Source organism: Crassostrea angulata, chromosome 2 (genome assembly GCF_025612915.1).
Source record: "Crassostrea angulata isolate pt1a10 chromosome 2, ASM2561291v2, whole genome shotgun sequence".
Lineage (NCBI taxonomy): Eukaryota > Metazoa > Mollusca > Bivalvia > Ostreida > Ostreidae > Magallana > Magallana angulata.
Window position 1 is genome coordinate 28,143,582 of NC_069112.1, and position 576,716 is coordinate 28,720,297.

At 32.8% G+C, this 576,716-nt stretch overlaps 16 protein-coding genes, 7 long non-coding RNA genes and 8 pseudogenes across 23 annotated transcripts; 11 read left to right on the top strand and 20 right to left on the bottom strand.

Annotated features, from left to right (window-relative positions):
* Nucleotides 1-16,422: 16,422 nt before the first annotated feature.
* LOC128171702 (multiple epidermal growth factor-like domains protein 10) lies at nt 16,423-26,430 on the bottom strand (the record flags this gene model as incomplete). The annotated part of the gene is made up of 8 exons (XM_052837472.1): nt 16,423-16,639; nt 17,150-17,267; nt 17,359-17,466; nt 17,569-17,694; nt 17,978-18,118; nt 19,280-19,417; nt 25,423-25,680; nt 26,199-26,430. Coding segments are annotated over 8 exons (1,278 nt in total), but the record flags the coding sequence as incomplete, so codon positions are not given.
* Nucleotides 26,431-38,961: 12,531 nt separating this feature from the next.
* LOC128171695 (uncharacterized) lies at nt 38,962-43,839 on the bottom strand. Its single transcript, XM_052837465.1, has 3 exons — nt 43,747-43,839; nt 40,533-40,595; nt 38,962-40,392 (listed from the first exon to the last, which is right to left on the bottom strand). The coding sequence occupies exons 2-3, from the start codon at nt 40,564-40,566 to the stop codon at nt 39,173-39,175; spliced, it is 1,254 nt and encodes a 417-aa protein (XP_052693425.1). The 5' UTR covers nt 40,567-40,595; nt 43,747-43,839; the 3' UTR covers nt 38,962-39,172.
* Nucleotides 43,840-48,496: 4,657 nt separating this feature from the next.
* Nucleotides 48,497-50,644, bottom strand: LOC128174128 (uncharacterized; annotated as a pseudogene).
* Nucleotides 50,645-54,000: 3,356 nt separating this feature from the next.
* LOC128171691 (multiple epidermal growth factor-like domains protein 10) lies at nt 54,001-61,052 on the top strand. The gene is made up of 9 exons (XM_052837463.1): nt 54,001-54,127; nt 54,461-54,679; nt 56,183-56,425; nt 58,350-58,487; nt 59,079-59,219; nt 59,379-59,504; nt 59,636-59,743; nt 59,828-59,945; nt 60,058-61,052. The coding sequence occupies exons 1-9, from the start codon at nt 54,070-54,072 to the stop codon at nt 60,290-60,292; spliced, it is 1,386 nt and encodes a 461-aa protein (XP_052693423.1). The 5' UTR covers nt 54,001-54,069; the 3' UTR covers nt 60,293-61,052.
* A 6,483-nt stretch (nt 61,053-67,535) lies between these two features.
* On the bottom strand, nt 67,536-71,532 carry LOC128171701 (uncharacterized; annotated as a pseudogene).
* A 14,683-nt stretch (nt 71,533-86,215) lies between these two features.
* Nucleotides 86,216-92,355, bottom strand: LOC128171698 (uncharacterized). Its single transcript, XM_052837469.1, has 6 exons — nt 92,041-92,355; nt 89,907-90,006; nt 89,293-89,472; nt 88,436-88,503; nt 87,061-87,163; nt 86,216-86,469 (listed from the first exon to the last, which is right to left on the bottom strand). Exons 1-6 carry the CDS (start codon nt 92,353-92,355, stop codon nt 86,216-86,218), a joined length of 1,020 nt encoding a protein of 339 aa, XP_052693429.1.
* A 7,784-nt stretch (nt 92,356-100,139) lies between these two features.
* Nucleotides 100,140-109,659, bottom strand: LOC128171693 (cell death abnormality protein 1-like; annotated as a pseudogene).
* A 3,238-nt stretch (nt 109,660-112,897) lies between these two features.
* LOC128171704 (multiple epidermal growth factor-like domains protein 10) lies at nt 112,898-118,092 on the bottom strand. Its single transcript, XM_052837475.1, has 8 exons — nt 117,892-118,092; nt 117,497-117,739; nt 116,055-116,186; nt 114,666-114,806; nt 113,853-113,993; nt 113,540-113,674; nt 113,269-113,380; nt 112,898-113,144 (listed from the first exon to the last, which is right to left on the bottom strand). Exons 1-8 carry the CDS (start codon nt 118,010-118,012, stop codon nt 112,898-112,900), a joined length of 1,272 nt encoding a protein of 423 aa, XP_052693435.1. The 5' UTR covers nt 118,013-118,092.
* A 19,992-nt stretch (nt 118,093-138,084) lies between these two features.
* Nucleotides 138,085-139,124, top strand: LOC128174129 (uncharacterized; annotated as a pseudogene).
* Nucleotides 139,125-142,122: 2,998 nt separating this feature from the next.
* Nucleotides 142,123-149,859, bottom strand: LOC128171705 (multiple epidermal growth factor-like domains protein 10). Its single transcript, XM_052837476.1, has 9 exons — nt 149,802-149,859; nt 147,583-147,804; nt 144,653-144,910; nt 144,202-144,336; nt 143,639-143,779; nt 143,211-143,351; nt 142,896-143,030; nt 142,622-142,733; nt 142,123-142,488 (listed from the first exon to the last, which is right to left on the bottom strand). The coding sequence occupies exons 1-9, from the start codon at nt 149,857-149,859 to the stop codon at nt 142,248-142,250; spliced, it is 1,443 nt and encodes a 480-aa protein (XP_052693436.1). The 3' UTR covers nt 142,123-142,247.
* Nucleotides 149,860-151,478: 1,619 nt separating this feature from the next.
* Nucleotides 151,479-446,833, top strand: LOC128171686 (multiple epidermal growth factor-like domains protein 10). The gene is made up of 15 exons (XM_052837459.1): nt 151,479-151,539; nt 152,909-153,127; nt 154,683-154,925; nt 155,837-155,974; nt 156,571-156,723; nt 156,909-157,049; nt 157,509-157,634; nt 157,734-157,826; nt 200,351-200,368; nt 255,506-255,748; nt 256,992-257,129; nt 262,207-262,332; nt 262,432-262,539; nt 262,658-262,781; nt 446,308-446,833. The coding sequence occupies exons 1-15, from the start codon at nt 151,479-151,481 to the stop codon at nt 446,468-446,470; spliced, it is 2,094 nt and encodes a 697-aa protein (XP_052693419.1). The 3' UTR covers nt 446,471-446,833.
* Nucleotides 179,092-185,072, bottom strand: LOC128171690 (multiple epidermal growth factor-like domains protein 6). The gene is made up of 8 exons (XM_052837462.1): nt 184,753-185,072; nt 183,889-184,131; nt 183,423-183,560; nt 182,705-182,845; nt 181,162-181,386; nt 180,295-180,537; nt 179,829-179,966; nt 179,092-179,258 (listed from the first exon to the last, which is right to left on the bottom strand). Exons 1-8 carry the CDS (start codon nt 184,919-184,921, stop codon nt 179,101-179,103), a joined length of 1,455 nt encoding a protein of 484 aa, XP_052693422.1. The 5' UTR covers nt 184,922-185,072; the 3' UTR covers nt 179,092-179,100.
* LOC128171710 (uncharacterized) lies at nt 215,504-218,621 on the bottom strand. Its single transcript, XR_008242133.1, has 4 exons — nt 218,599-218,621; nt 218,242-218,338; nt 217,888-217,959; nt 215,504-215,593 (listed from the first exon to the last, which is right to left on the bottom strand). It is a non-coding gene; the product is annotated as an uncharacterized LOC128171710 (long non-coding RNA).
* On the bottom strand, nt 283,079-288,813 carry LOC128171706 (fucolectin-6-like). Its single transcript, XM_052837477.1, has 4 exons — nt 288,489-288,813; nt 287,944-287,998; nt 284,583-284,816; nt 283,079-283,470 (listed from the first exon to the last, which is right to left on the bottom strand). Exons 1-4 carry the CDS (start codon nt 288,786-288,788, stop codon nt 283,256-283,258), a joined length of 804 nt encoding a protein of 267 aa, XP_052693437.1. The 5' UTR covers nt 288,789-288,813; the 3' UTR covers nt 283,079-283,255.
* On the bottom strand, nt 300,082-306,228 carry LOC128171699 (aggrecan core protein-like). Its single transcript, XM_052837470.1, has 6 exons — nt 305,914-306,228; nt 302,981-303,080; nt 302,461-302,640; nt 301,507-301,574; nt 300,918-301,020; nt 300,082-300,344 (listed from the first exon to the last, which is right to left on the bottom strand). The coding sequence occupies exons 1-6, from the start codon at nt 306,226-306,228 to the stop codon at nt 300,082-300,084; spliced, it is 1,029 nt and encodes a 342-aa protein (XP_052693430.1).
* LOC128171697 (teneurin-4-like) lies at nt 317,677-445,164 on the top strand. Its single transcript, XM_052837468.1, is given in 10 exon segments — nt 317,677-317,734; nt 319,917-320,135; nt 441,136-441,311; nt 441,313-441,379; nt 442,880-443,027; nt 443,578-443,711; nt 443,911-444,051; nt 444,511-444,636; nt 444,721-444,828; nt 444,955-445,164. Coding segments are annotated over 10 exon segments (1,299 nt in total). The 3' UTR covers nt 445,077-445,164.
* On the top strand, nt 360,876-363,862 carry LOC128171707 (uncharacterized). Its single transcript, XR_008242130.1, has 2 exons — nt 360,876-361,328; nt 363,595-363,862. It is a non-coding gene; the product is annotated as an uncharacterized LOC128171707 (long non-coding RNA).
* Nucleotides 368,331-372,583, top strand: LOC128171712 (uncharacterized). The gene is made up of 2 exons (XR_008242134.1): nt 368,331-368,405; nt 372,291-372,583. It is a non-coding gene; the product is annotated as an uncharacterized LOC128171712 (long non-coding RNA).
* LOC128171709 (uncharacterized) lies at nt 374,450-380,000 on the top strand. Its single transcript, XR_008242132.1, has 2 exons — nt 374,450-375,207; nt 379,708-380,000. It is a non-coding gene; the product is annotated as an uncharacterized LOC128171709 (long non-coding RNA).
* Nucleotides 383,314-387,589, top strand: LOC128171713 (uncharacterized). Its single transcript, XR_008242135.1, has 2 exons — nt 383,314-383,424; nt 387,298-387,589. It is a non-coding gene; the product is annotated as an uncharacterized LOC128171713 (long non-coding RNA).
* On the bottom strand, nt 390,855-394,604 carry LOC128171685 (uncharacterized). Its single transcript, XM_052837458.1, has 2 exons — nt 391,287-394,604; nt 390,855-390,940 (listed from the first exon to the last, which is right to left on the bottom strand). The coding sequence occupies exon 1, from the start codon at nt 394,549-394,551 to the stop codon at nt 391,669-391,671; it is 2,883 nt and encodes a 960-aa protein (XP_052693418.1). The 5' UTR covers nt 394,552-394,604; the 3' UTR covers nt 390,855-390,940; nt 391,287-391,668.
* On the top strand, nt 420,850-423,921 carry LOC128171708 (uncharacterized). Its single transcript, XR_008242131.1, has 2 exons — nt 420,850-421,372; nt 423,623-423,921. It is a non-coding gene; the product is annotated as an uncharacterized LOC128171708 (long non-coding RNA).
* Nucleotides 446,834-453,160: 6,327 nt separating the features above from the next.
* LOC128174130 (uncharacterized) lies at nt 453,161-462,642 on the bottom strand (annotated as a pseudogene).
* Nucleotides 462,643-468,160: 5,518 nt separating this feature from the next.
* Nucleotides 468,161-471,426, bottom strand: LOC128171700 (protein jagged-1b-like). Its single transcript, XM_052837471.1, has 5 exons — nt 471,246-471,426; nt 470,520-470,744; nt 469,656-469,898; nt 469,190-469,327; nt 468,161-468,618 (listed from the first exon to the last, which is right to left on the bottom strand). The coding sequence occupies exons 1-5, from the start codon at nt 471,301-471,303 to the stop codon at nt 468,461-468,463; spliced, it is 822 nt and encodes a 273-aa protein (XP_052693431.1). The 5' UTR covers nt 471,304-471,426; the 3' UTR covers nt 468,161-468,460.
* A 15,560-nt stretch (nt 471,427-486,986) lies between these two features.
* LOC128174131 (uncharacterized) lies at nt 486,987-489,041 on the bottom strand. The gene has a single exon (XM_052839761.1). The coding sequence runs from the start codon at nt 489,039-489,041 to the stop codon at nt 486,987-486,989; it is 2,055 nt and encodes a 684-aa protein (XP_052695721.1).
* Nucleotides 489,042-489,054: 13 nt separating this feature from the next.
* On the bottom strand, nt 489,055-491,172 carry LOC128174132 (uncharacterized; annotated as a pseudogene).
* Nucleotides 491,173-501,707: 10,535 nt separating this feature from the next.
* On the bottom strand, nt 501,708-504,818 carry LOC128171714 (uncharacterized). The gene is made up of 4 exons (XR_008242136.1): nt 504,797-504,818; nt 504,440-504,536; nt 504,086-504,157; nt 501,708-501,792 (listed from the first exon to the last, which is right to left on the bottom strand). It is a non-coding gene; the product is annotated as an uncharacterized LOC128171714 (long non-coding RNA).
* A 16,563-nt stretch (nt 504,819-521,381) lies between these two features.
* On the bottom strand, nt 521,382-532,956 carry LOC128171694 (cell death abnormality protein 1-like). The gene is made up of 9 exons (XM_052837464.1): nt 532,899-532,956; nt 529,318-529,539; nt 524,038-524,280; nt 523,328-523,465; nt 522,752-522,892; nt 522,304-522,444; nt 521,983-522,117; nt 521,717-521,816; nt 521,382-521,628 (listed from the first exon to the last, which is right to left on the bottom strand). The coding sequence occupies exons 1-9, from the start codon at nt 532,954-532,956 to the stop codon at nt 521,382-521,384; spliced, it is 1,425 nt and encodes a 474-aa protein (XP_052693424.1).
* A 1,234-nt stretch (nt 532,957-534,190) lies between these two features.
* On the top strand, nt 534,191-536,688 carry LOC128174133 (uncharacterized; annotated as a pseudogene).
* Nucleotides 536,689-562,384: 25,696 nt separating this feature from the next.
* LOC128174134 (uncharacterized) lies at nt 562,385-565,598 on the top strand (annotated as a pseudogene).
* Nucleotides 565,599-570,229: 4,631 nt separating this feature from the next.
* On the bottom strand, nt 570,230-573,184 carry LOC128173251 (uncharacterized). Its single transcript, XM_052838966.1, has 3 exons — nt 571,834-573,184; nt 571,530-571,739; nt 570,230-571,372 (listed from the first exon to the last, which is right to left on the bottom strand). The coding sequence occupies exons 1-3, from the start codon at nt 573,166-573,168 to the stop codon at nt 570,851-570,853; spliced, it is 2,067 nt and encodes a 688-aa protein (XP_052694926.1). The 5' UTR covers nt 573,169-573,184; the 3' UTR covers nt 570,230-570,850.
* Between the last annotated feature and the right edge of the window lie 3,532 nt (nt 573,185-576,716).

The window sequence follows — 576,716 nt, forward strand, 5'->3', positions numbered from 1 at the left end:
GGTGTGTCTTAGTAACCTTTATCTGATTAACACCAATGGTGATGCTAAAAAAATACCTGTCAGAGCACCTTGTCTGTTCGTTTTTAAATTCATATTATTTTAAAAATGACCATGTGAATGACCTCGTTTTTACCAGGGCACATGCCAAGTGCAATGTTTCGTTATTTTTCTTAAAATTTTCATGAGAAGTATTGCTCAATCATTTCGAGGTTGGCTTATGAAGAAAAGAAAGCAATTATCAGAGTTTGTTAAAATATTTTATGATAAACTTTCTTCAAAAGATAAGCACAGTGGCTGTTTAAATCGATTTATGAAATGAGTACTGAACCAGATCAGAATGTAAAATATATATCCATGGGTCCCAATTCTGATAACTAATCTAGGTTGGTAGTTTAAATGACGTGAGCTAAATAAAATTTTCTACAGTACTGTGACATTGATGTTGAAAAGCATATTTTAGCACGTTAAACTATAGCACGGTCAGCCACTACTTGCACACCATGAAGTGTGTATTGATGACGTAAAACAGCTATATATTACTTCATAAGCGATTTTTTAATTTAGTGATTATGACGTTATATTCGATTGAAAACACAATGTTCGTAATAATAACTCCTAAAAGATGCGCGATATGTCTTCTCAAAGGGCATTGTGTCAGTCGTTCTTGAGCAAAAACTTGAAGTATAGGAAGAAAAGAAAGTAGAAGAAAAAACAAAAATGCATGTTTACTCATCGTAACTGCTTTTCTGGATCTTGCAATTTTAGATCTAGGAAATGTCAATTTTGTCAATAAAATTGACTTTGGTAAAGAATAATGAAAATAAATTTATGTTTAAAATTGGCCTGTTTATACATGTAAGGACAGCAGTATCAACATCGGGGAACATTATAAATAAAGAAACAAAGAATTAATACAATGTGAGTATCAGTGATATGCAGTGAAAAATACATATAGACCAGATACAGGAACGTGATGCAGTGTGGGAATTAAGAGGTTTGGATCCCATAATATCAAGCGACTCCATTGCTCCCTTGAGTGCACCGCTATAAAGTAGAGGAAAACCAATCAACAGTTCACCTGATGTTATACACTTTCTGGATTCATTGTCCATTAAACAGTTGTAAACTTTCTGTACACCATGAAAGCATCAGCCTAACAAAACCACGATATCCATCTCGGGAACGTCGCAAGTCATAGCGACTGATCAAACAGTGTAACATGCGTAAATGCACCTGTGATTTAAAGTTATAAATCTTTTATTTGATTTACGGAGCTTAACTGTATCGGTTTAAAATTTTATTGGAAGGGGGACAAAAATGTAATTTTTATTTCCGGAACTTTTGATTCCAGTAATAATTCCTTATGTCAATTACATAGTAACAATTTGTTCCTGTACGATTTGGCGAGCAGCCATACTGTTTTAAGTTTTAAATAAAATTGATAACATACAGTGTATTTGTTATGAAACGTTGTGTTATTGAACATACGAACAAACACTTCATGTTTTTATTTTTTGCGTTCGAACACTTAAACGTTAAAAAATTAATATAATGATTATTAATTTATCAAATTCAAAACAAGTTATCAACTAAAACAATCTTAGTCCTTGATTGGTTTGATCGAGCTCTAGTCGAGTACTTGTTGGCATGCCTCATCGGAGCTCTTCAATTTATCAATACGTTGACTTATGATTGCATTCTGTGATAGATTAATATAATTTAATTTCTAATAATTTTAACCTGAATTTTATTTGAGTTTAAATTCGTTAATATTTAATTTCTTGAAGATAATCTGCTTGCCGCACCAAGAACAATTTCAGAATCAGTTCCAAGTTTTCTCGTAAGTTGATTTACTCTTATTGCGAGTTACTATGTTCCAAAACTATAATATTTGTTTTTATCATATTTTATCATTTTCACCTTTGGTTCATAAGACATTTGTATCATAAAATGAATTAATCTTAGAAAATAGGCTAATTTGAGTGGTTTTGCGTAAAGTATTCACACCTGCTAAATCTCACAAAATGACCTTTATTATCGAACATTTTTCTTTTAAGCATGAGACATGCAACGTTTGAATTAAAGGATTTTTAATGAACATATCCGTGGACTATAACATATCGTATTGTGATTAATTGAAATTTTTCGCAAATGCAGTTTGCAGTTCTAAAATACACATTTGGAAGAATCTGCATCGTACATTTTAAATGCCCAAAAAACCGAAATACCGAAAAACTGACATCAAATTGATATATTTGAATTTGTATCTCTAATTTCGTCCTTCATAAAGAAAGCAAACATTATCGTTATTCCGATCCGTATACGCTAATTGTAAAGAATACTTTTCTTTTGTGTTCGCAATACTATGCCTGGAATCCTAATTAACGTCTCTAAAGAGAACACTTATCGGGGTTTCAAATCATTTATTACTGATCTAATACAAAGTTCAATGTCTTATGTTAAGTGTCTACTCATCTATCAATAAAATAGCCGTGTTTTTAAGAAAAGTGTTAAAAGTGTGTCTAAGAGATTTTTTTCTCATTTTGATATAACATTGAATTATTTTTTCACAATATTGTTTTCTTGCTAATTTAAAAAAAGAACAATGGGAAAAGTCATAACACACCGCCAATCCATTCAAATTTAAGATACCTGGTACTGACCGAATACTCTGTGAGATCATATATTTCACAATCGTTATCGGGCTTGGTTTTGTCAATTCTGACAATGTGTCGTAACTGAAAGCGTAAAGCCGGTTTTATATAAGGAACGCGAATCTATTAATTGCATCGCGTGTTTTTGAACAGGATATGTATTTTGGTGTCACTTCATGGAACGATCCGTAGGCAACGTGGTTATTTATAGATGTTATCGAATTGACATCCTTTGGTTCAATTCCTATATTATAAGACTATCAGTTCTTCTACAAAGCAAAGAACGGAGCGTGGCTGCAAACATTCCAAGTATGTCTCTTCAGTTTTTGCTAAACAGACTCATAAACTTAAGGGCATTATTTGTTGTAATGTTGTGCTGTAATGATTTGTGCAGGGTGGTAATGATATGCTCGAAAAAACCAAAACATTTACGACAAAGATTATTGGGATGGAGAGTAGAGGAAAAAAATAAATCTTGGGTTTTGAATAAATCAAGAAAAACGACAATATTATCTTGGATCATCCAAACTTCATCCACTATCTTAGATATATGATTATGTATACAGAAAGAGCACACCAAAAACAGGATATACTTCCCATAATAAAGCAAACCTTATTAAAGGGACTTGGACACGATTTGAGATCAATTTTTTTTTTATTTTTTATGTATAAAATGTTTAACTGGTGCATTTTAAATGATTGATCAAAATATTGAATGTTAAAGTCAAGTTACAAGCGAGATACAGAGGTAAGAATTGGTTGTTATGTGAACAAAGCTCGAGTCTTATAGTTGTTAACACAAAAAATGTAGAGAATTACCATTTCGTAGACAAAATGACATGTAAAAAACAATTTAAACAAATTCAATATCTTCATAAATACTATTATCAACAAAAAAAAGATGCATTTGATTGAAGCTTGAGAATATTCGAGCTTTGTTTACAAAACAAAGAATTATGAACTTTGTGTAAAGTTCCATATCGCACCGCTGCTCTTCTTTGAAATTGAGGGTGTAAGTACTAAGTTAAAACAAGCCAATATCATAAATCTCCTTCATGCGAAAAGTTGTTATTCTGTTACAATTTGAAATCTGTAGTGTGTTTCTCATGTAAGAGTATCCCTTCACAGATTAATTAATAGTAGTATTTGCAGAGGCTTTCTGGTAACCTTGATAAATATGTAGGAGCACCGAAACACATTTATTATAAATAAATTACAGAAAAATATATTGCTCTCATTTAATTGAGAAAAAAACAAAGGGACATGTAATACGATAATCAACTAAAGTGGATGCCTTACATTTACACGAGGGGTTGAAATCTGCAGCATTCTACAAATCAATTTCTAGAAGAAATCATGGGTCACTAATTAGTTCTGGAGGTTTTCATTGACAAACGTGTTATTTAGTTTCTTAACAGACATTGCAGCTATATGTGAAACTATAAGCAACAGGGGAACTAGAAATGTGAAATAACGCACTAGAAAGAACCAATAAGCTAAGAAAAGCGGGAGCATTCGGACTTAAATTTCTTAAAAATGAATTCTTTTGATCTAATTTATTTTGACCTCACTTAACAATAACGCAGCTTCTTTAAATTAATTTTCCCAAAAGATGAAAGTTATAATAAATCTAAATGTTAAAAAAACATCAATGAAATTAAGTTGACATATTCCAAAAAAAGATATGAAATTGAAAATGCCTTCCTTTAAAAAAGAAAAAAATGTTTACGAAATGAGACCATACCTAATTGTATATGTGGTCACATGGCCTATGATTGGCTATTTACCTTACCCTGGCAAATTCTCTTACCCAGGGGCAGATATTTTAACATTTTTTTGTTTAACAATACAATCATTACATGGGGATTCGGACAAACACTATTTTGATAATAAACATTTTTTTGGCAATGACATGGGTCATTAAACTGGTAAGTCACTTTTAACTGAGCTCTGGCGAATTTGCAAAAGTTTAACACTATTTCAACGTCGTTCCTCTCCATTCAGTGGTAATAATCCACACCCTGTATTTACATTTCACATCTTAAAACAAAAAAATAAATAAAATCAAATTAGATAGATAAACTTACCTGGATATGGAAGTTAAACATACAGTTTATTCGTGATGTTAGAATATTTAAATGTCTGGCGTGCAATAATCCACATATCTAAAGGCAAGTTTACCCGAACCTGTGCAGAACTTTTCGGTCGTATGATAGAAGTGTCACCTGATTGGTTAGACTGCTATATAATTTTTGTCAAACCATGGAATGTTGTACTAGATTATATGGAGATGTGTGTTTGTCTTAAGCCTAGCAGTAATATGTACAACAAATAAGAGTACTGTAAAATATTTTGATAAGTTTTCGCGATATTTAGTCATCCTTAGCATTTTCCAAAGCTTTATTTTACAAGGAGCATACATGTAAAACATTCTTTTCTTGGATATCACAGTACGATTTTTAAAAATGTCAATACACAAGAGTGACTGTCCTTCAAACATTAGATTGTAGCAGTTTAAAACGTCAATACTTCAGACAGACTGTCCTTCATGCAACAAAGTGTAATGATGTAATAGGACACTTGTTTACCTTCGTTCATGCCAACAGCATTCAGCAAACTGTAAGCTAAACGGCGTGTGTAAGAATGAAAATATTTTCAGAATTTAAAGTTAAAGCAATTAAGCTGTCTTTAAAAAGTCTGTTAAATGTGATTGCCAGTCTTGTTTTCAATTACGAGCATTAATATGAATATTTAGAATGTCGATCGATGGATCAGATAAAAAATGCCTGATTGCATATATCTTAGATTTATTTTTTTATTTTCTTTTCATTGTTAATTGTTTTATCAAATATGTTGTTATAAAGGAATGTGTTTACTGAGTTATCAGAGCTTTTCTCACACATTAAGTTACGTTAAGTTACGTGAATTAAATTGAACATATGCATTTGGCCAGATATGTAGGAAGAATTAAAAACAGGACCGTACACACATTTGTATATTTTAGATTGTCCATCTTTAATACATATATAATATAGTACACTTGCTGCCAAACAAATAAACACTCAAACCAATTATAGTATAAGTGAAGCAGAAAAAAAATACTTATTTCAAATGTTTGAAATATTGTTTGTTAAAGAGCTTAGAAGAAGAAATGCAACTGAAATCTATTCACATAGTTTCGATATATTGTGACTTATAATTTTTAGTTTTATTTTTTCATTTGGCGATAGGATACGTTGTACTATAATGTTAAAATTATATCCCATTCGCCATGCAATACATAATTTTCAGCAATGCAATTATTTCTATTGATACGCTATAATTTTAGTGTATGTAAATTATTTTTGTTTTTCGTCTTAAAAAAGGAGAGAGGTGCAAAAAAAAAAAAACAACAACAAAGAAAGCAACTATTGAAAAGGAGGTTTCTGATTGAATATATAGATAACACAAGCACATATTGTTTAGAACAGGAACCCCCCACCCTCCCCCAACTGATCCAATATCGACCACATAATTTGTTTTGATTGAAAACTGTTCATGTCACAGAGTTTTATGAGTTAAAGTAGGTTTACTTAAAAGAGACGCATATTCATTTAAACACCATTTTGACATACTACAGGACCAGCATTCATATGACTATGACTATGATTTCTATTTTGAGGAGGATTAAGTGGGCCAAAGGTCAAAATCGATGGTGAGTATGTCGTGTCCAACAACACATTTATATATATTTATCATTTCATTTTCATAAACTAAATTTAAAATCTACATATTGATAGCTTATCTTTTAAAAAATGTATGAACATTTTTTTACACTTATATTCTTCACGATTGATACCTTCTAGCCGCTTCTCTTATCCTTTCTCTCTCTCTCTCTCTCTCAGAGTCTCTCTCTCTCTCTCTATCTCTCTCCTCTCTCTCTCCTTTCTCTTTCTCTCTCTCTCTTTTCTTCTTCTTCTTCTTCTTTTTCTTTTCATGTATTTTCTTATAATTGAATGTCATATTCAATTAAGCTATAGTTCAATAGTAAAATAATTCACCAAGGACAAGAGCCGAATTTCGTCTGAAATGACTAAATATTGAAAATGCTGTTTAAGGTAAGACTTTGCAATCTTAACATTTTCAAGTTTACATTTCAACAAAAAATCAATATTTTTGCTTTATTTGAACTTATACCTTGCTAAACAACAATTTTATTATGTATTTGGAAACACTTTCTTTGTAGTTTTTTTTTTTGAAAATTATGTGTCAAATCTATGTTTAATATTGTATACCAAAGTAAATTTCAATGAGATAGAGTATACCTGTTTTAAGAGTTGAAGAAGAAAAGAGGCCAGTGCAAGAAATTTAAATCAAAAAACTAAAAAAGAAGCCAGTTGACCATGAAATTGCAAAAATCGAGCTATGTAAAATTGTGTTATATATTCTATTCTTTTAAATTTCGTTATTTTCTATACAAAAGATATTTCTTAATGTTATCAATACAAATGAAATGTTTCTGTAGGTCTGTCTGTCTGCCAGTCTCTCTCTCTCTCTCTCTCTCTCTCTCTCTCTCTCTCTCTCTCTCTCTCTACTTCTGTGTGTGTTGGGTTTTTTCTAACTTTTCTCTTGCGTTAAGGTTTATGTTAATGTATTACCAACAAAATTAAAGAAAACAATGAACATCACAGGTTTTTGTATCTTCAGATTTCTTGGTCGATTTTTTTTAAATCCCGGGATCACTTACAGGTATTACGAAACGTGTAGTCTAGGTGCATGTGTCCTTGTCTCACAATCTTATCTTGAAAAGGTGTTTTTTTTTTTTTTACCAAGGTCTTATTTAAAGATTTTATTAAACATGTTTTATTTTGGTCGTAATTCAATATATCCTAATGCGTAATTGAAGAAAAATAGAAGGTTAACTGAGCAAAGGTTGTTTCATGTGGTCAAATACAAACAAAGTTTAACGAATTACTTACAGACTCTCGATGTTACAACAAAACGACAATTAAAATCAACACGATCTTAAAACATAAATCCACTATCCATTTTGATTTCGTCTCTTGCAATTTGTGTCATCATCTAGACATTGAAATCAATCAATGCAAGGTATGAATATGTTTTATAAAGTATAGAAAATAAAAATAAACATTTTGATGCATTTTAAATACAGACAAATCGAAAAGTGTCACAAAATATATTAAGGAAAAAGCCACCATGAAACTTTTTTTCATTATTTGAATTACTTATAAAAGTTTTTTTTAAAAGTTTAATACAAATACAGCTTCTAGGAGATTCCATTAATAAAAGTCATCTCATGTGCAACCACTCTGAATTGTGTTTCTATAAAGGACAGCCGATGAGTTTCATCATTAGTCAAGCAAGGAAAAGAAACACAACTCATTGTTTAATGTATCCAAAGAGCAGGGATATAGTCTTTGGCTGTAGGGACAAAAACAATTCTTAAACAATACCGATCGTTGAAAAATCAATAAATTGATAAATTGAATAAATTGGATACGTTTCTTATGAAATTGATTTTAGAATAAATGAATTATGACTAGATCTAATTATTTTAAGAATATGTTTATGAATTTAATCAAATAAATGTACATGCATTGTATTGCTTACTTTAGATTGTTCCAAATGATTGATACAGCTACAGTGCATTGCCTTATAAATTTTAACAAATTAATTGTAAACGTTATAAACTGATTTGTAAAGAAATATATCTTTTAGTTCTAGAAAGTTCAAATTCGAGTACACTCAGGTGACCGTTTTCTATCTGTTTTCGTCAGTCGTCGTGCGTAGTGCGTTAACATTTTTACATGTTTTTCTTCGTCTTAAAAACTACGGGGCTAATTAAGGTCTTCCGTTTCCAACGGAAGACCTTATTGTTTTCGTTCGGTTTCTTTTTCCCTATTATTATTATTATTATTTTTCTTTTTTTTTCTTACAAATTTTGTGCACGCGATTTCTCAGAAACGGCTCGACCGATTTTCATGAAACTTTCAGATATGATAGATAGTGATCTAAACCTTATAGGTTTTTTATGATATTGATGACGTCACTTCCGTTTTTGAAATTTTGACGTTTTAGCGATTTTTAGAGGGGTGGCTTGTTCCTCTAACTCCTCCTAAACTATAAAAGATATTGAGTTCAAACTTTCATGGAATGGTAGACAACAGATTGTAGATTTGCAATTTTATTTTCATTTTGAACTGGATTGAAAGGCGCCGGAGCTCGCCTGGACCCGAAAATTTAGTTTAAAAAAATGTCGTATTTTTTTCTTGTTTTCTTTGTTTATCTCTTTTCTGAAAAATATTTTGTTAAGACATGTAATGTAAGAAAGGTGAATATTTACAGGACCTTTCATTTGATATCAAGAAAAAGGGGCTGGCCCCTCAAATTAGGGGACCAAAGGGCTTTAAAGTCTTTTATCTGTAGCCCTTTACTGAGAATTTTTTTGTGAAATGTTATAGAAGCAAATATGTTTATCTTACAGTAATGTATCCAAGTAATGTAATGATTTTATCATATATTACGTAATTAAGGGTTTTGAAGGGCCAAAAGTCTAAAATTTTGATCACCCATATCTCAGAAAGAAAAAATATTTTGTAATGCAATACAGAAGAGAAGTTGTTTCAAATGATGTTCCTAACAAAATGCAACCTTCAAAATTTCGTTAAACGGCCCCTAAAAGGAGTTAAGGGACCAGCCCCTAAAACCTTCTTTCTCATATATCTCCAAAACGGTAACGATATTTTAAACACTTGTTGAACAAAATTTGTGTAGAATTAAATAACCTTTTATTTGATACCAAGAAAAAGGGGCTGGCCCCTTAAATTAGGGATCCAAAGGCCTCTAAAGTCTTTAATCTGTAGCCCTTTATTGAGAGATATTTTGTGAAATGATGTAGAAGCAAATGTGTATATTTTATAGTTATGTATTCAAGCAACGAAATGATGTTATCATGTGTTACGTAATTAAGGGGTTTTAGGGGCCAAAAGTCTAAAATTTTGATCACACATATCTCAGAAAGGAAAATATTTTGTAATGCAGTACAGACGAAAAGTTGTTCAAAATGATGTTCTCAACAAAATGCAACCGTCAAAATTTAGTTAAACGGCCCCTTTTAGGAGTTAAGGGACCGGCCCCTAAAACCTTCTTTCTCATATATCTCCAAAACGGTAACGATATTTTAAACACTTGTTGAACAAAATTTGTATAGAATTAAATGACCTTTTATTTGATACCAAGAAAAAGTGGCTGGCCCCTTAAATTAGGGGACCAAAGGCCTCTAAAGTCTTTAATCTGTAGCCCTTTACTGAGGGATATTTTGTGAACGGTTATAGAAGCAAATATGTTTATCTTACAGTTATGTATCCAAGCAATGTAATGATTTTATCATGTGTTACATAATAAGGGTTTTTTAGGGGCCAAAATTATAGAATTTTGATCACCAATATCTCAGAAAGGAAAAATATTTTTAAATGCAGTAAAGAAAAGATACTCAGAAAGATGTACTTAATAAGATGCAATTTTCAACATTTCGTTAAATGGCCCCTATAAGGAGTTAAGGGATCAGCCCCTCAAACGTTCTTTCCCATATATCTCATGAACGGTAACGAATTTCTAAACAGTTGTTGAACAAAATGAGTTGAGATTCAATTGACCTTTTATTTGATATCAAAAAAGGGGCTGGCCCCTAAAATTAGGAAACTAAAGGGCTCTAAAATGTTTCATCTGTAGCTCTTTACTGAGGGAAATTTAATGAAAGGCTATTGAAGCAAATATGTTTATCTTACAGTTCTGTATCCAAGTAATGTAATGATATTTTCATGTGTTATGGAATAAGGATTTTTTAGGGGTCAAGGGTCCATAAACTATGACCAGCTATATCTCAAAAAGGAAAATGTTTTGAAATGCAGTGTAGAAGAAAAGATACTCAAAATGATGTACTTTACAAAATGCAACCTTCAAAATTTGGTTCAGCGGCTCCAATAAGGAGGTAAGGGACTCGCCCCTAAAACTTTTTTTTCTCAGATATCTCAAGAACGGTGACGAATTTCTGAACACTTGTTGAACAAAGCTCTTATCCCTGAAACAAAATAGTATCCGGCCCTTAGAATGTAGACCCCGTTTTTCTATTCTAAATCATGTTTAGCAATATCAAGATCTAACATATATCTCAAATTCTAAAATCAGACGGAAGACCTCCTCGTTGCTCGCAACGAGATCGTGTCTAGTTGTTACTATTTTTGGTGTGAGGCATCTCTACGGTGAAAGGAATTTAAATTGTGAAATTTGTGGTTCTACCATCCCCGGGGCATCACAGGTGGGGACAAATATAAAAAAAGGCCAAATTTTCGAAAATCTTCTTCTCTACTCCCAGATATGTGAGGCAAAACTGGTTGCATGATTATGATGTCCATGAAGCCTTCTACCAAAGTTGTGAAATGCATGGCCCCTGTGTCAGGGGTTCAGACTATAGAGTTGAGTCAATATAGCCATATAGTAAAAATGTATTAAATCTTAGAAAATCGTCTTCTCTACTCCCATATATATTTGTTAAAAACTACAGGCATGATTAAGATGCCCATGAAGCCCTCTACCAAAATTGTGAAATTCATGACCCCTGTGTCAGGGGTTCAGGCTCTAGGGGGGGCCAATATGTCCATATGGTAAAAATGTATTAAATCTTAGAAAATCTTCTTCTCTACTCCAATATATATTTGTTAAAAATACATGCATGATTATGATTTCCATGAAGCCCTCTACCGAAATTGTGAAATCCATGGCCCCTGGGTCAGGGGTTCAGGCTCTAGGATGGGGCCAATATGGCCATGTAGTAACATGTATTAAATCTTAGAAAATCTTCTTCTCTACTCCCATGTATATTTGTTAAAAACCAAATGCATTATTATGATGTCCATGGAGCCCTCTGCCAAAATTGTGAAATTCATGACCCCTGTGTCAGGGGTTCAGGCTCTAAGATGGGGCCAATATGGCCATGTAGTAAACATGTATTAACTCTTTAAAAATATTCTTCTCTACTCCCGTATGTATTTGTTAAAAACTAAATGCATGATTATGATGTCAATGAAGCCCTCTACTAAAATTGTGAAATTCATGGCCCCTGGGTCAGGGGTTCAGGCTCTAGGATGGGGCTTATATGGCCATTTAGTAAAAATGTATTAAATCTTAAAAAATCTTCTTTACTCCCAAACATGTGGGCAAAAAACTGAATACATGGTTTTGATGTCCACTAACTCCTCTACCTAAATTGTGAAATTCATGGGTCAGGGGTTCATGTGTTAATGCATATTGTGTTTTATAATCTTCTTCTCTATTCTCACACATCTGTAGGAAAAACTGACATCATAATTATGTTTACCAGGAAGTCCTCTACTAAAATTTTGAATTTCATGTCCCCTGGAGTACGGGTTTTGACTCTAGGGCAGGCCAAAATGGATGTATAGGTGTTAATGCATATAATGTTTAAAAAATTTCTTCTTTACTACCACACACCTGAAAGGAAAACTAAATTCATGATTTTGTAGACCAGAACTTTAAGTTTTTCGCCAAAATATAGGTTACATTTTTTTAAGATTTCAGGCAGGGAGGTGGTCGTCATTACAAATTTATAATTTTTCTACTTTAAAATGAAACCCAATGGAATGAATATATGAGACTCTTCGACACGTTTGTGTATGGGTTATATGCTACTCATGTGACCGTTAAGGCCTATTGGCCTCTTGTTTTAATCTGTTGCAGTTATTCACGGGATTTATGGTGTTTTGGAGTAAGATTAAAAGAGAAAGAGGTACAGGGGCCGCATCGGTGACCTGACTAATAATATCTTTTATCAAGCCAACTTAAGTTAAATTTGGTGTGATACATGTAACAATTAGCATTGGTCGGATCAGCGATGTGGCCCCTGTACATACTGCTATTATAATATTGTGTTTAATAATGATTCATTACATACACAACTCTGCAAGTTGGAAAATAACTAATTATGAATCTTCAAATGCCATGTTTTTGCATATTTACAGGACAGGTCCACCATACCAAAGTTACGATTATCACTTCCTGGTTTAAAAATTTCGAAATTTGATGGTTGTTCATAGAACAATTAAGGAAGAATGGACTTAATATACGTTATTTATTACCTAGCAGGATTGCCATCAGCATATGCATTCGGTATGTAGACTTCTTATTTTTTTAAATTTGAATTGAGTAACGTACTGCTTTTTTATTTTACAATAACATTCCGTTAACGTTCCACAATAGGTGTTACGAATACAAAAAATATCAATTACATAACTTCTAAAATATAGATATATATCCACTCGTTGTTATTAGAATTAAAGTTTCGTTATGAAATAATCGTTGTATCTCAAAATTTATACCACTCTGCTATCCCAAGATATCCTCGATTCACATTTTGCTTAATTACTCGATATTTATATAAAAAAAAGCCTCAGGGTTGAAAACGTTTACGATGTTCAAAGTATGAAAATTTTTCAAGATTGCTCAGTTGAAATGTCCTCGTTAGCTATAAGGTTTCAATACAAGGCTAAAAAATATGATGTCTACGGGGATTTTGTATCGCAGTAAGCCCGGATAATAACGTTGAACAATTGTGCGCTGTATTCCATGTGACTTCCGAATGGAGAAAAGATATGTAAACATTCTCTATTATAAATCTCCGTAATAAATCTATTTTCGATCGTGTGATCTTTTTAAAGTGAAAAATGAAGTTTCAAAGAAGATATCTTGAATATGTTTCCTTTCATCGATTTCATTTGCATTTCTTTGACTTATATGCATATTTTTATTGAAAATCGACCAAATGTGTTGCATGAATATCTCGGGACAGACCATAAATATGGCCATTCAGAAATCCACATTTAAAAAATTTTAGTGCATTTAATCTTTCATAGATTAATACAATAAATGTTATTCATACATCACGCCTTTTTTTCAGATGACCTATCCTACAAAAAATAAGCCACCCAATCACATTCATACAGAGACACGATATATGAAGCAAGTAACGCAGTTGATGGAAACATATTAACGTGTATGAGGACACTAGAGATAGGATCCAACTCCCCTTACAAGACTGTTTCGTGGAAAGTGGATCTTGGTGGAGTGTACAGTATATATAGCATTAACGTGCTGTTTAAGAACTACGACGATTGGGACGGTTTGGGTATATTTTTTTATAATGAGTAAGGTTCGCGCGATACTGACCTGACAAAAATGTAATATGAATACGAAGTCAGTTGCTAGGTACTTAGACGTTAAATAGATATTGTAAACAAAGTGTTGCATTAGCAAGTTAATAGAGAGAATATGGAACTGTTTTTCCTCAATACGAGGCATTAGGATTTTTTATTTTCTTTTCGCTTATAATCATTCAAAATTTAAAACAAAAACATATTAAAATGATATTGCGAATGATCTGCGGGTTCTCGAGGTCACTTTTGTAGCTAACAATAAAAGATCTAATGATTTCGCTGATTCACATATCATATTTGTAAAATGTTTTTGTAAAAAATGTGTTAATTTTCATAAAATTAATTTTGAGAAGTAAGTTTGGGTTCATTTCAATAACAGAACATTTGTTGCATATAAAATATTTCTATCTAAATTACATCTACAGGTATTTCAAATACTTCCTTTAGGAAAAAAATATGCATTTGTATAAAGACCATGATGTTTTATAACCTTGGAATTTAACTCAAATATATTTTGTAGTTAACAGACAACGAGGACGTTTTGCTGGATTCTCTTTGTATGTATCAAACACTGGTGATATACAGGGTTCCTCTCTGTGTTACAAGGACGGGCCACAGTTACAAACCCTGAATTTTACAACCACGTGTACAGAACACGGACGGTACGTTATCTTTTACAACGAACGACTAAATAAAGAGAGTTACCCAGAAGGATACGAAGTATACAATGTTTTCAACGAACTGTGTGAAGTTATTGTACAAGGTAAAGACTTACTTTAAAAAAACATAAATGTTTTAATGTTTTAAGCAGTTGTAAAGGGAGAGGAACAGGAAAGTAGTCAAAACGTAGATACGATTTAAACAAGAGGCCCATGGGTAAAATCGCTCACCTGAACAACAGTTCCTTGTTTCATTATATATTTTTTTTTAATTGCTTTACCATTATATTTCTATGTTAACTTTTAAACACCTCCTAGGGCCCAGTATTAGCCCAGCAGTCACAATTTTAACAATTTTAAATTTACATTATATTAGGATGCTTGCATTGTAATTTGACAAATTATAGCATTGTAGTTCTTGAGAAGAAAGTTTTTAAAACATTTAACCTATATATGTTTATGTTAAACTTTGAACCCCTCTTAAGGCCTCAGTAATAGTCAAGCCGTCACAAATTTAACAATTTATAATCTACATTATTTAAGGATGCTTGCACAGTAATCTCAAAAAGATAGCAGAAGATTTTTAAATATTTTCCCTAAATTTTTTATGTTTTAAGCCCCACTAAGGGCCTCAGTATTGGTCCGGGGGTCAGGATTTTAACAATTAAGAATCTACATTATTTGAGAATGCTTGCATAGTAATCCTTCAAATTGTAGCATTGTAGTTCTTGAAAAAAAGATTTATAAATATTATCCCTATATATTTCTATGTTAAACTTTCAACCCCTTTTGGGGCTCCAGTATTGATTCCGGGGGGGGGGGGGGGGTCACAATTTAGAATCTACATTATCTAAGGATGCTTGTATAGTAATTATTACAATTTGGAGCATTGTATTTCTTGAGAAGAAGTTTTTTTAAACATTTTCCCAACGTATTTTTGTTAAACTTTGAGCCCCTCTGGGGCCCCAGATTTGGTCCGATGATCGAGGTTATTATTATTCAGAATAATCACTATATAAACAAGCTTTTGAGTTAATATTGGTATTTCTGGTGCAGTGGCTCTTAAGAAGAATTTTACAAGACATCACTATTTTGTTATTTTTTGCCGTTTAAAATTGAATTTGTCCTATAGTTCAACAATTTCGAATCCCCGTCATACACACGTATAAGGACTCTTTATAATACCAAGTTCGGTTTAATTTGGCCCTTTGTTTCTAGAGAAGAAGTAAAAAATTTGAAAAAGTTTACAGACAGACAACAGACAGACAGACGGGAAACAGGTGATCAGAAAAGCCCACTTGAACTTTCGGATTAGGAGAGCTAAAAAAAAATATTATTTTATAATTGTCAGTTATTTGAAGTATTCTAAAGATCATAACACATTTAAAAATTATAACCACTTCTATAGGATATTTAGGAGTATAAAATGATTTTTATAACACACATTCTGTAACTTTAATAATCTGACATATTTCTGTAGACAGTCAGTAACAAATCTTATAAGTTATGTTGTGCTTCACTTTTTATACCATACATTTTAGAAGTTATAATTTTAAAATAATAATGTTCACAGTAAAAATAATTTTAAAAAATAGCAAAGCCATCTTATAGGCTGTATTCTTAGCACTAACTTTTATTTCATAAAAACTATTATTACATTTTCAGGTTGAAAAAATGAATAAGGAAGGTGTATGAGATATGTTTATTTGGATTTGAACACAGTCTTGGAAGATGGTATTTGTTCACCGGATAAAATGTTTCATCCACCTTTATTATGTCGTTTATAATATGGAAAGTAATACACAAGTTTTAAACACTTATTTTCAGAAGAAAAAAAAAACACAAATCAAAAAAGGATGTTTCTTTTAACCTTAGTGCTATATTGAAATTTGCACTCTTCATGATGCATTGCCTTAAAACAGAAACGTTATACTTTCACTGCTATTGTAGGGTTTGATAGGTGTTGTCATTCTTTGATACACGTAGTTCTTGATAGTGAGATGGATTATCAGTGGTAGCAGTTTGTACTGTGTTTGATCCAGACCGCCAAGCAAAATCAACATTATCTGTAGTGGACTTACGTTCAAACAATGCTTTCCTTTGAAAAAAAAAATAATTTTAAGGACAACACAATATAAATGTAGCTATTTATACCTTTTAAACTTTAATATAACATGTTAACAGGAATTTTTTGTCTTCAATGTTGACATGACAAACACAGTTAATATCAATTATGCAAATTACATAATATGAAGACTTTAAAGCAAAAAGAGCTGCCATTTCAACATTGATTTTTTTTACGAAAATAGTATTTCCTATTTAAATGACATAAATGTCGTGGCTTTTGAATTTCTGTATTTTTGTGGGAAAAGTCGTTAAAAAGCCTTACTTGGAGTAAAATTGAATTATTGTCGTCCTTTACAAGAATTAGATTTTATATGCTTCTATTTGTTAGTTAGAAGAAATATTTCCTCCGTCAAAAATTAATGATTTTTTTTTCAAATTTTACTAAACGTAAAAATTTAAGTCACATGTAGACTTATTATACTTTTAGCAAAACAAAATTCTAAAAAAAAATGCAGTTAATATTGCTTAAATCATATCATACCGGCGACTAATCAATGTGGCAAAAATGAATATAATGTAGATGACCAGAGATAAAGAGAAAGCAACAATCCAAAATGTAGTGGATGGTGCATCTGTCGTCTCAAAATTCCTCAGATTATCTGTAAAGAAAAAAATGTAGCATTGTATTTTGCACATCAAATTTAAAATAAAAAAACCTACCAGTTGTACCGGGTGTTTCACATGTTTTACCATGTTTAAAATCACACCAACAGTTTCCGGTGAATCTATCACAAGTCCGGTTAATGCATTGTCCACTGCACGGATACTGACAGTTTTCTCCATAGGACTGGATACACTCTAAAATGTATATTGTATTAGTTATAGTTGCGTGTTATGAAGTTGTTTTATCTTTATCTAATATGCAGTTGCAAACGTTGGAATATTATATTACTAAATTACCGTCTGAACAGTTATGACCCATCCAACCTGCCTTACAGAAACACAACCCATCTGTGGGTCGGCATGTTTTACAGTTAGGAGAACAAGGCAGAGAACAGTTTGTACCGTAATACCCTCGTTGGCAAGCTAAAGATTTTAAATAAAGTATGAACGATTTTCACGAACCGTTCGATAATAATAAGTTCACGATTATTAGATATGTTTCAAACAATAAATCACGATCCATTTTACAAATTTAATTGATTGTCTAAATTGTTTTTACTCTAACACCTTGCTAATTGTCCATTTACAGAAACAGATAAATTAATATATATCAAACAGTTCTTTTGCTAGCTCAAATATATATATTAAAAAACATTTTTGAGATTGTGATATATTATTTTCACGCAAATCTAACAATTTAAAATACCTTCTTCACAAAACATTCCAGCCCATCCTGCTGCGCATCCTTCATCGCACATGCCAGTCACGTGATTACAGGGAATATTCTCTATGCAATGTCCTTTACATTGCCGACTGCAGTTGAAACCGAACGAACCTTCTGTACATTCTGTAGAATTTTGGATTTTAAATTACTAGCATTATTTTCCAGTGTAATATTGCGTTTTCAAATAAAAATTATTTTGCTTACTTTGGAGTGTACGAAAGCTCTGGAAGGTTTTTGGTGAGATATAGATACAGACTTAAATGTAACACATTGTATTACCAAATAACTTTACAGAAAACTAATTATTAATTTTATTGTCTAAAAAAGCAAAAAATAAAAAAAAAATTGAATTTCGTCATAACTAAGAATTAAAGGTATGATTATTTACTTTGTAATAGAAATTGTTCGAAAAATTGATGTCAAGATTTAATATTGACAAAAGAAAAAAACAACAATTCCTCATTTTTTTTCTTTTTAAAGAATACCACTGGATGAAAAAATGATATCTTAAAGTAGATCCAGTGTTCTGTGATGTCGCACTTTTTTGTAAAACCTAAAAAAATTCTTTAAAATTTGTGCAAGATAGTTTTTTTTTTTTATTTTTATGTGAATATAATCACATGGAAGTAACTAGAAGTACTGTTAAGTTCAAGATATTTTCGCAGCTTAATTCTATCCTAAATTTCCATTTTTTTATATATTTTATTGGTGCTTAAGGGAAATAACTCTTTTTCTGACTTTTCGTTCAGTTGTATGTCTAAATGCCATAGTTTTTCTAATCCCAACGATTAATTTCAAAATATTTTTGTAGTTTTCTGATAAAATTGACAATAAAATTAAACAAGATAAACAAATTCCTGCCTCCAAAAATTTTACTTTAAACCAAAAAATACGGTTTTCTGATGTTAACATAATTTTAAAATATGCTTTAGTTTATGTTTATCTGGCATCTCAAAAAGTGTGATGACATGTATATTTTTTCTAACAATTGATGAAATTTAAGTCTATTAAGTTGAAATCAGTTCGGTTTTTTAACTTTCATCTGAGAATTTTACGAGTATGGAGTTACCTTAAATAACATTAACAACATAAGATTCTTATCGATACCAATCTTCTTCATGAAGGAATGGTAAAGTTTGGGGTATTTTTTTCACAACAAACGACTAAGATTTTTTTTAATAATATTTCAAATAATCAACTCATGGTTACTCTCTTACTTAAGAAATATAGATCATGATGAAAATTATTACATGTGCATCATTTAGATTTAGAAAGGATACATACTCATGTCGCAGGATATCCCAGTCCATCCAGGCTTACACCCAAAACATGTTCCATTTTCTACGTGACATGTACTGTCCTTACAGTTGATTGGACAAAGATTGTCACATTCACTTCCATACACACCAGGCATTTTACAGCCTTTATTGAAATATAAGAAGCAATAATTTATGTGAAAAATTCAGGTTATCTGATATTTTATTTATATTATAACAGGTAGGGCTATCTGTCAAGCTGCATAAAATGAAAAAAAAATTAATAAAAAAAACAAAAAAACAGCAAGTCCGCAGATTAAAAATTCTAACATTCTGTTCATTCGAAAAAAAAATACATTCTAATTAAAAAAATTATACAATAAATCACGTCTCTTGAAGGCTAGGTTAAGTCTACCTTGCAAGGGAATAGATAACAAAAACATGTAATTTATTCGAGCTGAAATCACATTATATAAAAATAAAAGTCATAGTTACACACAAGATTTTACGAACTCGAATCTGCATCAGCTGAGGATGCTTCTAAACAGGTAACAGGATCTTTGGTCAAACATATTTTAAGAAGATAATTTTAAAAAGGTTGTTCTTCTTTTATTCCATTATTCATTTATTTCACTAGTTGACAGACACATAAAGAGAAAATCCTGCAAAACGTCCGCGCTGTCTGCTCTCTACAAAATATATTTAAATCATACTTTTAATCGCGCGGTATTCAATTTGTCTGCACCGCTTGGTGTGTCATAGGACCTACGACATCCAACAATTAGAATTCAATGCTTATATTTTTATTTTCATACTGATGTCTACTTGTATGAAATATTGTGTATCGCCGCTATAAAGCCATTTTACGCTCTTGGTCAGGGACATGAATTATACATGGAACAGCTATATTTACATGTTATTTAGTTAGCTTCCGCGACAAAAAAAGACATACACAGGGCGAAAACCATCTTTAAGCAAGTCCTTAAAGGTGGCTTTAAGGTGACTTAAAGGAGCTTAAAGGCTATACAACCTTTAAGCCGCCTTTAAGTCACCTTTAAGCAAGTGCTTATAGGTCCTTAATGTCCAAACTTCTTTAAGCTACCTTTAAGCCACCTTTAAGCATGTTTAAGTGGCATTTACGCTCTCTTTACACTGCCTTTACACTGTCTTTAAGTGGCCTTTAAGTCAATATTGATCAAGCTGAACAATAAAAACATATATTAAATGCAAAAGCTCTTTTATAGAGATGGGAGGGGGTCATCCGAGTGATAATATAATATCCAAGGAAGGGGGGGGGGGTTGTTTCAGGCGGTTTTAATCGTCGCTCCATTAAACACAGATCGCTATCATCAGCACCGCTCTGATGGACACAGATTGCCGTTATAAAATTCTTTATAATTTTTTGGGGGTTTCAAAATTATTGTAGGTATGAGCACAGTCTCTGTATCTTAATATGTGCATAAAACTAATTAAAGTATGTTTGTTTCCTATTATAAATTAATCGGTGAAAAAAATCTCTCTCTCTCTCTCTCTCTCTCTCTCTCTCTCTTTCTCTCTCTCAGTTCATCCGGATATTAAACAAAATAAAGATAATGAACCAAAAATGCATGATTTAATTTGTTAATCGGTTTAAGGTTTGTATTTTTTTTTAATTTTCATTATTTCTAACTCTAGATCTGCTAGATACATGTTAAAGATGAAAAGACCCTCAACTGCCTTTGTTATATCGGGCAGGATATTACTGCTTTCTTTGTCAAGACCTAGTTTTGTTCGTTTGTGTATATCTAATTAGAGTCTATTGTTTGTCCAACTTAAGAAAACCCCTGGAACTAACACAGATTATACAAGATATACACAGCAGTTGTGTCGTGTGCCCAGGTGCACGTTTGTGTATATCTAATTAAAGTCTATTGTTTGTCCAAATTAAGAAAACCCCTGGAACTAACACAGAATATACAAGATATACACAACAGGTGTGTCGTGTGCCCAGGTGCACGTCAGGGTTTCTAAAGGCGTTGAATCTTAGTATGTACGAGTATACGATAAGTCTAGTGAATAAAAGTTAATTTACATTTGTAATTCATTTTCAAAGTATTATTTCCTAGCTCTGGGTTTCAAAGATGTTACGTCTACAAATTAACGATACATGTATGTAAGAGTAAAATCTTGAGGCTAATTAATTAATGTACCGGTGATCATAAATAGGGGTTGATTATTTAAATATATGTATAAGGGTAAATATGTCAAATATACCCGGCCTGGCACATCATACAATTGTATGTACAAGTCATTTGCAATTGCCACATGCAGTAAATACGTCACCGGTAATTGGTAATTTTGTTTGTTATAGAATTGATAGTTTAAAAATCATGTACATGTACATACAATTACTTGTAAATATTTAAACGTATTGGAACGGCGCCGCGATCATGAAAACCGGGAAATTGCGGGAAATTGAACAAATGCCCTAATAGTATCAATGCATTTAATAAAAAAAATGATTTCATTTTCTTTCTTACATTTTTATAGCTATAAATTAGATGAACGTATATCTACTCGGTTTAAATTTATTAACTAAGAAAGCCTACTATAGTGAACCTAACGGTTTCCATTTAGGTATAATATATTTTTGTTCACTGAAGACCAAGTTCCGTATTTCATTCTAAATACATGCATGCATGTAATTTATAAATTAGATATAATTGATTGTTACAAACTGAATGGTTTGTCAAAATCTTTTCAAGTAAACACATTCAATACAGTGATTCAATATCCACTGATATATAGGATATAAAAACGCTTATATATATGTAAGTTGCAGTGGCGCAGAGGATGTGTGGTGATGCTAGTAAACTAAGGGTACCGGGTTCAATTCTCGCCATGGCCGGTTTTTTTGTGTTTTTTTTTATTTGTCTTTCTAGAACAAAAACCGTTTTAATACCTTTTCTTTCATAAAGTTAATACATTTTGTTGGAAATTAAGCACAATATTGAATTAAATTTTTTTTAATGGCTTAAAGGTGGCTTAAAGGTAGCTTAAAGGTGGCTTAAAGGTGGCTTAAAGAAGTTTGGACATTAAGGACCTATAAGTTGTCCTTTAAGGTGGCTTAAAGATAGTCTTGAAGCTGCTTTTAAGCCATCTTTACGCTTTCTTTAAACCACCTTTAAGCAATACTTATAGCTTAAAGGTAGCTTAAAGGTGGCTTAAAGATCGTCTTTAAGCTACCTTTAAACACCTTTAAGCTATCTTTAAGGAGGACTTAAAGATGGTCATTCATCCTGTGATAGTGCGAGAAACTCTCCGGAGAAAAATCTGTTTTATTAAGGAAGATATATATAAATGATAGTTTTTTCAAAAGTACATATAAAATTAAATATGTAAAATTGTTACATTTAATCATACCAAAAATTTATTCAAAACACGTGAAGACGTTTATTTTTGTGCTCATGGCGCATGAATTTGGAAATTGTATTCATAGAAAATCTAACGTCGCATTTTTCCAATCTAAACATAAGAGGGGATATACACTGAGTGAAAATATCATCATAAATATGATAAATGGTAAAATGCATATGATTTTCCTTTAATACTCATTTGATTTAACTTAAGTTTGAGCACTTAAACCTTTTTTCAAAAGCGACACAGTGCTCTCAATCTACACCACAAAGAAATTTGTAGATGATATCTCCACTAAGCATTGAATGATCATTTGAAAGAAAATCTCATTTTACCCGAACCGTTGTAGTTCTTAAATAGTATGTTAATGCTGTAAATGCTGTACACTCCACCAAGATCTACTTTCCACCAAACAGTCCTGGCAGAAGAGTTGAGTCCTACTACTCGGGTCCTCATACACGTTGATATGTCTCTATCGACTGCGTTATCTGCATCATATGACGGGCCTGGGAATGTATGAAGCTGGGAAGCAATTTGTTTGTAGGATAAATCATCTACAGTAGAAATATATCACAATGAATTTTTCGTGAGTAGATAAGTTAAATATTTTGAGAAGTAAACATAAATGTACCAAGGGTGAAACGTTTTGACTGTTGTAGAAAAATTAGTTTTTAGAAGATTTGCTTTTATGAACAAAAGCGGTGTCGTAATACATGAATAATTTATTTTTGATTGTAACGCCTCATTTGAATGGTCAAACAAATTCATAATTATCGCATTAAACGTCACAATACGAATCGTGTACAAAACGTAATAATCTGTTTGACGTTACGTTGAAATTTTGTACAAATTAACATCTTTGAACTTAATAATACACTTTTTGCAAGAAAAGTGACGATTAAAGGTTATGTTTATTGCAGTTTTTTGTTGTTTAAAAAAAGTTTTTAAATGGTAAAACAAAACAAGTTTTTTTCTTCTGTAAATTAATTTTTCTGAAATTTTGAAGGTTTATTTCGATTTTTATCTATATATAAATGTTTTATTTTTTAAAAAAGTATTATTGGGGTATGAACTATTTTATTTTCTTGGATTTGATTTCACTTAAACACACTATAATCCATTATTTTTTTTTTTTGAATTGAAATAATTAATTGCAGAGGTGTTTTGTCTTAACCTAAATTGATCAAAGCAGTTTTACAAATTGTATTTAATAACAACAAGTTTAGATACAATGAAAAATGACAATAACAAACCGTCAACTATCTCAAAAATCCATAAAACGAAATAAAAATTCAAAGCAAAGCAACGCGAACCTCAAAAAGATATAGGTAAGATTAGGGGTCCAAGATCAGATAGGGTTGTGAAACGTAAAAATAAAAACAATAAGATAATGCTAAAACCTAATTTAGAATGGATAATTTTACATTTATAGTGTATTTAAGATATTCTTATTTTTATTACGTGAAAAACAAGGACGCGTTGAGTGTATTTGACTAATGCAATCTAGTGACAGTTATATTAAGACTTTTTAGTGATTTGTCATTCATCTAGTACAGGATCAATGAAGTAAGGATAACATCATGTGGACAATATTTGTTTTAACTTTTACTGCATGTTCCTGCTTGTTCCTGCTTGTTGATTTAAAAAAAACTACTTAATATTTAAAAAGTTATCAAGTGACCTGTTTTTACTAATCCAATTGATAGATGTATCCGTTTTGTGAATTGTTTTATCTGTTAATGTAAATGTGGATTTGCTTCTTTATTTTATCGATTATTGCAATAAGTTAACAAATCGTACATTCAACATCAGCAAGATATGCTTATAATAACTAAGGTTAGATTACTGTTTTGATATCCGCAAGAAATACTCCTGAACATTTTTTATTAATAGAATACCTTAAAAAGAAGACTTATGAGTTAAGCAAATAATATATCGCACATGAATTAGAAAACAAAAATAGAAATAAAAGATTTTGACAAGATATAAAATACAAATTAAGAATAATACTTGTTTTGCACAGTATTCCAATCCATCCAGGTTTACATTTAAAACAGGTTCCTTTTACGATATGACACATGTTGTCTTTACAGTTGGTGGGACAAGGTTGGTCACAACTAATCCCATAGACTCCAAATCTACACCCTTCAAAAAACTATGTTTGATTTAAACACGAAATTTGGCTTAAAAGATTCCGTTAAGCATCAAAATTCAAATTCTTTGTGAATACACCTTAACCTGTTTGCATGAGTACAAATATAAACATCCTGCGTTTTGAATATTTATTATTGTTAGATTAAACAAAACGCTCAAAATTACATAAACAACTAAATATGTATTTAGGTAAAATAGTTATAATAATATCAAATCTAGTCGTTAATAAACAAGAGTATTCTTGACAAAGTTTTTGGCTCTGCTTTTAGTAAATAAAAAACAAACTAAATGACATGTTAATTTATGTTACGAGTGGAGAACTGCAAATCCATATATTAATAAAATCTGTTGTTCACGTTTCTATACAGAGCGACAAACTTAGATAAGCAGTCATAGACTGTAGTTTACATCTGTTAAATGAGATTTGACAGCTTAGCTTTTATAAATTAATGCAGTTTTTATCTTATAGCATATCTTATAGTTTACAGTAGACAATTCTCAATGGTGAAACTATGTTTTGTTGATGAGAACTATTTTGTTTATTATGTTTTTATGACAAGCTGAAATGTATATGCCATACGTTTTATTTTACACTGCGTTTGACAATGTAATATTGCTTACCATATACGATGACCTCACACAGTTCAGTGAACACGTTATCAACTTCATATTCTTTAGGGTAGGTAGCTCCATTTATTCGTTCGTTGTAAAAGAAAACGAAACGTCCATGCTCTGTGCACGTGGTTGTAAAGTTAAGGGGAGGTAACTGAGGTCCGTCCTTATAGCACAGTGTGGAGTTCATTATGTCACTAATGGTTGATACACCAGTGTTATATACATACAAAGAGAATCCGGCAAAACGTCCACGCTGTCTTTTTTCTAGAACAAGATTTAATGAAGTCGAAATGTGTCAATATCGAGGTAATTATAATACAGAATAAAAAAAAATATTGTAATCAAAGTATCCTGTGGATGTATCTAAAGAATTTGTGATTATACATTTAACATGTTGCTGCAGAAAAATTGAACTTTTAGAGTAAAAGGAGGTAGAAGATGAAGAATTTGATAGTGTGGTCAATCATAAACATGCACGTATGACTTGTCGTGGCCTAAAAGGAGGGTGTTGTATATTAAGACAATTATAGTGTTGTCGCCGAATTATAATTTGGTAATTGTAACTGGTAAATAAATGAATTGACTTTGATATTATAATTATACTAAAATTAAAATCGGTGCGAAAAAAATGTCTTTTAGGAAAATAGAAAATTTTGTATTTTTTGGCAAGAAATTTTATTTATACTTCGATGTATTTATTTTTCATAATGTTAAGAATATACATGTTTCTTAATCGTCTTTTAACAAGACAAAGTTTAAAAACCTCAGCTTTATTTATATACCGTAGTATCCCGCATAGTTTTTAAATATAATGTCAACGCTGTATATGCTGTACAGTCCACCAAGATCCACTTTCCACCAAACAGTCTTGTCTGGATTGGCATAGCCGATTCCAATTGGATTTGCCCTCATACACGTGGTTGTTTCTCCATCAACTGCATTATTAGCTTCATAATATAGCCTTCCCTCTGTACTTGATTGAGATGCGACTTTCTTGTAAGATAATTCATCTATAGCGAAATAATAAGTTTATATCATTCAATGCTTTAAATTTTTGTATCAAATAGACGTATATAGCATTACTTTAGTCTATCCACTATTCACATATTGAAAACAAATACTGAAAGAGAAATTCAGTATGTAACTCTCACAGCTGTACTACAAAATTGGGTACATACAGTCATTTCATGCATATCTTTTACAATTTAATGCTATGTAATGGTATGCGATTTTAATGATATGCTATGAGATTTGTATGGTATGCTATGAGATTTGAATGCTATGCTATGAGAAATTGAAATGTAGGGCTTAATGATATGGTATGCTATGCTATGCTATGGTATGCTATGAGATTTGAACAAAAACGCCTCCATACACAGAAGAGTTCCACACATTTCGAAGTGAAATAATAAGAAGCCCAAGTTAACAACAAATCTATTATGTAAACATTTATTTTTTCAAATAAAAACATTTAAAACCGAGTTAAAACAATGTTATATGCTATGCTATGGTATGATATGACGAATGCGATTCTATGAGATTGTATGCTATGGTATGAAATTCCAATGCTATGGTATGAGATTCCAATGCTATGCTATGAGATTTCAATGCTATGCTATGCTATGGTGTATGTTGTAAAAGATATGCTTGAACTGACTGTACCATACGTAAGAGCTTAAGTTAATCCACTGAAAATGAGAATATAGAAGTCACAGTCGTTGTTTTTCATTGTTTTTAATAGAATTTGCATATATGTCGGAAAGACAATATACAAGGAAAATGAATGAAAAACTAGGCGAAGATAATTGTATGAATGTAGCGGAAATATTTAGTAAGAAAAATGAAACATATGTCAATTTGATGATACGAGAACAAACCATGAATCATTGAACTAATTTATATCAAGGACTTAGGAATGAGGAAATTGTAGTCCCTTACTATGCGCGAAATAGTATTTAGATATATCTTTCTTTTTTCATTTTATAAACATATTGGATTCTTAATTAAGATAAATGCCCTAGTGGGCATTGCTGTTTATATAGATACGTTGTCGACATGCATCGTTATTTGGTTATCTATTCTTTAGATATTGTTGTTACTACATTTCTTTGTTGCTGCAATCAAAAGGTTTACCATTAGCAGTTCAATATCAATGAATTTGTTATTAGCCTAATACCACGCAAAATATCTGTTTATAAACGGATTTACTTAATTAACGGACAAACTAATGGGTTTTTTTTTAAACATAGACTGATTAAAACGGAAGACTATGTTAAAGACAAAGTATTTAAAACAATATTACACAGCAAATTTAAACAATTCATATTGTGTGTTATACTTCCACTCTGTATTGCAGTTCTAAAAAAGTAACCTTTGGAACAGCGTTGTATGCATAATCTATGTATTTAGTTTTACATAATATGTATAACAAATTTCACTATTTAGGAAATAGCTTCAGTTTTAGAATTAGTGTTATATAAAATATATACCCTCAAGAGTAAAGTACGCACTGAATTTCCACAGATTCATTTAAATCAAATGACTAAATTATATCGTTTAGTGGCAGTCTACAGAATAGTCACTAACAGATAATTTAACGGGAACTTAATGACAAAGTTATGCAATTTCATCACCTTTACAGACCCTTCAAGCTACATTAAGTTAATTGAATAGCACAGATTTGAACTTGTGAAAGTCAGTGTTTATAAAATGTTTGATACTCGTTTTCGTCCTTTAATACATTACTTGATAGTGAGATGAGTCATCAATAGTAACTGTCTGATCTGTATTTGATCAACATGGCCATAAAAAAGGAACACCATTTGTTGTGAAATTCCGTTTAAAGCATGCTTTAGACAAAAAAAAATTGATAAAAAATGTTACCCGATCATATATAATTTAGGTTTTTATTGAACATTAACAGGGAAGTAAACGCGTCATTTGTTATTGGATTGGCAAATAACGACCGCGATACTATTTCCCTATAACTCAAGTTATTTGAAATAATTTTGTTATATTTGTATTCATAGACGCGGTGATACATACATTATATGCTAAATATCTTTAAATTGCCAAAGTGATAGAAGTGCAGTCCCCGTCTGTTGGCCGTATTTATTTTTCTTCACCAATTCAAATACAGCGTAGCGTATATATCATCTTTACGGGAAGTTATCATTGACAATGGGTGCCCAATGGTGTTTAAACTGGGCGACCAAACGGAAACAATATCATTTGTTTACGACTAGGGTAAAGAAAACCTTTATATTAAGATGTTGATTGGTTCATAACTGCATATTGATTGATATAACTACATGTAGTTTTAACATGATCAGAAAAATTTAGGATGTATGAATTGATTACAATGAAAACTAGCATTAATTAGAAATACCCAATATGCATTTAATGTGTTAGAAAAGTTAAAATTCGTATTGCATTATGATGTCTTTTTTTAACCGTATAGGTTAAAACGGTTGAGAAAACTACCCTAAACGGTTTACTATTTAATGTTAATATTTCGTTAACCATTTTATTTTTTTTCATTTTCATTGCCAATGCAAGACACTTTTTTAAGACAAGTCCCTCGCCACAATTGTGTAAATGGGCACAAACCAAAACATACGTTTTAAATTCACGCCAATTGTGAAATTAAAACTTTTCGGAAGGAAACACACACTATGGGATCAAAATAACTAAAATTCGCGAGGCATGTGGTATTTTTACGAATCTAAGTATTTAAAGTGTGTGGAAATGATATACGTCAGAATTGGAATATTCTTAATTTATCGTTTTTGCTGACTTCATACATATATTATCTTGTGCCTGATTTATCCTATTTAAAGGGGCATGCTCACGATTTTGGTCAAAGTCTATTTTCAGTTTCTGTTATTTATAATGCTTTTGGAAGGCATTTTTAATGATTCTCCAAACTTTTAGAGTCAGTCGTAAAGTTATAAGCAAGATACAGTGCCCACAAGTCATTGTCGTGTAAACAAGGCACGCGCCCTGTTTTTGTTTACTTATGTTCAATATACCACTACAAATCTTTTTCAACTTGATAAATCTATCTTCTTATTCATTCTAAGCATTAATAAACAATTCCTTAAGTTTAAAACATCCATTTTAGGTCTAAAACTAGAATATTCACTTCAACATGCAAGATGTAAACAGAAGCTTTGTTTACATATCAAAGAATTGTAAGCTCTGTTACCTGCTTATGACTCAACAAATGACCCTCAAATTTTAGATGCTTATTACGAATGCCTTGCTGAAGCATTGTTAACAATACAATTGGAAAAATAATTTTTGGCCAAAATCGTGACCATGCCTCTCTAAAATGAATTCTTGACAGATTTATGGACATGAATGATAAGGTTAGCTATAACTTTGTCCTTTGTTTAAAACTATTAGAAAAATTAGAAAAAGACAATAATAATTAAAAACAGTTATTTTGTTTTATTCGTGCTGTAAAAAATCATGTTTCTATGTGAATTGTCTATACACATTATTATTTAATTTTTTCGCTGATGTAGAGCTTGATACGCGTTTTCGTTCTTTAAATTGCCGAGTTCTTGATAGTCAGCTGGATCATCAAGAGTAGCAGTCTGATCTATATTCAATCCGGGAAAGTTAATTTGATCTGTTGTAGATTTTTATTTTAAAGATATTTTCCTATGAAAAAAATATATGTTAGTACTAAAATGACCAAACATATATTTACCTTTTAAACTTTGGTATCAATATACAAAATATATTGGTTTGTTGTGAAAATGACCAACCAAAGACATTGTTATATATTAATTAATTATACATTTTAAAATTATATAAATAACAGTTAAAAAAGACCAAAACCATACCATACCGTCGACTAATCAAGGTAACTGAAATAAAAATAATATGGATGGCCATTGATATAGAGAAGAAAACAATCCAAAATGTACAAGATGGTCCATTCAGCGTCTCAACATTCCGCAGACTTTCTGTAAAAAATAAATGTTGCAATATATTTTTTTTTTGAATTCCTATAAGTTAAAAAAACCAAATAGTTACACCTTCATGTATATATATTTCCTCTCACTATTCACCATGTTTGTCATCACACAAACAGTTTCCGTTGAATCTGTCACATGTCTGGTTGATGCAATATAAACTGCACGAATATTGATAGTTTTCTCCATAGGACTGAGCACATTCTAAAATATAATATTGTATTAACTATCACTGAGTGTTATATAGAGCTAATGATACTTGTAATGGCATCATTATGAATTATCTAGTACATGATTTGTCTCTTATATCCAAGCATTAATCGTTACCACTGATTATTACCTATTGAAGAATTATGACCCACCCAACCAGCCTTACAGGAACATAGACCATAGACCATTTGTAATTAGGATCAAATTTTACACAATTCATTTGAAAACATACCTTTCTCACATAATGTTCCTGTCCATTCAGCTGCGCATCCTCTTTCACACTGGCCAGTCACCTGATTACAGGTAGAGTTTTCTCTACAATGCCCAACACACTTTTGACTACAGTTTACACCATACCAGCTTTCCATACATTGTAAAGAAAAATAAAAGTCTTAATCGTTGAGATGACTTTAGAAAAAATGGAAATGATGATAAGTACTATTCAGTAAAGTACAGACAATTATGATGGCTCAATTTTTGTGGAATTCGTGGATACTTCTCAACCACGAATTAGCATTCTTCTTGAATTAATAAATTAGGGTTTTAAGTCATATTTCCTTTTGTATTCAAAAGAAAATACACGAAATTACGTCCACATGAACCTAAAAAAATTTCAGAAATCCAAGAAAAATGCCCCCCCCCCCCCCCCCACAGTACTCGGAAGAAAGCTCTGCCATTCATTCAACTGAATGATAACTGAATGGTCTGGAAAGGTGACTGAATGGCAGAGTTATGCCATTCAGTCACGTTTCAGTTACCTTTTAGTCACCTTCCAATTGACCAAATGGCACAGTTTCAACTTGTGGTAACACGAAAGGAGTACATATCGATAAATGTAAGTTAATAGGCATTTACAAGATTATTAGGACTTATTTCTTTGAAAACTTAAAGGATCTTTCACATATGAAAAAGCATAGCTCATTAGATTTTGTCTAAGTTTAACAATTTACCCTATAGCACATTGCATCATTCTAAATAAAATGGGATATGTCAAGCTGTAGATAATTGTTAAATTAGAAATATTTAAATACCTGTGTCGCAAAATGTCCCAGACTATCCAATTTTACACTTTAAACAAGACCCATTTTCTAACATACATATTTTGTCTTTACAGTTGACTGGGCATGGCTTGTCACATTCAATGCCAAATACACCAGACCTTCTACATCCTTTGTTTAAATTAAAAAAAAACATGAAAAAATGTTGATACATTTTTATTATTTTTTAAGGCTGCTTGGTCCGATTATTTTGTTATTATAGTATCAAATAATTTTCTATACAAACCATTTATCTTAGAAAGATATGGACATTCTCCTATTTACATCAGCAGAATCGGTCTTCTTTCAAAGTTAGAAATTTTCAAAGTAAATAAAAATAATTTCTCTTTAGGAAAAAAAAAACCAAACCAAAATGCATTATCGCATGTTTAGAGAAGGGAACTGTTTGGTATGGTCCTCCGAATGAATAGGGTTATTCAACCCGCATGCTATGCATCGATTGTAAAAAAAAGCAAACTTTAGAAATATTAGCGAACAAAACACACATAGGTTTATTTGTAATTTGTCTGAACATTACGACATTTATTTAGAGCGATGCCAAAGTCGTAAAACAATCATACCCGTCTTGACGTCAGGGGTGAATTTTAACAAAAGGCGAAATAACGCGGTACCCTATTCATGTCGTTTGTTTTGTTAACAAATTTTGTACACATTTTTTTTTCATTGAAATGTGGCTTAATTGACTAGGAAAACTACAGCAATGTCTATTATTTTACATATACTTAGCATAACCATCGTTTAAAAACGTGCCGAAAATTTGATATAAAATCGGACCAAACAGCTTTAAGATTGCTGTGCTTTTATCATTGGGTTAAACTTTATAATTAGTATTATTAAACTAGTGATAATTCTGTGTACTTCACGATTTTAAATTGTGTTTGTCCTGTGTGTATTCTTTCCCATTAGTTTTAATGACACAATCGGGGAGAATACATTCCTGGTTACACCAGATAAAACTTGTTTAATCATAATGTTTACTTAAAAATGAAAATAAACAATGTCGTTTAAGCTATGAATTATTGATAGAATCAACTAGTCGAAACATAGATTATGATAAAGTTTAAACAGTTGCACACCATGGTGCAATTCCTGATTTCTTACAACAAGTATGCAAAAGGTATTTAGTGTATCAATGTCATGTTTGAAAGTATATAAGGAACAAGAGGCCAATGGGCCACACCAGTTTGTTGTATCATTTTATATCAGTTTTTTTAGTTTTCAAATATCTATGTTTTAGAATGAACCTCCTATCGTGTGGTCCCAGTATTTGTCTTAAGTCTTAATACAAACAATTTAGATCTACCCTTTCTCAAAATGCTTCCATAATAATTGTAGCATTGTAGTTCTTGAGAAGAAAGTTTTTGAACATTTTCCCTATACACTTCTTTGCTAGAATTCGGGGCCGTAGTATTACAACAGGAGTCACATTTATACCAATTAAGAATCTACATTTTTTGAGGATAATTGCATTGTAATTTCACGAATTTTAGCATTGTAGTTTGTGACAAAACAATTTTTCAAACATTTTCTCTGTATATTTCTATGTTGAATATCTACGATATTAATCCATGGGTCTCGATTTTCACAAATTAGAATCTAAATTAATTGAGGATGCTTGCATTTTTATCTCACAAGTTTTAGCATACTAGTTCTTGAGAAGATTTTGAAACATTTTCCAGATATTTTATTATTTCATTTTATGTCAAACTTTGAACCCCTCTTAGTGTCGATCAGCGTGGTTGTCGGGGGGGGGGGGGGGTCGCATAAAAAAAAAGAACCAACTCTTCCTTTTTAAAAAAAAAATGCGGTCCCACTCTTTAGAATGTAAAATATTAAAAAGGTTTTTAAAGGGAATTTCTTTATTTCAATAAAGATAAAAAATTGGGTGGGGATGCAAACCGTCAATGAATTTTATAATTATGAGCATAAGCATAGCACGTGCAAAAAATTAAAATGGAGAAATTTGATAATATATGATAAACTGTATTAAGTTTGAAACTAAAAGCATTTTACAACATCACAGAGGGTGAATTGTTATTTTTACTAGGTGTTATCGATTACATGCAGACAATGTGTGTATATGGTGACAATATTGTAATTTTGCACCACCAGCTCTTCGTACTTTTCGCCCTGCGCCCTGTACTTTCCATTCTTTGTTAAAACGTGAATTTGTTGGTAAAAATACATGCAATCAGATGTTAAGATTTATGGTTTTTTGGTACTGTATAGATCACTCAAAATTTATATCTGATGTAAAAATAATATACACCTTTTGTCTACAAAGTATTTAAACCTATTCAGATTTATGGCAGAAACAAGAGTAGTGGTTTTATTTTTTTTTTTTTTTTTTTGATTTTTTTTTATTCGTATGAAATAAAACAGAATCTAAAATTTAATGTTTTACGAGTAAATGAATTTGAATACCAATTAAATACAATATATAATCCTTATTTCAATTAATAATAATTTGTACGCTACAGTTTATAAGCAATATTTTTTTGATATACGATTTTATGATATTAGTCTAGGGTAGATTACAGAGGTTAAAGGGCGATAACTTCGTTAATCTTACGTTGTATCAGAAGTATATTTACAGTGCATGTACATAGCCTTTAATTATTTTTATCTTGCTTGCTCTCTTGAGAGCGTGAAATGGTTAACCATATTTACAGGGAACTCCTGGTCCGATAAAAACAGGGAATCACTTCTCCGAGTAACTGACGCCACAAAAATTGGTTGAATGTATGTGCAACTGGTCTGAATTGTCTATTCACACACGCCTTGCCGGTAAAACTCACTTGACGCCGGCGAGCTGTGCTTGCTAATACCCCCTTCTACATGTAACCACATATTTACACAATGGGTGAAAACGTGAATGCACACAGAGTAATTCAAAATATGCAATATTCCAACTAAATTGATATTTTTTTCTGTGTTAAATAATTCGTCAGTATCATTTGACTTGGGATAAAATAACAGGTATTCCTAGATAAAAGCACGAACAATTAATCTTAGGTTTATGAAATGAATCTATGCAAACATAAACTGTTAGAGTTCTCTTGTTTTAATTAAAAGAGTATGAAAAAAAATATTAAATTTGTTTCTTTATTGTTTTTATTGCTATACTCTAGACAACATACTCATTTAAATCCTATATAATATAAAATTACTTTCAAAAACATTATCCTTTATCTTAGAAATCTTAATGTGCGTTTTAGTAAAGGTATACACACATGTTTTAGTTGTACATACAACACTTTTCAAAATTGCGCATTATAAACGGAAGGTTGAAACGTCTGAGGGAGGGGGGTGGTGGGCTCCGATATATGGGAACTTTATGTGGACTTGGGGGGGGGGAGGCAATATGTCGATTTGGAAGCATATATAAGTCATTACAAGGCTGCCTTGTTACGTTAACACGTGCATGGCATTGTTGATTTTCAGATGATCGGGTGTATTTGTTCTGTCCTTCACGTGTTCGTTGTGTCTCTGTTTGATATGATGTCTCCATTAAATGTTGAATTTATGTGTTTGTTTCTAACTCTTTTTCAAACGGGAATTGGTACAAAAGCAGGCGCGAACCTCAGCATGTTTATATGTCCTTCCTTATTCCTCAGACGATTCATTAGCGATTGAATCTCACTCTCTGTTTAAAAATGTCATCTTTTCTTGAGATTTTCTTTTCACGGGCCTTGGATTTTTTTTGCATGTGCATCTTCAAGCTTTTCTTCCAGCGTCAGAACTTTGTTTTCTGGTCATGTTTTCTTTTCCACGAAGTTGAAAGTTTCAAATATTCAAAGATTGTTTTGCAGCTTATATTTCCTTTAATGCTAAAATCTTCCTTGTAACCGTGGATCCTTTTTGCTTGTCCGGAACTGTCGGTTTTGAGACTTTCTTAAAAGAAAGAAATTCTGTGTCAGGAACATTAAAGAATAAGAATTATATGGTGGTTTCGAGTCGAGCAATGAACATGGACCAGCGTTTTTGGTCGCACTCTTCCTTATGAGTTGATTTCTGTTTGAAAACTATTATGTTCACTGTTCCGATACAAGAATTCCTGCACTGCATCGAAAAAGGCCGATTTTTTGGCATTTGAAACAGCACTTACTCGTAGCTTTACACTATGTTAAGTGTCCTTTGTAGAATAAACCTCCGCAACGATAGCATGTTATGTCCGTTATGGTACGTGATATTAGGGATTAACTGATTGCCCAGTGGTAGAACTCAGGTACTTGGAATTAGGCATTGCACAGAAAATGCAATATCCCCGGGTTAATTATCCTTTCGATTCTTCTTCAATTGGCACAGCATAGGTTTAGTGCAATATTAAAAGGAACAAAAAAGTAAAGTTGAAGTGTAGAATTTCGTTAAATGGTCTAAATAGAAAAAGTAGAAGTGAATACTCTCTCATTTCTTACAATAAACAATCTCACTGTTTAAAATAATTTTGTTACTCTGAAGTGTCCCAAGTTAAAAGACTGAATTATTCTTTTGGTGACAGAAAGTCCAGTACATCGAAAGCACGTCCGGGAAATTACATGGCGTTACTCAACACTTAATTTTTTACACAACGCGCACCTTTCAGACAAGCATTTAATCAACACAATTAAGGAATTATAACACTCTGGTGAATTTTTGATGGGAGGAATGACACTTATCTTAAGGATAAGAAAATGCTCTTTAGGTTTCTCCTCGGTCATCGAGGAATTTGAAGTAAAAAAATATATATAAACACAGCTGGAATTGGAGATTTGACACTAATTAAAAATATATGTTGTTTTTTTTTAATTAATTACCATGACCTACTATTTTAAGTAACTAAATTAAATGTCATGTGACTGGAAATCTTGTTGATAAAGAAAGGTATCTAATATATATTTATTTAAGATTCTAAAATGTATCACAACGACTGATAAATGCAGCAAATCCTGTTACAGTAATTTGTTTATATTGACAAGAAATAACACAAACATTTCATCTTAATCTGTATCTTAATGACTGATAATTAACACGACGGACCGTGTGTCTTCAAATAAACATCAATGGTAATTCTTAAGAATTACCTGTCAGAGCATCTTGTTTGTAAATTTAAAATTTATATAAATTTAAAAATGACCATGCCCCTTTAAGCAAAATATAAACCATGTTTTTTTAGGGGCACATGCTAAGTGCAATATGTCGTTATTTTCTCCAAATTTTCATGAGAAGCACTGCGCAATCTCTAAGACAAAGGTTATGTTTATTATTTCGAGGTTGGTTTAATGAAGAAGGAAAAACTATCAGAGTTTGCTAAATATTTTTATGATAAGCTTTCTTCAAAACATAAGATCAGTGGCTGTTTTATCGATTTAAGAGATGAATACTGAATCAGATCAGATTGTAAAATATGTATTCATTGGTTCTAACTCTGATAACTTTGGAATGTTTAGATGACTTGAGCTAAATAACATCTTCTACAGTATTGTGACATCATCTAAAGAAATTTATGCATGTTATATAATGTTGAAAAGCATATTTTAGCATGTTAAATTATAGACAGGTCAGCCACTACTTGAACACCATGAAGTGTGTATTGATGAAGTAGAACACATATGTATTATTATTTTTTGTTTAGTGATTATGACGTTATATTCAATAAAAAACGCAATGTTCGTTACAATCATTACTTAGAGATGCGCGATCTGTCTTCGCAAAGGGCATTGTGTCCGCCGTTTATAAGTCAAAACTTAAAATATAGGAAGAAAACAAAGTTAAAGAAAAAACAAAAAAGCATGTTTACTCATCGTAACTGCATTTCTGGATCTTGCAATTTTCGATCTATGAAATGTTTATTTTATTAATACAATTGACTTTTTTTAAAAAATAATGAAAATAAATTTATGTTTAAAATTGGCCTGTTTATACATGTAAGGACAGCAGTATCAACACCAGAGAACATCATAGATAAGAGAAACATAGCATTATACAATGTAAGTGTCTGTGATATGCAGTAAAAATACATAAAGACCAGATACAGGAATGTGATGCAATGTGCGAATTAAGAGGTTTGGATCCCATAATATCAAGCGACTGCATTTCATAAGAAACGGGAGAACTCCGGAACTTTTGATTCCAATAATTCTTTATGTCTGTAATATAGTATTCAATGTATAATGAAGGGATATTGAACAATTTTGAATCGTTTAAAACCAGTTAAATGTGTACTGCTAAAAAACAATGAAAGCGAAATGAACCAAATTCACATGACTGACAACATATAAGAAGCCGGCCATTTTGAACCTTAAATTTTTTTAAACAGTTATCTCCCCTTCTTGAAAAAAAGAGAATTTTAATTTCGTCAGAATATCTGCGGTAAATGATTCATTTTATTTCATATTTTGATAAAGAGAAAGTTTACGCATGTAATAACCAAGAGAGTTTTACAAATTTTAAGTTTCTTTTTACAATATCGCATTAAAACATACGTTGCCCATATACTTCAATACAAAAATTCAAGGTGTAATTAGTTGGACCATAATTTATATTTTGAAAATTCCTTTGGTGGAGTATTTTCATTTGATAACACCTTCAAAATTATACCATGATTAGGAATACCGGACCATTCATTTCTTAGGTACAAAATGTGGTCGTTATACATCGAATACCTTCAATAAACTTGATAACGTATTTGCTATTACACGTTGTGTTACTGAACATACGAACAAACACTAGATGGTTTTTTTTGCGTTCGAACACTAAAACTTTAACCTTATTTTGTAATTTTCACCTTTATTTCATAAGACATTTGTATTATAAATTGAATTATTCTTAGAAAATAAGCTAATTCAAGTCGCTTTGTATGCATATGTAAACTATTCACAACTGCTTAATCTGACAAAATGATATCTATTATCGAACATTTTTCTTTTTAGCATGAGACATACAACGTTTGAATTAAAATAGTTTAAACGAACATGTCCATGGACTATAACGTATCGTAATGTAATTAATTTAAAAATTTTACGCAAAGGCAGTTGGGATTTCGAAACTAAAGCTTGCAGTTCTACAATACACATGTGGAAGAAACTGCACCGTACATGTTAAATGCTCAAATGATTTACTGAAAAACTTACATCAAATTGATATATTTGAATTTGCTATATCTCTAATGCCGTCCTCCATAAGGAAAGCACACATTATCGTTATTCCGATCCTCATACGCTGATTGCAAAGAATACTTTTCTTTTGTGTTCGCAATATTATGCCTGGAATCTTAATAAACGTCGCTTAAAAAAACACAAATAATACCGGGGTTTCAAATCATTTTTGAGGTATTTAATACAATGTTCAATGTCTAGTGCGTGTACTCAGTCTACTATTAGAAAAAGCCGTATTTTAAAGTATTCTTTTAAAATTTTGTGCAAGTGATTTTTTTTTCTCGTTCTGATAAAACAATTCAATTTTTTTTTTACACAATATTGTTTTCTTGCTTATTTTTTAAAAACACTTATCGGTTATAAAAAGTCATAACGCAATCCAATTTATTTTTCCATCCTGCACAGATCCAGCTAATATAAAACACCAAACAGGTATTTCACGTGATGGTGCAAGTAATACTTCAGCATAATCACGAGCATATCTTTTGGCAAATTCAGATTTAAGATACCTGGTACTGACCGATTCCTCTGTGAGATCATATATTTCACAATCGTCATCGAGTTTGGTTTTGTCAATTCTGACAATGTGTCGTAACTGAAAGCGTAAAGCCGGATTGATATAAGACGCGAATCTATTAATTGCATCGCGTGTTTTTGAGCAAGATATGTATCTTGATTTCAAGCCATTGGACGATCCGTTGGCAACGTGGTTATTTATAGATGTGTTCGAATAGACGTTCTTTGGTTCAATTCCCATATTATAAGACTCGCCTGGTCTAAGTAACCTATATAAAAATCTCTCTTCATCTATTGCATTATCTTCTTGCCCTGGTGCCTCACTTGTAGTGCTTTGATTTTCTGATTCCGTGGTGGAAACTAAATTTTTACATTCATTTTCCATTAAATTTGCATCTGATACATCCCTTTGTTGAATTTGAACATTTGAATCCTTTAATACCCCAACAGGTGAAATGGGCCCTTTATTAGAGATACCCGTTTCTTGCAGATTAATTTGGTTCTGATGTTCAACGCAGTTATCAAGGCTGGCTTCTTCCTCTTGAACATCATCGATGGTATCAAACTTAATGTCACCACCTTTTCCTGTATCTGATTTAATTTCTAGATTGACTTCCTCTGCTTTGGTCTCTCTGCCTTTAGATTGATCATCATTCTTAGATTCAGATACGCATGTTGGGGATAAAATGACATCAGAATCGCGTACTTCATCGTCATTTAGATCATCTCTAGAATCTAAAGATCGTGCACTAGCAGTCGTTTCAATGGCGCTGTCTTCTTTTTCGTTTTCGATAACAGGCAAGATAAAGGCATCAGACTTTGCATGCATGTTAATGAGAACCGCATTTTCTTTCTCCTCCTTCTTGCTTTCAGATACAGTTATACATCGGTATGATTCATCTTGTTCAGTTTCATCGGATTCTGTGTCATTTATATTGTCTAATAAAGGTTTTTGGGCCTTAGATACAGCTGTTGTATTATTGTTTCTCAAAGTTTCGTCATGTTTTTTAAAGGTGTCGTCCAGCCGAGGTCTCTTCTCTTGCTTTGATTCGTCAGATTCTTCATCTAATCCTTTTTATAAAAACAAATATTAAAACTGTAAATTACTAATCGAACATAACATTTCTAGTATTATTTTTTTAAAATTAATTTATTTATTCATTTTAAATCTAATTTCATTTTTTCGAACGAGAACTCAATGATATACTTACTTTTGCGTTTGTTGGAGTTGGTCTCAGATTCCATTTCCTCTTTGAGTTTGATTTTGCAACCAACTTAAAAAAAAACATGATACTTTTAATATATTTTTTATTGAAAATACTTAGCATTTTAAATATTACCATTTTCACATCGGCCATACAAACAATGCTAGATTTTTTTTCACATCTCTCTCTCTCTCTCTCTCTCTTCAAAGATGAATAAAAAATAGTTTTGTAAATGTTTACGTCTTAACTCGTTACTTTGATAATAAGTGGTATATTTCACATGATACGTGTTAGTTTGGCTATTACAGGTATTTGAACATTTCAATCTGAGCATAACATAAAAAACGAATTGCTAAGTACAGATAACATTTTCTATTATAATATTTTCATGTTAAATACTGAAATCGGATTGGTTCAGACGCAGTTGATAATCCACTCTATTAACCTCAGAGTTAGCAACACACTTGGCAACGGGTAACACAACAAATTATTACATGCACGTAAATTATGTGCGTACGCTTAGTACGCCATAGAATTCACGTCTTTTCTATATAAAAGCAGTAAAATTTTCTCTTATATTAAGGCATTCAGTATTATAAAATAAATAGTGTCTATTTGGGAGGATAACAGTTGAAATTGACACCCCGAAAACACCATTGTCAACCGACGCGAAGCGTCGGTTGACAATGGTGTTATCGGGGTGTCAATTTCAACTGTTACCCACTCAAACATGCACTTTTTATATAATGGTACCCTTGTAATCATAACTGTTTTTTGTAATACTAAATATTTTAAACAGAAAACATTAGATTTCTGAACGCTGTTAAGAAACCCAAGTACTTCCTGCCATGCAGTCGTTTTCTTTTCTTTCTTTTTTTGAACAGAGGTAGAGGGACAAAGGTACGTAGGTAAACAAAACCAGATGCTAGTAATCTACCAATATTTGTCAGGGATGGAATATTTGCTTTTTTGCGGTTTATAAAGATTCTTCAAAATTTAAAAAGCAAACTATTAAGTACCTGTTTTGCGTGAATAAACCAAAAAGGTGGTCTGTGTTAAAATACGCATGGTCGATCGATAAAGTTATCCCTCTTTATCGATTGATATTACAGTTTTTAATTTGTTTGGTGACCAGATATCATAGAATTTGTAGACTCGACTAGATACTAGTACGCATCTAAGTTTTGTAGAGCAGAAATGGAATTATATGCCCCCCTTTCCAAAAATTACTACATAAATAAATAAAAACATATCAAATAAAGTACACTTTCTCCTAAAAGATGGTGCAAGTCACATTTAAAAAAGCAAATAAAGCATTATAATTAGAGTTAATCAAATGCAAATATTTTTTTTATTGCAATCACAAACATCTAAATGTAAACAGAAAGTTAATGCCCTCTCATTGTTTACATAAGTAAATAAAATATTGTGTGATAATATAAGTACATATATGTATCATGTATTATTACCTAATCAAAGGGATTTTGTTGTTTTATTACAAACTAAAAATTTGCGTCTATTTTGAACTGCCGGTCAATAGACTGCAATCTATTCTACCGCCGGTAAATAGACTGTGATCTATTGGACCGCCAGTCAATAGACTGTGATCTATTGGACCGCCGGTCAATAGACTGTGATCTATTGGACCGGCAACGTATATCAGAACGCTTGTATGTTATAATGTTACATCCTTTCTCAGGGATGTATATTCCTTTACATAGACGCTGTTTTTAGTACTTGGTTAAACCAAATTCAATGTTATCAAAATAAAGTATCCAATAATCAACAGTTTTGAAGCCTCTTATAAGGTTAAAGACTATTTAAAATCTAATGGGTTGAAAACTCCTCCTTTCTTTGTATAAACTAATAATGCATGCAATCCGTTGGCCTCGGACAATAGATCATACTGAGCTGTTCCCTGCACCTCGGGAAAAATGTTCTGGTCTATTGACTGCTCAAGCATTAAATAATTGTATACTGTTAGCCTCTATATAAACTTGTAACCAGTGGATAATGCATTATCATGATACAAATTTGGTCAGTTTTTTGTAACCTGAATGCCGTCATTTTATTGAACATTTAAACAAATAAGAGCCGAATATAAATTTTTTCTGTTTTTTTTTCTTTCCATACATATATCTATTGGGATTTAAAAAAAAAAGAATTGATTTTCTACGCTAGATTTCAGAAAATACCAGATCGATCGGTATTATGAATTCTTTATTAAGTTTTCAGAAAGTGGTAGGCGTCTTAAATAAACCTGGGAAAACGGCAGTGTTCCAAGTTTAAATATGAACATGAAAACCCGTATCTATTTATATTTTGCTTTTTTAAATCCTATAATCAGCATTGATGGTACAAACCGATCAAACACAAAGAAACCATTGAACTGTGCAGCACCTACTTCGGTTACCCGCAGTGTCAATAGCATATGAACACTGATATTTAAAACCTTCTTTAAAGTTTCATCGTCGCTCGATCTGTTCAATTCAGGGGAAATTGCCACGAATAAAGCTAGGTTATTTTATAAAACATGCCCTTTTACATTTTTTGAAATTTGAATTAAATGCAAATTTGACAAAATAAAGGAAGCGTTCAAACCTTTGTTTTCTGGATCAAATATTTCGCATTTACTACAAAAAGGGATGCAAAGACATTAAAAACGATCTTATTATGTGTAAAGTTACCAAGCAGATATAACAAGGTGATTTCAGTGAAGATTTAATAACTTTACAACGCCTGTTAACAAACCATAGAGTGAGCTTCTTTTGAAAGAATACAGAACCTGTTTTTTGATTTTTAACACGACAACTGACATTACAATTGATAACACATTTAAAAAACCGTTCTAAAGTATGGAAAAAAATAAATTCTAGTTCCAATTTTGACCATAGTTTTTTAAGCCTCGAAGTCTGATTTAAAATTATTTTTTAAAGGAAAGGTTTTACATTTATTTAACATTTTCAGAACTAAGTTATTTATCAATATCTGTTTCAATGAAATTGGATGCAAAGTCCTATAAATTCGTCATGTCGGATTTTTCATTGTTAATAAATTAACTTGTTTTAGCTTAATAGTGGCATACTCTTGGTTAAACCTTTTCTATTTTTTTTTACATGCCTCGATAGGTTGTACAATAAAGTTTAAAATATTATAATTTGAGATTATCAGTGATACAATTTATGATCAACTTTGATAGTTTATATTGATACAAATATACCTGGAGGTTAAACAGTGGTCCTATCTTCTTGCTCCCTATTCCCTGAAATGAATAATTTCTTACATGTCAATTAATCAATGAGAGTGTTCCAACTATGTACTTGGAATTTAAAATGAAACTGTTTAATTGTGTTTTCAACGTGCTGCATAACACGTTTTCGAAAACTAAGGTGTACGTTTAAATATAAATATGATTCAACTCTTAATATTCTTATAAATGCATTGGTAATTTTAATAACGGATACATTATGACCTCGAAACATTTGTAAATAAAAATTTAAAAAAAAGATATAAGGACCGTGAAAATCACAGGCAGAATATATGGGATAAATTGTAGTAGATACGATTCAATTGTTTCTTTATCAATTATCGATATTCTTAATAGAATTACATATTAAGTAATATCTAATGATTTTTTTAATAAATGGACTCAATTATTGGTTCAATTAATTGGTTCAAACACAGGTTTTCCTAAACAAAACTTTAGGACGTTTCTAGACAAAAATGTTCAATTAAATGATACTCATCCATTAAAAATCTACCTATTATGAGCTTTGAACTCTACACGGCTAGTGAACATGTTCAAATCATTACATCGGTCGTCCCTATACAAAAAATTCCCAGAGTTGTATTACGTTTTATCCAGCTACATGTAAAACTGTTTCAAACAAAACAATAATTTCTCCTCTTTTGTAAAAGGAGAAAAGGTGTCTTTAAAATGGCCACACATATATACTTAATATAATAATCAGAGTAATCTCTGGGTTTTTACATTAATGATTTTTTTTTCAATTCTGAGACACATTTTCAAAAACTGATCAATGAGCTTCCGACTGTGAATGTATTGATCGTTGTTCTTAGTTTTATTTATACCCGTATGACAGCCAAAATCGATATTTGATCGATAACAAGAAGGGGGGATTGAGTCGGTTTTGACTTATAATGATAACTAGACTTTGACCCGACACTTTTTGATCGACACACCATATTATTTACATAACAAAGCTTCAAGCATACAATAATGCGACTAGTTTCACTACACTTTCCTTAGTTTGAATATTCTAACCGTGTCTCGGGAAAGGCCCTAACCACAGTTATAATGTCTTCCATATACCCGTAATGTAGCAGAAAATTGCAGAATCACTCTGGAACGATTTTGGAGAAAATTAATGAAGTTGCCTTGAAAATAACAGTCAAATTAATGATAATAAACCTTTTCGAGACTGTAAATACCTTTCATCTAAACAATTTAATCCATATAATGGAAGAATTCAACATTTTTTTACCAATGTACACGTATTTGCTTTCCTACAGAGACAATACACGGAACGCATTTTATCGTTAAACTGGGTCTGCAGGACATTATTCATTTTTGCGATAAAACATATTCTATCATCACTCTCCTAACAAATATAATGTGATTTTTTTGCATGTAATCAGATATTTTTTGTCCTCACGAAGACAAAAGTAAGTACTTAGTTGAAATGTATATTAATTGTTATTTAATACTTTCTCTCATAAGAAATCATTATATAATATATATGAGCAGAATATATAGCAAATTTCCAATGAAAATTTACCCGTATTTGTATTATCAGTTCTGAGTTTATTCATGCTAATATGATATTGTGGAAACATAAACTAAAGTCCGTTAGCGTGAATGTATTGCACAAGCGTAAGATTGTAAAATCCAAAAAAATCCAGTTGATTTCCGGGATATTTTTTTTAAGGAATTTTCGTTGATTATTAATTAGCTATGCTTAACTGAGAAAAAATAAAAACATATTGGTAATCTTCAAGTACCAATGACGTTAGAATATATAAAACATAAGACATTTTTCTTCCGATTTATCGGTATTAACGACCAAGAATTCGAGTCTATTATTTCAATATAGTAGTATAGATATTCTATGATGTGTCTTAATATTCTATCATTTAGTAAATATATTCATTGTCACGTATAATTTGATGGCACTAGAAGAAACAAAGCAAAATTTTACTCAATGCTAGTTTCTTTACGTTTCGACGACATAAATTGTGTATCAAGGTAACGCAATTTATATTTAATATGAGAAGTTAATATGATTGCATACAAATTTGATTCATCTAATCAGTCTCTGTTGCAGATCAAATCGTCCAAAAATTGAAATTCGCTTGCATAAATGTCAAAAACATCTTGGTAAAAAATAGTTGCCACTAGACATCACTGTTGGGCGCTGAAATATTTTACAACGTCACAAAGTTTGAAATATGTGTAATAAAATCATATTAGTGACGACTTTTCTTACCTTATAGAAGGTCAGGTATCATCCGATCGAAAAAATTAAGCAAGAAAATGTTATTTGCAACTGAATACTGAATAATAGGTTTGTATTTTTTGCTAAACACGAACTCCGTTATTAAGAAAATAACAAAACAAATACTAGATATCTTCATAATTAAAATTTATCAGTGTTACAAACAACGTTGTTTCTGATGGTGCTTGCAATTGAATAAACGTATTTGATTATAATTGCTTCAGGTCGATGTTGTAAAGGCCTAGATGTTAAACTGTTGTGTGTACTAAAAAAAATCTTAATCGCCCCTATGCAATATATAATGTCGATCCAAAGTAGTTTTAAAACAAATTTTGTAACAAATAAACACATTTAGATAAATATAAGGGGAAATTGTGTTTAAAGAAAGTAAACATCTTTTTAAATGATCGGCTCGTCGAAAATTAAAAGGATCGATACTGCTTTTTGTGCATTGGAGCTAAACAACTGGTACATGTACCGTCCATTTCCATTTTGAGTATATTTTCTTATAATAGTGTGTCATCCGACATTCTTTGTTTACGCCAGATACGATTTTAGTTAATGTATGTAGTTGTCATTTTGCAAATAACTGATTTGAAAAAAATGTAATTATAAAATGTTCAGGTTAATTTGTGCATTTTTAAGTACGATTTGGGAGTATAATAACCAACATTTATTGAACGATAAACATAGTTACTGTGGTCAATATTACGTCATCTTTAGTAGCCATGTATCATATGTAATGTTTTGAATTTGTGTTTGAAAGTACAAGGGTTGATCCAAAAACAATGACACATTATGCACTGCGTTTAACACTGGCGCTGTATTGTATAAAATGATACATCAAAATTTTCCTTATCAAAATTCTAATTTATAATAAAATTTTGAATAGATTTTGTTGAACACTTAGCAAGATATTGGTGTTAATAGCACGACATATACGTGATAACGCCGCGTCATGAATTTACATTTTTATAGGGTTTGCATTTATGTATATAACATAATTATTGAAAATTTTTAAAAGACCCAAACAACACAATATTTAGAAACAGATATATCATAGACTTATTTTAACTGTTTAGAAAAATTAGGGAATGTTACTACCCATTTCGGATATCTACGTAATGACTATTGTCTCTAGATCAAGGAATAAAAAGGCTGGACATGCTAATAGTGATACGAGGCATTTCTTGCTTCGATGGATAGAAATCACCATAAAATGTACTGAAATTGATATATTTACCTAAAATTGAGAGCAACTGAACAGGATACCCTTAACATGGCTCCAATATTTAATAAAAACATGTCTTGTTTATAAATAAATTAAATAGACAGAAGATATATGCTCTGGAGGAAAGATAAAACTAGGTTCTTACTTCATGAGCTACCATAATAGGGTCATTGTAAACACAACAAGTCTTATATTTATTTTAGAAAGTAGAAATGTATACCATTTATTACATTTGTCCAATATAAACATAAAAAATTCAATAAAAAGATGAATCTTTTATATGTTGGAATTCAAACTACAAAAAAAAGCATGATACTGTTTTAAGCTTTTCCTTTCTGTCTCTTATACTTAATCATGCTATTCATGGCATTGTGTAATTATATACAAAACTTTTTTACAAATTAAAAATTTCATTGACTATATAGTTGAACATAAAATGTAGTTCTTTCGTCAAACTTTGCTTTATCTAAAAATGAAGATAAAGTGTGGGATATTGTTTTTTAGTTTCTAATTAAGAAATTTAAGTTATTTCCCTTGGAATAAGACATTTAATCCATATAGTATTACACAAGTTCTTGTGTGCTACACAAAACAGTGAAACAAATCATCACACATTTGGCACAACTCTAAGATACATTAAAAACTGAAGTTTGTACAATAGAGAACATATTTACAAATGGCAAAACTTGTCCTAAGATATCCATTGATGACACATCATTTATAATACATGTATACGTTATATCACTCACTTCATGAACTATCCCCTTACACATTAGTATTTAAATTCACATTACAAAAAAAAACCATTAAGTTCATATATAAGACTTTTGTTGAAAAAATGTTAACGATACATTTTAGATTATAGAAAAAAAGTTGAAATTTTCAAGAAGTTTAGACTGGTTTATAAATAGTAAGTATTTATAATGTAAGTAATATAATGTAAGTAAACGATTAGAGTTCTTCAGTTCTTTAATTTCTTGAAGCTTTTATATTGACATCAATTAAAAGAATCCCAATAGCATTCGGTCTTGGATATAAGTATATTTTTTCACATATTGTTTTCGTTTAGATATTACAAAAAGCAATTTGTCTGCCATTTCATTGCTTTTACAAAAGATACATCATTTTTCATGAATTAAAATGTCTATCCATTTTCTATTTTCACTTTCTCTCTATAAGGTTTAAGGAATAATGTATACAACAACAATTTTAAAGAATGTCTCCTATCTTCTCTCCTCAAGGTGAGGTAAAATTGGCTCATCTGCAACAAATGTATTTACAAATTTATAATTTAATTTATGTGATAAAACCGACATGATAATACTTGGTGACATATCTATAAAAACGATAAACAATTTTAAATATTATTTACAGTTTTTAATTTTAAGGGTATGTGGACTCCATTATATTGGATATCTGTTCGCTTCATGTTTATATGGGTTTAGCAGAGTAAAACGTGTTTAGCATGTTGTCAACACTCAACATAATACAATATATTAGGATGATTACATGTACAGAGTGTAAAATATACTGGAGTTCATGTCAGTTGTAATGCACAGATCACTTTCAGCTACAGATATTAAAAAAGTGACAACAACGTATACTCTATTAAAAGCAGGCTAGATTTGTACAAAAACATTTCAAACCTGTCAATTTAGAAGTTACCGGCTTGAGTTGAGCTAGATAAGGCATCCCTATAAGGAGGCTGTGTGTTCATCTACAACATGGTATTGTCAATGGTTGGTAAATTTAAATCATACAAATTATGTAACAATAGAGCTGGATCTACATATAAAAGGATTTAACTAATAACATTAATATTTTCTATAATATTTCTCCAGTGTCTATTATTTTAATTCAGTTGACGTGAACAAAAACATTACTTATTACAAAGAAATGCTATTCATAAACCAATTGTAATTACTAAGACTTACCTGTTAGATCACTCTGTCTGGTGATGGATCTAAAGACACTCAGCTTGTTGTTCCATGATCTAACCCAAAGACAATCAGTGTTGACATCATAACTCAGTCTGAGTGGTTCACCCATCTTTTTCCAATCTGTCAGTAGATGTGACAGAAACTGACCGTCCTTGTCTATCATCTGAAGTGTGTTGTTGCTTAAACCATCACACACCAGAATGTGTGACAGTGTGTCAGTACAGATTCCACATGGCCATAGACCTGAATTTGATGGATGCCCTATGTAGGAGAAACGATGTCTTCCTCCACACTCTGTCACCACTACAGTTCTATTATTGTCAGACACCACAACATCTAAATTGCTGTTGCTGATATATAGACAGGATCACTATACAGTCCCCTTTCTGTGTTGTCGCATTGTATGGTTTGTATCACTTGTCCGCTTTGGTTGTACCGGGTTATCTTGCCTGTTCATGGTTTCTCTCTATACATTCCGACCAAAAGATTCCCAGTGAACGGGGACAAGTACACACATTGTGGTTTCCATCTAGAGTTTGTTCTTTTTATCAATTTGGTGGTTGTTTTCATAGTCGTTGATTGTTTAACATCGTTTATTGATGTTGAAACCCTTATCTATATAAATCAGTTCGCTCCCACTGTTTACTGTGTGTAATCCATGTGATAAATCACTACATAAATCCTCCACACAATAAAGAGGAAAACCTTTTATGTTTGTCAATATGAGGTTGTGTCCATCACTGAACCAGATCTTGTCTTATGTCACACAGGAAATATGATAAAAACCATCGACAGTTGTTAGTGTAAGAGAGTAAAGTAAATCAAGAGAAGACATCAGTTTTAGCAAACGATCGTTTTCTATGCGTCGGTTTCCATCCTCTGTAATTTGGATTTCTCTCAGTGAATCCATCTCTTTCTCTTTGTTGTTTGTCTCAGTCATGGAGAGCTGGCTTTTGTGCTAATGTATTTTGGGCGGGCGGGCTGCCTTTATGGATAATAGAGTATACACAAGGACTTTACAAAGTTTACAATACTGTTTATACACATGTCTCGGATTTTTCAGAACATGAATAAAGGTAGAAGTGATGTGTATTCTAAATGTTCGCACGTGTATTACAGCAAGAATGAGTCCTCCCAAGAATGGATTTTAGGAAAAGGTCCATACATCACAATATCATGTTAATATAAGTTGAAGAGGAGAATGGAAAGAAAGATTGCCAGGCTCTACTCTTTCGAGAAAAAGGGCACGCAAATCTCTTTATACGTAGAATGGATTCAATAGTCATTAAAATATTTTGGAACATACCCAAATTTACCAAAAATCAAGACTGAGAAAACAACCATTGAATGTATCATTATCAGGTAAAAATGTGAAATTTATTTAGCTAAATATATTTATCAATAACTTACCTGGATATGGAATGTAAACATACAATTGTTCGTGATGTAAGAGTATTTAAATGTCCAGCCTGCAATACCACATACCTAAAGGCAAGTGTAACAGAACCTGTGCAGAACATTTTGGTCTGATAATAGAGGTGTCACCTGATTGGTAATATTGTTGTATAATTTGTGTCAAGCCAAGGGATGTTGAACTAGATTTTGAAGAGATTTGTGATTGTCATAAGATGAATGTTTAGCAGTAATATGTACAACAAATAAGAGTAATGTAAAATATTTTGTTTTTTAAATTTTCGCTAAATTTAGTGGTTATAAGCATTTACAGTCTATGATCAAAAATATAAACCCATGACCACCACTCTTAACACGTCACACTATATGGACCAAAATAGTAGATTGTGAACATTTTATTTATGTACTGAGGTATACAATCTTACGATAATCGTTTACAAACAGCTTGATATAACTGGTGCTTGTGTGCAGTTAACCCAACATTAAGAGCAAATATACACATATACTGAAAAAAAACCCAAAGTAATACAAAATAAAATATTTAGTTTTGTATATTTACCCTTTATTTAGTAGTAATTAGTAAATCCTTAAGATCAAGAATATAAAACCCTAGCGACGACTAGTAACATGCCACAACAAATGTCGTAGATTGTGTACATTGAATTTATGTATTAAGGATTACAATACCATGGAATCATTAGATTTCGTGGGTACCCAATTTTCGTGGAAATCGTGGGTATCTCTCATCCACGAATTTACATTCTCTACGAATTCATGAGTCAAAGTAAAAAAAAAAATCATTTTACCTTTTGAAGTTAAAAAAAAATACACAGGATGAACCATTGTCATTCAGTTAACTGAAATGTGACTGAAAGGTATACATGTAGCTGTGCCATTCAGTCAACTTTCCAGACCGTTAAGTTAACAGTCGGTTGACTGAATGGCGGATGTACATCCTGTGATACACGAAATTACCTCCCCACAAACTTAAGCAATCCACGAATTTTAAGAATTCCACAATATTAGAATTTCTTATGCTTGGTCTAACTGGTAATTTATTTATTTTGTTTGTTTGTTTTTTTATGGTTTTTTTAACATTACATGTAAGATCAAGGTTAATTTTTGTAAATGCTAAAAAATGTTATGTAAGAATTAAATACCAAAAAAAAACGAACCGTTTTCCCTCAGAAATATTAATTCTTGAGTTATTATTTAAGTTTATAGTTTATACTATTATTACGAAAATTGACAGAATTTTTATTATTCAAGGAACATACATTTAAAACATTCTTGTTTTAGAATATCACCGTAGAATTTTTCTTTAAATTTTAAATTTTAACACACAAGAGTGACTGTCCTACATACTCAGATTGTTATGGTGTATAATGTCTATACTTCAGAAAATCTGCCCTACGGAGTGTAATGGTGTAATACGACACCTGTTTACCTTTGCTCGTGTCAATGGCATTCATCAAACTGTAAGCTGAGCGGCGTGTGTGAAGGAAACTGTTTCAAAATTTTAAGTCAAACAATTAAGCTGCCTTTAAAAAAATTGTTAAATGTAGTTGAAAGTCTTGGTATCAAATACGACTATTGCTATGAAGATTTAAAATGTCGATTGATGGATAAAGACAAAATAACCTGCTCGCATATATCATACAGCAGAGATGTGCAAACAAAACAAACAAACAAACAAACACTTGTTGGAGATATCTGATTTAATATATAGATGACACAAGGACTCGTCTTATGACAGCCCCCGCCCCTTCCAACTCGTCAAATATAGCCCACAGAGTATATATATATATATATATATATATATATATATATATATATATATATATATATATATATATATATATATATATATATATATATATATATATATATATATATATATATATAGATAAGGTCACAGAGTCTTGCTTTTACAACTTAAAGTAGATTTACGTAAAAGAAACGCATATTCATTTTAAATCATTATGACATACTTTATGACTTTATATACAAAATGATTTTTATCTAGAGTAGACTTAAGTTAGCCAAAGGTCAAAATCGATGGTGTTTTAGTATGGAGCAGTTATACATTGCATGTAATCAGTTTATGCATATGACATTTAAAATATTTTTTATTTAGAGAAGACTTCAGTTAACCAAAGGATTATTTGCAAGTAGAAAGAACAGCATACTATGCATCATGTGTCCTTATGTCACGGTCATGTGTTGAGAGGTTGGGCTTTTCCAAGGTCATATTTTATAGTTTTACTTAAAAAAACATTATTGTCATCGTAATCTTATGCAACCGAATGTAATGAAAGGTAAGTTGATCAATGTATGTTTCCTTCAGTTATGTACAAAGTTTAACGTATCTATACTTATGAAGACCTTTTTCAAATAGGCTACAAAATGCCTGCATTAGGGTAACTGCATATATTTTTGTATTTATACACTTGTAAGATGATGTTCGTAAGCTATAACTGACTTTTACCTTATAAGTAATTATTGTTAAATTATTTAAAATATCCTACTTTCATTTTCGATGAACCAGCCTGAAATACCAAAAATAAAAGCAGTGCGGTAGATACACTTTTGCGGACCCAAGTCAGTGTGGATTAGCATCAAAATGCTGACTAGTCAGTTAATTTACATTACAAACTCCTCTGTTCAAATTGATTGAAAATGAAATGGTCCGGGTATCATACATATCATGCCTTTTCATGAAACTTTTTTGTTTACTTTCTGTATAATTATGATTTAAAAATATTAACAATTAACATTTAAAAAAAAAGCAGTGAGATTGGCTTAGAGCTTTCCAGTCCTTTAAATACTTTGATTTATATATCCCTACATGTATAGCAACCTCTGAACTTATCCTGGGGGGCTTATAATTGTCATTGGGACATAGTTTAAACGATTGATAATCAACAATATGTCAGAATGTTTGCTAATAAATCAAATCGTAAGCTATGAAGCTTTTAAAACGCATTTTAAAAAATTACGCAATATGCAATATGTTTAAAATTCTTTTTTGGACATTGTCAACGCTCTTTCATGGAAATATTTTTTATTAAGCATGTAAGATAGTCAATATCAACCCACTTAGAACAAAAAATGTGTTTGGTTTGGATTTGATACTTTAAACTTTTGTATATTAAAACTGAATATTTTAATGGTTTCTTCTTTAATATGTTTTAAACAGAAAGTTAAAAAAGAAATAACCTGACATTTTTCAGGGTTTTTTGTTGCTATTCAAATATTGCGTTTAACGATGATCTATTACATACAAATCTCGGTGATTTAAAAAGGAGTGAAAAAATTGAAGTCTTCAATTACACTGTTTTGGATTGTTTACAGGAAAGGTGAACCACACAACAATTCAGAACGTGTATCACTTCCTGGTTAAAAAAGGAATTTGGAGGTAGTTAATAGATTATTAAAGAAGAATGGACTTGATATACGTTATTCATTATCTAGCTGGATTGTCATTAGCATATGCATTTGGTATGTACACGTGTTAAGTTCTCTCTTTTAATTCAAATAACGCACAGTTTTTACATTTCATAATAACAGTCCGCTAATGTTGCACAATGGATGTTACACAAACAAACAATAACATAACTTTTAATGATACATATATTTACTACTTGGTGTAATAAAAAAAAAGTATAATTATGAAATATTCCTTTGATCTCCAAACGTTGTTTATATATACATGCCAGTCTGCTAAAAATAACCGTTCAGAACGCAACTTTACCATAGTTGAGTAAATCTGATCTTTATTTAAAATGAATACAATGGATTGTTATGAATATGTCACGCTTTATAAATTTTCAGATGACCTATCTCACAGCAAATTCGCTTCCCAATCTCATTCATACATAGGCACGATATATGAAGCAGGTAACGCAGTTGATAGAAAAACATTAACGTGTATGAGGACACAGGATATAGGAACCACCTCATTGAAGAGGACTGTTTGGTGGAAAGTGGATCTTGGTGGAGTGTATAGTATATACAGCATTAACATACTGTTTAAAGACTACGATGGTTACGGTATGTAACAACAGTTTGCACGGTTGGTGTATTCTTCTTTTAATATTGAGTATTGTTCGCTCGATACTGGCTTTACAAAAATGTTAAATGAATATGAAGTCATGTTGCTTTGTGTTAGGAAGTATATTAAATTATATAAAAAAAAAATGGAAATCAAGTTGAGCGCAAGCAAGGAAATAGGAGACTATTAAACTTTTTCTCCCTTAATACGAGAAACAAGTATTCCTTTTAAAGGAATGATCGGTAATAATGATATATTGATAGCTAGAAGCAATCAACATGATCAGTTTGATGTAAAATAATTTAAAAAGTATTGTATTTTTACAAAATATAGAATATTGCAAATCTGTACACCATAATTTCATCATTATAAACCGTCAACAAAGTTGATTTTGAAATAAATTTGGGGAAAGCCGTTTGTAAACTCCTTGTCCAGTTTTATATTTTAAACGTAATTATTAAATGTTAATGTATCTTCTTCTTCTTCAGAATACTGAGTAGGGCTCTCCAAAGAGCATTAAGACATATACAAAGAAAGAGTTGTATTAAAATATTTTAATGCGACTGAAAAAATTGAATGCCATCATAACTTGATATTGAGGTCGCCTTTTAACGTACATGTAACCTTGTTTATAAATGAAGCCGTCTTCCTAGCTACTATTATGCAACATCAATAGATCGAGGTTAGTTCATGGAGCATATTCTTATGATTGAGGCCAGTTCATCGAGGTCAACTGCATTATTGAATGAATCTTTCGATCAAAATTCTTACGCTTAAGACAAAATGTGCATTCTTGATTTAACAGGTCGAACTTTATTTTATGTATGTTTGCATCTCTTAAGGTAAATGAATTGAAATAAAACTGAGTAAAATGTTAAATATCATACTAAACCAAACTTCAAGTTTTTATAAGAACTACTTATGCAAGCGGAATGTGTGCGCACGTGGAAGCATTTGCTGGATGCCTCATATGGACACAACAGTGATTGGCCGAAGCCGATCACAAAAAAGAATTTAATTGTATTCTGTTCGTTTGTAAACATTCTACATTTGAAACAATAAACACATTAAATTTGTATTGCGATTAATCTGCGAGTTCTCCGGGTCACTTTTATATCTTACAAGTAAAAATGTAATGATTTCGCTGACTTGCATTTCATATTTGTTAAATATATCTGTAAAAATATATTCAGAATGTTCATAAGATGATTTTTGAGAAGTAAGAGTCAGTATCGCAATATTTCATAATAAAATCAGTATAATAATTCTGTATGTATTAATTCTGTATGTATTAAATCTGTTTTTTACTCACTTCATTTTCGTCTAATTTTAAATAAATTACATAGGTTCATTTAGATAACATATCATTTGTTGATATAGAATATTTTCACCTAAATTACCTTTGCATGTACTTTCAAAACGTAATAAAGGTAAAGAATATCCATTTGTATATAGACCGTGATGAATATTAATAAGAAATTTAACTGGAATATGTTTTGAAGAGAACAGACAACGTGGACGTTTTGCTGGATTCTCTTTGTATGTATCAACCACTGGTGATATTCGGGGGTCCACTTTGTGCTACAAGAATGGACCACAGTTACCGCCCCTGAATTTTACAACAACGTGTACAGAACATGGACGTTACGTCATCTTTTATAACGAACGACTGGATGGAATAAGCTATCCAGAAGGATATGAAAAAACCAGTGTTTATACTGAACTGTGTGAAGTTATTGTACAAGGTAAAGATGACATGTACCTGAAGAAATACATGAATAAACATTGTTTTAACTTGTTCATGTAAATTAAGATTACCAGGCAAGTAGTAAAAAATCATATGATTTTTAAAAAAAAGTTCTTTTTTTCAATTTTATAATTTTCAGTTATATGAAGTCATCTGATGATTTTAAGGCATTATAATTTAATGTTGACATCTTCCAAGTATGATTTCCTCTACTTCTTACGGAAACTTTTAGTCAACTCATAGCTCTATAGAAACAGCCAGACTGAAATATACACGCCTTGTTTATCGATTGGTCCAAATATACATCGGGTGAAACTGACAGGAAACTGACAGGACCGAAATCGACATGCAGTGTTTATCGACTGGTCGTAAGCTACAGTGACCTAAGATAAATCACGGAGTGCACAAAGTAATCATATTGATGCCAGACTCAAAATCTCACATGAGACCATTTAGCTGTTTCTTTTGTAAATTAACAGTGATTTAGTGAATTCTACTTAATTTCAATAATCAGTTTATTAATTAGTTAAAAGAAAGATGTAATTATAAAACAACAAAATGCTTTCTTTGATGATTTATGCGGGTTATGACGGTAGCGATTATTGCAGAAAAAAATAAATAACCCGCGCTTTTTTCTGCAATGTCGCAACCTTCATATCCTAAATGAAACACCCAAAAAAAAACATTTTATTATTCAAGAAAAAGAAAGAAATGTACCTCCATGCACTCAAATCCTCACTTTAAAAACATTCAACAATTTATTTGGTCTTCCCCATTTAAACGACTGTTGTTAATCCGGCGTGATTTTGTGTGACATTTTTTTACCTTTCCCTAAGACCCATCCATTATTTTCATCTTTATTCAAAAACAACAAAAGGCTACAAAACAGAATGATTTTCCGCTGTAATATTTTCTAGCGATAATTCCTTTATCCCCATGACAGAAATATGTCAGAACTATGGAATCTGTTTAAACGGTGTGGTTTTTTTTTATTCGTACTTGAAATTGAATACTATTAAAATTAATGTAGAATTCATAAACTTTATCGTAAAATGAGGAGGTCCCAGAAAGTAGTTACAGCATATTATCCTTGACTTTTTTGTACAAGTATTAACCGTTAGCCGAGACATTTCTAATGATCAACCAAAATTTCAGTGTCAATCGTAGAATTAAAAGTATGATACAGAGCTCACAATTCTGCTAGGGTTGAGTCATATTTTGTTTTCTTTTGTCAGTTTATTACATTCAACTTAAGATTTTAACTTGATATTTCCTATTCACTATTAAAATGTAAACAAACAAACAAAAATGAACTCATCTCTATTCAAAGACAGAATTGTGAGCAGAACTATTTATTTTGCTTATAATTCGAAGCTTGGCAATCAAATATGGTTAATAAATAGAAAACTGTGAACAATCAAAACGGAAGAAACATGCACTAAAACATATGTATATCAACATATTTCCGTCAGCGATATTTAAAATTATTTAAAATGAATAGCCTCGAGTAAATACTGAGATTCTGAACTTAACACATTGCAATAATCAACCATTACGCAAAGATCATATCGAATTACCAAAAGAATGAATTGTATTTCAGAATGTTGTTTTTGCTTATTTAGCGCAGGTAAAATATCATATGTCTGATTTACAGAAGTCTCTGTTTGATTTCATACTTAAAAATTAAAAATACAGGCCATAGTGCCTCAGGTTACAAAGCATTATGAAAATGAAACGAATTTTAATGATAATCAGACCAAGCTAACACCAATGTCAAAAGTGAAAACTGTCAACGCAATGAAATATTTCACCTCAATTTACTTCAGAAAATCGACATCAATGTATCACCGGAGCTTTAACTTTCATCTCAGGTGAGCTAAAAATGTTTTAATATTTTTAATGTTTTTTGTATTTAAACAAAGGATGTAAAAGTTCTGGTGTATTTGGCATTGACTGTGACAGATCATGCCCAGCCAACTGTAAAGACAACATGTGTAACGCAGAGAATAGATCTTGTGTAGGGTGTAAAACTGGATGGACAGGGACTTCTTGCGATACAGGTACATGTATTTAAATGTTAATAATTTATTGATTATTTAAAGCTTGACATAATCCAATATTGTATGCTACAATTTTCTATTGAATTAGTTGTCATACTTTGACTAGATATAATATAATAGATAAGCTAGATGTGCATTTCTCACCTGCTCTGATTTTCGAAGAGCAATGAAATAAATTAGTATCACAAATATCTCTAGGAATTTTGTCATTTTAACCTTATTGCGTAATATATTATTTTCTTCAAATCATAAGTATTCGATAGATCTTAAAAGTGTATTTTATCAACCGTCGTCAATTCTTCAGTTGAACTAAGCTTTTTAAATTGTATGTGAAAGATCCTTTGTTAACTTATAAATGACTTCAGTACAAATAATCTTTTATTTGTCTTTTTGCTAACATCAAACGATACTTTCTCATTTTTAGTAATTATCTGTTCATGGACTTTATTCATTCAAATAATCAAATAACAATATCTACCCCTACCATGGATTATATTGCATTTTTGTGTAAATCCCTTACTGAAGGGTACTCAGAATCATATGCATTTTTGTAACGCGATCTTTACGATTTAGACATTTATTTTTCTTTAGAATGTATGGAAGGTTGGTATGGTGTAAACTGTAGTCAGAAGTGCTTAGAACAGTGTAGAGACAACTCTACCTGCAATCACGTGACTGGCCTCTGTGATAAAAGATGTGATGCTGGATGGACAGGAACATTATGTGAGAAAGGTGCGATTTCAATTAAACTATGCAAGACTGCCCCGAATTTTAAATAATGATTTTTTTTTTTCAAAAAAGATTCAAGTAAATGTAATCTTATCATTTTTTTCTAATATTTAGTTAAATCAATTCTTTTATCTACTATGATAATTATATTGATGTTTACAGCTTGTCAATCGGGGTATTATGGTGAAAACTGTTCCATGCCGTGTTCTCCAAACTGTAAAACATGTCGAAACACAGATGGTCTATGTTCCTGTAAGGCTGGTTGGATGGGTCATAATTGTTCAATAGGTAGTAATCATTGGAAATAATACTTAAAATCTGTGCTTTGATATATGAAACAAAACCTCTAGTATATTCGTTACGATGCCATAACAAGTACCATTAGCACTCAGCTGTAATTATTATATATTACCTTTAAGAATGTACTCAGTCCTATGGAGAAAACTGCCAGTATTCGTGCAGTTTACACTGTATCAACCAGACATGTGACAGATTTAACGGAAATTGTTTGTGTGCTGGCAAACTTGGTAAGTAGTGACATTTATTAAGATTTTGTTTTAATCGATATAACGTATTTTTTTCTGATGTTGTTGCTTTTTAAAACTATGCAGATAGAATGCAGGATGTTCAGACGAATGAAGTAGCATCTAGCACCTTTTGGATTGTTGCCTTTTGTATATCGCTGGTCATCAACATTATATTCATTTCTGCTTCGTTAATTCGTCGACGGTATGGAACAATTACATTTTCTGCAATTTCCAAAGACGCACACTTATAGTAGTTAATATTTTAATTTTAAATGTTGATTTTGTCATTAAGATACCTGTTTTTATTTTCATAGGAAAACATTCAGGGAACAGAAATACACAACAGATTTGGTTATTTTATCCGGATTAACACCGAATACAGAGCAGACTGTCGCCATTGAACCAAATCACTATCAAGAACTCGGTGTATCACTAAACGAAAACACCTATCCAAATCTGAGTACAGAGCAGACTGTAGCTATTGAACCAAATCACTATCTAGAACTCGGTGTATCACTAAACGAAAACACCTATCTGAGTCACCTGTGACTGTCACAGTTTAAAATATGTTTGTAATTTTTAGTGGACCTACGGGTCACAGAATGTGTTAAAATTGTGGACCTGTGCCATTTAGTTACCGTTTAGTTATTTTTAAGTGACTTTTATGTTACTAAATGACATAATTTATATGTTATTGTTTCTATTCAGTCTGTGCAAAGAAATTGTATATTCTAACCTTAAGGGTATTTACTATGAGTAATCAATAGTAAAGCAATGATGTATCGGCAATGTTTTCAGAATAGCTTACCAATCAACTCTGCATCAAAAAGATACGCTATAAAATGAGATGTCCACCAGGATATCATATGGGATAATATTAATATTAAAATCGCATCTGTAATATTGTCATTTTTATACCACAAATATTTTTATCTTTCGCGTAACTAGATTAAAAAATGCTATTTACTATTTAACATGAACTAGCTATCACGTATTGTATGTGTTTTACATTATAGTTTACGTCAATGTTAATCTAACTAATAAGTAAGATTTTATAATAATGTACTTATCCAATTTTAAGGTACTTTAACTCAGGACTTAGGTCTCCAACACAGTTGGTCAATAATCATTTATTACGATTAAGAATTGTATAAGTCTTTGTTTTGTGCAATATTACAATAAAGACTACCAAAAAACTAAAGAAGGGTATAGTCCACTAATGCATATTGCCTAGACAGTAATGTTAACTTTAGGGTTCTTAACTTTAGCCCTAGTTTCCGTTCAGTAACGAGAGACCTCTTAAAGGGGCATGGTCACGATTTTGGTCAAATTCAATTTTGATATTTTTATTATTTACAATGCTTAAAGAATGTATTTCTTATGATCAAGTGAAGTTTGAGAGTCAGTTGTAAAGTTATTAACAAGATACAAGACTCACAACTCTTTGTCATGTAAACAAGGCTCGTGCCCTGTTTTTGTTAACATAGGTTCAATATATACGTAATGTTTCCTTTTCAAGCAGATTTGTCTATCTCCCTATTCATTTTAAGCATATATAAACAGTTTCTAACGTTAAACATATTTCATTTTAGGTCTAAAACTGAAATTTTAAATTTAACATTCAAAATGAAAACAAAAGGTTTGTTTACAAAGCAAAGAATTGTAAGCTCTGTAACTCGCTTAAAACTCAACTAATGATTCTCAAAATTTGGTTGCCTATGAAAAATGTCTTCATGAAACATTGCAAACATTGACATCGGAAAACTAATTTTTGACCAAAATCGTGACCATACCCCTTTAAATAAGAGCTCATCAAATTGTTATCTATCCAGTTAGAATTTTGTGGTGTGAAATCAGATTCGTTTTCTGGCAAACTGCGTCTGTATTGAACAACTCTGGAAGTGAAAGTAAAAGTAGGGAATTTCACAATTTTGGAAAGGGTGTTCATCAGACAATTTTCAATTCTTTACTTCAAATGATAATTCAATTTTGACACTTGCTTTTTAAAAATTGCAAATCCTCTTTTCTGACATGTGTCAAGCATTCTGACTTAAAATGTCCCAATAAATGCATAAACCCCTGCAAATATAGGAACTATATTTCTTAAAGGCATTACTTTGTCCTACCGATACTGAAAATAGTTAGAGGGATATACACAATATGAAACAGCCATTGTGGTTATCTACAAGTTTACGCTTATATGTTCACATTAGACACTACACAGAACAGTGATTCAAGATTTGGAAAAGTTCAATACATAGTTATGGATTTTGCAGCTTTAATACATATGCATAAATTCTGGAAAAAAACAGTCCAGTCAACATTTACCGAAACACCATCTAGCTCATTGGCACCCGATGTTCATCAAATTGCATATATTGAGGATTTTGTTATTTCAAGGATTGAAATACATTTAAAACATAAACATTAAATATTTTACCAAATTTATTTCATATTCTTATGAAAAGTTCAAGTATGTCTGATTTTATAAATTATCTTAGTCACAAAAATCATGCTTATTTCTTAGGTAAATGGTATTGTTTTCAATTACCGCGAAAAAGGAAAAAAAAGAAATGTATAGGTATCTTTTCCTATTAATCAATGTATTACATAAGGTTACATGAAATGTTCTTCCAAATCTCTCTCTTTACTCCTTAGTAAAATTTATACCGTAGTGAAGGAGAAACTTCAAGAGAACTGTATATCAATATACTCAAGAAGTTGTATGAATCAGTTGTGGATACTAAAAAAACTCTAAAGAATAATTAGAAACGTTGAGGTCACAAAATTGTAATAAAATCAATAGCATCAAAACGTACGATTTTTTCAACGCTTTATACAACCATTCCCCATGACAAATTAAAGTCTAGGCTTTTTAATACCATCGACAGTTGTTTCTTCAATAAAAATGGAAGTCGTAAAAATGCTAACCTTGTCATTGGAAATCTAAAAAAAAACTATTTTGTTAAAAACCATTCTGATTGCACACACATTACTCTGAAGTTGACATTGAAAATATTCTTGAGTCGACTCGATATATCCCAGTGAACTTGATATAAAAGATACCACTGAGTCTGAGTCATCTGTTTCATATTTGGATATTTTACTGAAAATGGACATTGATGATAACCTAACACAAGAACTTTATGATAAACGCGATGATTTCAATTTTTTTTATAGTTCCTTACTTATGTAGCAATAAACCTTCATCACCTGCATATGGTGTTTTTGTCTCTCAGTTAATTCGATACACAAGAGCATCCTCTTCGTATTAACAGTTTCTAATGCGAGGCAAGCTACTGACAAACAAGTTGATAAAACAGGAGTATTAACAGTCTCGTGTAAAGTAATATTCTCGTAAGTTCTATGGTTGATAAAACGACTTTGTCAGCAAATACAATCATCCACTGGGTCGCATGCTAACTGACGTTTTTCACACTAATTGTTAGACCATAATTAATCACCTTATTGTCTACGGACTTTTCCGTTTTCCCCCGATTACGACAAAGAGTACACGGCGGGTGTGACCGGTCAGCAGAGGATACTCACTCCTCCATGGCACCTGATCCTACCTATATCTTTCTAGAAGTCCGTGTTGCTCTGCTTTGAATTTGTATTTCGTTTTATGGATTTTTGAGATGGTTGACAGTTTGTTATTGTCATTTTTTTTTCATATACAGTACCGATCCGACCCAACCTAACACCAGAGTAAACCTCAACTAAAACCCGGGTTTACTTTTGGGTTTAATCTGGGTTTGCTTTTGGTTTACTTGGAAATTGCTTTTTAGGTCAACTGGACGGACTGAAGCGTGAGGCAGATCTGTATTTCATCTTACCATCCTAACGCCTGTAATTCCCGTCCCTTGTATATTCCGAATACACAGCGTCTGCTTTCTGGGGTATACTTTTGACCGGGTTTACTCTCTGTGTCTACTCTGTGTTTACTTTGGGTTTACAATGGGTCCACTTTTGTAAACCCGGAGTAAACATAGCGTAAACCCAGAAAGTAAACCAAGGGTTTAGTTTGAGTTTACTTTCTGTTAGGTTGGGTCTGATCGGCACTGTAGATATTGCTTTTTATTATATGACTCTATAATGTGAAGCCTTCAGTTCATTTTTTGTTCCATTTTGATGCTAGTTTGCGATTACTTCACCTACGACGCGATAATGACGTCATAGTGAATTGTTTTTAAGTAAGTGTAATATTTGCTGAACTTTTATTTGAGCCTAATTTCGGAAGAAATGTATCATGACTTAACCCATTAAAGATATGTCCTTGGGAAAAAAAGACTAAAGGAGTTTTTTTACTCTTGAATATTGTTAGCATGATAACAAATTTAACAAAATTTATAGATAGAAACATCCTCTTAAATTATTCTACAATTAACCCAAGGTCAAAGTCGAACCAAAAAACAAAAAAATACCCAGTAAGTCTATGAAATATATATTGATTTGCGCTTCTGATTGGTCGAAAAATTTCGGTGATACCTGCGTCAGTAAAATTTAGCCAGACTTAACCTTTTAAAATAAACAAAACACATTATTTAATTCAAGCAATAGAAAACTAGGCGTCTTTTCACTATTTCGTCTGCGTTTTTCATTCAGACATCAACTCTCTATGTGTGTTTAATCCAGTTCAATAGCTCTGCATCAGCTGATGGCCCATCCATTTTGAATATTGTTGCTGTTGTTGTTTGTATTCATCTGCGCCGATCATATACATTACATGTATTTGCATTTTTGATCAATGACACTTTACATTTTATGATTTAAAAATGTTTTATTAAATGATAAAAAATGAATTAATTAATTTTTCTATTGGTCGACGTATCAAAGCAAAAATTGACCGGAAAACTGTTTCATTATTGCGCTACGAAGCGTCGAGTTTGATCTGATGATCCGCGCCAGGCAACGAGACGGTATCGGGCTCTTTGGATCAAGTTTCTGTTACAATGATAAATTTAATTTATACCCTTGCTTATTGAAAAGTTTTAGATACAAAACTTTCTTTTTAAATCAACTGTATGACCTTTAATTATAACAATGCTATTATGAAATGAACTCTTTTTAAACCCGCTAAAATACAGACGTTATTTAAACACTGTGGCAAATAATGATGCCAGTGCCAAGGTTGCATTTTTGCACCCGCTTAAGATGCTATTTCGGAAAAATCCATATATACCAAATAACAGACCATTGTCTAGAGAGTATATAACCACTTTTGTTTTTAGTGTAATTCACCTGACAGGTGAGATATTTACCTTTAAAAATTAATATCCTATAGGAAAATAATAATTCTCATAGGAGAATTAATTCTCCTCCTATATTGACAATCCTATAGGATTTTTTAAAAAGTCCTATAGGAATTATATTACCTATAGGATAATGTCATTTCCTGTAGGAATTTGATTCAGACATGTAGTTTTCCTATCGGATTTTATCAAATCCTATCAAAAGTAAAACTCCTACAGGAAGTTCTTGTATTCCGATAGTAAATTTTAAATTACATATAGGAGTATTGTTGTTCCTATGGGAAAAATTATTTTCCTATAGGAATTTATTTTTGAAAGGATAATATCTCACAGAAGAGATACAACAATAACATAGGTGGTTTGTAACTCTTCAAGGAATGGTCTATCATATGGCATATTTGAATTTTTCGATGTATGCAGCTTAGACGGTGCAAAAACGCCAACTTGGCACTGGAATTATTATCCGGCACAGTGTTTTTAATGTGTACTGTGTCATTGTGATACGGAATCGGAAAACCCCAGTGTGGTGATTCGGAAAATCGGATCACACTCTGGGAGTATGACAGCATCAAAAAGGTAAGATTGATGGGTATATCATAAAAGTCAGTAACTGACTTTCCCCGATTTATTTATAAACGCTATCAATATAAATACAATACATGTATGTCTTAATATGCTTATAAATCAGTTATTTTCTTAATAATGTGTCTTTTCATTCTGTAATAATGCAATAAAAACGTTTTCAATACCCATAAAATCAGCCCGGATACATGTATATTGAGTACCTTGGTTTTAATAAAAAAAAGCATTTAATAGTTTTCTTGCAAAATTTTCTTACAACTTAACACATGTTCTGAGGCCGAAGCCTGATACTTGGTTTGTTTCCATTGTTTATGCTTTTTTTATTTATCAATTAAAGGGTCCTCGACACCCCGTGACTTTTACTTTTTATGACAGTATGTCACAACATGGCGATTTTAGCGCATTTATACCACCAAACTTTGTTGTATATCTATATGGCACAGTAGGTGTTGCTTCGGTCTACCAATCCACAGGTCCCGAGTTCGAATATTGCAGGTATTTTTATTTCATGAATAGCGCTAAAATTTAAAAAAGCGATTTTTCCCCCAAATAGTGAATTTTTGGGGGTCATTTTCTAGTCAAACACATTTTATAAATCCCTATCTTTAAGTAATTTTGAAAACTGGGCCTATAGGCAGATTTGTTTCCAGGTGTGTGGAGGACCCTTAAGTTTAGTAGCATCATTGATATGTCATGAAAGACAACCCAAATAATTTTTGTGAAGGATATATTTAAAAGAATTACAGAGATTATTAATTGTTGAAAGTATCTTAACCATACCAACGTAAACGCTACTTTTACATTTTTAGAGTAATTAATCTTATACATGTGTTACATCAAAGTTTTAAATCTGAATATTAATTCAGCACAAGTTATTTTTTTCTATTTTTATCATTTCATAGTAACAATTTCTATTTCAAAATCATTTAAATTTTACTTATTTCTTTTTTTTCCCTCTCACTATTAAAAATGATACTTTATTTCTAAACAAAGCATACTTATTGGTAACGTTTTACTTTTTAATTGAATGACCATGGCATCTAAAGAATTTGACACTTTTATGGAAATAACTTGGTTTCGATAGATTGTCGGACAATAAGTTAATTTGTTAAAAAAAACTGACAGATTCCTCGACCGAATCTATAAAGATAATTTTTTTGTGCTATCAAAATGACACTTTTACAGTACGTCAAAAAAAAGTATTTACTCGTTTCGGTTTTTCTTGATCTTTTCTTTGTTTACGTACGTATATCGAAATTCATCTAATTGACTTTATCGTCTTTTTCGGCCTTTGGTAATCAGTGTCAGCTCGTAGAAGAAATTATGTGAAATTAGCCCACTAGCAGCTAGCATTTAAATCAAGTTTCCTGATTGGTCAATGAGAACAATTCCAAATTAAGCCGGATGGTGGGCGAATTTACCTAACTCACTTTCTATCCAACGTTTAAAGAATAAAGAACTTGTTTTAATTTTACGGAATTGTTTCTTTTTTCCATTAGGTAAGCTTGAATGCAATTTTATTTATTTTCAGCATTTTGGTTTTATTACATTTTTGTTGCTTATTTTGATAAAGTTTAGTTTGTTGTGCTTAAAACACTAAAGAATATTGATTAACTATATATTTCTTTTTATCATGCAGAACTATGAGTTTGTCATTTATTATCCAGAATTTTAATTTACATTTTCTATAAAGGATATTTCACGTTTTAAGAAATGCAAGGTAGTAAGCGTACTGGACACGCAGTAAAAAATGCCTTCTACACTAAATTGTTGTACATGTGTATGTTAATTTGATATTGCTTGCCTTGGTTATACTTTTGAAAATTATTTAACAATTAGCCAAAATATCTCTATGCTAATTGATTTAAAAAACAAGATCCGGAGAACTTTAATTAAAAAAAACGTTGTAGAACGAAATACGTGTATAGAAGAAATGTCATCATATTCGAATTGTTTTTTCAGTCAAGTTGTAATAACTCTTTTTTTTTCAATTACTCTTTCAATCATTTTTTTCATTCGTCGATATCGCAGATGTGGAAGATACCGCTTGGATTCAGAATAATCTTCTTTTAGTTCTCGTAGTGTATCCTGAGCTCTTAAGAACTTGCAGTCGTAACATCGTATGTGATGTTTAAGGTCGTCGTTTTCAGTTTCTATTTCTTCTTTGTGCATCTTTTCAACATCTGACGAAAAATAAGACGGATAAAAGTTGTTACCTCCACAAATGTTTGGAAAGAATGGCACGTGTACTAGAAAAACGGTGAAAAATTGTGATCTTAAAGTGTAAAAAATTCTTTAAAAGACAATTACGATTATGAAGACTCCATAATTTACACTAAATATTAGCATATAAAATTTATTTTTAACTGTCAATTTTTCGTTACCTTTCCTTGGCGACCTCCTTTGTTTATCTGCAATTGCTTTTTGCAATTTACAGTAACCAAGTATCCCAGAGTGGCCGTATTTCTCTGCAGCTGCTGCAAGTTTAGGGTTTTGGTATACCATTGTAGTATATTGTTCATAGACATCTGCAATGAAACACTGTTTATTGGACCTACGAATAATTTTTCAAAACCATAATGGTTTCCTTTTTGTTCCCTGACATTAAAAGAAATTAAAGCATTGACGGTCTTCTCAGTATATAATGATACTGGAAATGAGCAATGATAAGTTGATTGCAGGCCCCAGCCGAGGCGGACATTAAGCTTCAATATAATTCCCTATGGGTAATATATCTCATTCCTTATTTAAAGCCAACAATATAACAATTCAAGAGATATTGCAATGTTTGTGCTTACATCTATACATGTACATGTAAGTATACATCTTTGCAATTTGCATCACTATGATCTCTTAATTGTCGTTTAACTTCACTTCTATTTCAAACACTGAGTAGTGCGTGGCCAACGCGCTAGGTTTCATTTGTCCTCGAAAGCAAGATTTGTGTCTTGTCTAGATGGCCGAGTAGTTAACGCGCTGGCCGCTTATATTACTGCTATAGAATGGGTTCCCTCATCTCACTATATAATAATCATAATATTGATCAATACTATATGGGTTGCTGAATTCGATGAAGGTGAAGGTTCAATAAGGTGCATTGGCCGATTTGGCCATTAATTTGTTGCTCTGGGATCGTATGCATAACAATTCTAAGATTTATCTTAAGTTTATGCTTAACTTTCTTAAGACTATTCTTAACTAAGCAAGATGCTTAAATTCCATTGCATAAAACTTCTTAGCAACATACTTAGTAATTCTTAGCTAAGCATATCGCAATCTACATAAGTATATCGTTGCTATGTCAACTACGTCACTTCCACTTTCACTTTTATGTAAAAAAAAAGATTAATTATGGTTTAAGAAAGAGAATATGTTTTATTAAATACATTCATGATATGTGTGTTTAACAATTAAGGCTCTCACATTTTAGGATATTTTATTTTCATAAATCTACATTAAAATTATCAATAATTACATTTGATTTATTTTTTTATTTGAATACTTACAGTCGAATATTTATCATAGTTTCTTTTGATTTACATCTGTACATAAAAAAGATTTTAAAATCTGCGAGACATAGCTTGTCGCAATTTTACGCGGATCTAATATAGTACAGTACCGCTCTCACCGGTATGTATACATGTATATACAGTACCAGCAGGTATTAGCGTTTAGTCTAATGCGAACCTATAGACAAAAATAGAGAGAGAGAGAGAATGAGGAATAGAGAGAGAGGGGGGAATAGAAAGCGAGGATTAGAGAGTCAAAGCTATTACTATGTACATGAATGATTTTTATAAAGAATGAAGAATTTTGGAATGAGAGAAACCTCTTTATTGAAAGAGATAACATCTCCCATTAAAAAATCATATCATATTCGGAAAGTTTTCTTATGTAAACCCATCATAAATTCCCTTGAAGATGAAAAGAAGAAATGATCGGAATATTACTGTCTTATTTACTATTCCTATTTTACACTGTCAGTTCAATATGCTCTTCAATCGGATCAAGCAGCCTGGTGTAAGGCGATAGAATTGAAATGATAATTTACAAATAGTCTTATTGTCAAGCTAATCTTTTTTTCGGGGGGGGGGGGGGTGATGTAAAAAAAAAATATCAAATAGATACAAATTATTAGAGAATGATTTTTTATTTAGTAGCTTTCAAATAGGTAGAATACGATTTTAATAATTAAGATTAATGACAAACTATTTTGTGATCGATTTAGTATCTTATACCCTATGAAATGGAAATTCTGATACGATATAGATGAAATAATGATGCATTTAAAAATAGGTTTTTGGATTGAATATATAGAAAAGACTTTCATGCAAGAACTGATGATATAATAACACAATGATAATGTGGCATCATTTTATGACGTTAAAAATTACATTAAAAAACATTACCTTATAAATTATTTCCAGATATAAAGACCTTATAAAACATTTCTAAACTGTCTACACAGTAAACGGGTACGTACGGAGCATTTAGCAGCGTTAATGTTCTACATGTAATTTATTTAATATTTGTTGCACAACCTTCTTGCTATCATACACTTAAGCAACATGCTTAAATACTTAAGACAGGTAAGACCCATCTTTAGATTTAAGAATATGCTAAGCATATGCTTTAGAGTTGAGATGTTTTATGCAACATACTAAGCAATATGCTAAGTCAAATTTGAATCTGCTAAGTACAATTTATGTACTTAAGAATATGTTTAAGCACTTAAGAATGTTTATGCATACTACTCCTGTGCTTTATATATAAAATAAGTTTTAATGTAAACTATACGGTGTATGCATTTGAATGAACTAATCTTCTATATGATTTGAAATAGCTATCATCACGTTCGTACGAAGGCCCAGAAGGTTCATTCGAGATTCGAGATTCAAAATACAAAATTTGATAAACAAGATTCAAGATTCAAAATTCGAGATTCAATATCTAAATTAACCAATCAAATCAGGGATCTAAAAACCTGTATATTAGCGACATTAAACCATAAGTACATGCTTACTGTATTACAGGACGTTCTCTCCCGTACGGAACTAATACTGAGCCAACCTTGATATTATTTTCTTGATGTTGGACCAAGCCTCATGAAACCCCCAACCGGCGAAAACGCGTTTAAGTATTCAGACTTTTATTTAAACATTGCATGGAATAAACTTTTGCGTGAGTTTATAAGTATCTGCAAAGAAGGTATGATTACAACTAACTGTACTTTACAATTCAGAATTATACACAATGAACAATGAAATAACACAATGAATGAAAAATCGGTTGAATTTCGCAAAGCTCACAGTGTTATCACTAATTTAATTTTTCATACTGAGTGGTGTTAATTCATAAAAGTTAATTTAAACATAACATAACCATTAAATAGGGGCTATTAAGACAATTATTAGTATATGTACGAATTATCTTTTTAGTACAGATTTATGTCGCTAAGATATGTGTTTCAGATCCATGATTTAATCGATTAATTTAGATTTTGAATCTCAAATTTCGTATCTTAAATCTCATGCTTTGAATTTTGTATTTTAAATCTCGAATCTCGATTGAGCCTTCTGGGTTTTCGTATGTTCACATCATCATTTCATAATTATAAAAAACACTATTAACTTTTAATATATTATTGGAAAGATTTAAAATTTCAAATTAAAAAACCAAAAACTCACTTACCTTTTCTGTCTCCCATGTTTTTTATGGAATGTTCATGTACAGGTACTCTACATTTCGAAATGACAACGTCATTAGTTGAATCTTTTATCATACGTTTTAGCTTTCCGTAGCAAGGCAGCGGCCAGTTTCGTGTTTCATTATAACGTCTCTCTAGGTTTTGTATAACGCTTTGAACATTTTCTTCATACTCGGAACGGATAGTGTCGAGTTCCTTTCCAAGTCTGTTGTATTTGTATTTCAGATTATCTTTTGTTGCGGGCATTCGGGGATTACGTACTGAAATGATATTCGATTAAAAAAAACCCACATTCATTATAGAATTATAAGCTATTCAAACCAATAACTCTTTCTTTTAATTATTTAATGTTTGTATCATGTAACTACCTTGCAAATGCAACATATTTTAATTGAAATGAATAATACACATTACAGTGCAATACCAAGTTATGCATTCATCAGGATTCTGCCTCTAACATTCTTTAAAACATAAGTCAGAGTCATCCGAGATTGAATCGGGAAAAAACGTTCAAAATGAAAAAGCACAAAGAAGCATTCAATTGTTTAGGAAATTAGAGTTAATATTTCAAAAATATTAAAATACTTAGATTAAAACGTGCAATGAAGAAAATACTGAAGTCGTATTATAAGCAAAATATTAGTTTTATAGTTAACTAAAACACTTGTCACACCGGAGCTGCGTCCTTACTGCGATCCCGCCGCGTCTCTAAATAATGTAAAACGCCAAGGTAAACGCAGTATAGTCTCCTAAAACGCCGTAACACTGCAACGGCATCTTCGTCCGTCGCGATGGGATCGCCTTGAATATTCTAGAACGCCATGCGACGGCGCGCACTTTGAACATGCACAAAGTATGCGCCGTGGCTCTGCGTTCTCATAAACACGCCGTAGAAGCGTAGTGAGGTCGCCGTGACAGCGCCGTAAAATCTCCAACAGCGCCACGACAGCTCCGTCGGCGCGCTCAAGGAACGCAGCTTATCGCAATGTAGACCCAGTCAATTGCGCTTGCACGGAGACCCTCACGATGCAATAATTTTCAAACTGGATGAAGATGACTATGTAAAAAGTAGCATTTGCTAATATTCCAAGACCTATTAATGGACGTAGATGGAATTTATGCAATTTGGTTCTGATGTTTTCACATCTTTTCTGTGTCTTCGAAAAGCTTATAACATATCTTTATTGTAGACCTGACTACTAAGAGTTTTGTCCTAGTCCTTCACAAATTGTTTAGAAGAAGTTATGTTTCAATTACAACGTAGCTTTTAATAACATCAAAACAATTATTTGAATCATTTATCTACTAGTTGTACATTCTTTTTTTCCATACTATTGTACAAATTAATATTAACCTACTAAGAAGTAAAGAACGTCTTGTTCACGCAGTCGGCGCGCAGAGCACGCCGTGGACCAAAGGTAAAAACACCTAGCACGTCATGAGCGCTCGGCTGAGACTCAGCGAGGGCGCAGTTAATTGCGAGGTAGAAATCGGGCCTTAAGGTCCTGTCACACCAAGCTGCGTCCCCACGGCGTGTCCACGGCGTTGTATAATCCATGGAATTTTCGTAGGATAGCAAGGAAGATTTAGAAAATAAGTACAATTGTATTTGGAAATTTTATAAGTGGCGATGTCACAGCGGCCTGACGGCGACCAAGGCGTTCCTACGGAGCTCCCACTGCGTGTAACTGCGTTTCCACAGAGTTCTACTTGGCGATTGAATGCGCTCTCGCTGAGTATCTGCCGAGCGCTCATGACGTGCTAGGAGTTTTTACTGGGCGTGCAAAAGACGTTTTCTACTTCTTGGTAGGTTAATGTTAATTTGTACAATTGTATGGGAAACAAACAAGAATTTACAACTAGGATAAAAAATTGTTTTGTTTTGATGAATAGGTACATTTGAATTGAAACGTATCTACTTCTAAATTATTTGTGAAGGACAAGGACAGACCTCTTAGTAGTCAGGTCTACAAAAAAAATCCGTCATTCGTTGTTAGAAAACAAAGAAAAGATGTGAAAACAAAAGAACCAAATGACATGAATTCCATCTACGTCTTTTGATAGGTCCTGGAATATTACTAAATGCTAATTTTTACATAGTCATTCACATCCAGTTTGATAATAACTACATCGCATGCTATTGTACAACAGTCTTTGTTTGATTTTTCGTGGTCTAGGTGACAACGCACTAGAAACCCCGTTGGAGCACGGTACAAACGTTAATAAATGCAGAAGAAACGTCATAAGATCGCGATGAACGCAGCAACAGCTCTTTGTGGTCGCTTTGTCAACGCAGACAAATTAAAAAAAAATGGATTCGCAGTGAGAGCGCGAAAGAGACTCAAGCGCAATTGACTTATCACTGGGTTTACACTCCGATAAGCTGCGTTCCTTGAGTGCGCCAAAAGTGCTTTCTTGGCACTGTTGGAGACATGACGGCGCTGTCACAGCGACCTCACTCCGTTTAAACGGCGTATTTATCAGAACGCAGAGGCACGGCGCGTACTTTAAGCATGTTCACGTTGCGTGCCATCGCATTGCATTCTAAAATGTTCTAAGCACGGCGAACGAAATTGCCGTTACGTTGTTACGGCGCTGTAAGAGACTTTACTGCAATTACCTTGGCGTTTTACATTGTTTAAGGACGCAGCGGGATCGTCGTGAGGACGTAGCTCCGATGTGACAGGGGTTTAATTAACAACGTTGTGCCATAAACTATGATATTATACATATGGTAAAATATATAAGTAAAGTAACTTTTTCTATTTTTTTGATATATGCTGAAATAGGCGCAAATATGCTGTAAAACTTTCACAATTAGTAAATGATCATCAACATATAACCATTGATTTTTCATTAATAGTCTATGTAAGTTGAGGAATTTACAAACAACGTGTCATTTTTTTCGACCTATAACTTTTTGAAATTTGTGTAGTTCCTGTGAAATTTCGAGCGGAATATAAGTGTTCGGATAAAATTCCAAAAATACTTAAATATTAGTTGTGTCTCATATTAATATACCATTCTTTTTTTGTTTCATCTTACGCTTATTTAAACTAACACTATGATAAGCGGAACAGCATTATCGTTTTTATTTAACAAATTCATATCCGTGGCTAAAAAGATAAATTTAGGTTGCTTTTTAAAATCATAGCTATATTTGATACTTTTTGTGTGCAGTTATTTAAAAAAAAATGAATGGGTGTCTTTTTGTGTGTCCAAACTTAATACATTGAACCGTGTTTAAGGAACATTCTGCAAAAAATAGTGTAGTACATTAGATTGTTTCATTTTTAATAACTTTTTACTAGGTTATGCACGCATTTAAAGCTGATTAAAATCTCTCTCTCTCTCTCTCTCTCTATTTCTCTCTCTCTCTCTCTTTGATGAGACAGGACGTTGATTCCATGAACGTGACTTTTGTTGATTATATGATATTTATCATATATAGTAAAATGTATTCAATATTGTTGTAGTCAAGCTGTTTTAATCGTTTATTTCCATACAATCTATAGATAAGATAAATAAAACATTCTCATTTCAATTTGTGCCCCCCAAAAAACTACTTTTTCATTTTCTTTAGAACACTGACATATTTCCGGTCAGTTTTATCATGTAAAAATTCCTTAGCAAAATACATGAGACCGGGGAATTTGAATATTTTTAACTTTAGAAATGTAGATGTAAAAACTCATAAGTGATTTATATAATTACAGATATATTCTTATTATTATTATATTAATGTTAATAGATAAATCCAAAGAATAATATTTCAAAACAGAAACTGTCACAAAAATTTCATAATTTCAGAAATAGGGAAAGGGGTTATCCATCTTTATATGTATCCGTGATGGAAGTAACCTTGACATTTTTATGTTATGCCGCACAAACTTGGGTTGATATGTGTTAAGAAAAAATCATTGAGTATTTTTATGTGCCTTAACATTTAAAATCTTCCAAAATTTGAAGTGTTATATTTCTAAGTAAATGATGCTATTGCTATAAAAAAAAAGCCAATGCTGTAATTGATTTTCAGATAATAAGAATTCTGTTCTTAAAATTATTAAAATAAATATAATGAATAAAACTTGCAAATAATTCCATTATGTAATTTATTTAAGAATATTGAAATTGTCAAAAAAATTATATTGCAACAAAAGGGGTAATTTATATCATATCAAAATATCGCCGGTGCAAGGCAAGAAATTAATAAATGTTGTAATGGACATTTTAAAGAGTCTATTTAAAAAACAGGGAAAAAAAATCATTGACAAATAATTTTACAATAAAAACGTCCTGATCCCCCTTCAATCAAGTAACATGATTATATCATATTAAAATCTCTCTCTCTCTCTCTCTCTCTCTCTCTCTCTCTCTCTCTCTCTCTCTCTCATAAAATATTTTGATTTATAGTGCAGACATTTAAAAAATGTCATAAATATACCAGATAAAAGAGTGTTTAGATTTTGTCGGCCGATCACTGTTTTGTCTGTATGAGGCATCCGGCAAATGCTTCCACGTGCGCACACATTCCGCTTGCATAAGTAGTTCTAATAAAAACTTGATGTTTGGTTTAGGATTTATATAACATTTTACTAAGTTTTATTTCAATTCATTTACCTTAAGAGATGTACACATACATAAAATACAGTCCGACCTGTTAATTCAAGAATGCACATTTTGTCTCACGCGTAAGAATTTCGATCGAAAGATTCATTCAGTAACACAGTTGACCTCGATGAACTGACCTTAATCATAAGAAGATGCTCCATGAACTGACCTCGATCTATTGATGTTGCATAATAGTAGCTTGGAAGAGTGTTTGGTTTATAAACAAGGTTACGTTATTATGCGACCTCAATAGCAATTTATGATGGTATTCAATGTTTTTCAGTCGCATTAATTAAACACAACTCTTTCTTTGTATACGTGTTAATGCTATTTGAAGAGCCTTACCTAGTATTCTGAAGAAGAAGATACATTAACATTTAATAATTACGTAAAACAATATAAAGCTAGACAAGGAGTTTACGAACGGCTTTCCAAAAATATATTTCAAAATTAAATTTGTTGACGGTTTATAATGATGAAATTATGGTGTACAGATTCAAAATATTCTTTATTTTGTAAAAATACAGTACTTTTTAAATTATTTTACATCACACTGATCATGTTGATTGCTTCTAGCTATCAATATATCATTATTGTCGATCATTCCTTCAAAAGAAATGCATAAGGTCCTGAAGGATCTAGGAAGTTGACATTATAAAATAAAAGAGTGATTAGAGTTCATTTAGAGGGTTTGCAAGGAATTCCGATAAGTTGATTTATTTAAAAACAGTGACATCTATTTAATAAGTAGAGTCATTTAAGACACTTTGCTGTAAATAAATGTTGAACAAACCATCTGTAATATGTAGATCTCTTATCAGTCAACAATTTTAACTAGATTATATGGTTGATGAGAAGCCAAACAAAACCACTAGTTTCCGAAAAAAAAAAGAGATTTCATTTGACGACAGTAACATTGCTGCCGCAGTAAATATAACGTCATTTAACAATAATTTAAAACACGTTTATGTATAAATCAACCAATTGGTAAGAAAACATGAAGTTATTATCTTTTCAAATGTCGATGAAAAATGCTATCTTTCTTATTGTTATTTTTTTTTTTAAAAATCAAACCAAAGGACCTACCTCTCTCAGAAACATATCTAGAAGCGATGTCCATATTTTCCAAGAAGCATTCGAATTTGAGGTGGTCCGATCATTTGTACATGATTTATTGAGATAACACGATAATTGCTAATTCGCTTAAAATATTTAGATAGTTCCGGGAAAATTCTTCAAGGCACTTTGTAACTACAAGATCTTTGAATGTTTGAAAGAAAATATCAAACAGAAAATATACACCTGATATTATTAAATGACAGTTATAGCCTAATAGGCGTGGTCTTAATAACATGCGAAAGCGAAACACCAATTCTGTCGCCACGTCAGTCGAACTCCATATATGTAATAGTTTTACGATCTTCTCCTGAAAGTGCGGGTTTTACCAAGAGTGGGTTTTTTCAAGAGACTCGGTTTTATCTAAAATTAAAATACGTTGATTTCATTGTAATATCATCCTTCCTAATGCGTAATGGAAGGTCAACTGATCAAGGTGTGTTTCTTTCATTTAAATACTGTGGTAAACGTAGAACTTACAAAGCTTGATGTTACAACTCAGAGCAAATTAAAAAGCATCACGATTTCCTTAGAGATAATAAAAAGGTAAATCGACTTCATAATATGCATATTTACTATAAAGTATAGATGATAATAAAGTGATGACACATTTTGCTGGTTTTCAAATCAAGAGAAATCAAAATGCGTCTCAAATATATCAGAATGAAGAAAAACTAACAAATATCATGTCCCGTAATTTTGATTTCTTATTAAATCTAAAAAATGATACTTACCAATTGCTATACAGCTTTACAAGAAGGTTCCATTTTTTCAAAGTGTCATGCAGAAAAAAAATGTTTGAATTTCAGTTACGAACAATGTGATATTGATAATGTGGAATCATTAGATTTCGTGGTGGCTCAATTTTCGTGGAATTCGTGGGTTCCTCTCATCCATGAATAAACATCCTCGCCGAATCAATAAATCAGGGCTATAAAGTCATATTTCCTTTTGTAGATATACGAGAATACACGAAATAACCTCCCCACAAACCTTTAAAATTCAAGCAATCCACGAAAATTGGCCCCAACTAATTTTAATGATTCCACAGTATATGAAAAGTATGGAACTTATTAAAAACCACAAAATGCAGCAATCTGTTCTTTCAAACTATACTATGTAAGCATGTCAAAATATAAATATACATTTTATGGAATATCTTTCAAGTTTTTTTCATCAAACCGGATAAACTGTAAATAACTAGATACTAGAATGAAGTAACCAGAGTAAGTAAGGGATTTTTGCTATTCTTATCTTGATTTATATATCATTTTTTAAAATCATCAAGTTGTCACTTTAACTTTGAAATATAACCCAACATAAAGTTCCTATCTAAAAGAACTTCAGCTTATTTTGATTTAAGCACCTTTATAAATTAAACCTCAATGAGAGACAGCTGTACATGTACTATGATTATACAAAAGTTTTCGCAATATAAATAATTAAGAGTATAATGATCGCAATGTGAATGCCTTAAAAATAGAATCTAATTTTAGCCCTTTTCTGTAGGTTTACGTATTTTTTCAGTCTATGTTTATCAATGCATCTCTCTCTCTCTCTCTCTCTCTCTCTCTCTCTCTCTCTCTCTCTCTCTCTCTCTCTCTCTCTCTTACACACACACACACAACTCGAGCTGCTTTTCAATGCTTTTTTATCTCATTTCCAATTGCCGCATTGCATCATTAACTACTAACAGACGCTTTGTTGACAATATATGTGTGATGTTAAAGAGAGAACGGCGCCTTATCAATAAAATACACTCAGTTTTTATAATCGTCATGGGTTTTGTCTATATAAATATCTAAGCGTTTTTATGATACATGTTGCATATGTTCTAACTTATGCAGGGTACATTGTAATACTGCAGTATCAGATAAAGAGGTCAAAGGGGCATGCGATACATATGAAAATCACTTCAATAACATTTTAAAACCTTTATCCCTCCCCCTTTTTTATTATTATTCCTTCATGTAACTCTGTATAAAAACGAAGAAAAGTTTGCCTTATCGTCAAATCCGATCTTCAATAAAGTTTCCTTTTACATTTTACATTATTATCTGCTTTTAATTATTGCTAGTTACGATGCTTCTTATTCATACTTTAGTAATCATTTTTTTTAAAACTAAATTATAATTACGATAAATCACGTCTCATTCTGGAAAAAAATATTGTTAAAACTATATTTTAGATAAATGAAACTAATACTTTTTATTGATTAAATTATATTTAGAGGTTTGTCATACATCTTTACTGCGTGCACTCGCTTTTTCAGTTTAAAATGTGTTCCTTCGGTTGATCAGTCTTTAGTTATTGTATTCTTATATTTATCTTCTTTTTTTTTTGCTTAGATAAATGGATTATATTCAAATGCAAGTTCCATACTTTCCTGGCATATTGGTCTTATATAGTTTTGCTTATAGCAAGTATAAGTGGGGAGGGGGGGGGGGGGTGTTAAAGAATAGTACAGACACATCATTATGGAACAAATAAATATGAATAAAGAAAAAAAGGAAAATTTTAAAGGGAGAAAATCACAAAAGAATGAATAAGGATGTTTGTTTAAGAGGGACATGGCCATAATTTAGGCCAATATCTTTTTCCAATTCGAATGTTTTCAATGCTTCAATAGGTTATTTTTAATAGGCAACCGATACTTGAGGTATCATTTGTTGAGTTATAAGCGAGTTATAGAGATTACAATTCTTTGCTATGTTAGCAAAGCTTATATTTGAATTGTGAATGTTGAAGTGAAAACTCCAGTTTATGACTACAATAAATGTTTTAAACTTTTGGAACTGTTTATTTATACTTAAAATGAATCACAGGATGAACCTCTGCTATTCAGTCAACTGAAAGGTGACTGAGAGGTAACAGACATGTGGCTGAATGGCATAGCTATGCCATTCAGTCACCTTTCCAGACCATTCAGTTAACATTCAGTTGACTGAATAGCAGCGCGTCATCTTGTGAATAAGAAAATAGACAAATCAGCTTGACAATTTTTTTTTGCTGGTATGTTTAACCTATATTTAAGCTTTGTATGCACTTAATGCAACGGGGTGTGTTTTAGCGTATAAGAACATTGATCCGAATCAACATTTACTTTTACTCTATGTAAAATTTTCATAAGAAATCAGGATTTAATTTGATCTACAGCTGCTGTGTTTTCTGGTGGTTTCCTGAAGACGAAAATAAAATTGAGACCCGTTAAATTAAGAAAAAGCTGGGTACATGTTACAATGTTTCATATACTCTTAAACATTGTCTTTCAGTTTTTTTCAATTTATTCGTTAGACTATAATCATCTATCTTATTATAAGTAAATCGGTGTTACCAAATATGATTTTTAGTGTGGTATTAGACTGGAATTGAACCACCTTATACCAGACTGCTAAAGATAATCTTTACAAGAAAAAACGGAACAGCAATATCTCAAGAAAAAAACATCAACACAATTGTTGTAGCCACGGTAATAAGATATAGTTAATTTGGGCTGTGAATCTTGCGTTCTCTTTTAGCATATACGTGGAATATGTTTATCGCTGTGTAACTTTCGTCAACATATATCTACAATGAATCCATACCAAACAATTAATTGATATTAATTTTGCATATAACTTACATTTATAAAATTTACAAAAATGGTCAGATAGAATATACTTACTAAAATATAAGCTTCAAACAAGTTGCTGGTCTTGAAAAAATGACTGCAATATGAGGACCACTTCAGTGTGTTTTTAAAGGAAATGTAAAAGCTGTAAGGTTATCCGAGATTTCACCGACTGTTATTCCCTGCTTTTATATTATTGCATATGCAGGGGAGAATTATAATTGCAAGAGTGTTATGATAAATAAATGAATCAGGTCGGGATATTGCTTTGCTTTTAACCTCTAAAATTGCACATAATGCTGTTAAAAGTACATACATAACTTACTAGTGATGTCAATTAAGACTTATCATTATCATACTAATTGTTTTGTTTAATAATACATCTGTACTCACAAATCTCAACGAACACAGTTCCTTAAATAAATGTATTTTAATAGACAAATGTGCATATAGTCAATACAAAACAAAAAGACTAAGTGAATAATTACAAAACACAACATATTACATGTACGAGATAAAGAAACAATAATAAATAACTTCATTTTTTTGGAATTCTGTACATGTAAATTAACGTCTTATATACAATGTTGCAAATATTTAATATATAACGAACGAACAAATACGTGCATAAGTAGAACTTGTCACAGCTGTACAAAAGTAAACAATACGAAATAACATTAAGTCACTTTAAAATGAATAAAATTACAATAAAACACGCTTATAACGAAGTGCCAGGGACGGATAATTTAACTTCGTTATGAGTTTTTTTCGTTATATCCGTCAAGTTAATAACATCGAATAAAGTCACGGGGAAAGAAAATTCCTTCGCTGTTAGCGTCAATTGATTATAAGCGTGTTCGCTATAACCATGTTACACTCTATTGCGTTTTACTCTAAGTTTCAAGCTAAGACACCTGTCATGATGATGATTATACGGCAACTCCAAACACGTCAACCTCACAAAGAGTAAGATACTCGGATGTTTTGGAGATCTTTACGAATCTCCCCTGTGGTAATGTCGGACAGTCGATGATAACCACATGAGACAGGGTACCGGAACCTACAAAGCAGCCAAAGAGAGTGTTGATCATTGATTCTATCAGCCCTACAGTGGCAATAACATCCGCAGGCGATGTGGCACAGCTAAAGCAAGTAATATAACAAATAGTAATATAAAGAATAAAGAAAAAATTAATCAAATTGTTACGTGTATTGTTCGATAGCTGAAAAACATTCGACTCAAATAGTGAAACGAACATTAGTATATTCCGCGGATTGAAGTCAAAAATGAAATGTGATGATAACGAACAGTAATCAAAGTCAAAAGGAAAAAAATAACAGGAGCAGAGAAAACACGGACCTCTACAAAACGTAGAGGTAGGATCAAGTGCCGTGGAGAAATGAACATCCTCTGCTGACCGCTCATACCCTCCGTGTTCTCTGTGTCGTAATCGAGAAAACAGGAAAATCTGAAGACAATTAGGTGATTAATAATGACCTTTCATTAAGTATGTAAAAACGTCAGTCATCATGTGACCCACAAAGCAGCCACAGAGAGTGTATTTGCTGACAAGGTCGTTGTATTGACCATAGAACTTACGAAATGATGACTTCAGTCGAGACTGTTGATCAACTTGTTTGTCAGTAGCACAGTGGTTGTTCGAGACAAACAAATTTATTAAGCTGTAGCTAACAGACGATCGTTTCTACAAGAGACTGGACTCTGATCCAACCGAAGAGTTTTCAGCTCCTATCACTGACACCTTGGACAAAATGTATGAAAATGATGTTGTTAAAAAGTTGTTGTTTACCAACTGTAGACTGGATCAATTTTATTTGCTTCCAAACATCCCCAAGAAAGGTATGCATGGACGCCCTATAGATACTGCCATTGGTCATCACACGGAAAAAATATCTGAATTTACACCTCCGTTTATAAGTAGAAGATGTGCTATCCTACCTCAAAGACACTACAAATTACATGAATAAAACACATTCCGCAGGCCTTCCAAACCATACTTTTCTTGGTACAAGGGACGTCACGTCCCTGTAAACAAAAATCCTTAACGATGAAGGTATCGAGGCCTGTAGGGAGGTATGGAACAGTAGAATGATTTGGCATCCATCAACCTTGAACATGATCTCCAGCGGAACAATTTCATGTCTTATTTCGAACATTACATACAAATAAGTGGAACAGGTAGGGACACCGAAATGTCTCCCTCTTACACCAACATATTTATAAGACAAATGGAAAGCAACTTGCTCCTTAGCTTTCAGCTGGTTTTGGTTCATAAATCATATTGAGATTAAATGGGTCGAAAAGCAAGACTGTCTTAATGGTTTCATTACCTTTTCAAACTCTTTCCACTAATCGAATACATTCACAATGGATATATCTAGTTCCAAAAATGTATTTGTGGACACTACATCAACAATGAAAGATAAAATTCAGTCTCAAAACGAAACGGACTGATTCTCATTGCTATCTCAAGCCATCTACATGTAACTGCCACCCTCCCCATACTTCTAGAGGGATTTGTAAAAGAAACAAATAACCCAAATCAGACGCATTTGAATAGGATATTAAATCCAATCTATGGTCATCGAGGCTAGAAAGCCCACCAGATTAATAAACAATTCATGAAATTGTTAAAAAGGCAGGAAACCCCTATTGCAATACAAAGAGAAAACGGACAAAATCAATGTTCCACTGGTTATAACCTATCACCGGCCCTTAAGGACCTTAGCGGCATCCTTAGAAATAATCTGCCCACTCTTCACACTAACGGAAGAATGGCTGACCTTCTCAAGGATCCACAAATAGCTGCGTTTAAACACCCAAGGACATGGTAATGAGAGGTTAGACAACCCGTTGTCAAAAAAGTGGTTTTAAAACATGTTCTGATGCCAAATCGCTTCTGTACAAACAGCAGTATCCGTCGATAAAATCGGCCTATTCTTTACACTAACGAAAGAATGACTGACCTTTTCAAGGATCCAACTTTAAGAGAGTGGGATTCAACAACTTGTTGCCAAGTAGTGGTTTTAAAACATTATCAGATGCCAACTTCCCTCAGTGCAAGCAGATCACCAACACGGACAGTTTGAAAACCTCATCACGGGTCGAATTATTATTCTTTTAATTCTTAATCATGCTTTGAGAAGATTTAGTCAAAAAGACCAATAAACAATAGCTTGGAAGTGTTTTTTCTTGTTAGGTTATTGTTTTTAACTGAGTTTTATTTATTTTCCTCTATTACAATTATCTGTGTTTAATGTGTATATTTGTGTATGCTATATGCACGTTCAAGATATATGCCCTTCTGTCTTCCTCAATTCCAAAGTGTGTGATATTAAATTTTCATTTCAAAGATTGACCATATGCAGTTTTTAAATAGAAATTTCGTACTCTGTTTAATTTTTCTCTTTGTTTATTACAAAATTACTTTGCAGCATGTATATCTAATAATACTAAGACTTTTCAATTTGCTCTATTTATATAAATAAAGCTAATTGCGCCTGAATCAATATGGCAATAATTAAGCATGGAACTAGAATGTCGATTATCCTTTTAATTTAGCCAAAAATATCACCAAAATAGAAATCACTTACTTCACTAGTCCGGATAATAGATGCTTGATCCACCTCTAAATTTATCGCGGGGAAATATAGTTCGAGATAAACTGTAACTGTTACATCATACTCAAATAAATAAAATACTTTTGCTCTTGACACTTCTACATTGCATAATTATTGGGGTAATGAAATGAAGTCATCAAAAGTTCAAATAGGTACACTTTTTACGTAAGCATATGTGTTGTTTTTCTTAAGTTTTTTAAAAGCATTTATTTTAATGATAAATAAATAAATGTATGTCATTTGCAGGTAAGAATAGTCCTTAAAAAGGTTGCCTTTCTTTCAACGTGTTACTATTCAACACAAAGAATTATTGGGAGTTAAGAACTTTTACACGTGGTCCAGTAAAATATTTCAGTTAACAATGGGAAGATTTCAACTCATTTCCTTCATTTGTACACGTTATCTTTAGGAGCTCGCTGCGTTTGCTATTATATTGGTTATGTAAGTTTGCAATTTTTATTTCATCTTTCAGTAATTAATATAAACGAAATAAGTGAAGACATTAATATTTGTTGGCATGTGCCTTAGTGTTTTCATAGGTAGTTGAACTAGCAAATTTACAATGCAAATATAAGGAGAAATCTACACTGAATGTTAAAGAGGCATGGTTACGATTTTTGTCAAAAATTATTTTTCCGATTTTTATGTTTACAATGCTTCAATAAGGCATTTGTAACATGCAACATAAATCTGAGTGTCACTCGTTGAGTTATAAGGGAGTTACAGATCTTAAAATTCTTATTTATGTAGACAAATCTTTTGTTAACATTTTGTCTGTTAAAGGGAAAATTCCAGTGTAAGACCTAAGATGAATGTGTTTAACATTAGGAGCTGTTTCTTTTTGCTTAAAATGAATAAGATGATAAATGAGTTTGAAAAAGATGTTTTACTGGTATATTGAACCTATGTAAACAAAAACAGGACACGGGCCTTGTTAACATGAGAAAAAAATTGTGAGCTCAGTATCTTGCTTATAACTTAACGATTGACTCTCAAATTTCATTTGATCATCTGATAGGCATTTTTAAACAATTAAAAATAAAAAAAAAATAAAAAAGAATTAGACCAAAATCGTGACCAAGCCCCTTTAATATTTATAAATTTCTAACAATTTAAGAAAATGTACCAGAGAGAGAGAAAGAGAGAGAAAGAGAGAGATCATGATTCCCGGTTTTATATATTTTTTATCCAACAAGTTGTGTGTCTTCTAATCCCTAGCCATGGGATATCATGAGATATTCTTTTAATCAATGAAAAATCAATTTAGCTCCCTGTTGCATTGTTTTTAGTGTGCAATGTTCGACGCAGAAAAGAATTCTTATGACCACGAACATTCAATTTTAAATCAACAAGGAGATATAAGATTTAAGAAATAAAAGACAACAAATTATTTTATTGCTTGTTTAATTCCGTGTGATGAGCCACTATGAAACACATAATATATTTTTAAAATAAGTCCTTTACACACATCAATTACACATAGATATTCTCCCGAAATATCTACAGCTGGTTATATTTCTAGAAGAGCGAAGTTATAATTACCGTAATGCATCAACCAAAATACAATCCTTTTAAAACGTTACAATAATTTTTATCTATATCTAATATATTAGCAATTGTTAACTTACATGAATATTTTGTCCTTATTTAAAACTTAAATTTAATTCAAAGGTTCGTTTGTGATATATGCAGGAACAACAATGACAAAGATAACAAAAATGTTAAAATATGCAACGCTCAAATGATCCTAGAATAGAATCCACTATGTATTTATTTTTTGGTTCATATTTTAATTTTGCATACCACGTTACATAACGCAAAGCTACATCTAACGCATTGAAAATTGTGGTTGAAATTCAAATTCCATTCGATTAGTACTATCAGAAGCAAATGCAATTAGCCGCTAGGAGTGGATAAAATTTGTTATATCTCGGCCAATGGTTCGTGATGCCTTATTTGTTCAAAATTAGAATTTTCTCGCAGATGAATGACGCTGGGCTTGAACAAAAGTAATCCGTCCACGAGCCATCAACAAGAAGTCGAATACAGTTTTTTAATTTGTCAGCTTTATGCGGTTTGTGTGGGGTCCATCTCTGAAATTCCACTTTTTCGTTATTATTGGTCCATACAAAGTTGCCTTCCTTGGCTTTATCCGTACCACCTGTCCAGACTGCTCGAAATTTGAAAATATTCCCCTTGCAACTCTCTGAAAATAAATGAAAACTCATGCAGTTTAAGATTAACTGAAATAATGTTTTTTTTACAATAGATCTGTCATGACATACTATTGACAATTAAACACATAATTAAACACGAAATAACGGGTTTTTTTTCAAACTTTATCATTTCTTGCTTTAAAACACATATCAAATGTATGAACTATTACAGATTAAATCCATTCATCAACGCACGAGATAGGCAACACCGGAAGTAATGCCTGCTTCTCTAGATAAACGGATTGTTTGTCCTGGTAAAGTTTGCATGTTGACACGTTATGACTTATTTGTAAACGTTGGCAGAACGGTTTTGAAAAAAAAATATATTGTTTCAACTTAAAATAAAGCAAGATAAAATAATATTTGTATTCTTATACATTTTCGTAAACAAAAAAAAAAAATTTGATGAACGAAAAGATTCCATATCCTCAAAAAATAACATACCAAAATCTTCAAATTAATATAAAAAGAACAAGTCTTGATTCATGTAATTGAAAAAACTTGATTTAAAGGGATAAAACAGCATATGTAAATTGATCTTCATTTCTTTGAACCATTGCGTGTTATGTAGCGTTCCTCACCCATAGAACCAATGTCTCTTTCGACAAAAGATTTTAAGAGCCATTCATTTTCATTTTCTGTATTTATAGCCACCAAATACGCATCATAAGATTCGCAGTGTTCCTATGAAGACAAAAATAAGCTTTAGAATGTGTTTCATGTAAGTAGTAAATGCCACAGTAAAAAGGTCATTAAGTTCTTTACATAATGATAAATGATGTGTAATTATTGTGACAGAAGTAAAAGAAGGAATGAACCTTATTTGAATTTTAATACACAGAGTGAAGTAAACGAATAATTAGGTACAATATATTTGAATCCGTTTATTTTAGCTGCAATAATGTAGCCCTCTCCCGATTTTTTTTTTTTTTTTGGGGGGGGGGGGGGGGCTACAACTCCATAGGATCTCCGTAATGGTGCAAGTTCGGGAGTGATTCACTCCCGGAACGATTTCGTCTCAAATCGTTTACAGATGACAATAACATTTGCATTTCTCACCTGAACTCAAACGTTGTAGATGTCTATGGCATAAATAGCATATATCGGTTATTTTTCGTGTATGTCAACAACGAAAGTTGAATTTGTCCGCCATGTTTACTGACCTTGACCGGCTTTATTTTGGGACAGCCAATGAGAATTCAGGAGCGGATCTTGAACTGAATATAGGAATTCCCCTATTTTAAACATAATTAACGCGGTAAAATATGAATTTTCCATTATATACCATTTCCTTAAATGATGTTTTAGTGATATAACGAGGTAAGATTGATTATTTACACTGATATTCACGTTATCAAGCCCATCAAATCTCCAAGCTTACATCCCATAAAATCACGCGAGAACTGTCATGGCTGCTGAAAAAGACGACTGGTAAACACGATGATGTGTTTTATCTGGTTTTGATTTACAAACAGTTAATTTGTTCAACCTGTATTAAAAAATCATTTTATCTAAAGGAAGTCAAATGTAAAATCGATCTTTTCAGACCGAAGTCATCCGCATTAAAAAATTAATTGTGCACCATTACGGAGATCCTGTGGAATTGAAGCCCTCTCCAGTAAACATCAGATATAAAAAATCGGAGAGGGCTACATTATTGCAGCTAGTTTATTTGTATATCCATTAACCAGTGTTTCATTCTGCTTATTTATCTTTCCACATTCACTCATACCTATTAAACCAAACGAGGAATATTTAGATTAGTGCAGGATGTATTTGTTTAATATGTTGCATAAACAACTCATAAGGAAAAAACAAAATAAAATTTAAAAAATGAAAATAACATCTTTTGGTGGAAAAAATCGTTGAAAAAATTTGAATGCACAAAAAAGTTAAATACATTTATTTCAAAAATAGCGATTTTAAATAACAAATCACCAAAAAAAATAACCATACCTTTGCTTGGGTCCAATTTGCCAAAAAATTGAAGTGGAAATATATATGATCCAAATATTGTATCCATTCTTAAAAAAAATAACAAATAAAACTCTCTACATGACATGTAATAACGAACAGAGATCAAAATCAGAAGTCCAGAACAAGAGCAGAGCAAACATTGACCTCTGATGAAATTAGAGGAAGGATCAGATGCTACTGAGGAGTGAGCATCGTATGCTGACCGGACACACTTGTCGTGTGATCTTTGTCGTAATCGGGAAAAAGGAAAAATCCATAGAAAACAAGATGTAATTATAATCGGGGCAAATAAAAAGTCTCCCAAAGGAACAGGGCCATTATTACGGGTCAAACTCTACAGACAAAAAGAGTTAATACTTAAATGGTTATATTTGTGAAAGTTTATGAGGTTACCGTGGGGTCAATAACTGTAATCAGGTGAACTGACATGACCAAGCGAAAGAGATTATATATGGTTCAGGGATATGGATTTCAGTCGTTTTCAAAATATTTAGGAACTTCCTGTTCGAGGGGGGTCAGAATTGCCCCCGGGACCCAAGACCTACATCTCGTTTACTGCCCTTTAACACAAGGATCAAGAATATATATGGTTTAAGGGTTGGGATTTTAACCGTCAAGTAAGTTTTTAGTCTGATTTTAAAATTCATGATATATGTTGGCCTTGATTTTGCTATATACATGTAACAGCTAAGCATGCTTTGAAATAGAAGAAAAGGGTCTTTATTACAAGGGCCATAGACTACTGAGTTTTTGTCTTCAAGTTTTGGTTGAAACTATTTTGACAATTTAATCATGATACAAAATGATTCGATTTTTCGAATAAAATGTAACTTTACCTCTCTGTTCACAATGGATATCGTATTTCCATTCCCCGTTTGACTGACAGATTAGCCGTCCTGAACCAAATTGGTAGTGTCCGTCAAAACACGAGGCGTGTAACCTCCTGTGTATACCAATGGCGTCTTCACGTTTTGTTGTACTCAGATCTATATCTGTTCGAGCAGGTATTCCACAATCTTATCAACAAATACATATTTAAATAGTGTTTACATCAGTGTTTATATTGAAATTATTCAAAATTGAAGAAACATTTTTAAGTGGTAAATATATATAGAGAGAGAGAGAGAGAGAGAGAGAGAGAGAGAGAGAGAGAGAGAGAGAGGAAGAGAGAGAGAAGAGAGAGAGAGAATTTAATAATTTAATATATATAATAGAATGAACAAAAAGTGCGTTTGAAATACTATAATAAATGAACACTCTTTACTCTTTAGCTGTTGTAAAAATATTCAACTATTTTATAGAAGAACAAAGCATGAATGATTAAATACGCTTCCTCTAGATAAATTCAACATTAATCCAATAATCTATCTTTGTTATTTGAATATCTGACAATATTCTTATCTTCCATAAAAATATTCTGTCACTGAGACGAACAGATTTATTGGTTTACCTGACAAAACACATTCATTAGTTGGGTCCATGGAATACTTCTTATGTTTACATGTCTGGTTGATTTGACAGTTTGAGTTTGCACACGCTCCAGCCAGGTCCTATCAAAGTAAAACATAAACGTACATACAAAGCTAACTGTTAAAAAAATTCGAGGCATAGTTAGTTTTTTTTTTTTTTTTACATAAGTGTTCCAATGTGTGTGTACATGTATTTGTCGAAATATTTGTATGATTGTTTTCGTTAAACAATACCTTAATTATCAAAAGATTTTTTTATTAAATGTTTGATTTTTTAATGACTGGTTTTGTATGTTACAGCGAATCATTGCTTATCAAGTTATCCGCTGTCACGACCATTTAAAAGACTTGAATTATTACATGTATAAAGACTTATTTCGTTTATATTTATTAAATAGCGAAAGATGAAAAAACCTGTGAAGTTATTTTCAAAATATATTATGCACATGGCGGGTGTGACCGGTCAGCAGAGAACGCTCACTCCTCCTAGGCACCTTATCCTATATTCTATCTATTTGGAGGTCCGTATTGCGCTGCTTTGAATTTGTATTTCGTTTAATGGATTTTAGATATGGTTCACGGTTTGTTATTGTCATTTTTTCCATTATGGGTCTTTTTTAAAGATATAATTTTGGGGAAATTATTTCAATTAACTCTTACATAGACATTCTTAGACCAAGGCCAATTTGTGCATACTTTAGGGCAATGCCCTCTATAAAGAAACAAAATGACTTCTGGTTTAAGTTTTTCGACGGTGTTGATAGTTCAATTGCATTAACCGCTGGCAAGACTTAGTTCTTGAAAATAATCGATGAATTCGTAATGTATGTTGAGCATTGATTTTCAAGGAAATTTATTTAGAAATACATTGAAAATAATCAGATTTTAAACGAAACGAACAATTTAGATTTTTTTTTTTAGTCGTCGTATGTTTCCCTACGCCAGAGTTCAATGGTGTCTATTCACCCGACGCTCGGCTGTCTCCGTCAATCTCTGACAACCAATGAGTAGAGGTTTTGTGAATGTCGAGATTAACGGCGACAGCCGAGCGTGTGGATGAACGAGATCCGAGTTCAATATTGTTTGGATCCATACAATTTTCCAGATATATTTCAATTACTTATACCTAGTTTGAGGGAATGAATTCTATCTTTAAATATTATTCAACATGATTCATATTGGGTACTCGAAATTCTTGTCAGAAAAGTCCGAGAATTCATAAAATAAAAATGTGTGTAATTCAAATACAGATTATTAACTACTTGCCGTGCAAAATATAATATCATTGATTATAAAACAAAAAAAAACCTGATAGAATCAACTCCCGTCAGTTCTTCAGTACTTTGATTTATTTTGTTGTTTACAGTAAATAAATATTAAGATCCCATTATGAGTTTTTCTTAAGCTTAAATTAAAGATACACTACTAAGTTTATTTTAACCATTTAAGATAAAAAGAAATGCAGAACTTTGTCGATTTAACCCATTTTTAAAAACAATCCAAACTGTCTCAAATGTCACCTTTTTTTTTAATTTACAACAAATTTAATAATTTTGTTTTCTTTAAAAAATTGTCAATTGTTTTCTTTAATTCGAAAATAATTGAGCCTTGCAGACACCATCCTATCCGGGTTGTTAATTCATTCTACAGTGCACTCGCCCCTTACCGTTGGGACCCGAATACGATCAAAGTGATTGAAAGTTTTTGTATGTACATGTAAAGGGTATACTTGACGTCCGCTTAGAGACGTCAGTTATCTCTGGGTACTCCGACGTCCTCGCACATGAATGATCACTTCGCGCTAACATATTTGCTGACGAGATATAGTAAATATATGTTATTTGGCAATTATTGTAGAATAAATTAATTTCAGATTTTTTTTTTGGTGTGAATTCCGTTAATGATATGCAACTGAAAATAACTCTGTAATATAGAGAAAATAAATGATTATCGAGCAGTTTTGAGATATGACGTATGCATCATTAAAAAGTCTTGTGTATATTTAAAACATATCAAACAAAATAATTTAAGTACTGAATTTAAATAAAAGTGGTGTTATCATTAATTGATAAATTTGAAAGGTTATGAAACTTCACAAAAAAGACAAAATGTTACCTTAGGCCAGTGCTCCTTTTCACTGTAAACCCATCCAGCGCTGTTTTCGTAATTAGTGTTCGCTGTCGTTTTATTTTCGTAATTAGTTTCACAGAAAATAGCTCCTTTAAAGTAGTTGACAGATTTACACCGCGGTGTTACCAGACATTCTATCACACAGTCCAGGAAACTTAACTGTGCGAAGGATTGGATTAGTTTCCTGTCTAGTCTGTACCCACGCTGGATTTTAGAAAAACCCGGCTGTAGACTGCCATCACACCGTACAAATAAACCTACTACAAGGCATAGGCATCTTAAAAAATGGAACAGCAGCATTGCTTTGCAACTAGAGAATATAGAATATAAAAAAAAAAATGAAAAAACCAATGAAAATTCTAGTTCAACTGTACAATTGTTTAAAAATTGTGTTTAATATAACATTTTTGATAAATCAATACGTATTTTATGGTATTACGCATATTTATTAAGCAATGAGAGAACTGGGAAATAGTGACATTGCCGTTCCTATTAATTTTGCAGTAGTTGAACTAGGACATTTACATCAATTCATAACCACTGATCGATAATCCTGTAGCTATTTTAATTTAAACCTTTTCTTTAAAAAATACCTATAATTAAGTTAATTAATAAGCGATATATATTTTTTAAAGAAAACGGTTATGAAGCTACTGGTTTAGTGATTGGTTGCTGCTTGAACGTTTTGATGTTTTATTTCGCCGATGTCAACCATTTTATATAACCCTGACTTTTGTTTGACTATTATAATATGTTTACATTTAAAGATAAATTTATAACCTACATATATTCTAGCAAGAAATCGATACACGATATTTTCAAAAGAGAAATAAAATGTGATTCAAAAGCGTTCACTTGAAATAAAGCTTTATCAATTTGCTTTCAAAAATTTTGGTGTCTATATGCTTCATTTGGCGCTACGGTGTGTTTTATATGACCTTTCTGCACTGAAAGTGCAGATGCTTTTCTCTCCATATTTTATTATCGGAATGAACCATGGCACTAAATACAAATGTATACTATTTAGAATAAATAAAATTAAAATTATCATAGAGAAAAATGATACAATTTTTTTTTACCTAAAAATATGTAAATTTTCCATTTCTATTTTATTTAAGATAGTTTAATTGGCATTATAAAATTTGAATTTATGGGTAGAAACAAAATATGATGCATAATTTCTAGAATAGAGGTGACCTAAAATGGCTACCCAAAAACAGAGGAATGAACCTCTTTAAGTTCCTGAACGATTCTGCGTTCATCATTCAATACATTCAATGTATTTGTATTATTTGACAGATATATTTCACATCAGCTTCAATTGTGTATTGAAAACAAGAATCGATGCATTGTGTATGTTGTCAGTTTTAATTAATTCATTTTAAAATAAAAACAGGCATTTTAATCTTAACTATAACTATATATTTTTTGCAGACGGCATGGATGACATTAACTAATGGTATAGCCATTTTAATAATAACATTTGTAAAACAAAGTAATTCGGTGTGGCTTTTTAAACATTCAACTGAAAGTCTTGTCAAGTTTTTTTTCGAAGGTATTATAATGTTCAACAGATAGATTATTTATAAAGATATTACATTAGCAAGAATTGGCTGGAATTGGATGTTTGACAGATGTAATTAACAATTAAGGTCAATTGCTGATGTAAGATGTATTTACGAACAATAAAATGCTTCATTTGATGATTCATGCGGGCTACTAAAAACGCCATGATTGCAGAGTTCATCAGCAATATTAAGTAACTATAAGAAGTATTAGTTTTTTTTTTCCAATGAAAAATATCAACATCCTTGTTTAATCAAGATAGATCTCACTAACAGATGAAACGCAATTCCAACGTTATATGTCCCATTTGTAGTACAAACATGGGACTTCATTGAGCCTTATCAATTATTAAAACCAAATTGATACAGCTATATTTCACAAAAACTCATCTGAATAACTTTTTAATTCTCTTTTGAAAACATCGTGTATCGATTTCTTGCTAGACTATGTGCAGCCTAATAAAAAGCATTATACTTGCATGTAACCTTAAAATGTCACGTGAATGTCCCATAAGTAATAGTTTTACTTGCTGTCATTTGTAAATACTTAATTATATCAGGGGAGGGACAATTTAACAGACGTTTGAATTTATAATTATTTTTCTTCTGCAAAATTTAATTTAAATGAGAAAACTCTGACACAACAACTGACAATGGACGAGGAGATAGACGTCTTCTCCGTGGTCAGACTCCTAAAACTCTCACTAATTATAAAAAATTGATAAGAGCGGGATAACGCAGCGTGTCTATGCTTGTTTAAATACTGTGGTTTCATTAATATTCAAGGGTATCAATTTTCGTGGATTAAGTGAAAATCACAGTTTCAAGGATATGTTAATTCGTGGCCAATGACCCTTTCAATACAAAATGTTAATAGAAATTGCATTTCAATGAACATTTAATTTCATGGATCAACTAAACAACGAAATCCACGAAAATTGGTATTCAACGAATATTGATGAAACCACAGTAGCTGTTTTGCGGTGTCCGAATAAAGTGTACAGTAACTGTCAGGAAGTTTGAATAGATGTTTAATCGGAGTTATGTCCACCGTCTCAATATTGTGCAATACCTAAAATGACTAAACCTTTTACTGGATTTATTTGAAAAAAAAATTAACGACCAATACATCAGTATATCATTTTTCAGAGTCATAGACACCATTTTGTTCCTGTTTTCAGATATCCTTTAATTTATTATGTCTATTTCAAAGTTTCATTTGCAATTCTTTTTTTTTAAATTTGGTTCGTGAAGTTGTATAAAGAATGTTGATTATAAGTCGAGAAAGACAAGTTATAGGGACCTGTCCCGCATCTCCCGTATTGAGTCGTTAAGATTGATTTGAAGATGTAATTATTTACTTTATTATGATAACAATTTTGTTTCGTTTGAGATTTATGTAAAAAAAATGTTTAATGCATACAATCCATATTTGAACTACATGTTTTAATTACTGTGGAATCATTAAAATTCGTGGGGGCCATTTTTCGTGGATTGCTTAAATTTTACAGGTTCGTGGGGACGTAATTTTGTGTATTTTCGTATTCAAACAAAAGGAATATGACTTTATAGCCCTAATTTATTAATTTGTGGGGGATGTTTATTCAGGATGAGAGGTACCCACGAATTCCACGAAAATTGAGCCACCACGAAATCTAATGATTCCACAGTAATAACTGCTCCATTTTTTGTGCAAAATTTTTGTATTATGTTCATAACCCATTTAGAAGGCAGATATCGTCTCTTTTTGATAAGTTCTTACTCCATATTTGCATTCCACAATCTTTTAAAAAACTTAACTTTTTATGTACTCCAGTGTAATTAATTTTACAAATTCACTGACGCTAAAGTTTTTTGCTTTTCCTTCTTAACTTCCTTTATCCAACAAAGTCACACAAATGCCAAGATATGAATGAAATTGTCATTAATTTGAAATAACAACGGGAATTTACAAAAAGGTTTACGGTAAATGGGAGATTACTTTAGCAAAATACATCATTTTAAAGCCATTATACATTGATCTTCCGAGTTTATTAAATTACATTAATATTGAAATAAAACATTCCAGGATCAAAATGATAACAATCTCCAAAAAAGGTGGAAGACGAAAGCTGCCAAAGTACAAACAAAACATTTGTACCCACTACCACACAAAGTGAGCTTGAAAAATGTTAATCAGATATTATACACCATAGCAAAAATAAAATAAAGTAAAAATATCCCCGATTTTTTAATTTAAAAAAAAAAACCCAGACCCATTATAATGTATGATTGATATAAAGGCAAAATGGTGTGGGCAAATATCTTACACATAATGTAAATAATGAGAAGAAAAAAGACAAGAAACAGCAATTGATTATTAAAATACCTACCCTGTTGCTGTATATGTTGATCAATCAAAATTAAGGCATGACACATTAAGATGACCACCAAGACTAGAAAGTCTGTACAGTTGGATTTTGTTACCTACAGTCATGTATGCATCTATGTGAAAAAGGGACTGAAATAAGTAGCAATGAATCAGATACCTTCTGATTTCTTCTGTTACAGTAGAAAGATAGATCCAACCCCTCAACTAAGCCTTCAAGAAAACCCATGAACCTTAAAGACCATTCGCATGTGAAAATTATCTAATCTAATGTACTTTTAAATTTCGTCTAAATTCCATCCACTATCTTTAAAATAGAATTTTGAGAGTACCCCATTGCTGATGTACGAGTCGCTGCACCAAAACGAAAACTATGTCCTTTGTTTAACTTTGGATCAAGACCAATTAAAGATAGTGTGGAACTCAGCTGTTCTGTGACAAAATAAAATGAAACTGGGTGTCCATCTATTTATTGAAACAATGGACCTAAAGTATGTAAACATTTCAATGTGTACAGATGAAGAGCATGAACTGGACATTTTGTTTAATCCTTAGAATAATTCAAACAAATAACGATATGAATTGTTGTCTTATTGTGCTTTAAGGTAATGGTCACTGAATTCAAGTTACCTTGTTTAAATTGAAAAGCAATAGCAGACCCCTGAACTTGATTAAATTTACTACTACTTCTCTTAGACGGCGAAAAGTATTTAGAGCAAACAGGAAGATATATTTATGTAATAACCTTTGCAAAACATTTATAATATGGTCTAATGTATACATAGGTTTACCAAAACAATGTATGTGGTTTGTAGACAAGTTTCCTTTCTATGAGCTAACTGGTGACAACCCCGCAATTTGTTTTTTAAAAGAAAGACTCTGTTGGATTTGCTATACTTAGTACCTTATGAATATATCACATGGCACATGTATAGGATGAGAAACGAAGTTGGCAAACAAAAGCGCTATGAAATTGCGCTTTATCAAATCTAGGTGCAAACCAGTTTTCACCGAAAACAGCCACAAAACCTACCGGGCGTGAAGCATCAATAAATAGTGTAAGGTAATCATCAGAGGATACCGGTAACCAACGACTGGACAGCAATATAAATTTACCATTGTAATGTTGATTGAAGGATTGCCATGTATGAAGATCAGCTCCTGCTTCACAAATCAATCTTATATTATGGTGAAAATTCTTCACACCACAAAGCAAATCAGGTACCCGTCTCAGAAATGCCGGCCCAGGACCAACAACAGAACATGCAAATCTTAGCAGGCCAATAAGAGACTGCAAATCTCATTAAGTTACTTTCATTCTACACATAATGACTTCCAACATGGACTTAATCTTTAACAAGTTATCCCAAGGTAGACGATATTCCATAGTATCAAAATCTACTCCAATAACATAAATAACAAGGGTGGTTGTGGGCATTTAAATTTTTATTTCATTATTTATTGGGACTCCAATGTGTTCACAATGTGAAAGGAAAATTGTAAAATTAACATGACATTGTTCTGAATTAGATAGACCAAAAAATAAGAAAACGTATAAAATATTTTTCTGCACTGTAGATTTGTATTTAGATTGCATAACTTATTGTAAAACTGAGCTAAGTTGTTCAAAAATTTGACACGAGCTGCTGGCACCCATTGTTAAACATTAATCAAAATAATAATTTCCATTCAATTAAAAACCTAAAAGACGATAATACAAAGGGCTGATAGGATTAATTCTGAAAGCATCAACAATATCTGTTATTGTCAGAAAACAACCACTACCAAACTAAAACAACAATCTGACAATATCATCATTGGAATCATACTGAACCTGTGAATTTTCTTTGGGCACCCTTGAGTCATCTGAAGCATTTGTTCGGATATGATGAGTCATGAATAATCGAAACTTCCTTGGTTCAGATTTCGGAACAATACCTAATGGGGATGGAACAAAAAGTACAAATGGTGGTTCTAAAAAGGGGCCAGCCATTCGATTTATCAACAGACTTTTCTTTTCTTATTTTGAATCATCTAAGAGTGGTCATTAGCGGATTTGTGATTATTTGATATGAAAGTGCAAGGCGGGACCAAACAACCAAAGCGAAATCCCTTGGAAAAAACCATCTAGAAGAAATTCCGAAAACTAGTTCTTCCACTGGCTTCTACCATGGTGAATTGGAATTTTCTTTAAAATGACGAAAGGACTCGCCATAATTCCGCCATGCGGATTCGCCATGCAGTTTATCATTTCTCTTAAAAATTATAAATATTTCGACAAATGAGGAGCTTCTAAGGGAAACTTGTCTAAAAAGAAACAAGTAAAGATCAAAAAGGCATCCGTCCACTGATGCAAAGACAGAGGTGTTTTAGCCTTTGCATTGTGCTGAACATTTATAGATCCTGATGTAAACTTGACTGTTGTAGTTCTGCGCAGTATTCCTAAATGATGCTATGCAGCCAGGTACAGGATGAGTCATATTGCATGTTTAAACCATGTATTCATGTATACTTCTATAAATGACCTTTTTAATATTGTACGTAAGCTATGCATCATACTCAGGTGGTAGCTTCAGGTCAACTAAATGGTAACTGAATGGTCTGGAAAGGTGACTGAATGGCATAGTTATGCCTTCAGTCACCTTTCAGTTACCATTAAGTCATATTTCAATTGGCTGAATGGCAGATATAGATTCTCTCTGTGTCAGTAGGAACAATGTTTATAGGATTGAGGAAAACATCTTTTTAATTTGTGTCTATTTACAAACTGTTAGCTAGGAATAATACTGAGACACTTGTCTTAAAACGCGTCTTAACATTGGCTATAAAAAAAGGAAATGGAAAAAGACACGTTAGCATTGAAAAGTAAACTGTTTGGGCATAGTATTTTCAACCGTTTTCAACAATGTTAATTTTTCTGTCAAATTAAGGCTTGATTTGTGTCTTTTGATCAAATAATAAGTGCATATTTTGTATTAGGAATATAAATCCTAGTTGTCATTTCAAACAATGCACACATCACACGAATCCCGTAAAAACTAGTAATATCATTCACTATGCAGTTATGGACTAATCAAACTCTAAATATAAATGTTATCTTGACCCAAGTCATTAAAATAGAATCGTTTCCGTTTGGTCGCCAAGTTTTAACACCAATGGTTACTTCCCGTATAAATTACATAAATACTACGCTGTATTTGAATTGGTAAAGCAATATTAAATATCGGTCAACGGATGGGGACTGCACTTTTTTAACACTGGTGATTTAGAGATATTTTGTATATGATATAATTATTAATGCGGCAATGAATACAAATTTTACAAAATGATATCAAATAAGTTGAATTGTAGGGAAATAGTATAGCGGTCGGTATTTGAGAAACCAATAACAAATGACGCGTTAACTTCCCTATTTACTTTAAATAAACATCTAAAGTATTTACCTGTGGTAGCATTATTTTTGTCAATAATCCAGTTCAGAAACTGTAGAAATGATACAATATTATATAATGTATAAATGATAAATCTTAGTATATCATAGGGATCATTATCCGTTTTATGTAATAAAGAATAATACCCATAATCAATTAAAACTCTATTTAATCCTTCTGTTCAACATAAAACAGACGTAATACTGCAAATGATTTGTAGTAAAATAAATGTTCAACCAAATGACCATTCATTTTTTGTGCCATAAGTATCAGCTGTTATAATACAACTGTTTTATAAAAAAAAAAAATCTTGCAATTGCGCTTCATTGAAACAAATTCTTAAATAATGAAGGTCTTTTACTAAGTAACTGTTTTGAATTGAATTTTCAAATTAACACAAACGTATACTACGTGGAACACTTACTAACATCCCGATTTTTTTTTCTCAAAATATCAAATGTGTAATAGTGTTGTATATATATATATATATATATATATATATATATATATATATATATATATATATATATATATATATATATATATATATATATACCACTTTTTTATTTCCTATCCACTCGCCAAGGCTAGGAAAAAAACCAGAACTCGTAGAATAGAACTATCACAAATCAAGAGATATTTTTTTATGTGTAAATGACTATATTGTATGATATTTAATGCGATACAAAACGTTACTTCAACTGTAAAAACAGAAAAGCACATTGTGACTTGATTAGTGTCATATTAATATAATTTCATTACATGAGTGTTGTTTATATTAACACCATATGACATGTTATAAAAAATATACTGTCACCATTAGCAAAAATCTCTCGTTAGGTACAGTGTATCCATACACCTCACATGAATGCATGTACAGCGGTGAAAAGAAAAATAGCATTCCGTATAATAATGTTTTAAGGTGGTTTGGGATATGTCGATATCAATGTGAATTAAAGTACACTATAGATAAGTAACTTTCATATGTTGAACATTTTCAAACTTCACACTATTTAACTAAACAATACATTTTTATTATTTATTTTTTTAAAGGTAGAGAAATCTCTAAACCACTGCACTGCGCTGTTATGTCACAAATGCGGGTAAGGGCTAGTTATAACATTACACTTGATTTTATTTGTTCTATTAATGACAAAAATATGTTTCTATAGCAATAAAATTTGCCTCTGAATATCAAGATATGCAGTCTACTTTATCAGATACGTTTATCAATGTATTTACATGAATTGAATTTGCATGCGGCAGATTTATCTAATAAATAGATCACAAAACTTTACCTCATAGTACGTTTTAGGACGTCATAATGTTGTGTTTTGATACTCATTTTCGTCAACATGCGGTAGTTTGAGTTGTTGGTAGTTGGTATGTGGTTTTAGTTCTTGATAAATTGAATTAGGATTTAGTTCTTGATAGTTGGAGTTGGTAATAGGGTTTGGTTCTTTGTAGTCGGTAGTTTTGTCAGATGTAGTTGTAGTTAATGAATCTGATTGGAACAAAGATTTCCAGCACAAGCGTATATCACCGTTGAAAAGTCTTTTATAAAGTATCCTGAAAAAAGTAGGTATCTTTATGTAAATGTATATTCTACTCATTTTTTTCATATTTCATAATATCATGATCACTGATATAATTTTAAAATACATCCTATGCATTACATGTTTTTGGCTTAAAATTATTAAGAAATATTACCTCAAGAAAATTAAGCCACCCGTAATGAGAAGCAATACAATACAGAAGACTATGGAAAACGCAACTACCCAGGATGTAACCAGTTCCCGATATTTATTATGGACCTTTAAAGTTCTAAGAAATGATTTAAAGTAAAGCAAAATTTTGATGACAAAATTGTACAGACATATAGACATAGAAAATAAAAAATAAAATATATGAATATCGTTTTTAGCATAAAAAAGGGAATAACCTTGTTTACACTTTTCTCCATAAAAACCAGCTTGACACCAGGATAAGCATTTTCCTGTAAATCTATCACATGTCTGGTTGATACAATGCTGACTACAGGGATGTTTGCAGTTTTCTCCATAAGATTTGACACATTCTGAAATACCAGAGATTTGGCATTTTAAACGTTTATCAACAATGTATTTTTTTGTTTATGTAAAAAAAATAGGCATATAATTATCATTTTGTGTTATAATATGTACAATTATAACATAAATTTACTTTACTAATCCTGCATACTTGAAGTTAGCAGTTAAAAGCTTTGAAAATTTTTGGAGCACACCTAAGCGGCAGTCATTGTCGGTATATCCCGGATTACACCCCCTATCACAGTAACCAGTCTCTTTGTTACATGAGGACTCATTCTGGCAGTGACCACTACAGTTTTTGACACAGGCATAACCATAGGTACCGTCAACACACTCTAAACAGGTACGCATAAATAATAAACCGGCGAAGAATATGTTTCAGAAAGCAATTTTTCTTAAAAATATTATATAATATTAATGTTTTCTAATAAAGTCCTACTGAATAAAGTATGAAAGAAATGTTCAATCATATTAAGATTAATTTTACTTAAGATAAAATATAGATATGATAAGTAGTTATTAATTAATCTCTTTTTCTTTTTTGGAACAGTAGGGAAAATTATGTCAGACATCCTTTATTAACTAAGTTTGCATAATGATCTAATTACATTATCCAAATTATAAAACACAACTTTATTTTCTTTTCACTAGTTTTGTTTTCAGTCATATCTTTACTTACTTACAACCTCTTTATTAGTTGATTGTTTATAAACATACCCCTATCACATTTTAATCATGTCCATCCTGCATCACAGCCTTTGTCACACTGACCAGTCACGTGGTTACACGTTGTTTTATCTCTGCAATGTCCTATACACAGTTGACTACAGTTAACACCGTACCACCGTTCTCTACATCCTTTACATAGATGAACAATATTTAAGTACCATATTTTGGGAGCAATTGATTTATATGACTTTAAAACAATATCAAGCTTTAATGACTTGGTATTGATGACATCAACAGAGCGACATTCACATGATTAAAATACCTTCTGTGTGCATTTTCTTCAATATATCATTATATCTTTATTTTATTTTTTCGTTACAAATTTGGACATGTAAACACTTTGAAACGTGAGCAAAGTCAAGAAATCTGAAATGTCCAAAGTGACTTCCAAAATTCTAAAATAGCGACACTTACAAAATACTTCTGTCAAAACGATTAACTTTTACACATTTAATACATTATATGCGTTACCAAAACACATAAATAATAAACAAATACCAAAGAAATTAATCCTAACAAAGTTTCATAAAAATCAGCTGATTGGTGACGGAGATGACAGTTTGATGGGACAGTACGAGCACACAAATAACACTTAAAGCTGAACACCACTCGTTAAAAGACACTGTTCGTCATATTTCTCTTTCACCACCGTAATCCATGCAATCCCTATGTAAACTGCAGGCCTCTTAACAGTTCAAAGTATTTTGCTGTAGAGGTCTCACCTATGGGGACGTACACCTTGCCTCGCCATGTTACTTGGTCTCGATGAAATTTGTACGATCTGTTTTCAAGCCAGGGGAACACCATCATCAAATAAACAGGTTTAGTTATAATTTACAAAAGGAATGTCCACATAAAATAAAAAAAAATTATTGCATAAAATCTAAAGACCACCAAATGAATATTAGATGTCCGCCACAAGTTTCAGATGTGCTATCAGGTGTTACGAAATCGAAGATTTTATATACCAGGTAGCTGTGTAACGGTTCCTATATACCAGCGGTGTAACATGTACCACCATCTCTCTGGTCTCAGACGACACCACCTATTCTTTAGCGTGCGCAAAGACGTCACACACAAAACAGCTGACATAAACACCGAAACAGCTGGTTATCATAACAATTTGTAGATATTTAAACTACGATTGCATTTGTATATTAATAATTTAAGGATACTTTTGATACACTAGTAATATTTTGTAAGTGTGTGTTGCCCTTAACCTAATATGCGACCCTAAGCCGCATCATTAAGAAACACGTGCTTAATCAAAAGATCAATTTAGAGCTGAAATATTCTTAAATTTTATTATGTTGTTTAAAATCTTTACTCGTATTGCAAAATGTTCCCATCCATCCTGGCATACAGACAAAACATGTTCCATGTTGTATATGGCATATGTTGTCTTGACAGTTGATAGGGCATGATTTGTTACAACTACGACCATATACATGCTGATCACAACCTTAAAATTATACAAATAATGAAATAATTATGATTTTCAATAACACTTTAACAATTTCCTTAAGGTTTGCAGCTTTTTAAATAAAGTTTATTTAGTATTTAGTGAACGAATCTTGAATATAAAAAAAACATGAGATCAAGTTTGAAAGCAGTTTTTTGATAATGTATTTGTCAATTTGCCTGACGTAAAATTATAGTGTAGATGTTTATTTTAAATTGTAAACCTTAATCCTCGTTCAGCTATTGGTTTAACAGAATTCTCGAGAAAACATATTGACACTTACATTCCACATATTCGCAAAAATGCTCTTAATCAAGAATAAGTACAGTGGACATTTCATTAAAAAAAAATTTTCGCAGACTATTTTGGAAAAAGAAGTTACCGGTATCATGCAAATTGAGAGAAAACTATATAGAAAACATAAAACGTTAAAAATAGAAAAACATATACATGACCTTTAACGACAACCTCACAAAGTTCAGTAATGACATTCGTAACTTCATAATTATCGGGGTAGGTTACTCCATCAAGTCGTTCATTGTAAAAGATGATGTAGCGTCCACGTTCTGTACACGTGGTTGTAAAATTAAGGGGAGGTAACTGATGTCCGTCCTTGTAGCACAGAGTAGAACCCTTGATATTGTTAGTGTTTGATACATATAAAGAAAACCCTGCAAAACGTCCTCGCTGTCTGTTCACTACAAAATAGAGTTTTGAATTTGTATCTAAAAATGACCAACATTATTGAAACCTTTCAGCGACTTCATCTTCTAAAATTACCGTCAATACGAACGTAAGTTAACACAAGAAATAGCTTTCCAAACGGATTGCTTGGCTTAATTGAATATTTCGGTTAAAAGCCTGTATCAAATTAGCTATCGTAAAGGAAATCATTTTTTTTCGACACTGTTTATGAAATCATTAACGAAATAATTTAGGATTGTAAAGATATGAAATAAAAAAAAATTGTATTTGTTACATTTACGTAAATCATTTAAGCAATGTATTAAGGTCTTGTCATGCATAGTCGCTGATTTTCTTTATGTTTAAGACTTGGATACACATATGTGTAAAACGCAACAAGACACAATACATTTTTGCTGTTACCACTGCCATATATTCAGGACTTAAGATGAGAAAATAGCAAAACTTACTTACTTGAATTGAATGAGAAGGTTTTGCCTTTTAAACATATTAAGACGTGAAATAAATAAATGCCGAAACCAATGTTTTTTTTAAAATGTTACTACGGAAACCGTTATTAGTATTACATCCAGAAACTATGAAATATGCATTATATTTACAAAACATCAGAGCCATTGCTATGGTAACATGGCCAAGAAATAGGAAAAAATGAAAGAAAAAAATCCATAATATTTGTTACCCTCAATACCTTCATTGGTGCCATTACTCAAAATGTTTTTATCCCCTCGCCCAACTTGTATAACAGCACTGCTGTGGGTATGTTTGTGTTCGGTATGGAAGCAAGTATAAAAGAAAACCCTGCACGGATATTTTTTAAACTTCGCACACTTATTTAACATGGTAAAAGGACAAACCCTGATAGTTTTCAAGTCAATTAGATGAGTACTTTTAATATATCGTTCAAATAACACAATTTTAAACAGAAAGTTTATGTACGACTTGACAATACCTACTTCCGCTTCACTTCTGTGAAACCAAAGTAAAAGTTAGCGGTTCAAATCAACAACTTGATATTTTTTGGATTTAGATCTACTACATTTGAAGAAAAAGTAGTTTTTGTGGTAATGGAGGGTTAGTAGAATATGGTCTCCTCATTCACTTTTACATAACTATATCTTCCTATAAAAATGCAGGGGATGCTCCGCCTAGCGGTGCCCTTCTTAAATAAGCATTAAAGTTCCATTTTTGTCCCCCGCCGCAACGCGGTGCGGGGACATAGAAATGCCGGGCGTCCGTCCGTGGGTCCGTCCGTCACACTTTTTTGTAAGCGCTCTCATGCCTACAAATTTTGACGAATTTTCATTAAATATATACCAAATGTTTATACCACTATTAACTTGGTCAAGTTCGAAAATCAGCATTGGTCGATACTTTTTGTTGGAGTTATGGGACTTTGATCACAATAATGACTCCGTTTTATCCAAAAATTGACCTTGTAAGCGCTCTCATGCCTACATATTTTGACGGATTTTCATTTATACCAAATGTTTATATTACTAATACTTTGGTCACGTTCGAAAATCAGCATTGGTCCATACTTTTTGTTGGAGTTATGGGACTTTGACCACAATAATGACTCCGTTTTATCCAAAAGTTGACCTTGTAAGCGCTCTCATGCCTACAAATGTTGACGGATTTTCATTAAATTTATACCAAATGTTTATACCACTAATACCTTGGTCAAGTTCCTAAATCAGCCTTGGTCGATAGACTCGATACTAGTATACTGCTTGACCGGCGGGGGACCAAGGAATTCTATTCTTGTTACATTTTTTTATGCTATGTTACCATAACAAAGGGTAAAGTTTGATTCTTATATAGATTTGATATTAAAATGCTAATTTGAAACTAAAGGTCTTTTGTCATTTCAAACTATGAAGAAATAATACGAGTAGTTTTTTAAGCTCCATGTCCCGATTTACCTTTCATCTAAAAGATGAGATATTCAGTGCTTTAAAAGACATATCGCATGTTTTTCAATTTTTGGCATTTTTTAAATAAAATCATTCAATACTCATTAAAAAGGAAGTTTATTATCGTTTTCATAAAATTATCCGGCTAATTCGTGAGTTTGAAAGCGATGAAATTCAAATGTCGCGATATGCAACTTTTTTCTCTCGATCTACCATGATGTGTGACGTCATATGCAACCTCGAGCGAGAAGGCACTGTTAGCCATCTTTGTAATTGGATTAGATTTAAACGAATATTAAACTAATTATCACCTATTTAATTGTCGATTACGGGACATGGTTGTGTTTTGTGCCTCCTGCCGGTGTTCTAGTTGTCAAAAATGGGGATTTTGACTGTTGTTTTTTTTTAAGTTTCCCTTACGAAAGTATGCGGAAATCTTGCGACAAAGTTTTATTGATTTACATTTATACGTAAATGGATAAAAAAATACGAAGACTGGATCTAACAGAATAAACAAAAATTAAGGAAAAGGTTTTTGCCTGCTTTTATGATATATATCTATAAAGTGTAATATGAAGTAAACAACCTTAAAAAGTTGTGACCAGTTACGGCCGAAGAAACAAACTTCTTGTGCACTACAGTTTTACAATAATGAACATTCTGAGTCATTAGGAACACCAAAAAGCGAGACTGATGTAGATTTTAATAAAAAAAACACCTTTAACAGATTTATTTGAGCTACATTCCTTACTAAGTTGTGTTTACAATGTTTACACGTCTATCAACTTGATCGTCATTGCCGACTTCATCCTCGCTTTTTCGGCAATACCATCGTTTGTTATCCGTACTAGTGGCTCAAACATGTACGACTGAATACTAAGATTCTTTTAATTTAGTCAGCATGTAAAAAAAACAACTTACATGGTGAATGAATGTCAAATTTAACGAAGATACATGTAATGCTAATCCCACAATTTGTTTACAATCAGCTGTTCGAAGAAGGTCGCATGTGACGTCACTGTATTTCGTGACCCGCTATCTAATTAACGAGTTTTTAAACGATCGGGGCTATAATTTAAATTGATATTATGGCTAAATACCGCTTTTATACCGTTAACAAACTGTTAGGAGTAATTATTAGATACACAAGGAAGCCAAAAAATGTAAAATGTCGTATACTTTAGAAACATGCGATATGTCCTTTAAGCTCAGAAGTATTGTAGGAAGAGCCAGAGAATTCATATAGAATACAAATACAGCTAAGACACCTCTGGCCATGCGAAAATACATATCGCTGATCTAAAAAAAAATAATCATCAAAAACATTTACTTACATCAGCGTTTCGGTACTTTGATTAAATAGTGAAATTCACTTCACATTTGTGTGCTTTTATGATATATATCTATAAAGTGTAATATGAAGTAAACAACCTTAAAAAGTTGTGACCAGTTACGGCCGAAGAAACAAACTTCTTGTGCACTACAGTTTTACAATAATGAACATTCTGAGTCATTAGGAACACCAAAAAGCGAGACTGATGTAGATTTTAATATAATAAACACCTTTAACCGATTTATTTGAGCTAATATCCTTACTTAGTTTTGTTTACAATGTTTACACGTTGATCAATTTGATCGTAATTGCCGACATCATCGTCGCTTCTTCGGCTTTATTATCGTTTTTTATCCGTACTGGTGTCTCAAACATGTACGACTGAATAATAAGATTCTTTTTATTTTGTCAGCATGTAAAAAAAACGTACATGGTGAATAAATGTCAAAGATTTAAAGAAGATTATACTAATCCTACAATTTGTTTACAATCAGCTGTTCTGGAAGGTCGCATGTGACGTCACTTTACCCCGTGACACGCTATCTAATTAACGAGTTTTTAAACGATAGGGGCGACAATTTCAATTGATATTATGCTAATTACCGCTTTTCTATCGTTAATAAAATGTAGGAAGTAATTATTAGACACACAAGGAAGCCAAAAAATAGAAAATGTCCCATACTCAGAAACGTGCGATATGTCCTTTAAACTAGCTCGTCATTGGATCTATGGGGTCATTTTTTTCATTTGTTTTGTAACAAAAATATATATTATACTTTTGATTGAATGATTGTGGAAGTAATCTATCTTACACAAAAAGTTGCACACTAATCGAAATTGTTAAATGTACATTTATTGAGAAACACAAATTATACCATTTTCAAGATAAATGCAATTGCCAATTTTATCTTGAAATCGAGGCATGCCCTGCTTTGGCAAATTAGTTCCTCCAGTAAATATTCAAGCTTAATGAACCTACATTTATTTAATCCAAACAGACGATTGAGTGTTATTAATGATTATCCAAAACAAATTATTGCTAACATTCTACCATTATATAGACAATAGTAACAACTTGTTGCAATGGCACAAGGTTCCAACGTTGAAACAGAGCTATACTTTCTTTATATTGGGGAATACACATATGCACGGTGAATTTTTTTATTTAAAAACTCTTTTGGAAAAACTTTTTTGTTAATTAATGTACACTTTAAAAAAAAATGTTGGTATCTTATATACATTTTTCATTATTTGCAATTTTGAATGTTGACCCATTAAACATGCTTCGAATTATCTTTTTGGTTAACAAAATTATACTGCTAGTTCTCTTTGCCTCTAAAGCTTTATTCTCTGATTATTAAACAAACTGGTAAGGTTAGTATTGTGAGTAAAATCATTCTTTTATTCGTTTTGACGGCGAATCATTACAAAAATACATACTGTAACCGGTGTAATTTTTAAACAGGATATCAACGCTGTAAATGCTGTACACTCTACCAAGGTCAACTTTCCACCAAACAGATTTTGCAAGAGAGTTGTGCCCTATGTCTTTTGCCTTCATACACGACCCTGCATTTCTATCAATTGCATTTCTAGCATAGAAAAAAAAAACAGCCTGCAGAAGTTGTGTGTGATTGCGTTGCGTTTTTCTTGTAGGACAAGTCATCTGTAAGTAAATCATAACTCTAGAGAAACCTAGAAACGCAACAATGAATGGTATGATAATTTTGAAAAATTAAATGCATCAAACACACGTGTAGGGGTAAAGAAATATTAAAATTTGACGTACATGCAATACCAATTACTGGGAAAATGATGCATACGCAGGACAGTTAATGCAACATTTTGCTTTCAGAGGACAAAAACGTGCCATTCAGTTACTTTTTAGACGGTTTGGTTTCACTCAGTTATATGAATGACAAAGTGGCATTTATCTCCGTAATAAAAACATTGTGATTATAAATCACATACCGTATGAAAATGTTAAGGATAATCCTGCAACACAGAAAAGTACGTTTTTAAAATCCATTGGTATCAATAAACAGCAAAATTTTCTGAATGTAAAGTAGCAGGAAGATTTTTTTTAGATAAAGAAAACATGTCCTGTTAATAAGTGTTCAGCTAAATTATACACTATGGTAGCACATTGTATCCAGGTCTGACCTTCTTGTGACAAGATGGCATATTATGATGATTTACGTGTTCTGTAAAGTTGTTTGTATAAATCAATTTGTCTAAATATCATGATATCTCATTAGTTGAAATAGTCGGGCATGCGAAAACCAATTTAGATATGCATTAGACATTAATTTACATTTTTGAATTAATGCTCTTTTTTATAAATACATGTTTTTTTCAAAACTGCCTTTTTGTCAGTTTGACTTGTATAAAACTTATGCAATAGACAGAAATTTACATTAATGAGTTAGTTTTTTTGAAATCCATGGTTTTTTTGGTCAAAACTGCTTATTTTGTCAGTTTTACTTGTATTTTTCTTTTATAATAGAGTCGTTCTGATTTGAAAATTATTTGAAGGTATAGCTAGCCACCTTAAAATTATTATTTTTTATTATTTAAATAGAAACCTTTTTTTATAAACAAGTTATAAACAAATAATATATGTTTTGAATGAATTATGTAAAAAAAAAAAACAACTCTAATATTTTATTAGCCTTACTCTAATTTAGTCATTTTAAACAACGCAATCATAAAAAAGGGAAAAAAAAAACTAGTCTCTATTTAGAACACTGTAAACAAAAGTAGTATGGGCTGCATATTTTAGAATTTTATGATGCTGTAAAAATCTGTCAGTATGCTAAGTCTGTATGTAACTTAAAAAATTAAAAACAAACCGGTGACAAAAAACAATGCGGTTTTTTGTGTTAAAAATATTATGTCTACATCTATCGAGTTAGATTCCCTCTATTTTTACGGAAACTTATAGTTAATTCATAGTTGATTAGTTATATATTATATATAGACGATATACCTACATGACTGATATCTACAAGTCCCGTTTATCGATTGGAAATTTTCCTGGACTAAATACAGATAAGACAACTACGACTGATGATACATCTTTATTATCAAAAACTCGGTGATATAAAAGACGATAACGCGTATCAAACTCTAAAACAGCAGTAAAAAATTAAAACAGAAATAATTCTCTGTGAAGACAATCCACACTGTACCGTGTATATTTACAATCAATTAAAAATAATAAAATTGTATTTTTAGTTTGTGGTTTTTTTCTAACCAATGTTTGAAAATTTGAAAAAAAAATAAATACATCTAATAAATCAATTTCTTTAAGATAAATCCGACACAATCAATGTCTGACTATTTCAATCTGAAAACAAAAACGTAAAATTAAGAATGTTCCAATTCCAACGTATATCATCTCTGTTTAAAGATTATTTGATGGCTAAACTAACTTTTGTGAGTTACGCCACAAATTTGAAATAATTAGATATGTATAAATGCTTTGTCTCGCAAATCTTTTTTGATCGAGCTTTGTGTATTCCGATACGTTTTATTGACACATTTAAAGATCTTAAACAATAAGTAAGAAAACCCATCGAAAAAAATTACATAACGTGAAATCGTCATTGAATTTTAGCTATGGGTGAATGATAGAGTCAACTAAGTTGGGATTCAACCAAAAAAGTACAACAAACTTGAATCCAAATTCGCAAAGAGCACAAAACAGTATTTAATCAATGCATTACATAAAATTAGATAATGGAACAAAGACAAAATATCAAATGGATGAATTGACACAAACAGAAAGAGGAATTTATATATGAAGAAAATTGTACTCTTCTCGCAAGATTGCAGTCCAACTTATCAAAGAGTGAAATATGTTCAGTGAAATGAGCTATGTGGGCTTTCGTACGATATAGAAATGTCAGTTATAGCATATAAAATAAATTTTCGATTCTCATAATGCCGTAATTGATATCATTTTGTTCCTCATACTAATGTCGCGAGAATACATAATGAGGCATCTTGACACGAGTAGGAGCAGGGGCTTAGGAGTGTGGAAAACATCTGTTTTGATGTGTAGGCATTTACAAACTAGTGGCTAGGGTTAACCCTAAGACACTTCCTTTAAATCGTGTCTTAAATTGGCAATAAAAAAGGAAGTGATTAAAGAAAGTTGAGCTTTGAGTAGTAATATGTTTGGGGGTAATATTCTCAATCTTTTTTAACCTATATGGTTCAGTAAGACCCAATAATGCAATATCAATTTTAATTTTCATATCACATAAGGGCTTGAATTGTGTCTGTAACCAAATGTTTAATACATATTTTGTATTAAGAATAAATGCCAGTTGTCATTTCAAAAAATGCATACATCACAAATTTCTGTGATCTCTAAAAAAAAAAAAAAAAAAACCTTGTTATTTTAGTCACTATGCGGTAATGGACTAACCAAGCTCTATTAAGATATAAATGTGTTCCTGACCCAAGTAGCCTATTTTAAATGTCATTGGTACCCATTAAATAATGATTACTTTCCGTCTATATGATATATATACTAGGCTGTGTTTGAATTGGTATAGCAAACTAGAATTTGGCCAACATATGGGGACTTCACCTATATAACTTTGGCGACTATTTTGTATGATACATGTACTACCGCGTCAATGAATACAAATGAATACAAATTATACAAAATGATATCAAATAAATTGAATTGTAAGGAAATAGTATCGCAGTCGGTATTTGAGAATTCAATAACAAATGACTTCCCTATTTAGTTAAAATAAACACTTAAATTATTTACCTGTGGTAACATTATTGTTGTCAGTGATGTAGTAAAAAAACTGTATAAATGATATTTCATATCAATGTTGATTATTTTACATTATAAATAGAATACTCCTATCGGTTAAAAATTGTCAAATTTCATAATATTTAACCCCCCAAAATATATTGTGGAATTTTTTGAAAAGGTAACAATTCAAAAAATCTCCGGAGGGATTCGAATTCATGACTTGCAAACTCATGAAGAAATCACTGCGCTGCTCTGTTATGTGACAAAACTATACATATAGAATTACACTTGATTTTCCCATGAGGTGTCCCTTGCCACCTTAAAAGGAAAAGAACATGAACGGCATAAAACATGTTTCTATAGCAATACAATTAGAGTGTGAGTTGTAAGCTAAGCAGTCAACTTTATCGGATACGTATATCAATGCGTCTTCATGCATTTAAGTGTGTGTGGCAGATTTAGCCAGTCATAAATTTTAACCAGAATGTCAAAGTGTTGTGTTTTGATACTCATTTTCGTCAACATTTGGTAGTTTGAGTGCTTGGTAGTTGGTGTTTGGGTTTAGTTCTTGATAAACTGTATTAGGGTTTAATTCTTGGTAGTTGGTATTGGTATTAGGGCTTGGTTCTTTATAGTCAGCTTTGTCAGTTGTAGTTGATGTTTTTGTGTTGGATTGGAACAAAGATTTCCAGCACAAGCGTATATCACCGTGAAACAGTCTTTTATAAAATATCCTAAAAAAGTAGGTATATTCAACTAATATGAAATAGACCTATTTGATTTCAATAGTATCATCACATTTATTACATTCTAAATTCGAATGAATTACATTTATTTGACGTATTGCGAAATAATTACCAAAAGAAAAGAATGCCGCCCGTAATGAGAAGCACTACAATGAAAAGGACTATGGAAAATGCAGCTATCCAGGCTGTAACATTCTCTGCATATTGATTTCTCTGTTGACTTTCTACAACGACGTTCGGTTGCAAACATTACAACTCAGTTATTGACAATATAATTTTTAGCAAATAATTCAAAGTAAAGCAAATCTTTGACCATAAAATCATGAATACAAATATAAATATGAATTCATGTATATTGAATTTTAAAACGATTAACATTTCACCTTTAGTACACTTTTCTCCATAAAAACCCTCGTGACACCAGGAGGAACATTTTCCAGTAAATCTATCACATGTCTGGTTGATACAATGCTGACTGCAGGGATGTTTGCAGTTTTCACCATAAGATTTGACACATTCTGAAATACTAAGTGATCTTGCTTTAAAAAGTATGTTCAACAAGAGTAAAAAATTAATACAAATCTTTCACACGTAAAATTACCATCTTTTATTATTATATTCACAAATATAGCATAATGTTACTTTATTTATCTTTCACTTGAAGTAAATAGTCAAAGTTAAAGAAATGGAACATACCTCTGCTACAGTCGCTCTTGGTATATCCCGGATCACACCCCTTGTCACAGTGACCAGTCTGTTTGTTACACAGAGAACCATTCAGACAGTGACCACTACAGTTGTTGACACAATCATAACCATAGGTACCGTCAGCACATTCTGAGACAAACAAGGAGTTAAACGATAAACAATAGATTTAGATTAAGAAAAGCAATTATTCTTACAAAGATTACAATAAAATATTTCTGTTTTTTGATATAGTTCTACTAAATAACGTTTAAATAACTACTTTCAATTCTATCAAGTATAATCTTAATTAAGTTAAAATATAGATCTAATCAGCTGTGATTAAGGCCAATGTGAATATCCATATTCTAAGGAAAACCAATGTGTTTCTCTTTTTACGGATATTGATTCACATTATATAAATAGTGCCTGTTTGAAGCGGAGGTTGACAATGGTTTTCGAGGGGTGTCAATTTCAACTGTTACCCTCCCAAACAGGCACTATTTATTTTGTTATACTGAATGTCTTAATCTTTAAGACAATTTTACTGCTTTTATATAGGAATAACGTGAATTCTACAGCGAACCGTACGCGCATAATTTTCGCGCATGTAACATTTTTTTAATGTTACCCGTTGCTAAGTGCGTTGCTTACGCTGAGGGTAATAGAACGGATTGTGAACTGCGTCTTAACCAATCAGATTTCAGTATTTAACATGAAAGTATTACAAAACATTATATTTTACTTTACAGAAAAACGAAGAATAAAAAATAAACTATTTCTTTATAATGACCAAGGGAAAAGATTATTAATTTACAAACATACCTTTATCACAATTAAATGCTGTCCATCCAGGTGCACAGCCTCTGACACACAGACCAGTCACGTGATTACAAGTCACACCGCCTCTACAGTGTCCTTTACACTGTTGACTACAGTTGACACCGTACCAGCTTTCTATGCATGCTATTCATAAGTAAAAGATATTTAAAAAGCATATATTCGGAATTTAAATGTATGTTTTTTTAAAACAATATCCGACGTGGATGACCCAGTATTGATGACAACAGAAAAGAGAAGTTGATATTCTTTTATAACCTTTTCTGCATTTTCCTAATTTGACCATTAAAAGTTTGGTAGTTTTTCATATGATTATGGTAAGACTTTGCAATATCTTGTACTATGAATAAATTAAGACAGTACAGATGATAAACATTAATTTTTGGTTCGTTTACGCTTTATAAGGGCGCAAAATGAATTAATTAATAGAATCAATTATTTTTACCCCTGCGAATGTTATGGTCATTTAAATTTTAGACCACGGGGTTTTATTTGACCCTTTCAGTTTCGCGGTAAAAATCGTGCATCGTGTTTATAGTCTATTTCATAGAATCTAGGTACTAGTAGTCTAATACAAAATCTAGAGGTCTATTGATTTTAAACTTTATCTTCATTAATTAGTGGGTAAAATGTGTTCTAGAAATAAATGTGACAATACAAAGAAATAGTTTATGTCTGCTGTTGCAACATTTAACATTAACTGTAGAGATTCCCTTGAAGATTAGTTTTCGATCCGCGCCTGACCTAGTGATATCATCAATGGTAAAACAGACTATACTATTTTATGCAAAATGTTCCTTGAAAATGGCTCGATATACTAAGTTTTTATGCAAAACAGACACCCATTATTTTTTTCAAAACTAATATTGCACACCACAAGTATCAAACATGGGTATGGTTTTATTATGCAACCCAATGTTTATATTTTCAACAATCTACACGTGGTTGAACACGAACTATAACTCTGTTCTGAATATTATCGTTGGATATAAATAACCGCTAGATGGTGAGCTAAGACAAACATCTTAAAAGATTTTCAAATTTTAACATAAATCAAAGTATGGTATGATGTGAAAAACGACCAGTACTTACGTATTTTAAGAATATTATCCGAACTCTTATACTTTTGCTCAAAATTTCACAGGAACTAAACAATTCTCGATGAAGTTTCGTGAACTTTCATTCGAGCACCTTTGGATTTATTGCATACTTAGCAACGATAAAGAAAACATTCCAAACACATTTGCAGGGGTGATTTTTGTAAGTTTATGTCACCCTTAATCTTATTGGTAATACTTAGGCGCACCATGAAAGAAAGAATGCTTACATCATTTTGGAGCAAAGTTTTTTTGTCTTTTGTCTAAGAATCCTTACTCTTATTGCAAAATGTCCCACTCCATCCAGTCATGCAGGCAAAACAAGCTCCATACTGTATGTGGCACATGTTTTTACAATTGATCGGACATGATTTGTTACAACTACTGCCATATACATGTGGATCACAACCTTGACATGAATAAAAATGAAATAGATAATACTTAACTTTTTACTTGCAACATCGGCTGTCTTTGATGTAAAGTTTTTTTTGTTTATTTTTTTACTTTTGTATTTTATGAAATATCAGTAACTTACAAACCGGTTCTTTTCATTATTTAAAATAAAAAAACCCAAAACCTTATATTTGATCCAGTTTGACAGCATATGTTATAACGTGTATGACTTTGTTTTTTTACTTCGACAAATACATACTTATAAATGTAATACCATGAAACGATAACTTTGATTTCTTTTAAATCGTAAAATGAGATATATAAATGATATCATGGCATTGACCTATAGGATGGTATTATTTCTATAATAGCATAATAGTCTAGAATCGAACTGAATTTCAATTATACAGGTACATTTCGGTAAACTTTTTTCAGGTTACATGTATTAAACAGGTGAGGTTTAAAAGTTGGTAAAAAAAAAAGCAAGGAACTAAAAAGTATTATTGATATTATCGATTGATTTTAAAACACATAGTGTTTCTACCAAGGGCGAGTCAACATGCAGCAATGTATTAAGGCTAGACATTTTAATTTGCATAAACAAGATTATTAATAGCTAGGATGGAAAAGACAGAACCTTATCCATCTAATTCTGTTTATATGATTAAAACAGATACAGTTTTTTTAACCATATGTTGTTTTTTCAGCTGTTGCTTAATTCATATTTTTACAAATGTTATGTTGTGGAGACTTGCTTTGCAGGTCAATAAATGATTAAAATAATAACTGGTTTAATCATAATGAACACAATAGATTGACAAAAATCAAAGAGGCTTGTGTGTTCGAAGACTTTTTGGTAAACTTTTCTCAAAACAATATCGGAAGGAGGAAGCTCAGAATTATAAGTAATGTAGAAAATACAAAGATTTCTTTAATGAACTGAATATCAGTTGTCCGCTTGTATCATTGTATGCATTTTATGATATGCATAGAACAAAGAACAACATGCATTTTATAGGAAAACCCGCGTTGTTTTGTGAAATAACAAGGAACGAATTTTTTTTGCGTTTAATAAATGTAGGTAAAGTGTATTGATGTTAAAACGTATTTTCGAAACTGTATAAATATTAAGTTTTCGAGTTAAATACATCAAAAAATATTCCTCAAGTTTGTTATAAATCAATTAATTCAAGATTTACACGAAGCTGCCGCTGCAGGTCTACACAGTAATGTTAAGCATAATATGTGTTCTTTATCAGCTGTCTTATACAAACCAAATAACTCAATCACAATAAAACATTCAAAAAAGTAAACAAAATGTTATACCTGTGACGATAACTTCACACAGTTCAGTGTAAACACTGACAACTTCATATTCCTTAGGGTAAGCAACACCGTCTAATCTTTCGTTGTAAAAGATAACGTAACGTCCATATTTAGGACAAGTTGTTGTGAAGTTCAGAGGTGGTAACTGTAGTCCGTCCTTGTAACACAGAGAGGAACCCTGTATATCACCAGTGGTAGATACATACAGAGAGAATCCAGCAAAACGTCCACGTTGTCTGTTCTCTATAAAAACATATTTTTAAAGAAAAAAAGCTAATGAAACCCTAGTAAGGCTAAAGATAGATATGTATCAGCAATTACAAAATAAATATGCAATAACCCTTTTAGTCTTGGTGTCTGAAAAGTAGCACTTTCTTTTAAACAAAAGTATATACCGTAACCGTTGTAATTCTTGAATAGTATGCTAATACTGTAAATGCTGTACTCTCTACCAAGATCCACTTTCCACCAAACAGTCCTTTGTATGGCGTTCTGTCCTATTTCCATTGTTCTCATACACGATGATGTATTTCTATCAACAGCAGAACTAGCATAGTATTTGCTCCAGCCTGTATATGTGTGTGATTGTATAGCGCTCTTATTGCACGATAAATCATCTGAAAGCAAATAATAAATCTAAGTACATATATTATTATATGCTCGAAAAATATGATATAGTGCTGACTTTCACCTTCATTCAAAATTAGTCAAAAAGGCTTTGATGTATACAAACGTCAGATGTACAGTAATATGTTTTTTCACTAATTGTTTGATTTTAAAGATTTGTTTTGCTTTGTTAAATATGTTGGTTAATTAAACGTGGATGTATATTTATGTTTTAATAAAACATTGTCGTAAGGATACAACACGTATAATTAATACACTCTTAATTTGTAAACAAAATATCAGTAAGCGTAGTAAACTTATGGATATACTAGGTAGTAGCCCGTGCAAGCGCGGAAATCAACACTTTACACATTATTTTATTAAACTGCTTAATATGTTGAACCATGTTTTTGCTCATTTTGTATATACTTTGTTTGATTTTTCCTTATCTTAATCTTTAGAATTAAAATTACAAAAAAAACTGCATTGTTGGATATTTAGAGGAGCGGGCAGGGATGAACAATCTTAAATGAAATGGATAATATATACGTATGCGTGGCCTTAACCCAGTGTGTTGCAGCTGACTGAAAAAAAAAGTAAACCTTTTTTTTGTATTTATTTCAAACCAGCGAATTGTATTTTGAAAAAATCAATTTAGAGGGGGAGGGAGGCATTTAACCTTCTCGCATTTCATTGTATGCATGCAACATTATCCATATAGACGTAAAATACAGTAATTTGTTCATTGATCAATAATGTTTACAAATTAATGTCTAAGGTTTACAACCAATCAGTCGTGGTATAAAAAAGTATGACATTAAAATACGCTAGGTTATGCATTATTATCCATTTGGATGCCTATTTTAAACCAAAGTTGTCAGATACAACATAGCTGCCCGATGATTAGCTCGCCCTACACTTTCCGCCATGATGTCAATCAGTCAACCCATTTCTGGGCACCTCGTTCTAGAAAGGTCTTTCCGTTATTAATTGTTCCGTCTTATATATCAACTTTTTGTATTAATCGAAGTCAGATCCAAGGTATCTGCCCGCGATGCATGATGAACTCGTCCTACACTTTTCGTTAATTAGTCAATCCGCCTTTTTGGTTACCCCGTTCTGGAAAGTTCTATCCCATTCTCTCACCAAAGTCCTTCGAACCAAAGTGCTTCGTAAGCGAATATGTATCAAAACTAAAATCGCCCACTAAAAAAACGCATAGACTCATTTTTTTATTCAACATTTTGTCAAATCTGAACTTTTATGTATTCTCTAAATAGCTTCACTCCTTATGTATTAATGTAACAATATTTCATTGCAAGTATATATTTTGTTCGAAACTATTCATGACTTGGATCCGCCTTAGCGTGCCCTCCACCTTACGCCCATTTTTGCTATTTGGGCTTGTTAATCGAAATTAAAAGTAGTGTTTTGATTAATTTCACAATTAATATAATAATTTTCATTCAATTTTAATTTTTAAAATTTCAGCTTAACTGTTTTATCTAATCCTTATATTATCAAGTCTTGGTTGTTTGAAATAAATATTAAAACTAAATACGAATTCAACTAAACTGAATAAACCCCCAAGAAATATTAATGCTAACAAATACGAATAGTTATCGACATTTATCATGGTTCCCGCATGTTTCATCTACCGGTACATGCGATGAATGCTACGAACTCATTGTTTGATAGTTTTATACTGATTTTTTTAGCTATTTTAGCTTGTGAAACGAAATATCCAGAATTGTCTCCCAAATACAAAAGTGGTATCATAGGAATAGCTACTAAAATCGATTTGGCGATTGTAACTTTATTGTAACAGATCAGTTTTCTGACATATATGCTTGTCTGCTAATACAAAACCACTGACAAACATACTTTATACATATTATGCAACAAAGATGTACGAAGTATGTATGAATGTATGAAGTAGTACAGAATACCCAAACAGACTGTACATGTAGAAATAAACCCAGGACTATGCGATTTCAAACTTGAGATTGTTTTTAAATCAAACATATACACCCAAACGAAGGATAGATATAAAGTCAACTAGACACTATCTCGTTGCGAGCAACGAGTGGGTCTTCCGTCCGATTTTTGAATAGATTAGATTAAACTTATCACTTCAAAGATAAAATCGTAGATCTAAGCGAAAAATAGCCAAAAAAAAAAAAAATTGCGGCAATGGGGGCTTGAATCCGGGTCACCTGGGCCATGTCAACGACTCTATCGACTGAGTTACTCAGACTCTCGCTTCAGAACTTTGACGCTAAATTTCTCGAGAATGCCTGAATTACCTGAAAGCACCTTAAATTGTTGCGAGCAACAAGTGGGTCTTTCGTTTGATTTTGAATTGATAGGGTTCAATTAAACTGTTGACATTTGGTACCATTTACTATCATATTAACTAATTTTTCAACCTACACTGCGAAATGCAGATTTCCGGAAAACGTCATTTTTAAACTTCAATATCTCTGCAATGCGTTGTCCGATTTTAAAACGGTTTTTAGTTTTGTATTCAGTACAAAAATGTCAACAAAACGCATATGCTTTAAAAATCGAAATGTTAGAATCACTTCCTGTGACGACCGGAAGTGATGGACAACCTGCTCATATTAAAATTTGGTAAGTTTAAAACATATTCTGATGGAAAAATATTGTAGATTATTTGATTTAAAAAAATTTTATAACACAATTTTCCAAAAATGCTGTTTGAGCGGACCGGAAGTGACTGACGATCGTAGTTTTACCTGATCGGCCCTAGAAATTCAACGAACTATCACTCCTGAAACTTTCATTTTTGCGAAAAAGGTAGGACAAGATCACTTTTTACATAAAGAAATACGAATATAACGGCCGACCGGAAGTTACGTCATCAACAAAAATGTACTTGATAAAAGACCTTGATATTTTGTATTGTTCGTGAAATTTTCATAAAAATCCATTGTAGCATATTTGAGATATTTGAGTTTTAAGAAAAATGTTAAGAAAAAAAAGAATAATAATAGTGAAAAATAGAGAAAAAGAAACCTAACAAAAACAATAGGGAATCGGAAGACCCTAAATATGGTGATTAGCATGCCATTTTCAAATCATTTTAGAGAGAAAAAACTCTTGTTATGAAGGAGAGGGAAATATTTGCTAATTTGATCTGATCAGTACCTTTATAAGAAATCTAAATAATTTTTTCCAACAAGCTTGATAATGAAATCCGGTACCGTTGGTGTTGAGATTTTGTTCTTTGTTATACAAGTTTAAGTTAAACGAAGTATAAGAAATTACATTATTATTATATTGATTCATGCGAAGTCAACTTAATGTAAGTTTCGTTTTTAAAGTAATGTCACATACCGTATGAAAATGCTAAAGACAATCCTGCAAGAAAGGGGAATAAGTTTTTAAACACCATTGTCAGCCTTACACGGTATACTATCTGACAATTGTGTACCAGGAACATTTTTAGTATTTATCTAATACGTGTGTTGTATATTATACGTGTGATAAACCGTGCTCTATCAAACGGGTGACGCTTTATCAAATACTTCCGGTCGGAACTATTTTTTACACAACTCGCTTCAACGCTTCAGTGACCTACTTTTGAAGATAACTTTATATACTACAAACATTGATATAAAATGAATTTTGTCAAAGATTTAAATTACAAATATGAAAAAAAGACATAAATCTGCAAATCACGTTAACTATCAAGGAGTTCATCCCGACGACGCGACGAAAACAGGGCGCTCTGATTGTGTTTATATACAAGAAATTACCGAAAACATGTTTCATAAGACTTATTTTCCACCAGTAAGCAACCTTATTCACTATTTTCAATTTCAAATCATTAGGTTAGTGTTTGTTTTATAAAACATCAACAGCTGTTCCCCGTTCGAGTCAATTAAAACTAACGAACATTCGCAATTTTGTGTAATCAACAAACTTGATTATTCAAATATTCTGATCAGTATTTCCATCAAATCCAGTGAATAAGCTCTAAGAAAAAATTATTTAGAGCTAAAAATTATATCAAAGTTTATTTCAGTGAAACTTTACATTGAACAGTTAGATTTATCTCAGATATGACGTACTAAATTGTATTGCGCAATATGTCTTTATTAACCGCATAACACAACGCCGCATCATCGTTGTTAATCTTTGAAAAAATCAATTCGGGTCACATAAAGGACTGTCTCAAAAGATTCATTATATAAATGAAATTGTATGAGATAAATAGAAGATATTTAATGATGTGGTTTTGTATTTGCTTTATCCAACTCGTTGAAACGGTTATGTTCGCTCGACAAGCCTCGCGAATATATACACCATTTCAACTCGTTGGATAAAGCAAATATAAAATCACACAATACAGATATCATATATATATATATATATAGAGAGAGAGAGAGAGAGAGAGAGAGAGACAGAGAGAGAATTCTATAATCTAATATATATAATAGAATGAACAAAAAGTGCATATGAAATACTATATTAAATGAACACTCTTTATTCTGAAGCTGGTATAAAAATGTTCAACCATTTTATAGAAGAACAAAACATGAATAATAAGATATGCTACCGCTAGTTGAATTAAACATTAATTCAATAATCTATCTTTGGTATTTGAATATCTGATAATATCCTTAACTTTTATAAAATACTCTGTCACTTATAAAGATTTTCAATTTTTTCATTTGCATACTAGAAACGAACGGATTTATTGGTTTACCTGACAAAACACATTCATTAGTTGGGTCCATGGAATACTTCTTATGTTTACATGTCTGGTTGATTTACAGTTTGAGTTTGCAAAAGCTCCAGCCAGATCCTATCAAAGTAAAACGTAAATGAACGTCCAAAGCTAACTGAAAATGTTAGCTGTTAAAAAAATTTCAAGGCATACTTTTTTTTTTTTTACATAAGTGTTCCAAAATGTGTATAAGTGTATTTGTTGAAATGTTTGTATGATCATTGCTTTCATTAAACAATACCTAATTCATCAACATATGTTTTATTAAATGATTTTTTAATGACTGGTTTTGTATGTTACAGCGAATCATAGCTGTTCGAGTTATCCGCTGTCACGACCATTAAAACAACTTGAATTATTACACGTATGAAGATTTTTTTTTATTATTAAACCGCGAAAGATGAACAATCTGTGAATTTATTTTCAAAATATATTATGCACATGGCGGGTGTGACTGGTCAACAGAGGATGCTTACTCCTCCCAGGCACCTTATCCTACCTCTATCTATTTGGGGGTCCGTATTGCTCTGCTTTTAATTTGTATTTTGTATTATGGATTTTAGATATGCTTCCCAATTTGTTATTGTCATTTTTTCATTATGGGTCTTTTAAAAAGATTTTAAAGATATAATTTTTGGGAAATGATTTTAATAACTCTCCGAAGCAGTTACCTTGGCAAACAGGAAGAGAAACAGTGTTAGACCTAAACGCAAAATATCACCGCTGGCAAGACTTAGTTCTTGGAAATAATCGATAAACTCGTAATGTATGCTGAGCATTGATTTTCAAGAAAATTTATTTATAAATACATTGAAAATAGTCAGATTTCAAATGATATACGACAATTATCATACAATTTAGATATTTTGTCTTTAGTCGTCGTATGTTTTCCTACGCCAGAGTTCAAAAGTGACTATTCACCCGACGCTCGGCTGTCTCCGTCAATCGCTGACAACCAATAATTGTTTGGATCCATACAATTTTCTAAATATGTTTCAATTACTTATAAATAGTTTGAAGGAATGAATTCTATCTTTAAATATTATTCAACGTGATTCATATTGGGTTTTTTTTTTCGGAATTCTTGTCGGATAAGTCCGAGAATTCATATTACATGCACATGTATAAGAATATGCCTAATTCAAATACAGATTATTAACTACTTGGCGTGCAAAATAAAATATCATTGATTATAAAACAAACTAGAGGTACTGTGAGCAAGCTCACAATTGATACCCCCCGCTAAGAAAAAAATCTTAACGCGTGTATTTTTGCTATTATAGAAAATATTGGATGAATCTAATTCACTGACCACTTTCTATAAATAACAACTGCTCTATTTTTTAAAACTGTTAATGCTAATAGGAGTAAACAAACCAATTTCTATCCTTTAATTCCATTCTATTTAAAGTTAACTGTTAATGCATGAGGACATTTGCATCCTTCCATTAACAATCATGACTCCACTCAAACTCGAATCAAACGAAATCCACATGTCAAGCAGCCTTTTAATATTTAAACATTTTGAATTATTGGTATACTGAGCCCTATTTTTCCCGAAATTTTTTTCCACACATTTTTTTTCCAAATAAAAATTTCATCGAGGCAGGCCATTTTCAGAGAGACGGGGATGAAAATCTAAAAATAATTTTATGTGGCCTGAGAAGAGGAAGCTTTGTGTCAAATTTTAGCTTATAATATTTCCATTAATACAAGAAATGTCACAGACAAAATTTAGCATTTTCAAAACAATGACCTTGAACTTCCTCAATTGACCTTGGGTCAAGGTCATGACACACCCTTACGTCATAAGCAATATTTGTGTGAAGTAAGAACATTCAATGCTTCTCCATAAGGAAGATATGGACCGGACACAAACTTTGCATTTTTTCTGCCAGTGACCTTGACCTTACACGAATGACCTTGAGTCAAAGTCATGCAAACCCTTAGGTCATAAGCAATCGTTGTGTAAAGTAAGAACTTCCAATATTTCTCCATAAGAAAGATATGGACCGGACACGAATTTTGCATTTTTTCTGCCAGTGACCTTGACCTTGTACAAATGACCTTGGGTCAAGGTCATAACACCCTTAGGTCATAAGCAATCTTTGTGTGAAGTAAGAACTTCCAATGTCAATGTTTCTCTATAAGAAAGATATGGACCGGACACGAATTTTGCATTTTTTCTGCCAGTGACCTTGACCTTGCCTGAATGAACTTAGGTCATAGTCATGACACACCCTTAGGTCATAAGCGATCTTTGTGTGAAGTAAGACCCTCCAATGTTTCTCCATAAGAAAGATAAGGACCAGTCACGAATTAAGCATTTTTTCTGCCAGTGACCTTGACCTTGCCCGAATGACCTTGGGTCAAAGTCATGACACACCCTTAGGTCATAAGCAATTTTTGTGTGAAGTAAGAACTTCCAATGTTTCTCCATAAGAAAGATATGGACGGGACACGATTGCACAGACAGACGGACGGACGGACAAGGTGATTCCTATATACCCCCCCAAACTTTGTTTGCGGGGGGTATAATAAAAACCGATAGAAACAACTCCCGTCAGTTCTTCCGTACTTTGATTTATTTTGTTGTTTACAGTATATTAATATTAAGATCCCAATATGACTTTCTCTACTGAGAAGAGCAAGCTTTGTGTCAAATATTTAAAAGATCCCAATAGGACTTTCTCTTTAGCTTTAATTAAAGATACACCATTAAGTTTATTTTAACCATTTAAGATAAAAAAAAATGCAGAACTCTATTGATTTAACCCATTTTTAAAAACAATCCAAACTCTCTTAAATGTCACTTTTTTTATTTTACAACATTTAATCATCTTGTTTTTTTCTCAAAAATTGTCATTTTTTTTCTTTAATTCGAAAACAGTTCAGCCTGGCAGACAGCATCCTATCCGGGTTGTTAATTCATTCTACAGTGCACTTGCCCCTTACCGTTGGAACCCGAATACGATCAACGTGATTGAAAGTTCTTGTATGTGCATGTAAATGGTATATTGGACGTCCGCTTAGAGACGTAAGTTATCTCTTGGTACTCCGACATCCTCGCACATCAGTGATCAATTCGCGCTAACATACTTGCCGACGAGATATAGTAAATACATGTTGTTTGGCAATTATTGTAGAATAAATTAATTTCAAATTTCTTTTGTGTGAATTCCGTTACGGAAATGCAACTGAGAATAATAGTGTAATATAGAGAAAATAAATAATTATCGAGCAGTTTTGAGATATGACGTATGCATCATTAAAAAGTCTTGTGTATATTTAAAAATTTGAGTACTGAACTTAAATAAAAGTGGTGTTATCATTAATTGATAAATTTGAAATGTGATGAAACTTCTCAAAAAAGACAAAATGTTACCTTAGGCCAGTGCTCCTTTTCACTGTAAACCCATCCAGCGCTGTCTTCGTACTTAGTGTTCGCTGTCGTTTTATTTTCGTAATTAGTTTCACAGAAATTAGCTCCTTTGAAGTAGTTGACAGATTTACACCGTGGTGCTACCAGACATTCTACCACACAGTCCAGGAAACTTAACTGTGCGAAGGATTGAATTAGTTTCCTGTCTAGTCTGTGCCCACGCTGAAATTTAGAAAAACCCGGCTGTAGAATGCCATCACACCGTACAAAGAAACTTACTACAAGGCATAGACATCTAAACAAATGGAACAACAGCATTGCTTTGCAACTAGAGGATATAAAATATGAAAACAAATTAAACAAACCGTTGAAAATTCTAGTTCAATTGTACAACTGTTTAAAGATTGTGTTTTATATAACATTTTTAATAAATCATTACGTATTTTAAGGTATTACGCATATCTATTAAGCAATGAGAGAACTGGGAAATAGCGACATTGCCGTTCCTATTAATTTTGCAGTAGTTGAACTAGGACATATACATAAATTCATAACCACTGATCGATAATCATGTAGCTATTTTAATTTAAACCTTTTTTTTTTAAATACATATTATTAAGTTAATTAATAAACAATATATATGTTTCTTTAAGAAATTTGTTATGAAGCTTAGCTTACTGATTTAGTGATTGGTTGCTGCTTGAAAGTTTTGATGTTTTATTTGACTGATGTCAACCATTTTGTATTACCCTGACTTTTGTTTGACTATTATAATATGTTTACATTTAAATATAAATTTATAACCTACATATATTCTAGCAAAAAATCGATACACGATATTTTCAAAAGAGAAATAAAATGTGATTCAAAAGCGTTCATTTGAAATAAAGCTTTATCAATTTGGTTTTAATAATTGATGAATATGATAAATATATCATTCCCGTCCCACGGCTTAGTTAGAATTGAAAATACACACTGTAGAGCTATAAACCATTGTACAAAAACACGGCACAATAGCCATGAAAGCTAAAGGACGTTGGATCCTGTGATCAAAAGTCATAAAGTTTATTTTCTAAAGTATTTTTTTTCAAATCTACACACATAGTTTAACCAAAATTCAAAACAAAATTTTGGTGTCTATATGCTTCATTTGGCGCTACGGTGTGTTTAATATGACCTTTCTGCACTGAAAGTGCAGATGCTTTTCTCTCTATATTTTATTATCGGAATGAACCATGGCACTAGATACAAATGTATACTTTTTAGAATAAATAAAATTAAAATTATCATAGAGAAAAATGATACAACTTTTTCACCTAAAAATATGTAATTTTTCCATTTCTATTTTATTTAAGATAGTTTAATTGGCATTATAAAATTTGAATTTATGGGTAGAATCAGTATATGATTTCTAGTATAGAGGTGACCTAAAATGGCTACCCAAAAACAGAGGAATGAACCTCTTTAAGTTCCCAAACGATTCTGCGTTCATCATTCAATACATTCAATGTATTTGTATTATTTGACAGATATATTTCACATCAGCTTCAATTGTGTATTGAAAACAAGATTCGATGCATTGTGTATGTTGTCAGTTTAAATTAATTCATTTTAAAATAAAAACAGGCATATCAATCGGCAATTTTAATCTTAACTACAACTATATATTTTTTGCAGACGGCATGGATGACATTAACTAATGGTATAGCCATTTTAATAATAACATTTGTAAAACAAAGTAATTCGGTGTGGCTTTTTAAACATTCAACTGAAAGTCTTGTCAAGTTTTTTTTTCGAAGGTATTGTAATGTTCAACAGATAGATTATTTATATAGATATTACATTAGCAAGAATTGGCTGGAATTGGATTTTTGACGGATGTAATTAACAATTAAGGTCAATTGCTGATGTAAGATGTATTTACGAACAATAAAATGCTTCGTTTGATGATTCATGCAGGCTACTTAAATAGCCATAATTGCAGAGTTCATCAGCAATATTAAGTAAATCTAAGAAATATTAGTTTTTTTTCCAATGAATAATATCAACATCCTTGTTTAATCAAGATAGATCTCATTAACAGAAAAAACGCAATTCCATTATTATATGTCCCATTTATAGTACAAACAAGGGACTTCATTGAGCCTTATCAATTATTAAAGCCAAATTGATAAAGCAATATTTCACAAAAATTCATTTGAATAACTTTTTAATTCTCTTTTGAAAACATTGTGTATCGATTTTTTGCTAGACTATGTGCAGGCTAATAAATAGCATTATACTTGCATTTTATCTTAAAATGTCACATGAATGTCCCATAAGTAATAGATTTACTTGTTGTCATTTGTAAATATTTAATTATATCAGTTGATGGACAATTTAACAGATGTTTGAATTTATGATTATTTTTCTTCTGCAAAATTCAATTCAAATGAGAAAACTCTGACACAACAACTGACAATGGACGAGGAGATAGACGTGTTATCCGTGGTCAGACTCCTAAAACTCTGACTAATTATAAAAAAATGATAACAACGGAATAACGCAACGTGGCTATGCTTGTTTGAATAGCTGTTTTGCGGTGTCAGAATAAAGTGTACAGTAACTGTCAGGAATTTTGAGTAGATGTTTAATTGGAGTTATGTCCATCCTCTCAATATTATGCAATCACCTAAAATGACTAAACCTTTTACTGGATTCATTTGGAAAAAAATAACGACCAATACATCAGTATATCATTTTTCAGAGTCATAGACACCCTTTGGTTCCTGTTTTCAGATATCCTTTAAATTATCATGTCTATTTAAAAGTTTCATTTGCAATTTGTGAAGTTGTATAAAGAATGCTTAATATAAGTCGAGAAAGACAAGTTATAGGGACATGTCCTGCATCTCCCGTATTAAGTCGTTAAGATTAATTTGAAGATGTAATTATTTACGTAATTATGATAACAATTTTGTTTCGTTTTAGATTTATGTAAAATAAATGTTTAATGCATACAATTCATATTTGAACTACATGTTTTAATTAATAACTGCTCAATATTTTTTTTGTCTAAAGTTTTTGTATTATTTTCATAGCCAAGGCAGATATCGTCTCTTTTTGATAAGTTCTTAATATTCATTGTTTGTATTCCACAATCCTTTAAAAACTGAACTTTTTTATGTTTTCCGAAGTGATTAATTTTACAAAAATACTGACGCTAAAATTTTGTGCCCTATTGCCTTTCCTACATATCTTCCTTTACCAAAAAAAGTCACACAAACAACAAGATATAGATAAAACTGTCACTTATAAAAAAAAACTAGATGCTGTCATTAGACAGTAATACCGGCACCATGTGTTTGCCCCTAAATAACACTGTTTTGTACCAGTTTAATTAAAAATGAAGGCTATATGCAAGCTCCGGTAATACAATTAAACTTTATAATTTTCATAACTGAAGGATGAGATCCCTTCCCATATGATAATACACATCGTGACATGAGCAGCACTTTATGTGCAATTTGGGGTAGAACTGTTTGCAGTGAATTTTCAGTTAATCAATAATCTTAACATTTTATGTCATAGAAAGTATAATGGTCTACATAATTATTACAAACAAAATTAAAAATTAAATTATGCCCCTCCCCGTGGCGGTTGCCGGTTTTAGATTTGCTTCTGTGTGCCTACATAAACATCATCGTGTGCTCATATTTAGAGAAGGGGTGGGAGTGAGGGGTCCAGACCCCCCCCCCCCTCCCCATGAAAATTCATTTATATCAATTGTAAAATTACCAAAAATACACCTTGGACCCCAATGCTCTTACAGACATGTAAACGCTCAAACCCATTGCGCTTCAATGTTAGGTAACATTATTAGGGGGGGGGGTAAATATTTCATCAATATTTAATATACTTTATTGTTTATATCAATAGAAAGTATACATGTACATCACAATATGCAGGTGTCCTGCACCACCTTAAAGCTGATATTTACCTAATAAAATAGTGCAAGTGGATTTGAAGAATAGGTCATAAAAATACATGCATGTTACAAATGAATGATCTTTGTTTGAAGTTAGGTACACAACACAGGTCTGCATGTCTCATTAGCGGGTACTAGTTTTACCCAGCTCTTCCATTAGATGGATTCACGTGTATATATACATGGGTGTTGCTAAAACGCGGAACGGAAAACGGAACGGAAGGGAAAACGGAAAATCTTATCTAATGTTATTTACCTCATAGATTTGTTAATCATGCTAAAACAATATACTTTATGTACCTTTTTATTTTTTTTTTTTTTTGAAAGATTAGCAATATTAGATTATTTATTCAAGAATATTTATTTCCTCAAAATTAACAGTACATGCATTGACCACTATATTCTGTCCCAAAATATCCTCGATTCACTTTTTGCTGTATATTTAATATATATACCTCAGGGTTCAAGCAATTCTCTTTTAGAAGCATTAAACATTCTCATTATTCTTTCTTTAAAACGTCCTCTCTAGCGAATCAGCTGGTATAAATACACGGCTAAAAATAAAGAAGTCTACGGGGTTTTGCATTTCAGCAGACCCGGATGATAATGTTGAAAAATTGTGCAAGGTCTTCTGAGTGACTTCCAAATGGAGAAAAGATGTCAACATTTTCCATTATAAATCGTCCAAATGTGCTGCATGAATATTTTGGGATCGACAGACTATAGTCCCAATATATAATCGGAAAATCAAATCAGGCGACGTCTAGAGCTCTCTATTCGGATCATATGTATATAGCTGCTGGAATAAACAACTGCTTAGTAATGCAAACGTAAACAAAATTGCATTGCTAAAAATACTAGTTTCACAAATTACTAGTTTCACAAATTACCGGGTATTTTAATGTTTACTGTATTTTAATTTTTAATGTTGTCTGTCCTACGGTTTTTTTTTTCTTCCATCTCAATGATACTGTATCGTCTGTATGATAAAAGATTGTCTAGAACACCGAAAATTCAATTTTCATGTAAGTATATACATGTACATCATATTTAAAATATCAAAGTACTCAAAACACGCATAAAACGCTTTCATTAACTGCGTACGTTACGCTGATATGCCAGCAATACCATATAAGAAAAATAAGTAAAAAAGTTATAGCTAATTTGCTCGTTTAATCATGTTAATGTTTCACAATTCGTATACATTTGATTTTTCCGTTTCCGTACTCAACTAAAGCCGAATGAATACAATGCTATAATTGATAGACATTCATATGAATATTAATAACAACATGTTGATAATCATTCATTAGATATAAATAAAAGCTACAAAGTAAATCGTTTCTGGCCAGTCTATACCCTTTTTAAGCGATAAACGTGATGATATTTTCCATTCCGTTCCGCTTTCCGTTCTGTTATCCGTTCTGCATTTTAGCAACACCCATACATACACGTCTGTGTTTTCCGTATGCAGAAAAGGATTAGTTAAGATCAGCTTAAGGAATTCATTATTGTGTTTTAATTGGATTATCATTATGATGTTGACCAATTTAGGTAAACATAATACATGTAGTAGCAGTAGCACAATATAATGAGATGCCAGCATACATATATAAGTTCTACTTTCACTTTCTAAACGTGATCTCCCTTTGACAGCATACTGTATCATCATCTTTTAATATTTAACTAAGCTTATCATCGTTACCTATCCTATTGCATTTGTAAAGTTTCTGTCATTTTATTTGCAAAAGTTATTTTTTTCATTTGTCAGACTGCATGCACTATTAAGTTGACCCCATATTGACCCTGTATAAACAATTTCTTATTAAATTTGTGTATTACATGTAAGTAGGTGTAGACACTTATCATTTTTATATGAGTTAAAATAAGAAGGAAGGAGTATTTCTTTCTTAATGTATTATAATGCATCAAATACAATGTAGGTCATGACCTTTTGGGACTGTTAATTCTGACCCCACGAAACAGGAAAATACAAAATATCTTCTAATGTCATTATGATGCATCAAATGGTGTAAAGTACATCAATGACCCCCAGGTGTTGTCTTTAACCCCCCCCCCCCCCCCCGCCTTTATGAAATAGGAAATGATATGATACACTGTATATTTTGTTAACTTCTGAGATCTGAGATCCTCATCCCTAAACCATATAATTTATTTTTGCTCTTTGTGTCATTGCGGGTAAAAGTGTATGTAGATTATGCCCCCTTGGATACACCCTGAAATTTTAGAACTAGAAATAATAATTTATTTTATCTTATTCATATGTTATACAGTAGTGTTTGATCCATGTGGGTAAATCCTAGCCTAATTATAATGCTGTCACTGCTTTGTTTAGGAGACTTGACAATTGCCCAAAATAGGCGAATACACATGGAAGTGATGCATATAACATTTTGTTTATAAATCTTAAAAATTGAATTGAGCAATTTCCAAAATGTATAAACATTTATAATTTGAATCATTTATTGTTATTAATTTTAACTTGTCAATGAATACTACTTATTGATCCCAAGGTAGAAATATGACCTCTGATCATATCTCAATAGATCATTTGTCAATAATGCAAAGTGTAATATTTTTTTTTTAAGAATAACATTTTTTACCAGTGTTTTTAAAAGTGTTTAGACACCCATATTATATTTTGATTTTAATAGATCATTCGACAAGGGGGGGGGGGGGGGGGAGAACAGTTTATATTTGAGTTTGTTTGGGAGTGGGGGTTCCAAGTCATATATTCGACAAGTTTTTAATGTAATTTAAAATAAGACTAAGCCATACCACAGTCATGAACATGAATAGTATAGAACAAAACACAAACTAATACATGTACATGTATATATACATAGGAAGTTTTACAAAACAGATGATTGATCTGTATCTGGGATCTTAAATTGAATCATATATCATGTACATATTATATTATTGTTTCTTTGTTCAAGGCATTTAAGATGGTATGTAGGTCATGATCCCAAGTGCTCTTCCTGAAATTATTAAATATCATAAAAACCATTGAGATCCCCACCTTTATCTAAAGATATTATTCCTCCTTAGGTCATGCAGGCGCATCAGATCATTATGGCATGTTAGTCATGACCCTAAGGGGTCATCCTGACCCCCTTAGAATCAGAAATTGTCAATTATCTTTAAATTATTGATGTTTGATGATCCTATCTCTATTTAATCTTTATTATTAAGTCTCCAGAATGAAATTTGGAGACTTATTGTTTTTGTACGGTTTTAATACATGCATTATTATTCTTCATCTTCTTTTTCTTCTTTCCTGCTCTGAACTTGTTTCTCAGAGATGGCTGAACAGAATTGTATAAAACTCTAGGATATGATAGGCCTGCATATCTAGTTGTGCACCCTGGTTTGATTTTTCTCATTTTGGGTTAGACAACCACTTTTCGGGGGAGGGGGTGTCAAAAGGGTGCGGGGTCTAACATTGAACCTTGTAGGAAGAATCGTAGACTCTATTGTAAATGGTAACTTGAAAACGGACAAAGATAATAATATAGGGTTTTCATAATCATATATTGGCTGTTACTGGCAATATATAGGTTTTTTTTAGATCTGACCCCTGGGGTCATCCCCACCCCCAGGAATTTGAAATTACCATATATCTCAGAAACTGTTATAATCATGACCCCTAAACCATATATATTCATGTTTTTGATGTCAAGGGGCATCAAATGTTATGTAGGTCATGGGCCCTGTGGGTGGTCCTGACCCCCTGAAACAGCAAGTCCCTTAATATCTTCAAAACAGTTGAGATCCCCACCCTTAATCAATATATATTCTTGTTCCTTGTGTCAAAAGGCATCAAACAGTATGTAGGTCATGGGCCCCGGGGGTGGTCATGACCCCCCGTGAACAGGAAGTGCACGAATATCTCGAAAACGGTTGAGATCCCCACCCCTTAACCATATATATTCTTGATCCTTAAAGGGCATAAAAGGTATGTACCGGTAGGAAATGGGCCTCAGGGTTAAATTTAATTTTTCAAAACCGTAATGCACATCTATGGAACAGTTCCTATCATATCCCAAGATATGATGTGTCTATTCATTAAATCATAAAAGGAGTTCTATGATCTATGTTTTTTTGAAGTGATAAACGTCAATTTTCTGCTACTTTTTGACTCGCTGGATGAAATTTAAATTTTGAAAACCTTACTGCACATCTATAGAACAGTCACTATCATATCCCAAGATATGATTGTCTATCCATTAAATCATAAGAGGAGCTTTTGGATCAATGTTGGTTTTTTTAGTGATAAACGTCAATTTTCTGCTACTATTTGACTCCCTGGATGAAATTTAAATTTTTAAAACCTTATTGCACATCTATAGGACAGCCCCAATTATATCTCAAGAGATGACGTAGCTACTCCAAAAGTTGTAAGAGGAGTTCTGGGAACCATATTTTTTTGCCAAAAAACGTCATTTTTTGTTGCCCACTGATCCCCTTTATAAAAAAAAATTCTGGAACCTGATCACGCCTCAATATGACACCACCAATCATAATCTAGAAGATCATTTGGCTACTGCCCAAAAAAATGACGTTTTTGAAACCAGTTTTTTTGTAAAAAAAAAAAAAAAAAGTCATTTTTTAGCCATTAAATGACCCCCAGGACAAAATTGAAAATTCCTAAACCTTATTGCGCATCTATAGGATACCCTAAAACATATTCCAAAAGATGATTTGTCTACTGTTGAAAATGTAGGAGGAGTTCGAGGAAGAAGGGTTTTTGTAAAAAAACGTCATTTTTTACCAATTATTCGACCCCCAGGACTAACAGAGAAATTTTGAGCCTTTTTACGAAACAACATGATACCACAAATCAAACTCCAAGAGTTCAGTTTGCTGGTTTATAAGATGTAAGAGCAGTTTGAGAAAGTAAAACGTGACAGACGGACGGACGGACGGACGGACGGAACAGGGTAACAACAATATACCCGAACTTTCTTTAGAAAGTGCCGGTATAAAAATGACGACGGGAAATTATAAAAGATTAACAGTGAAGAGGAGATTACTTTTACACAACACATCATTATAAAACCATTATACATTGATTTTCTCAGTGTATTAAATTATATTAATATTGAAATAAAACAATCCAGGGTCAAATGTTAAAAATGTACCAAAATGTGACATACAAAAGCTGCCACAGTACAAACAGAACTTTTGTACTCACTGCCACCCAAATAAAACTTTTAAAATGTTAAACAGAAATTTCACACAATTCAATATTTCTCCAATTTAAACTCGTATATGTTAATAAGGTTTGAACAGTTTTCACCTTTTTCATAAACCGCAACTAGGTGTCCAAAGCGAAAACTGTTCAAACCCAATTCATACTCGTATAAATAAGTAGCTTTCGAATTTATTCCACAATTGAGAATAATAAATAGAAATAGAAAAGAAGACTGAATTTTAGAAAGTTTTGATATGTTGATTTTTCATTATCTTTAATGGAGTGTGTATATTCTGGATGTATTTCTGGACATTTTAGGTTAGAATGCAGACAGCAAAGATGTATCATCAGTCCTAGTAGTCTTATCTTATATTATATCGACTGTTTGATACGGACTGATGGTTTGTAACATGGTAAACACAAACTTTTGTGGCATCACAGAGACATATATTGACAAAATCAATATCTGACTTTTGAAATAAAGACCAAAACGTAAAATTAAGAATATTCCAATTCCAACGTATTTTATCTCTGTTTAAAGATTTTTTTATGGTTAAACTAACTTTTGTGAGTTACACCACACATTTTAAATGATTAGATATGTAAAAATACTTTATGTCTCGCAAATCTATTTTTATCGCCCTTTGGTTACTCCGATACGTTTTAATGACACATTAAGAGCACTTAAACTATAAGTTAAAAACCCATAGAATACATAAATGGAAATCTTCATTGAATTTTAGCTATTGATGAATATTAGAGTCAACTAACATGTGATTTAACCAAAAATGTACAACGACTTGAATCCAAATTCGCAAAGAGCACAATATAGTAATTAATCAAAATATTACATAAAATTAGATAATCGATAAAGAAAGAAAAAAAAAATTCAATAGATGAATTGATACAAACAGAGAGATGAATTTATATATGAAGATTACTGTACCCCTCTCGCAAGATTGCAGTTTAACTTATCAAAGAGTGAAATATGTTCCGTGATATGAGCCTTTTAGGCTTTCGTACGAGATTGAAATGTCAGATAAAAAGCATATGATAAATTATCGATTCTCATAATGCCGTAATTGAGTTCATTTCGTTCGTTATAATAATGCAGCGAGAATACATTATGATGCATCTTGACACGAGTAGAAACAGGGGCTTAGGAGTGTGGAAAATATCTGTTTTGATAGGTAGGCATTTAAAAACTGGTGGCTAGGGTTAACCCTAAGACACTTCCCTTAAATCGCGTCTTCAATTGGCAATAAAAATGAAAGTGTTTAAAGAAAGTTGAGAATTGAGTAGTATCATATTTGGGGGTAATATTCTCAATCGTTTTTAACCTATATGGTTCAATAAGACTCATTAATGCAATATCAATTTTAATATTTCTATCATATTAGGGCTTCAGTTGTGTCTGTAATCAAATGTTTGATACGCGTTCTGTATTAAGAATTAATGCCAGTTGTCATTTAAAACAATGCATACATCACAAATTTCTGTTATCTCTTAAAAACTTGTAATTTTAGTCACTATGCGGTTATGGACTAACCAATCTCAATTAAAATATAAATGTATTCGTGACCGAAGTCCATGAAATAATGAATACTTCCAGTCTAAATGATATATAGGCTGTGTTTGAATTGCGCAGCACAGTTAAGGCTGTCAATAAATTCCGTTCAGACAAAAAGTACGGGAAGTGTGCATTATGATATCACACTATATTACAAACCTCAAAAGTACTTATTAATATATTTATTAGCAAAATTAATTTATGCTAATCTTTTAATTGAAAACAAAAAATGCTATTACCTACAATTTTGATGTCCGTTATATCGTACACACTGAATAATAAGCGAGATGTCGTTCTTGCTGTACTAAAAAATACGACGTCATATGGGTTATCATGCGGTTTTTTAACGAAGAAAAATAACTGCCATAGATTAACGGAAAATTATTAATATATATTTTGTTTAACATTATCATTAGTAGAATGCTACCTATATAGTCTTATTTTTATTCTGGTATAAGTATGCATTGTATAAAGAGGCAATATCAGTTTTGTATAAAATATCATATATCTTAAAGCTGAGTACCTAAATAAATCGTTTAATTGCAAGGACACTTAACTTATCCTGACAAACTTTAACATGTGTATTTGAAATATGCTATGTAACTTAAAAACTTCTACGATCCTTGTAAAATCTTACAAATTAATTATTTGTTTTAATGAAATTAACCCTGTGACCTTCAAAATTATTCAACATATGCATTATAAATTACGGTTTCTACTAAAAAATAATCTTATCTTACAAAGTTCGCAACGTTTTTCAAAATCCACGATATAACATCAAGTTATTTTATAATTCAGTTGTGAATTTCAACATGATTAATATGCCCTTGCAATATTGAATTTTTTTAATAACCTCAAAACCACAAATCCATCTGCTTGTACTATCCGACTGCCGTATCACGTGATCACTGTTAACGTAAAATATAGTACTCTTATATATATTTTTTAGAAATTTTTTGCATTTGAGTGACTGTCATTGATTTTTAAAAGGTCATGCCCGTTTAATTAAAGTAAACCTGTTTTCATCACAAAAATTTGCCGATATTTTTATTGGCCGCCTTAACAGCAGTGCGTGGTAAATAAATTTCTTTTAGGTTAAATGTAAAAATATAAGTGTTGTCTGTTGGGTTCGAGCCTGAGATGTTTTGGTTGTTGAGCCATCGTATGTTCCACACGGCCACTCACGCTGGATAATTCTGGGTATTTAAACGTTTCAGTCGTGTGTGTTATATTATAAGTACTATATCATGTATCGTAGCGATTTATGGGTACTTGGGCTCTAGGGTATTTAAATCCAGGAATCGGTCAGAGTAATCATTCGACATTAGTTAGCCACACGACTGACAAGTTCTGATGTCTGACGCAGAGGAAATTCGTTTTTTACCACGTGCTAGTGAAGGCCAAGTGAGCTCACCTGCCCGAGAGTCTCGAGGAGGACCATCCAGACCTGGGAATGCGGATTTGTCTAATGCTGAAGCGTACCAGCTGTTTGCTTATAAACTTGACACAGCCCTTGCAGAAAATAAGAAAACTATCTTACGAGAACTGGAGTCAAGGACATCCACCTCTACTGTAAAAGATAAGAACGTTGATTTTAAATTATCTCATCATAGAGAAAGATTTAATTTCCTGTCGGAATTAAAAGAAAATTTCGAAAATATAGAAAAACTTGTTCAACGTGGTGACCTTGATGATACTCATAAAATTATTGTTGAATCAATTAGCAAAATTAAAGAACAACAGAAAGTTATCAGGATAGCTGACAAGTATGGTTGGGACGTCGCTAGAGAGTACAAGGATGACCCTATCACGGACAATTCTGAAGACAGCCAACGCTTGCGGCAGGCAGAGCAGAGGGCCAAACGTAAGAGGTTTGATTCTAACATTAACAGCAATCCTTTTCGTGGCTATCGCAGTAAATTTCAATCCTCAAGAATATCGCCCTACCAGAGAAACCTCAATGCCAACGACGCAATCAACACTCCGTTCAGAGTCCAACCGGATCAATGCCTTTACTGCAATGCCTTCGGTCACTGGAGCGTCAACTGCCCTCTTAAGAAAGAGCTCAAGGCATCACAAAACCAACAGCAACACAAACGACCCAGAGTACAGCCGCAGATAGACAGTAATCTGTCTTTGTCACATTCACACTGGAATGAACTAAATAAACACATGGATGGACCAATCGCTTTGTTGGCTAGACAGATTCCTAGTTTAATAGATGCATCAAAATCGGACTCCACCCTGCGTAAATATAAAACTTATTTTTCCAAATTTCAAAACTGGTGTAAAATGTATGATCTTGACTCGCTGCCGGCAACGGCATCTACGGTTTCACTTTATATTTCCTTTTTGGTTCAAGCTAATTCATCTTCTTCTGTTCTGACTGCTACTATTTATGCTATTCAGTGGTATCATGACAAAAATTTATATCCTAATCCATGTTATGAAAAATTGGTGAAACTTACTGCGGAAGGTGGAAGACGCATTTTGGCTAAACCGTTTGTTAATAAGAAGGAACCTATCACTATTGACATTATTGAAAAAATCTTCAAATCAAAAAATGACATGGATAACTTGTGTCATTTACGCACCAGATTAATATGTGTTTTAGGATATGCAGGCTTTTTTAGAGCAAGTGAATTGTGCAGCATTAAAAGTTCGGACATTAAGTTCCATGATGAGTATGTTGAAATCAAGATCAGGAGCTCAAAGACCGATATATACAGGAGAGGTAATTCTGTTCATATAGCGAAATCCAATTCGCCTTTTTGTCCTTATCAGTGTTTGAAAGACTATCTTCGTCTGGCTGACATTCGAACTCATGCGGATGAATTTATTTTTAGATCTGTTAGGTTTTTCAGAAACAGCAGATCTTATAAATTGTCTCTTGCTGATAAACCTTTATCTTATACATCTATGAGAGAGATTTTTTTAAGAGCGTTATCAGAAGTCGGTGAAGAACCTAGAAAATTCGGACTTCATTCCCTAAGGTCAGGAGGGGCAACGGCAGCTGCTAATGCGGACATTCCAGACAGGTTGTTTAAAGCTCATGGAAGATGGAGAAGTGAGACTGCGAAGGATGGTTACGTTAAAGACAATATTAATAATATTTTGTCAGTTTCAAAAAATCTTGGTTTGTAATGTATTAATTTCATGTAGTATTAAATTATTCAACTTTACAGTCATCACCCGACGTTCGTTTTTCGAAATGGCTAACTACGTCTATCCTATATTATGTGTTTGTTTTATTTTATTAGAATAGGAAATAATTTATGTTCGGCTGAGCGAAGCGAAAGAGAACATAAATAAATTTCTTTTAGGTTAAATGTAAAAATATAAGTGTTGTCTGTTGGGTTCGAGCCTGAGATGTTTTGGTTGTTGAGCCATCGTATGTTCCACACGGCCACTCACGCTGGATAATTCTGGGTATTTAAACGTTTCAGTCGTGTGTGTTATATTATAAGTACTATATCATGTATCGTAGCGATTTATGGGTACTTGGGCTCTAGGGTATTTAAATCCAGGAATCGGTCAGAGTAATCATTCGACATTAGTTAGCCACACGACTGACAAGTTGCTAAGTTTATCATTTTATTATTATAAATTGAGTTTTATTTTCAGATAAATAAGCATTGGGAATAAATTTCAATCTTCAACAGTTGCCATGGTTTTTGCGGCATCCAAGATCCAATCGAAGGTTATTCTATGGAAGTAGACCTGTCCTCCTGATGACTTATGTGCAATTTGTAGTTTAATAAATGGCTAACTACGTCTATCCTATATTATGTGTTTGTTTTATTTTATTAGAATAGGAAATAATTTATGTTCGGCTGAGCGAAGCGAAAGAGAACATAAAGCAAACTAAAATTCGGCCAACAAATCGGGACTGCACCTATATAACTCCGGCGACTATTTTGTATATGATTCATGTATTACCGCGTCAACGAATACAAATATTACAAAATGATTTCAATGAGATGAATTGTAGGGAAATAGTACCGCGCTCGGTATTTGAGAATCAAATAGCAAATGACGCGTTTACTTCCCTATTTAGTTTAAATTACCACCTACATTATTTACCTGCGGTAACATTATTTTTGTCAATAACCTAGTTCAAAGCCCTTGTAAATGATATTTGATAATTTCATGTAAAACATAAAGTTCGTTATCCTTCAATACAGTAGTCAATAATCGAAGAGCTGTATTACATCAAATCAATTAAAACCATATATAACTTTTGTATTTAACATAATAATACTGCAAATGGATTAAAGTAAAAATAAATCAACCAAGCGATCCCAACTTATTTGTGTGAAAAGTATTAGATAATAATTAAACATTTTTTAGGTGAAAATTATAACAATGCTTGCAATTAAGTTTCATTTAAACGGGAATACTCAAATAATGAAGGTATTTTAGTAAATAATTGATTTGAATTGATTCTTCAATTTATTACAAACGTGTTCTACTAAATGTTCATGCACCACATTAATAACCTCTCCACTTCTTTTTCCAAATATCTAATGTGTATATTGTTGTATGATATATATATAATCTGGTTATTTCTTTCCTATCCACTATACAAGGCTATGAAATAGAAAACTCTGCTCACGTAGGTTAAGAACCATTTTTAATCAATCATATGTTTTAATCCCGTTTAATGTGCAAAATACTATCCTGTATGACACTCATTTGAATGCATGTATAGCAGTGATAAAAAAACAACAACAATTCATATGATAATTTTTAGGATGGTATGGGACATTTATCGATATCAATGCGGATTAATGTACAATATAAATAAAATACTTTCGTCGGTTAAAAATTTCAATACCTTTCCAAAAATTATGTTTTAATTTTTGGGGAAAGAAAAAAAAAATTAAATCTCCGGTGGGATTCGACCTCATGACTTGCAGACTCGTAGAGAAATCTCTAAACCACTGCACACCGCTGTTGTGTGACAGATACGGGTAAGAGACTCTTCATAGCACTACACTTGATTTTATTGTTTATTTCGATAAATAGTACGTCACAACATGAATCTGTTCCATGCCTTAAAAACAAATAGCTATGAATGACATAAACGTTTTTCTAAAGCAATAAAGTTAGCCTCTGAATATCAAATAAGCAGTCGACTTTATCAGATACGTTTTCATGTACCAATGTGTTTACATGCCTTTAATTTTTGTGCGACAGATTTATCCAATCACAAAATTACAAAACTTAATCACAAGGTACATTTTATGATGTCAAAGTGTTGTGTTTTGATAGTCATTTTCGTCAACCTGCTGTAGTTTGAGTGCTTGGTAGTTGGTATTTGGGTTTAGTTCTTGATTAACTGTATTAGGGTTTAATTCTTGGTAGTTGGTATTGGTATTAGGGCACGGTTCTTTATAGTCAGCTTTGTCAGTTGATGTTTTTGTGTTGGATTGGAACAAAGATTTCCAGCACAAGCGGATATCACCGTGAAACAGTCTTCTATTAAGTATCCTATAAAGTAAGTTTTAAGGAATATTTAACCTATAGGATATACACTTTGATTTCAATAATATCATTGTCATTTAGTACATTCTTTATAAAATCGTATGCATTACATTTATTTGACGTATTGAGAAATAATTACCAAAAGGAAAAAAATCCGCCCGTTATGAGAAGCACTACAATGAAAAGGACTATGGAAAATGCAGCTATCCAGGGTGTAATATGCTCTGCATATTGATTTCTCTCTTGACTTTCTACAACGACATTCGCTTACAAACAATAGAACTCAATTATTGACAATATAATTTCTAGCAAATAATTTAAGGTAAAGCAAAACTTTGACAACAAAATCATAAATACATATATAAATACAAATTCATGTATATACAGTTTCAAAACGACATAAATAAAATTACCTTGAGTACACTTTTCTCCATAAAAACCCTCGTGACACCAGGATAAACATTTTCCAGTAAATCTATCACATGTCTGGTTTATACAATGCTGACTGCAGGGGTGTTTGCAGTTTTCACCATAGGATTTTACACATTCTGAAATAAACAGAGATTTTGATTAAGGAAGTATGTTCAACAACAGTAAAAATAAAATCTGTCACACATATAATTACCATCTTTGATTATTATATGCAGTTATAGCATAATGTTATTTATCAATCAACTTTCACTTGAAATAAATAGTCAAAAATGTAAATTTTTAAAAAAGGAACATACCTTTGCTACAGTCGCTATCGGTATATCCCGGGTCACATCCCATGTCACAGTGACCAGTCTGTTTGTTGCAGAGAGAACCATTCAGACAGCGACCACTACAGTTGTTCAGACAGTCGTAACCAAAAGTACCGTCATCACACGCTTAAACCGTACAAAAAAGTGTATGGAATATGTAAAAGATAAATCAGAATTCGACTGACTTCAAAAATCTGTTATATTGTTTTCAATAATTTAAAAGTAAAACGTACTTGTTAGTACTGATTGTATAAAGTTCTTATTGTCATAAAGAACACCAGGTTTCAAAAAAGATCATTTTGAATTTTGTAGTTTAAAAAAATAATTATTAACTAAACGTCCTAAACAATGAAATATGCATTTCTAAAAGAAACATGTAACCTAAGGAGACGCAAATTGATTTACAATCGTACTTTTTTCACAGTTTAATCCTGTCCACCCAGAACCACACCCTCTGTCACACAGACCAGTCACGTGATTACAGGTGGTACCGTCTCTACAGTGTCCTTTACACCGTTGACTACAGTTAACACCGTACAACCCTTCACTACATTCTTATCCAGAAAAACATATATATGAATATCACCGTATCAAGCATATGTAAGAAGAGATGTTTTATTTTTACTTTGAAATATTGACCGGCTTGAAATGCTGATAACAGAACGACTTCAATATTTGTATCCTTTGTCAGCTTACCTAATCGTTTCCTCGTCATATGTTTTATGATCGTCTGGCAATACTTTAACATGGAAACATTATTGATAATTTTGTATTGTAATTTTTTAACCAATACAGAGCGAGAAAATAAACAACATGCTGTTAACATAGCCCACACCGCATTTGAACGTTTCGATTATTCGTCTTATCGTAGGTACATGTAATAAACCATTGATACTAGATGCTACGCCGTGTCGCATCATCCAATCAAGGCAGCGATATTAATCAAATTATTTTTCTATGTGATAATAGCCCGTACTTGTATCGCAAAATATCCCCAACCATCCAGAGTTGCAGAGAAAACATGATCCATGTTGTACGTGACATTTCCTGTATTTACAGTTGTTTGGACATGAGTTGTTACAGCTTCTGCCATATACAAATGTTTCACAACCTTTAAGCAAAAAAAAAAAAAAAAGAAATATATATGGATTAGGGAAAAATTGACATTAACACGCTTTAAAGGGAAAACTTAACCGCGGTTTGTTAACAGAATCTGATTGGGAAAAACACCCTCATTTTGATCCAATTCGATAGCATTTGAGTTTTGTTTATCCCTAAAAAATCCAAATTGATAATCGTAAAATTTCATAAAAGAAGCATATTTTTATATATAAAAACGGTATAGTTCATTTCAGTAATGGAAGCAATTAAAATATTTTGGCGATAAAAGACATGTATTTGACATTTAAGAATATGAAAATCTACACCTTCAACGACGACTTCACAAAGTTCAGTAACGACATTTACAAGTTCATATCCTGCAGGGTAGATATTTCCAACTAGTCGTTCGTTGTAGAATATAACGTAACGACCATATTCAGAACACGTGATTGTTATATTCAATGGCGGTAATTGAGTACCGTCCTTGTAACACAGAGTTGAACCCCTGATATCACTATCTGTTGATACATCAATGTCAGATACATACAGAGAAAATCCAGCAAATCGGCCACGTTGTCTTGTCTCTAAAAATAGTTCAAAACCGAAACAATCGTTATAATTTTTTTTTATCTAAACACGGCTAGATCTACCTGTATGTCAGTTGATACTGTCTTTTGTTAAGATTCGATAAATAATCAAACTCTTTGGGGTTCCATGTGAATTACTTATGAATACATTGGAAAGACTATGCAAAATTGATATAATCATTACTCATCGTGTTGTATGCTCTACAAAAAATTCGTAATGCAAATTAGAAAGATACAGTGCTGCTATCCTGAAAGTTGACAAGGATAGGATAGGATAGGATGCAGGATGCACGATACATGATAGAAATATAAAAGTTAAGTTCTATCCTATCCTATCCTATCCTATCATGCATCCTGTAGCCAATCAGATTCGAGTATAAATTTCAGAGTTATTTTGCGAAACGAAAATTGGCTAAACAATGTATTTTCAATGTCAATTTAATACGTTTTACAAGTTAAACCATTTAAGAATAATTATTATATCAAGAACGCGGTGCATAACAATAATGCGCGCTAAAATGTCGGCGCTACATCTTTGTTAATTGGTACGCAAGTACGGAGTTACTGCGAGAATTTGATGCAACATTTGACAACGTCAGAAATAGATTTCTGTATTTACTTCATTTAAAGTCTGCAAATTAATAAAAGCTTGAATTTATAAACGATCAATTTGGCATTTTAAAAGATAAACATGTATACAAGAAACAGACATTGCTTCACGTTTCATATAATTTCTTCGATGCCCAATACATGTAACAGGGACGCATATTTCTGTCCGATATTAACCTGAACATATCGAATTAATAAATGTTAGCTAGCTATAAGTGTTTAAGAATTTATACCTTAAAAATAACTCCGAGTGGTTCAACTATAAACGATTTAAACTTCCTAAAGACATTATTTATTTCCAGATCGTGTTTACATTTATCGCCGAACGAATCGCTCGAATAACGAGAATTACGCTCAGTTATATGTGATAAGAAAATAATTTGATAAAAATATGTGACTAAACAGTTCCTCAATAAGTGCATCGAAGTTATTTATCTGTTTTTTATGCATAAATATAATAAAATCAAAAATCGAATCGCTTACCTGTTTGTTTACGTTATTGTGTCCATCCCGCGTACGATTTAATTTTACCGTAGCACAGGTAAGTAAATTATCCCGCTCAATGAATATTCGGTTTTAAAATTTGATTATTCATTTTGAGTACTACATTAATTGATAAAATCATTGTATTCTTAAATTTCGTTTCATTTAACTTGCATTCCTATATATTGAAAGTATGGGATAGGATAGGATAGGATAGAGCTTATTTGCAGGATAGGATGCAGGATACAGGATATAGGATAGGATAGGATAGTTTTGTCAACTTTCACGATAGCAACACTGATATATATCATATATAAGTAATAAAACGTAACCAAAAAACATTTCCCGTTTCAATCCTCCGAAAATAAAAATGTTTTGTTTAATACAAAACAACGAATTGAGGTAAGTTAGATGCAATTGTTACAAAATAGCATTTCATATTATTACATAAAAAACCATTACAAATTCATTAAGTTACCACATCAAACTCTTACATAATTAAAATATGTTAATATATAGACATGCATGTAAGTTATACAGTGTATAGAGCGGACAAGAAAGAGATACTGTTAGCTCCTACCAGTCTTGTAACGAATGTTGCAATCACCTAAACGACACCTGAAAAACTACTTATATTGCACGCAGTCACTTATGCAAGACGAAACTACTTAGAAGAGATCGGGAATTTCTGTAATCACGTAAAGTAATAAAGTAACGATTTTGACGGCGTGTGATTACGTATTTTATTTATTTTGTTGAATCCATGTTTAATTTTATTTTCCACCAAAGACTTTCAAATAAGTCTATTGATTTTTTTACAAAACATGAATGGATTAAAATAAAAATGAAGGCCCCTATAAGAACCTTGCATTGGACAATAGGCAAACGACTTCAATTCATTTTGAATAAATATAAAGATTTTATTTGAATAATGTTTTAGAACAAGTTTTCTACACTCTTAATGTTTTTTATTTTGAGAGTATTAATCTTGGTTTAAAATGATCGATGGTGAATGAGGTATTTCACCGTACAAAAGGATAGTTGTAATTTCCTTATTGAGAGGCTTAAACATTTGTTTTAAGAGTTCTGTAAAAAAAAAAATAACATCACTTTTAAAAAATGTCGCTTGCTCGAAACATGTGATGTGCTTTATGTTTCCTATGTTGTTTTAACAATTCTTTAATATGCCAAATGCATTTTTGATATTGATTCATCGAAACTAAAAATTTAACTGTTAAGGCGCATGGTCACAATTTGTGCTACAAAATAGTTTTCTATTTTTAATTGTTCAAAATCCCTTTTTTTTAATTTTTAAATGATCATCCAAAATATTAACAAGGCTGGCCTGGGCAATATTTACATATCAAATACTTTTAAACTCTGTTTCACTCTTTTAACTGCAGACCTTAAATCTGAATTTTTGTTGATTATCATAGATACTCTAGTAAAGCATTATCAACTTAAAAAATAGAAAATAAGATTTGAAAGATATCAGCTTAAATATTGGCCTTGCTCCTTTAACCAAAATCTTTAAAGTTGGGGTAGCAATTGATATCTTGGGAATAAAAATTACATACCATAACCCTCGTAATTCTTAAAAAGAATGGCAACACTGTAAATGCTGAGCACTTTTCCAAGATCCACCTTCCACCATACTGTCTTATCTGGGGAGCTGTGACCTATTTCCTTTGTTCTCATACACGACGATGTTATTCTATCAACAGCAACACGAGCAGCGTACTTATCCGAATCTATATATGTGCGTGATTGTGTGGCGTCTTTATTGTAAGATAAATCATCTGTAAGCAAAAATTAAATCTAGATGAGTCTATATACATGTATCCTTTTTAGTATAAATATGTATACCAATGACATATCATGGTGCTAAATTTCTTTTCATTCTATAGTAGTAGTGCACACAGGCTCTAAGAAATATGAAATACAGATATACAGTTTCATTTAATTTGTCCACATGTATGTTAAATTTTATGAGTGTTGGTTGGTTGTTAAATATATTTTGTTACATTGAAAGTAACACAGGTGTATATGTCAACCATTATAAAACTATGCTTTTAGATTTAAGACTCAAGATGTATAAACTGTTGATCATTAAAAAAAAGTCAGATCACTTGTAATCACCAAGTGGTTTAGAAAAGTTTTTATTACTGACTGTTACCAAACAACATGACAATATTATTGTGCTAATCTCAATGTTAATAAGCCTATTATTTATTAACAAGTGGGAACACTGACATTGTTAGAAGTCTAAGGAAAAGGTAAAACTCAAAATATCGAAGGTAAGGTTGATAATGAATGATATCCAGTTATGTTTTACATGCATAACCATCCTAACAATGGATTGACATAAGACCAAAAAGGAAACCAAATATTTTAATTATGCATATATTTTCAAGAAGCTTTGGACATTGTAACTGCCATTCAGTACCTTCGGTACTTTGATTTTGTTCCTATATTTAAAGGAAGTGAACATGAAAAAATTATCAAGGGCTAAAATTTGTCTATTTGATGTGTATAATGATATCTGAAAACCGTTTAGACAGAGCTTTCCTGAGTAAAAAGATATACCACTTAAAATAACTAATTCTTGCAATCCATGAGCGCTGCCATATTGTTAAAATCATTACCTCCCTGCTGGGTTATCTCTAAGCATCTAAGAGAGGGCAGCACTGATGCTGCCGTCAGTGAGACACATTGCATTTATACACACGTTTAGTAACAGAGATAAAATGCCATCATCAAAATGTGAATGGAAACTTGAAAGGATTATGTAAAGAGTTGTCATTTTAAACAGTGTTTATGGAGGAAGATTTTGGATCTCAGAATGATGCATTCCCACCAGCAGTTAATGTGACATGTAACTAGAATGGAATGTCCATGGACCAGTGTTATCGTGACCTATTTTTTCTTGCACTCGGGAATTTCTTGTTTATGAGTTTGAGCATTATGTGTGCTAGATAAATGAGCACACAAGGTGCATGCACAGCATCCTGACTTTTAAAAAGTGTCTTAGTCCTGCTATTCTTCTGACAGCATAAACAAAACCGGCGTTCATGTCATCAAGATCTTATGTATAAAAAAAACAAATCAGAAAAATTTCCAGGGCATTTAAATAAAAAGTAACGGTAGGAAACCCCACAAAGAAAATGGAATTACAATTTTATATCATTTTGAATTGAAATCTAAAAACAGCATTTTATTTTTGTAAACACTGACTGCCCCATGCATCTCCGTACAAACATCTGGAATGTGATGGTCTTATATTTCACAAATTAGTTTATCTATATTCATTTTTGTACAAATCATAAATAGTTATCTGAGGTTCATTTATAGAAACGTACTAAATCCTTGTCTTCTCATGACAATACACAAAATTTTTCTTCACATCAAGGCATATTTTTCTTCTTAACTTTTATCAACTTTGTACATAAACACTGGCCTAGTTCCAACATTTACCCAGTCACCAGCAGCAATGTGGCTAATCTACGTCAGAGAACAGATGCATGCTGGGGAATAATGGATTACCTCCATAAACCTTTCACTGAGAGTGTTAAATTGATAAAATCTCTTGATAGAAATAAACAAAAAGGTAACAGACCTCATTTTTAAGTTTCAAAAGGCTTTTAAAATTTATTAAGCAACAATTATTATTTTTTTCATGTTCACTTCCTTTAATACAACATAATGATATGTTTTTACGCAGGATTACCTTTTTCATTATATTGGGTTAATTTCAACGTTAATTTGATATTTCAGTTTTAAAAGTATTGTTACATACCGTATGATAATGCTAAAGATAATCCTGCAAGATACAGGATTAAATTTTTAAACTCCATTGTTCTCCTTATACATCATACTGTCTGACAGTTAAGTACCCGGAAGATTGAAAAAGAAATTTTTATGGAGAACGTGTCTGGTCAACATTCCTTTTCTTAACTTATCAGCTAAATTTTTATATCTTGGCAGAAACTGCAATGATGACATCAAGGAATATACAGACACAAAAACACATTTGCATAGTTAAATATCAGAAAATAAGATTTGTTGTGTATTTTGTCAAACTTTATTTTAAAATCCTTTAAGAAGCCACTCTGACTGCTAAAATAAGAAAAACATGTCAATTGTGTGTTTTGAATATACATGTATGAAGCATTAAAATGGACGAGAACACAAACAATGAAATTTGCTAATTTTTACAGACAACCTCTTCTTTTAAACACATAAAAAATAAATATGCAAAGAGCTAGAACTATTAATAAAACTAAAAGTAAGAAAAGAAATATAAAAATAAAATCTACTGCAAATTGATGATGTTGGTTATATACTTTACAATATAAATCAATTGTTTTCCTAATCATTTTATTTGATCACTACGTTAACAATTCACTTTGAAAATATATAATTAGCATTTAATGTTTATTTCACAGACAATACTAAAACCCGACTTATACGTTTAGCCGATTATAAACAGCATAAACCTAGAGTTGTGGCATGGTTGTTAAAAATTATTATAAGTTTGCGGTACGACTGAAGACAATAAATTTCTCAAGTTAAAGTTCATAAAATATACTATTTTAATTTACGCAACATTTTGAATACGATCAAACTACACTGTCGTAACAGCACTATTATTCATCACAAGCTTATCTTTTAAAAAGATTGGTGAGCTAGCGCTGTAGCCATCAAAAAACATAGAAGCAGATTTCTAAAACAATGGTTTAAATTTCTGAATCGATTAATAAGAATAATAAGAAGGCAAAGTGATGTACTGGAATTGTGCTGGAGTGGGGTCTCAATTTAGAATTGTGAATCTAGAGTGGGCTTCACATCGGCAATGGCATAACTTATTGACTGTGCCTTAATGTATCTAATGTAATTTCAATGTCGAGGCGAACATTTTCAAGAACCATTGGTACCTTTTTGAAGCAATTGTATCTTCAAGGGACTTTCCGACAAGCTCGGAAAACATATCTGAAGTTGTATTCCGAGCTTGACGGAATTTAAGATAAAGCTAGCTTTTTATTATTTTAAGACCTGAGCTACATTTACAATAAAACACAAAACTTCATGTGAAGATGAAAAACGAAATTCAAATGGTACAGTTTATCTATCGTAGTACAGTAGTCCCAGAATTCCCTACTATGGAGTCGAGCATGCGTATTCCAGTGAAAAAGACTAGCGTATTTGCTAGCGCTCGAGCGCGTTAGCAATTATCATAAATGATATTTTTAATATTTTTGAATGAATGTATCAATTAAATTTAAAAATTAACAATCAAAAGTGAACTAACAAACTTATTTTGATAGTTTTGGATTAAATAAATAAATTTGTTAATTTACATGTATTTTGTATTTTTACAGGAAAGGTCCGCCATACAGCAACTTGAAATATTAGCAATCACTTCCTGATTTTACATATTGATGTTTTGGGTAGTTCATAGCATAAAATAGAGCTAATGGACTTAAAAACAATCGTTTTTCATCATGTAACAGGAATTTTGTTAGCATACGCTTTTGGTATGTACATGTACAATACGTTCTTCAAGTTGTTTTTATATATTAATTCAAGTTAGTAAACTGACCATTTAAAAGTACTACGAAATGGCAAATTCTGGAACAAGTGTATCCAAACTTGTAAGGTTTTGTTTTGTTTTTTTGGTGGTTTTTTTTTTTTTTGGTTTTTTTTTTTAAATTACACATTATCTGGATTCTTTTAAATTGATTTTGATATATTCTTTTCAGAAATCAAATAGAGATGGACAGAAAATTATCCTTCTTTAGCCATTTTCCTCCCAAATGTAGCATTAGTAATAAAGAAAAACTATACTCTGTCCCGAGTTTTTACTTCCACCATTTTTTGCTTGATATTTCAATAATAGTAAATACCTTTGTGCTCAAACTACGTTCATCCACTAATATAAAAAGTGTCAAGATTATCTGTTTTGAAACGCCCCCTCTATCGCTTCAGGTTTCAATACACATTCCGAAATTGAAAGTCAACGGAGATTTTGCATTGTAACAGCCATTAATAAGCCCGGATGTTAACGTTAAAGAAGTGCGCGATGTATTCCGAGTGTACTCCGAATGGAGAAAAGATGTAAACATTCCCCATTATAAATCTCCGTAAGGAATCTGTTTTCGTTCCTGTGAATTTTTCTGAGTGGAAAGGAATAACTGTTCAATGAAGATATCTTGGAGATATTCCTTTTTAACAAATTCAACTGTATTTCTTTCACATGTATGTGTAATTTAATTAAAAATCATCAAAAAGCAATGGAAGTAATAACTTGGGACAGACTATAAAATATTTTAGTGCTTATATAACAAAAGTAACATGTGCTATTCACAACATTAACTTTTTTTATATACCGTGGTAAAATTGTATCTCGTCTTATTTTGAAATGATATTATTAGTTATCCAGATCCAATCAAGGGTGTATGTATGGGGATTTACCCCGGGTTGTATTCAATACACCCTGCGACCGCAGATAAGAAAATATGGTGCAAGATTACTCAGAATAAAGATATATCAGCCATATAACATATTTTATTTATTATTCATTTATACTTCAAACAATGTTATTAAAGTCAATTGTTAAACGATGTTAAAGTAACCGAAAGCTATTTAATAGTAATTAAAATTGTACTTAAAATCATTTATTTATACAAATAGAATATTAGAAAAATATTTCTTTTCCGCAAAGATCTATATGTATAGATGCACTTGTAAACAGGAATTGAATTGTGACGTCCCATTTTATTTACACCCAGCCTCAGGAAGTGCTACAGAAATCTACACCCGGCTAGTTAACCAATCAGATTTCGCGTTAAAATCGACGTAGGGAACAAAAAAAAAATAATATGTCATGCTTTATTTATTTTACAGATGATTTATCCTACAATAAACTCGCTACCCAGTCACATACACACATAGGCACTGGTAACGCAGCTGGGAACGCAGTTGATAAAAACAGTACAACGTGCATGAGGACACAACCCATAGGGCACAACTCACCTGACAAGACTGTGTGGTGGAGAGTGGATCTTGGGAGAGTGTACAGCATTTACAGAATTAACGTGTTTTTTAGGAGCTGGGACGGCTATGGTACATGTACATCTTTTTTGTTTACGTTGGGTATGATTTGCACGATACTCGCTTCTTATATATTTCTACATGTAGTCAATGTTAAAGACTTTATGGTGGAAAGTAGATCTTGGTGGAGTGTACAACATATACAAAGTTAACGTGTTATTTCAAAACCACAACGGTTGGAGTGGTATATATGTTTTTTTTACGTTAGGTATGATTCCGTCGATGCTAGCTTTACAAATATTTCTACAAGTAATTAAGTAAATCTTAAACATTTTAAGGAATGTTGTGATGAAGTACCTTAAGTGAAGGATACTCTTAAGTTTTTGATTTGTCGAAAAGAAAATTCTTTTTAATATAATGTTTAACGAACAAGCCAAAATATTTGATGCACTTGTAATGCATTTAAACAAGCTGACAAAAATGTATTTTCTATGTTCACTACATGCATGAATCATGGCCAAAAATGTAAAGCATCCCATATCTTTTAGATATAACGGCTTAACTCAAAATCTTTTGCAATATACACAAATTTTAGTTTTAGTCAATTACTGAATTATGATTAGTTAACCGGCTTATACATGCTTAAAATGCCTGATTAATACATAAACCCGATTATTTTTTGTTAACGCAAGTTACTGTTAAACTTTTAGGTCACACAAAGTAAAAAATGTCAAAGGGGTTGTGAGTTTAATATTCTTACACGAAAATGTAAAAAAAAAAATAGTTTCTGTTACCTTTTTATCGATAAATTTACGAAGTATTTTATTTTTCTTATTACAAAATACTGTAAATAAAGCTTCGAATAATATTACACGGAAGATTTTTTACTAGAAAAGAAATGGTGATTTAAGTCTATTAAGTCTGGCTAAATACTCCTGAAATTTATAATCGAACCTGAATCCTTGTAAAGTAGGATAGGATAAAAAAATGTTTTTAGATATTTATTTCTTTAATGTATTCTGCAACCTTTCCTAACTTATTCTATCCTTGTCAACTTTAAGTATTGCAGCACTGTACATGCATACAATCTACATGTATCTGCATCGGTTTATGCTTGCGTCTTATTGACAGTGTTCATAATGCATGATCTGACCGTTAAAAGGTATTGTGAAAGTACAAAATCATTCATGTAAATATAATATCTGTTATCACACATGCTTGAATATACCTTTTATACTTGTTTGTCATTTTTAATATTTTTATCTTCATCTTTTTATAGGTAAATTGAATTTAAACTTATTCAATTTTCACAGAATTCCGACTAAGTCTCAGTTTTCGAATTCGTTACCAATTATAAAGAAACGGCGGCATATTAAATACGGATTAGAAAGTGCTAGTTTATTTCAAAATTCCATTCTCTGTTTAATTGATTACATGTATTTACATACTCTATTGTGATCAAATTCAGGGCAACATTTGATTTAGATAACGCATATTTTTCGAACTAAAAAATTTCTATTTGTCATGAAACACAGCTGAGTTGAATATGCACCAAATGAACATGCGGTTTTTTTTATAATAGTTATGATAAAGATAAATATGAAATATAATTAGAACAAATTTTTAGAGAAAAGGCAACGAGGTCGTTTTGCGGGATTCTCTTTGCATGTATCAACCACTGGTGATATACAAGGTTCTACTCTTTGCTATAAGGACGGCCCCCAGTTACCGCCTTTGAGCTTTACAACCACGTGTATAGAGTATGGACGTTACGTCATCTTTTACAACGAACGACTAGATGAAGTGTTTTATCCAGAAGGTTACGAACTTACCAATGTCTTCACTGAACTATGTGAAGTCGTTGTACAAGGTACAAACATACTCTGAACGTTTTATTATTTTTTCCGCGTTATGAAAAGTAAGAAAGCTAATTAAAAAGGCTACATATATACTTATATTATTTTGAAAAAGGAAAATTGTTTCAACAGCAAAATTTTTGATTTAATATTTTAGATTTTGGTGTTCAACAGTTGAATTAATAAATGTCATCAAAATTGTTTTAGCAAGTAATGCTTCGAATTTATAATACCATTATTTTATGGTAAACTAATTAAATCGATCAGTGGTACAACTGAGATACATTATAAAGTATTTTGTTTATATTTAAAACACTTTAAATCTACTCATATTAAAACAATATCCAAGAAATCATGTTTCGTCTTTCATTACAAAAGTAATTTAAGTGCAGTATAACAAAGATACTTTTCTATGTATGTTAAAAGTCTTTAATATCGATACCTTAGTTTAGAACATTACTAGACTTCAAAGTTCTGAATCTAATTATAAATACTTCAAAGTTTGGACATATTATCTCTTTGCAACAAGAATATCTTTAAAGTAGGGAAATTATTGATGTCCATCTTGAATTTATTTTCTTAGATTGTAAATCGCTACATATTGTAAGATAATGGTTTGCACTGAAAAAGTCGAACCTTTAAACCTACGATCGGTTGCATCATTTTTAAAGCTTTAACGATCATTCATTCAAATGTCACATTTTTTTTAATTTCGCGAAATACTTTTAAAGAAGAATATTCTAAAGTTGGTGTCACAGACATTTGTAGGACGCCAATACTAACTATCTTATATGGTTATCTACTCAGTTTACGTAGTTTAACACAATTAACCTTTGAATTAAAATATACTTTTGCAAATGTGACAAACAACCGATAATGCTTTTCAAAATCAGAATATCTTTTTTTGTCGTTTGAATGATCATAGGATGTAATAGACCTGGTATGTACGGCAGTAACTGTGACATCCTTTGTCCCACCAACTGTAAATACAACACATGTCACATTCAGCAGGGAACCTGTTTTGGGTGTAAGCCTGGATGGACGGGGATATCCTGCAACACAAGTATGAACCTGTTTCTAATCAACTGAATTTCTGCATAAACTATTTTGTTATGTAGTTATGATTAGGTGATATGATAAAATCGAACGAACAATAACCTAACGACATTTAATTTACGATTATATCTTCCAACTTTATTTATTTGCAAAAAAATTTAACAGTTCAACTTTATTATTGAAATGTTTTAAGTAGTTTACTTTATTGCTAAAATGTAAAAAAAATGATTTATTTTGTATTTGACAACTTTGAAGATATTGATTTTTTTTTTATTATTCCCAATCAATGATTAAATTTTGCAAACGAACTTATTTTAAATCGTTTTCTTTATTTCTGTAAGATCTACCACAGTAATTTTCTAATCAAAAGTAATATTACAATTTTGCATTGATGCTTTAATATACCTACTGTAGCTGTTATCTAATTAGAGTCTTTAGTCAATTTAACACCAATATCTATACTACAATGAAGAGTCACATCACGTTTGCATATTTTTTTTCAGTATGTATCTTCAAAATATACGACATCCCTCTTTTGTATTTGTTAAATTTAATACAACAAAATAAGATTTCAAAATTATAGAATATTTTCGTTCTCTTTAGAGTGTAGTGAAGGCTGGTATGGTGATAATTGTCGTCACCAGTGTCTGGGACATTGCAGAGATAACACTACTTGTAACCACGTGACTGGACAGTGTGCACGAGGATGCGCAGCTGGATGGACAGGAACATTATGTGATAGAGATTTGTCTGTGTGTTTTATTATTTAAAATCAAATAACAAACCATTTTTATAGCAAATTGGATGATGATTTTTATCTAAAATTGCCTTGAGTTTTAGTGATAGACATTCACAATTTCAATTTAATGAATAATCATGCTGTCAAGATAAACAGTGTCTTTTCAAAGTACAAGACATGTTTCATTTCCTTTAATTTTAAGTGTGTGATGACGGGACCTATGGACATGACTGCAAAAACAACTGTAGTGGTCACTGTATGAATGGTTCCCAGTGTAACAAACATACTGGATACTGTGATGAAGGATGTATCCCGGAATATATCGACAGCGACTGTAACAGAGGTAGGTGAAATCATGTTGTCTTTTGTGTCATTTTCAATAATAAAGTAAAGGTATATTTTTGTACTTGCAAATGTAATATTTTTAGGATGATATAAATTATCATATATTTCTTCAATGTTATCAGTAAGGCCTGTTGCCTCTTTATGGTGTGTTAAAAGGATTTGTAATAAAACCAGATTCAAGAGGCAATTGTTTATCAGATTTGACATTTAAAATGTCATTTAAGAATCAAAACAGAAAACGATTTAAAAATCAAAAACTAGTTCGTTAAAAGGCGTATGGACGAATACACTGAAGTTCATTAAATGTATCAATTTCAAACATTTAGCTTTTTTCCACGTACATATTGATTAGAGTTTATTGTAACATCTTTTATAGATTTTAAATAAAAAAGAGGAGAAATTTGAAAGTTTGCACTTTGAACACACCCATTGATTATAAATATTATCTTTACTTAAGAGTGTGAACTGGGATATTACGGTAAAAACTGTTCCCTGGCCTGTTCACCAAATTGCAAAACTTGTCGGCACACAAATGGTATTTGTTCCTGTAAGGCGGGTTGGAGGGGTCATAATTGTAAAACAGGTGATACACTTGTCTAGATATTTCATAATTTTCGACGAGAGTTGACTTCAGCTACAGGAAAACGTAAGTGAACGATTACCAAAGAAAATTATTTTTCAGAATGTTTCAAGTCCTATGGAGAAAATTGTCAATATCCTTGCAGTGAACACTGCATTGACCATAAGTGTGACAGGTTCAACGGAAAATGTCTGTGTAATGGTAAACATGGTAAACCAATGACACTTTCAAATGTAATCTTCAGATTGAAACCGTAGTTTACTGGCGTTTGTTGTAAATATGATAATTTTAAAATTATAATTAATATGGTCATTCGGTATCCATACAGGCACAGATAGTTTACCGAGTTTTCGTAAGAAGGATGCAAGAGAGTGTATATTTTGGATCGTTGCGTTTTCATTGTCACTTGCCACTAGCATCATATTTATATGGAGCACATTCATTTTACAAAGGTAAATTTATCACACTGTAATAAAATGTACATTTCCTATTATTTTTTCCGCAACCTATATCAATGGTATTTGAAATATGTTAGAACCTTCAACAAATCATTACTATTGAATGACCAACAAACTATTAAACGATTAAATGATATATTTTCTCGATGAAGATTTTTGTTTTTCAAAGGGGATTTGTGTGTCTGAGCTATTTCTTATAGATTTTAAATATCGGGGTGATGGTCCATTCTCCGCGACCCCCTTTCTTTTCTAAAATTATTTGTTAAAGTTAGCTACATTTAACAATGCTAAACACAATATAGAGAGCCATATACTTAAAGTAGTATTATTTTCTTTATTTGCGCTTTACACCATGTTTTAAGAGAAAATTAGGACTGTTTATTAACAGTTATATACGATTTATTTCTATTATAAAATCATTTTATATAGACTTTTATAACAATGAGTTTTTCAAACTGAGATCGAAGTTAATTGACCGATTTTTCTTGTGAATTAATTTGCTTCATGTATATAGATTTTAGCACACCTATAGAAATTAAGCCGCAGCTCACTGATAAAAATGTGCGGTCATTAAAAACAAAATAGCTATTCAAATCGGAGGCATTTTTCAGGATATTATCAATTTCTATTTTTAACTTGAGTATGTTTTGTTGTGAAATAGAATCAACTACATATGAATTCTAGTATAATACATGGCGATATTAAATGATAGAATGGAATTTTGAAAATTGATATCTGCATAATTGTTTTGGCATTCTTAAATTGGAAATATTGATAATTGGTCTTAACAGATTCTGAATAGTTTTCAACGCATGGTAAAAATAGAGTTCGGCGAGCAATATGGATGGTTATTAAATAAATCATGCATTGTTATATATTAAGCTATCGCCCTTGCAACATTTAATTATTGAAGGTACGTGGAAGGTTTTCAAGAGTACTCAACCATTTGACAATACATGAAACAAAATGACTGATTTTGATCTTTCTTTCATTCTTTTATCTTTAAACGTGTTTGGACAATAACTTAAATATCCTAAATATCGTAAAATCCCATCGATATGATATGATACTCATAGTACGCTGCATAAAACCAGTCAGAACAAGGTTAAATTGTTGGTATTTCACCTCATAGTAATTTAATAAATTATATTAAAATTTTTAATAATATGCAAAGTTGATTTTTCTTGTATTTATGGGGGTTTTTTTCATGATGATACATGGTAACAAAATCATTGTTTCACAGGAAGTTATTTCTACAACAGAAGTCTGCAGCAGGTGACGTTAATCTTTATTTGCGTTGTGGATCTAATGCAGAACAGACTGTTAGCACAGATGATGCATCTCACTATCAAGATCTCCGTGTTTCACAGATCGAGAACACATATCAAACTATAAATCAGCAATGACTTTGTCTGATTGGGACCATGCAACTTTATAGACTGAATGTAATCTTAAAGGTCTGGAAATATGACTGCATTGCAGATATATGTCATTTAGTTACATGAGTTTTTATCTTGAGGAAACAAGAATTATGAAACTCGAATTCTTCTTCCAAATTGGCATTGTAGTGAAAGAATCAAAGTACTGAAGTACTGACGGGAGTTGATTTTATTGATTATTTTTATGCTATAATCAACGATATGTTACTTTGGTTGGCAAGTACCCTGTAGTTTCTTAGATGTGTATATGAATAATATTGCGCACATTTTTTCTAATATGATTTTTTTTTTAGCTTTTCCAGCAAGAATTCTGAGCTGCATGTATAGAATGGTAAAGCCCCACAACAAGTTATCTTCTTTGACTCAGAACATAGAACCGAATCATTTATATAAAATTTAAGGTCAGATGAAATTTTCGGATTAATTCAAAGTTTCAAGTCTTTTATATTTTTGCGTAAATAATTCATATGGAAGTTATTTCATGATATTTTTCTACCACATTTTATATAAAAATATTATAATCACACATCGAAAGTCATATTATTTGACATAAAAGTATATCATTTATATAAAGTTCCAGGTCATTCGGGCCTTTAGTATTTCAGGTCTTTAGTATGTCCTGGTTCAAACACTGTTTCATTTCTGTTTTGCCAGAGTAACTGCATAGGAGGGTTGATTACAATTAACTCCCAAAAATAAGAATTGTCGGGTTCGTCCTTTTTTAAGTCATTTTATTTTAAGCAAAACATGAAAGTATATCATTTACATAAAGTTTCAGGTCATTCAGGTTTTTCGTTTTTCAGGTCTATAGTATGTGCGGTGCCAGTCCAAACACCGTTACACTGTACTAAATAACAATCATAGTTATAGCAACTTATTTCAGTTGAATATGAATGTAACACGAGACCCACCGACAATGCGCAACCAATAGCAATGATTTACCCAAGTGACTCAAGTGACCCAAAACATGCATGTTCACTAAATTGCCATATCCCCCCTCCATCGCAAACAAAAAGCCTGAATCTCTGTCCCATGGGCAGTGAATTTCACAATATTAGAGGACATAATAGCAAATGCATTTACTTTATTTCTCTCGATTGTATATATGACAGAAGAAATAATTTAAAATTTAAACATTGTTCTATATGGCAATATTTGCCCCGCCCAAGCTCCTTAACCCCTGAATAAGAGGGCCATGCCTGTACAATAAAGATAGAGTGTTTAATGGAGATATCATAATCATGCATTCTATATATCTTTCTCTACTGTGGAAGAAGAGAACAAGAATTTCTAACAGTTAATGCATTTCCTTTACACTTCTATTTCCTCTTTCTCCTATAAACAATAGGCACCAAATTTGGTCAACCTGACCTTAGTAGTTTCGGAAAAGCTGAAAATGTATAAATGTTAACGAAAAAAGAGGGCGAATACAGATCGTAATAGATCACGTAAGTACATGTAACTTGGGTGACCTAATGATGGAATGTTGTATGAATCAAGCTAAAAGAAAGTAAAGAGCTCTTTGATAACTTATCTAAACTTTTAGAAACAAATTTGAAAAAATAATTTGTATTGACAAATCGTTCTATAATATTAAAAAAGAATTTTGATACGTCTTATGTGGATTCCATATTCATTAGATAATTTGTGGAACATTGTTTTAGTGTAAACCGACCCACATTTTCTTTATTTATCATTTGTTTTGTGTGCGTGAGCATTTCCACGTTATTGAATTATAGAGTTCAATATTTTAATGCACTTCCTTCCACATTATTAGTTGCTTTTAATACCAATGGTGCAACCGATTCTTTCATATTATAATTAAGAATTAAGAAAAAAACATGTTCAAATTTATTTAATAAAGTCTAATCACTAAAGCAAACACCTTTTTAAAAAAATCGTTCCTAACGTTTAGCATCATTTTAAAGTGTTCATATGCCTTGAATAAATCACATCATACAGTGGACTTAAATTTTTTTCGTCTGATTTTTATATTCTGTATGAATACCCCTCCTATTTGATAATCTGATCTGCTGCCTCAATCCGATTTCCATTCGAGGTGCATCTTCGAGATAACGGAAGACCACTATTGGCATGCTGTCCATTCACAAGAAATCGCCTGTAAAGAACGATAATACGACTGACAAAATAATATCTTTTTTAATTCCTAACACAGAATGTAAAAAGGAAAACAAGATAATTTTCGACTCTTCTCGGTTCAATTGAATTCGCCTTGAAACATTTGTTTAGATTAGCCACCTTTGAAATGTGTAAGTCATGACTAAAAACGAGGAATAGGAATAATATTTTTAAGGTTTTAATATATGAATAACTTTTTAATGCCTAATTTAACGTATATTGTTGACAAAATTAAACCTACAGTCCTCTGGGTTTTTTTTAAACTACTGTAAATCAATATTGTTAGACGAGGTTCGCAAGAGCCTCGTCGTCCCAAACCAAATATTGTCGTATGGTTGTACTTGCTACAACAACACAGACGTCCATAAGGCTTTAATGCCGATAATTAATCGTTGCAAATCATTTATTCTCTGGTTATAGGACATAAAATAAACAGAGGGTAAACTTATTACAATCAAAATGAGTAAATTTGCTATAACTTAAATAACTAACAATCTATGTGTTATATTTGATCGTTACCATAGCATTATGAGGATGACACTGATCAAAATTACGTTGACAGAAACCGATATTGAAAATCCAACAATCCACGATGTAGAGGCAGGCGTAGTCTCTGTTCTTTGTAGATAAGCTGTGGCAATAAAGATGATAATAACATGACAAATTGTATACATGTTCATGTGATATATCTACATAAAAAATTGGCAAAACAGTTTTTAACATATATTCGTGCAATAATCTAGCCGTCTCTCAATGGCATGTAAACCTCAATATTCAGTATTGCTTAATTGTGAGGTTGCTAATGTTTTGGTGGGTCTTTTTATCAGAAAAGCTCAGACTCATGATAAGACTCATATTTGATAAACTCAAGTGGGGGATTCTTATAAAAAAAGTAAAAATTACTTTCATTAACTAACTTTCAAATACATAATTATCTTTTTTTTTTAAGAAAATATAATCAGATTACATTTCCAGCATTTATTGTTAATGCAAAAAGCTTGTGAAAAGTCCGCTGTCATAATTTACCTTAGCAGCAAAAATGTTAATATTCTCTACTTCTGTTACTCACATGTTCCTTCGCTGCAGTTGTTACCCAGATCACATCCCTCGTCACAGTGACCAGTCTGTTTGTTACACAGAGAACCATTCAATCAGTGACCACTACAGTTGTTGACACAATCATAACCATAGGTACCCTCATCACATTCTAAAGAAACAAAAATATTGAATTGCCTCAGAATTAATAAAGAGTTCTTAGTTCTTGTGCAAACCAAAGCTTTATATTCATACTATCGTGTATATATATATGTATATATATATATATATATATATATATATATATATATATATATATATATATATATATATATATATATATATATATATATATATATAAGGATAAAAAAACTCAAAAACCCATTTTTAGCCGGGCTCTGCTGAAGTCCTGGCTGTAGGCAGGCAAATCGCCAATGTTACTATAAATAGCACAAGTAAACAAAAGACCTAACAGCGTTAAAGGAAAAGCTTCCGCTATACCAAATAGTTACACAAAGAGCCACGTTTTGTCAAAAGTGTTGGCATTTTGTTTCTTTTATTCTAATTTCGAGAGAAATTAATAATTTGTTTTAAAACAAGGCTATGCATTTTTGATACATACAATTCGCATGAATTTTTATGAACTACTTTGCTGCGCGTTGAAGAAATGGGGATTGAATATATAACGCTTGTTGCAAAATTCAAGGCAGTAACTGTTGAACTTTTTTCTACTAGACAGATATATTTTTGTTTGTAGCTGCTTACAGAATTTGGTCGCTCTCTGACGCTTTGCCGACATTAAAAGCATAATTATGAGAGAGAGAGAGAGAGAGAGAGAGAGAGAGAGAGATTAATTTTCAGTCTTTACCACACAATATGCATAAAGACACACCAAAAGAGGAGCCCGGCTTTCAGTACTTCAGTACTTTGATTATATAAGAAAGAATAATCGCTAAAAACAAATATTACTCAGAAAATCAATTAGAAGAAATCTAGTAGAAATGTTCAAGTTTTAAATAAGTTGTTAATAAAATGAAACTTAATACGACGGACAACAATGTTCCAGTTAATGCATCGTATATGCAATGAATCAGGCCCTGTACAAACTCCAAATTATCTAGACCTAAATAAATGCATTTTATGAAACATGCAAACTCAACACACTTTTATGCACGTTATGTTATAAAATTCGCATTTCCAGAAGCAATACAAACTGAAAAATATCGTCATAAATACCTTTGCCACACAAGGATCCTGTCCATCCTGTACCACATCCTCTGTCACACTGACCAGTCACGTGATTACAGGTAGTACCGTCTCTACAGTGTCCTTTACACTGTTGACTACAGTTGACACCGTACAGCCTCTCGCTACATTCTATTTACACCATGCCAAAAATAATATATAAGGTTTGCTTTAATTATAAGACTCCGTTATATTATGTATTGACTGATTTTTAATGATAAAATTTAATAAAGCTTAACTTTTTTGTAAAATGAGAGAATATCGCACTTTTGCTGCAAGATTGTCCCGTCCATCCAGACTTACAACCAATACATGATCCGTTTTGAATGTTACAGATGCTGTCTTTACAGTTGAGGGGACATGGAATGTTACAGTTATTGCCATATACATCAGACTGATTGCAACCTATACTTTCAAAACAAGGATGGTTGATTGTATTCTTAAATACTTTTTGAAAAAAAAAACAATGACATACTTAAGCGGTGCCTCATAAATGTTGGATTATTTCATAGGGTAAATTATATATTATTTCCAGGAATAATATTTCTTTACATGGTTTATGGACAAAATATTTGTTATATAAGTTGGTTGTTAAAATTTTTCATTTACAACTGTTCTAAACATTTTATATTGGCTCTGACATGTAAATGGGTAGATATATCCATTTTTGCAAAAAAAACCTATTTTACGTGGTCTGTAAAACTGATATGATTCATATAAGCAGTTGAAACTCTATATAATAGTATCGATCGTTCCTCTTATCCTACTGAAATATATACTGAGGTTGCTTTTTCATTGAGACTCTTTTATAAATGCGTGAACTATTCTTTTAGTCATATGATAAAAATAAAACAAAAAATAATATTGACGCAAGCGTCAAATGGGTCGCAAAAAATATTATTGTTGTAGGAATCATCATTTGTTGTTTACATTTAAAAAAAACCACCACAAAGAAGAAAATAACGAGTTGGTTAGCGTTGTGTTAATTTTAATGGTAAATTTCAATTACTATATTTTCAGCAACACGTTTTGAATTTTAACATTTTCCTATTATTATTAAGAATATAGTTCGTTACGGTAAGCATTTCTAACGGTAATTGTATGATCATTGCAGCAATAGTATGAAGTAATGGAAAACACATTGAGTTGTACATTATTCTAATACAAAGTTCAACTCATCATTATTCTCTTGGAGATTGTGTATTTCAAACTATCTTGATTTTTTGTTGCATTGTATTGAATTAAAACTTCATACTCATCCGGTAGAATCTGCACAATTTTAAGGGTAAAAAATTAGCCTGGTATTTTTTTTTCCTAAATGGAATTATAAATCTTATCCACACTTCAGTTTGTGAAGATAATCATGGTTATTTCAAAAGAATTAAAAATAAATCGGGTTAGCTCAAATTTTCAGGTTAATTCAAATTTCAGTTCTCTCATATGTTTGCGTGAATAATTGATATGGATGTCATTTTATGATATATATTTTTCTATCGCATACCACGTGGAAATATAATAAATAGACACACATTTCTTTTTTAGACGCAGCACATAGAAATTCAAATACATCATTTATATAAAATTTCATTACATTCAGGTCTTTAGTATTTCAGGTCCTTAGTATGCCCCGTATACCATTCCCGATACATGCTTTGACAAGTATTCCTTTTAAAGGAATGATCGGCAATAATGATATATTGATAGCAAGAAACAATCAACATGATCAGTTTGATGTAAAATATTTTAAAACGCATTGTATTTTTACAAAATATAGAATATTTTGAATCTGTACACCATAATTTCATCATTATAAATCGTCAACAAATTAAATTTTGAAATAAATTTGGGAAAAAACCGTTCGTAAACTCCTTGTCTAGTTTAATATTTTTAACGTAATTATTAAATGTTAACGTATCTTCTTCTTCTTCATAATACTGAGTAGGGCTCTAAAAGAGCATTTCCACGTATACAAAGAAAGAGTTGTATTAAAATAATTTAATGCGACTGAAAAACATTGAATGCCATCATAACTTGCTATTGAGGTCGCATTATAACGTAACCTTGTTTATAAATCAAGCCGTCTTCCTAGCTTCTATTATGCAACATCAATAGATCGAGGTCAGTTCTTATGATCGAAGTCAGTTCATCGAGGTCAACTGCATTACTGAATGAATCTTTCGATCGAAATTCTTACGCGTGAGACAAAATGTGCATTCTTGAATTAACAGGTCGAACTGTTTTTAATGTATGTTTGCATCTCTTAAGGTAAATGAATTGAAATAAAACTGAGTAAAATGTTATATAAATACTAAACCAAAGCTTCAAGTTTTTATAAGAACTACATATGCAAGCGGAATGTGTGCGCACTTGGAAGCATTTGCCGGATGCCTTATATGGACACAACAGTGATCGGCTGAAGCCGATCATAAAAACTATCCCACAGAAACGCAGTTACAAAATTTTAATGTGTATCAAATAACGGACCGCCTCCTGGCGGCCCGTAATAAGGGCATATACTTTTAAAAATTACAGAACTACACGCAATATTTTGCACTGATAATGTTGAATTACTCAGTGTACACTTCGCACAAGAGCATAATGTATGTATGCAACGGGAAATCCAAGAAAATAAGGAGTTGTCGTTTTAATCAGTATAATGTTTTGCAAGGAACATGACGATTTCTTGTAGACATGTACACTGGGAATCGTTTTCCAGTGATCGATTATCTTTGAATTATATGCATGCCTCGAATCCAGTTTGCTTTTTTTTAATTAGATTAAACTTAACTGCAAGGTTAAAAATTTACTGAAAATGGCAGCTCGTCACAGGGCTGGCTAATTTAAAAAGTTACGAATCCTGCTCAAAATTTTCAAGTTGTTAAAAAAATTGTCATTATTATAAATTTACTATATTTACTTTAATTTTCTATAAATAAAAGTTCTTCACATTTGTAACACATGATCCTTGAAATGATGTGTGTCGAATTTTTTTCAATTCGCGTTCCTACTTATCTTTTCATCCGAAGTAACGTGCATGGGTGAATGAAATACCTAAATACGGTAAAGCATGAATAATGTTCTCGGCCTTATATAGGTAGTGTGTAATTGTGAGCAGAAAAATATGTCTAAAAGTTATATGACAGTAGTTGCAGGTAAAAAGGGAAATAATGCTGTTTTTATCATTCCATTTCACCTCAAGGGTAACTGTTATTACCAGCAATATTTTACGTAATTTATAATTTTAAACTATGTACCTTGTACAATTATTACGCACAATTCAGTGTAAACATTTTGAATTTCATATCCAACAGGGTAGGTAACTACGGAAGCCCATTGGTGCCACGTAAGAAAAATATTTTATCTGGCGGCCGCCAGATAATTATCTGGCGGCCGCCATATAATTTTCTGGCGGCCGCCACATAATTATCTGGCGGCCGCCACATAATTATTTGGCGGCCGCCAGATAAAACCTGGCTTCCTGATGCGTGCGCATGTTTTAATGGGAGCTTTTAAGGGAGTTGTGGATACACATTAATTAATTAGTTTTATTAATTATTTCTGAAACTTGACATTAAATATCAATTGCAGAGCTTAGGATTTTGAAAAACTGGTTGAGTTGAATGTATAGAAGAGTTTGTTGATAGAATCTAGAATGAATTTTATATTACTTTGTGCCTTGTATTATACATGTATGTTGTATAAAACATGGTATTTTAGAGTTGATTCTGAACTTTTAAAACTGAACTAAACATCCGTTCAGGAAATCTTAACATTAAAAAACCTTATCTTGAGAGGAATTTTATGTAAACATGTATAAGTAAAGGAACGCACCCCCTTCTATATGTTTTAATTTTGGTATAAGAATTTACCAACGCAGATTAAAGTCAGCTTTATTGACCACGACAGCTAGTACAGGCAATATTATCACGAGAGCAGATCCATCTATAACTTTATAAGGATAAACTAGGATAAGTGTGTACTAGCATTCGTGGCCATAAAAATGAAACTATTTAACTGACTGTGTTGTTAAAATTTTATTCCAAATCACATGAAAGGCAGTACAATAAAAAGACCGCGATCGGCCACAGTCTCTCTGGGTAAATCAAAGTACTGAGAGTACTGAAAGGCGGGGTCTTGAAAGTTTGAATGTGAAATTGTTTACGTTTTCCTCCGGTATGTTCCAAAAATTATGAGTTTGAATTAGTTGTTTCAATGTACATGTAGTATGCTAAAGTTCAGCTTTTTGCAATTGCCTGATACTTTGTCATAATTTTGCTAAATCCCGACCGGGACTGTTCTTCATAGTTGTAGAAAATTGACACAACGGTATGTTAATTAAAATAAGACCCCAAGAAAATTTTTTAAAAAATACAACTAACCGGAAAAATAAAACAACTATATTTAGGTATATAATTTAAATCGTTATATTTATTTATTTATTTTATGATCGAAGGGAAAATCTATAAGTTGGACGGTATCTGTTATACAAGGTTTATGGAAACTCCGAAAACTCTCAAACTGTTGAATTACCGAACAAAGTTAACATTTGTATACCGATAACAAACACAGGCTTCCAACGTTAGAAATATTTCTTTTTTACAATAAGATTATTCCAAGTACTATAACAATAACAAAAAATTGTCGCAGTAGCCATTTTGATTTTTTTGACCTTCTATATTGTACCTGTCATGATTTTTTTGGCAGCGATTCATATAAAATTAATAGGTAAAAAATAAATTCGTTCGCCACTTACTACTTTTTTGTGTAAACTCGTGCATCATTTACACGAATCACGATACAACCGATTCTGAATGTTCATTAAAAATCATACTCCAAATGCAGTCATCTGCTTTTCAAATCGATAAAACAAGAAAATGGAGACCAAACGTGAATGAATCACGTCATATTTTTGTAAGCAAAATCTATGTAGATTATACATTTTTGTTGACCAATAGATTAATTGATATATACAATCTTATCGATTGAAGAACCAAGTTAAATGTTAATGTTCATGTTGTCTGGCTTAGTTGGAATATACAATCATGTAATTTGTTTTAATGTTATGAGACATTTTCTATACTTTATAACGGGCAAAACCAGTCATATTCATGATTTAAAAGATTTCTTCATCAATATCTTAATGCCTCTCATCAGAAACTCAGCTGATCTTTCTCCCATTGATAAATATTTCGCACCAATATTAGACCTATGAATTCAGAGATAACGCATGGTTGTTATGTTTTAAATCTTTAATTTATTGTGTGGTAGTACATGTAAATGAATAGGACTTATTTCAATTTTAAGAAGATAATCAAGTACTGAAGTACTGTCGGGAGTTGATTTTATCGATTGTTATCAATTCTAAAATCAACGTTATGTTATTTTGCATGGCAAGTAGTTTCTAATCTGTATTTGAATTACGCACGTGTATTTAAATTACGCACAGTTTTATAATATGAATTAGTTATGTTTACATGCGAGATAAATTTGTTGACATGCAACTTATAAGTTGTATGTCAACAATTTTTATCTTGCATGCTAACATAACTAAATTGCATGTTGACATAAAGAAGTTGCATGTTAACATAAAGAAGTTGCATGTTGACATCAATAGGTAGCATATCTAGCATCTTGGATGTCACATGCTGGCGATATTTGAGATTTTTTATAACTCTTATTTGATTGAAGTTTTCTTGCATGTCAACATAGTTATGTTGCATGTTGACATAACTATCTTGCATGTCAACATATTTATCTTGCATGTCAACAAATTAAGAGAAAACTAACTTGCACACAGGGGGCAGAGATATGCCACCATATACTACCGCGCGTTACTCAATTTGTATGCACACACCGCTGCAGTTATGAGAGTGTATACTTTAAAAATCAAGATTCAATGCTATAGTAATTATCGTGACCAAGCACCTGTTACCTAGCTTTCTCACCTTTGGCTGTCTTCGACGCTTATTTTTTGGTTTACTTTAATGATTTGTTTTCACTGAACATTGTCGTTTATATAGTCTATTATATAAATTAGATAGCACACAGTAGAGAAATTGAACAGACCTAAACTTCAAAGGTCTGGAAATATTTTAAAAGAACTGAAGATTCAAAAATCGTAAAATATCAGCTGTGCGAGTAAACTAGCTTATTCTATACGGGGGAAGGGGGGGGACGACAAACATGTTAAATCACATTTGTCTTAAACATACATTGTAAGGAGGAATTTCTACAAAAGTGACCAAGTTTTTACAGTTCTCAATGTACTTGTTCAGATTTATTTACACTCTAAACGAGTACCCGGGTACTCGATCGGAAAAACGTCCAAGTAACCGAGTACTAAAAATTAACCAATTTTTCATCCCTACTAAAAATGGTTGTTTTGATTTTCCCGGTAAGTTGTAGTTTTCTAAAAATTTTCTTGGGGTCTTATTTTACATAATATAATATACCGTTGTGTCAATTTTCTACAATTATGAAGAACAGTCCCGGTCGGGATTTAGCAAAATTATGACAAAGTATCAGGCAATTACAAAAGGCCGAACTTTAGCATACTACATGTAGATTGAAACAACTAATTCAAGCTCATAATTTTTGGAACATAACGGAGGAAAACGTAAACAATTACAAATTCAAACTTTCAAGACGCGGCCTTTAAGTACTCTCAGTACTTTGATTTACCCAGAGAGACTGTGGCCGATCGCGGTCTTTTTATTGTACTGCCTTTCATGTGATTTGGAATAAAAGTTTAACAACACAGTCAGTTAAATAGTTTCATTTTTATGGCCACGAATGCTAGTACACACTTATCCTAGTTTATCCTTATAAAGTCATAGATGGATCTGCTCTCGTGATAATATTGCCTGTACTAGCTGTCGTGGCCAATAAAGCTGACTTTAATCTGCGTTGGTAAATTCTTATACCAAAATTAAAACATATAGAAGGGAGTGCGTTCCTTTACTTATACATGTTTACATAAAATTCCTCTCAAGATAAGGTTTTTTAATGTTAAGATTTCCTGAACGGATGTTTAGTTCAGTTTAAAGTTCAGAATCAACTCTAAAATACCATATTTTATACAACATACATGTATAATACAAGGCACAAAGTAATATAAAATTCATTCTAGATTCTATCAACAAATTCTTCTATACATTCAACTCAACCAGTTTTTCAAAATCCTAAGCTCTGCAATTGATATTTAATGTCAAGTTTCAGAAATAATTAATAAAACTAATAAATTAGAGTGAATCCACAACTCCCATTAAAAAATGCGCGCGCATCAGGAAGCCAGGTTTTATCTGGCGGCCGCCAAATAATAAGTGGCGGCCGCCAGAAAATTATGTGGCGGCCGCCAGATAATTATGTGGCGGCCGCCAGATAATTATGTGGCGGCCGCCAGATAATTATATGGCGGCCGCCAGAAAATTATATGGCGGCCGCCAGATAATTATGTGGCGGCCGCCAGATAATAAGTGGCGGCCGCCACATAATTATCTGGCGGCCGCCACATAATTATTTGGCGGCCGCCAGATAATAAGTGGCGGCCGCCAAATAATTATCTGGCGGCCGCCAGATAAAATATTTTTCATACGTGGCACCAACGGGCTTCCATAGGTAACTCCATCCATTCGTTCATTATAAAAGATGACGTAACGTCCATATTCAGTACACGTGGTTGTAAAGTTCAGGGGCGGTACAAGGGGCCGTCCTTGTAACACAAGGTTGATCCTTTTATATCACTTCTTGTTGATACATCAGTGTTAGATACATACAGAGAAAATCCTGCAAAACGTCCACTTTGTCTATCTTCTACAATTTAGGTTTAAAGCAACTTATTACAATAGAAGGTTACAAGTATATCTATGAATTGACAAATTCTATTAGACTTCTCTTACAAGGTTTTAGAACAGAGGTAACTTAAATTTTTGATCTCTTGCTTTAAAAATGCGTAAGTATACACATTGTGTCATCTATTTAGAATGTTATTTGATTTTTTTTAAATTATGCAATGCTGAATGTTTTTAACTTCGTATTAATAAAAGGAAAATAGTAACTTAAATGATGTAGTATAGCTGTTACAATTAAGTAAGCTAGTAATCTATTTTAAACTTAAAATTTGTAAATAATCAACACCGTTTTCAGCTCCGAATGCATGCCCGGATTAGAGATGTTATTGGAATTAGGGGTTGGTGATGGGATACGAGGAATACGTTCGTTTGACAAGGGAGGGTTTTAGTTGCCTTTATGTAGTTTTACAATTAATGTGGATTTGTCCAATTTGAACTTAAAAAGAGTGTTGAATTGCCGGAACTTCAAGTCCCTCGCCCCTCTATAACCGCGCATACCTGTATACCTAAAACACGTACATATCAAATGATCTGCCGTAGTTCTTAAAAGAAACTTCACAGAATTTCGTACCGACCCCCAAATCTATATACACGCATGTACACGTACGTTTACTTAAAACCAGAAACATACCATATCCGTTGTAGTTTTTAAACAGTATGGTAACGCTGTAAATGCTGTACACTCCACCCAGATCCACTTTCCACCATGTAGTTTTGTACGGGGAAGTAGGCCATTTGTCCTCATACATGTTGCTGTGTTCCCATCGACTGCGCGACTTGCATCAAAATTAATACCTGTATAGGTTTGTGATTGGGTAGCGATTTTCCCATGGGACAAATCATCTGTGCGCAAAAGAAAAATCTCAGAATGAATGAGTTTCGATGAATTGAGATACATTTTTGTTTTTAATTTTAAGAAGCAGATCAATGCAATGATCTCCTTTACGCTGTAACAATTTGTTTGTCATTGTGTTATGTTATTTTGATGTTTTTGTCATAAAATCGGGCTAAAAATCATTATAAATATTTCTTAAAGTTATTGTACTTTGATTTATCGTCAAATTCTATAGTTTTTCATTGTAAAATGAAGACTTTATCAAGAAATAATTTTGATATCTGTCTAATATGTTACCTGCGTGTCATCTGTCTAATATGTTACCTGCGTGCCAATACGTTAATTGCGTGCCAAACGTAATCAATATTGATAACAATTATTTTCAAATTGAAAAGTTCTGTTAATTAAAGTTATTTTTTATTTATCTTTTTTAAAAGAAGTAGATTAAAGTACAAATAATTTTTTTATCAATATTAACCCCTCTCCGATGTTGTAGACATTGTATTTTAATGTATGATTGTTTTTGGTGTATTGTCTATGAAGCAACAGATATAAATTGAAATAATGACATATATATCTATAAAGTACATTATAACATGACATACCATATGTAACTACAAAAGTTAATCCTGCAAGATGTAAAAGAAACGCTATGAAATCCATTGTTCCGATTATAAAAAAAAAAGTCTCAAACAAATACTTTTCAACCCGGAAGATTCAATCAGAAACTTAGGACAAAACAAGTAGGTATCGCTTGCCTTCTTGTGATGTGATAAAAAGACACTTTATCTTAATCATTCGCAAAGGTAGCTACTCGAATCTACTTTACAAATACAATTGATGCATTTGTGTCAACAGATATAATTTTTATATATCAGCAGGGCATGCTGATTTGCCTAATTTATTTCAACGATTATATAATAGCTACAAAGACGATTAATATCCAGGCATTCAGATGAAGTCTTGTATCTAAATTCTGCAGTAAGAAAAATTACGCTGTCTAATTTTATGATGAACATTTCTAAATAAGAACACCTTTCTCATGAATAACCATGGATGTAGGGGGAATAAGTGGGACTCACATTACGGTTTCAGGTCACAGATCAGATCAGATTCATGTTCAAAAGAAAGAAATACAGACACTTTAAGGCCATCAAATCGATCAAGGTATCACTCATTATGTACCACATCTATGCGGACCATCTTGTGCGAGTTCGATTAAAAACCACGCGGGTAGGTTAAGGCAACTCTTACTTTAATGACCGTCACAATTGTGATCTATTTGAAAAATGTTTATTTTTTGGAAAATAGTGCGGAATATTAATACCAAGTGAATATATTCACCAAGATATTATTTTTCTACTTCGGAATCGACTGGATCTTTGAAGCTGCCGTGCCATGGTATCACGTGACAGTTAAAAATAGATCAATTTTTTACCTTAACAAAAAATCAAAAAGTGTAACACTACCCTGAAGTTCATTTGTATGTTTGTTACAATAATTTGATCCGCAATTAGCACAGGTTTATTAGTATTACTGTTAGAATCCCATTGTTAATCGCATAAAATAAATATTGTAAATATTTATCGGAAACCCTCTCAACTTCTATAATTTCATTGAAAATACTACGTATTTTTCATCTAAAACAACGATTCACAGGATTTTAGCAGCACTTTTCAAGTAGTTTAGGTAATATACCGTTGATATTTACCAAAGTCATCTTTCATAATATCCGGGGTAGTGTTACACTTTTGCCTTTTTTTTGTAAACACTGACAGAGGAAAGGCTGGTCAAAGCCATATAAATGTCACTCTGCTTACCTTATAACACTGGCTGATTAAACAAAATATGCATGCCTGTATTATCCTGGATATATCCTAACTGACACTTATGTGAATTTTAGGTATCTGTATTAAATAAGTCTTATTTCGGCATTGTTTACACTGCATTCCGATGATTTGTCTCCCGACATGATCTTCTCTATTAAACATGCTTGTGACGTCATCAATGATACAGACCCTGAAACGTACTACTACACCAAAAAAGCGTGCGACTTTCGTGCGAGAAACGTTTCGTGTAAACCGTTTAGCGTTTCGTGTAAACCGTTTAGCGTTTCGTGTGAATCGTGAAGCGTTTCGTGTAAACCGTTTAGCGTTTCGGGCAAAGCGTGCAGCGTTTCGGGCAAAGCGTGTAAATCGTTGCGGGCAAAGCGTGCGAGAACCGTGTGAAACGTTCATCAGATTTCATTCGGAACTCTCTGACAATTTAATTGTTTCAAAATAGCGCTCGTGTTAAACATTACTTTAAACTGTTTGTGATTGGCAAAACTCCTTTGTAGATATTCTCGTGAAAAAAATCTATAAGAAATGATATTATTCAAATTTTACAAAATTGAATTCATTTTTAACAAACAAAAGAAAGGTACGCGTATTGAAAGAAGACTAGTTACTGAGACTATTCGGCTGTGTACAACCAGCACACATAACCTCGGACATCGGGTAAGACCTGCACCTGGCTGAATCTGTCAATCAAACTCTGTTTATTCGTTTTCATTGGATGGTCACGCGTCTCATCTTTTGTCAATAGCCAATAGAAATTTAATGATTTTAAGGTAGTCGAAATCAGTATTTGTTGATGCACACAATTTAAATGATAGATTATTTAACATTAATTTGAACAAAAGTAAATGTAAACATAGAAAGAAAATATACTGTTCGTTTCTATGAAATGCGGGAAGTAAATTCTTCTGAATACAAATTTAAAATATTTCTACAAGTTATTATTTTAATTATTTAAACACTGATAACAGAAAACAACAAGTTATTAACACAGTGAAATTTTCCTAACATGTACACATGCAATTAATTATTATGGGAATGTATATGCATGGCACTTATTTCAAATAGAATATGATAGATATATTGTACGCCGTTATGCGTGGCGCCGGTTATGTATAAGAATATTGAGACAAAAATTTAAATCCTTTCTATTTTTTGTTCTTTCCGAAATCCGAAATAGTAATGACAACTTTCTTTATTGTTTGATCGATTGATTTTTTTCTGTGATTTTATGTACGGAATATTTATTTACGCGAATGATACGACATAAAAAAAAAATGATCGGTTGTTTTATGCATTTTTCTAACTTTTGTGTCTGACTAATTTCATTTTACATAACTTTCAAAATTATCAATGTAAATAATTATAGGTTTATTTACTGTTAGTATTTTTACATCGTATTCTCTGAAACCAATAAAAATACTAATATGAGAAGAAAAAACAAATCCCGCCGAATACTGAAAAACCGATTTCAGTTTGTAAACATACGGATTTTATTTTTGGTATTGAATATTGTGTTACGGTAACTTTTTTCTCTGGAATTTTTATTATTTACGGCACTAATAAGAATCATGGATATTTCTTTTGAGCAATAAATATATTTAAAGAAGTAGTATTTTTGGCTAATTCTGTGAATAAATAATTTTTTGCTTTAAATATAAGTACCAAATTAATTTTATTAACCAATTCAATACTTATGTACATATATGTTTCTAATATCAGAATTTCTATTATTTCGTGTTTTCTTACAATTAATTCTTACAAACAGATTCAGGGTAAAAATCCGAGAGCACCCGAATTGATCAGGATAAAAGCGTGTCCAAAGCGTGTGAAAAGCGAGCAAATCGTTTCGTGCGAGAATCGTTTCGTGTAAACCGTTCAGCGTTTCGTGTAAATCGTTTAGCGTTTCGGGCAAAGCGTGCAGCGTTTCGTGTAAACCGTTCAGCGTTTCGTGTGAACCGTTTAGCGAGCGTGTAGCGATCGTGTAGCGAGCGTGCAGCGAGCATGTGGTGTAGTAGTACGTTTCAGGGTCTGTATTTATACGTAATAGCGAGCGCAGCTCGCCGGCGCGCAGCGCCGCCGCGAAGCCAAATCTACCGGCAAGGCGTGTGTGAATAGAAAATTCGGACTATTAGTTGCACATTCATTCAACGGATTTTTTTGGCGTCAGTAAATCGGACCAGTAATGCATCGTTTTAATCGTCCCAGTAGTTCCCTGTAATCATGGCAATTTTTATCACTTCACACTCTCACGAGAATCAGCAAGACAAATTTAGACAGTAAAAACAATAACGATGTAAGCGACATACAGTCAATGTTACCTCTAAAGTTCACCTCAGTACACTTTCAATAAAAAATAATCGTGTGACGTCACAAACGTTTACACGTTGATCCGATATATTTTTTCGGAGTCAGTAAATTTTGACCCACAATTCATAGTACCAATGGTTTCCAACCTCACGTTCCAACATCACGTTCTCCCGAGAATCAAAGTAAAACCTTTGAAAAGTTTATAAGATGTGTAATTTTAAGAACATCATGCTTTTTAAGTAAATAAAACAGTATACTTCGCATACTTCTATTTCTCAGGGGAGTTTAAAAGAGTAAGACGACACTTAATCAACGTCAGCTTTGACGTCACAATAAGCACTGATAAGTGGAAATTACTCTAATTGAAGTTATTGTAAATCTGCTGAAATGACCAAAATCCTCTTAAAATCTTGCAAAGGCTAAGATAAAGAACAGCTGACGAATAAGGACATTTCTTCAGATACAGGAAACGGTTGTAAATTGCACTTATTTGGATGAATGCTCACAAATATTTTATTCACTATAATTACGGTAATTTCCTGAAACGTAACGTACGTTATACGTAGCAGCGCCTTTTTTTAAAGGGGGTGGGTGGGTGGATGGCAGCCTCATCCAAAAAATCTTTGCAAGCAAAAAGAAAAATAAATAGATTATAACAAGTCTTATAAACTATGAATAATGAAAATTTACTGAAAAATAGGTATGTTTTATTTTTTGGCATTCAAATTTCACGTTGTTAATTTTATTTTATTAATTTATTATAATTCATTGTTTGATCACATGCTGTGCTCGCCCCAACGGTCGCACCGTAAAACATATTAGAGAGAAATCGAAGATATATTCAGTTAGAATAGTTTTAGTGATATTTTATGCCTGTAGTTTTTATAATTTAAATCAGAGATAAAGTTAAAATCGACATGTTTCTGAGTAAAATATGACATCATGCTGCTTATTGTGACGTCATTTCGATTAGAGGAATTAGTTGCCTTATCATACCTGCGCAGGCCAATGCCAAGAATCAAGTTAAGACATTAAGAAATTCCTTAATTTTGGACAAAATTTCTCTGAAAATTGCAATGTTACCATTAACATTAATTTTTAAAAATAGTGTGGGTGACCCAGTGCCTTAGTACGTTAAGCGCATGAAAAGGCTCAATGTTTTTCTTTAACATGTATTTTTGTGATTATTGTGTCCATACGATACATCCGGCAAATTTAACTATTAGTGCACGCATTGCACCAGCACTTCAATACTTACAATGCAGTGACAGCTTCATGTGAATCTTTAAATTCATGTAAAATACTAAAACACAGTATTCTTATCTATACACCTATATGATTAAAAAATCACGTGTTTCGCATTATGCGTAGGAATTCTGACCAGAAGCACAAATCGCCTTCTAAGTGTAATATTTATTTAAGCCTTGCTATTTCTGAATCAACAAAACGTAGGGATGCATCCTTTTTATCATGTTTATTGCATGTGCCGTAATGCTTTTGCATTACATTAAGAGAGCTTGCCAGTGATACATTACATGCCGATCAATCATTTTAAGGAATATTTTTTTCGTCATTTCTAATGTCTTTATTCTATCTTCAAGATTGGTTACTTTTCAATTTCATTTCATCTGTGAAATAGATTCCTGTGTTTTTACACTTTAATTACTATCCTATCTGTGATTCTGAACAATATTTCTTCTTACAAAAATAAGAATGAATTTCAGATATATATTTTTAAGTCTTATATTGTACTAGTTAAAATTGGTTGTTTCGGTATAAAAACAATTTAGTGCAGGAGTCAGGCTATATGAAGTTTTATTTCCTCGGGAAAAACGATTGTTTTTAAGGAAATAAATCGTCATATCTTCCGAATATTAATACAAGCTTAATAATATATATACTGAAATCAGATGAAAAAAACCCTTAACGTTTCGATAAAATATTATCAAGTATTGTTTTTTTAAACCTGCTTAATATAACTTTTGGTCAGAATAACAATGAGGAGAAAAATATTCAAGACAACACAATTTAAAATGAGTTTACTATCTTTGATAGAGTTGAGTTCAGCTTCAGAATAAGATCAACTAAATAACTTCATAAAATCGTATACGCATCTTTTGGAAAGTGCAAAATTCAAAGTATTTGATTTACTTTAAACACTGTACGTGCATTAAGTATCTTTTGGAGATGCAAACTCGGATTTTTTTTTTCATTTTACATGCAATAAATCTACAACTTATGGAAAATTCAAATTCAAAATAATTTGGTAACAACGTTTTATGGTAACGAGCGTTTATGCATGAGATTTGCATTTAAATAATTAGTCTCCATGAATGCCTTTTTCACACATAGATCCTGTCCATCCATCAGCACAACCTCTCTCACACAGACCAGTCACGTGATTACAGGTGGTACCGCCTCTACAGTGTCCTTTACACTGTAGACTACAGCTGACACCATACCAACCTTCGATACATTCTATATAAAATATGCGAAACAAATCATATTAAAACATGACTTTGAAATTAAATCTTTTTTATTCCATGTAAGATTGCATTTAATCAGTTGAAGTTGAAGAAAAAAAGGTCCCTTTAAAAGGAACTCAAAATATAAATAATGAAGACCGGAATGCTCAACGTAGTTTATGCACATATAACTGACTAAATACTCAGAGGAATGGTTACATATATACATACTTGAGGAATTAACTTTATAACGTGATAAAGGCAATTTGGCTTTAGAAACCAGTGTGGCCAACAAAGATATCATTTTAAAATCATTTTTTCTTTATTCAAGGGCTTTGACAATAATGTTGCCTGTTAAAATTCCAACCTTGTAATACATTCCGGATTCTTCGGACAAAATATTAAAATTGTAAAATGACAAACGATTCAGAATAAACATTAATGTTAACTTTACAAGTAACACTAAATTGTTTTTGCAAGGAGCTTGATTATGAAATGTTAAACACCGATACACGTAAATATGTTTTGACCATTTTTTTGTAAAACGCTTAACTATATTGAACAGTGAAAAAATATATCGTACTTGTACTGCAGGTTTGTCCCGTCCATCCAGACTTACAGCCAATACATGATCGGTTTTGAATGTTACAAATGCTGTCTTTACAGTTGATGGGACATGGGATGTTGCAGTTTTCCCCATAAACACCAGATTTATTACAACCTATCGTTTCAAAGAAACGTGATGAATTGTTTCCTAAATAATTTATTTACTACAAATATAAGTTAATTTTTTCATAGCGAAAATAAGATATTCGTATCAAAACGTTACTCCATAACATGGTTTAGAAACAAATCATATATATAATCTAGATTGTCTAATAATATGCTTGTTTTTAAGCTGCTGTTACCTCATTGTTGCATTCACTATGGCTAAAAGATCTGCTGCAAATAACCATATTTTCAACAATTGTCTGTGTGGCATTAAAAAAAGTGTAACATGATTTGCCAACAGAATTGTTGTGCGCATTTTATAATTTTAACTTCGGTACCTTGTACAATAACTTCGCACAGTTCAGTGAAGACATTTTGAATTTCATATCCGTCAGGGTAGGTAACTCCATCAAGTCGATCATTGTAAAAGATGACGTAACGCCCCTGTCCTGTACACGTGGTTGTAAAATTTAGGGGTGGTAACTGTGGTCCGTCCTTGTAGCACAGAGTTGAACCCTGTATATCACCAGTAGTTGATACATACAAAGAGAATCCAGCAAAACGTCCACGTTGTCGATAACCTACAGTATAGGGTTCCAATGCCATCCATTTCAGTCAAAAGATGTTTAAATTTCTTAACAGAATTACAGAAGAACATTATCTTGTGTTTATCCTAATGGTTTACAAAATAAAGGTAACTTAAATATATCTCTCTTAATCTATTGATTGTAAAAAGTAGGTGGTAGGAGTTTTCAAAGTGAATCCCATTATGTTTTAAACTGAGGGTTTTATCTGTTAAAACACATTTATTTGTTATGTGCTTTGCTAAAACAGGGTTTGATTTCAAAACGATGTCAAGTATTCGTAATGATACGTGATCACAGTGATAAGAATTTACAAAACTTAAAAAAAACTGCGTGTTCTGGTTTTTTTTTCTTTAATTTTGCCTTCAATATCTATTTTCGATCGACATGGCTGAGTTTTCTATAATAGAATATTATGAATATTTAAACAAGAAAAAACCCATTTCGTACTATATTTTAATTAATATAGCTTGTGATTTATAGTTCTTAATAATTCTCACTTTAATATAGTTTAAATGCATATTGATACTGGTTTCCTAGTAATTGCTTTTTAAATTAGAATCTGCAAATTATTATTTACGAACACAAGTATCAATACACCATGAATACAAAACTACATACCGTATCCGTCGTAGTTTTTAAACAGTATGTTAATGCTGTAAATACTGTACACTCTACCAAGGTCAACTTTCCACCATACGCTGTTGTGAGGGTTGAATATTCCTACCTCTGTTGTTTTCGTACAAGTTGTTGTGTTTCCATCAACTGCGTTATTTGCATCATAATACATATAACCACCTGGATAGGTTTGGGATTGAGTAGCGATTTTTCTGTAGGCCAGATCATCTGTACGAAAAAAATAAATCTCAAGATATATTGCGATATTTGGAGATAAATTTTGTTAATGTTTTCTGTTATAAGGAGTAAGTCAATGCGATGAACTTTCCTGATTTATGCAGTGTTTATGCAGTTTATGCTTCAACTTTTTTGTCATTGTGTTGTTCCGTGTTGCTATTAATTAAACGTAAGTCTACTTATCTTTATCGGAACAACTGATTTTTTTCTTTAATAAAAGATATTACTCAACAAGTAGATTTTCAAATCGCTTTATGGATATTTTATTATATTTAAGCATGTCAAAATTTTTCTATTTAAAAAAGATTGATTTGAAATATTCTTCAGCAGCTTTTTAATAAAAGTAGATGAAATTCGTGTTATTTTTTTTATTAGTATGATCCAAACTTCGATTTTGTAGACTACTTTGCATTTTAGTTACATGAAATTTGTTGTATCTGCACTAAATTAATTGATACAGAAATTATTACAAATATAAACTGAGTCACATACCATATGTAAATACAAAAGTTAATCCCACAAGATGTAAAAGAAATGTAATTATATCCATTGTTTCCGATTATTCAAAAACACGTCTTAACATATGCTTTTTATCCCGGAAGATTAAGAAAATACAGGACAACACCAATAATTATCGCTGGTCTTCTTGTGATAAAAAGACACTTCAACTTGAAAATTCGTACAGATAGCTTATCGAGCCTGTTTTTTTCAAAATACACCCTTAGCATTTATGTCAACAGAATAAAAAACCTTTACATATCAGCAGGGTATGCTGATTTACCGAATTCATTTCATTGATTACATAATTAGTACTACAAAGTTAAAGATTGATGTCCAAGTATATCGTATAATTATATAAAATATACTATTCTCCGTCCTATGTAATATAAACTTAAAAATTCGCCTACCTGTGTGATGTAAACACTAGGTGTGTGATATAAAAAAAAATCAGGGAAGTTCATTATAGGTGGAATATATAGACACGGAGCGATTTGTTAACAAAAATCACTTACCGCATGATGTTTTTGATTGTTTTTTTTTCTTTCATATTTTTTATAAGTATATGACATAAAAATCATAACATGGCAAATTTTATATCGCATTTTATTTTAGCCCTCGTTCGCTGTATATCAGCCCTCGAGCCTGGCGGCTCTCGGACTGATATACAACAACCTCAGGCTAATAAAGGATGCGATATAAAAATTGCCATGTAATAATTTATATTTTGATTTGAATATTGGTTAACGATTTTATTTCGTTGATGATAGTGCATGAGGTTCGCATTAAAATAATTAGTCTCCATGAATGCCTTTTTCACACATAGATCCTGTCCATCCATCAGCACAGCCTCTCTGACACAGACCAGTCACGTGATTACAGGTGGCACCGCCTCTACAGTGTCCTTTACACTGTTGACTACAGTTGACACCATACCACCCTTCGATACATTCTATATAAAATATGCAAAACAAATCATATAAACACATGACTTTGAAATTAAATCTTTTTTATTCAATGTAAGATTGCATTTAATCAGTTGAAGTTGAAGAAAAAAAGGGTCCCTTTAAAAGGAACACAAAATATAAATAATGAACACCGGAATGCTCAACGTAGTTTATGCACATATAATTGACTAAATACTAAATACTCAGAGGAATGGTTACGTATAGACATACTTGAGGAATTAACTTTATTATAACGTGATAAAGGCAATTTGGCTTTAGAAACCAGTGTGGCCAACAAAGATATCATTTTAAAATCATTTTTTTTTTCAAGGGCTTTTACAATAATGTTGCCTGTTAAAATTCCAACCTTGTAATACATTCCGGATTCTTCGGACAAAATATTAAAATTGTAAAATGACAAACGATTCAGAATAAACATTAATGTTAACTTTACAAGTATCACTAAATTGTTTTTGCAAGGAGATCGATGATGAAATGTAAAACGCTGATACACGTAATTATGTTTCGACCATTTTTTTTGTAAAACGCTTAACTATATTGAACAGTGAAAAAATATCGTACTTGTACTGCAGGTTTGTCCCGTCCATCCAGACTTACAGCCAATACATGATCGGTTTTGAATGTTACAAATGCTGTCTTTACAGTTGATGGGACATGGGATGTTACAGTTTTCCCCATACACACCAGATTTATTACAACCTATAGTTTCAAAGAAACGTGATGAATTGTTTCCTAAATAATTTATTTACTAACAATATCAGTTAATTTTTTAATAACGAAAATAAGATATTCGTTTCAAAACGTCATTCCATAACATGGTTTAGAAACAAATCATATATATAATCTAGATTGTCTATTAAGATGCTTGTTTTTAAGCTGCTGTTACCTCATTGTTGCATTCACTATGGCTAAAAGATCTGCTGCAAATAACCATATTTTCAACAATTGTCTGTGTGGCATTAAAAAAAGTGTAACATGATTTGCCAACAGAATTGTTGTGCGCATTTTATAATTTTAACTTCGGTACCTTGTACAATAACTTCGCACAGTTCAGTGAAGACATTTTGAATTTCATATCCGTCAGGGTAGGTAACTCCATCAAGTCGATCATTGTAAAAGATGACGTAACGCCCCTGTCCTGTACACGTGGTTGTAAAATTTAGGGGTGGTAACTGTGGTCCGTCCTTGTAGCACAGAGTTGAACCCTGTATATCACCAGTAGTTGATACATACAAAGAGAATCCAGCAAAACGTCCACGTTGTCGATAACCTACAGTATTGGGTTCCAATGCCATCCATTTCAGTCAAAAGATGTTTAAATTTCTTAACAGAATTACAGAAGAACATTATCTTGTGTTTATTCTAATGGTTTACAAAATAAAGGTAACTTAAATATCTCTCTCTTAATCTATTGATTGTAAAAAGTAGGTGGTAGGAGTTTTCAAAGTGAATCCCATTATGTTTTAAACTGAGGGTTTTATCTGTTAAAACACATTTATTTGTTATGTGCTTTGCTAAAACAGGGTTTGATTTCAAAACGATAAGTATTCGTAATGATACGTGATCACAGTGATAAGAATTTACAAAACTTAAAAAAACTGCGTGTTCTGTTTCTTTTTTTCTTTAATTTTGCCTTCAATATCTATTTTCGATCGACATGGCTGAGTTATCTATAATAGAATATTATGAATATTTAAACAAGAAAAAACCCATTTCGTACTATATTTTAATTAATATAGCTTGTGATTTATAGTTCTTAATAATTCTCACTTTAATATAGTTAAAATGCATATTGATACTGGTTTCCTAGTAATTGCTTTTTAAATTAAAATACGCAAATTATCATTTACGAACACAAGTATCAATACACCATGAATACAAAACTACATACCGTATCCGTCGTAGTTTTTAAACAGTATGTTAATGCTGTAAATACTGTACACTCTACCAAGGTCAACTTTCCACCATACGCTGTTGTGAGGGTTGAATATTCCTATCTCTGTTGTTCTCGTACAAGTTGTTGTGTTTCCATCAACTGCGTTATTTGCATCATAATACATGTAACCACCTGGATAGGTTTGGGATTGAGTAGCAATTTTTCTGTAGGCCAGATCATCTGTACGAAAAAAATAAATCTCAAGATATATTGCGATATTTTGAGATAAATTTTGTTAATGTTTTCTGTTATAAGGAGTAAGTCACTGCGATGAACTTTCCTGATTTATGCAGTGTTTATGCAGTTTATGCTTCAACTTTTTTTGTCATTGTGTTGTGCCGTGTTGCTATTAATTAAACGTAAGTCTACTTATCTTTATCGGAACAACTGATTTTTTTCTTTAATAAAAGATATTACTCAACAAGTAGATTTTCAAATCGCTTTATGGATATTTTATTATATTTAAGCATGTCAAAATGTTTCTATTTAAATAAGATTGATTTGAAATATTCTTCAGCAGCTTTTTAATTAAAGTAGATGAAATTCCTGTTATTTTTTTATTATTATGATCCAAACTTCGATTTTGTAGACTACTTTGCATTTTAGTTACATGAAATTTGTTGTATCTGCATTAAATTAATTGATACAGAAATTATTACAAATATAAACTGAGTCACATACCATATGTAAATACAAAAGTTAATCCCACAAGATGTAAAAGAAATGTAATTATATCCATTGTTTCCGATTATTCAAAAACACGTCTTAACATATGCTTTTTATCCCGGAAGATTAAGAAAATACAGGACAACACCAATAATTATCGCTGGTCTTCTTGTGATAAAAAGACACTTCAACTTGAAAATTCGTACAGATAGCTTATCGAGCCTGTTTTTTCAAAATACACCCTTAGCATTTATGTCAACAGAATAAAAAAACCTTTACATATCAACAGGGCATGCTGATTTACCGAATTCATTTCATTGATTACATAATTAGTACTACACAGTTAAAGATTGATGTCCAAGTATATCGTATACTTATATAAAATATACTCTTCTCCGTCCTATGTGATATAAACTTAAAAATTCGCTTACCTGTGTGACGTAAACACAAGGTGTGTGATATAAAAAAAAATTCAGGGAAGTTCATTAGAGGTGGAATATAGACACGGAGCGATTTGTTTACAATAATCACTTACCGCATGATGTTTTTGATTGTTTTTCTTTCTTTCATATTTTTTATATGTATATGATATAAAAATCATAACATGGCAAATTTTATATCGCATTTTATATAAGCCCTCGTTCGCTGTATATCAGCCCTCGAGCCTGGCGGCTCCCGGTACCTTGTACAATAACTTCGCACAGTTCAGTGAAGACATTTTGAATTTCATATCCGTCAGGGTAGGTAACTCCATTAAGTCGCTCATTGTAAAAGATGACGTAACGCCCCTGTCCTGTACACGTGGTTGTAAAATTTAGGGGTGGTAACTGTGGTCCGTCCTTGTAGCACAGAGTTGAACCCTGTATATCATCAGTGGTTGATACATACAAAGAAAATCCAGCAAAACGTCCACGTTGTCGATAACCTACAGTATAGTGTTCCAATGCCATCCATTTCAGTCAACAGATGTTTAAATTTCTTAACAGAATTACAGAGGCACCTTCTGTTGTGTTTATCCTAATGGTTTACAAAATAAAGGTAACTTACATCTCTCTCTCTCTTAATCTATTGATTATAAAAAGTAGGTGGTAGGAGTTTTCAAAGTGAATCACATTATGTTTTAAACTGAGGGTTTTAACTGCTAAATCACAATTGTTTGTTATGTGCTTTGCTTAAACAGGGTTTGATTTCAAAACGATGTCAAGTATTCGTAATGATACATGATCACAGTGATAAGAATTTACAAAACTTAAAAAAAACTGCGTTTTCTGTTTCTTTTTTCTTTTAATTTTGCCTTCAATACCTATTTTCGATCGACATGGCTGAGTTATCTGTAATAGAGTTTAATGAATTTTTTAACAAGAAAAAAAAACTATTTCCTACTATATTTTAATAAATATAGCTTGTGATTTATAGGTCTTAATAATTCTCACTTTAATATAGTTAAAATGCATATTAATACTGGTTTCCTAGTAATTGCTTTTTAAATAAGAATCTGCAAATCATCATTAACGAACACCATTATCAATATACTATGCATACAAAATTACATACCGTATCCATCGTTGTTTTCAAACAGTATGGTAACGCTGTAAATGCTGTACATTCTACCAAGGTCAACAATCCACCATACGGTGTTGTGCAGGTTGTAGATTCCTATCGCACTTCCGGAAATGGCAGCGAGCGACAGGTGCGTGTAAACACAAGCTCCGCAATTTTACAGGCATATTCTTTATATTGCCTTGCTTTTGAGTGAATGGAATAATTGGATCAACGATATGTAACGGTGATTTTGTGCTCCACATTTATTTTGAAGCAGGGAACAAGTGGTATGTACATTATCTACCATCTACATTTATCGGTAGTCGTTGAGCACTAGTCGAACACTCATACGTAACGCCTTTGCATGGCTCAGAGAACACGGGCTGCGAGTAAATCTGCCCCAGTGAAATCTCCTGTTCATTTATCTACGGATAACTCACTGAATAAAAGCATGGGCAACGAAAAGAAAATTTCGAACTCTCAGGATGATGTATTGAGAGATATAGTTGCGGAATTGAAAAACTTTAAGGAATGTGTCGGCAAGACAGTAAAAAATGATGAATTAAAAACAGTCATAACATCGACAATAAAAGAAATTTTAAATGACCACAAAGTGGAAATGGAAGAGTTGTGGGACGAAAAAAATAAAACACTCATCGATATCATAGATGCCCCAAAAAATGAAATTGAAAACTTAAAATCAAAAATTCATGAAATGACAACAGAAAATGAAGAGTTAAAAAAAATGGCACAATCCGCAATGAGTAAGGCCAATTGGAACGAACAGTATTCGCGGAAAAACAACATTAAAGTCCATGGGGTGAAAGAACAAGCGGCCGAGAATACCAAAGCTGTTGTGCAAACTTTGATCAAGGAAAATACGAATGCGACCCTGAATGATGAAGACATCATTGCTATTCATCGTATCCCAGGAAGAAAAGGCTACGATCGACCGATCTTAGTAAGACTAAAAAACAACAATTCAAAATCGGCTATAATGAAACAACGATCGGAGATTAAAAGGAAATCTAAGGGTGCATATCGTCTCAGTGATGATGTAACAAAACTTAACTCCGATCTCATCAACAAATTGGCAAAGAATGACCAAATATCGTCCGCCTGGTATTTTAATGGACATGTTTATGGCCAGGTTGGAGGGGTTAAAGTCATCTTTGACATTTATGACGATGTGGAAGCAAAAATCGGTGACATTATGTTCTGTAAGAATTCCGGATAAAAGTGTTCCGTACTGATGGGCCGTCCGATTAGTGACACATGGTGACTTCCGGTAACATTCTACGTATATTATTTTGACTGATAATAGGTTGCCTGTATATATGCAGGAGCGTGTGTGCTGTCATCACAATGTATATGCTTTTTACTTGTCCTTTCCCTAATATACTTTTTCTTTATCCTCTTTTCTTAATCTTCAATCTTTTCTTTCAATCTCAAATGCATTCGAGTCCCGGTTCCGGTGAGTATCATTTATCGAATTTGAAGAACCTCTTATTTTTGCTACCTAATGGTTAAGATAATATCCGTTAATTGTCAAGGGCTTGGCGACGTTGCAAAGCGCAGGGATGTTTTTAATTACTTGAGATCATTGAAATATAATTTATATTGTTTGCAGGACACACATTTTACAAAAGATAATGAAAATGAGGTCAGAAATTTATGGGGATCTCAATGCTATTTCAGTTCCTTTTCTTCAAATTCTAGAGGAGTTGCTGTCCTTGTAGATAATAATTTTGATTTCAAGGTTCTTGCTGAAAAAGGTGATATTGATGGGAATTATTATTACTTAAGATATCTATAGAAAGCCATGATGTATTATTATGCAATATTTATGGTCCAAATACGGACACCCCGCAATTTTATGAAAATATACAAATGCACATTGATGATATGCAATGCCAGAATGTTATCTGGTGTGGAGATTTTAATTTGGTTTTAGATCCTACTATAGATTGTTATAATTATAAGGGTATAAATAACCCAAAAGCTAGAAATAAGGTTTTAGAGATTATCGAGACTTACGCATATATAGATCCTTTTAGACAGTTACATGAAGACTTACGTAGATATACATGGAGGAAACGATCCCCTCTTAAGCAAAGCAGATTAGATTTTTTTTTGATATCTGAATCATTGTTGTCTAGTTTAGAAACATGTACAATAGAATCCAGTTACAGGTCAGATCATTCGGCCATAAGTATATCACTTGTCTTTAATGATTTTAAGAAAGGAAAAGGGCTGTGGAAATTTAATAACTCCTTACTGTATGATAATGATTATTTAGAGTGTATTAGAGATTTTATACTTCAAGTTAAGAAACAATATGCTTTACCAGTTTATAATATAAACAATTTACACCAGTTGCCAGATGAAAATATTCTTTTCACCATTAATGATCAGTTATTCCTTGAAACATTGTTAATGGAAATACGAGGTAAAACTATTTCTTATTCATCATATATTAAAAAGAAAAAAGATAAACAGGAAAAAGAATTGGTGAAAGAAATTAAAGACATTGAAAAGAATATTTCTGAAAGCAATGTAGATTTACTATATAACAAAAATCAGGAATTAGAAAAGCTTAGAAAACATAAATTACAAGGCAATTATATTAGAAGTAGAGCAAAACGGATTGAAGAAGGAGAAAAACCATCAAGTTATTTTTGTAAACTGGAGTCCAGGAATTTTATTAGTAAGATTATACCAAAATTGGAGTTGGATTCAGGGGAGGTAATATATGACCAGACAAAAATCCTGACTGAAACTAAAAGCTTTTATACAAAATTATATGAAAACAAGTTAGATAATGTCAACTTTGGTTTAAATAATGAATTAATATATGCTGACATTCCTAAATTGTCCGAAACGGAATCAGATTCTTTAGAGGGTGAAATTACTTTTAGTGAGTCTTCAAAAACACTTTCTAGTATGAAAGCTAATAAATCACCTGGATCTGATGGTTTTTCTTCAGAATTTTTTAAGGTTTTTTGGAAATACATTGGTGTTTTTGTTGTTAGATCTATAAATTATGGATATAAAAATAATATATTATCAGTCACACAAAGACATGGTGTAATTACTTTGCTACCTAAAGGTGACAAAGCTAGACACTATATTAAGAACTGGCGTCCTATAACTTTATTAAATACTGTGTACAAAATTGCATCTGGGTGTATTGCTGCTAGATTAAAAAAATATTTACATAAAATTATAAATCCAGATCAAACTGGATTTATGTCTAATAGATATATTGTAGAAAATACAAGGTTAATATATGACATAATGCAATATACTGAAGATGAAGAAATTCCCGGTCTTTTATTGCTTATCGACTTTGAAAAGGCTTTTGATACCTTATCTTGGAATTTTATACAACAAACTTTCGATTTTTTTAACTTTGGTCCCACTATTAGACAGTGGGTTAAGATTTTTTATACAAACATAACATCTGCGGTTAATCAAGGTGGCACTCTCTCTGAAACTTTTAATATTCTGAGGGGGTGTAGACAAGGAGATCCATTATCCCCTTATATATTCCTGATTTGTGCAGAAATTTTGGCGATACAAATTAGAAAAAATGAAAAAATTAAAGGTATAACAGTTGGTAATATAGAAAAAAAGATTTCGCAACTTGCAGATGACACCTCGATTATCCTGGATGGAAGTGAAGAAAGTTTATTAGAAACCATTTCTACATTACATAGATTCTCGGAAATGTCCGGCTTGTGTATAAATTATTCAAAAACTCATACTGTATGGATAGGTTCCAAAAAAAATAGTAATGATATACTTATTTCTAATAGCAAGTTGAATTGGGGATCTACTAAATTCACCTTGCTTGGAATAAATTTTGATGTTGATTTGCTAAATATGCCTAGTATTAACTATGATCCAAAACTGGTTAAAATTAAGTCTATCCTTAAACAGTGGGAGAAAAGACATTTAACTCCCATTGGCAAGATTACAGTTATTAAGACATTAGTGCTGCCTTTGTTGAATCATATACTAATGTCTATCCCAAACCCATCTGTCTTTTATTGTAAAGAATTAGAAAAGCTAATTTTTTCATTTATATGGAATGGCTCAACTCACAGAATAAAGAGGGATGTTCTTGTTCAAAAATATGAAGAAGGTGGTCTAAAGATGATAAATATCAAAGCATTTATATCCTCCATGAAATTATTCTGGGTGAGACAGCTTATTGTTACAAACAGGGGGTTGAGTCAATTCATACTTAATTTTAATCAAAATAAATTTACATCATGTGGTATTGAATACATTAATATACTTTTGAAATCATTAAAAAACAAGTTCTGGATAGATGTGTTTAAGGCATGGGTTGACCTGCATAATATATTAAAGTCTGGTGCAACTGCAGACTCACCTTTATTTTATAACCCTTTGATCCATATTGGAGGGAAATCTTTTTTTAATAAACAACTATTTGATAATAATATTAGATACATCAATGATATCATTGAGGAAGGTAGTACTTTTCTTAGTTTTGATAAGTTTTGTGATATGTATACGAATGTAAAGGTCAACTTTTTAGAATATGCAAGTATAATCCATGCTGTAAAGACATACATCAGAAAATTGGGTGAAAACCAAACTTTAAGAAAATTAGCAAACCCGCTTATTAGAGAAAACATACATAAAGTTATGAAATGTAAAAAGTCAAAGTTTTTTTTATGATATTTTAAACAATAATACCTCTGTGACAACAGGTAAAAGAAGGTGGAATGAATTATTAGATATAGAGGACATGGAATGGAAATTAATCCATAAACTACCTTTCATAATAACAAAAAACTGTAAACTTCAATGGTTCCAATACAGAATAATTAACAAAATTTTAGCAACAAACTCTTTTTTATTCAAAATTAAAAAAATAAACTCTAAAATGTGTACCTTTTGTCACCGAGAAGAGGAAACTATAGAACATATACTGTGGGATTGTGAATGTGTTCAATCCTTTTTAGAACATTTTAAACATTATTTAGAAGAAAAAATCAATTTTCAGGTTACATTTACCAAGAAAACTTTCATTCTAGGCATCCTTGGTAAAAACAAAGATATCCTTAATATCATTTTTATACCCCCCGCAAACAAAGTTTGGGGGGGTATATAGGAATCACCTTGTCCGTCCGTCCGTCTGTCCGTCTGTCTGTCTGTCTGTCCGTCTGTCTGTGCATTCGTGTCCGGTCCATATCTTTCTTATGGAGAAACATTGGAAGTTCTTACTTCACACAAAGATTGCTTATGACCTAAGGGTGTGTCATGATCTTGACCCAAAGTCATTTGGGCAAGGTCACTGGCAGAAAAAGTGCAAAATTCGTGTCCAGTCCATATCTTTCTTATGGGGAAACTTTGGAAGTTCTTACTTCACACAAAGATTGCTTATGACCTAAGGGTGTGTCATGACCTTGACCCAAGGTCATTTGGGCAAGGTCAAGGTCACTGGCAGAAAAAAATGCAAAATTCGTGTCCGGTCCATATCTTTCTTATGGGGAAACATTTGAAGTTCTTTCTTCACACAAAGATTGCTTATGATTAAAGGGTGTGTCATGACCTTGACCAAAGGTCAATTGAGAAAGTTCAAGGTCATTGTTTCAAAAAAGCTAAATTCTGTCTGTGTCATGTCTTGTATTAATGGAAATATTAGAAGCTAAAAATTAACAGTTTTCAAAAATAAAGCAGTTGTTATTGATAGAAAATGGACAGTGAAATCGATTCATCCAATATTTTCTATAATAGCAAAAATACACGCGTAATGATTTTTTTCTTAGCGGGGGGTATCAATTGTGAGCTTGCTCACAGTACCTTTAGTTCTTTGGTTAAAGTACTATATTTACACAGCAAGGTGTACCGAGAAACGGTTGAGTGTTTCTTATGCAATGTCGTCTTTAAAGCTCTTTTATGAAACACAGAAATTTATTTCTTATAAAAATGGTGAAAATGAGATTTTTGATACTCATTGGAACATCTGGAATACAATTTTTACTTGAATTTTATCTCTCTCTCTCTCTCTCTCTCTCTCTCTCTTTCTCTCAATAAAAAAAAAATTTGCACTTCTGAATAATTATATTTAAAGCATCATAATCATGCGTTGTATTTCTGCAGAATGTGTGAAATAAAAAAAAAAAAAAAAAAAAAAATAATTCCTATCGCTACTGTTCTCATACAAGTTGCTGTGTTTCTATCAACAGCGTTATTTGCATCATAATACATGTAACCACTTGGATACGTGTAGGTTTGGGTTTGAGTAGCGATTTTTTTTGTAGGCCAGATCACCTGTACGAAAAAAATAAATGCGATGGCGTTTTTTGTTTAATGCAATGGCACTTTTTGCCATTTATACCGTTTTCTGCTCCTTTTAGAAAAACGGGCCTATCTTAACCGGAACAACTGATTTTTACTTCTTTTTTGAACAAAAAATAAGATATTACTCAAGAAGTAGATCTTAAAATCGTTTTATAGATATGTTATTATGTTTGTTTAATTATATTTAATGATGTCCAAATTTTTCTATCTGAACAAGTTTGCATTTAAATATTCTTCATCAGCATTTTAATTAAAGTAGATGAAATTCATGTTATTTTTTTTTATTGTTATGATCTATAGAATTGATTTTATGATTTCCAAATTTATTTTCCAAATTTATCAGAACAGGTTTTTCATTTCTTCCAATTTCGTCAGGACATATTATTTTCGTTATGTGATGCAAGGCCGCCATACCTGTAAGAACCGTAGACTACGGCGTAGTGAAGTTTGAACTGTTTATTTAATAATAATAGATGTATCAGAAAATAATCAAGGTAATTACCATTTGCATTGTTGTTATACACAGTAATAATTTTTTGCGTTTCCCCCCATAGTGTATTTTTGTCGTTTAAACAAGTTTCGATATGTAAACAAAAAGGGTGTGGAACATCGGTCAAGTCTAAATTTTCTACGCTAATACTTTCGTACATTGTTTGTTTATTACATCAAATATCATCAGGTCAGGCATCATTATTATTATCATGGCTAATCTAATTTTTCTGTCAGATGTATACGTGTACATCATAGTAAGTTTCGTAATTTTACTTTTTATTGTAGTCAATCTTTTCCTACATTGATAAATAAAAGGAACGGAAATGAATTGGCTGATGCGATACAAAGAAGCAGTTCATAGTATTACACGATCCAAACTTCGATTTTGTAGACTTTGCATTTTAGTAACATGAAATTATTTGTATTAACAATAAAGTAATACATTTAAAAAAAACAATTACAAATATAAACTTAGTCACATACCATAGGTAAATACAAAAGTTAATCCCACGAGATGTAGAAGAAATGTAATTATATCCATTGTTTTCGATTATTTTAACAAAACGTCTAAGCATATGCTTTTGATCACGGAAGATAAAGGAAATATAGGACAGCACCAAAAATTATCGCTGGTCTTCTTGTGATAAAGAGACACTTCAATTTGATAATTCAAAGTACACTCTAAAAATTTATGTCAACAGAAATAAAATTTAAATATTAGCAGGACATGCTGATTTACCGAATTAATTTCATTGATAACATAATTACTAACCTTACTTTTACACTTATTTAGACATTAAAGTAATTGTTAAATAGGCCCCACAGGACATCTTAGTATTTAGTTACATAATTCAACCTGTTAATCTTTTTTTCTTTTTAATATATGATGAATAAGAAATAATTTTACCTCGTATTTCCATTAACAATGTTTCATGGAATAACTGATCATTAATAGTGAAAAGGATATTTTCATCTGTCAGCTGGTGTAAATTGTTTATACAACAACGATTCAGATAAAAAAAAATCTAATATGCTTTACTTAAGAGGGGATCGTTTCCTCCATGTATATCTAGGATCTATATATGCATAAGTCTTCATCATTTCTAGAACCTTATTTCTAGCTTTCGGGTTATTTATACCTTCATAATTATAACAATCTAGAGTAGGATCTAAATCTAAATTAAAATCACCACACCAAATGACATTCTGGCATTGCATATTATCAATGTGCATATGTATATTTTCATAAAATTGCGGGCTGTCCGTATTTGGACCATAAATATTACATAATAATACAACATGGCTTTCTATAGATATCTTAAGTAATTAAAAAATCCCATCAATATCACCTTTTTCAGTGAGAACCTTTAAATCAAAATTATTATTTACAAGGACAGCAGCTCTTCTAGAATTTGAAGAAAAGGAACTGAAATAGCATTGAGATTCCCATAAATTTCTGACCTCATTTTCATTATCTTTTGAAAAAGGCGTGTCCTGCAAACAATATAAATTATATTTCAATTATCTCAAATAACTAAATACATCCCTGCGCTTTTCAATGTCGCCAAGCCCTTGACAATTAACGGATAATATCTTAACCACTAGGTAGCAAAATAAGAGATTTTTCAAATTCGATAAAAGATACTCACCGGAACCGGGACTCAAATGCATTTAAAATTGAAAGGAAAAATTGAAGATTAAGAAAAGAGGGTGAAGAAAAATTACATTTGGAAAAGGATAAGTAAAAAGCATATATATTGTAATGTCAGCACACACGTTCCTGCATATATACAGGCAATATATTATCATTAATACACGTAGAATGTTTCCGGAGTCACCATGTGTCACTAATCGGACGGCCCATCAGTACTAAACACTTTTATCCGGAATTTTTAAGGAACATAATGTCACCGGTTTCTGCTTCCACTTCGTCATAAATGTCAAAAATGACTTTAACCCCTCTAACCAGAGCATATACATGTCCATTAAAATACCAGGCGGACAATATTTGGTCATTCTTTGGCAATTTTTTGATGAGGTCGGAGTTAGGTTTCGTCATCACTGAATCGATAAGCACCCTTTAAATTTCCTTTTAATCTCCGAACGTGATTTCATTATAGCCGATTTTGCATTGTTGTTCTTTAGTCTTACTAAAATCGGTCGGTCATAGCCTTTTCTGCCTGGGACACGATGAATCGCAATGATATCTTCATCATTCCGGGTCGCATTCGTATTGTCTTTGATCATAGATTGCACAACAACATTGGTACTCTCGCCCGCTTGTTCTTTCACTTTTGTTTCAAAGAATTGGTGTTAGAAATTCAAGATATTGAGAGGAATATTTCTGAAGGCAATGTAGATTTACTATATAACAAAAATCAGGAATTAGAAAAGCTTAGAAAACATAAATTACAGGGCAATTATATAAGAAGTAGAGCAAAATGGATTGAAGAAGGAGAAAAACCATCAAGTTATATTTCTAAACTGGAGTCCAGGAGTTTTATTAGTAAGATTTTACCAAAATTGAAGTTGGATTCAGGGGAGGTAATATATGACCAGACAGAAATCCTGACTGAAACTAAAACTTTTATGCAATATTAAATGAAAACAAGTTAGATATTGTCAACTTTGTTTCAATAATTAATTAATATATGATGACATTCCTAAACTGTCCGAAACGGAATAAGATTCTTTAGAGGGGGAAATTACTTTTAGTAAGGCTTCAAAAACACTTTCTATTGTGAGGCTTCAAAAACACCTTCTATTATGAAAGCTAATAAATCACCTTGATCGGATGGTTTTTCTTCAGAATTTTTTAAGGTTTTTTGGAAATACATGGATATAAAAATTATATATAATCAGTCACACAGAGACATTGTGTAATTACTTTGCTACCTAAAGGTGACAAAGCTAGACACTATATTAAGAACTGGCGTCCTATAACTTTATTAAATACAGTGTACAAAATTGAATCTGGGAGAATCGCTGCTAGATTAAAAAATATTTACATAAACTTGGACATTTATTGTCTTCCTCTGTCATGAGGGTACATGTAAGTGGCTACAAAAAGAAAATAAGCCGTCTTACAAATTATTACATAAAACAGACAATTCATAAGCAAATCACAAGTTATGCAATAGCCAATCCACGATATACATTATGCCAAATTATGAAAATACACGAAAACGGAGTTTTATGACCTTTAAACAAATTACATTCAATTTTTATACTGTACTATATCGTTTGAAGTTTTCACTTGATATAAACAAAATTGTTACTAAAATAATGTTATATAATATATTCTACCCAGATTTTACATGATGTCAACGCAATGTGCGTTTGTGCACTTTTCTATGATTTACACCAATTATGCAAATATAAAGGATTAACAAAGAATGACACTTAGCGTTCACAATATTTAGACAGCGACTGACATTTTGCATAAGAAAAAACTTGCTCTTTTGGCCTGTATACAACACAGAGATGGCAATTATTCCTAAAAACAAATGCGGGGGTCTTTCCGGATGTACACAACAAACAGAACAAGGACAATGTAAAATTCAAAACCTGGACAGATATATTCCGTATCATTACATTATCGTAGTTTTTGTATGTAAGTAGCGTGCGTTTGATGTGAGATTTTAAAAGATTAGTGCGATTGTTTCTCGACTTGTTGCAATAATGCTGTTGTCATAGGAAAAATCCCATCGTGAGCCCTGGACCGGTAAATGTCCGAGTAAAAGTAAACTGGCGACTTCGAGAGAATAATGACGTATATCTCCGTTATTTTGAGACCCATCAACTTGAAATTCGGCATGAGTGTATCTCGGACAATACTTTTATGAAAAATTCATGCATAATTCGAGTGTTTTAAAATTAATTGATTTATTAGGCTTTAAAGCGAGCTGGTAGTTTTTTTATCTGGGTCAGAGTTCGACCCCTTTCTTTATTTATGGTAACATTGAAATTAGTGTTAAAACGGGCTTGGCCCCTGTGGTTAACCCCGAGTGTAATCTAAAGTTAGCAAGGGAAATACTAAAGACGATACTATAAAATAATTCCTGGTAACAATATACCTATATCATAACTCTTCATACGTACATTAACATAACTCTTGTCCCTCATGCTGGCCTGCACCTACCTTTAACATGATTCTACTCCGCGTCGAAAACAAATCGAAGTATGTGATCAGACTTCACGACAAGATCCGATTTCTGGTGGAGCTTCTTCGTCCCCGAGACAACGTTTAACCAGTATAAAATGGACAAAGCCATGTAAATATGTATCGGTGTGCTATATGCGACGCGTGTACTATACCGTATATCCGGTAATTTTCTCGATGATCTAATTTTCGGTATATCTTTTAAGTCGAAAGTAAATTATATCATGTATGAATTTTCTATAAGAAACTTTTTAAATCGCAAATAAAAATGTTACTGATTTTCCCCAATTTCGCAAATTTTGTGACACGCTCATAAATATTATGGCTGGGTTTGTTTATCTCAAGAAGCACAGGTCACGTTAAATCTCGCGAAGTTTCACACTCCCGTGTTCTCTCCCTAATATCAAATTCCACGCACTTTTTCATGGCAGGAGAATACTAACGTAAAATACATTAGTCAATGCATTATTTTACAAACAGAATATGCACATAGAATAAGAAATAAATGCATCAATCCAAAGTCCACGAAAGGAATAATACATATCGGCCACGAGTTTCAGGTGTGCAATCGTGTGTAACGAATTCAAAGGGTTTATATACCAGAAGCTTGTAACATAAAGCATGCTTAGATTTTGACTTATGTATGGTCATAAGTAGGACTTAGGCGGAATCTTAAGACCTACACAAGGCCTGCTTAAGTACGTCTTATACCGTAACATAAAGTAAACTTAACAATGTTTCATTTAGGTCATGCTTATCTTAAAAGTAAAAACCTATTTTTCATTCCCTTTTGTCGAATTTGAAGGCATTGGTTTTTATATAGGTACACCTGCCTAACATCTTTATATTAGATGGGGGTGGATGTAACATTGAAGGTGGCATGAGTAAAATTTTTAAAAAGCTCAAAGCGATGGATCTTGGACAATATATTCTGACTATTGTTGCTGCTTGTTTGTTTTGACGAATATTCATTATTTAAGTCGTTCTCGAAGACTGCCTGTGGCATAATATCGCTGTACTGTTTTATGTTTTATTTGGGCACAAACCTCTCGGAAGAGGGTAAAAAACTACAAATAAGATAACACACATTTAGACACAATCAATACACAATTTCACAACAAAAATACTGACAAATGACAATGTTGACTAGACTTATTAAAGCTGTAATTAGGACTTGTTAACAGACTTTTAGGATAAAAACAATGACAAATTACTCTAAACCATTACTGTGTTAATATATAAGAATGACCTTAATTGTCCGCCATATTTACGACGACCCAGTTACAAATACAGATGATAGAAATGCAGAAATATGCAAATTATACAGAATGTTTACAAACTACACACAGCGTTCATAATATTTAAAGAGTATTCGATCATTTAATAGACAAAAAGAAGACATGGCAACAAAACTTACTCCATGAGGGGACAAAACACGCCAACATTGTAAACCACGTTGTGTAGATAAAGACTGGGTGGAAACAAACAATAAAAACTAAAATTGAAACACGGGGACGGATATTTCCGGACACTACACTCCCCCTCTGATTTCTACTAGAAATCACTACTTTTTAAAACAAATTAACTGTTAGTTAGAATGCATTCTTATGAAGAAAATAGCACACATATATAACTGTATAGTAATGTCATTACACTTCCAAAAGCGTGACAAGTTCTGGAATCGGTCTCACATATGTAGAGCGTACACCGTCCTTCACAACGCATATCTCGACTTTCCGGACGCGACCATCATCACTTGGGAATGTTCTTTTCACAATGTCCATGGGCCAGTCATTACGCGCACTTCCACTGTCCTTCATCAAGATGACATCCCCAGTCTTCAAGTTTTGACGGTCTTTCTTCCACTTTGACGCACCTGGAGGGTATGTAAATATTCGTTTCTCCATCTTTTCCAAAATTCCTCAGCTAGTTTTTGTACTCGCTTCCAGTATGCACGTATGTCCTTTGGTCCAAATTTTGGAAATGGTCCAATGTCTGCCGAAGTCTTCATCGTTAGCAAGATGGATGGTGTAAGTAGACTCGGAGATTCAGGATCTGATGACACAGGAAGTAGCGGTCTGTTTTTCACTATGGCTGATACCTCTGCCATGAAAGTGACTAAGACATCATGGGTAAGTTCAACTCGATTCTGAAGTAACATAGAGTCAAGTATTCTGCATGATACTCCTATTAAGCGTTCCCATGCTCCTCCCATGTGGGAGGCATGACGTGGGTTAAATATCCAAGACGTTCCTGAATTGGATAGAAAGGTACCAACGGGTCCCTTTTCCACAAACTCTGCATTGATGGACAGGTCCTGTGTAGCCCCAATGAAGTTGGTCCCACGATCAGACCTAAACTGCACTACTGGTCCTCTAATGGCTATGAAGCGTCTCAAGGCATTGATAAATGCCGCACTTTATAACTCTTCTATGACTTATATATGTATAGCTCTAGTCACCATACATGTAAATAATAAAGTCTTTGTCCTTTAATATTCCGCCAACTCGTAAGAGACCGTCTGGACCGAGCACTGGTGTCAAAGATAAGATTGAGCTTCTTTTCAGTGACCTTCCCTCTTTAATGGCTTGATTCTCAGGTCCAGAGGCTTCCTTCTGAACCATTTGAATTATGTAATGCTCCGTTTCCGAGATAATATTTGTGTCAACATTTTAGTAGTGTTTACTCCCTTGTACTTCCTGATGAAGTTCTTCAAATATGCTACTTTTCGCACAAGTTTTCTCCAGCCCGAAAACCTTGTAACATTGACACCTGCATGCATAGGTTTCTTGTCCTGCGACTCTTCAGTTTTACAGCACTTCACTTAAGGTTGCAACTCTTTATCTGTCTCTGGTTCAATGAGGGGGTACTGATACATTAGATGTTAAATCTATCAAAGGGTCTGGCCCTTTGATCCACTTATTGTTCGCTAGTTGACATGCTCTGACGCTTCTCGTTGCGACGTCTGCTGGGTTCAGTTCAGATGCTATGTACTTCCACTGCGAGGGTTGGCTTGACATTCTGATGCGACTCACTCGATTTCCAACATAAAAGTAGAACCTTCTATTCTCGTTTGTTATGTACCCGAGTACAACTTAACTGTCAGAGTAGTAAGAAAAATCTTCTCTGTCTATCTTCAACTGCTCATGAATGACATCAGCTAACTGAACCGCTAGAACAGCAGCACATAACTCGAGTCTAGGTACTGTGTGTCCACTAGATGGAGCAACCTTTGCCTTTCCCATAAGAAAGCTTGTAGTGCATGAATCTGGATCGCTGCCATACAACTTTAAGAATGCGACTGCTGCAATGGCTTCTTTTGATGCATCTGCGTAGATGTGCACCTCTCGCTTCTGTGCGCCTTTAAATGACTGGGAACTATACTGTCTGGGAATCTGGAACTCCTCCAACTCCGGCAACGACTGCACCCAAGATTTCCATTCCTTGTAGAGAGAGTCAGGTAAGGGGTCATCCCAGTCCAACTCTGATGAGGAAGAGATCATGTTTCTCAGCAATATCTTGCCTTTGATTATAACTGGTTGTGCAAAACCTATCGGGTCGTAAATACTATTGATGATCGACAATGATCCACGTTTGGTGAACGGTTTCTGCTCTTCTGATACTTTGAATAGGAAGACATCTGAATTGGTATCCCATAGAAGTCCTAGACTTCTCTGTAGTGGTAGTGATGCTGTACCAAGGTCGAGATCCTTCAGGTTCTTGGCTAGGTCCTCTGACGGAAATGAGTCGAGGAGTGTTCGGCTATTTGAGGCAAATTTGTGGAGCCTCAACTTCCCTCCTTCGTTGAGTGCATCCTTGGTCCTGAGTACGAGGCTGATGGCTTCTTCTTCACTGTTACATGACAATAGCCCATCGTCAACGTAGAAATTATTGTTTATGAGTTCCTTTACATCGCTGGATGGTTCCACTGATTTTCTGAGACCATAAGTGGCCACGGAGGGAGAGGGACTATTCCCAAAGACGTGCACTGTCATACGATATTCTGTGAGTGGGCGGTTAAGATCATTATCCTCGTGCCAAAAAAATCTCAAAAAGTCTCTGTGTTCGGGGGTTACTTTGAAATTATAGAACATTTGTTCTACATCCATTGTCACAGCTATAGCTTCCTCTCTGAATCGCATAAGAATTCCTAGCAAGCTGTTGCTAAGATCAGGTCCTTTGAGCAGCACATCGTTAAGAGATACGTCGTGGAACTTGGCTGAAGAATCAAAAACCATTCTTATGCTGTCTGGCTTTTTGGGATGGTATACTCCGAAGAGCGGCAGATACCAGCATTCACTTCCTTCATCCGACGCTGGGGCCTTTTCTGCATAGTCATTATCAAATAACTTCTGCATAAAGTCTGTGACATGCTGACGATTTTGTTCATTGTGCTTCAGACTTGCGTCAAAGAATCTGGCACGTCGTTCAGCTGCTTCCCTGTTGTTTGGTAACGTTCTCCGTGTGGATCGGAAAGGGAGTGGAGCCATCCATTGTCTTTGATCTGTTTTCTGTATTCCAGAACTTATAATCTTGAGGAAGTCTTTATCTTCAACTGACAATCCTGGCTTCTCATCCTGCTCAGTCCTTCTAAAAACTGAGTCAAAGTCAATCTTGATCTCACTATTACACGGAATCATCGTGGTGGGACGCCCATTACTTAAGATGGCGGTCTTGTTGACGTTGACAACGTCCGGACTATGAACTGTTCCGAGGCAGACGTTTCCAATGATAACCCACCCAAGTGGCAATTGTTGTCCATAAGGTAAGTCGTTTTTCCCAATTCTGTGATCCAACACATGATGTGCCATAATGAGGTCACGACCAATCAGTAACTCTATGTTGATGCGTTCATCTACTTGTGGTATGAAGTGTGCGACATCCTTCAAGTGTGTAAAAGATTGTGCCACTTCAGGTGACGGTATTTCTTCTCTGTTATTAGGAATATCATTGCACTCGATCAAATCAGGTAGCTGCAAAGCACAAGAACCATCGATCGATTGCACCACATACCCAGAAGCTCTGCGTCCAGATGTGTTGAATCTACCAGCGCAAGAGGACAAGACATATTCCATCTCACTTCCACATTCTCCGAAGGCGTTGAAGAACTGTGAGACTGCTAGAGATCGGCTACTATGTTCGTCTATCATGCAATAGAGTTCTCTAGGTAAGTTTTTTCTTCCTTGAGGGTACACTCTCACTAGTATTCTTTTGGCACATGATTTTGATGTGTTTCCACGAGTGTTGCAAATTTTGGTACATTTGCTCATCACATTCACTGCTTGAGTAGAGTTCTCCCCCTCGTGAGCTTTCACAGGTGGAGACATCCTTGAGTCCTGGTGAAGTGCTGATGGGTGCTTTGTAGAGTTACAAATGTCCCATTTCACAGTCACTTTACAGTTCGCTTGTATATGTTTCCATGGTCCACAGCTCTTGAAACAGAGGCCATTTTCTCTGATGAAATCCTTCCTTTCTTGTAGCGGCCTTGTGCGAAATTGCCGACATGCTTTGAGTGTGTGGTTGGTGCCATGGACTGGACAGCTCTCTGTGGTCACATCTGTTTTCCTAGAATATATCTATGTCTTGGTAAAACCTGTCCCTCTGATGCGCTTAAGTCCAACACCCTGCTGTGCATTATTGGTAGTGTCATAAATGAAACTGGGATCATTGCGGATCTTTGCAATATTGTTCACAAACGTAGCAAAGACAGAAAATGGTGGATAAACTACACTGTGTTTCTGTTTATACTTGTTTGCTTCATTCGTCCACTTTTCCTGAATGTTTGTGGGTAACTTTTTGACAATTGGGTTTATGCCTACTGACGAATCATAATATACGAAGAGTTTCGTGTACTTCTCGTCTTGCATAATGGATTCTACCTCCATGATAGTATCTGCCAGTTGAAACAGTGAACTGTGAACTGTCTGTATTCTTTAAGGTAGGAAAAGCTGCAACTCTGTTCTTCAGGGAAGATTCAATACACTCTGGGCTTCCATATCTCGAATCAAGCCCCTCCCATATCAGACCCAATGCTCTAGAGGAATCACGAGGGTTTGCTGAACGAATGTTGAGGGCCTGCTGCTTCGATTTCACTTCAAGATTCTGAATCAAGAGGTCAAGTTTTTCCATTGTGGAAGCACCAAGTTCATCAGTCACATTTTCAAATGTAGACTTCCAGACAAAGTAGTGTCCTGGAACATCATCAAAGGTAGAAAGTATTGTGGATATAAGCTGCTTTTTTGCTAACAACTTAGCCAGTTCATTGGTTTCACTTAAAACGTTTCTATCTTGATTAACAGCAACAAACTCTGGACCGTTTGGGTTTAACAGTGTTTGCATTTTCTCTGTTGGCGTAGTATGTTCAATATGCTTAGTGCGTGGCTGTGGCAATTCCATTGATGAACGCGGAATATATTCAATATGGTCAGGGCGTACACTGGTGTTAAGGTTAACCGGTTCACTTGGTCTGTCTGTAGATTCAAAGTGATTGTGATGTTGAACTGTACTAGTGTTCAGAAGTTCTCTTGGATTTTCTGTATATTGACCAGTAGTTTCATCAGGATCCTGAGGATTGGGCTGCTCAATTGCGCACGCATTGTCTTCCTTCTCACCCAGGTCATCTTCAACTGTGTCCTCTTCACATGGTGGTATGTAGCTTTCTCCAAGAGAGTCATAATCAAGAACCATCTTAATAGCACTTAGACTTGATTTTGCTGCATCAAATTCTTTCTTGACCGAAAGTAAGCACTAGGCTGCCTTTATCTCTGCTTCTTTTCTCATCAACTCTGCTTCTTCCTTAGCGTATTTAAGCTTTGTGCGGGCTTCTTCAACTTTCGCTGTGTGTTGGAGTATCACAGATGTGAGATGTGACGATGCGGAGATGTGGCTGTGTCCGGACATCTGTGATTTCGCCCTAGAAACTGGAAGTATGGAGTTCAACTGTTTCAATACTGTTGAAACTTTTTCTTGCAGTACATTTGCAATAAGTGCCCTCGAGGTTTCCTCTCTCTTAGCAGCTTCATGTCGCTGACCCTGTAAGGAAGCCGCATATTCTCCCGAAGCTTTTTCATATTGTATCATAAATTTGGTGAGCGAGGTTTTGTACATCTTGGCCCGTTCGAGGTTCATGACAGGATTTTCAGCAATGTCCATAAAAATGGAATCGATGTCTCTCTTAATGTTTCCCAATTTAGAAACGTGTCTATTTACTTTCTTATCGAATTCTTCCATCGCTACTGAAGTGATGGTCCTGGATTGTCTTAATGCCGGAGCATCCACCATACTGTCGACGAGTCTGTGTCCGGGTAATGGATTTTTTATTGTACTGTTTTATGTTTTATTTGGGCACAAACCTCTCGGAAGAGGGTAAACAAGAGGCCCATGGGCCACATCGCTCACCTGAACAGCAGTTCCTTGTAACATTACATTTCGTAGCATATGCTTTTTCTATTTAAACATTGAACCCCTTTCTGGGGACCCAGTAATGGTCCGAGGTTTATGGTTGGCTTGAACAACATAAATAGTAACATAGGAATGAAAATGTGTAGCACTGCGGTGGGACCGCACGAACACAACCTGAAAAACTGAACGTAGAAGAGTTCCACTTCAAGAGGAATAACTCTCAGACTGTACAGAACATTAAGAAAGATAACTCTTGGTTCCACTACATTAGAGTTTACACAATTTGAGGATCCTTGCATAGTAATCTCACAAACTGTAGCATTATAGTTCTCGAGAAGAACTTTTTAAAAACATTTTCAATATATCTTTCTATGTTAAACTTTGAACCCCTTTTGGGGCCACAGTATTAGTCCAGTGCTAAAGTTTTAATCATTTGGAATCTACATTATTTAAGGATGCTTGCATAGTTATCTCACAAGCTGAAGCATTATAGTTCCCTAGAAAAAGATTTTTCAACATTTTCCCTCTATATTTCTATGCTAAACTTTGAACACCTCTTGGGGCCCCAGTATTAGATTGAGGTCACGGCTTTTATAATATTCGAATCTACACTATTTGAGGGTGCTTACGTAGTTATCTAACAAATTGATGCATTGTAGTTCTCGAAAAGAAGATTTTTAAACATTTTCCATATATACCGGTACTTCTACATTTAACTTTAAACCCATCTTGGGTCCCTAGTATTAGTCCAGGGGTCACTATTTTAAAACTGTCGAACCTTCATTATCCAAGGTTGTATGCATGATAGTAATCTCACAAATTGAAGCATTGTAGTTCTCGAGAAGAAGATTTTTTAACATGTTACCTTTATATTTCTATAATAAACTTTGACCCCATCTTGGGGCCCCATTATTGGTCCGGGGGTCACGATTTTACGAATTAGGAATCTACATAAGCGAAGGATGCATGCATAGATATTCCACTAACTAAAACATTGTAGTTCTTGAGAAGAAAATTTTTAAACTTTTCCTTTGTTTTTTAAAATGTTTAAATTTTGAACCCCTCTTGGTGCCCATCAATTGTCCGGGAGTTACAATTTTTTGAATCTACATTATTTAAGGATGTACATGTATGCATAGTAATATCCCAAACAGTTGCACGATGGTTCTTGAGAAGATTTTAAAACATTTTCCTATATATGTTAAAATCTAAACCCCTCCTGGGGCCCCACTTTTGCTCGGGGGTCACGATTTTTACAATCTTCACTATATATACAACCTTTTGTGTATGTATTGGCATTTTTGGTGAAGTGGTTCTTGAGTAGAAAATTTTTAAACATTTTTCATATGTAGTTCTATGTTAAATTTTGATCCCCACCTGGGGCCCCAGTTTTGGACCGAGGGTCACGATTTTTACAATTTAGAATCTTCATTATACATACAAGCTTTTGTGTGAATATTGGCATTTCTGGTGCAGTGGTTCTTGAGAAGATTTTTTAAACATTTTCCTATGTATTTCTATGTTAAACTTTGAACCCCGCCTGGGGCCCCAGTTTTGGTCCGAGGGTCACGATTTTTACAATTTAGAATCTTCACTATATATACAAGCTTTTGTGTAAATATTGGCATTTCTGGTGCAGTGGTTCTTGAGAAGAAGAATTTTTAAACATTTTCCTATGTATTTCTATGTTAAACTTTGAACCCCGCCTGGGGCCCCAGTTTTGGTCCGAGGGTCACGATTTTTACAATTTAGAATCTTCACTATATATACAAGCTTTTGTGTAAATATTGGCATTTCTGGTGCAGTGGTTCTTGAGAAGAAGATTTTTTAAACATTTTCCTATGTATAACTTTGAACCCCGCCTGGGGCCCCAGTTTTGGTCCGAGGGTCACGATTTTTACAATTTAGAATCTTCACTTTGTATACAAGCTTTTGTGTAAATATTGGCATTCCTGGTGCAGTGGTTCTTGAGAAGAAGATTTTTTTAAACATTTTCCTATGTATTTCTATGTTAAACTTTGAACCCAGCTTGGGGTCCCAGTTTTGGTCCGAGGGTCACGATTTTTACAATTTAGAATCTTCACTATGTATACAAGCTTTTGTGTAAATATTGGCATTTCTGGTGCAGTGGTTCTTGAGAAGAAGATATTTTAAACATTTTCCTATGTATTTCTATATATGTTAAACTTTGAACCCCGCCTGGGGCCCCAGTTTTGGTCCGAGGGTCACGATTTTTACAATTTAGAATCTTCACTATACATACAAGCTTTTGTGTAAATATTAGCATTTCTGGTGCAGTGGTTCTTGAGAAGAAGATTTTTTAAACATTTTCCTATGTATTTCTATGTTAAACTTTGAACCCCGCCTGGGGCCCCAGTTTTGGTCCGAGGGTCACGATTTTTACAATTTAGAATCTTCACTATATATACAAGCTTTTGTGTAAATATTGGCATTTCTGGTGCAGTGGTTCTTGAGAAGAAGATTTTTTAAACATTTTTCCTATGTATTTCTATGTTAAACTTTGAACCCCGCCTGGGGCCCCAGTTTTGGTCCGAGGGTCACGATTTTTACAATTTAGAATTTTCACTTTGTATACAAGCTTTTGAGTAAATATTGGCATTCCTGGTGCAGTGGTTCTTGTGAAGAAGAGTTTTTAAACATTTTCCTATGTATTTCTACATATGTTAAACTTTGAACCCCGCCTGGGGCCCCAGTTTTGGTCCGAGGGTCACGATTTTTACAATTTAGAATCTTCACTATGTATACAAGCTTTTGTGTAAATATTGGCATTTCTGGTGCAGTGGTTCTTGAGAAGAAGATATTTTAAACATTTTCCTATGTATTTCTATATATGTTAAACTTTGAACCCCGCCTGGGGCCCCAGTTTTGGTCCGAGGGTCACGATTTTTACAATTTAGAATCTTCACTATACATACAAGCTTTTGTGTAAATATTAGCATTTCTGGTGCAGTGGTTCTTGAGAAGAAGATTTTTTAAACATTTTCCTATGTATTTCTATGTTAAACTTTGAACCCCGCCTGGGGCCCCAGTTTTGGTCCGAGGGTCACGATTTTTACAATTTAGAATCTTCACTATATATACAAGCTTTTGTGTAAATATTGGCATTTCTGGTGCAGTGGTTCTTGAGAAGAAGATTTTTTAAACATTTTTCCTATGTATTTCTATGTTAAACTTTGAACCCCGCCTGGGGCCCCAGTTTTGGTCCGAGGGTCACGATTTTTACAATTTAGAATTTTCACTTTGTATACAAGCTTTTGAGTAAATATTGGCATTCCTGGTGCAGTGGTTCTTGAGAAGAAGAGTTTTTAAACATTTTCCTATGTATTTCTACATATGTTAAACTTTGAACCCCGCCTGGGGCCCCAGTTTTGGTCCGAGGGTCACGATTTTTACAATTTAGAATCTTCACTTTATATACAAGCTTTTGTGTAAATATTGGCATTTCTGGTGCAGTGGTTCTTGAGAAGAAGAATTTTTAAATATTTTCCTATGTATTTCTATGTTAAACTTTGAACCCCGCCTGGGGCCCCAGTTTTGGTCCGAGGGTCACGATTTTTACAATTTAGAATCTTCACTATATATACAAGCTTTTGTGTAAATATTGGCATTCCTGGTGCAGTGGTTCTTGAGAAGAAGATTTTTAAAGACATCCACTCTATACTCACTGTTTTGCAATTATCTCCCTTTTGAAAAGGGCTGTGCCCTTTATTTTAACAATTTATAGTCCCCTTTCCATAAGGATGATTTGTACCAAATTTGGTTAAATTTGGCCCAGTGGTTTTTGAGAAGAAGTTGAAAATGTGAAAAGTTTACAGACGGACGGACAGACAGACGGACGGACGGACGGACGACGGACAACGGGTGATCAGAAAAGCTCACTTGAACCTTCGGTTCAGGTGAGCTAAAAACTACAAATAAGATAACACACGTTTAGACACAATCAATACACAATTTCACAATAAAAATACTGACAAATGGCAATGTTGACTAGACTTATTAAAGCTTTAATTAGGACTTGTTAACAGACTTTTAGGATAAAAACAATGACAAATTACTCTAAACCATTACTGTGTTAATATATAAAAATGACCTAAATTGTCCGCCATATTTACGACGACCCAGTTACAAATACAGATGATAGAAATGTAGAAATATGCAAATTATACAGAATGTTTACAAACTACACACAGCGTACATAATATTTAAAGAGTATTCGATTTTTAAATACACAAAAAGAAGACATGGCAACAGAACTTACTCCATGAGGGGACAAAACATGCCAACTGTATAAACCACGTTGTGTAGATATAGACTGGGCGGAAACAAACAATAAAAACTAAAATTGAAACACGGGGACGGATATGTCCGGACACTACAATCGCGATGCCGTTAGATATAATTACATGTATATAGTGGATTTCTTTTTATCTTTTGTTCTAGCTCTTACCTCACAAAAAAGGCACTTCACATATTCTGGGTATAATTTCTTCATTAAATCGATATATTGAAATGAGGCAATCGTCGTTTTTAAACTCGCTGAGGGTGTGTCTGTCTTCAAATGTCCTTTTTTAGTTTCTCAAGTTTCGCGAGGTTATATATGCAGTTACTTGTTATAAACTGACCGCTACGTGTTTTTTAACCTATTCAGCAGTCTAGTTGCATACTACCGGTGAATGGAAAATGTTACAGATCATTTCGACCACTGTTAATATTTAAATCAATCAATTCAAAAATTTTATATTGGTGAATATCAAGATATTCATTCTGTGTTAATATCATAATGTAAATAATACTCTGTAATCATATGCTGAATTGAAATAACAATAAAACCTCTAAATGTCTGGAAACAATACTTAAACCCCTGGCAGGAGAAAAAAAGGAAATGGGAGGAGCTAAATTTTGAAAATCACTTAATTTTTAACATGTTGACCAAAGCAGAGAAATTTTAAAAAGGTTTATCATGTTCAATTTTTTTGATGTAATAAAATTTTGCATGGTTGTATCTCTCCATCTCATACATCTATACATTAAAAATGAAGCTTTGAAAATTATTTTAATACCAAAATTCATACTTTTTCATCTGAAGTGATAAGATTTCAAATTTCCACTGCTCTGCATAGGGAAGTTTGACCCTAGGTCAAACGGAACCCTAATTACCACATCAGAAATTTCAACAAATAGAACCATGTGAACAGAGAAACAAGTGAAATAAGTGACTTACTTTATTGATATGCCTTGCAGCAATTATATATTATGTTTATAATCCAAATGTTTCACTAAAAGTTATATGATGAAATGTTTATTGAAAAAAAATAATTTGTAATTCATATTGCACATTTATTTTGTCCACGAATCAAGCCCACTTGTGTCCCATGTAAGGTCAACCAGGGGGGTTTGGGTATAAATCCCTCACTAGAGATAAAACACATTCGGGCATTATTTCTCTCTGTGTCAATACAATGTTTTCTACCTCTTCATCACGATTAAAATGTGCAGCTTATTTCGCTTGATATCTGGGGTGCTTCCATGCAAACTTTTTATACTTGGTTTTCCTAATAGCAGAATTCCTAGTATGGGGTGGTGCACCATTTCCGAGCCACTCCTGTCGGTTTGAGGTCACGCATGGTTGGCAAAAACAATATTTACATTCCTGGTTATTGATCTCTGGTATTGCATCATCCCCTCCATGTTCAGGATCATCACCTGCTGCTTGCTGCTCGTTGATGTCAGGATTGTTATCACTACTGGTAGCACTTACATTCTGACCAGCTCTTATCTCTTCATCTGTATTGTCTTCTTTCCAGTTGTTAAAAGCAACAAACTTGCCTTCTTGGTTGTGACATTTACATTGTAAAGCAAAGAACAAACAAAATCAAAGTACTGAAGTACTGAAAGCCGGGCTCTTTTGCTGTCATTATGCATATTGTGTAGTAAAGACTGAAAATCTCTCTTTCTCTCTCTCTCTCTCTCTCACTATCTCTCTCTCTCTCATGCTTTTAATGTCGACAAAGCGTCAAAGAACGACCAAATGTTGTAAGCGGCTATAAACAAAAATATGTCTCTCTAGAAAAAAAGATTAACAGTTGCTGCTTTGAATTTTGCAAGAAGCGTTATATATACAATCCCCATATTTTGTCAACGCACAGTAAAGTATAGTTCTTGGAAATTCATGCGCATTGTATGTGTCCAAAATGCATAGTCTTCTTTTTAAAACACGTTATTGATAAGAAAACTAAAAAAGATAGACAATTTTCTTGAAAATAAAAAAAAACAACAAAATGTCAGCACTTTTGACAAACTTTTGGCTCTGTGTAACTATTTAGTATAGCGGAAGCTTTTACTTTGACGCTGTTTGTTTTTTGTTTACTTTGCTATTTATAGTAACATTGGCGATTTGCCTGCCTAGAGCCAGGACTCTGCTTTCAGCAGAGCCGGGCTAAAAATAGAGTGTTACATTCATTTCACTGTTGATTTCCTATAGAATGGCCAGACTGATTCCAAGACATATGATCCATTCTGTTTATGCAACAGGTGTTCGTTACAGTCAATACAAGCGTATTTGTGACTCTGCCAATATAGGTATCGTTCCGGAGAGTGTATTTGAAAGTCACCATAATTTGTACTGTTCTATGACAGAAGACCTGGCTAAGGAGTCAATAAAAGATGCCATCAATGAAGAAGTAACAAATGAAGTTTTAAAGGCAGAAGAAAATGATGTCTCTTTTTATGGGATAAACATTATGACAGATGCCCGCTATGGTTGGAGGAGAAATGCAGCCCAATCAGACGTCGTTGCTATTGGTCAAACACATCATCGTGTTGTTGGTTTGGCTGTGGTAACTAGACAAGATGATCCTGTTAGCCAGCGTCATGAAATCAGGGGAGTTGAAAATTTGTGCCAACATTTTGATAAAAATGACACATCAATCAACATCCATGGACATGACAGCAATGCAAGTGTTAACAAATATTTTGCAGTATATCAACCACAGGTAACCAATGCAAATAATACGTGGCATGCAAATAAAGGGAGTCACCAAAGAAATGAAAAAAATTGCAAGCGGTCCTTAGAAATATATGGGTGTTACTTGGCATCCTGATCTTTCATATAAGGTTGCATCAATTTAAACGCATACATATTATGCAATGAAAAATTGCCAAGGTTCCCCTGTAAAGTTGCGACAATGTCTAAATAATATTGTTGAGCACTATAAGAACAACCACCAGAATTGTTCTGTGGAATCAAGATACAGACGAGACCTCAATTCTGAACCATCAAAGAACATCGTAAGTGATTCTGAGGCAGAAAGAATTCTTAAGACAGATATTTATAAACTACAAATATACAAGACACCAGAGGATTATGTGAATTGCATTGACACGCATTATGTTGAATCTTTTAACAATGCCCTTCTCGTCTATCATGATAAAAGAATAAAATTTGGTGATGAGGAGTAAAAACTGAGGTCAAACATGGCTGTCCTAGACTGGAATGAAAATGTTGACCGAGAATACACATCAATTAATAACTTTGAAGATGCACGGCGACCAAGATCTCGATCTGGCCACAAAAACCTTGTACCGAAAACAAACAAATTTGCATTCATTTGTGGGACAGATTTATTGAAACTTTTTATGAAAAGTGATTTGGTTAAATTTTTTCAGTGATGAATCATTTAACTCGGATCATTTGTCTATAAAATGTAAGCAATTTTATTAAAACTGTAAATTATTTATTTATAATGATTTGTTTACCTTTAAAACATGTACATATAAACAGTATGAAATTTTCCATCAACAATTTGTTTTCTTACACTCCAAACAATGGTTGTAAAGTCTTAGGCTATCGAAATTGAGTGGTCAGTTATCTGTGTTAAATGTGAAATGTACACACATTGTGATTAAATAGGCTATTAAAATAACTTTTTCATTATTTTTCTAACGCAATATAGTTTGAAAAATAGTGGTTGAAGCGTTTTATAGTGTTTTTCATGACTGAATCTTTCTTGGGATTTTATACTTCAAACATGATGCAACCTCATGCACATTGAATTTTTCGTGATCCATACGATCTTAAAAATGTATTAATTATAGCATTATTGATACCGATATCGTGACCTACGAACAACATCCACTATCATTGTTACGAGGTTTTGCTGCAACATCTGTTTGCTTACCCTTTCGTCTCGCTATTTTAAAGATTATTAATCGAAAACAGAATCATTTCATTGGATCACTAACGCTCTAGATGTCCTGCATAGTCTCCTTAAAATTTCTAATATCGGCGTTCGTTTACCTATGTGATTGTAAATTCCTGCAATTTCATCAAAATAGAGAGCTGGATATGTTGTTTAGTTTGATAAACTGGGACCAGTGGTCAAAGCATATCATGTAAATTGTAAGAAAATAGTTTAATTTTTAAACTAAATAATATTACTTATTAGGTTCGTTACTGACTGTTTACAGAAATTTACCTAATAAGTGTTTTGTTTTGTCAATTGCAAGGACCTACAGTTTGATATGTAAACAAACAAAAGGTAATATATAACGATTAAATTTTGCCTTCCTCGTCAGTTGTTTGTGCAAACCTCGATGCTATTGTAGGATCATGATATTACGTCACGGGCAAAGGGGGGGTCACTCTAAATATTTTGGGGCTTAAAAATTAAAGGTATGGTTGAACGTTTTTGTAAAAAAATCAGCTCAAATAACGTTACGTCCGCCATGTTGCCGTTTAAATTTTGACGCTTGCCCTGTAAAGAAATTCATTTGGCAACCACGTGACGCGATTCATCCAATGACGTCGAGACATTCTAGTCCGAGGCAAAACAAACTTAAATATGGATAACACGTAGCAATATCAAAAATTACATAAAGTATATCATTTTTAGCTTGCTTAACACTTCTATCAAGTAAATAACATTATATAACATTTTCCGTATTCTATTCCGTTCCGCTTTCCGTTCTCGCGTTTTACCAACACCCATTAAGCACTGTATTAGGTTTAAGTACCCTTTATGTTACGAGCCACAGGTATCTGTTTGACGGTGCCTATTTACGAGCAGTGTTCAGCTTTAAGCCCGTCGGTCAACCCACAAAAACCTATGACGCCAACATTCCCTAACCCCGTTCGAACTGCACACGACTGGTGCAGTTACAGGCGAATTCCCTAGCATCGTACGAATGTACGTGGTCACAAATATATAGTGCGATTGCATTTAATCCCCCTGTGCAATTTTTTGATAGGTCAGGGGTTGCAGGATGAATAAATATTTTAAATTTTAAATGATTGATCAATGAACAGAAAATGTATCTTGAAACTGTTGAAACTTATTATTATTGTCCATTTAAGAAAAAAATACATGCATGCTGTTAAACAAAACTCGGAAAGGACTTATCGGTGGCATAAACATCGTTTGTTAAGTGCTGTATGGCAATTTTTACAATTGTAATATTGTCCTCCTGAAAGGATCGAAGCGTGGATTTAAACGCGAAAGCATAAACAGGTATTCTATGAGTATTTCAACGGTGTGTACTATGGTACACATAACTCTGAATGTATTTGTCATCAAAATGCAGTTTATGTGCTGAATGACGAATGTCTCAACTTCATGTGATATTGATAATTTGAAATTGTATAAACGTGGATTTCACCGTGAAAGCATATTTAGCAGACTGTTATTTCATGATGCAAAACTATCATAATACAAACAATTAACTGCATTCGTAAAATGAAAAAAAAATGTTTCATGACTGAAACACTTAAACAACTCTCCTCATTCGGCTATTTGGATTGAAAATGGATAGCATATGAAAATATTCTATATTTACATTATTTTCTTAACTTGAATTAAAAAAAATCATATGATGGACACGTTTTAAACTGATCGTCACTATATGTATAATTTGAGATATGAATTAATATGGTTTACTCCGTAAAGCGTTATACTTTTAATTGATTTAAAACCGTGATTGTAGCGTCAACATGTTAAGCGATAAAAACGCATGTGTAAAGTTTAATCTAAAATCAAGTAGGGAGAATGCATTAATTCCTGGAAAATGAAAGAAAATAAAATAACAAAAACACCTTTGACTTGTTTATTCAACGACTTAAATCCATTTCTCACATTATATTAAGCGTTTCCTTTTTAATGCAGCCATTTCAACCAAATGCTGTAAAAAATGTTGAAAACACATTGTTTAGCTTTATTAAAAATATTATTATGCAATGGTTTAAATTAATTGCATAATTATCCTTTTACTTCTTATCATATTATTTGTATAAGAGTAAATAGACTTATTTGTTAATTCCTTGTAAATCACTAGGCATACTGATTCTCTGAAAAACAGACCGATTTCAAGCAAATAGATAAGTCAGTTTTGTGAACTGATATTTATCTATTTTAAAATGTTAGCAATTTCTTAGAAGGAAACATTTAAAAATATTATTTATTATATATAAATATAATTATTCATTTGGATTTATAAATCGTTCTTAAATACTCGATCTGATATATCTTTGTTAACAGTTCAAAACTTTGAACGATTAGATTGGTTTTTATATCTACCCCGACTCCCACGGAAGAATCCATTCTAACCAGTGGAATTTTCACTTATACGAAAGGTAATACAAGACTTTGAACCAGAATGTCTCATTCAATAATTTTTACGCAGTTGAAGTGAACGAGTCCAAAATAGGATTTTTTGAGAGACACGTCTTCACTAGGGCATACATGTACGGTGTATGCAGTTTCAATTGCGTCTATTAATTTCTTGAAAATGATGGAAGGGCCTAGGATATTGTTATCTTTATGTCATTTAGCATGAGAAACTGTTTTCGTTCCACTCACAAGCTTGAAATAAGATAATTTTAATGAAAACAATATAAATGGACGTCATAAATCCCATGTCAAACGACATATAACCACTTTAATCTGTGCGTCCCTTTAATGAATTTATGAACAGCGGCAAATTCTAAGATCGTTTTTTTAAGGTAATGTTAGCTGCAAGTCTGTAGCCCCCTGTATGGAAAATGTCGGATGATAGTCAATTTTTCCAGACCGAGAGCTACATATATGCAGCTAAGGTAACTAATAATGCCTCCGATGAAATACTTTGTTTAGTAATGCAAGCTTTTAAGAAACCAATACTTATTTATTTCAAAAATAACACCCCAATACTTCGTCTTGCATTCGCTTTTTGTAGAACAAGCAGAACCAGTATGAGTCCAACCCTCACCATATATATTGTTCGAATTTAATAGCCCTAGCATTGCATTGCTTTGCATGTACACAATATTTTTTTTTTAAATCCAACACTAAGAGTGTTTATCTATATAGCTATTAATCTATATATGTACACATAGCGTACACACTTTTTGATATGTAAAGCCGAGAGTGAGTCAGAAAAAACAAGAATAGAATTCCTGGGTCCCCCGCCGGTCAAGCAGTATACTAGTATACTGTATATGAAATTGCAATATTTTCAAAAATTCAAGGCTGTTCCAGAATTAAATGTGTGGGGAGGTTGGGAGGAACATTTTTTTACCCCCACCACCCATTGTTTTCCCTATTTTTCATGTCGCAAATATATCCAAAATACTGCAATCTAAAAGGACTTGACCAAAGTATTAGTGGCATAAACATTTGGTATAAACTTAATGAAAATCCGTCAAAATTTGTAGGTATGAGAGCGCTTACAAGTTCACAAAATCCCATAACTCCAACAAAAAGTATGGACCAATGCTGATTTTCGAACTTGACCAAGGTAATAGTGGTATAAACATTTGGTATAAATTTTATGAAACTCTGTCACAATTTGTAGGTATGAGAGCGCCTACAAAAAAGTGTGATAAATCTGTCAAAATTTGTAGGCATGCGGGCGCTTACAATGTCAATTTTTGGATAAAACAGAGTCATTATTGTGGTCAAAGTCCCATAACTCTAACAAAAAATATCGAACAATGCTGATTGTCGAACTTGACCAAAGTATTAGTGGTATAAACATTTGGTATAAATTTAATGAAAATCCGTCAAAATTTGTTCCGTTTTAACCAAAAATTGACCTTGTAAGCGCTCTCATGCATACAAATTTTGACGGATTTTCATTAAATTTATACCAAATGTTTATACCACTAATACCTTGGTCAAGTTCCTAAATCAGCCTTGGTCGATAGACTCGTTACTAGTATACTGATTGACTGGCGGGGGACCCAGGAGGAATTCTATTCTTGTTTTAAATTTTTGTTTGTCTGAATAATGCGATTGTTCATCATTTACAGCATAATCTAAAATAAGTTAATACACATTAAGAGTTTGATTTATTATATGAAATTGTTTGCCGTGTATATTTGTCACAAACAATTAATGAACTATACAATAAAATGTATCAATATATAGAACATTTAAAAATACTATTTGATAAAACAATTATTTGTTTTTAAAGCAGAATTAAAATTCATATCTTACGTCACGTGTGTCACTTTTTAAGTGTTGGTTGGCCGAACCAATTCCCAATCCTCTTTTGAAATTCCCCAACGGCTGTAATACGTTTTTTTAAATAAATAACTTAACCCTTCTATTGATTGTTTAAAGCATACAAAATAAACACAAAAATGTTCAAAACACGTGTTTCGCGTTTGGATCACATTCTAAAAACTGTGTTTTTTAAATTATGTTTTGCATAATTGTTCACATTAAGGTATCTTAAAGAATTGCTACACATGATTTATATTTCAATTAGGATTATCTGGGATCTTTAACTATTAGAAATAACACTTGATTGATTATTGCAATTAGAATATCTCCTGTAATAATACGAACAACTAATATCCCTAGTGGCTCGATTGGGTAACAGACGCTATAGTTGAAGATGGCAGCAAAGATGAGAAGCAAGAAAGGGAAATTCATCTTTCTACAACTAAAATGAATAAATCATTTATTATCCACATTTTTTAACCAAAAGAACTCGTTTTGTAAATCGGGCCTGGTTGTGATGTACTTCAGATTCGGTGCTAACTTTCGGATTGTAGTAATTTATTTAAAAAACAAAAATGAAATATGTGATTTAAAACAAATACAGATTTAAAGAAAAAAGTCATGAAAAGCAAACATATCCGTATTCCATGTTAACATATTCATGAAGAAGTATTACCATCTGTAAGATAAGCAATTCCTTACCTTATACACTCGGAGCAATTTCTCGTCGAAAGTAAATGGCTTAATACAAATAAATGTATTTTATATAACTGAAGCTGCAAACATTCTGATCTAGATTAGATTTCATTCAAATCTATTTTAAAATTCATTATAAACAAGATCTCATCAACTCGAAATTGGTTTTGTCGTTCGATAACATCTGTTTCGTGATTTTTCATTTTATATCTGAATATTTGTTTTAAAGATTAAATAGCTCGTGCAACAAAAAAACTAGACGAGACATGATTTCGTGTATATTACACAGGTTGTTTATAATGATCTGTTTCCTGTGATGCAACAATATACACCATTCTGTAATACAGCACACGACTTGGGAATGTTTACCCAGCCCGATACACAAACAATAACTCAGTACTAAAACTAGACACCGCAGTCCCAAAGAACATCGTGCTGAACAATCCTCCCGGTTGCATCTGATTTGTATTAAAACATATTGGATGGAAGCATGTTGTTAATCAACATGTACATGTAACTGCTATACTAATTAGAGATAATATTCAATTTACAAATGATTAAGGCATGATTAATATTAGAATTATGAGGATTTTTTTTATATGTTAGAACATTGTGTTTCTACGAGTAATCGACCATTTGTTTTCAAATATGCATTGTTGAAGACATATTGACTCAAAGTTGATTGCATGTAGGAAGAAAATCACTGTTAAGTAAATCAAAACCAATTCATGGTGTTAATCTCTTTGCTGAACATTTACTAGCTTTTTTTAAAATTGATACGTGGGTAAAAATAAAGAAAACAAAATCTAGCACTGCAGCCAACACTAATGGAACTATTAAAAGAACAACAATTACTTTTTTAACAGTTTTGATTCACAGTGTTAGAGAAAGTGTTGGCATAGCGGCCGGTCGCTCTTGAGCAATCGATCGACTGCCAACTTCACCCCTGATTGAGTTAATAAGCTAATAAAAATTTACCTTCGCGTTACTAAAGGAAAATTTGAATCCCAGTTGTTAACTTAATGAGTCGTACAGCGCTTTGGTTAAGAGCCGAATTATTTAATTATTCTATGTAATTGGGTTTTTAATGAGTCGGTTTTGATGAAAAAGAAAAAAAAATAAATAATAAAAATATTTTGAAAACAAATAAAAGATAGTAAAGTCAACTAATAACTGAATAAGGCGAAGTTGACAGAGGTGGTAAAATTACTAAATGAGTACCAGGTGATGTTAAGTCATAAGGCGTTCATTTCAGTGAAGCCAATTTGTTTTTTCATGCCATCAGGTCTGAATGATTTAAGTCTGTCCATCCAGAACTTTTCTTTGCTTTTCTTTGATTTCTAAAATTGGTATTGTCCCCCGCCGCAACGCAGAGCAGGGACATAGAAATGCCGGGCGTCCGTGGGTCCGTGTGTCTGTGCGTCCGTCCGTCACACTTTTTTGTAAGCGCTCTCATGCCTACAAATTTTGACGTATTGTCCTTAAATTTATACCAAATGTTTATACCACTATTACCTTGGTCAAGTTCGAAAATCAGCATCAGTCGATACTTTTTGTTGACGTTATGGGACTTTGATCACAAGAATGACTCCATTTTATCCAAAAATTGACCTTGTAAGCGCTCTCATGCCTACAAATTTTGACGGATTTTCATTAACTTTATACCAAATGTTTATATCACTATTACCTTGGTCAAGTTCGAAAATAAGCATTAGTCGATACTTTTTGTTGGCGTTATAGGACTTTGACTACAATAATGACTCCGTTTTATCCTAATATTGACCTTGTAAGCGCTCTCATGCCGACACATTTTGATGGATTTTCATTAAATTTATACCAAATGTTTATACCACTAATACCTTGGTCAAGTTCGAAAATCAGCCTTGGTCAATACTTTTTGTTGGAGTTATGGGACTTCGACCGCAATAATTACTCCGTTTTATCCAAAAATTGACCTTGTAAGCGCTCTCATGCCTACAAATTTTGACGGATTTTCATTAAATGTATACCAAATGTTTTTACCACTAATACTTTGGTCAAGTTCGAAAATCAGCATTGGTCGATACTTGTTGTTGGAGTTATGGGACATTGACCACAATAATGACTCCGTTTTATCCAAAAATTGACCTTGTAAGCACTCTCATGCCTACAAATTTGACGGTTTTTCATTAAACTTATACCAAATGTTTATACCACTAATACCTTGGTCAAGTTCATTATTCAGCTTTGGTCGATAGACTCGATTCTAGTATAGTGCTTGACCGGCGGGGGACCCAGGAATTCTATTCTCGTTTTGTTTGCCTTCTATCGGCGTCAACAGAGCGCTTTTACTCGCTTTGTTTTGTATGGAACGTCATAGCTGCCTTAAGGTATGGTACGTCATAATACATGGTGAGATTCATAAAATAAAGGGTCATTTCTGTGTGTTTAATGGTCACCAGCCCTTGTTACTATATGGTGAAATGTATAGGACGTATAGTGGGTAACACATTTCAATGTTTGGAACACTCTTATGAATTGTGAAAAGAAGAAAAAAAAAATCAACTACTCGAATTTTAAAGTATGATTTAGCAACTTTTAATTTGAATATTCACAAAATCTTTTTCAATGGAATTCATTCATCAGAAAAAAAACCCAGAAGTAAAACATTTAATTAAGTGTTGATGGCAAAACACCCGAAAATAAACACAAATATTAAATTAAACACAATTTTAAAAATGCATATAAATGATCAGATACAAAATCTCTCTCTCTCTCTCTCTCTCTCTCTCTCTCTCTCTCCTCTCTCTCTCTCTCTCTGTTATTTTTGACTGGCAACATGGGGGGGGGGGGGGGGGGTTATTGAAATTCAGTTCATAAACCGTGATATAAAAGTTATACCAATTTCACTCTTTGCAATGGAACAATAATAGAATGGTTTCATGTATTGATAATTTAATTGATTATTGTAATAAAAATACTTTATCATTTAATTTTCCATTCTCACCAGTTAATGTATTTTCCCAACCAGATGGAATGTTCTGCATACCAACCAATGTATTGGACGCGTCTTTTAGAGCGTGCAACCATCCATATGTTATATAACTTTCACTCAATAACAAGGAGTGGCCACCATTTAACATACTGTACTGACCAACTGATACACGAGAACATCATTTGAATATAATAATGACATAAATGGTTTTACGCTATGGTTCATTGCTTCATTTTTCTAACCGTTTAATATAAATATAGCACCAAATATTACATTGTAACCACCATTTAACGTGCTTTTGCAACCATGTAAAAACAGCTGTAAACAGTTTATTCTATTTGACGCACTCTGAAATGTGTGTTACCCGCCATACGTTATATTCTTTTCACCATATAACACAAGGGCTGGTGACCATTTAACATACAGAAACGACCCTTTATTTTATGAATCTCGCCATGTATTTTAACGTACCATACCTTAAGGCATCTATGGCGTTCCATAACTCCATATCATTGTACATGCAACAAGTCTGCATCTTTTGGAAGGTGCAAAATTCAAAGTATTTTACTCACTTTAAACATTGTACGTACAGTTATACAGTATCGCATTAATATGTTAAAACTCAAAAGTATTTTTATTTTTTACATTGTACATGCAATAAATCTACAATTTAAGCAAAATTGAAATTATAAATATTTTGATAACATCATGAATTGCTAATGCATGAGGCTCGCATCTAAAAAAATTAGTCTCCATGAATGCCTTTTTCACACATAGATCCTGTCCATCCATCAGCACAGCCTCGCTCTCACAGACCAGTCACGTGATTACATGTGGCACCGTCTCTACAGTGTCCTTTACACTGTTGACTACAGTTGACACCATAAAACCCCTCCATACATTCTATATAAAATATGCAAACATATAATATGAAAACTTGACTTTGAAAAAAATCTTTTTTTAATATCATATAAGATTTCATTAAATCAGTTGAAGTTTAAAAAAAACCTCCCTTTTAAAGATACATAACTGACATAAATCACATTCTAGCTGCCATGTACTTTTTATATAATATTTAGTCGTAGCAATTTAACAATATAAAAAAATGAAGACCGAAATGCTTAACTGAGTAGTATGCACACACAGCTACCTAAATACACAGGAGAGAATGGTTTCATATCTATATAATTTAATTTCATACAAATTGAAGCTTTTGATTGGATTAGCCAGTCACATGACAGTGTTTTATATTGTATAATGAATGTTGCCTATGGGGCCACGCCCCCTTGATAACAATGAGCCGGAACTACTTTTATCATTACTTCTTGTTTACATTAGAGATCATATAATACAAATTATATACAATCTTAAACCTTGAAAAATAAATATCATTAAAAAAAATTGTTTGTATATTTCATTTAATCAATTAAGGTACTTCACTACACCGAAACTTTTACTTTTTAAGACACTACGTCACAAAATGGCGATTTAAATGTTTTGTTCAACTTTTCGTATCAATCCATTCAGATGTATATCGTCAAAGCTCAGTGGTTAAAGTATCAGGCTTTGAACCGCAGGTCATGAGTTCGAATCCAACTTTTGTTTATGTTTACTGAATTAAATTTTTGAAAATATCATTTTTTATCTAAAATTGCACATTTTTCGCCTATTTGACATATATTCCTCTTATACATCATGCTTTCTATTATAATCAAGTAATTTTCTACTGATTTGAGAAACTATTTCACAGTGTAGTGAGGTACCTTAAGACAAAATTTATACCAAATATATTATTGAGACCACATTTAGATGGAACTATAGTTGTTTGGTTTGTTGTCGTCTGCTATATATAGCATAGCAGATTTTGAGATGCTGGGTGTTGGTAAGAATGTAGAGATTAAAAATATTGATTGGGACACACTGCACCAATTACTGGATGATGAATTTGATGTCTAAACATCATCAAATGAAGCTGAGGAGGAGGTTGGGAGGGTTTTAAGCCCTATAAAAACAGAAAAAACTGCAAGAGCCATCCTATAGCAAGAGATTTAAATCTGTCAGTGATGCAGAAATTTTGGATCTTAAAGAAAGAACACAGTCAAAAGCCACAAAATCTAACACTTAGTGGGGATTAAATTTGTTTCAAGGAAAATTTATGATTTGAATATTTAATGAAGAGCTCAAATTGAAAATATCAAGTCATCATTGCTTACATTTTGTATATCCAGATTGAGACTTGAACCCAAATTCCCCACACAAAATGCATGGTTGCTTTAACATTAAGCTATGTGGATTTATGTACATGTAAAAAAAGCATGATAAATGATTTGATATATGCAAAACAAAAAATTCAAATTTCATTACAGAATGGAGTGTTGAGGCTCTTAAGCACATCTGAGCTCAATAGCCATCTTGAAAAGTTCAATGCAGAGGCTGCACCAAGGCCAAATGAAAAAAAGATTTCAATCTATGACCAAACAACAAGCGTCCGAATATCATAACAATACATTCAAAAGCTTGAGGTCAGCATTAAACCGTCACATTCATTATATTGGACGACAATTTTATATTGTACGTGACCGAGAATTTAGATAAAGTAACAATGTTTTAGATGGAAAACTAAAGAAAAACCTACAAGATGGCCTCTCACGACCAACCAAACACAAAGAAATCATTCCTAAACAGGACCTAGACAAAATTTCTGCCTATGTTTTCGGGGAACCAACACCAATCTCTTTAAGATTCCGAATCTGGTTACTTATTGCTATTCAATTTATCAGCAGGTGGTTAGAATTCCAAGAACAACTAAAAACTGATTTATTTGAATTTCATGTTGATGAAAATAAACAGGAATATGTTGCTTTATTACATGAAACGAAACAGAAAAATTGGCAAAGAGGAATATATGCAAATGAAAACCAAAAAGAGAAAAGAATGTATGAGGTACCTTCTGCTGGGGCAAAATGTCCAGTCGCCTCTTTGAAACTCGACCTTTCAAAGTTGGACCCTAAGGCAACCTTTTTATTTTTAACAGATGTTCAAAGGACGCGTTTAAATCTCCAATAACTGAGGAAATTTGGTACATAGAAGTTCCGATAAAAAAATACCGATTCACGTGGTTCATGCCCGATATTTGTAAAAATGCAAAATGCAGCAAAACTTACACTGCACATAGCCTACGTGCAACCTCAAACCAAGGAATGAACGACGCAGAGTTTGAGGTTCGACACATTATGCATATGAGTGGCCATAAAAATGAATCATCTGTGAGAAGTTATAGTAGAGATTGTTCTACTTACCAGCAGGCTTCAATGAGTAAAGCTCTATCAAATTTGGTAATTCCTCAAAACGAAACAAGCGACCCAATTTCAGCCAACCACGCAATTAGTAAACCTCCAAATGGCAATGAATGTGAAGTCTCAGCTACAGCTTTAATGACATCTGCAGAGATCGCAATTGCTTTTCAATCATCAACCTTCTCCTCGGGATTTATAGCGAATTCCAGTGTGTGTTAAATAATCTAAGTAGATTCATCCAACACATCTCGTTCTGTGATTGTTTACTTTCCCAACAAACATGGCCGTCTTTCTCCGCTTCGATATTTAGGTCAATCCGTTACTATAGAATGACCTATTCTTGCGCGGTTAATTTTTAACTTAATGTTGTAATGTACGAAATAAACGTAAAACTTTGAATGTTTTGTTGTTGAAAATTAAATTATAAGGAATGAATTTAAAATTTATTAGTTTTATACGATATAAAATGGTTTAGGGGCAGTTTACGCTTCTTTATAAACCGTGCTACGGTTTATAAAGAAGCGTAAACTGCCCAAAACCATTTCGGTTTATAAAGAAGCGTAAACTGCCCTAAACCATTTGATATCGTATAAAACTAATAAATTTCAAATTCATTCCTTAAATAATTCAGGAATTAACTTTGTAAGAAAAAAAACCAAACATGCATTTTAAAATGCCATTAGTGACCAGGGTGACCAACAGAAATATCATTTAAACATCTTTTTTTTTCTTCGTTCAAATTCTTTTAAAACTATGTTGTTATTCCAACCTTGTAATGCCTTCCGGCTTCTTCAGACAAAATATTTATATTGTATGAAGACAAACGATTCGGTACAACATAAAAGTCAACTTTACATATAGCACTTAAGTTTTTGGTTGAGAGTTCGATAATGAAATGTAAAACGCCGATGATTATTTATTGACCATTTTTGTATAACGCTTTACTATATTGTACAGTGAAATAATAATCGTACTTGTACTGCAGGTTTGTCCCGTCCATCCAGATTCACAACCAATACAGAATCCATTTTGAATGTAACAAATGCTGTCGTTACAGTTAATAGGACATGGAATGTTGCAAAAAACTTATTACCTTACATGATTTAGAAGCAAATCAAATATATTTAATCTAGATTGTCTATTAAACGCTTATTTTTAAGTTGCTGTTACCTGTTGTTACTTCCAATATGGTAATAGATCTGCTGCAAATAACCATATTTTTCAAAAATTGTCTGTGTGGTATTAAAAGAAAATGTAGCATTATTTGCCAACAGAATTGATGCGCATTTTATAATTTTAACTTGGTTCCTTGTACAATAACTTTGCACAGTTCGGTGAAGACATTTTGAGTTCCATACCCGTTAGGGTAGGTAACTCCATTAAGTCGTTCATTGTAAAAGATGGTGTAACGTCCATATTCTGTACACGTGATTGTAAAATTAAGGGCTGGTAACTGAGGTCCGTCCTTGTAGCACAAGAGTTGAACTCTGTATATCATCAGTGATTGATACATACAAAGATTGATATCCAAATGTGAATATTTGTTGACGATTAAATATCTTTGTTGGTAGTGTCATTCAATGGAATTAAAACAACGACGATTTTTCAACCCAAGTATTAATGAATTCATTGTCATTGTCGATTGGCGATACATTTTAGAGTTTACGATATGACGAAATTAAATGGCAAAAAAATGTTATTGGTTTAAAAACAACAAAATTTTAACCCAACGAAAATATGTGCTTCTACAGTATACAATTACAGTTTTTGATCTGTTCGAGGCAAAAAGAAAAAAAAGACAAAAATTGTAAGCTGAACTATGATAAATATGTTGCAGAAAGTAGTGACAAAGAACAGTTGACATGCACAGAGACACGACTACAAGATCTACAGAATGTTAAGGAGGTTAAAAACTTCAACCGATCCTCAGAGTGTTTACTGTTGACAATCCAGCAAGGCAGTTAGAAAGCGGACAGCCAAGGGGAGGAAAGTTTAGTTGTGTATGTGGTGTTCAGGCACGTGAACACACAACTTCAACACCAGCTTCACCACTGAACCACTAACATTGGAAAAAAAAAGCATGTTGTTGCTTGAGAGGCATGGCGAAACATGAGTACGGTTTTATATGCAAGCAAAACCTGATTCTGTAGTTATCGAAATTTCAAGAAATGAATTCCATGCAAAGTTACAAAGATTTCATAAACCTTCACTTGTGTGTCATAATAGCAAAGAATTAGACTCGGTTGTTTTTATTTGAACTATTCTAAACCATCCTAATATAACCCATCACATTGACCAGGCACAAAGTTACCGTCTCTGCAATGCCCCTACAACTGTTGATTAAAGTTATCATATGGTACATCCTTTTATAGAAAAAACAAGTTTTGTAATATACAGAGTTATCATTCAGTTTGAATGGTTATAGTTTTTAATGTTATTAACTTGTTTATACGCTTCTTTGAAAGATAATAAGTTTTTTGCAACATTCCATTTCCTATTAACTGTAACGACAGCATGTTACATTCAAAATGGATTCTGTATTGGTTGTGAATCTGGATGGACGGGACAAACCTGCAGTACAAGTACGATATTATTTCACTGTACAATATAGTTAAGCGTTATACAAAAATGGTCAATAGATAATCATCGGCGTTTTACATTTCATTATCGAACTCTCAACCAAAAACTTAAGTGCTACTTGTAAAATTGACCTTTATGTTGTACTGAATCGTTTGTCTTCATACAATATACATATTTTGTCTGAAGAAGCCGGAAGGCATTACAAGGTTGGAATAAAAACATAGTTTTAAAAGACGTTGAACGAAAAAAAAATATGTTTAAATGATATTTCTGTTGGTCACCCTGGTTCTAAAGCCAATCACTAATAGCATTTTAAAATGCATGTTTGGTTTTTTTCTTACAAAGTTAATTCCTCAATTATTTCAGGAATGAATTTAAAATTTATTAGTTTTATACGATATCAAATGGTTTAGGGCAGTTTACGCTTCTTATTAACCGATATGGTTTTGGGCAGTTTACGCTTCTTTATAAACCGTAGCACGGTTTATAAAGAAGCGTAAACTGCCCCTAAACCATTTTATATCGTATAAAAACTAATAAATTTTAAATTCATTCCTTATAATTTAATTTTCAACAACAAAACATTCAGAGTTTTACGTTTATTTCGTACATTACAACATTAAAGTAAAAATTAACCGCGCAAGAATACGTCATTCTATAGTAACGGATTGACCTAAATTTCGAAGCGGAGAAAGACGGCCTTGTTTGTTGGGAAAGTAAACAATCACAGAACGAGATGTGTTGGATTAATCTACTTTGATTATTTAAAGAATCGGAAACCTTAACGGCGAAGATGGTACTAGATAATTTTTCTAAAATGTGTTAAAATATAAATTACCAAAACCACGTATCCCTGAAACATTTTAGCATTATTAAAAGCATGAGAAATTCATTAAAAATGCATCCTCTACTCAACTAATGTGAAGGCCAAGTACAAGAAAGTCAATACTAAGACTCCATGCATACATTCTTGGTATGACCTCGTTCTTATTGGGCCTGCTTATTGGAAGATTGATACATTTTCATTGTACGACTAAGATGAGATTTTTATGCTCAAATTAAATTGATGTTGTTGTTTGATAAACGATCACGCCAAAAATTTAGTTTTGTGTTAACTCAAGCACTAGAACACAACGACTTTGATTTCTATCTCGCATGCACGGTAAACTGTCGTTGAGAACAATACACTTACTTTTGTGTAAATCGTCAGTAGATAGATATGAAAACCTCATTTTTTTTGGCGATGATATGTAATTTTTGTTTGTAAACAAATTTGAGTTATCGGACTTTGAATTTAACGTGTCGACTTGGATAACACTAGAAGAGTCCCGAAACTAAAAGTGAAATCAAATGCTACATGATCAACATGAGAGAATCTTTTTCACAGTAATTTTACATTTAAAAAACACAAAAAGATAGGTATCGTCTTGTTATCTTGTTAGCGTTAACGATCGCCACGCTTAATCACATTTTCACCTCGAGGCGCTTAATGGCAGTGGCATGGGGAGAAGCCCAATTTTCAAGATGCTAATGAGAGATATTAAAAATAAATTAAACTGAATTAATTAATCCATGTTTAGGCACTTATACCAGATAACCCATACCGTTTACCTGTGTAATTGTTTAAACAAACAGAACTGACAGCATCTGATATTTAAATGAACACTTCTATATAGCCTTAAAAATGGACTGACGTTATTGTTTTGCAACTTGAAGAAATTTAATACATATGGAAAATCGTTGGCGCACAATTGATTTTAGCGCTCAGAAGCAGTTGCGCCAAAGGCGCTAAAATTTGTAGTGCACCATATTTTCTCGTTTTAAATCTATAAACTATTTTTCAGTAAAGAAAATTGAAATTGTTCAGCTTTAAATTTTTAACATTTTTTACATGTATTTTTCTATACAGTTTTCTTCTAGAAAATATCTCTCCCGAAAAATGGTTGTCTAACCCAAAATGAGAAAATTCAAACCAGGGTGCACAACTAGATAAGCAGGCCTATCATATCCTAGAGTTTTGTACAATTCTGTCAGCCATCTCTGAGAAACAAGTTCAGAGCGGTAAATATTAACAATAAATATTACATGTAATAAGAACTGTACAAAAAGAATAAGTCTCCAAATTTCATTCGGGAGACTTTATAATAAAGATAAAATAGAGATAGGACCATCAAACATCAATAATATAAAGATAATTGACAATGTCTGATTCTAAGGAGGTCAGGGTGACCTCTTAGGGTCATGAATTACATGCCATAATGATCTAATGAGCCATGACCTAAGAAGAAATAATATCTTAAGGTGAGGGTCTCAATGGTTTTTATGATATTTGATAATTTCAGGAAGAGTACTTGGGATCATGACATACATACCATCTGAAATGCCTTGAACAAATAAACAATAATATATGTACATGATATATGATTCAATTTAAGAACCAAGATATAGATCAATCATCTAGTATGTTTTGTAATACTTCATATGTTTATATACATGTATTATTTTGTGTTTTGTTCTATAATATTCATGTTCATGACTATAGTATGGCTTAGTCATATTTTATATTACATAAGAAACTGTCAAATTTATTACTTAGAACCCTCATCCCCAAACAAACTCAAATATATACTGCCTCCCGCCCCCCCCCCCCCACCCCCTTAATTCTCGAATGATCTATTAAAATCAAAATATAATTTGGGGATTAAAAAGTTTTATAAACTGGTAAAAATGCTATTGTTAAAAAAAATTCATTACACCTTGCATAATTGACAAATGATCTATTCAGATATGATCAGAAGTCACAGATCTACCTTGGTATCAATAACTAATATTCATTGACAAGTTAAAATTAATATCAATAAATGATTCAAATTATAAATGTTTATACTCCACATCAACCCCCTCCCCCCAATCAAACCCGGTTCTAAAGATTCAGTCTTCTTAAATTCTTACATGTGTACAGTAGCAAATTTTAAATCATTTCTTGATTGTTTTTTTTCTCTCCTAATGCACATTAACATTTTGGAAATTGCTTAATTCAATTTTTATAAGATTTTTAAACAGAATGTTATATGTATGTGTATTCACCTATTTGGGGCAATTGTTAAGTCTCCTAAACACAGCAGTGTCATTTTTAGGCTAGACATTACTCACATGGATCAAACACTACGTATGAATAAGATAAAATACTTTATTTTTTTTAGTTCTAGAACGTCAGGGTGTCTCCAAGGGGGCTTAACCTAGCTTATACAATTTGATGCGCAATGACACAAAGAGCAAGAAAAAATTATATGGTTTAGAGATGAGGATCTTGATCTCAGAAGTTAACAAAATATACAGTGTATCATCATATCCTATTTCATAAAAGGGGGTTGTGGTTGGGGTTGGTTAAAGACAACACCTGGGGGTCATGTACTTTACACCATTTGATGCATCATAATGACATTAGAAGATATTTTGTATTTTCCTGTTTCATGGGGTCAGAACAGTCCCATATGGTCATGGCCTACATTGTATTTGATGCATTATAATACTTTAAGAAAAAATTCTCCTCCCTTCCTTCCTATTATAACTCATATAGAAATGATAAGTCTCTACACTTACTTACATGTTATATACAAATTTAATACAAAATTGTTTATATAGGGTCAACTCAATAGTGTAAGTCTGACAAATGAAAATATAATTTTGCAATTAAAATGACAGAAACTTTAAAAATGCGATACGATAGGTTACGATGATATAAATATTGAAAGATGATGATACAGTATGCTGTCAAAGGGAGATCACTTTTTTAGAAAGTGAAATGAATACTTATGTATGCTGGCGTCTCATTATAGTGTGCTACTACTAGTCAGGTTTCCCGAGACCCCTCTGTTTTTATTATTAATAATAAAATCAGAGGGGTCTTAATAATAAAAACAGAGGGGCCTCGGGCACCTGACTATGCTACTACATGTATTATGCCCACCTATATTGGTCAACATCATAATGATAATCCAATTAAAGCACACTAATGAATTCCTTTAGCTGATCATCACAAAAGAAATGTTTATGCATGTAAACTAATCTTTTTCTGCATATGGAAAACACCTACATGTATGTATACACCACGTGGTGAAATCCATCTAATCGAAGAGCTGGTTAAAACTAGTACCCGCTAATTAGACCTGCAGACCTGTGTTGTGTACGTAACTTCAGACAGGATCAGTTATTTGTAACATGCATGCACTGTGGTTTCATTATTATTCAAGGGTATCAATTTTCGTGGATAAAGTGAAAATCACAGTTTCAAGGATACGTAAATTCGTAAATTGGTCAATGACCTTATCAATACAAAATATTAGTAGAAATTGCAGTTCAATGAATATCTAATTTCAAGGATAAACTTAACAACGAAATCAACGAAAATTGGTATTCAACGAATATTGATGAAACCACAGTATGTTTGTGACCTAATCTTGCACAATTTATTGGGTAAGAACAGCGTGGTCAAGGACACCTGCATTTTGTGATGTGTACTTCCTATCAAAATAAACAATAAAGTATAAATATAATATTTACCCCCCCCCCCCAATAATGTTACCTAGCATTGAAGCGCAATGGGTTAGAGCGTTTACATGTACATGTCTGCAAGAACATTGGGGGTCAAAGTGTATTTTTGGTAATTTTACTATTGATATAAATGAATCTTTATGGAAGGATGGTGGGGGGGGGGGGGGTCTGGACCTCTCACTCCCACCCTTTCTCTAAATCTGTGCACACAATGATGTACATGTAGGCACACAGAAGCAAATCTAAAACAGGCAACCGCCACGGGGAGGGGGCATAACTTAATTTTTAATTTTGATTGTTTTATTACATAGACCATTATACTTTCTATGACATGAAATTATTGATTAACTGAAAATTCACTGCAAACAGTTCAACCCCAAATTGCGCATAAGTGCTGCTCATGTGTATTATCATATGGGAAGGGATCGCATCCTTCAGTTTATATGAAAATTATAATTTTTAAATGTTTTACCGGAGCTTGCATGTGGCCTTCATTTTTAATTAAACTGGTACAAAACAGTGTTATTTAGGGGCAAACACTTGGTGCGGGTATTACTGTCTAATGACAGCATCTAGTTACATTTTGTAAACAGGTCACCAATGATACTAAAATATAGTAAATACGATCCAATCATTTCGTATCCGACAGCCTGTATTATTCATCTTGTTCTACGAAGGGGGATATACCATTCATTATATCAGCGGTTTTTTTTACAATGAAAAATATTAAATCTTAGATGATTTTTTTTTTCAAATAAAAGTAAAGAAAGATGACGCATGGCCTGGTTAGTGTTACAAGTGTAGTAGTCTTAATCGCTTTTAATTTTAATGATAGATGCACCATCAATCAAGATAATTCCACACATTAATCTGTATGTCAGAAGCTCGAAAGCCATCGAGGGATCGTACGTCCGGAAGTTGCAAATTTTAAGGAGCCAAACAACTCAAATGACTTCAAAGTTTTCTCATGTGTATGAGAAAAATAAATGACATACTTCAATGTCAAGCAGACCTGCACGTCAATAAAACAAGTTGGCAGACACGAAATGTTTGATGTCTTTGAAAATGTTCATATTTTATTGTAAATATTATAAATGGGTTTCAGCGGATGATTAAACTTGCACGGAGACACATGCGATAGTTAGGCCTACATACTCAATTTGGTTATGAAATATACCAGCCTGTAAAACAGATTATTTTGAAACCACATCGGATATTGACATTTCAAAAACTTCCTACATCGAGCGATAAGTATATCTACAACCCAAAGTTATTTTAAACCAACTATAGTCTGTCCCAAGATATTTTTGCTGCATATTTGAACGATTTTTAATAAAAATACACATACCTGTGACTGAAGTGCAATTAAAATCGATGGAAGGGAAAATTCCCAAGATAACTTCATTCACACATTATCATTTTTCCCTCGTAAAAATTCACAGGAACGAAAACAGATTTCCTACGGAGATTTATAATGGGGAATGTTGACATCTTTTCTCCATTCGGAAATACTCGGGACCCCTCGCGCAATTTTTCAACGTTATCATCCGGGCGTCTTCATCTCCTTGGCAATGGAAAAACCTCGTAGACTTTTTATTTTTAGCCGTGTACTGATACCCGACAAGCTAGAGGGGGCGTTTCAAAGGGGAAATCTTGGGATTTTTTCATACTATTGAATGAACATCGTCTGAACCAAGAGGTATTTATAAATATTGAATAATTTAAGAAAATATGCGGCAAAAATATCTTGGGACAGACTATAGTGAACTACTTTCACTTTGAGAATAACGTGAATGTGTGCTTTTTTTATCTTCCCCTGATCTTCTCGGCCCGTGTCATTTGGACCCATGTGAATTTTAAATCAAATTGATAATAAGACACAGTGTGTGTATCAGCAGTATACAATGTACAATATATAGAATGAAACACAATCATAATTTTAATACTTAATTCTATATGAATAGAGAAAAAATAATATAATTTTTTTAACTACAAAGATATTTCTAAACTGAGATTTTTAATTAACATTGAGGACTTTTTAAGAATTAGGTGAGTCAATTTGTAATGAGTCATTTAATAAGTTATGTGATAAAAAACAAAAAAAAAAAATTTTTAATTTTTTGAAAGTTGACTAATGTATTTGTCTTTATATTTGTTTTTAAAAAGTAAGTATAATTGACACCTTTTTTTAAATGAATGGCCAATAACCAAATTAGAATGATTTTTGAAAACATAAAAAAAATCACACTTAATTTTAATATTTCTATTATTCTAAGCCCCTTTTACAATAGTGGAGTATTTCCATTTGCTCACAACGAAAGTGAATAAAAATTTGAGAAAAAAATATCATACAATATTCAGTCGCGGCAGTTTCATTAATCAACGTTTTAAAGTATATTTGTCTAATTGTATTTAGCTATAGATTTATTCAAATCATTTGAATGAATTTGGGAAAGTCACATGTATATTTTATCGCTTCTCAGTACACTTTAACACGCATAATTTACTTGCAACGTTAAACTTTACTAGTAAACTTACAAGAAATATAGATTAATAATTCAAAATTAGTTTTTAAAAACACCAAACAAACAAAATCCAATTTAAACGCATGTTTTTCTGACCGTTCAGCTGTGTATATAAATTTCATTTTATACTGTGCATGTATATGTCTATACAATAGGTCTACGGTCCGCAAATCCCGGCAATATTTCCGGAAAGCTATAGTTCTGTAGCTCAGCAGAATACTACACTCATCTTTGGAGCACATTTTTTACCTTCATGTTTCATTATTTATCGCAAATATAGCATGGGTGTATACGCTACGGCCGATGTAGCATTTCGTTGAGAGATGACACTTATTTCGATTGCGAGTCGCAACAAACTGGCGCATTTATATAGGCCCGCCTATTTGTAAATGGAAACAAATGTCGAAGAAAGCTCATAATAGAGTTGTACTCGCGAGTTAAATATTATTTGAGAACAAAAGGGGTGATATTTACGTACATGTGTAAATAATGTTATCTGTTTGCGAAAAAATCCCCCAAAACCAAAGAAAAGGTTTTATAATAGCAGAGATGAGTGCATATGGATTAAAGTCACAGATTGTACTTCGCTCATCAAATTGCGTTATTTCAGTTTAGTGTGAAACATTTGTCAGAAACTGTTAAGTGAACAAAATTATTATATTTTACATTACCGTTCACAATGTACCATAAATGTATATGGAATATTGCATGAGTTGAACCGATTGTTTTTTCTCATAAAAAAAGCTAGCGTTTGCTGCAAATTAGAGATACACGAGCTGATACGCCGTGAAATCCATAAAACATTATATAGCATGTCTTTAATCCCTTATTTGCTTACAAAAATCTGAACTGAAAATCTTTGAAACATCGTAAAATGTTGTTTGTTTATACATGTACATGTAAAATGGCGACTTGATTTGCACGTGAATTTTACAATCCGAGGTTGATCGATTAGCGTGTTTGAGAGAAAGTCAGCAGCAAGTAAAGCGTCAATATCAGTAGTAAATATTGTCTGATGAATATTGAGGTGCCTGTAATAATATTAACGTTCCTACAGACTGAGTGGGTTACAAACTTAGGTAAATCACAGGATAGTCCAAAACTAGAAAACTGACCAGTCAGGAAGGGCCCCGCTATGACAATTAATATAGAGAAGTGAAAAAAACTTTGAATTCCATCCTCTTTATATTAACAATGACAAGATAAATAATCCCAGGGGATTAATTGTTCTGCCCTCTCATCCTTTTCTTCTAAATTTACAATAAGATTTTTTTTTTCCAGAAATGACAGAATGGGGTTATTATCTGATTACCTGTTAAAATTAACAGCATTAAGGCAGAAAAAAAGAAAATAAAAAATTAAAAAATAAAATAGTGAAAAAGGATATCTTAATATATATCTTGATTTTAGAATTCAATAAAATTATCATAAATCATTGTGTACGGTATTTTAACCGAAATAAAATATGAATATTATATTTTAAATCCATATTTCAAAGAATGTACACAATACTACACATCATTCAAAATTGACCTTAACTTCAAAACAAAGTTCATTTGCAGACACAGGCAGTGCAGTAATTAATCTCAATGTGACAGATAAAGATAAAGCTTATGATTTTCTTCCTGTGGAAGGTTCATTAATCCCAAAGGACAATTATTGCACAGCCTTCCATGTATACAATGGTGACATTCTCAGCAGTTATCTCTCTTTGCCCATTCATTCTCAGCAGTTATCTCTCTTTGCCCATTCATTCTTATGCATAGTTAGGAATCTACCCCACCACCCCAGCTGCAAACCAGAAGACATAGAGAACCAAACTTAGCATCAAACTATGTATTTCTGCCTACTGAACTACCATACCAAATTTGAACTTGATTGGGCAACCATAATAAAAGTTATTCGAAAAAAACAGGAAATTTGTGGACGGAAGAGTGACAGACGGACGGACAGAAGGACGGACGGACAGAGTGATTACTATAGGGCACCCGCAAATCCTTGCGGGGCCCTAATTAAACACGTTTGTATCGTAAATTTCAAGTTTTTTGTTTGTTAAAAAAAACACATGAACACTTGTAGAAGAAAGTGTGCCATTAATCGGTTGAAGTTCAATAAATGTAATTTATCTAATATTCATTGTCAGTATCTGTTGTGAATTCTTTAGAATAAGCTATAAAAAAATAAATATTCTTCCTCAACTAAAGTTAATGCGGTGAAAATGAATGAATTTATCGATGAAGCATACTTGCTGAAATATGAAATGGCAAACCTTTTTAAATTGTGTGTGTTTCTGACAATTGTTTACATCATAACAAAAACAAGAAATGATTATTGTGAGATCTCTTAGCCAATTATCGCAGTGATATATTTTATGCAGTCCTGATACAGAGTTAAACGTCACAACTGGCAGTTGGTGCATAAATTATCGATACCGCGTAAGCAGACAGGGTAACGGCTCATTTAAAATAAAACACAATTTCATAAATTATTTAAATATATGTACAAAACGATTAGCAGCTATAATGCTTAAAATATCTGATAAGATTAAAATTAGTTATACTGAAATCGACACATAGATAAAACATTGCGTGTAACACTGCATACCTAACAGAGTTATCGTTCGTTATCCGCTAGGGTCCCCGTGATAAATACTCTCCCGGTCAGGACCGTAGCAATAGACCGTAGCCACCGTCTAAAAAGGCGATATATATATATATATATATATATATATATATATATATATATATATATATATATATATATATATATATATATATTACACAAAAGTGCTGAAATGGTTTCTATGGGGTTTTTTTTAAATTTTAAATTCACAATGTATAGATTTAATAAATAAAATAAGTATAAATACAGGGAGATTTTACGCTTAAAAGATATGGTGATTTAAATATGTCTAGTTCATTTCATTTCTTTAAATAATCTTCATATTAATACTCTAATCTGATTGCCAGTAGGATAGGATATGATATTGTCTCAATCCAATTTCCATTTAAAGTGCACATCCCACATATGAAATAATATGAAATAATCCATCATCTAATGGAAAACGCAAACTCAAAAGTATTAATTTCTTCTATGTTGTACATGCAACAAATCAATACCATTTGCAAATTGCAAATCCAAACCAATTTCTTTACATCGTAAATTGTTTATGCATGATGGCCGCATCCTAAATCAAAGTACTGAAGTACTGGCGGGAGTTGATTTTATCGATTATCATTTAATTTAAAATCAACTTATCTTGCATGGCAATTAGTTTCTAGTCTGTATTTGAAAAACGCACTTTTTTATAATATGAATTTTTAGACTTTTCTGGCAAGAACTCCCAAAAAGCAATCACAGCCTCTGTCACATTGATCAGTCACGTGATCAAAGTACAGATAGGAAATCAAGTCAATCCATACCCACACCAAACTGTCTTGGTCAATCCGTCCCCTATATTCTGGTTAATCCGTCACTAAAATTTGGTCAAACCGCCCCATCGTATAATTACATGTATATAGGCAATGTATATCAGCCCCTTAGTTTTGGTTAATCAATCCCCAACCTAGGTCAAACGGCCCCCTGGTATAATGTTGACTTACACATTATTTTTGGTCGATTCGTCCCCATGCTTTGGTAGATCCGTCCCCCGGTAAAGTTTTTTTTCTTTTAAATTTAAATGAATTCATTTTTAAATGGCTATATTAACGATGTTTGAATTAATATTTAAAAAATACTATAGTTTCTAAATAGCTATTAAAATGATTTATGAGGATATCTGCCGGTATCATGTTGTTACTAATTTCTACCCAGAGAGAACGAATGTTTATTCCGTTGCCCAGCCGGTGGTCCGTTTGTTAAGGCAACCGAAACACTGAATTCGCCAAACTATTTGTCGGACACTGCAGACCTGCAATTTTGAGAATTATCTTATAACATTATACAAAAAAAATCACTATCCACTTTTAGATAATCACATAAAATTTTATTTGTAATTTATGTAATAAATGTATTTTAATAAATAACATAACAATTTAATGTATCTGAAACAATTTTTAAAATTGCAATTTAGTGGGGCCATACTAGACCTATATCTTATTATTATATAGTCTTTTGTAACCATACTAAAACAAAAAAACCTTATGCTGTGATTTTCAGTCTCTGCCATGTTGTTGGTCGTCTCCTGATCGGTTTCGGTCAAGTCGTTTTTAGTATAAATGTGACATCGGAAAGGAATGTCAGACTTGGTATTGACGGCTTCTTTGTAGTCCCCAATCGACAAGCCTACAAATACCACATAAGGTTATATTATATTTTCAGAATGTTATTCAGTCTCCCAAACGAAGTTTGGAGACATTGTTTTTGTACGGTTCTTCTTCTTTCCCGCTCTGAACTTGTCCGTCGCGTTTCTCAGAGATGGGTACACAGAATTGTACAAAACTCTAGAATACAATAGGCTTGCATATCTAGATGAGCAAGCTTGTTTGATTTTTCTCATTTGGGGTTGGCCAACCACTTTTCTTGGGGTCAAAAAGTCGTGTGGTCTAATATTGAACCTTATGGGAAAAATTGTAGACTCTATTGTAAATAGTTATACAGTGAAACACGGTTACAGCGAACACGCTTATAATGAATTGACGCTTACAGCGAAGTGAATTTCATTCCCCAAGTCTCTTTTTCATTGTTGTAAACTTGACAGATATAACGAATAACACTTATAACGAAGTTAAATTGCCCATCCCTGGGACTTCGATATAAGCGTGTTTTACTGTAAATTGAAAACGGACAAAGATAATACTATAGCGTTTTAAGAATTATATATTGACTGTTACAGGCAATATATAGGGTTTATTTAATCTGACCCCTGGGGTCATCCCCACCCCTAGGAATTGGAAATGACCATATATCTCAGAAACTGTTAGAATCCTCACTCCTAAACCATATGTATTCCTGTTTCATGTGTTAAGGGGCATCAAATGGTATGTAGGTTTTGGGCTCCGGGGGTGGTCCTGGGCCCACCTTCTCAAAGAGGAAGTGCACAAATTACTTAAAAATGGTTAAGATCCCCTCCCCTAAACCATACATATCCTTGTGCCTTGTGTCAAGTGGCATCAAATAATATGTAGTTCATGGGCCCTGGGGGTATTCCTGCCCCCCCCCCCCCCCCTCTAACAGGAGGTGCCCGAATATCTTTAAAACAGTGTAGACCTTACCCCTAAACTATATATATTTTTGTTCCTTGTGTCAAGGGGCATGAAATGGTATGTATGTCATTGGCCCCGGTGGTGGTCCTGACCCCCCTCAAACAGGAAGTGCCCAAATATCTTGAAAACGGTTAAGATCCCCACACCTTAACTATGTATATTCTTGTTCCTTGGGTCATGTTGGTTCACCTGATGTATAGTTAAGGACCCCTTGGGAACATCATGAAACTTCAGAATTGAAAATAAAGTTCTAAATCTTTTTGTCTGTAAAGTTAGACGCATGTGAGTCACCCCTACCTCCAATGATGACATCGTTCATTTGGGAGGCTTTATAATCGCCCCAATTATAATCACTTCTTGTATTTATTTGTAATTTTCTGATAATGTAAATTAATGTTATATTGTTTATCATTTCCTGAATATTGACTTACATGTGGTAATCATAAATGTGGTTTTACTTTAATTCCTTGGTATTGCAATTTACGTACATGTTTATATCGTTATACATGCATATCTTTATATTTTCTATTACTTAGTACTTATTTAGAAATAAAAATACAATTATCTTTTATATTTTTATGAATAAAGAATGTGTTTTACTTTGTTTAATTAAAATAACAACGATTTTTATATTGACTTTCAAAATCATAACTATTTAAAATAATTAAACAAGATTAACCTTTGTTGCATTTCCGATTGGTCCATTTCTTACGTCCTTCACTCTTAATGGCTTGTTGAGTACGCTTAACGTATTTCTTGCACACAGTACAGAAATTCGTTTTGACAATGAGGTGGAATATAGTTTTGTTATCAGTATATACTTTTTTTAATTAAAAATCAAAATTTTATTGGGTAAATCCTTTTCGACCAATAAGATTCTCATCATCTTGAGGCTTCTTATTGTCCTGTTGGTGATTTTGAATTTATTACATCCATACAGTAAATTCTTGTATTAGATTCGTCCAATATACTGGCTTCGTAGCAAATAAAAACAAGTATTCCTTTTAAAGGAATGTTCGGCATGAAATATCGTTGGTCAGCTCTGTTTATATAATATACGCAACATGCAGTGAACTATAAATAGCACCGTTTTATTGATCTCCGAAATGGCAAGGCATGAATGAGCTTTACTATAAGTAGGCAAATTATTCTTCCGACGGACTAATATTTCTACGCATACGTGAAAAAAAAACGTGATTGGAATCATTATGTATGTAACTCTATAAATGTTTTATTTTCAGGGTAAACGGATAAGATTACCGTTTTAGTAATCTTCGTCTAATTTAAGATTTAAATAAGGTTCTCATTGCATAGTAGATAAAATAGTGCAAGGCGCAATGCGTGCGCAAATAGTTAAATTTGCCGAATGCCTCATATGGACACAACTGTAATCGGCCGAAGCCGATCACAAAAATACATCGAGCTGTATTTCGCCGTATTTTCATATGATTAGTCTCAAATACCTACAATGTTGCTCTTTTATGATCCCATTTTACAACATTCACTGTTTTTGCAACGAAATCACTTCTACTTTTAACATCACGTTTGAAACTCTCTGTTTACGGTCGCCATGTAAATGATAAAATCCGAGACATTCCGAGTTTCAACAACATTTTAAGTTTCAACAAAATAGCATGAAAATTCACACGTGTATCTTAACTAAATGCTTTGGTACAGGTACGACCAATTAAATGGATTATTTTGTGGATATACCTACAAATGCATGTTCAAAAAAGGTTTGTAGTGTATAAAAATGTGGTTTTTCCCTGTAGATTATTTTTAACAGACTTAAAATGGTCGCGGCGAAGATCCAATTTGCGGCTTCTACATTGCACGTATATGGGACGAATTCTTACTGTGTTACCTGAGCGTAGCCTGATCAAGTAAAGATTATTCTTTTTTAGTATCACAGATACTAAAAGACTACATGCACTGTGTGTGCTTAGGATGATAACGCGTCTTGTTATCTGGGATTGATAGTTGGGTTGCCACTGAAATAAGACACTTTTTGCTTTAACAGGACCATTAGTTCTCATTCGAGTAGTTAATCCAAATGTTTATTGCCTGACGTCATGACATATGTAAGGTTTAAAAGTTGCAATCTCCGAAACAGTGCAGACAATGGGACAAGCAATATCATGATATTTCACAAAAAAGATTAACCGATGCATGTTTAAGATGTCAGCATTTACATTTACAATTGATGAACATGTTATATGGCATGTAATAACAACAGCAAGCAAGAGGTTTCAAGTAAAAGGGACGTTCACCATGCAGTACACGTGTGTAATCCTGATTTAAATATAGATCAGCATTCCACCATATTTGAACGGTGAAAAAGGGGAAGGGGGTCATCGCAACAAGTTGTAACATATTGTCTATTACGGTACAATGTAAGTAATAATTGGTGTTGGATTATCTTTATTACAAGAGAGTCATCAATTTGGATTAAAACAAATATATATTTATACAACTGGAGGAACTAAATCGCTAAAGCGGGGTGTGACCCGATTTTCGTTCAGTTGGGCGATTTCATTAACCTTGAAAAGGGATCATAACTTGCATGTCTTACTAAACGTACATTACTACATTGAACAATTACTAATCAAATGTGTTTCTTAATTCGATAGATTTCTTCCAAAACATCTGAACCAAAGTATAATATACATGTATATAGCTGTTACGAAACAAATGTCAAAAATTCATCTGACTCCCTAGCCATGGCTCTTGGTTATAGCAGGATTTCGCGCCATAATGTCACGGTGTCGGACCACGTGATACGCGTATGATCAATTCCACGAAAAATGGCGATTTTGAGGTGCACCTGAGGGAAAATTTGAACGGTAAGTAACACTTTCCTGTACGTTTTTAATCATTTTACCTTCACCAAAGTGTAATAATTTCAGCAATGGATACTTTGTTATTCTCAGAATATCGTAGTTTTGCGCGTACTGCTAGAACATTCGTGCACAATCTCCGGCTCGATCAACATTTCACGGGATAGTATCAACGATCATTACTTGATTGAAAATTTATTTCCAATTTAATCAAATTCAAAAGGTGAAAAGTACACATACCTTACCGACTTTGGAGTGGAGATACTCAATATAGTGAGAATTTGAATGCATGATATGAAAAACACGTACAGGGTTAGTTTGTTTAATATGTGAAATAGTAAAGATCAGTTCCACGGTCGATTTAAAAGAATGAACGTTTTCATTTCATACCCCGAAATGAGAAAGAAGTCAAACCTATCATTAAATAGACCTAAAAAGCAGTGGCAGACATAAGCATGTCAGTTGTGAGAGCAATAGATTCCAGTATAGATGCAAAAGCATGCCTGTATTCTTTTTGTCATGGAGGTACTTTCAATGTTTGAGGAGTTTTGCAGTATGGTTGGGGAAACATTTTTCTATGAGCTGACCATGAATGAAATGAAAGGACAGTGAACAGTTTCTTGACAAGAGGTTGGCCATCAGAAATACAATAGTACAACTTCAGATACGATTAGATCAAGAAAGGTTTCTTTCCTTTTAATTTTATAAATAGTTTCACTTTAATTTCAGAGATCATCATTTTGATCATCTTCGCTAGCCAAGGGTTTTCGGTCCACTTTGCTCCCCATAAACCCTTGGCGGATTTCATTACGAAAACTCGGTGACAAGTTCCGTTTTATGATTGGCTGCAGCTGCGAGTAGCTGATCCAATCGCAGTGCTTGTAAATATAAACTTAAAAAGAAAAGACATGTGTGATCTTTGGTAAAACATTCGGTGCTTTTTACAAGTTGAGACACAAGTTCTCGAACACAATGCCTCCCCAACGATGGTCTCTACCAGATCGCTTTAAAAACCTATATATTTTATTGGGATTGAACATAGTTCTACAAACTTGTCAAGGCTCGAGTGACAGCATGGGAAGTAAACATGGCGAATGTAGAAGTTGCATATCTCGTTAGTATATACGTTCCTGCTTCTGGTTATTGCTTTTTAAGGGTTCAATGAGCTGAGTTTTATTTAATTTCTTTGGTCCGCAATATTCACGACAACGATACCTGGTTTTATGGCATGAAAGCCTTCATATAAATCGGCGACTTTTTCACTCCCGATACAGGTCCTTACAAAACACTATGAACAAAACATCCCGTACTTTCCCTAGATTATAACTTAATTCGTATTTAATAAAATCGTTAATTATGTTCCGACATTCGGTAGTCAACATGTTTTCAAGTTGTATTAATGTCATGATGTGTATATAACCCATTGTTTAATTCGATTAAAATGTAAATATGCAAGGGGCGCAAGTCAAGTTGCTCGCTAGATAGCGCCACAACATCACCTAGTTTTCGTAATGAAATCCGCCAAGGGTTTATGGGGACCAAAGTGGACCAAAAACCCTTGGCTAGCGAAGATGCATTTTGATACACAACTTCGGAAACGCGTTTGTGGAAAACGTAAAGAGGGAACGGTCCTGACAGAGCGAAATTCGTTACAGAAGGGATCTCTGGGTGTTCGCTGTGAAAAAGCACGTTGTTATAAACCAAAATTCTTACCGACTGTCAAAATGGGATTATTGTAATTTCATGTTGTATGTATAAAATTGCACAAATTCATGTAAAATATGAGACTATAATAAATTGCTTCAAACTTTATTATAGAGTATCATTGAAAATCTCAAAAAGAACAGGTAAAATCTGTATGAGAATACTGTAGTTTCCTTATTTTACGCAAGTACTTAATTTCGCGATTCAACGGTTTAGCATCAAATTGCGAGAATGTAAAATCGCGAACGCCGAATTTTTATCATATTCCAAATATTTTACATCTGTACAAAAATTAAAGAGAGATTTTAAAATCCGCGAGATGTGCTTATGGCGATTTTACGCGGATATTAATTTCTCGCGTTTAATTAGGAATTTACCGTAAACAAAACTAATTGCAAGTTATAACGAAAGGTTACATCTTGAGTTACTTTATCGGCACAAAATATTCTTACCTATGTCTTTTAAGATTAGCTTGCCTGTACTTAAACACATGTGTGGTGCCTTCCCTACGTGTCCCTTCACATGATCATATTAAGCAGATCTACTCTTTAATTCTTTTCCAAAAAACTTGTAGTCTATTATCCATTGTAACCTTCAAAATATATAAATGTAAAACTTAATCTGTCGTGCTTACACGCACAATTCTTACATATATTTTAAATCGACCGTGGAACTGATCTTTACTATTTCGTATCGTGGTTACTGTTTATATTAAACAAACTAAGTCTGTCCCAAGTTATTGCTTCTATCAATTTTTGATGATTTTTAATAAAAATACAAATACCTGTGAAAGAAATACAATTGAAATCGATGAAAGGGATAATATCCAAGGTATCCTCATTGAACAATTATCCCTTTTCACTCATAAAATTTCACAGGAACGAAAACAATTTTCTTACGGAGATTTGTAATGGGAAATGTTTACATCTTTTCTCCATTCGGAATACACTCGGAATACATCGTGCAATGTTTTAACATTATCATCCGGGCTTATTAATGGCTGATGCAATGCAATATCTCCGTAGACTTTCAATTTTTGGATGTATATTGAAACCTAAAGCGGTAGAGGGGGCGTTTCAACACAGATAATCTGGACATTTTTCATATTAGTGGATGAACGTAGTTTGAGCACAAAGGTATTTACTATTATTGAGATATCAAGCAAAAAGTGGTGGAAGCAAAAACTCGGCAAAGAGTATAACCCTGTACGTGTTTTTCATATCATGCATTCAAATTCTAAATATATTGAGTATCTCCACTCCAAAGTGGGTAAGGTATGTGTACTTTTCACCTTATTAAACACTTTGAATTTGATTGAATTGGAAATAAATTTTCAATCAAGTTATGATCGTGGATACTATCCCGTGAAATGTTGATCGAGCCGGAGATTGTGCACGAATGTTCTAGCAGTACGCGCAAAACTACGATATTCTGAGAATAACAAAGTATCCATTGCTGAAATTATTACACTTTAGTGAAGGTAATATGATTAAAAACGTACAGGAAAGTGTTACTTACCGTTCAAATTTTCCCTCAGGTGCAACTCAAAATCGCCATTTTTTCGTGGAATTGATCATACGCGTATCACGTGGTCCGCCACCGTGAATGTCTCATTCATAGTTTTTGCGCGCGAGTTGACGAGTCCGTTTACTTGGATCATGCAAATACCCCAGAGCACACCATGTGTTTACATCACAGGCACGTAGCATCGGGAGTTGGGGTGAGGGAGGCTGCTTCCCCTCCCCATTTTTTGACAGCTGGCACTTTTATTAACTTTATAGGATAAATGGAAATATCATGGATTTGCCCCCCCCCCCCCATCCACTTCTGTAGGAGCATGCAATAAATGAAACTGCAAATAAGGAATTCTAATTGAATTGAAGTTACAGTTATGATTTTTTTCATGAATTTGAGAATTCACCCTTTTTTAATTGCTTGTCAGGATGATTTTGATTAAGCTGCTCACACACATTCAAAATCAAACGTGTTTGCGTACCCTTTCATATTTCATATGGTTGGAAATTTTTAAAAATGCCTTTCAGTTCATTTCGCATCTTAATTAATATAACAAATACATGTACAATAAAAAAAAACCGACTATTTACTCTCCAGCTTTCAAGCTTATATAAACTTATATGATATGTGTACATTCCTAAAAAATGAATTAATAAAATAAATGAATTGCAATTGATATAATTATATTTACATGTTCTAGATCGAGGAAAAGACTGACATTTCGTCCTTAATTTGCACGTTCCGTTTATAAATTTATGATCAGCAGCGAAAATTAAAATTCATTTCTGATAAAATAGCCTAATTGATACATGCATGCTTCTATTGAATAATTTTGTTTAGTCAGGCAAGCTTTTTGGAAAGCTATTACTTGTGTAAACGTTTAGCTTCTATCGGGTGGGCTTCACATTCTTCTGAATAACACATTGAGTAGAATGTAGAATCAATGATGATTTAAATGGATTTGTAACTCATTTTTGTCAGATTTATAGAGAAGAGAATGCTGTTTGTAGTGTGCATTGACTCGTTCATCTTTCTGAAGAATTTAAAAATTATGGTAGCCTTGACAGTGTCATTTCATTTCCGTTTGAGAACATTCTCTATAAATTGAGGCGTTTTGTTCGGAAATCATTTTTTTCTTCCTCAAGATATCCACAGATTATCAAAGCAGACAAACACTCAGAAAGAAAATTCTGTTTATTCTTTCTTTAGGAAAAAACAAAGGCATGGCCGAGTACCAGATGAGCTTACAGCAGGTACACAGTATCAGGTGTTGAAAACAAAGAACTTTGTGCTAAAATTGAACAAGAAAGATGGTTGTGTAAGGATTGGTGGTGACATTTGTCCGTTGAATAATATCATTGTTGATGATAGTGATGCGTACATTTCCTAACTTTCGAAAACTTTTTCACACGTCCTCTGCAATCATGTTTATTAGGAATAGTTGTTGTAGGTGGCTTTCATGATGTTCTTATATCGGTTAAGTTATCAACCATAGACGCGAAATGTGTTCTGCTTCCATTTAGAAAAAAAAAATGTTACAATGCCATTAACTGATTCTGTATGGTAAAAGAAAGGTTGTTTTTGTGTTCAAAAGTTATTCACTGGCACATATATATGTAGCTATGCTCTCAGTCGTTATTGTTTGTTTCAGTTATGTATAGATGAAGACTTTGATTCATTCATTTTAATTATAAGTTTTGTTAATTGAAAGTCCAAAACTGTATATGAATTGGTTGAATTTCTTGACGATAATTCGGTGGTAGAAGTACCAAACAACTGGATTATTGAAGAGGGGAAAATGTCTCTGGTCAAGCAAATTCAAGGCCGCAAAGCGTATCCTTGCAGTTTAAGATGCCGTAGCTCTTTCAAAAGAGTTTGTAGCATTAGCTGTTAGGGTTATGCATAAAGGTAATACATGTAATAAACATTTGCCTATAAACAAAATTTAAAATATGATTGATAAAAATTATGTTTAGTGTTTCATAATAACGAAATAGAAATATTTTTTTAATATTTTAAGTTTCGTTATACAGTAACTCATTTTTTTTAACAAGGTGACTACAGGCAAGCAAGAAAAAGATTAACAATTGCTTGTGTCAAAGTGGGTTGACTCATAAGGAGGGGGGGGGGGGGGGTTCTGTTTGATTTTTGTTATGTCACTATCGCTTTGAATTCGGACCTTTCGACTTTGCTCAGTATTTTTAACAAAAAGATTGCACGATTGAGTTAACCGATCCCGATGACACCTTTGGGGTTTGGCGTAAAGCTGGGCTCGTTTGGTTGTAAGCGCTTCATTTACATATACTTTGCAATTTCAATGGTTTGTAAGACATTAGATTCCTTGCTGTAAAAGAGAGCTCAGTTTCTGTACCTCACAAACTTAACGATGATATCGCTTGGTTTCGGGTTCCCGGTATTGGTCGAGGGCCCAGGCGGTGGGATTTACTGATAGCGACCCTCTGCATGTTTTGTTGACCAGTACCAACCAGTATGTATTTATTCATCACATTGAGGGGAATTTGATCTTTGTCTTCTATTTCTTTAGCGGGTGCAGGTATCCCTGAAAACTGATATTGTTCAAGATTATTAATTCCCTGATGGTTATTTTATATTTTTGTTTTAATCTGATCAAACTCTGGGACGGAATAGCCGTCAAAATGACCTAGATCGTCTCTCTATAGGAAAAACGATCTGTACAAATATTGGGCTGTTAGTAGAATAAAAATAAAGTTCTTATTATCGTGAATGTTGCAGGAAACAGGAAATCTTATAAATAATATTTGTTTTCCTGTCACATGTGAATATGTGCTCGATTTTCAAACGTAAACTTACTTAACCTTCCGATTATTGACAGGAAGTAATTTTGTAATATGAATACTATGACTGTTTACTGAATCTTAAAAATGTGTATATTAAGGGTAACGCAGTCAAAAGATAATTCTTATACCATCTGATATATCGTCATAAAATAAAATGTTTGCAATCTTTAAAATATGTTTATTAAATATATTTCTGAAGATGTGTGTCATTTAAAATAAAAATTGTCAAAGAAAGCGCGAGGCTAGCAGTTTAGCAAAATATTGATTTTGGTCTATCTAAATTTTGATTTCGACATTTTCAGCCATAAAATATTTGATAAAGAAATTATCCTTGTATTTTAATTTTTAATCCTAAAATTTCCCTGTGCCCTTATCTCTCCCAACGCTCTTTTAAATGCTGTTTATAAAAAGGAAAAATTGCCACGGCCTTCCAGTTCTCTTAAGCAATTTTAACGACAATCCATGTTCGATAAGAACACAAACACATCCCAAGTTTGTTAAGGAACCATTTAAAATTTAAGGTGAAATCAATAGTATTGCGCAAAATGAAAAAAAAAATGTTCAAAGACATTATGTACTATTACAAAAGCTTTAAAAAATATATTCACCATAAACAAAAAGATATTAAAATCAAATCATTTCTTATCGATGATTAAGGTTGTATTGTAAAGAATTCTATATTCACACGGGACGTAATGACAGTAAAAACAACCTAATATTTGTTCAATCAGGAAGCAATGTATACCCTAGGCATTAGCGGATTTTTTCAGAATTGAACAAGATAATAGGATAAATATATCTCTCTTGTAAAATATGCAAACTAGTCTAGTGGTTTTTACCTTTCAATATGTGTTGAATTAGTTTCAAATATTGGTATTTTGTTTTTTACTTTCCAATTTCCATGCTTAATATACCAATCAAAAACAAAACATATAGTCCTATATGTACACGTGAGGCATTGGACACCCATTTTGTCAAACATTTTTTTTTACTAATCGATTAATCGCCAAAAACTATAACTTTTTTCAGAGTGGATTATCTTGATGTGCTTACTTTTTTGATGATCAAAACAAGTACAATAAAATTTTTTAGGGATACATTTTTTTTCAATTTTTGTGTGATTCTGTCTGTAAAAATAGTAACGAAACTACAGTTGATTCTAATGGTTACTTAATAATAACAGAAAGCTTAATAATTCAATTTTGAAATAAATAAGATAGCAAAGCAATGTTTTAAAAAATTAAACCATTATAACGCTTAAAAACAAAAGATTAAGGTCAAATGCTACATTAACACTGTATTTATGGATAGTTAAAGTATAATTTCTTAACTCGATCATGATTTTAATTGTTCAAAGAAGAATGCTCTCAGCTATTATTTACAATTTTTTGTGTACTTTTCATTAGAAATTTAAAAAAATATATAAACTGGTTAAAGTAACACAATGTAGTGTTTAAAACTTGAAATGTATAAATGCACGATACCAATATTTATCGTAATAATAAGTCATGACCAGTAATGTCAATAGAACGTTCTATTTTCTTAAATAGAAAAGCATTTTTGAAGAAAAAAAAACTGTGTTAACATTTTTAAAACCTTTGGATTAAATCGTGTAATGAGAATTGTTTTATAGGTAAGATATGCAAAGAAAATATATCTAAAAAAATAAATAAATTCGCAGAAATTTAGGAAATATTGCTAATTTTTAAAATTGATCGATAACCGATCGAAACAAAACCGATCCCGACTTGAATGACCAAAAATATGAATAAATCTCTATATCCCCGAACACATTGATGTTTGCTAGTAAAATGGTTTGTAAGTTGAGATAACAAGTAAATCAAATTGATTTCCTGCCTGCACGTTGAAAAATATTGCTGAATATACTTTTTATTTCTAGGATCAGGATAAGTTTGTTTTTAATCGGGATCGGTCAGAATTTAAAAAATTAGCAATGTTTCTAAATTTTCGTCAATTTGATTCAAATTTCGTTTAAAAAATGAATGCCTTATAGTTAGTCTGGAGAGAATTTATAATGTGTTTTTTTTTTTTTTATTTATAAAAAGTAAAAGGTCTTACTACTGAACATAATTTACAAGATATCAATATTATGCATTTATTCACACCAAGTTCAACTCCACAGTGGAATAAAAAAATATTTTTTCCATTTTAAAATAAATAACACAAAATAAAATTTATGAAATATTTAAGGGCATATGTCCTTTCATGAACAACAAAATCATGTTTTAGAAATGAAACAATCCATAAAATGAAAGTTTGATGTAGCATTCCACCTTAAGTGATTTCTTCTAACGTTTACTAGTTAAACAATTATTGTTTATGAAATGAAATGTTCGACAACCTTATCCTTTTGTTATTCACTGGAAAATGATTAAAATGCAAAGAAACGCAATTTCATATATTTCACTCATACATGTATCTTTTATTTTTAACCTTAACTAAATTAACCTTTATTATTTATAGTAAATCTTGTCACAACTCTCTCTCTCTCTCTCTCTCTCTCTCTCTCTCTCTCTCTCTCTCTCTCTCTCTCTCTCTCTCTCTCTCTCTCTCTCGTGAACAGAACTTTCATATCATATAAATGATCGCCTTTTTTCGGCCGGTAATAAACAATATTCGATACCTCAAAACATCGACCACGTTATCCATAAGGTCCGACGTACAAAGTGTTTTTGAATTACTTCCTGATTAAAAAGTTGAATATGCATTAATTCTCTTTAGTAATAATGTGCTTAAAAGTGAGGTTTATTTTCCTAGCAGGTACTTTGTTGTGTGGATCTCCATATGGTTTGTACAATTACATTATACTATCGTATATCTTCTAAAATCAACCAAGTCATTTTTTTAATTGTTTCTATAATCTATGAAAAAACTCTTTGTTAAAATGATATGTTTTTTTTAAAACATTAAGCACAAGTACAAAATAGGAAACCTATGCCATTAAATATAGTTTAATTGAAGATATATATTTCATAAAGACAGAAATAAACGGTGCTCTTTAACCGACGTTTAAGAATAAATGCATCCTTTTTTTTTTATAAGAAATAAAAAATATCGCTCCTAACAATTTTCTCAAGTGAGCTTTTCTGATCGCATTTTGTATGCCATATGTCTGTCCGTCTGTAAACTTTTCACATTTTCAACATCTTCTCAAGAACTATTGGTCCAATTTCAACCAAACTTCAATCAAACAAATTATCCTTAGACAAAGGGGATTCAAAGTTGTGAAAATAAAGGGCCATGCTCTTTTCGAATAGGAGAATTAGAAATTAATGAAAAAAAATTGAGAAATTTTAAAAAATCTTCTTCTCAAGAACAATTAGGCCAGGAAAATTTAAACTTGTGTGGAAGCAGCCTCAGGTAGTGTAGATTCAAAGTTGTGAAAATCATGACCCCCATGGCTATGGTGGGGCCACAATTGGGGGGGGGGGGGTCGACGTTTTACATAGGACTATATTGAGTAAATCTTTAATCTTCTTCTCATAAACTCATGAGCCAGAAAAGCTGAAACGTGTGTGGAAGCATTTTCAGGTAGTGTAGATTCAAAGTTGTGAAAACCATAATCCCTGGGGGTAGGTTGGGACCACAGTGGGTGGGGGGGGGTGGGGGCGAAGTTTAACGTAGGACTATATAGAGTTAATCTTTGAAAATCTTCTTCTCAGAAACTAATCAGCCAAGAAAGATGAAATTTGTGTAGGAGCATCCTCAGGTAGTGTAGATTCACAGTTGTGAAAATCATGACCCCTTGCGGTAGGTTGGAGCCACAATGGGGGGGGGGGGGGTGGGGGGGGGTTCGAAGTTCAATTTAGGAATACAGTAAAACACGGTTATAGCGAACACGCTTATAATGAATTGACGCTTACAGCGAAGTAAATTTCATTCCCCAAGTCTCTATTTCATGTTGTAAACTTGACGGATATAACGAATTACGCTAATAACGAAGTTAAATTGGCCGTCCCTGGGACTTCGTTATAAGCGTGTTTTACTGTATATAGAGTAATTTTTTTAAAATCTTCTTCTCAGAAACTAATCAGCCAGGAAAGCTGAAACTTGTGTGGGAGCATCATCAGGTAATGAAGATTCAAAATCGTGATTCCCAGGGGTAGGATGGGGCCACAATGGGGGGGGGGGGGGGGGGTGTCGACGTTTTACATAGGACTATATAGAGTAAATCTTTTAAAATCTTTTTCTCAAACACTAATTAGCCAGGAAATCTGAAACTTGTGTGGAAGCATCCTCAGGTAGCGTAGATTCAAAGTTGTGAAAATAATGACACCCCCGGGAGTAGGGTAGGGCCGCAACGGGGGTTGAAGTTTTACATAGGAATATGTAGAGTAAATCTGTAAAAATCTTCTTCTCAGAAACTAATCAGTCAGATGATTCTTTATAATTGTTAAGACTTTGGCTCCAGGACAATTCTCCGGCCTCACAAGAAGGTTCAGAGTTTGGTGTACCTTTATATCCTATATTTAAACTATTGTTAAGGATCTTTTTGAGAACTGCAATACTCAACATGTGATATGACTATAAAATCATCCTGTTAGAAAAAGGAACAATGATTATAAACATAAGAATATCCAGGGAGAAAAAATGGATTTTATTTATACAGGATATACATGTATCATTGTCCATTGTCCAGATAGTTTGTATTATGATTCCATCAAGCTGATTTTATAATACCTATTGTTCCTCAGGTAAGCGATTTGACCCATGGGCCTCTTGTTAAATTGCTTGCAAAATCTTAAAAATAATAATAAGTTTTATTCAAACGCGGATGTAGTGTATACGTCCGATGTGTTCATCATCTAAAGAAACATGGATTAGGTTATTATGTAGGTGGTTGTAAGTTTTCATTTTAAGGTTAATGCATTAAAGAAATAGTCGTTTATAATTTTTGGATACAAGTTAATGAGGTAGCTTCCGTAGTATAAATACTAAGACCATTTGACTAACGAATAATACCCAAGTATCAGGAATAATAACTTTTTAAAAAAACATTAAATCAACTTTTAGAAAAATAATTAATAAAGGATTCTTTTAAATGTTGTAATGGAAAATGAGTTTTCGATTGTCATGAGTCATTTTTTATATAAAGTAATGAGATTGTTCTGAAGTTAAAATAATGTTAAACATTTGAAACTTTCTCGTTTCAATCATTATTAATGGTTATTATCTTTTTTTTGAAGATAAAGAATTCCTTGAAGATATTTAAGAAAAACATGTAATTATTCTTGCTGCACATAACCGAAACGTTTGTAGCTTATCAATATTTGATTGTTGTTGTAGTGTTTGCGAATGAAAATCAATGAAAATAATTTATCATGTTTTAACTAATCTATTGTCAAATAAATTTAGTAAACATTTCTGCATTATCAATAGTAATCACATTTTTTTTTCGTTTTGAGCTTTTCGTGTATGGTCATCTTATTTGTTACAAACAACAGGATAGAATCAAAGTACTGACGTACTTACGGAAGTTTATTTTATTGATTATTTTTATGCTAAAATCAACAATATGTTATTTTGTTTGGCAAGTAGTTCCTTAGCAGTATATGAATAATATTGCGCACATTTTGTCTAATATGAATTTTTTTTTAACACCACACATAGTCATCTAATCTGACACAGAACACAGGAACGTATCAATTATAAAAAAAAATTGAAATTTTCAGGTCAATTTCAAGTCTTTCATTTTTTGCGTATTTAATTCATATTGATGTCATTTCATGAAATTTTTCTACCACATTTCATATGGAAATATAATAATGACACACAAAAAATAATTTTATTTGACGCAAAACATAAAAGTATATCATTTAAATAACGTTTCAGATCATTCAGGCCTTTAGTATTTCAGATTTTTAGTATGTCCAGGTCCAAACACTGGTTAACTTCTGGTTTGCCAGAGTAACTGCATAGAAGAGTTGATTAAAATGAACTCCCAAAAATGCATTGTTACAGTGCATGCGATTATTTTCATCTCATTCTTGCTAAGGCTGTGTTTCTTCATTATTTTTTCAGATGATTTATCCTTTAAAAAAAGTGCTTATGAATCTCATACTTATATCGGTCAATTTTATGATGCTTCGCACGCGGTTGATAGAAATATAACAACATGTACATGTACGAGGACAAAAGACATTGGACCTAACACATTTACGAAAACTGTGTGGTGGAAAGTGGATCTTGGAAGAGTGTACAACATTTACTCTATTAGCATTTATTTTAAAAACTACGATGGCTATGGTATGTACAATGTTGAGTTTTGGTTGTAGATAGAATACAATAAATGTTTGTAGTTAAGTTGCTTTGCTAAAAATATTACACTAATCATTAAGTGTTTTAATTCAACCCAAAAGTGTTTTAACAAATCTGTAGCAGTGTTATTTCTCAATATCTCAGAATATTACAAGTAATACACCTTACTGAAAATTAAAACAAAATAAAGATAAAAGGTCAACGATAAATGTTTATACCTCAAAATTCATACATGAACGTAAACAGAGATAACTCAAATATACCTATGTTGAAACATTGTAACCTTGTTCTAAATATGTAGTTTGTGCTATTGTTTTCCTATAACTCAATTAAATATGCATCTTTGACTTCGATTATGACATTCTGTTATTGTTGTGTTTTTGTTGTTGTTGTTGCATTGAAAAGTCATCAGTGATAAACAATATGTACAAGACGACTATTAAAGCCATTTAAAAGGACAAAACCAATCTTAATGTATAAATAAGTATAAAAAATAATTGCAAAACATCGTCCATAAAGAAAATTAAAATATTTGAATTCCTTCTTCTTACATGTCGTTCTTCTGTCTTTCTATATTGATTATATCTTACTCTATAATTATCAGACGTGAGATTATTATTTTATAGAGCTTAGACAACGTGGTCGTATGGCTGGATTTTCTTTGTATATATCAGCCACTGGTGAAATACAGGATTCTGCACTTTGCTACAAAGACGGACCCCACTTACCGCCCCTTAACTTTACAACCACGTGTATAGTGTACGGGCGCTTCGTCATCTTTTACAACGAACGATTAGACGTAGAGATGTACCCTACTGGATATGAAATAAACAATGTTTACACTGAACTGTGTGAAGTGATAGTAAAAGGTGAAGACTTATTACTCAGATTTACCAAATATCGTGCATATGGCAGATATCAAGAACGACGTATTAAAATAGATTCCATAGTTTAACGTGTTATTATATCAGCATAACTAATAACTTCATGAGTCTAACTTCTATTATGCGTTTTTTTAAATCAATAGCATGCATATCATAGATGGAGTAAACAGATCTTATAACAAATCACAACAAAATGGGAAATATTTTTAGCATACTTTTTTAGCGTATAATGTTTGGTTGGTATTTGCTGTTTTTGTTTTGTTTTGAGTGTTGTTTGGTTTTTTTTTTCTTTTTGTTTGTTTGGTTTTTTTTCGGAGGGGGGGGGGGGGTGTTTGTTGCATCACATTACAAGGTAATGTTATGGACGGTCTATCATTATACACTATATCAAAACATTTATACTTTTTAAAAACTTTTTATATAACATTTTACTGTTCCTGACATAATAATTACAAGGACGTCTATACTTAAATTTGAAGCTACGCGATTTTTAATAAAATCTATAGGTCCTTTTATTTTGTAGAATAACCTAAAAATAATGCCGCCGCTATCTATACTAAACAGCTGAGATTCTATAACACCATGCACGGCCTCTATTCAATATCCAACATTATGTATTCTACATCTACATTGATTGCATTATCTTACTCATTTATTCCTTCCTATACTATCAGATTTATATACGGAATGCCTCTATTAAATATCCAACATTATGTATTCTACATCTACATTGATTGCATTATCTTACTCATTTAATCCTTCCTATACTATCAGATTTATATACGGAATGCCTCTATTCAATATTCAACATTATGTATTCTAATTCTACATTGATTGCATTATCTTACTCATTTAATCCTTCCTATACTATCAGATTTATATATGGAATATAAATTAAAATATATTTTTTATATAAACGAATCAACTGTCCAATTCTTTTGGTCTGTTATGTTAAATTGCTTAATGAAAAGAAATTATTTTTAAATTCATTTTGAAACATCTTTTTTTTCATGTACAAAAACACGTTAACAATGTATCAATGTATATTTTTACATTTACACATATATATTTTAAACATAATCAGATAGTTTTATATCCTGTCATACCTAGTGTAAACTATAAGCATAGCGGCACTGTTTATTTGAAAAAGAATAACAACTATTTATGGTATTTAAAATCAAAATGTTCATTATCGAATATTTCAAATGCTTCTTCATTTTTAACATAGGATGTAATAGTCTTGGTATGTATGGCAGTGACTGTGATATACCATGTCCAGTGAACTGTGAATACAACACATGTCACATAGAAAATGGATCCTGTTTTGGATGTAAACCTGGTTGGATAGGAAAATCCTGTAACATAAGTATGTATGTTGTGATACATTATGGTTTTTTTTATAAATCTTTTTGTTAGGTAGTTATGATTATGTGATACAATAAAATGTAACAAAAATGTTATCGACATTTAATTACAGTATCGTATCTTTATGCTTTATCTATTTAATTTTTTTTAAAAATAGCGGTACTGCAGTTACATTTAAATGTTTAAAGTGTTTTTCTTTAATAATTAATTAATCATTTTTTTTACATAAGTTATTGCTGTGTTTAGTTAATTAATAAATTAATCATATGATTAAATCTTAATTAAAGTTATAGGTAATGCTAAATGTTTGTTTTATTTCCAATCTTTATATCAATTCAGCCAACAAACGTAGTGTTCTTATCTTTACGCCTGTAACATCTGTCATAGTTATTTTCTACTCCAAAGTACAACTGAATCGTTTTTTCAATGTTTTGTTATCCCTATCTGTCATCTGATTAGGGCCTTTGCTGCATTTTACACTAAAAGATTCATTCATTTTACGAGTAAGAAATAATAAAATTCCACTATGGATACAAGATTCACGGTCTAGCCTTTTGGACGAGGCACAGACAATAAAATGAACCATTTTCTATGGTGGACTTTAAATATCCCTTACAATTGTATAAGAAATGATTTTGTTCTTGCATTATTTTTCATATTAAAACATAGCTTGACAACTTTTTAGCTTACCTGAGCTGAAAGCTCAAGTGGGGTTTTCTGATCACCTTTTGTCCGTCGTCCGTCCGTCCGTCTGTCCGTCCGTCTGTAAACTTTTTACATTTTGATTTTCTTCTCTAAAACCGTTTATCCAATTTCAACCAAATTTGGCACAAAGCATCCTTATGGGAGGTCGAATATAAATTGCAGAAATAAAAGTCCGATCTATATTCAAAGCGGAGAAAACCTTGAAACTGTAAAAAAAGGGGGGTGCATTTTTAAAAATCTTCTTCTCAAGAACTACTGATTCCAATTCAACGTAGTTTAGCATAAATTATCCTTATGGGAAGGAAAATATAAGTTGCTAAATTAAGGTCTAATTCCGTTTCAAATCTGAGTTATTACCAAAATAATAATAAAGGAAAGGCGTGTTTCAATCGGGCTCGGCATCCGGTAAAATGGGTAGACAAGACTTGGCCTGGGCAAAACAAAAGATTGGCAGTTATTAATCTGCCAATCTCATTAAAATTTCAGGATATTTGATGGACCAGTATATTTGTATTTGCTGTAAATATTGCTGCAAAATAATGCGTATTTGGAATTGACGATTGCCGATCTGCCCCGGCTTTTAGTTTGCCACGGCCCGGGTTTGCATACCCATTTTACCATGACTCGTATTCCGTACTTCTAAAACGAGGTTCTTTGTTTAAAGCAGCCATGACATTATACGAAAAAGGGTCGATCTGACTATGATGAATTTGCTTGTTGTGCAAAAGTTTGCGAATGAAGGGAAATTTTTGAAACATGCAAAATATATTGGTGCCGATTTTGTGAAGTAAATTGAGGCTAAATATTTCTATGCGTTGACAGTTTTCACACATGACGTTGGTGTTGGCTTGTTCTGATTTTTGTTTCGTTTTCATTATTTACGCTTTGTAACCTGGGAACTATCGTCTGTATTTCGTGATTTTTACGCATCAAATCAAACAGAGACTTCGGTAAATCAAACAGTTAACTGTTTACCTGCGCAAATTAAGCAAAATCTGATGTATCAAAAAAGTACTGAAATACAATTCATTCTATCGGTAATTCGATAAAGGGAAATTTTTTAAACATGAAAAATATATTGGTGCCGATTTTGTGAAGTAAATTGAGGCTAAATATTTCAATGCTTATTTCAAAGCTTATCTTTTGCGTAATGGTAGATTAATGCAATAGGTTTTGTTGAGATGTTCGGCATTTTCTCGAGTTTATTCAGTTTAAATAGAGTTTGATATCGCTGTCGGAAATAAGTAGGTATATATATATATATATATATATATATATATATATATATATATATATATATATATATATATATATATATATATATATATATGATTCATTTCGAAAAGAATAAATTGTGTTCTTAATTTGTTATAGTGCATGTTTCTTGTGTTTAATTGTTTACAATTTCTATTTACTAACCATATTTGAGTGTTAAGCTTCGAATTATAAGCAAAATACAGAGATTTGCTCACAATTCTATGTTTGTACACAGATCTTAAAAACTTAAGATTAAAAAAGTTAAAAAAAATTGTCAATAATTATTAAGAAAATTTTCAAAGTCTGTTCTTCTAGAAACCAACTATAACAACTTATATAAGGAAAAAGGAATCATTCTTTGAGTACTATGAGTAATTTTGATCGGGGCGTGATCAAATCCAATAAAGCCCGAAAAAAAAAATGATTCCTTATTACTTATATTTATATAATTTTAGGCCATCGTACGATCAAATCTTTAAATAAAAATTAGCAAATCCCGCCGGCGCCTCAATTTGGCGTCATTTGTATTATGGGTTATATAATAAAAAATCGATACGTAGTGTTATCACAGACAAAGACACTGGATAATGTAAATATTGTAGTGTAAACTTAACCTTTCATTATTACTCCTACTGTACATGTGATCCTTGACTGTGTTTGTGTTCATTTGTATAAACTGATTTTGAACCTCAAATACCGGTGAACTGGTCTTGAGTGAATAAAAAAATTGAAAATCTTAGGCCATTTTTTTTTCATTTTAAATGCTGAATAGGAAATACCAAGTTAAAAATCTTAAGCTGAATGTAATAAACTCATGTGAACAAAATATTACTCAAATTATTAACCTAGGCGAACTGTGAGCTCTGTATCTTGCTTATAATTCTACGATTGACACTGAAATTTTGGTTGAACATTAGAAATTCTATATGAATTAGAGTATGTTAAATACTTGTACAAACAAAATAAAGAATGATATTCTGTATAAACCTACTCTCTGGGGCCCCTTCTATACAATAAATAATGTGAAATCTACATCATTTTTGATAGTTTTTCAGACACGAGTAAATAAAAACGACATCTTTAAAACAGTTTCCATAGTTCAGACACATTTCTGTTGCGGGGATAAAGTAATTATCGCTATTCCTAAGAAAATATCACAGCGGAAAATTATTCTGGTTTGTACGCGAAGTAAATAACAGTCATTTAATTATAATGGAGAAGACAAATAAAAATTTTGAATGTTTTTAATTTGAGGAATTGAGCACATTGAGGTACAATTTTCTTCTTCACATCTATACATGTAGGATTTTTAAAATAAACAAATCAATAACTATTATGGTTTTTTTAAAAAAATACAATAGTAAGTAGTTGATGAAAAAAATGTACCTATATGCTTTCATATATTTTGATCGCTTTACAAAGTGGGGGGGGGGGGGGCAGGAGGGCAAAACGAAAATATAGGGAAATGGAAGTTAACAACTTAACAGTGTACTCCTACCAAATGTTTAGTTTTATATCTTGCGTAGGATTTTCTCATTCTGGCAAAAAATAGTATTTCATGGAGGTACATAATGTACAATGTCAAAAATTATGTGTTTGCAAAAATAAGTGTAAAATTCGAATACTTTACAATATTTATTTTTTGTTATTCTACCGAGGGACCATACAATATCTTTTGAACGCCCATTGTTGCTCAGGTGAGCGATGTGGCCCCATGGGCCTCTTGTTTGTTATTTTATTTTCGGTTTATCCCTATTCGTGCTTCAAATAGTAAACATCAAAAAGAGAACACTCAATATTTTTCCTCAATGAAAAAATAAAATAGTGTGCAATGTTAGGCAATACTATGACTTAGAGTTGAGATAATTCCATCTCTCAATGCTTTCTTACAGCATACGGTATTTGTTTACGTTTAACATCGGCGTAGTGATAAACATTGAAAGACAGAAAAATCTCACACTGCTGTCTCACATTAGATAAATAAATCTCACATCGTTAATGCGAGAACTTGTTTTTCACTACCATGAAGTGTAACACCAAATCATGTGCATTTTTTTTAAAATACCATCTTCATAATAAATGACATCCTACCGTTGTATTCTTAGCTTTACATGTAATACAAAAACAACGGAATAAGGATTTTCGTTCTTTTTAGCATGTAGAGAAGGCTGGTACGGTGATAATTGTCTTCATCAGTGTATGGGACATTGCAGATATAACACTACATTTAATCACGTGACTGGGCAGTGTGAAAGGGGATGCAAAGCAGGTTGGAAAGGAGCATTATGTGACAAAGGTATGCTTTAAAGAAATACGAAAGAGCAGAGAAAACGACTTTTGTGTGAGAAAGGTTTGTTTTAATAAAATGACTTACTATTTGTAATAAACATGAGACCCTTCAAAAACTATTATCAAAGGATGACTATTTAACTAACCTTTCAGTTTATAAAAAAATCTTGCATACTAGGTGGACGGTGTCTTTTCAAAATAGAAGACATTTCATTTTCATTTCCTTATACCTAAAGAATGTGACGGTAATTATGGATATGACTGCATGAACAACTGTAGTGGTCACTGTATGAATGGTTCCCAGTGTAACAAACTGACTGGCCACTGTGATAGAGGATGTAACCCAGGATATACCGACAGCGACTGTAACAGAGGTAGGTGAATTCATGTTATCTTGTGTGTTATTTTCAATAATAGAGTAAAGGTGTATTTTAGTACTTGCAAGTGTAATATTTTTAGGATGATATACATTTTCATATATTTCTTCAATGTTATCAGTGAAACCTGTTGCCTCTTTGTGGTGTGTTAAAAGGTTTTGTATTAAAACCAGATTCAAGGAGCAATTGTTTATCAGATTCGACATTTAAAATGTCATTTAAGAATCAAAAGAGAAAACAATTTAAAATTAAAAATAGTTCGTTAAAAGGCATATAAACGAATACACTGAAATTCATTAAATGTATTTATTTCATACATTTTTCCACGTACATATTGATTAGAGTTTATTGTAACATCTTTTATAGATATTTAATAAAAAAAAAGAGAAGAAATTTGAAAGTCTGCATTTTAAACACACCCGTTGATTATTAATATTATCTTTACTTAAGAGTGCGAGCTGGGATATTACGGTAAAAACTGTTCCCTGGCCTGTTCACCAAATTGCAAAACTTGTCGGCACACAGATGGTATGTGTTCCTGTAAGGCGGGTTGGAGGGGTCATAATTGTACAACAGGTGATACACTTGTTTAGATATTTCATAATTTTCGACGAGATTCGATTTCAGCTGCAGGAAGTCGCAAGTGAACGATTACCAAAGACAATTATTTTTCAGAATGTTTCCAGTCCTATGGAGAAAATTGCCAATATCCTTGCAGTGAAAACTGCATTGACCATAAGTGTGACAGATTCAACGGAAAATGTCTGTGTAATGGTAAACATGGTAAACCAATGACACTTTCAAATGTAACTTTCAAATTGAAACCATAGTTTACTGGCATTTGTTATAATTATAATTATTATAAAGTTATTATTATCATGGTCATTCTGTATCCATACAGGCACAGATAGCTTACCGAGTTTTCGTAAGGAGGATACAACAGAGTGTGTATTTTGGATTGTTGCGTTTTCATTATCACTTGCCACTAGCATCATATTTATATCTACCACATTCATTTTACAAAGGTAAATATATCACACAGTAATAAAATGTACATTTCCTATTCTTTTTTTCTGCAACTTAAATCAATGGTACCTGAAGTATGTTACAACCTTTAACATATCATTACTATTGAATGACCAACTAACTACTAAACAATTAAATGATATATTTTCTCGATGAAAATTTTAGTTTTTAGACGGGGTCACGTGACCCCGTCTATTGGTTTACTGTCAGCCAAAGTCTCAAACCGGAAGGCACGCGTAGAAGTTCCTAAACGCAATGTGTCATCTTTGAAAAGTTGTGAATTTTATTTTGACAATCTTTCACCTTAATAATACCAAACTTCATGCGCAAGGCGGAGTTAAAATCGGGATGGGTTATACACAGATGTTTTACAAATTTAATACGTGTTTCATTGGCTTCCAGTCTACCTGCGGTATGACTGCTGTTCGTCTCTAAACGAATTTTGTACAAAGACAATATAAAAAAAAGTCTGAATTTGCCTTCTCGTTCGTTGGCTCTTTAGTTGATTAAACAGAATTTAAATTTTAAACAATGCATTGTAAGCAAAATCTATAATAGATTATACATTTTGGAAGACTTATACATCATATGATATATACAATCTTATCGATTGAAGAACCAAGTTAAATATTATTGTATATGTTTTCCGGCTGAGTTGGAATCAGGCTTGTACGAAAGCCGAGAAAGATCTTTCGAGATACGAGATTCAAAATACGAGATTCGAAATACTGGATTCAAGATTCGAAATTCGAGATTCAATATCTAATTTACCAATCAAATCTAGGATCTAAAAACACGTATCCTAGCGACACCAAACTGTTCTAAATAAAGATTATTAGTACATGCTCTTATATACAAATGAATGCTATGTTCGCTTCTCCCTAGCTAACTAAATAATTGTTTGTATTTATTTGTACACAGGATATTCAAGTAGACTAGTAATAATGCAGTGTGTTTCGCAGATCAAAGTGATTTTGTTTGTCCTGGTGAATTTCCACCTCATGCGTTTGAACCTTGGGGTATTTCACCATCAATGGTTGAAACCCCAGCTTTATTCACCCTTTTTGTGTAAAACTGCGGTTATGGTAGAGAGCTTCATAAGCGGAGCCAATTTTATTTCGGTAGGGGGGTCCTAGGCCAATTTTCAATAATTTCACTGTGTATATTAAGCTTCAATTTTCCCGAGGAAAGTCCAGACCCCCTGACCCCCTTCTTTATGGACCCCCTCCGCGCATGAAAATTACATTGTAGTATCTAAAATATGTTTTAATCTAAATATAAATAATCAGTCCAGGTTTCACCAATAAATATAAGCATTACTGATCGTTTTTTATGTATACAGACATACACTAGTACTATGATTATAAACTAATCATTGAAATATTATCACATCATACGGAATTATTAATATATACAATTTTTTCCCCTTTTCTTGAGTAAACAACTTCATATGAGTCTTACTTTTGGCATTGTTTTCAATATAAAGGATACATTTTCTGTACAATTAAAGGTAGGGATAATAGGGTGCCAATTTGTTCACATTGCCGATTTATTGTGCAGAGAACAGTAAAATTTTAGAAATTTGATTGTGCATGAATTTTTCAATATCTATTGTTGTAGTTTGTAACATGTATAATTCATTCATTGATCAACAAGAAAGAATAGAAGGTATAGACAGGCATATGTATCACACCCAAGTTGAATGTCTCTGTAGTTTCCTACCCCCCCCCCCCCCCCCGCATCAAATTTGACGATAATTGCATATAAATCGTACAAAAGTTTACTTTGTATGTAAGTAACTCTCTAAAAATGTAAATAAGCACTGCAAAGATGTGTGTACTTAATATACTACTACATTACACTAAGCCAGATAAAATGTTATCAGGGTGAAGCTACAAGGGGCGAGAAGTGCAAATTTACCAATTTGTCGCCATACACACAGGACACCAAATAAAGAAACTGTGTGGGGTGTGGGAAATGCATAGAAGATGGCGCCAAATTATCTCAAATAACCAGTGCGGAAACCAACAAATAGGCTGTTATTTGTTACCTATCCTGCAAATACATTGATAAAAAATGTTATCGTCACATAACATAGCCGATTAAGTTAATGTTTACATATGGTCAACGTACATGTAATTCTAATGTACATGGAGGCGGACGTATCAGGCGGGGATCCAGAAAAATTATTTCCAAAAATGATCAGTTTAATTACATTAAATGCTTTGAAAATTGTTTTAAACTATCGCGCGGGTCAAAATGCATGATAGAAGCTATGTACAGTGTAATTGGAAACTTTCATTTTATATCAATATGTAGTATTACCTATTATAACAAATGAGAGTATAGCCCAACTGCCACAGACAATACATGTCTTTTACCGGCACCACCCCCTCCCCATAAAAAATGAAACAATTGTCGCTTTATTTGCTAAACATATGTGTGGTTCAAGATTTTTCTAAAGGACATACCCGATAAGAATTGAAAAATGAGTCGCTTATAACTAATTTTGTCAAATTTTTTAGATTCATTTAGTAATATTTTGGTCCATTTGAGTAAAGAGATGCACCAGCGCAGCTCTAATTTATATATAATCAGGCCATAGATTCGAAATATTTTCAAAAATTAATAGCTTAAAAACCAGTGAATAAAAAAATGAAAGCAAGTCGAACTCGATGAGTGAAAATACCTGTGTTGAATGAATGGAAGAGTAGGATCTGCGCAAAAAAGTCCCGTCTACTCTTTAGTTTCCTACCCTATATTTATTGGAACATTAAATCCGATTGTAAGAGTCGAATTTAATCAAGTACGGATATATATTTATATTTATATATATATATATATACATATATATATATATATATATATATATATATATATATATATATATATATATATATATATATATATATATATATATAATCTATCTTTACTTCGTTATATCCGTAATTCGTTATATCCGTATAACGAATTCGTAATAATAACGATAGCGAATTCACTATATATACATTTTTTCATTTGACTATAAGTTTGTTAATTGGGGCTTTAAAAAATACATTACTTTGATACCTTTAATAATCAGATTGTGAAATAAAAAGGAATTCATTAAAACTATTATGTTCAGTGGTATTGCAAACTTTTTTACTGTAAAATAATTCGTTATATTCGTTAAATTCCGTTTGTTTTCACCTCTACTGGATTCAAAATGAGTTCGCTATATCCGTAATTTTGTTATATCCGAATTCGTTATAACCGTAACATTTGGGTAAGACTTGTTAATTATTTTATCGGGGATTCAAAAAAATGTCGCTATATCCGAGAATTCGCTATATCCGTGTTCGTAAAAAACGAGTTTTACTGTATTACAGGACCTTCTCTCCCGTACGGAACTAATACTGAGCCAACCTTGATATTATTTTCTTGATGTTGGACCAAGCCTCATGAAACCCCCAACCGGCGAAAACGCGTTTAAGTTTTCAGACTTTTATATAAACTTTGCATGGAATAAACTCTTGCGTGAGTTTATAAGTATCTGCACAGAAGGTATGATTACAACTAACTGTACCTACAATTCAGAATTATACACAATGAACAATGAAATAACACAATGAATGAAAAATCGGTTGAATTTCGCAAAGCACACAGTGTTATCACTAATTTAATTGTTCATACTGAGTGGGGTTAATTCATTAAAGTTAATCTTAACATAACATAACCATAAGGCAATTATTAGTATATGTACGAATTATCTTTATAGTACAAATTTATGTCGCTAAGATATAGGTTTCAGATCCATGATTTGATCGGTTAATTTAGATTTTGAATTTCGAATTTCGTATCTTAAATCTCATGCTTTGAATTTCGTATTTTGAATCTCGAATCTCGAATGAGCCTTCTAGGTTTTCACACCATCATTTCATAATTATAAAAAACACTATTAACTTTTTAATTTATTATTGCAAAGATTTAAAATTTTAAATTAAAAAAACAAAAACTCACGTACCTTTTCTGTCTCCCATGTTTTTTATGGAATGTTCATGTAAAGGGACCCTACATTTCGAAATGACAACGTCATTAGTTGAATCTTTTATCATACTTTTCAGCTTTCCGTAGCAAGGCAGCGGCCAGTTTCGTGTTTCATTATAACGTCCTCCTAGGTTTTGTATAACGCTGTGAACATTATCTTCATACTTGGAACGGATAGTGTCGAGTTCCTTTCCAAGTCTGTTGTATTTGTATTTCAGATTCTCTTTTGTTGCGGGCATTCGGGGATTACGTACTGAAATGATATTAAAAAAAACATTTATTTAGAATTATAAGCTACTCAAACCACTTTTTCCTTCAATTAAATATCTAATGTATGTATCCAAAAATGTAACTGCCTTGCAAATGCAACATGTTTTAATTGAAATAAATAATACAAATTGCAGTTAAATACCTAGTTATGCATTCTTCAGGATTCTTAAAAACATAAGTCAGAAGATTATTGCATCCGAGCTTGAATCGGGAAAAGACGTTCATAATGAAAAATCACAATGAAGCGTTTGATTGTGTAGAAAAAATAATTATTTCAAAGACTTTAAAATACTTAGATTAAAACGTGTAATGAAGAAAATACTGAAGTCGTATTATAAGCAAAATATTTTTTATAGTTTAGTTGTTAGTTAGTTAGTTGTTAGAAAACATCAGAACTAAGTGGCATGAATTCCTTCTACTCCCTTTGAAGGTCCTAAAATATTAACAAATACTACTTTTTACATAGTCATCCACATCCAGTTTGATAACTACTGCATCGCTTGCAATTGTATAACAGCCATTGTTCGAGTTTTCGTGGTCTGGGTGACAAAGCATTAGAAACGCCGTGGGATTGCGGTACAAACGCCAATAAACGCAGAAGAAACGTCAAAAAATCGCGATAAACGCAGCAACAACTCTTTGGGGTCGCTTTTTGAACGCAGCCAAGAAACAACTTGTTCAAACGCTGTGGAAGCGCAGAGAGTGCGCAATAGAGACGCAGTGAGACCCAAAACGACTCCGAGAGGTCTCCGTGCAAGCGCAATTGACTTATTACTGCATACATTGTGATAAGCTGCGTTCTTTGAGTGCGCCAGGGGAGCTCTCGTGGCACTGTTTGAGACCTTACGGCGCTGACACATCAACCCCACTCCGTTTCTACGGTGTGTTTATCAGAATCAGATCACGGCGCGTGCTTTGTGCATGTTCAAGCTAGGTCGCATGACGTTCTAAAATGTTCTAGGCGACCCCACCGCGACGAACAAAGCTGTCGTTGCGTTGTTACGGTACAGTAGGAGACACTACTGCGTTTACCATGACGTTTAACATTGTTTAAGGACACAGCATGATCGCCGTGATGACGTAGCTCCGATGTGACAGGGATTTAACTAACAACGTTCCGCCATAAACTATGGCATTATACTTAAAAGGAGACACAGTAATGTTACTTTTTCTATTTATTTGATATATGTTGAAATAGGCGCAAATATGCCGTAAAACTTTCAGAAAGACATTCCAACATGTGCACTTCTATGTTTTATAAGTTGTAAATTATATTTCAGGAAACAGATTAATATAAGTGTTTACTTGTTTATATATATATATATATATATATATATATATATATATATATATATATATATATATATATATATAGTACGTTGTATTCTTTATAAATTATGATTTAGACTAGAACTTTTACAATTTATAAATGAACATCAAAATATAACCATTGATTTTTCTTCAATAGTCTATGTTAATCATGAAATTTACAAACAACGTGTCACTATTTTCGACTTATAACTTTCCGAGATTTTTGTAGTTCCTGTGGAATTTTGAGCAAAATACCGGTATGGGTGTTTGGATAATTTTCCCAAAATACTTGAATATTAGTTGTGTTTCATATTAATGAACCATTCTCATTTTAACATCTTACGGTTATTTAAACTTAAACTATGATAAATGGAACAGAGTTATCGTTCCTATTTAACAAATCTACCCGTGGCTAAAAAGATGAATTCAGGTTGCTTAGAAATATCAAGCTATTTTGATGCTTTTGGTGTACAGTTATTTAAAAAAAATGAATGAGTGTCTTTTATGTTGTCCAAACTTAATATACAGAGCCATGGTCAAGGAACATTCTGCATAAAATAATATACTTTATTTATCTGTTTCATTCTTGATATCCTTTTACTAGGTTATGCACGCATTTTAAACTCATTCTTAAGGGTGTTGTTTACTCAGGGTTTGAAATCTTAAATTCGGATCGTTATAAAGTTCAATGTCATGAGTAAAATTTGTTCTAAACACAAAAAGTATCTGTGAAATAAATTATTATTGACATAACATTCGATATTTCTACTATATTATGGAATTATGCCAAAACAAAAATAGACTTTTAGCCAAACAGGGGAAATTCGGACTAAATTTTGCAGATTTTGTTTTCCGCTTAAATATTTTTGGAAGTACTCTAATATTAAAAGTTAAGATTTTATATTTTAGTCTATATTATTTGGCATATTTTCTGTTAGTTTTACTTCATTTATTCATTATAATAACCGTATGGCCCGGATTTAAAAAATATTGAGATATGCTTAAAACGAGAAAAGACACCATATCTCAAAATTTTGATCATTGACCTCATATAAATTATATGCCAACAGAATAAGATCAATATAAGTAGTTTAATACTATAAATGTTTTTGTATTATCATCATTCAATTTTTTGTAAAATTGGATCAAAAATGGGTAAGAATTTGAAAAGTGATAGAGGAAATTCGGACTGGAATATTTATAAAAATTGCGTACGAAAACTTAATGTTTTGTATGTATTTAATGTCATTGCCATTCATAAATTGTATTTCATTTTCAAAAGTGTTGAGCAATTTGTATTATTTTCATAATTAAGAAAATCTTAATCATAGTGTGAAATTTTAAGAGATTTTCCTTTAATTTTCCAAAAATATAAAATGGCCATTAACTCAAAATGTAGGCCATTGAGCTACTTTTATGAAAATGAAAATTAACATTACAATTTAAGGTCTATAACACACAATAGTTGGTTTTTCATTATCATCAGTGGAATTTTTTTTCGTTATGAGTAAACGTCATCCTTTCAAAAGATAATCTTTTAAAATGGGTCTCTCTCTCTCTCCTCTCTCTCTCTCTCTCTCTCTCTCTCTCTAGGGAGACAGGACGTTGACTACATGAACGTGACTTTTGTTGATTACATGACAATTATAATTATCATATATAGTAAAATGTTTTAAATATTTTGGAAGTCAAGTTGTTTGAATCCTTTATATGCATGTAGTCTGTAGATAAGCTACATAAAACATCCTCATTTTAATCCCCCCCCCCAAAAAAAAAACAAAAAAAAAAACAAACCTACTTTTTCATTTTCTTTATTACGCTGACATATTCTGATAAGTTGTATAAGGTAAAATTTCCTATGCAAAAATACACGAGAGGGTGTAATTTTAATGTTTTTATCTTTAGAAAAGTAGAAGTACAAAATCATAAGTGGTTTATATAATTATAGATATATTCGTATTATAATTACATTAATGTTAATAGATAAATCCAAAGAATAATGTTGTAAAACAGAAACTGTCACAAAAAGTCATAATTTCAGAAATAGGGAAAGGGGTGATTGCTTTTGTATTTTAGCCGTGATGGGACTAGCCGTGACATTTTTATATGTTATGCCGTACAAGCTTCGGTTGATATATGAAATTTTTAAGAAATAGTCATTGAGTATATTTACGTGCCTTAACATTCAAAAACTTCCGAAATTTGAAGTGTTATATATTTTATTTAATACTGCTATGAAAAACGGCCAATGTTCTAATTAATTTTCAGATTTTTTTCTGTTCTTAAAATTAAAAAAATAATAAATAACTAGATCTCGTTACGAGTAACGAGTAGGTCTTCCGTCCGATTTTGTTTTCATATGATACGATGAAATATCGATATTCTCTGCCAAATCTGCGATCTTGGGTGAATATAGGTTTTTTGTCTCGAAACCGGAAATGGACGAAGGAAAGAGATTTATAAAAATAAAAGCTGCTTTTGTTTTATACATTTGTCTAGTGTACACCACTGTTAATCATAGAAGATGAAACACCAAAAATAATTGGTTAAACTTGTGAAAAAAAAATGAATTGTTTGAACTCTTCTGGTGAGTACCGGAAGTGACGGTTGACAAAAGAAAACCCGTTAAACATATCTTCAATCGATTGTCTATCATTTATAAAAGTTCGTGTCTCAATCCCTTACAGTGACTAAAATCTCGCGGTTATCAATTTTGTAAAAAGGCTAGGTACCTAAGATATTTGATATAACTGACCGGAAGTAGAATACATTTGCTTATTTTAACATATATAAGATCGTGTAATTTTGTACCAGTATTCAGTCCATGTAAAAAAAAATAGGGAAAAAATATTTTCAGTACTTCCGGTGACGATCAGAAGTGACGACAATTCAAACAAAAAAATGTAAACACGGATTCATACTTAGGGCTATCATCCCTCAAAGTTTGGTTGTTCAAGTCATCACCGTTTTTGAGATCTTGTGGAGTCATTGTTTTTTGTTTTTTTTTTCTTGACAGAAAACGGACAACGGAAATACTCAGTCAAAATAAAAAGTTAGTATTTCTGGAACATTAGACACTAGTACTTTATTGTTTATCAATTTTACTAAAATTGTCAACGAAAAACAGTTTTACTTTTAAACAGCTTGATTTTTTTAACCCTTCCGGTAAGGACCGGAAGTGACAGTTGACAAAATGAAAGCGGTTAAACGCATTTTCTATCGAATGTCTATTATCTATATAAGTTTCGAGTATTGATCACTTGACTTTCTCAGATTTCGTGGGTAAAACATTTATCGAAAATACGCTTTCTAAGATGTTTGAGATATTTCACCGGAAGTCGAGTTTTTTGTTTTCATTTAACATTGGATACATCACATAAGTAAAGGATTATTTCTTATATTTCAATTTCATATGAAACAAATTTAATGCAAAAGAAAAAATAATTTTTGAATTGCTTCCGGTGACGACCGGAAGTTATGATGGACAAAACAAAATGGTTGAAAGACAACTACAACTATAGGTCTATAATTCTACAAAGTGTGAATGCTTAAGTCCTTATCATTTTTGAGATCTGAATGTCACAAGCTTTTTGTCGTGGAAGAGGAAACGGCCGACAGAAAATTAACTTTGAAAAAATGAAAAACGGATACTTCAGATATTTTTTTTTTCTATCACACCTAAAAATTATCATTTTAATAATCCTGATTTGAGTAAAATCGAAAATATATAGGTATTACCGAAATTCAATGTAAAAATAGACTTTACCTGACCTGCAATGTAACTGACCTGAAAACCCTGTTAGCTAGGGCTTTAAATGGAATTTTATTACTTTAAATTCAAAAACTTTATGCATATGGTCCAAAAGGATCCAAAAGGTGACATTACAAAATAAAAGAGTGATTAGAGATCATTTGGAGGGCTTGCAAGGAATTCAAGTAAGCTGATTTTATTTAGAAACAGTGACACTGAACAAATCATCTGTAATATTTAGAACTCTTATCGGTCAACAATTTATAAATAAATTCTATGATCGATAACGAGACAAACAAACCCATTAGTTTTTAAAAAAAGGAGTTAATTTGACGACAGTCACATTCCCAATTTACAATAAATTAAAACATACTTATGTATAAACCAACCGAGTGTTAAGAAAACATAAAGTTATTATCTTTTCAAATGTCCGTGAAAAAAATGCAACTTTCTTATTGTTTATTTTTTTAATCAAACAAAACAACGTACCTCTCTCAGGAACATATCTAGAAGCGACATCCATCTTTTCAAAGTAGATTTCGCATTTGACCCGTTTTGTTTTCAGTTGTACCGGTTTTTTATAGATTACGTAATAATTGCTGATCCCCCTAAATTGTTTAGAAAATACCGGGAAAATTTTTCATCGCACGCTGTTTCAAAAAATCATATAATGTTTACTGAAAGAAAACATCAAATTTAAAGTATACATCTGATATTATTTATATTAAAGTCATAGACTAAAAGGCGTGGTCTGAAAGCGAAACACTAATCATGTGTCCACGTTCGTCGGAACACGCATGTATGAAGAAATACCAGATGTACATATTATACATTCTTTTAAAATCCTTAAATTGTTTGCAGTTATAAAGAAATTTGAAGTATGCTGTCATGTGTCTTTGTCTGACGATCACACTTGAAGATGTGGCTTTTTGCCAAGGTAATAGTTTTGAGTTTCATCTAAAAATAAATATCTTCGTCGTAATCTTCTACATGTATATCCCAATGTGTGATGGAAGGTAAACTGATAAATGGGTGTTCCTTTTGTTAATATACTAAGTTTAACGTATAACTTACAGATCTTGAAGTTCGAACGTCTAACTGCAGTTTGTTTCATCACTTTATCATCTACACTTTATAATCAAGTTATGAATAGTATTAAATCTAGGAAAATCAAAAGGCGTCTCTAAATATATTGGTTTGAAAAAAACCCAGCTGCAGTGAATCTATTCCGTAAAGTAGATAACTCATTATGTTTAAAAAAAAGTTTGATACCAACACAGTCGATATACAGCTTTGAAGTAAGGTTCCATTTCATAAAAGTGTGATATTGATGTTAACAAAGTATTAAACTGACTAAAAATCACTTAATACAGCAATCTTTCTATTGAAACTATATGTAAAAACATGAATGGACATTTTAATATCTATCATTTTTTTTCTTACTGGATAGATTGTTATTTACTGAATTGAAAGGAAGCTATTTATGTAAGAGCTTTTTCTAATCTTGTTGAAAGTTTCCTAATTAAATAAGTTTTTTTCCTATCTTGGTCAAAATATCGATAGTTAAAATCAACAGTTTGTGACTTCAACTTTGATAGCATTTGAATGAAAACTCCCTATAAATAAAACCTTAATGAGAGACAACTTTTTAATAATTTCACAAATCAATGTTTATGGCTTAAAAGGGAAATTCCAATGTTTGCCCTTTTCTGTTTTTTTAAATATATTTTTCTGTCTTTGTTAATTCATGCACTCTGCCCCCATTTCTCTGTCTCTTTTTGTCTCTCTCATGTTCTCTCTACCCCTCTCTTTTTTCATAAACATACGATTAATAAAAATCAAGCAAATTTCAGTGTAATGTAGTCTCTTTTCAATTGCCGAGTTGCATCATTGACTACTAACATACGGTTTGTTGACGGTTTGTTGCTTATTACATTTCTAAACCTTTTCTCTCTCAATTTTATTCTTTTCTTTTTGTTATGTTCTTTCCCTCATGTAACTAAGTGTAAAAACAGAGAAGAATTTGCCCGAACGTCACATCCGATCCTTAAAAAAATTATTCTTTTTTACATTATGATTTGTTTTCTCTTATTGCTAGTTTCGGTGCTTTTTATCCACAATCCGCTTAAAAAATAGAAATGAATTACAATCACGAAAAATTACGTATCATTCTAATGAGAAAAAAAAACTTCGCAGACTTATGTTTGTCAAAAAAACCAATGCCTTGTTTGTTTTCAAACGCAGTTTAAGGTGCGATTTTTGCATTTTAAACCACTTTCCAAGTTACAATTTCAACAAAAATGTAAACACACTATTTATTTGTGCTTTATCGAAACCAGAACCTTGTCCAATAACAATGTTTTTTGTATACGTAGATCATTATGCATGTAAATGGCCAGGCCAAAACATGATCGGACATTAATTTGTAAATCATGTGTCAGATATTTTTAAAGGATGTATACCAAGGTTGTTATTTAGATTTTCAGTGCAACAGATACAAATCTAAAATTCAATAAAGAAGAAGAAACCAGTTGACCATTGATTTGCAAATATTTTTCAAGATATGTAAAATCATGTAATATTTTTTATTTTTTTTATTTATGCTCCGTTCCATACAATATAGTCTATTTAATTTTAACGATACCAATGTTATCTCTATTTTCCTCTCTCTCTCTCTCTCTCTCTCTCTCTCTCTCTCTCTCTCTCTCTCTCTCTCTCTCTCTCTCTCTCTCGCCATTGCTTACCAACACACGGTTTGTTGACAATATAAAAGTGATGTTAAAGAGAGAACTGCACCGTTTTAATAAAATACATGTGACATTTATAATCGTTATGGGTTGTGTCTCTAAGCATTTGGTTTCTTTATGATGTATGTTGCATAATTATGTTTATGCAAAGTACATTGTAATGCTGCAATATCAAATATAACTAAAGAGGTTAAAGGTGTATGCAATGCTTTTACTATATGCTTATTTTATACATTTTATCCTTAATTTTATGATTATTTCTTAGGTTACTATGCACAAAACGAAGAGTTTGCCCTAACGTCAAATCTGATCTAAAAATAATATTTTTTACATTATCAATCTCATAGATGGCGAGGCGAAGCCGAGCCGTCTATGAGATTGATCAACCCAATATATTTCCGTAGTGAGTCAGTAACTAATCTAATAAGTGTTTTGTTTTCCCGAGGACCATGTATTTATTCACAAATAGCGATGATCAACGCAAAGCCATGTACAAGATGCCTAACACCTCGTTCAATTTAACTTATTTAAACTCTTCAAAATTTTCAATCTCACATTTCAAATACTTTTTAAAAATCTTTGCTTCACCCATGTTTACTTGAAGTGTTTTGTTGCTATTCAATTTCAAATGCTTTCTCCCTTTCCTCTTCAGAGATTTGAGCAAATTTCGACGCTGCTATTTTGTTCTGCTCCAGACAAAACAATGTGACGTCAATATTCTATGGGCAACTTCTCTAATTTTAACGAATTTCAAAGGGCAATTACTCTAAATACTTTAAGAACTTACGGTATGCAGTTTATGTACTAAATACTATGAAATGTCGAAATGAGTAAGCGAAGCGTCCGGCAATGACGGCCATATTGCCTAATATTATTTCTCATCGAACAAATATAGAGATACATGAGGCAATCACGTGCTATGTTTAAACCAATGAAAGTGTGACATTTCAGTCCAAGGAAAAACAAAAGTATTTTTACGGTCAGTCTGAAACGGCACATAGGCATATACAAGAATAACAGGGACATAGAGGTAGGGACATAGGTGCACAGGGAACGTACAAGGACAGAGAAAGGATGTTGTGCATTATGTCGCTAAATGTATCATTTTTTTAATGCTTGACATCGTATTTCTGTGTTATGAAGTAACACGCATCTAGCCGTTTCGTAATAAAATCATAAAAATAAGAATATTATTCTTTGATTTCTATAAGAGCTGACTGTGTGTGTGTGTCTTTTTGAACGTGTCCTGTTTAGTAACAACTTCAGCGAAGGGTATCAGGTGACCGTCTGTGTAAATATGGGGGGTTTTTCATTAAGGTATGTCTTTTCAGCTTTTATTGCAACGTTTTCGTCGTAATCGTTTGCATCTCAGTGCGGATAAATCGCTCAAGGTTTGTTTCCTTTTTTAACTTTCACACCCTCTTCAGATATTATTCTCATTTGAATTTAACCACGTGGTGTTATTTGACCCTTTTATAATCGCGCATGGTGTTTATATATTTCGTAAATGTAATAAAATAAGAAAATTGTTCTTTGATTTTCTTTGGTGTTGGCTATGTTTCGGGGAGGGGGGTCGAAGTTAATGAATTTAAAGGTAGCGTGTGTCCTTATTCTTGAACGTGTCCTGTTTAGTAACAACTTTAGCGAGGGGTCATGGCGTGACTTTGCATGAGGGTTTTTTTTGTTAAAGTAGGTTATCACAACATTTTCGTCGTATTCTCTTACATTGCTGTGCTTAACACAAAGTAAATCGATCAAGGTGTTTTTTTTAATTTAACTATCAGGTAAAGAGTGAGTGAGGGAAAATTAAGAAACAACCTTTATGACCATGGTTCTTCTCCTGCTACATGAATATATCTCACGATATATTTAAAGGTGGATCATATATCTGCATTATGTGCACTCGCCATTTCGATAGTCTTCAGTATGTGTATTATTTGTTATTTGGTTTGACAAAGGCATGAATAATATAAATGCAAGTTCCATACTTTCCTGTCATATCGATCTTAGATAATTTGGCACACAGTAAGGGCATGTAGGACTGGGGTTTTTAAAAACATATTTTTATCAAAGTTACATCCACGTCATTTTGTAATAAATGAAAATGAATAAAGAGAAAAAAACATAATTTATAAACAATCCTTACGTAAAGGGACATCTAAATTGTTTAAATATAGGGCATAGCCCGTTTGAAAAGGATATAATCACAAAACAATGAAAATATGGTGTTTGTTTAAAGGGTGTAGTCATGAATTAGGTCAAAAAATTATTTAAAAAATTAGGAAACGAAAACTTGAGAGTTATTTAAGGAATAAGGAATCATTCAAAGGGTTTTATAATAGATTTGACAACGCTCCGACCGAAATTATCACCTCATAATATTCAAAGAATGATTCCTTATTACTTATATTCATATTATTTCCAATTTGTACATTTTAAAACAACATCATTTTAAAACCACTATTTTTTTATGTAGCACATGCTCTGTGTATATCTACGCGGCGCATCCAATAGCGTTTTTCGATAATGCTACATGTATAAGACACGCCAATTTTGTGTCACTCATGTTTTATGAAGTTATTGGGTTTATGGGTTCAAAATTGATTCGTAATATTATCACAGACAAAGACAGTTAAAGATGAAAATATAAACGAGTAATTTGCTATGTAACCAAAGCTTTTGTTTACGTTTGGAATGTCAAAGTGAAAACTCTAGTTTTAGACCTCGAATACATGTTGAGAACTGTTTATTTATGCTTAAAATAAATTATTAAGCCGATACACAAATCACCTTAAACAAATTTTCTGGTATATTGAACCTATGTTAACAAAAATGGGACACTAGCCATGTTTACATGACAAAGAATTGTGAGCTCTGTATCTTGCCTATAACTCAACGACTGACTCTCAAATTTCATTTGATTATTAGAAATGCATTCTTAAAACAATGGATATGTGAAAGAGAAAAAAAATAAGAGTTCGAGGCTAATCATGACTAGCCCCTGTAAATATTTTAAATTGTTAAAACCTTGACTCCCGGAGCACTATCTGAGCGCCAAATAGGGTTCAAAGTTTAACAATAAAAATGTTTACCAATGTTCTTTCCAAGAACTACAATGTTGTAATTTGTGAGATAACTATACATGCATCCTAAGATAGTGTAGACTTTAAATTGTTAAATTGGTTTACAATTAACTCTCTGACCAATACTTTGGCATCAAAAGGGTTAAAGCTTGACATAGAAATATAGACAGGACATGCATAAAAACATCTTCTCAAAAAACATAATGCTGAAATTTGGTTGCTTCTTTAGATAGTGTATATTACAAAATGTTAAAACCGTGACCCCGGACTAATACCGGGTGCCGCATAGGGGTGCACATTTAGTTTCAAATAATAATGATATATACAATATAATTTTTGTTCTTCAAGTAATTGATAAGGCCGAAGGACTACTTTTTTGGCAATTTTTTTAAAATAAACAAAATCATAGTTAGATTATTTATATGCTTAAATATTTAACAAATCTTTATTTCACAAGAGAACATTCTGTAAACAAAGAGCTTAAATAAATAAAGTAATACAGAACAAACAGTTACCACTGATGATGCATCTTACTATCGAGAACTAAGGGTATGAACAAACGAAAAACCTCTTAACAAATGATAAACCTCTGCCTTTCAGTCAACTGAATGATACCCGAATAGTCTGGAAAGGTGACTGAATGGCATAGCTATGCCATTCAGTCATATTTCAGTTACCTTTCAGTCACCTCTCAGTTGACTGAATGGCAGAGATTTATCCTGTGTAAACTCTACATTAGCAGAGACAGTCACTGGTTGAATAGATGCCATTCTGTGGACGGAATATAACTGAACGATGCTTTAATTGCAGGGCTAAGTCATGTGTTTTTCTGACAGTTATTTTCTGTTATACAGCAGTTTTTCGATTAACTGTCACTGAATTGCAGAATTTCATGTATTTAAAATTAATCGGACAATGTTCAAAAACAGCAAGTACTTTACTCTTAAGTATATATATTTTGTGTTAACACTTATTGTAAATCTTGAGGATTTTCTTTTTATGCCTTTTATTATTTGCAAAAAAAACGTATGTTAAAACATTGATATAATGCTCTTCCGATGTTTCCGATTTTTAAAACCAAATATGTACAGCACAAACTTTGCATCGGTAAACTTTAGGCTGAAGATAACCACAATAAACGTGGAGTTTAGCACCTAATCATGGAAAAACGTGGTAGAGGCATTATGTTCCTTATATCTTTCGGTCCAGATTTAGATCTCAAAAGTAAAAGCAATCTGTCCAGCATTGAAAATTAATTAATATATGTGGAGAAAAGAGCCGTATATTTTAATGCCATAAACATTCTACATCAATAACGTTTATTTTAAATTTTGAATTTTTAAATCACATTTTAATTTAAATAAAAAAATATTGAACGTTTGTATTTGCAAATATCTTCAAGCTATGCATGCACTTAATGCATCGGGGTGTATTTTAGCGTATAAGAACTGTGATCTGAATAAACATTAATTTTAACTCTTTGGAAAACTTTCATAAGAGGTCAGGATTTTTTTGATCTACACCTGCTGTATTTCCTAGTCGTTTCCTGAAAGAAAAAAAAAATCATAAATGACCAATACAGTTTTTTTTTTACAAGGAATGATTGGACAGCAATATCTCAAGAAAAAAAACCAACACATGAAAAAGATTGGTGTAGACACGGTATTGAGATATATAGTCAATCTAGGCATTCAGATCAGATGGACGAATATCTAAAAAAAATTTGTTATGTTATCTTTTTCACTATAAAAAATTCATACGTTTATGTGACTAGATGTACATCATTTATTCAAATGCATTTAATCGATGGAATTTATTACTTACTTTTTGTGCGACAGGAATGCGACAAAAACTTCCTGGATATTAATTATTTATTATGATTCCCGGATACATTTCACGGTATACTTAACTCGGCATAGATTTTATAAAGCATAGTTTTGAGTTTAACGTACATCTGTTTCATTTATATTCGTTCGTTTTTTTGTTTGTTTTTTTTTTGCATCCTCTGGTGCCAACACAATCAAGCTTTACAGCTGTGAATATTACGTTCTCTTTTAGTATATAAGTGCAATATGTTTATCGCTGTTTGTCTGTCGTCAACATATATCTATAATGAGTCCATACCGAACAATTAATTGATATTGCTTTTGCTTATAACTTTAACCTTTTTGGTGGAGTGTCCACCATTTATATGTAATAGCATTATATTTGAACTACAATGGATACGGAATATTGCATGTACGATTCTAAACTTAACGAGGCGTAAGTATAAGGACTGTTCGGTTTTTATTAAGACAATTACTATTTTTCCCCTGGAAAAAAGAATGAACTTTGATTTTTCATCAAAATGTAAATCAGGCTACCGTTTATTAACTTGAAAGTTGTGTAGGCAATGGCATCATTAGATCATTCCTGGTAAGCCGATCAGTTTGCCTACTCCTAGTGACCCGGAACAACCACAAACTCATCGCTACGAGTTTTAACTGGTCTCTTTGCTCTTAATGTTTAACACAACATACAAACGAAAAGAAAATTTCTCATCTGCTGTTTATACTTTATAAGGTGGCAATGTTTACATATTTCCACCCTTCTTATTTTTTGTTACAAATTAGTTCTACCCAAAAGTCAGGTTACTCTTAAACGTCTCTTACAGTCATTCTGTACGTATTTTAAAACTGTTGAAATCAGTTCGTGTGTAAAAGGTGCTTGGTATTTAGTCAATGTTTTAATTATAGTGACACAATCAGTTACAAACCCGATAAACTGAAGCTGTAGAATTATTTCCATCTCATTGATGTTGTTCATGCAATTGCTTGGCCTGAAAATGTCTTTCTCTGAGAGATAAGCACCTGTTTTATATACATTTGCTGCGTTGCCTTGACGAAAATTCCAATTAATCGTCGTAGTCAGATTTCATATATTCGGTTAATATTTTATACTTTCGCCGTACTTAAACTTAGTGATATTTGTTAAAAATTTAATCACAATAGCAAAAAAAAAAAAAAGATATATTACTTGTTTTCTTTTATGATTAATTTAGGTATACGAGATTTAAAAAGCAGACGTACAAGGGGTTTTTTTAGTTCAAGATTAAAGTAAAGAAAAAAAAATTAACAACGGAAGTTTATGCAAATACATGTGCCTATTCTATTTATCATTTATAAAAAACTTATGCCATTTATATATGATAAGATTGACATAAGATGTCTTTGTGTCATGAAAAAATGCAGGGAAACTGTTGACAAAAAAATCCATTTATAATATAAATATGTAAACTTTTAAAAGAACAAACCTCCTTTTCATAGAAGTGTTTTTGAGATGTATTTCTTTATTATATCCGCCCTGATTGCTATTTGCGTATGATTACTAGCTTATCTGATCCAAAAGCTCAAGTACGCTATTCAGTTGTCCAACAAGTGCCTACATATGTCTTTAAAATGCATTGAACATTTTACAAAGTTAATGTTCATGTCTACAAGATAAAATAAACTTTTAAAGAGTGTAGAAGACTTTGATTGTCTGACAATGAATGTGACCAGCCTTATCCTTACATCTCAAATATATCACTTGTATTCATTATCAAGCAGGATTTTTGTTAGCATATGCATATGTAGAATATATATGATAAAGTCTCAATTTTAAATCAAGTTATAGAAATGCATTGTTAATCAGAGATTACTATATATAATCGTTAAGTGCTTATATACAAACAAAGCAATGTTATAACATGTTCACCTATTGATTAGGGATACTCTGTTGATGCAATGTTAAACATATATTTGCCTAAATATTGCTTGTATGAAAAACAATGAACTTATTTCTCAAATTTGTAAGTTTATGTCAGCCATCTGTAACGTACCTGATTTTAAATGACTAGGAATATGATTATGCAATTCAAAATATTGCGTATATTAGTTTATGACATTTTAAGGTCAGACGCGACCTATCTTTCAATTTTCTATTCTTTATATGTCCATAGTTCCACTTAGCAATCTCATCGTTATATTTTTATGCTATATGATTCTTTTTGTTTCATTTAGATATAAAGTGTTCAATTGAGAACGTATAGTATGACTATTTATCAAGCAATTTTGATACAGAACTCGAAACATTTTTTTTTTAAGATAAACGATGTTATTGCATATGCATACACGTAAAATTGGAAGGGATTAACGCAGGATAAAACAGTATACACGCATTATACGACTGTATTATTGCACGATATTTAAGGATAAAACGTGTAAATGATAAACGTTAAATTGCTCTAAACGATCATCACGATTAATATGACAATTATGCCAGAAGTTAAAAGAACAGTTACGAATCAAGATAGTAGAAGATTTCTCAACGATTGCAGAGTTGTTAATCCTAGCTGTCTCATTCATAAAATTTACAAAAATGATCAGATAGAATATACTTACTAAAATATAAGCTTTAAACAAATTGCTGGTCTTGAAAAAATGACTGCAATATGAGGACCACTTCAGTGTGTATTTAAAGGAAATGTAAAAGCCGTAAGGTTATCAGAGATTTCACCGACTGTTATTCCCTGCTTTTATATTATTGCATATGCAGGGGAGCATTATAATTGCAAGAGTGTTATGATAAATAAATGAATTAGGGCGTGATATTGCTTTGCTTTTAACCTCTAAATTTGCACATAATGCTGTTAAAAGTACATACATAACTTACTTGTGATGTCAGTTAAGACTTATCAATATTATACAAATTGTTTTGTTTGATAATACATCTGTACTCACAAATCTCAACGAACACAGTTCCTTAAACAAATGTATTTTAATAGACAAATGTGCAAATAGTCAATACAAAACAAAAAGACTAAGTGAATAATTACAAAACACAACATATAACATGTTCGAGATAAAGAAAACAATAATAAATAATTTCACTTTTTTTAATTTTGTACATGTAAATTAACGTCTTATAAACAATGTAGCAATTATTTAATATATAACGAACGAACAAATACGTTCATAAGTAGAACTTGTCACAGCTGTAAAAAAAGTAAACAATACGAAATAACATTAAGTCACATTAAAATGAATAAAATTACAATAAAACACGCTTATAACGAAGTGCCAGGAACGGATAATTTAACTTCGTTATGAGTTTTTTTTTTCGTTATATCCATCAAGTTAATAACATCCAATAAAGTCACGGGGAAAGAAAATTCCTTCGCTGTTAGCGTCAATTGATTATAACCATGTTACACTCTATAGCGATTTACTCTAACTTTCAAGCTAAGACACCCGCCATGATGATAATTATACGGTGACTCCAAACACGTCAACCTCACAAAGAGTAAGATGCTCGGTTGTTTTGGAGACCTTTACGAATCTCCCCTGTGGTAATGTCGGACAGTCGATGATAACCACCTGAGACAGAGTACCGGGACCAACATAGCAGCCACAGAGAGTGTTGACCGTTGATTCTGTCAGCCCTACAGTGACAGTAACATTCCGCAGGCGATCTGGCACAGCTAAAAAAATAGTAATATAACCAATGTTAATAAAAGAAAATGAAAGATAAATCAAATTGTTATGTGTATTGTTAGATATAATAGACTAAAATAGTGAAATTAACATTATATCCCTTCAAAGTATTTTCCGCGGATTGAAGTCAAAAAAAAAATGTGGTGATAACGAACAGTGTTCAAAATCAAAAGTCTGTAGGTGAAATACAAAACAGAAGCAGATCGAGACTGTTGATCAACTTGTATGTCAGTAGCTTGCCTCGTTTTAATAATTGTTTATACGCAGATCAACTGAGAGACAAAACCTCATATGCAGGGGATGAAAGTACATTGCTAAAAATTTAAGGAAAAACGAAAGAAAAGTAAAGGTCATTACGTTTATAATTTTGTTTTGTTAGGTTACTATTAATGGTTTTTTTTTTCAAATAAATAATTTCAATCCTGGAAACCATTTTCTAAATACTTCATATTTCGATGACTTAACTTACCCTCTGATGCACTGACTGATGGTTAAGCTATAGGTTTGTTGGAACTTGTAACGACGACCAGAAAAGAACTTAAAGTTTTGAAAATTGAAAAAAAAAAACGTATGGGGCAAGATCTGGTGAGTATAATAGGTTTTACAAAACATAACCTTCTCTGACTTAAAAAATGCTTCAGAACAATCCCTCCCTCTCAGATTTCTGTGAAAAAGCATTATCATGAAGCATTCGGATAGGTCTAAATCCTACTAAGACAGGACATCGTAATGATAACATTTCTTAAGCTTTTTTTGAAAAACATCTCGGTAACTCCGACTCGTAACACTGTCATCCTTGTCAAATTTCTACGGGTATACACAAAACACATTACAAATCGACAAGCCCTCGTCGGTTTTTTTAACTTTAATCTATTACTTGATTATAAAACGTATATATAACTTGCAAAAATATTTATTATCAAATAATACTTGTTTTTTGCATCCTCTACTTGCAAAGATAACAGGGAGTAGATCAAAAGCTTTTTCTATTTATTTATGATTTATTTATTTATTTTAAGTTGAATTTAAGGTCTTTTACGGTGTACTGTCCTTTACAAAACTTTAAAATATTGGGAATCAAAATTTGTAATTCACTTACGTATTCCACCTTGTTCCAGTCCTCTGTTGAATATTTTGACAGATGTTATGGAATACACAGTCTGTAGATCTACCATCCACCAGGGGTTTGTGTCACCACCGTCTGTTGAGGAACACTTGTCTACGGCCAAGTCTGTACCATTGATACCATCTACTGCATACCCCGCTGTATAAAATCTATAGGTTGACGACTGCTGAGTAGGTTTAAGCAATGCAAGTCCCGGAAAAACTGTCACTAGTATTTAAAAACAAATGCAGATGTTAAGTGATAATAAGGTATTACTAATAATAAGGTATTAATATTATTGATATTAATAAGAAAATACAATAAAGTGGCCTTTTAAGAAAACCAAATTTTATTTCGGTGTCTAAGCGATCGTTCAAGTTGTGATTCTGTATTTGTTCAAAATACATGTAGCTAAAAAAAATAACTTGCTGTAATATCTTTTATAAATCCTTTAGTCGTTTTAAAACGGCTTCAAAAATGACGAACAGGATACAAGCTACATCATAATTGAAGAATATATTGTTTTGACATGTTTGTAAAAAATAGCTGTCTATATTCATAGCTTAAAACTTCTGTATGAAGTTTGGGTAATTCTTTTACACTGTGCCGTTTGTACTTTACGCGACTTTTAATACAGTTAAATATTTTAGTTTTATTTTGGGAAAATCATATTAAACCATTCAATATTGCTTTAGAATTTTATGACAAAGATTTCTGTATTCAAAATGTTATTTATAAACTCATTTAAAATGACAAAAACGCGATTGTCCTCGGACATTTTGGACAACTTTATTCAACACGCCTTTGCGCTAATGCAACTTTGCACTACGCGCTGTTGCGCTAACATACAACACACCGTCGTGCAAACATCACTTCGCACAACACGCCGTCGCTGAAAATACGTATTTCAATGTACATTTATTTTTCATCCATGCTTGCGCGCAGGCCTACATATTTCAGTATGCACAGTCTGATATTTGCGTACAAGACTACCTACTAGACTGCAACGGCATATTGTGTAAAGTTGCGTAAGTGCAACGGCGTGTAGTGCAAAATTGTGTTATCGCGACGGCGTGTTGTGTGTAGGCGCGACGGTGTGTTCTGCAAAGTTGCATTAACCCGACGGCTGGTTGTGCAAATTGTGCTAGCGCGACGGCGGGTTGTGTGTAACAGCAACGGTTTGTTGTGTGTTAGCGCTTAGGCGTGTTTCCAAAACTGTGTTCGTGACAGCGTGTTGTGTGTTAGCGCAACAGCGTGTTGTGCGAATTTCTGTTAGCGCGATGGCGCGTTGTGCAAAATTGTGTAAGCGCGATAGCGTGTTGTGTGTTAGCATGACGGTTTGGAGTTTGTTAGCGGGATGGCGTGTTGTGCAAAGTTATGTTAACGCAATGGCGTGTTGTGTGTAAGCGCGACGGCGGGTTATGCAAAGTTGTGTTGGTGCGATGGCGCGTTGTGCATGGTTGTGTTTGCCCAACGGCGAGTAGTATGTTTGCACCACAGCGTGTTGTCTGTTAGCACCACGACATGTTGTGCAAAATTGCGTAAGCGCGACGATGCGTTGTGTAAAATTGTGTTAGCGTGACAGCGTGGTGTGTGAAAGTGCGACATCGTGTTGTGAAAAGTTTTGTTAGCACGACGGCGTGTTGTGCTAAGCTGTGTTTGTGCAACGGCGTGTTGTGTAACAGCAACGGTTTGTCGTGTGTTAATGCCAATCTCGGTAAGCGTGACTGCATGTTGTGTTTAAGGGTTATGGCGTGTGTTAGCGCGACAGTGTGTTGTACGTTAGCACAATAGCGTTTTGTGCAATGTTGCGTTAGCGCGACGACGTGTTGTGAAATGTTGTGTTAGCGCGACGGCGTGTTGTGTGTTAGCGCGACGGTTTGTTTGTGTTAGCACCACGACATGTTGTGCAAAGTTGCGTTAGCGCGATGGTGCGTTGTGTAAAATTGTGTTAGCGTGACAGCGTGGTGTGTTAGTGCGACATCGTGTTGTGAAAAGTTGTGTTAGCACGACGGCGTGTTGTGCAAAGCTGTGTTTGCGCGACGGCGTGTTGTGTAACACCAACGGATTGTAGTGTGTTGTGCAAAATTGTGTAAGGTGACAGCACGTTGTGTTTAAGGGCAAAGGCGTATTGTACAAATGTGTTAGCGCGACAGCGGGATGTATGTTAGCAAAACGGCGTGCTGTGCAATGTTGCGTTAGCGCGACGACGTGTTGTTAAAAGTTCTGCCAATGCGACGGCATATTGTGTGTTAGCGCGACGGTATCTTGTGTGTTAGCGGAACGGTGTTGTTGTGCAAACGCAAGTTTGCACGATGGCACGTTGTAAAATTGTGTAAGCGCGCAGCGTGTTAGGGCAACATCGTGTTGTAGAAAGTTTTGTAAGCTCGACGGCGCGTTGTGAAAAGTTGCGTTAGAGCAAAGGCACGTTTATCTGAACGCAATTTCGCGCTAACGCAAATGGCCCTATCCGAACACCATAGAAAATGAAAATTGTTTAGAATCGATTAAATTACCGATATTTTATGTTTACAATAATCCAAGCGATAAGCGCGTGCTATGATCATTGTGACGTAATTGAAATGTTCATACAAAATTGATCGTTTTAGCTATTTTATAGTTTCATATAAGGAAGCATATTTGCAAATGTAAATATATACATATAACCATTAAATTAGCACAAAAAAAGTTTAACCTATAAGAACAAGTAACGCTATTGTCAAAGAAAACTTAACATTATTCAATATTTCTGAAAATGAACTATTTGGGATATTAGTTTAATTTGTTATTTTAGGCAAAATAAAAAAAAGCGCTATGTTGTAGATGTAGCTAAATTTCTGGCAAATGCATGTATACTTAGAAAATGGATTTAACACCAGATTTCAAACTGAAATTTGTAATGACTAAGTAATCTTAAATATTGTGGCATATTAGTTATTCAAAACTTCAGTTTATCCTCAATTTTTTTTTGGTCAGCGAGGAGAGAATTTGTCCAAGATCACGTGACATTCAAATTAAAACATAGCTAATGCATGGTCAAACATATTTGTTTATAAATATAAAGAAATGGAAGTATTTACCAAGCAGAAAAATTATTCTCAATTAAAACATCAAAACATACTTTGCCGTTTGAAAGAAAAAATAGCCTTAGCTGTCCCGCATATAAAGTTGAACATAATTCGTCGGAAAAAAGAATCTCTAAATGGTTTTATAACACCGGTTCAGAAAAATTTGATCCCTAAGAATGTCTCTCGAAACAGAGAACCATCATATTTTAATATGATGTGTTTAAATACAAAATACAGATTTAACATTGCTTTCAAGCTTAGTGTTATCGTTTTTAAGGATGACTTACTGTTCTTGCATATTCCTTGAGATCTTATAAAGACTCCATCTGGGTAGTCTTTGTTCTGTAAATATATGACAAAATTCTCACGAGAAAAGAAAGGGGCCTTGGTCAAAAAAGACCAACAAAGAATTTTACCAAATAATTATTGTTTAAACTTCATTTAATCAATTAGAGAAATATGTCATCAGACGCAAAATTGCACGATGCACAAATTTGGGAGAGGGTTTCATGCACAAATGGTGTGTAAATATGGACATATATAGATTAAAAATTACTAGGAACATTTCTTATTAAGGTAGTTCATTTCTTATGTCAACATAAAAAGAGCAATTTTGCCGAGCCTGCAATCCATAAATATCAACTTGTAATATAAAAAAACAAAAAGGAGGAGAATGATAACATCAGTAATTCACAAGACAGCTTATGTATCAAAAAATATCAGAGTATTATTGGTATTTAACTACAAAATTAGCTAAATTTGAATAAGTGTAACTCGGTATCATTCATCTTTGTTCAAAGCTCAAAGCTATTAATGTAAGATTTGTACTTACAGTTGTTATTTTGTAAAATCCACATTGTGTTGTGGTGGTTGAAAGTGTGGGTTGTCCAAAGCGGAATCGACAGGTGTGGAACCCGTAAAGAGAGCAATAATCAAAAGCGATACAGAGTGAATTCATTCCACATTGCGATGCACACTGTCCAAGAGAATTGATAAGAAGGGGTTGGGTATCAATAATGCATGCATCCAAAATCTCAAAAACATGCCCTTCTTTAAAAAAGTTCAAACTTGATAGAGAATTGAGCCCAGCAGATTGTACAATTACGATAACATAAATTGCTGCCAAACACATTGTATACTGGAACAGCAGTATTGCATTGCAGCTAGAGGAGATAAAAATAAAAAAATGAAATATCGTTGGAAATACCAGTGCAACTCTAAAACTGTTTAATAATTTTACTTAATATAATAATATGAATAAATCAATAAGTATTTTATGGTATAACGCATATTTATTAAGCAATGAGACAACTGGGAAATAGTGAAACTACTGTTCTCATTACAATTGCATTGGCTAATCAAGGGCATTGACAGAAATTAATAACCACTGATCGAAAATCCTACAGCTATTTCAATGTAAACTTTTTCTTTGAAATTTTACAAAATTAAGTTAATAAACAATATATATTTTTATGAAATTGGTTATGAAGCTACGCATTTAGTAATTGGTTGCTGCTTGAAAATGTTGATGTTTTATTTCGTCGATGTCAACCACTTTGTATAATCTGACTTGTGTGTGGCTCCTGTAAAATAAAATCCGGGAAACTGAACTGGGTGATAAATATTTCATTCCCGTCCCACGGCTTAGTTTGAATTGAAAATCCATACTGAAGAGCTATAAAACACAGTACAATAGAATGGCACAATAGGTAATGAAAGCTCGAGTTCCCAAACGATACTGTGTTCATCATTCAATGTATTTGTATAATTTGGCAGAAATACACATCACATCAGGTTTAATGCTTCATTGAGAACAAGAATGCACTGTGTATGTGTTATTATCCTTTTTAATGAATTCATATTTAATTAAAAACAGGCGTATCAACTGGCTATTTCTCTCTTAACTATATTTTTTACAGACGGCATGGGTGTCATAAACTATTGATATACTCTCAAGTTAAATAATGAAATCTGATTGGTTAAGACGTTGTTGATAATCTGTTCTATTTCCCTAAGCGTTAGCAACAGATTTGGCAACGGGTAACACAACGAATTGCTACATGCGCGTAAATTATGCACGTACAGTTCGACGTAGAATTTCTACATTAAAGCAGCTATCTTTAAAATTAAGACATTTAGTATAATAAAATAAATAGTGCCTGGTTAGAATTGTACGAGTTGAATTTGACCCCCTCGAAAACCATTGTTAACCTCCGTTTCGCGTCGGTTAACAATGGTTTTCTCGGGATGTCGAATTCAACTGTAACCCTCACAAACATGCACTTTTATATAATTGTATCACCAGTATATCAATAACATTTTTAAGGCAAAGTAATTCGATATGGCTTTTTAAACATTAAACTGAAAGTCTCGTCAAGTTGTTTTTTTTTTTCGAAGATATTGTAAAGTTAAACAAATAGACTGATATTTATAAAGGTTTTACATTAGCAAGAATAAACTTGAATTGGATTTTTTACAGATGTAATTAACAATAAAGGTCATTTGTTGATGTAAGATGTAATTACGTACAATAAAATGCTTCCTTTAATGATTTATGTATATAACCCCTAAAGCTGGTTCATCAACTATATTACGTAAATCTAAGAAATATTAGTCAGGTCAGTTTTTTCCCAAAGAATACGATCAACATCCCTGTTTTATAACGATAGCTCTCGTTAACAGATAAAACACAATTCAATCATTATATGTCCCATTTATAGTACATGTAATGGGAATTCAATGAGCTTCATCAATTATTGAAACCAAATGCTATAAGCTATATTTCACAAAATCTCGTTTGAATAACTGCTTCTCTTTTGAAAACATCTTGTATCGATTTCTTGCTAGACTATGTGCGCCGTATTAAATGAAATCATACGTTTATTTTGACTTAGATTAATTTCACGTGAATGTCACATTATAACAATTTTACATGTTGTCATTTGTAAATACATTATTATATCAGGTGAGAGACAATTAAATAGTAAGCCTCAGAAAACTTTGACTTCTTATATAAAATTGATAACGGCGGGATATGATTGTATTAAATACCTGTCTTGCTGTGTCAAAATAACGTTTACGGTAACTGTACGGTAACAGTAAGAAAGCATATCAGGCAGACAGCTGTTTCGTGATGCAAGACTAGCAAAGTTTAAAGCCAAGTTGAAAATATACAAGCGATAAATGTAAACATAAAATGATAAAATGTTTCATGATTGAAACACTAAAACAACCCTCCTCATTTGGCGATTGGGATTGGTAATGGGTAGCTTATAAAAATATTCTACACTTACTATATCGTCTAATGCATATGAACTTGAATTTAAAAAAAAACATATCATAGATACGTTTTAAACTGACTGCCACTATAATTTGAGAGATGAATTAGTATGGTTTACTCTGTAAAGCGTTATAATTTTGATTGATTTGAAATGTAAGTGTCGCGTCAACAGCGATGAAAACACGTGTTAAATTTAATCCAAAATCAATTTAGGAAAATGCATTCTGATTTGCATTTGTTCAGATTAAGGTCACTGAAAGAATTGCAACACATGAGTGATATTTCAATTAGGATTATCTGGTATCTTTGGAAATAACACCTGCTTGATTATTGTAATCTTAATATCTAATTATTATAGTTAGATCGCAAATACCTCGATTGGATAAGTGACGCTATAGTTGAAGATGACAGCAGAAATGAGAAGCAAGAAAGTGAACTTCATCTTTCTACATCTAAAATGTATAAATCATTTATTCTCCACATTTATTAACAAATCGAACTCGTTTTGTAAATGGGGCCTTAGTAAACATGTATTTTAGATTCGGTGCTCTTTTTGGGCGTCTGATTATGTGTTCTGATTGTAGTAATTTCTTTTGGAAAAATAAAATATGCGATTTTAACATATATAGATATAAAAAAAAGAGTGATGGAAAGCAAACATTGACGTATTCCACGTTTACATATTCAAGAAGAAGTACTGTCGGCTGTAAAATTTGCAATTTTTTACCTCATGTACACGGGGAAAATTCTTGTCAGAAGTTAATGGTTTAATACAAACAAATGTATGTTATATACCTGATGCAAACATTTCTGATCAAGATCAGATTTCATTCAAATTTGTTTTAAAGTTTATTATAAACAAAATATAATCAGCTATGATTTTGGTTGTGTTGTTAGATAACCTCAGATTCGTGATTCTTTATTCTATATCTGAATATTTGTTTAAGAGAATATATAACTCGTGCAGCAAAATAACTAGACGAAACATGATTGTGTCATTTGTGTGTCATGATATTTGCCATGTGATGCAAATATACACGTTTCTGTAATATTTCTGTTATACAGATCACGACTTGTTGATAACCAACATGTACATGTAAATGCTATACTATTAGAGATAATATTCGATTTACAAATGATTACGGCATGATTAATATTAGAATTTTGAGGATTGTTTAAGAAATATGTTAAAACATTGTATTAATTTGAGTAAAATAATCGACCATTTGTTTTCAAATATGCATTGTTAAAGACACATTGATCCAAGGTTGATTAAATATAGGTAGAAAATATATGTTAAGCCAATCAAAATCAGTTTATATTGTTAATCTCTTTTCTAAGTATTTACTAGCTTTGTTACAAGGGTGAAAAACAAAGAAAACAAAATCCAAAACTGCAGCTTACGCTACTGATGGAAATATAAAAAGAACAACAGTTACATTATTTAACAGTTTTGATTCACAGTGTTAGAGAAAGTGATGGCATAGCGGCCGGTCGTTCTGGAGTAACCGGATCGACTGCCAACTTCAAGCCTGATTGAGTTAATTATCATATTAAAATTGTCCTCCGCGTTACTAAAGGAAAATTTGAACCCCCGTTGTTTGGTCGTCCGGCGCTTTGGTTTAGATCGTAATTATATAATTTATTTAAGGAACTGATATTTTAATGAGTCGGTTTTAAATGTTAAAGAGAAAATGAAAATGAAAATAAGAAATAAACAAATAAGAGATAGTAAAGTAAACTAAAAATGCATAAGGCACAGTTGACAGAGTTGGTAAAATAACTACATGATTTTCATGTGATGTTAGGCTATCAGACGTTCATTTCAGTGAAGCCAATTTGTTTTTTCATGCCATCATGTCTGAATGATATGAGTCTGTGCATCTAGAACTTTTTTTTTTTGGCTTTTCCTCTCCGGGTCTGTCAAATGAGGATTATGGTTAATAACCACTACTGTCATGTCTTCCCATTTGTGGCCACTCATACTAAAATGTTCCCCGACGGGCTTCTTGATTTTTTTTCTCTATAATAGAGTGGTGGTTGTTGATTCTTCTGTAGAGATCACCTGTTTCACCAATGTATTGCTTAGTGCAAACTTTGCAACTGATGAGATAGATGCAGCTGTGTGTTGTGCGGCAAGACATGTTGCCAAATATCTTTTGCGACCCATGATAAGGCTTTTAAAACTGCTTGTGTTGGTGCCTTGCCTGCACAGAAGACATCTGGCATCTGAATATGTTTTAAAACCACTATTGGGCAAAGGGTTATCTAATCTAGCTCCCACTACCATGTCCTTTAAGTTCCTTGGGCATTTAAACGCAGTCATTGACGGATTCTTGAAAAGGTCAGCCATTCTTTCGTTGGTAAGTAAAAAATTGGTATATTATTTTTAAGGATGCTGTTAAGGTTCTTAAGGGCGGGGTGATAAGTAGTACGCAGCTAGGTTAAGCCTTTCCATATATTTCAGCTTATGAATAGAATGTGACCTTTAATGGCATTAGCTCCGTCCATTATTCATATTTTTCATCCTTTCCTAAATTAGATTTTGTAAGGCGATTGCTGTTGAATTTGCCGATTGATCAATATTGAATAATAAATATGTGATTAAGCCGTTTATTTCTTAAAATTGTAATGTTGTTTGATTACGATAGGCGTAAAAAGAGCGCTTTCACTTGCCTTGTTTTTATTGCGAACAGCTGACATCGGTATGTCAACATTTTCATAAGATGCGTGGTCAGCAAGACGTCAAGAATGAAAATTGCAGCTCAACTGTCGTTTGAGAGATTATAAAGGTATATTTCTGCATAGGATATGTCGTATTGATCTTTTTTTTGCCCAAAACATTTGCACTTTTCAATACAGTGTATATGTATGCACATGTTTCTATGTTTTAGCAATTAGAATTCAAAATAACTAGAAAACTGACCAGTCAGGAAGGGCCCCGCTATGACAATTAATATAGAGAAGTGAAAAAGACTTTGAATCCAGCCTCTTCATATTAACAATGATGAAAAATAAATGCCCGGCATAAGATGTAAAGAACTGTAATATATAGGATCTCATGATTTGTAGTTGGATATGATTTTCATCCAACAATTAAAGTGTTAAACTGAGGGGTAAAAATATAAGGGTGCAGCTCATGGAATGAGAGTTTAATTTGATTACATTTAAAAAAAAATTGAAAATTATAAGTAACAACTGTATTTTTAAAATTTCAAGATAATTCCTGAATGTCTAAACACTCTAAATGGTAACCTTGTATCTGCATAAAACAGGGATAACCTCATGTCTTATAAACAAAAACTAAATTAAATGTGTATTTAAAAAGATTTGAACAGGAGTTTTATAAAATGCAAGCCTTCAGTGAATGCAAATACATTGTATCACCCAGGGTTGACCTCAACTTCAAAACAAACATCAGTTGCATACAAAGGTGTTCATTAATCTTCATATGACAGATAGAGATAAGCCTCTAAATTTTCTGCAGCAGGCAAGATAATTAATCCCAGGGGGTTAATTGTTCTGCTCTCTCATCCTTTTCTTCTAAATTTACAATAAGATTTTTTTTTCAGAAATGACAGAATGTGGTTATTATCTGATTACCTGTTAAAATTAACAGCATTAAGGCAGAAAAAAATAAAATAAATAATTGAAAAATAAAATAGTGAAAAAGGATATCTTAATATATATCTTGATTTGAGAATTCAATAAAATTATCATAAATCATTGTGTACGGTATTTTAACCAAAATAAAGTATGAATATTATATTTTAAATCCATATTTCAAAGAATGTACACAATACTACACATCATTCAAAATTGACCTTAACTTCAAAACAAAGTTCCTTTGCAGACACAGGCAGTGCAGTAATTAATCTCAATGTGACAGATAAAGATAAAGCTTAGGATTTTCTTCCTGTGGAAGGTTAATTAATCCCAAAGGACAAATATTGCACAGCCTTTCAAGTATACAATAGTAACATTCTCAGAAGTTATCTCTCTTTGCCCATTCATTCTTATGCATAGTTAAGGAATCTACCCCACCACCCCAGCTCCAAACCAAAAGACATAGAGAACCACACTTAGCATCAAAATATGTATTTCTGTCTACTGAACTACCATACTAAATTTGAACTTGATTGGGCTACCATATAAAAATTATTAGAAAAAAAACAGAAAGTTTGTGGACGGAAGAGTGACAGAAGGACGGACGGACAGAGTGATTACTATAGGGCACCCGCAAATCCTTGCGGGGCCCTAATAAACTCACACAAGTGAAATTGCTCATATGTGGTTGTCAGACTCTATCGCTTGAGACCAGATTACATAGTTGCTAGAAAATAGCCAGGGGGTTCTTGCATACATAACAACATATACATTCTCTTAATAACAATTATTGTTTGATATATTGTTCATCTTTAGTATAAATACATATTGAATCATTTTAAGGTAAATATAAGCGAAAGACAAATATATGTGCGTTTAATTGTTATTGTGCTCAGATAACTCATCTTACATTTGACAATATGGACATCCCCTTTATAGAAAAGAATTGTTAAAAATAAAACATGTATTATTGAAATGACGTTAATACTGAGTATGTCATTTTACATCTTGCATTGCATAGATTTTTGAAAAATCTTAATTTATGATCAATATTAAAAAAATGAAACTCATGGAATTATAATTAAGTAAAATATCATTTCGAGAATAGAATTATACAGTATGTCAAAAGTGGTTTGAATATTTAGTTGCACACTATAAGTGGAGCAAACAATCAAACGGTTTATTTTATGTATGTCTTAAAGTATATCTCACTCTGTTTTTAATACATTTATTTCATGTGGTATTCCATGGGCGTCCTAAACCTAGCTGCGTAACAAGTGGAGCCCTGCTTATGTCTGTTTTTTTCTTTTTTTTCTGCCTTTTTTAACAATCTCACTAATTGCAGATTGCACTGTTTTGGGTTTATAGCCTCTATTTAACATATAGGATTTTAATATCCTTACCTATTTTTTAAATACATGTATTTCATAAAAAAAACCCAGATACAACCGATTAGGGTTAATCTCATAGCAACTCGTCTAAAAATAGGAATAGTGGCAGCTATGTGCTTTGAGATGGATCAGTAGGTTTCGTATGAAGAATTTATTTTCTGTGAATTAGAACTAATAAAATTGTAATTATTGTCCAATTTATAGTTTTTTTAATAATGTTAGTTGTAGTGCTAGATTTTTTTTTTTTTTTTTACCATGTTTTATTTATTTCTTGTGTCCTGTATAAGGGGCTGGTTGTTCCGAATATTTGCCTATATCAATTGTTTCCGTCGTTAGCCATTTTCATGCTTACTTGCTTAGTATCTATACATTGAGTCAGTTTCTAAGAGCTTTAGAACCATTGGGACTTTATATTAAGAATATACTCCAATGAATTAATGTCTCTTTGTCAGTCGTTGGATAACCACAGACTCCAACAGTTGGAGAAAGATATAGGTTCAGTTCTGCTGAAACTATGTACCATAGACGCTTCAAGCGCAAAAAGTGAAGACTAATCCTTAACCGATATGACCACTTCCTCAGTTAAAAATACATTTAAGATTCCTTTACAGACGTTGAGACGTCGCTTTTATCTAAAGGTCTCATTTTCTGCCCAAAACCGCATGAGGTCGATGACAAAAAGGTTAGAGAAGACAGTGGATTATTTTTCCGAAGGCCGAGATTAAAGGAACACGTCTTGGGAAAAATACTTCAGCAAAGATCACGCGGATGACCTTCCTCCGCGCTTGCACAACTAAGAGCAACATAAGTTGTACCGACCTAAAAGTATTTGGGAACCGGCACCGGGCAAATTTGGAGCAGTTAGTCTTACATTAATGCTGTTGAGTCAAACTTTGAGATGTAGTCCCAGAAAATCTGACGAAAGAGGAAAGGTCTGCTTTACAAATGTTGGAATCCATAGACGATTTAGTCATTATAAAAGCAGACAAAGGATCCACTGTGGTTGTTCGAGACAAACAAGTTTATTTAGCTGAAGCTAACAGACGATTGACAGACGATCTTTTCTACAAGACACTGAGATATAATTGAATCTTAACTGATAAGTTATTATTGTGAAAGAAATCATAACCCTACTTTCATTTTCGATAAACAAGCCCGAAATAGCAAAAATGAGAGTAAAGTTGTGGACACGTTTGACAGATCCAAGTCAGGGGTAGATTGCTTGAATATGGAAACTTTGCAGAATATATACTTATAATTTAATTATGGTTGTAACGCGGCATTTGATTGGATAGAAAAATTTAGTTAAATTTGTATAACCTGGTTTGCACGTCACAAGACACGCGTCACAATGCACCAACGTACTAATTCACTTGACGTTACGTTTGAATTTTGAACAGATTTATATCATTTTTAAAAGTAAAACGGACTCAATTTGTACAGCAAATTCCAGAAAATTAAATTATAAGGAATGAACTCAATATCTACCCAAGTTATACTCGTATAACCTGGGTTGGAGCAATTTACGCTTTTTTATAATCCGCTTCGCGGATTATAAAGCGTAAATTGCCCAAACCCAGGTTATACGAGTATAACTTGGGTAGACATTGAGTTCATTTCTTAAGCAATGAAATAATATTGAGTGATCACGCAAAGAGTTAATATATCTACTGTGAGCCTTTTAAGAATATATAGAAGTTAAGATTTGAGAAATGTTGAATGAATAAAATGAGTCAATTTGTTTCTTTTAGTTTTGATACACATTCGCTTGAGAATTTTCCAGAACGGGGTAACCAAGAACGCGGAAAGACTAAATAATTTAATTCTGGTTGTAATGCGGCATTTGATTGGATAGAAAAATTTAGTTAATTTGTATAACCTGGTTTGCACGCCACAAGACACGTCACAATGCACCAACGTACTAATTCACTTGACGTTACGTTTGAATTTTGAACAGATTTATAACATTTTTAAAAGTAAAACGGACTCAATTGGTATAGCAAATTCCAGAAAATTAAATTATAAGGAATGAACTCAATGTCTACCCAAGTTATACTCGTATAACCTGGGTTGGGGCAATTTACGCTTTATAATCCGCGAAGCGGATTATAAAAAAGCGTAAATTGCTCCAACCCAGGTTATACGAGTATAACTTGGGACTCGTATAACCTGGGTTGGATCAATTTACGCTTTTTTATAATCCGCTTCGCGGATTATAAAGCGTAAATTGCCCCAACCCAGGTTATACGAGTATAACTTGGGTAGACATTGAGTTCATTTCTTAATTAACGAAAAGTGTAGGGCGAGTTCATCATTCATATCAGGCAGATACTTGGATCGGACTATTAATACAAAAAGTTAATAAATAATATGGAACAATTAATGCGATTTTAGTATTAATGGAAAGAACTTTCCAGAACGAGGTGCCCAGAAACGATTTACATCATGGCGGAAAGTGCAGAGCGAGTTAACCACCGACCAGATCTGACAACTTTGGTTTATTACAATTGATTAGATAGTTAAAAAGGGCAGGAAACCTCTTTTGCAATACAAAGAGAAAACAGAAAAAAATCAAAGTTTCACTTGTTACTACTTATCAAATCGACTTTCCTTCATTTGTTCAAGTTATCTTTGGGAGCTCGCTGCGTTTGCTATTATATTGGTTATGTAAGTTTGAAATTTTCATTTCATCTCACAATGAATAATATATTCAAAATGTGTGATGACATTTTCATTTAATGTCATGTGCCTCAGTGTTTTCATGGGTAGTTGAACGTAGCAAATTTCCAATGCAAACATAAGAAGTTTACACTGAATGTAAAAGGAGCATGGTTGCGATTTTTGTCAAAAATTATTTTTCCGATTTTAATGTTTACAGTGCTTTAATAAGGCATTTGTAACATGCACCCAAAATCTAAGTGTCATTCGTTGATTTTTAAGGGAGTTACAGAGCTTACAATTCTTCGCTATGTAAACAAAGCTTTTGTTTACATTTTGAATGTTGAAGTGAAAATTCCAGTTTTAGACTTTAAATGAATCTGTTTAACGTAAGGAGCTGTTTCTTTATGCTTGAAATAAGATGGACAAATTAGTTTGAAAAAGATTTTTTACTGGTACATTGTACCTATGTAAACAAAAAAAGCTCAGTATCTTGCTTGTAACTCTACTATTGACTCTCAAATTTCATTTGATCATCTGATAGGCATTTCTAAACCATTATAAATAATAAATACAGAAAAATAGAATTTGACCGAAATCGTGACCATGTCCCTTTAATATTTATGAATATCTAACAATTTACGAAAATGTAACCTCAGAGAGAGAGAGAGAGAGAGAGAGAGAGAGAGAGAGAGAGAGAGAGAGAGAGAGAGAGATCATGATTCGCGCTTGTATATAATTTTTATCCAACAAGTTGTGTGTCTTCTATCCCCTGGCCTTTACGATATCATGAGATATTCTTTTAATCAATAAACAATCAATTTAGCTCTCTGTTGCGTTTTCTTTAGTGCACAGAAAAGGATTCTTATGAGCACGAACATTCAATTTTAAATCAATTAGGAGATATAAGACTTAAGAAATAAAAGATAACATATTAATATTGTATTTTATTGCTTGTTTAATTCCGTGTGATGAGCCACCATGAAACACGTGATATGTTTAAAAATAAGTCCGTTACACAAATTAAATCAATTACACAGAAATGTCCTCTCCTTTTATCTACAGCTGGTTATATTTCTAGAAGAACGAAGTTATCGTAATGCATCAATCGAATTACAGTCCTTTTAAAACGTTACAATAATTCTTATTTATATCAAATATATTAGCAATTGATAACTAACATAAATATTTTGTCCCTATTTAAAACTTAATTCAAAGCTTCGTTTTAATATATGCAAGAACAATAATGACAAAGATAACAAAATATGCTATGCTAAAATGATCCTAGAATAGCATTCATTATGTAAGGTTTTTGTATGGTTTAATTTTTTATTTTGCATAGCACGATATATAACGCAAAGCTTCAACTAACGCATTGAAAACTGTGTTGAAATTCGAATTCCATTCGATTAGTACTATCAGAACCAAATGCGATTAGCCGCTAGTTGTGGATGATAATTTATATTTTAAGGCCAATGGTTTGTGATGCCTTATTTGTTGAAAACTAGAGTTTTCTCGCAGATGAAGGACGCTTTGTTTAAACAAAAGTGATTCGTCCACGAGCCATCGACAAGAAATCGAATACAGTCTTTATATTTGTTAACATTATCCGGTCTGTTTGGGGCCCATTTCTTAAATACCACTCTTTCGTTATTATTGGTCCATACAAAGTTGTCTTCCACTGCTTTATACCAACCACCTGTCCAGACTGATTTACAAGATAAAAAATTCCCATTCTCATTCCTGCGGCACTCTGAAAATAAATAAAAACACATGCAGTTTAAGATCAACTGAAATAATGTTTGCACTAAATGTCTCATGGCATAATATTGACAATTAAACACATAAACATGGAATAACGTTTTTCTTCTTCTTATTGTATTTTTTACTCCTTAAAACACTTATCAAATGTGTGAAATATAACTGAATTAATTCATTCATCAACGCGCAGACAGAAGTAATGCCTGCTTTTCTAGGGAACATAATTATTTGTCGGTGAAAAATTTGCCCGTCGACACGTTATGACGAATTTGTAAACGTTGTCAGAACGGTTTTGAAAAAAAAAATATATTGTTACAACTTAAAATAAAGCAAGTTAAAAAAATATTTCTATTATTTATACATTTTCGTAAACAAAATTAAACAATTTTGATGAAAGAAAAGAATCCATATCCTAAAAAAAACATACCAAAATCTTCAAATTAATATAAAAAGAACAAGTTTTTATATCATGTAATTGAAAATATTTGATTTAAGGGGATAAAACAGCTTATGTATATTGATCTTCATTTCTCGGAAACATTGCGTGATACATAGTGTTCCTTACCCAAAGAACCAATGTCTATTTCGACAAAAGTTTTTAAGAGCCACTCATTTTCATTTTCTGTATTTATAGCCACCAAATACGCATCATAAGATTCGCAGTGTTCCTAAGAAGAAAAAAAAATAAGCTTTAGAATATGTTCCATGTAAGTTGTAAATGCCACAGTAAAAAGGTCATTATGTTCTTTGCATAAATGATGTGTAATTATTGTGAAAGAAGTAAAAGAAGGAATGAACCTTATTTGAATACACCCCCTTTAAATACACAGAGTGAAGTAAAAGAATAATTAGGTACAATATATTTGAATCCGTTTTTTTGTATATCCATTAACCAGTGTATCATTCTGCTTATTAATCTATCCACATTCACTTCAACCAAACGATAAATATTTAGATTAGTGCAGGATGTATTTGTTAAATATGTTGCATAAAGAACTTATAAGGAAAAAACGAAATAGAATTCAAAAATTAAAAATAGCATCTTTTGGGGAAGAAAAATCCGTTGAAAAAAATTTAAATGCACAAAAAAGTTTAATACATTTATTTCTAAAATAGCGATTTTAAACTACAAATCACAGAAAAAATAACCATACCTTTGCTTTGGTCCAAGTTACCAGATTATTGAAGTGGAAATATATATGATCCAAATATTGTTTCCATTCTTAATAATAAAATAACAAATAAAAAAACAGTCTATATGACATGTGCATGGTGATAACGAACAGTGATCAAAATCAAAAGTCCAGAACAAGAGCAGAGCAAACATTGACCTCTGATGAAATTAGAGGTATGATCAGGTGCTACTGAGGAGTGAGCATCGTATGCTGACCGGACACACTTATCGTGTGCCCTTTGTCGTAATCGGGAAAAAGAAAAAATCCACAGAAAACAAGACGTAATTATTATCGGGGCAAGTAAAAAGTCTCCCAAAGGAACAGGGCCATCTTAGGTTTAGGGACGAACAACAAGGGTCAAATTAGATTTAATAAACTTCATTTATTGCCTATAACAATTTATGATTCTAAAAACTCTATGTATTAACCTCTGTGCGTTTTCAATTTATAACCATTTACAATAGAGTCTACAATTTTTCCAAAAGGGTTCTGTGTAAGACACCACACACTTTTGACCTACCCCCCCCCCCTTAAGAAAGTGATTGGCCAACCCCAAATGAGGAAAATCAAACCAGGGTGCACATTTTGATATGCAGGTCTTTCATATCCTAGAGTTTTGTGCAATTTTGTCTGTTCAGCCATCTCTGAGAAACACGTAGGACAAGTTCAGAGCGGGAAAGGAGAACTAGACACGATCTCGTTGCGAGCAATATGGAGGTCTTCCGTCCGATTTTATAATTTTTCATTGATACATGCTTGACCTTTATTTTGCTATTTAACAGCTAATCATGATTTAAAATAGAAGAAATGGGGTCTTTATTACAAGGGCCAGATATCATTGTGTTTTAGGTTTTAGAGTTTTGGTTGAAACAATTTTGACCATTTTATCATGATATAAAATGATACGATTTTTCGAATAAAATGTAACTTTACCTGTTTCTTCACAATGGATATCGTATTTCCATTCTCCATTTGACTGACAGATTAGCCGTCCTGAGCCAAATTGGTAGTATCCGTCAAAACACGAGGCGTGTATCCCCCTATGTATACCAATGGCGTCTTCACGTTTTGTTGTACTCAGATCTATGTCTGTTCGAGCAGGTATTCCACAATCTTATAAACAAATACATATTTTAATAGTGTTTATGTCAGTGTTTATATTGAAATTATTCAAAATAACACTTGAGAGAGAGAGAGAGAGAGAGAAAGAGAGAGAAAATGAACACTCTTTTCTCTTTAGCTGGTTTAAAAATCTTCAACCATTATATAAAATAACAAAACATTAATAATTAAATACGCTACCGCTAGTTGAATTAAACATTAATCCAATAATCTATCTTTTTTATTTGAATATCTGACAATATTCTTATCTTACATAAAAATATTCTGTCACTCATAAAGATTTTCAATTGTTTCATTTGCATACTACAGAGTAACGGATTTATTGGTTTACCTGACAAAACACATTCATTAGTTGGGTCCATGGAATACTTCTTGTGTTTACATGTCTGGTTAATTTGACAGTTTGAGTTGGCACATGCTCCAGCCAGGTCCTATCAAAGTAAAACATAAATGAACGTACAAAGCTAACTCAAAAAGTTACCTGTTAAAAAAATTTCAAGGCATAGTTGTTTTGTTTTTTTCACATATGTGTTCCAATGTGTGTGTACATGTATTTGTTGAAATGTTTGTATGATTGCTTTCATTAAACAATATCCAATTTATCAAAAGATTTTTTATTAAATGTTTGATTTTTAATGACTGGTTTCGTATGTTACAGCGAATCATTGCTGTGCGAGTTATCTGCTCTAACGACCATTTAACGTGGCCGAGTACAGAACGAGTACGCACGCTCTCGCGCAGCGTTTCATTTGTATTGTGACGTCATCTTTTTGGTTTGTTGACGCCATGGCGTGATAGTTTCAACTGCAGATATTCAGCGAAATTTAGTGAAAATAGCTCGTTTGATGTGTAAAATTGATATTATATTGTGGAATAAACATAAATGTTTCGAAGTATAAGCTATATTTGGGCTCGGGTCGAAAACGTCAAGAGGGTTCAGCAAGCCTAACCCTCTGTCACGTTTTCTTAACCCGCCTAAATATCGCTTAATTCATTTATTTCAAAACATTAACAATATATTTTATATTTATTACCCTTAATATGTGATGTTATATATTTATTTATAACTTAAATATGTCGTAATGTTTTAATAACACAGTAAAGATCACCATTTCCGTCTTTGTCAAATAAAAAATAGCCATTATCTGACAAACTTGGAAATTGGGCGTACAAAAAATAACTTCGATAAGAACCCTGGAACAAACCAGGAGGTAAAAGGTTTTTTTTAATTGACAATTTGATGCCTTTTAGCAATAACTTTAATATATAAAACAAAAAAAGAAATCCCTAGGGCAGAGGTTTAAAAAATGTGCAAATTTGGTACATTTCAAGCAAAATCCCATAGGGTCCTATGTTAAAAATTAACTAACTTTGAGATGACCCCTTACACAAACGGTGTGGTAAATGTCTTATTTTTTTATCTTAAAATAATAACTATATCACTAGAAATTCTTGTAAAAAATTTCATTCAAAAATCTAGGGCAGAAAAAATTAGACCCGGCCTCGTTAAAAGACATGTATAAAGACTTTTTTCTTTTATTTTTATTGAACTACGAAAGATGAAAAACTTGTGAATTTATTTTCAAAATATATTATGCACATGGCGGGTGTGACCAGTCAGCAGAGAACGCTCACTCCTCCTAGGCACCTTATCCTACTTCTATCTATTTGGAGGTCCGTATTGCGCTGCTTTGAATTTGTATTTCGTTTAATGGATTTTAGATATGGTTCACGGTTTGTTATTGTCATTTTTTTCCATTATGGGTCTTTTTTAAAGATATAATTTTTGGGAAATTATTTTAATTAACTCTTACAAAGACATTCTTAGACCGAGGCCAATTTGTGCATACTTTAGGGCAATACCCTCTATAAAGAAACAAAATGACTTCTGGTTTAAGTTTTTCGACGGTGTTGATAGTTCAATTGCATTAACCGCTGGCAAGACTTAGTTATTGAAAATAATCGATAAATTCGTAATGTATGTTGAGCATTGATTTTCAAGGAAATTTATTTATAAATAAATTGAAAATAATCAGATTTTAAACGAAACGAACAATTTAGATATTTTCTTTTAGTCGTCGTATGTTTCCCTACGCCAGAGTTCAATGGTGTCTATTCACCCGACGCTCGGCTGTCACCGTCAATCTCGACAACCAATGAGTAGAGGTTTTGTGAATGTCGAGATTAACGGCGACAGCCGAGCGTGTGGATGAACGAGATCCGAGTTCAATATTGTTTGGATCCATACAATTTTCCAGATATATTTCAATTACTTACACCTAGTTTGAGGGAATGAATTCTACCTTTAAATATTATTCAACATGATTCATATTGGGTACTCGAAATTCTTGTCGGAAAAGTCCTAGAATTCATAAAATAAAAATGTGCGTAATTCAAATACAGATTATTAACTACTTGCCGTGCAAAATATAATATCATTGATTATAAAACACAAAAAAACCTGATAGAATCAACTCCCGTCAGTTCTTCAGTACCTTGATTTATTTTGTTGTTTACAGTAAATACATATTAAGATCCCATTATGACTTTCTCTTAAGCTTAAATTAAAGATACACCACTAAGTTTATTTTAACCATTTAAGATAAAAAGAAATGCAGAACTTTGTCAATTTAACCCATTTCTAAAAAAAAATCCAAACTCTATCAAATGTCACTTTTTTTATATAACAACAAATTTAATCATCTTGTTTTATCTCAAAAATTGTCAATTTTTTACTTTAAATCAAAAACAATTGAGCCTTGCAGACACCATCCTATCCGGGTTGTTAATTCATTCTACAGTGCACTCGCCCCATACCGTTGGAACCCGAATACGATCAACGTGATTGACAGTTTTTGTATGTACATGTAAAGGGTATATTGGACGTCCGCTTAGAGACGTAAGTTATCTCTGGGTACTCCGACGTCCTCACATATCAATGACCACTTCGCGCTAACATATTTGCCGAAGAGATATAGTAAATATGTGTTGTTTGGCAATTATTGTAAATAAATTAATTTCAGATTTTTTTTGTGTGTGTGAATTTCGTTAAGGAAATGCAACTGAGAATAATAGTGTAATATAGAGAAAATAAATAATTATCGAGCAGTTTTGAGATATGACGTATGCATCATTAAAAGGTTATTGTGTATATTTAAAACATATCAAACAATTATCCAAGTACTGACCTACATAAAAGTGGTGTTATCATTAATTGATAACTTTGAAAGGTTATGAAACTTGACAAAAAAGACAAAATGTTACCTTAGGCCAGTGCTCCTTTTCACTGTAAACCCATCCAGCGCTGTCTTCGTACTTAGTGTTCGCTGTCTTTTTATTTTCGTAATTAGTTTCACAGAAATTAGCTCCTTTGAAGTAATTGACAGATTTACACCGCGGTGTTACCAGACATTCTATAACACAGTCCAAGAAACTTAACTGTGCGAAGGATTGGATTAGTTTCCTGTCTAGTCTGTACCCACGCTGAATTTTAGAAAAGCCCGGCTGTAGACTGCCATTACACCGTACAAAGAAACTTATTACAAGGCATAGGCATCTAAAAAAATGGAACAGCAGCATTGCTTTGCAGATAGAGGAAATAAAATATGAAAGATGAAAACCAGTTGAAAATTCCAGTTAAACTTTACAACCGTTGTACTTTATATAACATTTTGAATAAATCAATAAGTATTTTATGATATTACGCATATTTAATAAGCGATGAGAGAACTGGGAAAAAGTGACATTGCCGTTCCTGTTAATATTGCATTGGTTAAACAAGGATATTGGCAGAAATTAATAACCACTGATCAAAAACCCTGCAGCTATTTCAATTTAATTTTTTTTCTTTAAAAACTAAATATAATTAAGGTAATAAACAATATATATTTTTAAAAAAATGATTATGAAGCTACGGATTTAGTAATTGGTTGCTGCTTGAAAGTTTTGATGTTTCATTTCGCCGATGTCAACCATTTGGTATTACCCTGACTTTTTGTGTGACTATCGTAATATGTTTACATTTGAAGATAAATTTATAGCCAGCATATATTCTAGCAAGAAATCGATACACGATGTTTCAAAAAAGAATTGAAAAATGATTCAAAAGCGTTTTTGTGAAATAAAGCTAATTGAAGTCCAATTACGGTTACCATAAATGGAACATATAATGATTGAGTTGCGTTTTATCTGTTAATGATAGCTAATGCGCGTGTCTATTATCATAACCGAAAAACGGTATTGGGTGCGCCGCGTAGTAATACATAGCATTTGCTATATAAAAAATGTTATATTAAAGTGTAAAAATTTGAAATAAGATGAAAATAAGTAATATGAAATAATTCTTTGAATATTATGAGGTGATAATTTCGGTCGGAGCGTGGTCAAATCTATCATTAAGCTCTTAAGGCTTTATTGTTTTGACCGCGCCCCCAACGAATTCATTAACTCATAATACTTAAAGAATGATTCCTTATTACTAAAATGAAATCCGGAAAACTGAACTGGGTTATAAATATTTCATTCCTGTGCCACGGCTTAGTTAGAATTGAAAAGCCACACTGCAGAGCTATGAAACACAGTACAATAGAATGGCACAATATGTAATGAAAGCTCGAGTTCCTAAACGATACTGCGTGCATCTTTCAATAATTCAATGTCTGTATTATTTGACAGAAATATTTCACACCAGCCTCAATGATTCATTTAAAACAAAAATCGGTCTTTATTAAACAATCGTTATAATATCTCTCTCAGAATGCGCTCAGTCTTATGGAGAAAATGGTCAGTATCCGTGTAGTGCACACTGAACAACCGAACATGTGACAGATTCAATGGATACTGTTAAAATCTACAACTAATAAAGTTAATTTTTCTGGACTAAATACAGGTTAGACTAATACCACTGATGATTTTTACATCTCATTATCAAAAACTCGGTCATACAAAAGACGATAACGCGTATCAAACTCTTAAAACAGCAGTAAAAATTAAAAATGAAAAAATTCTGTGCATAGACAATCCACACTGCACGGTGTATATTTACAATCAGTAAAATTGTTAAAATTAGAACTATTTATAGTTTTTGGTTTTTTTTCCTGACAAAAATTTGAAAACATTGAAAGAAAAAAAATAAATGCATTTAAAAATCAACTTATTTAGGATATATCTGACACAATCAATATCTGACCTTTTTAATAAAGACAAGAAACGTAAAATTAAGAATATTCCTATTCCAACGTATATAATCTTTATTTAAAGATTATTTGATTGTCAAACCAACTTTAGTGAATTACGAAAACAATTTAAATGATTAGACATGTGATAATACTTTATGTTTCCCAAATCTATTTTGATCGCCCTTTGTGTATTCCAATACGTTTAAATGACACATTTAGAGCCTTTAAAGTATGGAATAAAAACGCATCGAAAATATCTAAAAAAAAAAAAAAAAAAAAAAATTAATAACATAAATGGAAATCGTCACTGAATTTTATCTATGGATGAATACTAGAGTCAACTTATCAAAATAAAGGTTATGATGAAGTTACAAGTTGTGATTTAACCAAAAGAATACAAAACCACAAAGAGTACAGTATACATGTAGTAATTAATCAAAGCATTACATAAAATTAGAAAACAGAAGAAAGAAAGAAAAAAGATAAGATGGATGAATTGACACAAACAGAAAGATGAATTTATATATGAAGCAAACTGTACTTTCTCGCAAGATTGCAGTCCAACTTTTCAAAGAGCGAAATATGTTCAGTGAACTGAGCCTTCAGGGTTTTCGTATAATATTGAAATGTCAGATAGAAAGCATATCATAAATTTTCAATTCTTATAATGCCGTAATTGATATCATTTCGTCCCTCATAATAATGCAGCGAGAATACATAATGAGGCATTTTGATACTAGTAGGAGCAGGGGCTTAGGAGTTTGGAAAACATCAGTTTTGACGTGTGGCCATTTACAAACTGGTTGCTAGGGTTAACCCTGAGACACTTGCCATAAAACGCGTCTTACCATTGACAATAAAAATGGATCTGTTAAAAGAAACTTGAGCGCTGAGTAGTTAAAATATTTGGAGATAGTATTCTCAATCGTTTTAAACCTAAATGTTTCAATAAGACCAAATAATACGTATTTTGTATTAAGAAGTCTTGCCAATTGCATTTCAAAAAATGCATACATCAGAAATTTTTGTAATCCCTAAAAATACTGAAATAAATAAAGATTAATCACTATGTGGTTATGAACCAACCAATCTCTATTAAAATATACATGTTTTTTGACTCAAGTCGCCTATTTAAAATACCATTTGCACCCATGAAACAATGGTTACTTCCCGTATAGATGACACATATACTACGCTGGATTTGATTTGGTAAAACAAAATAAAACTCGGCCAACAGATGGGGACTGCACTTCTATAACTTCGGCGACTTAAAGATAATTTGTATTTGATACCTGTATTACCGCGTCAATGAATACAAATATTACAGAATGATATCAAATGAGATAAATTGTAGTAAAATATTACCGTGGTCGATTTGATAATCAAATAGCAAATAACGCGTTTACTTCCCTATATAGTTTAAATAAACACTAACATTATTTACCTGAGGTAACATTATTTTTCTCAATAACCTAGTTCAAAACCCCAATAAATGATATTTGATAAATTCATGTTAAACTTAAATTTCGTTTTCCTTCTATACAGTAGTCAATAATCGAAGAGCTGTATTACATCAAATCAATTAAAAACCCTTTATAACTTTTGTATTTAACATAATAATACTGCAAATGAATTGAAGTAAAAAAAAAATCCAACCAATTATTTGTGTTAAAAGTATCAGATAATAATTAAACAACTTTTTTAGGTGAAAAAAAATAACAACACTTGCAATTAAGCTTCATTTAAACGGGAATACTGAAATAAGGAAGGTATGTTAGTAAATAACTGATTTGAATTGATTCTTCAATTTATTACAAATTTGTTCTACAAAATGTACATGCAACACATTAATAACCTCTCCATTTCTTTTTCAAAATATCTAATGTGTATATTGTTGTATGATATAAATAAAATCTGGTTATTTCTTTCCTATCCACTCTACAAGGCTAGGAAATAGAAAAACTAAGATCACGTAGGTTAAGAATCATTTTTAATCAATCGTATGCTTTAATCCCGTTTTGATGTGTAAAATACTTTCCTGTATGACATTCGATACCATACATATCGTTATTTCAAAGTATAAACGGAAACAAACATTGTGATGCCATCAGTGTCATATGAACAATTTAATTTTGGTTGATATTTGTTAACCCCATATTAAGCTTGATATGGGATAAAAAAGTATGTATCACTTTAAGCCTAAATCTCTCAATAGGAATCTATACCTCATTTGAATGCATGTATAGCAGTGATAAAAAAAACACCAATTCATATGATAATTTTTAGGGTGGTTTGGGACATTTATCGATATCAATGGGGATTAATGTACAATATAAATAAAACACTTTCATCGGTTAAAAATTTCAATACCTTTCCAAAAATTACGTTTTAATTTTTTTGGAAAGAAAAAAATTAAAATCTCCGTCGGGATTCGAGCTCATGACTTGCGGACTCGTAGAAAATCTCTAAACCACTGCCCTACGCTGTTTTGTGACAGATACGGGTAAGAGACTGTTCATAACACTACACTTGATTTTATTTTTTATTTCGATAAATAGTACCTAACAACATGGATGTGTCCCATGCCTTAAAAACGAATAGCTATGAATGACATACACGTGTTTCCAAAGCAATACAGCTAGCCTCTGAATATCAAATAAGCAGTCGACTTTATCAGATACATGTACATGTACAAATGCGTTTAATTGCATTTAATTTGTGTGCGGCAGATTTGCCCAATCATAAAGTTGCAAAACGTAACCACAAGGTACATTTTATTATGTCAAAGTGTTGTGTTTTGATACTCATTTTCGTCAACATGCGGTAGTTTAAGTGCTTGGTAGTTGGTATTTGGGTTTAGTTCTTGATAAATTGTATTAGGGTTTAATTCTTGGTAGTTGGTATTGGTATTAAGGCTTGGTTCTTTATAGTCAGCTTTGTCAGTTGATGTTTTTGTGTTGGGTCGGAACAAAGATTTCCAGCACAAGTGGATATCACCGTGAAACAGTCTTTTATTAAGTATCCTATAAAGTAAGTTTTAAGGATTATTCAACTTATAGGAAATGCACTCTGATTTCAATAATATCATCGTCATTTAGTACATTCTTTATGAAACCGTATGCATTACATTTATTTGACGTATTGAGAAATAATTACCAAAAGAAAAAAAATCCGCCCGTTATGAGAAGCACTACAATGAAAAGGACTATGGAAAATCCAGCTATCCAGGGTGTAATATGCTCTGCATATTGATTTCTCTGTTGACTTTCTACAACGAATTTCGGTTACAAACAATACAACTCAATTATAGACAATATAATTTCTAGCAAATAATTTAAAGTAAAGCAAAACTTTGACAACAAAATCATAAATACTTATATAAATAAAAATTCATGTACATAGAGTTTCAAAACGACATAGATAAAATTACCTTGAGTACACTTTTCTCCATAAAAACCCTCGTGACACCAGGATAAACATTTCCCAGTAAATCTATCACATGTGTGGTTGATACAATGCTGACTGCAGGGATGTTTGCAGTTTTCACCATAGGATTTTACACATTCTGAAATAATCAGAGATTTTGCTATAAATATATATATTATATAAAAAGTATATTCAACGAGAGTAGAAATATAAATCTTTCACACATTTAATTACCGTCTTTGTTTATTATATGCACAAATATAGCATAATGTTATTTATCAATCTCTCACTTGAAATAAATAGTCAAAAATGTAATGTAGAAAAAATAAACATACCTCTGCTACAGTCGCTGTCGGTATATCCCGGGTCACATCCCTCGTCACAGTGACCAGTCTGTTTGTTACACAGAGAACCATTCAGACAGTGACCACTACAGTTGTTGAGACAGTTGTAACCAAAAGTACCATTATCACACGCTTAAACCGTACAAAAAACGTGTATGTAATAAAGCGAAAGAGAAATCTGAATTCGATTGACTTCAAAAAGATTCTTATTTTGTTTTTAATACTTTTCAATACTTTAAAAAGTAAAATATACTTGTAAGTAGTGATTGTATTAAGATCCTATTCCCATAAAAACACCAGGTTTCAAAAAAGACTATTTTGACTGTTTTAATTTAAAAAAAATAATTATAAACTAAATGTCTTATACAATCAAATATGTAGTTATAAAGGATATATGTAACCTATGTATACGCAAATTAAATAACAATCGTACTTTTCTCACAGTTTAATCCTGTCCATCCACTATCACAGCCTTTGTCACACAGACCAGTCACGTGATTACAGGTAGTACCGTCTCTACAGTGTCCTTTACACCGTTGACTACAGTTGACACCGTACAACCCTTCACTACATTCTTATCAAAAAAACATAGCAAGCATATATAAGAAGAGATTTTTTACTTTGAAATATTGACCGGCTTTAAAGGCCTGGCCTGATAACAGAGAACGACTTCAATATGTGTATCCTTTGTCACTTATCTAATCGTTTCCTCATCATATGTTTTATAATCGTCTGGCAATACTTTAACATGTAAACATTATTGATAATTTTGTAGTATTATTTATTTTTTAACCAATACAGAAAACAATATGCTGTTACATGTAATATAGCCCACACCCCCTTTGAACGTTTCGATTATTCAGCTTATCTTAGGTACATACAATAAACCATTGATACTGAATGCTACGCCGTGTCGCATCATCCAATCAAGGAAGCGATATTAATCAGACTTAATTTTCTATGTGATAAAAGCCTGTACTTGTATCGCAAAATGTCCCCAACCATCCAGAGTTGCAGAGAAAACATGATCCATGTTGTACGTGACATCTCTTGTATTTGCAGTTTTTTGGACATGAGTTGTTACAGCTTCTGCCATATACAAATGTTTCACAACCTTTAAGCAAAAAAAAATGAAATATATATGGAATAGGGAAAAATTGACATTAACACGCTTTAAAGAGCAAACTTAACCGCGTTAATACGGAATTTGATTGGGATAAAACCCTCGTTTTGATCCATTTCGGTAGCATTTGAGTTTTTTTAATTTTCTGGGTTTTTTTATCCCTAAAACATCCGAAATAATAATCATAAAATTTCATAAAAGATGCATATTTTTATGCTGCAAAACGGTATAGTTCATTTCTATAATGGAAGTAATTAAAATACTGTTGGGATAAAATCTACACCTTTAACGACGACTTCACAAAGTTCAGTAACGACATTTATAAGTTCGTATCCTATAGGGTAGTCATATTTGTCTAGTCGTTCGTTGTAGAATATTACGTAACGACCGTATTCCGCACAGGTGATTGTAATATTCAACGGCGGTAATTGAGGCCCATCTTTGTAGCAGAGAGTTGAACTCCTAAAATCACTCCCTATTGATACATCAGTGTCAGATACATACAGAGAAAATCCAGCAAATCGGCCACGTTGTCTGAACTCTAAAAACAGATTAAAACAGAAACTGTTCATTAACATTTCTCTATCCGAACACAAACTACGAACATTTTTCGTTTCAGTCCTCCGGAAAAAATGTTCTTGTCTAATACAAAACAACGAATTAAAGTAGCTTAGATGCAATTGTTACAAAATAGCATTTCATATAATTGTTTAAATAACATTACAAATACATCTAGTTACAATAATATTTTTTACATAACTTAAACATGTAAATAGATGGACATGCATGTAAGTTATACAGTGTATAGACCGGGCAGGAATGGTAACTGTTAGCTCCTAACAATCTTGTAACGGATGAAGCCATGACCAAAACGGCACATGGAAAACTACTCTTACTGCACGCCAAGTCACTTGTGAAAGATGAAACTACTACGAGTAGATTGAAAATTTCTCTAATCACGTTGAATAATAAAGTTCATAATTCCAATTGCGAAAAGAATATATTATATACTAACGGCATATGATAAAATATTTTATGTGTTTTGTTGAATCCAAGTTTAATTCTAGTTTCTACAGAAGACTTTAAAATCAGTCTATTGAATATTTTACGAAACATAAATGGAGTGAAAAAAAAAAAAAACAAGTGCCGAAGCAATGTTCACATATAAAGTTTTGAGCTATGTTCTAATTTTTTAACTCTACAAGTGAAAATCAAATTTTTGTTTGAATTAAAAAAAACCTTGGCCTGATCATTGTTTACATTTAAAAATAATATGAGCTGCTTTTCACTCTTTTGACTCTACAACTGAAATGCAAGTTTTTGTTGATTATAATAAATACCCTAGTAAAGCATTATCAACTTAAAAAAAGTAGTAAAACTATATTAGAAAAATATCATCTCAAATTGTGGCAATGTTCCTTTCACCAAAGTCTTTAAAGTTGCGGTAGGAATTGATATCTTGTAAATAAAATTACACACCATAACCATCATAATTCCAAAAAAGTATGGCAATACTGTAAATGCTGAACACTTTTCCAAGGTCCACCTTCCACCATACAGTTTTGTCAGGGGAGGTGTGACCAATTCCCTGTGCTCTCATACATGTCAATGTGTTTCCATCAACAGCAGAACTAGCAGCGTACCTGTCTAAACCTACATATGTGTGTGATTGAGTGGCTTCTTTATTGTACGATAAATCATCTGTAACCGAAGTCAAATCTATATAAGTACATGTATATATACTTGTAACTTTTTTACCCCAACTATACAATAAAGGTTATACATATACCCGCCTTAATATAGCTTAATTCATATATTTCAAGACAGTAACCATGTATTTTATATCAATGACCCTTAATATGTGATGTTATATATTTATTTATTACTTGAATCTGTCTGAATGTTTTAATAATACTATTAAGATCACCATTTCTGCCTTAGTCAAATGACAAAATAGCCAAAATTATCTGACGAGTCTGGGAAATTCGGCATACAAAAAACAACTTAGATAAGACCCCTGAACAAACCATGAGGTAAAAGAATTTTTTATATGACCATTTTACACCTTTTAGCAATAACTTTAAAATGTAGAAAAGAAAAAGAAATCCCTGGGGTAGAAGTTTAAAAAATGTAAAAAAAAAAAAAAATTTGCAAAATTGATACCTTTCAAGCAAAATCTCATATGGTCCTATGTTAAAAATAAACAAACTTTGAGATGACCCTTTAAACAAACGGTGTGGTAAACGTTTTATTTTTTTCATTTTTTAAACAATAATTATATCAGTAGAAATTCATGTAAAAAAAAATCATACAAAAATCTAGGGCAGAACAAATTAGACCCGACCTCGTTAAAGTAACATAGCTGTGTATTTAAATCTGTATAAAACTATTATTTTTTATCCAAGACTTATGATATATAAACTGTTGATCATAATAAATCAGATCAATAATATGAAACTTCACTGTTAACCAAAAATTTGAAGATATTACTTAGCATTTCTCAAGCTAAATAACGCCTACTATTAAATAACACGAGGGAAAACAGACACTATAAGAAGGACACGGTAAAATTAAAGATATCGACGGCTAGGTTGCTAATAAATGATACCTATTTATGTTTCCGTACATACACATTTTAGCAATGGAATGGCATGACATAAAAAATTGTTTAGTATGCATATTTTTTTAAAGAAGCTATAGACATTATAACTGCCATCCAGTACCTCCGGTTCTTTGATTTTGTTCCTATATTTAATACAACATAATGGTATGTTTTTACGCAGGATGACCTTCTTCATTATATTTAGGTTAACTTCAAAGTTTATTAAATTTTCAAGTTTTAAAAGTATTTTTACATACCGTATGAAAATGCTAAAGATAATCCTGCAAGAAAGGGGATTAAATTTTTAAAATGCATTTTTCTCCTTATACATCATACCGTCTGACTGTTAAGTACCCGGAAGATTGAAAAGGAAATATATATGGAAAACATGTCCGGTCATTACTTCTTTGCTTAACTTATCAACGAAATTTTTATATCTTGGGAGAAACTGACGATGGTGATAAAAATGAATTTACAGACACAGGAACACATTTGCATAGTTTAACTTCAGATCAATAAGATTTATGGTGTATTTTGTCAAACTTTATTTTGAGATCCTTTCAAAGCCATTCTTACTGTGTAAATAGGAAAAACATGTCAAGTTTGTTTTTGATATACTAGTATGAAGCATTAAAATGGCCGAAGACACTAACAAATTTGCTAAACTTTATAGACAACCTCTTCTTTTAAACACAAAAAAAGTAACACTATTAATAAAACTAAAAGTTAAAAAAGAAAAAAAAATCTTCTGCAAATTAATGAGGTTGGTTCTATACTTATAATATAAATCATTTGTTTTTCTTATCATTTTATTTGATTACTACGTTAACAATTCAATCTGAAAATAAATAATTAGTACTTAATGTATAATTATTTCACAGACAATACTGAAACCCGAATTATGCCGTATAGCTGAACCTAAACAGCATAAACCTACATTTTTGGCATGGCTGTTAAATCATATTATTATGAGCGATAAGACTGAAGACATTAAAGTTCTCAAGTTTAAGTTCATAAGATATATTATTTTAATTTACACAATATTTTTAATACGATCAAATTACACTGTCGTAACAGCACTATTATTTATCATTATCAAAAATGATATTTTTAATTTGTATGAATGAATGTATCAATTCAATTTAAAAAACAACAATCAAATTAAATAAACTAACATACTTAGAGCTTTTTTCAAAATACCGTCGATTTTCCCACCTAGTGACAGCAAATGTTTACGTCAACCGCTCGCTAGACTCAGTAAGCCGGAAACTTAGTATTAATTTATTAATATGCATCTTTGAAATGACTTTCTAAAAATGTAGCTTAAAAATACGCAGACACTCAAAAAGAGAGAGAAAGAGAGCATATGATTGAAACGTGCAACTGCATTAAAAAAAAGTGTACTGCAGATCGAAAAACAACTGATTCTTTTAAAAATACACATATTTGATATTATTCTTTTGTTTGGAATGACTTTAGTCAAATATATATATATATATAGAGAGAGAGAGAGAGAGAGAGAGAGAGAGAGAGAGAGAGAGAGAGAGAGAGAGAGAGAGAGAGAGAGAGAACTTAGCTGGCTCAGCGAGATAGGGCCTCATCAGGCCCCGCCGTCACAAACTTTAATGAAATCAATAAAATACTCAGTCTCAAGTGTGAGTATAGATCTCAGATTTATGATTAAAAAAAAAAGATTCGAGTTGGGGAATGAGATGAGTGATTTTAAGATTTAGGTGACGATGGAGCCAAATTTTCCAAAAAAAAAATATCCTTGATTGAGAGAAAAGAGATAGAAAGTAAGAGAGTGAATGCATCGATACAATTCAAACATTTGAAATCTCTTTGACCTTCAGTGTTCAAGAAATCAAAATACAAGCAACATTTGTCAGTAAACGCATGTATATATGCATACATGCGTTATATAAATCGATTTGAATGAAAACTAAACCGTCCTTATTCATATCTTTAAGTTAGCGGCATTTCTTTGATGCCAGCTCTTATGACCCAGCCAGCTCAAATGCAGTCATACTGTGTGGGAGTTTCGGCGGCATGTCCTTGATGCCGGCGAAGCGACAGGCGTATGGATTTAGCAAGCTGCTGACGAAAACAAAACTGTCAACAATTGGGAAAATCGATGGCATTTTGAAACCAGCTCTATTCTAATATTTTCATTATCATTATGTGCATTATTTAGATCTTTTTGGATTAAATACATTTGTAAATAAAATTTGTTAATTTACATGTTTTTTTATTTTTATAAGAAAGTTCCGCCATACAACAACTTAAAATATTATCAATCACTTCCTGGTTTTACATATTGATGTTTGGGGTAGTTCGTAGCATAAAAAGGGAGTAATGAACTTAACAATCGTTTTCCATTATGTAACAGGATTGTTGTTAGCATACGCTTATGGTATGTACAATATTTGTTCATGTTGTTTATATCTTAAAGGGACTCGGACACGATTCTAGATCAAATTTTATTTTTAATTTTTTAGACATAAATTTGTTTACTTGCACATTTTAAATGATTGACCAAAATTTTAATGTTACAATTTATGCTATAAGAGAAATACACAGGTAAGATTTCAATTGTTTTAAAAAAAGCTCGAGTTTTATGTTTGTTTACAAATAATGTAAACTATGGAATTTCCATTTCTTTGGCTAAATAACTCATAAAAAATAAGGCAAACTTGTTTAATGTGTTTATAAAATATATTATCAAAAGAAGAAAGCAACATTTGATTGAAAGTTTTAACAATAAAAAAACATATGTAAACCATAACAAGGGTCAAGGTTTCTTTACAAAACAAAGAAATCCAAAGTCTGTATCTTTCTCATAACTCAATATCTGGCTTTCAAATATTGATAAAGCACTAAAAATACCCAAATTCATCATTCTAAACATTAAAAATGGAAAAATAAAATTTGAAATTTTGAGTCAGAATCGTGTCCATTGATTGACCATTTAAAAGTTCTACGAAATTGCAAATTGTTGAACAACTGTATACAAACTCGTAACGTTTATGATTAAAATTACACATTTATTTTATTCCATTTACTGATTTTGATATATTCTTTTCAAAATTCTAATAGAGATGTGCATGAGAATATCCTTCTTGAGCCATTTTTCTCGCAAATGTAGCATTAGTTATAAGGAAAAACAAAAATATTACAGTGCTTATAGAAACACAAAACTAGTAGGCTATGCTGTTTACAACACTAGCCTCTTTTCACTATGTATTTGATAATTAACCGGGTTTTCCAACGGAAAAATCCGGTTATTAAAATGGTGAAAATGGCGGGCGGGCGGGCGGCTGCCAAAAGGGTACCCTCATTGTACGGATAACTCCTCCTACAGTTTTCAAGACAGGAAGTTGTTCTTTTGCAGATCAATTGTACATATATAAGAGGTGTGCATATTGCTAGGATTTTGATTTCCGATAATTTATCGAAAAAATACCAGCTTTTGAACTTTGGCAAAATGTTGCATATAGGGTACCCTCATTGTACGGATAACTCCTCCTACAGTTTTCAAGATAGGAAGTTGTTCTTTTGCAGATCAATTGTACATATATTAGAGGTGTGCATATTGCTAAGATTTTGATTTCCAATAATTTATCGAAAAAATACCAGCTTTTGAACTTAGTCATTTTTTGGCAAAATGTTGCATATAGGGTACCCTCATTGTACGGATAACTCCTCCTACAGTTCTCAAGATAGGAAGTTGTTCTTTTGCTGATCAATTGTACATATATCAGAGGTGTGCATATTGCTAGGATGTTGATTTCCGATAATTTATCGAAAAAATACCAGCTTTTGAACTTTGTCATTTTTTGGCAAAATGTTGCATATAGGGTACCCTCATTGTACGGATAACTCCTCCTACAGTTCTCAAGATAGGAAGTTGTTCTTTTGTTGATCAATTGTACATATATCAGAGGTGTGCATATTGCTAGGATTTTGATTTCCAATAATTTATCGAAAAAATACCAGCTTTTGAACATAGTCATTTTTTGGCAAAATGTGGCATATAGGGTACCCTCATTGTACGGATAACTCCTCCTACAGTTCTCAAGATAGGAAGTTGTTCTTTTGCAGATCAATTGTACATATATCAGAGGTGTGCATATTGCTAGGATTTTGATTTCCGACAATTTATGAAAAAAATACCAGCTTTTGAACTTAGCCATTTTTTGGCAAAATGTTGCATATACATGTAGGGTACTCCATTTCACTGGATACGGGTTGACATGGATTATGGATACAGTTTACATAAAAGAAAACCCGGTTTGCTGTCACATTGACAGCTTTTCACTTGTTCTAAACTTATATACTGACGGACTGTTTAATAAAATCATTCGGTCATACATCTCAAATCAAGAAAAATATAATGACTTATGAATTAATTTGTAATCATCAGCAGTTACGTTATGTTACTTCATTAAGAGATCACGTATCTTAACTTTATAATAGTGCTATTATAAATTAAGAGTTAATAACATGTATAACTTTTCTACGAAACAAGTGCATCGATCTTATTTTGAAATAATATAAAGGATTATTACTACTACCATGCTATACTTGATTTACAGATGATTTATCCTATAATAAATCCACTACCCAGTCACATACCTATTTAGGCACTAACTATGTGGCTGATAACGCAGTTGATAGAAACAGTACAACGTGCATGAGGACACTATACATAGGTCGCAACTCTCCAGACAAGACTTTATGGTGGAAAGTAGATCTTGGTGGAGTGTACAACATATACGGCGTTAACGTGTTATTTAAGAGCTACGAAGGATGGAGTGGTATATATATTTTGATTCATGTTAGGTATGATTCCTTCGATACTGGCTTTACAAATATTTCTACAAGTCGTAAAGTAAATCTTAAACATTTTAAGAAAAGTTGTGATCAAGTAGCTTAGGTAAAAGATAATCTTTTTCGTTCATAGAAAGGAAAATTCTTCTTAAAATGATATTAAACGAACGTCGTAAATTTAAGTAAACAATGTCAATGTACTCATAATGCATTTAAAAAAAAAACGCCGAAAAAATGCATATTCTGTATTCAATATAAACTGACATTATACACACAATTGTTACAGACACCATTTAGTATCTATGTAGTATCTATGTATCGAAAATCATATTGCGACAGGTACCTGTAGCTAATGGGAAAAGACGCTATACCTCTTTGACAGTCCGATAATTTTGTATCTCATAGCCCGTATTCTGCAATTTATTTTACAAAAGGTAATATCCCATGCGTTATTTCATCTACTCCTTTTTATACAATAAAGTATAAAAAAGGAAGAATGATCATTTTCAAATGAGAGTGAAGAAAGATGACTCAAGACCTAATTAGATTTAGTATATTTGTATTGATTGACGCATTATCTAGTAACAGTTAAATTCGTTCTGGTGTATGATTCTGTCCTTTCAATGATTAAAAGGAAAAAAGATTGGTTGGATCTTAAGAACATAGAAAAAAAATGCGTTGAAAATACAGAATAAGGCTGCCGAATAAATGCAAATTTATGGCGTACGCATGTTACTCAGACATATAGATAGACTTTGACAAAATACAACTGGAGAACAAAAACGTGTCTAGTTCCACTCAGGTATTTATAACCGCACTTTCTAAAGAAATGTTTGGTATATTGTTGTTACCCTGGTCCGTCCGTTCTTCTGTCACGCTTTACTTTCTCAAACTGCTCTTACATTTTATAAACTAGTAAACTGAACTCTTGGAGTTTGATTTAGGGTCTCGTGTTATTTTGTAAAAAGGTTTCTAGAATTATCTGGTAGTTCAGGGGGTTAATAATTGTTAAAAAATGAATTTTTTTCACCAAACAACCTGCTTTCTCAAACTCCTCCTTCTTTTCAACAATAGACAAATTATCTTGGAATATAATTTTGGATGTCCTATAGATGCGCAATTAGGTTTCGGAAATGTCAGTTTTTTTCCTGAGGGTAATTTAGTGGCTGATTTTTTATTTACAAATAGTCTGGTTCCAAAAACGTCAACATTTATTGCAGTAGCCAAATAATCTTCTAGAATATGATTGGGGTATCATTGTGATTTGTTGTGGGGTTCAGAATTTTTTTATCACAGGGGTCGGTGGGCAACCAAATATGACTTCTTTTTTATTTCAAAAAAGTGTGGTTCACAGAACTACTCAACAACTTATGGAATAGCTACGTCATCTCTTGGAATATGATAGTGGCTAGATTTGCAATGAAGTTTTCTATTTTAATTTCATCCAGGGAGACAAATAGTTGAAGGAAATTGACACTTATCATTCCTAAAATAAACGTAGATCCCAGAACTTCTTTTATAATTTAATGAATTGACACACCATTACTTGGGATTTGAGTCAGAATAACTTTACTCTTACACTTGTTTGTAAAATACCAAATTTTAAATCATTTCTTGATTGGTATTTTTCTTTATATGCACTTTAAGGTTTTGGAAATTGTTGGGTTTTTTTTAATTTTGAAGATAAGCGAAATGTTATATGTATTCGGGGCAACTGTAAAGGCACCTTACCAAAGCAGAGTCACCATTAGGCTAAGAAGTACCCACATGGGCCAAACACTTACTATGAATACAATATAATAGTTGATCATTTCCAGTTCTGAAAAGTCAAGGTGTCTCAAAGGGGTAAACCTATATTACAGATGATGCTGAATGACACAGAGAGCAAGAATAAATATGGCATGCGCGGATCTAAAGGGGGATTGTGGGGGTCCCGACTCTTCCCCCTCCCCTGGAAACTGAAAATGTATGACATTTACATAGTAAAATTATCGCAAATATGCCTCGTCCCCCTTCCCCGGCAAATACATATATCCTTTTGATTACTTTGGGAATAAGAAGTTATTTTTATTTTCTAATTAAGGTCTTCCGTTTCCAACGGAAGACCTTGTACTGATTCTGTTGGAAATTCTTCATTATTAGGGTCTTCCGTTTCCGACGGAAAACCCTCTTGTTATTCTATTGTTTCTTTTCCTTATTAAGGTCTTCCGTTTCCAACGGAAGACCTTATTGTTTTCGTTCGGTTTCTTTTTCCCTATTATTATTATTATTAAGGTCTTCCGTTGGAAACGGAAGACCTTATTGTTTTTCTTCGGTTTTTTTTCTCATTCTTCTCCTTTTTTTTTCTTACCGATTTTGTGTCAGCGATTACTCGGAAACTGTTTGATCGATTTTGATAAAATTTTCAGATCTTTTTGACATCATATTAAACTTGATCGGAAATTATTTTGGTTGATGACGTCATATCCGTTATTGAAATATCGACGTTTTCTTGATTTTCAGAGTGTCGGCTTGTCCAAGAGTGTTTACAAAAACTATAAAAGATATTAAATTCAAAATTTCAGGAATGATAGACAAAAGACTGTAGATATGTAATAAGGCATTAATAACTTTCAGGCACAAAAGGCGCCAAAGCTCGGTAGGGCTCGAAAAATGAGATAAAAAAAGCGTTGTGATTTTGCATGGTTTTCTTAATTTATCTTTTTTCTCACAAATATTTTGTTAAGACATATAGAAAAAAAAATTATATTTACAAGATCTTTCGTTTGACACCTAGAAAAAGGGGCTGGCCCCTCACATTAGGGACCTAGAGCCCTTTAAAGTTTTCCCTTTATAACTCAAAAGCGGTTAAGATTTCGATATGGCTGTCGCTGCAAAAGTTGTTCATTATGATCTTATTAATGTCGTTACAACAATATTTTGTTCGGATATTGCGTAATATGAGTTTAAAAAGCCAGAATTGTTACCATATATTTGCGTTTTATTTGGCAAATAAACGGGGTATTTGTGCGTACAACTGACATAAAGGGTACCAGTTTACATACGGAAAGTGTTTAAAAAGTTTAATTCTTTTCTAGGGAAACACTTTATGGATAAAAAAACTGTTTCTATGCAATGCATCTGTGTCGCATTTAAAATCTAGCTGCATTCCGAGCTGTGTATGTAAACAACCCTTGCCCGCAGCCGAGGAAATAGGTCACAACTGGACTAGCGAGCGGTCTGCCGTTATCTAATACACAAAATTTGCGTCCTGCTGTAAAGCACACATGGATTCTTTTTATGTAGCTGCAAACACAAAACTTCCGATTTGAATTATTTTAATAGTAAATAAAAAGGTTTATACCTTTACCTACAACCGTAGACAGTGTACAAGCTTGCATTCGGAAAGTGTTTAAACAGTTTATTAAAAGGTACTTTACTACACCGAGACTTATACTTTTTAAGACACTACGTCACAAGATGGCGATTTAAATGTTTTGTTAAACTGTTTGTATCAATCGATTCAGATGTATATCGTCATAGCTCAGTGGTTAAAGTATCAGGCTTGTGAACCGCAGGTAATGAGTTCGAATCCACCTGGGGCTTTTGTTCATGTTTACTGAATGACATTTTTGAAAATATTATTTTTTATCTAAAATTGTTCATTTTCTCGCCTCTTTGATATATATAATTCTTATCCATCATTCTTTCTATCATAATCAAGTAACTTTCTGCTGATTTGAGAAACTATTTCAAGGTGTAGTGAGGTACCTTAATTCTTTTCTCCGTAAACACATTATGGGTAAAAGAATTGCTTCTATGCAATGTATTGAGTCGCATTTAAAATCTAGTTAACTGTGTTCCGAGCTTCATGTATGTAAACAATTTTACGTATAACCGATCCTTGCCCGCGGCCGAGGAAATTGGTCGCGGCTGGACAAGCGAGCGGTCTACCGTTATCCAATACACAAGATTTGCGCCTTGCTGTAATGCACACACGGGTTTATTTATGTAGCTCTAAACACAAAGAATTCAGATTTTAAGGATATTAAAGAGTAAATGAAAAAAGATTATACCATTACCTACGAAGTATTGCTATTTTGCTCTCGTAATTAAAAATAAATAGATAGTATGACTGTCATTGAAAAAAGGCGTTCTTTGTGATCTTGTCTATGTCATGAAATAGTATTATTGTTGGAAAATAAAATTCAGTTATCAAACTGCAAACATTTCAAACCCATCACGTTGAGTGTACATTTTCATAACACGGGCCAAGGATATGCCGCGCTAGTGGACAGCCGATTCGCTGTAGGACACATGCTTCTCGTGTTTATACGTTATCACACGTTTCAATGCTCATTGATTCGTTGTTATTTTCATTTCCAATTATATTGGTTAAAGATGCATCAAACCATTGATTAAAATCATAGTTCGTAAAATAAAGGAAAAAAACAGCCATCAATGAATATAATACGTTATACAGTCGTACGATTTGGAATGTAAATAAATTCACTTGTGTCTATTTGTGACATTTTGCAGCTGAGAATTAAATGCATTACACTACCAATTTCAACAAAATATAGGGGGTATTCACATAAGTATCTGTAATCTATGATAATCTATGATAATGTGATACTTCATTTGGCTAACGAAATATTAGAATTTGTTATGTTATAAGAGAGAGAGAGAGAGAGAGAGAGAGAGAGAGAGAGAGAGAGAGTTCAGCAGGATGTAGTAAGTGAAAGTTGAAATATTTTTAAAAAGCGTTCGAGATAAGGCAACTTAAGAAGTACAATGTTACATGCTTGCGGTAGGTGCGGGCGCGATAAAACTAACCATTTTTAAACAAGTTGAAGTTTTATTTACATTTAGGCCGTAAAATAATAAGGGTCACAATATTGGTATAACCTCTTCTCAGTGGTGGTCAGATTCATTAAAAGTATACTCATTGCTGATTTTATTCATTTATTAATTAATTTTTTTTTATTCTGAAAGAATATGTGAGTTTTGAAAAGTTTATGTACATGAACATTCATTGTAAAAGTTTTGATTGTATTCGGACAGTTGAAGATCGAGTAGAGAACACATGGTTAAAAATACTACTTAGTAGATTAATTGTCTAATACAAATCGAATTGACTCTAAAATTTGCATATTCAAGCACACTTAAATAGTTAATACATAAATTATCCATATGTTAATAAAAACGTCTCTATGCTGTATTATGTATTTGCTGTCGGATTAGGACTGTTCTTCCCCAAAAAGAAGCGCTCGGCGATCGCGTAAAAACGTTCTGTAAAGTACAACACCTGATTTGAGTACATGCTTATATATATATATATATATATATATATATATATATATATATATATATATATATATATATATATATATATATATATATATTTAAAAATGTTTACGTTTAAGTAAGCGAAATTGTAGATGTCATGGAGTCAATAAGCAAATCAAATTCGCCAATCAGGCAATAGCAGTTACATGTATCTAATGCCTATGATTGATAATTTTACAAGGTAAATTAATACATGTAAATATGAATTCTAAAGCACTCCCTGTTCCCCTGTTAAAAGCTCCCGTTACCTGCATTCTTTTATTAACGATTTTTGTGCAAACATTTATTCGGAAATGCCTCAAATTTTGTTACACGGGCCCGATAAGAAGATGAAAGGATGACCCCTGAAATTTCTTTCCCAAATTTTTCAAAAACGGTCACAAATTTCAAACACTGGTTGAATAACATATAACTTATTTTGTACAAATTGTATGTGCATGAATGACAATGTTCCTGTAACTTAACAAAAAATGACACTTTTTGAAATCTAAAAATTTCTGAATTCATCATTAAAATTAATAATGTTAGACGGCCCATGCAGCAAGTTTTTCTAGCCGAGTCTTTCGTTCAACAGCGCATAAATTGTGCACATTTCAGCGGGGTTTACAACAAGAGGGTGAAACGAAATTTTGACAGATTTGGCTACAAAAAATTTAAAAGAGATGGATACAAATTACAGGTGCGAATATATCTTGTAGGAGTTAAAAATGATTAATCTATGTGTGCCATAAATACAAATTTTTATCATAAGAATATTTTAATATTTTGATCCGCCGAATATTTCCATTTCCCTTCAATGTTTGGTGCCTGATTTTAAATAACGTTTCGAGGTATAATAAATTGAGAAATTTATTTAAGCTGCATGTACCGATTTGTCGGCCATTACAGTATTAAATAATTTTCCTTGCAAACCAAATAAATGATCTTACAAAGCTATTGACGTATTAACACGGAATTGCTCTCGTTTCAACGTTAGACATATTCAAAGTAAATAAAAATAAATTGTGGGCATACAAAAAACCCCCCAAAATACATCATTGGAATGTTTAAAAAAGGAAACCGTTGGGTTTCATCCTCCGAATGATTGGGTTTATTCGTCCTGCATGTTTTGCAATGATTATAAACAACGTAATTAAACACCAAAACTATTAATGAACAAATGTACACTGCTTTATTTTTGTTTAAATAGTCATGCTGCATATTTTATATGTTAAAATAGATTATAGCGAGCGCAGCTCGCCGGCGCGCAGCGCCGGCGCGAAGCGAGCTCTACCGGCAAGGCGTGTGTGAATAGAAAATTCGGACTAGTTGCACATTCATTCAACGGATTTTTTTGGCGTCAGTAAATCGGACCAGTAATGCATCGTTTTAATCGTCCCAGTAGTTCCCTGTAATCATGGCAATTTTTATCACTTCACACTCTCACGAGAATCAGCAAGACAAATTTACACAGTAAAAACAATAACGATGTAAGCGACATACAGTCAATGTTACCTCTAAAGTTCACCTCAGTACACTTTCAATCAAAAATAATCGTGTGACGTCACAAACGTTTACACATTGATCCGATAGATTTTTTCGGAGTCAGTAAATTTTGACCCACAATTCATAGTACCAATGGTTTCCAACCTCACGTTCCAACATCACGTTCTCCCGAGAATCAAAGTAAAACCTTTGAAAAGCTTATAAGATGTGTAATTTTAAGAACATCATGCTTTTTAAGTAAATAAAACAGTATACTTCGCATACTTTTATTTCTCAGGGGAGTTTTAAAGAGTAAGACGACACTTAACCAACGTCAGCTTTGACGTCACAATAAGCACTGATAAGGGGAAATTACTCTAATTGAAGTTATTGTAAATCTGCTGAAATGACCAAAATCCTCTCAAAATCTTGCAAAGGCTAAGATAAAGAACAGCTGACGAATAAGGACATTTCTTCAGATACAGGAAACAGTTGTAAATTGCACTAATTTGGATGAATGCTCACAAATATTTTATTCACTATAATTACGGTAATTTCCTGAAACGTAACGTTATACGTAGCAGCGCCTTTTTTTAAAGGGGGTGGGTGGGTGGATGGCAGCCTCATCATCCAAAAAATCTTTGCAAGCAAAAAGAAAAAAAAATCATGAAAATTCTAATCCTTCAGCTCTTTAGCAGTTCAATGGTTTCTTTATTTTCCCTTCCATTTATTACATGCTGTGAGGGGGGGGGGGGGGGGGCACCATGTTCTTTTAATATGATAAGCAAATATTTTTTAGTGTAATTAAAAAAATAATAATCAAACATTAATTTTTTTTTTATAAAGGGGAGGGGACAAATCCATGATAAGTCGATTTTCTATGTGTAAATTGGAAAAAAAAAATGAAATATCATTTTTTTAACATGGGGGGGGGGGCTCTATGATGAGTCAAGTTTTATAAGTAGGTTTAAGAAAAAAAAAATGTCTTCTGCAAAAAAGGGGGATGAACTGACGTTACAATCACTTTAAAAGAGGAGATACAGTGCAATGAATATTTATATACTTAGTATTAAAATCATTATTATTCCACAACATTTTATCTGAGATTAAACTACTGTTCTACTTATAAATAAATAAATTATAACAAATCTTATAAACTATGAATAATGAAAATTTACTGAAAAATAGGTATGTTTTATTTTTTTGGCATTCAAATTTTACGTTGTTAATTTTATTTTTATTGATTTATTATAATTCATTGTTTGATCACATGCTGTGCTCGCCCCAACGGTCGCACCGTAAAACATATTATTAAAAAGACAGATGGCAAAGCCGTAATACAATCATACCAGCTTCGACGTAAGGGGCCAGTTTAAACACGAGGCGAAATAACGCAAAACCCTTATATGTCGATTATTTTGTGAATACACAGCAAAATTTGTCGGAGGGTGGTTTTGAAAAAAAATGGCAGGATTAGGCAACATCCAGTTTAGAGGACATTGTTGCAAATTAATTTTAGTATTTAATGCAGTAGGTCCAGATCGTGTATTCTTTCAAAATTTCCCATTGTTCTGAAATATATATTAGATTTCATCGATCTTATTTACGGTACCAATTTTCATTTAAATTTTTTTTTTTTGTTGAAACAATAAATTCATAACAAAATACATACGATGGAAATACTATTTGAATCAAATCATCGTTATTGATAATTTTTCAAACATCCGATTTACCTGAAAAGTGCATGCTTAACCGTAAATTGTTAAACAAAAGATTAACAATTCAACAGGTGGCTGAAATACCTGATGGTGAGAACTGTATTGATGCAGGGAAACAATGGATAAATATTATTATAAATGAGAATTTTATTTTAAAAAATTGAGAATTTTGACAGAATAATATGCAACTCTGTACATAGAGCCATACAACGGGGATAACAAACGATATCGGCAGTCTTACTTTCACAGTATCCTGAATCACGTCCTGAAAAAAAATGGGGTGAACTATAATCTAATTATCTAATTTTTGCAATTCATAACAAGAGTTTACGGTATTAACTGAAATGAGTTGCTAATTTGGATCTATATTTACAGTTGTTTAAATCAATAGCAACGACAGAAACATTGTTCGATAATTGAGCATTGATATCTCGCAGAAGGCCGATCGATCGATAAGTGGACGGACTACGGGAGATAACTTTCACTAATTATAAGCAGTATGTTTTTTCATTGCGCCGGTTTACAGAATAGACAGGATCCGGATTGCACAATTAAAAAAAAAATGATGCGAAAATGTGAAGGGGCTGAATAATGTCGCCAGATTGGGCAGCATGCCGTAATACACAACATCCGGATTCAACGAGTTTCAACATGTACATAATTTTTTGCATTGAAATATGGCTTAATTGACCGGAAAAACTACTGCAACGTATATTATTACACACATACTTAGCATAACTAAGGGGCATGGTCACGATTTTGGTCAAAAATAATTTTTTTTAGTTTTAATATCAAATGCTTCAGAAAGGCATTTTCAATAGGCAACCGAATTTTGAGTGTCATTTGTTGAGTTATAAGCAAGTTACAGATCTTAAAATTTTTCGCTATGGAAACAAAGCGTTTGTTTACATTTTGAACGTTGACGTAAAAATTCGAGTTTCAAACCTAAAAGAATGTCTTAAACGTTTGGAATTGCTTATCTTTGCTTAAAATCAATGAAAAAATAGACAAATAAGCTGGAAAAAGATTTTTTATAGGTATATTGAACCTATGTAAACAAAAACAGGGCACGAGCCTTGTTTACATGACAGAGAACTGTGCGCCCCGTATCTTGATTATAACTCTACGAATGACTATCAAATTTTATTTGATCATTTGAAATGCATTTCAAATGCATTGGAACTTCTAAAAACATAAAAATAAATTTTGACAAAAAATCGTGACCTTTTAAAAGCGTACAATTATTTTATGGAAAATCGGACCAAGCAGCTTTAACATTAAGATTCACAGGTGTAAGACACTTTATTTGTCATGTGCATGATCATGTGCATTAATTATTTTCAATACCTGCTTATTCTCCAAAATGATCTCCAATTCCATTCACAACTGTTGTCATTCAAAATCACATCAATTAATCAAAATTTTAAATTTTATGTCGATCTCAACTGTTATGTATCGAAGAAATCTATTGATTTTATCACGTGTTACGTAATTAGGTAATAACGTTTTAGGGGTCAAACTTCATTCACAAATTACCATTTTTTCTTTGTAAACATTAACAGGATCGAAAACAGATTTCCTACGGAGATTTATAATGGGGAATGTTTACATCTTTTCTCAATTCGGAAGTCTCTCGGAATATCTAGCACAAATAAAGGCTGATGCAATGCAAAATCACCGTCGAAATTCTTTTTTATAGCCGTGTATTGAAACCTGACAAGCGTAACAAAAGGGAAATCTTGGGATTTTTTCATACTATCGAATGAACATCGTCTGAATCAAGAGATATTTACAAATATCGAATGATTTAAGAAAATGTGTGGCAAAAATATCTTGGGACAGACTTTAGGTATAATATGTTTATATATCCTTACAATATAATGATTTTCTCATGCGTTACCTTACTAGGGATATAAGGGGCCAGAGGTAAAAAAGTTTAATCTTTTCTATTTCAATTGTATTTAAAAAAGCAACGTAAGAGAACTTATAACAAGCATTGTAGGAAAGCATTAGTACTTTACTCCGATTTCCATATCATGTTTTGTTGTCGAAAATTAAAGTCGATGACGTCATTTAACCTTCTAAAAATCGGACGGAAGACCTCCTCGTTGCTCGCAACGAGATCGTGTCTAGTTTTAATTTTTTTTCTTACAATTTTTGTGCACGCGATTTCTCAGAAACGGCTTGACCGATTTTCACGAAATTTTCAGATCTGATAGATAATGATCTGAATTTGATACGTTTTTATTATATTGATGACGTCACTTCCGTTTCCGAAAAATTGACGTTTTAGCGATTTTTTGAGGGGTGGCTTGTCCGTGGAACTTCTCCTAAACGATTAAAGATATTGAGTTTAAATTTTCAGGGAGAGTAGACGAAAGATTGTAGATTTGTAATTTTATTTTCATTTTGATCTGGCATGAAAAGCGCCGAAGCTCGCCTGGACCCGAAAATTGAGATTAAAAAAACGTCGAAATTTTCCCTGGTTTTCTTTGTTTATCTCTTTTCTGAAAAATATTTTGTAAAAACATGTAATGTAAAAAAAGTTTATTTTTACAAGAGCTTTCGTTTAATATCAAGAAAAAGGGGCTGGCCCCTCAAATTAGGGGACCAGAGGGCTCTAAAGTTTTTTAGCTATAGCTCTTTACTGAGAGATATTTTGTAAAACGTTGTAGAAGCAAATATGTTTATCTTACAGTTATGTATCCAGACAATGTATTGATTTTAGCATATGTTACGTAATTAGGGGTTTTCAGGGGTCAAAAGTCCAAAAGTTTGATCACCCATATATCTCAGAAAGGAAAAATATTTTGAAATGCAGTATAGAAGAAAAGATGCTCAAAATGGTGTGCTACACAATATGCAACTATTATAATTTCGTTAAACGGCCCCTATAAGGAATTAAGGGAGCGGCCCCTTAAATGTTCTTTCCCATATATCTCATGAACGGTAACGAATTTCTAAACACTTGTTGAACAAAATGTGTTTTAAATTAATTGACATTTCATTTGATATCAAGAAAAAGGGGCTGGCCCCTCAAATTAGGGGACCAGAAGGCTCTAAAGTTTTTTAGCTATAGATCTTTACTGAGAGATATTTTGTAAAACGTTGTAGAAGCAAATATGTTTATCTTACAGTTATGTACCCAATCAATGTAATGATTTTATCATGTGTTACGTAATTAGGGGTTTTTAGGGGTCAAAAGTCCAAAGGTTTGATCACCTATATCTCAGAAAGGAAAAATATTTTGAAATGCAGTATAGAAGAAAAGATGCTCAAAATGATGTACTAAACAATATGCAACTTTCAAAATTTCGTTAAACGGCCCCTATAAGGAGAGAAGGGATCGGCCCCTTAAATGTTCTTTCCCATATATCTCAAGAACAGTAACGAATTTCTAAACACTTGTTGAACAAAATGTGTTTTAAATTAATTGACATTTCATTTGATATTAAGAAAAAGGGGCTGGTCCCTCAAATTAGGGGACCAGAGGGCTCTAAAGTTTTTTAGCTATAGACCTTACTGAGAGATATTTTGTGAAAGGTTATAGAAGCAAATATGTTAATCTTACAGTTATATACCCAAGCAATGTAATGATTTTATCATGTGTATCATGGGGTTTTTGACATGGGCTATTCGTTGCGGATGCAGTTGTAAAGTCTCAATTAAAATATTGTTCAGCAAGCTGTTTATAAATTTTCTAAATCGAATATCGTTTTTAAATAATAAAGCTTTATAAAATGTTATTAAGTATTATTCATGGTAAAGTAACAATTACAGCTAAGTCTATTAATTTCTGCTCTAGTGCAGCGTCATTTTCCTGCGCCATATGTCGACGAGAAAAGAGACCTAGCAGACTGTTATAACAATCAATTTGTGTCAATGTGTGTGCTACGGATATGAAAAGCTATATACAGCAAGTTCGGTGATCAGCTGAGCAGTCTGTCTTGGATATGGGGTAACCCATATATCTATATTCTTGGTTTACGGCGGGGGTAATTTTTCTTCTTTACACCGGCAGCCGCAGGAAATATAATGTTACACATTACAATACATATGTAGATAAAAACCCGATATAATTCTTTAAAATTGTGCATATCAAATAAAAACTACAACCAGAATTAAATTATTTAAGGAATGAACGAAGAATACGTTGTTACAGACTAAAATTTGCATAATCCTTATATATACAGTACATATAGCCAGTTACAGCAGCTAGGCCGCTCAAGAACGCAGTAGGCTATTTTTTTTTTTTTTATATGATAGCTGGCCATGGTCTGTTTATGCGTTCACATTTTGATGTTTGTCTGTTGTAAATATATGAGAAATATTAACATTATTTTTAATATACACATATATATCTAAATAATTAATCAGATTTAAACAAATAGGAAAAATACAAGAAGACGAAAATTTATCGTACGAGTTAATATGTTGGATCACAATATGAAAGTGATGTCACTTTCTTAAAATAGAAAAGATAGCGTCGGTCGTGAGAATCTACGAAGATTTGGACATCGTAGAAGTCAGGGAAAAACGTATTCAAATCAATATTCAGAAGAAAAAGAAGCAATATTAATCAGAAGAAATACTCGCATTGATTCCAGTGTATATCAAGTCGTGACCTATTTGATCAGTGCGCAGCGTAAGTAAAATAAAAACATGAAAGTCACGATTTCAACATGGTGCTAAATAACACTGTCATGAAAGTTCTTAATCATAATAAAATAGCCCTCTTGGTCTTTTCTAGAGGCTAACGTTATAAACGTATACTTATTTGTTGGTGGCATTTCCAAAGAAGTATTGATAGTTGATGTTTTGAATGTGGTTTTATTCACAGAAAGCATTGCATAAAGGTGGCCTATTTGTTGATCAGATGGTGTGTACATAAAGTTTGACCAGTTCCGATTTTTAACTAGCTGCAGGTCTGTAGCTCACCTGCAGCTCTTTTTTAAGCTCTTCCTAATAGTTTGAATCATACATAATAAACAGATATAGCACAACCTCTTGATTTAGCTATAAAGCTTGAAACGGCTATATATAGGTTATAATACAGTGTTTAAATACACATTTGCACGGAGTGTCCCTGCACAAAATTTCATTTTAAGAAAGAACCACATTTGAACCAAAAAAAATGGACTGCCTTTCTTATTTTCAAGGGAAAATGGCATGCATGTAAATCTGTGAATTTGTTATATTTGGACAGTACTTTCTCTCTTAAATAAACATGATTAATCTACTAAAGGGGATTCAATCATATATTACTAAAATACTACTCTACACAATATATTGGCTATTAGAATTCGGAGTTTTGTTTAATCAAAAGAGACAATCATATTGTATAAAAGGTTCTTATCTAATTACTGGTATTACATTCAGAAGAACATTTCATGGAGAGAAATAGTGAGTCACAACAACCCCTATCAAGACATGTTAAAGGATTCTAATGTTTTCCAGTAAATTTTTTGTTATTGTTGAGAGAGAGGGGGTGTGGGGTATTTAATTTCCGATGCTTATAATTACTATATAAAAATAGCAATGTGAATCTTGGGGAAGGGGTTCAGACGCTACTCGTACCTACCCACACAGAAAGACACACAAATTTAAGTATACTAAGTATTTTTTTATTAAAGAAATGTGTGTTCTAATCACATTAAATTATGAGCGAGTGATTACTACATATGTATAAATCTAATCTGATGAGACAGACATTAGTGATTTTTCAGTTAATTAAAATATATATTCAACATGTTCAAATACCACTGATAGTGAGTGATGTACTCTCTGACCACAGAGAGTCTAAGTCATCTAAAACAATTTCATTTTTGGCCTAGAGCATTAAATGATCCTAATGAATTGTTACACGTGTGGGGACAGGATGCTACTTTTACTGTTATTTGCATCCTATAGGTTAAATGTATATCTTCACTAAAATCCTCTTTAAGATTTGTAAAATCTTCCTTTACATCGAAAAAAATTAAAAATCATTTTTTCTTTTAACACCTCAGTTTCACTTGATTGTGAAGCAATGATGCTGTTGGTCACATTTGTTACGTAGCACATTCCACAACTGATAAGCGACCTTTTCAGATTTTAACTCCTGCGTTTTCGTGAGAAGGAAGAAAATGTCACATTTGATTGCTTATATCTGCTAAACCAGAGCAGATATCAAGGTGCGGATTTTTGAAGCATTCTATGACAAATCAATTCTATTGCTGAAAAAATTTTTTTTGACTGGAGTTACCCTTATTAATAAGATAATTGTTTAAGCATACAAAAAAAATTGAGCTTTAGTGCACTTAAAGTTGTACTAGTATTATAAGTTTAGGGGATTGATTCATGATCACACAATTACTTCTTGAATGAAATTTAAAGGTCAATTATGGTAAACAATGGAATTGATCGGTAATAATTCAGCACAATGTAAATTTAAGAAATCATTATTATCCATGCCTCACTGCACAATTGGTGGTGGACAGTCAGGGATTCGTATGTTGACTCTCTTGTTGTTGATATATACATGACTTTATTTGATTTTCAATTTAAGATGTTTGACGTGGTGAATTATCAGATTTTTATCAAAACCTACCCATACAATGGAAAAACAATGGAAAAATATTTCTTGCTCAAAGTTGTTCAAAGGCTAATTTTTATTTACCAGAGGGTTGGTTTTGAATTGTCCATGGTATAAATATGATTGGTAATTAACTCACATTTTTTTTTTTTTGTATATTTCTTAAAAATTTACATTTTTGTTAAAAACTATGGTAAGTCACTAAGTGTTTACGTTAGACACTTTATGACGTCATGTAAAAAAAATTATTACGCAACCCGGAAGGTTCATCAAAGCACTACCTGTGATGAAACAAAGAATATAGAGTACTGAAACTGAAAGTTAATCTCCATTTGATATGATTCTACATTTTTAAGTGGATTTTTTAAAAGGAAAAATCCGATTATTGAATTGGTGTAAATGGCGGGTACGCGGCTGCCGAAAAGGTACTACTATTGTGCGGATAACTAGTCTTCCAAGTTTTCAGGGTAGGAAGTTGTTTTGCAAATCAATTGTAGATATATCAGAGATGTGCATATTACTTGGATTTTGATTTTTGGTAATTTATGGTAAAAATACTAGCTTTTGAACTTAGTCATTATCGTGCAGAATATTGCATATAAATGTAGGGTACCCCTTTTATATAAATAATTCCCCAAAAATAAGGATAAAAAGCAGATCAATTGTACATTTATCAGAAATGTGCATTTTACTTGGATTTTGTTTTTTGATAATTTATGGAAAAAATGCAACCTGCTGAACTCAGTTATTTTTTTCGCAGATTATACATATAGGGTACTTTATAGTAGTGTTTATCAATTCAGGGTTGGCAAATTGATTATGGATAATGTTTACATAGAAGAATTAAAACTCAGTTGCTATCACATTCACAGCTTTTCACTTGTTAATCAAATATCATAATATAGTGGTTGTTTTTTTTTTTGTTTTTTTAATGCCCTTCTTCGAAGAAGGGAAAACATATTGCTTTGCTGCTGTCTGTCGGTCGGTCCATTGATGGTTTTCATTCATTTATTTAGCAGAGGTTGCACATACAGAAATGAAATTTTGCATACATGCAGATTTATCATAAGAATATCAAGGTCAAGTTTGATTTAGGGTACAATCGAACAATTTTTGACAGATTTATGGCCCATTGGACTTTGAAAAATTCCAATTATTTTCATTTTCTGTTCATTTTCTTCGCAGAGGTGGCATATACTGAAATGAAAATTGGTATACAGATTTATCATAAGAATATCTAGGTCAAGTTTACTTTGGGGTATTGTCGAACAAATTTATACCTCTTGGACTTTAAAAAATTTCAATTTGTTCCAGTTATCGTTCATTTTCTTTACAGACGTCTAAGGGAGGGGGCATAAGTGTTTAGCAAACATCTCTTGTTTTTTATGTTTTGGCCCATGGTGTGGTACTGGGGTAAAGGAATACAGGCAGTTTATCATTACATATGTCCATCTGTCTGTAAACTTTTCACATTTTTTACATCTCAAGAACCTCTGGGCCAATTTTAACCAAACTTTGCAAAAAGGACTTTGCACAAAGGCAAATGGAATTCAAACTTATCAAAATTAATGACCATGCCATTTTTCGAGTGGAGATAATTAGGAATTATTGGAAAATGAGAAATTTTTCAAAAATCATTTTCTTAAAAATCATTTGGCCAGGAAAACTCAAACCTATGTGCAAGCATCCACAGGTAGTGTAAATTCAAAGTTGTGAAAATCATTATCCCGGGGGGTAGGGTGGGGCTACACTGGTGGTCAAATTTTTGCATAGGATTAATAAGAGTGAAATCTTTTAAAAAAAAAGCTTTTCAGAAACTTTATCAGCCTGGAATGCTGAAACTTATGTGGAAGCATCCTCATGTAGTATAGATCCAAAGTTCTGAAAATCATATTCCACATGGGTAGGGTGGGTCCACAATTGGGGGGGGGGGGGAGAGGTCAAATTTTTACATAGGATTATATAGAGTAAATCTTTTAAAAATGTTCTTCTCTGAAACAAATCAGCCTGGAAAGCTGAAACTTTTGTGGAAGCAATTGCAGGTTGTGTATATTCAAAGTTGTGAAAATCAAGTTTTATAGGGGAAAGGTTGGTCACATTTTTACATAAGGAATATATTAAGTAAGGCTTAAAAATCTACTTCTCGGAATCTAATCATCCAGGAAAGCTGAAACCTATGTGGAAGCATCCTCAGGTAGTGTAGATTTGAATTTCTGAAAATCATCAACATTGGGGGTTAGGGTTGGAAACAATGAGGAGGGTTGTTTGAACTGTTACGTATAATATTACACTACAGCCAACGCGGATCCCGTATTTCAAGCGACACCGTGATGATGTTTTAATCCTTTCCGCGATACACCGTCGCGGTATTGTCATCGCGGTGATCGCGGGGCCACGATTTTACCGCGATGGTGTAAGACACCTTAACACGTGTGTTATCTGTATCAGGGATTAAACCAAGAAGGAGAAAACAAGCGCTGTTTTAATTATTGTTAGAATTTAGATATAAATATCATTAGAAGAAAAATTCATTATTTTCTTTGAATTGTTTTTAACAAAAACTTCTAGAAAACTACTGCTACATGTATTTTGTTAATGTTGTTCAAGAGTCCCAAACATAGCAATGTATTACGCAAATCATGCATATAAGTGTACTTGAAAATTAGTAATATTTTATTTTAAAGTATTATTTTTCTGCATATTATGAGCTGAAAATATGCCACAGATTTAAAGAAGACAAATATTGAGCGATGTACTATGATAAAGTCGCTACCGTAGGCATCAACTCAACTTGACGAATGTATGTTTTCCCCTCAATCTGACTCTTATTTAACTCATTAAATATTTTCCGCTCTCTCTCTCTCTCTCTCTCTCTCTCTCTCTCTCTCGATTTAAATAAATCAGATCATATGTACATTTAGGACGATCGGTGCTAATTATAGTCTAGGCAACCGTATGGTCAATCATGGAACAATTATCACCTTGCAGGACAAGTGTCACCTGAAGAAAATCCCGTTACACGGGTCCCGCGTTTAATGCCTTGAGCCATTTCAAAATGACAAAGTAGGTGTTAAAATTCGGTAACGCTTGCATATATCGGCCACTTCGAAGTATCGAGAGTAAAAAACAATAGATTAAGAATAACGGGACAGGTACATTGACAATCAGTCTTCCCTGTGTTTACGAGTGTGTAACTATTACATAACACTTCCTGGCCATTGCAGCACCCGTGCTCTGACCACGTGCCGTGAAGAATTTTATTGAATGCTGAGACTCTCCCCCCCCCCCCCCCTCTCTCTCATTTCAAATAACTAATATTTTATGTGAACTGCTAAAGTAGAACATGTAGCCGTAACGGTATTCTGATTGAAATGCACATAATAGCACATGTTTCCGTAACGGGCGTTTTCAGAAATATCATACCAGGGACGTATATATAAAAGTCCCTGATCATACGCGCTTTCTAACTTTACTGCATGAAGATAAAATCATGCCTGATTCAGACAGGTATATAGAAAATCACAAGTATGACACAATTTATCGAAAAGTTATCCCTGTGTTTACGGGTGTGTATAACTATTACATAAAACTTCCTGTCTGTGACAGCACCCGTGCTCCGACCACGTGCCATGAGAAATCTTATCGAATGTTGAGACAACTCTCTCTCTCTCTCTCTCTCTCTCTCCCCAAACTCAAAATATATAAAATTCTAAGAAAATTGAAAATTAAAACTTTCTTGATTTTAACAAGGCTAGAACAATAAATAATATACCACATATCGCGTAAAGGGTTTTTTTTCACTTATGTAAAAAACACACATCTTTGTTCATATGATTCCCATAATGATTCAAAACTAACATTCATTCAAACAATCACATTTTTACTTTTTTAAAAAGTACAAATACTAGATGTGTATATAAAATTTACTTTAGCTGCGTTCTCAATTACTCTCTCCATTCCTGATTAACCCTGATTATAGTCTGTTCGTTAATTGTATTTCAATAGAGTATAAAGTATATCATTAAAAGGTAAAATTATGGATGTATTTTGTAAATACTATGTTACGAATACGCAGAATAATTTCCTTAAATTTAGATTGAAAAACAAATTTTCATTTGTTTGAAATTAAATCATTCTATCAAGAAAATTTTGCTGTTTGAAAGAACGGACTATATAGTTCTATATAGCGGACCCCAAGTCACACTAATTGCTGCAGGTCACCCACCCTGACGGCAACCACCAAAATTCTATATACACATACTGTATACGTAATGTTACGCAATTCACCTTCCTCTGTTGGTCAACTGACGCTGCGAAATTTTAACATGTGATGAATACCCCAGAATAAATGATCATTCATATTTTTAAATCCCGGGTTTTGAACAAACATAAATATTGGGCGACCCACTGAACATCATACTTTTGCTAGATCGGATAGGAAAGTCAATTTTTAAATGCACACGATTTTAACATTAGCATTTTCGTAAACTGATTGGACCTTTTTTTTTAAACGTTTGATAAACAAGTTATACAACTTATATTAATATATTTCGTTGGCACGGATGTTAGCGCGAGGGGTCATCGATGTGGGAGAAAGCCGGAGTGCTCAGAGAAAACCCACGTGTCCAAGCGGGCAACCAGCATATCTATTCAACTAATGTCGATCACGGGGATAGAACTCGGGTCGCAGCGGCAATGAGCAAGTGCACTTTAAAACATTTTATATATCTACATGTATTTTGTTATTCATTAAACGAATTCTTTAAATGTATTTAAGAGAAATGACCAAGTGTAAGGTATGTTTTAAAGGTAAGATTTAAATATGAAAGATTGTGAATGAAACGCTAATTAGTATTACTTTCTCGAGGCGAAATAAGATATTTTGGTGAAGTGTTTATTACCGGGTATATAATTATCAATCAAATTCATTGATAACCAAGAATTGTCAGCGATGAATATGCCTGAGATTAATTTATATGTAACGCTATCAAGTATACAAAATAGTATACAAAATTCTGTATTAGCATAATTACACCTTCCTTTTATTTCTCCCACTTTTTATTAAATGATAATAAATTGTAACAATCAACTCCTAATATAAAATGAAGGAATATGAATTAATATTAATTAAGGTCTTCCGTTGGAAACGGAAGACCTTATTGTTTTTGCTTTGTTTCTTTTCCTCTATTATTATTATTATTAATTTTTTTTTCTGTCACGTTTTCTCAAAAACGCTTCAGCCGATTTTCATGAAACTTTCAGATCTTATTTATGACAAAATTTGTAAGAAAATTACACGAGATTTTTCTGGTCGTCACTTCCGGTACCGAGATATTAAAGATTTTATGTTTTTGCTTGTTCACGATTTCTCTTAAAAAGTATTCAAGATCGGACTTTCAAATTTTCAGAGAAGGTAGAAAATGAACGGCCGCAGTGCCCTTCGCATATCCGAACGTCCGCCGTCACTTCCGGTCGTCACCGGAAGGAAATGAAAAACTTTAATTTTTCACTTTTTTGGATTTGATTTTTTTTTATTTTTTCATTCGATAGAGACGCTCTGAAAACTTCTGAATATGAAATTCGTTTTAAAATCGATCTTGCATTCTTGAGAATTTGGACTCTAAAATTCTGAAGCGAGGGTCTGCGTAGCTCAGTCGTTAGAGTGGTGGACTTGTGCCCAGGCGACCCGGGTTCAGTCCCTGAGTGCCGAATCTTTTTTCTCTCTTATTTGTGTTTTGATTAATGCTTTTATCTTTAAAATGATGGATTTGAATGTGTTCCGTTATATTTTTGTCATAAATATAAAAAAAAAATAGCGGCTTTTTCCAGTACAAATATAGAGCTCTTTTCTGTCAGCAGCTCTCTAAATTCCAACGCTTGTCGCATCGCCGACTTTAAAGACATGCCGCCGAAGTGCCCCTGCAGTTCGACCGCATTAGAGTTCGCTGGGTCGCTTTGCCGGCATCAAAGAAATGCCGCCATCTCAATGACTGTATGCACACAACATTTAGCAATGCACCAACGTTTTTCTACTCGGCTTAAAAAGGAGGACTGCTTAGTATTTAATCCCATATATAGATACACACATGCATGTATACATGCGTTTATTGACCTAGGTTTCTTATATATTGATTTCCTGAACATTATAAAACACTATGTAATCTCTCTCTCTCTCTCTCTCTCTCTCTCTCTCTCTCTCTCTCAAATACAAATGTTTTAGAACTAGTACAGGTAACATGGAGTAAAATGGATAGCAGCCAAATGAACATTGGCGTCCACAAATTATACATATTTTATATCAAGTTACGGGATAATGTCTATGGATTCAAATAACTTTAAATGCATTGTTTAATGATTGTCTTCTTACTGATTGGAAGTCAACGCTAGAAAGTCATTTTTATTACAGATGGTGTACTTTTTCCATTTTTTTGTGCATGTCTATATACTGATACAAATATGTTGCCTGTCGGGATTAAGAAAAACCCCCGAAGTTTATACACGTAACTATACAAACTAAAGGGTGACTGCGACAAGGTTTAAAAACTGACCACCAGTTTATGAGTGTTTGAGCCTAAGAATAAATAGATGTAAAAAAAAAATCAATAGTTACATTTTTCAAACATCGCTTATACATTGTTCTAACATATGTAAATTGTGTAATATGTGATATTTAGAATTTAATATTATACGTTTAGTATAGAAGTCACCGACCGACCCCCCTCCCAATTCAAAAAATCATTTTGTTTTTCTGGCCCGATTTTACTTGATCTTTGATCTTGGGCCTTTAATTTCAACTAATTAAGACCCTTCTTTTCTTATTGTTATTAGGGTCTTTCGTTTACAAAGGCAGATCCTCTTTTTTTTCCTTTTTATTACAGGTCATTAGACCTGTTATTAGGTCAAAATACCTCTTATTTAATATGAAATAAAATGGGGCTGGTCCTTTAAATAAGGGATCCAACGGGGTGTATAATCCTTCATCCATCGCTCTTTTAGATCACATCTGCATTTCCTGATATGTTTCGTTGATGAGATAAAAGGCAAGGTCATTTCCTCTTCTAAAAATCGGACGGAAGACCTCCTCGTTGCTTGCAACGAGATCGTGTCTAGTTAATTCTTTCAATCATATTTCCCGTATGAGAAGAAATTGGGGGAGGTAACTCGCGTTAAAAAACAAGAATAGTTTTCACCTGGGACTGGTTTCACAGTACCGCGACGGTGTGGCCAAGGTGAGAAGCTGTACCGCGAGGATGCGCTGTTTTACCTGAGTTTCCTGTGCTAAACCGCGATCAATTTCACACCACGAGGACTCGCGGTAAATACGCAAACTGCGTTGGCCGTAGTGTATATATTACAATATAGTACCAAGTAAATCTTAGAGTAGCAACTAATCAGCCAAGAAAGCTGAAACTATAGTGTATATACAAAAAATCTCTAAAATAAATACTTCTCAGGAACTAATTGGCCAGAAAACCTGAAACTTGTGTGGAAGTATCCTCAGGTAGTGTAGATTCAAGATTTTTTAAATCATGATCCGCCAAGGGTAGGGTGGGGGGGGGGGCAAAATTTACATAGGAATATATAGGGATAAAATCTTTAAAAATCTATTAAAAAACCATGTGCCTAGACAATCTGTAACTTTAGTGAAAGCAACCTCAGACAATAAATATTTAAATTCGCTTAAGGTGGATCACTGCACCTTGAAATATTTTCTCAGATCAGCAGGAAATTACTTGATTATGATAGATATCATAGTGGATAAGAAGTATTTAAGTCAAATGGGCAAAAAATGTGCAATTTTTGATGAAAATTTACAACTTCGAAAATTTAATTCAGTAAACATGAACAAAAGCTCCAGGTGGATTCGAACTTTTAATCTGCGGTTCTGAAGCCCAATATTTTAACCACTGAGCTACGACGTTATACAACCGAATCGAATTATATAAACAGTTTAACAAAACATTTAAATCGCCATCTTATGACGTGTCTTAAAAAGTAAAAATCTGGGTGTATTGAGGTACCTTAAATCAAAATCTTGAGGAGTAGGGTAGGGCTACATTGGGAATCCAGTTTTACAAATAAAAGCACTTTAATTATTCACAAAAGTTTAAATTTTATAATATATATTTTTACCTATATACAGGCATTTTGACATATTGCTGATTATTTAAAAATTATTTAGACTTTGGTGTCTGGACAATTCTTCAGACTAATGATAATAAACATAATATCCATGGGGAGAAATGGATTTTTTTTATACAGAATTTACAAGTATTATACTACATTGTCAAGATAGTTTGTATTATGACTCCATTAAGCTGATTTTATCATACCTATTGTTACTCAATTAAGCCATATGGTCCATGGACCTCTTTATTACTGTATAGAGGGAAATATTCACCCTCGTTTTGTTTTCGCCCCTTTCGCCTTTGTTGTCAGGGGGTGAATTTAAGACTGGGCAAATTCTTTGTTGCAAATAATATCCCTGTTATTACAACTGCATCTGGACGAATTCAAGATGGGCCGAAACTGCAAGTGTAAGAGGGCAAAAATTACTTCTTTGCAGATTTTTAGACTATTTTTTATGTAATGTGTTCTAGAGCTACCTACTAATTGAGAGAGAGAGAGGTTACATTTTTTTGTCTATTTGGCTAGAGAGAGACAAAAGAGTTTGTCAGTGTCACTAATAGTGTTTGTCCTTGTCAGTTCAGAAATCCACAATGCAGTTAATGAGGTGTGACCACCCTAATGTTTACCAGGTAGATAACAAAGGATCAATTACAAGCTCCAAACACAATTCATTCAATTTAATGTAGCAATTAAGGTTTCCTCAAAAATCTTTGTTTATTGTGGATAATATTTTAAGTATAAAATTTGATCAAATTGATTCAAATTTTACTTTTCAATATATCAATAACAACATAACAATTACATGTATGATAGTTAAAAGCGCAAGGTCAAGATTTCACTTGTAAATTTCCAAGAAAAAACCCTTTCACATTTATGAATTAAACACTGAGCTCTCTATGTTGCTTATAATTTGAATAAGCAGTAGAAATTATAAAATGTTATCTTATAAAGATATATGAAGTCTCAATTTTTCATATCATTTATAATGAAATACCCTTTTAACTCTAAAACCAAATCAACTTGAAGAGTTTATACAAAATGTTCAGAAGTGGTAATCATTCACATTTTAATGAAACAAAAAATTATTAAAGGTAATCGATTATTACTCGATAATATGCAATGAATTTATCGATTACATTCAAATACAAGACAAAAATGAGTTAAATCGATTTATAATCGATTACGCAAAATTCCCCTATGTAACCGATTATTAATCGATTACATTTTTAGGTAACCTGAGTCACTTTGGTGACATATTCCAATTGGTCTTCATCGTCGTGCATTGTGCTTTAATAATTTTACATTTTTAACTTCTTCTTGAAAACTACATGGACAATTGTTACCATTTTTGTTTATAATATACATAAATATACAAAAAAGCCAAATTTTCAAAAATCTTCTCTTCTCCTATACATGTGACCAAAAACTGAATGCATGGTTATGATGTCCATGAAACCCTTTACCAAACTTGTGAAATTGGTGGCCCCTGGATCAGAGGGGTTCAGGTTTTAGGGTGGGGTCAATTTGGCCATATAATAAAAATGTATTTAAAAAAGTGTGAAATTTTCTTCTCTACTCTCATATGTATTTGAATAAAAGTGAATGCATGATTATGATGACATGGACTCAACTTCCTAAGTTGTGAAATTCATGACCGTGGCTGATGTCCACAAACTCCTCTACCTAATTTGTGAAATTCATGGCCACTGGGTCAGGAGTTCAGGTTGGGGGGGGGGGGGAGGGGCAATATGGCCATATACATGTAGTGTTAATTTTTTACAAAATCTTCTTCACACATCTGTAAGAAAAACTGAGTTCATAATTATGATTGTAAATTTCATGTCACAATGAATATGGGTTTTGACTCTAGGGTGGGGCAAATAGATGTATGCTGTTAATGCATATAATGTTTCATAAAATTTATCTTCTCTACTCTTACACCTGTCAGGAAAACTAAAATCATAATTTTGTAGACCAGGAATCCCTCTAACAAAATTATAGTATAATTTATATACTATGGCAATTAAATCATTATCAGCAATACAGTGTACATGTATATAAAGAACTTTGAGATAATCTCGCTTCACAATTTGAATGAATTGTTTTAGAGCTTGTTATTGTTCAAGATTTTAAGATATGATTTCTTAAATTATAAACTACAATTAACTAAGAAAAACGCCATAAATTTTGACATTTAAATTTGAGTTATTAGAGTATTTCTCAATATATTTTTTTATTGATATCTTCTTCTAAGAGAGATCAATACCGTATTAAAATGGCCATGACCATCTTAAGTCCTCTTAAGTGGTAGTGCCAAATCATAATAAATGCAGATAATCAATTTTAGCTCACCTGAGCTGAAAGCTCTAGTGAACGTTTCTGATCACTTTTTGTCCGGCGTCCGTCTGTCTGTCTGTCCATAAACTTTTTACATTTTCGACTCCTTCTTCAGAACCACTGGGGCGATTTCAACCAAACTTGGCAGAAAGAATCCTTTAATAAAGGGAATTCAAGTTTGTTAAAATAAAGGAGCAAATCCTCTTTTAAGGGGAGATAATTAAAATAATTGAAAATTTGTTGGTATTTTTCAAAAATCTTCTCAAAAACCATTTGGCTAGAAAAGCTGAAAATTATGTCAAAGCATCCTTAGGTATTGTGGATTCAAGTTTGTTTAAATCATGATCCCTGCACTACTGGCTCTGAAAACCCCTGTCCATATGAAAATCCCCTGTCTTTCCCTGTCACCCCCTGTGTTTTCAGTGTCATCCCCTGTGCACCCCCTGTCAGCCCCTGTACACAACCCCTGTACACCCTGTGATCCCCGGTACACATCCCTTGTGTGCCACTGTAAGCCCATGTCACCCCCTGTACGCCCCTGTCATCCCCTGTAAGCCACCGTATACCCCTGTGCATGCCCCTGATATCCCCTGTTTGGTCTTTAACTGCTCCCTAAAGTAAATAAATAGCTTTAAATTAATTGGGATTTATAAAAATTTATATTTAGCATTCATGTTTTAGACGGTGCTAGTTTTTCTATGCATTTCATAGAGGGCAATATTATAACAAACATGAATAATCCTGACCCAACATTGACACAAATCAAGATATACTAGTATACCGCTAAACCGCTTATTTTATTACATGTATATAATCAAATGACCGTTTTTTGTAATTTGTAAAAAAAAAAAGTGGAGGAGTGAGGGAAATCTGCAATGTTCTGTGCCATGTAACCTGCCTGAGCTAAAATGCATAATAACACATGATCTTCTCTCTTTCTCTCTCTCTCTCTCTGAGTATCTATATAAACTCATCAGGCTACATGTGTAAAAAACACTAGCTCTACATTTACACGTTTATGTTTACATGTATGTTGTGTATGTTCTGTCCAGGGCCGCGGAATGATAAAGAATTGGTAATGAAATTAGGATTGCATGTTTACTTATTAAGAAATTAATTCCCGAGTAAACTATATAATTAGTAAATTTAATTCAAAAACAATCCAAACTCCCTCTCTCTCTCTCTCTCCCTCTCTCTCTCTCTCTCTCTCTCTCCCCCTCTCTCTCTCTCTCTCTTTCATGATTAACCAGTTTTTTTTTTAAATTCCCAATATCCATATAACCTCCTACATGTATAGAAAACACATTTACATGTTCTGACCTTGGCAGCATATTTCTGTTCACTGGCAATTAAATAAATTATGTTGGATATCTTCCACTTTGCAGTAGAAATTAAGATATATGAAAATTAGATTTTAGAAATCGATGAAATTGATTATGAGAATAATCATCAGTTTAAATTCAATTCAAGTGTCCAATAAGCTGCTCAGAAACATATTAAACAAACATACTAAAATAGGCAATTTTCTTAGGCAAAATTAAATGCTTAACACCATGTGCCGCGCTTGATCTTAGTTTGTATTGTATTATTTATTACCAAGAATCATACGATTCATAGGTTTAAGATATATACATAAGTAAAGTGTACATAATTATATATGTAGACAATTTTTAGAAATAAATAATTCACTCTATGTTGAACTTTTATGACTGTTTTTCAAACATTAGGGAGTTGCGATGTTCCCGAACTCTAAAGGACTACATGCCCCGATGATTTTCACGCCTATCGAAAATAATCCATGCCTTCACCTGAGGTTTACCACCCGGTGAATCGCAAGTCTTTAGTCGTTAGCATGATTAACTATTAATGATTTATTAACTAAAACGTGATTTCTAAAATTACGATAACAGTTGTCTTGTGATTCGGCGCTGTTTAATGCAAAAATTGACTTATAGCTCAACATATAACACATTTTATTTGAATAGTTGAATTAAGAAAATAATATTGAAAAAACAACAACCAGTCAAAAGCCGTACAGGGGATATCAGGGCATGCACAGGGGTATACAGTGGCTTACAGGGGATGAGAGGGGTGTACGGGGGTGACAGGGGCTTACAGTGGCACACAGGGTCTGTGTCCAGGGGCTGACAGGGGATGACAGTGAAAATACAGGGGATTTTCATATGGACAGGGGTTTTTAGAGCCAGTTGTGCCGTTCGGAGGGTAGGGCCACAATGTGGGGTCGAATTTTATTAGGAATATATAGAGTATATCTTTAAAAATCTTCTGTGAAATTTATCAGCCAGTAAAGCTGTAACTTGTGTGGAAGCATCCTCAGGTAGTGTAGATTCAAGTTTGTTCAAATCATGATCCCTACGGGTAGGCTGGGGCCACAATTGGGGAGTCAAATTTTACATAGGAATATATAGAGAAAAATATTTAAAGATCTTCTCAGAAACCGATTGGGCAGAAAAGCTGAAAGTTGTATTGAAGCATCCTCAGGTAGGGATAATTCAAGTTTGTTTAAATCGTGATCCCCAGGGGTAGGATGGGGCCACAATGGGGGGGGGGGTGTAAAATTTTGACATATAAATATATTGGGAAAATTTTTTTAAAATCATTTTCTAAAACACAATTTGTCTAGAAAAGCTGTATCTTTTGTCAGTTCAGATAGTTTGGGGGGGGGGGGGTCCAATTTTTACAAAGGAATAAAAATTTAAATTATTCACTCACTTAAAAGCTCTAATGTTATTGTATATGGCAAACTTTGTGCAAGCATTTAGACATATTGTTGATTCTTTGAAATTGTTTAGACTTTGGCTTCTTGACAATTCCACAGCCCCATAAGGTGTTCAAAGTTTGATGTTGGTTTATATTCCATATATAAACAGTTGTTTAGGTCTGAACATCTTCTCGAAAACTGCAATGCGCAATATTTGATATGACTGTAAAATCATCCTGTTACAAAGGCTCAATGATAAACATAAGAATATGCAGGGGATTTTTTTTTTACACAGGGTCTATTATACGACATTGTTAAGATATTTTGTATATGACTACGTAAAGCTGATTTTATTATGTCTATTGTTGCTCAGGTGACTTGACTGATGTGGCCCATGGGCCTCTTGTATTCTATGAGCTATATTAAAAACAGCACTAAAACTGAATTTTTCCAAAGAATATGTGCATCACAAAAGATTCAATACTGATCGAAAAAGTTATTATAATTACATTGATAGTTTTTGATGTAATCAATAAAATTACAATTTCAAGTAATCGTAAACCGATTACGGATTACTCTCAAGTAATTGTAATCAACTAATCATTACAATCAATTATGATAAGTTGATTACAATTACCTCATGCCTGCACTCAAATAGAAAAGAAGGTCAATAATACAGACATTGTTTTGAAAACTTATTATTTTACCGTTATTTTTTCTCAGATGCCAAAGAAAAAAGCTGTTAACACTCGACAGAAGCGTGAAAGAGATAGAGATAGAAAGAGACAGAAGAGGTGCAAATCTGTTACTGAAGATGTCCAACTCGATCAGACCTTGACAACGTCCTCTATTCCTTGCGGGACAGAGGAGGAAGCTGTCTCAGCTTCTCCCGGTAATTTTCCGGGGCACGGTTCTATGGGGTTTCCGCCTAAAGAGGAAAAACCCCTGGCCAGGATGCAGGCCTCGCCTAGAGTGAAAATGCATTCATCTGCCCCGAGGTTGCCATCTCCTCGGGGAAGTCTGTTTGTCCGTGAGCAGGACAAGGCACCGTCCCCTGACTCCCTAGAAAGGGTTTGTGCTCCACCGAGGGCACCTGGACCGGACACCGTGCACGTGTCTGGACCAGCAGGTCGGGCGCAGCTGGAAACCTCTATGTATGGAGGGACCAGCAGGAAAACAAAAGATGAGGGCAACTTGAGGGTAAACAAAAAGGAAACTGAAAGGAAATCAAATAGAAATGAGAATGAAAACAATGAGAAACATGCTATTTCAGATCATGATATTGACGAAAACAAGACAGAAAGAAATACAGGTCAGTGTTTGCAGAAATCATGTAAAACAGATTACTTTGATTTAACTTATTCAGTACAGGGCTCATTTCATCAAGCTAATCCTTTGTTTGAAGAAAATGCTGGAACTCAATGTGTTGCAAATTGTTTAGCTGGATTAGCCTATCACAAATTTAAAAATGCAAAGAATTGGACTACACAAGATATGGACAGAGTGTTAATGACAAGGAATGAGTTGTATTCGTATCTGCAAAAGAGCTCATCAATTACTGAAAGGTATTTGCTTGTGGAAGAATTACCTGAACTGTTTGAATGTTTTAATCGATCATACCAATTCCATGCAAATGAATCACTTGCAAGTGTTATTTTGGCTGATGATGAATTGAACTATGCAGAATTTAATGCATTGCCTCTAGATGAAGCTCTACAGGTTGCTCTTGCAGAAACTGATGGTTGCTTTGTTTGCTTTGGTGGTAACACCTTTTTAATAGGTAAAACAGAAAGTGGATATTTTGCTTTCGATTCTCATTCAGGGTCTTCTGATGGAATGCTTAGTATGTTTTGAAAAAGTACAAGAGTTTTACTTCATAATGTAGGTGAAGTATATTCACACATACAAAATCTTGCTCTTTCAATGAGATATTCAAACAGCGTTGAATGTAATTTGACTGGTGTGTCCTGCAAAATGAACTCTATTGAATATGTCAATAACAAACTAGAGAACGATCAATATACTGATGAACTATTTAAAAGGGCTGTGTCATTAGAAAACACGAGTATTGAAACACATGATCAAAGTGAGGATGTTGTGTTTGTTAGTCAAGAGCAGTTTCAATTCAGTTTTTTCCCATTGAATTTAAGTATGAGACAGAATCTTTGTCAAAAACTCAATGTCCCATACATATCAAACAGAGATTCAATTGATATTCAGTGTTCTAAAACAAACATAACTACGCCAAGACTAGAGAAAGAAATCTTGGGAGATGTAAACTGTTTTTTCAGAGCTGTTTCATTCAGTCTTACAAACTCAGAGGATTTTCACAATGTAATGCGCAACGCTATCTGTAAGCATATGATGGAAAACAAACAGTTATTTCAACCATTTGTAGATGATGAACAATCTGTTGAAAGTCACATGTCTTCTACACAAATGACACAAGAAGGTACATGGGCTACTGAGATCGAAATATTTGCTACAGCTCATTTACTAAACAGCGATATCTACACATTCTCTGGAGGAAGATGGATAAGATTTTCAGTGAGTGATGTACAACCTGATGAGCAAAATAAAACAGGAGCACTTTACTTTAATCACCGCCAACAAAATCATTATAATGTTGTGCTCTCGGTTAATGGAGAAGAGTCAAACTTGACCCAAATGCCATCTTTTAAAAGTTCAGTTGAGTATGAAAAGCGATGCCGGAACCGGACAAGAATGCAAAAAATTAGACAATAATCGTCAGAAGTACAAAAAAAAACATAGTTATGCAGAGCAACGGAAACAGTCTTTGAGAAAGAAGTACCAGAATGACATGAATTTTAGAAATAAAAAACTCAAAGCAGCTGCTCAAAGATATTTGGATGATGAAGAATTCCAAGAAGATATTAGAATTGTTAGCAAACAAAGGTATCATTCTGACATTGGCTACAATATCAAAACAAAAGAAAGAAACAAAATCAAATATCAAAAAGATCCTAACCATAGACAAAGACTGAAAACAAGAATTCTTGAAGCATATGCAACCGATGAAGGATATAAGAATGCTTTGAAAAAGAGAAGTACTGAGAGATATGCGACAGATCTTGATCACAAGCAAAACGTCAGAAAAAGAAGCACTGACAAATATAGAAATGATGAAGAACATAAAGAAAAATTAAAGAAGAGAAGCATTGAGAAGTATTCAACTGACAGACAACACAGAGATGACGTCAAAAGGAAAAGTATTCAGAAATACGAATCAAACGCTGAACACCGAGAACATGTCAAAACAAACAGTAAATTGAAATACAAGTTAGATGAAGTGCACAGGATGCGTGTCAATACTGCAAGTACATTGAAATACAGGGAAAATGAAAACTTCCGGAAAACAAAACTTAACGCAGCAGCTGAAAAGTATGAAAATAATGATTTGTTTAGGTCAAAAAGGAAGGCTGCAAGTAAAAATCGATACGATTCCAGTCCAACAGCAAAAGCACAAACAAAAGAGAGGATAAAGAAACAGAGAAATGATCATCGAGCTAGATTGGAAAATCAGGAAGAAACTATGAAAGTATTTAAAGAAAAGGCTAAGCAAGGCATAGATTATTCATGCTGTTGCTGTGATCGACTCTTATTTAAAAATCAAGTTCAAAAGTGTGAACGCCACTTTTATACCAAAAACGTACAGACAGCAAATGTTGCAGAGATTTGCATTCAAGAAAAGTATTCCCACCAGTGTACAAGGACATGTCCAGAGAATTGTATAAAATCCAATTTATGGATTTGTTTTACATGTCACAGGAAAATTTTGAGTGGAAATATCCCAGCAGAAGCTGCAGCTAATAAAATGGCCCTTGAAGATATTCCAAAAGAATTTGAAGAACTAAACAGTCTTGAAAAACACTTGATTGCGATACACATTCCGTTTATGAAAATTATGGCTCTTCCACATGGAGGTCAACAAAATATTCATGGACCAGTTGTATGTGTTCCATCAGATCTGAAGAAAGTTACAAGTTTACCAATGAAACCCGATGAAGACCTGTTACTAAGAGTGAAGCTAAAGAGAAAGCTGAATTATAAAGGATACATCGAATACCAGTTTGTCAATCCAAAACACGTATTTGAGGCATTACAGTATTTGAAAAGAAACAATCAATGGTATGAAGATGTAGTAATAGACACAAACTGGAATGGAAATGTTGACAGTTGCCATACAACAGCTGAAATTGAGGAACAATTATCATACGATGATGAACACCAGCAGATTGCGACAGATTCTTGTCTACAACCAGTTGATATTGCTCAGGTGGTTCTGGATCATTACTTCGATGATATTTATGATATTGCTCCAGGTGAAGGAAATAATCCGATAAGAATGTTACAAGAGCCAGGTAATGAGGCAAAAACATTTCCGTACCTCTTTCCTACTGGAAAATTTTCGTGGAATGACGAGAGGGAAACACGATTTACACTGTCAAGATACTTCAACAATCGTCTTATGAATACTGATGACAGATTCGCAAAAGACAGCAGCTACATCTTTTTCAGCCAGTTTATGTCTGACTTAAATCAAGTCATAGAAAAGACACAAATATCTGTCAGAAAATCTGTTAGGAGACTGCAATGTGACCAAACTATGACAGCTAATATGGTACAAAACCCCGAAATTTTATCAAAGTTGATGAAAAATGACGAGGCTTTAAGGTTTATGCAACCCATCCGTGGAACGCCAGCATATTGGTCAGCCGCACAAAAAGATCTTTTTGCTATGCTTCGTCAGCTAGGAATCCCAACGTGGTTTTGCTCATTTTCTGCTGCAGAACATAGATGGAATGATGCAATTTCAACAATATTGAGACAGTAAAATGATACCAGAGACCCTTCTATGTTAGACTGGAGTGAAAAAAATGAAGTGCTGAGAAGTAATCCTGTCACAGTTGCTAGAATGTTCGAGCATAGATTTCATGTTTTTCAAACAGAAGTGATATTTTCACCATCACAACCCATTGGAAATGTTACTGATTATTTCCAGAGAGTTGAATTCCAACAAAGAGGGTCACCCCACATGCATTGCTTATATTGGGTAGAAAATGCTCCAAACCTTAATGAAGACGGAGAGGAAGAAGTATGCAATTTCATTGACAAATGTGAGTTGTGCATTACCATCTGACAATGAAGATTTGGAACTCAAGGATATTGTTTTGTCTGTACAACAACACAGCAAAAACATTCCAAGTCGTGTAGAAAAAAAGGCACAGAATGTAGGTTTAATTTTCCTAGACCTCCTTCTGCATGTACATTCATCAACTCTCCGAATGAGGAAGACAACTTCGAAAATGATGCGGATGCACTTTATTTCAAAGAGGAAGAGTCAAAGGCTAAACAAATCCTTTTACAAGTTTGGAATGAAATCCAAGATGATCAAAACGGATTGGAAAACACAGAACAGGTTTTCGAGAAGTTAGGCTTGACACAAGCTCAGTACATGGAAGCACACAAACGATAAGCAAAGAAAACCTCAGTTGTTCTTAGGAGAAACCCATCCGAATTATGGACCAATCAGTATAATCCATGTCGTTTGAAATGCTGGAATGCTAATATGGATATTCAGTATGTTTTGGATCCATTTAGTTGTATAGTCTACATAATTTCATACATATCAAAGTCTGAGAGAGAAATGGGAATGGTGTTAAGACAAACCAAAATAGAGGCAGAAGAAGGTAATGAAAGTGCCCGATCAGCCTTAAAGAAAATTGGCTCTGCGTATTTAAATCACAGAGAAGTGAGTGCACAGGAAGCTGTATACCGCGTTTGTAATCTAAAAATGAAGGAATGTTCGAGAAAGGTTGTTTTTATACCAGTTGGGGAGAATCCGACTAGACTCACAAAACCATTGTCTCAAATCAAAAGAATACAAAAATCAAGAAAAACCGATGAAATTGAGGAAGAAGATGATGAAGACATATGGATGACAAATATTGTAGACAGATATGAAAGTCGACCAAATGAACCGTTGTTTCAAAACATGTGCCTGGCAGAATTTTGCTCAGAATTCAGAGTCCTTGCCAAATCACAGGTCCCAGAGACTAAAAATGAAAATGTGTTTGAACTGCAAAATTCAAAAGGATTTATTCAGAAGCGAACACGTGCCAAGCCGGCAATAATACGATACCCAAGATTTGATGCTAAAAAAATGCCGGAAAAGTATTACCAGTGCCAATTACAACTGTTCTTGCCTTACTGGGGAATTAATCAACTAAAACCACCAGGCTATGATCAATATGAGGCATTTTACGAAAACGGGCACGTGCGAATATTAGGAAAACAGAAATTGCAATCTGTCAAATCCATTGTTGACACAAACAGAGCAAGGTATGCCCAAAATGAAGATGTAATCGCAGAAGCACAAGAAAACTTCGAACAGATCGGGGAGCCAGAAGATGCTTGGGCTAATCTTTGTCCAGAGACAGAAGTAATGAGACATGAATGCTCTAGAGATAAAAATGTTGATCTAGACTTGAATGCTACAGAAGAATTGCCAGACATGCAACCTCAAAATAATGCTGATGTTCTTTACAAGGTAAACCAAAATACACAGTCAAGAGAACATATCACTCATGTTCTACAAAATTTGAATGAGACTCAAATGAATGTATTTTACTTGGTGAGAGATTGGTGTTTAAAGAAAAGCTTCGGCGAAAAACTTGAATCGCTGCACATTTTCATAACTGGCGGAGCAGGAACAGGCAAGAGTCATCTAATTAAAGCCATACATTATGAAGCATCACGCATACTGGAAAAAAACTTGACAGCTCCCGATAGTGTTTCAGTTCTTCTTACAGCTTTCACAGGAACAGCTGCATTTAACATCGGAGGAAATACTATTCACCATTTGTTTTCTCTGCCAAAACATATGCCATTGCCTTATGAACCATTGAGAGAACAGAGTCTCAGTGAAATGCGAGTTCAACTTTCGGATCTTCAAATTCTGGTCATTGATGAAATTTCAATGGTGTATAAAAGATTATTATACTATATTCATGAAAGACTAGTGCAGATTAAGAAATGCAAGGAACCATTTGGGGGAGTGTCAGTAATTGCCGTTGGAGATTTCTATCAGCTTCCGCCTGTGAAACAGCGCAAAGATGAACGTCTCTATAAGGATAGTGCTCTTTATCCTTTCGATTTTTGGCTAGACCTTTTCAAAGTTGTAGAATTGACAGAAATTATGAGGCAACGACAAGACATTCCATTTGCAGAGGCATTGAATTCACTTCGAACAAGAGAAATAAAACAACCATTAGAAGAACAAACTAACGCTATCTTAAACGAATGTTTTTACGAGAGGGGCCAGACGATGTCCTTCATGTCTATGCAACAAATGATGAGGTTAATGCTTATAACTTGACAATGCTTAGAAAAAAATGTGACGACTTTGTTGAGATTGATGCTCAAGACTCCACAAAAGATAGAACTACAGGAAAACAGATCGTAAGAGATAAGCCATTGACAAGCTCTAAAACAGACAGTCTTCCAAGCACATTGTTATTAGGACTCGGTGCAAGAGTGATGCTCACAAGAAACTGCAACGTAGACGATGGCCTTGTAAACGGAGTTATGGGAATTGTATCAAAATTTGTATACGGTCAGAGACATGCACAAAACACAGTTGTTGCAATAGGAGTAACCTTTGATAATGAAAATGTTGGGAAGAAACATGGAAAAGGAAATAAAAATGGAAATATTGTTTTAATTGAAAGGATTCATGAGGATATTATGTCCCAGAAAACAAAAAATGTTGTTCGGCATCAGTTTCCGTTACGATTGTCATGGGCCTGTACAGCGCACAAAGTGCAAGGATTAACAGTTGATAAAGTAGTAGTTAATTTAGACCGGACATTTTCACCCGGACAAGGTTATGTTGCGTTGAGCAGAGTTACGTCAAAAGAAGGATTATTCATTGAATCAAATAAACCTGAAATGGTACAGAAAAGGATTTATGCTGATCCAGAAGTCAATGCAGCTCTAGAGAAAATGCCGAAATTAACACTCCCAAACGCTGAAACATCAGATAATGGCATATAGATTTATCTTCAAAATATTCAAAGCCTTAGCAAACATTTCAATGATCTTCAGATGGATTTTCGATGTAAAAATGCAGACATAATCTGCCTAACAGAGACTTGGCTGAGACCTGGACAAAACGTGAATGTTTTTGAAATAAATGGTTTCAGATTTCATCAAACGAATAGAGCGGATTCATATGATTGCACAAATACACAAGTTTCTCAACTGCATGCCTCAAAAGGCGGTGGTGTGGGTGTCTACATAAAAGAAACCGCTTCTAATAAAATAGTTAGTACACTTCCTGTGAAAAGTATTGAAGGAATCTGTGTAAAATGTATGCCACAAGATATTGTCGTTGTCACTGTATATCGCCCCAACTCCTTGGATGTTACAAAGTTTTTGATGCAACTCGAAAAGGTGATTACATATTACAAATCTCGGTGTAAATTCTTTGCATGTCTTGGAGACTTCAATGAAGACGCATCTTCTGCAGGCCCTATTCAGACTTTTATGATTAACCATGGTTGTAGGCAAATCGTTAATTTCAAAACAACAGAAGGAGCTACTATTTTAGACCATGTTTATTTGTCAAATTCTTTAATGGCAAAAGTCGAAAGGGTATCAACTTACTACAGTTACCACGATGCCTTAATTTTGACCATCACACCAAGCAAATAGATATTTGCGGAAATTCTATTCTTGCCCCCTGCTAAAACTGGTTACAATTTTTTTTTCAGATTTCCATTTCATCTGTGCAGATTTATACCAAAAATTTCAAAATCGATATTTTTGCACTTAAAATATATATCCTATTTGGGCTATTATGTCTCAAACGGGTTAGTATATCCTATTTGGGCGATTGGTCCCAACTTATATAATGTCTTAAAATTTGCTGACAAAATGATTAAAGTTACGAAAGAATTCATTTCATATTGATTATATAACGACAGACACTTTCAATTAGTGACAAAGATTTCGTTAAACGGCCCTTTAAGGAGATAAAGGATCAACCCCTAAATGTTCTTTCCCATATATCTCATGAACGGTTAAGACTTGTTAATAAAATGTGTTTAAAATCAAATGCCCTTGCATTCGATATCAAGAAAAAGAGACTAACCGAAAAATAAGTGGCCCAGATGGGTCTCAAGTCTTTTATCTATGACTTTTTACTAAGAGATATTCTTTGAAATGTCTTGAAAGCAAATAAATTTATGTTACAGTTGTGTATTGGAGCAATGTAATGGTTTTCTTATTTATTACGTAATAAGGGGTTCTTTGGGTTAAAACTCCAAAACTTTAATCACCCATATCTCAGAAAATAAAAATATTTATTGACATGCAGTAGAGAAGAAAACTATTCAAAATGCCACGTACTAAACAATATACAACCTTCAAAAGTTGATAAACGGCCCTCATACGGAGATAAAGGATTGATCTCTTAAACGTTCTTTCTGGTATATCACAAGAACGGTAATGTCTTAAAAACACTTGTTGAACAAAATGTGTTTGAAATTAAATGACCTTGAATTTAATGTTAACAAAAAGGAGCAAACCTCTCAAATTTGGAATCCAAATATGTCTTAAGTATTTTATTTATAGCCGTTTACTGAGAGATATTTTGTAAAAGGTTAAAGAATCAAATATAATTTTCATACAGTTAATGTAATGATTTTTCATGTGTTACGTAAAAAAAATTTTAGGGGTCAAAAGTCCAAAATTTTTAATCACCCATATCTCAGAAAGGAAAATATATTGAATGCAGTATAAACAAAAAGTTGCTCAAAATTATGTATCCAACAATAAATAATCTTCAAAATTTCTTTAAAAGGCCCCCAAAAGGAGATTACGGATCAGCCTCTTTAATGTTCTATCCGATATATCTCAAGAACGGTAACGAATTTCTTAACACTTGTTGAACAAAATGTGTTTAAAACAAAATGACCTTTTATTTGATATTAAAAAGGGGCTAGCCCTTAAAATTAGGGACCTAGATGGGTCTTAAGTTTTTTATCTTTAGCCCTTTACTGAAAGATATTTTGTAAAAGGTTATGAAAGAAACGCAGCACAGTTAAGGCTGTCAATAAACTCCGTTCATACAAAAAGTACGGGAAATGTACATTATGACATCACAGTATATTACAAACCTCGAAAGTACTTATTAATCTATTTACTAGTAAAATTAACTTATACTAATCTTTTAATTAAAAACAACAAATGCTATTACTTACAATTTTGATGTCAGTTATATCGTACACACTGAAAAATAAGCGAGATGTCGTTCTCGCTGTACTACAAAATATGACGTCATATGCTTCAAAATGACGCATTAAGTTAAATCATTGAAGGCTATCGTGCAGTTTTATAGCGAAGAAAAATAAATGTCATACATTAACGGAAAAGTATAAATGAATATTTTGTTTAAAATTATTATTAGTAGAATGCTACCTATATAGTCTTATTTTCATTTTGTTAAAAGAATGCATCGTATAAAGAAGCCACCTCGGTTTTGTATAAAATATCGTATATCTAAAATCTGAGTACCTAAATAAATCACTTAATTGCAAGGGCATACACTTACTTGATCCCGACAAACTTTTACACGTGAATTTGAAATATGCTATGTAACTTAAAAACTTCTACGATCCTTGTAAAATCTTACAAATTAATTATTTTTTAATGAAATTAACCCCGTGACCTTCAAAATTATTCAACATATGCATTATAAATTACTGTTTCTACTAACAAATATTCTTATCTTAAAAAGTTCGCACCGTTTTTCAAAATCTACGATATAACATCAAGTTATTTCATAATTCAGTTGTGAATTTTGACATGATTATGCCCTTGCAATATTGAATTTTTTAAATGACCTCAAAACCACAAATACATCTGCTTGTACCATGCGACTGCCATATCACGTGACCACTATGAACATAAAATATTGTACTGTTATATATATATTTTAGAAATATATTGCATTTGAGTGACTGTTATTGATTTTAAAAAGGACATGCCAGTTTAACTAAAGTATACGTGTTTTCATCACAAAAATTTGCCCATATTTTTATTGACCGCCTTAACTGTACTGCGAAAATTAATTATGATACTTTTACATATCCAAACATTATAATGATTTTCACATGCGTTACGTAATTAGGGGTTTTAGGGACCAGAGGTAAAATTCTTTAATCTCTTTTATCTCAATAGGAAGAAATGCAAGTATTTGAAAACCCAACGTTAAAAAAAAACTGATGCAGAAAAGCATTAATACTCCACTCATTCTTATCATGATTCGTTGCCGAAAATCAAAGTCGAGATAACATATCACCTTCTAAAAATCGGACGGAAGACCTCCTCGTTGCTTGCAACGAGATCGTGTCTAGTTAGGGTCTTCCGTTTCCAACAGAAGACCCTCTTGTTTTTCTTCGGTTTCTTTTTATTAGGGTCTTCCGTTTCCAACGGAAGACCCTCTTGTTATTCTATTGTTTCTTTTTATTAGGGTCTTCCGTTTCCGGAACGGAAGACCCTTTTGTTTTTCTTCGGTTTCTTTTTATTATTAGGGTCTTCCGTTTCCGGAACGGAAGACCCTTTTGTTTTTCTTCGGTTTCTTTTTATTATTAGGGTTTTCCGTTTTTCAACGGAAAACCCTTCTGTTATTCTACTGTTTCTTATTATTATTTTTTTTTTCCCGCAAATTTTGTGCACGAGATTTCTCGAACATTTTTTGTCTGATTGCTATGAAACTTTCAGGGTATTTAGATGATATTAATATCTCTAGACGTTTTTTTCAAATTTTTAAAATTCACTTCCGGTTATGAGTTATTGCCCTTTAATTGAAAATTGGGGGGTCTTTTGTCCAGAGTTGATCTCGGGAACTACAGATGATAGATGCATGAAATTTGGCGAAATTGTCGGTAACATTTTATAGTTTTGCTGGCATGAAAATTTTGGTAATTTCTTTGTTAGTTTTTGAGCTATTTGTCGCCAAAGTTTAAGATTTTTTCGGGGCTGAAATTTTGTTGCTTTTTGTATTATAACCTTTAAACTAAAAATATTTTGTTAATACATATAGAACAAAAGTTGTTTAGAATAACGAGAGCTTTCATTTAAAATTAAGAAAAAAGGGCTGGCCCCTATAATTAGGGGTCAGCAGCTCATACACGTATTTTTCTGATAGCAAAAATCGTTATCATTTTATGAAAAAAAATTAATTCAGTTATTGTTAATATATTAAATAATGTCATTTGGTATCAAATTAAACAAACTCTGTGCTATATTTTTTTTTCAAATTTCATAAAACAAATATGTGAGAATCGTACATGAACGAGTTAATATGTCTACATTGACACACAAGCGAACAAATGCCACATCAAGGCCCAGGCATTTACTGCATTACGTTGTGTTGCGTCTTAGATAAATTGTTGTGATACAATTTCATTTTTTTCATCTATATCATTTATGAATTCAATGAACACACATTATTTAAACGTTCTATGTGCAACTATTTGTCGGGGCGCCCCTGTTTGTAACCCCCGCGCGCGCGCCGAATGTAAACAGTAACGAACGGCATTGTAGAAAAGAGAGAGCCGTAATGCAGAAGAGAAGTTGTGTATTCTTTCGGTGTACACATGCATTTTCAATTTACTGTGAAACATATGAACATGCACAGGGAACAATACTACATATTTGTTTAAGGAGGATATTTTTCTCGTGTGAATCGTTTACGAGGAAATTCTGACAGCCACACTTCTGTCGACGATCAGCCGTTGATAAGCTACGAGTAGCCTAATAAAGGAGAAAATATGGACATTAAAGTGTGTGATTTATGTGGATGTTACTGAAGAAGGTGAGGCTTTTACTCCTTTTAAAGTTTCTTGTTAACTGGTTAAAATTTAGTATATAGTATAGATGTACATGTAAGTACGTGCACACTGTTAGATGTTTTTGTTATGGTGTGGGTGTTTGTTTACTAACGTGTAATTTTTACATGTTTCATGGATGTTTAGACTCGCTCGAGGTTCATGGGGGACTGAAAAGGGTAACTGAATTTATCTATTTAAAAAAATAACAGATTGTGAATTTTCAACTCAAAATTCAAAGCAGGGTCTAATTATAGAAACATGCCATATATTCTTGTGCAGAAGACTCCAAATGTAGTCATGAATACCCTGTAGACATAACTTCAAGTAAATAAAATTGTATACTTCAGACTTCAGAGTTAAAACATGACTTTAATATCTTTATGATGCCGATCATTGTATCATTAGAGAGGTTTAGCAGACCAACGGGTACCCGGTACATGTACTTGTACATGTAGGTTACAAGTTAGAACTATGCCTACCATTCTACCAGTTCACATAATTTTTCTTGTCTAGTTTAGCAGTTATGATGTGTACTTAAATTGTCCTTGTTAATGTTTTAAATGTAATTTTTTATTCTCTTTTTTTAATCTGACTACTGGCAGTACTGGCGTGCGAGCAGTTCTCGACGAGGACCATTTCTCGCTGGTGCACTGTTACATCATATTTTCGTATATAATTTTATGTGTTGATAAAATGACGTAACAATGCACTGGTGAGAAATGGTACTCGGCGAGAACTGATCGCACGCCAATATTGATTAATTACAGACAAAAACTGAAGGTTGCGAGTGTTATTTTTTATTGAACAACATTGTTTAAAATAATTCTTTATATATGTGACGATCAGACCCGTTTGAATACCAGTGCCAGATAGCTCAGTTGGTAAGCACCTGACTAGAGATTCAGGGGGCCCAGGTTCAAATCCCGGTTTGGTCCTTCATTATTTCTCCCATCCTGTTACAATATTGGTGTTGTGACCAACCCCTGGAACTAACAGGTTAACTCGATCCTGCAAGGGATGATCTTCGAGGGTGAAGATCATTTAAGGGGGAGGAATGTGACGGTCAGACTGGTTTGAATACCGGTGCCAGATACATGTAGCTCAGTTGGTAGAGCACTTGACTAGAGATTCAGAGGGCCAGGTTCGAATCCCACTTTGTTCCGTCGTTATTTCTCCCATCTTTTACATATACATGTATATCAGATATATGACAGATGATTAAGGTCATCACATGTTTTGCAAGATGCAATAAGTGTTAAAAACCTTTACTTTACAACAGAATACATTTAAGTGAATATTTATGTTTCTTGTTATTATTTGGTGTGGTTTTCTTGACAGTGTCGCATAAACAATTTACCCGCTCCTAAAACACAAACTTTATTTTTGTGGATTCAGCTTACCGCTGATTGGCTGCTGTTGCAGCAGACAAATAAGTTAGCACGCACAAAACACAATGAACTTATCAGAGAATGAGTTGAGTTTATTTAAACTGTTGGAATTTGGGTATTTTTTTTTTAAATGTATACTTGTGACAAAACATATATGTGGTACATACAGCTGTAGCTTTATGAAGAAAATTTTGGTTAGACCATATATACCTATCATGCAAGTAAATGATATTTACAAAAAACTTGCAATTTATGGCACACGAAATATACGCTAGTTTTATAAAGATTGACATACATGTAATGTACCACATTCTTTGAAAAATAATCTTTTAAAAATTCTTCATTAAGTTTACTCATACATGTTTTATGCTTATTACATGTAGTATTGTTTTTAAAACATGTAATTTATAAGAAAATAAACAAAAACCCACGCTAAATTTATTTGCAAAAAAAAAAACACAGTAGAATTGATAAAAAATGGTATACCAGAAGCTAATACCAGTACATGTACTTTGACGCTGTTCGGTGGGTAATATTCGTTTGTAATTTACGAATTGAAATATTGACTGTTGCACTACAAGTACGGTAATAAACTCTCTCTCTCTCTCAAACTCTCTCTCTTTCTCAATTTGATAAGTATTTATACCTATGAAAATTTTTTAATATTATATTATGACTTGATATGCAAATTTTTGATCTTGTACTGCCTAAATGTTATGTCATGTATTGGGATATGTCATACTTATAACACTGCATGGTCAGTGTATTTTTTACAGAAATACTATGCATATGTTAATGTAAACACAGCTATTACTAGTACATGTATGTAAACACAGCTAATTATTTTTTTTATTTATTTCAGCTCAAAACAGACTCTTGTTACCACATGGCTTTTACCGGTACCTGTTGATTCTTGTGTGTCAGCTCCTGAGATTAACCTGTCACCTCTATCCACATGCATATTCCTTGTGTTCTACAGACTATTTACCGGTAATTCAAATTAAATCCGATAATGCATGAATAATAATGGAACTTGAAGAAAGCATCATGCCATGTTGTGGTTTGTGTTTGATAAGAAATTATGAAAACAAAATTAAGGCTGTTTAAAGAAATTCATAATTGCTGTGAAAATTTGTTTTTCAATAAAAGCATACAATTATGTTTCCTTTATTTTTTATTTCATAAAGATATTTAGATGTGTTTACATAATTGAACCCCCCCCCTCTATTTAATTGTCTGCATTAAGATTACATGTAGGATATGTAAATGTACATTTGACTTTGAAATAACATCTGCTATGATAATTACTTTTGAAATGAACAAGAAACAACCTATTTCTACCTTTCTAAGGTATATATGCATAAAAAAGTAGAAAAACATGTCAAATTTGAACATTTTTCATTGAAATCAACTCTGTCTCCAGCTACCTGGGTGTGTTTGAATTTAATTCTTATTTAAGGCAGATGTCTAACTTGTAGGTTGTAACTTACTGTTTTAGCATGGTTAGAAGGAGACTAGAAATCAGAATAGATTAGATATTCACTAAATATGATTGTTAGCTTACTTTTTTCATGAAAACAAGAAATCATAAGCAGGACAGCTGTCTATTTGTTAATTAAAATGGTACAAATCATACAATAAACAAATAAAGATCAAATTTTAGAATCATTGATGATTGTTTTCAAATATGTGTGAGAAATTACTCAAGGAAATTGCCACACGTTTCATAAAATTAGGTAAAACATTTCAAACCATGACTTTTTATGAAAATCAAAAGATTGGGGGGTGGGGGGTATACATGTAAGGGTATTTCTAAGTGATGTGAAGCTTTTATCATGATTATATCATGTAGGCATATGTTGTATTGAATAAGGTTTCTTTTTAAAGGTGGTTGAACAAAAGTTGACCTCTAAAAGGTCAGGTAAAGATGTTTTACTATGGAGAACCCTGTAAATCTGTGTTTACTAAAGGAAATTGGAAATGGTGGGTTCACTTAAATGGCCATATTTTTATTAAACCTCAATGGAATTGGCAATATGTGGTATTCTTTTTCTCAGAATTGCATTAGCTTTCTTATTCTAAGACAAACCGTCTTTTCATAAAAATGTTAGTGTACTAACTTAAAGGTACAAGGAACAGTTTCGGATAAAGTATCGTCAATATTTTTGTAAAATTGAGAGTGACTGTACTTGAAGGTTTATCATTGTTGCGTAGATTCATGAAATGAATTTTAATGATTATCAATAGTTAGAGGGATGTCTCTTGTTGGAATTGGTAAGCAATATTAAGGCCCCTAATTTTAAGTACATGAGAAGCAGAAATAAATTGTGAAACTTGCGGCTATGACAGATGTGTTGACTTTACAGTGAAATTGAAGGTTACAAACGGGAGGTTATATAACATGAAATGTAGGTGGATGGGATATTATATGCCTATTTAGTATTTACTGGGTATGAGGACAATAGCAAGTTTATTGTCCCCCAAGACAGCAACTATTTAATGAGGCAAAGCCAAGGGAAATAGTTGCTGTGGAATGGGACAATAAACTTGCTATTGTCCGAATAGTCAGTTAATTGGTATTTCATTATGCAGAAGAAAACTTTATTTGTCAGCGATGCAGAATTTCTTGATGATAAACAAATTAGAGTTAAATCAAACTTTGTATTTAATGCGGCGATCTTATTAGGTCAGAGGTGTTCCGAGTTTAAGGTGATATGGGACACTTCCATGTTGTGACGTATTGTTTATCGAAATAAACAATAAAGTTATATTATATAAGTACATGTAGTTTCTTTTCAAAAATGGTCACCTAACTCCTTAGCACAGTGGGTTAGAGGGTTTACTAGGAACCTGTAAGTCATGAGTTCGAATCCCGCTGGGGTTTTTACAATTTTTACCTTTTCAAATATTTTTAAAAGCTATTTTTTGGTTAAATATTGTAAAATTTGAAAATTCTAAACCGGTGAAAAGTTTTCAATTATATAGTACTTTAATCCACATTAATATCGACAGATGTCCCATACCACCTTAAAAAGGAGGGAAATCAAATTCTGCTGATGAATGGTTTTGATGACTATTCACCATGGGCAGATAGCATGGATACTATTTTAAATTAGATAAAAAGGCATGTTTATGCGGGCGCCTTCTAGTGATCAATTTGATTGTTTGTCCATCCGAGATGGCTTGACAGGAGCATAGCTTCTCTCCCCTTGGCCCAATCTGGCTCATACCTCATCCACAGGGTTCCTTTGGTTGAAGGATGTGCAGTGACCTTGAACCATGTTTTTAGGTATAAGGTTAAGGTCATAGCAGAATTATATATATATAAAATCCTTGTCTGGGGCATATCTTTTTTCCCTTTGGTCCAATCTGGCTAATACTCACAGAGTGTCTCTATGGTTAAACGATGTGCAGTGACCTTGCATGAAATTTCTAGGTAACGGGTGAAGATCATATCGGATCATGCAAAAATCCTTTTTTGAGAGCATATATAATTTCTACTAACCCCTATTTGGCGCAGACTTCACATAAGCAGAGCTTTTGAGTAAAGGGTGAAAGGGTGTGTAGTGACCTTGAACCTATTTTCAGTGAAAAGAAACTGTGAAGGTCATACCAGAATTATATTTTTAAAAATCCTTGTCCGGAGTATATCTTCTCTCCCTTTGCTCCAATCAGCCTCATACTTCACCCACATGATGCCTTTGTTCAAAATATATGCAATGACCTCGAATGATATTTGTAGATGAAGAGTCAAGGTCATCAGATCACACAAAAATCCATATTTTAAGAGCATAGATATACTCTCCTTTTAGCCCCTATTTGGCTAATATTTTACCTTTACAGAGTTTATTGGTTAATGGCGTGCAGTGACCTTGAACCAAGTCTGTCAATGTGAAGGTCATAGCAGATCTTTCTAAAATTAGTTTAAGACAGTAGATTATTTTCCAAATATGCTTAATCTTGGTCAGATTGAACAAAAATGCATGTATGTTAGGGGGAATGAAATTGAATTAAAAGTTCTATGCCAGCTGGAAAAATTTCAAGTTATAGGTCAAGGTCAAAGCAGAATTCTCTGAAATAACATAAGCGGGGCCCTTTGAAATGTTCACCATTTCAATGTTGTCTGGTTCATAGTAATTTTACATAGAAAATATTCACAGAAGAACAGTAAACTTTACTTCGATAAGTTTTGACAATTAATGACGCAACGAGCACACAGTACGAAAGGTCAACCTTTTGAAAAGCAGTGAAGAGGAAAAGTTGCTCAGAATTATGTTTTAAACAAAATTGATTTTTTACATAAATTTTAATTTTGCATTCTGGGTTAAGAAAAAAGATGTTAGTTCAAGGTAAAGTAAACTTGTACCTAAAATGAAGTCAAATTTGTTAAGTCGTACTTAAACACATTGTTTTTTTTTGTTAAGTCGTTCTTGAAATGGTTAAGGGTTTTTGGTTAAGTCGTACTTAAAAACATTCGGATCATGTTAAGTTGTACCAAGAATCATTCGATTTTTTTTATCTTTTTGTACTTAGGTTTCTTTGTTACTAGATTAAGAACTCTGCTTCTTAGACGTACTTCTAGCGTTGCTTTCGACATTAGCGGAAAACCCACTCGTTGCTTTGCAACGAGCTTTGCTCTAGTTATTATACTTTTTCTTTTTTTTCTGACTCCTTTTTTGCTTCATAACTCAAAAAGTTTTCAACCGATTTCAATGAAATTTCCGGAGATTTTAGCAAGATATCGTCCCTCAAAGATGTTAAAGTTTTAAAGACAACGTCACTTCCGTTTTGACGTAACGTCATTTTTTAAATTTTTAAAAAGTCATTTTGTCCGGGACTTTTCTCAAAAATGCTTTAAGATAGAGGCTTGAAATTTTCAATGGTTATGATTTGGTCGATTTCCCCCTGTAATGAGGCTATATAATAAATATTCGTCACTTCCGGTCGAAACCGGAAGCAAATCAAATTTTTCGAAAAATTGAATTTTTTGATCAAACAAAAAACGTATACGTAGTTTGTAGAGCTTTTTATGCTTAATCTAATGCTGAAAACCGTTTGAAATTTGGAGGATGCATTACAGAGATATCGGGGTTTAAAAACTGATTTTCCCGGAAATTTTGATGCCGCGTTCTTGGTTTCAAAAATAGTGCAAAATTCACACTGAAAGTAACTTCTACTGTAACAATTCGTACTGATAATAAAACTTTATTAAAAAAACATAAAATTAGATGCATATTGTAGAGTTTGCAAAGCTAAATACAAAACTTAAATTCGTTTTAAAATCGGATACTGTATTGCAGAGATATCGCGGTTTAAATATTGATTTTTCCGGAAATGTTGATTCCTCGTTATTGGTTTAAAAAATAGTGCAAAATTCACACTGAAAGTAACTCCTGCTGAAAAGATTTCGTACAGGTGATAAAACCGAACTCCTTTTTTATATAGTTAATCAGAGTGTTTATTGAAACAATTTCGTTAATTCGGTCGATAATTACGTTGTTAGTTTTTAATAGTCTTAATAGTTTAAATCGAAATAATTATCGTACGATTCACCATGTTAACTCGCCGTGTTTTGACTGCGAACAACAGCTGATAGCGGTGTGTCAGAAGAATGGCCTGCAAGACGGCGATAGTGGAAATTTTAGCTCAACTAACGTATGACAGATTATAAAGGTATGTTTCAATACAGGATATATCGTACTGACTTTTTCTTTTCAAGGTGTTTGTGCACTTTTCAATCTATTCCGACATTCCTCTGACTCTAACCTCCGCTTTTGACGTGCGTAACAATGTGAAAGCGGGCATTTGAGTCAGAGAAATCTCGGGATATTATCTGTCCAATGTATTTTCACGTGTATGTTTTGCACACTGCTCTTTTGAATTTCTATTTATTATCATGTATATGTATGTCTTGTTTTGTATTGAACAACACACCACACACTGTAAAACAGTGCAATTAAAAGGGGTGGGGGTCCAAAGGCACACAAGAGTAGAATGTTGTAATTAGAGTGCATGTTTGCATGATGATAACTTTACCCTAAATTTTTGAATATAGCAGATCTTTATCATATCACCTCCACTTAATGAATTAAAGAACTCGGACAGGCTTGTGCTTAATTAAATAAATATATTTGACATGGTAAATATTCAGTCTAATTAAAATTAGAACTTTTGTCTGGCTCGCCGTTATATATGATTATCGCCTGCGAAAGAGCATGTAAAACAGAGTGCAAGATGAAAAGAACTTTAAGTTCAGATTTTAGGTTAATGTTCCCTGATATTTATAAAACATTCTTCTCAAGATTTGATTATTTCACAGAACAATTGTAAATTCTTTGAGATTAGTTTATCTTTTATATATATTGAATTTTAATGATTCATTTTAGGTAAACTTTACATGCAGAACACATCTACATTGTAAACAATTTTTACAATAAGACAAATGTATGTAATAATTTTTACTACATGTGCCTCAGATCTCTCTCTCCCCCTCTCTCTCTCTCTCATGCTTTTAATCTTGGCAAAGCATCACAGAGCAACATCATTTTGTGCATATCTCTTTAGTAAAAGAAATCAACAATGCTTTAAATTTCAAAATGAGCAGGTATTATCGTGCAATCCCTCATTTTTTCATTGTGCAACTTAAATCCAAAGCTTTGTAAAATTGTTTATGGAATTTTATACATACTAAACATAATATTGGTTTTAAAACCTGTCATAAATTAGAAAAGAGGAAAAAATCCTCGCTAAATTTATTTGCGAAAAAAAAACCCAGTAGAATTCATTTAATAAAAAAAGGTATAGCAGAAAGTTATACGTTGAGGCTGTTCGGATGAAATACTGTAAGTCGTTTTAATTCCACCATGTTAAAATTTCATGATTTTTACTAAAGTATCAATTGCGATGGTTTTAATTTCACGCTGCTTAAAAATTCAATTGATCAGAATAGAAGCATTTAAATTTCATAATATTTGGTTAAAGTGTTCAAACTAAGAAATGCTTCGTAGGAAAAATAAAAAAAATAGGGGGAGGGTATACATGTAAGGGTATTTCTAAGTGATGTGATGCTTTTGTCATGATAATATCATGTATATGTATGTAGTTTTGAATAAGGTTTCTTATTTAGGGAGGTTGAACAACAGTTGACCTCTAAAAGATTAGGTAAAGATGCTTTATTTATGGAGAGCCCTATGAATCTGTGTCACTTAAATGGCCATATTTTTCTTAATCCTTAATGGAATTGGCAAAATGAGGTATACTTTTTCTCAGAATAGCATAAGCTTTGTAAGTTTAAGACAAGATGACTTTTCAGAGAATGTTAGTGTAAGTTTCAAGACTACATGGTATTTCAGATTTTTCATTTAACTGTAATTTTGAGTGGATTTTGTAATAAAAATTGTCTATTTTGGGAAAATGGATGATTTTGTTGGTTATATATGTCATTACATGATTTATTTTCTATAATATACAAGGGAAGTACCGGTAAATCAATGTGTAGAATGACCACCACTAGAGTAAATTGGCTTAGAAAGTTGGTATTTCCTATTCTGATGACAATTAATAGGCCTAAGTTAATTACCGTGATAAGAATTAATACTGTAAAAGAGTTTTGATCAATTGAATTATTTAAATTATAAATTTGCAGCAATTTTGCTGTCTGATTTCATGAAATAACATTAAGCAACCTGACTTATATAACTCAATTTTTTTAAAACAGCATATTTTTCTTTCTGATCAAATAAAATTCACATGTAGACAAATGCAGTTATCAACTTGAGTCAAAAAACTCAAGTTTTTGCTCCTTCCTATCCAAAAGTGATACTTTAGATATATTTACAGAATTCAAAAAGCCACCCCCTGTTTCCAATTGTCTCCATTACCATTACATGTTAGATATGTAAATGTACATTTGACCTTGAAATAACATCTGCTATAATAATTACTCTTGAAATGATCAAGAAACAACATATTTTTACCCTTTTATTGTATATATGCATCAAAAATGTAGGAAAACATGTAAAATTTGAACATTTATCATGGAATTCTCATCCGTCCCCAGTTACCCGGTTGTGTTTGAATTTCATTTTAATTAAGAGCAGACATCACACTTGTAGGTCTTACTCTTTTAGCAAAGTTAAAAGGAGACTAGAAACCAGAATAAATAAGATATTCACTAAATATGATTATAAGCTTACTGTTTCATGAAAACAAGAAATCACATGTATGGCGCCATGTCTTTTTGTGAAAAAAATGTTACATTTCATCCATTTATCAAGAAAAGATCAATTTTCAATATCAGTGATGGTTGTTTTCAAATATGTGTGAGAAATGACTCAAGAGAATTGCCAAAAGTTTCATAATATTAGGTTAAAGTGTTCAAACTAATGCTTCTTAGGAAAATCAAAAAATAGGGGGATGGTATACATGTAAGGGTATTTCTAAGTGATGTGATGCTTTTGTCATGATAATATCATGTATAATATGTATGTAGTTTTGACTCAGGTTTCTTATTTAGGGAGGTTGAACAACAGTTGACCTATAAAAGATTAGATAAAGATGCTTTATTTATGGAGAGCCCTATGAATCTGTGTTAAATAGAGGAAAGTGGAAATGCTGGTTTCACTTAAATGGCCATATTTTTCTTAATCCTTAATGGAATTGGCAAAATGAAGTATACTTTTTCTCAAAATAGCATAACCTTTGTAAGTTTAAGACAAGATGACTTTTCAGAGAATGTTAGTGTAAGTTAAAGGTAGCAAGGGACAGTTTCGGATAAAGTACCCATCAATATTTTTGTAAAATTGAGAGTTGCTGTACTTGAAGGCTTATGAGTGTTGCTAAAATTCATGAAATGATTTTTAATGATTATCATTAGTTAGAGGGATGCCTCTTGTTGAAATTGATATTCAATATGTAGGCCCCATATGTTAGGTACATGAGATTCAGAAGTAAAATGCGAAACCTGCGGCTATGACTGTTGTGTTGACTTTAGACAGTGAAAATGCAAGTTACAGACGGGAAGGTAAATAACACGAAAAGTAGGTGGATGGGGCATTATAAACTATACACCGGTAAGTTTCTGACATGTGATGGTGCAACATGCACATGGTATGGAAGGTCAACCCTTTGCTGGGAATTGGCTGAAGGAGGTCTAAAAAGCTGAAAAATCATGAAAAATTAGCAAAATATGGAAGGGTCAAAATCTCATAAAAACCAGTCTGTAGAAAACTTTACAGGTTTTGACTAGTAATTTTCTTCAGAAATTGGTGATTGGCCTTATAAAGAGTGAATTAAAGGTATTTGTGCTGAATGGGAACTGAGGAAATTCTAGTTACAGGGTTCCGAAGACACACGTCCCCAGGCTACAATGAAATGTACATGTATTAAAAAAACCTGTCCTGTGCCATCTAATGTCACGTATCGGGATATGGCATACTAATTACACTGCATGGTCAGTGTATTTTTTTTCAGAAATACTATGCATATGTTAATGTAAACACAGCTATTATTAGTACTGGTACATGTATTAACACAGCTTATTGATTTTTTTAATTTCAGATATTGGTGGCCACATGGTTTTTACCTGTTGATTCTTTTCAGCTCTTGAGGTTAACCTGTCACTTCTATACCCACATGCATATTCTTTAATGTGTTCTACAGACTATTTACCAGTAATTCAAATTAAATAGGATAATTCATGAACAGCTACTGTAATGGAACTTTAAGAAAGCATCATGCCTTGTTGTGGTTTGTGTTTGATAAGAAATTATAACAAACAAAATTATGGCTGTTTAAAGTAATTTACAATTGTTAGCTGTGAAAATTTGTTTTTCAATAAAAGTATGCAATTATGTTTCATTTATTTTGTTTTTAGCTCACCTGAGCCAAAGGCTCAAGTGAGCTTTTCTGATCACAATTTGTTGTTGTTGTAAACTTTTCATATTTTCATCTTCTTCTCAAGAAGCACTTGGCAGATTTCAACCAAATTTGGCACTAAACACCACTAGGTGAAGGGGATTCAAATTTGTTCAAATGAAGGGCCACACCTCTTTAAAGGGGAGATATTTGAGAATTATTGAACATTTGTTGGTATTTTTCAAAAATCTTCTTCTCAAAAACTATTCGGCCTGAAAAGCTTAAACTTGTGTGGAGGCATCCTCATGTGGTGTAGATTCAAGTTTGTTCAAATCATTGTCCCCGGGGGTAGGGAGGGGCCACAAGAGGGGGATCAAGTTTTACATAGGAATATATAGAGAAAATCTTTGAAAATCTTCTTCTCAAAAACTATTAGGCCAGAAAAGCTCAAATTAAAGTGGAAGCATCCTCAGGTAGTGTAGATTCAAGTTTGTTCAAATCATAGTCCCAGGTGGTATGGTGGGGCCACAATGGGGGAATGGATTTTTACATATATAGAGAAAATATTTAAAAATCTTTTTTTCAGAAACTAATCAGCCAGGAAAGCTGAAACTTATGTGGAAGCATCCTCAGGTAGTGTGGATACAAAGTTGTGAAAATCATGACCCCGGGGGTAGGTTTGGGCCACAATGGGTGGGGGGGGGGGGGGGAGGGTCAAAGTTTAACATAGAAATATAAAGAGTTAATATTTTAGAATCTTCTTCTCAGAAACTAATCAGACAGATGATTCTTTATAATTGTTAAGACTTTGGCCCTAGGACAGTTTTTTGGCCTCACAAGAAGGTTCAGAGTTTGATGTAGGTTTATATCCCATATATAAACTTTTGTTAAGGATCTTTTTGAGAACTGCAATACTCAACATGCGATATGACTATAAAATGAATATAAAATCATCCTTTTAGAAAAAGAAACTAATGATTATAAACATAAGAATATTTAGGGGGGAAAATGGATTTTATTTATACAGGATCTACATGTATTATTGTACATTGTCCAGATAGTTTGCATTGTGACTCCATTAAGCTGATTTTATCATACCTATTGTTCCTCAGGTGAGCGATGTGGCCCATTTGCCTCTTGTTTTAGTTTTTCATTGTTTTTCAATATTAAAAATTAAACATATGTAACCTACGGTATATTTCATGATGAGTACAAAACAAAAATCCGTTTTTAAATCGGACGATGCATAACAGATATCGGGGTTTAAAAATTGATTTTTCGGAAATTTTGATTCTGCGTTTTTGGTTTCAAAAATAGCGTAAAGTTCAAACTCGTACCAAAAATAATTCAATTTTTGTTAAGTACTTTGACACCTTCGGAATTATTTTTTGTTAAGTCGTTCTTAGAATCGTTAAGGTTTTTGTTAATTCGTACATAGTATCATTCGTATTTTTTTATCTTTTAGTTAAAGTTGGTCTTGTTATTGATTTAAACACTCTGCTTCTTGCAGGAACATCAAGCTTTACTCTTGACATTAACGGAAGACCCACTCGTTGCTTTGCAACGAGCTTTGCTCTAGTTATTATACTTTTTCTTTTTTTTCTGACTCCTTTTTTGCTTCATAACTCAAAAAGTTTTCAACCGATTTCAATGAAATTTCCAGAGATTTTAGCAAGATATCGTCCCTCAAAGATGTTAAAATTTTAAAGACAACGTCACTCCTGTTTTGACGTTACGTCATTTTTAAAATTTTAAAAAAATCATTTTGTCCGGGACTTTTCTCAAAAATGCTTAAAGATAGAGGCTTGAAATTTTCAATGGTTATGATTTGGTCGATTTACCTCTGTAATGAGGCTATATGATAAATATTCGTCACTTCCGGTCGAAACCGGAAGCGAATCAAATTTTTCGAAAAATTGAATTTTTTGATCAAACAAAAAACGTATACGTAGTTTGTAGAGCTTTTTATGCTGAATCTAATGCTGAAAACCGTTTGAAATTTGGAGGATGCAATAAAGATATATCGGGGTTTAAAAACTGATTTTCCCGGAAATTTTGATGCCGCGTTCTTGGTTTTAAAAATAGTGCAAAATTCACACTGAAAGTAACTTCTACTGTAACAATTCGTACTGATAATAAAACTTTATAAAAAAACATAAAATTAGATGCATATTGTAGAGTTTGCAAAGCTTAATACAAAACTTAAATTCGTTTTAAAATCGGATACTGCATTGCAGAGATATCGCGGTTTAAATATTGATTTTTCCGGAAATGTTGATTCCTCGTTATTGGTTTAAAAAATAGTGCAAAATTCACACTTAAAGTAACTCCTGCTGAAAAGATTTCGTACAGGTCATAAAACCGAACTCCTTTTTTATATAGTTAATCAGAATGTTTATTGAAACAATTTCGTTAATTCGGTCGATAATTACGTTGTTAGTTTTTATTAGTCTTAATAGTTTTAATCGAAATAATTATCGTACGATTCACCATGTCAACTCGCCATGTTTTGACTGCGCGCTGCGAACAACAGCTGATCATAGCGGTGTGTCAGAAGAATGGCCTGCAAGGCGGCGATAGTGGAAATTTCAGCTCAACTAACGTATGACAGATTATAAAGGTATGTTTCAATACAGGATATATCGTATTGACCTTTTCTTTTCAAAGTGTTTGTGCACTTTTCAATCTATTCCGACCTTCCTCTGACTCTAACCTCCGCTTAAGCGCTTTTGACGTGCGTAACAATATAAAAGCGGGCATTTGAGTCAGAGAAATCTCGGGATATTATCTGTCCAATGTATTTTCACGTGTATGTTTTGCACACTACTCTTTTGAATTTCTATTTATTATTATGTACATGTATGTCTTATTTTGTATTGAACAACACACCACACACTATAAAAATGTGCATTTAAAAGGGCTGGGGGTCCAAAGGCACACAAGAGTAGAATGTTGTAATTAGAGTGTATGTTTACATGATGATAACTTTACCCTAAATATTTGAATATAGCAGATCTTTACCATATCACCTCCACTTAATTAATGAATTAAAGAACTCAGACAGGCTTGTGCTTAATAAATAAATATATTTGACATGGTAAATATTCAGTCTACCGGTAATTAAAATTATAACTTTTGTCTGGCTCGCCGTTATATATGATTATTGCCTGTATGTAAAACATGTAAAACAGAGTGCAAGATGAAAAGAACTTTAAGTTCAGATTTTAGATTTATGTTCCCTGATATCTATAAAACATTTTTCTCAAGATTTGATTATTTCACAGAACCATTGTAAACTCTTTGAGATTAGTTTATCTTTTATATATATTGAATTTTATTGATTCATTTTAGGTAAACTTTACATGCAGAACACATCTACATTGTAAACAATTTTTACAGTAAGACTAATGTATGTAATAATTTTTACTACATGTGCCTCAGATCTCTCTCTCTCTCTCTCTCTCTCTCTCTCTCTCTCTCTCTCTCTCTCTCTCATGCTTTTAATCTTGGCAAAGCATCACAGAGCAACATCATTTTGTGCATATCTCTATCTAGTAAAAGAAATCAACAATGCTTTAAATTTCAAAATGAGCATGTATTATCGTGCAATCCCTCATTTTTTCATTGTGCAACTAAAATCCAAAGCTTTGAAAAATTGTTTATGGAATTTTATACATACTAAACATAATATTGTTTTTAAAACCTGTCATTAATAAGAAAAGAGAAAAAAATCCTCGCTAAATTTATTTGCAAAAAAAAACCAGTAGAATTCATTTAATAAAAAATGGTATGATAGCAGAAAATTATACTTTGAGGCTGTTCAGATGAAATACTGTAAGTCGTTTTAATTCCACCGTGTTAAAATTTCATGATTTTTACTAAGGTATCGATTGCGATGGTTTTAATTTCACGCTGCTTAAAAATTCAATTGATCAGAATAGAAGCATTTAAATTTCATAATATTTGGTTAAAGTGTTCAAACTAATGCTTCTTAGGAAAATCAAAAAATAGGGGGATGGTATACATGTAAGAGTATTTCTAAGTGATGTGATGCTTTTGTCATGATAATATCATGTATATGTATGTAGTTTTGAATAAGGTTTCTTATTTAGGGAGGTTGAACAACAGTTGACCTTTAAAAGATTAGGTAAAGATGCTTTATTTATGGAGAGCCCTATGAATCTGTGTTAAATAGAGGAAAGTGGAAATGCTGGGTTCACTTAAATGGCCATATTTTTCTTAATCCTTAATGGAATTGGCAAAATGAGGTATACTTTTTCTCAGAATAGCATAAGCTTTGTAAGTTTAAGACAAGATGACTTTTCAGAGAATGTTAGTGTAAGTTTCAAGACTATATGGTATTTTCAGATTTCTCATTTAACTGTAATTTTGAGTGGATTTTGTACCAAAAGTAGTCTATTTTGGGAAAATGGATGATTTTGTTGGTTATATATGTCATTACATGATTTATTAGCTATAATATACAAGGGAAGTAACTCCCTTTTAAATGTGTAGAATGACCACCACTAGAGTAAATTGGCTTAGAAAGTAGGTATTTCCTATCCTGATGACAATTAATAGGCTTAAGTTAATTACCGAGATAAGAATTAATACTGTAAAAGAGTTTTGATCAATTGAATTATTTAAATGATAAATTTGCAGCAATTTTGCTGTCTGATTTCATGAAATAACATTAAGCAACCTGACTTATATAACTCAATTTTTTTAAAACAGCATATTTTTCTTTCAAATAAAATTCACATGTGGACAAATGCAGTTATCAAAGTATACAATATGTCAAAAAACTCAAGTTTTTGCTCCTTCCTATCCAAAAGTGATATTCTAGATATATTCACAGAATTCAAAAAGCCACCCCCTCTTTCCAATTGTCTCCATTTCCATTACATGTTGGATATGTAAATGTACATTTGACCTTGAAATAACATCTGCTATAATAATTACTCTCGAAATGATCAAGAAACAACATATTTTTACCCTTTTATTGTATATATGCATCAAAAATGTAGGAAAACATGTAAAATTTGAACATTTAATTATCATGGAATTCTCATCCGTCCCCAGGTTCCCGGTTGTGTTTGAATTTCATTTTAATAAAGAGCAGACATCACACTTGTAGGTCTTACTATTTTAGCAAAGTTAAAAGGAGACTAGAAACCAGAATAAATAAGATGTTCACTAAATATGATTACAAGCTTACTGTTTCATGAAAACAAGAAATCACATGTATGGCGGCATGTCTTTTTGTGAAAAAAAAATGTTACATTTCATCCATTTATCAAGAAAAGATCAATTTTCAATATCAGTTATGGTTGTTTTCAAATATGTGTGAGAAATGACTCAAGGGAATTGCCACAAGTTTCATAATATTAGGTTAAGGTAACTCCATACTCGTAAAATTCTCTGATGAAAGTTGAAAAACCGAATTGATTTCAACTTAATAGACTTTAATTTCATCAATTGTTAGAAAAAATATACATGTCATCACACTTTTTGAGATGCCAGATAAACATAAACTAAAGCACATTTTAGCATCAGAAAACCATATTTTTTTGGTTAAAAATAAAAAGTTTGTAGGCAGAAATTTGTTTATCTTGTTTAATTTTATTGTCAACTTTATCAGAAAACTAAAACTACAAAAATCTTTTAAAATTCATTGTTGGAATAAGAAAAACTATGGCATTTAGACATACAACTGATAGAAAAGTAAGAAAAAGAGTTATTTCCCCTTAGCATCGATAAAATGTAAAAGAAATTGGAAATTTTGCATAAAATTAAGCTGCGAAAATATCTTGAACCTACCAATAATTCTAATTACTTCTGTGTTATTATATTCGCATAAAATAGATAAAACTATCTTGCACAAATTTTAAAGAACTCAAAGTTTTACAAAAAAGTATGACATTACAGAACACTGGATCTACTTTAAAGTGTTCAAACTAATGCTTCTTAGGAAAATCAAAAAATAGGGGGAGGGTATACATGTAAGGGTATTTCTAAGTGATGTGATGCTTTTGTCATGATAATATCATGTATATGTATGTAGTTTTGAATAAGGTTTCTTATTTAGGGAGGTTGAACAACAGTTGACCTCTAAAAGATTAGGTAAAGATGCTTTATTTATGGAGAGCCTTATGAATCTGTGTTAAATAGAGGAAAGTGGAAATGCTGGGTTCACTTAAATGGCCATATTTTTCTTAATCCTTAATGGAATTGGCAAAATGAGGTATACTTTTTCTCAGAATAGCATAAGCTTTGTAAGTTTAAGACAAGATGACTTTTCAGAGAATGTTAGTGTAAGTTAAAGGTAGCAAGGGACAGTTTCGGATAAAGTACCCGTCAATATTTTTGTAAAATTGAGAGTTGCTGTACTTGAAGGCTCATGAGTGTTGCTAAAATTCATGAAATGATATTTAATGATTATCATTAGTTAGAGGGATATCTCTTGTTGAAATTGATATTCAATATGTAGGCCCCATATGTTAGGTACATGAGATTCAGAAGTAAAATGCGAAATCTGTGGCTATGACTGTTGTGTTGACTTTAGACAGTGAAAATGCAAGTTACAGATGGGAGGGTAAATAACACAAAAAGTAGGTGGATGGGACATTATAAACTAAACACCGGTAAGTTTCTGACATGTGATGGTGCAACATGCACATGGTACAGAAGGTCAACCCTTTGCAGGGAATTGGCTGGGGGAGGTCTAAAAAGCTGAAAAATTAGCAAAATATGGAAGGGTCAATATCTCATAAAAACCAGTATGTAGAAAACTTTACAGGTTTTGACTAGTAATTTTCTTCAGAAATTGGTGATTGGCCTTATAAAGAGTGAATTAAAGGTATTTGTGGTGAATGGGAACTGAGGAAATTCTAGTTACAGGGTTCCGAAGACACACGTCCCTAGGCTACAATGAAATGTATAAAAAAACATGTCCTGTGCCATCTAATGTCATGAATCGGGATATGTCATACTAATTACACTGCATGCATGTTCAGTGTATTTTTTTTTACAGAAATACTATGCATGTGTTAATGTAAACACAGCTATTATTAGTACCGGTACATGTATTAACACTGCCTATTGATTTTTTTAATTTCAGCTATTGGTGGCCACATGGTTTTTACCTGTTGATTCTTTTCAGCTCTTGAGGTTAACCTGTCACCTCTACCCACATGCATATTCCTTATTGTGTTCTACAGACTATTTACCAGTAATTCAAATTAAATCGGATAATTAATGAACAGTTACTGTAATGGAACTTTAAGAAAGCATCATGCCTTGATGTAGTTTGTGTTTGATAAGAAATTATAACAAACAAAATTATGGCTGTTTAAAGTAATTTACAATTGTTAGCTGTGAAAATTTGTTTTTCAATAAAAGTATGCAATTATGTTTCCTTTATTTTATTTTTAGCTCACCTGAGCCAATTTGTCGTTGTCATTGTTGTAAACTTTTCATATTTTCATCTTCTTCTCAAGAAGCACTGGGCAGATTTCAACCAAATTTGGCACTAAGCACCACTAGGTGAAGGGGGTTCAAGTTTGTTCAAATGAAGGGCCACACCCTCTTTAAAGGGGAGATAATTGAGAATTGTTGAAAATTTGTTGGTATTTTTCAAAAACCTTCTTCTCAAAAATTATTCGGCCTGAAATGCTTAAACTTGTGTGGAGGCATCCTCAGGTAGTGTAGATTCAAGTTTGTTCAAATCATTGTCCCTGGGGATAGGGAGGGGCCACAAAAGGGGGATCAAGTTTTACATAGGAATATATAGAGAACATCTTTTAAAATCTTCTTCTGAAAAACTATTAGGCTAGAAAAGCTAAAATTAAAGTGGAAGCATCCTCAGGTAGTGTAAATTCAAGTTTGTTCAAATCATAGTCCCAGGTGGTATGGCGGGGCCACAATGGGGGAATGGATTTTTACATAGGAATATATAGAGAAAATCTTTAAAAATCTTTTTCTCAGAAACTAATCAGCCAGGAAAGCTGAAACTTATGTGGAAGCATCCTCAGGTAGTGTAGATACAAAGTTGTGAAAATCATGACCCCGGGGTAGGTTTGGGCCACAATGGGTGGGGGGGGTCAAAGTTTAACATAGGAATATATAGAGTAAATATTTAAAAATCTTCTTCTCTGAAACTAATCAGCCAGATGATTCTTTATAATTGTTAAGACTTTGGCCCCAGGACAGTTCTTTGGCCTCACAAGAAGGTTCAGAGTTTGATGTAGGTTTATATCCCATATATAAACTATTGTTAAGGATCTTTTTGAGAACTGCAATACTCAACATGCGATATGACTATAAAATCAATATAAAATCATCCTTTTAGAAAAGGAACTAATGATCATAAACATAAGAATATTTAGGGGGGGGGATGAATTTTATTTAAACAGGATCTACATGTATTATTGTACATTGTCCAGATAGTTTGCATTGTGACTCCATTAAGCTGATTTTATCATACCTATTGTTCCTCAGGTGAGCGATGTGGCCCATTTGCCTGTTATTTTAGTTTTTCATTGTTTTTCAATATTAAAAATTAAACATATGTAACTTACGGTAATTTTCATGATGAGTACGATGCATAACAGATATCGGGGTTTAAAAATTGATTTTTCGGAAATTTTGATTCTGCGTTTTTGGTTTCAAAAATAGCGTAAAGTTCAAACTCGTACCAAAAATAATTCGATTTTTATTAAGTACTTTGACACCTTCGGAATTATTTTTTTTGTTAAGTCGTTCTTAGAATCGTTAAGGTTTTTGTTAATTCGTACATAGTATCGTTCGTATTTTTTATCTTTTAGTTTTAGTTGCTCTTGTTTTTTATTTAAACACTCTGCTTCTTGCAGGAACATCAAGCTTTACTCTTTACATTAACGGAAGACCCACTCGTTGCTTTGCAACGAGCTTTGCTCTAGTTATTATACTTTTTCTTTTTTTTTCTGACTTCTTTTCGGCTTCATAACTCAAAAAGTTTTTGACCGATTTTTATGAAACTTTCAGAGATAATGTGAAATTATAATGGTTCAATGATGTTAAAGTTTCTATAGCAACGTCATTTCCGTTTTTACGTTACGTCATTTTTAAAAATTTCAAAAAGTCATTTTGTCCGCGGCTTTTTTCAAAAACGATTCAAGATAAATAGTTGAAATTTTTCGAGCTTATATATTGATCGTTTTGCCTCTGTAATAAGGCTGGAAATGAAAATCCGTCACTTCCGGCCGAAACCGGAAGTAAATCAAATTTTTCGAAAATTTGAATTTTTTGATCAAATAAAAAAACCATACGTATTTTGTAGAGCTAAATAAGTTGAATTTAACACTGAAAACTGTTTTTTAATCGGATGATTCATTACAGAGATATTGGGGTTTAAAAATTGATTTTTCCGGAAATTTTGATTCCACGTTATGTGTTTAAAAAATAGCATAAAGTTAAAAGTTAAATTAACTCATACCAAAAATAATTGTTAAGTCGTACTTGAACACATTCGGATTTTTTTTGTTAAGTCGTTTTTGAAATCGAAAAGGTTTTTGTTAATTCGTACTCAGAATCATTCGGATTTTGTTGAGTCGTACCAAGAATTATTCGATTTTTGTTCTTTTCGTCTTAGGTGATCTTGTTATTGTTTTCAGAACTTTGCTTCTTACAGGGACAGATAGCTTTCTTTTCGACATTAAAAGGAAGACCCACTCGTTGCTTTGCAACGAGCTTTGCTCTAGTTATTATTAGGGTCTTCCGTTTTCCAACGGAAGACCCTTTTGTTTTTCTTCGGTTTCTTTTTATTATTATTATACTTTTTCTTTTTTTTCTGACTCCTTTTTTGCTTCATAACTCAAAAAGTTTTCAAGCGATTTCAATGAAACTTCCAGAGATTTTAGCAAGTAATCGTCCCTCAAAGATGTTAAAGTTTTGAAGACAACGTCACTTCCGTTTTGACGTTACGTCATTTTTAAAAATTTTAAAAAGTCATTTTGTCCCGGACTTTTCTCAAAAACGCTTTAAGATAGAGGCTTGAAATGTTCAATGGTTATGATTTGGTCGATTTACCTCTGTAATGAAGCTATATAATAAAAATCCGTCACTTCCGGTCGAAACTGGAAGCGAATCAAATTTTTCGAAAAATTGATGTTTTTGCTCAAACCATAAACGTATACGTAATTTGTAGAGCTTTTTAAGCTGAATCTAATGCTGAAAACCGTTTAAAATTTGGAGCATGCATTACAGAGATGTCGGGGTTTAAAAACTGATTTTTCCGGAAATGTTGATGCCGCGTTCTTGGTTTCAAAAATAGTGCAAAATTCACACTGAAAGTAACTTCTACTGTAACAATTCGTACTGATCATAAAACTTTTTTTAAAACATAAAATTATATGCATATTGTATAGTTTGCAAAGCTAAATACAAAACTAAAATTCGATTTAAAATCGGATACTGCATTGCAGAGATATCGGGGTTTAAATATTGATTTTTCCGGAAATGTTGATTCTTCGTTATTGGTTTCAAAAATAGTGCAAAATTCACACATAAAGTAACTCCTGCTGAAAAGATTTCGTACAGGTCATAAAACCGAACTCCTTTTTTATATAGTTAATCAGAGTGTTTATTGAAACAATTTCGTTAATTCGGTCGATAATTAGGTTGTTAGTTTTTATTAGTCTTATATAGTTTTATTCGAAATAATTATCGTACGATTCACTATGTCAACTCGCCATGTTTTGACTGCGAACAACAGCTGATAGCGGTGTGTCAGAAGAATGGCCTGCACGACGGCGATAGTGGAAATTTCAGCTCAACTAACGTATGACAGATTATAAAGGTATGTTTCAATACAGAATATGTCGTATTGACTTTTTCTTTTCAAAGTGTTTGTGCACTTTTCAATCTAATCCGACATTCCTCTGACTCTAAACTCCGCTTTTGACGTGCGTAACAATATAAAAGCGGGCATTTGAGTCAGAGAAATCTCGGGATATTATCTGTTCAATGTATTTTCATGTGTATGTTTTGCACACTACTCTTTTGAATTTCTATTTATTATTATGTATATGTATGTCTTAATTTGTATTGAACAACACACCACACATTGTAAAACAGTGCAATTAAAAGGGGTGGGGGTCCAAAGGCACACAAGAGTGGAATGTTGTAATTAGAGTGCATGTTTGCATGATGATAACTTTACCCTAAATATTTGAATATAGCAGATCTTTACCATATCACCTCCACTTAATTAAAGAACTCAGACAGGCTTGTGCTTAATTAAATAAATATATTTGACATGGTAAATATTCAGTCTAATTAAAATTAGAACTTTTGTCTGGTTCCCGTTATATATGATTATCGCCTGTGAAAGAGCATGTAAAACAGAGTGCAAGATGAAAAGAACTTTAAGTTCAGATTTTAGGTTAATGTCCCTGATATCTTAAAAACATTCTTCTCAAGATTTGATTATTTCACAGAGCCATTGTAAATTCTTTGAGATTAGTTTATCTTTTATATATATTGAATTTTATTGATTCATTTTAGGTAAACTTTACATGCAGAACACATCTACATTGTAAACAATTTTTACAGTAAGACAAATGTATGTAATAATTTTAACTACATGTGCCTCGATCAGATCTCTCTCTCTCTCTCTCTCTCCCTCTCTCTCTCTCATGCTTTTAATCTTGGCAAAGCATCACAGAGCAACATCATTTTGTGCATATCTCTATCTAGGAAAAGAAATCAACAATGCTTTAAATTTCAAAATGAGCATGTATTATCGTGCAATCCCTCATTTTTTCATTGTGCAACTAAAATCCAAAGCTTTGTAAAATTGTTTATGGAATTTTATACATACTAAACATAATATTGTTTTTAAAACCTGTCATTAATAAGAAAAGAGAAAAAAATCCTCGCTAAAATTTGCAAAAAAAACCCCAGTAGAATGCATTTAATAAAAAATGGTATAGCAGAAAATTATACTTTGAGGCTGTTCGGACGAAATACGGTAAGTCGTTTAAATTCCACCGTGTTAAAATTTCATGATTTTTACTAAAGTATCAATTGCGATGGTTTTAATTTCACGCTGCTTAAAAATTCAATTGATCAGAATAGAAGCATTTAAATTTCATAATATTTGGTTAAAGTGTTCAAACTAATGCTTCTTAGGAAAATCAACAAATAGGGGGAGGGTATACATGTAAGGGTATTTCTAAGTGATGTGATGCTTTTGTCATGATAATATCATGTATATGTATGTAGTTTTGAATAAGGTTTCTTTTTTAGGGAGGTTGAACAACAGTTGACCTCTGTAAGATTAGGTAAAGATGCTTTATTTATGGAGAGCCCTATAAATCTGTGTTAAATAGAAGAAAGTGGAAATGCTGGGTTCACTTAAATGGCCATATTTTTCTTAATCCTTAATGGAATTGGCAAAATGAGGTATACTTTTTCTCTGAATAGCATAAGCTTTGTAAGTTTAAGACAAGATGACTTTTCAGAGAATGTTAGTGTAAGTTTCAAGACTACATGGTATTTTCAGATTTCTCATTTAACTGTAATTTTGAGTGGATTTTGTACCAAAATTGGGAAAATGGATGATTTAGTTGGTTATATATGTCATTACATGATTTATTAGCTATATACAAGGGAAGTAAATCCCTTTTAAATGTGTAGAATGACCACCACTAGAGTAAATTGGCTTAGAAAGTAGGTATTTTCTATCCTGATGACAATTAATATGCTTAAGTTAATTACCGAGATAAGAATTAATACTGTCAAAGAGTTTTGATCAATTGAATTATTTAAATTATAAATTTGCAGCAATTTTGCTGTCTGATTTCATGAAATAACATTAAGCAACCTGACTTATATAACTCAATTTTTTTTAAACAGCATATTTTTCTTTCAAATAAAATTCACATGTAGACAAATGCAGTTATCAAAGTATACAATATGTAAAAAAAACTCAAGTTTTTGCTTCTTCCTATCCAAAAGTGATATTTTAGATATATTTACAGAATTCAAAAAGCCACCCCCTCTTTCCAATTGTCTCCATTACATGTTGGATATGGAAATGTACATTTGACCTTGAAATAACATCTGTTATTATAATTACTCTCGAAACGATCAAGAAACAACATATTTTTACCCTTTTATTGTATATATACATAAAAAATGTAGGAAAACATGTAAAATTTGAACATTTATCATGGAATTCTCATCCGTCCCCAGGTACCCGGTTGTGTTTGAATTTCATTTTAATTAAGAGCAGACATCACACTTGTAGGTCTTACTATTTTAGCAAAGTTAAAAGGAGACTAGAAACCAGAATAAATAAGAAATTCACTAAATATGATTATAAGCTTACTGTTTCATGAAAACAAGAAATCACATGTATTGCGGCATGTCTTTTTGTGAAAAAAATGTTACATTTCATCCATTTATGAAGAAAAGATCAATTTTCAATATCAGTGATGATTGACTCAAGGGAATTGCCACAAGTTTCATAATATGAGGTTAAAGTGTTCAAACTAATGCTTCTTTGGAAAATGAACAAATAGGGGGAGGGTATAAATGTAAGGGTATTTCTAAGTGATGTGATGCTTTTGTCATGATAATATCATGTATATGTATATGTATGTAGTTTTGAATAAGGTTTCTTATTTAGGGAGGTTGAACAACAGTTGACCTCTATAAGATTAGGTAAAGATGCTTTATTTATGGAGAGCCCTATGAATCTGTGTTAAATAGAAGAAAGTGGAAATGCTGGGTTCACTTAACTGGCCATATTTTTCTTAATCCTTAATAGAATTGGCAAAATGAGGTATACTTTTTCTCAGAATAGCATACGCTTTGTAAGTTTAAGACAAGATGACTTTTCAGAGAATGTTAGTGTAAGTTAAAGGTAGCAAGGGACAGTTTCGGATAAACTACCCATCAATATTTTTGTAAAATTGAGAGTTGCTGTACTTGAAGGCTTATGAGTGTTGCTAAAATTCATGAAATGATTTTTAATGATTATCATTTAGTTAGAGGGATGTCTCTTGTTGAAATTGATATTCAATATGTAGGCCCCATATGTTAGGTACATGAGATTCAGAAGTAAAATGCAAAACCTGCGGCTATGACTGTTGTGTTGACTTTAGACAGTGAAAATGCAAGTTACAGACGGGAGGGTAAATAACACGAAAAGTCGGTAGATGGGGCATTATAAACTATACACCGGTAAGTTTCTGACATGTGATGGTGCAACATGCACATGGTACGGAAGGTCAACCCTTTGCAGGGAATTGGCTGGGGGAGGTCTAAAAAGCTGAAAAATCATGAAAAATTAACAAAATATGGAAGGGTCAAAATCTCATAAATACCAGTATGTAGAAAAATTTTACAGGTTTTGACTAGTAATTTTCTTCAGAAATTGGTGATTGGCCTTATAAAGAGTGAATTAAAGGTATTTGTGCTGAATGGAAACTGAGGAAATTCTAGTTACAGGGTTCCAAAGACACACGTCCCCAGGCTACATTGAAATGTATCAAAAAAACTGTCCTGTGCCATCTAATGTCACGTATCGGGATATGTCATACTAATTACACTGCATGGTCAGTGTATTTTTTTTCAGAAATACTATGCATATGTTAATGTAAACACAGCTATTATTAGTACCGGTACATGTATTAACACAGCTTATTGATTTTTTTAATTTCAGCTATTGGTGGCCACATGGTTTTTACCTGTTCATTCTTTTCAGCTCTTGAGGTTAAACTGTCACCTCTACCCACATGCATATTCCTAATGTGTTCTACAGACTATTTACCAGTAATTCAAATTAAATCGGATAATTCATGAACAGTTACTGTAATGGAACTTTAAGAAAGCATCATGCCTTGTTGTGGTTTGTGTTTGATAAGAAATTATAACAAACAAAATTATGGCTGTTTAAAATAATTTAGAATTGTTAGCTGTGAAAATTTGTTTTTCAATAAAAGTATGCAATTATGTTTCCTTTATTTTGTTTTTAGCTCACCAGAGCCAAAGGCTCAAGTGAGCTTTTCTGATCACAATTTGTCGTTGTTGTAAACTTTTCATATTTTCATCTTCTTCTCAAGAACCACTGGGCAGATTTCAACCAAATTTGGCACTAAGCACCACTAGGTGAAGGGGGTGCAAGTTTGTTCAAATGAAGGGCCACGCTCTCTTTAAAGGAGAGATAATTGAGAATTATTGAAAATTTGTTGGTATTTTTCAAAAATCTTCTTCTCAAAAACTATTCGGCCTGAAAAGCTTAAACTTGTGTGGAGGCATCCTCAGGTAGTGTAGATTCAAATTTGTTCAAATCATGGTCCCCGGGGGTAGGGAGGGGTCACAAGAGGGGGATCAAGTTTTACATAGGAATATATAGAGAAAATCTTCTTCTCAAAAACTATTAGGCCAGAAAAGCTCAAATTAAAGTGGAAGCATCCTCAGGTAGTGTAGATTCAAGTTTGTTCAAATCATAATCCTAGGTGGTATGGTGGGGTCACAATGGGGGAATGGATTTTTACATAGGAATATATAGAGAAAATCTTTAAAAATCTTTTTCTCAGAAACTAATCAGCCAGGAAAGCTGAAATTTTTGTGGAAGAATCCTCAGGAAGTGTAGATACAAAGGTGTGAAAATCATGACCCCGGGGTCAGGTTTGGGCCTCAATGGGTGGGGGGGGTCAAAGTTTATCATAGGAATATATAGAGTAAATATCTAAAAATCTTCTTCTCAGAAACTAATCAGCCAGATGATTCTTTATAATTGTTAAGACTTTGGCCCCAGGACAGTTCTTTGGCCTCACAAGAAGGTTCAGAGTTTGATGTAGGTTTATATCCCATTTATATAAACTATTGTTGAGGATCTTTTTGAGAACTGCAATACTCAACATGCGATATGACTATAAAATCAATATAAAATCATCCTTTTAGAAAAGGAACTTATGATTATAAACATAAGAATATTTAGGGGGGAAAATGGATTTTATTTATACAGGATCTACATGTATTATTGTACATTGTCCAGATAGTTTGCATTGTGACTCCATTAAGCTGATTTTATCATACCTATTGTTCCTCAGGTGAGCGATGAGGCCCAATTGCCTCGTTTTAGTTTTTCATTTTTTTTTTCAATATTAAAAATTAAACATGTAACCTACGGTAATTTTCATGATGAGTACAAAACTAAAATCCGTTTTTAAATCGGATGATGCATAACAGATATCGGGGTTTAAAAATTGATTTTTCGGAAATTTTGATTCTGCGTTTTTGGTTTCAAAAATAGCGTAAAGTTCAAATTCGTACCAAAAATAATTCGATTTTTGTTAAGTACTTTGACACCTTCAGAATTATTGTTTTGTTAAGTCGTTCTTAGAATCGTTAAGGTTTTTGTTAATTCGTACATAGTATCATTCGTATTTATTTTTATCTTTTAGTTTAAGTTGCTCTTGTTATTGATTTAAACACTCTGCTTCTTGCAGGAACATCAAGCTTTACTCTTGACATTAACGGAAGACCCACTCGTTGCTTTGCAACGAGCTTTGCTCTAGTTATTATTCTTTTTCTTTTCTTCTGACTCCTTTTTTGCTTCATAACTCAAAAGGTTTTAAACCGATTTTGATGAAATTTTCAGAGATTTTTGCAAGTTGGCGTCCCTCAAAAATGTTAAAGTTTTTAAGAGAACGTCACCTCCGTTTTGACGTGACGTCATTTTTAAAAATTTCAAAAAGTCATTTTGTCCCGGACTTTTCTCAAAAACGCTTTAAGATAGAGGCTTGAAATTTTCAATGGTTATGATTTGGTCGATTTACCTCTGTAATAAGGCTCGGAATGAAAATCTGTCACTTCCGGTTGAAACCGGAAGTAAAACAAATTTTTCGAAAAAATGAATTTTCTGATCAAATCAAAAATGAATATGTGTGTTGTAGAGCATATTAAGCTGAATCTAACACTGAAAGCCGTTTTAAAATCAGACGATGCATTACACAGATATCGGGGTTTAAAAATTGATTTTTCCGGAAATTTTGATTCCGCGTCCTTGGTTTAAAAAATAGCATAATGTTTATCGTAAAGTTAACTCGTACCAAAAATAATTGTTAAGTCGTACTTAAACACATTCGGATTTTTTTTGTTAAGTCGTTCTTAAAATCAAAAAGGTTTTTGTTAATTCGTACTTAAAATCATTCGGATTTTGTTAAGTCGTACCAGGAATAATTCGAATTTTTTCATCTTTTTCTTTTTATTACTCCTGTTATTGGTTTAAGAGCTCTGCTTCTTACAGGAACTTCCAGCTTTACTTCTGACATTAACGGAAGACCCACTCGTTGCTTTGCAACGAGCTTTGCTCTAGTTATTATTTTATTTTTTATTTTTTTTCTGACTCCTTCTCGGCTTTATATCTCAAAAATTTTTCGTCCGATTTCCATGAACTTCTCAGAGCTATTGTAAAGTTATCATGCCTCAACGATGTTAGAGTTTCAGCATTTACGTCTCTTCCGTTCAAGTTTGACAGCCATTTCTAATGTTTAAAAAAGTGATTTTGTCCGGAGGATTTCTCCAAAAACTTTAATGATATCGCTTCGAAATGTTAACTGATGATAGATGTATCAATTCTATGATGTACTGGGGGGTTTAAAATTTTATTCACCGATTTTGCTCAAAACCGGAAGTAGTTCCAATTTTTGTAAATTTTCATTTTTTTGATCAAAATAAGACAATACCACAGTCTTATAGAACTTGCCATGGTGAATTTAAATTTGAAATTCGTTTGAAAATCGGACGATGCATTACAGGGATATCGGGGTTTAAAAATTGATTTTTTCGGAAATTTTAATTCCGCGTCCTTGGTTTAAAAAAAAGTGTAATGTTCAAAGTAAAGTTAACTCGTACCAAAAATAATTGTTAGGTCGTACTTGGATTCATTCGGTATTTTTTTTTGTTAAGTCGTTCTTGAAATCAGAAAGGTTTTTGTTAATTCGTACTTAAAATTATTCGGATTTTGATAAGTCGTACCAGGAATAATTCGATTTTTTTCATCTTCTTATCTAAATTACTCTTATATTGGTTTAAGATCTCTGCTTCTTACAGAAACTTCCAGCTTTACTTCCGACATTAACGGAAGACCCACTCGTTGCATTGCAACGAGCTTTGCTCTAGTTATTATTATTTTTTTTAATTTTTTTTCTGACTTTTTTCGAACGCTATTTCTCGTGAACTACATGACCGATTTGCATGAAATTTACAGGACACATAGAGTATTCTGCCTTTGCCTACAGATAGTTAACCAACACAACAATCCAGTGCTTCGTATTTATTGTGTATGCGGTAAAAAACTGAAACAAAAACAAAGTATGAATTACTCATACGTTCTCAAAAACAATGTACATGTAAAGACAAAATGCATATAATAATAGTTTGTAATGAAAGAATAGAAATGAAAAAATAACAGTATTGAAGATAAGGTCCAAAACAATGAATTTTAACACAAATGGGTTTCCATAGAAAATTGTAACAAACGTACGTTATTTACTTAGATTGACAATGACAATAATGGCGTTCCATACTTTTTAGAGATAATGAGAAATTTACTTATAAACTGCATTTATATAAAAATACGAAACAGTAAACATATAAATGAATAGCCCCGTATGTAATATAAATCAACAGAAAACTACTTACAGTGTGTGGCAGCATAGGAATACAAAAAACATGTTGGGTGAACTAAGTGTCCTTGTGTGGGTCACACAAACAACAAACAGGAAGTCAACAATTAGGAAAAGTAACTCTAAATCATATAATGAAAGGATAACTCTAGGTTCAAAAAGGAAAGATAACTGCAGAAAATACATATCAATATGACAATGGAAGATAACTCTAAATGTTTTTAGATAATAATTAAACTTTAGCAAAATACACAATCATACACAATCTTGTAAACAATACACTCCCCGTCTGATATCTTTAGATATCACTATCCAACATATTTACAAAATAACCAAAATATTCCAAACAAATGAAATACCAAACAGTTCTGAATAACATGAAGCACTGTTACAAATTTTCAAATTGCCATCAAGAGCACAGTCTCTGTAACCGGGCGCGTATAGAATGTGTTAACGCCATTCTTGTTCACACGAAGTTGTACTTTACGGACTCTCTTGTCCGATAGGCTTGGAAACACTTGATCCACTACTGCCATCTTCCAGTCACAGCGATGGGCTGAACTGTCCTTCAATAAAACGACATCACCGACGGATAGGTTTCTTTGGTGCTGTGTCCACTTTTGTCGACTTTGAAGGGTGACTAAATATTCCCTACGCCATCGTTTCCAGAAGAGGTCTGCAAGTAGTTGAACTCTTTTCCACTGAGCTTTGAAGGCATCTTTCTCATCAAATGGTCCAGGCGGTTCTCCTCCTTTGTCTGTTTTCTGGGTCAGAAGGGTATATGGAGTGAGAATAAATGGGTACTCTGGATCGGTTGGAACTGGTACTAATGGTCTTGAGTTAATAATGGCACAAGCTTCAGCTAAGAACGTTACGAGGGTCTCGTGTGTCAACTTCTTTGCTGTACCAGTAATCAATAAAGAGTCTAGAATTCGTCTTGTAAGGCCTATCATCCTCTCCCATGCACCGCCCATGTGGGATGAGTGTGGAGGATTAAATATCCATACAGCTCTGTTATCCAACAGAAACTGTCCAACGGGTCCATCTTCTACATTAATGGTATGAATTCCTAGACTTTCGGCTGAACCCACAAAGTTTGTGCCACGATCCGATCTAAATTCCTGTACTCTGCCTCGTATAGCGACGAATCTTCTCAGAGCGTTAATGAAAGACGAGGAACTCATCTCTTCGACCACTTCTATATGGACAGCTCTTGAGGAAAGACAAGAAAACATCACTGCCCAACGTTTAGCGTGAGCCAGTCCTCCTCTGGTACGACGTGCAGCAACTTCCCAGGGTCCAAAGGTATCCACTCCCACGCTTGAGAATGGAGGTCCTGGAGATAACCGATCTTGAGGTAAGTCCGCCATTATTTGATGCTCAGGTTTTCTTCTCATCTTTCTGCATGTCACACAATTGTATATTACTGAAGATACGATTCGCTTGGCTCCGGTTATCCAATAACCGGCTGATCTAATCGAGCCTTCAGTGAAGTGGCGTCCTTGATGCTTCGTGAGCTGATGGTAATGGCGCACCAACAGTGTAGCAATATGATGTTTCCCAGGAATAATGATGGGGTTCCTTTCATGGTTGCTCAAATCTGACTTGGACAATCGGCCTCCAACACGTACGATACCATCGCTATCTAAGAAGGGGTGTAATTTCAAGAGCGAGCTTCCTCTGTTGAGATCTTTGTTTTCTCTAATGCATCTAATTTCTTCTAGGAATGCTTCATTTTGGACCTCTCTAATGATGTGTTTCTCTGTCTCAAGATACAGTTTGACATCCTTTGCCTTATTGCAGGAATGCCAACCTCTGCACTGTGATGTTCCACTCCAAGCCCTAGCTATGTGTTTTAGGCGTGCGATTCCTGCTACCAAACCATTCCACGTTGAATATTTAGTGAATTTTCCAGTTCCTAGAGATGATTCTCCAATGTGTAGCTTCTTCACTGTAAGTATTGGTCGAATCTCTTTGTCACTCTCCGAGTCTACGAGTTCGTGCTCTAGTGGAACTGTTTCGTCAGCTGTCTTCACTGTGTTTTGGTATTGATGGAACCATTGTTTTGGACCACAAAGCCACAGACTGTTTTTCATGCTTTCAACTGAGACTGGTCTGGTCGCTTGATCTGCGGGGTTGTGTTCTGAAGGAACATAGCTCCATTGTTCAGGTGAAGAAACGTTATGTATCTTTTCAACTCGGTTGCTAACATAGGTATAGAATCTCCTGCATCTGTTGTAGATATAACCAAGAACAACTTTGCTGTCAGTATGGAAATGCATTTCTTTGGGATCAATATCCAGCTGTTCTTTGATGATCTTGGATATCTCAATTCCAAGCACTGCAGCGCATAACTCTAAACGAGGGATGGTGACTGCTTTCTTAGGTGCAACTTTTCCTTTTCCCATAATGAAGCCGCAATGTAGATTGCCATCTTGGTCCTCCGCTCTGAGGAAAGCAACTGCTGCAACTTCCTCTTCAGACGCATCTGTAAACACGTGGACTTCTCTCTTGAAAAGCTTTTCAGGAGATACCGGGAGATAAGGACGAGGGATTTCCAGGTTTTCAAGAAATGGTAGCTGCTGTTTCCACTGGTCCCATTCCACTTGATACTGTTCAGGTAAATGTTGATCCCAGTCAGTAGATTCCTCAATGAACTTTCTTAACAGCAGTTTACCTCTAACGAGAACTGGGGCAACAAATCCTATAGGGTCGTAGAAACTGTTTAAACAGGAAAGTACTCCGCGGCGTGTATATGGTTTCTCATCTAAGGAAAGTCTGAAGGTGAATGAATCTGTTCGGAGATTCCAGCTTAACCCTAAACTTCGCTGTATAGGAAGATTCTCTTTAATGAGATCTAAAGACATCAAGTCTTTGGCTAAGTCTTCAGTGGGAATGTGGCTCATAACATCACTGCTGTTAGACACAAATTTGTGAAGCCTAAGCCCTCCTTCTTCCAGTAGCGCTTGCTTTGTTCTTTCCATCAAACTGACGATTTCTTCTGGGGATGACATCGAGATCAAACCATCATCAACATAGAAATTGCGTTCAACGAAACTGCGAACGTCACCTCCGTATTTATCTTCGGCAATATGTGCAGTCCTTCTAAGTCCATATGTTGCAACTGCGGGTGATGGACTGTTGCCGAACACATGAACGCACATTCTGTATTCCACCAATTGCTTCTGTGGATTGTTGTCTAAGTACCAGAAGAAACGCAGATAGTTTCTGTGGTCTTCTCGGACTTTAAAACAGTGAAACATCTGTTGTATGTCAGCCATGGCACCGATGTTATCAAGTCTGAACCGCAGTAGAACACCAAGAAGACTGTTTGTTAAATCCAGGCCTGTCAGAAGGGCATTGTTCAGTGACACACTATTACACTGGGCTGATGAGTCGAACACCATCCTAACTTGATCAGGTTTCTTCGGGTGGTATACACTGAAAATAGGTAAGAACCAACACTCTTCATCTTCCGTTAATGGTGGTGCTAGCTCTGCATGTTTTGCATCAAATATACGTTGCATAAAGGTGAGTGCGTGTTCATATTTAATTGGATTCTTCCTCAGGCTATTATCTAGTATCGTTGCTCTTTTCAATGCTTGCTGTCTATTATCTGGAAGTCTGTATCTCGGTTCTCGGAATGGTAATGGGGCAACCCACTGGCCACTTTCATCACGATAGAACTCCTTGTCCATGATGGCTAGGAATTCTTTATCTTCCACAGACAGTCCTGGCTTGTCATCGTCAGGAGATGTCTGGAAAATGTTCTGTCCAATTGGTTCGTTTCCTTGTGGATGTTTAAGGAGTGCCATACACTGTATTTGTTTAGGTAGGGTCTCCTTGACAATGATATTGTTTGGACATGGGGTAGCCAAAGTATTCCTTCCATCAGACATAACTGAGACTTTGTTTGCAACAACAACATCCGGTCTGTGAGTTCTTCCGAGACAAACCTCTCCAACAATCACCCATCCAAGATTAAGTTTCTGTGCATGTGGCGTATTTGGAGGTCCAACTCTTTGCTCGAGAACATGATGTACATCTCCGAGGTCACGTCCAATCAAGAGAAGAATGTTGACGTCTTCATCAAGTGGCATCATATGAATTGCTATGTCTTGTAGATGAGGGTAAGTGTCTGCTACCTCTGGGGTTGCTATCTCTTGTCGATTAGCAGGAATTTCGTCACACTCGATAACTGTAGGAAGATTGAATCGACAACTTCCATCTATAGATTCAACAACTAATCCATTGACTTTTCTTCCACTGCATGTAGATTGACCACTGCAAGAAAACAGGGTGTATGCTTCTGATTCACTTTGGATGTTGAAGAAGTCAAATAATTCGGATCTAGCAAGGGTACAGTTGCTCTGTTCGTCGATGATTGCGTACACCTTGATAGCGCATTCCCTTTTGCCGTAAGGATAAACATTGACAGGTAGAACTTTTGTACATGATCGACCACTGAAGTTATTGCCACAAAGTTCAGTACATTTATTTGAAACGTCAGTTCTCCTTGCAGACCTCTCCCCGCCGTCAACACGTCCAGATCCTGATTCTGTCTTCTCCCATCCACAAGATGCTTTGGGTTCAAACTTCTTTTGGTCGATATGCAACGCTGTGGCATGACGAGAACTTCCACACACGTCACACTTTATGGTAGCTGTACAGTTTCTTGACAGATGTTTAGAGGCACAGCATTTATAACAAAATTCAAATTCCCGCAATAAATCCTTTCTCTCCTTTATAGGTTTAGCTCGAAAGGTTCTGCATTGATTTAAGGAATGACTTGCTTTGTGTATTGGACATCTTGATGTTCGTTCCTGTGTTTCTTGTATGTTTCCGTCATCAGCTGCAAGATCAGTTTTTCGACTGTTGACAGGAAACGATCGCTTTGGTTCGTAAGTTCTTTTCTCCGATGTAGTTAGTGTAGATGAACTATCGGTATGAAAAGCTGGGTCATTTTTTACAATGCTGAGATCCCGGATAAAACTCACAAGGAATTTAAATGGGGGGAATGGAACTTCGTAATATTTCTTGTACTTTGATGCTTGAGATACCCATTTTTCTTGAAGATTTGGGGGAAGCTTGCTGATAATAGGAATGACGCCAGAAGATGAGTCATAGTATGAGAGGAGTGTAGCATATTGATCATTCTCCTTCGCTGATTCTATTTCGGTCAATATATCAAGCAAATCATACAGCATCTTTGGGTCCTTCATAGTTATCTTGGGAAAGAGCTAGAGCCACGAAGCATCAAAAAATGCCCTATCATTAAAAATTACCATATTTTGGTAAAATATAGGGTAGAATCTTAGCTTTTCATAACTGTTTTTCTTTTTTCGATATCTATCATACTTTTTTATAAACGGAGTTTACAATATGGCATTGTTTTGATGAAAAATGTAGAACAGACGTCATTTTTGTTAAGTAACGCCATGAAATGATAAAACTACGTATGACTTGAATCTAATAAAATAAACAAAAAACAAATAAAATTATCATGTAGACATTATAATTAATTTATGAAAATAAATTTATTGATGAAAATAGCATGAAAAGATGATTAACAATAAAGTTTTAAACATATTACAGGACCAGTGCTGAAGGTCAATATAACGGCGGTACATTTAAATATGTCGGTGTCTTAAAAGTTCTTTTTTCTGCAATTTGAAACTGCATGAAGTAATGCTGATGATGCGCAATGTATAACTGAATTCTACCAATGCAATCACAAATGATAAAAAATAAATATATAAATATGAGAGATATACGGTTATTGAATTTAATAGAGATATATGTAATCTCGAATTTTGATGCATTACTGTAACAGTCTGTGTGCATTATTCTAAATGATTATTTTACTTGTTTCAAGGCTTCGATATTTTCACCCGATCTTGGCGCTTTACAGCAGTTAGATGCCAGGGTTCAGTCCTTTGAAATGTTTTATTTTCCCAGTTTCCCGTGGGCTCACCATGCGTTCACTTGCGCTCTCCGCTCCGCTCCGTTCCCGCTCATCGTTCACAAATCACCGTGCGTTCACAAAGATTTCGCCTTGCGCTCACTGCGTTCGTTCAGTGTTCACTAATTGTTTAGTCAGATAATATTATATTTAGGCTTATAACAATACAAACATTTAGTTTATTGTTATTTTTTCCTGATTACCAACGAAACACAATGAAACAATACCGCCCGTGGCACTCCGAATAAATCGTGCATCTTGCGTTCACATAGAGTACATATATCGTTCAACGTTCACTTTGCGCTTGTGTTTGCGCTCTGCGTTCGCTCACAGTTCACCGTTCATAAGCGCTATCCAAATTCGGCTCAGCGAGCACTCGCCGTTCGTTTAGAGTGCACTCACTGTGCGCTCACCCTTCACAAACTGTTCAAGTGAAAAATAAAACTTTTCAGCGACTGTGTATATGTAATGGATATACTACTGTCTAGTATGCCGAAAGCAGTTCTGTATGAAATAATATAAAACAGTTTCGAGGCCCGTTATCGGGCCGAGAACAGTGATATTTTTTCATACAGAAGTGTTTGAGGCATATATAGTACTTAAATCACTCCATTGAATATCATTGTTGATTCCTGAGACAGTCCGATTTTAAAGAATAACAGTGTTGTAACCATTGATAATGGTCTGATATTAAGAAACTCTCTAATATAATCGGACTGTCACAAGTAACATTTTTGACTGCTGGAACAAGGGAATGACATTACAGCAGTGTTTTAATGTTCATTAATTAAATGAAAAAAGAATATCGATTTCTTTAAAAATATTCTAATGAGTTATATATTCCTTATAAATGCTATAACGTCTATTAATTTACATTTCATTTTTTCTAGTGATATTCATGTACTTTGAGAATTGTTACAAGTGATAAGCTATCCGTAAATGTTTTGAGAATTAAGATCATATTTCAGAGAGAGAGAGAGAGAGAGAGAGAGAGAGAGAGAGAGAGAGAGAGAGAGAATGTGGGTTTACTATTTTGAATCGAAGATAGGTTAAAATGAACATTTTTATTTAAAACATCAAGCAGTAGCACATAAATAATGTCGTAAAATTGTCTTGAAAAGTCGAATTCATAGCAAGCATGTAGAATTTGTGGTATCATATATACAGATTTGTAGTGAACTCGGCCGTAAATCGATTTTTTCAGAGGGTAGGGAAGGGGGGGGGGGGGGTTGAATGGAAACAAATACTGTTTTAAATCTCTCTGTACTCATCGTTGTTTTTTTTTTTTTTAAGAAAGGGCCCGGCAATCTGAATTTTTTCTATGTGCCATACAAGAAAAACTTTAATTAGATTTAATACGCATAAAATAATCAAAGATGATTTCAATCGAGAATTTTATAGGCAAAAGTAAGTCACCGATGTTCACAAATTTAGGGTTATTTTTTATTTAATTGGACAAATTATCAACAAAGACATCGCAATTAGAATAAGACTTCTATATAGTGCACACGCTGATAATGTATTCTAAGTTGTGTATACCAACAGCCGTCTTGATCGAAACGGACACAATCGATCTTTTAAGAAATGAGTGTAACTGCATGTAACGGTTCACCGGAAATACATTGACCACGCGACGAATCAACACTGATCAACAGGTGGCTGATAAAGAAAAGACGTATGCATGCATTGGCAAAATGTTTTTTATGCAAGGGACGATGGCTTAATATTCAATTACAGCTGTACTTAGGAATTAAATAATCGAGTTTTTTGACGAAGTTTATCATGTGTTCACGTGATGTCGACTGTCTTTCTCCCGCAGTATTCAGGAACACGTACTTGTGTGAAAAAAATCGCTTGCATCTTTCCTTTCGTTTAATGCATTTCACCGTTTGACAAAAAACCCACAACTAGCTACTTATACATGCTATCGCTTATTCTATATAAAGGTATAGGAATATATATTTACATACGTACGTACAATGTTAACTTTGCCAATTAAATTTTTTTCTGTTTGTCAGCAATGTTCATGTATCTCATATTCTACTGCAATTGAATAATACCGTGGTACATAGAAATATTGCTTTTTAAAAATGCAGACTTTACTGGTAAATTCTATTGGCAAAATACTGAAAGAACTCAAGATTCCATGTACAGATTCAACTGACGTCGCAAACGTCAAACTATGACGTCATTGATGATGCACGATGTAAGCATGAATACACAGTATAAAATTACTAGATAAAACATGTTAAAGTTCAGTTAATATGCATTTCTTCCTCAAATATTTAATAAAATGATGATTTTGTAAATAATCACATATAATTCTTTATCATTATTAATTAAATTCTGCTATTTCAATAAAAAGGAAGCAAATAATTACCCTAAAATAGAGTGGTCAGTTTTATTTTCTGTTACGAAAATTTTCAAGATTTGTAAAATACACATTGGCCACACTTGAGTACCTCTACGAAATTTTGCAGGCAGAAGCATTTATGCAATATCTCTCAGTTTTAAAAGTTTCAAAGAGGTACTCAAGTGTGGCCACATTCAAATTTGGGAAATACTGCAGTAAAATCTACAATTTTCAGCTATTTTTAACGATCATAGTATGTTTGATGATGCGCATGTGCTAAACGGTGGGGCCTAAGTGAAAAAAATTGATATGCGTAGAAGCAGAATATTGTGCCCTACATTAAAAGTAATTACAATTTGTATTGTTTCAAAGTTGAGTTTTGAGAAAATTTTAAGGCACATTTTGATACTTCGTGGCTCTAGCTCTTTGTTGAGTTTGTTCTTTAGGGCGGATTCAATCATTTCGGGTCTTCCATAGCGCTCTTCTAAACGTTCCCATATACGATAGAGTCCTTTCACTGGGTCATTGATGTTGGATCCTCTAATGCTGCTTGCAAATCTCTTTGACTCTGGTCCCAACCATTTTATCAACAAATCCATTTCTTCAAACGCGGAGATGTTCAGTTCTTTCACTATGCTTGTAAAGCTGGCTTTCCACGTCTGATACGAGTCAGGTCTGTCGTTAAATGGACTAAATCGTGACATCAGGAGGTCTTTCTTTAGGAGAAACTGCGTCAAGTTTTCAACTACTCCAGGAGATGAAACTGGAAGAGTTTCTGGAGCTGTCGCACAAGGTCTGTTGTTATCTTGTACACTTGCAGATTTCCTTGGTATACTGTTTCTGGTGTTACTATGGAAATGATCATCTAGGTCGCTCTGCTTGTCCAATTCCTCAAATGATACGTAGTGGCTTTTCGGTTCACTTAAGACTGATTGTTCACTAACGTATCTCTCAGTGTATTGTTGTCTTACTCTTCTTGGGGACTCATAGTTGCTTTGACAATGACACATGTGATCTTTGATCTTCAAGTTCCAATTGTTCCATTTTTGCTTCGGTTAATTCCTTTTGTATTTTAAGATTTTCTTTTTCCTTGAAAGAATATTTCGTCTTTTCAGGTTTACGTGTAGGACTTATATGTTTATTCCTGAATTCCATTGATCTGGTAGTCGAAATGGATGCTTCTGATCTTGTTCGGTATTCAAAACTCTCTGTAAGAATTTCAGCCGCATCTAGAAGAAGGTCAACAAGTTGCCTCTCGAAGTTGTTGATAATGCCTAAACATTTCTGGTGACGTATCATCTGATTATCTAGCTCAAGTTCACTTTCATCGGTGCGTGTTCGATTAAGAAAGGAAATGAGTGACTGATAGCTATCCATATATCCATATTTGGCCATTTCTACTCTGCTCTCCACGTTCCGTAGATATTTGATGTCGGTGCAAGAATCATCAAAGTCGGTCAAAATAGTTTCGAATTCTCTCCAATCCTTCTTGAGATTCCGTAGGTAGTAGTCCAGATTCGATTGGTACATGGCTTGGCCTCCAGAAGTCAATGTACGCATCCTTCTGTCCATGTAATCCATAGCTGAACACTTTTTTTACTATTCTGCCTTTGCCTACAGATAGTTAACCAACACAACAATCCAGTGCTTCGTATTTATTGTGTATGCGGTAAAAAACTGAAACAAAAACAAAGTATGAATTACTCATACGTTCTCAAAAACAATGTACATGTAATGACAAAATGCATATAATAATAGTTTGTAATGAAAGAATAGAAATGAAAAAATAACAGTATTGAAGATAAGGTCCAAAACAATGAATTTTAACACAAATGGGTTTCCATAGAAAATTGTAACAAACGTACGTTATTTACTTAGATTGACAATGACAATAATGGCGTTCCATACTTTTTAGAGATAATGAGAAATTTACTTATAAACTGCATTTATATAAAAATACGAAACAGTAAACATATAAATGAATAGCCCCGTATGTAATATAAATCAACAGAAAACTACTTACAGTGTGTGGCAGCATAGGAATACAAAAAACATGTTGGGTGAACTAAGTGTCCTTGTGTGGGTCACACAAACAACAAACAGGAAGTCAACAATTAGGAAAAGTAACTCTAAATCATATAATGAAAGGATAACTCTAGGTTCAAAAAGGAAAGATAACTGCAGAAAATACATATCAATATGACAATGGAAGATAACTCTAAATGTTTTTAGATAATAATTAAACTTTAGCAAAATACACAATCATACACAATCTTGTAAACAATACATAGAGCATCAAATATTCTTGATATTATAAAATTTCTGGCTGATGAGGTCACTTCCGGTTCGGGAATTTGAGGATTTAGTGAATTTTGAAGGACCATTTTGTCCACATAACTTCTCAAAAACTAATTGCGATAGAAACGTGGAACTTTCAGGGATAGTTGATGAATGTCTGTAGATGATCCTATTTATTTGATATTTTGAAAAATGCGCAAGGCGGCGAAGCTCGCCCGAGCTCAAAAATAGGCACCAATTTTTTTCACGAAATTTTCGCACATTTTCGGCCCTAGCTTTTAATGTGTAAATATTTTGTTAAGACATGTAATGCAAAAGTTGTTCAGATTAACTAGGACTTGCGTTTGATTTTAAGAAAAAGGGGCTGGCCCCTCAAATAAGGGGCCAAAATGGCTCTTAAGTCTTTTTGCAATAACTCTTTACTGAAAAATAATTTGTTATCAATTATAGAACCAAAAATGTTCATTGAATATCTGTTTATTTATACAGTACCATGCCTAAGCCAAATATTACATAATTAGAGGTTTCAAGGGGTCAGAAGTTCAAAACTTTGATCTTTAGTATCTAGAAAAGGTGAAATATTTTGATAAGCATTGTAGAACAAAAAATGCTTAGAATAATGTTCTTAACAATATGCTACCTTAATAATTTTTGTTGGTGGCCACAGTAAGGATTTTAAGGGTCGGCCCCTAAAACACAATTGTTCAGATATCTTTAGAACGGTCAACAATTTCTGAACACTTGTTGAGCAAAATGTGTTTATATTTACAAGACCTTTTATTTGATATCAAGGAATAAGGGCTGGTCCCTCAAATAAGGGGCCAAGAGGGCTCTAAAGTCTTTTTATAATAACTCTTTACTGAAAAATAATTTGTTATCAATTATAGAACCAAAAATGTTCATTGTACATCTGTTTATCTATACGGTACCATACCTAAGACATATGATACGTAATTAGGGGTTTCAAGGGGCCAGATGTCTATAAATTTCGTCATTAATATCTAGAAAAGGAGAAATATTTTGAAAAGCCTTGTAGAAGAAAAATTGCTCAAAATAATGTTCTTAACGATATGGGAACTAAAAATATTTTTTTGGTGGCCCTGGTAAGGAGTTTAAGGGTCGCCCCCTGAAACACAGCTGTTCGGATATCTGTAGAATGGTTAACAATTCGTGAATACTTGTGTAACAAAATATGTTTAAATTTACAAGACCTTTCATTTGATATCAAGAAAAAGGGGCCAAATAAGGGGCCAAAAGGGCTACAAAGTCTTTTCATAATAACTTATTTTTAAGCGATAATTAGTTAATAACCATAAAACTGAAAATAAGAGCTTATTATTCATAATTTAAACCTGAAATCCGTTCTAAAATCGAACGATGCAATACAGAGAAATAGGGGTTTAAAAATTGATTTTTCCGGAAATTTTGATTCCACATTCTTGGTTAAGAAAATAGTTTTATGTTCAGAATTAAATTAACTCGTACCTAAAATTATTCGATAATTGTTAAATCGTACTTTTACAGATTCGGATTTATATTTGCTAAGTCGTTCTTGAAATCGATAAGGTTTGTTAATTTGTACTTGGTATCATTCGGATTTTGTTAATTCGATTTTTTTAGTCTTAGTTTCTTATGTTTGTTGTTTTAAGAACCCTGCTTCTTACAGGAACTTCTAGCTTTACTTTCGACATTACCGGAAGACCCACTCGTTGCTTTGCAACGAGCTTTGCTCTAGTTATTTAGGGTCTTCCGTTTCCAACGGAAGACCCTCTTGTTATTCTATTGTTTCTTTTTATTAGGGTCTTCCGTTTCCAACGGAAGACCCACTTGTTATTCTTCGGTTTCTTTTTATTATTATTATTAAGGTCTTCCGTTTCCAACGGAAGACCTTCTTGTTATTGCTTTGTTTCTGTTTCCCTTATTATTAAGGTCTTCCGTTTCCAACGGAAGACCTTATTGTTTTCGTTCTGTTTCTTTTTCTTCGCTATTTTTTTTTTTTTTCCAACAAATTTTGTGCACGCGATTTCTCAAAAATGACTCAACCGATTTTCATCAAACTTTCAGATATGATAGATACGGATCTAAACTTTATACGTAATTTTTTATTTTGATGACGTCATTTCCGTTTTTGATATATTGACGTTTTAGCGATTTTCAGAGGGTCGGCTTGTCCTGGGATCTTCTCCTTAACGATTGAAGATATTGAGTTCAAACTTTCAGGGATTGTAGTCGAAAGATTGTTGATGTGTCTTTAGGTATTCATTTTTGTCTGACTCGACCCGAAAATTGAGATAAAAAAAACGTCGTTATTTTTTCTGGTTTTCTTTGTATATCTCTTTTCTGAAAAATATTTTGTTAAGACATGTAATCTAAAAAACGTTTGTATTTACATGACCTTTTCTTTGAAATCAAGAAAAAGGGGCTGGCTCCTCAAATAGGGGGTCAAAAGGGCTTTAAAGTCTTTAATCTGTAGCTCTTTACTGAGAGATATTTTGTTAAATGTTATAGAAGCAGATATGTTTATCTCACAGTTATGTATCCACGCAATGTAATGATTTTGTCATGTATTACATAACTAGGGGTTTTTAGGGGCCAAAAGTATAAAATTTTGATCACCCATATCTCAGAAAGGAAAAATATTTTGTAATGCAATACAGAAGAAAAGTTGTTCAAAATGATGTTCTTAACGATATGCAACCTTCAAAATTTCGTCGAACGGCCCCTATAAGGGAATAAGGGATCGGCCCCTAAAACCTTCTTTCTCCTATAACGAATTTCTAAACACTTGTTTAACAAAATATGTATAGAATTAGATGACCTTTCATATGATATCAAGAAAAAGGGGCTGGCCCCTTAAATAAGGGAACCAAAGGGCTCTAAAGTATTTTACCTATATCCTTTTACTCAGGGATATTTTGTGAAATGTTATAGAAGCAAATATGTTTATCTTACATTTATGTATCTAAGTAATGTAAGGATTTTATCATGTGTTATGTAATTAGGGGTTTTTAGGGGCCGAAAGTCCGAAAATTTGATCACCCATATCTCAGGAAGGAAAAATATTTTGAAATGCAGTATAGAAGAAAAGTTGTTCAAAATAATGTTCTTAAAGAAATGCAACCTTCAAAATTTCGTCAAACGGCCCCTATAAGGGGATAAGGGATCGGCCCCTAAAACCTTCTTTCTCATATATCTCCAGAACATTACCGAATTTCTAAACACTTGTTGAATAAAATTGTTTAGAATAAAATGACCTTTCAAATGATATCAAGAAAAAGGGGCTGGCCCCTTAAATAAGGAGACCAAAGGGCTCTAAAGTCTTTTATCTGTAGCCATTTACTGAGAGATATTTTGTGAAATGTTTTAGAAGCAAATATGATTACCTTACAGTTATGTATCCAAGAAATGTAAGGATTTTATCATGTGTTATGAAATTAGGGGTTTTTAGGGGCCAAAGGTCCCAAAATTTGATCAACCAGACCTCAGAAAGGAATTTTTTTTTTAAATGCAGTATAGAAGAAAAGTTGTTCAAAATAATGTTCTTATCGAAATGCAACCTTCAAATGCAACCTTCTAAAAAACGTTTGTATTTACATGACCTTTTCTTTGAAATCAAGAAAAAGGGGCTGGCTCCTCAAATAGGGGGTCAAAAGGGCTTTAAAGTCTTTAATCTGTAGCTCTTTACTGAGAGATATTTTGTTAAATGTTATAGAAGCAGATATGTTTATCTCACAGTTATGTATCCACGCAATGTAATGATTTTGTCATGTATTACATAACTAGGGGTTTTTAGGGGCCAAAAGTATAAAATTTTGATCACCCATATCTCAGAAAGGAAAAATATTTTGTAATGCAATACAGAAGAAAAGTTGTTCAAAATGATGTTCTTAACGATATGCAACCTTCAAAATTTCGTCGAACGGCCCTTATAAGGGAATAAGGGATCGGCCCCTAAAACCTTCTTTCTCATATATCTCCAGAATGCTAACGAATTTCTAAACACTTGTTTAACAAAATATGTATAGAATTAGATGACCTTTCATATGATATCAAGAAAAAGGGGCTGGCCCCTTAAATAAGGGAACCAAAGGGCTCTAAAGTATTTTACCTATATCCTTTTACTCAGGGATATTTTGTGAAATGTTATAGAAGCAAATATGTTTATCTTACATTTATGTATCTAAGTAATGTAAGGATTTTATCATGTGTTATGTAATTAGGGGTTTTTAGGGGCCGAAAGTCCGAAAATTTGATCACCCATATCTCAGGAAGGAAAAATATTTTGAAATGCAGTATAGAAGAAAAGTTGTTCAAAATAATGTTCTTAAAGAAATGCAACCTTCAAAATTTCGTCAAACGGCCCCTATAAGGGGATAAGGGATCGGCCCCTAAAACCTTCTTTCTCATATATCTCCAGAACATTACCGAATTTCTAAACACTTGTTGAATAAAATTGTTTAGAATAAAATGACCTTTCAAATGATATCAAGAAAAAGGGGCTGGCCCCTTAAATAAGGAGACCAAAGGGCTCTAAAGTCTTTTATCTGTAGCCATTTACTGAGAGATATTTTGTGAAATGTTTTAGAAGCAAGTATGATTACCTTACAGTTATGTATCCAAGAAATGTAAGGATTTTATCATGTGTTATGAAATTAGGGGTTTTTAGGGGCCAAAGGTCCCAAAATTTGATCAACCAGACCTCAGAAAGGAATTTTTTTTTTAAATGCAGTATAGAAGAAAAGTTGTTCAAAATAATGTTCTTAACGAAATGCAACCTTCAAAATTTCGTCAAACGGCCCCTATAAGGAGATAAGGGATCGGTCCCTAAAACCTTCTTTCTCATATATCTCTAGAACGATACCGAATTTCTAAACACTTGTTGAACAAAATGTGTTTAGAATTAGATGACCTTTCAAATGATATCAAGAAAAAGGGGCTGGCCTCTTAAATTAGGGAACCAAAGGGCTCTAAAGTATTTTACCTATATCCTTGGTCTCAGAGCCATTTTGTTAAAGGTTATTAAAGCTAGATTAGGTATAATACGTTAATATATCCTAACAACATAATGATTTTCTCATCTTTTCTATCTTAATTGGAAGAGTGCAAGTATTTAAAAAAGCAATGTCAGAGAACTTATAAAAAGAGATACCAAAAAAAAAAAACATTAGTACTCCACTCCTTTTTTCATATCATGTTTTCTTGTCGAAAATCAAAGTCAATGACGTCACATATCCTTATAATAATCGTACGGAAGACCTCCTCGTTGCTCGCAACGAGATCGTGTCTAGTTATTCTTTTTTTTTCTTACGCATTTTTGTGCACGCGAGTTCTCGGGAACGGCTTGGCTGATTTTAATGAAACTTTCAGAACTAACAGATATTGATCTGAACCTTATTGGAAATATTTTACATTGATGACGTCATTTCCGTTTTAGAGATATTGACGTTTTTACGATTTTTAGAGGGTCGGCTTGTCCGGTGTTTTTCTCCTAAACTAAAACAGATATTTGATTCAAATTTTCAGGGTTTGTAGACCTATGTTTGTGGATATGACAGAAGCATTTTCATTGTTCTGTGACGAAAAACACCGAAGCTCGTCTGCGCTTAAAAATTGAGATAAAAAGCGTCATGAATGTTTTGTGGTTTTCTTTGAATATCTTTTTTCTCAAAAGTATTTTGTTAAGACTTATAGAACAAAAAAACTTCAAAAAGTCAAGATCTTTCATTTGACATTAGGGAAAAGGGGCTGGCCCTTTAAATTAAGGGCCTAAAGGGCTTTAAAGTATTCTAATAATATCTTTTATATGTGAAATATTTTGTTATACTTTATAGAAGCAATTATGTTCATCGTAACGTTATGTACCTATACATGACAGTTATTTACTCCTTTTTTATGTATTTAGGGATTTTAAGGGGCCAGCAGTCCGAAATTTTGATCTTATATATCTGAAAATGGAGAGAAATTTTGAAATTCTTAAAACCAAGAGGGCTTTAAAGTCTTCTTACAATAACCTTTTACAGAACAATAATTTGTTATCAATCATAAAAGCAAAAATGTTTATTGTACAACTGTTTATCTATACAGTACCTTAGCTTAGTCATTTATTACGTAATTAGGGGTTTTAAGGGGCCAGAAATTCAAAACTTTGATCATTTATATCGGAAAAAGGAGAAACATTTTGAAAAGCAATGTAGAATAAAAGTTGCTCAAAATAATGTTCTGTACAATATGCCATCTTAAATATTTTGATGATGGCCCCACTAAGGATTTAAAGGGTCGGCCCCTAAAACACATTTATACAGATCTATCTCGAGAACGGTTAACACTTTGTGAACACTTAGTGAACTAAATATGTTTATATTTGCAAGACCTTTAATTTGATATCAAGAAAAAGGGGCTGGCCCCTCAAATTAGGGGCCAATACGGCTCTTAATTCTTCTTACAATAACTCTTTACTGAACAAAAATTTGTTATTAATTATAGAAGCACAAATGATCACTGTACAGCTGTTTATATTTACAGTACCATGGCTAAGTCATATATTACGTAATTAGGGGTTTCAGGGGGCCAGAAGTTCAAAAATTTTATCATTAATATCTGAAAAAGGAGAAACATTTTGAAAAGCAATGTAGAACACAAAATGTTAAGAATAATCTTCTTAACAATATGGCAATTAAAAATGTATTGTTGGTGGCCCCGATAAGGAGTTAAAGGGTCGGCCACTAAAACACTGCTGTGCAGATATCTCGAAAACGTTTAATAATTTGTGAATACATGTGAACAAAATATGTTTACATTTGCGAGACCTTTTATTTGATATAAAGAAGTAAGGGCTGGCCCCTCAAATTTGGGGCTTAAAGGGCTAGTAAGTCTTTTTAAAATAACTTTTTTATAAGCGATAATATGATATTTTTCATTTAACAAAAACAAAGAAATTTTTAAACTTAATCTAACGCTGAAATTCGTTTTAAAATCGGAACATGCATTACAGAGAAATTTGGGTTTAAAATTTGATTTTTATCGGAAATTATGATTCCGCATTCTCGGTTTAAAAAATAATTCGTACCAAAAAAAATCGCGTCAAGTCGTACATGAACACATTCGGGTTTAATTTGTTAAGACATTCTTGAATTTAGAAAGGTTTTTGTTAAGTTGTACTTAAAATCATTCGGATTTGGTTAAGTCGTACCAAGAATTATTCGAATTTTTTTCTTATTGTTTTAGTTACTATTGTTCTTGGCTGAAGAACTCTGCTTCTTACAGGTACTTCTAGCTTTTCTCTCGACATTAGCGGAAGACCCATTCGTTGCTTTGCAACGAGCTTTGCTCTAGTTTTTATTTCTTGTTCTTTTCAATACAATGTGAAATTACTTTCAGAAAAAAATTCCGAAATACTAATTACAACTTTCTTTTTTGTGTAATCAATTGAATTTTTTCTGGGTTCGTGAATATATATGTACAGAACATACTTATTTACGCGTGAATGATACGACATAGAAAAAAAATCGGTTGTTCGTAGAACATTTTTATATTACGAATGTGACTAATTTAATCTTAAATATTTTTCAACATTATCAATGTAAATAATATCAGGTGAATTTACTGTTTGTGTTTTTACATCGTAATCTCTGAAACCAATAAAAATACTAATGTTAGCAGAAAAATCAAATCCCGCCGAATACTGAAAAACCGATTTCAGTTAGCAATCATACGGATTTTATTTTTTGTATTCACTATTGAGTTACGGTAACTTTTTTTCTGGATGATTTTATTATTTATTATTTTATGTAAAAGCACCATTCCAACAGTTACTCAATTATATAACAATTGATGACCTGGGGCTATATATGTTCCGAGCTGTGTGCGCTGAGGCGACACAAGATTCTCCGTCGCATGTGGCGATTGAATTTACACAGACTGACCGAATAAACAAACGGGTGGGAAAGTGAAACAAAATGTTACACATGAGAAGAAGCCACCAAAAATGATTTTCGATAGATCTTGATATCGTTTTGACAATTAAAAAAGTCCAGCGCGAGCTCCTGTCAGCGGGGCGATAGGGGGGGCAGCAATGAGTTCGCTTCTACAAAGAAACGAACGACCATGTAGAAAAACTACAGAAGTGATTAATATGTGACCGATAGAATCTAATCTAAAGTTGTTTAAAATTCATGTGAATTTTTTTTTTTTAAATCATCGAATGCCTCAATTCAGGACATTTTTTTTATCGTGCTAGCACCTACTGCAAACATGTTACATGGAACTTTGATTATAATTTGATTTTTAAACTACCTTGTATGCTATCTATAAATCAATGCTTAATCAACTGTACAAGTTTAATGAATTTATCTGTTCATCTTAAACGAATATAATAGTTGAAAATATAATAAAATATAGTTGTGTCCGTGCAAAATATGAAACATGAACGCGCGATAAGGTACATGTAGAAGAACACGAACCGTCCCCGGATTACTTGTCCACTCGCACCGGTTCTCCTCAGCCATGTGCGAGGGATGATCATCATTAAGGTCTTCCGTTTCCAACGGGAGACCTTTCTATTATTGTGCGGGAAAAAAATTAAGATTATTCTTATTTTTCTTTTTTTTTTGTTTCCTAGACGCGAACTTTGAGGCTTCATACCTTGCTCATTTCTGAACGGTTTTTGCTCAAATTTTCAGGGCTAATGTACTTTACAAAGCACTATCCTATGCAATTCATAAAATGTAGAATTCTCTTTCCGTTAAAGAGTTATTCTCCTTTTAAATTTTTTTAGGGCCTTTTGTTTCCAGACAAAGGCTCCGAGACTATGATAGCAGGGAATGGGAATCCAACGAATTTGAATAACAGAGAAATTGTAGTTGTGCACATCTGTTTTTGTTTTTAGATTACGTTTTTTATTTAGGAAAAGGTAGGGGGTCAAAAAACAGGATCCAAAAAAGTGCAAAAATTTAGACATGTTTTCCTTTATATCTTTTAAACGAAAAACATTTTGTTAAGGCATGTAGAATAAAAGTTGTGCATAATATCAAGGGCTTTCATTTGACACAAATAAAAAGGGGCTGGCCCCTTAAATTAAGGGCCAATAGCCCCTAAAAGTTTTTGCTTAATAACTCAAAAACGGTTAGGATTTTGATATCATAATGGCTGTCGCTGGAAAAGTTGTTTGTTGGGATCTCATAAAGGTTGTTACAATGTTATTTTGTTAGTGATTTGTGTAGTATGAGTTTAAAATGCTTTACATGTTAACATGTGCCTGTTTTCATTTGACAAGTTAACGAAAGTCTTTGCGCGTACAACTGGCATAAAGTTACCGCAGAAAGTATGCTGGTTTATACAAACGGCATTAATTCATAAGAATTTTTTTTAGAATACGTGCTTTATTTTAGGAGTTTAAGTCATTGTTGTTAAGTTCCTATAATGCACAATCCTTAAAAACTGGATTTGGGAAACAAATCATTGTTTTTCTTTTCTAGTAATCCACAAAATATGGAATGAAAAAAAATCTATGCATTACACTCTATTTATTAACTCCATGCATTTAAAATCTACCTTGAATCAGAGCTTTGTGTGTGTACCATTACGTAAGCTCTCCCTCGCCCGCGGCCGAGAAAATCGGTCACCATGGTTGCGGCTGGACTACCTAGTGGCCAGCGGTTATCTAATACACGAGAGTTGCGTCTCTCATATATGAGTTTATTTATCCGCAAACTCAAGAATTGTTTTCGTTTTGATTACACATATTTTTTATGGATTAAACGATTGGGTGTCAATTAAGAAATCGTTCAGTTTATTAATAAAGGAATGTCATTTTCAATCTAAAGCAATAATAGACATAGATCAATTGTGGGTTTTTAAGTTTAAAATAAATAACTTCTATTTAATAGAGTAAGGTCATTATACTGCAATCTTTTCAAAGCTTCCTGGGTTCTGAGCTGTGCGGGTTTGTGCGTTGTATCTTTACGTAATCTATCTTTCGCCCACGGCCGAGGATCTCAGCCACGGCTGCACTACATAGCGGTTATTTAATACACAAGATTCGCACACCGAGACGCACACTTCCATGCATATGAACGTGTTTGAGTTAATATAGCCGTAAATACAAGAACTGTCTTAATTTTATGTTATCAAAGTTTGTCCATTTTGTATTTATTTAATTAAATTTGAGTGTAAATGAATATTAATGAACGATATTACTCCAAATCGGAAACACCGTCAGACATAAATTAATGGTTGGTTTGTTTATGTAAAATATTTTATAAACTGTACAAATAATGCTTAAAATCAACAACAACAACCCCTAAATATTAAACATTTAAATGATGATCATCCATCGCACATGGCTGAGGAGATCCGGCGCGAGTAGACAAGTGATCCGCGGTCGGTTCGTGATCTTCTACATGTACCTTATCAAGCGTTCATGTTTCATATTTTGCACGGACACAACTATATTTTATTATGTTTTTAACTATTATATTGGTTTAAGCTGAAAAGATAAATTTATTTTACTTGTACAGTTGATTAAGCATTGATGTATACGATAGCGTACAAGGTAGTTTAAAAATCAAATCAAATTTTAATCAAAGTTCCATGTTACATGTTTGCGGTAGGTGCTAGCACGATAAAAGAATGTCATGAGTTGAGGCATCCGATGATTATTCAAAAGAATATTCACATGAGTTTTAAACACTTTAGATTAGATTCTATCGGTCACACATTAATCACTTTTGTAGTTGTTCTACATGTTCGTTTCATTGTGGAAGCAAACTCATTGCTGCCCCCCCCCCCCCCTCCTCCCGCCCCGCTGACAGGAGCTCGCGCTGTATTTTTTTTTTTTGGATTGGCGAAACGATATCAAGATCTGTCGAAAATCATTTTTGGTGGCTTCTTCTTATGTGTCACATTTTGTTTCACTTTCCCACCCGTTTGTTTATTCGGTCAGTCTGTCTGTGTTAATTCAACCGCCACGTGCGACCTAGAATCTTGTGTCGCTTCAGCGCACACAGCTCGGAACATATATCGCTCCGGGTCATCAATTGTTATGTTAATTGAGTAACAATTGGAATGGTGCTTTTACTACATAAAATAATAATTAAAAAAAATCATCCAGAAAAAATGTTACCGTAACTCAATAGTCAATACCAAAAATAAAATCCGCATGATTACAAACTGAAATCGGGTTTTCAGTGTTCGGCGGGATTTGATTTTTCTTCTAACATTAGTATTTTTATTGGTTTCAGAGAATACGATGTAAAAATACAAACAGTAAATAAATCTGATATTATTTACATTGATAATGTTGAAAAATATTTCAAATTAAATCAGTCACATTCGTTAGAAAACAATGTTATACAAACATCCGTTAATTTTTTTTTCCTATGTCGTATCATTCGCGTAAATAGATATGATCTGTACATATCCATGCACCTAAGAAAAAATTCAAATGATTAAACAAAAAAGAAAGTTGTAATTACTATTTCGGTTTTTTTTTTTGAAAGTAATTTAACATTGTATTGAAAAGAACAAGAAATAAAAATGATTTAATTTTTGACCCAATCTTCGTATATATTACCGGCGCTCCTTACATGTAAATGTATAACGGCGTACAGTGTATAGATTATCATGATCTATTTGAATTAAGTACCATATGTAAAGATTCCCATAATAATTAATTGCATGACTGTGTACATTGTAGGCAAATCCCTGTGCGTTAATTACTTTTAAGACCTCTTGTTTTCCGTTAACAGTGGTTTAAATAATTAAAATAATTACTTGTAAAAATATCTATAATCGGGATTCCAAAGAACTTACTTCCTGCAATTCATAGAAATGATCAGTATGTTTTCTTTCTATGTTTACATTTAATTTTGTTCAAATAATTAATAAATTTTCTATCATTTAAATTGTGTGCTTCATCAAATACTAATTCCGATTACATTGAAGTCATTAATTTTTCCATTGGCTATTGACAAAAAAAAGAGACGCTTGACCATCCAGTGAAAACAAATACACAGAGTTTGATTGACAGGTTCAGCCAGGTGCAGGTCTCACCCGATGTCCGAGGTTATGTGTGCCGCTTGTACAAAGCCGAATGGTCTTAGTAAGAGTTATCGATGTAAATAAATAATAATAAAAAAAATACATGCTTATCAAAAATTGCTCGTGTAAGTTAAAGTTAATTAAGGCTTGTTCCAACGGAAATCATGTTTTGCTAATTGTATTTAATATTTTTTATGTATAGCGAATTTCAATATTGCACAGTCATCTTACCGGTAACGAATCAATATGCGGTTTCGTCGTGCATGCAACTATTATTATCGGAATTCCAAATGTTTTTATTTTATGTTTAAATTGCATTTCTTTGTCCTTCTAAACTGTAGTATCAAACTTCCGAAAATATAAAGGAAATAATTTCAACACCCCCTCCATTTGGTATCAGGAGAAAACGTACCCAGGAGAAAACGTACCCAATTTATAGGGTACGTTTTCTCTTGGAGAAAACGTACCCGGGTACGTTTTCTCAAAGAGAAAACGTACCCTATGAAAATCATAATTATACTAATTAATAGTTTTTAATATTTATAAATAATTTTCAAATGCTACTTATTATGCATATTTCAATGCATAGATGTATAGAAATATATTCATTTTATGAACAATATCTTTATAATAATTGTAGCAACTTTTATTTTAGTACGAATGACCTGTCATAAAGTGTTATCTGCCTACTTCTTCTAATTATCCATTTATCGGTAGCCTAACCGATTTGAGTGTCTCTATGCGAGATCCCCTGATTTTAATTATAGTGGTAATCAATTAAATACCTGAGCAGTTATTATTATGTAATATTATGTATTGCCTCCCCGCGCATGAGGTAAAAATAGTCACTTTCCATACATGTCAGTGGCGTCGGAAGCAAATTGACTGTTCAATGTTACATCTCGTAGTACTTTCCATATAATTATATATGAATCAAACAAATATTTAAAAGACTTGGACTAAGTTTTATTAAAGCAACTTTGTTTTATAGATAATTTAAAAAAAAATGTTTAAAAATCGCAATATCGACTTCTTCAGATACTCATCATTTAGTTTTCCAAATGAGATTGCAATAAAAACTAATTATTTAACTGTTCCGTTTATGGTGGATTAGTTGTCGACTAATTAAAATGCTCAGGCCATGTTCGTGTATGTGTATGTTACAAATTATTGTATGCATTTAAGAACAACAGCAACAAATGATACAAATGTTCATGCCTTCATGGTATATTTTATTTTGTTTCATTTAAGAATATCTGTGAAAACCATTATTTATTATTTTCATAGGATACGTTTTCTCTTGGAGAAAACGTACCCGGGTACGTTTTCTCCAAGAGAAAACGTACCCTATAAATTGGGTACGTTTTCTCCTGGGTACGTTTTCTCCAGCATTCCTCCATTTTCCTAGTTTTGAGAATTCGTTTCCCAGTATCGAATTAAGCGCCCTTTATCACTTCTGACCGAATATTTTGAGGCGAATTAATTTCAAAAATATACTAGAGATGCATGTTAATGGACTTATAAATGAGGAAGGAAAAACAATTGTGGGAATATGTCATTTAAACAAATAATATGATTGTTATTTTTATTATACCGTTTTCCCGTCAAATTAAAACTGGAATTGAACAGTTTTCATTTGCGTTACTTTATAATATTGAATTTTCATTAAAACACTTTATAATAGTAATTGATGATAAGTAGTTGCCATTTTCCTTTGTTTTTCCCGTATGTCTATCAATATATGCAGCCAAATAATACTTCTGTCGCAATGAACCAAAACTAGGAAAACTATACGTGGTTCTATTTGAAGTCGTAATTTCATTCAAAGCTCCATTATTATTTGATATGATGCATTATCTTTTAAAATGAATTATATTTACTAATTATCCACTAAATAGGGATCAATAACAAACTTATTTTCATAGTTAGGCTTAATTGTTTTCACACTTTCGTTTTTTCTGCTTTGAACTTCCGGCAGCTCATATCTGGGTCACATTTTTAATTTGTGAACAATTCGGTAAATAATCGTGCAAATGACAAACAACTTCACGCACTGATAGAATATTTATTTGTTTTATAATTACCTAGCTAGGATTTTTTAAAACCTCAACTTCGTCTTCCACTAGTAATTTTTTCTAAAAATTATTGGATACTGGCAAATATTCGTTACCGGTAAAACGAGTACTGAAACATCGTATAAAAACGTTATATATGCATGTACTCTGTAACTAGTCGTCTTTTAATACATATACCTTTCTTTTGTTTGTTAAAAATAAATTCAATTTTGTAAAAAGATAAGTATATCATTTCCTCTAGATTTTTTTTCCATGAAAATACCTACAAAAGAGTTTTGCCAATTACAAACAGTTTAAAGTACATGTAATGTAAAACACGGGCGCCATTTTGAAACAAATTGACAGAGAGTTCCGAATGAAATCTGATGAACGTTTCACATGGTTCTCGCATGCCGTGCTCGAAACGATTTACACGCTTTGTCCGAAACTCTGCACGCTTTGTCCGAAACGCTAAACGCTTTACACAAAACGCTTCACGATTCACACGAAACGGTTAACACGAAACGTTTCTTGCACGTAAGTCGCACGCTTTTTTTGGTGTAGTAGTACGTTTCATGGTCTGTAAATTTTGTCAGCACGCAACAATTGTAAATTGTACATTGTTTTCAAAAAATTTGAAACATTTAAATAAAGAAGTTATCTTAGAGAAAAGGTTACGTGTTTTGTAAACGAGTTCGGTTTAAAAAAAAAAACCACAATTCCTGACATGACCCATGAGTACATACTGTTTACAAAAATGCTTGCTACCCTCTGAAAATTTAACTCGCCATTAAATATTTCATTTTTTAAATAATGTTTGTTACGATTACATAAGCTAAACATTTTCTTATTTTCTTTTTCAATACACGTTTTATATGCAGGCTTTCAATCACAACACGTTTTTATAACAAAAACAGAACTGAAAGTTTAGTAATTATAATCGTTTAACACCACATATATTTTCAACTCGCAGCAACAACGGAAGACCTACTCGTGGCTTTGCCACGAGCTCTGCTCTAGTTATACTTTTTTTTCTTTTTCTGACTTTTTTGGAGCGTTATTTCTCAGAAACTATTCAACCGATTTACACCAAATTTTTAGGAGTTATAAAGCATCAATGTCGCTACTGATTAATAAAATTTCAAATGATGACGTCACTTTCGGTTTCAGATATGGACGATTTTGTAAATTTTTAAGGGTCATTTTGTCCACGCATCTCCTCTGAAACTAATCATGATAAAAGCTTGAAATTTGAATGGATTGTAGATGAATGTCGGTAGATGTCCCTCCATGCTTCCAATTGCGAAAAATGCGCAAGGCCTAGAAGCTCGCCTGAACCTGAAAATTAGCACCAAATTTTTTCTCAAAATTTTCGCACATTTTCCGTAATATCATTTGACGTATAAATATTTTGTTAAAACATGTAATGCAAAAGCTGTTTCAATTCGAACGGGCTTTTATTTGATATCAAGAAAAAGGGGCTGGCCCCTCAAATTAGGGGCCAAGAAGGCTCTAAAGTCTATTTGCAATAACTTTTTAGTGAACAGTAATTTGTTATCAATTATAGAAGCGAAAATGTTCATTGTACAGCTGTTGATCTATACAGTACCATACTTAAGTCATATATTACGTAATTAGGGGTTTCAAGGGGCCAGAAGTTCAAAACTTTGATCATTAATATCTGAAAAAGGAGAAATATTTTTTAAAGCAATGTAGAACAAAAGTTGTTCAAAATAATGTTTTGTACAATATGCTACCTTAAATGTTTTTGTTTATGACCCAATTTAGGAATTAAAGGGTCGGCCCCTAAAACACATTTGTACAGATATCTCAAGAACGGTAAACATTTTGTGAACACTTGTTAAACAAAATATGTTTATATTTACAAGACCTTTCATTCGATGTCAAGAAAAAGGGGCTGACCCCTCAAATAAGGGGCCAAGAGGGCTCAAATGTCTTCTTACAATAACTCTTTACAGAACAATATTTTGTTATTAATTATAGAAGCAAAAATGTTCATTATACAGCTGTTCATCTATACATTACCATACCTAAGTCATATATTACGTAATTAGGGGTTTCAAGGGACCAGAACTCAAAACTATGATCATTAATATCTGAAAAAGGAGAAATATTTTTAAAAGCAATGTAGAACAAAAGTTCTTCAAAAATAGGTTCTTAACAATATGATACAAAACATTTTGTTGTTAGTGGCCCCGATAAGGGGTTAAAAGGTCGGCCCCTAAAACGCATTTGTACAGATATCTCGAGAACCGTTTACAATTCATGAACACTTGTAGAACAAAATATGTTTATATTAGCGAGACCTTTTATTTGATACAGTCGGTTCAAGCATATCTTTTACAACATACACCATAGCTTAGTATAGCATTGAAATCTCATAGCATAGCATTTAAATCTCATAGCATAGTATTGGAATCTCATACCATAGCATACAATCTCATAGAATTCGTCATATTATATCACAGCATACCATAGCATAGCATACAACACTATTTTAACTCGGCTTTAAATGTTTTTATTTGAAAAAATAAATGTTCATATAATAGATTTGTGGTAAACTTTGGCTTCTTATTATTTTACTTCGAAATGTGTGGAACTCTTTTGTGTATGGATGCGTTTTTTGTTCAAATCGCATAGCATACCATAGCATAGCATATCATAACATATCATTCATCTCTTCATTCCATTTCTCATAGCATAGCATACAAATCTCATAGCATAGCATACAAATCTCATAGCATATCATTGAAATTGCATACCATAGCATATCATAAAATTGTGAAAGATATGCATGAAATGACTGTATTAAGAAAAAGGGGCTGACCCCTCAAATAAGGGACCAGAAGGGCTACTAAGTCTTTTCATAATAACTCTTTTCTGACCAATTATTTGATATTAATCATAAAGCAGCAAAGAAGCTTTTATTAAGCTGAATTTAAAACCGAAACCCGTAGAGTTTGTTATGCTGAACACGAAACTGAAATCCGTTTTAAAATCGGACGATGCATTACAGAAATATCGGGATTAAAAATTGATTTTTCCGGAAATTTTGATTTCGCGTCCTTGGTTTAAAAAATAGCGTAATGTTTAAAGTAAAATTAACTCGGAAAGGTGTTTGTTAAGTCGTATTTAAAATCATTCTTATTTTGTTAAGTCGTACCAGGAATAATTCAATTTTTTTCATATTTTATATTTTAGTTACTCTTGTTATTGGTTTAAGAGCTCTGCTTCTTACAGGAACTTCCAGCTTTACTTCCGACATTAACGGAGGACCCACTCGTTGCTATGCAACGAGCTTTGCTCTAGTTCTTTTTCTCTGACTCCTTTTTTGCTTCATAACTCAAAAGGTTTTTAACCGATTTTGATGAAATTTTCAGAGAGTTTTGCAAGTTAGCGTCCCTTAAGAATGTTAAAATTTTGAAGAAAACATCACCTCTGTTTTGACGTGACGTCATTTTTAAAAATTTCAAAAAGTCATTTTGTCCCGGACTTTTCTCAAAAATGCTTTAAGATAGAGGCTTGAAATTTTCAACGGTTATGATTTGGTCGATTTACCTCTGTAATAAGGCTGGAAATGAAAATCTGTCACTTCCGGTCGAAACCGGAAGTGAAAAAAATTTTTCGAAAAAAGAATTTTCTGATCAAATCAAAAATGAATATGTGTTTTATAGAGCTTATCAAGCTGAATCTAACACTGAAAGCCGTTTTGAAATCAGACGATTCAATAAAGAGATATCGGGGTTAAAAAATTGATTTTTCCGGAAATTTTGTTTCCGTGTCCTTGGTTTAAAAAATAGCGTAATGTTCAAAGTAAAATTAACTCGTACCAAAAATAATTGTTAAGTCGTACTTGAACAATTCGGATTTTTTTTGTTAAGTTGTTCTTGAAATCGGAAAGGTTTTTGTTAAGTCGTACTTAAAATCATTCGGATTTCGTTAAGTCGTACCAGGAATAATTCGATTTTTTCATCTTTTTATTTTAGTTACTCTTGTTAATGGTTTAAGAGCTCTGCTTCTTACAGGAACTTCCAGCTTTACTTCCGACATTAACGGAAGACCCACTCGTTGCTTTGCAACGAGCTTTGCTCTAGTTATTAGGGTTTTCCGTTTTTCAACGGAAAACCCTTCAGTTATTCTACTGTTTCTTATTAGGGTTTTCCGTTTTTCAACGGAAAACCCTTCTGTTATTCTACTGTTTCTTATTATTATTTTTTTTTTTTTCCCGCAAATTTTGTGCACGAGATTTCTCGAACATTTTTTGTCTGATTGCTATGAAACTTTCAGGGATTGTAGATGATATTAATATCTCTAGACGTTTTTTTCAAATTTTTAAAATTCACTTCCGGTTATGAGTTATTGCCCTTTAATTGAAAATTGGGGGGTCTTTTGTCCAGAGTTGATCTCGGAAACTACAGATGATAGATGCATGAAATTTGGCGAAATTGTCGGTAACATTTTATAATTTTGCTGGCATGAAAATTTTGGTAATTTCTTTGTTAGTTTTTGTGCTATTTGTCGCCAAAGTTTAAGATTTTTTCGGGGCTGAAATTTTGTTGCTTTTTGTATTATAACCTTTAAACTAAAAATATTTTGTTAATACATATAGAACAAAAGTTGTTTAGAATAACGAGAGCTTTCATTCAAAATTAAGAAAAAAGGGCTGGCCCCTATAATTAGGGGTCAGCAGCTCATACACGTATTTTTCTGATAGCAAAAATCGTTATCATTTTATGAAAAAAAATTAATTTAGTTATTGTTAATATATTAAATAATGTCATTTGGTATCATATTAAACAAGTTCTGTCCTATATTTTTTTCAAATTTCATAAAACAAATATGTGAGAATCGTACATGAACGAGTTAATATGTCTACATAGACACACAAGCGAACAAATGCCACATTAAGGCCCAGGAATTTACTGCATTACGTTGTGTTGCGTCTTAGATAAATTGTTGTGATTCAATTTCATTTTTTTCATCTATATCATTTATGAATTCAATGAACACACATTATTTAAACGTTCTATGTGCAACTATTTGTCGGGGCGCCCCTGTTTGTGACCCCCCCGCGCGCGCGCCGAATGTAAACAGTAACGAACGGCATTGTAGAAAAGAGAGAGCCGTAATGCAGAAGAGAAGTTGTGTATTCTTTCGGTGTACACATGCATTTTCAATTTGCTGTGAAACATATGAACATGCACAGGGAACAATACTACATATTTGTTTAAGGAGGATATTTTTCTCGTGTGAATCGTTTACGAGGAAATTCTGACAGCCACACTTCTGTCGACGATCAGCCGTTGATAAGCTACGAGTAATAAAGGAGAAAAGATGGACATTAAAGTGTGTGATTTATGTGGATGTTACTGAAGAAGGTGAGGCTTTTACTCCTTTTAAAGTTTCTTGTTAACTGGTTAAAATTTAGTATATAGTATAGATGTACATGTAAGTACGTGCACACTGTTAGATGTTTTTGTTATGGTGTGGGTGTTTGTTTACTAACGTGTAATTTTTACATGTTTCATGGGTGTTTAGACTCGCTCGAGGTTCATGGGGGACTGGAAAGGGTAACTGAATTTATCTATTTAAAAAAATAACAGATTGTGAATTTTCAACTCAAAATTAAAAGCAGGGTCTAATTAGAAACATATCATATATTCTTGTGCAGAGGACTCCAAATGTAGTCATGAATACCCTGTAGACATAACTTCAAGTAAATAAAATTGTATACTTCAGACTTCAGAGTTAAAACATGACTTTGATATCTTTATGATGCCGATCATTGTATCATTAAAGAGGTATAGCAGACCAACGGGTACCCGGTACATATACTTGTACATGTAGGTTACAAGTTAGAACTATGCCTACCATTCTACCAGTTCACATAATTTTTCTTGTTTAGCAGTTATGATGTGTACTTAAATTGTCCTTGTTAATGTTTTGAATGTAATTTTTTATTCTCTTTTTTTAATCTGACTACTGGCAGTACTGGCGTGCGAGCAGTTCTCGCCGAGGACCATTTCTCGCTGGTGCACTGTTACATCATATTTTCGTACATAATTTTATGTGTTGATAAAATGATGTAACAATGCACTGGTGAGAAATGGTCCTCGGCGAGAACTGATCGCACGCCAATATTGATTAATTACAGACAAAAACTGAAGGTTGCGAGTGTTATTTTTAATTGAACAACATTGTTTAAAATAATTCTTTATATATGTGATGATCAGACCGGTTTGAATACCAGTGCCAGATAGCTCAGTTGGTAGAGCACCTGACTAGAGATTCAGGGGGCCCAGGTTCAAATCCCTTCATTATTTCTCCCATCCTGTAACAATATTGGTGTTGTGACCAACCCCTGGAACTAACAGGTTAACTCGATCCTGCCAGGGATGATCTTCGAGGGTGAAGATCATTTAAGGGGGAGGAATGTGACGGTCAGACTGGTTTGGATACCGGTGCCAGATACATGTAGCTCAGTTGGTAGAGCACTTGACTAGAGATTCAGAGGGCCAGGTTAAAATCCCACTTTGTTCCGTCGTTATTTTTCCCATCTTTTACATATACATGTATATCAGATATATGACAGATGATTAAGGTCATCACATGTTTTGCAAGATGCAATAAGTGTTAAAAACCTTTACTTTACAACAGAATACATTTAAGTGAATATTTATGTTTCTTGTTATTATTTGGTGTGGTTTTCTTGACAGTGTCGCATAAACAATTTACCCGCTCCTAAAACACAAACTTTCTTTTTGTGGATTCAGCTTACCGCTGATTGGCTGCTGTTGCAGCAGACAAATAAGATATGCACGCACAAAACACAATGAACTTATCAGAGAATGAGTTGAGTTTATTTAAACTGTTGGAATTTGGGTATTTTTTTTTAAAATGTATACTTGTGACAAAACATATATGTGGTACATACAGCTGTAGCTTTATGAAGAAAATTTTGGTTAGACCATATATACCTATCATGCAAGTAAATGATATTTACAAAAAACTTGCAATTTATGGCGCACGAAATATACGCTAGTTTTATAAAGATTGACATACATGTAATGTACCACATTCTTTGAAAAATAATCTATTAAAAATTCTTCATTAAGTTTACTCATACATGTTTTATGCTTATTACACGTAGTATTGTTTTTAAAACATGTAATTTATAAGAAAATAAACAAAAACCCTCGCTAAATTTATTTGTAAACAAAAAATACACAGTAGAATTGATAAAAAATGGTATACCAGAAGCTAATACCAGTACATGTACTTGGACGCTGTTCGGTGGGTAATATTCGTTTGTAATTTACGAATTGAAATATTGACTGTTGCACTACAAGTATGGTAATAAACTCTCTCTCTCTCAAACTCTCTCTCTTTCTCAATTTGATAAGTGTTTATACCTATGAAAATTTTTTAATATTATATTATGACTTGATATGCAAATTTTTGATCTTGTACTGCCTAAATGTTATGTCATGTATTGGGATATGTCATACTTATTACACTGCATGGTCAGTGTATTTTTTACAGAAATACTATGCATATGTTAATGTAAACACAGCTATTACTAGTACATGTATGTAAACACAGCTAATTATTTTTTTTATTTATTTCAGCTCAAAACAGACTCTTGTTACCACATGGCTTTTACCGGTACCTGTTGATTCTTGTGGGTCAGCTCCTGAGATTAACCTGTCACCTCTATCCACATGCATATTCCTTGTGTTCTACAGACTATTTACTGGTAATTCAAATTAAATCCGATAATGCATGAACAATAATGGAACTTGAAGAAAGCATCATGCCATGTTGTGGTTTGTGTTTGATAAGAAATTATGAAAACAAAATTAAGGTTGTTTAAAGAAATTCATAATTGCTGTGAAAATTTGTTTTTCAATAAAAGTATACAATTATGTTTCCTTTATTTTTTATTTCATAAAGATATTTAGATGTGTTTACATAATTGAACCCCCCCCCCTCTATTTAATTGTCTGCATTAAGATTACATGTAGGATATGTAAATGTACATTTGACTTTGAAATAACATCTGCTATGATAATTACTTTTGAAATGAACAAGAAACAACCTATTTCTACCTTTCTAAGGTATATATGCATAAAAAAGTAGAAAAACATGTCAAATTTGAACATTTTTCATTGAAATCAACTCTGTCTCCAGCTACCTGGGTGTGTTTGAATTTAATTCTAATTTAAGGCAGATGTCTAACTTGTAGGTTGTAACTTACTGTTTTAGCATGGTTAGAAGAAGACTAGAAATCAGAATAGATTAGATATTCACTAAATATGATTGTTAGCTTACTTTTTTCATGAAAACAAGAAATCACAAGCAGGACAGCTGTCTATTTGTTAATTAAAATGGTACAAATCATACAATAAACAAATAAAGATCACATTTTAGAATCATTGATGATTGTTTTCAAATATGTGTGAGAAATGACTCAAGGAAATTGCCACATGTTTCATAAAATTAGGTAAAACATTTCAAACCATGACTTTTTATGAAAATCAAAAGATTGGGGGGTGGGGGGTATACATGTAAGGGTATTTCTAAGTGATGTGAAGCTTTTATCATGATTATATCATGTAGGCATATGTTGTATTGAATAAGGTTTCTTTTTAAAGGTGGTTGAACAAAAGTTGACCTCTAAAAGGTCAGATAAAGATGTTTTACAATGGAGAACCATGTAAATCTGTGTTTACTAAAGGAAATTGGAAATGGTGGGTTCACTTAAATGGCCATATTTTTATTAAACCTCAATGGAATTGGCAATATGTGGTATTCTTTTTCTCAGAATTGCATTAGCTTTCTTATTCTTAGACAAACCGTCTTTTCATAAAAATGTTAGTGTACTAAGTTAAAGATACAAGGAACAGTTTCGGATAAAGTACCGTCAATATTTTTGTAAAATTGAGAGTGACTGTACTTGAAGGTTTATCATTGTTGCGTAGATTCATGAAATGAATTTTAATGATTACCAATAGTTAGAGGGATGTCTCTTGTTGGAATTGGTAAGCAATATTAAGGCCCCTAATTTTGAGTACATGAGAAGCAGAAATAAATTGTGAAACTTGCGGCTATGACAGATATGTTGACTTTACAGTGAAATTGAAGGTTACAAACGGGAGGTTATATAACATGAAATGTAGGTGGATGGGATATTATATGCCTATTTAGTATTTACTGGGTATGAGGACAATAGCAAGTTTATTGTCCCCCAAGACAGCAAATATTTAATGAGGCAAAGCCAAGGGAAATAGTAGCTGTTGAATGGGACAATAAACTTGCTATTGTCCGAATAGTCAGTTAATTGGTATTTCATTATACAGAAGAAAACTTTATTTGTCAGCGATGCAGAATTTCTTGATGATAAACAAATTAGAGTTAAATCAAACTTTGTATTTAATGCGGTGATCTTATTAGGTCAGAGGTGTTCCGAGTTTAAGGTGATATGGGACACTTCCATGTTGTGACGTATTGTTTATCGAAATAAACAATAAAATAAAGTGTAATTATATAAGTACATGTAGTTTCTTCTCAAAAATGGTCACCTAACTCCTTAGCACAGTGGGTTAGAGGGTTTACTAGGAACCTGTAAGTCATGAGTTCAAATCCCGCTGGGGTTTTTACAATTTTTACCTTTTCAAATATTTTTAAAAGCTATTTTTTGGTTAAATATTGTAAAATTTGAAAATTCTAAACCGGTGAAAAGTTTTCAATTATATAGTACTTTAATCCACATTAATATCGACAGATGTCCCATACCACCTTAAAAAGGAGGGAAATCAAATTCTGCTAATGAATGGTTTTGATGACTATTCACCATGGACAGATAGCATGGATACTATTTTAGATAAAAAGGCATGTTTATGCGGGCGCCTTCTAGTGATCAATTTGTCGGTCTGTCCATCCGAGATGGCTTGACAGGAGCATAGCTTCTCTCCCCTTGGCCCAATCTGGCTCATACCTCATCCACAGGGTTCCTTTGGTTGAAGGATGTGCAGTGACCTTGAACCATGTTTTTAGGTATAAGGTTAAGGTCATAGCAGAATTATATATATAAAATCCTTGTCTGGGGCATATCTTTTTTCCCTTTGGTCCAATCTGGCTAATACTCACAGAGTGTCTCTATGGTTAAACGATGTGCAGTGACCTTGCATGAAATTTCTAGGTAACGCGTGAAGATCATATCGGATCATGCAATAATCCTTTTTTGAGAGCATATATAATTTCTACTAACCCCTATTTGGCTCAGACTTCACATAAGCAGAGCTTTTGAGTAAAGGGTGTGTAGTGACCTTGAACCTATTTTCAGTGAAAAGAAACTGTGAAGGTCATATTTTATGTGAAGGTATATTTTTAAAAATCCTTGTCCGGAGTATATCTTCTCTCCCTTTGCTCCATTCAGCCTCATACTTTACCCACATGATGCCTTTGTTCAAAATATATGCAATGACCTCGAATGATATTTGTAGATGAAGAGTCAAGGTCATATCAGATCACACAAAAATCCATATTTTAAGAGCATAGATATACTCTCCTTTTAGCCCCTATTTGGCTAATATTTTACCTTTACAGAGTTTATTGGTTAATGGCGTGCAGTGACCTTGAACCAAGTCTGTCAATGTGAAGGTCATAGCAGATCTTTTTAAAATTAGTTTTAAATAGTAGATTATTTTCCAAATATGCTTAATCTTGGTCAGATTGAACAAAAATGCATGTATGTTATGGGGGAATGAAATTGAATTAAAAGTTCTATGCCAGCTGGAAAAATTTCAAGTTATAGGTCAAGGTCAAAGCAGAATTCTCTGAAATAACATAAGCGGGGCCCTTTGAAATGTTCACCATTTCAATGTTGTCTGGTTCATAGTAATTTTACATAGAAATTATTCAAAGAAATACAGTAAAGTAAACTTAACATCGATAAGTTTCTGACAATTAATGACGCAACGAGCACACAGTACGAAAGGTCAACCTTTTGAAAAGCAGTGAAGAGGAAAAGTTGCTCAGAATTATGTTTTTTAAACAAAATTGATTTTTTACATAAATTTTAATTTTGCATTCTGGGTTAAGAAAAAAGATGTTAGTTCAAGGTAAAGTAAACTTGTACCTAAAATGAAGTCAAATTTGTTAAGTCGTACTTAAACACATTGTTTTTTTTTGTTAAGTCGTTCTTGAAATGGTTAAGGGTTTTTGGTTAAGTCGTACTTAAAAACATTCGGATCATGTTAAGTTGTACCAAGAATCATTCGATTTTTTTTTTATCTTTTTGTACTTAGGTTTCTTTGTTACTAGATTAAGAACTCTGCTTCTTAGACGTACTTCTAGCGTTGCTTTCGACATTAGCGGAAAACCCACTCGTTGCTTTGCAACGAGCTTTGCTCTAGTTATTATTTTTTTTTTTTCGTGCAAATTTTGTGCACGAGATTTCTCGAACATTTTTTGTCTGATTGCTATGAAACTTTCAGGGTATGTAGATGATATTAATATCTCTAGACGTTTTTTTCAAATTTTTAAAATTCACTTCCGGTTATGAGTTATTGCCCTTTAATTGAAAATTGGGGGGTCTTTTGTCCAGAGTTGATCTCGGGAACTACAGATGATAGATGCATGAAATTTGGCGAAATTGTCGGTAACATTTTATAATTTTGCTGGCATAAAAAGTTTGGTAATTTCTTTGTTAGTTTTTGAGCTATTTGTCGCCAAAGTTTAAGATTTTTTCGGGGCTGAAATTTTGTTGCTTTTTGTATTATAACCTTTAAACTAAAAATATTTTGTTAATACATATAGAACAAAAGTTGTTTAGAATAACGAGAGCTTTCATTTAAAATTAAGAAAAAAGGGCTGGCCCCTATAATTAGGGGTCAGCAGCTCATACACGTATTTTTCTGATAGCAAAAATCGTTATCATTTTATGAAAAAAAAATTAATTTAGTTATTGTTAATATATTAAATAATGTCATTTGGTATCAAATTAAACAAGTTCTGTCCTATATTTTGTTTCAAATTTCATAAAACAAATATGTGAGAATCGTACATGAACGAGTTAATATGTCTACATAGACACACAAGCGAACAAATGCCACATTAACATGATTAAGCCCAGGCATTTACTGCATTACGTTGTGTTGCGTCTTAGATAAATTGTTGTGATTCAATTTCATTTTTTTCATCTATATCATTTATGAATTCAATGAACACACATTATTTAAACGTTCTATGTGCAACTATTTGTCGGGGCGCCCCTGTTTGTGACCCCCGCGCGCGCGCGCCGAATGTAAACAGTAACGAACGGCATTGTTGAAAAGAGAGAGCCGTAATGCAGAAGAGAAGTTGTGTATTCTTTCGGTGTACACATGCATTTTCAATTTGCTGTGAAACATATGAACATGCACAGGGAACAATACTACATATTTGTTTAAGGAGGATATTTTTCTCGTGTGAATCGTTTACGAGGAAATTCTGACAGCCACACTTCTGTCGACGATCAGCCGTTGATAAGCTACGAGTAATAAAGGAGAAAAGATGGACATTAAAGTGTGTGATTTATGTGGATGTTACTGAAGAAGGTGAGGCTTTTACTCCTTTTAAAGTTTCTTGTTAACTGGTTAAAATTTAGTATATAGTATAGATGTACATGTAAGTACGTGCACACTGTTAGATGTTTTTGTTATGGTGTGGGTGTTTGTTTACTAACGTGTAATTTTTACATGTTTCATGGGTGTTTAGACTCGCTCGAGGTTCATGGGGGACTGGAAAGGGTAACTGAATTTATCTATTTAAAAAAATAACAGATTGTGAATTTTCAACTCAAAATTCATTGCAGGGTCTAATTAGAAACATATATTCTTGTGCAGAGGACTCCAAATGTAGTCATGAATACCCTGTAGACATAACTTCAAGTAAATAAAATTGTATACTTCAGACTTCAGAGTTAAAACATGACTTTAATATCTTTATGATGCCGATCATTGTATCATTAAAGAGGTATAGCAGACCAACGGGTACCCGGTACATGTACTTGTACATGTAGGTTACAAGTTAGAACTATGCCTACCATTCTACCAGTTCACATAATTTTTCTGTTTTAGCAGTTATGATGTGTACTTAAATTGTCCTTGTTAATGTTTTAAATGTAATTTTTTATTTTCTTTTTTTAATCTGACTACTGGCAGTACTGGCGTGCGAGCAGTTCTCGCCGAGGACCATTTCTCACTGGTGCACTGTTACATCATATTTTCGTATGTAATTTTATGTGTTGATAAAATGACGTAACAATGCACTGGTGAGAAATGGTACTCGGCGAGAACTGATCGCACGCCAATATTGATTAATTACAGACAAAAACTGAAGGTTGCGAGTGTTATTTTTAATTGAACAACATTGTTTAAAATAATTCTTTATATATGTGACGATCAGACCGGTTTGAATACCAGTGCCAGATAGCTCAGTTGGTAGAGCACCTGACTAGAGATTCAGGGGGCCCAGGTTCAAATCCCTTCATTATTTCTCCCATCCTGTTACAATATTGGTGTTGTGACCAACCCCTGGAACTAACAGGTTAACTCGATCCTGCCAGGGATGATCTTCGAGGGTGAAGATCATTTAAGGGGGAGGAATGTGGCGGTCAGACTGGTTTGAATACCGGTGCCAGATACATGTAGCTCAGTTGGTAGAGCACTTGACTAGAGATTCAGAGGGCCAGGTTCGAATCCCACTTTGTTCCGTCGTTATTTCTCCCATCTTTTACATATACATGTATATCAGATATATGACAGATGATTAAGGTCATCACATGTTTTGCAAGATGCAATAAGTGTTAAAAACCTTTACTTTACAACAGAATACATTTAAGTGAATATTTATGTTTCTTGTTATTATTTGGTGTGGTTTTCTTGACAGTGTCGCATAAACAATTTACCCGCTCCTAAAACACAAACTTTCTTTTTGTGGATTCAGCTTACCGCTGATTGGCTGCTGTTGCAGCAGACAAATAAGGTATGCACGCACAAAACACAATGAACTTATCAGAGAATGAGTTGAGTTTATTTAAACTGTTGGAATTTGGGTATTTTTTTTTAAAATGTATACTTGTGACAAAACATATATGTGGTACATACAGCTGTAGCTTTATGAAGAAAATTTTGGTTAGACCATATATACCTATCATGCAAGTAAATGATATTTACAAAAAACTTGCAATTTATGGCGCACGAAATATACGCTAGTTTTATAAAGATTGACATACATGTAATGTACCACATTCTTTGAAAAATAATCTATTAAAAATTCTTCATTAAGTTTACTCATACATGTTTTATGCTTATTACATGTAGTATTGTTTTTAAAACATGTAATTTATAAGAAAATAAACAAAAACCCTCGCTAAATTTATTTGCAAACAAAAAATACACAGTAGAATTGATAAAAAATGGTATACCAGAAGCTAATACCAGTACATGTACTTTGACGCTGTTCGGTGGGTAATATTCGTTTGTAATTTACGAATTGAAATATTGACTGTTGCACTACAAGTATGGTAATAAACTCTCTCTCTCTCTCAAACTCTCTCTCTTTCTCAATTTGATAAGTGTTTATACCTATGAAAATTTTTTAATATTATATTATGACTTGATATGCAAATTTTTGATCTTGTACTGCCTAAATGTTATGTCATGTATTGGGATATGTCATACTTATTACACTGCATGGTCAGTGTATTTTTTACAGAAATACTATGCATATGTTAATGTAAACACAGCTATTACTAGTACATGTATGTAAACACAGCTAATTATTTTTTTTATTTATTTCAGCTCAAAACAGACTCTTGTTACCACATGGCTTTTACCGGTACCTGTTGATTCTTGTGGGTCAGCTCCTGAGATTAACCTGTCACCTCTATCCACATGCATATTCCTTGTGTTCTACAGACTATTTACTGGTAATTCAAATTAAATCTGATAATGCATGAACAATAATGGAACTTGAAGAAAGCATCATGCCATGTTGTGGTTTGTGTTTGATAAGAAATTATGAAAACAAAATTAAGGCTGTTTAAAGAAATTCATAATTGCTGTGAAAATTTGTTTTTCAATAAAAGTATACAATTATGTTTCCTTTATTTTTTATTTCATAAAGATATTTAGATGTGTTTACATAATTGAAACCCCCCCCCCCTCTATTTATTTGTCTGCATTAAGATTACATGTAGGATATGTAAATGTACATTTGACTTTGAAATAACATCTGCTATGATAATTACTTTTGAAATGAACAAGAAACAACCTATTTCTACCTTTCTAAGGTATATATGCATAAAAAAGTAGAAAAACATGTCAAATTTGAACATTTTTCATTGAAATCAACTCTGTCTCCAGCTACCTGGGTGTGTTTGAATTTAATTCTAATTTAAGGCAGATGTCTAACTTGTAGGTTGTAACTTACTGTTTTAGCATGGTTAGAAGAAGACTAGAAATCAGAATAGATTAGATATTCATAAATATGATTGTTAGCTTACTTTTTTCATGAAAACAAGAAATCACAAGCAGGACAGCTGTCTATTTGTTAATTAAAATGGTACAAATCATACAATAAACAAATAAAGATCACATTTTAGAATCATTGATAATTGTTTTCAAATATGTGTGAGAAATTACTCAAGGAAATTGCCACATGTTTCATAAAATTAGGTAAAACATTTCAAACCATGACTTTTTATGAAAATCAAAAGATTGGGGGGTGGGGGGTATACATGTAAGGGTATTTCTAAGTGATGTGAAGCTTTTATCATGATTATATCATGTAGGCATATGTTGTATTGAATAAGGTTTCTTTTTAAAGGTGGTTGAACAAAAGTTGACCTCTAAAAGGTCAGATAAAGATGTTTTACTATGGAGAACCCTGTAAATCTGTGTTTACTAAAGGAAATTGGAAATGGTGGGTTCACTTAAATGGCCATATTTTTATTAAACCTCAATGGAATTGGCAATATGTGGTATTCTTTTTCTCATAATTGCATTAGCTTTCTTATTCTAAGACAAACCGTCTTTTCATAAAAATGTTAGTGTACTAAGTTAAAGATACAAGGAACAGTTTCGGATAAAGTACCGTCAATATTTTTGTAAAATTGAGAGTGACTGTACTTGAAGGTTTATCATTGTTGCGTAGATTCATGAAATGAATTTTAATGATTTCCAATAGTTAGAGGGATGTGTCTTGTTGGAATTGGTAAGCAATATTAAGGCCCCTAATTTTAAGTACATGAGAAGCAGAAATAAATTGTGAAACTTGCGGCTATGACAGATATGTTGACTTTACAGTGAAATTGAAGGTTACAAACGGGAGGTTATATAACATGAAATGTAGGTGGATGGGATATTATATGCCTATTTAGTATTTACTGGGTATGAGGACAATAGCAAGTTTATTGTCCCCCAAGACAGCAAATATTTAATGAGGCAAAGCCAAGGGAAATAGTAGCTGTTGAATGGGACAATAAACTTGCTATTGTCCGAATAGTCAGTTAATTGGTATTTCATTATACAGAAGAAAACTTTATTTGTCAGCGATGCAGAATTTCTTGATGATAAACAAATTAGAGTTAAATCAAACTTTGTATTTAATGTGGCGATCTTATTAGGTCAGAGGTGTTCCGAGTTTAAGGTGATATGGGACACTTCCATGTTGTGACGTATTGTTTATCGAAATAAACAATAAAATAAAGTGTAATTATATAAGTACATGTAGTTTCTTCTCCAAAATGGTCACCTAACTCCTTAGCACAGTGGGTTAGAGGGTTTACTAGGAACCTGTAAGTCATGAGTTCGAATCCCGCTGGGGTTTTTACAATTTTTACCTTTTCAAATATTTTTAAAAGCTATTTTTTGGTTAAATATTGTAAAATTTGAAAATTCTAAACCGGTGAAAAGTTTTCAATTATATAGTACTTTAATCCACATTAATATCGACAGATGTCCCATACCACCTTAAAAAGGAGGGAAATCAAATTCTGCTAATGAATGGTTTTGATGACTATTCACCATGGTCAGATAGCATGGATACTATTTTAGATAAAAAGGCATGTTTATGCGGGCGCCTTCTAGTGATCAATTTGTCGGTCTGTCCATCCGAGATGGCTTGACAGGAGCATAGCTTCTCTCCCCTTGGCCCAATCTGGCTCATACCTCATCCACAGGGTTCCTTTGGTTGAAGGATGTGCAGTGACCTTGAACCATGTTTTTAGGTATAAGGTTAAGGTCATAGCAGAATTATATATATAAAATCCTTGTCTATATCTTTTTTCCCTTTGGTCCAATCTGGCTAATACTCACAGAGTGTCTCTATGGTTAAACGATGTGCAGTGACCTTGCATGAAATTTCTAGGTAACGGGTGAAGATCATATCGGATCATGCAAAAATCCTTTTTTGAGAGCATATATAATTTCTACTAACCCCTATTTGGCTCAGACTTCACATAAGCAGAGCTTTTGAGTAAAGGGTGAAAGGGTGTTTAGTGACCTTGAACCTATTTTCAGTGAAAAGAAACTGTGAAGGTCATATCAGAATTATATTTTTAAAAATCCTTGTCCGGAGTATATCTTCTCTCCCTTTGCTCCATTCAGCCTCATACTTTACCCACATGATGCCTTTGTTCAAAATATATGCAATGACCTCGAATGATATTTGTAGATGAAGAGTCAAGGTCATATCAGATCACACAAAAATCCATATTTTAAGAGCATAGATATACTCTCCTTTTAGCCCCTATTTGGCTAATATTTTACCTTTACAGAGTTTATTGGTTAATGGCGTGCAGTGACCTTGAACCAAGTCTGTCAATGTGAAGGTCATAGCAGATCTTTTTAAAATTAGTTTTAAATAGTAGATTATTTTCCAAATATGCTTAATCTTGGTCAGATTGAACAAAAATGCATGTATGTTATGGGGGAATGAAATTGAATTAAAAGTTCTATGCCAGCTGGAAAAATTTCAAGTTATAGGTCAAGGTCAAAGCAGAATTCTCTGAAATAACATAAGCGGGGCCCTTTGAAATGTTCACCATTTCAATGTTGTCTGGTTCATAGTAATTTTACATAGAAATTATTCAAAGAAATACAGTAAAGTAAACTTAACATCGATAAGTTTCTGACAATTAATGACGCAACGAGCACACAGTACGAAAGGTCAACCTTTTGAAAAGCAGTGAAGAGGAAAAGTTGCTCAGAATTATGTTTTTTAAACAAAATTGATTTTTTACATAAATTTTAATTTTGCATTCTGGGTTAAGAAAAAAGATGTTAGTTCAAGGTAAAGTAAACTTGTACCTAAAATGAAGTCAAATTTGTTAAGTCGTACTTAAACACATTGTTTTTTTTTGTTAAGTCGTTATTGAAATGGTTAAGGGTTTTTGGTTAAGTCGTACTTAAACACATTGGTTTTTTTATTAAGTCGTTCTTAAAATGGTTAAGGGTTTTTGGTTAAATCGTACTTAAAACATTCGGATCATGTTAAGTTGTACCAAGAATCATTCCATTTTTTTTTTATCTTTTTGTACTTAGGTTTCTGTTACTAGATTAAGAACTCTGCTTCTTAGACGTACTTCTAGCGTTGCTTTCGACATTAGCGGAAAACCCACTCGTTGCTTTGCAACGAGCTTTGCTCTAGTTATTATTATTCTTTTTCTTTTCTTTTGACTCCTTTTTTGCTTCATAACTCAAAAGGTTTTAAACCGATTTTGATGAAATTTTCAGAGATTTTTGAAAGTTGGCGTCCCTCAAAAATGTAAAAGTTTTAAAGAGAACGTCACCTCCGTTTTGACATGACGTCATTTTTAGAAATTTCAAAAAGTCATTTTGTCCCGGACTTTTCTCAAAAACGATTTAAGATAGAGGCTTGAAATTTTCAGTGGTTATGATTTGGTCGATTTACCTCTGTTATAAGGCTCAAAATGAAAATCTGTCACTTCCGGTCGAAACCGGAAGTGAAACAAATTTTTCGAAAAAATGAATTTTCTGATCAAATCAAAAATGAATATGTTTTTTGTAGAGCTTATTAAGCTGAATCTAACACTGAAAGTCGTTTTAAAATCGGACGATGCATTACAGAGATATCGGAGTTTAAAAATTGATTTTTCCGGAAATTTTGATTTCGCGTCCTTGGTTTAAAAAATAGCATGTTTATCGTAAAGTTAACTCGTACAAAAAATAATTGTTAAGTCGTACTTAAACACATTCGGATTTTTTTGTTAAGTCGTTCTTAAAATAAAAAAGGTTTTTGATAATTCGTACTTAAAATCATTCGGATTTGTTAAGTCGTACCAGGAATAATTCGATTTTTTTCATCTTTTTCTTTTTATTACTCTTGTTATTGGTTTAAGAGCTCTGCTTCTTACACGAACTTCCAGCTTTACTTCTGACATTAACGGAAGACCCACTCGTTGCTTTGCAACGAGCTTTGCTCTAGTTTTCTTCTTCTTTTTCTTCTAGACGTTTCTTTAAACTGTAATATCTCGCTTGTTTGTCATCAGATTTTATTCAAATTTTCAGGGTTTATTGGAAATGACAATAGCTTACTATAGCACAAAATATTGTGAAATCGCTACTTCCAGTTTTGAGTCATTCCCCTTTGAATATTTTTTTAGTGGGTCTCGTGTACCTGCAAAGGCTCCGAGTTGATCCATAGCAAGTACTTATAATTTATAAATCTTTAATGTAGACACCTTGAACGTTGTCCTCCTAGTTTTACATGTTTGATTAACCCACGTATACTTCTTAAAAACTTGCATCGAAATTTGTGTTTCAAAAAATGTAAAATTTTGCTTATATCTTTGCTCAATAACTTTTTAGTTGTAAATTTTTTCTAGACACATATAGAACAAAAGTTGTGCAGAATATTACGAGCTTTCATTTGATACCATCAAAAAGGGGCTAGCCCATAAAATGAGGGGTCTAGATCCCTTAAAAGTCTTTGCTTAATAACTCTAAAACGGTAATTTTTTCGATATGAGCGTCGCTGCAAAAAATGTTGTTTGTGACTTTATTGAGCTCATAAAACTGTTTTTGTGTTCGGGTATTGCATAATATGAGGGTAAATAGTAATACGCATTGACCAGTACTCGCGGCAATTTGGCCAAGTTAACGAAACTCTCCCTCGCCCGCGGCCGAGAAAATCGGTCACCATGGTCGCGGCTGGGCTACCTAGCGGTCAGCGGTTATCTAATACACGAGAGTTGTGTCTCTCATATATGAGTTTATTTAGCCGCGAACTCAAGAATTGTTTTAGTTTTGATTACATATAAAAGTTTGTGGACTAAACGATTGGGTATCAATTAAGAAATTGTTCAGTTAATTAATAAAAACAATGTCATTCTCAATCTAAAGCAATATCAGACATAGATCAATTGTGGGTTTTAAGTTAAAAAAAAAGAACTTCTATTTGATAGAATATGGTCATTATACTGCAAACTTTTCAAATCTTCCTTGGTTTTTAGCTGTGCGTGTCTTTGCGTTGTACCTTAACGTAATCTATCCTTCGTCCACGGCCGAGGAGATCAGCCACGGCTGCACTACCTAGCGGTAAGCGGTTATCTAATACACAAGATTCGCACACCGCGACGCACACTTAGATGAATATGAACGTGTTTGAGTTTATATAGCCGTAAATACAAGAACTGTTTTAATTTTATGTTATAAAAGTTTGTCCATCTTGTATTTATTTAATTAAACATTTGACTGTAAATGAATATCAATGAACGATATTACTCCAAATCGGAAACATCGTCAGACATAAATTAATGGTTGGTTTGTATATCTAAAAAAATTTAAATCCCCCCCCCACCAAATATTTAATGATGATTATCCCTCGCACATGACCGAGGAGATCCAGCGCTAGTGAACAAGTGATCCGTGGTCGGCTCGTGTTCTTCTACATGTACCTTATCACGCGTTCATGTTTCATACTTTGCACGGACAGAACTATATTTAATTATGTTTTCAACTGTTATATAGGTTTAAGATGAAAAGATAAATTTATTTTACTTGAACAGTTGATTAAGCATTGATTTAATTATACGATAACGTACAAAGTAGTTTAAAAATCAAATCAAATTATATCAAAGTTCTATGTTGCATGTTTGCGGTAGGTGCTAGCACGATAAAAGAATGTCCTCAATTTTCCTGAATTGAGGCATTTGATTATTTTAAAGAATATTCACGAGTTTTAAACAACTAAAGATTAGATTCTATCGGTCACATATTAATCACTCTGTAGTTTTTCTTATACATGGTTGTTCGTTTCAGTGTGGAAGCGAACTCATTGCTGCGTCCCCCCCCCCCCCTCCTCCCGCCCCGCTGACAAGTACTCGCGCTGGATTTTTTTTAAATTGGCGAAAAGATATCCAGATCTGTCGAAAATCATTTTTGGTGACTTCTTATATGTAACATTTTCTATTCAACGTGTTTTTACTTTCCCACCCGTTTGTTTATTCGGTCAGTCTGTGTTAATTCAAACGCCACGTGCGACCGACAATCTTGTGTCGCTTTTGTGCACACAACTCAGAACATATGTAATTGAGGAACAGTTGGAAGGGTGCTTTTATAAACAATTAGACTTTTATTTGAAGTCAATCATCTTCACATTGAAGATGTGAAATCGTAACCTGAGAATGCAGGCACGTAGCATCGTTTTTGAAAGTGGTGGGGGGGGGGGGGGGGGCAGACCCATCCAAAAAATCTTGACAAGCAAAATTAAAAAAAAAAAAAAGGGAATTTAAAGTTTCCAAAAATCTTCAAAATCCTAATCCGTGGGGGAGGGGGGGGGGGGGGGGGGGGATAGACTAAACTATACTTCCAAAAAAAAAATTCTTCTCTACCAAAATTTTTTACCCTCCAAATCATGAAATTCCTAATCCCTGGGAGGGGGGGGGAACAGCTAACTTCAATTTGACTCTTCATTTCCTTATTTTCATATCAATTTTTTACTTACTTCCAAAACAGTGGGGGGGGGGGGGGCAACTCCATTATAATTCATTTTTTTATATGTAAATTTTAAAAAATTTGTTGAAGCAAGAAAAAATTGGGTGGGGGCCTCGCCCCCCCTGATGCTACGTGCCTGGAATGTGGCTAATAAATTAACCTGTTGAACACGCTAAACTTCTATAGTTATGAACAGAATAATTCATAATATATAATAATTAAAAGTTCGAAGTCACAGGAAATTTTGTTCTTGGGAAATACGACTACATTATGCAATGCAGTCGATCGCCATAGAAATCATCAAAGTACTGCAAACGCAGCAGACTTCTTATTTCTTTAAAAGACCATGATAGTTCACTTGACTTGCAGACTATAATATAGCGACATATCTGCCTTCCAAAAATATATGCGCTCACAAAGTTACACTTAAGTGCGTTATTGGGGATTTTATTTATTGCTAATTGTATGAAAATTGATAAAAAAAAAACCCTTTTAATTGAAGTTGTGTACTATGAGGTTGTAATGCAACTTCATTTACTTACAAGGTTAGCTACAGCCAGTGGAATACTAATTTTAGGTGAACAATGAATACCCAATATATTAGAATACAAGATAAATAGTTTCCAGAACTATAATACTATGCATGTGTATATGAAGGTTGCACCCTCATTTGTATGGCTGTAGGTGAGGAGGTAAAGGTGTATCGATGTACATACAGTGTATGACTGCACATACGGATTCCGGACCGTGGCTACTGACGATACTCATGATAGTCTATTAATACATCAATGCACAGTTTGATCTAGAAACTGACCAGTTTCATAACTTCTTCGAATTTATCTAACACGGGCTGTCTAATTCCTTCCCAGAATTCCAATTTACGCAAGCGCAATTGAAGTTTTTTTCAATTAAATTAGTCAACCCACTGACATAAAAATAAGGATTTTGCACATTATTACATCGTCAAGAGAAGTAATATTCATTTCTGTTAATAAGGTTATTTAATTCACGTTACATAGCGGTGTCTCTATGAAACAGCACGTGTAAAATTTAGATGGTCGCTTTTGCATAAATTCTCCCGCTGATCCTTTTTTTCTCGCTGATTATATATTATTTTGAATGTCCAAGTCTACTCGTATCATATATATAATAACAATGCTTGCTACCCTTTGAAAATTTAACTCGCCATTAAACATCTCATGTTTTAAAGAATTTTTGAAACGATTACACAAACTGTGTTCGACAAATAGTTTTCCTAAAACAGTTTCTTCCTTTCTTTTTTAAAACACGTTTTATATACAGGCTTTCAATTAACACGTTTTTATAACAAAAGCAGAACTGAAAGTTTAGTCATTATAATCGTTTGACACCATATCACATATATTTTCAACCCGCAGCAACAACGGAAGACCTACTCGTGGCTTTGCCACGAGCTCTGCTCTAGTTATTATGTGAAATTGTTTATTTTCGAAGGTATGGTTTTTTTATGGATTAGGAATTTCATGGTTCTTGGAATAGGTTTGTTTGGGGTTTTTTTTTGCCTGTCAAGATTTCTGATGATTAGTGTAGCCCCTGTAGCACCCCCCCCCCTTTCAATTTGCTTTTGAAGCCACTGCTTTAGACCCCCCCCCCTCCCCCCGGAAAAAAAATCTGGATCCGTGCATGAATATGGTTTAGAGATTGGTATCTCAAAAGTTATCAAAATATATCATCATTTCCTATTTCAGAGAAGGGAAAAAGGAGATAGTTGAAAGACAACTCATGTACTTTACACCATTTGATGCATCATATTAAAATTAGAGTTAAGTATATATATGGTTTAGAGGTGCGTATATGGGTATCTCAACAGCTTTCAAAATATTTTTAATTTTCCTGTTTCATTGGGTCAGAACAATCCCATAGTGCAATGGCCTAGATTATATTTGATGTAACATAATACATTAGGAAAAAAGACCCCTACCTCCTTAATATAATTCAAAACACATATTTAAATGTACACCAAGTGAAATCCATCTAGCCCATGCGAGCTGGGTAAAACGGTTGCCCTATGATGTCAACCCGCAAAAGCAAATAAAGCAACGAGTTTGTAATAATTATATAGACCAATCTTTCAATGACATAGAATGTGAAGATAATTGATAAATTAATTATTCGCACGCAAACGGTTCAACTCCAGATTGAACATGAAACGTCGGTAATGTGTATCTCATCCTTTATGAAAATCATATTAAGAAAACTACCATAAAGAGCAAGTGACTTTCTTCTAAGCCACAAAACCTTATAAGAGGGTGTAACACTTGCTGCAGTAACTGCTGTCTTATGACAACATCTCGTTATTATTGTTTTCAGATGTGGGGCGGAACTAAAAGTATACGGGGATTCAATGTACACAATGTATCCCTGTCATAAAAATGGTCATGCGATTGTTTTATGTTGGGCAAACAAGTGAATATAAGAGGGTGCATATCTAAGAAAAAAGGTACATGAATCCTAGAATTCATACTCGAGTATGATTGCATGTAGGATGGAATAAGATAAAGTTAAAGTTAGTCATTTCTTTATGTATCATGCAATCTAACTTTTCCTTTCCAACCCTAGCCTATCTTATCCTTTTAACATCTCAGGATAGCAGACCTGAGCATGCATACAATTTACATGCATCTGAATCGGTATAAAATCGTGTGTTGTTGACTTTGTACATTATACAGGGTCTGACCGTTGAAAGGTGATCATCCATGTAAATATAATATATTTTATCACACATGCCTAAATAGATGCTTGATACTTTTTGATCTTTTTCTAATTTGTCATCTTCATCTTTATATCATATTCAATATAGACTTATTCCATTTTTAAAAGAATTCGTAATTTACTTTATCAATCATAAAGAAACGGTGAGATATAAGATACGGAAGTGTTTTTTTTTTTTCAAAATTCCATTGTCTGTTTAATCTATCTTTTTCACAATATACTTTGGTCCGAATCATGGCATTATGTTGATTTCAATAACGCAGATTGTTCGTTGAACAAAAAAGTCAATAAACAGAGCTATGTTCAAATCGCACCAAAGAATTATGGGTGATTATAACTGTGGTGATATTGATTGATATAAAATAAAATTGGAATATGTTTTGAAGATCATCGACAACGAGGACGTTTTGCTGGATTCTTTTTGTATGTATCAACCACTGGTGATATACAGGGTTCCACTCTGTGTTACAAGGACGGACCTCTGTTACCACCCCTTAACTTTACAACCGCGTGTTCAGAGTACGGACGCTACGTCATCTTTTACAATGAACGATTGAATGATTTTAGCTTATCCAGATGGTTACGAGCTTACAAATGTCTTCACCGAACTTTGTGAAGTTATTGTACAAAGTAAAAACATACCCTGAAGAAGATGAACGTTTTACTATTTTTACCGGATAATGTTAATTCAGAAAGCTAAGTAAATAAGTTCACATATAAACTTGTATTATGTTTCAAAGGAAAATAAATTCAACAGTATATCTAATGTTTTATTATTTTAGATTTGGTATTTCAAAAATTGAATTATTAAAAAATTCATGTTAGCAATGTTTTAACGTTATAATTCTTTTATTTGTTTTGTATAGTAAAAACCGGCTGAATGTATTTAGTATAAAAAAAAATTAATCGAATGTATTTAGTATAAAAAAAATTAATCCAGCTAAAATTAATGGTTTAAAGGGACATGGTTCCGATTTTGGTCAAATTCTTTTTTCTGTTTTAATCAGAAACAATGCCTAAGAAGGCATTTCTAATGATCAAATGAAATGTGTGAGTCAATCGTAGAGTTATAAGCAAGATACAGGGCTCATAATTCTTGTCATGTAAACAAGGTTAGTACCCTCTAATTGTTTACATAAGTTCCATATATCAGTAAAAGATCTTTTTCTAGCCAATCTTCTTATTCATTTAAAGCACCAATAAACAGTTAGTTACGTATAACACATTCATTTTAGGTCTAAAACTGGAATTTCATTTCAACATTCAAAACATATTTTCCAGCTTATTTGTCTATCTTGTTGTTTTATATTAAGCATAGTTAAACAGCCACAATTGTTTTAGGTTTTAAAACTGAAATTTTTACTACAACGTTCAAAACAAAACAAAGGCTTTGTTTACATAGCATAGAATTGTCAGCTCTATAAATCCCTTATACCTCAATAAATGACGCTCAAATGTTCGTTCACTATTAAAAATTAATATTAAACATTAGACATGGACCAAATTTACTTCTTCTGTATACACTTTTAATCTACCCATATTGAATCATATTTCTTCATTAATAACAAAAAATTTTAACGCATTTTAAACAAAGAGAGTTTCTCCAATGGTATGTAAAAAAAGTCATGAATATCAATATCCTGATTGGGAAAATGACAAGACTTCAAAGTTATGAATCTAATTGTAGAATAATCAAAGCTTTAAACATTTTAAGCATTTTACATATCTTTTTGCATCGTGAATTTCTTAACCCAAGGAAAACCATTTACATATATATTGGATTAACTTCTAATATTGTAAGTAGTTACTTATCTTAAAATAGCTAGCACTGAAAAAAAAGTCGAATCTAGTCACATTTGAATGTTTTGACGATCATTCAAACACGTGTCCATTTTCTTTTTGCGATATAATTTTTTTTAGGAAAAACAATCTAAAGTTTTATTTCTCAGAATTATGGACAGTCCTTAATGGTTATCTGTAGTTAAAGAAGTTAACTATTGGATTGATAAATTGATGATATTAATGATAAGATACGTTTGAAAACCTTGACAAACAAACGATCATGCCATCTAAAATCATAATATCAACAACAAAAAGCTATGTTTGAATTATCCTACAATTTTAACATAGGATGTTATGGACCTGGTATGTATGGCAGTAATTGTGACATCCTTTGTCCTATTAACTGTAAATACAACACGTGCCAAATTCAGCTCGGATCCTGTTTTGGTTGTAACGCTGGATGGGCGAGGACAACCTGTGACACAAGGATGAACCTGTTTCTATTCAAATACAGTTTCGTATAAACTATATTGTTATGTTGTTATGGTATGGTGATATGATAAAACTGAACAAAAAACTGAACGACATTCAATTTACTTTCAAATTTTCAAACTTTATTTAAAGGAATTTGAATATAACAGTTCAGCAATTATATTTAAATGTTTTAAGGCGTTTACTTTATTTCTAAAAAGTATTTTTTTAAATTTATGTTGTATTTTGCAAGTTTAAAAATACTGATTTTGTTTTACTATTTCCAATCTTTAAGTCAATTCTGCAAACGAACATTTTTGATTCGTTCTTTTTATTCCTGTGAGATCTGCCACAGTTATTTTCTAATTAAAAGTTATATTACAATTTTGTACGTTTTTATTTCCCTACCTGTTATCTTATTAGAGCGTTAACACAAATCTCTACACTACCATGAAGTTTCACATCACGTTTGTAATTTTGTTTTCAGTACCTGTATGTTCAAAATATACGACATCCCTCTTTTTTATTTGTTATATTAAATACAAAATAGAGTTTTCGATCTCATTAGAGTTTAGAGAAAGCTGGTACGGTGATAATTGTCATCACCAGTGTATTGGACATTGCAGATATAACTCTACTTGTAATCACGTGACTGGTCAGTGTGAACGAGGATGCGCAGCTGGATGGACAGGAACATTATGTGATAGAGGTTTTTTTTGTATTTTTTACTATTCAAAATCAAATAACAAACCATTTTTATAGCAAACTGGATGATGACTATTTATCTAAAATTGCTTTGAGTTTTAGGGATAGACATTCACAATTTCAATTTTATGAATAATCATGCTGTCAAGGTAAACATTGTCTTTTCAAAGTACAAGACATGTTTCATTTCTATTAATTTTAAGTATGTGATGACGGTACCTATGGACATGACTGCAAAAACAACTGTAGTGGTCACTGTATGAATGGTTCCCAGTGTAACAAACATACTGGATACTGTGATGAAGGATGTAATCCAGGATATATCGACAGCGACTGTAACAGAGGTAGGTGAAATCATGTTGTCTTGTGTGTCATTTCCAATAATAAAGTAAACGTGTATTTTTGTACCAAGTGTAATATTTTTAGGATGATATAGATTATCATATATTTCTTCAATGTTATCAGAAAGGCCTGTTGCCTCTTAATGGTGTGTTAAAAGGATTTGTATTATACATCCAGATTCAAGGAGCAATTGTTTATCAGATTTGACATTTAAAATGTCAATTTAAGAATCAAAAGAGAAAACGATTTAAAAATTAAAAAATTGTTCGTTAAAAGGCGTATGGACGAATACATTGAAGTTCATTAAATGTATTAATTTCAAACATTTAGTTTTTTTCCACGTACATATTGATTAGAGTTTATTGTAACATCTTTTATAGATATTAAATAAAAAAGAGTAGAAATTTGAAAGATTGCACTTTGAACACACCCATTGATTATTAATATCATCTTAACTTAAGAGTGCGAACTTGGATATTACGGTAAAAACTGTTCCCTCGCCTGTTCACCAAATTGCAAAACGTGTCGGCACACAGATGGTATGTGTTCCTGTAAGGCGGGTTGGAGGGGTCATAATTGTACAACAGGTGATACACTTGTCTAGATATTTCATAATTTTCGACGAGAGTTGACTTAAGCTACAGGAAATCGTAAGTGAACGATTACCAAAGAATGTTTCCGGTCCTATGGAGAAAATTGTCAATATCCATGCAATGAACACTGCATTGACCATAAGTGTGACAGGTTCAACGGAAAATGTCTGTGTGATGGTAAACATGGTAAACCAATGACACTTTTAAATGTAATTTTCAGATTGAAACCGTTGTTTACTGGCGTTTGTTGAAAATATGATAATTTTAAAAAAATATAATTAATATGGTCATTCGGTATCCATACAGGCACAGATAGTTTACCGAGTTTTCGTAAGAAGGATGCAACAGAGTGTATATTTTGGATCGTTGCGTTTTCATTGTCACTTGCCACTAGAATCATATTTATATCGACCACATTCATTTTACAAAGGTAAATATATCACACTGTAATAAAATGTACATTTCCTATTATTTTTTCTGCAACCTATATCAATGGTATTTGAAATATGTTACAACCTTCAACAAATCATTACTATTGAATGACCAACAAACTATTAAACGATTAAATGATATATTTTCTCGATGAAGATTTTTGTTTTTCAAAGGGTATTTGTGTGTCTGAGCTATTTCATATAAATTTTAAATATCGGGGTGATGGTCCATTCTCCGCGACCCCCTTTCTTTTCTAAAATTATTTGTTAAAGTTAGCTACATTTAACAATGCTAAACACAATATAGAGAGCCATATACTTAAAGTAGTATTATTTTCTTTATTTGCGCTTTACACCATGTTTTAAGAGAAAATTAGGACTGTTTATTAACAGTTATATACGATTTATTTCTATTATAAAATCATTTTATATAGACTTTTATAACAATGAGTTTTTCAAACTGAGATCGAAGTTAATTGACCGATTTTTCTTGTGAATTAATTTGCTTCATGTATATAGATTTTAGCACACCTATAGAAATTAAGCCGCAGCTCACTGATAAAAATGTGCGGTCATTAAAAACAAAATAGCTATTCAAATCGGAGGCATTTTTCAGGATATTATCAATTTCTATTTTTAACTTGAGTATGTTTTGTTGTGAAATAGAATCAACTACATATGAATTCTAGTATAATACATGGCGATATTAAATGATAGAATGGAATTTTGAAAATTGATATCTGCATAATTGTTTTGGCATTCTTAAATTGGAAATATTGATAATTGGTCTTAACAGATTCTGAATAGTTTTCAACGAGTTCGGCGAGCAATATGGATGGTTATTAAATAAATCATGCATTGTTATATATTAAGCTATCGCCCTTGCAACATTTAATTATTGAAGGTACGTGGAAGGTTTTCAAGAGTACTCAACCATTTGACAATACATGAAACAAAATGACTGATTTTGATCTTTCTTTCATTCTTTTATCTTTAAACGTGTTTGGACAATAACTTAAATATCCTAAATATCGTAAAATCCCATCGATATGATATGATACTCATAGTACGCTGCATAAAACCAGTCAGAACAAGGTTAAATTGTTGGTATTTCACCTCATAGTAATTTAACAAATTATATTAAAATTTTTAATAATATGCAAAGTTGATTTTTCTTGTATTTATGGGGTTTTTTTTCATGATGATACATGGTAACAAAATCATTGTTTCACAGGAAGTTATTTCTACAACAGAAGTCTGCAGCAGGTGACGTTAATCTTTATTTGCGTTGTGGATCTAATGCAGAACAGACTGTTAGCACAGATGATGCATCTCACTATCAAGATCTCCGTGTTTCACAGATCGAGAACACATATCAAACTATAAATCAGCAATGACTTTGTCTGATTGGGACCATGCAACTTTATAGACTGAATGTAATCTTAAAGGTCTGGAAATATGACTGCATTGCAGATATATGTCATTTAGTTACATGAGTTTTTATCTTGAGTAAACAAGAATTATGAAACTCGAATTCTTCTTCCAAATTGGCATTGTAGTGAAAGAATCAAAGTACTGAAGTACTGACGGGAGTTGATTTTATTGATTATTTTTATGCTATAATCAACGATATGTTATTTTGGTTGGCAAGTACACTGTAGTTTCTTAGATGTGTATATGAATAATATTGCGCACATTTTTTCTAATATGATTTTTTTTTAGCTTTTCCAGCAAGAATTCTGAGCTGCATGTATAGAATGGTAAAGCCCCACAACAAGTTATCTTCTTTGACTCAGAACATAGAACCGAATCATTTCAATAAAATTTAAGGTCAGATGAAATTTTCGGATTAATTCAAAGTTTCAAGTCTTTTATATTTTTGCGTAAATAATTCATATGGAAGTTATTTCATGATATTTTTCTACCACATTTTATATAAAAATATTATAATCACACATCGAAAGTCATATTATTTGACATAAAAGTATATCATTTATATAAAGTTCCAGGTCATTCGGGCCTTTAGTATTTCAGGTCTTTAGTATGTCCTGGTTCAAACACTGTTTCATTTCTGTTTTGCCAGAGTAACTGCATAGGAGGGTTGATTACAATTAACTCCCAAAAATAAGAATTGTCGGGTTCGTCCTTTTTTAAGTCATTTTATTTTAAGCAAAACATGAAAGTATATCATTTATATAAAGTTTCAGGTCATTCAGGTTTTTCGTTTTTCAGGTCTATAGTATGTGCCCATGCGCGGATCTAGAGGGGGGGTCGGGGGGGTCCCGACCTCCCCTGGAAAATGAAAATTTATTAAATTTACATAGTAAAATTATCGCGAAAATATGCCTCGGACCCCCCCTGGCAAACACAATTATCCTTCGGACCCCCCCCCCTGGAAAAATTTTCTGGATCCGCGCATGTGTGCCAGTCCAAACACCGTTACACTGTACTAAATAACAATCATAGTTATAGCAACTTATTTCAGTTGAATATGAATGTAACACGAGACCCACCGACAATGCGCAACCAATAGCAATAATTTACCCAAGTGAATCAAGTGACCCAAAACATGCATGTTCACTAAATTGCCATATCCCCCCTCCATCGCAAACAAAAAGCCTGAATCTCTGTCCCATGGGCAGTGAATTTCACAATATTAGAGGACATAATAGCAAATGCATTTACTTTATTTCTCTCGATTGTATATATGACAGAAGAAATAATTTAAAATTTAAACATTGTTCTATATGGCAATATTTGCCCCGCCCAAGCTCCTTAACCCCTGAATAAGAGGGCCATGCCTGTACAATAAAGATAGAGTGTTTAATGGAGATATCATAATCATGCATTCTATATATCTTTCTCTACTGTGGAAGAAGAGAACAAGAATTTCTAACAGTTAATGCATTTCCTTTACACTTCTATTTCCTCTTTCTCCTATAAACAATAGGCACCAAATTTGGTCAACCTGACCTTAGTAGTTTCGGAAAAGCTGAAAATGTATAAATGTTAACGAAAAAAGAGGGCGAATACAGATCGTAATAGATCACGTAAGTACATGTAACTTGGGTGACCTAATGATGGAATGTTGTATGAATCAAGCTAAAAGAAAGTAAAGAGCTCTTTGATAACTTATCTAAACTTTTAGAAACAAATTTGAAAAAATAATTTGTATTGACAAATCGTTCTATAATATTAAAAAAGAATTTTGATACGTCTTATGTGGATTCCATATTCATTAGATAATTTGTGGAACATTGTTTTAGTGTAAACCGACCCACATTTTCTTTATTTATCATTTGTTTGTGTGCGTGAGCATTTCCACGTTATTGAATTATAGAGTTCAATATTTTAATGCACTTCCTTCCACATTATTAGTTGCTTTTAATACCAATGGTGCAACCGATTCTTTCATATTATAATTAAGAATTAAGAAAAAAACATGTTTAAATTTATTTAATAAAGTCTAATCACTAAAGCAAACACCTTTTTAAAAAAATCGTTCCTAACGTTTAGCATCATTTTAAAGTGTTCATATGCCTTGAATAAATCACATCATACAGTGGACTTAAATTTTTTTCGTCTGATTTTTATATTCTGTATGAATACCCCTCCTATTTGATAATCTGATCTGCTGCCTCAATCCGATTTCCATTCGAGGTGCATCTTCGAGATAACGGAAGACCACTATTGGCATGCTGTCCATTCACAAGAAATCGCCTGTAAAGAACGATAATACGACTGACAAAATAATATCTTTTTTTAATTCCTAACACAGAATGTAAAAAGGAAAACAAGATAATTTTCGACTCTTCTCGGTTCAATTGAATTCGCCTTGAAACATTTGTTTAGATTAGCCACCTTTGAAATGTGTAAGTCATGACTTAAAACGAGGAATAGGAATAATATTTTTAAGGTTTTAATATATGAATAACTTTTTAATGCCTAATTTAACGTAAATTGTTGACAAAATTAAACCTACAGTCCTCTGGGTTTTTTTTAAACTACTGTAAATCAATATTGTTAGACGAGGTTCGCAAGAGCCTCGTCGTCCCAAACCAAATATTGTCGTATGGTTGTACTTGCTACAACAACACAGACGTCCATAAGGCTTTAATGCCGATAATTAATCGTTGCAAATCATTTATTCTCTGGTTATAGGACATAAAATAAACAGAGGGTAAACTTATTACAATCAAAATGAGTAAATTTGCTATAACTTAAATAACTAACAATCTATGTGTTATATTTTATCGTTACCATAGCATTATGAGGATGACACTGATCAAAATTACGTTGACAGAAACCGATATTGAAAATCCAACAATCCACGATGTAGAGGCAGGCGTAGTCTCTGTTCTTTGTAGATAAGCTGTGGCAATAAAGATGATAATAACATGACAAATTGTATACATGTTCATGTGATATATCTACATAAAAAATTGGCAAAACAGTTTTTAATAATATTCGTGCAATAATCTAGCCGTCTCTCAATGGCATGTAAACCTCAATATTCAGTATTGCTTAATTGTGAGGTTGCTAATGTTTTGGTGGGTCTTTTTATCAGAAAAGCTCAGACTCATGATAAGACTCATATTTGATAAACTCAAGTGGGGGATTCTTATAAAAAAAGTAAAAATTACTTTCATTAACTAACTTTCAAATACATAATTATCTTTTTTTTTTAAGAAAATATAATCAGATTACATTTCCAGCATTTATTGTTAATGCAAAAAGCTTGTGAAAAGTCCGCTGTCATAATTTACCTTAGCAGCAAAAATGTTAATATTCTCTACTTCTGTTACTCACATGTTCCTTCGCTGCAGTTGTTACCCAGATCACATCCCTCGTCACAGTGACCAGTCTGTTTGTTACACAGAGAACCATTCAGACAGTGACCACTACAGTTGTTGACACAATCATAACCATAGGTACCCTCATCACATTCTAAAGAAACAAAAATATTGAATTGCCTCAGAATTAATAAAGAGTTCTTAGTTCTTGTGCAAACCAAAGCTTTATATTCATACTATCGTGTATATATATATATATATATATATATATATATATATATATATAAGGATTAAAAACCCCAAAAACCCATTTTTAGCCGGGCTCTGCTGAAGTCCTGGCTGTAGGCAGGCAAATCGCCAATGTTACTATAAATAGCACAAGTAAACAAAAGACCTAACAGCGTTAAAGGAAAAGCTTCCGCTATACCAAATAGTTACACAAAGAGCCACGTTTTGTCAAAAGTGTTGGCATTTTGTTTCTTTTATTCTAATTTCGAGAGAAATTAATAATTTGTTTTAAAACAAGGCTATGCATTTTTGATACATACAATTCGCATGAATTTTTATGAACTACTTTGCTGCGCGTTGAAGAAATGGGGATTGAATATATAACGCTTGTCGCAAAATTCAAGGCAGTAACTGTTGAACTTTTTTCTACTAGACAGATATATTTTTGTTTGTAGCTGCTTACAGAATTTGGTCGCTCTCTGACGCTTTGCCGACATTAAAAGCATAATTATGAGAGAGAGAGAGAGAGAGAGAGAGAGAGAGAGAGAGAGAGAGATTAATTTTCAGTCTTTACCACACAATATGCATAAAGACACACCAAAAGAGGAGCCCGGCTTTCAGTACTTCAGTACTTTGATTATATAAGAAAGAATAATCGCTAAAAACAAATATTACTCAGAAAATCAATTAGAAGAAATCTAGTAGAAATGTTCAAGTTTTAAATAAGTTGTTAATAAAATGAAACTTAATACGACGGACAACAATGTTCCAGTTAATGCATCGTATATGCAATGAATCAGGCCCTGTACAAACTCCAAATTATCTAGACCTAAATAAATGCATTTTATGAAACATGCAAACTCAACACACTTTTATGCACGTTATGTTATAAAATTCGCATTTCCAGAAGCAATACAAACTGAAAAATATCGTCATAAATACCTTTGCCACACAAGGATCCTGTCCATCCTGTACCACATCCTCTGTCACACTGACCAGTCACGTGATTACAGGTAGTACCGTCTCTACAGTGTCCTTTACACTGTTGACTACAGTTGACACCGTACAGCCTCTCGCTACATTCTATTTACACCATGCCAAAAATAATATATAAGGTTTGCTTTAATTATAAGACTCCGTTATATTATGTATTGACTGATTTTTAATGATAAAATTTAATAAAGCTTAACTTTTTTGTAAAATGAGAGAATATCGCACTTTTGCTGCAAGATTGTCCCGTCCATCCAGACTTACAACCAATACATGATCCGTTTTGAATGTTACAGATGCTGTCTTTACAGTTGAGGGGACATGGAATGTTACAGTTATTGCCATATACATCAGACTGATTGCAACCTATACTTTCAAAACAAGGATGGTTGATTGTATTCTTAAATACTTTTTGAAAAAAAAACAATGACATACTTAAGCGGTGCCTCATAAATGTTGGATTATTTCATAGGGTAAATTATATATTATTTCCAGGAATAATATTTCTTTACATGGTTTATGGACAAAATATTTGTTATATAAGTTGGTTGTTAAAATTTTTCATTTACAACTGTTCTAAACATTTTATATTGGCTCTGACATGTAAATGGGTAGATATATCCATTTTTGCAAAAAAAACCTATTTTACGTGGTCTGTAAAACTGATATGATTCATATAAGCAGTTGAAACTCTATATAATAGTATCGATCGTTCCTCTTATCCTACTGAAATATATACTGAGGTTGCTTTTTCATTGAGACTCTTTTATAAATGCATGAACTATTCTTTTAGTCATATGATAAAAATAAAACAAAAAATAATATTGACGCAAGCGTCAAATGGGTCGCAAAAAATATTATTGTTGTAGGAATCATCATTTGTTGTTTACATTAAAAAAAAACCACCACAAAGAAGAAAATAACGAGTTGGTTAGCGTTGTGTTAATTTTAATGGTAAATTTCAATTACTATATTTTCAGCAACACGTTTTGAATTTTAACATTTTCCTATTATTATTAAGAATATAGTTCGTTACGGTAAGCATTTCTAACGGTAATTGTATGATCATTGCAGCAATAGTATGAAGTAATGTACATATACATATATATATATATATATATATATATATATATATATATATATATATATATATATATATATATATATATATATATATATACATACATATATATATATATATATATATATATATATATATATATATATATATATATATATATATATATAAGGATAAAAAACCCCAAAAACCCATTTTTAGCCGGGCTCTGCTGAAGTCCTGGCTGTAGGCAGGCAAATCGCCAATGTTACTATAAATAGCACAAGTAAACAAAAGACCTAACAGCGTTAAAGGAAAAGCTTCCGCTATACCAAATAGTTACACAAAGAGCCACGTTTTGTCAAAAGTGTTGGCATTTTGTTTCTTTTATTCTAATTTCGAGAGAAATTAATAATTTGTTTTAAAACAAGGCTATGCATTTTTGATACATACAATTCGCATGAATTTTTATGAACTACTTTGCTGCGCGTTGAAGAAATGGGGATTGAATATATAACGCTTGTCGCAAAATTCAAGGCAGTAACTGTTGAACTTTTTTCTACTAGACAGATATATTTTTGTTTGTAGCTGCTTACAGAATTTGGTCGCTCTCTGACGCTTTGCCGACATTAAAAGCATAATTATGAGAGAGAGAGAGAGAGAGAGAGAGAGAGAGAGAGAGAGAGAGATTAATTTTCAGTCTTTACAACACAATATGCATAAAGACACACCAAAAGAGGAGCCCGGCTTTCAGTACTTCAGTACTTTGATTATATAAGAAAGAATAATCGCTAAAAACAAATATTACTCAGAAAATCAATTAGAAGAAATCTAGTAGAAATGTTCAAGTTTTAAATAAGTTGTTAATAAAATGAAACTTAATACGACGGACAACAATGTTCCAGTTAATGCATCGTATATGCAATGAATCAGGCCCTGTACAAACTCCAAATTATCTAGACCTAAATAAATGCATTTTATGAAACATGCAAACTCAACACACTTTTATGCACGTTATGTTATAAAATTCGCATTTCCAGAAGCAATACAAACTGAAAAATATCGTCATAAATACCTTTGCCACACAAGGATCCTGTCCATCCTGTACCACATCCTCTGTCACACTGACCAGTCACGTGATTACAGGTAGTACCGTCTCTACAGTGTCCTTTACACTGTTGACTACAGTTGACACCGTACAGCCTCTCGCTACATTCTATTTACACCATGCCAAAAATAATATATAAGGTTTGCTTTAATTATAAGACTCCGTTATATTATGTATTGACTGATTTTTAATGATAAAATTTAATAAAGCTTAACTTTTTTGTAAAATGAGAGAATATCGCACTTTTGCTGCAAGATTGTCCCGTCCATCCAGACTTACAACCAATACATGATCCGTTTTGAATGTTACAGATGCTGTCTTTACAGTTGAGGGGACATGGAATGTTACAGTTATTGCCATATACATCAGACTGATTGCAACCTATACTTTCAAAACAAGGATGGTTGATTGTATTCTTAAATACTTTTTGAAAAAAAAACAATGACATACTTAAGCGGTGCCTCATAAATGTTGGATTATTTCATAGGGTAAATTATATATTATTTCCAGGAATAATATTTCTTTACATGGTTTATGGACAAAATATTTGTTATATAAGTTGGTTGTTAAAATTTTTCATTTACAACTGTTCTAAACATTTTATATTGGCTCTGACATGTAAATGGGTAGATATATCCATTTTTGCAAAAAAAACCTATTTTACGTGGTCTGTAAAACTGATATGATTCATATAAGCAGTTGAAACTCTATATAATAGTATCGATCGTTCCTCTTATCCTACTGAAATATATACTGAGGTTGCTTTTTCATTGAGACTCTTTTATAAATGCGTGAACTATTCTTTTAGTCATATGATAAAAATAAAACAAAAAATAATATTGACGCAAGCGTCAAATGGGTCGCAAAAAATATTATTGTTGTAGGAATCATCATTTGTTGTTTACATTAAAAAAAAACCACCACAAAGAAGAAAATAACGAGTTGGTTAGCGTTGTGTTAATTTTAATGGTAAATTTCAATTACTATATTTTCAGCAACACGTTTTGAATTTTAACATTTTCCTATTATTATTAAGAATATAGTTCGTTACGGTAAGCATTTCTAACGGTAATTGTATGATCATTGCAGCAATAGTATGAAGTAATGGAAAACACATTGAGTTGTACATTATTCTAATACAAAGTTCAACTCATCATTATTCTCTTGGAGATTGTGTATTTCAAACTATCTTGATTTTTTGTTGCATTGTATTGAATTAAAACTTCATACTCATCCGGTAGAATCTGCACAATTTTAAGGGTAAAAAATTAGCCTGGTATTTTTTTTTCCTAAATGGAATTATAAATCTTATCCACACTTCAGTTTGTGAAGATAATCATGGTTATTTCAAAAGAATTAAAAATAAATCAGGTTAGCTCAAATTTTCAGGTTAATTCAAATTTCAGTTCTCTCATATTTTTGCGTGAATAATTGATATGGATGTCATTTTATGATATATATTTTTCTATCGCATACCACGTGGAAATATAATAAATAGACACACATTTCTTTTTTAGACGCAGCACATAGAAATTCAAATACATCATTTATATAAAATTTCATTACATTCAGGTCTTTAGTATTTCAGGTCCTTAGTATGCCCCGTATACCATTCCCGATACATGCTTTGACAAGTATTCCTTTTAAAGGAATGATCGGCAATAATGATATATTGATAGCAAGAAACAATCAACATGATCAGTTTGATGTAAAATATTTTAAAACGCATTGTATTTTTACAAAATATAGAATATTTTGAATCTGTACACCATAATTTCATCATTATAAATCGTCAACAAATTAAATTTTGAAATAAATTTGGGAAAAAACCGTTCGTAAACTCCTTGTCTAGTTTAATATTTTTAACGTAATTATTAAATGTTAACGTATCTTCTTCTTCTTCATAATACTGAGTAGGGCTCTAAAAGAGCATTTCCACGTATACAAAGAAAGAGTTGTATTAAAATAATTTAATGCGACTGAAAAACATTGAATGCCATCATAACTTGCTATTGAGGTCGCATTATAACGTAACCTTGTTTATAAATCAAGCCGTCTTCCTAGCTTCTATTATGCAACATCAATAGATCGAGGTCAGTTCTTATGATCGAAGTCAGTTCATCGAGGTCAACTGCATTACTGAATGAATCTTTCGATCGAAATTCTTACGCGTGAGACAAAATGTGCATTCTTGAATTAACAGGTCGAACTGTTTTTAATGTATGTTTGCATCTCTTAAGGTAAATGAATTGAAATAAAACTGAGTAAAATGTTATATAAATACTAAACCAAAGCTTCAAGTTTTTATAAGAACTACATATGCAAGCGGAATGTGTGCACACTTGGAAGCATTTGCCGGATGCCTTATATGGACACAACAGTGATCGGCTGAAGCCGATCATAAAAACTATCCCACAGAAACGCAGTTACAAAATTTTAATGTGTATCAAATAACGGACCGCCTCCTGGCGGCCCGTAATAAGGGCATATACTTTTAAAAATTACAGAACTACACGCAATATTTTGCACTGATAATGTTGAATTACTCAGTGAACACTTCGCACAAGAGCATAATGTATGTATGCAACGGGAAATCCAAGAAAATAAGGAGTTGTCGTTTTAATCAGTATAATGTTTTGCAAGGAACATGACGATTTCTTGTAGACATGTACACTGGGAATCGTTTTCCAGTGATCGATTATCTTTGAATTATATGCATGCCTCGAATCCAGTTTGCTTTTTTTTAATTAGATTAAACTTAACTGCAAGGTTAAAAATTTATTGAAAATGGCAGCTCGTCACAGGGCTGGCTAATTTAAAAAGTTACGAATCCTGCTCAAAATTTTCAAGTTGTTAAAAAAATTGTCATTATTATAAATTTACTATATTTACTTTAATTTTCTATAAATAAAAGTTCTTCACATTTGTAACACATGATCCTTGAAATGATGTGTGTCGAATTTTTTTCAATTCGCGTTCCTACTTATCTTTTCATCCGAAGTAACGTGCATGGGTGAATGAAATACCTAACTACGGTAAAGCATGAATAATGTTCTCGGCCTTATATAGGTAGTGTGTAATTGTGAGCAGAAAAATATGTCTAAAAGTTATATGACAGTAGTTGCAGGTAAAAAGGGAAATAATGCTGTTTTTATCATTCCATTTCACCTCAAGGGTAACTGTTATTACCAGCATTATTTTACGTAATTTATAATTTTAAACTATGTACCTTGTACAATTATTACGCACAATTCAGTGTAAACATTTTGAATTTCATATCCAACAGGGTAGGTAACTACGGAAGCCCATTGGTGCCACGTAAGAAAAATATTTTATCTGGCGGCCGCCAGATAATTATCTGGCGGCCGCCATATAATTTTCTGACGGCCGCCATATAATTTTCTGGCGGCCGCCATATAATTTTCTGGCGGCCGCCACATAATTATCTGGCGGCCGCCACATAATTATTTGGCGGCCACCAGATAAAACCTGGCTTCCTGATGCGTGCGCATGTTTTAATGGGAGCTTTTAAGGGAGTTGTGGATACACATTAATTAATTAGTTTTATTAATTATTTCTGAAACTTGACATTAAATATCAATTGCAGAGCTTAGGATTTTGAAAAACTGGTTGAGTTGAATGTATAGAAGAGTTTGTTGATAGAATCTAGAATGAATTTTATATTACTTTGTGCCTTGTATTATACATGTATGTTGTATGAAACATGGTATTTTAGAGTTGATTCTGAACTTTTAAAACTGAACTAAACATCCGTTCAGGAAATCTTAACATTAAAAAACCTTATCTTGAGAGGAATTTTATGTAAACATGTATAAGTAAAGGAACGCACCCCCTTCTATATGTTTTAATTTTGGTATAAGAATTTACCAACGCAGATTAAAGTCAGCTTTATTGACCACGACAGCTAGTACAGGCAATATTATCACGAGAGCAGATCCATCTATAACTTTATAAGGATAAACTAGGATAAGTGTGTACTAGCATTCGTGGCCATAAAAATGAAACTTTTTAACTGACTGTGTTGTTAAAATTTTATTCCAAATCACATGAAAGGCAGTACAATAAAAAGACCGCGATCGGCCACAGTCTCTCTGGGTAAATCAAAGTACTGAGAGTACTGAAAGGCGGGGTCTTGAAAGTTTGAATGTGAAATTGTTTACGTTTTCCTCCGGTATGTTCCAAAAATTATGAGTTTGAATTAGTTGTTTCAATGTACATGTAGTATGCTAAAGTTCAGCTTTTTGCAATTGCCTGATACTTTGTCATAATTTTGCTAAATCCCGACCGGGACTGTTCTTCATAGTTGTAGAAAATTGACACAACGGTATGTTAATTAAAATAAGACCCCAAGAAAAATTTTTAAAAAATACAACTAACCGGAAAAATAAAACAACTATATTTAGGTATATAATTTAAATCGTTATATTTATTTATTTATTTTATGATCGAAGGGAAAATCTATAAGTTGGACGGTATCTGTTATACAAGGTTTATGGAAACTCCGAAAACTCTCAAACTGTTGAATTACCGAACAAAGTTAACATTTGTATACCGATAACAAACACAGGCTTCCAACGTTAGAAATATTTCTTTTTTACAATAAGATTATTCCAAGTACTATAACAATAACAAAAAATTGTCGCAGTAGCCATTTTGATTTTTTCGACCTTCTATATTGTACCTGTCATGATTTTTTTGGCAGCGATTCATATAAAATTAATAGGTAAAAAATAAATTCGTTCGCCACTTACTACTTTTTTGTGTAAACTCGTGCATCATTTACACGGATCACGATACAACCGATTCTGAATGTTCATTAAAAATCATACTCCAAATGCAGTCATCTGCTTTTCAAATCGATAAAACAAGAAAATGGAGACCAAACGTGAATGAATCACGTCATATTTTTGTAAGCAAAATCTATATAGATTATACATTTTTGTTGACCAATAGATTAATTGATATATACAATCTTATCGATTGAAGAACCAAGTTAAATGTTAATGTTCATGTTGTCTGGCTTAGTTGGAATATACAATCATGTAATTTGTTTTAATGTTATGAGACATTTTCTATACTTTATAACGGGCAAAACCAGTCATATTCATGATTTAAAAGATTTCTTCATCAATATCTTAATGCCTCTCATCAGAAACTCAGCTGATCTTTCTCCCATTGATAAATATTTCGCACCAATATTAGACCTATGAATTCAGAGATAACGCATGGTTGTTATGTTTTAAATCTTTAATTTATTGTGTGGTAGTACATGTAAATGAATAGGACTTATTTCAATTTTAAGAAGATAATCAAGTACTGAAGTACTGTCGGGAGTTGATTTTATCGATTGTTATCAATTCTAAAATCAACGTTATGTTATTTTGCATGGCAAGTAGTTTCTAATCTGTATTTGAATTACGCACGTGTATTTAAATTACGCACAGTTTTATAATATGAATTAGTTATGTTTACATGCGAGATAAATTTGTTGACATGCAACTTATAAGTTGTATGTCAACAATTTTTATCTTGCATGCTAACATAAAGAAGTTGCATGTTGACATAAAGAAGTTGCATGTTAACATAAAGAAGTTGCATGTTGACATCAATAGGTAGCATATCTAGCATCTTGGATGTCACATGCTGGCGATATTTGAGATTTTTTATAACTCTTATTTGATTGAAGTTTTCTTGCATGTAAACATAGTTATGTTGCATGTTGACATAACTATCTTGCATGTCAACATATTTATCTTGCATGTCAACAAATTAAGAGAAAACTAACTTGCACACAGGGGGCAGAGATATGCCACCATATACTACCGCGCGTTACTCAATTTGTATGCACACACCGCTGCAGTTATGAGAGTGTATACTTTAAAAATCAAGATTCAATGCTATAGTAATTATCGTGACCAAGCACCTGTTACCTAGCTTTCTCACCTTTGGCTGTCTTCGACGCTTATTTTTTGGTTTACTTTAATGATTTGTTTTCACTGAACATTGTCGTTTATATAGTCTATTATATAAATTAGATAGCACACAGTAGAGAAATTGAACAGACCTAAACTTCAAAGGTCTGGAAATATTTTAAAAGAACTGAAGATTCAAAAATCGTAAAATATCAGCTGTGCGAGTAAACTAGCTTATTCTATACGGGGGAAGGGGGGGGGGACGACAAACATGTTAAATCACATTTGTCTTAAACATACATTGTAAGGAGGAATTTCTACAAAAGTGACCAAGTTTTTACAGTTCTCAATGTACTTGTTCAGATTTATTTACACTCTTAACGAGTACCCGGGTACTCGATCGGAAAAACGTCCAAGTAACCGAGTACTAAAAATTAACCAATTTTTCATCCCTACTAAAAATGGTTGTTTTGATTTTCCCGGTAAGTTGTAGTTTTCTAAAAATTTTCTTGGGGTCTTATTTTACATAATATAATATACCGTTGTGTCAATTTTCTACAATTATGAAGAACAGTCCCGGTCGGGATTTAGCAAAATTATGACAAAGTATCAGGCAATTACAAAAGGCCGAACTTTAGCATACTACATGTAGATTGAAACAACTAATTCAAGCTCATAATTTTTGGAACATAACGGAGGAAAACGTAAACAATTACAAATTCAAACTTTCAAGACGCGGCCTTTAAGTACTCTCAGTACTTTGATTTACCTAGAGAGACTGTGGCCGATCGCGGTCTTTTTATTGTACTGCCTTTCATGTGATTTGGAATAAAAGTTTAACAACACAGTCAGTTAAATAGTTTCATTTTTATGGCCACGAATGCTAGTACACACTTATCCTAGTTTATCCTTATAAAGTCATAGATGGATCTGCTCTCGTGATAATAGTGCCTGTACTAGCTGTCGTGGCCAATAAAGCTGACTTTAATCTGCGTTGGTAAATTCTTATACCAAAATTAAAACATATAGAAGGGAGTGCGTTCCTTTACTTATACATGTTTACATAAAATTCCTCTCAAGATAAGGTTTTTTAATGTTAAGATTTCCTGAACGGATGTTTAGTTCAGTTTTAAAAGTTCAGAATCAACTCTAAAATACCATGTTTTATACAACATACATGTATAATACAAGGCACAAAGTAATATAAAATTCATTCTAGATTCTATCAACAAACTCTTCTATACATTCAACTCAACCAGTTTTTCAAAATCCTAAGCTCTGCAATTGATATTTAATGTCAAGTTTCAGAAATAATTAATAAAACTAATAAATTAGAGTGAATCCACAACTCCCATTAAAAAATGCGCGCGCATCAGGAAGCCAGGTTTTATCTGGCGGCCGCCAAATAATTATGTGGCGGCCGCCAGATAATTATGTGACGGCCGCCAGATAATAAGTGGCGGCCGCCAGAAAATTATGTGGCGGCCGCCAGATAATTATGTGGCGGCCGCCAGATAATTATGTGGCGGCCGCCAGAAAATTATATGGCGGCCGCCAGATAATTATGTGGCGGCCGCCAGATAATAAGTGGCGGCCGCCACATTATTATCTGGCGGCCGCCACATAATTATTTGGCGGCCGCCAGATAATAAGTGGCGGCCGCCAAATAATTATCTGGCGGCCGCCAGATAAAATATTTTTCATACGTGGCACCAACGGGCTTCCATAGGTAACTCCATCCATTCGTTCATTATAAAAGATGACGTAACGTCCATATTCAGTACACGTGGTTGTAAAGTTCAGGGGCGGTACAAGGGGCCGTCCTTGTAACACAAGGTTGATCCTTTTATATCACTTCTTGTTGAAACATCAGTGTTAGATACATACAGAGAAAATCCTGCAAAACGTCCACTTTGTCTATCTTCTACAATTTAGGTTTAAAGCAACTTATTACAATAGAAGGTTACAAGTATATCTATGAATTGACAAATTCTATTAGACTTCTCTTACAAGGTTTTAGAACAGAGGTAACTTAAATTTTTGATCTCTTGCTTTAAAAATGCGTAAGTATACACATTGTGTCATCTATTTAGAATGTTATTTGATTTTTTTTAAATTATGCAATGCTGAATGTTTTTAACTTCGTATTAATAAAAGGAAAAAAGTAACTTAAATGATGTAGTATAGCTGTTACAATTAAGTAAGCTAGTAATCTATTTTAAACTTAAAATTTGTAAATAATCAACACCGTTTTCAGCTCCGAATGCATGCCCGGATTAGAGATGTTATTGGAATTAGGGGTTGGTGATTGGATACGAGGAATACGTTCGTTTGACAAGGGAGGGTTTTAGTTGCCTTTATGTAGTTTTACAATTAATGTGGATTTGTCCAATTTGAACTTAAAAAGAGTGTTGAATTGCCGGAACTTCAAGTCCCTCGCCCCTCTATAACCGCGCATACCTGTATACCTAAAACACGTACATATCAAATGATCTGCCGTAGTTCTTAAAAGAAACTTCACAGAATTTCGTACCGACCCCCAAATCTATATACACGCATGTACACGTACGTTTACTTAAAACCAGAAACATACCATATCCGTTGTAGTTTTTAAACAGTATGGTAACGCTGTAAATGCTGTACACTCCACCAAGATCCACTTTCCACCATGTAGTTTTGTACGGGGAAGTAGGCCATTTGTCCTCATACATGTTGCTGTGTTCCCATCGACTGCGCGACTTGCATCAAAATTAATACCTGTATAGGTTTGTGATTGGGTAGCGATTTTCCCATGGGACAAATCATCTGTGCGCAAAAGAAAAATCTCAGAATGAATGAGTTTCGATGAATTGAGATACATTTTTGTTTTTAATTTTAAGAAGCAGATCAATGCAATGATCTCCTTTACGCTGTAACAATTTGTTTGTCATTGTGTTATGTTATTTTGATGTTTTTGTCATAAAATCGGGCTAAAAATCATTATAAATATTTCTTAAAGTTATTGTACTTTGATTTATCGTCAAATTCTATAGTTTTTCATTGTAAAATGAAGACTTTATCAAGAAATAATTTTGATATCTGTCTAATATGTTACCTGCGTGTCATCTGTCTAATATGTTACCTGCGTGCCAATACGTTAATTGCGTGCCAAACGTAATCAATATTGATAACAATTATTTTCAAATTGAAAAGTTCTGTTAATTAAAGTTATTTTTTATTTATCTTTTTTAAAAGAAGTAGATTAAAGTACAAATAATTTTTTTATCAATATTAACCCCTCTCCGATGTTGTAGACATTGTATTTTAATGTATGATTGTTTTTGGTGTATTGTCTATGAAGCAACAGATATAAATTGAAATAATGACATATATATCTATAAAGTACATTATAACATGACATACCATATGTAACTACAAAAGTTAATCCTGCAAGATGTAAAAGAAACGCTATGAAATCCATTGTTCCGATTATAAAAAAAAATGTCTCAAACAAATACTTTTCAACCCGGAAGATTCAATCAGAAACTTAGGACAAAACAAGTAGGTATCGCTTGCCTTCTTGTGATGTGATAAAAAGACACTTTATCTTAATCATTCGCAAAGGTAGCTACTCGAATCTACTTTACAAATACAATTGATGCATTTGTGTCAACAGATATCATTTTTATATATCAGCAGGGCATGCTGATTTGCCTAATTTATTTCAACGATTATATAATAGCTACAAAGACGATTAATATCCAGGCATTCAGATGAAGTCTTGTATCTAAATTCTGCAGTAAGAAAAATTACGCTGTCTAATTTTATGATGAACATTTCTAAATTAGAACACCTTTCTCATGAATAACCATGGATGTAGGGGGAATAAGTGGGACTCACATTACGGTTTCAGGTCACAGATCAGATCAGATTCATGTTCAAAAGAAAGAAATACAGACACTTTAAGGCCATCAAATCGATCAAGGTATCACTCATTATGTACCACATCTATGCGGACCATCTTGTGCGAGTTCGATTAAAAACCACGCGGGTAGGTTAAGGCAACTCTTACTTTAATGACCGTCACAATTGTGATCTATTTGAAAAATGTTTATTTTTTGGAAAATAGTGCGGAATATTAATACCAAGTGAATATATTCACCAAGATATTATTTTTCTACTTCGGAATCGACTGGATCTTTGAAGCTGCCGTGCCATGGTATCACGTGACAGTTAAAAATAGATCAATTTTTTACCTTAACAAAAAATCAAAAAGTGTAACACTACCCTGAAGTTCATTTGTATGTTTGTTACAATAATTTGATCCGCAATTAGCACAGGTTTATTAGTATTACTGTTAGAATCCCATTGTTAATCGCATAAAATAAATATTGTAAATATTTATCGGAAACCCTCTCAACTTCTATAATTTCATTGAAAATACTACGTATTTTTCATCTAAAACAACGATTCACAGGATTTTAGCAGCACTTTTCAAGTAGTTTAGGTAATATACCGTTGATATTTACCAAAGTCATCTTTCATAATATCCGGGGTAGTGTTACACTTTTGCCTTTTTTGGTAAACACTGACAGAGGAAAGGCTGGTCAAAGCCATATAAATGTCACTCTGCTTACCTTATAACACTGGCTGATTAAACAAAATATGCATGCCTGTATTATCCTGGATATATCCTAACTGACACTTATGTGAATTTTAGGTATCTGTATTAAATAAGTCTTATTTCGGCATTGTTTACACTGCATTCCGATGATTTGTCTCCCGACATGATCTTCTCTATTAAACATGCTTGTGACGTCATCAATGATACAGACCCTGAAACGTACTACTACACCAAAAAAGCGTGCGACTTTCGTGCGAGAAACGTTTCGTGTAAACCGTTTAGCGTTTCGTGTAAACCGTTTAGCGTTTCGTGTGAATCGTGAAGCGTTTCGTGTAAACCGTTTAGCGTTTCGGGCAAAGCGTGCAGCGTTTCGGGCAAAGCGTGTAAATCGTTGCGGGCAAAGCGTGCGAGAACCGTGTGAAACGTTCATCAGATTTCATTCGGAACTCTCTGACAATTTAATTGTTTCAAAATAGCGCTCGTGTTAAACATTACTTTAAACTGTTTGTGATTGGCAAAACTCCTTTGTAGATATTCTCGTGAAAAAAATCTATAAGAAATGATATTATTCAAATTTTACAAAATTGAATTCATTTTTAACAAACAAAAGAAAGGTACGCGTATTGAAAGAAGACTAGTTACTGAGACTATTCGGCTGTGTACAACCAGCACACATAACCTCGGACATCGGGTAAGACCTGCACCTGGCTGAATCTGTCAATCAAACTCTGTTTATTCGTTTTCATTGGATGGTCACGCGTCTCATCTTTTGTCAATAGCCAATAGAAATTTAATGATTTTAAGGTAGTCGAAATCAGTATTTGTTGATGCACACAATTTAAATGATAGATTATTTAACATTAATTTGAACAAAAGTAAATGTAAACATAGAAAGAAAATATACTGTTCGTTTCTATGAAATGCCGGAAGTAAATTCTTCTGAATACAAATTTAAAATATTTCTACAAGTTATTATTTTAATTATTTAAACACTGATAACAGAAAACAACAAGTTATTAACACAGTGAAATTTTCCTAACATGTACACATGCAATTAATTATTATGGGAATGTATATGCATGGCACTTATTTCAAATAGAATATGATAGATATATTGTACGCCGTTATGTGTGGCGCCGGTTATGTATAAGAATATTGAGACAAAAATTTAAATCCTTTCTATTTTTTGTTCTTTCCGAAATCCGAAATAGTAATGACAACTTTCTTTATTGTTTGATCGATTGATTTTTTTCTGTGATTTTATGTACGGAATATTTATTTACGCGAATGATACGACATAAAAAAAAAATGATCGGTTGTTTTATGCATTTTTCTAACTTTTGTGTCTGACTAATTTCATTTTACATAACTTTCAAAATTATCAATGTAAATAATTATAGGTTTATTTACTGTTAGTATTTTTACATCGTATTCTCTGAAACCAATAAAAATACTAATATGAGAAGAAAAAACAAATCCCGCCGAATACTGAAAAACCGATTTCAGTTTGTAAACATACGGATTTTATTTTTGGTATTGAATATTGTGTTACGGTAACTTTTTTCTCTGGAATTTTTATTATTTACGGCACTAATAAGAATCATGGATATTTCTTTTGAGCAATAAATATATTTAAAGAAGTAGTATTTTTGGCTAATTCTGTGAATAAATAATTTTTTGCTTTAAATATAAGTACCAAATTAATTTTATTAACCAATTCAATACTTATGTACATATATGTTTCTAATATCAGAATTTCTATTATTTCGTGTTTTCTTACAATTAGTTCTTACAAACAGATTCAGGGTAAAAATCCGAGAGCACCCGAATTGATCAGGATAAAAGCGTGTCCAAAGCGTGTGAAAAGCGAGCAAATCGTTTCGTGCGAGAATCGTTTCGTGTAAACCGTTCAGCGTTTCGTGTAAATCGTTTAGCGTTTCGGGCAAAGCGTGCAGCGTTTCGTGTAAACCGTTCAGCGTTTCGTGTGAACCGTTTAGCGAGCGTGTAGCGATCGTGTAGCGATCGTGTAGCGAGCGTGCAGCGAGCATGTGGTGTAGTAGTACGTTTCAGGGTCTGTATTTATACGTAATAGCGAGCGCAGCTCGCCGGCGCGCAGCGCCGCCGCGAAGCCAAATCTACCGGCAAGGCGTGTGTGAATAGAAAATTCGGACTATTAGTTGCACATTCATTCAACGGATTTTTTTGGCGTCAGTAAATCGGACCAGTAATGCATCGTTTTAATCGTCCCAGTAGTTCCCTGTAATCATGGCAATTTTTATCACTTCACACTCTCACGAGAATCAGCAAGACAAATTTAGACAGTAAAAACAATAACGATGTAAGCGACATACAGTCAATGTTACCTCTAAAGTTCACCTCAGTACACTTTCAATAAAAAATAATCGTGTGACGTCACAAACGTTTACACATTGATCCGATATATTTTTTCGGAGTCAGTAAATTTTGACCCACAATTCATAGTACCAATGGTTTCCAACCTCACGTTCCAACATCACGTTCTCCCGAGAATCAAAGTAAAACCTTTGAAAAGTTTATAAGATGTGTAATTTTAAGAACATCATGCTTTTTAAGTAAATAAAACAGTATACTTCGCATACTTCTATTTCTCAGGGGAGTTTAAAAGAGTAAGACGACACTTAATCAACGTCAGCTTTGACGTCACAATAAGCACTGATAAGTGGAAATTACTCTAATTGAAGTTATTGTAAATCTGCTGAAATGACCAAAATCCTCTTAAAATCTTGCAAAGGCTAAGATAAAGAACAGCTGACGAATAAGGACATTTCTTCAGATACAGGAAACGGTTGTAAATTGCACTAATTTGGATGAATGCTCACAAATATTTTATTCACTATAATTACGGTAATTTCCTGAAACGTAACGTACGTTATACGTAGCAGCGCCTTTTTTTAAAGGGGGTGGGTGGGTGGATGGCAGCCTCATCCAAAAAATCTTTGCAAGCAAAAAGAAAACTAAATAGATTATAACAAGTCTTATAAACTATGAATAATGAAAATTTACTGAAAAATAGGTATGTTTTATTTTTTGGCATTCAAATTTCACGTTGTTAATTTTATTTTATTAATTTATTATAATTCATTGTTTGATCACATGCTGTGCTCGCCCCAACGGTCGCACCGTAAAACATATTAGAGAGAAATCGAAGATATATTCAGTAAGAATAGTTTTAGTGATATTTTATGCCTGTAGTTTTTATAATTTAAATCAGAGATAAAGTTAAAATCGACATGTTTCTGAGTAAAATATGACATCATGCTGCTTATTGTGACGTCATTTCGATTAGAGGAATTAGTTGCCTTATCATACCCGCGCAGGCCAATGCCAAGAATCAAGTTAAGACATTAAGAAATTCCTTAATTTTGGACAAAATTTCTCTGAAAATTGCAATGTTACCATTAACATTAATTTTCAAAAATAGTGTGGGTGACCCAGTGCCTTAGTACGTTAAGCGCATGAAAAGGCTCATTGTTTTTCTTTAACATGTATTTTTGTGATTTTTTTGTCCATACGATACATCCGGCAAATTTAACTATTAGTGCACGCATTGCACCAGCACTTCAATACTTACAATGCAGTGACAGCTTCATGTGAATCTTTAAATTCATGTAAAATACTAAAACACAGTATTCTTATCTATACACCTATATGATTAAAAAATCACGTGTTTCGCATTATGCGTAGGAATTCTGACCAGAAGCACAAATCGCCTTCTAAGTGTAATATTTATTTAAGCCTTGCTATTTCTGAATCAACAAAACGTAGGGATGCATCCTTTTTATCATGTTTATTGCATGTGCCGTAATGCTTTTGCATTACATTAAGAGAGCTTGCCAGTGATACATTACATGCCGATCAATCATTTTAAGGAATATTTTTTTCGTCATTTCTAATGTCTTTATTCTATCTTCAAGATTGGTTACTTTTCAATTTCATTTCATCTGTGAAATAGATTCCTGTGTTTTTAAACTTTAATTACTATCCTATCTGTGATTCTGAACAATATTTCTTCTTACAAAAATAAGAATGAATTTCAGATATATATTTTTAAGTCTTATATTGTACTAGTTAAAATTGGTTGTTTCGGTATAAAAACAATTTAGTGCAGGAGTCAGGCTATATGAAGTTTTATTTCCTCGGGAAAAACGATTGTTTTTAAGGAAATAAATCGTCATATCTTCCGAATATCAATACAAGCTTAATAATATATATACTGAAATCAGATGAAAAAACCCTTAACGTTTCGATAAAATATTATCAAGTATTGTTTTTTTAAACCTGCTTAATATAACTTTTGGTCAGAATAACAATGAGGAGAAAAATATTCAAGACAACACAATTTAAAATGAGTTTACTATTTTTGATAGAGTTGAGTTCAGCTTCAGAATAAGATCAACTAAATAACTTCATAAAATCGTATACGCATCTTTTGGAAAGTGCAAAATTCAAAGTATTTAATTTACTTTAAACACTGTACGTGCATTAATTCAGTATCTTTTGGAGATGCAAACTCAGATTTTTTTTTTCATTTTACATGCAATAAATCTACAACTTATGGAAAATTCAAATTCAAAATAATTTGGTAACAACGTTTTATGGTAACGAGCGTTTATGCATGAGATTTGCATTAAAATAATTAGTCTCCATGAATGCCTTTTTCACACATAGATCCTGTCCATCCATCAGCACAACCTCTCTCACACAGACCAGTCACGTGATTACAGGTGGTACCGCCTCTACAGTGTCCTTTACATTGTAGACTACAGCTGACACCATACCACCCTTCGATACATTCTATATAAAATATGCGAAACAAATCATATAAAAACATGACTTTGAAATTAAATCTTTTTTATTCCATGTAAGATTGCATTTAATCAGTTGAAGTTGAAGAAAAAAAGGTCCCTTTAAAAGGAACTCAAAATATAAATAATGAAGACCGGAATGCTCAACGTAGTTTATGCACATATAACTGACTAAATACTCAGAGGAATGGTTACATATATACATACTTGAGGAATTAACTTTATAACGTGATAAAGGCAATTTGGCTTTAGAAACCAGTGTGGCCAACAAAGATATCATTTTAAAATCATTTTTTCTTTATTCAAGGGCTTTGACAATAATGTTGCCTGTTAAAATTCCAACCTTGTAATACATTCCGGATTCTTCGGACAAAATATTAAAATTGTAAAATGACAAACGATTCAGAATAAACATTAATGTTAACTTTACAAGTAACACTAAATTGTTTTTGCAAGGAGCTTGATTATGAAATGTTAAACACCGATACACGTAAATATGTTTTGACCATTTTTTTTTGTAAAACGCTTAACTATATTGAACAGTAAAAAAAATATCGTACTTGTACTGCAGGTTTGTCCCGTCCATCCAGACTTACAGCCAATACATGATCGGTTTTGAATGTTACAAATGCTGTCTTTACAGTTGATGGGACATGGGATGTTGCAGTTTTCCCCATAAACACCAGATTTATTACAACCTATCGTTTCAAAGAAACGTGATGAATTGTTTCCTAAATAATTTATTTACTACAAATATAAGTTAATTTTTTCATAGCGAAAATAAGATATTCGTATCAAAACGTTACTCCATAACATGGTTTAGAAACAAATCATATATATAATCTAGATTGTCTAATAATATGCTTGTTTTTAAGCTGCTGTTACCTCATTGTTGCATTCACTATGGCTAAAAGATCTGCTGCAAATAACCATATTTTCAACAATTGTCTGTGTGGCATTAAAAAAAGTGTAACATGATTTGCCAACAGAATTGTTGTGCGCATTTTATAATTTTAACTTCGGTACCTTGTACAATAACTTCGCACAGTTCAGTGAAGACATTTTGAATTTCATATCCGTCAGGGTAGGTAACTCCATCAAGTCGATCATTGTAAAAGATGACGTAACGCCCCTGTCCTGTACACGTGGTTGTAAAATTTAGGGGTGGTAACTGTGGTCCGTCCTTGTAGCACAGAGTTGAACCCTGTATATCACCAGTAGTTGATACATACAAAGAGAATCCAGCAAAACGTCCACGTTGTCGATAACCTACAGTATAGGGTTCCAATGCCATCCATTTCAGTCAAAAGATGTTAAAATTTCTTAACAGAATTACAGAAGAACATTATCTTGTGTTTATTCTAATGGTTTACAAAATAAAGGTAACTTAAATATATCTCTCTTAATCTATTGATTGTAAAAAGTAGGTGGTAGGAGTTTTCAAAGTGAATCCCATTATGTTTTAAACTGAGGGTTTTATCTGTTAAAACACATTTATTTGTTATGTGCTTTGCTAAAACAGGGTTTGATTTTAAAACGATAAGTATTCGTAATGATACGTGATCACAGTGATAAGAATTTACAAAACTTAAAAAAACTGCGTGTTCTGTTTCTTTTTTTCTTTAATTTTGCCTTCAATATCTATTTTCGATCGACATGGCTGAGTTATCTATAATAGAATATTATGAATATTTAAACAAGAAAAAACCCATTTCGTACTATATTTTAATTAATATAGCTTGTGATTTATAGTTCTTAATAATTCTCACTTTAATATAGTTAAAATGCATATTGATACTGGTTTCCTAGTAATTGCTTTTTAAATTAAAATACGCAAATTATCATTTACGAACACAAGTATCAATACACCATGAATACAAAACTACATACCGTATCCGTCGTAGTTTTTAAACAGTATGTTAATGCTGTAAATACTGTACACTCTACCAAGGTCAACTTTCCACCATACGCTGTTGTGAGGGTTGAATATTCCTATCTCTGTTGTTCTCGTACAAGTTGTTGTGTTTCCATCAACTGCGTTATTTGCATCATAATACATGTAACCACCTGGATAGGTTTGGGATTGAGTAGCGATTTTTCTGTAGGCCAGATCATCTGTACGAAAAAAATATATCTCAAGATATATTGCGATATTTTGAGATAAATTTTGTTAATGTTTTCTGTTATAAGGAGTAAGTCACTGCGATGAACTTTCCTGATTTATGCAGTGTTTATGCAGTTTATGCTTCAACTTTTTTTGTCATTGTGTTGTGCCGTGTTGCTATTAATTAAACGTAAGTCTACTTATCTTTATCGGAACAACTGATTTTTTTCTTTAATAAAAGATATTACTCAACAAGTAGATTTTCAAATCGCTTTATGGATATTTTATTATATTTAAGCATGTCAAAATGTTTCTATTTAAATAAGATTGATTTGAAATATTCTTGAGCAGCTTTTTAATTAAAGTAGATGAAATTCCTGTTATTTTTTTATTATTATGATCCAAACTTCGATTTTGTAGACTACTTTGCATTTTAGTTACATGAAATTTGTTGTATCTGCATTAAATTAATTGATACAGAATTTATTACAAATATAAACTGAGTCACATACCATATGTAAATACAAAAGTTAATCCCACAAGATGTAAAAGAAATGTAATTATATCCATTGTTTCCGATTATTCAAAAACACGTCTTAACATATGCTTTTTATCCCGGAAGATTAAGAAAATACAGGACAACACCAATAATTATCGCTGGTCTTCTTGTGATAAAAAGACACTTCAACTTGAAAATTCGTACAGATAGCTTATCGAGCCTGTTTTTTCAAAATACACCCTTAGCATTTATGTCAACAGAATAAAAAAACCTTTACATATCAACAGGGCATGCTGATTTACCGAATTCATTTCATTGATTACATAATTAGTACTACACAGTTAAAGATTGATGTCCAAGTATATCGTATACTTATATAAAATATACTCTTCTCCGTCCTATGTGATATAAACTTAAAAATTCGCTTACCTGTGTGACGTAAACACAAGGTGTGTGATATAAAAAAAAATTCAGGGAAGTTCATTAGAGGTGGAATATAGACACGGAGCGATTTGTTTACAATAATCACTTACCGCATGATGTTTTTGATTGTTTTTCTTTCTTTCATATTTTTTATATGTATATGATATAAAAATCATAACATGGCAAATTTTATATCGCATTTTATATAAGCCCTCGTTCGCTGTATATCAGCCCTCGAGCCTGGCGGCTCCCGGTACCTTGTACAATAACTTCGCACAGTTCAGTGAAGACATTTTGAATTTCATATCCGTCAGGGTAGGTAACTCCATTAAGTCGCTCATTGTAAAAGATGACGTAACGCCCCTGTCCTGTACACGTGGTTGTAAAATTTAGGGGTGGTAACTGTGGTCCGTCCTTGTAGCACAGAGTTGAACCCTGTATATCATCAGTGGTTGATACATACAAAGAAAATCCAGCAAAACGTCCACGTTGTCGATAACCTACAGTATAGTGTTCCAATGCCATCCATTTCAGTCAACAGATGTTTAAATTTCTTAACAGAATTACAGAGGCACCTTCTGTTGTGTTTATCCTAATGGTTTACAAAATAAAGGTAACTTACATCGCTCTCTCTCTCTTAATCTATTGATTATAAAAAGTAGGTGGTAGGAGTTTTCAAAGTGAATCACATTATGTTTTAAACTGAGGGTTTTAACTGCTAAATCACAATTGTTTGTTATGTGCTTTGCTTAAACAGGGTTTGATTTCAAAACGATGTCAAGTATTCGTAATGATACATGATCACAGTGATAAGAATTTACAAAACTTAAAAAAAACTGCGTTTTCTGTTTCTTTTTTCTTTTAATTTTGCCTTCAATACCTATTTTCGATCGACATGGCTGAGTTATCTGTAATAGAGTTTAATGAATTTTTTAACAAGAAAAAAAAACTATTTCCTACTATATTTTAATAAATATAGCTTGTGATTTATAGGTCTTAATAATTCTCACTTTAATATAGTTAAAATGCATATTAATACTGGTTTCCTAGTAATTGCTTTTTAAATAAGAATCTGCAAATCATCATTAACGAACACCATTATCAATATACTATGCATACAAAATTACATACCGTATCCATCGTTGTTTTCAAACAGTATGGTAACGCTGTAAATGCTGTACATTCTACCAAGGTCAACAATCCACCATACGGTGTTGTGCAGGTTGTAGATTCCTATCGCACTTCCGGTAATGGCAGCGAGCGACAGGTGCGTGTAAACACAAGCTCCGCAATTTTACAGGCATATTCTTTATATTGCCTTGCTTTTGAGTGAATGGAATAATTGGATCAACGATATGTGACGGTGATTTTGTGCTCCACATTTATTTTGAAGCAGGGAACAAGTGGTATGTACATTATCTACAATCTACATTTATCGGTAGTCGTTGAGCACTAGTCGAACACTCATACGTAACGCCTTTGCATGGCTCAGAGAACACGGGCTGCGAGTAAATCTGCCCCAGTGAAATCTCCTGTTCATTTATCTACGGATAACTCACTGAATAAAAGCATGGGCAACGAAAAGAAAACTTCGAACTCTCAGGATGATGTATTGAGAGATATAGTTGCGGAATTGAAAAACTTAAAGGAATGTGTCGGCAAGACAGTAAAAAATGATGAATTAAAAACAGTCATAACATCGACAATAAAAGAAATTTTAAATGACCACAAAGTGGAAATGGAAGAGTTGTGGGACGAAAAAAATAAAGCACTCATCGATATCATAGATGCCCCAAAAAATGAAATTGAAAACTTAAAATCAAAAATTCATGAAAAGACAACAGAAAATGAAGAGTTAAAAAAAATGGCACAATCCGCAATGAGTAAGGCCAATTGGAACGAACAGTATTCGCGGAAAAACAACATTAAAGTCCATGGGGTGAAAGAACAAGCGGCCGAGAATACCAAAGCTGTTGTGCAAACTTTGATCAAGGAAAATACGAATGCGACCCTGAATGATGAAGACATCATTGCTATACATCGTATCCCAGGAAGAAAAGGCTACGATCGACCGATCTTAGTAAGACTAAAAAACAACAATTCAAAATCGGCTATAATGAAACAACGATCGGAGATTAAAAGGAAATCTAAGGGTGCATATCGTCTCAGTGATGATGTAACAAAACTTAACTCCGATCTCATCAACAAATTGGCAAAGAATGACCAAATATCGTCCGCCTGGTATTTTAATGGACATGTTTATGGCCAGGTTGGAGGGGTTAAAGTCATCTTTGACATTTATGACGATGTGGAAGCAAAAATCGGTGACATTATGTTCCGTAAGAATTCCGGATAAAAGTGTTCCGTACTGATGGGCCGTCCGATTAGTGACACATGGTGACTTCCGGTAACATTCTACGTATATTATTTTGACTGATAATAGGTTGCCTGTATATATGCAGGAGCGTGTGTGCTGTCATCACAATGTATATGCTTTTTACTTGTCCTTTCCCTAATATACTTTTTCTTTATCCTCTTTTCTTAATCTTCAATCTTTTCTTTCAATCTCAAATGCATTCGAGTCCCGGTTCCGGTGAGTATCATTTATCGAATTTGAAGAACCTCTTATTTTTGCTACCTAATGGTTAAGATAATATCCGTTAATTGTCAAGGGCTTGGCGACGTTGCAAAGCGCAGGGATGTTTTTAATTACTTGAGATCATTGAAATATAATTTATATTGTTTGCAGGACACGCATTTTACAAAAGATAATGAAAATGAGGTCAGAAATTTATGGGGATCTCAATGCTATTTCAGTTCCTTTTCTTCAAATTTTAGAGGAGTTGCTGTCCTTGTAGATAATAATTTTGATTTCAAGGTTCTTGCTGAAAAAGGTGATATTGATGGGAATTATTATTACTTAGGATATCTATAGAAAGCCATGATGTATTATTATGCAATATTTATGGTCCAAATACGGACACCCCGCAATTTTATGAAAATATACAAATGCACATTGATGATATGCAATGCCAGAATGTTATCTGGTGTGGAGATTTTAATTTGGTTTTAGATCCTACTATAGATTGTTATAATTATAAGGGTATAAATAACCCGAAAGCTAGAAATAAGGTTTTAGAGATTATCGAGACTTACGCATATATAGATCCTTTTAGACAGTTACATGAAGACTTACGTAGATATACATGGAGGAAACGATCCCCTCTTAAGCAAAGCAGATTAGATTTTTTTTTGATATCTGAATCATTGTTGTTTAGTTTAGAAACATGTACAATAGAATCCAGTTACAGGTCAGATCATTCGGCCATAAGTATATCACTTGTCTTTAATGATTTTAAGAAAGGAAAAGGGCTGTGGAAATTTAATAACTCCTTACTGTATGATAATGATTATTTAGAGTGTATTAGAGATTTTATACTTCAAGTTAAGAAACAATATGCTTTACCAGTTTATAATATAAACAATTTACACCAGTTGCCAGATGAAAATATTCTTTTCACCATTAATGATCAGTTATTCCTTGAAACATTGTTAATGGAAATACGAGGTAAAACTATTTCTTATTCATCATATATTAAAAAGAAAAAAGATAAACAGGAAAAAGAATTGGTGAAAGAAATTAAAGACATTGAAAAGAATATTTCTGAAAGCAATGTAGATTTACTATATAACAAAAATCAGGAATTAGAAAAGCTTAGAAAACATAAATTACAAGGCAATTATATTAGAAGTAGAGCAAAACGGATTGAAGAAGGAGAAAAACCATCAAGTTATTTTTGTAAACTGGAGTCCAGGAATTTTATTAGTAAGATTATACCAAAATTGGAGTTGGATTCAGGGGAGGTAATATATGACCAGACAAAAATCCTGACTGAAACTAAAAGCTTTTATACAAAATTATATGAAAACAAGTTAGATAATGTCAACTTTGGTTTAAATAATGAATTAATATATGCTGACATTCCTAAATTGTCCGAAACGGAATCAGATTCTTTAGAGGGTGAAATTACTTTTAATGAGTCTTCAAAAACACTTTCTAGTATGAAAGCTAATAAATCACCTGGATCTGATGGTTTTTCTTCAGAATTTTTTAAGGTTTTTTGGAAATACATTGGTGTTTTTGTTGTTAGATCTATAAATTATGGATATAAAAATAATATATTATCAGTCACACAAAGACATGGTGTAATTACTTTGCTACCTAAAGGTGACAAAGCTAGACACTATATTAAGAACTGGCGTCCTATAACTTTATTAAATACTGTGTACAAAATTGCATCTGGGTGTATTGCTGCTTGATTAAAAAAATATTTACATAAAATTATAAATCCAGATCAAACTGGATTTATGTCTAATAGATATATTGGAGAAAATACAAGGTTAATATATGACATAATGCAATATACTGAAGATGAAGAAATTCCCGGTCTTTTATTGCTTATCGACTTTGAAAAGGCTTTTGATACCTTATCTTGGAATTTTATACAACAAACTTTCGATTTTTTTAACTTTGGTCCCACTATTAGACAGTGGGTTAAGATTTTTTATACAAACATAACATCTGCGGTTAATCAAGGTGGCACTCTCTCTGAAACTTTTAATATTCTGAGGGGGTGTAGACAAGGAGATCCATTATCCCCTTATATATTCCTGATTTGTGCAGAAATTTTGGCGATACAAATTAGAAAAAATGAAAAAATTAAAGGTATAACAGTTGGTAATATAGAAAAAAAGATTTCGCAACTTGCAGATGACACCTCGATTATCCTGGATGGAAGTGAAGAAAGTTTATTAGAAACCATATCTACATTACATAGATTCTCGGAAATGTCCGGCTTGTGTATAAATTATTCAAAAACTCATACTGTATGGATAGGTTCCAAAAAAAATAGTAATGATATACTTATTCCTAATAGCAAGTTGAATTGGGGATCTACTAAATTCACCTTGCTTGGAATAAATTTTGATGTTGATTTGCTAAATATGCCTAGTATTAACTATGATCCAAAACTGGTTAAAATTAAGTCTATCCTTAAACAGTGGGAGAAAAGACATTTAACTCCCATTGGCAAGATTACAGTTATTAAGACATTAGTGCTGCCTTTGTTGAATCATATACTAATGTCTATCCCAAACCCATCTGTCTTTTATTGTAAAGAATTAGAAAAGCTAATTTTTTCATTTATATGGAATGGCTCAACTCACAGAATAAAGAGGGATGTTCTTGTTCAAAAATATGAAGAAGGTGGTCTTAAGATGATAAATATCAAAGCATTTATATCCTCCATGAAATTATTCTGGGTGAGACAGCTTATTGTTACAAACAGGGGGTTGAGTCAATTCATACTTAATTTTAATCAAAATAAATTTACATCATGTGGTATTGAATACATTAATATACTTTTGAAATCATTAAAAAACAAGTTCTGGATAGATGTGTTTAAGGCATGGGTTGACCTGCATAATATATTAAAGTCTGGTGCAACTGCAGACTTACCTTTATTTTATAACCCTTTGATCCATATTGGAGGGAAATCTTTTTTTAATAAACAACTATTTGATAATAATATTAGATACATCAATGATATCATTGAGGAAGGTAGTACTTTTCTTAGTTTTGATAAGTTTTGTGATATGTATACGAATGTAAAGGTCAACTTTTTAGAATATGCAAGTATAATCCATGCTGTAAAGACATACATCAGAAAATTGGGTGAAAACCAAACTTTAAGAAAATTAGCAAACCCGCTTATTAGAGAAAACATACATAAAGTTATGAAATGTAAAAAGTCAAAGTTTTTTTATGATATTTTAAACAATAATACCTCTGTGACAACAGGTAAAAGAAGGTGGAATGAATTATTAGATATAGAGGACATGGAATGGAAATTAATCCATAAACTACCTTTCATAATAACAAAAAACTGTAAACTTCAATGGTTCCAATACAGAATAATTAACAAAATTTTAGCAACAAACTCTTTTTTATTCAAAATTAAAAAAATAAACTCTAAAATGTGTACCTTTTGTCACCGAGAAGAGGAAACTATAGAACATATACTGTGGGATTGTGAATGTGTTCAATCCTTTTTAGAACATTTTAAACATTATTTAGAAGAAAAAATCAATTTTCAGGTTACATTTACCAAGAAAACTTTCATTCTAGGCATCCTTGGTAAAAACAAAGATATCCTTAATATCATTTTTATACCCCCCGCAAACAAAGTTTGGGGGGGTATATAGGAATCACCTTGTCCGTCCGTCCGTCTGTCTGTCTGTCTGTCCGTCTGTCTGTGCAATCGTGTCCGGTCCATATCTTTCTTATGGAGAAACATTGGAAGTTCTTACCTCACACAAAGATTGCTTATGACCTAAGGGTGTGTCATGATCTTGACCCAAAGTCATTTGGGCAAGGTCAAGGTCACTGGCAGAAAAAGTGCAAAATTCGTGTCCGGTCCATATCTTTCTTATGGAGAAACATTGGAAGTTCTTACTTCACACAAAGATTGCTTATGACCTAAGGGTGTGTCATGACCTTGACCCAAGGTCATTTGGGCAAGGTCACTGGCAGAAAAAGTGCAAAATTCGTGTCCGGTCCATATCTTTCTTATGGGGAAACATTGGAAGTTCTTACTTCACACAAAGATTGCTTATGACCTAAGGGTGTGTCATGACCTTGACCCAAGGTCATTTGGGCAAGGTCAAGGTCACTGGCAGAAAAAATGCAAAATTCGTGTCCGGTCCATATCTTTCTTATGGGGAAACATTGGAAGTTCTTTCTTCACACAAAGATTGCTTATGATTAAAGGGTGTGTCATGACCTTGACCAAAGGTCAATTGAGAAAGTTCAAGGTCATTGTTTCAAAAAAGCTAAATTCTGTCTGTGTCATGTCTTGTATTAATGGAAATATTAGAAGCTAAAAATTAACAGTTTTCAAAAATAAAGCAGTTGTTATTGATAGAAAATGGACAGTGAAATCGATTCATCCAATATTTTCTATAATAGCAAAAATACACGCGTAATGATTTTTTTCTTAGCGGGGGGTATCAATTGTGAGCTTGCTCACAGTACCTTTAGTTCTTTGGTTAAAGTACTATATTTACACAGCAAGGTGTACCGAGAAACAGTTGAGTGTTTCTTATGCAATGTCGTCTTTAAAGCTCTTTTATGAAACACAGAAATTTATTTCTTATAAAAATGGTGAAAATGAGATTTTTGATACTCATTGGAACATCTGGAATCCAATTTTTACTTGAATTTTCTCTCTCTCTCTCTCTCTCTCTCTCTCTCTCTCTCTTTCTCTCAATAAAAAAAAAATTTGCACTTCTGAATAATTATATATAAAGCATCATAATCATGCGTTGTATTTCTGCAGAATGTGTGAAATAAAAAAAAAAAAAAAAAAAATTTCCTATCGCTACTGTTCTCATACAAGTTGCTGTGTTTCTATCAACAGCGTTATTTGCATCATAATACATGTAACCACTTGGATACGTGTAGGTTTGGGTTTGAGTAGCGATTTTTTTGTAGGCCAGATCACCTGTACGAAAAAAATAAATGCGATGGCGTTTTTTGTTTAATGCAATGGCACTTTTTGCCATTTATACCGTTTTCTGCTCCTTTTAGAAAAACGGGCCTATCTTAACCGGAACAACTGATTTTTACTTCTTTTTTGAAAAAAAAATAAGATATTACTCAAGAAGTAGATCTTAAAATCGTTTTATAGATATGTTATTATGTTTGTTTAATTATATTTAATGATGTCCAAATTTTTCTATCTGAACAAGTTTGCATTTAAATATTCTTCATCAGCATTTTAATTAAAGTAGATGAAATTCATGTTATTTTTTTTTATTGTTATGATCTATAGAATTGATTTTATGATTTCCAAATTTATTTTCCAAATTTATCAGAACAGGTTTTTCATTTCTTCCAATTTCGTCAGGACATATTATTTTCGTTATGTGATGCAAGGCCGCCATACCTGTAAGAACCGTAGACTACGGCGTAGTGAAGTTTGAACTGTTTATTTAATAATAATAGATGTATCAGAAAATAATCAAGGTAATTACCATTTGCATTGTTGTTATACACAGTAATAATTTTTTGCGTTTCCCCCCATAGTGTATTTTTGTCGTTTAAACAAGTTTCGATATGTAAACAAAAAGGGTGTGGAACATCGGTCAAGTCTAAATTTTCTACGCTAATACTTTCGTACATTGTTTGTTTATTATATCAAATATCATCAGGTCAGGCATCATTATTATTATCATGGCTAATCTAATTTTTCTGTCAGATGTATACGTGTACATCATAGTAAGTTTCGTAATTTTACTTTTTATTGTAGTCAATCTTTTCCTACATTGATAAATAAAAGGAACGGAAATGAATTGGCTGTTGCGATACAAAGAAGCAGTTCATAGTATTACACGATCCAAACTTCGATTTTGTAGACTTTGCATTTTAGTAACATGAAATTATTTGTATTAACAATAAAGTAATACATTTAAAAAAAACAATTACAAATATAAACTTAGTCACATACCATAGGTAAAATACAAAAGTTAATCCCACGAGATGTAGAAGAAATATAATTATATCCATTGTTTTCGATTATTTTAACAAAACGTCTAAGCATATGCTTTTGATCACGGAAGATAAAGGAAATATAGGACAGCACCAAAAATTATCGCTTGTCTTCTTGTGATAAAGAGACACTTCAATTTGATAATTCAAAGTACACTCTAAAAATTTATGTCAACAGAAATAAAATTTAAATATTAGCAGGACATGCTGATTTACCGAATTAATTTCATTGATAACATAATTACTAACCTTACTTTTACACTTATTTAGACATTAAAGTAATTGTTAAATAGGCCCCACAGGACATCTTAGTATTTAGTTACATAATTCAACCTGTTAATCTTTTTTTCTTTTTAATATATGATGAATAAGAAATAATTTTACCTCGTATTTCCATTAACAATGTTTCATGGAATAACTGATCATTAATAGTGAAAAGGATATTTTCATCTGTCAGCTGGTGTAAATTGTTTATACAACAACGATTCAGATAAAAAAAAATCTAATATGCTTTACTTAAGAGGGGATCGTTTCCTCCATGTATATCTAGGATCTATATATGCATAAGTCTTCATCATTTCTAGAACCTTATTTCTAGCTTTCGGGTTATTTATACCTTCATAATTATAACAATCTAGAGTAGGATCTAAATCTAAATTAAAATCACCACACCAAATGACATTCTGGCATTGCATATTATCAATGTGCATATGTATATTTTCATAAAATTGCGGGCTGTCCGTATTTGGACCATAAATATTACATAATAATACAACATGGCTCTCTATAGATATCTTAAGTAATTAAAAAATCCCATCAATATCACCTTTTTCAGTGAGAACCTTTAAATCAAAATTATTATTTACAAGGACAGCAGCTCTTCTAGAATTTGAAGAAAAGGAACTGAAATAGCATTGAGATTCCCATAAATTTCTGACCTCATTTTCATTATCTTTTGAAAAAGGCGTGTCCTGCAAACAATATAAATTATATTTCAATTATCTCAAATAACTAAATACATCCCTGCGCTTTTCAATGTCGCCAAGCCCTTGACAATTAACGGATAATATCTTAACCACTAGGTAGCAAAATAAGAGATTTTTCAAATTCGATAAAAGATACTCACCGGAACCGGGACTCAAATGCATTTAAAATTGAAAGGAAAAATTGAAGATTAAGAAAAGAGGGTGAAGAAAAATTACATTTGGAAAAGGATAAGTAAAAAGCATATATATTGTAATGTCAGCACAGACGTTCCTGCATATATACAGGCAATATATTATCATTAATACACGTAGAATGTTTCCGGAGTCACCATGTGTCACTAATCGGACGGCCCATCAGTACGAAACACTTTTATCCGGAATTCTTAAGGAACATAATGTCACCGGTTTCTGCTTCCACTTCGTCATAAATGTCAAAAATGACTTTAACCCCTCTAACCAGAGCATATACATGTCCATTAAAATACCAGGCGGACAATATTTGGTCATTCTTTGGCAATTTTTTGATGAGGTCGGAGTTAGGTTTCGTCATCACTGAATCGATAAGCACCCTTTAAATTTCCTTTTAATCTCCGAACGTGATTTCATTATAGCCGATTTTGCATTGTTGTTCTTTAGTCTTACTAAAATCGGTCGGTCATAGCCTTTTCTGCCTGGGATACGATGAATCGCAATGATATCTTCATCATTCCGGGTCGCATTCGTATTGTCTTTGATCATAGATTGCACAACAACATTGGTACTCTCGCCCGCTTGTTCTTTCACTTTTGTTTCAAAGAATTGGTGTTAGAAATTCAAGATATTGAGAGGAATATTTCTGAAGGCAATGTAGATTTACTATATAACAAAAATCAGGAATTAGAAAAGCTTAGAAAACATCAATTACAGGGCAATTATATAAGAAGTAGAGCAAAATGGATTGAAGAAGGAGAAAAACCATCAAGTTATATTTCTAAACTGGAGTCCAGGAGTTTTATTAGTAAGATTTTACCAAAATTGAAGTTGGATTCAGGGGAGGTAATATATGACCAGACAGAAATCCTGACTGAAACTAAAACTTTTATGCAATATTAAATGAAAACAAGTTAGATATTGTCAACATTGTTTCAATAATTAATTAATATATGATGACATTCCTAAACTGTCCGAAACGGAATAAGATTCTTTAGAGGGGGAAATTACTTTTAGTAAGGCTTCAAAAACACTTTCTATTGTGAGGCTTCAAAAACACCTTCTATTATGAAAGCTAATAAATCACCTTGATCGGATGGTTTTTCTTCAGAATTTTTTAAGGTTTTTTGGAAATACATGGATATAAAAATTATATATAATCAGTCACACAGAGACATTGTGTAATTACTTTGCTACCTAAAGGTGACAAAGCTAGACACTATATTAAGAACTGGCGTCCTAGAACTTTATTAAATACAGTGTACAAAATTGAATCTGGGAGAATCGCTGCTAGATTAAAAAATATTTACATAAACTTGGACATTTATTGTCTTCCTCTGTCATGAGGGTACATGTAAGTGGCTACAAAAAGAAAATAAGCCGTCTTACAAATTATTACATAAAACAGACAATTCATAAGCAAATCACAAGTTATGCAATAGCCAATCCACGATATACATTATGCCAAATTATGAAAATACACGAAAACGGAGTTTTATGACCTTTAAACAAATTACATTCAATTTTTATACTGTACTATATCGTTTGAAGTTTTGACTTGATATAAACAAAATTGTTACTAAAATAATGTTATATAATATATTCTACCCAGATTTTACATGATGTCAACGCAATGTGCGTTTCTGCACTTTTCTATGATTTACACCAATTATGCAAATATAAAGGATTAACAAAGAATGACACTTAGCGTTCACAATATTTAGACAGCGACTGACATTTTGCATAAGAAAAAACTTGCTCTTTTGGCCTGTATACAACACAGAGATGGCAATTATTCCTAAAAACAAATGCGGGGGTCTTTCCGGATGTACACAACAAACAGAACAAGGACAATGTAAAATTCAAAACCTGGACAGATATATTCCGTATCATTACATTATCGTAGTTTTTGTATGTAAATAGCGTGCGTTTGATGTGAGATTTTAAAAGATTAGTGCGATTGTTTCTCGACTTGTTGCAATAATGCTGTTGTCATAGGAAAAACCCATCGTGAGCCCTGGACCGGTAAATGTCCGAGTAAAAGTAAACTGGCGACTTCGAGAGAATAATGACGTTTATCTCCGTTATTTTGAGACCCATCAACTTGAAATTCGGCATGAGTGTATCTTGGACAATACTTTTATGAAAAATTCATGCATAATTCGAGTGTTTTAAAATTAATTGATTTATTAGGCTTTAAAGCGAGCTGGTAGTTTTTTTATCTGGGTCAGAGTTCGACCCCTTTCTTTATTTATGGTTACATTGAAATTAGTGTTAAAACGGGCTTGGCCCCTGTGGTTAACCCCGAGTGTAATCTAAAGTTAGCAAGGGAAATACTAAAGACGATACTATAAAATAATTCCTGGTAACAATATACCTATATCATAACACTTCATACGTACATTAACATAACTCTTGTCCCTCATGCTGGCCTGCACCTACCTTTAACATGATTCTACTCCGCGTCGAAAACAAATCTAAGTATGTGATCAGACTTCACGACAAGATCCGATTTCTGGTGGAGCTTCTTCGTCCCCGAGACAACGTTTAACCAGTATAAAATGGACAAAGCCATGTAAATATGTATCGGTGTGCTATATGCGACGCGTGTACTAAACCGTATATCCGGTAATTTTCTCGATGATCTAATTTTCGGTATATCTTTTAAATCGAAAGTAAATTATATCATGTATGAATTTTCTATAAGAAACTTTTTAAATCGCAAATAAAAAATGTTACTGATTTTCCCCAATTTCGCAAATTTTGTGACACGCTCATAAATATTATGGCTGGGTTTGTTTATCTCAAGAAGCACAGGTCACGTTAAATCTCGCGAAGTTTCACACTCCCGTGTTCTCTCCCTAATATCAAATTCCACGCACTTTTTCATGGCAGGAGAATACTAACGTAAAATACATTAGTCAATGCATTATTTTACAAACAGAATATGCACATAGAATAAGAAATAAATGCATCAATCCAAAGTCCACGAAAGGAATAATACATATCGGCCACGAGTTTCAGGTGTGCAATCGTGTGTAACGAATTCAAAGGGTTTATATACCAGAAGCTTGTAACATAAAGCATGCTTAGATTTTGACTTATGTATGGTCATAAGTAGGACTTAGGCGGAATCTTAAGACCTACACAAGGCCTGCTTAAGTACGTCTTATACCGTAACATAAAGTAAACTTAACAATGTTTCATTTAGGTCATGCTTATCTTAAAAGTAAAAACCTATTTTTCATTCCCTTTTGTCGAATTTGAAGGCATTGGTTTTTATATAGGTACACCTGCCTAACATCTTTATATTAGATGGGGGTGGATGTAACATTGAAGGTGGCATGAGTAAAATTTTTAAAAAGCTCAAAGCGATGGATCTTGGACAATATATTCTGACTATTGCTGCTGCTTGTTTGTTTTGACGAATATTCATTATTTAAGTCGTTCTCGAAGACTGCCTGTGGCATAATATCGCTGTACTGTTTTATGTTTTATTTGGGCACAAACCTCTCGGAAGAGGGTAAAAAACTACAAATAAGATAACACACATTTAGACACAATCAATACACAATTTCACAATAAAAATACTGACAAATGACAATGTTGACTAGACTTATTAAAGCTGTAATTAGGACTTGTTAACAGACTTTTAGGATAAAAACAATGACAAATTACTCTAAACCATTACTGTGTTAATATATAAGAATGACCTTAATTGTCCGCCATATTTACGACGACCCAGTTACAAATACAGATGATAGAAATGCAGAAATATGCAAATTATACAGAATGTTTACAAACTACACACAGCGTTCATAATATTTAAAGAGTATTCGATCATTTAATAGACAAAAAGAAGACATGGCAACAAAACTTACTCCATGAGGGGACAAAACACGCCAACATTGTAAACCACGTTGTGTGGGTGGAAACAAACAATAAAAACTAAAATTGAAACACGGGGACGGATATTTCCGGACACTACACTCCCCCTCTGATTTCTACTAGAAATCACTACTTTTTAAAACAAATTAACTGTTAGTTAGAATGCATTCTTATGAAGAAAATAGCACACATATATAACTGTATAGTAATGTCATTACACTTCCAAAAGCGTGACAAGTTCTGGAATCGGTCTCACATATGTAGAGCGTACACCGTCCTTCACAACGCATATCTCGACTTTCCGGACGCGACCATCATCACTTGGGAATGTTCTTTTCACAATGTCCATGGGCCAGTCATTACGCGCACTTCCACTGTCCTTCATCAAGATGACATCCCCAGTCTTCAAGTTTTGACGGTCTTTCTTCCACTTTGACGCACCTGGAGGGTATGTAAATATTCGTTTCTCCATCTTTTCCAAAATTCCTCAGCTAGTTTTTGTACTCGCTTCCAGTATGCACGTATGTCCTTTGGTCCAAATTTTGGAAATGGTCCAATGTCTGCCGAAGTCTTCATCGTTAGCAAGATGGATGGTGTAAGTAGACTCGGAGATTCAGGATCTGATGACACAGGAAGTAGCGGTCTGTTTTTCACTATGGCTGATACCTCTGCCATGAAAGTGACTAAGACATCATGGGTAAGTTCAACTCGATTCTGAAGTAACATAGAGTCAAGTATTCTGCATGATACTCCTATTAAGCGTTCCCATGCTCCTCCCATGTGGGAGGCATGACGTGGGTTAAATATCCAAGACGTTCCTGAATTGGATAGAAAGGTACCAACGGGTCCCTTATTCACAAACTCTGCATTGATGGACAGGTCCTGTGTAGCCCCAATGAAGTTGGTCCCACGATCAGACCTAAACTGCACTACTGGTCCTCTAATGGCTATGAAGCGTCTCAAGGCATTGATAAATGCCGCACTGGATAACTCTTCTATGACTTATATATGTATAGCTCTAGTCACCATACATGTAAATAATAAAGTCTTTGTCCTTTAATATTCCGCCAACTCGTAAGAGACCGTCTGGACCGAGCACTGGTGTCAAAGATAAGATTGAGCTTCTTTTCAGTGACCTTCCCTCTTTAATGGCTTGATTTTCAGGTCCAAAGGCTTCCTTCTGAACCATTTGAATTATGTAATGCTCCGTTTCCGAGATAATATTTGTGTCAACATTTTAGTAGTGTTTACTCCCTTGTACTTCCTGATGAAGTTCTTCAAATATGCTACTTTTCGCACAAGTTTTCTCCAGCCCGAAAACCTTGTAACATTGACACCTGCATGCATAGGTTTCTTGTCCTGCGACTCTTCAGTTTTACAGCACTTCACTTAAGGTTGCAACTCTTTATCTGTCTCTGGTTCAATGAGGGGGTACTGATACATTAGATGTTAAATCTATCAAAGGGTCTGGCCCTTTGATCCACTTATTGTTCGCTAGTTGACATGCTCTGACGCTTCTCGTTGCGACGTCTGCTGGGTTCAGTTCAGATGCTATGTACTTCCACTGCGAGGGTTGGCTTGACATTCTGATGCGACTCACTCGCTTTCCAACATAAAAGTAGAACCTTCTATTCTCGTTTGTTATGTACCCGAGTACAATTTAACTGTCAGAGTAGTAAGAAAAATCTTCTCTGTCTATCTTCAACTGCTCATGAATGACATCAGCTAACTGAACCGCTAGAACAGCAGCACATAACTCGAGTCTAGGTACTGTGTGTCCACTAGATGGAGCAACCTTTGCCTTTCCCATAAGAAAGCTTGTAGTGCATGAATCTGGATCGCTGCCATACAACTTTAAGAATGCGACTGCTGCAATGGCTTCTTTTGATGCATCTGCGTAGATGTGCACCTCTCGCTTCTGTGCGCCTTTAAATGACTGGGAACTATACTGTCTGGGAATCTGGAACTCCTCCAACTCCGGCAACGACTGCACCCAAGATTTCCATTCCTTGTAGAGAGAGTCAGGTAAGGGGTCATCCCAGTCCAACTCTGATGAGGAAGAGATCATGTTTCTCAGCAATATCTTGCCTTTGATTATAACTGGTTGTGCAAAACCTATCGGGTCGTAAATACTATTGATGATCGACAATGATCCACGTTTGGTGAACGGTTTCTGCTCTTCTGATACTTTGAATAGGAAGACATCTGAATTGGTATCCCATAGAAGTCCTAGACTTCTCTGTAGTGGTAGTGATGCTGTACCAAGGTCGAGATCCTTCAGGTTCTTGGCTAGGTCCTCTGACGGAAATGAGTCGAGGAGTGTTCGGCTATTTGAGGCAAATTTGTGGAGCCTCAACTTCCCTCCTTCGTTGAGTGCATCCTTGGTCCTGAGTACGAGGCTGATGGCTTCTTCTTCACTGTTACATGACAATAGCCCATCGTCAACGTAGAAATTATTGTTTATGAGTTCCTTTACATCGCTGGATGGTTCCACTGATTTTCTGAGACCATAAGTGGCCACGGAGGGAGAGGGACTATTCCCAAAGACGTGCACTGTCATACGATATTCTGTGAGTGGGCGGTTAAGATCATTATCCTCGTGCCAAAAAAATCTCAAAAAGTCTCTGTGTTCGGGGGTTACTTTGAAATTATAGAACATTTGTTCTACATCCATTGTCACAGCTATAGCTTCCTCTCTGAATCGCATAAGAATTCCTAGCAAGCTGTTGCTAAGATCAGGTCCTTTGAGCAGCACATCGTTAAGAGATACGTCGTGGAACTTGGCTGAAGAATCAAAAACCATTCTTATGCTGTCTGGCTTTTTGGGATGGTATACTCCGAAGAGCGGCAGATACCAGCATTCACTTCCTTCATCCGACGCTGGGGCCTTTTCTGCATAGTCATTATCAAATAACTTCTGCATAAAGTCTGTGACATGCTGACGATTTTGTTCATTGTGCTTCAGACTTGCGTCAAAGAATCTGGCACGTCGTTCAGCTGCTTCCCTGTTGTTTGGTAACGTTCTCCGTGTGGATCGGAAAGGGAGTGGAGTCATCCATTGTCTTTGATCTGTTTTCTGTATTCCAGAACTTATAATCTTGAGGAAGTCTTTATCTTCAACTGACAATCCTGGCTTCTCATCCTGCTCAGTCCTTCTAAAAACTGAGTCAAAGTCAATCTTGATCTCACTATTACACGGAATCATCGTGGTGGGACGCCCATTACTTAAGATGGCGGTCTTGTTGACGTTGACAACGTCCGGACTATGAACTGTTCCGAGGCAGACGTTTCCAATGATAACCCACCCAAGTGGCAATTGTTGTCCATAAGGTAAGTCGTTTTTCCCAATTCTGTGATCCAACACATGATGTGCCATAATGAGGTCACGACCAATCAGTAACTCTATGTTGATGCGTTCATCTACTTGTGGTATGAAGTGTGCGACATCCTTCAAGTGTGTAAAAGATTGTGCCACTTCAGGTGACGGTATTTCTTCTCTGTTATTAGGAATATCATTGCACTCGATCAAATCAGGTAGCTGCAAAGCACAAGAACCATCGATCGATTGCACCACATACCCAGAAGCTCTGCGTCCAGATGTGTTGAATCTACCAGCGCAAGAGGACAAGACATATTCCATCTCACTTCCACATTCTCCGAAGGCGTTGAAGAACTGTGAGACTGCTAGAGATCGGCTACTATGTTCGTCTATCATGCAATAGAGTTCTCTAGGTAAGTTTTTTCTTCCTTGAGGGTACACTCTCACTAGTATTCTTTAGGCACATGATTTCGATGTGTTTCCACGAGTGTTGCAAATTTTGGTACATTTGCTCATCACATTCACTGCTTGAGTAGAGTTCTCCCCCTCGTGAGCTTTCACAGGTGGAGACATCCTTGAGTCCTGGTGAAGTGCTGATGGGTGCTTTGTAGAGTTACAAATGTCCCATTTCACAGTCACTTTACAGTTCGCTTGTATATGTTTCCATGGTCCACAGCTCTTGAAACAGAGGCCATTTTCTCTGATGAAATCCTTCCTTTCTTGTAGCGGCCTTGTGCGAAATTGCCGACATGCTTTGAGTGTGTGGTTGGTGCCATGGACTGGACAGCTCTCTGTGGTCACATCTGTTTTCCTAGAATATATCTATGTCTTGGTAAAACCTGTTCCTCTGATGCGCTTAAGTCCAACACCCTGCTGTGCATTATTGGTAGTGTCATAAATGAAACTGGGATCATTGCGGATCTTTGCAATATTGTTCACAAACGTAGCAAAGACAGAAAATGGTGGATAAACTACACTGTGTTTCTGTTTATACTTGTTTGCTTCATTCGTCCACTTTTCCTGAATGTTTGTGGGTAACTTTTTGACAATTGGGTTTATGCCTACTGACGAATCATAATATGCGAAGAGTTTCGTGTACTTCTCGTCTTGCATAATGGATTCTACCTCCATGATAATATCTGCCAGTTGAAACAGTGAACTGTGAACTGTCTGTATTCTTTAAGGTAGGAAAAGCTGCAACTCTGTTCTTCAGGGAAGATTCAATACACTCTGGGCTTCCATATCTCGAATCAAGCCCCTCCCATATCAGACCCAATGCTCTAGAGGAATCACGAGGGTTTGCTGAACGAATGTTGAGGGCCTGCTGCTTCGATTTCACTTCAAGATTCTGAATCAAGAGGTCAAGTTTTTCCATTGTGGAAGCACCAAGTTCATCAGTCACATTTTCAAATGTAGACTTCCAGACAAAGTAGTGTCCTGGAACATCATCAAAGGTAGAAAGTATTGTGGGTATAAGCTGCTTTTTTGCTAACAACTTAGCCAGTTCATTGGTTTCACTTAAAACGTTTCTATCTTGATTAACAGCAACAAACTCTGGAGCGTTTGGGTTCAACAGTGTTTGCATTTTCTCTGTTGGCGTAGTATGTTCAATATGCTTAGTGCGTGGCTGTGGCAATTCCATTGATGAACGCGGAATATATTCAATATGGTCAGGGCGTACACTGGTGTTCAGGTTAACCGGTTCACTTGGTCTGTCTGTAGATTCAAAGTGATTGTGATGTTGAACTGTACTAGTGTTCAGAAGTTCTCTTGGATTTTCTGTATATTGACCAGTAGTTTCATCAGGATCCTGAGGATTGGGCTGCTCAATTGCGCACGCATTGTCTTCCTTCTCACCCAGGTCATCTTCAACTGTGTCCTCTTCACATGGTGGTATGTAGCTTTCTCCAAGAGAGTCATAATCAAGAACCATCTTAATAGCACTTAGACTTGATTTTGCTGCATCAAATTCTTTCTTGACCGAAAGTAAGCACTAGGCTGCCTTTATCTCTGCTTCTTTTCTCATCAACTCTGCTTCTTCCTTAGCGTATTTAAGCTTTGTGCGGGCTTCTTCAACTTTCGCTGTGTGTTGGAGTATCACAGATGTGAGATGTGACGATGCGGAGATGTGGCTGTGTCCGGACATCTGTGATTTCGCCCTAGGAACTGGAAGTATGGAGTTCAACTGTTTCAATACTGTTGAAACTTTTTCTTGCAGTACATTTGCAATAAGTGCCCTCGAGGTTTCCTCTCTCTTAGCAGCTTCATGTCGCTGACCCTGTAAGGAAGCCGCATATTCTCCCGAAGCTTTTTCATATTGTATCATAAATTTGGTGAGCGAGGTTTTGTACATCTTGGCCCGTTCGAGGTTCATGACAGGATTTTCAGCAATGTCCATAAAAATGGAATCGATGTCTCTCTTAATGTTTCCCAATTTAGAAACGTGTCTATTTACTTTCTTATCGAATTCTTCCATCGCTACTGAAGTGATGGTCCTGGATTGTCTTAATGCCGGAGCATCCACCATACTGTCGACGAGTCTGTGTCCGGGTAATGGATTTTTTATTGTACTGTTTTATGTTTTATTTGGGCACAAACCTCTCGGAAGAGGGTAAACAAGAGGCCCATGGGCCACATCGCTCACCTGAACAGCAGTTCCTTGTAACATTACATTTCGTAGCATATGCTTTTTCTATTTAAACATTGAACCCCTTTCTGGGGACCCAGTAATGGTCCGAGGTTTATGGTTGGCTTGAACAACATAAATAGTAACATAGGAATGAAAATGTGTAGCACTGCGGTGGGACCGCACGAACACAACCTGAAAAACTGAACGTAGAAGAGTTCCACTTCAAGAGGAATAACTCTCAGACTGTACAGAACATTAAGAAAGATAACTCTTGGTTCCACTACATTAGAGTTTACACAATTTGAGGATCCTTGCATAGTAATCTCACAAACTGTAGCATTATAGTTCTCGAGAAGAACTTTTTAAAAACATTTTCAATATATCTTTCTATGTTAAACTTTGAACCCCTTTTGGGGCCACAGTATTAGTCCAGTGCTAAAGTTTTAATCATTTGGAATCTACATTATTTAAGGATGCTTGCATAGTTATCTCACAAGCTGAAGCATTATAGTTCCCTAGAAAAAGATTTTTCAACATTTTCCCTCTATATTTCTATGCTAAACTTTGAACACCTCTTGGGGCCCCAGTATTAGATTGAGGTCACGGCTTTTATAATATTCGAATCTACACTATTTGAGGGTGCTTACGTAGTTATCTAACAAATTGATGCATTGTAGTTCTCGAAAAGAAGATTTTTAAACATTTTCCATATATACCGGTACTTCTACATTTAACTTTAAACCCATCTTGGGTCCCTAGTATTAGTCCAGGGGTCACTATTTTAAAACTGTCGAACCTTCATTATCCAAGGTTGTATGCATGATAGTAATCTCACAAATTGAAGCATTGTAGTTCTCGAGAAGAAGATTTTTTAACATGTTACCTTTATATTTCTATAATAAACTTTGACCCCATCTTGGGGCCCCATTATTGGTCCGGGGGTCACGATTTTACGAATTAGGAATCTACATAAGCGAAGGATGCATGCATAGATATTCCACTAACTAAAACATTGTAGTTCTTGAGAAGAAAATTTTTAAACTTTTCCTTTGTTTTTTAAAATGTTTAAATTTTGAACCCCTCTTGATGCCCATCAATTGTCCGGGAGTTACAATTTTTTGAATCTACATTATTTAAGGATGTACATGTATGCATAGTAATATCCCAAACAGTTGCACGATGGTTCTTGAGAAGATTTTAAAACATTTTCCTATATATGTTAAAATCTAAACCCCTCCTGGGGCCCCACTTTTGCTCGGGGGTCATGATTTTTACAATCTTCACTATATATACAACCTTTTGTGTATGTATTGGCATTTTTGGTGAAGTGGTTCTTGAGTAGAAAATTTTTAAACATTTTTCATATGTAGTTCTATGTTAAATTTTGATCCCCACCTGGGGCCCCAGTTTTGGTCCGAGGGTCACGATTTTTACAATTTAGAATCTTCATTATACATACAAGCTTTTGTGTGAATATTGGCATTTCTGGTGCAGTGGTTCTTGAGAAGAAGAATTTTTAAACATTTTCCTATGTATTTCTATGTTAAACTTTGAACCCCGCCTGGGGCCCCAGTTTTGGTCCGAGGGTCACGATTTTTACAATTTAGAATCTTCACTATATATACAAGCTTTTGTGTAAATATTGGCATTTCTGGTGCAGTGGTTCTTGAGAAGAAGATTTTTTAAACATTTTCCTATGTATAACTTTGAACCCCGCCTGGGGCCCCAGTTTTGGTCCGAGGGTCACGATTTTTACAATTTAGAATCTTCACTTTGTATACAAGCTTTTGTGTAAATATTGGCATTCCTGGTGCAGTGGTTCTTGAGAATAAGATTTTTTAAACATTTTCCTATGTATTTCTATGTTAAACTTTGAACCCAGCTTGGGGTCCCAGTTTTGGTCCGAGGGTCACGATTTTTACAATTTAGAATCTTCACTATGTATACAAGCTTTTGTGTAAATATTGGCATTTCTGGTGCAGTGGTTCTTGAGAAGAAGATATTTTAAACATTTTCCTATGTATTTCTATATATGTTAAACTTTGAACCCCGCCTGGGGCCCCAGTTTTGGTCCGAGGGTCACGATTTTTACAATTTAGAATCTTCACTATACATACAAGCTTTTGTGTAAATATTGGCATTTCTGGTGCAGTGGTTCTTGAGAAGAAAATTTTTTAAACATTTTCCTATGTATTTCTATGTTAAACTTTGAACCCCGCCTGGGGCCCCAGTTTTGGTCCGAGGGTCACGATTTTTACAATTTAGAATCTTCACTATATATACAAGCTTTTGTGTAAATATTGGCATTTCTGGTGCAGTGGTTCTTGAGAAGAAGATTTTTTAAACATTTTTCCTATGTATTTCTATGTTAAACTTTGAACCCCGCCTGGGGCCCCAGTTTTGGTCCGAGGGTCACGATTTTTACAATTTAGAATTTTCACTTTGTATACAAGCTTTTGTGTAAATATTGGCATTCCTGGTGCAGTGGTTCTTGAGAAGAAGAGTTTTTAAACATTTTCCTATGTATTTCTACATATGTTAAACTTTGAACCCCGCCTGGGGCCCCAGTTTTGGTCCGAGGGTCACGATTTTTACAATTTAGAATCTTCACTTTATATACAAGCTTTTGTGTAAATATTGGCATTTCTGGTGCAGTGGTTCTTGAGAAGAAGATTTTTTAAATATTTTCCTATGTATTTCTATGTTAAACTTTGAACCCCGCCTGGGGCCCCAGTTTTGGTCCGAGGGTCACGATTTTTACAATTTAGAATCTTCACTATATATACAAGCTTTTGTGTAAATATTGGCATTCCTGGTGCAGTGGTTCTTGAGAAGAAGATTTTTAAAGACATGCACTCTATACTCACTGTTTTGCAATTATCTCCCTTTTGAAAAGGGCTGTGCCCTTTATTTTAACAATTTATAATCCCCTTTCCATAAGGATGATTTGTACCAAATTTGGTTAAATTTGGCCCAGTGGTTTTTGAGAAGAAGTTGAAAATGTGAAAAGTTTACAGACGGACGGACAGACAGACGGACGGACGACGGACAACGGGTGATCAGAAAAGCTCACTTGAACCTTCGGTTCAGGTGAGCTAAAAACTACAAATAAGATAACACACGTTTAGACACAATCAATACACAATTTCACAATAAAAATACTGACAAATGGCAATGTTGACTAGACTTATTAAAGCTTTAATTAGGACTTGTTAACAGACTTTTAGGATAAAAACAATGACAAATTACTCTAAACCATTACTGTGTTAATATATAAAAATGACCTAAATTGTCTGCCATATTTACGACGACCCAGTTACAAATACAGATGATAGAAATGTAGAAATATGCAAATTATACAGAATGTTTACAAACTACACACAGCGTACATAATATTTAAAGAGTATTCGATTTTTAAATACACAAAAAGAAGACATGGCAACAGAACTTACTCCATGAGGGGACAAAACATGCCAACTGTATAAACCACGTTGTGTAGATATAGACTGGGCGGAAACAAACAATAAAAACTAAAATTGAAACACGGGGACGGATATGTCCGGACACTACAATCGCGATGCCGTTAGATATAATTACATGTATATAGTGGATTTCTTTTTATCTTTTGTTCTACCTCTTACCTCACAAAAAAGGCACTTCACATATTCTGGGTATAATTTCTTCATTAAATCGATATATTCAAATGAGGCAATCGTCGTTTTTAAACTCGCTGAGGGTGTGTCTGTCTTCAAATGTCCTTTTTTAGTTTCTCAAGTTTCGCGAGGTTATATATGCAGTTACTTGTTATAAACTGACCGCTACGTGTTTTTAACCTATTCAGCAGTCTAGTTGCATACTACCGGTGAAAATGTTACAGATCATTTCGACCACTGTTAATATTTAAATCAATCAATTCAAAAATTTTATATTGGTGAATATCAAGATATTCATTCTGTGTTAATATCATAATGTAAATAATACTCTGTAATCATATGCTGAATTGAAATAACAATAAAACCTCTAAATGTCTGGAAACAATACTTAAACCCCTGGCAGGAGAAAAAAAGGAAATGGGAGGAGCTAAATTTTGAAAATCACTTAATTTTTAACATGTTGACCAAAGCAGAGAAATTTTAAAAAGGTTTATCATGTTCAATTTTTTTGATGTAATAAAATTTTGCATGGTTGTATCTCTCCATCTCATACATCTATACATTATAAATGAAGCTTTGAAAATTATTTTAATACCAAAATTCATACTTTTTCATCTGAAGTGATAAGATTTCAAATTTCCACTGCTCTGCATAGGGAAGTTTGACCCTAGGTCAAACGGAACCCTAATTACCACATCAGAAATTTCAACAAATAGAACCATGTGAACAGAGAAACAAGTGAAATAAGTGACTTACTTCATTGATATGCCTTGCAGCAATTATATATTATGTTTATAATCCAAATGTTTCACTAAAAGTTATATGATGAAATGTTTATTGAAAAAAAATAATTTGTAATTCATATTGCACATTTATTTTGTCCACGAATCAAGCCCACTTGTGTCCCATGTAAGGTCAACCAGGGGGGTTTGGGTATAAATCCCTCACTAGCATGCATATTTACGTGACATCATAGTCCAAAACTTTTTATACTTTGTTTTCCTAATAGCAGAATTCCTAGTATGGGGTGGTGCACCATTTCCGAGCCACTCCTGTCGGTTTGAGGTCAAGCATGGTTGGCAAAAACAATATTTACATTCCTGGTTATTGATCTCTGGTATTGCATCATCCCCTCCATGTTCAGGATCACCACCTGCTGCTTGCTGCTCGTTGATGTCAGGATTGTTATCACTACTGGTAGCACTTACATTCTGACCAGCTCTTATCTCTTCATCTGTATTGTCTTCTTTCCAGTTGTTAAAAGCAACACATGGGTCAAAACCCCATTCACTGTGTGAAAATAGAGCTCTGATTGAATGAAATTCAACTTCTGTAATGTTCAAACAAACTTGCCTTCTTGGTTGTGACATTTACATTGTAAAGCAAAGAACAAACAAAATCAAAGTACTGAAGTACTGAAAGCCGGGCTCTTTTGCTGTCATTATGCATATTGTGTAGTAAAGACTGAAAATCTCTCTTTCTCTCTCTCTCTCACTATCTCTCTCATGCTTTTAATGTCGACAAAGCGTCAAAGAACGACCAAATGTTGTAAGCGGCTATAAACAAAAATATGTCTCTCTAGAAAAAAAGATTAACAGTTGCTGCTTTGAATTTTGCAAGAAGCGTTATATATACAATCCCCATATTTCGTCAACGCACAGTAACGTATAGTTCTTGGAAATTCATGCGCATTGTATGTGTCCAAAATGCATAGTCTTCTTTTTAAAACATGTTATTGATAAGAAAACTAAAAAAGATAAAAAATAAAACAAAATGTCAACACTTTTGACAAAATTGTGGCTCTTTGTGTAACTATTTAGTATAGCGGAAGCTTTTACTTTGACGCTGTTTGTTTTTTTTTTGTTTACTTTGCTATTTATAGTAACATTGGCGATTTGCCTGCCTAGAGCCAGGACTCTGCTTTCAGCAGAGCCCGGCTAAAAATAGAGTGTTACATTCACTGTTGATTTTCTATAGAATGGCCAGACTGATTCCAAGACAGACTATTTCACTACACCAGGGGTACCAGACTAAATTATTACATTTTTTTTTTTAAAAAGCAACTACTTGTTTTTACTAACAAAAGAAAGAACAAAAACATTTATCCAACAGAATGAAAAGATGATTCATTGTTCAATGGTAATGATTACGTATTAATTATTCATATCAAAGTTTAGTGCCACTACTATACCCCCACTACTATACCTCTGACCAAAGACAATAAACTCTTCCAACAGACCATGCTGTGAAGTTAGGCGGGAAAGTTTCTCACTGGTCAATAAGAAACAATCCCATGCAGTAACATATTGAGGGGGGGGGGGGGCGCAGTCTGTGATATGTTTTGGTTTTTGTATCTTTAATGCTTTAGATTTCATTGAGCAAAAATGGCTATGAATTATCAATAAAATAAGTCATATAGCAATCAAAATACCTATCAGAAAAAACTCAATTCAATTATTATACCCAAAGAAAACAAAACTTATTTATAACCCTGGAGTACCCAACACTGGCCAAAGGCTCTGCAGATTCAGCAGGTGGGAAACTTGCATAATAACAAACACACAATAATATCAAACTCATCAGTTGTAAAACAAGAAGTAAATAAAATGGAAGGAGAAAGTACAAAGAGAATTCGTGATGAAAATAGTGAACAACATGGAAGAAAGAAACGAAGATCAGACTGCGGAAAGAAAATGAAAGCACGGAATGAAAAACGTAAACTTCAGGAAAAACCCCTTGTTACAGGATGTATTCGATTTTATGTTAAATCAGAAGATGATAAAGTATCAGTTTACAACAAAATCGATAGAATCAAATTATGCATGGCTGAGAAAGTGTCTTCTGTGACGAACGAACAAGTGCTGAATGCAGTATTTGACTTTTACTTGCAATTGAATGGACTGGTTGATGATGCAAATGATGAGAAAAATTTTAACTTTCAACCATATTTACCATGTGATGAAAAAGCACAGATGAAGATATGTTTCTGACAACCTATTCAGCGATGAGAAATATTTGCTCCGGAATTCAGCATCATAATCAAACATGCACTGAACTTTTGGATGTTAAAAAAATTGCAAAGATTTGGTCATAAAGCTGCTAAAGTAACTTTCACTTGTAAAGACAATCACCTGGTCACAGCAGATTCCTCCCAGCATTTACCTGGTGGATTATTTCTTGCAAATCTCAGAATGATCCATTCTGTTTATGCAACAGGTGTTCGTTACAGTCAATACAAGCGTATTTGTGACTCTGCCTATATAGGTATCGTTCCGGAGAGTGTATTTGAAAGTCACCATAATTTGTACTGTTCTATGACAGAAGACCTGGCTAAGGAGTCAATAAAAGATGCCATCAATGAAGAAGTAACAAATGAAGTTTTAAAGGCAGAAAAAAAAGGTTGTCCCTTTTTATGGGATAAACATTATGACAGATGCCCGCCATGGTTGGAGGAGAAATGCAGCCCAATCAGACGTCGTTGTTATTGGTCAAACACATCGTCGTGTTGTTGGTTTGGCTGTGGTAAATAGACAAGATGATCCTGTTAGTCAGCGTCATGAAATCAGGGGAGTTGAAAATTTGTGCCAACATCTTGATGAAAATGACACATCAATCAAATGCAACATCCATGGACATGACAGCAATGCAAGTGTTAACAAATATTTTGCAGTACATCAACCACAAGTAACCAATGCAAATGATACGTGGCATGCAAATAAAGGGAGTCACCAAAGAAATGAAAAAAATTGCAAGCGGTCCTTAGAAATATATGGGTGTTACTTGGCATCCTGATCTTTCATATAAGGTTGCATCAATTTAAACGCATACATATTATGCAATGAAAAATTGCCAAGGTTCCCCTGTAAAGTTGCGACAATGTCTAAATAATATTGTTGAGCACTATAAGAACAACCACCAGAATTGTTCTGTGGAATCAAGATGCAGACAAGACCTCAATTATGAACCATCAAAGACCATCCTAAGTGATTCTGAGGCAGAAAGAATTCTTAAGACAGAGATTTATAAACTTCAAATATACAAGACACCAGAGGAGTATGTGAATTGCATTGACACGCATTATGTTGAATCGTTTAACAATGCCCTTCTCGTCTATCATGATAAAAGAATAAAATTTGGTGATGAGGAGTAAAAACGGAGGTCAAACATGGCTGTCCTAGACTGGAATGAAAATGTGGACCGAGAATACACATCAATTAATAACTTTGAAGATGCACGACGACCAAGATCTCGATCTGGCCACAAAAACCTTGTACCGAAAACAAACAAATTCATTCATGCATTCAATTTGTGGGACAGATTTATTGAAACTTTTTATAAAAAGTGATTTGGTTAAATTTTTTCAGTGATAAATCATTTAACTCGGATCATTTGTCTATAAAATGTAAGCAATTTTATTAAAACTGTAAATTATTTATTTATAATGATTTGTTTACCTTTAAAACATGTACATATAAACAGTATGAAATTTTCCATCAACAATTTGTTTTCTTACACTCCAAACAATGGTTGTAAAGTCTTAGGCTATCGAAATTGAGTGGTCAGTTTTCTGTGTTAAATGTGAAATGTACACACATTGTGATTAAATAAGCCATTAAAATAACTTTTTCATTATTTTTCTAACGCAATATAATTTGAAAAATAGTGGTTGAAGCGTTTTATAGTGTTTTTCGTGACTTTGAATCTTTCTTGGGATTTTATACTTCAAACATGATGCAACCTCATGCACATTGCATTTTTCGTGATCCATATGATCTTAAAAATGTATTAATTATAGCATTATTGATACCGATATCGTGACCTACGAACAACATCCACTATCATTGTTACGAGGTTTTGCTGCAACATCTGTTTGCTTACCCTTTCGTCTCGCTATTTTAAAGATTATTAATCGAAAACAGAATCATTTCATTGGATCACTAACGCTCTAGATGTCCTGCATAGTCTCCTTAAAATTTCTAATATCGGCGTTCGTTTACCTTTGTGATTGTAAATTCCTGCAATTTCATCAAAATAGAGAGCTGGATATGTTGTTTAGTTTGATAAACTGGGACCAGTGGTCAAAGCATAGCATGTAAATTGTAAGAAAATAGTTTAATTTCTAAACTAAATAAAATTAATTATTAGGTTCGTTACTGACTGTTTACAGAAATTTACCTAATAAGTGTTTTGTTTTGTCAAGGACCTACAGTTTGATATGTAAACAAACAAAAGATGATATATAACGATTAAATTTTACCTTCCTCGTCAGTTGTTTGTGCAAACCTCGATGATATTGTAGGATCATGATATTACGTCACGGGCAAATGGGGATCACGCTAAATATTTTGGGGCTTAAAAATTAAAGGTATGGTTGAACGTTTTTGTAAAAAAAATCAGCTCAAATAATGTTACGTCCGCCATGTTGCCGTTTAAATTTTGACGCTTGCCCTGTAAAGAAATTCATTAGGCAACCACGTGACGCGATTCATCCAATGACGTCGAGACATTCTAGTCCGAGGCAAAACAAACTTGAATATGGACAACACTTAACAATATCAAAAATTACATAAAGTATATCATTTTTAGCTTTCTTAACACTTCTATCAAGTAAATAACATTATATAACATTTTCCGTATTTTATTCCGTTCTGCTTTCCGTTCTCGCGTTTTACCAACACCCATTAAGCACTGTATTAGGCTTAAGTACCCTTTATGTTACGAGCCACATGTATCTGTTTGACGGTGCCTATTTACAGTGTTCAGCTTTAAGCCCGTCGGTCAACCCACAAAAACCTATTACGCCAACATTCCCTAACCCCGTTCGAACTGCATACGACTGGTGCAGTTACAGGCGAATTCCCTAGCATCGTACGAATGTACGTGGTCACAAATATATAGTGCGATTGCATTTAACCCCCCTGTGCAGTTTTTTGATAGGTCAGGGGTTGCAGGATGAATTAATATTTTAAATTTTAAATGATTGATCAATGAACAGAAAATGTATCTTGAAACTGTTGAAACTTACTATTATTGTCCTTTTAAGAAAAAAAAACATGCATGCTGTTAAACATAATTCGGAAAGGACTTATCGGTGGCATAAACATTGTTTGTTAAGTGCTGTATGGCAATTTTTACAATTGTAATGTTGTCCTCCTGAAAGGATCGAAGCGTGGATTTAAACGCGAAAGCATAAACAGGTATCCTATGAGTATTTCAACGGTGTGTACTATGGTACACATAACCCTGAATGTATTTGTCATAAAAATGCAGTTTATGTGCTGAATGACGAATGTCTCAACTTCATGTGATATTGATAATTTGAAATTGTATAAACGTGGATTTCACCGCGAAAGCATATTTAGCAGACTGTTATTTCTTGATGCAAAACTATCATAATACAAACAATTAACTGCATTCGTAAAATGAAAAAAAAAATGTTTCATGACTGAAACACTTAAACAACTCTCCTCATTCGGCTATTTGGATTGAAAATGGATAGCATATGAAAATATTCTATATTTACATTATTTTCTTAACTTGAATTAAAAAAAATCATATGATAGACACGTTTTAAATTGACTGTCACTATATGTATAATTTGAGATATGAATTAATATGGTTTACTCCGTAAAGCGTTATAATTTTGATTGATTTAAAACCGTGATTGTAGCGTCAACATGTTAAGCGATAAAAACACATGTGTAAAGTTTAATCTAAAATCAAGTAGGGAGAATGCATCAATTCCTGGAAAATGAAAGAAAATAAAACAACAAAAACACCTTTGACTTGTTTATTCAACGACTTAAATCCATTTCTCACATTATATTAAGCGTTTCCTTTTTAATGCAGCCATTTCAACCATATGCTGTAAAAAATGTTGAGAACACATTGTTTAGCTTTATTAAAAATATTATTATGCAATGGTTTAAATTAATTGCATAATTATCCTTTTACTTCTTATCATATTATTTGTATAAGAGTAAATCTACTTATTTGTTAATTCCTTGAAAATCACCGTAGGCATACTGATTCTCTGAAAAACAGACCGATTTCAAGCAAATAAATAAGTCAGTTTTGTGAACTGATATTTATCTATTTTAAAATGTTGGCAATTTCTTAGAAGGAAAAATTTAAAAATATTATTTATTATATATAAATATAATTATTCATTTATTAATTTAGATTTATAAATCGTTCTTAAACACTTGATCTGATATATCGTTGTTAACAGTTCAAAACTTTGAACGATTAGATTGGTTTTTATATCTACCCCGACCCCCACGGAAGAATCCATTCTAACCAATGGAATTTTCACTTATACGAAAGGTAATACAAGACTTTGAACCAGAATGTCTCATTCAATAATTTTTACGCAGTTAAAGTGAACGAGTCCAAAATAGGATTTTTTGAGAGACACGTCTTCACTGGGGCATACATGTACGGTGTATGCAGTTTCAATTGCGTCTATTAATTTCTTGAAAATGATGGAAGGGCCTAGGATATTGTTATCTTTATGTCATTTAGCATGAGAAACTGTTTTCGTTCCACTCACAAGCTTGAAATAAGATAATTTTAATGAAAACAATATAAATGGACGACATAAATCCCATGTCAAACGACATATAACCACTTTAATCTGTGCGTCCCTTTAATGAATTTATGAACAGCGGCAAATTATAAGATCGTTCGTTAGCTGCAAGTCTGTAGCCCCCTGTATGGAAAATGTCGGATGGTAGTCAATTTTTCCAGACCGAGAGCTACATATATGCAGCTAAGGTAACAAATAATGCCCCCAATGAAATACTTTGTTTAGTAATGCAAGCTTTTAAGAAACCAATACTTATTTATTTTAAAAATAACACCCCAATACTTCGTTTTACATTCGCTTTTTGTAGAACAAGCAGAACCAGTATCAGTCCAACCCTCACCATATATATTGTTCGAATTTAATAGCCCTAGCATTGCATTGCTTTGCATGTACACAATATTTTTTTTTTAAAATCCAACACTAAGAGTGTTTATCTATATAGCTATTAATCTATATATGTACACATAGCGTACACACTTTTTGATATATAAAGCCGAGAGTGAGTCAGAAAAAACAAGAATAGAATTCCTGGGTCCCCCGCCGGTCAATCAGTATACTAGTATACTGTATATAAAATTGCAATATTTTCAAACATTCAGGGCTGTTCCAGAATTAAATGTGTGGGGAGGTTGGGAGGAACATTTTTTTACCCCCACCACCCATTGTTTTCCCTATTTTTCATGTCGCAAATATATCCAAAATACTACAATCTAAAAGGACTTGACCAAAGTATTAGTGGTATAAACATTTGGTATAAACTTAATGAAAATCCGTCAAAATTTGTAGGCATGAGAGCGCTTACAAGTTCACAAAATCCCATAACTCCAACAAAAAGTATCGACCAATGCTGATTTTCGAACTTGACCAAGGTAATAGCGGTATAAACATTTGGTATAAATTTTATGAAACTCTGTCACAATTTGTAGGTATGAGAGCGCTTACAAAAAAGTGTGATAAATCTGTCAAAATTTGTAGGCATGTGGGCGCTTACAATGTAAATTTTTGGATAAAACAGAGTCATTATTGTGGTCAAAGTCCCATAACTCCAACAAAAAATATCGAACAATGCTGATAGTCGAACTTGACCAAAGTATTAGTGGTATAAACATTTGGTATAAATTCAATGAAAATCTGTCAAAATTTGTGCCGTTTTAACCAAAAATTGACCTTGTAAGCGCTCTCATGCATACAAATTTTCACGGATTTTCATTAAATTTCTACCAAATGTTTATACCACTAATACCTTGGTCAAGTTCCTAAATCAGCCTAGGTCGATAGACTCGATACTAGTATACTGATTGACTGGCGGGGGAGCCAGGGGGAATTCTATTCTTGTTTTAAATTTTTGTTTGTCTGAATAATGCGATTGTTCATCATTTACAGCATAATCTAAAATAAGTTAATACATATTAAGAGTTTGATTTATTATATGAAATTGTTTGCCGTGTATATTTGTCACAAACAATTAATGAACTATACAATAAAATGTATCAATATATAGAACATTTAAAAATACTATTTGATAAAACAATTATTTGTTTTTAAAGCAGAATTAAAATTCATATCTTACGTCACGTGTGTCACTTTTTAAGTGTTGGTTGGCCGAACCAATTCCCAATCCTCTTTTGAAATTCTCCAACGGCTGTAATACGTTTTTTTAAATAAATAACTTAACCCTTCTACTGATTGTTTAAAGCATACAAAATAAACACAAAAATGTTCAAAACACGTGTTTCGCGTTTGGATCACATTCTAAAAACTGTGTTTTTTAAATTATGTTTTGCATAATTGTTCATATTAAGGTATCTTAAAGAATTGCTACACATGATTTATATTTCAATTAGGATTATCTGGTATCTTTAACTATTAGAAATAACACTTGATTGATTATTGCAATTTGAATATCTCCTGTAATAATACGAACAACTAATATCCCTAGTGGCTCGATTGGGTAACCGACGCTATAGTTGAAGATGGCAGCAAAGATGAGAAGCAAGAAAGGGAAATTCATCTTTCTACAACTAAAATGAATAAATCATTTATTATCCACATTTTTTAACCAATAGAACTCGTTTTGTAAATCGGGCCTGGTTGTGATGTACTTCAGATTCGGTGCTAACTTTCTGATTGTAGTAATTTATTTAAAAAACAAAAATGAAATATGTGATTTAAAACATATACAGATTTAAAGAAAAAAGTCATGAAAAGCAAACATATCCGTATTCCATGTTAACATATTCATGAAGAAGTATTACCATCTGTAGGATAAGCAATTTCTTACCTTATACACTCGGAGCAATTTCTCGTCGAAAGTAAATGGCTTAATACAAATAAATGTATATTATATAACTGAAGCTGCAAACATTCTGATCTAGATTAGATTTCATTAAATTCTATTTTAAAATTCATTATAAAAAAGATCTCATCAACTCGAAATTGGTTTTGTCGTTCGATAACATATGTTTCGTGATTTTTCATTCTATATCTGAATATTTGTTTTAAAGATTAAATAGCTCGTGCAACAAAAAAACTAGACGAGACATGATTTCGTGTATATTACACAGGTTGTTTATAATGATCTGTTTCCTGTGATGCAACAATATACACGATTCTGTAATACAGCACACGACTTGGGAATGTTTACCAAGCCCGATACACAAACAATAACTCAGTGCTAAAACTAGACACCGCAGTCCCAAAGAACATCGTGATGAACAATCCTTCCGGTTGCATCTGATTTGTTTTAAGAGGGAATGTCACAAATCATCAAGCTTGGCTATGAAACTTGAAAAAAAAATTCCCCCGTTTTTCTATTCTAAATTGACCATCTTAATTGTACTAATCGTTTTTTTTTTGGATATGAATAATTTAAAGTCACCTTTATTAATGATTTCAGAAGTTTCCATGGAAACGGCTTATAATACCAAAATAAACTCATTTTCTATGATTTTCATGTATATTTTATTGGCATTTTCTACTGTTAAACACATTTCAATTTATAAGTAGATTAATTTTACATAAACAAAGTTTCTAAACTAACATACTTTAGAAAAAATAGTTTTGGTTATTGGGTTGCTATGGTAACCAATATTTGAGACATTTTTGAAAATAACCAAATTCTAAAATAGCCCTCTAACATAAAATTGAATATTTCAACTCTGCAACAAACAGGCAAAAAATGTATGTTGCATACAAATGACCAAGAGCATCTTTATCAAAATCATAAATAAAATAGAGAAGCCTTTTTATAAAAATATAGTAACCAAATCAGTTCCTTAACAACTCTATTAAAAAGGAATAGTCAATTCGGCACTTGTTCGACCTGGTTTAAAGCCCGCCCCAGGAATACTTATTTTGGTAGACTGATAAATATGTCTCAAATCTGGTCAATGTACATGTAGAGCGTGGGTATTAAGACAGGGGACAGCACTCACCAGTCATTTAGCACCATAATTACCATTATGTTTCGAAAGTAAAAAATGCAATAAGGGTCTTCGTTTGTTCCCTTTTTTAAAAAAAATATTTTCAATCGAGTTGTTACTGTACATGTATATTTCATTATTTATAGCCATAGATATATATATATATATATATATACGTGTATATTTCGATTTGACTTTAACTATGGATGCCAAACTGACCAAATATTAATTTGACATGCATGCTTGTTGATTTTTTTTACTTCATGGTTTCAGAATCTAATTCATTCTAGGTAATATTTCGAAAAGTGTACCCCAAACGCTGTGATTGGTTTAAAACGTGATAAACAATAAAAATGAAACCAATGACGTAACATTCATGACATTATTTTTATTTTGGTGTACGAACAATGAGTCCTTTAGATTCTGAAAAGGCCAATTCCAAACGAAGACTTGCAAAATTTCAAATTCCAAACTTGAACCTAATATACTGCCACTTGAGCTGATTAGGGACTGTTTCCATGAAAATAGTTCTTTATTAGTGGGGGATCCAGAACTTTTCATAAGGGGGGCTGCTCCAGTCATGCATCAGTAATTCCCCATATAATTAACCAAATTTCTTCCCTTCAAAGGGGGGACCCAGAACCCCAGCCCCCCTTTTTGAACCCCCTATGTTAACTATCTATTCTTTCATTGAACTGTGTTGTATTTTCAGTGTTTTCATATCATTTATAGATGCATACTGACATACATATATTGTCATGCCATTATAAGTATTTGTCACTTGAGATTTTCTCTATATATTTCTTACAAATTAAACTACATTTTTACAAAATATTTTTGGGCCATTTGGACCAATTGTGGTTTGATTATGTACAAGCAATGTGTTACCAAGAGATGCAGGCTTGTCACAGGTTTATTTGGTTATTAGATATAGGAATACTGGGGAAAAGAGCACTCCATCTATAACATCATGAAAACACTAAAACAACATCAAAGAAGATACTGCATATCATTGATTTGTTGACAAGTGTCTTCTGCTACTGGAAGTTGACATGTACTATCTTTTGTGCACTTACTATTAAAGAGCTCATTCAAGGGAGATAATTCTATGGCACAATTTTGAAGAAAAATTGAGAAAGTTCATGCACAGAATCACTGTCACCGTGGCCTCTGTCCAAAGGCTTCTCAATATTTCTTTTGATTTATATTGTTTAGGTGTGGCACTTTCTGGATATATTCTGTTTGATCAATTATGTTGTTGCAGATTTAAGAAAAATAGCATTGAAATTGGGGAAAATTGACATAAAAAAATTCGTAATTATAGCGTTTGAAACTGATAGTCAATAAAAAAATATGGGAAAAATGGTGAAAATTAATGAATTGAGGCAAACAGTTGTATATCTATTGATTCGTTCATATTTTTCATTATGCAACATCTTAAATTTAAGAAAATTTCACATTTCACCAAATTTCAACCCCCCTTTTTTCCCTATTGGTTACCATGGGAATGGAGCGCAATATTGCAAAAAAAAAATTGTCTGATATATTAGCATTGTTTTACTTGACCCACAACTGGAGTAAAAATTGGTTTTTCAAAAAATGTAGTTTCAATTAATTTTAGGGATGAAGCTTGATGGTTCGTGGCATTCCCTCTTAAAACATATTGGATGGAAGCATGTTGTTAATCAACATGTACATGTAACTGCTATACTAATTAGAGATAATATTCAATTTACAAATGATTAAGGCATGATTAATATTAGAATTATGAGGATTTTTTTTATATGTTAGAACATTGTTTTTCTACGAGTAATCGACCATTTGTTTTAAAATATGCATTGTTGAAGACATATTGACCCAAAGTTGATTGCATGTAGGAAGAAAATCACTGTTAAGTAAATCAAAACCAACCATGGTGTTAATCTCTTTGCTGAACATTTACTAGCTTTGTTTGAAATTGTTACGTGGGTAAAAATAAAGAAAACAAAATCTAGCACTGCAGCCAACACTAATGGAACTATTAAAAGAACAACAATTACATTTTTAACAGTTTTGATTCACAGTGTTAGAGAAAGTGTTGGCATAGCAGCCGGTCGCTCTTGAGCAATCGATCGATTGCCAACTTCACGCCTGATTGAGTTAATAAGCTAATTAAAATTTACCTTCGCGTTACTAAAGGAAAATTTGAATCCCAGTTGTTAACTTAATAAGGCGTACAGCGCTTTGGTTACGAGCCGAATTATTTAATTAATCTATGTAATTGGGTTTTTAATGAGTCGGTTTTGATGTGAAAGAAAAAAAAAGAAATAATAAAAATATTTTGAAAACAAATAAAAGATAGTAAAGTCAACTAATAACTGAATAAGGCGCAGTTGACAGAGGTGGTAAAATTACTAAATGAGTACTAGGTGATGTTAAGTCATAAGGCGTTCATTTCAGTGAAGCCAATTTGTTTTTTCATGCCATCAGGTCTGAATGATTTAAGTCTGTCCATCCAGAACTTTTCTTTGCTTTTCCTCTCCGTGTCTGCCCAAAGAGGATTATGGTCAATAACCACTTATGTTATATCTTACCATTTGTGGCCACTTCCCTGACGGCCTTCTTGATTCTTGTTCTTTACAGTAGAGCGGTGGTTGTTGTTTCTTCTGCCAAATATCTTGAATGTGCGACCCGTGATAGGGCTTTTAAAACTGCTTGTGTTGGTGCCTTGCTTACACAGAAGACTTCTGACATCTGAACATGTTTTAAAACCACCATCGGGCTCCGTCTATTATTCAAGTTTTCATCCTTTCCTAATTTTGATTCAGTAAGGTTATTGCTGTTGAATTTGTCGATTGATTGCTTCAGATTACAAGTTTTATTTTAAACAATATTGAATCGGAAACATGCGATTAAGGTAACTTCATACTTGTAAAATTCTCTTATGAAAATTGAAAAACCGAACTGATTTCAACTTAATAGACTTACATTTCATCAATTGTTAGAAAAAATATACATGTCATCACACTTTTTGAGATGCAAGATAAACATAACTAAAGCATATTTTAGCATTTTTTTTAAGTGAAATTTTTGTAGGCAGAAATGTGTTTATTTTGTTTAATTTTATTGTCAACTTTATCAGGAAACTAAAACTACAAAAATATTTTAAAATTAATCCTTGGGATAAGAAAAACTACCACATTTAGACATACAACTGAACGAAGGTTAGGAAAAGAGTTATTTCCCCTTAGCATCGATAAAATGTATTAAAAAAATGGAAATTTAGGATAAAATTAGGCTGTGAAAATATCTTTAACTTAACAGGATTCTAAATACATCCATGTAATTATATTCACATAAAATAAATAAAACTATCTTGCACAAATTTTAAAGAATTCAATGTTTTACAAAAACAGTATGACATCACAGAACACTGGATCTACTTTAAGTCGTTAATTTCTAAAATTGTATTGTCGTTTGCTTTTTATCGGCGTCAACAGAGCGCTTTCACTCGCTTTGTTTTGATTGCGAACAGCTGACATCGGTGTGAACATTTTCATATAATGCATGGCCCGCAAGACGCCGAGAGTGGAAAATGCAGCTCAACCATCGTTTGAGAGATTGTAAAGGTACGTTTTTATATAGGACTTGTCTTGCTTACCTTTTCTTTTCAAAACATTTGCACTTTATAATACATGTTATATGCATGCACATGTAACTTTATGTTTTGCACATCAGTTTTAAATTGTTGAAGCTAGGATAAGGGCATATACAATTCATTTTGCTAGATTAGTGCCTTCAGTATTACACTGTTTTGAATTCTTATTTGTTATTTTGCTATAAATGTATATGTTATTTTGTTTTGAACTATACACATCAATCACTAAACATTGCAAGGGGTGGGATTTCAAGGCACACAAGTGTAGACTGTTGTCAACAAAGTGCATGTTTGCATCATGATTTCTTTACTTTATTTAGATAAAACAGAATTGTACTAAATTGCCTTTCACCTTAAATCATAAATTTTAAAAATTCAGAAAGATTTGTAAGTGTTTGTTTGTTCATTGAAAATACTTGTAATATATGATTAAAATATCTGATATTGAACTATTAGATTTCAAAATAATAAACCCGCACCAGTAAAATTTATCGTACATGTATATGGTTTTCAGACTCAGTGGGTTGATACATGTACCAGATAACATAATTGCTAAAAACATTCAAAGGGTGCCTGCATGCATTACAACATATACATTCTCTCAGTAACAGATTAATTATATAAAACCAGAGAAAAACTTATATTTATTACTTTTTTATTGCTATTCTACAATTTTGTTTACTAAAAGAAAATCTTTAAACTTAAATTGAAGAGAAATTCATACACATCAAGTTCAGATTTTTAAAATAATGTTCCACACTATTATAAAAACAAAGTATTCTTCGGATTTATGTTTTTGATTTTTTGGGTGCTTTTTACCAAATCAATGAAATTTGTTTGAGATAGTGTTTATCTTTAATATAGATACATTAGGTAAATTTTAGGATAAGACAAATATATGTGCGTTCAATTCTTATTGTGCTTAGATATATTTGATAATTTGGACATCCCCTTATTAGAAACCAATTGTTAAAAATAAAACATGTATTATTGTACCTAGATACATCAGCTTTTATTTGATAATTTGGACATCCCCTTATTAGAAACCAATTGTTAAAAATATAACATGTATTAATGAAATGATATAAATACTGAGTATGTCATTTTACACTCGTGGTTAGCATTTGCACTGAAATAGCAATCACTTACTTTAGGTAACCCGGAGTACAGATGCTTGATCCACCTCGAATTTAATCGCGGGAAATATAGCTCGAGATAAACTGTTACTGTTAAGTCATACTTAAAGTAACCTTCTTTTGCTCTTGACAGTTCTCTTAAATTGTAAGCATATGTGCTGCTTACTTTAGTGTTTTACAAGCATTTTTTATGGCTAAGAAGGCCGATTTGGTTTTCTTTTAGGAAAACATTACAATAACAAAACTCTTTATTTATTTATACATGTGAGGTTTAAAGCTATACTACTTTATTTGCAAAGTTTTAAGAAAATCGAACGTCTGGTTCTTTTAGGGGCCATCTCAAAATACAGGTACATTTACTATCGGGGTATATAGGAAATTGTCATTTTCCGCAATTCAAAGAAGATTAAACAAGAGGCCCAAGGATTACATCGCTCATCTGAGGAACAATAGGTATGATAAAATCAGCTTCATGGAGTCATAATACAAACTATCTGGACAATGTACAATTATACATGTAGATCCTGTATAATAAAATCCATTTCCCCCCCTGGATATTCTTATGTTTATAATCACTAGTACGTTTTCTAACAGGATGATTTTATAGTCATATCACATGTTGAGTATTGCAGTTCTCAAAAAGATCCTTAACGATTTTTTGGAGTTGATTATAATTAAATCTCCTATGCAGTTACTCAGGCAAACCGAAAGTGAAACAGTGTTTGGACCTAAACACAAATCAACACCGCTGACAATATTTAGTTCTAATCAATAAATTACATGTAGATGTAATGAGTTCTTAAGCATTGTGCTTCAAGGAAACTCATTTATAGATACCTTGTAAATAGTGAGATTTTAAATGGTACAAACAATTTAGATATTTTTTGAAGTCGTACATTTTATGTATTCCTACGCCAGAGTTCAATATAGTCTCGTTCAACCAGACGCTCGGCTGTCTCCTTAAATCTCCGACAAGCATAAAGTCTCTCTTGTTTGTCGGAGATTAACGTATACAGTTGAGAGTCTTTTTGAACAAGAGTAGAGTTCAATTCTGTTTGGATCCATACAATTAATATTTCTCATAAGTATTTCGATTACTAATACGTAGTTTGATGGAAAAATTCTTTGAATATTACACAACATGATTGATATTGGATTTTTACGAAATTCCTGTAGGATTCATATTATAAAAATGTGCGTAATTCAAATACTTATAGGACTTTACTTGCCATGCAAATTAACATATCGTTGAATTTAAAATAAATAACAATCGATAAAATCAACTCCCGTCAGTACTTCAGTACTTTGTTTATACATGTATATGGGGTATAAAGCTATATCAAACTCTGAATCTTCTTGTGAGGCCAAAGAATTGTCCTGGGGCCAAAGTCTAAACAATTATAAAGAATCATCTGGCTGATTTGTTTCTGAGAAAAAGATATTTAAAGATTTACTCTATATATTCCTATGTAAAACTTCGACCCTCCATTGTGACCCCACCCTACCCCCGGGGGTCATGATTTTCACAACTTTGTATCTACACTTCCTGAGGATGCTTCCACACAAGTTTCAGTTTTCCTTTTTGATTAGTTTTTGAGAAGAAGATTTTTAAAGATTTACTCTATATATTCCTATGTTACATTTTGACCCCCCCCCCCCCATTGTGGCCCCACCCTACCCCCAGGGATCATGAGTTTCACTTCTTTGAATCTACATTACCTAAGAATGCTTCCACACAAGTTTCAGCTTTCCTGGTTGATTAGTTTGTGAGAAGAACATTTTTAAAGATTTACTCTATATATTCCTATGTAAATCTTCGACCCTCCATTGTGGCCCCACCCTACCCCCGGGGGTCATGATTTTCACAACTTTTGAATCTACACTTTTTAGAGAAGCTTCCACACAAGTTTCAGCTTTCCTGGCAGATTAGTTTGTGAGAAGAAAATTTTTAAAGATTTACTCTATATATTCCTATGTAAATCTTCGACCCTCCATTGTGGCCCCACCCTACCCCCGGGGGTCATGATTTTCACAACTTTGAATCTACACTTTTTAAAGATGCTTCCACACAAGTTTCAGCTTTTCTGGCTAATTTTTTTTTGAGAAGAAGATTTTTAAAGATATGTTTTACTGACAAATAATTAACCAGAAATTATTGTATGATAATTGTAAATTGTTGATTTTAGTTATCAATTCAGAATTTTTTGATTTTGAAATTTCTAATATATGCAAAGTTAACGCTTTCAACAGTAACATTAACAAATGTTGTAGGACATTGTCATTTCAGGGATCTGTGTCCTTTTAATACACTCTCGTCTATTAAGCGCACATTTTCATGCGTGTCTTGGAAAAAAATGAACTTGATTTCGAAAGCGATTTAATTTCAATTTTTTCGAAGAACTACAATAAAGGAGTTGTAAATCAGATTTTGAAACTACGATAAAAACTTGTAGTTTTATCTTCTTTAAATTGCGATAAGTACTACATGTATTTATATACATGTACTACCACACGGTAAATTAAAAATTTAAAACATAACAACCATGCATTATTTGCTCTCTGAATTCAAAGGTCTAATATTGGTGCGAGATATTTACCAATGGGAGAAAGATCAGTTGAGTTTCTGATGAGAGACATTAAAATATTGATGAAGAAGAATTCTTTTAAATCATGAATATGACTGGTTATGTCTCATAACATTAAAAAAAAAATTACATAATTATATATTCAAACTAAGCCGGACAAATGAACATTAACATTTAACTTGGTTCTTCAATCGATAAGATTGTATATATTATTTAATCTATTGGTCACCCCAAATGTATCATTTATATAGATTTTGCTTACAATGCATTGTTCAAAATCTAAATTCAGTGTAATTAACTTAAGAGTCAATGAACGAGAAGGCAAATTCAGGCTTGTTTTTATTTTCTATGTATAAAATTCTTTTAGGGATGAACAGCAGTCATACCGCAAGCAGACTGGAGGCCAATGAAACACCTATTTAATATGTAAGACATCTGTGTATAACCCGTCCAGATGTTAACCTCGGCTCGCGCATGAATTTCGGTATTTTTCAGGTGATTGATTGTTAAAATAAAATTCACAACTTTTCAAAAATGGCACATTGCGTTTGGGAACTTTACTTTCGATTCAACATTCAACCTCTTCTATAGATTGATGAGTTCGTCCACCAACTGGATCGTCAACGGCCTTGTGTATTTAGTTTCGTAACTCATTCCACAAATTACTACAACCAGCTATGAACCACTTAATAGCATACCGACCTCTGCAAATTCTAGCCATTGAGTAAATTGTACAATGGCGCAGCAACTTTCGCAAAAGACTGAATAAAACGTCTATAATATGACGCCAATCCAAGAAATTAAGGTAACTGTTTTGGTGTAGACGGTGTTGCCCAGTCACTCACAGCATGCACTTTTTGAGGATCTGTGTTAATTCGATGCTTATTCCATGCTTTGATACTATGTGCCCCAGGTATTTTACTTACTCTTTGAAAAAATCACATTTAGATGGTTTTAATTTAAGTCCATGCTGACGAAGTTTCTGAAATACTACTTCCAATCTCTGAATTCGTTTTTCTACAGTCCGTGAAAACACAATAATATCATCTAAGAATACCAGGAGTATCTGGAAAACTTCATCACGGAAACAGTGCTGCATAAGTCTCTGAAAGGTGGCGGGAGCGTTACACAGACCGAACGGCATGGTGTTTAATTCGTATAGTCCAAATGGTGTAGTAAATGCGGTTTTGTGTTTGTCGTTCTCTTCTACTGCGACTTGGTTATATCCTGAAGTCAAATCCATGGTCGAGAAATAACGGGAATTACACAGTGTATCAAATGATTCTTCAACACGGGGGAGAGGATATGCGTCTTTGATTGTCTTAGAGTTTAACTTCCGATAATCAACGCACGGACGTAATTCACCATTCTTCTTGCGAACGATAACAATTTGTGATCCATACGCACTGGTACTTTCTCTTATAATATCCCTATGTAATAGCTCTCTAATATGTTGTTTAACTTCCTCAAATTGCGTCGGGGGAATGCGTCGATACGGTAGATTGACCGGTACTCCATCCGTCAGCGTTATTTTGTGTTTTACCGTATCTGTAAATCCTGTGTCTAAATCCGACTTTGAAAATACGTCATGATATTTGTAAAATAGTGATTCTTTGTTTCGTTTTTCTTGGGCTGTCGCGTCAACTTTGTCCAAGTTTACAGGAATAAGGAACCCTGGATCACAGGAACGTTCGGTAGTAGATTCTGTCACATAACACTGTACAAATATTTCCTGTACTGTGCCACATTTGGAAAATTGCACATGGTCACTAATTCCATTGATATCTTCTTCTCCTTTTGATAATATAGTAATGCAGGTTCGAGGTGAAATTCAGACATCAGAATCAGTTATGTTCGCTAGCCGCAAATAAAAATGGCCCTTGATCACTTGAACGAATGTCCGGACTATAACAATGCTGTCACTCAGGTGCTCGCTATGCGACAATGGTTCTGCTATGGCTGAGTAATTTCCAGGTATCGGCGGCCCAGTACCGGTGATCACGATCACAGATCTTGCGGGGACTCTAACGGGATGTCGCGCAGACACTTTAGCAAAACCATACACAGTTCTGTTCTCTTGATCACACACTCGGAATGCTGACTTAATTTTCGAATTGCAGGATATTTCAGACACTTTTTCGTGATAATAATTTCCACGTTTTTTGAATAAAAATGTCTCTGCACTGTCCAATAATGTTCATTCCTAAAATTCCCGGGATATTGTGTTTACGTTTCAGAGTCACTCTATCTTCTGTATCTTTAATTATCAGGATACCGCGATCTTCTACAACGTTTCCCATACATTCAACATCAGCTTCTATGTATCCGATATAAGGGATTGAAATTCCAATTGCTGTTTTTAAATTCAATTTCACATCATTCTTTATATTCTTACAGAGTGTTTCGATGTTGTTTCTATAAAAACTTTCCGTTACTGTAGTCACCATATACCCAGTGTCTAATAAACAATTAATTTCTACTCCAAACCTTTTAATTTTAACTGTAGGGCTTTGACCAATAATATGATTGACACAGGTGGAGTCCTCTTTATTTCCTACTGATGTCAGACTCTGCTCATCAGCAGGATCTATTTTCCCGATTGTTGGTAATTTGCCGAAGTGAGATTTCGTGGACAGTTTCTTTGGATATGATTTTCGCTTTTACATGTATAGCAACGGCGGCGGTTTAACTGTGGATATGGTAATCGGTATTGTTCTTTGGATTTGGATAAAGTTTGCCGTTCAAGTAACTTTGTAAGATTGTCGATGTTTTGTTCCTGCCGTTGTATGACTTCTAAGTATTTGTCAATTCCGTTGGTAGTTTTCTCTGACTTCTGTGAATATTTTGCGGCCTGTTTTTCTGTAGTATGTCTGTCTGTTAAGCACTTTGAGCGGTTCTTTTCTTCATCCTCTGAAAACAATATTGCTTCGTCCCGAAAGTCCAAAAAATGTATATCCGGTTGTTGACGAATAAGTCGTTTTAATTCTCTACGTACTGAGATATCATTCACATTTTGCGCAAACTGTTCACACAGGGTCAAATCAGGGTTTGGAATAATATCTGTGTTTTTCGTCGTAATTTTCTTGATGAGGTTCATTAGAGCGTAACTGTATTCACGTAAAGACTCCCCATCCACCTGTTTTCGCTCAAAGAAATTTCTCTGTAGGACTGTTATTCCTTCTTTGTCTCCAAACGTTTCACTTAAAATACGCAACACTTTTGTTGGATTGCTTCTTTCTTCATATGGCCGATATTTGAATTCTTTTTTTGCCAATCCAGTCAGATTTGAATATATGAAGTCGGTACTTTCTTCTCTATTCATACGGTGACTTTTGATGACATGTTCAACTTCTTCTACCCAGTCGTCGACATGAATATCGTCCTTATCTTCATTTCCTCTGAATTTCTGCACATTACGGACTGGTTTTAAATAAGTAGTTTTGGATTTGTGTTCTTCGTTGTCCTCATCTATGCGTCTATCGAGTTCTTTTTGTAGATTTTTTATTTGTTGTCTTAATTTCTTTGTCGTCATGGTTCGGCGTTTAAAGGTATTTCTATCAAAAGAGGTAACGGTACGTTCCGGACTCGAGTTGTTTTCAGCGATGACTGCTCACTGGATGTTGTAGACATTCTTCCTCACACAAGAATCACCATTGACTGTAGATACCGGCGACGCCATTTGAGGAAGTTAAACAACATATTAGAGAGCTATTACATAGGGATATTATAAGAGAAAGTACTAGTGCGTATGCATCACCAATTGTTATCGTTCGCAAGAAGAATGGTGAATTACGTCTGTGCGTTAATTATCGGAAGTCTAACTCTAAGACAATCAAAGACGCATATCCTCTCCCCCGTGTTGAAGAATCATTGATACACTGTTTGGTTCCCGTTATTTTTCGACCATGGATTTGACTTCAGGATATAACCAAGTCGCAGTAGAAGAGAACGACAAACCCAAAACCGCATTTACTACACCATTTGGATTATACGAATTTACCACCATGCCGTTCGGTCTGTGTAACGCTACCGCCATCTTTCAGACTTATGCAGCACTGTTTCCGTGATGAAGTTTTCCAGATACTCCTGGTATTCTTAGATGATATTATTGTGTTTTCACGGACTGTAGAAAAACGAATTCAGAGATTGGAAGTAGTATTTCAGAAACTTCGTCAGCATGGACTTAAATTAAAACCATCTAAATGTGATTTTTTCAAAGAGGAAGTAAAATACCTGGGGCACATAGTAATAAAGCATGGAATCAACACAGATGCTCAAATACTGCAAGCTGTGAGTGACTGGGCAATACCGTCAACACCAAAACAGTTACCTTAATTTCTTGGATTGGCGTCTTATTATAGACGTTTTATTCAGTCTTTTGCGAAAGTTGCTGTGCCATTGTACAATTTAATCAGAAAGTTTCCGAATGCATCTAAGAAGCTGTTCTGTGAAAAGTGGAATAGTGAATGTGAAAAATCATTTGTGTTATTAAAAGAATTACTTACCAGTGCACCAATTCTAGGATATGCCGATTACACAAAAACCTTTTGCGCTTGAAGTCGATGCAAGTCTCAACGGTCTCGGAGCGGTACTTTCGCAACACCAAGATGGTCAATTACGTGTTATTGCGTACGCCAGCAGATCACTTCGTCCCAACCAATTACAGTTCTCGACGTATGGAACTTTTAGCATTGTATTGGAGTATTACCGACAAATTTCGGGATTATTTAGTGAACTCTTCTTTTACCGTTTATACCGACAATATCTACAGTCTTCTAAATTCAGTGCATACGAACAACGCTGGGTCTCGCAGTTGGCTCTCTTCAACTTTGAAATCAAATATCGCAGTGGAAAACACAATTCGAATGCAGATGCTCTTTCACGTAAGTCAGTGAGTGAAGAAGGAATACTTACCTTATCAACCAGTCTAGGAAATCTCTGGTCTTCTTAAATTCCAAAAATGCTATGTGTGTGCAACAGAGATTGTGTCAAGGATCATCCGATGTGAGATGTGTTGAAATGCAATGTTCACTTTGTCAATACAGTCAAAGTGATCTGAAACGCTTACAGTCTCAGGACAAAGACATTCATCAGTTTTTTTAAAGTTCTGGAAACAGGGAGTATATCCAACGAAAGAAGAAAGGAAAAACTGTGAAAAGGCTGTGAATATTCTTCTCAGGCAGTGGGATCGTTTAAGTATGGATAACGGAATACTTTACAGAACTGTGTGTGATCCGGTTAATGGAGAAACCAAACAGTACGTTTTACCATCTTCACTGAAAGGGGAACATCTTAAACAGTGTCATGGCAACCTTGGTCACCAGGAAATCGAAAGATCATTCAGTGTTATTAAAGACCGATCTTATTGGCCTAGAATGTTTAGTGAGATCAAAGAACATTGCAAGAACTGTGAACGTTGCTGTGTTGCCAAATCAGAAAACCAACAGATTAGACCATTGATTAGTCTATTGAACCCGAGCGAGAATAATATGATTGATAAAGCTATCTGATAATTTTCTTTATATAATTTGGTTAATACATAGAGGATATAAAACGATTTAATGCGTGTGTTTATGATATATATTCACTGAAATGCATGAAAAGTTTCTGCACTATTTTCTTACGCTTAGACTCAATTCATGTGTTCTACGCGTGCCTTCCGGTTTGAGACTTCGGCTGACAGTAAACTAATAGACGGGATCACGAGACCCCGTCTAAAAACCGACTTGAAAAATTTTCCGATCGGGTTTGGTATTTTTGTAGTACTCATGAATGTATAATGTATAAATTTTCAGAAAATTACAAAGTTCTCCATGAAATAAATCTAATTATTTCATTAAAATTAATAATTATGTATAACCTATTGCTCATTTACATCGCAACGTGTTACAGGTTCAGCCTTCTATATTATTACGCATGCGTATTTACTGTAAACCAAACACAGGCAAGGGCTCGCAAAGATTCTCCTGGACATGTTTGTTGATAAAAATATGTATGTTTTACTTCTCCCAGGTAAAAGTTGTTCAAAGTTTTTTAAAATAACCACAATTATGATTTTGTAAGCATGTATTTTTCCTGTTTATCATAGGAGTTGCTACAACCTGAATTCATTTTTGTAAATGAGGCCCCTTGAGGGGTTATTTGACATATTTATGTCTGTTTATTTTAAAATGAACAGAAATTAGTAAACCATTTATAAATTATCGAGTAAGTGAGGATGTGTTCCGTTTAGAGAGTCCCTTTAACCGCGTATAACCGTATGACCGTAGTCGGACGAAGATAATGTAGTTTTCAGCACGTGTCAATTACTGTCAATCAAAGTCCACGTTATACAAATAAACGATATAAGATCATTCCGGTTTGTACGACCCTTAAATTTCCGGAAGCTCATAATTACGTTAATTAGGTATGTGAAAGGGATTTCTATGTATTTCAACTATTACAATCAACGTTATTTCTTATTTCCTGACGATGCAATAGGTAAATCTGAAGGTATACACACACATGTTTTCAGCTGTACTGTCTCTTTAGAGAGTAAAATGTTTAGGGATATTATTTTCTACGGTTTTCAACTTATGTGGTTAAATAGGACCTCATAATGCAATACAAATTTTAATTTAAAATTTGATTTTAAATTTTAATTTTCTATCACACTAAGTTTTGATTTTTGTCAAGAAGATATACATTTAATTACAAATTCTGTATTAAGAATTAATGCCAGCTGTTATTTAAAGCAATGTTAATCACAAATTTCTGTAACTCTGTGAAAACATGAAATATCAATCATTGTGCAGTTATTAACCAACAAACTTCTAAATATTAATGTTTACTTGACCCAAGTAGTAAATTAGTTAAAATGTTCCGGCTTGGTCGCCCATTTTAAACATTATTGGTTAATCATGAAACAATTGTTAATTTCCTGTATAGATAATATATACGCTATCTTGTATTTGAATTGTCAAAGTCAAACACAATTTCCGCCAAACAGATAAAGACTTCCCTTCTATAACTCCTTATGACCTAAAAAAAATTGTATGTATAATACAAGTATCATTTATTTCACTGTGTCAATAAATACTTATATTACAAAATGGTCTCAAAAGGTTTGGATTGTAAGGAAACAGTCTCGCGGTCGGTATTAGAGAATCCAACAATAAATGACGCGTTTACTTCCCGCATTTAGTTTAAATAAACACCTAAAATATACACCTCGAACATTATGTTCAGTAGTTCAGTTCAAAAAACTGATAAAATTGCATTTGATCAATCCAGTAAAAACCAGGTTACATCATTCCCACATGTATTAATCATCAATCGTACAGCTTTTTTCTAACCATCCAACAAAATCCTACTTCAAATCATTTGTAGTAAAGTAATTTCGTTCAATCAAATTATCTAGTTTTTTGTGTAACAAGTTTCAGAATATATTATGCAACATTATGTCAAATTAAAAAAAAACCCCGAGAACAATCAAGGTCTGTTAATGAAAAATTGTTGTTATTAACACCTTACTGACAACCCTTTTTACTATTCCAAGCATTATATATATATATATATATATATATATATATATATATATATATATATATATATATATATATATATATATATATATGTGTGTTTTCCCTTGGAATGAAATATCACACTTTCATTGGTTTACACATAGCACGTGATTGCCTCATATATTTCTATATTTGTTCGGTGAAAAATAATATTAGAGAATATGGCCGTCATTAACCGACGCTTCGCTTATCATTTCGACATTTCATAGTATTTAATACATAAATTGCAAAATTTAAAATTGAATAGCAACAAAACATTGTAAGTAAGCATGGGTGAAGCAAAATTTTTTAAAGAGTATTTGAAAGGTGAGATACGTATATTAGCACCATGTTTTTAATAAGTGAATGGCCATGAATGGTATAAACCTGATTATAATCAATAAATTGAGTAGTTTAATATCTAGGTCAGCAGTTGACTTTGTCACATATCAATGTATTAAGGTGTATTTGATTTGTTTGTTGCAGAGTTATTCAATCATTGAGTTAAAAAACATTTATACACACACAAATTAAATGTAATGTTATCATAGTGTTGTGTTTTGATACTGATTTTCGTCAACATAGGGTAGCTTAAGTTCTTGGTAGATATTACTCGGCTTTAGTTCTGCATAGTTTGTACATGTATGTGGGTTTAGTTCTTGGTAGTTGGAGTTGGAATTAGGGTTTGCTTCTTTGTTGTCGCTGGTTGGTGTTGTAATTATTTTGTTTGGTTTATACAAAAACTTCCAGCATAAGCGTATATTACCGTCAAATAGTTTTTTATAAAGTATCCTGAAAAAATAATGAGCATATTGTTTTAAATTGTGTTCAATGATATCGTTATATTTTAAATGTATTTGGCATACTAAGGGATTATTACCAAAAGCACACAAGGCCGCCTGTGATAATAAGCACTACAATGAAGAGTACTATGGCAAATGCAACTATCCAAGGTGTAACATCTTCTCTTTGTTGACTTTCTACAACGATATTCGTATACAAATATTTCAACTTTATAATTTACAATACATGTCCCAGGAAAAAGGTCAAGGTATAGTAGATTTTATGTTAAAAGACGGAAATTAATTTGCGCCCCTAGAATAACAGGTAGATATGTTAATATAAATTATTTTAATACAATGATACCTTGATTACACATTTCTCCATAAAAACCCTCTTGACACCAGGATAAACATTTTCCAGTAAATCTGTCGCATGTTTGGTTTATACAATGTTGACTACACGGGTATTGGCAGTTCTTTCCATACGACTTGACACATTCTGAAATACCAAGAAATGACAAAAGGTTTAGAATATTTTCGATTTGCATTTCTTTAAAAATAATTCATTCAAAGGATTTTTGTATGAAGATTGTCATGTGCAAGTATATATTATTTATATCGACTTTATCAAAACTGTAAGATGATAATAAAAGATGAAGGTATTTAGACACGAGTTAAACCATACCTCTGTTACATTTTCTGTTGGTATATCCCGGGTCACACCCCTTGTCACAGTGACCGGTCTGTTTGTTACACAAAGAACCATTCAGACAGTGACCACTACAGTTGTTGACACAATTGTAACCATAGTTATCGTCATCACATTCTAAAGCAGTATAAGGGCACGAAATAAAAATGGAAATAGAAATGATTATTGTTAGAATCATTTTTGAAAGGTATTTATTTTCCCCTAAACTATGAAAGGAATTTAATATTTTTCTATGCCCTACTTATGATTAACTATATAGAAAATAGAATTCAAAATGATTACATTCTGATTGACATCCAGGTATAAAACAATCCAGAATCTCTCATCTTGTCTTTTAATGTGATTTTGAAATGTAGGGCTTGTTTTTTAATTAGGAAAAAATGGGGTAAGATAGTACTATTTTTTAAAATATATACAAAATTACGCCTTTTGCACATAGATCCTGTCCACCCAGTATCACACCCTCCTTCACACTGTCCGTTTACGTGATCACAGGTAATACCGTCTCTACAGTGTCCTACACAGAGTTGACTACAGTTGTCACCGTACAATCCCTGGCTACATTCTATTCGTTAAAAACGTTTACATCATGCTCTCTTTGTTAAGCAAAAGTATGCTGCAACAACAACCGAAATGGAAAGTCCACCAACCATATTTGTACCGAATAACACTTTTGTTAGGCAATTGCAATCCAAACTAACAAATTGTGGTCACTCAGAAAATATAATAAAATGACATGTTTTCTTTAAGAACTGCTAATAGTACGTACATGTTAGCCCAAAACGATAATAAGCGTTGGAAAAAAAAAGTTTTGTTCTTAAAATCTTTTTCATACAAACTTATATTCTTTGTTACCTTAACAAAGTCATTTCAACACTGAACCCTTAAAGACAGTTATGCTCATGACATGACATATGCTGAATCATGTTATATAGGGCGCATGTTATACCAGAACCTCTTCCCCTTTACAAAAAATATAAATATATACAATTAATCATACTTGAGTTACAAGACAGTCCTCTCCATCCAGATTTACACCCAAAACAGTTTCCATTCAGAATGTTACATGTGTTGTCTTTACAGTTGATGGGACATGATATGTCACAGTTACTGCCATATACGTTTAGTTTTTTACATCCTATGTCAAATATAAAAAGTACTTAAAGGACTGAAAGACGGGGTCAAATTTATCAATTTTACAAAAAAAATTCTTTTCCCGTGCTATCTGGAAGTGGTTTTTCCCTTTTTCATATATTCATAAGCTTGAAACTATACTCGATCATTGTTCTTTTGTTCCGTTTTTTGTGATAAAATAACTTAAAATATTTCATTCAACTTTTTCTTAGCGTAGATTCAATTGATTTGTTTTACGCGGGCCATCCGGTTTGAGTTTTCGACTGACAGTGAAACTCTGTCATTTAGTCAAATAAATGTTAACCAAAATGCCTGGAAGTGTTGTTGAATGCCAAGCTATGTAATTCAGTCACCTCTGAGTTACCTTTCAGCCATATTCCAGTTGACTGAATAACAGTTTTTCATCCAGTAGGATTAATGATTATCATTTTTTTCCATTTGAAATTAAAAGTAATACTTTGCTGATATGGTTAACAAAAATTATAAAGAATCGATTATGTCAACAAATTAAATAATAATGCTTTTTTGTTATATTTTGCGTACTGTGCAATGCATCTTAAAATTCAAAATATGTACCTTGGATGACGACCTCACAAAGCTCATTAAAAACATTTATGATTGCGTATCCCTCTGGATAGCTCACTCCATCAAATCGCTCGTTGTAAAATATCACGTAACGTCCATGTTCTGTACACGTGGTTGTAAAATTCAGGGGCGGTAACTGAGGCCCGTCTTTGTAACACAGAAAAGAACCATGTATATTACCAGTGGTGGATACATAAAGGGAAAATCCAGCAACACGTCCTCTCTGTCTGTCTTCTACATAAACAGTTGAAAACGTTTATGGATAATATAATTGTGGATATATTAATATATAGTCTGTCCTAAATTATATAGGCAGCATATTCCGCCGATTTTTAAAAAATAAATACACATACCTGTAAAAGAGGTGTAATTAAAATCAATGAAGAGAAAAATAACCAAGATGTCTTTCTTGAAACGTTATCATTTTTATTCGGAAAAATTTACAGGAACGAAAACAGATTTTTTATAGAGATTTATAAAAGGGATTTTTTGTCCACGCAGAAAATATATAAGCGAGGTTAAACCGGATGCTATGGGGAAAATTCAATCCTGGTTCCTGTGCGTAATGGGAATCAGGGAACCAAGGCTAGCAAACGTTTATCTGAATCAGGATCGGGATTCTATGCCATATAAAAACATACGTTCAAAGGCGCTGTAATTGTAAAGTTGTCGGTAAACAGTACAGAAGTTTCCAAAACTACAACAGACATCAAACAAAACCTAACTTTACTTTTACAAAAGGCGATGCTAGAGTATTTCCCAATTAAATTTTTTTAAGCATTTAAGTATGATTGAATAATTATGTGACTGTTTATAATAGATAATTGAATAATTATGCCACTGTATAAAAGTTAAAATCTGAAGAAAAATGCAGCAAAATATGAAATGCCTGATACTATATCAATGCAATCTTCATTCATATAGATAATAATTATTTAAGAAGTATGAACCCTTTAAATTCTGAGATAAAAAAAGGGCTATACATATACGTAATACAACGTACCAATTTAGTGGTAAAAATCATGGGGCTAGAGTCGGTGGAATCTCTGATAATTTTAAGGCTTACAAGTTTTCGTTAGAAACACATGCGTATGGTCCACGTATTGCAGTCCTTTTTTAAAGGACAACAACTTGTACATCTTTTTTTCAGTCACTTGGAATGCCTCGCGCAATTTTTTAACCTTATTAACCAGGTATGCTGCAATGCAAAATCACCGTGGACCTATATCATTTTTAACCGTGTATTGAAACCTGATAGGCTATAGGGGCGTTTAAATGGAGAAATCGTAGAAATGTTTCATACTTTTGGGTGAATATCATTTGAAACCTGTGGTATTTATAAATATCGAGCAATTAAGCAAAATGTGAATCGAGAATATCTTCGGACAGAGTATAGCAGAGCTTTTTTTTTTCTTGAATCATCGTCATTGTTTGGGTTATTTAACAAATAAAAATGCAATAGTTCTGCTGGCTTTATTTTTTCATTATTTAATAAACTGGAAGTGAAGTGTACTATTATAACAGTAATTGGACATTTTGTTGTAGATAGTGTATTCTATTGTCTAATTTGAAAAAAAAAAACATTAACTAAACTAACTAAAATCTTTTCTTTAAAATAGTTTCGTTGCTTTGTATGAAGCATTTCGTTTTACATTTACAAATTTTGTTTCATACATAATGCGTATATTTTTTAATCTAAATATATCAGACTATTGATTCTTTTACAAAAAAGCAGAGTAAGGTATGGGAACCATATATACTCTTATAATAAACACATTTTATTTTGCCTGCAAAATTCATTTCACCGTTAAAACAATAGCACATTAGTTTATGTTTTACAATGAGGATGCTGTATTTTCCTTGCTTTTATTAAAATATAAATATCAATTTAAATTTTTTCACGGCACTGCATAATATCTTTGAATCAATCGGTAGTGGGTTATTTCAATGACTACTAAATTAAAACTAATATTGCATTGCTTAAATCATCCCGTCCTCTCCTTCAATAACGTTGTGAATGAACACCTTGTTGGAGTGCTTAGTATTTATTGACATATATATCTATTATACAGGGTGTCCCAAAACATATGTTACACTTTTAATCATCAATAACTTTATTAGATTAAAAGCAATTTTAATGATTTTTTATCAACATCTAGTGTATAAGTTTTAATTTCATTTGAGAAAAGTTTGGGAAATTATGTTGAACAATCAGGTAATTATGACGTCATAATGATGTCATCACACTTATCAAGATGGAACCTTCATGTGAACAGCTGGCAGAAATTGTCAAACTTTACTATGAGTGTAAATCTGTGACTTTAGTCATAAAAACAATGAGAAAACGACATCCTGAAATGAAAATGCTCAACAGAATGCTAATATACAGACTTGTGAGGAGGTTTGAAGGTAAAGGCACTATAAGTGACACAAGGCAAAATTCTGGTATTGGGAGACCAAGGAGTGTCCGTACTAAAGAGAACATTGATGCCATTGATAGACTTATCATTGAAACTCCACAAAAGTCAGTAAGACGTGTACTGCATGAACTAGATGGCAATGTCAGTAAATCCAGTGTTCATAGAATACTCAAATTTGATTTAAAACTGATTCCTTACAAGATAAGTGTGATGCAGCATTTAAAAGGGACAGACATTAGAAGTCGTTTAGAGTTTGCCCATTGGATTTTAAGTAGACCAGACTCTGAAAATTTAACAGATGCCATATGTTTTTCCGATGAAGCCCACTTCCATCTCAATAATGTTGTTAATAAACAGAATTTTAGATTCTGGGGTTAGGCAAAACCCAATTTTTATGTGGAAAAACCTCGTAACTGTGAGAAAGTCACTGTTTGGGCTGCACTAAGTTCAACTGGAATTATTGGCCCTTTTTTCTTTGAAGACATCGAAGGCGAGGCAGTGACAGTAAATTCTGAACGATATTTAAAGTTAATGAAATCTAAGTTTCTTCCAGCCCTTAGACGAAAAGTTGTAAATTTTGATGATGTGTGGTTTCAACAGGATGGTGCTACGCCACACACGGGTTGTGTTCTTCAGTGGTTTGACAACACATTTGGTGATCAATACATTTCTTATCGTACAGCAAATGTTTGGCCACCGCACTCCCCCGATCTAAACCCCCTTGGTTTCTTTTTGTGTGGTTATTTTAAAGACAGAGAGTATACTCTCCTTCCCCAGAAACAACAGAGGACCTAAAAACAGCAATTACACGAGAAATAACATCAATCTCTGTTGATACATGTAAAGCTGTGATAAAAAACTTCAGAAATCGTGTTCAAACGATGTTGAAGGCAAAGGTACGTCATTTGGTACATATGTTGTAAAATGACACTATGTTATTCCAAAGAAATTTTTGGGTGATTAACAAAGAAACTGTAAAAAATGTATGCTTAACAAAAAGTTTAGAACTCTTTTGTTTTATGTTGTAGATTTCATAATTGTAACTTAAGGTATTACAATTTTATAACAGTTTAAAAGTGTAACATATGTTTTGGGACACCCTGTATCTAATAAAGAAAACTTATTGATTGCAAAAATGTTAAGTTCAAGGTACATGAGCAATTCAAACGTCTGCATGTAATTATAGAAGTTGGATGACAAAGTCTAATAGGACGCTTAATCCATTACACTCTTAAACACTTTGATTTATTTTTTATAATTATTCATTTATATCATTTTTCATTATTTATCAAGTATCGGATTTACATTTTAAAATACAACCCTTGTATTACAGTTGCCAATAATTGATTCTTTTCTAATGTATGGTACCAACACGGTATTAATTTAGTTAGAATTTTTATTATCTGAAAATGGAGCTTTTTGACTTATGTAATCCTTTGTTTATGTATGATTCATACGTTATGCAATACAACAGTATCATTTGTGGTATTTCAAAATTCATAAATACAGTTTATGTGAAAAGAGTAAATATTGAAAAAAAAATGATCCTGTTATACTAAAGTATATTTAAGTGATTTCATTGAAAAAAAATTGAACCAAGGTCGTAAACAAAACCTTGAACTATACTGATGTTGTCCCAACTGCAATTTCATGATTAAACAATACAATTCCATATAGAAAAAAATTGCATACAAGACTTTTAAAACATGTGTTGTGACAACTAATGATAATTCTGTTCAATAGCTACAGTACAGAGTTCTACACAGAATTCTTCCTGAGAATTATTATTTGATAAAAAGCAAGATAATTGCAAATGATTGCTGAAAAATAGAAACAATAAAACAACATATTTGCAATTGTACTAATGTCTATAAAGAAAAAAACAAGGAAGTGGTTGATTTTGATGTGTTGAATATACTGTTTGAAAAAAATCTACGAATGTAGATAAGAAACCTGCTGAACTAATGCATCGTCAAAATTTCGGCGAAGGGAATATGAACAATCAGAGTTGGTATATTTTTGTTGTTTAAAAGTGTATCATTAAATTAAACAGATATGATTTTCTATCAATATTATAATTGTTTTTTTTTATCTTTGTTTGGCTCATTTATTTTAATAAACGACCTTGTCAAGAACTACCATTTACTTTTGGTTTTTGAATGAGTATGTGCATGAAAATAGCATGGAAAGAAAGTGAAGAAACATACAAAAAAATGAAATTATGCAAATATTGATTTAATATGCTTGAATTTTAAAATTGTAAATAAAGAAAAAATCAAAATATGTCAGATAATTAGAATATTTGATATCGATAAGGACAAAATCTATATAACATATGTGTATGTACCATCATTTTTAAAAGGGGCTGGGGCGGGGCAGATTTATCCAACATCTTGACAAACAATTAAAGGAAAAGGAAACAAATGCTGTCTTCAAAATCCTAATCCGTGTGTGTATGGGATGCCTAAAACTTCTAAAACTTATACTTTTTAAATTTCAATGTTAATTGCAAATTTTTAATGCTTCCCTTAAAATGATGAATGATAGGGAGGGGCAATTCCTCCAAAAGTAATTATCTATATATATTAAATTAAAGAAAATGTAAGTTGCCGTAGTTTACTATCCTGTTATTTTTTCCTTCCCTTCCCTATTTCTATCTTTTAATCTCCTGTTTCTCGCCATATCTCTCATATTATATGTTTGTTCATAAAATAAAAGATTGTCTGATTACAGAGCGTAGCATCATTTACTGCCATATATAATTTAGCACCAGTGATTAAATAATGTCATCAAAACTTTTTTTTAAATAATTCATTTTCATTTCAGTATCGATTTCTATATGAGTACATACCGAAACCGTCGTAGTTCTTAAACAAGATGTTGATGCTGTAAATGTTGTACACTCCACCAAGATCCACTTTCCACCATACCGTCTTCTCTTGAGAATTGCGCCCTATTTCTCGTGGCCTCATACACGTTGATGTATTTCTATCAACTGCAGAACTAGCATAGAACAAGTTCCAGTCTGAATATGTATGTGATTGTGTGGCGTGTGTGTTGAAGGACAAGTCATCTGCAAGCACATTGTAAATCTGAACAAATCTAGAATCACAACAATGGGACATATTAATAGATACTAGTGTGCGACATAAGATACATGTACGTCGTGAATATACGTTCTATAGTAAAAAAAAATAGAAACGTAAATGTAACAACTAAAAGAATAAGGAAATGGTTACAAACTTAGGAATATAAACGACATATTTCACAGTGAAACTCGAAAGGTAGTAAACACAGGACGAAAAACCACCTTTAAGTCCTTAAAGGTGGCTTAAAGGTGACTTAAAGGAGCTTAAAGGCTATACGACCTTTAAGCCGCCTTTAAGTCACCTTTAAGCAAGTGCTTATAGGTCCTTAATGTTCAAACTTCTTTAAGCCACCTTTAAGCATCTTTAAGTGGCATTTACGCTCTCTTTACACTGCCTTTACACTGTCTTTAAGTGGCCTTTAAGTCAATATTGATCAAGCTGAACAATAAACACATATATTAAATGCAAAAGCTCTTTTATAGAGATGGAAGGGGGTCATCCAAGTGATAATATAATTTCCAAGGAAGGGGGGGGGGTGTTCCAGGCGGTTTTAGTCGTCGCTCCATTAAACACAGATCGCTATCATCAGCACCGCAGATTGCCGTTATAAAATTCTTTATAATTTTTTGGGGGTTTCAAAATTATTGTAGGGATGAGCGCAGTCTCTGTATCTTAATATGTGCATAAAACTAATTAAAGTATGTTTGTTTCCTATTATAAATTAATCGGTGAAAAAATCTCTCTCTCTCTCTCTCTCTCTCTCTCTCTCTCAGTTCATCCGGTTATTAAACAAAATAAAGATAATGAACCAAAAATGCATGATTTAATTTGTTAATCGGTTTAAGGTTTGTATTTTTTTTTGAATTTTCATTATTTCTAACTCTAGATCTGCTAGATACATGTTAAAGATGAAAAGACTCTCAACTGCCTTTGTTATATCGGGCAGGATATTACTGCTTTGTTTGTCTAGACATAGTTTTGTTCGTTTGTGTATATCTAATTAGAGTCTATTGTTTGTACAACTTAAGAAAACCCCTGGAACTAACACAGAATATACAAGATATACACAACAGTTGTGTCGTGTGCCCAGGTGCATGTTTGTGTATATCTAATTAAAGTCTATTGTTTGTCCAACTTAAGAAAACCCCTGGAACTAACACAGAATATACAAGATATACACAACAGGTGTGTCGTGTGCCCAGGTGCACGTCAGGGTTTCTAAAGGCGTTGAATTTTAGTATGTACGAGTATACGATAAGTCTAGTGAATAAAAGTTAATTTACATTTGTAATTCATTTTCAGAGTATTATTTCCTAGCTCTGGGTTTCAAAGATGTTACGTCTACAAATTAACGATACATGTATGTAAGAGTAAAATCTTGAGGCTAATTAATTAATGTACTGGTGATCATAAATAGGGGTTGATTATTTAAATATATGTATAAGGGTAAATATGTCAAATATACCCGGCCTGGCACATCATACAATTGTATGTACAAGTCATTTGCAATTGCCACATGCAGTAAATACGTCACCGGTAATTGGTAATTTTGTTTGTTATAGAATTGATAGTTTATAAATCATGTACATACAATTACATGTAAATATTTAAACATATTGGAACGGCGCCGCGATCATGAAAACCTGGAAATTGCGGAAAATTGAACAAATACCCTAATAGTATCAATGCATTTAATAAAAGAAATGATTTCATTTTCTTTCTTACATTTTTATAGCTATAAATAAGATGAACGTTTATCTACTCGGTTTACATTTATTAACTACATGTCAGAAAGCCTACTATCGTGAACCTAACGGTTTCCATTTAGGTATAATATAATTTTGTTCACTGAAGACCAAGTTCCGTATTTCATTCTAAATACATGCATGCATGTAATTTATAAATTAGATATAATTGATTGTTGTTTGTCAAAATCTTTTCAAGTAAACACATTCAACACAGTGATTCAATATCCACTGATAAATGTAAGTTGCCGTGGCGCAGAGGATGTGTGGTGATGCTAGTGAACTAAGGGTCCTGGGTTCAATTCTCGCCGTGGCCGGTTTTTTGTTTGTGTTTTTTTTTTCATTTTTCTTTCTAGAACAAAAACCGTTTTAATACCTTTTCTTTCATAAAGTTAATACATTTTGTTGGAAATTAAGCACAACATTGAATTAATTTTTTTTTAATGGCTTAAAGGTGGCTTAAAGAAGTTTGGACATTAAGGACCTATAAGTTGTCCTTAAAGGTGGCTTAAAGGTGACTTAAAGATAGTCTTTAAGCTGCCTTTAAGCCATCTTTACGCTTTCTTTAAGCCACCTTTAAGCAATACATATAGCTTAAAGGTACCTTAAAGGTGGCTTAAAGATCGTCTTTAAGCTACCTATAAACACCTTTAAGCTATCTTTAAGGAGGACTTAAAGATGGTCATTCATCCTGTGAAACATCCCAAAAATAAAGAAATCGTACATATTTAAGGTTTTCACAAAACAGCAAAGTTTACGAGAAGCGAAGGCCCACACACCAATAATACTATTCTTTGACAATTTGAGAATGTTTCCTTGACATCATTTAGTTCAAATTAAGCAATTTTTTCACAATGAAAATTTAGATTAAGTAAACTCATTCTTAATATGTCAACATTTTTATCATTCAGCCATATTTTCTTGTACAGTACCGATCAGACCCAACCCAACACCAGAGTTAACCCCAACTAAACCCCGGGTTTAGTTTTGGGGTTTACTTTGGGTTTGCTTTTTAAAAACTTGGATCCACTCGGGGATTTACTTTGAGTTTACTTTGAAATTGCTTTTGAGGTCAACTTACTCACTGAAGTATGAAGCAGACCCGTCTTTAATCTTACCATCCTACTGCCCTTGGTATATTCCAGATACACAGTTAGTGCCTATGGGTATACTTCTGACCGGGTTTGCTCACTGTGTCCACTCTGGGTTTACTCCGGTTGTATTACGGGTCCACTATATTAAACTCGGTGTAAACCCAGGGTTAAGTTGGGGTTTACTTTCTGTTAGGTTGGATCTGATCGGTCCTCTATATTTATTTGTAGCGACAATAAAACTAAAAAAATATCAATTCAAAAACGTTTTGAGAACAATTTATGAAATGTTCAATTAAAAACCCGATTCGAAAAAGGTCGCTTACAATTTATTTCTGCATCAACTTCAACTGCTGATCAACAAAAATGATTTATCGTTTATCGTTACATAGCTATGTGAAAAGTTAAAATCAATTCTCCCAACCATAACAACAAAATATCAAAAAAGAGTTTGGACAGAATGACTGACTGACAGATTGAAAGACAGATAAGTAGTAAGGCACATACCGTATGATAATGCTAAAGATAATCCTGCAAGATAGAAAAATAAGTTTTTATACTCCATTGGTGTCATTAAACCACATATCATTTGACTGTTAAGTACCAGGAAGATATTTTTTAAATATGGAGAACATGTCTGGTCAATATTTCAACTGGCTATAAAAACCTTGAGGTTGCTCACTACATCAAGGCTTACACGTTTTATGACACATCACAATTTACATGTTACGATTCAAATGTTCTGTGAAATTATTTGTATAGATTGATTTATTTGAACATTATCAAATAGTGGTTACATTATCTAGCTTGTGAACACAGATCTCGAGTTTAAATCAGCATCAGTCTTTTGTTAATATTAACTGAATTCAATATTGGGTTTCATACCTCCCCTCCCCCAAAAAACAAAAAAAAAACTGCTTATTTATTCATTTGATTTGTGTATCTCTTGTGCGTCATGCTATTTTTGATTATCAGTTCAATTACCGATGATTTAAGAAACAATCTCACAGTTTAATGAGGTACCTTAAATTTACCATTTTTTTTCTTTTAATATTAACGTATAAGCAGAGTTTGTATGAACAATCTTCAGACAATTAAGAATTTTATTCTTTGTCAAAAATTATATTAATATTGTACCTGTATCAATACCACTCTAGTTAAGGAAGTTAGAACGATACAATCAATAAAAGGTGTCATAATTACAGGACAACCGATCTTTTCTTTTAGAATAATGTAAATTAAACAAATAAATAGACACGTTTAGATGCTAAGGCTATTTAGGGAACTAAAAAAAAAATATTATAAACATGCGTTGATCGAATTTTTTTTATAACATTTAGTACTGTTTGACTTTTATGACATTTTGAACACTTGCAAGCCACTGTAAATTGACCAAACATAAGCACAAACAAGGTCATTTTTCATAAAAATTGAGATTTCCTAATAATATTGTATTTAATATGCTATGAATGTTATACATGTTTTATTCTAAAACGTCGAAAAATAATCAATGACCAGGACAATGCATCACTTGTTTTTAAATAAAATTTTAGGAATTTATTAACCTGAAAATTTTCACGACACATTCATTTAAATTTAAGTTGTCCAAACGACATGTTAACAATTTGTTGCACCGAAACGGAACTTTGGCAGTTCCGTTTCGTATATTTAGTAGCGTTTTTATACTTAGTAATAGTCAATGAAATAAGAGTGTTGGGAATGCCGTGTTTGAGTAGAATTCTTAGGTTTTAGTTCAGTTTCTAGCGCACGCTCTACCCGAGCAAGTAAAATTTTGTATGATGGACGCTAGGAGAATGGAGTTAACTCAAACTATCGCGGAGGAAGTTGATATGGCTGTAACAAAATAGCCCTTGTTACATGTAATTATATAATCGAACACTGGTGATTGGACTTTATATTTTACGTATCCTATAACTTTGACTATACTGATTGGACGTTAAATATTATTCTTTGAACTATTGTGAATTGACTTATCATTTTATTTCAGAATCAGTATAGAATGCTTTCGTAAAGTAAATACCTTTATTTAATGTATATTCCATGTTAATTGAATCACGAATATAATGTATCCATCAAAGACTATATTGCTTTAAAGGAAGGTCAGAGAGAGAGCCAATAGCTACCATGTTTACATTTATGGGGTATATTGTTTTGCGGTGATGATCCGTTAATGACTGTAATTACATTCTTTTGCTGGTCAGTATGTTTCCAAATTGGACATTAGGTTCCAGATTAGTACACAAATAACCTGAGGGGGTAAAGTTTAATGTAAACCAAACAATTACATACATCAATCTGCTAATTGAAGTCAATTAGTCGTTGATCGGTTCATGTAGATGACAATAATTGGTCACGATACAGTGACCCTCCCCCTAGTAAATATCTGTCGTAACCTTGGTTGACCCTAAGAACACTGATTGAGGGCGGGTTCTTGACTGACCAGCTCGACGCCATCTTGGAGCATCATAGTAACAGGGTGGTGGCGCCCTCTTACGGGGCTTTTCAACAACCAATGAACACTTGTTTTACTTTGATAGTTGTTTTCCCCAAATATTATAAAACTACTAACTTCTCGCAAGTTTGGTTAATTCCGACGCTCTTTCGAACTCTCAACATCTCTCTCTGACATCCCCGAATTGGGACTGTGTATTTAGTTTGCTTTTTGTCGAATAAAACCACTATACGATCACTTAAGACTTTTACTTAACGTGTACACTGCTTACGTAAGATACGCGTGGTAGTGTTATATGGCCGTAACGCGACAGCAAGGGGATTTGTTAAACAGTTTACAGACATGATAGATTCAAAATTTTCAAATTTCCAGCAAAATATTCAGCAAATCTCGAATCCGCAGCTTAACAGGATTGAAGAGAATCTTAACGAGCATTATGTTTTTCGTAAGAAAGGCAACGAAAACCAAAGCAAACACGAGGCACGGATGTTATCCAAGTTGAAAGAAGCAAATGAGCATCTTAATTCGACCACTATCAACGAAGACAACGTCGAGTCAGCCAAGTCAAGCATTACAGAAGGTAGTGAGCTTGTGAAAAATCGACAAAATCTTATCAAGTCGGCAGATTCCTCTCAGTTAGGATGGAAAGTCGTAAAAGAATATAAATCGAATCCGATTGTGGCAGATTCGGACGACGAAAAGAAAATGTACCAAGTCCAAATGAGAGCTGAAGAGGACAGGTTTTCAAGACGAAAATCTTACAGATTTGCGCCTTATTATACAGTCGGTTTAAGCATATCTGTTACAACATTGCATAGCATATCATTGAAATCTCATAGCAGAGCATTGAAATCTCATAGCTAGCATTGAAATCTCATCGCATATCATTGAAATCTCATAGCATAGCATACAATCTCATAGAATCGCATTCTTCATATCATACCATAGCATAGCATACAACATTATTGTAACTCAGTTTTAAATGATTTTATTTGAAAAAATAAATGTTCACATAATATGTTTGAGGTAAACGTTCGCTTCTTATTATATAACTTCGAAATGTGTGGTACTCTTCTGTGTATGGATAGAAGCGTGTTCAAATCTCGTCGCACACCATAGCAAAGAACACCATATCATTAAGCCCTTCATTTCAATTTCTCATAGCATAGCATACAAATCACAATGCATAGCATACAAATTTCATAGCATATAATTAAAATCGCATACCATACATTAGCATAAACTTGTAAAAGTTATGCATGAAATGACTGTAAGAGGTCAGTAGTTGAGACCGTCTCTTGCATGGAAACGGACGAAAAAACTTCTACAAGCCAACCTGGCAGGTGTGACTGTGGGGCCAAAGGTCATTGGAGCCGAGACTGTCCAAAAACAGATGAAAAATGAAAAGATGAAATTGAAATGAATGCAAAAGTTGATAAAAAAAATTTGTCAATTTCTAGTCCCGTTTGTCGTTTAAAGTCACAGGTGAGAGAATGGGAAGAAATTGGGGCAAATAAATGCATTGTTCAATTGATCAAGGTAGGTTATAGAATTCCATTCAAAACCGAGCCTCCATCGAAAGTGTTACGTACTAACAGGTTTGCGCTGAACGACAAAGAATTTGTGACAACAGAATTGGAAAATCTGTTACGAAAAGGATGTGTTTCAAAGGTCAGTAATATTCGTAAAGTTGTAAATTCATTGACCGTTGCAAAGAACAGAAACGGTAAGCCACGCTTAGTTCTTGACTGCAGACATATAAGCCCACATTTGCATAAGTTTAAGTACAGGTATAAAGATGCTTCGATATCCAAAGAATTTTAAAAAGGGGGATTTTATTTCCACATTTGATCTCATATCTGCCTACCATCATATTGAAATTTTCAACAAACACAAAGATTTTTTTTTTCATGCTTTATTTCTATTATTACCAATCAATACAAATAATTTCTTGGCTTTTCATGAGAAATTGATGGGGAAACTCATTATTATGTTTTCAATGTTTTACCTTTCACTATCCACTGCTGGCTATATATTTACGAAAGTTCTTAGAGAACCATTAAAGTATTTAAGAGCAAAAGGTATGAGAATCATTACATTTTTAGATGATGGCATTGGAGCTGAATCTTCTTTAGATGGAGCAAATTCTGTTAGCATTTACGTTAAGCAACATTTTGAAAAGCTAGGGTTCTTGTTTGCTGATGATAAATGTGAATGGTTTCCTTCTCAAAATCTAGTATGATTAGGTTTGTTGTGGGATATGGAAAAAGGTAAAAAATTATAACAGAAGACAGAATCCAGCGGTTTAAAACTTGCTTGAACACTTTTTATATGAAGGTAATGAAAAATATTTTTTTTTTCAGGTTAAAGATTTCTGCAAATGCTTTCATTGAAATTAATTTTTGGCGGGAAAGTTTAAATTCCTTGAACGAAAGCGGTTTTCTTATAAAGAGTTATGACGCATCAGATGTATGCGATTTTCATTTATTTTGTGACGCCTCAGATGCAGTCTACGGGCGTTTTATTGAACGTATGTCTATTGACGGTCAAAAGAATGCGTCGGAAATGTGTTTGGTAGTTGGACAGAAAATGAAAATCAGAGAAGTTCAACATGGAGAGAGCCGGAAGCTGTGAACAGGGTTGTGCTCAGATTATAATATTTGAGTCAATCCTGTTTGGAAGCCGATGGCAGAAAATAAAAAAGCTGACACTTTGAGTCGTTTGACAGATATTGCATGATGGTAAAGATTTTAAAAGTTTTGTAAAGTGCTGGAAGTATTTACCGGAGAAAAAATAGTTACATTTGGTAAACGCCAAAAATAAGTATTTGCTAAATTTCCTATGGATTTTCAAATGTAAGCATTGAATATTAGGTTTTGAAATTTTTAAAGAGTTTGTTTTGAAGCAAAAAGTTGGTATATTACAAGTATTACAGCATTTCTTGTCTGTTTACACATGAGTGATTTTACAAAATCTTGATTTTAGGTTTAAATTTGCAGTCACACGTAAACAGGGCAGTAATGGATAGCGGTGTTCCTCTGGACAGTAACCTGGAAAACATTAGCAATCATATGTCAAAGTATCGTCTGCTTCGAAAAATGAAAATACAAATAAAGCATATACACACAATTTTCAACGATGGGCCAAATTCATTAAAGATCACGGAATCCGATATAGCGAAATAACAGCAAAACCTGTTCACGTTGCGTTATATTGAAAACCATTTACTTGATTGTGGCGCGTCTTATTCCACTGTGAATTCTACGATTTACTCGATCAAATGGATGCACAATTTACATGTATGTGGTCTAAATGCTGTTAACAGCATTAACATTTTTTTCTTTTGTCGTATGTTTGTGATACACTTTATCATGGATGCATTGTTCAGTAACTCTTTCTGTCATATATCCAAACTATTTTTTTCTTTGGTCATGAAAGAAAGTTCATTAAACATATATTATCTACTCAATCAGAAATAAAAGTATCATAACAATCAATTGTACTATTCTCAATATCAATACGTACACATACGTTCTAATAGCTATGTAACATGTATAAAAATATTCATATACTAACCTAACCATGACACATATGCATCTGATCTTTTTTTGAAATAATACAATAGATAAACAATACATCCTGCTATATTTGTTTTGCAGACGATTTATCCTACCAAAAATCTGCTTTCCAGCTGCATACACACGTAGGCACTGATTATGCAGCTAGGAACGCAGTTAATAGAAATGCAAAACACATGCATTAGGACAAAAGCAATAGGGCGCAGCTCCCCTGGCAAGACCGCATGGTGGATAGTGGATCTTGAAGGAATTTGCAATATTTACAGCATTAATGTGTTGTTTAAGTTCCTGGACGGATATGGTATGAATTGTTTATTCATGTTAAGCATGGTTTGCATAATACTGGCGTTCCATGTATAACTACCAGTAGTAAAGTGAACCTCAAACATTTTAAGAAATGCATAAGCGACCTATCTAAAGATATTATATTCTATATGATTTAAGGATATAAAAACCTAAATAAATTGTCAACTGAACCTCTTAAACTAAAATGTTAATGAAATACATTAAACAAACTTGGTGACAAATTACAATGCTTTTTATGTAATGTTAGTTATAATTTATGTAAATTTTTAATTGAATAAAGGGATTTAAATGAAAAATGACAGTACCAAACTATTAAACGTTTAGTATTCTCGGTGACAGACAGTTCAACAACAGAGACACAAGTTCGGGGGGTAAAAAAATGACCTAAGACATAAGAAATAAAGAATCCCTATTTGATTTTTTTTGGTTGGGGGGGGGGGGGGGGTGATCGAGTGGGATTTGATCGGATGCGCGGCTGAAATGATCAAAGAATGATTTTTTTTATTCTTCGAATATATAACATTTGTTATCAGGCATACCTGATTATATTTTTGATATTTTTTTTTCTTTTTCTATTTTTAAGGTCTTCCGTTTCCAACGGAAGACCTTATAGTGATTGTAATGTTTCTTTTTATTATTATTATTATTTTTTTTTTCCCCTTTTTCTCTCGTGAATTTCTCAGAGATGTCTTGATGGATTTTTATAAAATTTTCAGGAATGACAGAAAATAAAAAGATCTAGAGGATTTTAATTAAAAATGTTCTAAAATCACTTCCGGTCGTCCGTTTCCTGTCCCGCGACAAAAAGCTTGTCACCTCGAGATCTAAGAAACGGTAAAGACTTAAACATTCAAACTTTGTGGGATGATAGACCTATAGCTGTAGATGTGTTTAAACACTTTTGTTTTGTTCGTCATAACTTCCGGTCGTCACCGGAAGCACTTAAAAAATAATTTTTTTACGCATCAATTTTTTTGTCAATAGAATAAATATATAAGAATAAATCTATTCATAGGAAATCTCTGCGATGTAATATCAACAAAAAATTTCTACTTCCGGTGAGATATCTCAATTATCTCAGGTAGCTTTTTTAAAACACATTTTGTACCCGCGAGATATCAGAAACTATAAGCGATCAAGACACGAAACTTTCATAGATGATAGACATTTGATTGAAGATGTGTTTAACCGGTTTCATTTTGTCTTCCGTCACTTCCGGTCCATACCGGAAGAGTTAAAAAAAAGAGCTGTCTATCAGTTTAACTGTTTTCCTTTGATATATTTTAGTTAGATAAATGAAAAATAATGTATAAAAGGCAAGTATACAAGAAATATTGAATACAATTTAAATTTAACACTTCCGTTTGCCCGTTTCCTGTCCAGAGACCAAAAACCTGATTTCGACGAGATCTCAAAAACAGTAACGACTTGAACAACCAAACTTTGTGGGATGATAGACCTATGTATGTACATGTGTTAACACTATTTTGTTTTATCCGGCGTAACTTCCGGTCGTCACAGGAAGTACACCCAATTTTGATATTTTTATCATTCACAATAATTATCGTATCCATTTTTTATTTATGTTAGAGAAGCAATGTCTTACAGTTAAATTCATACTTCTATATCAAAACGGAAGACCTTTTTGTTGCTTTTGCAACAAGAGTCTAGTTTTATTTTCCTTTTTTTAACTATTCAGAACTTTCCATTTTTTAACGGATTTGGAGTAATTTTCAATTTTCGATATCAATCATATGTAGACGGAGATATTCCAAATTGGGAATAGAATGTGCTAGTATATTCCCTTTTTCTGTTCATTAATCTATCATTTACACGCTAAATTGTGACCTGGACTGAGAACATTGTGTTCATTTAAGCCCCTTTCACATTTGGGCACGAGCAGAAGCGACTGAATATTCGTGCGACCGAAAAAAAATAAGATATGACTCGTAAACTGTTGCCGAAAAAAATGCATTTTAAAAAAGTATTCGTACGTAATTCGCACGATCTAATTGAGCGTTGTGCGATGTAAACGCATTAAATCTTGCGTCTATATGCGACTATTGTACAATAAAAACGACTGTTGAAAATGCGATAGGATCGCGCGAGAGACCAGGTGATCGGACGATTGAACATGCGCCAATGCAATTGGACGTGCGATCATGCGTTCCATGGTACGAATGCTCGTGCGAGTCAGAGGGGTTAGGGTATATATACCGCCCATTTCCGACACTCTTCAGTTGATATATTTGAAAGCAAGAGAACATGCTGCCCAAGAAAAAACAAAGATGCAGCAGCATTTATTATTATACCTCAATATGATTATTCTATTATATCTGATTGGTCTAGAAAGTCACGTGACAGGGCGATTTCATAGGAATGAAAAAGCGATATGAGCATATGATGTAGACAGTATGATTAAATCAAAGATATAAAATCATTATGATTCTCTTTATTTCACAAAACCAACTTAACTATGATTCAAAATTATGATAGAAAAGTGAGATCGAGCAACAGAGGAAATTAAACAATCAAACAATTCTTAGAAATCAACGTATTTTGTAAATTCATATGTTGTTCGTTTATTGCATTAATGTTCAGATAATATGAAGATTTATTCCCCCAGAAAAACTAATTTCCCGCGGGCGATGCCCTGGGGAAATATGATATTTCTAATAAATCTTCATATTTTCCTCACCATCATGTAATGAATGAATATTGTTGGAATGTGGTCTAAAACAGAGATGCGTATGCAGGGTATATATAAATATACTAGTGCCAAAGCATGGCATATTACTGATACGTCGTACAATGATAGTAAAACGTTACAAGATAACATGAAACATGTTGAACAACAGTCTCATGGTCGCACAATACGCGTATTAACAACTGCAATTCATCTTACGACCTTTAAAAATCGTGCATCATTCTTGCGAGTACACAAAACGTTGTAAAACGTTGGTACTAATGCTCGTACGTTGCACTGCGAGGATTTGGATCGCATTCGGTCGCGTCTGAATAGTTAGCATGTCCACTTTTTAGGAGACTTGATGCGAGCACTAAAACGCATGCAACGAATGCGAGAGCTTGTGCAACGTATGAGAGAGCTCGTGCGAATCTAAAAAAAAATCCGTTCGCAAAATGTAATAAAGTGCTCGTGCGCCGATTGTGAAAGGGGCTTTAAATGACACATATCAAGAGAAAACACAGGGCGAAAAACCATCTTTAAGCAAGTCCTTAAAGGTGGCTTAAAGGTGACTTAAAGGAGCTTAAAGGCTATACAACCTTTAAGCCGCCTTTAAGTCACCTTTAAGCAAGTGCTTATAGGTCCTTAATGTCCAAACTTCTTTAAGCTACCTTTAAGCCACCTTTAAGCCACCTTTAAGCATCTTTAAGTGGCATTTACGCTCTCTTTACACTGCCTTTACACTGTCTTTAAGTGGCCTTTAAGTCAATATTGATCAAGCTGAACAATAAAAACATATGTTAAATGCAAAAGCTCTTTTATAGAGATGGGAGGGGGTCATCCGAGTGATAATATAATTTCCAAGGAAGGGGGGGGGTGTTCCAGGCGGTTTTAATCGTCGCTCCATTAAACACAGATCGCTATCATCAGCACCGCTCTGATGGACACAGATTGCCGTTATAAAATTCTTTATAATTTTTTGGGGGGTTTCAAAATTATTGTAGGAATGAGCGCAGTCTCTGTATCTTAATATGTGCTTAAAACTAATTAAAGTATGTTTGTTTCCTATTATAAATTAATCGGTGAAATCTCTCTCTCTCTCTCTCTCTCTCTCTCTCTCTCTCTCTCTCTCTCTCTCTCTCTCTCTCTCTCTCTCTCTCTCAGTTCATCCGGTTATTAAACAAAATAAAGATAATGAACCAAAAATTCATGATTTAATTTGTTAATCGGTTTAAGGTTTGTATTTTTTTTCAATTTTAATTATTTCTAACTCTAGATCTGCTAGATACATGTTAAAGATGAAAAGACTCTCAACTGCCTTTTTTATATCGGGCAGGATATTACTGCTTTGTTTGTCTAGACATAGTTTTGTTCGTTTGTGTATATCTAATTAGAGTCTATTGTTTGTCCAACTTAAGAAAGCCCCTGGAACTAACACAGAATATACAAGATATACACAGCAGTTGTGTCGTGTGCCCAGGTGCATGTTTGTGTATATCTAATTAAAGTCTATTGTTTTTCCAACTTAAGAAAACCCCTGGAACTAACACAGAATATACAAGATATACACAACAGGTGTGTCGTGTGCCCAGGTGCACGTCAGGGTTTCTAAAGGCGTTGAATCTTAGTATGTACGAGTATACGATAAGTCTAGTGAATAAAAGTTAATTTACATTTGTAATTCATTTTCAAAGTATTATTACCTAGCTCTGGGTTTCAAAGATGTTACGTCTACAAATTAACGATACATGTATGTAAGAGTAAAATCTTGAGGCTAATTAATTAATGTACCGGTGATCATAAATAGGGGTTGATTATTTAAATATATGTATAAGGGTAAATATGTCAAATATACCCGGCCTGGCACATCATACAATTGTATGTACAAGTCATTTGCAATTGCCACATGCAGTAAATACGTCACCGGTAATTGGTAATTTTGTTTTTTATAGAATTGATAGTTTAAAAATCATGTACATGTACATACAATTACATGTAAATATTTAAACATATTGGAACGGCGCCGCGATCATGAAAAACGGGAAATTGCGGGAAATTGAACAAATACCTTAATAGTATCAATGCATTTGATAAAAGAAATGATTTCATTTTCTTTCTTACATTTTTATAGCTATAAATTAGATGAACGTATATCTACTCGGTTTAAATTTCTTAACTAAGAAAGCCTACTATAGTGAACCTAACGGTTTCCATTTAGGTATAATATATTTTTGTTCACTGAAGACCAAGTTCCGTATTTCATTCTAAATACATGCATGCATGTAATTTATAAATTAGATTTAATTGATTGTTACAAACTGAATGGTTTGTCAAAATCTTTTCAAGTAAACACATTCAATACAGTGATTCAATATCCACTGATATATAGGATATAAAAACGCTCATGTATATGTAAGTTGCCGTGGCGCAGAGGATGTGTGGTGATGCTAGTAAACAAAGGGTACCGGGTTCAATTCTCGCCGTGGCCGTTTTTTTTTTGTGGTTTTTTTTTTTATTTTTCTTTCTAGAACAAAAACCGTTTTAATACCTTTTCTTTCATAAATTTAATACATTTTGTTGGAAATTAAGCACAATATTGAATTAAATTTTTTTTAATGGCTTAAAGGTGGCTTAAAGGTAGCTTAAAGGTGGCTTAAAGGTGGCTTAAAGAAGTTTGGACATTAAGGACCTATAAGTTGTCCTTAAAGGTGGCTTAAAGGTGGCTTAAAGATAGTCTTTAAGCTGCCTTTAAGCCATCTTTACGTTTTCTTTAAGCCACCTTTAAGCAATACTTATAGCTTAAAGGTAGCTTAAAGGTGGCTTAAAGATCGTCTTTAAGCTACCTTTAAACACCTTTAAGCTATCTTTAAGGAGGACTTAAAGATGGTCATTCATCCTGTGAAAATATGTCTAGAACAATTAACAGGCACTGACTGAAAAAGCATCATTACAGTGGAAGTGATGTAGACAAATAAAATATATTATCTAGAGAATAGACAACGTGGACGATTTGCTGGATTCTCTATGTATGTATCTAATACTGATGCATCAACAATGAGTGAAATAAAGAAATCTACACTGTGCTTCAAGGACGGACCTAAGTAACCTCCTCTAAACTATACAACTACCTGTAAAGAACATGTACGTCATCTTTTACAACGAACGACTGGACGAAGTGGAATATCCAGAAAGATGTGAACTTAGCAATGTCCTTTCTGAGCGGTGTGAAGTTATTGTAGAAGGTAAGGTATTAAACCTGAAAGAGATAAAGGGGTGTGATATAACATCCAAAGATTGCCGGAGAGGGGTGTGAAATAAGATTTATACATGTATGTATGTAGGGTTTATATCACACGAGAAAGCATAAGTTCTGTTTATATCGAGCGGATAAGTGTATATTTTCTATAAGTTATGTTTAAATATTATACATGTATCAATAACTTGATTGTAGAAGGTAAGGTATTAAACCTGAAAGAGATAAAGGGGTGTGATATAACATCCAAAGATTGCCGGAGAGGGGTGTGAAATAAGATTTATACATGTATGTATGTAGGGTTTATATCACACGAGAAAGCATAAGTTCTGTTTATATCGAGCGGATAAGTGTATATTTTCTATAAGTTATGTTTAAATATTATACATGTATCAATAACTTGATTTTATAAGTAAAAACAAAAACAACATTTTAATTCAGTTTTTATCATTATTTCTTAAATATTAGGCATATTGGTTACTTTTTAATCAAAACACTTTTCTCTGAAATCATTACTGATGCAAATCATGAATCTAGCGAATTTAATTGCAAATTGCCCAATAATGTTAAAAACAATAATAATCATCTACAAGTCTACAATCTTTTATATTTTATTTCCTTTTTTGCATCACCTTTAAATGTTTCAACGGTCATTCATTAGAATATTGCAAATTTCAAAGGTGACAATAGTAATGTTTCTCACACAAACATTTAAGGGACGTCGATACTAAATATAAGCAATATACATCCTCATATATTTTTAGTTTACACAGTTACCGAAAAAATGCAAAACAGTTTAAAATAACGATTACGTTACATTATAAAAAGACATTTAGCCAATTATTCTATTAAACATCAGATATTAGAATGTTTTTTTTTTTCTTTTATTTCCACTTCTCTTTCAATTTTAAGATAGGTTGTAAAAGCCCTGGTTTGTATGGCAGAACTTTTGATATCCTTTTGTCCATTCACTGTAAAGACTACACATGTCTCATAGAAAGTGGAGCTTGTTTTGGGTGTGAGCCTAGATTGACAGGGATAACCTGCAACATTGGTATGTATACTTTTCTGATAAACTAAAGGACATTTTTATTCTATAAACCATGGTGTTATAAAGTTATGATAAGGTAAAAAAGATATAAATTGAACACAAATTAATTAAGGTCATTTAATTATCATATTTCCATACTGTATTGATTTGCTATTAAGTACAGTAGTACCGCAGTTATATTCAAAACTTTTAGGATGTTTTCTTAAGGTGTAATATCCTCTGCTATTAATTTTACCATACATTTTTTAAAAACAATTTCGTATAGTTTTTTTTTATCAAAGTCAATACCAAAAACTTCAAATGAAACAAAGTTGTGATGACAAGCCGCTAGATTTCTCAAAAATTGATAATGTGATATGATATCAAGAAAATTATGCATGGTGATTATAAAAACCAAACTTTTACCCTCTCAGCATGAAATTAAAAATATGAAATGTATATAAAAATAATATATAGTTATATACAATGTCGATTCATGTTACAAAACTTAATGAAGGGCCGCTTTTCAGTTCAAAATAACACTTTGTTATTTATGTTTGTAGCAAAAACTGCTTTCATCAGCAACAGTTATATTTCTTCTTCATAACCTATTTAGGGCTATACATGCAGGTTTTAAATAGAGTACATGATAAATTGCCATAGATTCTAATTTTTCAGAAAAGGTTTTCTGTTTTTATATTTGGATAAGATGGTAGTAAATGGATCTATATATTTTTGAAATGCTAAAATGTAAACCAGGGCATTTTGTTTTAACACAAAAGGGGATTAAATGAATGATCTTTCAGTAATTAGTATAATCTCAATAAAAGGAAATTTTATCTTGAATAAAATGTGATATTGTTCTTTTTTTTATTATATTTTCTATTTTTTTAATATTTCAGTTCCATTTTGATCTTGAATGATGTTAGTCATTCCCACTTGCCTTTATCTATAGGCATCAGAGTCGGTTTGATAGTTCAAATTGTATAGATCTATTGTGTTGACTAACTGGTATAAAGCGACCCTTTTCTGCGTGTTATATTGTAATAGATAGGGATATCATAAGGAGGACATTTTCTGCATTGCAATAACGGTAAAATATAGAGAACGAGGGTTGTCAAAAGATGTTACAAGTAATGGTCTAGTTACCAAACTGGAAAAGTAAGAAGACTATTCCTAGTGATTAAGAGTCGAGGAGCGTTCAACCTTTAATCAATCAACTTTTATGAATAAACAAACACATTTATAGAAGCAACAGGTTTATTTTTGCGGAACATTACCATCATTAAAAAGTTTGGCTCGGTCAGGATTATTTTATTTTTAAGATCTTGAATGCATGGCGCTTAACATACGAATTTGCTGATGCCTACAAATAGTAGCCTGATGTTGTCTCATTTTATAAAAAGGTTAAATGGGCATTATATACATGTTGGTCTGTTTTACTTCCTAATTCAGTAAATGTTTTTAGAAAATCAATAATCTAAATATGCTTTAATATCTTCTCCTTTTTGTCAATAAAGAGCTTTTGAAATTAATTTATAAATATTTAAAAACTTTAAGAAACTTGGATAGTTTCGTTTATCTTTATACACCCTTTATACAGTCTGAAAATGCCTACGACCATCCAGCCCTTTTAATCATAAGAGGAGGAGATAAAAGTACGAGGTGTAATGATCGGACAGAAACACTAACCATATTATTGAGAGAGAGAGAGAGAGAGAGAGGAGAGAGAGAGAGAGAGAGAGATGTGAAGCTTTACTAAGGAACTATGAATGCATTCTCTGAAACATTCTGAAATTTTTTAGCCGTCAACATTACAAAAGAATAAACGGGGATTTTTTTTAAACCACAAGGTCCGGTTTAAGAGAAAATTCAACATTTTTAACTTTTTTCGATCTTTAAATGTACATATTTTAAAAATCCTGGCATGAGTTAGAAACATTCAGATCCTTTTGCGGAAAATTAAAATCGTAGGGCAGAGTTAATTTCCTTCTCTCTCAAAAAGGTCAGTTTATGGCTTATATCCTACTTACACATAACCTCCTTTTTTTACTATAAACCTGTTGATAATGCTAAAAAATATATGTTTAAATATTATACAATTCAACAAGTCTTGCGTTGAACTTTCTTTTGTTCACATAACGCACAGTTTTGGGTGTATATTCAAGGGGTTTGTATAGCTGCAATAATGTAGCCCTCTCTGATTTTTCAGCAGGGATTTAAAAAAAGGGGTGGGGAGGGAGGAGGCAACATTATTGCAGCAAGGGTTAAATAAGGCTGTGCTGTATTAATTTCAAATTCATTCACTTCTCTTCTAAACAGCAACAATATTTCACTCTCTTACATTTTATTCTAGATTCAATCACTTAGTGGGTACAGCATTTATCAGTCAAATAAATTATGTTTACGGAAAAAAAAACTCGCATTCTTTAGATATTGATATATACTTAACTTTAATTGAAGCAATGATGGCACTCGGAACACTATCTAGAGAAATGCACAGCCTTTGTAAATTACACGACTCCTGTTTATAGGTACACTCATCTTTGATCTATTTTAAAAGGTTTTGAGAAGTTTATAAAAACAGCTGATGTGCGACTACAATGGTGTCCTTAAACGAGTAAACATTTTAAAAGAACGTTTTTTATGTAATATTGTTGATCTGGCTAGGACTGCTAGAAAAAAACCCATAAAACATGGCTGAGTGAATATACTGCCATTTAGTTTAATTATGAGAAAAATCAGGCAAGAAGGGGAGGTCTTTTAACAGTCATAATATTAATTACCCGTCATTGAATGTTAATTTTAAAGTGAGCAAAAAGACCTCCCCCAGATTAAACTAAGATGTATATATTATATACATGAACCAAATATACATATGACAAAGTAATGTAGAACAAAAACAGCCACCAAAAAGCAAACGGAAGTTTTGCACAAAAAAGACCCCCACAAAAGGTGGACGAGTCAGATCATAGTATTCACCAAGATAAAAGATGGCAGCAAATACAACAAATATGGCAATGACTAATCCATGCCTTACATAAAGATTTAATTATTAACATATCGTGAAGGCAAAGATTATCTATATAAACAAACCAGTTAATAGTTTGAATACCACTAGGAACATCTAATTCTTAACCTTGTAAACATGAACACATCAGTTGACTTCTGACCTGTGTTTATATAACAGTATCATATACATGTTGTTATACCCGCACTTTCCCAAGAATATGTATCTGGGTTTTTTAGGTGAATTTTGCATACACATTAGAAAAACATGTATTTGAACCTGACATCATAATTCCTGTAATTAATAATTTATTATCAGAGTATTCAAAATGTATTATTAAAAAACTAATTGTACGTTTAGCATGCTATCCTAATGCATGTTTCAACACAAAATACCTGTAACAAACATTTAAAAAAAATGTAGTATCTTTAAAGAATCTTTTTTTTTCTTTTCTGGATTTGGGTAGATTAGCCAACAGAACTGCATTAAACGATGTCCGTCCCATTTGCTTCAATATATACACATAAGGTTTATTTTATTCATAACGTTTTCATTTCAAATACATTTTGATACAAATATTCGTAAATAAAAAAAATGAAATGAACAATGAAGACTTGTATAATAATACCTGACAAGGGAGAAAACAGATGTAAAAGTTTAATTAGGGTCCCGCAAGGATTTGCGGGTGCCCTATAGTAATCACTCTGTCCGTCCGGCCTTCTGTCTGTCCGTATGTCACTCTTCCGTCCACAAATTTTTTGGTTTTTTTCTAATAACTTTTTTATGGTTGCCCAATCAAGTTCAAATTTGGTATGGTAGTTCAGTAGGCAGAAATACATATTTTGATGCTAGGTTTGGTTCTCTATGTCTTCTGGTTTGGAGCTGGGGTGGTGGGATAGATTCCTTAACTATGCATAAGAATGAATGGGCAAAGAGAGATAACTGCTGAGAATGTTACCATTGTGTACTTGGACGGCTGTGCAATATTTGTCCTTTGTGATTAATTAACCTTCCACAGGAAGAAATCCTAAGCTTTATCTTTATCTGTCACATTGAGATTAATTACTGCACTGCCTGTGTAGCAAATGAACTTTGTTTTGAAGTTAAGGTCAATATTGAATGATGTGTAGTACTGTGTACATTCTTTGAAATATGGATTTAAAATATAATATTCATACTTTATTTGTTTTAATACCGTACACAATGATTTATGATAATTTTATTGAATTCTAAAATCAAGATATATATTAAGATATCCTTTTTCACTGTTTTATTTTTTAATTATTTATCTTATTTTTTTCTGCCTTAATGCTGTTAATTTTAACAGGTAATCAGATAATAAACCCATTCTGTCATTTCTGAAAAAAAAAAAATCTTATTGTAAATTTAGAAGAAAAAGGATGAGAGAGCAGAACAATTAAATCCCCTGGGATTAATTTTCTTGCCTGCTGCAGAAAATTTAGAGGCTTATCTCTGTCTGTCATATGAAGATTAATGAACACCTTTGTCTGCAACTGATGTTTGTTTTGAAGTTGAGGTCAACCCTGGTTGATACAATATATTTGCATTAACTGAAGGCTTGCATTTTATAAAACACCTGTTTAAATCTTTTTTAAATACACATTTAATTTAGTTTTTTTTTTATAAGACATGAGGTTATCCCTGTTTTATGCAGATACAAGGTTACTATTTAGAGTTTTTGGACATTCAGGAATTATATTGAAATTTTAAAGAAGATTCAATGTTAATATAAAGAGGATGGAATTCAAAGTTTTTTTCACTTCTCTATATTGAGTGTCAAAGCGGGGCCCTTCCTGACTGGTCAGTTTTCTAGTTTTATCTGTAATCCACGTTCTGATTAGCTTAAAAAAAGTTGATATCTTAGAAGAATGATGATTACCTCACTTTAAGTTTAACGTCAAAACTGCATGACGTTGATTTGAATTTTGTACAACTTATTATCATTTTAAAGTTCATGAAAATATATCAAAGGCTTTTTAATATCTTAAATAAGTGTCATCATCCTTTGTTTTATAATTAAATTAATTAAAACCTCTAACCAAATTAAAATTTATAGTGAAAAAGTCAATTGAGAAAAAAAAAATAAATACATATAAAAGTAAAATCTATGGTTTGTCTAGTGAAATGCTATGTGGCATGTAAGGTAAACACCTGTTTATACAAATATCACTAAACCGGCAATCAAAATCACTCATGTGCAAATACTACGATCAATATAACCTTATTTTTGGCTCTTTGTATTTAGACTCCTTCAAGCTTGAAATAAAGATTAGCTTTAATAATAATCTATTTACGAAAATGCCCTCAAATCACATAAATTCTAACGATTACAAACTTCGAATACAGATCCGGTTGGATTGTTAAATTTCTTTTTGTTTGTTTGCATTATATTGATGTTTGAATTTAAAAAAAAAAAGTTCAATAATTCACAATTAATCGTTAAACCAGTTATTCTGAACGATTTAGTCACGATCTCCAAAACACTATCTTTATTAAAGAAATAAAATTATTTTTATAAACACTTAATGTACATCGTTTCAGTCCAAAAACCGGGTACCGGATTACGCAGAGAGCTATACAGCGACAAACTTTTTTACCCATCCAGCGGGAGTTAATTACCACACCGGAAAATAATTTGTTATTACTTAAGATTATTCAAAATTCTAATTTATTGTTAATCATATTTAAATGTATATCAATTCGTTTTCTTAAAATATAACATAATAGCTAAAATATGTAACAAAAAAAATTAATTTGTATTCACTAATCATCTTGTATCAAATCCATTTGTCAAGTTATCAAATCAAATACGTTTGATTTCAATAAAAAGGATGAGGTATATTTATTCTTGTATCATCATACATGTGTTTACAGAAACTGACGTGTTTGTAAAACTGAGACTTTGCCAAAAAAAAAAACAATAAAATAAAAAGACATTTTAATGATAAAAATTTGGTTTGGCATTTTTATACTAAACGCATGTACATTAAATACCAAATTTTACTATACATATTTTGTACGTGAAGTGCTCAGAAAGGTAGCGGTTTCTACTTTTTATTTGCGGACTACATGTATACGTCGGGCGAAGTTTAAGTCCAAATCTTCTACCCTCATTGACGTTTTAACCACTAAACTCTCTGTTATTGTCCCTTAAATCTCAAACATTAGAGTGGAAAACACAAGATGAAACTCACTGGAAGATGATAGGAATATAACTGAAATGTATCTGAATGGCAGAGATAATCAATTCAACAACCTTTCGAGACTTTTTTGTTAGCATTCGGTTTCAATCATAAACATGAAATCGGAGAGAAATTATTGTTGAATAATTTGAAATATGAACACTCTTTTCAATAGGGATTAAAGAAAACATAAAACAAAAACGTTTCATTCGATAATTTTCTTCTAGCCATATAGGAGGAGCCAAGCAGCACGCGGCGCATGGCGTGATCTGTACTGTTATACTTAACTGATTGACAGGCGAAGCACGTGGAGTCTTGGGATTAAATTTCGCTCAAATGACCAACTATAGAAACCTAAATCGAAATGATAAAGTTCAGTGATAAAACTATAATTTAAGTATTATAATCAACACACAAGCTCTCTCTCTCTCTCTCTCTCTCTCTCTCTCTCTCTCTCTCTCTCTCTCTCTCTCTCTGAGGGTGTATGTGATTGTGTGCAAGCCATTTGAAATTATTAGATTTTTATTTGTATGAATTGAATTCATTTATTTTAAACTCATGGTTTTCACAACGATTTCAACACAATGACTAAAAGTTTGTACAGTGGACGATGTACATATAGATTGATCTCGACGGTTAAAATTTCGACGCTATTTCTCATCACATTTATTAGATTGAAAATAAATTTTAAAAGAGCTGTGTTTGTGTTTACATGTACTTGTTATCTCATTCAACTATTTACGATGTAAATCTCATTTTTTGGTACATTAATGTACCCTGTAAATGATATTTTTATCGCAAGTTAATATGTGAAAATCCCGCATGTATAGAGTCGCTGAATTGTTCCACGGTTCCACGCGCCGATAGTCTTACGTGTAGTTGTTTGTGTCCATTTCTACAGACAGTTCTTTTGTTTTTTAGAGATTAAGAAAAGCCATGAAACTAACAAAGTAGAAGCAAGATATATTCAGACTATACACACGACAGATTGTGATGAGTAAACTAACAGGTGTCCGTGGAAAGGTGTGAATACCGGCATCTCGTGTACACCTGTTTAAGCGTCCAAATATACAGAGTTAGTTGTAAAGTACAATAACTGCTAAAAACCAAAGAAAGACAATAACACCTGTTGTGTATAGAACCAAAGATCAGCTTCTGTACACGTGTTTCGCACGAGTGATTTTTGTTCATGTGAAATCACGACGCCATTACCAGCTATGCGGGAACTAAAGTTTAAAGTTATTTTAGTTTTTATCTCTACACAAAAAAGATTTTCACTGTAAAGTTCTATAACTCTTACATTGTAGTGAAATTTTCTTTTGAAAAAATGGATATGATGGTATTGAAGCATTATTTAAAGAGTCACTTGATGGTAACCAAGGGATACAAGATGCCAAAAAATTTTAACTGTATTTCAGCACCTTTTTAACTTTTCAAAGGGAGGTAACTTTTAAAACTTCAAATATTTTGTTCATATATTTTCTTTATTTCCTTTTTTTTTTAATTTCACCGTCAAAAATCTTTTTTAAAGCTCAATCTTTATTACACATGTATTGATTATTATCATGTTAAAATTTTAAAATAATCTTGTGTCTTTTTTTTTCTTTGCATATTTGCATTTGTGTGAAAAATATATTTTTGATAAAGTTGTGAAATTTTTCTTTATAACAAATAATGTTAAATTTTTGTTATCGTGTTAATTTTTTGTGATGGTATTGGTATGATTTTTTGCTTTTTTTAATATTCCATATATTGTTCATCATTCTTTTTTTTACATAATGTGCAATTTTTTCAGATACAATAAATGATAAAGTTGACCATGATTGTGATGTGGTCTTTCACATCAAAATGTTAATTAAGATTATATTAAACATTTCTGCAAATTTGGTGAATTTTGGATAATTTTTTTTTTGACCCCCCCCCCCCCCCCCCCCAGCCTCCTTAAAGAATGCGTGTACTTTTTTCCGTTCAATGCTTGCATTTAATTTATAAGGATTTTGTACATGTATTAATTTACAATTTATCATTCATTTTTTTTTTGTTTATTTATTGGTACATAAATAGCTGAAGAACAAATCTCGAGTCACCGGTAATATGTGGTTGTCATTTACATTTTCTGGGTCTGCGTGACCTAAGTCGACATTGTTTTTTAATTTAAAAAGGTTATAAAATTATACATATTTCAACTCTTGTTTAGCCATAGTGTATATATAATTCTAAACATACGCTACTTTTTTAACGTTTCGGGTAACGATCTCTCTCTCTCTCTCTCTCTCTCTCTCTCTCTCTCTCTCTCTCTCTCTCTCTCTCTCTCTCCTGAGAATCACTTAAAGCTATGTAAAGTCCAGTATGTACCCAATGTTTCAAACATTTCATAAAAATAATCAAAATAGTATAACCACGAATTGTGTGAACGTTAATAGTTTACAATGTTTAAGAAATTGGCGATTCAAGTTTTGTCTAAAAACAAAGAAATGATTACGGTCTAAGAAAGGACATATTTTTGTGACTGTTTTAATAAGAATAACAGTTTTAAATCTTCGTATATGTTATCTAATCCCGTACAAAATCTAGCAAAATATTGAACTTGTCTGGTCAGCGATAATCTCCGTCCGTATTCATCGAAAGACATTAGGTCAATAAGCCGTATATGGAAGTTGCACGCTTATTGCACGGTACGGTGCGCTTTTTTGTCCGTCTTGAGGCGGGTCTTGCATAAATTATCTTGCACGCTTTTTGCACGGTACGGTTCGCTTTGTTAACGGTACGGTTCGTCTTGTGAACGGTACGGTACGCTTTGTGAACGGTACGTTTCGTTTTGTGAACATAACGGTTATTTTCTTGCACGGATCAGTACGGTTCGTTTTAGAGGTGTAATAGCACGTTTCAGGATCTGTAATATAAGCGTTTATTACTGAATTGCAAAACATGAGTTTGGAACCCTGCTAGCTGTTTGCAAGTTTACTTTAATATATTTATATTAGATTTTCTACAATTTCTTTTATTCTTAAATGGTTTATATGTTTTTTCAACATGTACATTGATATCTTCAGATATATCAACCTACTTTAATATGTGTCTTCCTATTTACTTATGAAATAAAAAAAAAAACCCACAAAACTGTGGACTGTGTCGCAACGTTTGTACATAGTGTACCAAATTTTGAATCTATTTTATTGATGTAGAAAACTTAGTTATTGTTAAAGATTACTATTACTATCAGTGAACCTTTAATATATTAGGGAAATGACAGAACGGCAACACATCTTAATTTAAAAGAAACGTGATTGAATCTGTTAGATCGTAGTTGATGCGCATCATAAAAATTCAATTACTCGTCTAAACTTTAACTACATAAGAGCTTTACATTCAACTGTTCACCTTTCATAAACAGATCGTGCCATCCAGTCTAAGGTGAATGTACCATTTAATAGAAGGACATGTTCTTTAAAACACAGTGAACCGTGTATAAAGGGTTAAGTTTATAAAGTCCATTTAAAATAAGTTAAACCAAATTGATGTTTTATCTTAATGTGTAATGTGTCTTGCTAAATTCAAATGTAGCATTCCTATCTAATACAAATGTACATTGTTTACATATTTTGACAAACTCAACCCATCAAGTGGTGCATTCATAGTACATGGCTGATTTAATTAAACCTTCTTGTATCAAATAAGTGTCCCCGTCCCTTGTTCACTTTGAATATTTTTTTTAATCTCTAACCAAGTGATAATTTATAGTGAAGAAGTCGAATTAAAAAAACGAAATAAAAGCGTTTTTATTTACATTAAAAGTTCGTCTATCTTCCATCTATTGAATTGATATATGACATTGAAGATGAAATACAGATTGTACAAATATCATTTAATAGGCAAATAAAATCACTGACGTGCACCTACTACGAATAACATGACTTTAGTTTAAGCTCTTTGTGTTTATACTCCTCCAAGCATAAAATTGATAAAGTTTTTATACTCCTCCAAGCATAAAATTCATAAAGTTTAGCTTTACTAAAAACCTATGTACAAAAGTAGCATTAAATCGCAAATTCTAACAATTAAAACCTTTTTTTACAAATCCAGTTGGATTTTGAAAGTATTTATTGTATGCATTCTGTCGAAATTTAAATTCTAAAATAAGTTCACAATTTATTGATAAAGCAGGTAGTCGGAACACTCTTATTAATTAAATATGAATAAGCTTTTTAAAGAGGCATGGTCACAATTTTGGTCAAAAATTATTTTTCCGATTTTAAGGGTGTTATTTACTCAGGGTTTGAGTTCTCAAATTCCGATTGTCAAAAAGTTCAATGTAATGAGTAAAATTTGTTCTAAACACAAAAAGTATTTATGAAATGGATTATTATTGACAAAACATTCAATAGTTTTACTTTATTATGGAATTATGCTCAAACAAAAATTGACTTTTAGCCAAACAGAGGAAATTCGGACTAAATTTTGCAAATTCTGTTTTCTGATGCAAGTTTTTTGACAGTAGTCTAATATTAAAAGTTAAGATTTTATATTTAAGTCTACGTAATTTTGCATATTTTCGGTTGGTTTTACCTCACTTATTCATTAAAATAATCTTATGGCACGAATAATAATAATATTGAAAAATGCTTAAAAACGATAAAAGGCATCATATCTCAAAATTTTGATCATTGACCTCATATAAATTTTATGCCAACAGAATAAGGTCAATATAAGTAGTTCAATATCATAAATGTTTTTGTATTATCATCATTCAATTTTTTGTAAAATTGAATCAAAAATGGGTAGGGATTTGAAAACTGATAGAGGAAATTCGGACTGAATTATTTTTAAAAATTGATGCTGAAATCTTAATGTTGTGTACTTATTTAGTGCCACTACCATTCGTTAACTGTATTTTATTTTTTAAAGTGTTTAATTATTCGTAATATTTTTATAATTAAGAAAATCTCAAACGTAGTGTAAAATTTTATGGGATTTTTCTTGAATTTTCAATAAATATTCAATGGCCATTAACTCAAAAAGTAGGTCATTGACCTACTTTTCTGAAAGTGAAAAATAACAATACAAGCAAAGGTCTATAACACACAATAGATTGTTTTTCATTATCATCAGTGGATTTTTTGAGTAAACGTCATCCTTAATGTTTACAATGCTTTAGTAAGGAATTTATAATAGGCAATCAAAATTTGAGTATCTTTTTGTTGAGTTTTTAGCACGTTACAGAGTTTACAATTCCTTGCTATATAAACAAAGCTTTTGTTAACATTTTGATAACATGTTGATATCTTGCTGAAATATGTTATTCATTTTTAGTTAGCATTCACCTTTCATATTGTTTCGAATCCATGTTTACAAATTGCAAATTCAAACACGCTTGATTTGAAAAAAAAACAAAAAAACAACGAAGTGATATATTTATTCTGCCAAAACTGTATACGTGTTAACAAACACAAACGTATTTGTACCACTGAAACTTAACAAACAAAACAAATACATATATATATATATATATATATATATATATATATATATATATATATATATATATATATATATATATTGATAAAAACTAATTTTCATGTCATAAATTTAACGATGTACAAAAAGTACTTAAAATACAAAATTTAGCAAACAGAGAACATAATTTAAATTATAAAAATATATTCATGTGAGGTAAAATTTCCAATTTACGCATAGTGTATCAAAAATTCCAGTTTATCATCTTTTGTAATCTATGTGCAGAGAAAGATAGCGCATTCTACAATAAAAATGTATGTGTGCAGACTATGTGTATACATCAGGGGTCTTCTTTCCTCTGAGAAAGGTAGCGATTTCTACTTTACATTTTCGAACTAAATGTATACGTCGGGCGAAGTAGAATCTAGGTCTTCTATCCTCTTCGGCGTCTCCACCACCAACCTCTTTTTGTTATTGTCCCTAAAATACCAAACATTACAGTGAAAAACACAGGATAAAACTCACTTAAAGGTGACTGAACGATAACTGAAATGTGACTGAACTGCAGATCGATGCCATTCAGTCGCATTTCCAGACGTTTTAATTAAAATTTGTTTGATCTGGCAGAACTTCATCATGTTTTAACAAGATGCCGAATAAAAGAAAGGCATAAAACAGCAAACATTATATTCACAAGGAAAATATAGAGTATGAAATGTGAAACGAAAGGAATAAAATATTGATACAGATATGCTAGTGCGAAGAAATGTATATAAAAACAAACGTATCAATGAAAAGAAAGGCATTTGATTATACACTTGTCTGAGAAAAAAGGACATATAACATCATCTATGCAAGAGCATTTGAGACGAATTCGATGACAAGCTGAGAACAGTGAACAAAGATACTTTCATTAAAAGTATCCGTGCAAAAAGGATTATAATAGCATACATGTCACTGATAAAAAATGCACATTAACAATATTAAGAGTGAAGGAAAGGAGAGTAGCAAAAACTTTAAAAGTTCAAAGGTTGTGAAAGAAACAGCTACAAACAAACTGAATATTATACTGGCTGAGAACATGGTAAAAATGTAACTAATAATTTCATCGTGTGATTCATGTAATAAAACAAAAATGATGTTACGATTAAGGAAAAGTTAAGTTGTTATTTATACCATTTATAAAGTATTTCTCGATTTTAAAAAAGAATTTATTAATGAAGGAGGCGGTGTTATATCAGATTCTCAACCTAGATTCGACCTTAAGTAATATATATACCGTGACAGCATAGTAATCACTGATATATCTAGACCTAAACTAATTTCTTAGAGACACACATAAGCCAACCCAGAGACAGCATGTATTGAGAATAATGCAAAAAAATATTTATTGTGGCTAAAAGTGAGATGACTAAAGGAAAGGGACACATACCTTTTTTCTGACTTGGACAACATTTTCCTATAGTGTCCTCTAGTCCGATCTTGCATACCCAATCATTTGGACATCCATCGTCCGACGAACAGACGCCTTCACAGAATGAGGTCGGGGTCGAAGTAGTGGAGTAGTGGATAATACATAGAATCTAAGCAAAATCGAAATGCCGTTTTTTTAATTTAAAAAAAGATTTTTGATAGTCTCTTTTTTATGGAGAATTTTTTTTTTGGCTATATAATCTTCGGCATAAAAATTATAAAACATAAACAAAGCCGTTTGTATCTTCACTAAGTAACATTTTTCTTGTATTTAATGAATTATTATCAGATTATTCAAAAGTTAGGATTGAACAACTAATTGTATGTTAAGCTGCTTATCTAAAATTTGTTACAATATTTCATAACAAACATTAAAAAATAAACATATTACAAAATTATTTTTTTTTATAATTTTGGTACATAATCCAACTTACATACAATCTGACTTTTGCGTTATATTGGTCACAATATAGATATTGAGGCAATTTCAGAAATAGGTTTTCATTTTAAATACATCCAAAATATTGCTAAATTAAACAGACATAGAATAAGAAGACTAACAAAAATGTTAAGCTCGAATAGGGAGGGAATAAAGGCAATGTAATACGGTGAGCATTAGCCATTATTCTAGACTGGTAAAACCATGTACTTTCATCATTCAAATATAGGTAAGTTGCTTGTGTATTTCAATGCAATATATACAAACAAATTGTAACAAGTGAAAAGCTGTCAAAGTGACAGCAAACCGGGTTTTCTTTTATGTGAACTTTATCCATAATCCATGTCAACCCATATCCAGTGAAATGGTGTACCCCTTTATGCAATATTTTGCCAAAAAGTGACTAAGTTCAAAAGCTGGTATTTTTTTCATAAATTATCAGAAATCAAAATCCTAGCAATATGCATACCTCTGATATATGTACAATTGATCTGCAAAAGAACAACTTCCTATCTTGAAATCTGTAGGAGGAGTTATCCGTACAATGAGGGTACCCTATATGCAATATTTTGTCAAAAAGTGATTAAGTTCAAAAGCTAGTATTTTTTTTCATAAATTATCGGAAATCAAAATACTAGCAATATGCACACCTCTTATATATGTACAATTGATCTCTAAAAGAACAACTTCCTATCTTGAAAACTGTAGGAGGAGTTATCTGTACAATGAGGGTACCCTATATGCAATATTTTGGCAAAAGTGACTAAGTTCAAAAGCTGGTATTTTTTTTCATAAATTATCAGAAATCAAAATCCTAGCAAGGTGCACACTTCTGATATATGTACAATTGATCTGCAAAAGAACAACATCCTATCTTGAAAACTGTAGGAGGAGTTATCCGTACAATGAGGGTACCCTATATGCAATATTTTGCCAAAAAATGACTAAGTTAAAAAGCTGTTATTTTTTTCATAAATTATCGGAAATCAAACTCCTAGCAATATGCACACCTCTGATATATGTACAGTTGATCTGCAAAACAACAATTTCCTATCTTGAAAACTGTAGGAGGTCAGGAGTTATCCGTACAATGAGGGTACCCTTATGGCAGCCGCCCGCCCGCCCGCCATTTTCACCATTTTAATAACCGGATTTTTCCTTCGGAAAACCCGGTTGAAAAGCAAAGCCCGCTCTTTTTTTTGGACAAATGTGTATCATCTTTTTTTGAAAACAATGGTTTGCATGTAATACTACAAAATGAAATGAGTTCATTATCACCAAAGTTGGTAGCAAAACTTTGCTCAAAAATTATCTCTTTTCCCTCATTAACTTAAACCAATTTGATAAATTGCAAAACCATAAACTGGATTCATTAGTTGTGCACCACTTAAAAAAACAACAGCTAATATAATAATAATGTATATCTGTATTTTGTTATTCCTGTGCAAGCGATAGCGAGAACGCCCATATTAACAAGCGGTCTGCATTCAGAGTGTCATTTGAAATGCTAAAGCTAATCTTTGTATACAAAAAGGTAAATTAACAACAAATACGGTTATAAATATACCCAATAACAAAATTTTATAAAGGAAACATTCAATATAAAAGATAATATTCTTTAGATAATAAAAATAATTAACAGAAAAGCATCTTACCATGCATCCAAATAAGACCACAACCTTTGTGTTCACCATTTTTGTAATCTATTATCAGAAGCTTATTTAAACAGATTCTATAGGTGCCTGCTGCAAATATTGAAATGATTCAGAATTATCAACCTTATATACTCTCACTTTTGATTCGAATGATTTACTTCATTTCCAGTCACGATTTAATTTTTCCTTCAAAAACAATTTCATTAAATAAAAGTAAAAAAAACAAAAACAACACGCCTACACTATAGCAGGAAAGTAAAACGCAGATGTTGACCTTTACGTAACGTTTGGCTGTGTTTTAATATAATTATATATACACGTATACACTTTATTAGAAAAGTAAAACGCAGAAGTTGGCCGTTACCGAAACCTTTTCCTGTGCTTCAATATAATTAAATATATACGCCTACACTTTAGTAGAAAAGTATAACGCAGAAGTTGGCCGTTACCGAAACCTTTTGCTGTGCTTCAGTTATACCGGGTATATACTTGGATGTGATGATTACCTTCATGCGCGGATCCAGAAAATTTTTCCAGGGGGGTCCGAAGGATAATTGTGTTTGCCAGGGGGGGGGGGGGGGGTCCGAGGCATATTTTCGCGATAATTTTACTATGTAAATTTAATAAATTTTCATTATCCAGGGGGGGTCGGGACCCCCCCCCCCCCGACCCCCCTCTAGATCCGCGCATGACCTTCATTTAAAAATCACTGATTGTTTAAAGGGACATGGCCACGATTTCGGTCAACAATTTTTTTCCCGATTTCAATGCTTACAATGATTCAAAAAGGCATTTTAAATATAAAACCAAAGTTTAAGTGTCAATCATTGAGTTAAAAGCGAGTTACAGAGCTTGCAATGCTTTGCTATGTAAGCAAAGCTTTTGTTTCAATTTGAACATTGAAGTGAAAACTCTAGTCTTAGACCCAAAGTAATTGTGGTAAACGTTAAGATCTGTTTATTTTTGCTTAAAATGAATAAGATGAAAAAAAATCAGCTTACAAAAGAACTTTTACCGGTATATTGAACAAGTGTAAACAAAAACAGGGCACAAGCCTTGTTTACATAAACAAGAATTGTGAGCCTTGTATCTTGTTTATAACTTCACTACTGACCCTCCAATTTCAATTAGTCATTGGAAATGCATTTCTAAAGAATTGTAAATAATTAAAACACAAAAAAAGAATTTGACCAAAATCGTGACCATGCTCCTTTAAGGACGACGGACCCAATTCACTTTAACAGGAGTGGATTTCGTGAAAAAAATTTGCGTAACAGTTGCATGTACTTCACGAGACTGAGTACAGATCGAGTACGCACCTTTTCGCGCAGCGTTTCATTTGTATTGTGACGTCATTTTCTTTGTTTGACGCCATGGCGCAGATATTCAGCGCAATTTGTTGAAAATAGCTCGGTTGATGCGTAAAATTGATAATGTTAAATAAACATAAATGTCTCCAGTATAATCTGTATTTGGGCTCGAGTCAAAAACGTGAAGAGGGTTCAGCATGCCTAGCCCTCTGTCACGTTTTCTTAACCTGCCTAGATATAGCTTAATTCATATATTTCAAGACAGTTACCATGTATTTTACATAATATTAAATTTATGGTAATAAATTGTGTTTCTGTGCGAAGACTTATAGCGTGGGTCACGTGACCGATTTTTTTGAAAACAGTTGAGCCCATTCGGGTTTGTGTGTTGGGACATTCGTTTATACGTCGTCTCAAAGACTGTTCTTTAACGGATGTGGAAAATCAAAACTTGAGGTTAAAACCGGAGAACTTCAGTGTGGAATTCCGTGCTACGGGAGGACTGACGAAAAAAAAAATTGGTGAAAGATGAACAATTTATGACATTCACAAACTCACCGGACATTGTTTTTATTCAGATGGGAGAAAACGATTTGGACAATGAAGTGGCGGTGAAAAAATTATTGCGAGACATTATAAGTTATGCAAATTTTCTGATAGAGGGATGCGATATTAAAACAGTTGTCATCGAACAGTTATTATGGAGAAGAGGATCTGGTATATTAAAACAGTTGTCATCGAACAGTTATTATGGAGAAGAGGACCTGGTGTATTCAACGACATAGTCGTCGAACTGAATAATTTTTTTGCAGGACTGGTGTAGTAATCCTCAAACAAAAATAATATCCCATCACCTCCATGGATTCTGGAGCCCTAGCCTTGAATTTTGGGTGTTGCTAAAACGCGGAACGGAAAACGGAACGGAAAGCGGAACGGAACGGAAAACATCATATCACGTTTATCGCTTTAAAAGGGTATAGACTGACCAGAAACGATTTACTTTGTATCATGTATTCATATCTAATGAATGATTATCAACATGTGGCTGTCTTATTGATATTCTTATAAGTGTCTATCAAATATACATGTAGCATTATATTCAATTGGCGTTAGTTGAGTACGAAATGTTTACGAGTTGAGAAATATTAACATGTTTAAACGAGTAAATTTGCTGTAACTTTTTACTTATTTTTCTTGTATGGTATTGCTGGCATAAGCGTAACGTAGGCACTTAGTAAAAGCGTTTCATGTGTTTTATGAGTATTTTTATATTTCAAATATGATGTATATATATATATAGTTACATCAACACTGAATTTTGGGGGTTCTATACGATCTTAAATCATACAGGCGATACAGTATCATTAGGATGAAAAAAAACCGTACGGCGACGACATTCAAAATAAAAATACATTAAAATACCTGGTACTTAGTGAAACTAGTATTTTTAGCTATGCAACTTTGTTTACGTTTGCATTACTTGGCAGTTGTTCATTCCTGCAGATATATACATATGATCCGAATAGAGAGCTCTATACGTTGCCTGGTTTGATTTTCCGATTATAAGTTGGGACTATAGTCTGTCGATCTCAAAATATTCATGCAGCACATTTGGATGGTTTTTAAAAAAATACACATACCTGTAAAAGATGCAATTGAAATTGATGAAACGAGAAATATCCAAGAAAACTTCATTGACACATTATCATTTTAATCGGACAAATTCACAGGATCGAAAACAGATTTCTTACGGAGATTTATAATGGGAAATGTTGACACCTTTTCTTCATTTGGAAGTCACTCAGAAGACCTTGCACAACTTTTCAACGTTATCATCCGGGTCTATTGAAATGCAAAACCCTGTAGACTTCTTTATTTATAGCCGTGTTTTGAAACCAGCTGATGAGCTAGAGAGGATCGACGTTTTAAAGAAGGAATGATGAGAATTGTTCATGCTTCTGAAAGGAAACGCTTGAACCCTTAGGTATAGACTTATTCAGCAAAGTGGGAATCGAGGATATTTTGGGACAGAATTCAATATAGTGGTCAATGCATGTACTGTTAATAATATTATTCTTGAATAAATAATTCAGTATTCCTAATTTTAAAAAAAAAGTATTAAAAATGACATAAAGCATATGTGTTTAGCATGATTAACAAATCTATCAAGTAAATAACATTAGATAAGTTTTTCCGTTTTCCGTTCCGTTCCGCTTTCCGTTCCGTTTTCCGTTCCGCTTTTTAGCAACACCCTTGAATTTTTGGCAAATGATGGCGTGCATATAAGATGTACTGCCACAAATAAGAAACACATGCACAAGTTCTTAAAGAGTGTAAAAAGAGCAATCTTGAGGGCATCAAAACTTCTTGATGGGTAATCAGTTAACAAGTAAACTGTTGAAGAGTCATGTCTCATCATAATCAATTAATGAGCGTGTATTCAGTCTGTGATTCTGTATTTTGTACCTATTTTTCTTTTGTCTCTGATGGTTTTCAGTGCAAACTTTGGATTACAAATGATATAATCCTGTACTCAACCTAAATTAAAATTCTTTAAAGATATATTATACCCATTTGAAGGATCATTTTCGTTATACACACTGATTATCTATATTTTAAACGATTATTTATCTTTAAACATTTGACAAAAATACTTGTACAGGTCCTTATACATTTGATCCTGTCTGTATCTGAAAAATTTACGGGATCAAATTTTAGACTTGTGTACCTGTATTCTGGTTTGATTTTAACAATTATAAAAGTGGAATTAACCTACATTCATGTCAAATTTTATCTCCTAGTATAATCCTAGAAAAAAAGTTCTGTACAAATTAAGTTTATCATTAATATTCATGTATTTTTCATGACTTAAATCATTAAGCAATGCTTTGAGATCTTCCAATATTTCATACGTTAATTTTTTTTCTCTTCCCATTGAAACAAATCAGGTTCTCTTATGTTTACATATTATTTCAGAGATGCCGAGAAAACGACAGAGAATGGAGGTTCCTACTAATGCCATGGCTATTACAAAGACAAAACGAACGAAGAGAGTGTCGGATCCAGTGGACAACATGCAAATCGATTACGATAAATTGGCAGATGCCATCATTAGGAGAAAAAAACAGATCAGGACCACAACTAATCCACGATAATCCAAGTTCTGATGCTTTAGGGAGTTCAGGCATAGGGGTCGACAACGATGTGGAACAGCCCACCTTGCAGCCACCCACCATCGAGCCTCAGGATGCATCAGCAGGAGAGATGCATGTACAACATGAAATGAATTCATCTTTGAATATGCATGAAACAGCCCAATTCTCCTTTTTGTTAGCGTTAGATCAGCTATATGGAGGTGAGTCTCTCTGTAGGAGACAACACCTCATTGAACAGTGTTGCTCCCCTGCATCTATCTGCAGGAATTTCTTTGGGGGCAACTGTGCCGCTCAGAATAAAACCAACAAATTTGTTGATATGCACACTTTACTACCCGATTTCCAAGAAGACAAATTATCTTTGCAGGTAGAGCAGGGGAGCATCACTGTTGCATCCCAAAGGGGTAAGAAAAACCCCTTATCCATATATCAGTGGACGAATTTGCATCAGTCTATCTTGAGGTTAAGTCAGATGAAGCACCCCATTTGTTAAAATACATGTCGACAGTTAGACAAATTAATGCTACAAATGGTGACATGGCTTGGCTACATTATGATGAGAATTTCAGAATGCTTCGGAAATTCAATTCTCTCCCTTGGCAACAACCTCTAGGGGAACGAACTTATGGTTCGAGCAACAACTATCCAAAAATCGACCCAAAACAAATTTCGTCTCTCAAATCTGCTGAATTACCAAACCCCGCTTAGTTTATTGCAAATTCACCTTACTATATAATTATTAAATTTTGTACAATTTTGATATCATAAACTGGTAAATATTTTTTTTTGTTTTTAATTTTTCTACATGTATATTGGTCACTTTCAATATATTATCCTTTTTTATGTACGCCTTTTTTCTCATCAATAAATGTCAGATAAATTGTGAAATTGAAAAAAAAAGTGTAACAATGTGTATACAGAATGTCGTATCTACATTATTGCTGTAGGAAAGTTTGTTATTGCTTAAAAGTAACTGGTATAATTATGTGGGAACCTAAACTAACAAAACGTCAATCAATTTTAATTTAAGAGAGGCGCAATTAAATCTGTTTACATTATGGTTGACGGACTTAGGATATTTCAATTACCCATCTAAAACCTAATTAAATATGAGCTTTTAATACAAGAGTTCAACTTTCAAATAGGATCGAGTCATCCACTTCCAGGTGAATGTCCCTTCTTATATAAAGACATGTCCTTTAAAGCATGTCAGTCGTGTAATTCATAGTCCATTTAAAAATAATAAACTACATTTGTGAAGAGCCTACAATAGTTAATGTTTTATTATCCCCTCGCGCTACTTGTTTCCATGGGGATATAGTATCGCTGCTGTGCGTTTATGTACGAGGGACAATTTATCATGTCAACAAAAGACTATATTATGTGGAAAGTAATATCTATATAAATTGGGCTTAAAACCAAATAATATTGAAACCTGAAATTAAATAGTCCTGGTATACTATGTTCCAAATAATGACGGGATATATTGTTTTGTCGAACAGATATTAGTAACTTAAGACAGATAGTCCTTTTTAGAATTGACTAAAAACATCGACGTCGCCGGGCGTTACGGCGCAACGAGAAGTACAAACAAAATGGATTTAATTCAGGAAAAGGTCGATAAAAGCTGTGAAAATGCCCAATGGTGCAAAAATTAGGTCAACAATTATTTGCAAGTTTGTGTTTAACTTTGATAAATTTTGTGGGGGTGGTGGTAATTCTATTTTGAATATTAAACTGTCCGAAAGAGAGTAGAATATCTGTAAATGTTTGGCAAAAAAGTAAGTAACATCAACCGATTTTCAGGGTTATCCTTACTGTAAACTAAACGATACACATTTAGAAAATGAAAACTTTGAAGAACTAACTTATGATTCTCTAACAAATGTTGTTTAATGCCATTTTAAATTGTAAGGAGAAAGGCACAAGAGACTAAGCGTGATATAAAGATGGGGTATATCTATAAACTGTGCGTGGTTAATTTTGACGTCATGTTTTGATCGTTACCGTGCGCCGTGATGACAAAACATGATGTTTTTAATAAGGGGTAACAACAATACCGTTTCATCAAATGGACTAAAACTTTGCATATCAATAAAACATATTAATCTGTTAAGGTAGTCCTATACTCGGCACTTAATGGGCTCAATCATTAAAAGCTTAGCTTTAAATGATAAATATACATTCTAGCAATACATATACAAAAGAAAATATGTATGTTTACATGCTAGTTTGTTTGTTATCACCTCTCAGACGGGTGTACCCCCTTGCGAAAATTATTGACAATTATGAAATTTGCCAGACGTCCGTTTTTCATAAAAATAATTACCAATTTTGGGAAAATTAGAACTGAACATACAAAATAGAGTATAAATATTTATTTTAGCCATATCTCATCAATAATTTTGCGCAAATTTTTGCAAGTAAGTACGCTAAGTACGCTTTATGGACCTGGTGTATCAAAATAGAATACAAAAAATGCAATGCTAGTATCGCGTTTGGTAATTTTTTTACTATTTTATGGACTCAAACTTAAATTCATGGTGTTTATTCTATAGATAGACATCTTAGAAAAAAGATTTTGTAAAATAAATTATATGTTGACGGATTACTTTTCATGCTATAAGCTCTAAACCAAGTAGACCCTGACGAAAAAATCTGTAAAAGTCACATTTTGCTACAGTTTTCTGCCTAGATCTGTCAACAATGTTAGTTATCATTTAAACATTAATTAATTGATGATTGATTAAATTCGAAATAGCTTCTGTCTCTAAATTTAAACCGGTTTTAATAAATGAAAAAGAAAAATTCGGGGGGGGGGGGGGGGGGTTTCAAAACAAAGAAGATATAAGCATACCTGAGATCCTGGTTAATCAAAAACTTCGTTTTTCATTTTACTTTAACAGAATCGAGTTTCTCAACATTAATCATTTCTGTCTCTCATAGAATACATAATATTACCGTTCTAGTTGCTTATTATTGCCATTGTTTACAACAGCGATGTAGAGCAAAATCAATACCGGGTATCAAAAACGCTGTGTAAAAGTCGAACCAATATTGTAAAATCCGTATTATGACGTAGTGCGATACTCGGACTACTTAAAGTATGACTTTCATGAAAAATATATGATAGATAGCCACTCTGTCATTGTATTTTTGATTGACCCTCGTATGTGTGTCTTTTTGCAGCCTTATGGGTAAGATTGAATGAAAACCCTTGCATGCATGTTTAACAAACTTCGGACTATTTACAGCATGGTTAAAGAACGAACCCAATTCATTTTCATGTAATTCTGTTAAATATTTTTTTAAAAATATCGTCGAAAAAACACCTTAAACAGAAATGTTATGCTCGACTTGACAACAGACATTACCGTTACGTGAAGATAAACATTTCAAATCAACAACCTGATATTTTGTTAGATTTGGGTAAGAAACAAACGTTTTTTATAGAGATGGGGAGCTAGAAGAAAGTCTAAAGTGAAAAATAAGAAGCAAGCCGGAGATTAAGTTCATCCAAATTTAATCAAAACAAGCAAACGTCGCAGCATAATTTCGGGCTATCTTTCCCTAATTCCCATGAGAACAGGTTCGAGATTTGAGAAGAGACTTATAAAATATCGTCAACATTATCAACCCTGAATTCATTTCATGTTAATAGCTTTAAATACGTTAAGTTATAAACAAATGGGATTGAAATTGTTAAATGTTTACTCGAATTTTCCCGGAGAGCAGACTACAGATAGCTAGATCTTAAAGATACGGTACAGCTGAAAACACATGTGTGAATAACTTCAGATTTACATATTGTATCGTTAGGACATAAGAAATAACGTTGATTGTAAGAGTTGAAATACACAAAAATCCCTTTCATATACCTAATTAACGTAATTATGAGCTTCCCGAAATTCAATGCTCGTACAAACCGGAATAATGTTGTATCATTTATTTGTACCTCGTAGACTTTGATTGACAGTAATTGACACGTGCTTAAAATTAAAGATCTTCGTCCGACTACGGTCATCATGGTATTCGAGGTTAAAGGGACTCACTAAACGGAACACAGCGTCACTTACTGGATTATTTATAAATGGTTTATCATTTTTGGTTCATTTTAAAATGAACAGACATAAATATGTCAAATGACCCCTCAAGGGGCCTCATTTACACAAATGAATTTTGGTTGTAGCAACTCCTATGATCAACACGAACAATACATGCATACAAAATAATAATTGTGGTTTTTTAAAAATCTTTGAACAATTATTAACTGAAATAAGGCGAAAAACATATTTTTATCAACAAACATGTCCGGAGAATCTCTGCGAGCCCTGCATGTGTTTTGTTTACAGTTTATACGCATGCGTTATAGTATAGAAGGCTGAACCCCGTAACACGTTGCGATGTAAATATCATGGAGTGAAAGGACTAAAGCCAGAAACTATGAAAATCGGCCCTCTCCCAAGACTTCGTCATATTTTGTGAGATTAATGGTCACAATATTGGCTTCCTAGAATAATTTACTTTTTGTCGATATCTCTATTCGTTCTATATTTACAAGCCTCTAATCATACGATGGAATTCTGTGCTCTGACGTCGTGACGTCATGGCGACTGTCATAAATATGAACTTGGTTTGGAAGTAGATAAAACATAAAAGGTTGATTAAATTAAAAAAAATCTTTCAAAATAATTTTTTTGAAATTAGATTTGATTTTATTCATAAATACAACAATAACACTGAAAAATAATATACATGTACATATCAATAATGTTATTTTGTGTGTCGTTAAATACATTAGAAATGACGATTATTTAAAGATTCTTATACAGCATATACACCCATTATTATTATCATTAAATAAGTTAATTACAATTTTAAAAAAAATAAAATACACAAGAATACAAATCTAAATCCAATTATCATATGATAAATATTTTCAATTAATAAATATATCAGGAATAATTTTTCTAAAGAAAACTCATATGAGTAGTAAAACACAGTCAGATAAATGTAATTAAAAAGTTTTGCATTTTAAAAGTTAAGTACAAGATAAAAATAAAAATCTAATGAAAAAGAGAGCAGGAACAATTTCACTTAATAATAAATATACATCTAGAAAAAAATACAGTACTTAATATTTATCATTAGATTCATTCCATTCTCTCTCTCTCTCTCTCTCTCTCTCTCTCTCTCTCAAATTCACGTACCACACTACTACCTGTACCGCATTTCAATACAGTGGAATTCTAAACATTATATAATTAATATCCTTAAAACAACAACAACAACAAAAACTCGCACAAACAGGAACAAGTAAATAACAGATCAAAATACGAACTGTCGGTAACTCAACAGTTTCATCTTATATGTACAGAGCAATGGTAATATGGCTAAGACAATTATGATATTCACTACCACTACCAGTAACTGTTCATTCCTCGGGTACACTGTCACAATTGCTCGCATCACTGTCAGACTCATCAACGGGAGGTGGAATATCTGCTGCATCAAGAACATGCTCACCCCAATCACGCACACCGCACTTCCCTCCTTCATGTCTTCCTTTTGACAGGTACCAAATGATGGCCGCTATATGGGAGCACATACCCACTACTCTGGCACCTGCCCTGCATGTACAGTACCATGCATCTACCGAACAGTCAGAGAACTCAATCCAGACCAAATACTGTTTTGATGATGTGTGGCGACTCTGAATCTTCACCCGCAGTAGCCTGTCATTATCCTTATGGAACCAAATGTCACAGTCCCCATCAATATGCTCTTGGATATAGCTGCGAGAAAGCTTCAGTTGATAGGTCCCGCAAGTCAAGTTCCGCAACTGCTCCTCGTCCAGGGCGGGAAAGTTTTCTATTCCACACTCAGGGACTGGCTGCCACTGAGTTGGCCTTCTGTTTAGACCATTATCTTCAACCAATCGTTGGAGATTATTTACCTGTTAAAAACACAATTAAACAATCCATTTACATTTCATATGAAATTCACATATCTTATTTTATTTACTTATGTGGGAAAAGCTCGGCAAAATGTTAAATGATTTATAGAATATGTCTCCTTTTTCAGTGTTGATTAAATACCCGGATTAGACTTACCTGTTTAGACAGATAAAGCATTTTAGCTGCGTCTGCCTCGTCTTGCTCTACACTGTGACTTTTGCTCAGAGGTGGGAAGAACTTATTTGACAGGGCGCATACAATTCTGACATAATCACCAACGAAAGGAATCTGATTTGTAGGGAGGGTTCGGTCCAAATATCGCCACCTTTTGATTCTGGCATTGGATGACTCAACTACCCATCTTATCTGTTCAAGGATAAAATCAGAGATACAAATTTTGTCAGTAGTTGTATATATAACATGGTGCATTGGTAATATTTCTTTTTTTCAGATTTCTTACCTTTGTAACAAGTCTGCTCTTATTGGCATCACCAGTGCTCATCTGTTTTTGTCCCTTCTCTAAAAATCGAGGCATTTCTGCTTGGATTCCTAAATCTTCAAGCAGGGGCAAAGAATCCCTAAATCCTCTGTCGACGATGAAAATGTCATCTTCACTTAGCCAACTCTTGATGTCCTCTGCATTTGTTTTCATAATATGTTCAAGGATTGACGCATCGTTGTTTTTATGGTCTGCTAGGTATGGTCCTTGAATCGAGACAAAATAGCCTGTGGTTGTCACGATTACCATGGGCTTGATGAGCGACCTTCCTTTGTGGATGCTGTAAGAGCGGCGTTGGTATCTGAAGTTGTTGCTCTTGGCGGTGTATATATAGGTTCCATCTAAAACCAGTATGGCCTGACTCTTGTCTATGTCGCCGAACAATGTTTGGGCTAGATGGCGAGTGTGGTCGTTGATTACATCTTCTCTTGTGATGTGTTCGAATCCAAGATTATATGGAACAAAACAAGTCATCATCGCATTTCTAACAGCACTGATTGCTCTTCTTAAGCTGGATTTTGAAGTACGAAATAAAGTTGACAGTATTTGATTTGATAACCCAGATTTCAACTTGCATAGAAATATGGCTGTAGATTTTCGTAAACTTCTAGATGGTGTCTGTTTAACATGATCTTTCAAACAGTCACAAAGAGTTTGGAAATTGTCCATACTCAGTCCAAGCAGAGATAGACAATCAGAATCTGTAAGAGTTTGCAGATCATCAAAGTCAAGATGGGTTTTTTCATTTCTTTGGCATAGAACACGCATGTGCTGCAGTAAACTAAGGATGGCGGTTCTGTTGACAAATGCGTGATCTGTTGTTGGAAGTTGTTCTATGGCTGCACTTGTTAAAAGTCCATCTTTCACATGTGCGGGACAGCATCTATTTCCAGATGGAATCAAAACATTGTGTTGAATAAACACGGCTGTGCGACACTCTGCGGATATAACAACAAGTTTTGGTCCAGGCTTTTTACAAACGATGCAATATGCATGAGTCTTTGCTGTGGAAATAAGTTGCAAGGATACTGAAGGTGGACTAGATAACTGTCTTCTGTCACTTGTTTGAGAAGATGAACTCATAGACTGTTGAGTTTCAGTGGGTTTATGGCATGACTTTTCTCTGTAATATATGTTCCTACACTTACTGCAGATGACTGAATTTTCTTTTCCTTCCAACAGAAATTTTTTCCTGAGATATTTTCTTATGCTGTTGTCGATGTGGCGTCTTCCCTTAGGTTTTGTTCGTTTTGAACACAAAACACAATTGAAGTACTCCGTTTTGTGTCCTGGCATTATCTGTAAAATAATAACAAAATGGGTACCAGGTGACTCAATTATAAGTTATATTTAATAATATTTTCTACAGTTGTAGTAGCGTTTTCTTTATATATGTATAAATGAAAACTCCACGTCTCAGGTTCGATGGATTTATTATAATTTCATTATGAACCCTGTAAAAGGTCAACAATAGCGTATAAGCATTCAAACAAAGTTTAATTTGATCACTACTAAGTGAAACTCAGTATATTGTATTTAAATTACATTAAAAGTAAGAAACATATTAATTAATGGAAAATGAAGAATTAGTATGAAAAAGAAGTCAACTTACAGTCAATGTCCTGGAATCTTTCGTAATTAATTAATGTAAATATATATATATATATAGTCAAATAACCCAGGAACCAAGATTGACCTCACAACTGGCTGAAAATATTTCTCGCTCTGACTGACCAGTACCAAGAACTTGGCGGGAATCTCCCTCAACCAATGAAAATCAAGGATTTCAATAACTAGCCTCAGGACTTATATGAATAAGTAAAATAAAAACCAAAACTATTGTATGCTTTTATTAATTACGGAAAGTCATCGCGGATATTCAAAACGCGAATTGTAGAAATTATTGGTTGCATTTGCTATTCAATCATTTAAATAAAAACAAATTAAAAATAACACCTTACCACACAGTAATGTTGCGTTTATAAATTGGCTTTAGATCATGTGCATTTAACATTAGAATTATTCTGGAGCTAAATAGTTATAATTGTTCTTCAGTATGTCGTATAGACAATTTAAATCACATCAAACTGAACTAAAAAAAATTATCTTTTATAATTTCAGTTACAGTAAGTGCAATGCGAATTGCACATATTCATTGGGGAAATCTTAATTCAATCATTAATTTATATTAAATCTTAAACATTTATTTGTGATGATTTCACAAAGCATTATTTTAACACTTATCAGTTTATGAATTACATTTCCTCTTATATATATATAATCTGTTATTGTTCTCTAGTGTAATAGTTAAATGTACATGTAATATACATATATATATATATACCTTGTGTGATTAAAATTCATTAGCTTTAAACTAGGATCTTCATCTGAATGAACTTTAAATTGTTTACAAGCAGGACATTTCGATTTTGATATCACTGCTTAATTTTGCTATATAACACCCCTTTAGATCCACCTCTGGATATTTATCATTTGTTTGATTAGAAACATACTACCTTGGAAATATCATAATATGCGATTTAGATATAAACCTTATTCAGATTTCCCCATTCTTAATTATGTTATAATGTATATAAATAACAAATTATTGTGTTAATTTGTTTTATTGATTATCATTTTTTTGAAGATGATAAGAAATGCTGAAAATATATATAAAAAATCATCGCAAAAAAGTTTATTTCCAAGAAAGATAACTCTCAAAATTAGGGGCTGTCAACATTCCACAACAATTAATATCATGTACTTTCCCATATTTATATAACAATTAATTTGTTAGCCTTGAAGGCACTAATCATGCAGATTCATATCATCTGAACTTTTAAAATATGTTACATGCTATCCATAATACTGTCCTTGTGAGAAAGGCTTCATACAATAACAAATCCGGGTGCTGATGGGCTCAGTAAAAATCAAAAGCAATAACTTTGATTAAATAAGTCAATATTAACTAGGTACTAGTTTGATTCGATCTTCTAAATTGTGTATTGCATTTGACACTTCGTGATATACATGTAGTACAGACACAAGCCAAAAATGGCGACATGCAGAAGAAACCGCGCCGCAGACGACAGCAGCAGTATTAATTTCACCTTCAATATCGCTGTCAATAGTTTTCATCTACGTTTAATAAAAAGAAACAAATACTTACCACGCCAATATCTCATAATTTCACATCTTGTTTTCAGGGGGTAATAGGTTGTTGGTTTGACAGATCCATCGTTGTGTTGACAGTGAATATCTATTTTTAGCTTACTGGAAAATCCCTTTTTAATGTGGTAACTCGTTCGTCGGAATCAATGCGAATAAGAGATTCGAATTTTTATTTTTACGTAAAAACACAAGGATTCTCCGATATCCAAAGATTTAACTATTTGAAATTGGGGATAAGTTCAATTAATATTGTCTTAACAGTTATAAAACGCAAATCCGGATTGCGTCAAGGTATTCAAAAATAGTTTAATAAAGCATGGCGCCACACTTAAACCAACACAAAACCAATTAATCATTATTCGATTTTCATCAATGTATCCCTATGTAAAATTTTATTTTGGTTTAAGGTTGGCGCCCATATGAAATCAATAAAAATAACTGAGCGTATCTGTAAAAATTGGCTGATTTTACCATACCGTGTCCGGTTTTAGCTCATATAAAAGCGTCCGTGGTGTTTCCCGAAAAATTTTCGAGGCGGAAATGTAAAGACAAATGTGTCATGAGTAACTGACAACAAATTGGCTTCAAAGTAATGAAGTTTGATTTTTACGGATATACAGGGCCAAAATCATACATATTTGACTTTAGTTCTTTGAGTAACTGTTATCTATTCATAAATATACCTTTCCCTTTGTACAAGACAATAATTCACTTCAGTTATAATTGCCTAATTACTTTATTATCTCTTACACCTCACCTTTGATTTAATTGACTCACTCATATTGAGGTTTTACTCTATGACATATGTCACTCGTGCTTAAGTGCTAATTTCTATTGTTTTCAATTCTTATTTATATTGTGTTATACACCATTGTCGGGAGAGAGGAATTAGGTTTCGGATTGTTCGGGTGTAGTTTTTGGATTCCCAGAAATCACCCTATACCGACCTGAAGTTCAAATAAAGTGCTTTTTAACATCTAGAGTATTTTAGTCTTATTGTCGCCGGATATATAGAATCTATTCATAAATATACCTTTCCCTTTGTACAAGAAAATAATTCACTTCAGTTATAATTGCCTAATTACTTTATTAACTCTTACACCTCACCTTTGATTTAATTGACTCACTCATATTGAAGTTTTACTCTATGACACATGTCACTCGTGCTTAAGTGCTAATTTCTATTGTTTTCAATTCTTATTTATATTGTGTTATACACCAATGTCGAGAGAGAGGGATTAGGTTTCGGATTGTTCGGGTGTAGTTTTTGGATTCCCAGAAATCACCCATACCGACCTAATGTTCAAATAAAGTGCTTTTTACCATCTAAAGCATTTTAGTTTTATTGTCGCCGCATATATAAAATCACCTTATTTTTCCCGGTGATAGTTTGGTGGAGATATCCTAAGGGTATTTTACCCGGGGCTGCTACATATACTTTGTAGCAGTTAGATCCTGCGTACCAGCAACCGAGCGAGTTTTCCAAGAGCATCAACAAACGCCGATAATACAACCCAAGAGCAGAAGATTAAATTAACCGCCTTTTACGACCATTAACCAACGTCGCTGCTTTTCGAGTTTTGGACATCCCAGGACTTGCACGGACATACTCTACGCCTGGATTCCATCCAGCATGTAACAAGAGCGGGATGACGTCACCCTGCGAACACTTG

Excerpts from the sequence above, each read along its gene's own strand:
- LOC128171695 (XM_052837465.1), bottom strand. The coding sequence starts at position 40,566 with ATGGAATCTGAGACCAACTCCAACAAACGCAAAA. Across the intron at positions 40,393-40,532 it reads CAACTCCAACAAACGCAAAA|GATTAGATGAAGAATCTGAC; the intron begins GTAAGTATATCA and ends TTTTATAAAAAG.
- LOC128171691 (XM_052837463.1), top strand. The coding sequence starts at position 54,070 with ATGGACTTGATATACGTTATTCATTATCTAGCTGGATTGTCATTAGCA. Across the intron at positions 58,488-59,078 it reads AGGGACTTCTTGCGATACAG|AATGTATGGAAGGTTGGTAT; the intron begins GTACATGTATTT and ends ATTTTTCTTTAG. Across the intron at positions 59,220-59,378 it reads AGGAACATTATGTGAGAAAG|CTTGTCAATCGGGGTATTAT; the intron begins GTGCGATTTCAA and ends TGATGTTTACAG.
- LOC128171698 (XM_052837469.1), bottom strand. The coding sequence starts at position 92,355 with ATGCTGCTGTTCCATTTTTTAAGATGCCTATGCCTTGTAGTAGGTTTA. Across the intron at positions 88,504-89,292 it reads TATCCATTGTGAACAGAGAG|AATGGATACAATATTTGGAT; the intron begins GTAAAGTTACAT and ends ATTTTTTTTAAG. Across the intron at positions 87,164-88,435 it reads CAAATTGGACCCAAGCAAAG|GAACACTGCGAATCTTATGA; the intron begins GTATGGTTATTT and ends TTGTCTTCATAG.
- LOC128171704 (XM_052837475.1), bottom strand. The coding sequence starts at position 118,012 with ATGAGAACAATGGAAATAGGACAGAACGCCATACAAAGGACTGTTTGG. Across the intron at positions 113,994-114,665 it reads AGCATTTAATTGTGATAAAG|AATGTGCTGACGGTACCTAT; the intron begins GTATGTTTGTAA and ends TGTTTGTCTCAG. Across the intron at positions 113,675-113,852 it reads CAAGAGCGACTGTAGCAGAG|AATGTGTCAAATCTTATGGT; the intron begins GTATGTTCCATT and ends TTAGTATTTCAG.
- LOC128171705 (XM_052837476.1), bottom strand. The coding sequence starts at position 149,859 with ATGGAGTTTAAAAATTTAATCCTGTATCTTGCAGGATTATCTTTAGCA. Across the intron at positions 144,911-147,582 it reads TAAGAATTACGAGGGTTATG|AGACAAGACAACGTGGCCGA; the intron begins GTATGTAATTTT and ends AACTATTTTTAG. Across the intron at positions 142,734-142,895 it reads TGGAGAAAAGTGTACTCAAG|AAAGTCAAGAGAGAAATCAA; the intron begins GTAATTTTATTT and ends ATGTCGTTGTAG.
- LOC128171686 (XM_052837459.1), top strand. The coding sequence starts at position 151,479 with ATGGACTTAAAAACAATCGTTTTTCATCATGTAACAGGAATTTTGTTA. Across the intron at positions 155,975-156,570 it reads GGGGATATCCTGCAACACAA|AGTGTAGTGAAGGCTGGTAT; the intron begins GTATGAACCTGT and ends CGTTCTCTTTAG. Across the intron at positions 262,333-262,431 it reads GGGTCATAATTGTACAACAG|AATGTTTCCAGTCCTATGGA; the intron begins GTGATACACTTG and ends ATTATTTTTCAG.
- LOC128171690 (XM_052837462.1), bottom strand. The coding sequence starts at position 184,921 with ATGTATTATGATGCAAATAACGCAGTTGATGGAAACACAACAACTTGT. Across the intron at positions 183,561-183,888 it reads GTGCGAAGTTATTGTACAAG|GTTGTAATAAATCTGGTGTG; the intron begins GTACCGAAGTTA and ends TTGAAACTATAG. Across the intron at positions 181,387-182,704 it reads AGGATCTATGTGTGAAAAAG|ATGATCTGGCCTACAGAAAA; the intron begins GCATTCATGGAG and ends TTTTTCGTACAG.
- LOC128171706 (XM_052837477.1), bottom strand. The coding sequence starts at position 288,788 with ATGTGTTTGGCAGCAATTTATGTTATCGTAATTGTACAATCTGCTGGG. Across the intron at positions 284,817-287,943 it reads TCAAGGAATATGCAAGAACA|TGACAGTTTTTCCGGGACTT; the intron begins GTAAGTCATCCT and ends TTTAAATACTAG. Across the intron at positions 283,471-284,582 it reads ACTGGAACAAGGTGGAATAC|CTGTGCCAGATCGCCTGCGG; the intron begins GTAAGTGAATTA and ends CTATTTTTTTAG.
- LOC128171699 (XM_052837470.1), bottom strand. The coding sequence starts at position 306,228 with ATGCTGCTGTTCCATTTTTTTAGATGCCTATGCCTTGTAATAAGTTTC. Across the intron at positions 302,641-302,980 it reads TAATGAATGTGTTTTGTCAG|ATTGTGGAATACCTGCTCGA; the intron begins GTAAACCAATAA and ends TTTGTTTATAAG. Across the intron at positions 301,575-302,460 it reads TATCCATTGTGAAGAAACAG|AATGGAAACAATATTTGGAT; the intron begins GTAAAGTTACAT and ends TTTATTATTAAG.
- LOC128171685 (XM_052837458.1), bottom strand. The coding sequence starts at position 394,551 with ATGGCTGACATACAACAGATGTTTCACTGTTTTAAAGTCCGAGAAGAC.
- LOC128171700 (XM_052837471.1), bottom strand. The coding sequence starts at position 471,303 with ATGGATATAATTACATTTCTTTTACATCTTGTGGGATTAACTTTTGTA. Across the intron at positions 470,745-471,245 it reads AACTTTTGTATTTACATATG|ATGATCTGGCCTACAGAAAA; the intron begins GTATGTGACTCA and ends TTTTTCGTACAG. Across the intron at positions 468,619-469,189 it reads GGGACAAACCTGCAGTACAA|AATGTATCGAAGGGTGGTAT; the intron begins GTACGATATTTT and ends TATTTTATATAG.
- LOC128174131 (XM_052839761.1), bottom strand. The coding sequence starts at position 489,041 with ATGATAGACGAACATAGTAGCCGATCTCTAGCAGTCTCACAGTTCTTC.
- LOC128171694 (XM_052837464.1), bottom strand. The coding sequence starts at position 532,956 with ATGGAGTATAAAAACTTATTTTTCTATCTTGCAGGATTATCTTTAGCA. Across the intron at positions 524,281-529,317 it reads TAAGAACTACGACGGTTTCG|AAGACAGACAGAGAGGACGT; the intron begins GTATGTACTCAT and ends CTGTTTATGTAG. Across the intron at positions 522,445-522,751 it reads AGGATCTATGTGCAAAAGGC|AATGTGATGACGATAACTAT; the intron begins GTAATTTTGTAT and ends ATACTGCTTTAG.
- LOC128173251 (XM_052838966.1), bottom strand. The coding sequence starts at position 573,168 with ATGCCAGGACACAAAACGGAGTACTTCAATTGTGTTTTGTGTTCAAAA. Across the intron at positions 571,740-571,833 it reads AGAGCAGACTTGTTACAAAG|ATAAGATGGGTAGTTGAGTC; the intron begins GTAAGAAATCTG and ends ATCCTTGAACAG. Across the intron at positions 571,373-571,529 it reads TGCTTTATCTGTCTAAACAG|GTAAATAATCTCCAACGATT; the intron begins GTAAGTCTAATC and ends TGTTTTTAACAG.